This window comes from Heterodontus francisci, chromosome 11, assembly GCF_036365525.1.
Source record: "Heterodontus francisci isolate sHetFra1 chromosome 11, sHetFra1.hap1, whole genome shotgun sequence".
NCBI classification, from domain to species: domain Eukaryota; kingdom Metazoa; phylum Chordata; class Chondrichthyes; order Heterodontiformes; family Heterodontidae; genus Heterodontus; species Heterodontus francisci.
The window spans coordinates 29,280,841-29,779,317 of record NC_090381.1 but is presented as its reverse complement, the minus strand read 5'-3'; the positions used below and the strand labels follow the sequence as shown (position 1 = coordinate 29,779,317).

At 46.9% G+C, this 498,477-nt stretch overlaps 3 protein-coding genes and 2 pseudogenes across 12 annotated transcripts; 2 read left to right on the top strand and 3 right to left on the bottom strand.

The window, feature by feature from the left end:
- Nucleotides 1-15,656: 15,656 nt before the first annotated feature.
- On the bottom strand, nucleotides 15,657-15,765 carry LOC137375514 (U2 spliceosomal RNA; annotated as a pseudogene).
- A 48,067-nt stretch (nucleotides 15,766-63,832) lies between these two features.
- agxta (alanine--glyoxylate and serine--pyruvate aminotransferase a) lies at nucleotides 63,833-315,311 on the top strand. The gene is made up of 11 exons (XM_068041889.1): nucleotides 63,833-64,485; nucleotides 285,435-285,627; nucleotides 289,146-289,210; nucleotides 290,805-290,905; nucleotides 294,909-294,979; nucleotides 296,005-296,089; nucleotides 302,920-303,015; nucleotides 305,288-305,357; nucleotides 308,426-308,521; nucleotides 312,458-312,586; nucleotides 314,409-315,311. Exons 1-11 carry the CDS (start codon nucleotides 64,189-64,191, stop codon nucleotides 314,514-314,516), a joined length of 1,311 nt encoding a protein of 436 aa, XP_067897990.1. The 5' UTR covers nucleotides 63,833-64,188; the 3' UTR covers nucleotides 314,517-315,311.
- A 32,901-nt stretch (nucleotides 315,312-348,212) lies between these two features.
- LOC137375518 (U2 spliceosomal RNA) lies at nucleotides 348,213-348,321 on the top strand (annotated as a pseudogene).
- A 6,653-nt stretch (nucleotides 348,322-354,974) lies between these two features.
- Nucleotides 354,975-402,600, bottom strand: scly (selenocysteine lyase). 6 transcript variants are annotated; one of them, XM_068041883.1, is made up of 14 exons: nucleotides 402,449-402,599; nucleotides 396,022-396,069; nucleotides 394,267-394,379; nucleotides 390,659-390,768; nucleotides 389,916-390,016; nucleotides 389,148-389,334; nucleotides 381,263-381,390; nucleotides 376,786-376,947; nucleotides 375,231-375,337; nucleotides 368,994-369,030; nucleotides 365,902-365,985; nucleotides 357,537-357,639; nucleotides 357,326-357,401; nucleotides 354,975-355,409 (listed from the first exon to the last, which is right to left on the bottom strand). In XM_068041883.1, the coding sequence occupies exons 3-14, from the start codon at nucleotides 394,368-394,370 to the stop codon at nucleotides 355,244-355,246; spliced, it is 1,365 nt and encodes a 454-aa protein (XP_067897984.1). In that variant the 5' UTR covers nucleotides 394,371-394,379; nucleotides 396,022-396,069; nucleotides 402,449-402,599; the 3' UTR covers nucleotides 354,975-355,243. The 6 variants fall into 6 exon arrangements, with proteins under 6 accessions (XP_067897984.1, XP_067897983.1, XP_067897988.1 ...); XM_068041882.1 differs by lacking the exon at nucleotides 402,449-402,599 and adding an exon at nucleotides 401,821-402,399; XM_068041887.1 differs by lacking the exon at nucleotides 396,022-396,069 and having other exon boundaries at nucleotides 394,267-394,373; nucleotides 402,449-402,600.
- Nucleotides 402,601-435,704: 33,104 nt separating this feature from the next.
- Nucleotides 435,705-487,131, bottom strand: LOC137374829 (alpha-1,4-N-acetylglucosaminyltransferase-like). 5 transcript variants are annotated; one of them, XM_068041363.1, is made up of 5 exons: nucleotides 487,066-487,128; nucleotides 478,114-478,289; nucleotides 477,416-477,550; nucleotides 450,118-450,575; nucleotides 435,705-437,399 (listed from the first exon to the last, which is right to left on the bottom strand). In XM_068041363.1, the coding sequence occupies exons 4-5, from the start codon at nucleotides 450,541-450,543 to the stop codon at nucleotides 436,785-436,787; spliced, it is 1,041 nt and encodes a 346-aa protein (XP_067897464.1). In that variant the 5' UTR covers nucleotides 450,544-450,575; nucleotides 477,416-477,550; nucleotides 478,114-478,289; nucleotides 487,066-487,128; the 3' UTR covers nucleotides 435,705-436,784. The 5 variants fall into 5 exon arrangements, with proteins under 5 accessions (XP_067897464.1, XP_067897463.1, XP_067897465.1 ...); XM_068041362.1 differs by having other exon boundaries at nucleotides 478,151-478,289; XM_068041364.1 differs by having other exon boundaries at nucleotides 478,155-478,289.
- Between the last annotated feature and the right edge of the window lie 11,346 nt (nucleotides 487,132-498,477).

Sequence of the window (498,477 nt, the reverse complement as noted above, 5' to 3'; positions counted from 1 at the left end):
TGATGAAGACTCTGGGGGGGAATGATGAAGACTCGCTGGGGGAATGATGAAGGCACTGGGGGGGAATGTTGAAGACACGGCGGGGGAATGATGAAGACTCTGGGGGGGAATGATGAATACTCTGGGGGGGAATGATGAAGACTCGCTGGGGGAATGATGAAGACTCTGGGGGGGAATGATGAAGACTCGGTGGGGGAATGATGAAGACTCTGGAGGGGAATGATGAAGACTCGGTGGGGGAATGATGAAGACTCTGGGGGGGGAATGATGAAGACTCTGGGGGGGAATGATGAATACTCTGGGGGGGAATGATGAAGACTCGGTGGGGGAATGATGAAGACTCGGTGGGGGAATGATGAAGGCACTGGGGGGGAATGTTGAAGACACGGCGGGGGAATGATGAAGACTCTGGGGGGGAATGATGAAGACTCGGTGGGGGAATGATGAAGGCACTGGGGGGAATGTTGAAGACACGGCGGGGGAATGATGAAGCCTCTGGGGGGGAATGATGAAGACTCGGTGGGGGAATGATGAAGTCTCTGGAGGGGAATGATGAAGACTCACTGGGGGAATGATGAAGGCACGGCGGGGGAATGATGAAGACTCTGGGGGGGAATGATGAAGACTCTGGGGGGGGAATGATGAAGACTCTGGGGGGGAATGATGAAGACTCTGGGGGCGGAATGATGAAGACTCGGTGGGGGAATGTTGAAGACTCGCTGGGGGAATGATGAAGGCACTGGGGGGAATGTTGAAGGCTCTGGGGTGATGATAAAGGATTGTGGGGAAGGTTGAAGGATCAATGGGGATGTTGACAGCTCTGGACGGGGTTGATGAAGGTTCTGGGGCAATGATGAAGGCTTTGGGGGTGATGAATGTTCTGGGGGAGATAATGAAGGCTCGGGGTGTGTTGAAGGCTTGGGAGGGCATGATAAAGGCTCTGGGAGTGAGGATGATGAAGGCTTTGGGGGATGATGAAGGCACTGTGAAGAGATGAGGGCTGGGAGATGAAGGTGAAGGCACTGGGGGGATGATGAAGGCTATGGTTGGGGGGGGGGGGGGGTGCGGGGATGATGAACAATAATGAATAGGGTGGCCATTCATTTGGTTTTCAGGGGGTGATCTGTCTCCTGCCTGGTACACAATTTGCACCAGACATCTTATTGTCCAGTATTTTTATTTTGAAATGCCTCTCGGGAAGCATTTAAAATCCACATAATTGTCTTTCCTGTGTCTGCGAAAGCCTGACTCAGGGCCACTGTAGTGGCTCTGCTAAGATCCTATCAGGCCTGCAGCCTCATGACGTCCTCACGCTACGCCGCTTGTGTCGTGATTAATGTAGATGATGAGCCACACTGATGCACACTGCCCTCAAGTAGCTGTGATGAGAAGAGACACAACAGCAGCCTGGTAAAAACTCTTCATGTCTGTCTCTGCTTTGCTCCTATTCTCTACGTGGATATTGCTACCCATTAAATGAATTGATTTACTCGGCAGTCTCAACAATTGTACACACAGTTCCTGATTAAAAGCATTACTCAATTTGTTTTAAACCCTGCTTCAGCTCTTCCAAGCTTCATTATAAGGTGGAAATGTACAAGCTCCCCAAGTGTAGCTCGCTGAAAAACACTGGGTTCTTTATGTAAGGTATCCTCATTCGTTTGAGCAAAAAGTTCGAATGAGTAGTTATTAATTTATTTTAATTGTTAAAAGTTGCATATGTGCACGGGGGTTGGCGGGGAATCTGGTATTCATGAGGTCCATCAGTGGTCACCCTAACGATGAAGACATTGTGGAGTTGGGGTGAACGATGATGGCTCTGGTGGGTTTACATACGAACATACATACAAATTAAGAGCAAGAGTAGGCCACTCGGCCCCTCGAGCCTGCTCTGCCATTCAACAAGGTCATGACTGATCTGATTGTAACCTCAACTCCACATCCCCTCCTATCCCCGATAACCTTTCACCCCCTTGCTTATCAAGAATTTATCTACCTTAAAAATATTTATATTCAAAGACTCTGCATCCACCACCTTTTGAGGAATAAAGTTCCAAAGATTCATGGCCCTCTGAGAGAAACAAATTATCCTCATCTCTGTCTTAAATGGGTGACCCCTTATTTTTAAACAGTGACCCCTAGTTCCAGATTCTCCCACAAGGAGAAACATCCTTTCCACATCAGTAGTGTGTACCATCTGCAAGATGCACTGCAGCAATGCAACAAGGCTCCTTCGACAGCACCTTCCAAACCCGCGACCTCTCCCAACTAGAAGGACAAGGGCCGCAGGTGCATGGGAACACCACCACCTGCATGCTCCCTTCCAAGCCACACACCATCCTAACTTGGACCTATGCCATTCCTTCACTGTCGCTGGGTCAAAATCCTGGAACTCCATTCCGAACAGCACTGTTGGTGTACCTACCCCACATGGACTACAGCGGTTCAAGAAGGCAGCTCACCACACCTTTTCAAGGGCAATTAGGGATGGGCAATAAATGCTGGCCTATCCAGCAACGGCCACATCCCACGAACAAATAAAAAAAAAATCCACCCTGTCAAGACACCTCAGGATCTTATATGTTTCAATCAAGTCACCTCTTACTCTTCTAAACTCCAGCGGATACAAGCCTAGCCTGTTCTTTCTTCATAAGACAGCCCGCCCATTCGAGGTATTAGTCTGGTAAACCTTCTCTGAACTTCTTCCAGTGCATTTGCATCCTTCCTTAAATAAGAAGACCAATACTGTACACAGTACTCTAAATGTGGTCTCACCAATGCCCTGTACAACTGAAGCATAACCTCCCTAATTTTGTATTCAATTCCTCTTGCAATAAATGATAACATTCTATTATCTTTCCTAATTACATGCTGTACCTGCATTCTAATCTTTTGTGATTCATGCACTAGGACACCCAGATCCCTCTGCATCTCAGAGCTCTGCAATCTCTCACCATTTAGATAATAAGCTTTTTTATTCTTCCTGCCAAAATGGACAATTTCACATTTTCCATTTATACTCCATTTGCTAGATCTTTGCCCACTCTTTTAGCCTATTTTCTTGCAGGCCCCCACATGCCAAGCATGAGGCATATTAATTTCGCCACATGGACATTAAATTTCAAACTTCAAAGGACTTAAATTTTAAAGGACTTGCTTTTTTAAAAAATTGCCAGATTTTGGCTGGAAGGACATTTGCACATTAACAGACAGTGTTTGGAAGGACAAAGCAGTCATTCCCTGACACATTCAACCCACAGTGGACTTTTGATCACCAGACGTTGAAGGTGGGGGAGCCCGCATTCCAGGTTGACTGCTAAGATGGCCAAATGCAGAAACGGACATGGTCAAACCAGCTAGTCACATGACTAAGCTCCTGGGCAACCTGAGTTTTTTTGAATTTATACAAGCAGTTTGGGCAGAAAGCAGAATGCTACTGGACTGAGAAGATCTCTCCTGGCTGGCTCCTCACAGCCTCTCCTGTCTACCTGCTCCTATCTCTTTCTCATGGAACTCCAAATCCACTGAAGATACATGAACCCCAAGAGAGAAGAGTCTCCTACAGCGAACAAGGGTTAAGAAAAATACTGGGCCCCAACGAAAAGCAAGATCTACCTACAATAAAGGACACTATGACGAGCTCGAAGAAACGTAACAGAAAAAACCTCCTCAGATATTGCCTCAAACTTTTCCACTTTATTTCTTCTGTTTTCTTTCTGTCTCTATCTGCATGTGTGCATCACGTGTTCATGTTAGCGTGGGAGCATCGTGTATCTAGGCGTTAACCGAATTAGAGTTAATGAAATTTCACTTTTCTTCTTTAATCCTGAGAAAACCTGTAGTGCCGGTTTCGTTACCTTATAATTGGAAAGCGGTGAAAAGAGGATTCACCAAGAGGGAGCTAAAAACACAGTGTATTTAAAAATAAAATCCTGTTACGGTAAGACCAGGTGAAGGCTGAACGGAACCCTAGACCACCTGGTTGTAACACTATCTATATCCCTTTGTAGTCTCTTTATGTCCTCTTCACAACTTACTTTCCCACCTATCCTTGTGTATTCAGCAAATTTAGCAACCATACCTTCGGTCCTTTCATTCAAGTCATTTATATAAATTGTTAAAAGGTACGGCCCCAACACTGATCCCTGTGACATACCATTCATTACATCTTGCCAACCAGAAAATGACCATTTATGCTTACTCTCTGTTTCCTGTTAGCTAACCAATCTTCTATCCATGCCAATGTTAACTCCTACACCATGAGCTTTTATTTTATACAATAACCTTTGATGTGGCACCTTATCAAATGCCTTCTGGAAATCTAAGTACAGTACATCCACAGGTTCCACTTTATCTATAGCATGTGTTACTTCTTCAAAGAATTTCAATAAATTGGTTAAACATGATTTCAGTTTCACAAAACCAATTGACTCTGCCTGATTACCTTGAATTTTTCTAAGCACCCTTATCTAACGTCTTTAATAATAGCTTCTAACATTTTCCTATGACAGATATTAAGCTAACTGACCTGTAGCTTCCTGCTTTCTGTCATCCTCCCTTTTTGAATAATGCAGTTACATTTGCCAGTTTTCCATCTAATAGAACTTTCCCCAAATCTAGGGAATTTTGGGAAATTAAAACCAGTGCTTCAACCATCTCACTAGCCACTTCTTTTAAGACCCTAGGATGAAGTCCATCAGGACTTGGGGACCTGTGAGCCTGCAGCTCCAACAATTTGTTCAGTACCACTTCCCTAGTGATGTAGTTTTTCATTTTATTTTCATTTAGAGATACAGCACTGAAACAGGCCCTTCGGCCCACCGAGTCTGTGCCGACCAAGAACCACCCATTTGTACTAACCCTACAGTAATCCCATATTCCCTACCACCTACCTACACTAGGGGCAATTTACAATGGCCAATTTACCTATCACCTGCAAGTCTTTGGCGGTGGGAGGAAACCGGAGCACCCGGCGAAAACCCACGCGGTCACAGGGAGAACTTGCAAACTCCACACAGGCAGTGCCCAGAATTGAACCCGGGTCCCTGGAGCTGTGAGGCTGTAGTGCTAACCACTGCGCCACTTCCATTTCCTGATTTACAGATATTTCTGGGATGTTACTTGTATCCTCTGTGGTGAAAACCGATGCAAAATACATGTTCAATTCATCTGCCATCTGATTATTATCCATTATTGATTCCCCAGACTGTCATTCTATAGGACCAACGCTCACTGTTAACTCTTTTCTTTTTTAAATCTTTATAGAAACTCTTACTATCTGTTTTTATATTTCTAGCCAGCTTTCTCTCATACTCTAATTTTCCCCCCCTTATTAATCTTTTAGTTATTCTTTACTGTTTTTTATATTCTGTCCAATGTTCTGACTTGCCACCCATCTTTGCGCAATTATATGCTATTTCTTTAAATTTGATACTATCTTTAACTTTTTTAGTGAACCATGGATGGTGGGTCCTCCCCTTGGAATTTTTCTTTCTCGTTGGAATGTATCTATTCTGTGTATTCTGAAATAAACCCTTAAATGACTGCCACTGCATCTCTGTTGACCTAACCTTTAAACTGCTTTGCCAGTTCACTAGCTAGCTCAGCTTTCATGCCCTCATAATTGTCCTTATTTAAGTTTAAAATACTAGTCTTAGACCCACTCTTCTCTCCCTCAAACTGAATGTAAAATTCAATCATATCATGATCACTGCTACCTAGGGGTGCCTTCACTATGAGGTCATTAATGAATCCTATCTCGTTGCAGCTGGTTTCCAGCTGCTGAAAATGTTATTAATTAATTGATGCCTCCAGTGGGAAAAAAAGATGTTTTGAGTCAAGATTTGACTTTCTGGTGTCTGGTCAGAAATTCACAGCATTTCACCTGTCCTGGACAGTCTGCTGACAATTTCACTCCATTATTTAAGATCGCTAGGAGAGAGAAACTAGGAAATTATAGGCCTATAGTCTAGTGTCAGTTATGGGGAAGTTACTAGAATCTGCTATTAGGGACATAGTTACTGAGCACTTGGATAAATAGAAGCTGATAAGAGAAAGCCAACATGGTCTTGTAAAGGGTAAGTCACGTCAAACATAGCATAGTTGAGTTTTTTGAGCAGGTTATAAATGCGATAGATAAAGGAGTATCTATGGGTGTTATTTATATCGATTTGCAGAATACATTCAATAAAGTTCCATGCAAAAGACTGAGAATGAATGGAATTGGAAGCAACCTATTGGCTTGGATAGTAAATTAGTTAGGAGGTAAGAGACAGAGTATGGATAATGGGTATCTACTCAAATTGGCGGGATGTGACTAGTAGTTGTCCCCTGGTATTCTGGGGCTTCAACTTTTCACTATATTCACAAAAGACTTGGATGCAGGAGTGGCGATTTGTTTATCTAAGTTTGCTGATTACACGAATTTAGCTGGCACTGTAAATAGTGAAGATGGGAGCAGAAAGTTGCAAAGTGATGCTGATAGATTAAGTGAGTGGACAAAACTTTCACAGTCTTAGACCCACACAGTCTTAGATGGAGTTTAATGTTGGACACAGGTCATCCGCTTTGGTCCTAAAAGAAAGTCGATCAGAGTTGTGGATAAGCAGAGAGATTTAGGGGTCCATGTACAGAAATGACTAAACATAGTGGTCAGGTACAAAAAAAAATGAAAAGGCTAATGGAATGTTGGCCTTTATATATGACTTGGATGGGGTGCAGCACAGATACACCAGAATGATACTGAGCTGAAAAATAAATAAATTACAGGTTCCATAGACTAGCCTCATATTCTATTGAGGGTAGAAGTTTTAAAGGTGATCTAATTGAGATGTTTCAGATGAATAAAGGTTTTGATAGGGTAGATAGAAACTATTTCCTTTGGTGGAAGAGTCCAGAACACAGAGTCATAATTTTAATATTAGAGCTATGCCTTTCAGGGTTGATGTCAAGAAACACTTACAGTAGATGTTGTGGAAATTTGGACCCTCTCCCCCAAAGAGCTGTTGAGGCTAGGGGTTAATTGAAAACTGGGATTGATAGGTTTTTGTTGGACAAGGCTATTAAGGGTTACAGAAATAAGGTGGTGCGATGGATTTAAGATACACATCTACCATGATCTGATTGATTAGTGGAAAAGGCTTGGTGGGCTGAATGGCCTACTGCTATTCGTATATAACCCCACACGAGGATAAGAACCAGTTGGATTAATGAAATGATGGTTAGCGTGTAATTTTTCATCCCTTTGACCTCCATGGAAACGATCATTAATCTATTCAAAGAAGTAGGTTATCATCTCCTGTGGAGAAAGTCGTCCATCATTGGAAAGGTAGCATCTCCAACAGTTCAACACTTCATGGATTGAAATGCTAGCCTAGCTGATATACTGATGTCCAGGAGTAGAGCTTTAATTGACAACTGGCTCAGAAGCGAGTACTATCAACTGAGGCTAGCTGCCACTTTATATCAGCTGTCAGTAACATCCTAGAAATGCATCAAGTATCTGTTATTTAATGTCACAATGATTTTTTAACATAAAATTTAATGTTTTAAAAAAACTTTGCATACTGACAGAACATTCATTGGAGCAAGAATTAATCTAGACAGCAAACTATCTTTTCCCCAGAAATATACTTTATTCATAAAAATCTGTAAAAAAAAATACATTACAAAACAGTTCAAAACAGCACCAAGTTGACATTCCAAAAAGTGCAAAGGAAATCAGTTTTCTTCAATACAGGAGTGAGTTGCCTCACAACCCTTCCATTCCATTTTACATGCCATTTACATTTTACAGGTAAATCATATTCGGTATATACAGCCCGAGGTGTTTTTCATGGGTCCAGCCCTCAGTTCACTATGGCGGGAGGACCTTACACAGTGGTCTTCCCCCGTTGAGCCTTTGCGGTAATTGCCCCAAACTTTAGTGCATCCCTCAGCACGTAGTCCTGGACCTTGGACTGTGCCAGTCTGCAAAACTCGGTCATGGACAACTCTTTGCGCTGGAAGACCAGCAAATTTCGGGCAGACCAAAGAGCGTATTTCATCGAATTGATGGTCCTCCAGCAGCAGTCGATGTTTATCTTGGTGTGCGTCCCTGGGAACAGCCCGTAGAGCAGAGACTCCTGTGTTACAGAGCTGCTTGGGATGAACCTCGACAAAAACCACTGCATCTCTTTCCACACCTGCTTTGCAAAGGCACATTCCAGAAGGAGGTGAGCAACCGTCTCTTCCCCACCACAGCCACCTCGAGTGCAGCGTGCGGAGGGGGTGAGACTCCAGGCAGGCAGGAAGGATTTGACGCGGAGGGCCATTCTCACCACTAGTCAAGCCAAGTCTTGGTGCCTGTTTGAAAGTTCTGGTGATGAGCCATTCTGCTAAATGACTGGCAGTCTGCTTGAGTAACCATCCAACAGGATCCACCATCTCCTTATCCCGTAGGTCCTTGAGGACATTGTGTGCAGACCACTGCCTGATGAATTGGTGGTCAAAGGTATTTTTCCGCACAAACATTTCCACGACGGATAGGTGGTACGGCACGGTCCAACTGGCTGGAGCGTTCTGCGGCAATGTGACCAGACCCATTCTTCTCAACACCGGGGACAGTTAGAACCTCAGCACGTAGTGACACTTGGTGTTTGCATACTGGGGATCTACACACAGCTTGATGCAGCTGCACACGAAGGTGGTCATCAGGATGAGGGTGATGCTGGGTATGTTTTTTCTGCCCTTATCCAGAGGTTTGAACGTTGGATCCCTGTGGACACGGTCCATTTTGCATCTCCAGATAAAGCGGAAAATGGCTCCGGTGACCGCCATGGCACAGGAGTGGGGTATGGGCCAGACTTGAACCACATACAGCAACAATGTGAGTGCCTCACACCTGATGACCAGGTTCTTACCCACAATGGAGAGAGATTGCTGCTCCCACATGCTCAGTTTATGGTGTACCCTGGCTACTCGTCCTTCCAGGTTTTGGCGCACGCCCCGGCCTTTCCGAATCATATCCCCAGCATCTTCAGGTAGTCTGACCTGATGGTGAAGAGGACAAAGGATCGGTCAGCCCAGTTCCCAAAGAACATGGCCTCGCACTTGCCGCGGTTTGCTTTAGCTCCCAAGGCCAGTTCTAACTGGTTGCAGGTGCTCATCAGTCTGTGAACGGACAGCGGATCCGGGCAGAAGACAGCAACCGTGTCCATGTACAGGGAGGCATTGACCTGAGTGCCTCCACTGCCTGGGATTGTCACTCCTCTAATGCCCGCATCCTTCCTAATAGACTCAGCAAAAGGTTCAATACAGCAAACAAACAAGACCGGGGAGAGAGGACAGCCCTGTCTGACTCCAGATTGGATCGGGAAACTTTCCGATTCCCACCCATTGATTGAGACTGTGCTACTGATGTTTGTGTAGAGCAGTTTGATCCAATTGCAGATTCCCTCCCCAAACCCCATTTTGGAAAGCACGTCCATCATGTAGGTGTGTGATATCCTGTCAAAAGCCTTCTGGTCCAGGCTGATGAGGCAGGTGTTCACCCTCCTGTCCCGTACATAGGCGATTGTATCCCTGAGTAGCGCGAGACTATCGGAGATCTTCCTGCCGGGTACAGTACAGGTCTGATCGGGGTGGATCACCAATTCCAGAGCAGACTTCACTCGACTGGCTATGACTTTGGACAGAATCTTGTTGTCAATATTAAGCAGTGAGATGGGCTGCCGATTTCTGATTTCTGCCCTCTCCCCCATCTGCTTGTAAATGAGGGTGATGATGCCTTTCCTCATGGATTCTGACATGCTGCCAGCCAGGAGCATACTCTCGTATACTTCCAGCAGGTCCGGGCCGACCCAGTCCCACAGGGCCGAATACAACTCAACCGGTAAGCCATCGCTTCCGGGAGTCTTACTCGTCTCGAAGGCCTTTGTCAGCTCGTCCAGAGTTAGCGGCTTGTCCAGTCTCTCCATCGTGCTGTCATCTAAGACCTCTGTGATAGATGACAGGAAGGACTGGGAGGCTCTGCTGTCTGTGGGCTTTGCGTCATACAGCCCAACATAAAAGGATTTGCTGATCCTTAATATGTCGGACTGCGAAGACGTTACCGAGCCATCCTCTTCCTTCAGGCTGCTGATAACAGAGCTCTCTCTGTGTACCTTTTGGAAGAAGTAACGCGAGCACGTCTCATCCTGCTCAATGGAGCGGACTCTGGACCAGAAGATGATCTTGGAGGCCTCTGTGGCAAAGAGCGAGGCCTGCTGGCTCTCCACCTCTTGGAGGTCCTCCTTGAACTCGACCCCCATCAACTGCAGCCGGAGCAGATTTTGCAAACTTTTCTGGAGTCGGGACATTTCCCTCTGTCTCTCTCTCGCCCTCTGAACCCCATTGAGGATAAAGAACCTCTTGATCTCCTTGATCACTTCCCACCAGTGAACTGGAGACTCAGGCAACAAACTTTTTTTTAATTTCCAAAATATACTTTATTCATAAAAATCTGCAAAAATTACATTGCCAAACAGTTTCAAACAGCACCAAAAAATACAAACATTGCAAGGGAGATCAGTTTCCTTCTATACTATCATGAGTTTCTTCACAACCCTTCCATTTCACTATTGTCATGCCAATTACAATTTTACATTTACAGCAAATGAAAATATCAACGATACAGTTCGAGGGGTTTCCCATGGATCCAGCCCCTCAGTTCAGCTTGGTGGGGGGACCTTACACTGTGGTCTTTCCCCATTGAGCCTTTGCTGCGGCTGCCCCAAGCTTTAGTGCGTCCCTCAACACGTAGTCCTGGACCTTGGAATGTGCCAGTCTGCAACATTCGGTGGTGGACAACTCTTTGCGCTGGAAGACCAGCAAGTTTCGGGCAGACCAAAGGACGTCTTTCACCGAATTGATAGTCCTCCAGCAGCAGTTGATGTTTGTCTCGGTGTGCGTCCCTGGGAACAGCCCGTAGAGCAGAGACTCCTGTGTTACAGAGCTGCTTGGGATGAACCTCGACAAAAACCACTGCATCTCTTTCCACACCTGCTTTGCGAAGACACATTCCAGGAGGAGGTGGGCGACCGTCTCTTCCCCACCACAGCCACCGCGGGGGCATTGTGCAGAGGGGGCGAGACTTCGGGTGTGCATGAAGGATCTGACGGGGAGGGCCCTTCTCACCACCAGCCAAGCTACGTCTTGGTGCTTGTTTGAAAGTTCTGGTTATGAGGCATTCCGCCAAATGACTTTGACGGTCTGCTCGGGGAACCATCCGACAGGATCCACCGTCTCCTTTTCCCGTAGGGCCTTGAGGACATTCCGTGCAGACCACTGCCTGATGGACCGGTGGTCAAAGGTGTTTTCCCGCAGAAACTGCTCCACGAAGGATAGGTGGTACGGCACGGCCCAACTGCATGGAGCGTTCCGTGGCAATGTGCCCAGGCCCATCCTTCGCAACACCGGGGACAGATAGAACCTCAGCACGTAGTGACACTTGGAGTTTGCGTACTGGAGGTCTACACACAGCTTGATGCAGCCGCACACGAAGGTGGTCATCAGGATGAGGGCCACGTTGGGAACATTTTTCCCGCCCTTGTCCAGAGATTTGAACATCGTGTCCCTCTGGACCCGGTCCATTTTAGATCCCCAGATGAAGCGGAAAATGGCTCGGGTGACTGCCACGGCGCAGGAGTGGGGTATGGGCCAGACCTGCGCCACGTAGAGCAACAACGTGAACGCCTCGCACCTGATGACCAGGTTCTTACCCACAATGGAGAGAGATCGCTGCCCCCACATGCCCAACTTCTGTCGTACCTTGGATACTCGCTCCTCCCATGTTTTGGTGCCCGCCCCGGCCCTTCCGAACCATATCCCCAGCGCCTTCAGGTAATCTGACCTGACGGTGAAGGGGACAAAGGATCGGTCAGCCCAGTTCCCAAAGAACATGACCTCGCTCTTGCCGTGGTTAACTTTGCTCCCGAGGCCAGTTCGAACTGGTCGCAGATGCTCATCAGTCTGCGCACGGACAGCGGATCCGAGCAGAAGACGGCGACGTCATCCATGTACAGGGAGGTTTTAACCTGAGTGCCACCGCTGCCTGGGATTGTCACCCCTCTTATGCTCGCATCCTTCCTAATAGACTCAGCAAAGGGTTCAATACAGCAAACAAACAAGACTGGGGAGAGAGGACAGCCCTGTCTGACTCCAGATTTGATCGGGAAACTTTCCGATTCCCACCCGTTGATTGAGACTGCGCTACTGATGTTTGTGTAGAGCAGTTGGATCCAATTGCAGATTCCCTCCCCAAACCCCATTTTGGAAAGCACGTCCATCATGTAGGTGTGCGATATCCTGTCAAAAGCCTTCTCTTTGTCCAGGCTGATGAGGCAGGTGTCCACCCTCCTGTCCCGTACGTAGGCGATCGTATCCCTGAGTAGCGCGAGACTATCAGAGATCTTCCTGCCGGGTACAGTACAGGTCTGATCGGGGTGAATCACCAACTCCAGAGCAGATTTGACTCGACTGGCTATGACTTTGGACAGAATCTTGTAGTCAACATTAAGCAGTGAGATGGGCCACCAATTTCTGATTTCTGCCCTCTCCCCCTTCTGCTTGTAAATGAGGGTGATGATGCCTTTCCTCATGGATTCTGCCATGCTGCCGGCCAGGAGCATACTCTCGTATACTTCCAGCAGGTCCGGGCCGACCCAGTCCCACAGGGCCGAGTACAACTCGACCGGTAAGCCGTCGCTCCCAGGAGTTTTACTCGTCTCGAAGGACTTGACGGCCTTTGTCAGCTCGTCCAGAGTTAGCGGCTTGTCCAATCTCTCCCTCCTGCTGTCATCTAAGACCTCTGTGATAGATGACAGGAAGGACTGGGAGGCTCTGCTGCCTGTGGGCTTCGCGTCATACAGCCCAGCATAAAAGGATTTGCTGATCCTTAGTATGTCGGACTGCGAAGACGTTACCGAGCCATCTTCTTCCTTCAGGCTGCTGATACCAGAGCTCTCTCTGTGTACCTTTTGGAAGAAGTAACGCGAGCACGTCTCATCCTGCTCGATGCAACGGACTCTGGACAGGAAGATGATCTTGGAGGCCTCCTTGGCAAAGAGCGGAGCCTGCTGGCTCTTCACCTCTTGGAGGTCCTCTTTGACCTCAACCCCCATTGACTGCAACCGGAGTAGATTTTGCATAATTTTCTGGAGTCGGGACATTTCCCTCTGTCTCTCTCTCGCCCTCTGAACACCTTTGTGGATGAAGAACCTCTTGATGTTCTTCTTGATCGCTTCCCACCAGTGAACTGGAGACTCAAAGAGGGGTTTCACGGTCCTCCAACCTTTGTAATCCCTTTTGAGTTCCTCAGCGTTCTCTGGGGTAAGCAGTGTCGCATTGAGCTTCCACGTCCCTCTGCCAGCCCGCTGGTCGTCCTGTAAGTGACAGTTGGCCAGTAAGAGGCAGTGGTCGGAGAAGAACACCGGCTTGACGTCGGTGGATCCGACCGTGACAGCACGGGACACAAACAGGAAGTCAATCCTGGAACGGGAAGACCGGTCCGATCTTGACCATGTGTATCTGCGCTGCGCTCCGTCTGCAGGTTTGCTGAAGACGTCGTGCAGTTTGGCATCTTTGACTGTTTCTATTAGGAATCTGGACGTAGCATCCAGTTTGCTGTCGTCACTGCCAGGTCGTCCAGCCGCATCGATGATGCAGTTGAAGTCACCGCCAAGGATGACCGGCCTGGACGTTGCCAGCAGCAGTGGGAGCTGCTGGAAGACGGTCAGCTGCTCGCTGCGTTGTACCGGGGCGTACACGTTGATCGACCGGAGCGGAGCGTTGTTGTACATCACGTCTGCTACGAGGAGGCGGCCGCCCACCACCTCCTTAACTTCGGAGATGGTGAAGTTACCTCCCCGCAGCAGAATACCCAGGCCGGAGGAACGGCAGTCATTACCCCCCGACCAGATCGATGGCCCGTGGGACCACCATCGCGACCACTGCCTGTAGGTGCTGAGGTGTGGTATTCCACACTCCTGCAGAAACAGTAGGTCAGCTTTGACCTTGGCAAGGTAATCCAAGGTTGAAACACATCGCGTAGTCGATTTAATGCTACGCACATTAATGGAAGCAATTCTTACACCCATTTTTTACTAAAAATTAGTTGTTGTTTCCCATACCATTTGTCCTTGCTAGTCCCAGTCCTTTGGGATGTTCCTGCATACCCATCGTGTGCGCAAGCAGTTTCACGTTGGTTGGGCTCAGAAACCCCTCCTGATTTTTCATGCAGGGTTTGTTCCGCTCGGGTGACATCGTGGGGGGTCTTGTAGGCAGAGAGGATTGGGTTGTCCTCAGCTGCTTCCATCTGTTCCTCCTCGAAAACATCACAGCTTCCGGTCTCCCGGAGCTCAGGTGCGCCAGACGTGTCTTTGCTCCTGGTGTCCCGGAGCTGAGATGCGTTGGCCACGTCGTTACGTGTGGGGCATTGGGGTTGGGGCACGCCGGGCCCATCACAGCTTCCAGTGCCCGGGGGCTGGGATGCTTTATCATCCATCTCGGAGTTCTGCCGCCTCTTTTGAAGGGGCTGTCGTTCCAGCATTTCCCCGTCCAGTGAAGAGGAGTTGTTGCAGTCTGATTCAGAAGAGAGCCTCCTCTTGCCACTGGTTTGGGTGGTGGCTTTGGGATGTTTTTTCTTTGTGGTTTTCCTCTGGACCACTTGCCACTGACCTGTTTGTCCATCTGCTGCCTCCTCCTCCATTGATTCTGTCTGTGGAGGAGGGGTTTCCGGGCGCTGGGTAGGTGCTGGGTCGTTGGTTTCAGCTGCCTCCCCTTCCTTCTCAGGCTGAAGTTCCTCACTGCGGAGAAGGTTGCTGGTCTCCTTTCGAACAGCGGACGCCTTCGTCGAACCTTCTCCCGGCCTTTCCTTGGACCTTGCCGCCTGAGCATAGCTCAGGCAACGTTTGGGGCAGGTCTTGTAGAGATGGCCTGCCGCACCGCACAAGTTGCAACACTTAGTCTGCTTACAGTCCTTGGTCTGATGGCCTTCCTCCTTGCAGTTCTTGCAAACAACCGTGCTGCAGTTGGCTGCCATGTGACCAGATTTGCCACAGGTGCGGCAAACTCTGGGCTGCCCAGCGTAGACCAAGAAGCCTCGACTTCCCCCGATAGCGAAGCTGGAGGGAGGGTGGATGATGGCTCCACTGGAATCTACCTTCAAGGTCACCTTGACCTGCCGCTTGCTGGTCCAGATCCCAAAGGGGTCCTTGACATCAGTGCTGCTGCTGGCCACCTCGACGTACCTGGCGAGAAAGGTGAGTACATCCACCACCGGAACATGGGGGTTGTAGAGGTGAATCGTCACCGCCCGGTCCCGGTGTGACAGAAGCGTGAAGAGCGGCTCCGCTGTGAGGATCGACAGTGGCGCCCGGTCCCCTTTCTCCTTGAACGCCTTCAGGAACTTGATGCATCCCGCCACGTTCCGGAACGTCACGTCGAAGTATCCACTGCTGGGGAAATCCTGCAGGCAGAAGACGTCCGTCGCTTGAAATCCGCAGCAATCGAAGAGAATTTTCTTGATGAAGAAGGTGCGATCGACCGGTGCATCTCCTTCCTTGTCCTTCACGACCACCCGAACGGTGTTGCGCACTCCCTGGCCCGAAGCTCGAAAATTGGTTATTGCCATTTTACTCAAAGCTTCCCCAAGATCAAAAGGCAATGATCATGGTCTCTTCTCAATCAAATAAGCACTGATAAGAACTGATACTACACTTGATCTTCGCCAAAAGGCCGAGAAGCGATCTTCTCTGGGGGTCAACAAACTTTTTTTTTTTTTTTATTTCCAAAATATACTTTATTCATAAAAATCTGTAAAAATTACATTGCCAAACAGTTTCCAAACAGCACCAAAAAATACAAACATTGCAAGGGAGATCAGTTTCCTTCAATACTGTCATGAGTTTCTTCCCAACCCTTCCGTTTCTCAATTGTCATGTCAATTACAGTTTTACATTTACAGCAATTCAGAATATTAACGATACAGTTCGAGGGGTTTCCCATGGATCCAGCCCCTCAGTCTAGCTTGGTGGGGGAACCTTACACTGTGGTCTTTCCCCATTGAGCCTTTGCTGCGGCTGCCCCAAGCTTTAGTGCGTCCCTCAGCACGTAGTCCTGGACCTTGGAATGTGCCAGTCTGCAACATTCGGTGGTGGACAACTCTTTGCGCTGGAAGACCAGCAAGTTTTGGGCAGACCAAAGGGCGTCTTTCACCGAATTGATAGTCCTCCAGCAGCAGTTGATGTTTGTCTCGGTGTGCGTCCCTGGGAACAGCCCGTAGAGCACAGACTCCTGTGTTACAGAGCTGCTTGGGATGAACCTTGACAAAAACCACTGCATCTCTTTCCACACCTGCTTTGCAAAGGCACATTCCAGGAGGAGGTGGGCGACCGTCTCTTCCCCACCACAGCCAATGCGGGGGCACTGTGCGGAGGGGGCGAGACTTCGGGTGTGCATGAAGGATCTGACGGGGAGGGCCCTTCTCACCACCAGCCAAGCTACGTCTTGGTGCTTGTTTGAAAGTTCTGGTGATGAGGCATTCCGCCAAATGACTTTGACGGTCTGCTCGGGGAACCATCCGACAGGATCCACCGTTTCCTTTTCCCGTAGGGCCTTGAGGACATTCCGTGCAGACCACTGCCTGATGGACCGGTAGTCAAAGGTGTTTTTCCGCAGAAACTGCTCCACGAAGGATAGGTGGTACGGCACGTCCCAACTGCACGGAGCATTCCGCGGCAATGTGACCAGGCCCATCCTTCGCAACACCGGGGACAGAGAGAACCTCAGCACGTAGTGACACTTGGAGTTTGCGTACTGGGGATCTACACATAGCTTGATGCAGCCGCACACGAAGGTGGTCATCAGGATGAGGGCCACGTTGGGTACATTTTTCCCGCCCATGTCCAGAGATTTGAACATCGTGTCCCTCCGGACCCGGTCCATTTTAGATCCCCAGACGAAGCGGAAAATGGCTCGGGTGACTGCCACGGCGCAGGAGTGGGGTATGGGCCAGACCTGCGCCACGTAGAGCAACAACGTGAGCGCCTCGCACCTGATGACCAGGTTCTTACCCACAATGGAGAGAGATCGCTGCCCCCACATGCCCAACTTTTGTCGTACCTTGGCGACTCGCTCCTCCCATGTTTTGGTGCACGTCCCGGCACTTCCGAACCATTTCCCCAGCACCTTCAGGTAATCTGACCTGACGGTGAAGGGGACAAAGGATCGGTCAGCCCAGTTGCCAAAGAACATGGCCTCGCTCTTGCCGTGGTTAACTTTGGCTCCCGAGGCCAGTTCGAACTGGTCGCAGATGCTCATCAGTCTGCGCACGGACAGCGGATCCGAGCAGAAGACGGCGACGTCATCCATGTACAGGGAGGTTTTGACCTGAGTGCCTCCGCTGCCTGGGATTGTCACCCCTCTTATGCTCGCATCCTTCCTAATAGACTCAGCAAAGGGTTCAATACAGCAAACAAACAAGACCGGGGAGAGAGGACAGCCCTGTCTGACTCCAGATTTGATCGGGAAACTTTCAGATTCCCACCCGTTGATTGAGACTGCGCTACTGATGTTTGTGTAGAGCAGTTGGATCCAATTGCAGATTCCCTCCCCAAACCCCATTTTGGAAAGCACGTCCATCATGTAGGTGTGCGATATCCTGTCAAAAGCCTTCTCCTGGTCCAGGCTGATGAGGCAGGTGTCCACCCTCCTGTCCCGTACGTAGGCGATCGTATCCCTGAGTAGCGCGAGGCTATCAGAGATCTTTCTGCCGGGTACAGTACAGGTCTGATCGGGGTGAATCACCAGCTCCAGAGCAGACTTGACTCGACTGGCTATGACTTTGGACAGAATCTTGTAATCAACATTAAGCAGTGAGATGGGCCGCCAATTTCTGATTTCTGCCCTCTCCCCCTTCTGCTTGTAAATGAGGGTGATGATGCCTTTTCTCATGGTCTCTGACATGCTGCCGGCCAGGAGCATACTCTCGTATACTTCCAGCAGGTCCGGGCCGACCCAGTCCCACAGGGCCGAGTACAACTCGACCGGTAAGCCGTCGCTCCCGGGGGTTTTACTCGTCTCGAAAGACTCGACGGCCTGTGTCAGCTCGTCCAGAATTAGCGGCTTGTCCAGTCTCTCCCTCCTGCTGTCATCTAGGACCTCTGTGATAGATGACAGGAAGGACTGGGAGGCTCTGCTGTCTGTGGGCTTCGCGTCATACAGCCCAGCATAAAAGGATTTGCTGATCCTTAGTATGTCGGACTGCGAAGACGTTACCGAGCCATCTTCTTCCTTCATGCTGCTGATAACAGAGCTCTCTCTGTGTACCTTTTGGAAGAAGTAACGCGAGCACGTCTCATCCTGCTCGATGGAGCGGACTCTGGACCGGAAGATGATCTTGGAGGCCTCCTTGGCAAAGAGCGAGGCCTGCTGGCTCTTCACCTCTTGGAGGTCCTCCTTGACCTCGACCCCCATTGACTGCAACCGGAGTAGATTTTGCATAATTTTCTGGAGTCGGGACAGTTCCCTCTGTCTCTCTCTCGCCTTCTGAACACCTTTGTGGATGAAGAACCTCTTGATGTTCTCCTTTATCGCTTCCCACCAGTGAACTGGAGACTCAAAGAGGGGTTTCACGGTCCTCCAACCTTTGTAATCCCTTTTGAGTTCCTCAACGTTCTCTGGGGTCAGCAGTGTCGCATTGAGCTTCCACGTCCCTCTGCCAACCCGCTGGTCGTCCTGTAAGTGACAGTCGGCCAGTAAGAGGCAGTGGTCGGAGAAGAACACCGGCTTGACGTCGGTGGATCCGACCGTGACAGCACGGGACACAAACAGGAAGTCAATCCTGGAACGGGCAGACCCGTCCGATCTTGACCATGTGTATCTGCGCTGCGCTCCGTCTGCAGGTTTGCTGAAGACGTCGTGCAGTTTGGCATCCTTAACTGTTTCTACTAGGAATCTGGACGTAGCGTCCAGTTTGCTGTCGTCACTGCCGGATCGTCCAGCCGCATCGATGATGCAGTTGAAGTCACCGCCTAGGATGACCGGCCTGGACGTCGCCAGCAGCAGTGGGAGCTGCTGGAAGACGGTCAGCCGCTCGCTGCGTTGTACCGGGGCGTACACGTTGATCAACCAGAGCGGAGCGTTGTTGTACATCACGTCTGCTACGAGGAGGCGGCCGCCCACCACCTCCTTAACTTCGGAGATGGTGAAGTTACCTCCCCGCAGCAGAATACCCAGGCCGGAGGAACGGCAGTCATTACCCCCCGACCAGATCGATGGCCCGTGGGACCACCATCGCGACCACTGCCTGTAGGTGCTGAGGTGTGGTATTCCACACTCCTGCAGAAACAGTAGGTCAGCTTTGACCTTGGCAAGGTAATCCAAGGTTGAAACACATCGCGTAGTAGATTTAATGCTACGCTCATTAATGGAAGCAATTCTTACACCCATTTTTTACTAAAAATTAGTTGTTGCTTCCCATACCATTTGTCCTCGCTAGTCCCAGTCCTTCCCCTTCGGGATGTTCCTGCATACCCATCGTATGCGCAAGCAGTTTCACGTTGGTTGGGCTCAGAAACCCCTCCTGATTTTTCATGCAGGGTTTGTGCCGCTCGGGTGACATCGGGGGGGTCTTGTAGGCAGAGAGGATTGGGTTGTCCTCAGCTGCTTCCATCTGTTCCTCCTCGAAAACATCACAGCTCCCGGTCTCCCGGAGCTCAGGTGCGCCAGACGTGTCTTTGCTCCCGGTGTCGCAGAGCTGAGATGCGTTGGCCACTTCGTTACGTGTGGGGCATTGGGGTTGGGGCACGCTGGGCCCATCACAGCTTCCAGTGCCCGGGGGCTGGGATGCTTTATCATCCATCTCGGAGTTCTGCCGCCTCTTTTGAAGGGGCTGTCGTTCCAGCATTTCCCCGTCCAGTGAAGAGGAGTTGTTGCAGTCTGATTCAGAAGAGAGCCTCCTCTTGCCACTGGTTTGGGTGGTGGCTTTGGGATGTTTTTTCTTTGTGGTTTTCCTCTGGACCACTTGCCACTGACCTGTTTGTCCATCTGCTGCCTCCTCCTCCATTGATTCTGTCTGTGGAGGAGGTGTTTCCGGGCGCTGGGTAGGTGCTGGGTCGTTGGTTTCCGCCGCCTCCCCTTCCTTCTCAGGTTGAAGTTCCTCACTGCGGAGAAGGTTGCTGGTCTCCTTTTGAACAGCGGCCGCCTTCGTCGAACCTTCGCCCGGCCATTCCTTGGACCTTGCCGCCTGAGCATAGCTGAGACAACGTTTGGGGCAGGTCTTGTAGAGATGGCCTGCCGCACCGCACAAGTTGCAACACTTAGTCTGCTTACAGTCCTTGGTCTGATGGCCTTCCTCCTTGCAGTTCTTGCAAACAACCGTGCTGCAGTTGGCTGCCATGTGACCAGATTTGCCACAGGTGCGGCAAACTCTGGGCTGCCCAGCGTAGACCAAGAAGCCTCGACTTCCCCCGATAGCGAAGCTGGAGGGAGGGTGGATGATGGCTCCACTGGGATCTACCTTGAAGGTCACCTTGACCTGCCGCTTGCTGGTCCAGATCCCAAAGGGGTCCTTGACATCAGTGCTGCTGCCGGCCACCTCGACGTACCTGGCGAGAAAGGTGAGTACATCCACCACCGGAACATGGGGGTTGTAGAGGTGAATCGTCACCACCCGGTCCCGTTGTGACGGAAGCGTGAAGAGCGGCTCCGCTGTGAGGATCGACAGTGGCGCCCGGTCCCCTTTCTCCTTGAACGCCTTCAGGAACTTGATGCATCCCGCCACGTTCCGGAACGTCACGTCGAAGTATCCACTGCTGGGGAAATCCTGCAGGCAGAAGACGTCCGTCGCTTGAAATCCGCAGCAATCGAAGAGAATTTTCTTGATGAAGAAGGTGCGATCGACCGGTGCATCTCCTTCCTTGTCTATCACGGGGGGTCAACAAACTGTTTTTTTTTTTTTTTATTTTTTTTTTTTTATTTCCAAAATATACTTTATTCATAAAAATCTGTAAAAATTACATTGCCAAACAGTTTCCAAACAGCACGAAAAAATACAAACATTGCAAAAGAGATCAGTTTCTTTCAATAATGTCATGAGTTTCTTCCCAACCCTTCCGTTTCACAATTGTCATGTCAATTACAGTTTTACATTTACAGCAATTGAGAATATTAACGATGCAGTTCGAGGGGCTTCCCATGGTTCCAGCCCCTCAGTCCAGCTTGGTGGGGAACCTTACACTGTGGTCTTTCCCCATTGAGCCTTTGCTGCGGCTGCCCCAAGCTTTAGTGCGTCCCTCAGCACGTAGTCCTGGACCTTGGAATGTGCCAGTCTGCAACATTCGGTGGTGGACAACTCTTTGCGCTGGAAGACCAGCAAGTTTCGGGCAGACCAAAGGGCGTCTTTCACCGAATTGATAGCCCTCCAGCAGCAGTTGATGTTTGTCTCGGTGTGCGTCCCTGGGAACAGCCCGTAGAGCACAGACTCCTGTGTTACAGAGCTGCTTGGGATGAACCTTGACAAAAACCACTGCATCTCTTTCCACACCTGCTTTGCAAAGGCACATTCCAGGAGGAGGTGGGCGACCGTCTCTTCCCCACCACAGCCAACGCGGGGGCACTGTGCGGAGGGGGCGAGACTTCGGGTGTGCATGAAGGATCTGACGGGGAGGGCCCTTCTCACCACCAGCCAAGCTACGTCTTGGTGCTTGTTTGAAAGTTCTGGTGATGAGGCATTCCGCCAAATGACTTTGACGGTCTGCTCGGGGAACCATCCGACAGGATCCACCGTTTCCTTTTCCCGTAGGGCCTTGAGGACATTCCGTGCAGACCACTGCCTGATGGACCGGTGGTCAAAGGTGTTTTTCCGCAGAAACTGCTCCACGAAGGATAGGTGGTACGGCACGTCCCAACTGCACGGAGCGTTCCGCGGCAATGTGACCAGGCCCATCCTTCGCAACACCGGGGACAGATAGAACCTCAGCACGTAGTGACACTTGGAGTTTGCGTACTGGGGATCTACACATAGCTTGATGCAGCCGCACACGAAGGTGGTCATCAGGATGAGGGCCACGTTGGGTACATTTTTCCCGCCCATGTCCAGAGATTTGAACATCGTGTCCCTCCGGACCCGGTCCATTTTAGATCCCCAGACAAAGCGGAAAATGGCTCGGGTGACTGCCACGGCGCAGGAGTGGGGTATGGGCCAGACCTGCGCCACGTAGAGCAACAACGTGAGCGCCTCGCACCTGATGACCAGGTTCTTACCCACAATGGAGAGAGATCGCTGCCCCCACATGCCCAACTTTTGTCGTACCTTGGCTACTCGCTCCTCCCATGTTTTGGTGCACGCCCCGGCCCTTCCGAACCATATCCCCAGCACCTTCAGGTAATCTGACCTGACGGTGAAGGGGACAAAGGATCGGTCAGCCCAACAAACTGTACTAATTTGGAAGTGCGCATAGTTTAGCTGTTCAAGGAACTGAGCCATCACAAAAACAACCTAATCTGACAACAATCCACTTCAAGGTGAAGCTTGTTATTTTAACCAGAAATGTATTTGGGTTGCAAAACATACTGTTGGACAGGGGAAGACCTGTACCATATTGTCTAATGCATCATGCATCATGATTAGACACTCCCTATTCACCAGGAGCCTCATAATTATTTGTGAAAAGTGGAACCAGATAAAAACCCATGGCCAATTAAGGAAACAATATCCCTCTCTGATCCCCATTGGCATTCAAAACTATTCCAGGAGATCACATTTACGTGACTTATGAGATATTGGCACTTACCGCTTCTATCAGTTGGGGCAAGTTATTCAACCCCAGATGGGTGTGAGTATGGAAGTGGTTGGGCACAAAAATTAGTGCTACCGACCGTCGTGCTGGTTTGCCGATGCTGTTCTGACTGTCGGCAATTTTGCTCAGGACAATTGAAGGTGGGACTCGGCAACCCACCCAATTGGCAGGTCAGTTTGGAATTTTTGTGGGGACGCATGGGTTACAAAATAGATCAAGAATAGTCCAAGTGGAAGGAGTCGGCAACACAGCAGGGAGCCAGTCATGGCCGCACCATGCAATTAGTGGGCTCATAAAAGGGCGCACAGCTGAGAGGGCACTCATCCATTGGCACAGTGATGCTATTGGGTGAGCAGAGTTAACAGAGCAAGTGGTCTGTGCTTGGGCAGTGGAGAGGATCATCACTCTCCAGGGGTCACGGGCCTTTTGAGGAAGGGGGACAGTAATCATTGTGAGTACAGCTGACCACAAGCAAGACAACAGCTTGGATATGGAATTAAGGTACTCAGAGATAGGGACCAGTAGCGATGAGGATCAACATCCTTGGGAGCAGATGCAGAGGCCTAGACATGAGGAAGGAAGAGGAGAGGAATGAGGGGCAGGATAGCAACAAAGGCCATACCCTTAGCATCGAGTGTACCACAAAAGAAGAATCTGCTTGGACATGTCAGAGAATCTGTGCTGCAGGAGACTGCGCCTATCTAGACAAATGGTTACTGAAATTTGTGCCGTCATTCAGGAAATTCTCAGATATAGCAGTTATGCTCACCATAGCCTGCCAGTAGCCATTAAAGTCATGGTGGCCTTGAACTTCTTTGCCTCTTGGCTTCCAAGGATCAGCAGCAGACCTTGGTGACATCTTGCAAGCAGCAGCACAGCATTACTATTCGCAGGTCACTGCTGCCCTCTTTGCGAAAGCTGAGCCATACATACAATTTCAAACAGATGAGACCTTGCAGGCACAACGGACAGTGGGATTCACCTCCATCGCTGGATTCCCACAGGCACAAGGCATCATCGATTGCACCCATGTGACCATCAAGGCACCGAATGAGTGGCCAGTGAGATTCATCATAGTAAAGGCTTCCACTCCCTCAACGTTCAGGTGGTCTGCGACCACAAAAAGAGCTTGGTGTATGTGTGCTCTCGCTATCCTGCCATGATGCCTTCATCCTCCGGCAGTCCATGGTGCTGCAGCTCTTCATGCCACCATCCAAACTTCATGAATGCATTTTAGGGGACAAGGAATATTCCTTAGCAAGATGGCTACTCACCCCTTTATGTGACCCCGAGACAGAGGCACTACAACGAAAGCTATCTGCTCACAAGGACCACCATCAAGCAGTCCATCAGGTTTCTGAAGGTGCAGTTCTGGTGCCTGAACTAGTTGGTTGGCACACTGCAGTACACTCCTGCAAGTGTTTTGCACATTGTGGTGGTCTGCTGTGCTCTCCATTACATGGTCCTCCAGAGAGGTGTGGATCCTGAAGTGGGTGAGGTGCCACAGCTCATCGGAGGAGAAAGGGGATGAGGAGGAGGAAGAGGAGGAAGATACAGAGCAGAGAGGTGCCCATGCTGAGCAGGGAGGTGACCAGGACTGGCTCAGGATTGTGTCAAATCCAGGGCATGTTTCACCTGAGCACTACTCAACCAGCAGAACTGCACATTGCCTGTGGGAACATTTCCATTAAAGACACAACCTTGAATAGATCCACTCTTACTTCCATGGTTCACATCTGTCCAGCGGTCTCACTGTCCCCGTTCAAAGACCACGGCTTCACTTCACCACTTCATCCCAAAATTTTTAGTTTTGTCATTAAAGAATGGGAGCTCACACAACTGGGATCATGTCTCAACATTTACATTGTACAATATATTACAAAGTGCACATTTACAAGTGAAATAAACCCCAGTGAACCATTCAGTGCCCTGCCTGACATGGCAGCCTCCACTCTCGGCCACTTCAATGCAGTGCTCCCTTCGTGGCCTCGGATGAGGTAGAGGCAGCTGGCTTACTTGTGTCTACTTGTGGCTAAGGTGGATGTGTCAATCGTCTTCGTGGAGGTGCCAGTGGGAGCATCTCCAGAAGCTGCTGCACTGGCATCAATGCAGGGGCAGCCTCCGCCAAAGGGCCCTGCTGCATAGATGAGCCAAGAAGGCCGATAATGATGATGATGGTGCCCCATGAAGGGTGGCACCCTCATCCTCTTTGGTGACTGTTTCAGCCCTTGGTTAGTGCTCTGAACACTGGCGGGAACCACCTGCTGGTGCACAACTAGCATCCACTCAATGCATCTTTGTGCCACTGACTGGTCAGTGCTACAGAGTGCTGCATGCATTCTGTGCATGTCAATGCACTGTTCCTGCATCCATGCTGAGTGCTGCCACATATGGCTCTCAACAAGGTTGGCCACTATCTAAATGAAAGAGCACTTGCATTCAAAGCATTAAGCCATGTTGGTGCATGTGAGCTGAATGGATTCTTTCAGTCTCAGCACATGGCCCTGCACTGCCTCAGGGAACTCCAACAAGTGGGCACACATCTCACAATGCTGGTCAAAGTAGATCCTCCTTGCTTGTGACTCCTGAGGCCCTGCATCTGTGCCCATCTGAGCAGGGCTTTGTCTATCCTCCGAGGTAAAGGCCTGCTACCCGACCCAAACCCAACGGGACCCGATGACGTGTCGGGTTTGGGTCGGGTCGGGCCCCTCTTCCGGATCCAGCTTTCATGCTCGGGTTGGGCCGGGCCGAGTCCAGGTCGGGCCAGGTTGGGAGGGGCCGGACACACACGGTAAGTGCTCTGCTGGTATGTATTAAAAATAAAAAAACTTACCTGAGCTGGGAGTCCGGGACAATACTGAGACTGCGCAGTGAGCGAGTGACGTCACTACATGCGCTGCAGCTTCCTGGAGGTTCTGCGTCGGTAGGTAAGTAAAGGGATAATCAAGTCGGGCTCGGGTCGGGGCGGGGCGGGGCAAAATCAGAGGGAGTCGGGCCGGGTCGGGATTGGGTCGGGTTCTTTTTCCTGACCTGAGCAGGCCTTTACTCCGAGGGGCATTGCCCACAGCTGCCTCTGCCTCTCTCACCTCCGCCTGCTCAGTAGTGCCATGCTTTCCACCCAGTGCCACCCTTTCTAACTATGTGCGAGGACCCACTGATGTGAGTCTATCTGTGCTGGTGGAGAGTGTACTTGAATGATGTGACAATAATGGCTCTGCTGCTTCAGTTTCATGAGAGGCCCCGTTGATGCAGCTGCTCTTTCTCGCTCCTCCTCCATGACTGACCAGATGGGAGACATAAGAAGGAAATCATCAGAACTCACCTGTCACAGCCGAAACCTCTGCAGAGCTAGGCTTTCCAATGTAACTGAAGCTTTGGCATGCTGTCAGACAGGGAGGAGTGCACTCCATCCCCCTTCATCTATAGAATTTAATATCTTTTCACCCTCTCTTCCAGGTATTCCCATCTCTCCATTGCCCACTTGGTTATTCGGGGTCACCCTGGCGATTCCATTGCAGCATCCTCCAAGACTCTAAGGATGGCGAAATGGGGTACTCCCCCTCCTGTGCATGCCACTCTCCCATGAATTTAGTGCCCTCTTCTCCTACAAGGACAAAGGAGAGAGAGCTAAGGATTGGAGCAGTGTGAGGCAGGTCGGAATCACTGTGACATAGGTAGGGAGCAGTGTGAAGCAGACCTGGATCAGAGCAGTGTGAAGCAGACCGAGATCACTATTGCGCAAGTCGGGACCAGTGTGAAGCAGTTCGCTAGCAGCTGATTGTTGAGTAGCTGGTGAGTCTTTCCTTTTTTTTAAGTAGTAAGTTTAATAGTCTAATAAATAGAGGCATGGCAGGGCAGATCAGACCTGTGGAATGCACATCCTGCTCCTGGACAACCACATGTGCAGGAAGTGTCGTCAGCTGCAGCAACTCGAGTTCCAGGTTTTGGAGCTTGAGCAGCAACTGGCATCACTGCAGTGTATCCACGAATCTGAGAGTTTAGTGGATAGCACGTTTATAAATGTGGTTACCCCACAGTTTAAAAGTGTGCAGCAGAGAGAGAATGGGTGACCGCCAGGCAGTCAAGAAGGATCAGGCAGGTAGTGCAGGAGTCCCCTGAGTGCATTGCACTCACCAACGAGTATTCCGATCTGCATACTGATGAGAGTGATGGTTCCTCCAGGGTATGCAGCCAGAGTCTAGTCCATGGCACACGGCTGGCTCAGCTGTACAGGGGACAGGAGGAAGATTGGAAAAGCAATAGTGATAGGGGGTTCTATATTTAGGGGAACAGCCAGGCGTTTCTGCATCCGCAGATGTGAATCCAGGATGTATATTCCCTCCCTGGTGCCAGGGTCAGGATGTCATGGAGCAGCTGCAGAGCATTTTGAGGGGGGAGGGTAAGCAGCCAGCAGTCGTTGTCCATATTGGTACCAAAGACATAGGTAGAAAGAGGGATGAGGTCCTGCAGGCAAAGTTTAGGGAGATAGAAAAGAAACTAGCAAACAGGACCTCAAAGGCAGTAATTTCCAGATTACTTCCAGTACCACATGCAAATGAGCATAGAAATAGGAGGATAGAGCAGATGAATGCTGGGCTGGAGAGATGGTGCAGGAGGGAGTAGAGGGCTGCTCAGGTCGGGAAAAAAGAACCCGACCCGAACCCCACCGAACCACAGCGCACCCGAGCCCAACCTGGCCTGAGTCCCTCCGATTTTGCCCCGAGCCCGACACAACCCAAACCCACCCCGACTCGACCCGAACCTGACCCGACCATCCCTTTACTTACCTTCCGACCGGGAAGCTGCACGAAGCTGCAGCGCATGCGTGATGACGTCATAGTGACATCACTCGCTCACTGCGCAGACTCAGTTTCGTCCCGGATTCCCAGCTCAGGTAAGTTTTTTAATTTCAATACTTACCAGCAGAGCACTTACCGTGCGTGCCTGACCCGACCCGACCTGAGCCCTACCAGGACTCGGCCCAGCCCGGCCCGACCCGAGCCCGAAAGCCGTACCCTGAAGATGGGCCTGACCCGACCCGAACCCGACACACGTCGTCGGGTCCTGTCGGGTTCGGGTCGGGTAGCAGGCCTCTAGGAGGGAGGACTTCAGATTCTCAGGACGTTGGGATTTGTTCTGGGGGAGATGGGAGCTGTACAGGTTGGATGGATTGCACTTGAACAGAGCTGGGACCAATATCATTACTGGGCGATTTGCTAGTGCTACTGGGGAGGGTTTAAACTAATGTGTGTTGTGACCTCAATGAGCTCATTAACGCGAAAAATACAAGATATGAATCCACAGATCAATTTAAAGAATTACATGATGAGATTTCACATTTAAAGACCTTTATTATAACAACTAAATTAAAAGAAATCCTCATTAACTGAATAGTACTTTGTGAGTAGCTGGTACCCCAAATTACAAGGAAAGGTATTTTCTTTACTTATTAAAGTACTTGAAAACCTCACACCATATTTATATGTTACTGTCTTTTTTGATGAAATCCTTTGAGGTTACACGTCCCAAACTCCTCGCAGTTGCAATGGGTTGGATCTTCCAGACCTTTTCAAAAGTCAATGTCCTCTTCGTTCACTTCTCTGAGCTGGACGTCTGTGAATAAGCCCTGGTGATCCTGCTGGTCTTCTACTTCTTTGCAAGCTTCAACTTTCGAAACAGGTTCAAATCTTGGCAGCCGTTTGTTGTATCAGGCTACCGGGAGCAGGTGTTCACTCTCTCGGGGCCGCCACTGCTGGTTTTCTTCCTTTTTTCTACAGCCTCCTGTGAGGCTACAGCCATTGAGTTCCCTTCTTGCAGCCTGTCTGCTTCAGAAAGTCTGTTAAATTTATCTGGACTCAAAAGTCAATAGCTTACTGACGTGTTCCAATATGCAGAGTCCAGAAGTCTGGTTTCACAGAGCCACTTAGGCCTTCTATTGTTGCCAGGTGTCAACAGCTGTCTGGTACATTTGATCTTCTGAATTATTGACTCCTTTTTATTCCAACCCGACAGTATGGGAGGGCAAAACCTATTATTCTTCAGGTGTTAGCCCTGCAGTCTCTGTTGTTCAAAAGAAAGTCTCTGATCTGTGTCCTCTGTTGTCCTGGTAACCAAGACACCTGTTTTGTCCTTTCACAGAGTGGATTTAAGTTTACCTGACCTTCTTGGCTCCATCTTGAACTTTTAAAAATCACAATTATTAAAACATACTCATGTTGCAAGGTCCAGCGATCACAACACCTCCCCCCATTACCATAGTAACGATTTTTTTTACAACGTAATCACATATAACATTGTAAACGTTTTCATTATTAACATTTTACACAGGTAACAACAATATTTTATATTTGAGTTGTTTGCCTTCATTATACTCCTTATTTAAATTCTAGATGGTGCATCGGCAATTACATTGCTCTTTCCTGCAACATGTACAATCAATAGGGTAAATGGTTGTAACATTAGGCTCCACCAAAATAATCTAGCCTTCTTGGTTTAGAATTTTTCTAGAAATCTCAATGGATTATGATCAGTGTAAACTGCTATTTCCCCTTGGCCATTATTAACGTATATTTCAAAATGTTGAAGAGCCAATAGGAGAGCTAAAGCCTCCTTCTCAATAGTGGAGTATTTTTTCTGGTACTTATTGTGTTTTCTAGGAAATAACTGACTGGTCATTTGATTCCAGTATCACCATCCTAGAGTAATACTGCTCTTAGTCCTACATCACTGGCATCAATAGCCACTTTAAAGGGCTTGCCAAAATTTGCTGCCGCTAGAATGGGTTAATTTATTAAAATGGCCTTTAACTTTTCTGTGGATTCTGACCACTGGATCTTCACGCCCTTTTTAAATAAATTCATGAGTGGAGTTACAACTGTACTGAAGTTAAGAATGAACTTCTGATAGAGCCCACACATCCCTAGGATTTGTAATACTTCCCTTTTTGTCTTGGAGACTAGAAAGTCTATTATCGCCTGAACTTTAGCTTCCCTAGGCAGCACTCGACCTTGACCCACTACATTACTAAATAGGTGTCCCTAGCCTTAGCAAACTCACTCTTCATTAAGTTTACTACAAAATTGGCTCTCTCTAACCTGTGAAGTATAGCCTTTAAGTGTTGGACATGGTTTCTCAGGTGTCACTGTACACCAACAAATCATCAAGGTACACAGGCAATTGCTCAGTACAGCAATCACCTGGCTGGTCAACCTTTGAAATGTGTCCAGTGCATTTTTCACACCAACTGGCATGACCTTGCACTGAAATAGGCCAAAAAAACTCTAGCAAAAAAGCAATTGAACTGCCTCGTGAACAGCTGCGTAAACAGATAGACTTAAGTGCTGCAAACAAAATAAACACAGGGCACTGTTAAACACCTGCTCATCTCAATCCAAGCAGCTAATCTAAATAACAGAGAGTTTCTTAAAGGGGAAACAGTGCAGAGTCACAGAACAAGTCTTAACGCAAATTTTAAGCAAAAGAGCAGCAGGAAGATGGATACCAAATTTCCAGCATAAACTGGAAACCATGGATATCCTAACCGAGTTCCAACTTTTCAAACAAAGAAGGCAGTTATGCTTCATAGACCAATAATTGCAGAACCAGAAAAACAGGCTGTGGAAATACTGTGGAAATAGCAGTTCTAAATGAGGGATTATACAGAGTCAATACCTCTGGCTTATCTGAAGACCAGAAAGATTCCACAAACCACAGAACCATAGAAAAATTACGGCACAGAAGGAGGCCATTCAGCCCATCGTGTCCGTGCTGGCGGAAAAAAATAGCCGCCCAATCTAATCCCACCTTCCTGCCCCTGGTCCATAGCTTCACAGTTACAGCACTTCAGGTGCATGTCCAGGTACCTTTTAAATGAGTTGAGAGTTTCTGCCTCCACCACCATTCCTGGCAGTGAATTCCAGACACCCACCCACCCTCTGGGTGAAAAAATCTTTCCTCATGTCCCCTCTAATCCTTCTACCAATCACCTTAAATCTGCACCCCCGGTAATTGACGTCTCCACTAGGGGAAACAGGTCCTTCCTGTCTACTTGATCTCAGCCCTTCATAATTTTGTCCACCTCCATTAAGTCACCCCTCAGTATCCTCTGTTCTAAGGAAAACAACCCTAGCTTATCCAATCTTTCCTCACAGCTGCAACTTTTAAGCCCTAGCAACATTCTTGTAAATCTCCTCTGTACTGTCTCTGGAGCAATTCTGTCCTTCCTGTAATGTGGTGGCCAGAATAGTACGCAATACTCCAGCTGTGGCCACACCAGCGTCTTATGCAGTTTCAGCATTACATCCCTGCTTTTGTACTCTATACCTCAGCCAATAAAGGAAAGCATTCCATATGCCTTCTTCAACATTCTATCTACCTGTCCTGCCACCTCAGGGACCTGTGGACATGCACTCCAAGGTCTCTAACTTCTATCCTTCTCAGTATCCTCCTATTTATTGTGTAGTCTTTAGAGATACAGCACTGAAACAGGCCCTTCGGCCCACCGAGTCTGTGCCGACCATCAACCACCCATTTATACTAATCCTACACTAATTCCATATTCCTACCACATCCCCACCTGTCTCTATATTTCCCTACCACCTACCTATACTAGGGGCAATTTATGATGGCCAATTATCCTATCAACCTGCAAGTCTTTTGGCATGTGGGAGGAAACCGGAGCACCCGGAGGAAACCCACGCAGACACAGGGAGAACTTGCAAACTCCACACAGGCAGTACCCAGAATTGAACCCGGGTCTGTGAGGCTGCGGTGCTAACCACTGCGCCACTGTGCTGTCCCTCACTTTGTTTGCCCTTCTCAAATGCATTACCTCACATTTCTCCAGATTGAATTCCATTTGCCACTTTTCCGCCCACTCAACCAGACTATTGATATCTTTCTGGAGTCTACAGCTATCCTCTTCACTATCAACTACACGGCCAATTTTTGTGTCATCAGCAAATTTCCCAATCATGTCTCCCACATTTAAGTCCAAATCATTAATATATATCTCAAACAGCAAGGGACCCTGTGGAATGCCACTGGAAACCGCTTTCCAGTCGCAAAAACATCTGTCAACTACTACCCTTTGTTTCCTGTCACGGAGCCAATTTTGGATCCAACTTGCCACATTCCCCTGTATCCCATGCCATGCGGGACCTTATCAAATGCCTTACTAAAATCCATGTAGACCACATCCACTGCACTACCCTCATTGATCCTTCTTATTACTCCCTCAAAAAACTCAATCAAATTAGTAAGACATGACCTTTCCTTAACAAATCAATGCTGACTATCCCAGATTAATCCGTGCCTTTCTATGTGTCAGTTTATCCTGTCCCTCCGAATTGATTCTAATAATTTACCCACCACCGAGGTCAGACTGACTGGCCTATAATTATTTGGCCGATCCCTCGCACCCTTTTTAAACAATGGTATAATGTTCGCAGGCCTCCAATCCTCTGGCACCTCGACCGTATCCAGTAAGGATCTGAAGATGATCCTCAGCGCATCTGCTATTTCCTCCTTGGCTTCCTTTAAAAACCTAGGATGCAATCCATCTGGCCCTGCCGATTTATCCACTTTCAGGGATGTCAGATCCTCTAGTACTTCCTTTCTCATTATGTTTATTGTATCTAGTATTTCACACTCCTGCTCTTTAACTGTCATGTCTATATCAACCCTCTCCTGTATGCAGGCAGAGACAAAAAGCTCATTAAGAACCCTGCCCACATCTTCTATATCCACACATAAGTTCCCTTTGTACATCTCTGATAGGCCCTCCCCTTTTCTTAGTTATCCTCTTGCTCTTAATGTACTGATAAAACATCTTTGGGTTTTCCTTGATTTTACCTGCCAATAATTTTTCATGTCCTCTTTTTGCTTTTCTAATTTCCTTTTTTACTTCACTGCTGCACTTTCTGTACTGCTGCAGGCTCTCTAAAGTGTTAAGTTTTTTGTGATCATCATAAGCTTTCTTTTTCTGCTTTAACTTACCCTGTAAGCTTCTAGATAACCAGGGGGCTTTAGATTTGGCAGTACCACCCTTTATCTTAGTGCGGACATGCCTACACTGTGCCTGTAGTATCTCGCTTTTGAATGCCTCCCACTGGTTTGCCACTGATTTTCCTTCAAGTAACTGTATCCAGTCCAATTTCGCCAGGTCATCTCTCAGTTTCGTAAAAATTGCCTTCCCCCAATTTAGAACTTTTACACCTGTTTTATCCTTGTCCTTTTCCATGATTATGCTAAAACCAACTGTATTATGGTCACTATCTCCAAAATGGTCACCTTGCCCAGCTTCATAACCAAAAACTAAATCTAGGATTGCACCCCCTCTCCTTGGGTTTGTTACGTGCTGGCTAAAAAAAGTTCTCTTGAATGCAGTTCAAGAATTTTGTGCCCTCTGTGCCCTTCACACTGTTTGTATCCAAGTTGATATTAGGGTAGTTGAAATCCCCAAAGATATGGAAAGTGCTAGAAGATCAGCTCCCATTAAGAGTGAATTATAGAATTCACCGCCCGCAATTAATATCCTACAGGCAACAGCCACAGGAATCAATAGACCAATTCGTCAGTAGATGCAGTAGTAAGGGCAACGAATGCTACTTCTCAGAAACTGAGATATCAGAGCGACTAATGGAACTGGTGATTGTCTCAACACCCATTGAAGTGTTTCAGAAAGACCTCTTGGGAAAAAAGAAAGGTCACAGCATTGACGTGCTGCTTGAAGATGGCCAGCAATATGAAGCCATTGTAGCTGGCCAACAGCACCTGCAAGCCAACAGTATTGGCACCATAGCCAGTTCAAAAAGAGCAAACAAGCTATGTGGTATGTTTGGTTGGTCCCACTCACCGCAAGGTTGTCCTTCATTTTGTGACCTGTGCAAGTCCTGCGGTGCAAAAGGACACTGGGCCCACCTAGGCAAGAAATCTGGATCTAAAGACGCAGACAGAAGTCACAGTAGAAGACAAGCAAACAGAAAACGGGGAAACAGCAGCAAGGAAAGCACCAGAGAGCTGTAAGCCGATGCACAAAGTCCACCACGAAGCAGGCCTGAGACAAGACTCAGAGAGAAGATCTTTTTGAACTGGTTATGTTCAGAGCAATTCTCAGTCAGAAGAGAAGCAAGCATTCCACATTGTGAACATGACACATGTTGATGAAGTCAAACAACTGGAAGCTTTCGGCACCATTAACATCATGTTCCCAAAGAAAGCTGGCAAACATATACTCAGGGTTAAGATTGACACCGACGCGAGTGCAAATATCCTACTAGTCCAAATCCTGAAGGATGTGTACTGAAGTTGTTAGAAATCAATGATACAACCAACAACTGACAGGCTATCTGCATACAATGGATCACCCATCCCATGCAGTGGCACTCTAATAATGCAATGCAAGTCGGCATCGAAACCACAAATATTCTACCTGATAGACACGAGAAGACCAGCAGTGGCAGGACTACCAGCGTGTAAGGACCTCAACATCATAACCATCCACGAGGTCACTGATGTGACCATGACAGCCGGATAGAATAATGCGTTGAGTCACAGTGCCTCCAGGATCTCAGTAGTTCTGGATTGGAGAGTATCAGCCTCTTCGCAGAGACAACACACCAAGAGAATGATGATCCAAATCCAGATGGTGAAATTTCTCTGTCAACGGGCAGTATTTCCTCGCGTTCCAGCAACTCAGAAGAAGAGATTGATGCTGTAACTATTGAGAAGCAAAGGCTGGCAGTGGGGACCATTCCCAAGGGGAAATCTCCAAGGACCCAGAACCCCCTCGCAAACTCTGACCAGTATCAAATGGTCTGGAAACCCAGCAACAACACAAATATGCCGCTCCTTCACTTCTGCTCTCTAGAGAATTGCCAACACCACAATGAGCCAGAACAGACAGGTACCTCCATGAGGCCAAGTACTCCTTCCCAACAAGTCCTTGATCTTGAGCCCAAGACCTTTAGATGGGGCGGATGAGAAGAGGCAATGGACACACAATGTCCTGAAGAGGCAGAGGAGGAATGAGTTGAAGCATTGTCTGTTGGCTGTTCAAGATGAGGTGCCGGAACTTTCCAAGAATGACAAGACCTTAAAAGTGGTCATCTTGAGAAAAGCAACAGGCTGAATTAGCAAGCTGAAGGCAGAGCAACAGAAACTGAATGCAGAAAGAAAGAAACCTCAGAAAAAAATAGCAACAGCTGAGATGCAGATTCTCCGAGCAAGAGTTGTAAAACCACCGAAGCGATGTGTGGACTCTTAAGCTTCTGCATGTGTAAATTCCATAATCTCTATCCATTTCTAAATAATTTTTATGTTATCCAATGTTATTTATTTTTACTTTTAGCATATGAGACTTAGCTTTGGAAAGAAAAGGGATGTTGTGTGATTGCTTTTAAGAGTGATGTCCCTTTAAGAGTTTAGTATGCTAATGAGCCAAGTACCAGGATGCAATCACATGACTACAAGCAAACATCACTCTGCAACTGTAACATATAGAATAAGGTTCTGTAAATAGTTTGCTCTGTACTGTATATAATAGTTTAGCTGTAATAAACCTGTTTGAGATCTTTAACCAACTGGACTCCACGCATTTCGTTTATGTTGCATCAGACAACATAAAGAACGCATTACGTGTGGGGTTACAAAGGCAGGTATATCAAGGGGACCTGCCAATAACATTTCAGCAAGTCAATTTTTCCAATAAAGATTGAATTCCCCACTTTGTCAATACAATCCTCAAATTGTGGGATTGAATAAGAATCTGTTTTAGTTACTGCATTGACTTTCCATTGATGTAAATTTTTTTGGAACCATCCAGTTTTGGTACTAGCACCATTGGTGAACTCAAGCTACCTTGACTAGGTTCAATTATATTATTCTTTCACATTTATTGAACCTCCTCTCTGATCTGAGGCAATTTATAAGGATTGAGTCAATAAGGGTTCTGTTTAATTGGTGTAGCTGTCCCTGCATCAATCCCATGAATAGCCAGTGGAGTTCAACCTGGCTTATCTGTGCATATTCCTTTGAACTCTTTTATAGTTCAGCTAAGTCCCTTTTATACTGTTCAGAAAGATAGTTTAGAACTACATCTAGATTTTCTAACACTTCTGTGTTTGCCAGTTTCACCGCAGGAGGTTCAATCTGAGAGTTGTCAGTCTCTGCCCCTTCATCTAGTTCATTCAAACTAGCACAATCCTGAAATTCCTCTTCTGTCATTTGACGTACATTTACCAGCTGACAAGGTTCATGGTCATAGTATCTTTTCAACATATTCATGTGACACACCCTTTGACTTTTCTGTCTGTCTGGGGTGCTAACCAAATAGTTCACCTTACTCAGTTTCCTCTTAATGAAGAAGGTCCATTGAACATTGAATGGTTCCCCAGATAAAGGCAACAAAACAAATACCTTGTCTCCGGGCTATAAATTGCTTGCCTTAGCTGTTCTATTTGTTTTGGTTTTCATCACTTACTGAGAAATCTTGAGATGTTTTCTGGCCAACTCATAAGCTTTTATGAGTCTGTCTCGAAATTCTGATACAAATCCTGAATTTCCACCACTCCCCCCACCCCACCCCCCCCCCCCCACTCAAAGAGCAGGAATGTGGCAGGGGGAGTAAAATGCAGCGGGAGGCTCAGGGGGGCCCTTCCCGACCTGCCCCCACCTCCACCTCCACTTTACACAGGGTGGCAGCGGCGCAAAACGGCCTGCCCACCCTAGGCCAATCAAGCCCCTTAAGTGACCACTTAACGGCCACCGCCTGCCTCCACATGGATTTTACCCTTGGCAGGCAGGCATCCCAGGCCCAGGAAAAGCCACCTGACAAAAGCAGGCGGCTCTCTGACGGCCTGGGGGGGTGCCCTTCTGATCAGGCACCCTGTGCCTGATGGAGGGCCGCCTCCACTGCCCCAACCACCCTTAACACCCAACACGCTCCCCCCATCCCCCCAATCGACCACCCTTGCCTTGCCGGGGCCTGACCGATCACCCCCAGCGAGGTAACAAAAACTTTCCTTAGTTCCGGGGCTCCCCGACCTCTTCCTACGCAGGCTGGGCTGCAGTCCCAGAAGTGGCCGCTGCTCTCGGTGTCGCTGCTGGGACTAAGAGCTGTCGGTCCGCTGATTGGCCAGCAGCTCTATTAGGCAGGACTTCTTGCCTCAAGCAGGTGGAAGTCCCGCCTCAGAACAATTAAAGGCTGGGGACCTGCAAAATACTGGTCGGATCCCCAGGTCAGGCAGAAGCGAGTGCGCCACTGACTTTTCAGTCAGCGGATGGCTCCCGTCCGCCAAGGGTAAAATCCTGGCCAAAATCGAAGAGGCTAATTTTCCCTTCCTGTGCTGAAAATCTCTCCTTAATGAGTTTAAGATGACCCCTAACCTCATGCCCAAAGACCAAATCAAATGGACTGAAATCAGTGGACTCATTTGGTGTATCCTTGGTGGCAAAATAATAAAAATGATATCCCCTCATCCCAATCAAGATACTCAAAATAATAATCCTTTATCATACTTTTTAGGGTTTGATGATATCTTTCCAAAGCACTTTGTGACTGTGGGTGATAAGCAGACGATTTGAGCTATCTCACTCCCAAATTACTTATGACCTCTTGAAATATCCCAACATGAAATTTGACCTCTGGTCTGACGGCAATTCATCTTTGGTGAAAAACAGAATTAACCGCTCAATCATAACTTCTGCTGTGATCTTTTACAAAGGTATTGCCTCTGTAAACCTAGGGGACGAATCCATATTAATTAGGAGAAATTTGTGACCTGACTTAGTTGTGGGTAAGGGTCCTACACAATCCACAAGAATCCTACTGAACGGTTCGTCAAAAGCAGGTATCAGTATCAATGGGGCTGGCTTAATCAAAGGTTGTGGCTTCCCAATGACCTGACATGTATAGCAAGTTCTGCAAAATTCAACCACATCCTTATGGAAGCCTGGCCAATAAAAATGCTGTCTTATTCTGGCCTGAGTCTATTGAATACCCAGATGACTTGGGATCTTATGGGCAATTCTCAATATCTCACCCCAATACTCATCAGCAGGCCTCTGGGGAGGTTTCCACTTTCTCATTAGCATTTCATTCTTAATATAATAAAATTCGGCGACCTTTTTCAGCTTCTGACCATTTGAGACAAACTTCTTAAGTCAAGGTCTGTCTGTTGGGCCTCAATCAAAGACGATCTGCTAAACAATTCACCATTGCCAACCTTGGAGCCTTTTCCACCAACATCTCCATCCAAATACTTGAAAATAATTTCAGACAACCAAACACCTGAATTGTCCTGCACAACAACTGAACCTTTCTCATCTTGTTTAATCTTATGAGTTTGGGATCTTGTCACTGTACAATTCTGGGAATAATCCAGGAAATTCCTCCTGCAAAACCTCTGTTTCAGCAATCTCAACTTACTTTTCTGAAACTACTGGAGATCCCAATACCTTATCCCCAGCTAAGTCATTCTCTACCAACAAATCCACTCCTTTAATAGGCAAATCCAGGACAATTTCCACTGTTACTGGACTGGTGACTAAATCACAATGCAAATTAACCTTATGCAATGGAATGGATAAATGACCATCCTCAGTGCCCAGCATTATGATTTTTGCTTTCAAGGCATTATTTGGGGGAAGATCCTTTGCTACCATCAATAACTGAGTGTCCCCTGTATCTCTAAGCAGCGCAATCGGCTTGCCTGCCTCAATTGACAAATATGGGGACACCGTAACCCTGAGCACAAAACCTCAGGGACCTGACTTAATTTGTTAGCACACAAGGGTGAACACTTCTGTTCCGTTTCCAACATCGCCAAAGCCACTGGCTTGTCAACAGTGCCGCCTATTGGATCATGCCTTTCAGGACAGTCTTTCGGTAAACCCACTAGCGCTATGGACTTGCCCCTCAATTTCCAGCATTCTGATTTTATATGCCCTCTTTTATTACAAAAATAACACATTGGTCCTTTTGACTCAACCCTAGCCTCCTGCCTAGATTTTTTTACCACACTGAGTGTTGCCTGCATCCTTCCTGTCATTAAAACTTATCATGCAGGCCCCCACTTTAAACCTTAAAACCTAACTTATAAGTGATAAGGTTAGTATTACTAATGTGTGTTTTTTAAATTAGTGTAATTTATTAAGGACTTTAGATTGTAGTAGGTAGTGTTTGGAGTAGAACAAGGCCCCTAGTATAATTAGTATTTTTTAATTATAGGGAGTAACTAAGTAATCTGAAGGTAAGTCATGTCAGGAGAACTCAGCCCTGTGATATGCTCTGCCTGCGCTATGTGGGAACTCAGGGATGCTTCCAGTGTCCCTAACGACCATGTGTGCGGGAAGTGTATCCATCTGCAGCTACTGGCTACCCGCATTACGGAGCTGGAGCTGCGGGTGGATTCACTGTAGAGCATCCGCGATGCTGAGATCGTTGTGGATAGCATGTTTAGTGAGGTGATCACACCGCAGGCAAATGCTGCAAAGGCAGAAAGGGAATGGGTGACCACCAGGCAGAGAAGAGGAAGGCAGTTAGTGCAGGAGTCCCCTGTGGCCATCCCCTTCTCTAACAGATATACCGCATTGGATATTGTTGGGGGGGGGGAATGTCTCAGGGGAAAGCAGCAAGAGCCAAGTTCATGGGTGGCTCTGCTGCACAGGAGAGTAGGAAAAAGAGTGGCAGGGCTATAGTAATAAGGGATTCAATTGTAAGGGGAACAGACAGGTATTTCTGCGGCCGCAAACGCGGCTCCAGGATGGTATGCTGTCTCCCTGGTGCTCGGGTCAAGGATGTCATGGAGTGGCTGCAGGACATTCTGAAGGGGGAGGGTGAACAGTCAGAAGACATGGTACACATTTGTACCAACGGCATAGGTAGAAAGAGGGATGAGGTCCTGCAACAAGAACTTAGGGAGCTAGGTAGCAGATTAAAAAGCAGGACCTCAAAGGTTGTAATCTCTGGATTACTCCCGGTGCCACGTGCTAGTGAGTATAGGAATAGGAGGATAGAGCAGATGAATGCTTGGCTGAAGACATGGTGCCGGAGGGAGGACTTTAGTTTCCTGGATCACTGGGTCTGTTTCTGGTGAAGGTGGGACCTGTTCTAGTTGGACGGGTTGCACCTGAACCGGAATGGGACCAACATCCTTGCTGGGAGGTTTGTTCGTGCTGTTGGGGGTTGTGGGGGTTAAAGTAATTTGGCAGGGGGATGGGATACAGTAGGGGGTGATGCACAGTCAAATATAGAAGAGAAACTGAGTCAGTCTGGAAGGCAGAGCAAATATAGACCTGTTAAGGCACAAGCGAATGATGCAAGGCTGGATTGCATCTATTTTAACACAGGGAGTCTTACTAGTAAGGCAGATGAATTGAGGGTGTTGAATAACACATGGGAATATGATATTATCGCTATCACAGAGACATGGTTGAGGGAAGGGCAGGACTGGCAACTCAATATTCCAGGGTATAGAATCTTGAGGCGCAACAGGGGAGGGTGTAAAAGAGGTGGCATTGCACTCTTGATCAAGGAGTCAATTACTGCAGTAAGGAGGGATGATATCTTAGAAGGTTCCTCAAATGAGGCCATATGGGTAGAACTTAAAAACAAAAAGGGGGCAATCACTTTCAGGGATAGTGACCATAGCTCTGTAAGATTTAAGGTAGTTGTGGAAAAGGACAAAGAGGGACTGGAAATAAAAGTACCGAATTGGGGGGAAGGCTGATTTCAATATGATAAAACAGGATCTGGCCAAAGTGGACTGGGAGCAGCTACTTGTAGGAAAGTCTACATAAGACCAGTGGGAGTCATTCAAAAATGAAATAGTGAGAGTTCAGGACCAACATATTCCCGTAAAGGTGAAGGGTAGGACCAACAAGTTCAGGGAACCCTGGGTGTCAAGGGATATAGAGGAGTGGATCAGGGGGAAAAAAGGAGGCTTATGGCAAATTCAAAGCACTGCAAACAGTGTAGGCCCGAAAGGAGTAAAGAAAGTGTAGGGGGTACTTAAAAAAGTAATTAGGAGAGTGAAGAGGGGACATGAAAAAACTCTGGTGGGAAAGATAAAGGAAAATCGCAAGGCGTTTTGTAAGTATATTAAGGGCAAGAGGATAACCAGGGAAAGAGTAGGGCCCATTAGGGACCAAAGTGGCAATCTGTCTGTGGAGCTGGAAGTCATAGGTGAGGTTTTAAATGATGACTTTTCATCTGTGTTCACTATGCAGAAGGACGATGTAGGTGTAAAGATCAGGGAGGGGAATTGTGATATACTTGAACAAATTAGCATTGAAAGGGAGGAAGTATTAACTGTTTTCGTGGGCTTAAAAGTGGATAAATCCCCAGGCCAGGCTGTTATGTGAGGCAAGGGAGGAGATAGAAGGGGCTCTGACACAAATTTTCAAATCCACTCTGTCCACAGGAGAGGTACCAGAGGACTGGAGGACAGCAAATGTGGTACAATTATTCAAGAAGGGTATCAGAGATAAACAGGCCGGTAAGTCTAACATCAGTGGTAGGGTAAATATTGGAAAACATTCTGAGGGACAGGATTAATCTCCACCTGGAGAGGCAGGGATTAATCAGGGATAGTCAGCATAGCTTTGTCAGGGGGACATTGTGTCGAACAAACTTGATTGAATTTTTCAAGGAGGTGACTAGATGTGTCGATGAGGGTAAGGCAGTTGATGTAGTCTACATGGACTTCAGTAAGGCTTTTGATAAGGTCCCACATGGGAGATTGGTTAAGAAGGTAAGAGCCCATGGGATCCAGGGCAATTTGGCAAATTGGATCCAAACTTGGCTTAGTGGCAGGAGGCAGAGGGTGATGGTCGAGGGTTGTTTTTGCGAGTGGAAGCCTGTGACCAGTGGTGTACGGCAGGAATCGGTGCTTGGACTCTTGCTGTTTGTAGTGTACATTAATGATTTGGACGTGAATATAGGAGGTATGATCAATAAGTTCACAGATGACAGGAAAATTGGTGGTCTTGTAAATAGTGAGGAGGAAAGCCTTAGATGACAGGACGATATAGATGGGCTGGTAAGATGGGCGGAGCAGTGGCAAATGGAATTTAATCCTGAGAAGTGTGAGGTGATGCATTTTGGGGGGACTAACAAGGCAAGGGAATATGCAAGGGATGGTAGGACCCTAGGAAGTACAGAGGGACCTTGGTGTACTTGTCCATAGATCACTGAAGGCAGCAGATAAGGTGGTTAGGATTGCATATGGGATACTTGTCTTTATTAGGTGAGGCATAGAATATAACAGCAGGGATGTTATGATGGAGTTGTATAAAATGCTAGTTAGGCCACAGCTGGAGTACTGTGTACAGTTCTGGGCACCACACTATAGGAAGGATGTGATTGCACTGGAGAGGGTGCAGAGGAGATTCACCAGGATGTTGCCTGGGCTGGAGCATTTCAGCTATGGAGAGAGACTGGATAGGCTAAGGTTGTTTTTCTTAGAGCAGAGAAGGCTAAGGGGGGACCTGATTGAGGTATACAAAATTATGAGGGGCATTGATAGGATAGAGAGGAAGAAACCTTTTCCTTTAGCCGAGGGATCAATAACCAGGGGGCATAGATTTAAGGTAAGGAGCAGGAGGTTTCGAGGGGATTTGAGGAAAAATGTTTTCACCCAGAGGGTGGTTGGAATCTGGAACACACTTTGAAGAGATGGTAGAGGCAGGAACACTCACAACACTTAAGAAGTATTTAGATGTGCAGTTAAAATGCCATAGCATACAAGGCTATGGGCCAAGTGCAGAAAAATGGGATTCGAATAGATAGATGCTTGATGGCTGGCACAGACATGATGGGCTAAAGGGCCTGTTTCTGTGCTGTATAACTCTATGACTCTTTGACACCTGCCAAGAATGAGGCACACTTTATTTCGCCACATGAATATTAAAACTTAAAATTGCTGCTGGGAAGAAAAGAGGGCCTATCACAAAGAATTGCCAGGCCCCTCGCCGCAAAGACCTTTTTTGCATACTAGCAGACAGTGTTGGAACAAAGGAACCAGTCACTGCTTCCCCAGTACACAGAAGACCTGGTCAGACCAGTTTAGTCACATGACTAACTGGCAGTTGGAGTTTTTTGAATTCGCACTTGCCACAGAGTTTTAAAACTCAGAAAGCTGTTTGTTCCTGGACTGAAAAGATCTCTCTCCTGTCTGCTCCTATCTGTTTCTCATGGAACTGAAGACCCATTGAAGACACATGAACCCCAAGAGAGAAAAGCCTCCTACAGTGAACAAGGTTTAAGAAGAATACTGGGCCCCAACGAAAAGCTAGACTGCCTACAAAAGGACTACAGTGAGCTCGAAGCACAGTAACAAGAAACTCTTCTGATATTGCCTGAAACCTCTTTATTTTTCTTCTGCTCTTTTCTGTCTCTATTTGCATGTGTGTATCGCGTATGCATGCTAGCCTGGGACACAGTATGTATCCATAGGCATTAATCGAATTGGAGTTTAAGTTTTAATATATTTCACTTTTCTTCTTTAAACCTAAAGAAGCCTGTTTGTGCTTATTTCTTTACCTTATGATTGGAAAGTGGTGAACAAGGATTCACCAAGGGGGAGCTCAAAACACAGTGTGTTTAAAAATTAAACACTGTTGCAATAAAACCAGGTGAAGACAAAAAGGGACCCCGAGACACCTTTCTCACCTGATCGTAACAAACTGAATCTCTTCTCATTATCCACTCTCCTATCCTTCCAATTCCTCTGAAAGTTTCTGAACTGGAACCTATGAGCCCTGCTTTTGTGGATCAATTCTTAATCATCCACCATTTCTGTGGCATTCCTTATTTTCCCAACTTTATGGTCTTCCAGATGTGACCTTTTAACTAAAGGGATACTATTTTTCAAGGCTGCATTTGCTGACAACACAACCACTAGGTGGTGCAGTACTAGCACATGTGCAAATGCAGCCTCATCCACTGAAACATCACTGTCTGCGACGCCTCAAGCAGTTGCCAGTAATAAAGATGGCGCTGCTCTCTTTATCACAAAGACAAATTAAACCCAAATCCCCTCAATTGCCGCCTTCATCCCACCACCAACAGTAACCTGCTCCCTCCTGTCATCGTGCTTCTCTTCACTGCTCCCTCACACGCCCATCTGCTCATTACTTGCTCCCAGCCTTGCTGCTGCCTTCCCTCAACCAATCTCACCCGCCCTCACCGCTCCCCGCCTGCCCCCCCACCCACCTCACACCAGCCCCAGCTGCTCATTTTCTGCCTTGCCGCTTCGGCTGCTCCTGCACTCTTCATTGAACCAGGGTTGGTCTCCTGGCTTGATGGTAATGGTAGAGTGGGGGATATGCCAGGCCATCAGGTTACAGATTGTGGTTGAGTACAATTCAGCTTCTGCTGATGGGCCACAGCACCTCATGGATGCCCAGTTTTGCATTGCTAGATCTGTTCGAAATCTATGGGGGATATGCGTGGAAATTTCTTTACGCAGAGGGTGGTGGGTGCATGGAATGCTTTGCCAGCGGAGGTGGTAGACGCGGGCACAATAGCGTCTTTTAAGATGTATCTAGACAGATACATGAATGGGCAGGAAGTAAAGAGATACAGACCCTTAGAAAATAGGCGACAGGTTTAGATAGAGGATTTGGATCGGCATAGGCTTGGAGGGCCGAAGGGCCTGTTCCTGTGCTGTAATTTTCTTTGTTCTTTGTTCTATCCCATTTAGCACAGTGATAGTGCCACACAACACGATGGATGGTATCCGCAATGTGAAGGCGGGACTTTGTCTCTACAAGAACTGTGCAGTGGTCACTCCTACCAATACAGTCATGGACAGAAGCACCTGCGGCAGGCAGATTGGTGAGGACAAGGTCAAGTATGTTTTTCCCTCATGTTGGTTCTCCCACCACCTGCTGCAGACCCAGTCTAGCAGCTATGTCCTTTAATACTTGGCCAGCTCGGTCGGTAGTGGTGCTACCGAGCCACTCTTGGTGATGGACATTGAAGTCCCCCACCCAGAGTACATTTTGTGCCCTTTCCACCCTCAGTGCTTCCTCTAAGTGGTGTTCAACATGGAGGAGTACTGACTCATCAGCTGTGGGAGGGCGGTAGGTGGTAATCAGTAGGTTACCTTGCCCATATTTGACTTGATGCCATGAGACTTCATGGGGTCTGGAGTCGAAGTTGAGGACTCCCAGGGCAACTCCCTCCCTACTGGAGACCACTGTCCCGTCACCTCTGCTAGGTCTGTCCTTCTGGTGTGACAGGACATACCCAGGGATAGCGATTGCAGTGTCTAGGATATTGTCTGTAAGGTATGATTCCGTGAGTATGACTATGTTAGGCTGTTGCTTGACTAGTCTGTGGGACAGCTCTCCCAACTTTGGCACAAGCCCCCAGATGTTAGTAAGGAGGACTTTGCAGGGTCGACAGGGCTGGGTTTGCCAATGTCGTTTTGGGTGCCTTGGTCGATGCCGGGTGGTCCATCTGGTTTCATTCCTTTTTATTGACTTTGTAGCGGTTAGATACAACTGAGTGGCTTGCCAGGCCATTTCAGAGGGCATGTAAGAGTTAACCACATTGCTGTGGGTCTGGAGTCACATGTAGGCCAGACCAGGTAAGGACAGCAGATTTCCTTCCCTAAAGGACATTAGTGAACCAGATGGGTTTTTACAACAATTGACAATGGTTTCATGGCCATCATTAGACTAGCTTTTAATTCAAGGTTATCTCAAAAGTCTGAGTGTATCAAACCTGTGTCCTCAGTACCTTGCTCTACGGCAGCGAGGTCTGGACAACATATGTCAGCCAATTCATTCCATCTTCGCTGCCTCCGGAGAATCCTTGGCATCAGGTGGCAGGACTATATCTCCAACACAGAAGTCTTCGAGGCGGCCAACATCCCCAGCATATACACCCTACTGAGCCAGCTGCGCTTGAGGTGGCTTGGCCATGTGAGCCGCATGGAAGATGGCAGGTTCCCCAAGGACACATTATACAGCGAGCTCGTCACTGGTATCAGACCCACCGGCCGTCCATGTCTCCGCTTTAAAGATGTCTGCAAATGCGACATAAGGTCCTGTGACATTGATCACAAGTCGTGGGAGTCAGTTGCCAGTGATCGCCAGAGCTAGTGGGCAGCCATAAAGGCGGGGCTAAAGTGTGGCGTGTCGCAGAGACTTAGCAGTTGGCAGGAAAAAAGACAGAAGCGCAAGGGGAGAGCCAACTGTGGAACAGCCCCAACAACCAATTTTATCTGCAGCACCTGTGGAAGAGTCTGTCATTCTAGAATTGGCCTTTATAGCCACTCCAGGCGCTGCTTCACAAACCACTGACCACCTCCAGGTGCTTACCCATTGTCTCTCGAGACTAGGAGGCCAAAGAAGAAGAAGATCTCTCTCCAGTGCAAATTCCCTGTCTTCTCTTTCTTTTTGTTACTCTTTCTCTTTTTCTCTTTCACATTCTAGTTTTCTCATTTCAAGTTGTAACTGTCTTTTTTCCTTTTTCTTTCCCTTCTAATTCAAGCTTTCTCAGTTTAAGTTGTAATTGCCTGTCCCTTTCTCTTTCCTTTTCCCTTGAATTCTAGCTAACTCAATCTGAGAGCTGCCAGGATCACCCTTTTCCTCCGCAAAGCTAAAATACCGAGCCATCATTTCGATAATTTCTGTCTTTTTGGCTTTTTGATTTTAAACTAATCCCAACTTGCTCTGCTACAGCCATTAACACATCCACTGTTAACTGTGTTCAATCATTGAGTCAAATTGCAGAGGCACTGCCATAATCTTCCAATTTTCCTTCGATACAGATGTGGTACCAGAGGACTGGAGAATTGCAAATGTTACAAATTTGTTCAAAAAAGGGTGTAAGGACAAATCCAGCAATTACAGGCCAGTCAGTTTAACCTCGGTGGTTGGAAAGCTTTTAGATACAATAATTCTGGACAAAATTAATAGTCACTTAAACAAATGTGGATTAATTAAGGAAAGTCATGATGGATTTGTTAAGGGCAAATCATGTTTAACTAACTTGCTTGATTTTTTTGTTGAGGTAACAGAGAGGATTGATGAGGGTAATGCAGCTGATGTGGTGTACATGGACTTTCAAAAGGCATTTGATAAAGTGCCACATAACAGGCTTGTCAGCAAAGTAAGAGCCCATAGAATAAAGATGACAGTAGCAGCATGGGTACAAAATTGGCAGAGTGACAGGAAACATAGAGCAGTTGTGAACGGTTGTGTTTCAAACTGGAGGAAAGTATGTAGTGGGGCTCCCCAGGGGTCGGTGTTGGGACCCCTGCTTTTCTTGAGATGTATAATGACCTAAACTTGGATGTACAGGGCACAATTTCAAAATTGTGGATGACAAAAACTTGGAAGTATTGTGAACTGTGAGGAGGATAGTGATAAACTTCAAGAGACCATAGACAGGCTGGTGAATGGGCGGACAAGTGGCAGAAGAAAGTTAATGCAGAAAAGTGTGAGGTGATTCATTTTGGTAGGAAGGATGAGCAGAGTCAATATAAATTAAGGAGTACAATTCTAAAGGAGCAGAGGAACCTCGGGATATATGTGCACAAATCATTGAAGGTTGCAGGAAAGGCATTAAATGGGAAATTAGAGATGCATGCAATAAGGGTACAACTGTAATCATGGGTGAGTTTGATGTACATATAGATTGGTCAAACCAAATTAGCAATAATACTGTGGAGGAGGATTTCCTGGAGTGTGTACATGATGGTTTTTTAGACCAATACGTTGAAGAACCAACTAAGAGAACAGGCTATGCTGGACTGGATATTGAGCAATGAGAAAGGATTAATTAACAATCTTGTGCGGGGTCTCTTGGGGAGGAGCGACCATAGCATGATAGAATTCTTCATTAAGATGGAGACTGAAGTAGTTGAATCTGAAACTAGGGTCCTGAATCTAAATAAGGGAAACTACGAAGGTATGAGGCACGAGTTGACTATGGTAGATTGGGGAACTTTACTAAAAGGGTTGACGGTGGAAAGGCAATGGGTAATATTTAAAGAGCATGTGCACGAATTACAACAATTATTCATGGCGCAAAAATAAAACCGGAAAGGTGGCTCAACCGTGGCTTACAAAAGAAATTAGGGATGGTATTAGATCCAAAGAGGAGGCATATAAAATTGCCAGAAAAGCAGCAAGTCTGAGGATTGGGAGCAGTTTAGAAATCAGCAAAGGAAGACAAAGATTTTGATTAAGCAGGGTAAAATAGAGTATGAGAGTAAACTTGCAGGGAACATAAAAACTGACTGTAAAAGCTTCTATAAATATGTGAAGAGAAAAAGATTAGTGAAGACAAATGTAGGTCCCTTACAGTCAGAAACGGGGGACATTATAATGGGGAACAAAAACTGCCAGAACAATTAAACACACACTTTGGTTCTGTCTTCACAAAAGAGGACACAAATAACGCCCCAGAAATGTTAGGCACCAAGGGTCTAATGAGAGGAAGGAACTGAGGAAATCAGTATTAGTAAAACAATAGTGCTAGGGAAATTAATGGGATTAAAGGCTGACAGATTCCCAGGGCCTGATAATCTACATCCCAGAGTACTAAAGGAAGTGGCCCTGGAAATAGTGGATGTATTGGTGGTCATCTTCCAAAATTCTATAGACCCTAGAGCAGTTCCTACAGATTGGAGGGTGGCAAATGTAAACCCACTATTTAAAAAAGGAGGGAGAGAAAAAACAGGGAATTACAGACCAGTTAGCCTTGTATCAGTAGTGAGGAAAATGCTAGAGTCTATTATAAAGGATGTGATAGCAGAACACCTGGAAAGTAGAAACGGATTGGACAAAATCAGCATGGGTTTACGAAAGGGAAATCATGCTTAACAAATCTACTGGAGTTTTTTGAGGATGTAATTAGTTGAATAGATAAGGGAGAACCAGTGGCTGTGGTGTATTTGGATTTTCAGAAGGCTTTTGATAAGATCCCACATAAGAGGTTAGTGTGCAAAATTAAAGCACATGGGATTGTGGGTAATATACTGGCATGGATTGAGAATTGGCTGACAGACAGGAAACAGAGAGTAGGAATAAACGGGTCTTTTTCCAGGTGGCAGGCAGTGACTAGTGGGGTACTGCAGGGATCAGTTAATGACTTGATTGAGGGAACTAAATGTAACATTTCCAAGTTTGCAGATGACACAAAGCTGGGGAGGGGGGTGGTGGGTGGTGCGGAATGTGAGCTGTGAGGAGGATGCAAAGAGGCTCCAATGTGATTTGGACAAGTTGGGTGAATGGGAAAATGCATGGCAGATGCAGTATAACGTGGATAAATGTGAGGTTATCCACTTTGGTTGTAAAAACAGAAAGGCAGATTATTATCTGAATGGTGATAGATTGGAAAAGGGGGAGATGCAACGAGACCTTGTACACCAGTCACTGAAAGCAAGCATTCAGGTGCAGCAAGCAGTTAGGAAGGCGATTGGTATGTTGGCCTTCATTGCAAGAGGATTTGAGTACAGGAGCCAGGATGTCTTACTGCAGTTATACAGGGCCTTGGTGAGACCAAATCTGGAGTATTGTGTGCAGTTTTGGTCTCCTTATCTGAGGAGGGATGTTCTTGCCATGGAGCGAGTGCAAAGAAGATTTACTAGACTGATTCCTGGGATGGCAGGATTGACGTATGAGGAGAGATTGGGTCAACTAGGCCTATATTCACTCGAGTTTAGAAGAATGAGAGGGGATCTCATAGAACCTATAAAATTCGAACAGGACTAGACAGGTTAGATGCAGGGAGGATGTTCCAGATGGCTGGGGAGTCCAGAACCAGGGGTTTTAGTCTCAGGATACGGGGTATGCCATTTAGATCCGAGATGAGGAGAAATTTCTTCACTCAGAGGGTGGTGAACCTGTGGAATTCTCCACTGCAGAAGGCAGTGGAGGCCAAGTCACTAAATATATTCAAGAAGGAGATAGATACATTTCTTAATACCAAAGGGATCAAGGAATATGGGGAGAAAGCGGTAACAGGGTACTGAATTAGACGATCAGCCATGATCTTTTTTGAATGGTGGAGCAGGCCCAAAGGGCTGAATGGCCTACTCCTGCTCCTATGTTCTATGTCTCTCTTTTTTGTCTGCATAGCTGAGGTACTTGGGATCAATGAACATGATAATGGAGATGGCTCAAAAAAGGGCAGGACTGGATACTAAATATTCCTGGATCCCACGTGCTCAGGAAAGATAGGAAAGGAGGAAGGTTAGTATCAATTTTGTGGCCCTGCTCTGAATTTTTTTCCCGAGCCTAAATTAAATATCACCCACCATGTGAGGGGAGCAATACTGGACACATCATTCTAAATGAAGCTTAGCAATGATCTTGTACAGGGGCACAATTGTATGTCTTGTTTTATATTGAAGGGTCCTATGAATGCAGCCTAGAATCCTATTTGCTTCAGATATAGCTTCAGGGCTTCGGTCCTAAGCCTTTAGAGCATTATGAACTATGTCATCAGGATATTTTAGTTTCTCCAGAGACTTCAGTTCTATTCCCTGTAAGGTGTAGGTATGTTTTGATTTGATCCTGTTCACTTGTGTAATACTGCACTTGTTTAAGTTAAATGCCATTTGCTAGTCATGGACCCAACACATCAAGGTATGCTTGTTATAGTATACTGTCTTTCACAGGCCTAACACATACCTCTTTATATAATCAGCAAATTGACTTCAAAGGGGAATGATGGAGTTTTTGACGGGAGAGGACTGAGCTGTTCCCCTGAGCCATTGAGCTATTAAGATAGCTCTTGCATTTCTGGCTGCACGGCACTGTATTGACTCTCCTTCCTCTACTTCTCACTTTCGTCCATCTGTTCCTCACCAGCGTGTTTCGGTGGGGGAGCATTTGGGGAACAGTGATCATAATATTGTCAGGTTTAGAATAGTTACAGAAAAGGACAAGGAATTTTCGGCGCAGGCTTGGAGGGCCGAATGGCCTGTTCCTGTGCTGTACTGTTCTTTGTTCTTTGAATAATCAAGTGTAAAAATACTTAAGTGGAGGTGGGTTAGCTTTAGTGAGTTGATAAGGGATCTGGCCCAGGTTGATTGGAATTAAAAATTGGTCGACAAAACAGTAATAGAACAATGGGAGGATATAGTTTGTGTACAGAGTAGGCATGTTTCCATGAGGGGGAAAGTAATGTCATCCAAAGCTAAAGCTTCCTGGCTGACAAAAGATAAAGAGATTAAACTGAGACAGAAAAAGGAGGCATATGACAAACACAAGGTTCGTGATACAGTAGACAACGTACTGAGGAAATCTAAAAATGGGAATAAGAGGGGCAAAGAGAGAGTATGACAATAGATTAGTGGCTATAACCAAGAATACTAAGTTCTTAATCCTCCCCTTCTTTGAGCCAGGGCTCTGTTATTGCCACAATATCATAGCCTTGTGTGATGACTTGCACCAGCAGCTCACCAACCTTATTTACCATGCTACACATGCACTCCATACCCATCTTAGCCTGCCTTGTATTTGGTCACTGTTTGATCCCTCCTGTTTCTGAACTATTTTTTATTCTAGTACTATTTGTCTTTCTCAGTTCTCTCTGCATCAGGTTTCTCCTCTCTACTGTTTCATTATTATGCCCACCACCCTGCCACATTAATTTAAACCGTCTTCCACACCCTTGAACATTCCTGGCAGGTTAGAAAAGTGGTTGGATAGACTGCTGGGAGATAAATACGTCACCGCAGTTGCCTGGGAATTGGGCACAGATTTGCAGGATCTTATTTTTGGTGATCACATGCAAGCTGCTCACAATAGAGTGAAACCCTTTATGGTTGATAAAGCCTTCTGGCTGCTCCTAAGGTGTGCTGATGGCAAAATGAATGCCGTGAATAACACCCCGCATTTGAGGAAAGTCAGCCATTGCTGCGAATCCCAATGCTCTTTCCTTTTGACTGTTGTCATCAATGGGAAATTATATGTCTGCATTCGCCCTCGCAAATAAAGCAGTGGTCCCTTCCTTGGTGTCAGCTGTACTTAGTTGGCCTCTGAGTTAGGAGGTTTTGGGTTCAAGTTCCACTCCAGAGACATAAGCCTAAAAATCTAGGCTGACAGTCCAATGCTGAACTGAGGGAGTTTTGCACTGTCAGAAGTACTGTCTTTCAGGTGAGATGTTAAACTCCATTGCTCTTATGAGTGGATGTAAAAGATCCTATGGTGCTAGTTCAAAGAAGAGCAATGGAGTTATTCCTGTTCTCTGGGCCAATGTCTATCCCTTAATCAACATCACTAAGAAATAGATTATCTGCTCACTATCACATTTGTGGGAGCTTGCTGTGTGGAAATTTTCTGCTGTGATTCATACATTACAACAGGTCAAAAGTATTTCATTGGGTGTAAAGCGCTTGGAATGTCCTGAGATTGTGAAATACACTATAAAAATGTAAGTTTTTCTTTTAAGCACTGCCAACTATGAGATGCAGGCGATGTGTGCAGTCACACCCTGGAATGATCCTGAGCCAATAAAGGTCAGAGCAGTTGTCATCGTTACAGCTGTTGGCATGGCATTGCATGGCTCCCTGGCATGGCAGGTCTTTGTGCAAAGGTCAGAAGCAATCTGCCTCGAGGAGTGCAGCCTCCTCAAGCACTGCTTCTCAGACATTTCCAGAAAGCCCACCTTTAGCCTGTAGACCCTGTTGGGTGGATAAGGCCTTGAACATGAATTGTAGTGGAGACTGTGAGAATGCAGCAGGTGAGGGGTTCAGCTGCAGCTGGTTCTGCATGCTCAAGGTTCTGCTGCTGCTCTTGTTGTTGCTGTTCTTCCTCCTCCACTGAGTACAGCGCAGCAAGAGCATCACCCATCGTAAAGTTCCATTGCTGATTGAAGACAACTGACCAAAGTGAAGCATCACAAATAAACAATTTTCCAAAGTCACAGCTCACTAAGACTCAGCCAAGCTCAGTAACACACAAATGCCAGTGAATTGAGTGCCTGCAGCCTTTAAGCTTTTTAAATCCCACAAATGGCCAACTCTGAACCAATCCCACAATGGTTCACCTAGCGGGCCTGTACTCCCATTTTTCATGGTTAAAATCGAGTCCTCATTGTATAAAAGGACTTGATTTGCATGGGCTTCATGAGACTTCAACCTCCCCATAGCAGGCCAAACAAAAAGTCCGCAAAGTTAACATGGTGTTGGGCTGGAGTAGCATCAAGGCGCGAAGTACAGTCACCTGATTTTCATCCCTGGCGTGCCCCGGTGGGGTGGGGTTAAAATTCCCCCAATTAAGATTTTAATATAGGGAGATAGTTAGTTTGGAGTATGTACACAAATAAATGACCCGACATGTTTAAACCTTTCACTCTATGGGCTGGATTTTTAAGAGCCCGCCACCGATCTCAGCGGCGATCTCAAAAAATGGCGCGCGCCAAAGAACATAAGAACATAAGAAATAGGAGCAGGAGTAGGCCATTCAGCCCCTCAAGCCTGTCCTGCCATTCAATAAGATCATTGCTGATCTGTCCCAGTCCTCAACTTCTCTTTCGGGCCTGCTCTGCCTAACCCTTGACTCCCTGAGATTTCAAAAATCTAGCTACCTCCTCCTTACATAAATTTAGTGACCTAGCCTCACATGATCTCACACGCATTGGCTCATTTAAATAGCCGGATGGCCCACCCCACCCAATCACATGGAGGGGACGGGCTGTCCATCCCCAGCAATGGCGTCAGCTGCCTGTGCACAGGCACTGCCGCCATTTTTAAAGGACAGCCAGCCTTGCTGGTCAATTTGAATTTTTAAGGATACACTCCCCAAAGCTTATTAAATAAATTTCTAATGACCCTTTCCCAACCCCCAATAACAATTACATTAACTATTTGCCCTCTCCCCCACCACCCCAAAACACTTACCTTTTAAATCTGACCTTCACTCCCCAGACTGCACAAAGTTTGAAGTTCACCCCTTCCCACCATCCCCTACACCCATTATGTTTATTTGTCCCCGTTTCCACCCACCCCCCACTGCACTGAAAATTTAAACTCCTCCCCTCTCCCCACCAATGTTACGTCAGCTTTCCCCGGATGAGAAATTGAAGGTACGGGAGTGCCGGCTGCTGCACTGAAGCTCGTGCAGGCCTGGATGATTGAAGGTAAGTTCATTTAAATTTATGCATGTCATTAATTTGAATATTGAAATCCAGGTCCCGTGACCCAGTGTTGTGGGGGACGGGAGGGGGCACCACGGAGCCTTGCCACCAACGGGAGGATCGGGCCGGGCCCTCCCGGCGTCAGCTTCTGTGGCAGACTGCTGCTGGCCCCACCTTTTGGCCCCCCAACCCCCGCCATGGAGCCTGACGTTGAGGGCTTGGGAAAATCCGGCTCTATGTTTCAGTACAAAAAGCAATGTCGGATCCCAGTTACTAATCTCATGAACTCTTATCTTCCTTATTTACACAGATAACACTGGCAGCGCATAAACCAAATAAGCCAAATAAACAGCCTTCTGTGTAGCTTGAACAAGTGGGATTTGAAAAATGGATTAAAGGCACAGGAGTTAGTGTATTAACTGTGTTAAATGGGCATTTAAATGCTTAACTGAAATTGTGGGCAGGGGCGAATTGGCAGGCTGTGCTGCAACCTGATGCCACCTACCCTAGCCAAATCCCAGTGTAGCAGTGGTTTATTTATTACTTTTTTTCTTTTTTTCATTCATTCATGGGATGTGGGCATCGCCGGCCAGGCCAGCATTTATTGCCCATCCCTAATTGCCCTTGAGAAGATGGTGGTGAGCTGCCTTCTTGAACTGCTGCAGTCCATGTGGGGTAGGTACACCCACAGTGCTGTAAGGGAGTTCCAGGATTTTGACCCAGTGACAGTGAAGGAACGGCGATATAGTTCCAAGTCAGGATGGTGTGTGGCTTGAAGGGGAACTTGCAGGTGGTGGTGTTCCCATGCATTTGCTGCCCTTGTCCTTCTAGTTGGTAGAGGTCGTGGGCTTTGAAGGTGCTGTCTAAGGAGCCTTGGTGCATTGCTGCAGTGCATCTTGTAGATGGTACACACTGCTGCCACTGTGTGTCAGTGGTGGAGGGAGTGAATGTTTGTGGATGGGTGCCAAGCAAGCGGGCTGCTTTGTCCTGGACGGTGTCGAGCTTCTTGAGTGTTGTTGGAGCTGCACCCATTCAGGCAAGTGGAGAGTATTCTATCATACTCCTGACTTGTGCCTTGTAGATGGTGGACAGGCATTGGGGAGTCAGGAGGCGAGCTACTCACCGCAGGATTCCTAGCCTCTGACCTGCTCTTGTAGCCACGGTATTTATATGGCTACTCCAGTTCAGTTTCTGGTCAATGGTAGCCCCTAGGATGGTAATAGTGGGGGATTCAGCGATGGTAATGCCATTGAATGTCAAGGGGAGATGGTTAGATTCTCTCTTGTTGGAGATGGTCATTGCCTGGCACTTGTGTGGTGCGAATGTTACTTGCCACTTATTAGCCCAAGCCTGGATATTGTCCAGGTCTTGCTGCATTTCTACACGGACTGCTTCAGTATCTGAGGAGTCACGAATGATGCTGAACATTGTGCAATCATCAGCGAACATCCCGACTTCTGATCTTATGATTGAAGGAAGGTGATTGATGAAGCAGCTGCAGATGGTCGGGCCTAGGACACTACCCTGAGGAACTCCTGCAGTGATGTCCTGGAGCTCAGATGATTGACCGCCAAGAACCACAATCATCTTCCTTTGCGCTAGGTATGACTCCAATCAGCTGAGAGTTTTCCCCCTGATTCCCATTGACTTCAGTTTTACTCGGGCTCCTTGATGCCATACTCAGAGAAGTGGGACAAATTGGATAGCTGTTTCAAATAGCTGGCACAGCTATTTGTGCTGTATGATTCTATGAACAGATAACAGATAATTGTACAAAATTCACAGCATCAAGAGTTAGATGACCCTCTCTGTGCAGTGTGCTTCCATCAAACCACACCACAAGTGAGAAACAGAAAAACCATGAACCTTGGGAGGTTAATAGTAAATGCTGGAAATGTGGAGCAGGTTTGTCAGCATCTGAAAAGAGAAAAAGGCATGTTGAATCATTATCAGAGTCTTGTATGAGACGCTGTGGGTTCAGCTCCCTAAGAGCTTCTGCCATTCCCATATTGACGTATAACAGTCACTGTCAAACACTGCAGCTGGATTCACTGACTATTGTAGTGCCTGTCTGACGCTGTATAGGGGCTGTGAGAGAACGAAAGATCAGTGTTTGCCAGCTTACCCCGAGCCGACTCGTTCTAATCCAGTGAGTCCCCACGGGAAACACAAAAAGAGTCACCCATTGGAAGAGTAACGGTTAATTCAACTTGTCACAGCTTCACAGCAATAACAATGTGCATTTATATAGCGCCTTTAAGTGATAAAACGTGCCAAGGCACTTCACTGGAGCATCATTGAACAAAATGTGACACCGACCCGAATAAGGAGATATTAGGGCAGATAACCAGAAGCTTGGTCAATGAGGTAGGTTTTAAGAAGCATCATAAAGGAGGAGCGAGGGACAGAGAGGTTTAGGGAGGAAATTCTAGAGCATAGCGCCTGGGCAGCTGAAAGCAGAGCTGTCAATGGTGAAGCAATTAAAACTGAGGATGCACAAGAGGACAAAATTGGAGGAGCACAGACATCTCGGAGGGGTTTAAGGCTGGTGGAGGTTACATAAAAAGCATGGGGCAAGGCCATGAAGGGATTAGAAAAAAATATGAGCATTTTAAAATGGGGTATTGCTGGACTGCGAACCAATGTAGAATAGCAAGCACCAGGGTGATGGGTGAATGGCTCTTAGTGTGTTACAAGCAGCGGAATTTTTTGATGAGCTCAAGTATATGGAGGATGGGAGGCCGACCAGGAGAGCATTGGAACAGTAAAGTCTACTGATAACAAAGGCACGGATGAGGGATTCAGCAGCAGGTGAGCTGAGGCAGAGTCAGAAGTGGGTAATGTTGTTCAGGTGGAAGTCGGTGGTCTTGTTGCTGGAACAAATATATATGGTCAGACATATCAGGGTCAAGCACAATATCAGGTTGGTTGCTAGGGAATGGAATTTGTGGCTGGGACCAAAGACAATAGCTTCAAATTTGGCAATATTTAGTTGGAGGAAATTTCTGCTCATCCAGTACTGGACATCGGACAAGCAGTGTAACAAATCAGAGACAATGGTGGGGCTGAAAGAGGTGGTGGTAAGGTCAAGCTGGGATTCCACTAGGGTAGATGTGGAATCTGATGATATGTTTTCGGATGATATCGCCGAGGGGCAGCATGTAGATGAGAAATAGGAGGAACACCTCTGGTGTCTTCAGAGGTAATGGTGCTGGAGTGAGAAGAGAAACCATTGCAAATGATTCTCTGGCTACGACTGAATAGATAGGAATGGAATGATATTCCTTCGAACAACTTTTAACATTCACATTCTACCTAAGCCTTGTTGTGTGGGTATATAATGTGTGTAGTGCAATAAGCAGTCAATGATGGGTTGTTTTGAAAGTGTGTGGCAATTGACTTATAGATTAGATATCAAATACCTACTGCAGATAGCTCATGTGTTGTTGCAATCCTGTCCCTAACCTTGAGCTAAAGTGTGTTTACCGGTACAGTGTGTGATTACAGATAGTGCCATTTTTTTCATCAATGTAATTATTTGCCTTCTGCTTTCTAACTAACTTACAGGAGTTTTAGACACAGACATGGGCCACTGAAATAACCGGGAAACTTTTACAAAGACAAGTATTTATAGTCATCTTTTATGGACTGAACAGTCTGTCACAAAATGGAGCTGTATCGATGGAACTACACAGGGAACCTATACGGAGTCTGTAGTACGTTGTACAGGGAGCTGTGATGCTGTCATCATTACCCTCCTCAAAAAGCCCAATTGATGGGCTGGATTTTACCAGCCCCCGGACGTCAGAGGTCGTGGCGGGAAAGGCCTGCCATGGGCCTCGACGCCGAGAAGTCCCCGCCCCATTTTACTGGTGGTGGTGAGGCTTTATGGCAGCACCCCCCCACCCCCCTCCGCTTGGCGATGGAAACTGAATTTAAATAATGGAGATCCAAGGCGGAAAACTGGTGGGGAAGGGGGAGGAGGGAGGTTTTCAGGGCGGGTGGGGGCGGAAACGGCAAAAGCTTAAGTGATTGGTCGAGGGGATGGTGGAAAGGGGTTGAAGGTTAAAGTGGAGAAAGCTCATGGGGGAAAAGTTGGAATTGAAATTTTAATTTTATTTGGCTGGAAGGGGCTATTTAGATATTGATTACTCTTTGCGGGGGGAGAGAGGCTTTAAACTGATAATAAAGTTTTAATTATAATTTTTCCCACTTTTGCCTTTAAAAATGGAAATGAATCAGAAGGAATTGAAGCCCTTTAAAAATGGTGCTGGCGCCTGCGCGGTGTCGCCGGATACCTTTGCCGGGGATGGAGCTCCCACCTCCTCTACGTCAACGGGGCGGGCTGTCCGCCCCCTCATGTAAATGAGCTGCTGGCTGAAGTATCGCGGCAGCCCCATGGCGCATATCTCGCGCGTGCATCACGCCTCTTTTTCAAGCTCGCCGCCAAGATTGGTGGTGTGGAGGAAAGATCCAGCTCGATATCTCCAACCTCTGCAACTGCTGCCCCATCTCTAACCTCACTCCGGCTCTTGAATGTATTGTTGCCAGCCTGCTCTGCACTCACCTCTCCCAAATTAGGTTCTCCAATCCCTTCAACTTAATTTCACCATGTCCACAGCAATGAGAACACCTTGTTATACTCATGAACTGCGACAGTGGTTTATCATTCATTCTTTGACCTCTCTGCTGTAGTCTGTTCCACTACCTCTCCTCTATGGACCACTTTATGGCTCTACCTTCATTTAGTTCCTCTCCTACTTGCCCCAACACCTACAATGACTTTGTGACAAAAATGAAGCATTTTTGTCTGATATTTAGTTGGTTATTATTTGTTTTTAATTCTGTGACAATACATAAGGGGTTAAAAAAGCTTAATTCACAGAAGAATGTTCCAGTTTATCATGTTGCAATGCTCTGTTGATTTCTGTAAAAACAAGTGCCTGAGGGAGGGACAAGCCACTCATTTCACAAACATTCTGTGTGATTTGTCCAAATGTGTGTTTAATCAGCAGCTCCTTTTGAATTTAATGGACAATTATTTAAATTCACAAAATCCTGATCATCATTTCAAAAGTATCTATCAGCCTGCCTTTTTTAAATTAGTTAGTCAATCAGTAGGCCTTAGGAATGTATGTTTGAAAGCACCAAAGGTGGTTGAGTTGAGGGTATTGGTAGAGATGCAGAATGAGGTACCATCAGCATGCATGTGGAAACTGACCGCATGTCTACAGATAATTACATAGAGGCAGTATGTAGACAAGGAATAGGAAGAGATCACTGGTGTACTCTGAGGGCACTCCTGAGATAACTGTAAGGGAGCATGAAGGAGATAGTCCTGTACATTAATGCATTCCTGACCTGAGACCAAATGAGACCACCTATAAAATTCTAACAGGACTTGACAGGGTAGACGCAGGAAGGATGTTCCAGATGGTGGGGGATGGTGGGGGATGCCAGAACCAGGGGTCATAGTCAGGACTGAGATGAGGAGAAATTTCTTCACCCAGAGAGTGGTGAGCCTGTGGAATTCGCGACCACAGAAAGCAGTTGAGGCCAAAACATTGTATGTTTTCAAGAAGGAGTTAGATATAGCTCTTGGGTCTAAAGGGATCAAAGGGTATGGGGCGAAAGCGGGAACAGGCTACTGAGTTGGATGATCAGCCATGATCATAATGAATGGCGGAGCAGGCTCAAAGGGCCAAATGGCCTACTCCTGCTCTTATTTTCTGTGTTTCTGTGTTTCTATGGCATTGGTAGTAGATGGTAGAGTTCCCTGGTATCTGCCATTCAGAAATAGTCTTGAGTACTTCCTTTCTGGACGAGTGAAAGCAAATAGTTTGAGAAAAGCCTCACCTAGCTCACTTTTCCCAATACTTACTATTTGATGTCATCTCATATTATACAACACAATGCACACACTTTAAACGGTTGTGGCAGGCACATTAGCTACTGAGGGTGGAGTATCAATACACAGACCAAAGTAGACGAGTGGGTTCTGATCGGTAGTTGTACTACTTCTTTGGCTCCTTGTCTCGAAAGACAATGGGTAAGCGCCTGGAGGTGGTCAGTGGTTTGTGAAGCAGCGCCTGGAGTGTCTATAAAGGCCAATTGTAGAGTGACAGACTCTTCCACAGGTGCTGCAGATAAAATTGGTTGTCGGGGCTGTTAGACAGTTGGCTCTCCCCTTGCGCTTCTGTCTTTTTTCCTGCCAACTGCTAAGTTTCTTTGACTCGCCACACTTTAGCCCTGCCTTTATGGCTGCCCGCCAACTCTGGCGATCATTGGCAACTGACTCCCACGACTTGTGATCAATGTCACAGGACTTCTTGTCGCGTTTGCGGACATCTTTAAAGCGGAGACATGGACGGCCGGTGGGTCTGATACCAGTGACGAGCTCGCTGTACAATGTGTCCTTGGGGAACCTGCCATCTTCCACACGGCTCACATGGCCAAGCCACCTCAAGCGCCGCTGGCTCAGTAGGGTGTATATGCTGAGGATGTTGGCCGCCTCGAGGACTTCTGTGTTGGAGATACGGTCCTGCCACCTGATGCCAAGGATTCTCTGGAGGCATCGAAGATGGAATGAATTGAGACGTCACTCTTGGCGGACATATGTTGTCCAGGCCTCGCTGCCATAGAGTAAGGTACTGAGGACACAGGCTTGATAAACTTGGACTTCTGTGTTCCGTGTCAGTGCGCCATTTTCCCACACTCTCTTGGCCAGTCTGGACATAGCAGTGGAAGCCTTTCCCATGCGCTTGTTGATTTCTGCATCGAGAGACAGGTTACTGGTGGTAGTTGAGCCTAGGTAGGTGAACTCTTGAACCACTTCCAGAGCGTGGTCCCCAATATTGATGGATGGAGCATTTCTGACATCCTGTCCCATGATGTTCGTTTTCTTGAGGCTGATGGTTAGGCCAAATTCATTGCAGGCAGCCGCAATCCTGTCGATGAGTCTCTGCAGACACTCTTCAGTGTGAGATGTTAATGCAGCATCGTCAGCAAAGAGGAGTTCCCTGATGAGGACTTTCCGTACTTTGGTTATCGTTCTTAGACGGGCAAGGTTGAACAACCTGCCACCTGATCTTGTGTGGAGGAAAATTCCTTCTTCTGAAGACTTGAATGCATGTGAGAGCAGCAGGGAGAAGAAAATCCCAAACAGTGTAGGTGTGAGAACACAGCCCTGTTTCACGCCTCTCAGGATAGGAAAGGGGTCTGATGAGGCGCTTCTATGCTGAATTGTGTCTTTCATATTGTCATCATGGAATGAGGTGATGATACTTGGTAACTTTGGTGGACATCCGATCTTTGCTAGTAGTCTGAAGAGACCACATCTGCTGATGAGGTCAAAGGCTTTGCTGAGATCTATGAAAGCAACGTAGAGGGGCATCAGTTGTTCATGGCATTTCTCCTGTCGCTGGCGAAGGCAGAATAGCATGTCAATGGTGGATCTCTCTGCTCGAAAGCCACACTGTGCCTCAGGGTAGACACGCTCAGCCAACTTCTGGAGCCTGTTTAAAGCGACTCGAGCGACAGAGAGGGAAATATACAAGATGTCCTGAGATTTTGCTTAAGTCAAGCAAAACTGATGTTGGGAAGCATGTGTGTTCAATATTCTGGATTATTATGTAAAGACAAGTTGTACTGATTGTACTCACTAATTCAATCATAACTGTAGCTTTATATATACACTTACAATCTGGGAATCAAAGCAGATAAATGTTTTGTTCTGGCCATGTCTCACTAAAGTATAACTCTACCTACTGGAAGATTAGAGAAGCACATTTGGGAAATATAGATTAACCAATTCATGTGCAAGGAGATACATTGTTGCATTCTTTGGACTATAGGACCCATTTATGGGAGTGGCTGAACCAGAGAAGATATCTACGACATACCAGAACTTGTGATACCATGTTAACTTTTTAGAGGCAAGTGTATGCACACTTTGTGGCTGCTATGAATACTGCATAGAATTTTTCAATCACTTTCCTGACTGAGGCAGGCAACATTTTCTGCCAGAATTGGGATTGGGTGAGGAAGCAGTGCTGCTTTAGTTGCCTTTTACAGTAGGTTGTGATTAGCACGGAAATCTTCTTCTTCAAACAGTTCTCCTCCCTCCCCCCCCCTTCCCTGCCCCCCCCCCCCCCCCCATCCCTACCAATTCTTGGTAGCTCTATCAGCCTTTTCCACTCCTAATTCCAGCTGCTGTCTCTCCTCCTTTTCCCCCAATTCTGACTCTACTGCTCCTGTAATCTGGGTCACCTGAAGCCCCGTCCTCCTACATCATCCTGCTCAATCACATTGGCGGCAAGCTGTGAGCTGTTATTGGCGCTGGTAATGGACTGCACAGCCACCGGTGGCTAGTGGTTGCTTGCTGCTGCTGGTGGCTGGCCAGTTGTTTGGTGAGCTGACTTCGGGCTGGTAAATTGGCTGGCCTTTCTGGTCATATAGTTTAGCGACTCACTAGATAAGATCCCTGAGTCATCAGGAAAACATCTTTATTGTTTAACTATGTCGTATGCTTTTACAAATCTTGAAATAGTACACACATCATAAAGTCTTTGGATCTAAGAATCTTTGGGGATTCTCCTGGTTCACTGCTATAACTACTGATGGGAGACAGGTGGAACCCACCCCACCCCACCCCCTCCCCACCAGAAAACAACAGAGACCCAGTAGCTATGGCTGGAGACTGGGCTAACTCCCATGGAATTTCAGGGCCTTTACACATAAATCTGAAAATCTGCCAAAAAAAATTAAATAAAGTGTCAAAAAGCAGCTTGTTCTGAAGGGGAGGCACCCTTGGTAAAGTAACCTTCTGCCTGATGTACAGTATACCCAGTTCTAAAATTGACACTAAATCACAGACAAGCGGTAAAGCATTCCAAGTTCTAATAACCCACCATGTGGAAAACACTATTCCCCCATGCATTCTTCTAATGATATTTCATAGTCTATCCCTGTTGTTACCAATTTGCCAACCACCGGAAACAATATTTCACCCATTTACCCTCTGAAAAACTTCATAATTTTGAAAACCTCTATTGGAATCACCTTTAACCTTCTCAGTTTCAGTGGAAAAAAGCTTCATTTTTTGAGTCTTCCTTTATGATCATGATCTCTCATTCCTGGTATCATTCTAATCAATTTTGGTTGTACCCTTTCCATGGCTTTAATATCCTTCCTGTAATAAGAGGTCCAAAAACATGTTCAGTGCTCCAACTTTGACCTGATCAATGTTTTACTGAAATGCAAGTTGTTAATTATATTCAATATTCTTTTATAAACAGTGCTCCTATGTATAAAACCCAGGACCCTATTTTGCCTTTTTATAGCCTTTTATACCTGGCTGGCTTGATTTGGTTTGATGAGTGATGAGCACACAGGCAAGTGATGTGGTGACATTGTGACACAAGTGATATGCTCTTATCACATATTTAAATAGCATGAGGAGAAACTTTGTCCCCTTTGTTTCAAAGGGATGAGATGCCTCCAGTCAGGCCTCCAAAGTGAGCTTTCATAAGAAAGTGGAGAAACCAAGGATTGACACGACTCATTGTTCTAACTTCAGCATTAACTTGCTGTGGCACTGTCCAGCTGATAATATTCGCACTGAACCTGGCCCCAGTCTATTGACCTTACTCCCCTCCTGGGCTCAGTAGCCAGTCAGTGCAGTTTCCAGCTCACCGCCTCCTTCTGCCAGTTGGTGACCGACATGACAAGCAAACACTTGACCACTTGACTTGCAGAGAAACATGCAAGTTATCTTCAAATTTATTCTATAAAAATACAAATGGCTGTGACAGATTAACCCATTCCTAACTTTGCAACAATAATCTTCAGAGTAGAATCACAGATAGTGCCTCTCTAAGAAGCCTGTCTAATTTATTGGTTAACAATGCGTAACTGGCTTTGTTTGAATAATTAACCATTAATAAGAATGTTTTTTTCCAATTCTGGTTATTTATTGACAAGGATCCAAACTAATTTGTTTCTTGGAGATTTGACCAGCTCCATTTCCTCCTTAGATTTCTGTTCATGGGAACAGAGCTTGTGGGACTTGGGGGACAGAGCTGATGTGAAAGTTTTTTAAACTTTCTGTGTGTATTGGAATTGGAGGGGTCAAGGTGTGCTGGTCAGTGCTCGGGGGGCTGTAGACCTTTCTTTTCCTTTGCAAACAAAAAAAAGCTTCTACAAAATCATCGAAGGCCCAATTGTATAGGTGATTGCTGAGTGTGCTGCTGTGGAAAGCTTTTAACAATGTCAGGGGTCATGCTTCGAAGGGCTCTCCTGGCCCGTCTGACAAGCTGTGGTCTCCTGGCGCAAGTTGAACAAGGCTCTGCTCCTCTGGCGCAGTTGGGCTCCCAGTGCAGGTCCTTTAGCCGCAGCATGTCAGTTCACATTGAGCTCACCGTCCCTCCACCCCAGGCCCTCCTGCAACCTCTCGTTGTCCCCAAAAAACTGCTGCTGGGACCGGGCCCCTCGAATATCTCTGCCCGGGTGCAAGAAGCAGGGGGCAAGCAGGTGATTGGACACATGCACACCGAAATGTTCCAGGTAAGCTCCTTTATTTCTATTTTTCTGTATTTCTTCACCTTTCTTTTAAGATGCATTTTGCCCTGGAAAGCAATGAAAAATTTAGGATGTTTCTGAGAATGTGATGAAATGCTATAGAAATTTATATCTTTGTAAATAGCAGGATAAGTGGGGAGTTACTTGCAGGAAATGGGAGTTTTCAACAGGTTGGGTCATTTAAAAAATATATATAAGTACATTGAAAGAAAACAGCTAAAGTTTGTGTTGCCACCAGTAAGGGCCGTAGAGATTTTTGATGGAATCATTTTGAGATTAGGCATTGAGAGATGTTGATGTTTTCTATCAAGTCCTCAAAAAAGTAGAAATTTGTCTTGAGGGTAGTGCAAAACACACAGTATCAGTTGGACCACCTGTTGCATACCCCACCCAGTATTCTGTTTCATTGCCATAAATAGAATTGGATATCAGACAAGATGTACAACAGGCTGCCCATCCGATACCTTCCCCTTTGGTGCTGCCGTCCAAGACACATTTTTAGCCTGATAACTATTTCAGTCCCTTTCCACTTAGTTCTCCCTCACCATCTCTTCACTTCATTTTTTCCCTGCCTCTTAAAGAGTAGTGGTGTGTATGGGGGGCTGGTGGTGGTGGTAAATTTGACATAACCCTGCCTGTCGAGAAACTGATGGGATTGGGTGCTACCCTCGTTTTACAGCCTGCTTGAATTTACTTTCCACTGGAGTCAGTGGAGATGAATGTTAGGTGGGGTATAAAACTGGCATTCTATCCAATCCTGTGGGTTTCCTGCCCAGCAAATTAGGTTAAAATTACCCTCAGCCTCGATGGCCCCCTCTGTTTCTGTTGAAGGGAGAAATCTTTGCTGCAGGAGTTCAGCTGAAGGGTCCCACCCAAAACAATAGCCTGTCTTTTCTCTTTGAAATGTCACTGATCCTTTGTGTATTTACATTGTTTTCCATTTGGATTTCCAATTTCAAGCAAACACAACCTTTTCTAACATTTATGATTTGTCACTGTGATGCTCATAGCATTTTTTCAAGCTTACATCCGAAATTCAAAGGGTCGTGTGATAGGTTTAGACGAAGAAGATCCTTCAGCGCCTTTTGAACTGATCCTTCCAGAACACCCATTATATAGTCTGCCTCCCTGTTTTAAGTCTCTGGCTATTTCTTAAATAACTTCAAGGTCATGGCCACATTGTACCAGCTGCCTGGTATCCATTCCGGTTGGTGATCACTCCCTGTGTAAAGTGATACTTCCTGACATCTATCCTAAACTTGCCCTTCACAACCTTGAATAAGCTTTGACTTTTCATACTGCAGTTTTGTTAATATTGAAACTGCTCTCTTGTTGCAAATCCCATCCTTTAAGAGTCAAATCAACAGACACACACCAGAGTAACCTACCTTTCAGTAGCAGGTTGTTTTTATCTATAGTAGTGAGGACTGTTTGAACGTTTAAGGGTAAATATACTGATTGCTTGCTCCTTGCATGGAATATTGCCCAACACATTGAGAAATTTCAAGCCCACAGCCATGATTTTCATTTCATAGGCTGTGAGGAAGAGAAGGTCATCCTTGCACAGTACACTATCCTTTTCAGTGCATTCAATTTAGGAGAAGAAAGAACTCTTACTCTGCAGCATGGCAAAAAAGAGGTCAAATCTTGACTGGCACTGTTCAACAACAAAATTGCCAAACAATGCAAAATTAATTTAGGGTTCCCACTCTTCCATTAGCTTTTGCAATCACCTTTGTCACCTGTTTGCCATATTGTAGCTTTACTGATACGCAAGCCATGAGTATGATCATCCAGTTTGAGACGAAGATTCAACATTACAAGAACATTGACATAATAGTTTGCACTGAGGTTACAGAGTGCCTGTAGGTTGATGCAGCAGTTTGTACTGAGTTGGCACATGGGACTGTAGGTTGTTGCAGTAGTTTGTACTGAGGTGGCACAGGGCCTGTAGGTTGATGCAGTAGTTTGTACTGAGGTGGCACAGGGCCAGTAGGTTGATGCAGTGGTTTGTGCAGAGGTGGCAGAGGGCCAGTAGGTTAATGCAGTAGTTTGTACTGAGTTGGCACATGGGCCTGTAGGTTGTTGTAGTAGTTTGTACTGAGGTGGCACATGGGAATGTAGGTTGATGCAGTAGTTTGTACTGAGGTGGCAGTTGGCCAGGATGTTGATGCAGTAGTTTGCACTGTGGTGGCAGAGGGCCTGTAGGTTGATGCAGTAGTTTGTACTGAGGTGGCAGTTGGCCAGGATGTTGATGCAGTAGTTTGCACTGTGGTGGCAGAGGGCCTGTAGGTTGATGCAGTAGTTTGTACTGAGGTGGCAGAGGGCCAGTAGGTTGATGGATTAGTTTGTACTGCGGTGGCACATGGGACTGTAGGTTGATGGAGTAGTTTGTACTGAGGTGGCAGAGGGCCAGTAGGTTGATGCAGTAGTTTGTACTGAGGTGGCACATGGGACTGTAGGTTGATGCAGTAGTTTGTACTGAGGTGGCACATGGGACTGCAGGTTGATGCAGTTGTTTGTACTGAGGTGGCACATGGAACTGTAGGTTGATGCTGTAGCTTGTACTGAGGTGGCACATGGGACTGTAGGTTGATGCAGTAGTTTGTACTGAGGTGGCACATGGGAATGTAGGTTGATGCAGTAGTTTGTATTGAGGTGGCACATGGGACTGCAGGTTGATGCAGTTGTTTGTACTGAGGTGGCACATGGAACTGTAGGTTGATGCTGTAGCTTGTACTGAGGTGGCACATGGGACTGTAGGTTGATGCAGTAGTTTGTACTGAGGTGGCACATGGGACTGCAGGTTGATGCAGTTGTTTGTACTGAGGTGGCACATGGAACTGTAGGTTGATGCTGTAGCTTGTACTGAGGTGGCACATGGGACTGTAGGTTGATGCAGTAGTTTGTACTGAGGTGGCACATGGGAATGTAGGTTGATGCAGTAGTTTGTATTGAGGTGGCAGAGGGCCTGTAGGTTGATGCAGTAGTTTGTACTGTGGTGGCCCTTGGGACTGTAGGTTGATGCAGTAGTTTGTACTGAGGTGGCAGTTGGCCAGTATGTTGATGCAGTAGTTTGCACTGTGGTGGCAGAGGGCCTGTAGGTTGATGCAGTAGTTTGTACTGAGGTGGCAGAGGGCCAGTAGGTTGATGGATTAGTTTGTACTGCGGTGGCACATGGGACTGTAGGTTGATGGAGTAGTTTGTACTGAGGTGGCAGAGGGCCTGGAGGTTGATGCAGTAGTTTGTACTGAGGTGGCACAGGGCCAGAAGGTTGATGCAGTGGTTTGTGCAGAGGTGGCAGAGGGCCAGTAGGTTAATGCAGTAGTTTGTACTGAGTTGGCACATGGGCCTGTAGGTTGTTGTAGTAGTTTGTACTGAGGTGGCACATGGGAATGTAGGTTGATGCAGTAGTTTGTACTGAGGTGGCACATGGGAATGTAGGTTGATGCAGTAGTTTGTATTGAGGTGGCACATGGGACTGCAGGTTGATGCAGTTGTTTGTACTGAGGTGGCACATGGAACTGTAGGTTGATGCTGTAGCTTGTACTGAGGTGGCACATGGGACTGTAGGTTGATGCAGTAGTTTGTACTGAGGTGGCACATGGGACTGCAGGTTGATGCAGTTGTTTGTACTGAGGTGGCACATGGAACTGTAGGTTGATGCTGTAGCTTGTACTGAGGTGGCACATGGGACTGTAGGTTGATGCAGTAGTTTGTACTGAGGTGGCACATGGGAATGTAGGTTGATGCAGTAGTTTGTATTGAGGTGGCAGAGGGCCTGTAGGTTGATGCAGTAGTTTGTACTGTGGTGGCCCTTGGGACTGTAGGTTGATGCAGTAGTTTGTACTGAGGTGGCAGTTGGCCAGTATGTTGATGCAGTAGTTTGCACTGTGGTGGCAGAGGGCCTGTAGGTTGATGCAGTAGTTTGTACTGAGGTGGCAGAGGGCCAGTAGGTTGATGGATTAGTTTGTACTGCGGTGGCACATGGGACTGTAGGTTGATGGAGTAGTTTGTACTGAGGTGGCAGAGGGCCTGGAGGTTGATGCAGTAGTTTGTACTGAGGTGGCACAGGGCCAGAAGGTTGATGCAGTGGTTTGTGCAGAGGTGGCAGAGGGCCAGTAGGTTAATGCAGTAGTTTGTACTGAGTTGGCACATGGGCCTGTAGGTTGTTGTAGTAGTTTGTACTGAGGTGGCACATGGGAATGTAGGTTGATGCAGTAGTTTGTATTGAGGTGGCAGAGGGCCTGTAGGTTGATGCAGTAGTTTGTACTGAGGTGGCACATGGGACTGTAGGTTGATGCAGTAGTTTGTACTGAGGTGGCAGTTGGCCAGTATGTTGATGCAGTAGTTTGCACTGTGGTGGCAGAGGGCCTGTCGGTTGATGCAGTAGTTTGTACTGAGGTGGCAGAGGGCCAGTAGGTTGATGGATTAGTTTGTACTGCGGTGGCACATGGGACTGTAGGTTGATGGAGTAGTTTGTACTGAGGTGGCAGAGGGCCAGTAGGTTGATGCAGTAGTTTGTACTGAGGTGGCACATGGGACTGTAGGTTGATGCAGTAGTTTGTACTGAGGTGGCACATGGGACTGCAGGTTGATGCAGTTGTTTGTACTGAGGTGGCACATGGAACTGTAGGTTGATGCTGTAGCTTGTACTGAGGTGGCACATGGGACTGTAGGTTGATGCAGTAGTTTGTACTGAGGTGGCACATGGGCCAGTAGGTTGATGCAGTAGTTTGTACTGAGGTGGCAGAGGGCCTCTAGGTTGATGCATTAGTTTGCACTGAGGTGGCAGAGGGCCTGTAGGTTGATGCAGTAGTTTGTACTGTGGTGGCACTTGGGACTGTAGGTTAATGCAGTAGTTTGTACTGAGGTGGCAGAGGGACTGCAGGTTGATGCAGTAGATTGTACTGAGGTGGCAGAGGGCCAGTAGTTTGATGCAGTAGTTTGTACTGAGGTGGCAGAGGGCCTGTAGATTGATGCAGTAGTTTGTACTGAGGTGGCAGAGGGCCTGTAGATTGATGCAGTAGTTTGTACTGAGGTGGCAGGGGGCCAGTAGGTTGATGCAGTAGTTTGTACTGAGGTGGCAGAGGGCCAGTGGGTTGATGCAGTAGTTTCTACTGAGGTGGCAGAGGGCCTGTAGGTTGATGCAGTAGTTGGTACTGAGGTGGCACACGGGACTGTCGGTTGAGGAAGTAATTTGTATTGAGGTGGCAGAGGGCCAGTAGGTTGATGCAGTAGTTTGTATTGAGTGGCAGAGGGCCAGTAGGTTGATGCAGTAGTTTGTACTGAGGTGGCAGAAGGCCAGTAGGTTGATGCAGAGGTTTGAACTGAGGTGGCACATGGGACTGTAGGTTGATGCAGTAGATTGTACTGAGGTGGCACATGGGCCTGCAGGTTGATGCAGTAGTTTGTACTGAGGTGGCACATGGGACTGTAGGTTGATGCAGTAGTTTGTACTGTGGTGGCACATGGGACTGTAGGTTGATGCAGTAGTTTGCACTGAGGTGGCAGAGGGCCAGTAGGTTGATGCAGTAGTTTGTACTGAGGTGGCACATGGGAATGTAGGTTGATGCAGTAGTTTGTATTGAGGTGGCACATGGGACTGTAGGTTGATGCAGTAGTTTGTATTGAGGTGGCACATGGGACTGTAGGTTGATGCAGTAGTTTGTACTGAGGTGGCAGAGGGCCAGTAGGTTGATGCAGTACTTTGTACTGAGGTGGCAGAGGCCCAGTAGGTTGATGCAGTAGTTTGTACTGTGGTGGCACATGGGACTGTAGGTTGATGCAGTAGTTTGTACTGAGGTGGCAGAGGGCCTGTAGGTTGATGCAGTACTTTGTACTGAGGTGGCAGAGGCCCAGTAGGTTGATGCAGTAGTTTGTACTGTGGTGGCACATGGGACTGTAGGTTGATGCAGTAGTTTGTACTGAGGTGGCAGAGGGCCTGTAGGTTGATGCAGTAGTTTGTACTGAGGTGGCAGAGGCCCAGTAGGTTGATGCAGTAGTTTGTACTGTGGTGGCACATGGGACTGTAGGTTGATGCAGTAGTTTGTACTGAGGTGGCAGAGGGCCTGTAGGTTGATGCAGTAGTTTGTACTGAGGTGGCAGAGGGCCTGTAGGTTGATGCAGTAGTTTGTACTGAGGTGGCAGATGGGACTGTAGGTTGATGCAGTAGTTTGTACTGAGGTGGCACATGGGACAGCAGGTTGATGCAGTTGTTTGTACTGAGGTGGCACATGGGCCTGTAGGTTGATGCAGTAGTTTGTACTGAGGTGGCAGATGGGACTGTAGGTTGATGCAGTAGTTTGTACTGAGGTGGCACATGGGACAGCAGGTTGATGCAGTTGTTTGTACTGAGGTGGCAGAGGGCCAGTAGGTTGATGCAGTAGTTTGTACTGTGGTGGCACATGGGACTGTAGGTTGATGCAGTAGTTTGTACTGAGGTGGCACATGGGACTGTAGGTTGATGCAGTAGTTTGTACTGAGGTGGCAGAGGGCCTGTAGGTTGATGCAGTAGTTTGTACTGTGGTGGCACATGGGACTGTAGGTTGATGCAGTAGTTTGTACTGAGGTGGCAGAGGGCCTGTAGGTTGATGCAGTAGTTTGTACTGTGGTGGCACATGGGACTGTAGGTTGATGCAGTAGTTTGTACTGAGGTGGCAGAGGGCCTGTAGGTTGATGCAGTAGTTTGTACTGTGGTGGCACATGGGACAGCAGGTTGATGCTGTAGTTTGTACTGAGGTGGCAGAGGGCCTGTAGGTTGATGCAGTAGTTTGTACTGTGGTGGCACATGGGACTGTAGGTTGATGCAGTAGTTTGTACTGTGGTGGCACATGGGACTGTAGGTTGATGCAGTAGTTTGTACTGAGGTGGCAGAGGGCCTGTAGGTTGATGCAGTTGTTTGTACTGAGGTGGCACATGGGACAGCAGGTTGATGCTGTAGTTTGTACTGAGGTGGCAGAGGGCCTGTAGGTTGATGCAGTAGTTTGTACTGTGGTGGCACATGGGACTGTAGGTTGATGCAGTAGTTTGTACTGAAGTGGCAGAGGGCCTGTAGGTTGATGCAGTTGTTTGTACTGAGGTGGCACATGGGACAGCAGGTTGATGCTGTAGTTTGTACTGAGGTGGCAGAGGGCCTGTAGGTTGATGCAGTAGGTTGTACTGTGGTGGCACATGGGACAGCAGGTTGATGCAGTAGTTTGTACTGTGGTGGCACATGGGACAGCAGGTTGATGCTGTAGTTTGTACTGAGGTGGCAGAGGGCCTGTAGGTTGATGCAGTTGTTTGTACTGAGGTGGCACATGGGACAGCAGGTTGATGCTGTAGTTTGAACTGAGGTGGCAGAGGGCCTGTAGGTTGATGCAGTAGTTTGTACTGTGGTGGCACATGGGACAGCAGGTTGATGCAGTAGTTTGTACTGTGGTGGCACATGGGACAGCAGGTTGATGCTGTAGTTTGTACTGAGGTGGCAGAGGGCCAGTAGGTTGATGCAGTTGTTTGTACTGAGGTGGCACATGGGACAGCAGGTTGATGCTGTAGTTTGTACTGAGGTGGCAGAGGGCCAGTAGGTTGATGCAGTTGTTTGTACTGAGGTGGCACATGGGACAGTAGGTTGATGCAGTAGTTTGTACTGTGGTGGCACATGGGACAGCAGGTTGATGCAGTTGTTTGTACTGAGGTGGCAGAGGGCCTGTAGGTTGATGCAGTAGTTTGTACTGTGGTGGCACATGGGACAGCAGGTTGATGCAGTAGTTTGTACTGTGGTGGCACATGGGACAGCAGGTTGATGCAGTAGTTTGTACTGAGGTGGCAGAGGGCCTGTAGGTTGATGCAGTAGTTTGTACTGAGGTGGCAGAGGGCCTGTAGGTTGATGCAGTAGTTTGTACTGAGGTGGCAGAGGGCCTGTAGGTTGATGCAGTAGTTTGTACTGTGGTGGCACATGGGACAGCAGGTTGATGCAGTAGTTTGTACTGTGGTGGCACATGGGACTGTAGGTTGATGCAGTTGTTTGTACTGTGGTGGCACATGGGACTGTAGGTTGATGCAGTAGTTTGTACTGTGGTGGCACATGGGACTGTAGGTTGATGCAGTTGTTTGTACTGTGGTGGCACATGGGACTGTAGGTTGATGCAGTAGTTTGTACTGTGGTGGCACATGGGACAGCAGGTTGATGCAGTAGTTTGTACTGTGGTGGCACATGGGACTGTAGGTTGATGCAGTTGTTTGTACTGTGGTGGCACATGGGACTGTAGGTTGATGCAGTAGTTTGTACTGTGGTGGCACATGGGACTGTAGGTTGATGCAGTTGTTTGTACTGTGGTGGCACATGGGACTGTAGGTTGATGCAGTAGTTTGTACTGTGGTGGCACATGGGACTGTAGGTTGATGCAGTAGTTTGTACTGTGGTGGCACATGGGACTGTAGGTTGATGCAGTTGTTTGTACTGTGGTGGCACATGGGACTGTAGGTTGATGCAGTAGTTTGTACTGTGGTGGCACATGGGACTGTAGGTTGATGCAGTTGTTTGTACTGTGGTGGCACATGGGACTGTAGGTTGATGCAGTAGTTTGTACTGTGGTGGCACATGGGACTGTAGGTTGATGCAGTAGTTTGTACTGTGGTGGCACATGGGACAGCAGGTTGATGCAGTAGTTTGTACTGTGGTGGCACATGGGACTGTAGGTTGATGCAGTTGTTTGTACTGTGGTGGCACATGGGACTGTAGGTTGATGCAGTAGTTTGTACTGTGGTGGCACATGGGACTGTAGGTTGATGCAGTTGTTTGTACTGTGGTGGCACATGGGACTGTAGGTTGATGCAGTAGTTTGTACTGTGGTGGCACATGGGACTGTAGGTTGATGCAGTAGTTTGTACTGTGGTGGCACATGGGACTGTAGGTTGATGCAGTTGTTTGTACAGTGGTGGCACATGGGACTGTAGGTTGATGCAGTAGTTTGTACTGTGGTGGCACATGGGACTGTAGGTTGATGCAGTTGTTTGTACTGTGGTGGCACATGGGACTGTAGGTTGATGCAGTAGTTTGTACTGTGGTGGCACATGGGACTGTAGGTTGATGCAGTTGTTTGTACTGTGGTGGCACATGGGACTGTAGGTTGATGCAGTAGTTTGTACTGTGGTGGCACATGGGACTGTAGGTTGATGCAGTTGTTTGTACTGTGGTGGCACATGGGACTGTAGGTTGATGCAGTAGTTTGTACTGTGGTGGCACATGGGACAGCAGGTTGATGCAGTAGTTTGTACTGTGGTGGCACATGGGACAGCAGGTTGATGCAGTAGTTTGTACTGTGGTGGCACATGGGACTGTAGGTTGATGCAGTTGTTTGTACTGTGGTGGCACATGGGACAGCAGGTTGATGCAGTTGTTTGTACTGTGGTGGCACATGGGACTGTAGGTTGATGCAGTTGTTTGTACTGAGGTGGCACATGGGACAGCAGGTTGATGCAGTTGTTTGTACTGAGGTGGCACATGGGACTGTAGGTTGATGCAGTAGTTTGTACTGAGGTGGCAGAGGGCCAGTAGGTTGATGCAGTAGTTTGTACTGTGGTGCCACCTGGGAATGTAGGTTGATGCAGTAGTTTGTGCTGAGGTGGCTCATGGGAATGGAGGTTGATGCAGTAGTTTGTACTGAGGTGGCAGAGGCCCAGTAGGTTGATGCAGTAGTTTGTACTGAGGTGGCACATGGGAATGTAGGTTGATGCAGTAGTTTGTACTGAGGTGGCAGAGGCCCAGTAGGTTGATGCAGTAGTTTGTACTGAGGTGGCACATGGGACTGTAGGTTGATGCAGTAGTTTGTGCTGAGGTGGCAGAGGCCCAGTAGGTTGATGCAGTAGTTTGTACTGAGGTGGCACATGGGACTGTAGGTTGATGCAGTAGTTTGTGCTGAGGTGGCTCATGGGAATGGAGGTTGATGCAGTAGTTTGTACTGAGGTGGCAGAGGCCCAGTAGGTTGATGCAGTAGTTTGTACTGAGGTGGCACATGGGAATGTAGGTTGATGCAGTAGTTTGTATTGAGGTGGCACATGGGACTGTAGGTTGATGCAGTAGTTTGTGCTGAGGTGGCAGAGGCCCAGTAGGTTGATGCAGTAGTTTGTACTGTGGTGCCACCTGGGAATGTAGGTTGATGCAGTAGTTTGTACTGAGGTGGCAGAGGGCCAGTAGGTTGATGCAGAAGTTTGTATTGAGGTGGCACATGGGACTGTAGGTTGATGCAGTAGTTTGTACTGAGGTGGCACATGGGCCTGCAGGTTGATGCAGTAGTTTGTACTGAGGTGGCACATGGGCCTGCAGGTTGATGCAGTAGTTTGTACTGAGGTGGCAGAGGGCCAGCAGCTTGATGCAGAAGTTTGTACTGAGGTGACAGAAGGCCAGTAGGTTGATGCAGAGGTTTGTATTGAGGTGGCACATGGGCCTGTAGCTTGATGCAGTAGTTTGTACTGAGGTGGCGCATGGGCCTGTAGGTTGATGCAGTAGTTTGTACTGAGGTGGCGCATGGGCCTGCAGGTTGATGCAATAGTTTGTACTGAGGTGGCACATGGGACTGTAGGTTGATGCAGTAGTTTGTACTGTGGTGGCACATGGGACTGCAGGTTGATGCAGTAGTTTGTACTGAGGTGGCACATGGGACTGTAGGTTGATGCAGTAGTTTGTACTGAGGTGGCACATGGGACTGTAGGTTGATGCAGTAGTTTGTACTGAGGTGGCACATGGGACTGTAGGTTGATGCAGTAGTTTGTACTGAGGTGGCACATGGGACTGTAGGTTGATGCAGTAGTTTGTACTGAGGTGGCACATGGGACTGTAGGTTGATGCAGTAGTTTGTACTGAGGTGGCACATGGGACTGTAGGTTGATGCAGTAGTTTGTACTGAGGTGGCACATGGGACTGTAGGTTGATGCAGTAGTTTGTACTGAGGTGGCACATGGGACTGCAGGTTGATGCAGTAGTTTGTACTGAGGTGGCAGAGGGGCAGTAGGTTGATACAGTAGATTGTACTGAAGTGGCACATGGGACTGCAGGTTGATGCAGTAGTTTGTACTGAGGTGGCACATGGGACTGTAGGTTGATGCAGTAGTTTGTACTGAGGTGGCACATGGGACTGTAGGTTGATGCAGTAGTTTGTACTGAGGTGGCACATGGGACTGCAGGTTGATGCAGTAGTTTGTAATGAGGTGGCACATGGGACTGTAGGTTGATGCAGTAGTTTGTACTGAGGTGGCACATGGGACTGTAGGTTGATGCAGTAGTTTGTACTGAGGTGGCACATGGGACTGTAGGTTGATGCAGTAGTTTGTACTGAGGTGGCAGTGGGCCAGTAGGTTGATGCAGTAGTTTGTACTGAGTTGGCACATGGGACTGTAGGTTGATGCTGTAGTTTGTGCTGAGGTGGCACGGGACTGCAGGTTGATGCAGTAGTTTGTACTGTGGTGGCACATGGGACTGCAGGTTGATGCAGTAGTTGGTACTGAGGTGGCACACGGGACTGTTTGTTGAGGCAGTAATTTTGTATTGAGGTGGCAGAGGGCCAGTAGGTTGATGCAGTAGTTTGTATTGAGTGGCAGAGGGCCAGTAGGTTGATGCAGAAGTTTGTATTGAGCTGGCACATGGGACTGTAGGTTGATGCAGTAGTTTGTACTGAGGTGGCACATGGGCCTGCAGGTTGATGCAGGAGTTTGTACTGAGGTGGCACATGGGACTGTAGGTTGATGCAGTAGTTTGTACTGAGGTGGCAGAAGGCCAGTAGGTTGATGCAGTAGTTTGTATTGAGGTGGCACATGGGACTGTAGTTTGATGCAGTAGTTTGTACTGAGGTGGCAGAGGGCCAGTAGGTTGATGCAGTCGTTTGTACTGAGGTGGCACATGGGCCTGTAGCTTGATGCAGTAGTTTGTACTGAGGTGGCACATGGGCCTGTAGGTTGATGCAGTAGTTTGTACTGAGGTGGCACATGGGCCTGCAGGTTGATGCAGTAGTTTGTACTGAGGTGGCACATGGGACTGCAGGTTGATGCAGTAGTTTGTACTGAGGTGGCACATGGGACTGTAGGTTGATGCAGTAGTTTGTACTGAGGTGGAAGAGGGCCAGTAGGTTGATGCAGTAGTTTGTACTGAGGTGGCACATGGGACTGTAGGTTGAGGCAGTATTTTGTACTGAGGTGGCACATGGGACTGGAGGTTGAGGCAGTAGTTTGTACTGAGGTGGCAGTGGGCCAGTAGGTTGATGCAGTAGTTTGTACTGAGTTGGCACATGGGACTGTAGGTTGATGCTGTAGTTTGTACTGAGGTGGCACATGGGACTGGAGGTTGATGCAGTAGTTTGTACTGAGGTGGCAGAGGGCCAGTAGGTTGACACAGTAGTTTGCACTGTGGTGGCACATGGGACTGTAGATTGATGCAGTAGTTTGTACTGAGGTGGCACATGGGACTGTAGGTTGATGCAGTAGTTTGTACTGAGGTGGCACATGGGACTGTAGGTTGATGCAGTAGTTTGTCCTGAGGTGTCAGAGGGCCTGTCGGTTGATGCAGTAGTTTGTACTGTGGTGGCACATGGGACTGGAGGTTGATGCAGTAGTTTGTACAGTGGTGGCACATGGGACTGGAGGTTGATGCAGTAGTTTCTACTGTGGTGGCACAGGGCCTGTAGGTTGATGCAGTCGTTTGTACTGAGGTGGCAGAGGCCCAGTAGGTTGATGCAGTAGTTTGTACTGTGTTGGCACATGGGAATGTAGGTTGATGCAGTAGTTTGTACTGAGGTGGCACATGGGACTGCAGGTTGATGCAGTAGTTGGTACTGAGGTGGCACACGGGACTGTCGGTTGAGGCAGTAATTTGTATTGAGGTGGCAGAGGGCCAGTAGGTTGATGCAGTAGTTTGTATTGAGTGGCAGAGGGCCAGTAGGTTGATGCAGTAGTTTGTACTGAGGTGGCAGAAGGCCAGTAGGTTGATGCAGAAGTTTGTATTGAGGTGGCACATGGGACTGTAGGTTGATGCAGTTGTTTGTACAGAGGTGGCAGAGGGCCAGCAGCTTGATGCAGTAGTTTGTACTGAGGTGGCAGAAGGCCAGTAGGTTGATGCAGAAGTTTGTATTGAGGTGGCACATGGGACTGTAGGTTGATGCAGTAGTTTGTACTGTGGTGGCAGAGGGCCAGTAGGTTGATGCAGTCGTTTGTACTGAGGTGGCACATGGGCCTGTAGCTTGATGCAGTAGTTTGTACTGAGGTGGCACATGGGCCTGTAGGTTGATGCAGCAGTTTGTACTGAGATGGCACATGGGCCTGCAGGTTGATGCAGTAGTTTGTACTGAGGTGGCACATGGGCCTGTAGGTTGATGCAGCAGTTTGTACTGAGGTGGCACATGGGCCTGCAGGTTGATGCAGTAGTTTGTACTGAGGTGGCACATGGAACTGCAGGTTGATGCAGTAGTTTGTACTGAGGTGGCACATGGGAATGTAGGTTGATGCAGTAGTTTGTTCTGAGGTGGCACATGGGACTGCAGGTTGATGCAGTAGTTTGTACTGAGGTGGCAGAGGGCCTGTCGGTTGATGCAGTACTTTGTACTGAGGTGGAAGAGGGCCAGTAGGTTGATGCAGTAGTTTGTACTGAGGTGGCACATGGGACTGCAGGTTGATGCAGTCGTTTGTACTGAGGTGGCAGAAGGCCTGTAGGTTGATGCAGTAGTTTGTACTGAGGTGGCACATGGGACTGCAGGTTGATGCAGTAGTTTGTAGTGACGTGGCACATGGGACTGCAGGTTGATGCAGTAGTTTGTACTGAGGTGGCAGAGGGGCAGTAGGTTGATGCAGTAGTTTGTACTGAGGTGGCACATGGGACTGTAGGTTGATGCAGTAGTTTGTACTGAGGTGGAAGAGGGCCAGTAGGTTGATGCAGTAGTTTGTACTGAGGTGGCACATGGGACTGTAGGTTGAGGCAGTATTTTGTACTGAGGTGGCACATGGGACTGTAGGTTGATGCATTAGTTTGTACTGTGGTGGCACATGGGACTGTAGGTTGAGGCAGTAGTTTGTACTGAGGTGGCACATGGGACTGGAGGTTGATGCAGTAGTTTGTACTGAGGTGGCAGAGGGCCAGTAGGTTGATGCAGTAGTTTGTACTGAGTTGGCACATGGGACTGCAGGTTGATGCAGTAGTTTGTACTGAGGTGGCACATGGGACTGGAGGTTGATGCAGTAGTTTGTACTGAGGTTGCAGAGGGCCAGTATGTTGATGCAGTAGTTTGTACTGAGTTGGCACATGGGACTGCAGGTTGATGCAGTAGTTTGTACTGAGGTGGCACATGGGACTGTAGGTTGATGCAGTAGTTTGTACTGAGGTGGCACATGGGACTGGAGGTTGATGCAGTAGTTTGTACTGAGGTGGCAGATGGCCAGTAGGTTGATGCAGTAGTTTGTACTGAGTTGGCACATGGGACTGTAGGTTGATGCTGTAGTTTGTACTGAGGTGGCACATGGGACTGGAGGTTGATGCAGTAGTTTGTACTGAGGTGGCAGAGGGCCAGTAGGTTGATACAGTAGTTTGCACTGTGGTGGCACATGGGACTGTAGGTTGCTGCAGTAGTTTGTACTGAGGTGGCACATGGGACTGTAGGTTGATGCAGTAGTTTGTACTGAGGTGGCACATGGGACTGTAGGTTGATGCAGTAGTTTGTCCTGAGGTGTCAGAGGGCCTGTCGGTTGATGCAGTAGTTTGTACTGTGGTGGCACATGGGACTGTAGGTTGATGCAGTAGTTTGTACAGTGGTGGCACATGGGACTGGAGGTTGATGCAGTAGTTTCTACTGTGGTGGCACAGGGCCTGTAGGTTGATGCAGTCGTTTGTACTGAGGTGGCAGAGGCCCAGTAGGTTGATGCAGTAGTTTGTACTGTGGTGGCACATGGGACTGTAGGTTGATGCAGTAGTTTCTCTTGTGGTGGCACAGGGCCTGTAGGTTGATGCAGTCGTTTGTACTGAGGTGGCAGAGGCCCAGTAGGTTGATGCAGTAGTTTGTACTGTGTTGGCACATGGGAATGTAGGTTGATGCAGTAGTTTGTACTGAGGTGGCACATGGGACTGCAGGTTGATGCAGTAGTTGGTACTGAGGTGGCACACGGGACTGTCGGTTGAGGCAGTAATTTGTATTGAGGTGGCAGAGGGCCAGTAGGTTGATGCAGTAGTTTGTATTGAGTGGCAGAGGGCCAGTAGGTTGATGCAGTAGTTTGTACTGAGGTGGCAGAAGGCCAGTAGGTTGATGCAGAACTTTGTATTGAGGTGGCACATGGGACTGTAGGTTGATGCAGTAGTTTGTACTGAGGTGGCACATGGGCCTGCAGGTTGATGCAGTAGTTTGTACTGAGGTGGCACATGGGACTGTAGGTTGATGCAGTAGTTTGTACTGAGGTGGCAGAGGGCCAGCAGCTTGATGCAGTAGTTTGTACTGAGGTGGCAGAAGGCCAGTAGGTTGATGCAGAAGTTTGTATTGAGGTGGCACATGGGACTGTAGGTTGAGGCAGTAGTTTGTACTGAGGTGGCAGATGGGACTGCATGTTGATGCAGTTGTTTGTACTGAGGTGGCAGTGGGCCAGTAGGTTGATGCAGTAGTTTGTACTGAGTTGGCACATGGGACTGTAGGTTGATGCTGTAGTTTGTACTGAGGTGGCACATGGGACTGGAGGTTGATGCAGTAGTTTGTACTGAGGTGGCAGAGGGCCAGTAGGTTGACACAGTAGTTTGCACTGTGGTGGCACATGGGACTGCAGGTTGATGCAGTCGTTTGTACTGAGGTGGCACATGGGACTGTAGGTTGATGCAGTAGTTTGTACTGAGGTGGCACATGGGACTGTAGGTTGATGCAGTAGTTTGTCCTGAGGTGTCAGAGGGGCAGTAGGTTGATGCAGTAGTTTGTACTGAGGTGGCACATGGGACTGTAGGTTGATGCAGTAGTTTGTACTGAGGTGGAAGAGGGCCAGTAGGTTGATGCAGTAGTTTGTACTGAGGTGGCACATGGGACTGTAGGTTGAGGCAGTATTTTGTACTGAGGTGGCACATGGGACTGTAGGTTGATGCATTAGTTTGTACTGTGGTGGCACATGGGACTGTAGGTTGAGGCAGTAGTTTGTACTGAGGTGGCACATGGGACTGGAGGTTGATGCAGTAGTTTGTACTGAGGTGGCAGAGGGCCAGTAGGTTGATGCAGTAGTTTGTACTGAGTTGGCACATGGGACTGCAGGTTGATGCAGTAGTTTGTACTGAGGTGGCACATGGGACTGGAGGTTGATGCAGTAGTTTGTACTGAGGTGGCAGAGGGCCAGTAGGTTGATGCAGTAGTTTGTACTGAGTTGGCACATGGGACTGCAGGTTGATGCAGTAGTTTGTACTGAGGTGGCACATGGGACTGTAGGTTGATGCAGTAGTTTGTACTGAGGTGGCACATGGGACTGGAGGTTGATGCAGTAGTTTGTACTGAGGTGGCAGAGGGCCAGTAGGTTGATGCAGTAGTTTGTACTGAGTTGGCACATGGGACTGTAGGTTGATGCTGTAGTTTGTACTGAGGTGGCACATGGGACTGGAGGTTGATGCAGTAGTTTGTACTGAGGTGGCAGAGGGCCAGTAGGTTGATACAGTAGTTTGCACTGTGGTGGCACATGGGACTGTAGGTTGCTGCAGTAGTTTGTACTGAGGTGGCACATGGGACTGTAGGTTGATGCAGTAGTTTGTACTGAGGTGGCACATGGGACTGTAGGTTGATGCAGTAGTTTGTCCTGAGGTGTCAGAGGGCCTGTCGGTTGATGCAGTAGTTTGTACTGTGGTGGCACATGGGACTGTAGGTTGATGCAGTAGTTTGTACAGTGGTGGCACATGGGACTGGAGGTTGATGCAGTAGTTTCTACTGTGGTGGCACAGGGCCTGTAGGTTGATGCAGTCGTTTGTACTGAGGTGGCAGAGGCCCAGTAGGTTGATGCAGTAGTTTGTACTGTGGTGGCACATGGGACTGTAGGTTGATGCAGTAGTTTCTACTGTGGTGGCACAGGGCCTGTAGGTTGATGCAGTCGTTTGTACTGAGGTGGCAGAGGCCCAGTAGGTTGATGCAGTAGTTTGTACTGTGTTGGCACATGGGAATGTAGGTTGATGCAGTAGTTTGTACTGAGGTGGCACATGGGACTGCAGGTTGATGCAGTAGTTGGTACTGAGGTGGCACACGGGACTGTCGGTTGAGGCAGTAATTTGTATTGAGGTGGCAGAGGGCCAGTAGGTTGATGCAGTACTTTGTATTGAGTGGCAGAGGGCCAGTAGGTTGATGCAGTAGTTTGTACTGAGGTGGCAGAAGGCCAGTAGGTTGATGCAGAACTTTGTATTGAGGTGGCACATGGGACTGTAGGTTGATGCAGTAGTTTGTACTGAGGTGGCACATGGGCCTGTAGGTTGATGCTGTAGTTTGTACTGAGGTGGCACATGGGACTGGAGGTTGATGCAGTAGTTTGTACTGAGGTGGCAGAGGGCCAGTAGGTTGACACAGTAGTTTGCACTGTGGTGGCACATGGGACTGCAGGTTGATGCAGTCGTTTGTACTGAGGTGGCACATGGGACTGTAGGTTGATGCAGTAGTTTGTACTGAGGTGGCACATGGGACTGTAGGTTGATGCAGTAGTTTGTCCTGAGGTGTCAGAGGGGCAGTAGGTTGATGCAGTAGTTTGTACTGAGGTGGCACATGGGACTGTAGGTTGATGCAGTAGTTTGGACTGAGGTGGAAGAGGGCCAGTAGGTTGATGCAGTAGTTTGTACTGAGGTGGCACATGGGACTGTAGGTTGAGGCAGTATTTTGTACTGAGGTGGCACATGGGACTGTAGGTTGATGCATTAGTTTGTACTGTGGTGGCACATGGGACTGTAGGTTGAGGCAGTAGTTTGTACTGAGGTGGCACATGGGACTGGAGGTTGATGCAGTAGTTTGTACTGAGTTGGCAGAGGGCCAGTAGGTTGATGCAGTAGTTTGTACTGAGTTGGCACATGGGACTGCAGGTTGATGCAGTAGTTTGTACTGAGGTGGCACATGGGACTGGAGGTTGATGCAGTAGTTTGTACTGAGGTGGCAGAGGGCCAGTAGGTTGATGCAGTAGTTTGTACTGAGTTGGCACATGGGACTGCAGGTTGATGCAGTAGTTTGTACTGAGGTGGCACATGGGACTGTAGGTTGATGCAGTAGTTTGTACTGAGGTGGCACATGGGACTGGAGGTTGATGCAGTAGTTTGTACTGAGGTGGCAGAGGGCCAGTAGGTTGATGCAGTAGTTTGTACTGAGTTGGCACATGGGACTGTAGGTTGATGCTGTAGTTTGTACTGAGGTGGCACATGGGACTGGAGGTTGATGCAGTAGTTTGTACTGAGGTGGCAGAGGGCCAGTAGGTTGATACAGTAGTTTGCACTGTGGTGGCACATGGGACTGTAGGTTGCTGCAGTAGTTTGTACTGAGGTGGCACATGGGACTGTAGGTTGATGCAGTAGTTTGTACTGAGGTGGCACATGGGACTGTAGGTTGATGCAGTAGTTTGTCCTGAGGTGTCAGAGGGCCTGTCGGTTGATGCAGTAGTTTGTACTGTGGTGGCACATGGGACTGTAGGTTGATGCAGTAGTTTGTACAGTGGTGGCACATGGGACTGGAGGTTGATGCAGTAGTTTCTACTGTGGTGGCACAGGGCCTGTAGGTTGATGCAGTCGTTTGTACTGAGGTGGCAGAGGCCCAGTAGGTTGATGCAGTAGTTTGTACTGTGGTGGCACATGGGACTGTAGGTTGATGCAGTAGTTTCTACTGTGGTGGCACAGGGCCTGTAGGTTGATGCAGTCGTTTGTACTGAGGTGGCAGAGGCCCAGTAGGTTGATGCAGTAGTTTGTACTGTGTTGGCACATGGGAATGTAGGTTGATGCAGTAGTTTGTACTGAGGTGGCACATGGGACTGCAGGTTGATGCAGTAGTTGGTACTGAGGTGGCACACGGGACTGTCGGTTGAGGCAGTAATTTGTATTGAGGTGGCAGAGGGCCAGTAGGTTGATGCAGTAGTTTGTATTGAGTGGCAGAGGGCCAGTAGGTTGATGCAGTAGTTTGTACTGAGGTGGCAGAAGGCCAGTAGGTTGATGCAGAACTTTGTATTGAGGTGGCACATGGGACTGTAGGTTGATGCAGTAGTTTGTACTGAGGTGGCACATGGGCCTGCAGGTTGATGCAGTAGTTTGTACTGAGGTGGCACATGGGACTGTAGGTTGATGCAGTAGTTTGTACTGAGGTGGCAGAGGGCCAGCAGCTTGATGCAGTAGTTTGTACTGAGGTGGCAGAAGGCCAGTAGGTTGATGCAGAAGTTTGTATTGAGGTGGCACATGGGACTGTAGGTTGAGGCAGTAGTTTGTACTGAGGTGGCAGATGGGACTGCATGTTGATGCAGTTGTTTGTACTGAGGTGGCAGTGGGCCAGTAGGTTGATGCAGTAGTTTGTACTGAGTTGGCACATGGGACTGTAGGTTGATGCTGTAGTTTGTACTGAGGTGGCACATGGGACTGGAGGTTGATGCAGTAGTTTGTACTGAGGTGGCAGAGGGCCAGTAGGTTGACACAGTAGTTTGCACTGTGGTGGCACATGGGACTGCAGGTTGATGCAGTCGTTTGTACTGAGGTGGCACATGGGACTGTAGGTTGATGCAGTAGTTTGTACTGAGGTGGCACATGGGACTGTAGGTTGATGCAGTAGTTTGTCCTGAGGTGTCAGAGGGCCAGTAGGTTGATGCAGAAGTTTGTATTGAGGTGGCACATGGGACTGTAGGTTGATGCAGTAGTTTGTACTGTGGTGGCACATGGGACTGTAGGTTGATGCAGTAGTTTGTACTGTGGTGGCAGAGGGCCAGTAGGTTGATGCAGTCGTTTGTACTGAGGTGGCACATGGGCCTGTAGCTTGATGCAGTAGTTTGTACTGAGGTGGCACATGGGCCTGTAGGTTGATGCAGCAGTTTGTACTGAGGTGGCACACGGGCCTGCAGGTTGATGCAGTAGTTTGTACTGAGGTGGCACATGGGACTGCAGGTTGATGCAGTAGTTTGTTCTGAGGTGGCACATGGGACTGTAGGTTGATGCAGTAGTTTGTACTGAGGTGGCAGAGGGCCTGTCGGTTGATGCAGTACTTTGTACTGAGGTGGAAGAGGGCCAGTAGGTTGATGCAGTAGTTTGTACTGAGGTGGAAGAGGGCCAGTAGGTTGATGCAGTAGTTTGTACTGAGGTGGCACATGGGACTGCAGGTTGATGCAGTCGTTTGTACTGAGGTGGCAGAAGGCCTGTAGGTTGATGCAGTAGTTTGTACTGAGATGGCATAGGGCCTGTAGGTTGATGCAGTAGTTTGTACTGAGGTGGCAGAGGGCATGTAGGTTGATGCAGTAGTTTGTACTGAGGTGGCACATGGGAATGTAGGTTGATGCAGTAGTTTGTACTGTGGTGGCACCTGGGAATGGAGGTTGATGCAGTAGTTTGTACTGAGGCGGCAGAGGGCCAGTAGGTTGATGCAGTACTTTGTACTGAGGTGGCAGAGGCCCAGTAGGTTGATGCAGTAGTTTGTACTGTGGTGGCACATGGGAATGTAGGTTGATGCAGTAGTTTGTACTGAGGTGGCACATGGGACTGTAGGTTGATGCAGTAGTTTGTACTGAGGTGGCAGAGGCCTAGTAGGTTGATGCAGTAGTTTGTACTGTGGTGGCACATGGGACTGCAGGTTGATGCAGTTGTTTGTACTGAGGTGGCACATGGGACTGTAGGTTGATGCAGTAGTTTGTACTGAGGTGGCAGAGGGCCTGTAGGTTGATGCAGTAGTTTGTACTGAGGTGGCACATGGGAATGTAGGTTGATGCAGTAGTTTGTACTGAGGTGGCAGAGGGCCAGTAGGTTGATGGAGTAGTTTTTACTGTGGTGGCACATGGGACTGCAGGTTGATGCAGTTGTTTGTACTGAGGTGGCAGAGGGCCTGTAGGTTGATGCAGTAGTTTGTACTGAGGTGGCAGATGGGACTGCAGGTTGATGCAGTTGTTTGTACTGAGGTGGCAGAGGGCCAGTAGGTTGATGCACTCGTTTGTACTGAGGTGGCACATGGGAATGTAGGTTGATGCAGTAGTTTGTACTGTGCTGGCACATGGGACTGTAGGTTGATGCAGTAGTTTGTACTGAGGTGGCAGAGGGCCTGTAGGTTGATGCAGTAGTTTGTACTGAGGTGGCAGAGGCCCAGTAGGTTGATGCAGTAGTTTGTACTGTGGTGGCAGGGGGCCAGTAGGTTGATGCAGTAGTTTGTACTGAGGTGGCAGAGGCCCAGTAGGTTGATGCAGTAGTTTGTATTGATTTGGCACATGGGACTGTTGGTTGATGCAGTAGTTGGTACTGAGGTGGCACACGGGACTGTCGGTTGAGGCAGTAATTTGTATTGAGGTGGCAGAGGGCCAGTAGGTTGATGCAGTAGTTTGTACTGAGGTGGCAGAAGGCCAGTAGGTTGATGCAGAAGTTTGTATTGAGGTGGCACATGGGACTGTAGGTTGATGCAGTAGTTTGTACTGAGGTGGCACATGGGCCTGCAGGTTGATGTAGTAGTTTGTGCTGAGGTGGCACATGGGACTGTAGGATGATGCAGTAGTTTGTACTGAGGTGGCAGAGGGCCAGCAGCTTGATGCAGTCGTTTGTACTGAGGTGACAGAAGGCCAGTAGGTTGATGCAGAGGTTTGTATTGAGGTGGCACATGGGACTGTAGGTTGATGCAGTAGTTTCTACTGTGGTGGCACATGGGACTGTAGGTTGATGCAGTAGTTTGTACTGTGGTGGCACAGGGCCAGTAGGTTGATGCAGTCGTTTGTACTGAGGTGGCACATGGGCCTGTAGCTTGATGCAGTGATTTGTACTGAGGTGGCACATGGGCCTGTAGGTTGATGCAGTAGTTTGTACTGAGGTGGCACGTGGGCCTGCAGGTTGATGCAGTAGTTTGTACTGAGGTGGCACATGGGACTGCAGGTTGATGCAGTAGTTTGTACTGAGGTGGCACATGGGACTGCAGGTTGATGCAGTAGTTTGTACTGAGGTGGCAGAGGGGCAGTAGGTTGATGCAGTAGTTTGTACTGAGGTGGCACATGGTAATGTAGGTTGAGGCAGTATTTTGTACTGAGGTGGCACATGGGACTGCAGGTTGATGCAGTTGTTTGTACTGAGGTGGCAGGGGGCCAGTAGGTTGATGCAGTAGTTTGTACTGTGTTGGCACATGGGAATGTAGGTTGATGCAGTAGTTTGTACTGAGGTGGCACATGGGACTGCAGTTTGATGCAGTAGTTTGTACTGAGGTGGCACATGGGACTGCAGGTTGATGCAGTAGTTGGTACTGAGGTGGCACACGGGACTGTTTGTTGAGGCAGTAATTTTGTATTGAGGTGGCAGAGGGCCAGGAGGTTGATGCAGAAGTTTGTATTGAGGTGGCACATGGGACTGTAGGTTGATGCAGTAGTTTGTACTGAGGTGGCACATGGGACTGTAGGTTGATGCAGTAGTTTGTACTGAGGTGGCAGAAGGCCAGTAGGTTGATGCAGTAGTTTGTATTGAGGTGGCACATGGGACTGTAGGTTGATGCAGTAGTTTGTACTGTGTTGGAAGAGGGCCAGTAGGTTGATGCAGTCGTTTGTACTGAGGTGGCACATGGGCCTGTAGCTTGATGCAGTAGTTTGTACTGAGGTGGCACATGGGCCTGTAGGTTGATGCAGTAGTTTGTACTGAGGTGGCACATGGGCCTGCAGGTTGATGCAGTAGTTTGTACTGAGGTGGCACATGGGACTGTTGGTTGAGGCAGTATTTTGTACTGTGGTGGCACATGGGACTGTAGGTTGAGGCAGTAGTTTGTACTGAGGTGGCAGATGGGACTGCAGGTTGATGCAGTTGTTTGTACTGAGGTGGCAGTGGGCCAGTAGGTTGATGCAGTAGTTTGTACTGAGGTGGCACATGGGACTGCAGGTTGATGCAGTAGTTTGTACTGAGGTGGAAGAGGGCCAGTAGGTTGATGCAGTAGTTTGTACTGAGGTGGCACATGGGACTGTTGGTTGAGGCAGTATTTTGTACAGTGGTGGCACATGGGACTGTAGGTTGAGGCAGTAGTTTGTACTGAGTAGGCACATGGGACTGTAGGTTGATGCTGTAGTTTGTACTGAGGTGGCACATGGGACTGGAGGTTGATGCAGTAGTTTGTACTGAGGTGGCAGTGGGCCAGTAGGTTGATGCAGTAGTTTGTACTGAGTTGGCACATGGGACTGTAGGTTGATGCTGTAGTTTGTACTGAGGTGGCACATGGGACTGTAGGTTGCTGCAGTAGTTTGTACTGTGGTGGCACATGGGACTGTAGATTGATGCAGTTGTTTGTACTGAGGTGGCACATGGGACTGTAGGTTGCTGCAGTAGTTTGTACTGTGGTGGCACATGGGACTGTAGGTTGATGCAGTAGTTTGTACTGAGGTGGCACATGGGACTGTAGGTTGATGCAGTAGTTTGTCCTGAGGTGGCAGAGGCCCAGTAGGTTGATGCAGTAGTTTGTACTGTGGTGGCACATGGGACTGGAGGTTGATGCAGTAGTTTCTACTGTGGTGGCACAGGGCCTGTAGGTTGATGCAGTCGTTTGTACTGAGGTGGCAGAGGCCCAGTAGGTTGATGCAGTAGTTTGTACTGTGTTGGCACATGGGAATGTAGGTTGATGCAGTAGTTTGTACTGAGGTGGCACATGGGACTGCAGGTTGATGCAGTAGTTGGTACTGAGGTGGCACACGGGACTGTCGGTTGAGGCAGTAATTTGTATTGAGGTGGCAGAGGGCCAGTAGGTTGATGCAGTAGTTTGCCTTGAGTGGCTGAGGGCCAGTAGGTTGATGCAGTAGTTTGTACTGAGGTGGCAGAAGGACAGTAGGTTGATGCAGAACTTTGTATTGAGGTGGCACATGGGACTGTAGGTTGATGCAGTAGTTTGTACTGAGGTGGCAGAGGGCCAGCAGCTTGATGCAGTAGTTTGTACTGAGGTGGCACATGGGACTGTAGGTTGATGCAGTAGTTTGTACTGAGGTGGCACATGGGACTGTAGGTTGATGCTGTAGTTTGTACTGAGGTGGCAGAGGGCCAGAAGTTTGATGCAGTAGTTTGTACTGAGGCGGCAGAAGGCCAGTAGGTTGATGCAGAAGTTTGTATTGAGGTGGCACATGGGACTGTAGGTTGATGCAGTAGTTTGTACTGAGGTGGCACATGGGACTGTAGGTTGATGCAGTAGTTTGTACTGAGGTGGCAGAGGGCCAGCAGCTTGATGCAGTAGTTTGTACTGAGGTGGCAGAAGGCCAGTAGGTTGATGCAGAAGTTTGTATTGAGGTGGCACATGGGACTGTAGGTTGATGCAGTAGTTTGTACTGTGGTGGCAGAGGGCCAGTCGGTTGATGCAGTCGTTTGTACTGAGGTGGCACATGGGCCTGTAGCTTGATGCAGTAGTTTGTACTGAGTTGGCACATGGGACTGTAGGTTGATGCAGTAGTTTGTACTGAGGTGGCACATGGGCCTGCAGGTTGATGCAGTTGTTTGTACTGAGGTGGCAGAAGGCCAGTAGGTTGATGCAGAAGTTTGTATTGAGGTGGCACATGGGACTGTAGGTTGATGCAGTAGTTTGTACTGAGGTGGCACATGGGCCTGCAGGTTGATGCAGTAGTTTGTACTGAGGTGGCACATGGGACTGTAGGTTGATGCAGTAGTTTGTACTGAGGTGGCACATGGGCCTGCAGGTTGATGCAGTAGTTTGTACTGAGGTGGCACATGGGACTGTAGGTTGATGCAGTAGTTTGTACTGAGGTGGCAGAGGGCCAGCAGCTTGATGCAGTAGTTTGTACTGAGGTGGCAGAAGGCCAGTAGGTTGATGCAGAAGTTTGTATTGAGGTGGCACATGGGACTGTAGGTTGAGGCAGTAGTTTGTACTGAGGTGGCAGATGGGACTGCATGTTGATGCAGTTGTTTGTACTGAGGTGGCAGTGGGCCAGTAGGTTGATGCAGTAGTTTGTACTGAGTTGGCACATGGGACTGTAGGTTGATGCTGTAGTTTGTACTGAGGTGGCACATGGGACTGGAGGTTGATGCAGTAGTTTGTACTGAGGTGGCAGAGGGCCAGTAGGTTGACACAGTAGTTTGCACTGTGGTGGCACATGGGACTGCAGGTTGATGCAGTCGTTTGTACTGAGGTGGCACATGGGACTGTAGGTTGATGCAGTAGTTTGTACTGAGGTGGCACATGGGACTGTAGGTTGATGCAGTAGTTTGTCCTGAGGTGTCAGAGGGCCAGTAGGTTGATGCAGAAGTTTGTATTGAGGTGGCACATGGGACTGTAGGTTGATGCAGTAGTTTGTACTGTGGTGGCACATGGGACTGTAGGTTGATGCAGTAGTTTGTACTGTGGTGGCAGAGGGCCAGTAGGTTGATGCAGTCGTTTGTACTGAGGTGGCACATGGGCCTGTAGCTTGATGCAGTAGTTTGTACTGAGGTGGCACATGGGCCTGTAGGTTGATGCAGCAGTTTGTACTGAGGTGGCACACGGGCCTGCAGGTTGATGCAGTAGTTTGTACTGAGGTGGCACATGGGACTGCAGGTTGATGCAGTAGTTTGTTCTGAGGTGGCACATGGGACTGTAGGTTGATGCAGTAGTTTGTACTGAGGTGGCAGAGGGCCTGTCGGTTGATGCAGTACTTTGTACTGAGGTGGAAGAGGGCCAGTAGGTTGATGCAGTAGTTTGTACTGAGGTGGAAGAGGGCCAGTAGGTTGATGCAGTAGTTTGTACTGAGGTGGCACATGGGACTGCAGGTTGATGCAGTCGTTTGTACTGAGGTGGCAGAAGGCCTGTAGGTTGATGCAGTAGTTTGTACTGAGATGGCATAGGGCCTGTAGGTTGATGCAGTAGTTTGTACTGAGGTGGCAGAGGGCATGTAGGTTGATGCAGTAGTTTGTACTGAGGTGGCACATGGGAATGTAGGTTGATGCAGTAGTTTGTACTGTGGTGGCACTTGGGAATGGAGGTTGATGCAGTAGTTTGTACTGAGGTGGCAGAGGGCCAGTAGGTTGATGCAGTACTTTGTACTGAGGTGGCAGAGGCCCAGTAGGTTGATGCAGTAGTTTGTACTGTGGTGGCACATGGGAATGTAGGTTGATGCAGTAGTTTGTACTGAGGTGGCACATGGGACTGTAGGTTGATGCAGTAGTTTGTACTGAGGTGGCAGAGGCCTAGTAGGTTGATGCAGTAGTTTGTACTGTGGTGGCACATGGGACTGCAGGTTGATGCAGTTGTTTGTACTGAGGTGGCACATGGGACTGTAGGTTGATGCAGTAGTTTGTACTGAGGTGGCAGAGGGCCTGTAGGTTGATGCAGTAGTTTGTACTGAGGTGGCACATGGGAATGTAGGTTGATGCAGTAGTTTGTACTGAGGTGGCAGAGGGCCAGTAGGTTGATGGAGTAGTTTTTACTGTGGTGGCACATGGGACTGCAGGTTGATGCAGTTGTTTGTACTGAGGTGGCAGAGGGCCTGTAGGTTGATGCAGTAGTTTGTACTGAGGTGGCAGATGGGACTGCAGGTTGATGCAGTTGTTTGTACTGAGGTGGCAGAGGGCCAGTAGGTTGATGCACTCGTTTGTACTGAGGTGGCACATGGGAATGTAGGTTGATGCAGTAGTTTGTACTGTGCTGGCACATGGGACTGTAGGTTGATGCAGTAGTTTGTACTGAGGTGGCAGAGGGCCTGTAGGTTGATGCAGTAGTTTGTACTGAGGTGGCAGAGGCCCAGTAGGTTGATGCAGTAGTTTGTACTGTGGTGGCAGGGGGCCAGTAGGTTGATGCAGTTGTTTGTACTGAGGTGGCAGAGGCCCAGTAGGTTGATGCAGTAGTTTGTATTGATTTGGCACATGGGACTGTTGGTTGATGCAGTAGTTGGTACTGAGGTGGCACACGGGACTGTCGGTTGAGGCAGTAATTTGTATTGAGGTGGCAGAGGGCCAGTAGGTTGATGCAGTAGTTTGTATTGAGTGGCAGAGGGCCAGTAGGTTGATGCAGTAGTTTGTACTGAGGTGGCAGAAGGCCAGTAGGTTGATGCAGAAGTTTGTATTGAGGTGGCACATGGGACTGTAGGTTGATGCAGTAGTTTGTACTGAGGTGGCACATGGGCCTGCAGGTTGATGCAGTAGTTTGTACTGAGGTGGCACATGGGACTGTTGGTTGATGCAGTAGTTTGTACTGAGGTGGCACATGGGCCTGCAGGTTGATGCAGTAGTTTGTACTGAGGTGGCACATGGGACTGTCGGTTGATGCAGTAGTTTGTACTGAGGTGGCACGTGGGCCTGCAGGTTGATGCAGTAGTTTGTACTGAGGTGGCACATGGGCCTGTAGCTTGATGCAGTGATTTGTACTGAGGTGGCACATGGGCCTTTAGGTTGATGCAGTAGTTTGTACTGAGGTGGCACGTGGGCCTGCAGGTTGATGCAGTAGTTTGTACTGAGGTGGCACATGGGACTGCAGGTTGATGCAGTAGTTTGTACTGAGGTGGCACATGGGACTGCAGGTTGATGCAGTAGTTTGTACTGAGGTGGCAGAGGGGCAGTAGGTTGATGCAGTAGTTTGTACTGAGGTGGCACATGGTAATGTAGGTTGAGGCAGTATTTTGTACTGAGGTGGCACATGGGACTGCAGGTTGATGCAGTTGTTTGTACTGAGGTGGCAGTGGGCCAGTAGGTTGATGCAGTAGTTTGTACTGTGTTGGCACATGGGAATGTAGGTTGATGCAGTAGTTTGTACTGAGGTGGCACATGGGACTGCAGTTTGATGCAGTAGTTTGTACTGAGGTGGCACATGGGACTGCAGGTTGATGCAGTAGTTGGTACTGAGGTGGCACACGGGACTGTTTGTTGAGGCAGTAATTTTGTATTGAGGTGGCAGAGGGCCAGGAGGTTGATGCAGAAGTTTGTATTGAGGTGGCACATGGGACTGTAGGTTGATGCAGTAGTTTGTACTGAGGTGGCACATGGGACTGTAGGTTGATGCAGTAGTTTGTACTGAGGTGGCAGAAGGCCAGTAGGTTGATGCAGTAGTTTGTATTGAGGTGGCACATGGGACTGTAGGTTGATGCAGTAGTTTGTACTGTGTTGGAAGAGGGCCAGTAGGTTGATGCAGTCGTTTGTACTGAGGTGGCACATGGGCCTGTAGCTTGATGCAGTAGTTTGTACTGAGGTGGCACATGGGCCTGTAGGTTGATGCAGTAGTTTGTACTGAGGTGGCACATGGGCCTGCAGGTTGATGCAGTAGTTTGTACTGAGGTGGCACATGGGACTGTTGGTTGAGGCAGTATTTTGTACTGTGGTGGCACATGGGACTGTAGGTTGAGGCAGTAGTTTGTACTGAGGTGGCAGATGGGACTGCAGGTTGATGCAGTTGTTTGTACTGAGGTGGCAGTGGGCCAGTAGGTTGATGCAGTAGTTTGTACTGAGGTGGCACATGGGACTGCAGGTTGATGCAGTAGTTTGTACTGAGGTGGAAGAGGGCCAGTAGGTTGATGCAGTAGTTTGTACTGAGGTGGCACATGGGACTGTTGGTTGAGGCAGTATTTTGTACAGTGGTGGCACATGGGACTGTAGGTTGAGGCAGTAGTTTGTACTGAGTAGGCACATGGGACTGTAGGTTGATGCTGTAGTTTGTACTGAGGTGGCACATGGGACTGGAGGTTGATGCAGTAGTTTGTACTGAGGTGGCAGTGGGCCAGTAGGTTGATGCAGTAGTTTGTACTGAGTTGGCACATGGGACTGTAGGTTGATGCTGTAATTTGTACTGAGGTGGCACATGGGACTGTAGGTTGCTGCAGTAGTTTGTACTGTGGTGGCACATGGGACTGTAGATTGATGCAGTAGTTTGTACTGAGGTGGCACATGGGACTGTAGGTTGCTGCAGTAGTTTGTACTGTGGTGGCACATGGGACTGTAGGTTGATGCAGTAGTTTGTACTGAGGTGGCACATGGGACTGTAGGTTGATGCAGTAGTTTGTCCTGAGGTGGCAGAGGCCCAGTAGGTTGATGCAGTAGTTTGTACTGTGGTGGCACATGGGACTGGAGGTTGATGCAGTAGTTTCTACTGTGGTGGCACAGGGCCTGTAGGTTGATGCAGTCGTTTGTACTGAGGTGGCAGAGGCCCAGTAGGTTGATGCAGTAGTTTGTACTGTGTTGGCACATGGGAATGTAGGTTGATGCAGTAGTTTGTACTGAGGTGGCACATGGGACTGCAGGTTGATGCAGTAGTTGGTACTGAGGTGGCACACGGGACTGTCGGTTGAGGCAGTAATTTGTATTGAGGTGGCAGAGGGCCAGTAGGTTGATGCAGTAGTTTGTCTTGAGTGGCAGAGGGCCAGTAGGTTGATGCAGTAGTTTGTACTGAGGTGGCAGAAGGACAGTAGGTTGATGCAGAACTTTGTATTGAGGTGGCACATGGGACTGTAGGTTGATGCAGTAGTTTGTACTGAGGTGGCAGAGGGCCAGCAGCTTGATGCAGTAGTTTGTACTGAGGTGGCACATGGGACTGTAGGTTGATGCAGTAGTTTGTACTGAGGTGGCACATGGGACTGTAGGTTGATGCTGTAGTTTGTACTGAGGTGGCAGAGGGCCAGAAGTTTGATGCAGTAGTTTGTACTGAGGCGGCAGAAGGCCAGTAGGTTGATGCAGAAGTTTGTATTGAGGTGGCACATGGGACTGTAGGTTGATGCAGTAGTTTGTACTGAGGTGGCACATGGGACTGTAGGTTGATGCAGTAGTTTGTACTGAGGTGGCAGAGGGCCAGCAGCTTGATGCAGTAGTTTGTACTGAGGTGGCAGAAGGCCAGTAGGTTGATGCAGAAGTTTGTATTGAGGTGGCACATGGGACTGTAGGTTGATGCAGTAGTTTGTACTGTGGTGGCAGAGGGCCAGTCGGTTGATGCAGTCCTTTGTACTGAGGTGGCACATGGGCCTGTAGCTTGATGCAGTAGTTTGTACTGAGGTGGCACATGGGACTGTAGGTTGATGCAGTAGTTTGTACTGAGGTGGCACATGGGCCTGCAGGTTGATGCAGTTGTTTGTACTGAGGTGGCAGAAGGCCAGTAGGTTGATGCAGAAGTTTGTATTGAGGTGGCACATGGGACTGTAGGTTGATGCAGTAGTTTGTACTGAGGTGGCACATGGGCCTGCAGGTTGATGCAGTAGTTTGTACTGAGGTGGCACATGGGACTGCAGGTTGATGCAGTAGTTTGTACTGAGGTGGCACATGGGAATGTAGGTTGATACAGTAGTTTGTACTGAGGTGGCACATGGGACTGTAGGTTGATGCAGTAGTTTGTACTGAGGTGGAAGAGGGCCAGTAGGTTGATGCAGTAGTTTGTACTGAGGTGGAAGAGCGCCAGTAGGTTGATGCACTAGGTTGTACTGAGGTGGCACATGGGACTGTAGGTTGATGCAGTCGTTTGTACTGAGGTGGCAGAAGGCCTGTAGGTTGATGCAGTAGTTTGTACTGAGGTGGCAGAGGGCATGTCGGTTGATGCAGTAGTTTGTACTGAGGTGGCACATGGGAATGTAGGTTGATGCAGTAGTTTGTACTGTGGTGGCACATGGGACTGTAGGTTGATGCTGTAGTTTGTACTGAGGTGGCAGAGGGCCTGTAGGTTGTTGCAGTACTTTGTACTGAGGTGGCAGAGGGCCTGTAGGTTGATGCAGTAGTTTGTACTGAGGTGGCAGAGGCCCAGTAGGTTGATGAAGTAGTTTGTACTGTGGTGGCACCTGGGAATGTAGGTTGATGCAGTAGTTTGTAATGAGGTGGCACATGGGACTGCAGGTTGATGCAGTAGTTGGTACTGAGGTGGCACACGGGACTGTCGGTTGAGGCAGTAATTTGTATTGAGGTGGCAGAGGGCCAGTAGGTTGATGCAGTAGTTTGTCTTGAGTGGCAGAGGGCCAGTAGGTTGATGCAGTAGTTTGGACTGAGGTGGCACATGGGAATGTAGGTTGATGCAGCAGTTTGTACTGAGGTGGCAGAAGGCCAGTTGGTTGATGCAGAAGTTTGTATTGAGGTGGCACATGGGACTGTCGGTTGATGCAGTAGTGTGTACTGAGGTGGCACATGGGCCTGCAGGTTGATGCAGTAGTTTGTACTGAGGTGGCACATGGGACTGTAGGTTGATGCAGTAGTTTGTACTGAGGTGGCAGAGGCCCAGTAGGTTGATGCAGTAGTTTGTACTGTGGTGGCACATGGGACTGCAGGTTGATGCAGTTGTTTGTACTGAGGTGGCAGAGGGCCTGTAGGTTGATGCAGTAGTTTGTACTGAGGTGGCAGAGGGCCAGTAGGATGATGCAGTAGTTTGGACTGAGGTGGCACATGGGAATGTAGGTTGATGCAGTAGTTTGTACTGAGGTGGCAGAGGGCCAGTAGGTTGATGGAGTAGTTTTTACTGTGGTGTCACATGGGACTGTAGGTTGATAGAGTAGTTTGTACTGAGGTGGCACATGGGCCTGCAGGTTGATGCAGTAGTTTGTACTGAGGTGGCACATGGGACTGCAGGTTGATGCAGTAGTTTGTACTGAGGTGGCACATGGGACTGCAGGTTGATGCAGTAGTTTGTACTGAGGTGGCACATGGGAATGTAGGTTGATGCAGTAGTTTGTACTGAGGTGGCACATGGGACTGTAGGTTGATGCAGTAGTTTGTACTGAGGTGGAAGAGGGCCAGTAGGTTGATGCAGTAGTTTGTACAGAGGTGGAAGAGCGCCAGTAGGTTGATGCAGTAGTTTGTACTGAGGTGGCACATGGGACTGTAGGTTGATGCAGTCGTTTGTACTGAGGTGGCAGAAGGCCTGTAGGTTGATGCAGTAGTTTGTACTGAGATGGCAGAGGGCCTGTAGGTTGATGCAGTAGTTTGTACTGAGGTGGCAGAGGCCCAGTAGGTTGATGAAGTAGTTTGTACTGTGTTGGCACATGGGAATGTAGGTTGATGCAGTAGTTTGTACTGAGGTGGCAGAGGCCCAGTAGGTTGATGCAGTAGTTTGTACTGTGGTGGCACATGGGCCTGCAGGTTGATGCAGTAGTTTGTACTGAGGTGGCACATGGGCCTGCAGGTTGATGCAGTAGTTTGTACTGAGGTGGCAGAGGGCCAGTAGGTTGATGGAGTAGTTTTTACTGTGGTGGCACATGGGACTGTAAGTTGATAGAGTAGTTTGTACTGAGGTGGCACATGGGACTGTTGGTTGATGCACTCGTTTGTACTGAGGTGGCAGAGGGCCAGTAGTTTGATGCACTCGTTTGTACTGAGGTGGCAGAGGGCCAGTAGTTTGATGCAGTAGTTTGTACTGTGGTGGCACATGGGACTCTAGGTTGATGCAGTAGTTTCTACTGAGGTGGCACAGGGCCTGTTGGTTGATGCAGTAGTTTGTACTGAGGTGGCAGAGGCCCAGTAGGTTGATGCAGTAGTTTGTACTGAGGTGGCCCATGGGACTGCAGGTTGATGCAGTAGTTTCTACTGAGGTGGCACAGGGCCTGTTGGTTGATGCAGTAGTTTGTACTGAGGTGGCAGAGGCCCAGGAGGTTGATGCAGTAGTTTGTACTGAGGTGGCCCATGGGACTGGAGGTTGATGCAGTAGTTTGTACTGTGGTGGCACATGGGACTGTAGGTTGATGCAGTAGTTTGTACTGAGGTGGCAGAGGGGCAGTAGGTTGATGCAGTAGTTTGTACTGAGGTGGCACATGGTAATGTAGGTTGAGGCAGTATTTTGTACTGAGGTGGCACATGGGACTGCAGGTTGATGCAGTTGTTTGTACTGAGGTGGCAGTGGGCCAGTAGGTTGATGCAGTAGTTTGTACTGTGTTGGCACATGGGAATGTAGGTTGATGCAGTAGTTTGTACTGAGGTGGCACATGGGACTGCAGTTTGATGCAGTAGTTTGTACTGAGGTGGCACATGGGACTGCAGGTTGATGCAGTAGTTGGTACTGAGGTGGCACACGGGACTGTTTGTTGAGGCAGTAATTTTGTATTGAGGTGGCAGAGGGCCAGGAGGTTGATGCAGAAGTTTGTATTGAGGTGGCACATGGGACTGTAGGTTGATGCAGTAGTTTGTACTGAGGTGGCACATGGGACTGTAGGTTGATGCAGTAGTTTGTACTGAGGTGGCAGAAGGCCAGTAGGTTGATGCAGTAGTTTGTATTGAGGTGGCACATGGGACTGTAGGTTGATGCAGTAGTTTGTACTGTGTTGGAAGAGGGCCAGTAGGTTGATGCAGTCGTTTGTACTGAGGTGGCACATGGGCCTGTAGCTTGATGCAGTAGTTTGTACTGAGGTGGCACATGGGCCTGTAGGTTGATGCAGTAGTTTGTACTGAGGTGGCACATGGGCCTGCAGGTTGATGCAGTAGTTTGTACTGAGGTGGCACATGGGACTGTTGGTTGAGGCAGTATTTTGTACTGTGGTGGCACATGGGACTGTAGGTTGAGGCAGTAGTTTGTACTGAGGTGGCAGATGGGACTGCAGGTTGATGCAGTTGTTTGTACTGAGGTGGCAGTGGGCCAGTAGGTTGATGCAGTAGTTTGTACTGAGGTGGCACATGGGACTGCAGGTTGATGCAGTAGTTTGTACTGAGGTGGAAGAGGGCCAGTAGGTTGATGCAGTAGTTTGTACTGAGGTGGCACATGGGACTGTTGGTTGAGGCAGTATTTTGTACAGTGGTGGCACATGGGACTGTAGGTTGAGGCAGTAGTTTGTACTGAGTAGGCACATGGGACTGTAGGTTGATGCTGTAGTTTGTACTGAGGTGGCACATGGGACTGGAGGTTGATGCAGTAGTTTGTACTGAGGTGGCAGTGGGCCAGTAGGTTGATGCAGTAGTTTGTACTGAGTTGGCACATGGGACTGTAGGTTGATGCTGTAGTTTGTACTGAGGTGGCACATGGGACTGTAGGTTGCTGCAGTAGTTTGTACTGTGGTGGCACATGGGACTGTAGATTGATGCAGTAGTTTGTACTGAGGTGGCACATGGGACTGTAGGTTGCTGCAGTAGTTTGTACTGTGGTGGCACATGGGACTGTAGGTTGATGCAGTAGTTTGTACTGAGGTGGCACATGGGACTGTAGGTTGATGCAGTAGTTTGTCCTGAGGTGGCAGAGGCCCAGTAGGTTGATGCAGTAGTTTGTACTGTGGTGGCACATGGGACTGGAGGTTGATGCAGTAGTTTCTACTGTGGTGGCACAGGGCCTGTAGGTTGATGCAGTCGTTTGTACTGAGGTGGCAGAGGCCCAGTAGGTTGATGCAGTAGTTTGTACTGTGTTGGCACATGGGAATGTAGGTTGATGCAGTAGTTTGTACTGAGGTGGCACATGGGACTGCAGGTTGATGCAGTAGTTGGTACTGAGGTGGCACACGGGACTGTCGGTTGAGGCAGTAATTTGTATTGAGGTGGCAGAGGGCCAGTAGGTTGATGCAGTAGTTTGTCTTGAGTGGCAGATGGCCAGTAGGTTGATGCAGTAGTTTGTACTGAGGTGGCAGAAGGACAGTAGGTTGATGCAGAACTTTGTATTGAGGTGGCACATGGGACTGTAGGTTGATGCAGTAGTTTGTACTGAGGTGGCAGAGGGCCAGCAGCTTGATGCAGTAGTTTGTACTGAGGTGGCACATGGGACTGTAGGTTGATGCAGTAGTTTGTACTGAGGTGGCACATGGGACTGTAGGTTGATGCTGTAGTTTGTACTGAGGTGGCAGAGGGCCAGAAGTTTGATGCAGTAGTTTGTACTGAGGCGGCAGAAGGCCAGTAGGTTGATGCAGAAGTTTGTATTGAGGTGGCACATGGGACTGTAGGTTGATGCAGTAGTTTGTACTGAGGTGGCACATGGGACTGTAGGTTGATGCAGTAGTTTGTACTGAGGTGGCAGAGGGCCAGCAGCTTGATGCAGTAGTTTGTACTGAGGTGGCAGAAGGCCAGTAGGTTGATGCAGAAGTTTGTATTGAGGTGGCACATGGGACTGTAGGTTGATGCAGTAGTTTGTACTGTGGTGGCAGAGGGCCAGTCGGTTGATGCAGTCCTTTGTACTGAGGTGGCACATGGGCCTGTAGCTTGATGCAGTAGTTTGTACTGAGGTGGCACATGGGACTGTAGGTTGATGCAGTAGTTTGTACTGAGGTGGCACATGGGCCTGCAGGTTGATGCAGTTGTTTGTACTGAGGTGGCAGAAGGCCAGTAGGTTGATGCAGAAGTTTGTATTGAGGTGGCACATGGGACTGTAGGTTGATGCAGTAGTTTGTACTGAGGTGGCACATGGGCCTGCAGGTTGATGCAGTAGTTTGTACTGAGGTGGCACATGGGACTGCAGGTTGATGCAGTAGTTTGTACTGAGGTGGCACATGGGAATGTAGGTTGATACAGTAGTTTGTACTGAGGTGGCACATGGGACTGTAGGTTGATGCAGTAGTTTGTACTGAGGTGGAAGAGGGCCAGTAGGTTGATGCAGTAGTTTGTACTGAGGTGGAAGAGCGCCAGTAGGTTGATGCACTAGGTTGTACTGAGGTGGCACATGGGACTGTAGGTTGATGCAGTCGTTTGTACTGAGGTGGCAGAAGGCCTGTAGGTTGATGCAGTAGTTTGTACTGAGGTGGCAGAGGGCATGTCGGTTGATGCAGTAGTTTGTACTGAGGTGGCACATGGGAATGTAGGTTGATGCAGTAGTTTGTACTGTGGTGGCACATGGGACTGTAGGTTGATGCTGTAGTTTGTACTGAGGTGGCAGAGGGCCTGTAGGTTGTTGCAGTACTTTGTACTGAGGTGGCAGAGGGCCTGTAGGTTGATGCAGTAGTTTGTACTGAGGTGGCAGAGGCCCAGTAGGTTGATGAAGTAGTTTGTACTGTGGTGGCACCTGGGAATGTAGGTTGATGCAGTAGTTTGTAATGAGGTGGCACATGGGACTGCAGGTTGATGCAGTAGTTGGTACTGAGGTGGCACACGGGACTGTCGGTTGAGGCAGTAATTTGTATTGAGGTGGCAGAGGGCCAGTAGGTTGATGCAGTAGTTTGTCTTGAGTGGCAGAGGGCCAGTAGGTTGATGCAGTAGTTTGGACTGAGGTGGCACATGGGAATGTAGGTTGATGCAGCAGTTTGTACTGAGGTGGCAGAAGGCCAGTTGGTTGATGCAGAAGTTTGTATTGAGGTGGCACATGGGACTGTCGGTTGATGCAGTAGTGTGTACTGAGGTGGCACATGGGCCTGCAGGTTGATGCAGTAGTTTGTACTGAGGTGGCACATGGGACTGTAGGTTGATGCAGTAGTTTGTACTGAGGTGGCAGAGGCCCAGTAGGTTGATGCAGTAGTTTGTACTGTGGTGGCACATGGGACTGCAGGTTGATGCAGTTGTTTGTACTGAGGTGGCAGAGGGCCTGTAGGTTGATGCAGTAGTTTGTACTGAGGTGGCAGAGGGCCAGTAGGATGATGCAGTAGTTTGGACTGAGGTGGCACATGGGAATGTAGGTTGATGCAGTAGTTTGTACTGAGGTGGCAGAGGGCCAGTAGGTTGATGGAGTAGTTTTTACTGTGGTGTCACATGGGACTGTAGGTTGATAGAGTAGTTTGTACTGAGGTGGCACATGGGCCTGCAGGTTGATGCAGTAGTTTGTACTGAGGTGGCACATGGGACTGCAGGTTGATGCAGTAGTTTGTACTGAGGTGGCACATGGGACTGCAGGTTGATGCAGTAGTTTGTACTGAGGTGGCACATGGGAATGTAGGTTGATGCAGTAGTTTGTACTGAGGTGGCACATGGGACTGTAGGTTGATGCAGTAGTTTGTACTGAGGTGGAAGAGGGCCAGTAGGTTGATGCAGTAGTTTGTACAGAGGTGGAAGAGCGCCAGTAGGTTGATGCAGTAGTTTGTACTGAGGTGGCACATGGGACTGTAGGTTGATGCAGTCGTTTGTACTGAGGTGGCAGAAGGCCTGTAGGTTGATGCAGTAGTTTGTACTGAGATGGCAGAGGGCCTGTAGGTTGATGCAGTAGTTTGTACTGAGGTGGCAGAGGCCCAGTAGGTTGATGAAGTAGTTTGTACTGTGTTGGCACATGGGAATGTAGGTTGATGCAGTAGTTTGTACTGAGGTGGCAGAGGCCCAGTAGGTTGATGCAGTAGTTTGTACTGTGGTGGCACATGGGCCTGCAGGTTGATGCAGTAGTTTGTACTGAGGTGGCACATGGGCCTGCAGGTTGATGCAGTAGTTTGTACTGAGGTGGCAGAGGGCCAGTAGGTTGATGGAGTAGTTTTTACTGTGGTGGCACATGGGACTGTAAGTTGATAGAGTAGTTTGTACTGAGGTGGCACATGGGACTGTTGGTTGATGCACTCGTTTGTACTGAGGTGGCAGAGGGCCAGTAGTTTGATGCACTCGTTTGTACTGAGGTGGCAGAGGGCCAGTAGTTTGATGCAGTAGTTTGTACTGTGGTGGCACATGGGACTCTAGGTTGATGCAGTAGTTTCTACTGAGGTGGCACAGGGCCTGTTGGTTGATGCAGTAGTTTGTACTGAGGTGGCAGAGGCCCAGTAGGTTGATGCAGTAGTTTGTACTGAGGTGGCCCATGGGACTGCAGGTTGATGCAGTAGTTTCTACTGAGGTGGCACAGGGCCTGTTGGTTGATGCAGTAGTTTGTACTGAGGTGGCAGAGGCCCAGGAGGTTGATGCAGTAGTTTGTACTGAGGTGGCCCATGGGACTGGAGGTTGATGCAGTAGTTTGTACTGTGGTGGCACATGGGACTGTAGGTTGATGCAGTAGTTTGTACTGTGGTGGCACAGTGCCTCTACTTTGATACGGTAGTTTGTAATGAGGTGGCACATGGGACTCTAGGTTGATGCAGTAGTTTGTACTGAGGTGGCACATGGGACTCTAGGTTGATGCAGTAGTTTGTACTGTGGTGGCAGAGGGCCAGTAGGTTGATGCAGTAGTTTGTACTGAGGTGGCACATGGAACTGTAGGTTGATGCAGTAGTTTGTACTGAGGTGGCACATGGGACTGTAGGATGATGCAGTAGTTTGTACTGAGGTGGCACATGGGAATGTAGGTTGATGCAGTAGTTTGTACTGTGGTGGCACATGGGACTGTAGGTTGATGCTGTAGTTTGTACTGAGGTGGCAGAGGGCCTGTAGGTTGTTGCAGTACTTTGTACTGAGGTGGCAGAGGGCCTGTAGGTTGATGCAGTAGTTTGTACTGAGGTGGCAGAGGCCCAGTAGGTTGATGAAGTAGTTTGTACTGTGGTGGCACCTGGGAATGTAGGTTGATGCAGTAGTTTGTAATGAGGTGGCACATGGGACTGCAGGTTGATGCAGTAGTTGGTACTGAGGTGGCACACGGGACTGTCGGTTGAGGCAGTAATTTGTATTGAGGTGGCAGAGGGCCAGTAGGTTGATGCAGTAGTTTGTCTTGAGTGGCAGAGGGCCAGTAGGTTGATGCAGTAGTTTGGACTGAGGTGGCACATGGGAATGTAGGTTGATGCAGCAGTTTGTACTGAGGTGGCAGAAGGCAAGTTGGTTGATGCAGAAGTTTGTATTGAGGTGGCACATGGGACTGTCGGTTGATGCAGTAGTGTGTACTGAGGTGGCACATGGGCCTGCAGGTTGATGCAGTAGTTTGTACTGAGGTGGCACATGGGACTGTAGGTTGATGCAGTAGTTTGTACTGAGGTGGCAGAGGCCCAGTAGGTTGATGCAGTAGTTTGTACTGTGGTGGCACATGGGACTGCAGGTTGATGCAGTTGTTTGTACTGAGGTGGCAAAGGGCCTGTAGGTTGATGCAGTAGTTTGTACTGAGGTGGCAGAGGGCCAGTAGGTTGATGCAGTAGTTTGGACTGAGGTGGCACATGGGAATGTAGGTTGATGCAGTAGTTTGTACTGAGGTGGCAGAGGGCCAGTAGGTTGATGGAGTAGTTTTTACTGTGGTGTCACATGGGACTGTAGGTTGATAGAGTAGTTTGTACTGAGGTGGCACATGGGCCTGCAGGTTGATGCAGTAGTTTGTACTGAGGTGGCACATGGGACTGCAGGTTGATGCAGTAGTTTGTACTGAGGTGGCACATGGGACTGCAGGTTGATGCAGTAGTTTGTACTGAGGTGGCACATGGGAATGTAGGTTGATGCAGTAGTTTGTACTGAGGTGGAAGAGGGCCAGTAGGTTGATGCAGTAGTTTGTACAGAGGTGGAAGAGCGCCAGTAGGTTGATGCAGTAGTTTGTACTGAGGTGGCACATGGGACTGTAGGTTGATGCAGTCGTTTGTACTGAGGTGGCAGAAGGCCTGTAGGTTGATGCAGTAGTTTGTACTGAGATGGCAGAGGGCCTGTAGGTTGATGCAGTAGTTTGTACTGAGGTGGCAGAGGCCCAGTAGGTTGATGAAGTAGTTTGTACTGTGGTGGCACATGGGAATGTAGGTTGATGCAGTAGTTTGTACTGAGGTGGAAGAGGGCCAGTAGGTTGATGCAGTAGTTTGTACAGAGGTGGAAGAGCGCCAGTAGGTTGATGCAGTAGTTTGTACTGAGGTGGCACATGGGACTGTAGGTTGATGCAGTCGTTTGTACTGAGGTGGCAGAAGGCCTGTAGGTTGATGCAGTAGTTTGTACTGAGATGGCAGAGGGCCTGTAGGTTGATGCAGTAGTTTGTACTGAGGTGGCAGAGGCCCAGTAGGTTGATGAAGTAGTTTGTACTGTGGTGGCACATGGGAATGTAGGTTGATGCAGTAGTTTGTACTGAGGTGGCAGAGGCCCAGTAGGTTGATGCAGTAGTTTGTACTGTGGTGGCACATGGGCCTGCAGGTTGATGCAGTAGTTTGTACTGAGGTGGCACATGGGCCTGCAGGTTGATGCAGTAGTTTGTACTGAGGTGGCAGAGGGCCAGTAGGTTGATGGAGTAGTTTTTACTGTGGTGGCACATGGGACTGTAAGTTGATAGAGTAGTTTGTACTGAGGTGGCACATGGGACTGTAGGTTGATGCTCTCGTTTGTACTGAGGTGGCAGAGGGCCAGTAGTTTGATGCACTCGTTTGTACTGAGGTGGCAGAGGGCCAGTAGTTTGATGCAGTAGTTTGTACTGTGGTGGCACATGGGACTCTAGGTTGATGCAGTAGTTTCTACTGAGGTGGCACAGGGCCTGTTGGTTGATGCAGTAGTTTGTACTGAGGTGGCAGAGGCCCAGTAGGTTGATGCAGTAGTTTGTACTGTGGTGGCCCATGGGACTGCAGGTTGATGCAGTAGTTTCTACTGAGGTGGCACAGGGCCTGTTGGTTGATGCAGTAGTTTGTACTGAGGTGGCAGAGGCCCAGTAGGTTGATGCAGTAGTTTGTACTGAGGTGGCCCATGGGACTGGAGGTTGATGCAGTAGTTTGTACTGTGGTGGCACATGGGACTGTAGGTTGATGCAGTAGTTTGTACTGTGGTGGCACAGTGCCTCTACTTTGATACGGTAGTTTGTAATGAGGTGGCACATGGGACTCTAGGTTGATGCAGTAGTTTGTACTGAGGTGGCACATGGGACTCTAGGTTGATGCAGTAGTTTGTACTGTGGTGGCAGAGGGCCAGTAGGTTGATGCAGTAGTTTGTACTGAGGTGGCACATGGAACTGTAGGTTGATGCAGTAGTTTGTACTGAGGTGGCACATGGAACTGTAGGTTGATGCAGTAGTTTGTACTGAGGTGGCACATGGGACTGTAGGATGATGCAGTAGTTTGTACTGAGGTGGCACATGGGAATGTAGGTTGATGCAGTAGTTTGTACTGTGGTGGCACATGGGACTGTAGGTTGATGCTGTAGTTTGTACTGAGGTGGCAGAGGGCCTGTAGGTTGTTGCAGTACTTTGTACTGAGGTGGCAGAGGGCCTGTAGGTTGATGCAGTAGTTTGTACTGAGGTGGCAGAGGCCCAGTAGGTTGATGAAGTAGTTTGTACTGTGGTGGCACCTGGGAATGTAGGTTGATGCAGTAGTTTGTAATGAGGTGGCACATGGGACTGCAGGTTGATGCAGTAGTTGGTACTGAGGTGGCACACGGGACTGTCGGTTGAGGCAGTAATTTGTATTGAGGTGGCAGAGGGCCAGTAGGTTGATGCAGTAGTTTGTCTTGAGTGGCAGAGGGCCAGTAGGTTGATGCAGTAGTTTGGACTGAGGTGGCACATGGGAATGTAGGTTGATGCAGCAGTTTGTACTGAGGTGGCAGAAGGCAAGTTGGTTGATGCAGAAGTTTGTATTGAGGTGGCACATGGGACTGTCGGTTGATGCAGTAGTGTGTACTGAGGTGGCACATGGGCCTGCAGGTTGATGCAGTAGTTTGTACTGAGGTGGCACATGGGACTGTAGGTTGATGCAGTAGTTTGTACTGAGGTGGCAGAGGCCCAGTAGGTTGATGCAGTAGTTTGTACTGTGGTGGCACATGGGACTGCAGGTTGATGCAGTTGTTTGTACTGAGGTGGCAAAGGGCCTGTAGGTTGATGCAGTAGTTTGTACTGAGGTGGCAGAGGGCCAGTAGGTTGATGCAGTAGTTTGGACTGAGGTGGCACATGGGAATGTAGGTTGATGCAGTAGTTTGTACTGAGGTGGCAGAGGGCCAGTAGGTTGATGGAGTAGTTTTTACTGTGGTGTCACATGGGACTGTAGGTTGATAGAGTAGTTTGTACTGAGGTGGCACATGGGCCTGCAGGTTGATGCAGTAGTTTGTACTGAGGTGGCACATGGGACTGCAGGTTGATGCAGTAGTTTGTACTGAGGTGGCACATGGGACTGCAGGTTGATGCAGTAGTTTGTACTGAGGTGGCACATGGGAATGTAGGTTGATGCAGTAGTTTGTACTGAGGTGGAAGAGGGCCAGTAGGTTGATGCAGTAGTTTGTACAGAGGTGGAAGAGCGCCAGTAGGTTGATGCAGTAGTTTGTACTGAGGTGGCACATGGGACTGTAGGTTGATGCAGTCGTTTGTACTGAGGTGGCAGAAGGCCTGTAGGTTGATGCAGTAGTTTGTACTGAGATGGCAGAGGGCCTGTAGGTTGATGCAGTAGTTTGTACTGAGGTGGCAGAGGCCCAGTAGGTTGATGAAGTAGTTTGTACTGTGGTGGCACATGGGAATGTAGGTTGATGCAGTAGTTTGTACTGAGGTGGAAGAGGGCCAGTAGGTTGATGCAGTAGTTTGTACAGAGGTGGAAGAGCGCCAGTAGGTTGATGCAGTAGTTTGTACTGAGGTGGCACATGGGACTGTAGGTTGATGCAGTCGTTTGTACTGAGGTGGCAGAAGGCCTGTAGGTTGATGCAGTAGTTTGTACTGAGATGGCAGAGGGCCTGTAGGTTGATGCAGTAGTTTGTACTGAGGTGGCAGAGGCCCAGTAGGTTGATGAAGTAGTTTGTACTGTGGTGGCACATGGGAATGTAGGTTGATGCAGTAGTTTGTACTGAGGTGGCAGAGGCCCAGTAGGTTGATGCAGTAGTTTGTACTGTGGTGGCACATGGGCCTGCAGGTTGATGCAGTAGTTTGTACTGAGGTGGCACATGGGCCTGCAGGTTGATGCAGTAGTTTGTACTGAGGTGGCAGAGGGCCAGTAGGTTGATGGAGTAGTTTTTACTGTGGTGGCACATGGGACTGTAAGTTGATAGAGTAGTTTGTACTGAGGTGGCACATGGGACTGTAGGTTGATGCTCTCGTTTGTACTGAGGTGGCAGAGGGCCAGTAGTTTGATGCACTCGTTTGTACTGAGGTGGCAGAGGGCCAGTAGTTTGATGCAGTAGTTTGTACTGTGGTGGCACATGGGACTCTAGGTTGATGCAGTAGTTTCTACTGAGGTGGCACAGGGCCTGTTGGTTGATGCAGTAGTTTGTACTGAGGTGGCAGAGGCCCAGTAGGTTGATGCAGTAGTTTGTACTGTGGTGGCCCATGGGACTGCAGGTTGATGCAGTAGTTTCTACTGAGGTGGCACAGGGCCTGTTGGTTGATGCAGTAGTTTGTACTGAGGTGGCAGAGGCCCAGTAGGTTGATGCAGTAGTTTGTACTGAGGTGGCCCATGGGACTGGAGGTTGATGCAGTAGTTTGTACTGTGGTGGCACATGGGACTGTAGGTTGATGCAGTAGTTTGTACTGTGGTGGCACAGTGCCTCTACTTTGATACGGTAGTTTGTAATGAGGTGGCACATGGGACTCTAGGTTGATGCAGTAGTTTGTACTGAGGTGGCACATGGGACTCTAGGTTGATGCAGTAGTTTGTACTGTGGTGGCAGAGGGCCAGTAGGTTGATGCAGTAGTTTGTACTGAGGTGGCACATGGGACTGTAGGTTGATGCAGTAGTTTGTACTGAGGTGGCACATGGGACTGTAGGATGATGCAGTAGTTTGTACTGTGGTGGCAGAGGGCCAGTAGGTTGATGCAGTAGTTTGTACTGAGGTGGCACATGGGACTGTAGGTTGATGCAGTAGTTTGTACTGAGGTGGCACATGGGACTGTAGGATGATGCAGTAGTTTGTACTGTGGTGGCAGAGGGCCAGTAGGTTGATGCAGTAGTTTGTACTGAGGTGGCACATGGGACTGTAGGTTGATGCAGTAGTTTGTACTGAGGTGGCACATGGGACTGTAGGATGATGCAGTAGTTTGTACTGTGGTGGCAGAGGGCCAGTAGGTTGATGCAGTAGTTTGTACTGAGGTGGCACATGGGACTGTAGGTTGATGCAGTAGTTTGTACTGAGGTGGCACATGGGACTGTAGGATGATGCAGTAGTTTGTACTCTGGTGGCAGAGGGCCAGTAGGTTGATGCAGTAGTTTGTACTGTGGTGGCAGAGGGCCTGTAGGTTGATGCAGTCGTTTGTACTGAGGTGGCACATGGGACTGTAGGTTGATGCAGTAGTTTGCACTGAGGTGGCAGAGAGCCAGTAGGTTGATGCAGTAGTTTGTACTGTGGTGGCAGAGGGCCTGTAGGTTGATGCAGTAGATTGTACTGAGGTGGCAGAGGGCCTGTAGGTTGATGCAGTAGTTTGTACTGAGGTGGCAGAGGGCCAGTAGGTTGATGCAGTAGTTTGTACTGAGGTGGCACATGGGACTGTAGGTTGATGCAGTAGTTTGTACTGAGGTAGCAGAGGGCCAGTAGGTTGATGCAGTTGTTTGTACTGAGGTGGCAGAGGGCCAGTCGGTTGATGCAGTAGTTTGTACTGAGGTGGCGCATGGGCCAGTAGGTTGATGCAGTAGTTTGTACTGAGGTAGCAGAGGGCCAGTAGGTTGATGCAGTTGTTTGTACTGAGGTGGCACATGGGACTGTAGGTTGATGCAGTAGTTTGTACTGAGGTGGCAGAGGGCCTGTAGGTTGATGCAGTAGTTTGTACTGAGGTGGCAGAGGGCCAGTAGGTTGATGCAGTAGTTTTTACTGTGGTGGCAGAGGGCCTGTAGGTTGATGCAGTAGATTGTACTGAGGTGGCACATGGCACTGTAGGTTGATGCAGTAGTTTGTACTGAGGTGGCAGAGGGCCAGTAGGTTGGTGCAGTAGTTTGTACTGAGGTGGCACGTGGGACTGTAGGTTGATGCAGTAGTTTGTACTGAGGTGGCAGAGGCCCAGCAGGTTGATGCAGTAGTTTGTACTGAGGTGGCAGAGGGCCAGTAGGTTGATGCAGTAGTTTCTACTGAGGTGGCAGAGGGCCAGTATGTGGATGCAGTCGTTTGTACTGAGGTAGCAGAGGGCCAGTAGGTTGATGCAGTTGTTTGTACTGAGGTGGCACATGGGACTATAGGTTGATGCAGAAGTTTGTACTGAGGTGGCAGAGGGCCAGCAGGTTGATGCAGTAGTTTGTACTGAGTCGGCAGAGGGCCAGTAGGTTAATGCAGTAGTTTGTACTGAGGTGGCAGAGTGCCAGTCGGTTGATGCAGTCATCAGTACTGAGGTGGCACATGGGACTGTAGGTTGATGCAGTAGTTTGTACTGAGGTGGCACAGTGCCTGTACATTGATACAGTAGTTTGTATTGAGGTGGCAGAGGGCCAGTAGGTTAATGCAGTAGTTTGTACTGAGGTGGCAGAGTGCCAGTCGGTTGATGCAGTCATCAGTACTGAGGTGGCACATGGGCCTGTTGGTTGATGCAGTAGATTGTACTGAGGTGGCAGTGGGCCAGTAGGTTTATGCAGTAGTTTCTACTGAGGTAGCAGAGGGCCAGTAGGTTGATGCAGTAGTTCGTACTGAGGTGGCACATGGGACTGTAGGTTGAAGCAGTAGTTTGTACTGAGGTGGCAGAGGGCCAGCAGGTTGATGCAGTAGTTTGTACTGAGGTGGCAGAGGGTCAGTAGGTTGATGCAGTCGTTTGTACTGAGGTGTCAGAGGGCCAGTAGGTTGATGCAGTAGTTTGTACTGAGGTGGCAGAGGTCAAGTAGGTTGATGCAGTAGTTTGTACTGTGGTGGCACATGGGACTGTAGGTTGATGCATTAGTTTGTACTGAGGTGGCAGAGGGCAAGTAGGTTGATGCAGTATTTTGTACTGTGGTGGCACATGGGACTGTAGGTGAATGCAGTAGTTTGTACTGAGGTGGCAGAGGGCCAGTAGGTTGATGCAGTAGTTTGTACTGAGGTGGCACATGGGACTGTAGGTTGATGCAGTAGTTTGTACTGAGGCGCCAGAGTGCCAGTCGGTTGATGCAGTAGTTTGTACTGAGGTGGCACATGGGACTGTAGGTTGATGCAGTGGTTTGTACTGAGGTGGCACAGTGCCTCTACTTTGATACGGTAGTTTGTAATGAGGTGGCACATGGGACTCTAGGTTGATGCAGTAGTTTGTACTGACGTGGCACATGGGACTCTAGGTTGATGCAGTAGTTTGTACTGTGGTGGCAGAGGGCCAGTAGGTTGATGCAGTAGTTTGTACTGAGGTGGCACATGGGACTGTAGGTTGATGCAGTAGTTTGTACTGAGGTGGCACATGGGACTGTAGGTTGATGCAGTAGTTTGCACTGAGGTGGCAGAGGGCCAATAGGTTGATACAGTAGTTTGTACTGTGGTGGCAGAGGGCCTGTAGGTTGATGCAGTAGATTGTACTGAGGTGGCAGAGGGCCTGTAGGTTGATGCAGTAGTTTGTACTGAGGTGGCAGAGGGCCAGTAGGTTGATGCAGTAGTTTGTACTGAGGTGGCACATGGGACTGTAGGTTGATGCAGTAGTTTGTACTGAGGTGGCAGAGGGCCAGTAGGTTGATGCAGTAGTTTGTACTGAGGTAGCAGAGGGCCAGTAGGTTGATGCAGTTGTTTGTACTGAGGTGGCACATGGGACTGTAGGTTGATGCAGTAGTTTGTACTGAGGTGGCAGAGGGCCAGTAGGTTGATGCAGTAGTTTTTACTGTGGTGGCAGAGGGCCAGTAGGTTGGTGCAGTAGTTTGTACTGAGGTGGCACGTGGGACTGTAGGTTGATGCAGTCGTTTGTACTGAGGTGGCAGAGGGCCAGTAGGTTGATGCAGTAGTTTGTACTGAGGTGGCAGAGGGCCAGTATGTTGATGCAGTCGTTTGTACTGATGTAGCAGAGGGCCAGTAGGTTGATGCAGTTGTTTGTACTGAGGTGGCACATGGGACTATAGGTTGATGCAGAAGTTTGTACTGAGGTGGCAGAGGGCCAGCAGGTGGATGCAGTAGTTTGTACTGAGGTGGCAGAGGGCCAGTAGGTTGATGCAGAAGTTTGTACTGAGGTGGCAGAGGGCCAATTGGTTGATGCAGTAGTTTGTACTGAGGTGGCAGAGGGCCAGTTGGTTGATGCAGTTGTTTGTACTGAGGTGGCACATGGGACTGTAGGTTGATGCAGTAGTTTGTACTGAGGTGGCAGAGGGCCAGTAGGTTGATGCAGAAGTTTGTACTGAGGTGGCAGAGGGCCAGTTGGTTGATGCAGTAGTTTGTACTGAGGTGGCAGAGGGCCAGTAGGTTGATGCAGTTGTTTGTACTGAGGTGGCACATGGGACTGTAGGTTGATGCAGTAGTTTGTACTGAGGTGGCAGAGGGCCAGTAGGTTGATGCACTTCTTTGTACTGAGGTGGCACATGGGACTGTAGGTTGATGCAGTAGTTTGTACTGAGGTGGCAGAGGGCCAGTAGGTTGATGCAGTAGTTTGGACTGAGGTGGCACATGGGACTGTCGGTTGATGCAGTAGTTTGTACTGAGGTGGCAGAGGGCCAGTAGGTTGATACAGTAGTTTGTACTGTGGTGGCAGAGGGCCTGTAGGTTGATGCAGTAGATTGTACTGAGGTGGCAGAGGGCCTGTCGGTTGATGCAGTAGTTTGTACTGAGGTGGCAGAGGGCCAGTAGGTTGATGCAGTAGTTTGTACTGAGGTGGCACATGGGACTGTAGGTTGATGCAGTAGTTTGTACTGAGGTGGCAGAGGGCCAGCAGGTTGATGCAGTAGTTTGTACTGAGGTAGCAGAGGGCCAGTAGGTTGATGCAGTTGTTTGTACTGAGGTGGCACATGGGACTGTAGGTTGATGCAGTAGTTTGTACTGAGGTGGCAGAGGGCCAGTAGGTTGATGCAGTAGTTTTTACTGTGGTGGCAGAGGGCCAGTAGTTTGGTGCAGTAGTTTGTACTGAGGTGGCACGTGGGACTGTAGGTTGATGCAGTCGTTTGTACTGAGGTGTCAGAGGGCCAGTAGGTTGATGCAGTAGTTTGTACTGAGGTGGCAGAGGGCCAGTATGTTGATGCAGTCGTTTGTACTGAGGTAGCAGAGGGCCAGTAGGTTGATGCAGTTGTTTGTACTGAGGTGGCACATGGGACTATAGGTTGATGCAGAAGTTTGTACTGAGGTGGCAGAGGGCCAGCAGGTGGATGCAGTAGTTTGTACTGAGGTGGCAGAGGGCCAGTAGGTTGATGCAGAAGTTTGTACTGAGGTGGCAGAGGGCCAATTGGTTGATGCAGTAGTTTGGACTGAGGTGGCAGAGGGCTAGTAGGTTGATGCAGTTGTTTGTACTGAGGTGGCACATGGGACTGTAGGTTGATGCAGTAGTTTGTACTGAGGTGGCAGAGGGCCAGTAGGTTGATGCAGAAGTTTGTACTGAGGTGGCAGAGGGCTTGTTGGTTGATGCAGTAGTTTGTACTGAGGTGGCAGAGGGCCAGTCGGTTGATGCAGTTGTTTGTACTGAGGTGGCACATGGGACTGTAGGTTGATGCAGTAGTTTGTACTGAGGTGGCAGAGGGCCAGTAGGTTGATGCAGTTCTTTGTACTGAGGTGGCACATGGGACTGTAGGTTGATGCAGTAGTTTGTACTGAGGTGGCAGAGGGCCAGTAGGTTGATGCAGTAGTTTGTACTGGGGTGGCAGAGGGCCTGTAGGTTGATGCAGTAGTTTGGACTGAGGTGGCACATGGGACTGTCGTTTGATGCAGTAGTTTGTACTGTGGTGGCAGAGGGCCTGTAGGTTGATGCAGTAGTTTTTACTGAGGTGGCACATGGGACTGTAGGTTGATGCAGTAGTTTGTACTGAGGTGGCAGAGGGCCAGTAGTTTGATGCAGTAATTTGGACGGTGGTGGCAGAGTGCCAGTCGGTTGATGCAGTCATTTGTACTGAGGTGGCACAGTGCCTCTACTTTGACACAGTAGTTTGTACTGAGGTGGCAGTGGGCCAGTAGATTGATACAGTAGTTTGTAATGAGGTGGCACATGGGACTGTAGGTTGATGCAGTAGTTTGTACTGAGGTGGCAGAGGGCCAGTAGTTTGATGCAGTAATTTGTACGGTGGTGGCAGAGTGCCAGTCGGTTGATGCAGTCATTTGTACTGAGGTGGCACAGTGCCTCTACTTTGACACAGTAGTTTGTACTGAGGTGGCAGTGGGCCAGTAGATTGACACAGTAGTTTGTAATGAGGTGGCACTGGGACTCTAGGTTGATGCAGTAGTTTGTACTGAGGTGGCAGAGGGCCAGTAGGTTGATGCAGTAGTTTGTACTGAGGTATCAGAGGGCCAGTAGGTAGATGCAGTAGTTTGTACTGAGGTGGCACATGGAACTGTCGGTTGATGCAGTAGTTTGTACTGAGGTGGCACATGGGACTGTAGGTTGATGCAGTAGTTTGTACTGTGGTGGCAGAGGGCCAGTAGGTTGATGCAGTAGTTTGTACTGAGGTGGCAGAGGGCCAGGAGGTTGATGCAGTAGTTTGTAGTGTGGTGGCACATTGGACTGTAGATTGATGCAGTAGTTTGTACTGAGGTGGCAGAGGGCCTGTAGGTTGATGCAGTAGTTTGTACTGTGGTGGCAGAGGGACTGTAGGTTGATGCAGTAGTTTGTACTGAGGTGGCACATGGGACTGTAGGTTGATTCAGTAGTTTGCACTGAGGTGGCAGAGGACCAGTAGGTTGATGCAGTAGTTTGTACTGTGGTGGCAGAGGGCCTGTAGGTTGATGCAGTAGATTGTACTGAGGTGGCAGAGGGCCTGTAGGTTGATGCAGTAGTTTGTACTGAGGTGGCAGAGTGCCAGTCGGTTGATGCAGTAGTTTGTACTGATGTGGCACATGGGACTGTTGGTTGATGCAGTAGTTTGTACTGTGGCAGAGGGCCAGCAGGTTGATGCAGTAGTTTGGACTGAGGTGGCAGAGGGCCAGTAGGTTGATGCAGTTGTTTGTACTGAGGTGGCAGAGGGCCAGTAGGTTGATGCAGTAGTTTGTACTGAGGTAGCAGAGGGCCAGTAGGTTGATGCAGTAGTTTGTACTGAGGTGGCAGAGGGCCAGTAGGTTGATGCAGTAGTTTTTACTTTGGTGGAAGAGGGCCTGTCGGTTGATGCAGTAGATTGTACTGAGGTGGCACATGGCACTGGAGGTTGATGCAGTAGTTTGTACTGAGGTGGCAGAGGGCCAGTAGGTTGATGCAGTAGTTTGTACTGAGGTGGCAGAGGGCCTGTAGGTTGATGCAGTAGTTTTTACTGAGGTGGCACATGGGACTGTCGGTTGATGCAGTAGTTTGTACTGTGGTGGCAGAGGGCCTGTAGGTTGATGCAGTAGTTTTTACTGAGGTGGCACATGGGACTGTAGGTTGATGCAGTAGTTTGTACTGAGGTGGCAGAGGGCCAGGAGTTTGATGCAGTAGTTTGTACTGTGGTGGCAGAGGGCCTGTAGGTTGATGCAGTAGTTTGTCCTGAGGTGGCACATGGGACTGTAGGTTGATGCAGTAGTTTGTACTGAGGTGGCAGAGGGCCAGTAGGTTGATGCAGTCGTTTGTACTGAGGTAGCAGATGGCCAGTAGGTTGATGCAGTTGTTTGTACTGAGGTGGCAGAGGGCCAGTAGGTTGATGCAGAAGTTTGTACTGAGGTGGCAGAGGGCCAGTTGGTTGATGCAGTAGTTTGTACTGAGGTGGCAGAGGGCCAGCAGATTGATGCAGTTGTTTGTACTGAGGTGGCAGAGGGCCAGCAGTTTGATGCAGTAGTTTGTACTGAGGTGGCAGAGGGCCAGTAGGTTGATGCAGAAGTTTGTACTGAGGTGGCAGAGGGCCAGTTGGTTGATGCAGTAGTTTATACAGAGGTGGCAGAGGGCCAGTAGGTTGATGCAGTTGTTTGTACTGAGGTGGCAGAGGGCCAGTAGGTTGATGCAGTCGTTTGTACTGAGGTAGCAGAGGGCCAGTAGGTTGATGCAGTTGTTTGTACTGAGGTGGCACATGGGACTGTAGGTTGATGCAGAAGTTTGTACTGAGGTGGCAGAGGGCCAGCAGGTTGATGCAGTAGTTTTTACTGAGGTGGCAGAGGGCCAATAGGTTGATGCAGAAGTTTGTACTGAGCAGAGGGCCAGTTGGTTGATGCAGTAGTTTGTACTGAGCTGGCAGAGGGCCAGTAGGTTGATGCAGAAGTTTGTACTGAGGTGGCAGAAGGCCAGTTGGTTGATGCAGTAGTTTGTACTGAGGTGGCAGAGGGCCAGTAGGTTGATGCAGAAGTTTGTACTGAGGTGGCAGAGGGCCAGTTGGTTGATGCAGTAGTTTGTCCGGAGGTGGCAGAGGGCCAGCAGGTTGATGCAGTAGTTTGTACTCAGGTGGCAGAGGGCCAGTTGGTTGATGCAGTAGTTTTTACTGTGATGGCAGAGGGCCTGTAGGTTGATGCAAAAGTTTGTACTGAGGTGGCAGAGGGCCAGTTGGTTGATGCAGTAGTTTTTACTGTGATGGCAGAGGGCCTGTAGGTTGATGCAAAAGTTTGTACTGAGGTGGCAGAGGGCCAGTTGGTTGATGCAGTAGTTTGTACTGTGGTGGCAGAGGGCCTGTAGGTTGATGCAGTAGTTTGTACTGTGGTGACACATGGGACTGTAGGTTGATGCAGTAGTTTGTACTGAAGTGGCAGAGGGCCAGTAGGTTGATGCAGTAGTTTGTACTGAGGTAGCGGAGTGCCAGTAGGTTGATGCAGTTGTTTGTACTGAGGTGGCACATGGGACTGTAGGTTGATGCAGTAGTTTGTACTGAGGTGGCAGAGGGCCTGTAGGTTGATGCAGTAGTTTGTACTGAGGTGGCAGAGGGCCAGTAGGTTGATGCAGTAGTTTTTACTGTGGTGGCAGAGGGCCTGTAGGTTGATGCAGTAGATTGTACTGAGGTGGCACATGGCACTGTAGGTTGATGCAGTAGTTTGTACTGAGGTGGCAGAGGGCCAGTAGGTTGGTGCAGTAATTTGTACTGAGGTGGCACGTGGGACTGTAGGTTGATGCAGTCGTTTGTACTGAGGTGGCAGAGGGCCAGCAGGTTGATGCAGTAGTTTGTACTGAGGTGGCAGAGGGCCAGTAGGTTGATGCAGTAGTTTGTACTGAGGTGGCAGAGGGCCTGTTGGTTGATGCAGTAGTTTGTACTGAGGTGGCAGAGGGCCAGTTGGTTGATGCAGTAGTTTGTACTGAGGTGGCACATGGGACTGTAGGTTGATGCAGTAGTTTGTACTGAGGTGGCAGAGGGCCAGTTGGTTGATGCAGTAGTTTGTACTGAGGTGGCACATGGGACTGTAGGTTGATGCAGTAGTTTGTACTGAGGTGGCAGAGGGCCAGTAGGTTGATGCAGTAGTTTGTACTGGGGTGGCAGAGGGCCTGTAGGTTGATGCAGTAGTTTGGACTGAGGTGGCACATGGGACTGTCGGTTGATGCAGTAGTTTGTACTGTGGTGGCAGAGGGCCTGTAGGTTTAGTTTAGTTTAGTTTAGTTTAGAGATACAGCACTGAAACAGGCCCTTCGGCCCACCGAGTCTGTGCCGACCAATGCAGTAGTTTGTACTGAGGTGGCACATGGGACTGTAGGTTGATGCAGTAGTTTGTACTGAGGTGGCAGAGGGCCAGTAGTTTGATGCAGTAGTTTGTCCTGTCGTGGCAGAGTGCCAGTCGGTTGATGCAGTCATTTGTACTGAGGTGGCACAGTGCCTCTACTTTGACACAGTAGTTTGTACTGAGGTGGCAGTGGGCCAGTAGATTGATACAGTAGTTTGTAATGAGGTGGCACTGGGACAGTAGGTTGATGCAGTAGTTTGTACTGAGATGGCACATGGGACTCTAGGTTGATGCAGTAGTTTGTACTGAGGTGGCAGAGGGCCAGTAGGTTGATGCAGTAGTTTGTACTGAGGTGGCAGAGGGCCAGTAGGTTGATGCAGTAGTTTGTACTGAGGTGGCACATGGAACTGTAGGTTGATGCAGTAGTTTGTACTGAGGTGGCACATGGGACTGTCGGTTGATGCAGTAGTTTGTACTGAGGTGGCAGAGGGCCAGTTGGTTGATGCAGTAGTTTGTACTGAGGTGGCACATGGGACTGTAGGTTGATGCAGTAGTTTGTACTGAGGTGGCAGAGGGCCAGTAGGTTGATGCAGTAGTTTGTACTGGGGTGGCAGAGGGCCTGTAGGTTGATGCAGTAGTTTGGACTGAGGTGGCACATGGGACTGTCGTTTGATGCAGTAGTTTGTACTGTGGTGGCAGAGGGCCTGTAGGTTGATGCAGTAGTTTGTACTGAGGTGGCACATGGGACTGTAGGTTGATGCAGTAGTTTGTACTGAGGTGGCAGAGGGCCAGTAGTTTGATGCAGTAGTTTGTCCTGTCGTGGCAGAGTGCCAGTCGGTTGATGCAGTCATTTGTACTGAGGTGGCACAGTGCCTCTACTTTGACACAGTAGTTTGTACTGAGGTGGCAGTGGGCCAGTAGATTGATACAGTAGTTTGTAATGAGGTGGCAGAGGGACAGTAGGTTGATGCAGTAGTTTGTACTGAGGTGGCAGAGGGCCAGTAGGTTGATGCAGTAGTTTGTACTGAGGTGGCACATGGAACTGTAGGTTGATGCAGTAGTTTGTACTGAGATGGCATATGGGACTCTAGGTTGATGCAGTAGTTTGTACTGAGGTGGCAGAGGGCCAGTAGGTTGATGCAGTAGTTTGTACTGAGGTGGCAGAGGGCCAGTAGGTTGATGCAGTAGTTTGTACTGAGGTGGCACATGGAACTGTAGGTTGATGCAGTAGTTTGTACTGAGGTGGCCACATGGGACTGTAGGTTGATGCAGTAGTTTGTACTATGGTGGCAGAGGGCCAGTAGGTTGATGCAGTAGTTTGTACTGAGGTGGCACATGGGACTGTAGGTTGATGCAGTAGTTTGCACTGAGGTGGCAGAGGGCCAGTAGGTTGATGCAGTAGTTTGTACAGTGGTGGCTGAGGGCCTGTAGGTTGATGCAGTAGATTGTCCAGAGGTGGCAGAGGGCCTGTAGGTTGATGCAGTAGTTTGTACTGAGGTGGCAGAGTGCCAGTCGGTTGATGCAGTAGTTTGTACTGAGGTGGCACATGGGACTGTTGGTTGATGCAGTAGTTTGTACTGTGGCAGAGGGCCAGTAGGTTGATGCAGTAGTTTGTACTGAGGTGGCAGAGGGCCAGTAGGTTGATGCAGTTGTTTGTACTGAGGTGGCAGAGGGCCAGTAGGTTGATGCAGTTGTTTGTACTGAGGTGGCAGAGGGCCAGTAGATTGATACAGTAGTTTGTACTGAGGTGGCACATGGGACTGTAGGTTGATGCAGTAGTTTGTACTGAGGTGGCAGAGGGCCTGTAGGTTGATGCAGTAGTTTGTACTGAGGTGGCAGAGGGCCAGTAGATTGATACAGTAGTTTGTAATGAGGTGGCACTGGGACAGTAGGTTGATGCAGTAGTTTGTACTGAGATGGCACATGGGACTCTAGGTTGATGCAGTAGTTTGTACTGAGGTGGCAGAGGGCCAGTAGGTTGATGCAGTAGTTTGTACTGAGGTGGCACATGGAACTGTAGGTTGATGCAGTAGTTTGTACTGAGGTGGCACATGGGACTGTAGGTTGATGCAGTAGTTTGTACTGTGGTGGCAGAGGGCCAGTAGGTTGATGCAGTAGTTTGTACTGAGGTGGCAGAGGGCCAGTAGGTTGATGCAGTAGTTTGTCCTGAGGTGGCACATGGGACTGTAGGTTGATGCAGTAGTTTGTACTGTGGTGGCAGAGGGCCTGTATGTTGATGCAGTAATTTGTACTGTGGTGGCAGAGGGCCTGTCGGTTGATGCAGTAGTTTGTACTGAGGTGGCACATGGGACTGTAGGTTGATGCAGTAGTTTGCACTGAGGTGGCAGAGGGCCAGTAGGTTGATGCAGTAGTTTGTACTGTGGTGGCAGAGGGCCTGTAGGTTGATGCAGTAGATTGTACAGAGGTGGCAGTGTGCCAGTCGGTTGATGCAGTAGTTTGTACTGAGGTGGCACATGGGACTGTTGGTTGATGCAGTAGTTTGTACTGTGGCAGAGGGCCAGTAGGTTGATGCAGTAGTTTGTACTGAGGTAGCAGATGGCCAGTAGGTTGATGCAGTTGTTTGTACTGAGGTGGCAGAGGGCCAGTAGGTTGATGCAGTAGTTTGTACTGAGGTGGCACAGTGCCTGTACATTGATACAGTAGTTTGTACTGAGGTGGCACAGGGTTAGTAGGTTGATGCAGTAGTTTGTAATGAGGTGGCACAGGGACAGTAGGTTGATGCAGTAGTTTGTACTGAGGTGGCACATGGGACTCTACGTTGATACAGTAGTTTGTACTGTGGTGGAAGAGGGCCAGTAGGTTGATGCAGTAGTTTGTACTGAGGTAGCACATGGGACTGGAGGTGGATGCTTTAGTTTGTACTGAGGTGGCAGAGGGCCAGTAGGTTGATGCAGTAGTTTGTACTGAGGTGGCAGAGGGCCAGTAGGTTGATGCAGTAGTTTGTACTGAGGTGGCAGAGGGCCAGTAGGTTGATGCAGTAGTTTTTACTGTGGTGGCAGAGGGCCTGTAGGTTGATGCAGTAGATTGTACTGAGGTTGCACATGGCACTGTAGGTTGATGCAGTAGTTTGTACAGAGGTGGCAGAGGGCCAGTAGGTTGATGCAGTTGTTTGTACTGAGGTGGCACATGGGACTGTAGGTTGATGCAGTAGTTTGTACTGAGGTGGCAGAGGACCAGTAGGTTGATGCAGTAGTTTGTACTGAGGTAGCAGAGGGCCAGTAGGTTGATGCAGTTGTTTGTACTGAGGTGGCAGAGGGCCTGTCGGTTGATGCAGTAGTTTGTACTGAGGTAGCAGAGGGCCAGTAGGTTGATGCAGTAGTTTGTACTGAGGTGGCAGAGGGCCAGTAGGTTGATGCAGTAGTTTGTACTGAGGTGGCAGAGGGCCTGTAGGTTGATGCAGTAGTTTGTACTGAGGTGGCAGAGGGCCAGTAGGTTGATGCAGTAGTTTGTACCGAGGTGGCAGAGGGCCAGTAGGTTGATGCAGTAGTTTGTACTGAGGTGGCAGAGGGCCTGTAGGTTGATGCAGTAGTTTGTACTGAGGTGGCAGAGGGCCAGTAGGTTGATGCAGTAGTTTGTACTGATGTGGCACATGGGACTGTTGGTTGATGCAGTAGTTTGTACTGTGGCAGAGGGCCAGCAGGTTGATGCAGTAGTTTGTACTGAGGTGGCAGAGGGCCAGTAGGTTGATGCAGTTGTTTGTACTGAGGTGGCAGAGGGCCAGTAGGTTGATGCAGTAGTTTGTACTGAGGTAGCAGAGGGCCAGTAGGTTAATGCAGTAGTTTGTACTGAGGTGGCAGAGGGCCAGTAGGTTGATGCAGTAGTTTTTACTTTGGTGGAAGAGGGCCTGTCGGTTGATGCAGTAGATTGTACTGAGGTGGCACATGGCACTGGAGGTTGATGCAGTAGTTTGTACTGAGGTGGCAGAGGGCCAGTAGGTTGATGCAGTAGTTTGTACTGAGGTGGCAGAGGGCCTGTAGGTTGATGCAGTAGTTTTTACTGAGGTGGCACATGGGACTGTCGGTTGATGCAGTAGTTTGTACTGTGGTGGCAGAGGGCCTGTAGGTTGATGCAGTAGTTTTTACTGAGGTGGCACATGGGACTGTAGGTTGATGCAGTAGTTTGTACTGAGGTGGCAGAGGGCCAGGAGGTTGATGCAGTAGTTTGTACTGTGGTGGCAGAGGGCCTATAGGTTGATGCAGTAGTTTGTCCTGAGGTGGCACATGGGACTGTAGGTTGATGCAGTAGTTTGTACTGAGGTGGCAGAGGGCCAGTAGGTTGATGCAGTCGTTTGTACTGAGGTAGCAGAGGGCCAGTAGGTTGATGCAGTTGTTTGTACTGAGGTGGCAGAGGGCCAGTAGGTTGATGCAGAAGTTTGTACTGAGGTGGCAGAGGGCCAGTTGGTTGATGCAGTAGTTTGTACTGAGGTGGCAGAGGGCCAGTAGATTGATGCAGTTGTTTGTACTGAGGTGGCAGAGGGCCAGCAGGTTGATGCAGTAGTTTGTACTGAGGTGGCAGAGGGCCAGTAGATTGATGCAGAAGTTTGTACTGAGGTGGCAGAGGGCCAGTTGGTTGATGCAGTAGTTTGTACTGAGGTGGCAGAGGGCCAGTAGGTTGATGCAGTTGTTTGTACTGAGGTGGCAGAGGGCCAGTAGGTTGATGCAGTCGTTTGTACTGAGGTAGCAGAGGGCCAGTAGGTTGATGCAGTTGTTTGTACTGAGGTGGCACATGGGACTGTAGGTTGATGCAGAAGTTTGTACTGAGGTGGCAGAGGGCCAGCAGGTTGATGCAGTAGTTTGTACTGAGGTGGCAGAGGGCCAGTAGGTTGATGCAGAAGTTTGTACTGAGGTGGCAGAGGGCCAGTTGGTTGATGCAGTAGTTTGTACTGAGCTGGCAGAGGGCCAGTAGGTTGATGCAGAAGTTTGTACTGAGGTGGCAGAGGGCCAGTTGGTTGATGCAGTAGTTTGTACTGAGGTGGCACATGGGACTGTAGGTTGATGCAGAAGTTTGTACTGAGGTGGCAGAGGGCCAGTTGGTTGATGCAGTAGTTTGTCCGGAGGTGGCAGAGGGCCAGCAGGTTGATGCAGTAGTTTGTACTCAGGTGGCAGAGGGCCAGTTGGTTGATGCAGTAGTTTTTACTGTGATGGCAGAGGGCCTGTAGGTTGATGCAAAAGTTTGTACTGAGGTGGCAGAGGGCCAGTTGGTTGATGCAGTAGTTTTTACTGTGATGGCAGAGGGCCTGTAGGTTGATGCAAAGGTTTGTACTGAGGTGGCAGAGGGCCAGTTGGTTGATGCAGTAGTTTGTACTGTGGTGGCAGAGGGCCTGTAGGTTGATGCAGTAGTTTGTACTGTGGTGACACATGGGACTGTAGGTTGATGCAGTAGTTTGTACTGAAGTGGCAGAGGGCCAGTAGGTTGATGCAGTAGTTTGTACTGAGGTAGCAGATGGCCAGTAGGTTGATGCAGTTGTTTGTACTGAGGTGGCACATGGGACTGTAGGTTGATGCAGTAGTTTGTACTGAGGTGGCAGAGGGCCTGTAGGTTGATGCAGTAGTTTGTACTGAGGTGGCAGAGGGCCAGTAGGTTGATGCAGTAGTTTTTACTGTGGTGGCAGAGGGCCTGTAGGTTGATGCAGTAGATTGTACTGAGGTGGCAGAGGGCCAGTAGGTTGGTGCAGTAATTTGTACTGAGGTGGCACGTGGGACTGTAGGTTGATGCAGTCGTTTGTACTGAGGTGGCAGAGGGCCAGCAGGTTGATGCAGTAGTTTGTACTGAGGTGGCAGAGGGCCTGTTGGTTGATGCAGTAGTTTGTACTGAGGTGGCAGAGGGCCAGTTGGTTGATGCAGTAGTTTGTACTGAGGTGGCACATGGGACTGTCGGTTGATGCAGTAGTTTGTACTGAGGTGGCAGAGGGCCAGTTGGTTGATGCAGTAGTTTGTACTGAGGTGGCACATGGGACTGTAGGTTGATGCAGTAGTTTGTACTGAGGTGGCAGAGGGCCAGTAGGTTGATGCAGTAGTTTGTACTGGGGTGGCAGAGGGCCTGTAGGTTGATGCAGTAGTTTGGACTGAGGTGGCACATGGGACTGTCGGTTGATGCAGTAGTTTGTACTGTGGTGGCAGAGGGCCTGTAGGTTGATGCAGTAGTTTGTACTGAGATGGCACATGGGACTCTAGGTTGATGCAGTAGTTTGTACTGAGGTGGCAGAGGGCCAGTAGGTTGATGCAGTAGTTTGTACTGAGGTGGCAGAGGGCCAGTAGGTTGATGCAGTAGTTTGTACTGAGGTGGCACATGGAACTGTAGGTTGATGCAGTAGTTTGTACTGAGGTGGCCACATGGGACTGTAGGTTGATGCAGTAGTTTGTACTGTGGTGGCAGAGGGCCAGTAGGTTGATGCAGTAGTTTGTACTGAGGTGGCACATGGGACTGTAGGTTGATGCAGTAGTTTGTACTGAGGTGGCAGAGGGCCTGTAGGTTGATGCAGTAGTTTGTACTGAGGTGGCAGAGGGCCTGTAGGTTGATGCAGTAGTTTGTACTGAGGTGGCACATGGGACTGTAGGTTGATGCAGTAGTTTGCACTGAGGTGGCAGAGGGCCAGTAGGTTGATGCAGTAGTTTGTACTGTGGCAGAGGGCCAGTAGGTTGATGCAGTAGTTTGTACTGAGATAGCAGAGGGCCAGTAGGTTGATGCAGTTGTTTGTATTGAGGTGGCAGAGGGCCAGTAGGTTGATGCAGTTGTTTGTACTGAGGTGGCAGAGGGCCAGTAGATGGATACAGTAGTTTGCACTGAGGTGGCAGAGGGCCAGTAGGTTGATGCAGTAGTTTGTACTGAGGTGGCAGAGGGCCAGTAGATTGATACAGTAGTTTGTACTGAGGTGGCACATGGGACTGTAGGTTGATGCAGTAGTTTGTACTGAGGTGGCAGAGGGCCTGTAGGTTGATGCAGTAGTTTGTACTGAGGTGGCAGAGGGCCAGTAGATTGATACAGTAGTTTGTAATGAGGTGGCACATGGAACTGTAGGTTGATGCAGTAGTTTGTACTGAGGTGGCACATGGGACTGTAGGTTGATGCAGTAGTTTGTACTGTGGTGGCACATGGAACTGTAGGTTGATGCAGTAGTTTGTACTGAGGTGGCACATGGGACTGTAGGTTGATGCAGTAGTTTGTACTGTGGTGGCAGAGGGCCAGTAGGTTGATGCAGTAGTTTGTACTGAGGTAGCACATGGGACTGGAGGTGGATGCTTTAGTTTGTACTGAGGTGGCAGAGGGCCAGTAGGTTGATGCAGTAGTTTGTACTGAGGTGGCAGAGGGCCAGTAGGTTGATGCAGTAGTTTGTACTGAGGTGGCAGAGGGCCAGTAGGTTGATGCAGTAGTTTGTCCTGAGGTGGCACATGGGACTGTAGGTTGATGCAGTAGTTTGTACTGTGGTGGCAGAGGGCCTGTAGGTTGATGCAGTAGTTTGTACTGTGGTGGCAGAGGGCCTGTCGGTTGATGCAGTAGTTTGTACTGAGGTGGCACGTGGGACTGTAGGTTGATGCAGTAGTTTGCACTGAGGTGGCAGAGGGCCAGTAGGTTGATGCAGTAGTTTGTACTGTGGTGGCAGAGGGCCTGTAGGTTGATGCAGTAGATTGTACAGAGGTGGCAGAGTGCCAGTCGGTTGATGCAGTGGTTTGTACTGAGGTGGCACATGGGACTGTTGGTTGATGCAGTAGTTTGTACTGTGGCAGAGGGCCAGTAGGTTGATGCAGTAGTTTGTACTGAGGTAGCAGATGGCCAGTAGGTTGATGCAGTTGTTTGTACTGAGGTGGCAGAGGGCCAGTAGGTTGATGCAGTAGTTTGTACTGAGGTGGCACAGTGCCTGTACATTGATACAGTAGTTTGTATTGAGGTGGCACAGGGTTAGTAGGTTGATGCAGTAGTTTGTAATGAGGTGGCACAGGGACAGTAGGTTGATGCAGTAGTTTGTACTGAGGTGGCACATGGGACTCTACGTTGATACAGTAGTTTGTACTGTGGTGGCAGAGGGCCAGTAGGTTGATGCAGTAGTTTGTACTGAGGTAGCACATGGGACTGGAGGTGGATGCTTTAGTTTGTACTGAGGTGGCAGAGGGCCAGTAGGTTGATGCAGTAGTTTGTACTGAGGTGGCAGAGGGCCAGTAGGTTGATGCAGTAGTTTGTACTGAGGTGGCAGAGGGCCAGTAGGTTGATGCAGTAGTTTTTACTGTGGTGGCAGAGGGCCTGTAGGTTGATGCATTAGATTGTACTGAGGTTGCACATGGGACTGTAGGTTGATGCAGTAGTTTGTACAGAGGTGGCAGAGGGCCAGTAGGTTGATGCAGTAGTTTGTACTGAGGTGGCAGAGGGCCAGTAGGTTGATGCAGTAGTTTGTACTGAGGTAGCAGAGGGCCAGTAGGTTGATGCAGTTGTTTGTACTGAGGTGGCAGAGGGCCTGTCGGTTGATGCAGTAGTTTGTACTGAGGTAGCAGAGGGCCAGTAGGTTGATGCAGTAGTTTGTACTGAGGTGGCAGAGGGCCAGTAGGTTGATGCAGTAGTTTGTACTGAGGTGGCAGAGGGCCTGTAGGTTGATGCAGTAGTTTGTACTGAGGTGGCAGAGGGCCAGTAGGTTGATGCAGTAGTTTGTACTGAGGTGGCAGAGGGCCAGTAGGTTAATGCAGTAGTTTGTACTGAGGTGGCAGAGGGCCTGTAGGTTGATGCAGTAGTTTGTACTGAGGTGGCAGAGGGCCAGTAGGTTGATGCAGTAGTTTGTACTGAGGTGGCAGAGGGCCTGTAGGTTGATGCAGTAGTTTGTACTGAGGTGGCACATGGGACTGTCGGTTGTTGCAATAGTTTGTACTGTGGTGGCAGAGGGCCTGTAGGTTGATGCAGTAGTTTGTACTGAGGTGGCACATGGGACTGTTGGTTGATGCAGTAGTTTGTACTGAGGTGGCAGAGGGCCAGTAGGTTGATGCAGTAGTTTGTACTGTGGTGGCAGAGGGCCTGTAGGTTGATGCAGTAGTTTGTACTGAGGTGGCACATGGGATTGCAGGTTGATGCAGTAGTATGTACTGAGGTGGCAGAGGGCCAGTAGGTTGATGCAGTAGTTTGTACTGTGGTGGCAGGGTGCCAGTCGGTTGATGCAGTCATTTGTACTGAGGTGGCACATGGGACTGTAGGTTGATGCAGTAGTTTGTACTGAGGTGGCACAGTGCCTGTACATTGATACAGTAGTTTGTTTTGAGGTGGCACAGGGTCAGTAGGTTGATGCAGTAGTTTGTAATGAGGTGGCACAGGGACAGTAGGTTGATGCAGTAGTTTGTACTGAGGTGGCACATGGGACTCTAGGTTGATACAGTAGTTTGTACTGTGGTGGCAGAGGGCCAGTAGGTTGATGCAGTAGTTTGTACTGAGGTGGCACATTGGACTGTAGTTTGATGCAGTAGTTTGTACTGAGGTGGCACATGGGACTGTCGGTTGATGCAGTAGTTTGTACTGTGGTGGCAGAGGGCCAGTAGATTGATGCAGTAGTTTGTACTGAGGCGGCAGAGGGCCAGTAGGTTGATGCAGTAGTTTGTACTGAGGTGGCAGAGGGCCTGTAGGTTGATGCAGTAGTTTGTACTGAGGTGGCACATGGCACTGTAGGTTGATGCAGTAGTTTGTACTGAGGTGGCAGAGGGCCAGTAGGTTGATGCAGTAGTTTGTACTGAGGTGTCACATGGGAATGTAGGTTGATGCAGTAGTTTGTACTGAGGTGACACATGGGACTGTAGGTTGATGCAGTAGTTTGTACTGAGGTAGCACATGGGACTGTCGGTGGATGCAGTAGTTTGTACTGAGGTGGCACATGGGACTGTCGGTGGATGCAGTAGTTTGTACTGAGGTGGCACATGGGACTGTAGGTTGAGGCGGTAGTTTGTACTGAGGTGGCACAGTGCCTCTACTTTGATACAGTAGTTTGTACTGAGGTGGCAGTGGGCCAGTAGATTGATACAGTAGTTGGTAATGAGGAGGCAGTTGGCCAGTAGGTTGATGCAGTAGTTTGTACTGAGGTGGCAGAGGGCCAGTAGGTTGATGCAGTAGTTTGTACTGAGGTGGCAGAGGGCCAGTAGGTTGATGCAGTTGTTTGTACTGAGGTGGCACATGGGACTGTAGGTTGATGCAGTAGTTTGCACAGAGGTGGCAGAGGGCCAGTAGGTTGATGCAGTTGTTTATACTGAGGTGGCACATGGGACTGTAGGTTGATGCAGTAGTTTGTACTGAGGTGGCAGAGGGCCAGTAGGTTGATGCAGTAGTTTGTACTGAGGTGGCAGAGGGCCAGTTGGTTGATGCAGTAGTTTGTACTGAGGTGGCACATGGCACTGTAGTTTGATGCAGTAGTTTGTACTGAGGTGGCAGAGGGCCAGTAGGTTGATGCAGTAGTTTGTACTGAGGTGGCAGAGGGCCTGTAGGTTGATGCAGTTGTTTGTACTGAGGTGGCAGAGGGCCTGCAGGTTGATGCAGTAGTTTGTACTGAGGTGGCACATGGGACTGTAGGTTGATGCAGTAGTTTGTACTGAGGTGGCAGAGGGCCAGTAGGTTGATGCAGTAGTTTGTACTGTGGTGGCAGAGGGCCTGTAGGTTGATGCAGTAGATTGTCCTGAGGTGGCAGAGGGCCTGTAGGTTGATGCAGTAGTTTGTACTGAGGTGGCAGAGGGCCAGTAGGTTGATGCAGTAGTTTGTACTGAGGTGGCACTTGGGACTGTTGGTTGATGCAGTAGTTTGTACTGAGGTGGCAGAGGGCCAGTCGGTTGATGCAGTAGTTTGTACTGAGGTGGCAGAGGGCCAGTAGGTTGATGCAGTAGTTTGTACTGAGGTGGCAGAGGGCCAGTAGGTTGATGCAGTAGTTTGTACTGAGGTGGCACATGGGACTGTAGGTTGATGCAGTCGTTTGTACTGAGGTGGCACATGGGACTGTAGGTTGATGCAGTAGTTTGTACTGAGGTGGCACAGGGCCAGTAGGTTGATGCAGTAGTTTGTACTGTGGTGGCAGAGGGCCAGTAGATTGATGCACTAGTTTGTACTGAGGTGGCAGAGGGCCGGTAGGTTGATGCAGTAGTTTGTACTGGGGTGGCACATGGGACTGTAGGTTGATGCAGTAGTTTGTACTGTGGTGGCACATGGGACTGTAGGTTGATGCAGTAGTTTGTACTGAGGTGGCACAGGGCCAGTAGGTTGATGCAGTAGTTTGTACTGTGGTGGCAGAGGGCCAGTAGATTGATGCACTAGTTTGTACTGAGGTGGCAGAGGGCCAGTAGGTTGATGCAGTAGTTTGTACTGAGGTGGCACATGGGACTATAGGTTGACGCAGTAGTTTGTACTGAGGTGGCACAGGGCCAGTCGGTTGATGCAGTAGTTTGTACTGAGGTGGCACATGGGACCGTAGGTTGATGCAGTAGTTTGTACTGAGGTGGCACAGTGCCAGTAGGTTGATGCAGTAGTTTGTACTGAGGTGGCACAGTGCCTCTACTTTGATACAGTAGTTTGTACTGAAGTGGCAGTTGGCAAGTAGGTTGATGCAGTAGTTTGTAATGTGGTGGCAGAGGGTCAGTAGATTGATGCAGTAGTTTGTAATGAGGTGGCAGTTGGCCAGTAGGTTGATACAGTAGTTTGTAATGAGGTGGCAGTTGGCCAGTAGGTTGATGCAGTAGTGTGTTCTGTGGTGGCAGATGGCCAGTAGGTTGATGCAGTAGTTTGTAATGTGGTGGCAGAGGGTCAGTAGATTGATGCAGTAGTTTGTACTGAGGTAGCAGATGGGACTGGAGGTTGATGCAGTAGTTTGTACTGAGGTAGCACATGGGACTGTAGGTGGATGCAGTAGTTTGTACTGAGGTGGCACATGGGACTGTAGGTGGATGCAGTAGTTTGTACTGTGGTAGCACATGGGACTGGAGGTGGATGCAGTAATTTGTACTGAGGTTGCACATAGGACTGTAGGTTGATGCAGTAGTTTGTACTGAGGTGGCACATGGGACTGTTGGTTGATGCAGTAGTTTGTACTGAGGTGGCAGAGGGCCAGTAGGTTGATGCAGTAGTTTGTACTGTGGTGGCAGAGGGCCTGTAGGTTGATGCAGTAGTTTGTACTGAGGTGGCACATGGGATTGCAGGTTGATGCAGTAGTATGTACTGAGGTGGCAGAGGGCCAGTAGGTTGATGCAGTAGTTTGTACTGTGGTGGCAGGGTGCCAGTCGGTTGATGCAGTCATTTGTACTGAGGTGGCACATGGGACTGTAGGTTGATGCAGTAGTTTGTACTGAGGTGGCACAGTGCCTGTACATTGATACAGTAGTTTGTTTTGAGGTGGCACAGGGTCAGTAGGTTGATGCAGTAGTTTGTAATGAGGTGGCACAGGGACAGTAGGTTGATGCAGTAGTTTGTACTGAGGTGGCACATGGGACTCTAGGTTGATACAGTAGTTTGTACTGTGGTGGCAGAGGGCCAGTAGGTTGATGCAGTAGTTTGTACTGAGGTGGCACATTGGACTGTAGTTTGATGCAGTAGTTTGTACTGAGGTGGCACATGGGACTGTCGGTTGATGCAGTAGTTTGTACTGTGGTGGCAGAGGGCCAGTAGATTGATGCAGTAGTTTGTACTGAGGCGGCAGAGGGCCAGTAGGTTGATGCAGTAGTTTGTACTGAGGTGGCAGAGGGCCTGTAGGTTGATGCAGTAGTTTGTACTGAGGTGGCACATGGCACTGTAGGTTGATGCAGTAGTTTGTACTGAGGTGGCAGAGGGCCAGTAGGTTGATGCAGTAGTTTGTACTGAGGTGTCACATGGGAATGTAGGTTGATGCAGTAGTTTGTACTGAGGTGGCACATGGGACTGTAGGTTGATGCAGTAGTTTGTACTGAGGTAGCACATGGGACTGTCGGTGGATGCAGTAGTTTGTACTGAGGTGGCACATGGGACTGTAGGTTGATGCAGTAGTTTGTACTGAGGTGGCACATGGGACTGTAGGTTGATGCAGTAGTTTGTACTGAGGTAGCACATGGGACTGTCGGTGGATGCAGTAGTTTGTACTGAGGTGGCACATGGGACTGTAGGTTGAGGCGGTAGTTTGTACTGAGGTGGCACAGTGCCTCTACTTTGATACAGTAGTTTGTACTGAGGTGGCAGTGGGCCAGTAGATTGATACAGTAGTTGGTAATGAGGAGGCAGTTGGCCAGTAGGTTGATGCAGTAGTTTGTACTGAGGTGGCAGAGGGCCAGTAGGTTGATGCAGTAGTTTGTACTGAGGTGGCAGAGGGCCAGTAGGTTGATGCAGTTGTTTGTACTGAGGTGGCACATGGGACTGTAGGTTGATGCAGTAGTTTGCACAGAGGTGGCAGAGGGCCAGTAGGTTGATGCAGTTGTTTATACTGAGGTGGCACATGGGACTGTAGGTTGATGCAGTAGTTTGTACTGAGGTGGCAGAGGGCCAGTAGGTTGATGCAGTAGTTTGTACTGAGGTGGCAGAGGGCCAGTTGGTTGATGCAGTAGTTTGTACTGAGGTGGCACATGGCACTGTAGTTTGATGCAGTAGTTTGTACTGAGGTGGCAGAGGGCCAGTAGGTTGATGCAGTAGTTTGTACTGAGGTGGCAGAGGGCCTGTAGGTTGATGCAGTTGTTTGTACTGAGGTGGCAGAGGGCCTGCAGGTTGATGCAGTAGTTTGTACTGAGGTGGCACATGGGACTGTAGGTTGATGCAGTAGTTTGTACTGAGGTGGCAGAGGGCCAGTAGGTTGATGCAGTAGTTTGTACTGTGGTGGCAGAGGGCCTGTAGGTTGATGCAGTAGATTGTCCTGAGGTGGCAGAGGGCCTGTAGGTTGATGCAGTAGTTTGTACTGAGGTGGCAGAGGGCCAGTAGGTTGATGCAGTAGTTTGTACTGAGGTGGCACTTGGGACTGTTGGTTGATGCAGTAGTTTGTACTGAGGTGGCAGAGGGCCAGTCGGTTGATGCAGTAGTTTGTACTGAGGTGGCAGAGGGCCAGTAGGTTGATGCAGTAGTTTGTACTGAGGTGGCAGAGGGCCAGTAGGTTGATGCAGTAGTTTGTACTGAGGTGGCACATGGGACTGTAGGTTGATGCAGTCGTTTGTACTGAGGTGGCACATGGGACTGTAGGTTGATGCAGTAGTTTGTACTGAGGTGGCACAGGGCCAGTAGGTTGATGCAGTAGTTTGTACTGTGGTGGCAGAGGGCCAGTAGATTGATGCACTAGTTTGTACTGAGGTGGCAGAGGGCCGGTAGGTTGATGCAGTAGTTTGTACTGGGGTGGCACATGGGACTGTAGGTTGATGCAGTAGTTTGTACTGTGGTGGCACATGGGACTGTAGGTTGATGCAGTAGTTTGTACTGAGGTGGCACAGGGCCAGTAGGTTGATGCAGTAGTTTGTACTGTGGTGGCAGAGGGCCAGTAGATTGATGCACTAGTTTGTACTGAGGTGGCAGAGGGCCAGTAGGTTGATGCAGTAGTTTGTACTGAGGTGGCACATGGGACTATAGGTTGACGCAGTAGTTTGTACTGAGGTGGCACAGGGCCAGTCGGTTGATGCAGTAGTTTGTACTGAGGTGGCACATGGGACCGTAGGTTGATGCAGTAGTTTGTACTGAGGTGGCACAGTGCCAGTAGGTTGATGCAGTAGTTTGTACTGAGGTGGCACAGTGCCTCTACTTTGATACAGTAGTTTGTACTGAAGTGGCAGTTGGCAAGTAGGTTGATGCAGTAGTTTGTAATGTGGTGGCAGAGGGTCAGTAGATTGATGCAGTAGTTTGTAATGAGGTGGCAGTTGGCCAGTAGGTTGATACAGTAGTTTGTAATGAGGTGGCAGTTGGCCAGTAGGTTGATGCAGTAGTGTGTTCTGTGGTGGCAGATGGCCAGTAGGTTGATGCAGTAGTTTGTAATGTGGTGGCAGAGGGTCAGTAGATTGATGCAGTAGTTTGTACTGAGGTAGCAGATGGGACTGGAGGTTGATGCAGTAGTTTGTACTGAGGTAGCACATGGGACTGTAGGTGGATGCAGTAGTTTGTACTGAGGTGGCACATGGGACTGTAGGTGGATGCAGTAGTTTGTACTGTGGTAGCACATGGGACTGGAGGTGGATGCAGTAATTTGTACTGAGGTTGCACATAGGACTGTAGGTTGATGCAGTAGTTTGTACTGAGGTGGCAGAGGGCCAGTAGGTTGATGCAGTAGTTTGTACTGAGGTGGCAGAGGGCCAGTAGGTTGATGCAGTAGTTTGTACTGAGGTGGCACTTGGGACTGTTGGTTGATGCAGTAGTTTGTACTGAGGTGGCAGAGGGCCAGTCGGTTGATGCAGTAGTTTGTACTGAGGTGGCAGAGGGCCAGTAGGTTGATGCAGTAGTTTGTACTGAGGTGGCAGAGGGCCAGTAGGTTGATGCAGTAGTTTGTACTGAGGTGGCACATGGGACTGTAGGTTGATGCAGTCGTTTGTACTGAGGTGGCACATGGGACTGTAGGTTGATGCAGTAGTTTGTACTGAGGTGGCACAGGGCCAGTAGGTTGATGCAGTAGTTTGTACTGTGGTGGCAGAGGGCCAGTAGATTGATGCACTAGTTTGTACTGAGGTGGCAGAGGGCCGGTAGGTTGATGCAGTAGTTTGTACTGGGGTGGCACATGGGACTGTAGGTTGATGCAGTAGTTTGTACTGTGGTGGCACATGGGACTGTAGGTTGATGCAGTAGTTTGTACTGAGGTGGCACAGGGCCAGTAGGTTGATGCAGTAGTTTGTACTGTGGTGGCAGAGGGCCAGTAGATTGATGCACTAGTTTGTACTGAGGTGGCAGAGGGCCAGTAGGTTGATGCAGTAGTTTGTACTGACGTGGCACATGGGACTATAGGTTGACGCAGTACTTTGTACTGAGGTGGCACAGGGCCAGTCGGTTGATGCAGTAGTTTGTACTGAGGTGGCACATGGGACCGTAGGTTGATGCAGTAGTTTGTACTGAGGTGGCACAGTGCCAGTAGGTTGATGCAGTAGTTTGTACTGAGGTGGCAGAGGGTCAGTAGATTGATGCAGTAGTTTGTAATGAGGTGGCAGTTGGCCAGTGGGTTGATACAGTAGTTTGTAATGAGGTGGCAGTTGGCCAGTAGGTTGATGCAGTAGTGTGTTCTGTGGTGGCAGATGGCCAGTAGGTTGATGCAGTAGTTTGTAATGTGGTGGCAGAGGGTCAGTAGATTGATGCAGTAGTTTGTACTGAGGTAGCACATGGGACTGGAGGTTGATGCAGTAGTTTGTACTGAGGTAGCAGATGGGACTGGAGGTTGATGCAGTAGGTTGTACTGAGGTAGCACATGGGACTGTAGGTGGATGCAGTAGTTTGTACTGTGGTAGCACATGGGACTGGAGGTGGATGCAGTAGTTTGTACTGAGGTAGCACATGGGACTGTAGGTGGATGCAGTAGTTTGTACTGTGGTAGCACATGGGACTGGAGGTGGATGCAGTAGTTTGTACTGAGGTTGCACATAGGACTGTAGGTTGATGCAGTAGTTTGTACTGAGGTTGCACATAGGACTGTAGGTTGATGCAGTAGTTTGTACTGAGGTGGCAGAGGGCCAGTAGGTTGATGCAGTAGTTTGTACTGAGGTGGCAGAGGGCCAGTAGGTTGATGCAGTAGTTTGTACTGAGGTGGCAGAGGGCCAGTAGGTTGATGCAGTAGTTTGTACTGAGGTGGCAGAGGGTCTGTAGGTTGATGCAGTTGTTTGTACTGAGGTGGCAGAGGGCCTGCAGGTTGCTGCAGTAGTTTGTACTGAGGTGGCACATGGGACTGTAGGTTGATGCAGTAGTTTGTACTGAGGTGGCAGAGGGCCTGTAGGTTGATGCAGTAGATTGTACTGAGGTGGCAGAGGGCCTGTAGGTTGATGCAGTAGTTTGTACTGTGGTGGCAGAGGGCCTGTAGGTTGATGCAGTAGATTGTACTGAGGTGGCAGAGGGCCTGTAGGTTGATGCAGTATTTTGTACTGAGGTGGCAGAGGGCCAGTAGGTTGATGCAGTAGTTTGTACTGAGGTGGCACAGTGCCAGTAGGTTGATGCAGTAGTTTGTACTGAGGTGGCACAGGGCCAGTCGGTTGATACAGTAGTTTGTACTGAGGTGGCACAGTGCCAGTAGGTTGATGCAGTAGTTTGTACTGAGGTGGCACAGGGCCAGTCGGTTGATACAGTAGTTTGTACTGAGGTGGCACATGGGACTATAGGTTGATGCAGTAGTTTGTACTGAGGTGGCACAGGGCCAGTCGGTTGATACAGTAGTTTGTACTGAGGTGGCACATGGGACTATAGGTTGATGCAGTAGTTTGTACTGAGGTGGCACAGGGCCAGTCGGTTGATACAGTAGTTTGTACTGAGGTGGCACAGTGCCAGTAGGTTGATGCAGTAGTTTGTACTGAGGTGGCACAGTGCCTCTACTTTGATACAGTAGTTTGTACTGAAGTGGCAGTTGGCCAGTAGGTTGATGCAGTAGTTTGTACTGAGGTTGCACATGGGACTGTAGGTTGATGCAGTAGTTTGTACTGAGGTGGCAGAGGGCCAGTTGGTTGATGCAGTAGTTTGTACTGAGGTTGCACATGGGACTGTAGGTTGATGCAGTAGTTTGTACTGAGGTGGCAGAGGGCCAGTTGGTTGATGCAGTAGTTTGTACTGAGGGGGCAGAGGGCCAGGAGGTGGATGCAGTAGTTTGTACTGAGGTAGCACATGGGACTGTAGGTTGATGCAGTAGTTTGTACTGATGTGGCAAAGGGCCAGTAGGTTGATGCAGTAGTTTGTACTGAGGTTGCACATGGGACTGTAGGTTGATGCAGTAGTTTGTACTGAGGTGGCAAAGGGCCAGTAGGTTGATGCAGTCGTTTGCACTGAGGTGGCAGAGGGCCAGTCGGTTGATGCAGTAGTTTGTACTGAGGTGGCACATGGGACTGTAGGTTGATGCAGTAGTTTGTACTGAGGTGGCACATGGGAATGTAGGTTGATGCAGTAGTGTGTACTGAAGTAGCACATGGGACTGTAGGTTGATGCAGTAGTTTGTACTGAGGTGGCACATGGGAACGTAGGTTGATGCAGCAGTTTGTACTGAGGTAGCACATGGGACTGTCGGTGGATGCAGTAGTTTGTACTGAGGTAGCACATGGGACTGTCGGTGGATGCAGTAGTTTGTACTGAGGTAGCACATGGGACTGTAGGTTGATGCAGTAGTTTGTACTGAGGTGGCACATGGGAATGTAGGTTGATGCAGTAGTTTGTACTGAGGTAGCACATGGGACTGTCGGTGGATGCAGTAGTTTGTACTGAGGTGGCACATGGGACTGCAGGTTGATGCAGTAGTTTGTACTGAGATAGCATATGGGACTGTTGGTTGATGCAGTAGTTTGTACTGAGGTGGCAGAGGGCCAGTAGGTTGATGCAGTAGTTTGTACTGAGGTGGCAGAGGGCCAGTAGGTTGATGCAGTAGTTTGTACTGAGGTGGCAGAGGGCCAGTAGGTTGATGCAGTAGTTTGTACTGAGGTGGCACATGGGACTGTAGGTTGATGCAGTAGTTTGTACTGAGGTGGCAGAGGGCCAGTAGGTTGATGCAGTAGTTTGTACTGAGGAGCCACAGGGCCAGTAGGCTAATGCAGTAGTTTGTACTTATGTGGCAGATGGGACTGTAGGTTGATGCAGTAGTTTGTACTAAGGTGACAGAGGGCCAGTAGGTTGATGCAGTAGTTTGTACTGAGGTGGCACATGGGACTGTTGGTTGATGCAGTAGTTTGTACTGTGGCAGAGGGCCAGTAGGTTGATGCAGTAGTTTGTACTGAGGTAGCAGATGGCCAGTAGGTTGATGCAGTTGTTTGTACTGAGGTGGCAGAGGGCCAGTAGGTTGATGCAGTAGTTTGTACTGAGGTGGCACAGTGCCTGTACATTGATACAGTAGTTTGTACTGAGGTGGCACAGGGTTAGTAGGTTGATGCAGTAGTTTGTAATGAGGTGGCACAGGGACAGTAGGTTGATGCAGTAGTTTGTACTGAGGTGGCACATGGGACTCTACGTTGATACAGTAGTTTGTACTGTGGTGGAAGAGGGCCAGTAGGTTGATGCAGTAGTTTGTACTGAGGTAGCACATGGGACTGGAGGTGGATGCTTTAGTTTGTACTGAGGTGGCAGAGGGCCAGTAGGTTGATGCAGTAGTTTGTACTGAGGTGGCAGAGGGCCAGTAGGTTGATGCAGTAGTTTGTACTGAGGTGGCAGAGGGCCAGTAGGTTGATGCAGTAGTTTTTACTGTGGTGGCAGAGGGCCTGTAGGTTGATGCAGTAGATTGTACTGAGGTTGCACATGGCACTGTAGGTTGATGCAGTAGTTTGTACAGAGGTGGCAGAGGGCCAGTAGGTTGATGCAGTTGTTTGTACTGAGGTGGCACATGGGACTGTAGGTTGATGCAGTAGTTTGTACTGAGGTGGCAGAGGACCAGTAGGTTGATGCAGTAGTTTGTACTGAGGTAGCAGAGGGCCAGTAGGTTGATGCAGTTGTTTGTACTGAGGTGGCAGAGGGCCTGTCGGTTGATGCAGTAGTTTGTACTGAGGTAGCAGAGGGCCAGTAGGTTGATGCAGTAGTTTGTACTGAGGTGGCAGAGGGCCAGTAGGTTGATGCAGTAGTTTGTACTGAGGTGGCAGAGGGCCTGTAGGTTGATGCAGTAGTTTGTACTGAGGTGGCAGAGGGCCAGTAGGTTGATGCAGTAGTTTGTACCGAGGTGGCAGAGGGCCAGTAGGTTGATGCAGTAGTTTGTACTGAGGTGGCAGAGGGCCTGTAGGTTGATGCAGTAGTTTGTACTGAGGTGGCAGAGGGCCAGTAGGTTGATGCAGTAGTTTGTACTGATGTGGCACATGGGACTGTTGGTTGATGCAGTAGTTTGTACTGTGGCAGAGGGCCAGCAGGTTGATGCAGTAGTTTGTACTGAGGTGGCAGAGGGCCAGTAGGTTGATGCAGTTGTTTGTACTGAGGTGGCAGAGGGCCAGTAGGTTGATGCAGTAGTTTGTACTGAGGTAGCAGAGGGCCAGTAGGTTAATGCAGTAGTTTGTACTGAGGTGGCAGAGGGCCAGTAGGTTGATGCAGTAGTTTTTACTTTGGTGGAAGAGGGCCTGTCGGTTGATGCAGTAGATTGTACTGAGGTGGCACATGGCACTGGAGGTTGATGCAGTAGTTTGTACTGAGGTGGCAGAGGGCCAGTAGGTTGATGCAGTAGTTTGTACTGAGGTGGCAGAGGGCCTGTAGGTTGATGCAGTAGTTTTTACTGAGGTGGCACATGGGACTGTCGGTTGATGCAGTAGTTTGTACTGTGGTGGCAGAGGGCCTGTAGGTTGATGCAGTAGTTTTTACTGAGGTGGCACATGGGACTGTAGGTTGATGCAGTAGTTTGTACTGAGGTGGCAGAGGGCCAGGAGGTTGATGCAGTAGTTTGTACTGTGGTGGCAGAGGGCCTATAGGTTGATGCAGTAGTTTGTCCTGAGGTGGCACATGGGACTGTAGGTTGATGCAGTAGTTTGTACTGAGGTGGCAGAGGGCCAGTAGGTTGATGCAGTCGTTTGTACTGAGGTAGCAGAGGGCCAGTAGGTTGATGCAGTTGTTTGTACTGAGGTGGCAGAGGGCCAGTAGGTTGATGCAGAAGTTTGTACTGAGGTGGCAGAGGGCCAGTTGGTTGATGCAGTAGTTTGTACTGAGGTGGCAGAGGGCCAGTAGATTGATGCAGTTGTTTGTACTGAGGTGGCAGAGGGCCAGCAGGTTGATGCAGTAGTTTGTACTGAGGTGGCAGAGGGCCAGTAGATTGATGCAGAAGTTTGTACTGAGGTGGCAGAGGGCCAGTTGGTTGATGCAGTAGTTTGTACTGAGGTGGCAGAGGGCCAGTAGGTTGATGCAGTTGTTTGTACTGAGGTGGCAGAGGGCCAGTAGGTTGATGCAGTCGTTTGTACTGAGGTAGCAGAGGGCCAGTAGGTTGATGCAGTTGTTTGTACTGAGGTGGCACATGGGACTGTAGGTTGATGCAGAAGTTTGTACTGAGGTGGCAGAGGGCCAGCAGGTTGATGCAGTAGTTTGTACTGAGGTGGCAGAGGGCCAGTAGGTTGATGCAGAAGTTTGTACTGAGGTGGCAGAGGGCCAGTTGGTTGATGCAGTAGTTTGTACTGAGCTGGCAGAGGGCCAGTAGGTTGATGCAGAAGTTTGTACTGAGGTGGCAGAGGGCCAGTTGGTTGATGCAGTAGTTTGTACTGAGGTGGCACATGGGACTGTAGGTTGATGCAGAAGTTTGTACTGAGGTGGCAGAGGGCCAGTTGGTTGATGCAGTAGTTTGTCCGGAGGTGGCAGAGGGCCAGCAGGTTGATGCAGTAGTTTGTACTCAGGTGGCAGAGGGCCAGTTGGTTGATGCAGTAGTTTTTACTGTGATGGCAGAGGGCCTGTAGGTTGATGCAAAAGTTTGTACTGAGGTGGCAGAGGGCCAGTTGGTTGATGCAGTAGTTTTTACTGTGATGGCAGAGGGCCTGTAGGTTGATGCAAAGGTTTGTACTGAGGTGGCAGAGGGCCAGTTGGTTGATGCAGTAGTTTGTACTGTGGTGGCAGAGGGCCTGTAGGTTGATGCAGTAGTTTGTACTGTGGTGACACATGGGACTGTAGGTTGATGCAGTAGTTTGTACTGAAGTGGCAGAGGGCCAGTAGGTTGATGCAGTAGTTTGTACTGAGGTAGCAGAGGGCCAGTAGGTTGATGCAGTTGTTTGTACTGAGGTGGCACATGGGACTGTAGGTTGATGCAGTAGTTTGTACTGAGGTGGCAGAGGGCCTGTAGGTTGATGCAGTAGTTTGTACTGAGGTGGCAGAGGGCCAGTAGGTTGATGCAGTAGTTTTTACTGTGGTGGCAGAGGGCCTGTAGGTTGATGCAGTAGATTGTTCTGAGGTGGCAGAGGGCCAGTAGGTTGGTGCAGTAATTTGTACTGAGGTGGCACGTGGGACTGTAGGTTGATGCAGTCGTTTGTACTGAGGTGGCAGAGGGCCAGCAGGTTGATGCAGTAGTTTGTACTGAGGTGGCAGAGGGCCTGTTGGTTGATGCAGTAGTTTGTACTGAGGTGGCAGAGGGCCAGTTGGTTGATGCAGTAGTTTGTACTGAGGTGGCACATGGGACTGTCGGTTGATGCAGTAGTTTGTACTGAGGTGGCAGAGGGCCAGTTGGTTGATGCAGTAGTTTGTACTGAGGTGGCACATGGGACTGTAGGTTGATGCAGTAGTTTGTACTGAGGTGGCAGAGGGCCAGTAGGTTGATGCAGTAGTTTGTACTGGGGTGGCAGAGGGCCTGTAGGTTGATGCAGTAGTTTGGACTGAGGTGGCACATGGGACTGTCGGTTGATGCAGTAGTTTGTACTGTGGTGGCAGAGGGCCTGTAGGTTGATGCAGTAGTTTGTACTGAGATGGCACATGGGACTCTAGGTTGATGCAGTAGTTTGTACTGAGGTGGCAGAGGGCCAGTAGGTTGATGCAGTAGTTTGTACTGAGGTGGCAGAGGGCCAGTAGGTTGATGCAGTAGTTTGTACTGAGGTGGCACATGGAACTGTAGGTTGATGCAGTAGTTTGTACTGAGGTGGCCACATGGGACTGTAGGTTGATGCAGTAGTTTGTACTGTGGTGGCAGAGGGCCAGTAGGTTGATGCAGTAGTTTGTACTGAGGTGGCACATGGGACTGTAGGTTGATGCAGTAGTTTGTACTGAGGTGGCAGAGGGCCTGTAGGTTGATGCAGTAGTTTGTACTGAGGTGGCAGAGGGCCTGTAGGTTGATGCAGTAGTTTGTACTGAGGTGGCACATGGGACTGTAGGTTGATGCAGTAGTTTGCACTGAGGTGGCAGAGGGCCAGTAGGTTGATGCAGTAGTTTGTACTGTGGCAGAGGGCCAGTAGGTTGATGCAGTAGTTTGTACTGAGATAGCAGAGGGCCAGTAGGTTGATGCAGTTGTTTGTATTGAGGTGGCAGAGGGCCAGTAGGTTGATGCAGTTGTTTGTACTGAGGTGGCAGAGGGCCAGTAGATGGATACAGTAGTTTGCACTGAGGTGGCAGAGGGCCAGTAGGTTGATGCAGTAGTTTGTACTGAGGTGGCAGAGGGCCAGTAGATTGATACAGTAGTTTGTACTGAGGTGGCACATGGGACTGTAGGTTGATGCAGTAGTTTGTACTGAGGTGGCAGAGGGCCTGTAGGTTGATGCAGTAGTTTGTACTGAGGTGGCAGAGGGCCAGTAGATTGATACAGTAGTTTGTAATGAGGTGGCACATGGAACTGTAGGTTGATGCAGTAGTTTGTACTGAGGTGGCACATGGGACTGTAGGTTGATGCAGTAGTTTGTACTGTGGTGGCACATGGAACTGTAGGTTGATGCAGTAGTTTGTACTGAGGTGGCACATGGGACTGTAGGTTGATGCAGTAGTTTGTACTGTGGTGGCAGAGGGCCAGTAGGTTGATGCAGTAGTTTGTACTGAGGTGGCAGAGGGCCAGTAGGTTGATGCAGTAGTTTGTCCTGAGGTGGCACATGGGACTGTAGGTTGATGCAGTAGTTTGTACTGTGGTGGCAGAGGGCCTGTAGGTTGATGCAGTAGTTTGTACTGTGGTGGCAGAGGGCCTGTCGGTTGATGCAGTAGTTTGTACTGAGGTGGCACGTGGGACTGTAGGTTGATGCAGTAGTTTGCACTGAGGTGGCAGAGGGCCAGTAGGTTGATGCAGTAGTTTGTACTGTGGTGGCAGAGGGCCTGTAGGTTGATGCAGTAGATTGTACAGAGGTGGCAGAGTGCCAGTCGGTTGATGCAGTGGTTTGTACTGAGGTGGCACATGGGACTGTTGGTTGATGCAGTAGTTTGTACTGTGGCAGAGGGCCAGTAGGTTGATGCAGTAGTTTGTACTGAGGTAGCAGATGGCCAGTAGGTTGATGCAGTTGTTTGTACTGAGGTGGCAGAGGGCCAGTAGGTTGATGCAGTAGTTTGTACTGAGGTGGCACAGTGCCTGTACATTGATACAGTAGTTTGTATTGAGGTGGCACAGGGTTAGTAGGTTGATGCAGTAGTTTGTAATGAGGTGGCACAGGGACAGTAGGTTGATGCAGTAGTTTGTACTGAGGTGGCACATGGGACTCTACGTTGATACAGTAGTTTGTACTGTGGTGGCAGAGGGCCAGTAGGTTGATGCAGTAGTTTGTACTGAGGTAGCACATGGGACTGGAGGTGGATGCTTTAGTTTGTACTGAGGTGGCAGAGGGCCAGTAGGTTGATGCAGTAGTTTGTACTGAGGTGGCAGAGGGCCAGTAGGTTGATGCAGTAGTTTGTACTGAGGTGGCACATGGAACTGTAGGTTGATGCAGTAGTTTTTACTGTGGTGGCAGAGGGCCTGTAGGTTGATGCATTAGATTGTACTGAGGTTGCACATGGGACTGTAGGTTGATGCAGTAGTTTGTACAGAGGTGGCAGAGGGCCAGTAGGTTGATGCAGTAGTTTGTACTGAGGTGGCAGAGGGCCAGTAGGTTGATGCAGTAGTTTGTACTGAGGTAGCAGAGGGCCAGTAGGTTGATGCAGTTGTTTGTACTGAGGTGGCAGAGGGCCTGTCGGTTGATGCAGTAGTTTGTACTGAGGTAGCAGAGGGCCAGTAGGTTGATGCAGTAGTTTGTACTGAGGTGGCAGAGGGCCAGTAGGTTGATGCAGTAGTTTGTACTGAGGTGGCAGAGGGCCTGTAGGTTGATGCAGTAGTTTGTACTGAGGTGGCAGAGGGCCAGTAGGTTGATGCAGTAGTTTGTACTGAGGTGGCAGAGGGCCAGTAGGTTAATGCAGTAGTTTGTACTGAGGTGGCAGAGGGCCTGTAGGTTGATGCAGTAGTTTGTACTGAGGTGGCAGAGGGCCAGTAGGTTGATGCAGTAGTTTGTACTGAGGTGGCAGAGGGCCTGTAGGTTGATGCAGTAGTTTGTACTGAGGTGGCACATGGGACTGTCGGTTGTTGCAATAGTTTGTACTGTGGTGGCAGAGGGCCTGTAGGTTGATGCAGTAGTTTGTACTGAGGTGGCACATGGGACTGTTGGTTGATGCAGTAGTTTGTACTGAGGTGGCAGAGGGCCAGTAGGTTGATGCAGTAGTTTGTACTGTGGTGGCAGAGGGCCTGTAGGTTGATGCAGTAGTTTGTACTGAGGTGGCACATGGGATTGCAGGTTGATGCAGTAGTATGTACTGAGGTGGCAGAGGGCCAGTAGGTTGATGCAGTAGTTTGTACTGTGGTGGCAGGGTGCCAGTCGGTTGATGCAGTCATTTGTACTGAGGTGGCACATGGGACTGTAGGTTGATGCAGTAGTTTGTACTGAGGTGGCACAGTGCCTGTACATTGATACAGTAGTTTGTTTTGAGGTGGCACAGGGTCAGTAGGTTGATGCAGTAGTTTGTAATGAGGTGGCACAGGGACAGTAGGTTGATGCAGTAGTTTGTACTGAGGTGGCACATGGGACTCTAGGTTGATACAGTAGTTTGTACTGTGGTGGCAGAGGGCCAGTAGGTTGATGCAGTAGTTTGTACTGAGGTGGCACATTGGACTGTAGTTTGATGCAGTAGTTTGTACTGAGGTGGCACATGGGACTGTCGGTTGATGCAGTAGTTTGTACTGTGGTGGCAGAGGGCCAGTAGATTGATGCAGTAGTTTGTACTGAGGCGGCAGAGGGCCAGTAGGTTGATGCAGTAGTTTGTACTGAGGTGGCAGAGGGCCTGTAGGTTGATGCAGTAGTTTGTACTGAGGTGGCACATGGCACTGTAGGTTGATGCAGTAGTTTGTACTGAGGTGGCAGAGGGCCAGTAGGTTGATGCAGTAGTTTGTACTGAGGTGTCACATGGGAATGTAGGTTGATGCAGTAGTTTGTACTGAGGTGGCACATGGGACTGTAGGTTGATGCAGTAGTTTGTACTGAGGTAGCACATGGGACTGTCGGTGGATGCAGTAGTTTGTACTGAGGTGGCACATGGGACTGTAGGTTGATGCAGTAGTTTGTACTGAGGTGGCACATGGGACTGTAGGTTGATGCAGTAGTTTGTACTGAGGTTGCACATGGGACTGTCGGTGGATGCAGTAGTTTGTACTGAGGTGGCACATGGGACTGTAGGTTGAGGCGGTAGTTTGTACTGAGGTGGCACAGTGCCTCTACTTTGATACAGTAGTTTGTACTGAGGTGGCAGTGGGCCAGTAGATTGATACAGTAGTTGGTAATGAGGAGGCAGTTGGCCAGTAGGTTGATGCAGTAGTTTGTACTGAGGTGGCAGAGGGCCAGTAGGTTGATGCAGTAGTTTGTACTGAGGTGGCAGAGGGCCAGTAGGTTGATGCAGTTGTTTGTACTGAGGTGGCACATGGGACTGTAGGTTGATGCAGTAGTTTGCACAGAGGTGGCAGAGGGCCAGTAGGTTGATGCAGTTGTTTATACTGAGGTGGCACATGGGACTGTAGGTTGATGCAGTAGTTTGTACTGAGGTGGCAGAGGGCCAGTAGGTTGATGCAGTAGTTTGTACTGAGGTGGCAGAGGGCCAGTTGGTTGATGCAGTAGTTTGTACTGAGGTGGCACATGGCACTGTAGTTTGATGCAGTAGTTTGTACTGAGGTGGCAGAGGGCCAGTAGGTTGATGCAGTAGTTTGTACTGAGGTGGCAGAGGGCCTGTAGGTTGATGCAGTTGTTTGTACTGAGGTGGCAGAGGGCCTGCAGGTTGATGCAGTAGTTTGTACTGAGGTGGCACATGGGACTGTAGGTTGATGCAGTAGTTTGTACTGAGGTGGCAGAGGGCCAGTAGGTTGATGCAGTAGTTTGTACTGTGGTGGCAGAGGGCCTGTAGGTTGATGCAGTAGATTGTCCTGAGGTGGCAGAGGGCCTGTAGGTTGATGCAGTAGTTTGTACTGAGGTGGCAGAGGGCCAGTAGGTTGATGCAGTAGTTTGTACTGAGGTGGCACTTGGGACTGTTGGTTGATGCAGTAGTTTGTACTGAGGTGGCAGAGGGCCAGTCGGTTGATGCAGTAGTTTGTACTGAGGTGGCAGAGGGCCAGTAGGTTGATGCAGTAGTTTGTACTGAGGTGGCAGAGGGCCAGTAGGTTGATGCAGTAGTTTGTACTGAGGTGGCACATGGGACTGTAGGTTGATGCAGTCGTTTGTACTGAGGTGGCACATGGGACTGTAGGTTGATGCAGTAGTTTGTACTGAGGTGGCACAGGGCCAGTAGGTTGATGCAGTAGTTTGTACTGTGGTGGCAGAGGGCCAGTAGATTGATGCACTAGTTTGTACTGAGGTGGCAGAGGGCCAGTTGGTTGATGCAGTAGTTTGTACTGAGGTGGCACATGGCACTGTAGTTTGATGCAGTAGTTTGTACTGAGGTGGCAGAGGGCCAGTAGGTTGATGCAGTAGTTTGTACTGAGGTGGCAGAGGGCCTGTAGGTTGATGCAGTTGTTTGTACTGAGGTGGCAGAGGGCCTGCAGGTTGATGCAGTAGTTTGTACTGAGGTGGCACATGGGACTGTAGGTTGATGCAGTAGTTTGTACTGAGGTGGCAGAGGGCCAGTAGGTTGATGCAGTAGTTTGTACTGTGGTGGCAGAGGGCCTGTAGGTTGATGCAGTAGATTGTCCTGAGGTGGCAGAGGGCCTGTAGGTTGATGCAGTAGTTTGTACTGAGGTGGCAGAGGGCCAGTAGGTTGATGCAGTAGTTTGTACTGAGGTGGCACTTGGGACTGTTGGTTGATGCAGTAGTTTGTACTGAGGTGGCAGAGGGCCAGTCGGTTGATGCAGTAGTTTGTACTGAGGTGGCAGAGGGCCAGTAGGTTGATGCAGTAGTTTGTACTGAGGTGGCAGAGGGCCAGTAGGTTGATGCAGTAGTTTGTACTGAGGTGGCACATGGGACTGTAGGTTGATGCAGTCGTTTGTACTGAGGTGGCACATGGGACTGTAGGTTGATGCAGTAGTTTGTACTGAGGTGGCACAGGGCCAGTAGGTTGATGCAGTAGTTTGTACTGTGGTGGCAGAGGGCCAGTAGATTGATGCACTAGTTTGTACTGAGGTGGCAGAGGGCCGGTAGGTTGATGCAGTAGTTTGTACTGGGGTGGCACATGGGACTGTAGGTTGATGCAGTAGTTTGTACTGTGGTGGCACATGGGACTGTAGGTTGATGCAGTAGTTTGTACTGAGGTGGCACAGGGCCAGTAGGTTGATGCAGTAGTTTGTACTGTGGTGGCAGAGGGCCAGTAGATTGATGCACTAGTTTGTACTGAGGTGGCAGAGGGCCAGTAGGTTGATGCAGTAGTTTGTACTGAGGTGGCACATGGGACTATAGGTTGACGCAGTAGTTTGTACTGAGGTGGCACAGGGCCAGTCGGTTGATGCAGTAGTTTGTACTGAGGTGGCACATGGGACCGTAGGTTGATGCAGTAGTTTGTACTGAGGTGGCACAGTGCCAGTAGGTTGATGCAGTAGTTTGTACTGAGGTGGCACAGTGCCTCTACTTTGATACAGTAGTTTGTACTGAAGTGGCAGTTGGCAAGTAGGTTGATGCAGTAGTTTGTAATGTGGTGGCAGAGGGTCAGTAGATTGATGCAGTAGTTTGTAATGAGGTGGCAGTTGGCCAGTAGGTTGATACAGTAGTTTGTAATGAGGTGGCAGTTGGCCAGTAGGTTGATGCAGTAGTGTGTTCTGTGGTGGCAGATGGCCAGTAGGTTGATGCAGTAGTTTGTAATGTGGTGGCAGAGGGTCAGTAGATTGATGCAGTAGTTTGTACTGAGGTAGCAGATGGGACTGGAGGTTGATGCAGTAGTTTGTACTGAGGTAGCACATGGGACTGTAGGTGGATGCAGTAGTTTGTACTGAGGTGGCACATGGGACTGTAGGTGGATGCAGTAGTTTGTACTGTGGTAGCACATGGGACTGGAGGTGGATGCAGTAATTTGTACTGAGTTTGCACATAGGACTGTAGGTTGATGCAGTAGTTTGTACTGAGGTTGCACATAGGACTGTAGGTTGATGCAGTAGTTTGTACTGAGGTGGCAGAGGGCCAGTAGGTTGATGCAGTAGTTTGTACTGAGGTGGCAGAGGGCCAGTAGGTTGATGCAGTAGTTTGTACTGAGGTGGCACTTGGGACTGTTGGTTGATGCAGTAGTTTGTACTGAGGTGGCAGAGGGCCAGTCGGTTGATGCAGTAGTTTGTACTGAGGTGGCAGAGGGCCAGTAGGTTGATGCAGTAGTTTGTACTGAGGTGGCAGAGGGCCAGTAGGTTGATGCAGTAGTTTGTACTGAGGTGGCACATGGGACTGTAGGTTGATGCAGTCGTTTGTACTGAGGTGGCACATGGGACTGTAGGTTGATGCAGTAGTTTGTACTGAGGTGGCACAGGGCCAGTAGGTTGATGCAGTAGTTTGTACTGTGGTGGCAGAGGGCCAGTAGATTGATGCACTAGTTTGTACTGAGGTGGCAGAGGGCCAGTAGGTTGATGCAGTAGTTTGTACTGGGGTGGCACATGGGACTGTAGGTTGATGCAGTAGTTTGTACTGTGGTGGCACATGGGACTGTAGGTTGATGCAGTAGTTTGTACTGAGGTGGCACAGGGCCAGTAGGTTGATGCAGTAGTTTGTACTGTGGTGGCAGAGGGCCAGTAGATTGATGCACTAGTTTGTACTGAGGTGGCAGAGGGCCAGTAGGTTGATGCAGTAGTTTGTACTGACGTGGCACATGGGACTATAGGTTGACGCAGTACTTTGTACTGAGGTGGCACAGGGCCAGTCGGTTGATGCAGTAGTTTGTACTGAGGTGGCACATGGGACCGTAGGTTGATGCAGTAGTTTGTACTGAGGTGGCACAGTGCCAGTAGGTTGATGCACTAGTTTGTACTGAGGTGGCAGAGGGTCAGTAGATTGATGCAGTAGTTTGTAATGAGGTGGCAGTTGGCCAGTGGGTTGATACAGTAGTTTGTAATGAGGTGGCAGTTGGCCAGTAGGTTGATGCAGTAGTGTGTTCTGTGGTGGCAGATGGCCAGTAGGTTGATGCAGTAGTTTGTAATGTGGTGGCAGAGGGTCAGTAGATTGATGCAGTAGTTTGTACTGAGGTAGCACATGGGACTGGAGGTTGATGCAGTAGTTTGTACTGAGGTAGCAGATGGGACTGGAGGTTGATGCAGTAGGTTGTACTGAGGTAGCACATGGGACTGTAGGTGGATGCAGTAGTTTGTACTGTGGTAGCACATGGGACTGGAGGTGGATGCAGTAGTTTGTACTGAGGTAGCACATGGGACTGTAGGTGGATGCAGTAGTTTGTACTGTGGTAGCACATGGGACTGGAGGTGGATGCAGTAGTTTGTACTGAGGTTGCACATAGGACTGTAGGTTGATGCAGTAGTTTGTACTGAGGTTGCACATAGGACTGTAGGTTGATGCAGTAGTTTGTACTGAGGTGGCAGAGGGCCAGTAGGTTGATGCAGTAGTTTGTACTGAGGTGGCAGAGGGCCAGTAGGTTGATGCAGTAGTTTGTACTGAGGTGGCAGAGGGCCAGTAGGTTGATGCAGTAGTTTGTACTGAGGTGGCAGAGGGTCTGTAGGTTGATGCAGTTGTTTGTACTGAGGTGGCAGAGGGCCTGCAGGTTGCTGCAGTAGTTTGTACTGAGGTGGCACATGGGACTGTAGGTTGATGCAGTAGTTTGTACTGAGGTGGCAGAGGGCCTGTAGGTTGATGCAGTAGATTGTACTGAGGTGGCAGAGGGCCTGTAGGTTGATGCAGTAGTTTGTACTGTGGTGGCAGAGGGCCTGTAGGTTGATGCAGTAGATTGTACTGAGGTGGCAGAGGGCCTGTAGGTTGATGCAGTAGTTTGTACTGAGGTGGCAGAGGGCCAGTAGGTTGATGCAGTAGTTTGTACTGAGGTGGCACAGTGCCAGTAGGTTGATGCAGTAGTTTGTACTGAGGTGGCACAGGGCCAGTCGGTTGATACAGTAGTTTGTACTGAGGTGGCACAGTGCCAGTAGGTTGATGCAGTAGTTTGTACTGAGGTGGCACAGGGCCAGTCGGTTGATACAGTAGTTTGTACTGAGGTGGCACATGGGACTATAGGTTGATGCAGTAGTTTGTACTGAGGTGGCACAGGGCCAGTCGGTTGATACAGTAGTTTGTACTGAGGTGGCACATGGGACTATAGGTTGATGCAGTAGTTTGTACTGAGGTGGCACAGGGCCAGTCGGTTGATACAGTAGTTTGTACTGAGGTGGCACAGTGCCAGTAGGTTGATGCAGTAGTTTGTACTGAGGTGGCACAGTGCCTCTACTTTGATACAGTAGTTTGTACTGAAGTGGCAGTTGGCCAGTAGGTTGATGCAGTAGTTTGTACTGAGGTTGCACATGGGACTGTAGGTTGATGCAGTAGTTTGTACTGAGGTGGCAGAGGGCCAGTTGGTTGATGCAGTAGTTTGTACTGAGGTTGCACATGGGACTGTAGGTTGATGCAGTAGTTTGTACTGAGGTGGCAGAGGGCCAGTTGGTTGATGCAGTAGTTTGTACTGAGGGGGCAGAGGGCCAGGAGGTGGATGCAGTAGTTTGTACTGAGGTAGCACATGGGACTGTAGGTTGATGCAGTAGTTTGTACTGATGTGGCAAAGGGCCAGTAGGTTGATGCAGTAGTTTGTACTGAGGTTGCACATGGGACTGTAGGTTGATGCAGTAGTTTGTACTGAGGTGGCAAAGGGCCAGTAGGTTGATGCAGTCGTTTGCACTGAGGTGGCAGAGGGCCAGTCGGTTGATGCAGTAGTTTGTACTGAGGTGGCACATGGGACTGTAGGTTGATGCAGTAGTTTGTACTGAGGTGGCACATGGGAATGTAGGTTGATGCAGTAGTGTGTACTGAAGTAGCACATGGGACTGTAGGTTGATGCAGTAGTTTGTACTGAGGTGGCACATGGGAACGTAGGTTGATGCAGCAGTTTGTACTGAGGTAGCACATGGGACTGTCGGTGGATGCAGTAGTTTGTACTGAGGTAGCACATGGGACTGTCGGTGGATGCAGTAGTTTGTACTGAGGTAGCACATGGGACTGTAGGTTGATGCAGTAGTTTGTAAGGAGGTGGCACATGGGAATGTAGGTTGATGCAGTAGTTTGTACTGAGGTAGCACATGGGACTGTCGGTGGATGCAGTAGTTTGTACTGAGGTGGCACATGGGACTGCAGGTTGATGCAGTAGTTTGTACTGAGATAGCATATGGGACTGTTGGTTGATGCAGTAGTTTGTACTGAGGTGGCAGAGGGCCAGTAGGTTGATGCAGTAGTTTGTACTGAGGTGGCAGAGGGCCAGTAGGTTGATGCAGTAGTTTGTACTGAGGTGGCAGAGGGCCAGTAGGTTGATGCAGTAGTTTGTACTGAGGTGGCACATGGGACTGTAGGTTGATGCAGTAGTTTGTACTGAGGTGGCAGAGGGCCAGTAGGTTGATGCAGTAGTTTGTACTGAGGAGCCACAGGGCCAGTAGGCTAATGCAGTAGTTTGTACTTATGTGGCAGATGGGACTGTAGGTTGATGCAGTAGTTTGTACTAAGGTGACAGAGGGCCAGTAGGTTGATGCAGTAGTTTGTACTGAGGTGGCACATGGGACTGTAGGTTGATGCAGTGGTTTGTACTGAGGTGGCACATGGCACTGTAGGTTGATGCAGTAGATTGTACTGTGGTGGCAGAGGTCCAGTAGGTTGATGCAGTCGTTTGTACTGAGGTGGCAGAGGGCTAGTAGGTTGATGCAGTTGTTTGTACTGAGGTGGCACATGGGACTGTAGGTTGATGCTGTAGTTTGTACTGAGGTGGCACAGGGCCAGTAGGTTGATGCAGTAGTTTGTACTGAGGTGGCACAGTGCCTGTACATTGATACAGTAGTTTGTAATGAGGTGGCACGGGGCCTGTAGATTGATGCAGTAGTTTGTACTGAGGTGGCAGAGGGCCAGTAGTTTGATGCAGTAGTTTGTAATGAGGTGGCGCAGGGACAGTCGGTTGATGCATTAGTTTGTACTGAGGTGGCACATGGGACTGTAGGTTGATGCAGTAGTTTGTACATAGGTGGCACATGGGACTGTAGGTTGATGCAGTAGTTTGTACTGTAGTGGCAGAGGGCCAGTAGGTTGATGCAGTAGTTTGTACTGAGGTGGCAGAGGGACAGCAGCTTGATGCAGTAGTTTGTACTGAGGTGGCACATGGGACTGTAGGTTGATGCAGAAGTTTGTACTGAGGTAGCACAGGGCCAGTAGGTTGATGCAGTAGTTTGTACTGAGGTGGCAGAGGGCCAGCAGGTTGATGCAGTAGTTTGTACTGAGGTGGCAGAGGGCCAGTTGGTTGATGCAGTAGTTTGTACTGAGGTGGCAGAGGGCCAGTTGGTTGATGCAGTTGTTTGTACTGAGGTGGCACATGGGACTGTAGGTTGATGCAGTAGTTTGTACTGAGGTGGCAGAGGGCCAGCAGGTTGATGCAGTAGTTTGTACTGAGGTGGCAGAGGGCCAGTAGGTTGATGCAGTAATTTGTACTGACGTGGCAGAGGGCCAGTAGGTTGATGCAGTAGTTTGTACTGAGGTCGCAGAGGGCCAGTAGGTTGATGCAGTTGTTTGTACTGAGGTTCCACATGGGACTGTAGGTGGATGCAGTAGTTTGTACTGAGGTGGCACAGGGCCTGTTGGTTGATGCAGTAGTTTTTACTGTGGTGGCAGTGGGCCTGTTGGTTGATGCAGTCGTTTGTACTGAGGTGGCAGAGGGCCAGTAGGTTGATGCAGTAGTTTGTACTGAGGTGGCAGAGGGCCAGTAGGTTGATGCAGTAGTTTGTACTGAGGTGGCACATGGGACTGTAGGTTGATGCAGTAGTTTGGCTGAGGTGGCAGAGGGCCAGTAGGTTGATGCAGTAGTTTGTACTGTGGTGGCAGAGGGCCAGTAGGTTGATGCAGTAGTTTGTACTGAGGTGGCACATGGGACTGTAGGTTGATGCAGTGGTTTGTACTGAGGTGGCACATGGCACTGTAGGTTGATGCAGTAGATTGTACTGTGGTGGCAGAGGGCCAGTAGGTTGATGCAGTCGTTTGTACTGAGGTGGCAGAGGGCCAGTAGGTTGATGCAGTAGTTTGTACTGAGGTGGCACATGGGACTGTAGGTTGATGCTGTAGTTTGTACTGAGGTGGCACAGTGCCTGTAAATTGATACAGTAGTTTGTACTGAGGTGGCAGAGGGCCAGTAGGTTGATGCAGTAGTTTGTACTGAGGTGGCACAGGGCCAGTAGGTTGATGCAGTAGTTTGTACTGAGGTGGCACAGGGCCAGTAGGTTGATGCAGTAGTTTGTAATGAGGTGGCACGGGGCCTGCAGATTGATGCAGTAGTTTGTACTGAGGTGGCAGAGGGCCAGTAGGTTGATGCAGTAGTTTGTACTGAGGTGGCACAGGGCCAGTAGGTTGATGCAGTAGTTTGTACTGTGGTGGCAGAGGGCCTGTTGGTTGATGCAGTAGTTTGTACTGAGGTGGCAGAGGGCCAGTAGGTTGATGCAGTAGTTTGTACTGAGGTGGCAGAGGGCCAGTAGGTTGATGCAGTAGTTTGTACTGAGGTGGCAGAGGGCCAGTAGGTTGATGCAGTAGTTTGTACTGTGGTGGCACATGGGACTGTAGGTTGATGCAGTAGTTTGTACTGAGGTGGCAGAGGGCCAGTAGGTTGATGCAGTAGTTTGTACTGATGTGGCACATGGGACTGTAGGTTGATGCAGTAGTTTGTACTGTGGTGGCAGAGGGCCAGTAGGTTGATGCAGTAGTTTGTACTGATGTGGCACATGGGACTGTAGGTTGATGCAGTAGTTTGTACTGAGGTGGCACATGGGACCGTAGGTTGATGCAGTGGTTTGTACTGTGGTGACAGAGGGCCTGTAGGTTGATGCAGTTGTTTGTACTGAGGTGGCAGAGGGCCAGTAGGTTGATGCAGTAGTTTGTACTGAGGTGGCACATGGGACAGTAGGTTGATGCTGTAGTTTGTACTGAGGTGGCAGAGGGCCAGTAGGTTGATGCAGTGGTTTGTACTGAGGTGGCACAGTGCCTGTACATTGATACAGTAGTTTGTAATGAGTTGGCACGGGGCCTGTAGATTGATGCAGTAGTTTGTACTGAGTTGGCACATGGGACGGTAGGTTTATGCAGTAGTTTGTACTGAGCTGGCTCATGGGACTGTAGGTTGATGCAGTAGTTTGTACTGAGGTGGCAGAGGGCCAGTAGGTTGATGCAGTAGTATGTACTGAGGTGGCAGAGGGCCTGTAGATTGATGCAGTAGTTTGTAATGAGGTGGCACAGGGACAGTAGGTTGATGCATTAGTTTGTACTGAGGTGGCACATGGGACTGTAGGTTGATGCAGTAGTTTGTACTGTGGTAGCAGAGGGCCAGTAGGTTGATGCAGTAGTTTGTACTGAGGTGGCAGAGGGCCAGTAGGTTGATGCAGTAGTTTGTACTGAGGTAGCAGAGGGCCAGTAGGTTGATGCAGTAGTTTGTACTGAGGTAGCAGAGGGCCAGTAGGTTGATGCAGTAGTTTGTACTGTGGTGGCAGTTGGCCAGTAGGTTGATGCAGTAGTTTGTACTGAGGTGGCAGAGGGCCAGTAGGTTGATGCAGTAGTTTGTACTGAGGTGGCAGATGGCCAGTAGGTTGATGCAGTAGTTTGTACTGAGGTAGCAGAGGGCCAGTAGGTTGATGCAGTTGTTTGTACTGAGGTTCCACATGGGACTTCAGGTTGATGCAGTGGTTTGTACTGAGGTGGCAGAGGGCCAGTTGGTTGATGCAGTAGTTTTTACTGTGGTGGCAGAGGGCCAGCAGGTTGATGCAGTAGTTTGTACTGAGGTGGCAGAGGGCCAGTTGGTTGATGCAGTAGTTTGTTCTGAGGTGGCACATGGGACTGTAGGTTGCTGCAGTAGTTTGTACTGAGGTAGCACAGGGCCAGTAGGTTGATGCAGTAGTTTGTACTGAGGTGGCAGAGGGCCAGCAGGTTGATGCAGTAGTTTGTACTGAGGTGGCAGAGGGCCAGTTGGTTGATGCAGTAGTTTGTACTGAGGTGGCAGAGGGCCAGTTGGTTGATGCAGTTGTTTGTACTGAGGTGGCACATGGGACTGTAGGTTGATGCAGTAGTTTGTACTGAGGTGGCAGAGGGCCAACTGGTTGATGCAGTAGTTTGTACTGAGGTGGCAGAGGGCCAGTAGGTTGATGCAGTAGTTTGTACTGAGGTGGCAGAGGGCCAGTTGGTTGATGCAGTAGTTTGTACTGAGGTGGCGGAGGGCCAGTAGGTTGATGCAGTTGTTTGTACTGAGGTGGCACAGGGCCAGTTGGTTGATGCAGTAGTTTGTACTGAGGTGGCGGAGGGCCAGTAGGTTGATGCAGTTGTTTGTACTGTGGTGGCAGAGAGCCTGTAGGTTGATGCAGTAGTTTGTACTTAGGTGGCACATGGCACTGTAGGTTGATGCAGTAGTTTGTACTGAGGTGGCAGAGGGCCAGTAGGTTGATGCAGTAGTTTGTACTGAGGTGGCAGAGGGCCTGTAGGTTGATGCAGTAGTTTGTACTGAGGTGGCACATGGGACTGTAGGTTGATGCAGCAGTTTGTACTGAGGTGGCAGAGGGCCTGCAGGTTGATGCTGTAGTTTGTACTGAGGTGGCACAGGGCCAGTAGGTTGATGCAGTAGTTTGTACTGAGGTGGCACATGGGACTGTAGGTTGATGCAGTAGTTTGTACTGAGGTGGCAGAGGGCCAGTGGGTTGATGCAGTAGTTTGTACTGAGGAAGCAGAGGGCCAGTAGGTTGATGCAGTAGATTGTACTGAGGTGGGACATGGGACTCTAGGTTGATGCAGTAGTTTGTACTGAGGTGGCGCAGTGCCTGTACATTGATACAGTAGTTTGTACTGAGGTGGCACGGGGCCTGTAGATTGATGCAGTCATTTGTACTGTGGTGGCAGAGTGCCAGTCGGTTGATGCAGTCATTTGTACTGAGGTGGCACATGGGCCTGCAGGTTGATGCAGTAGTTTGTACTGAGGTGGCACTGTGCCTGTACATTGATACAGTAGTTTGTACTGAGATGGTAGTGGGCCAGTAGATTGATGCAGTAGTTTGTAATGAGGTGGCACAGGGACAGTAGGTTGATGCATTAGTTTGTACTGAGGTGGCACATTGGACTCTAGGTTGATACAGTAGTTTGTACTGTGGTGGCAGAGGGCCGGTAGGTTGATGCAGTAGTTTGTACTGAGGTGGCACATGGGACTGTAGGTTGATGCAGTAGTTTGTACTGAGGTGGCACATGGGACTGTAGGTTGATGCAGTAGTTTGTACTGTGGTGGCAGAGGGCCAGTAGGTTGATGCAGTAGTTTGTACTGAGGTGGCAGAGGGCCAGTAGGTTGATGCAGTGGTTTGTACTGAGGTGGCAGAGGGCCTGTAGGTTGATGCAGTACTTTGTACTGAGGTGGCAGAGGCCCAGTAGGTTGATGCAGTAGTTTGTACTGTGGTGGCACATGGGACTGTAGGTTGATGCAGTAGTTTGTACTGAGGTGGCAGAGGGCCTGTAGGTTGATGCAGTAGTTTGTACTGAGGTGGCAGAGGCCCAGTAGGTTGATGCAGTAGTTTGTACTGTGGTGGCACATGGGACTGTAGGTTGATGCAGTAGTTTGTACTGAGGTGGCAGAGGGCCTGTAGGTTGATGCAGTAGTTTGTACTGAGGTGGCAGAGGGCCTGTAGGTTGATGCAGTAGTTTGTACTGAGGTGGCAGATGGGAATGTAGGTTGATGCAGTAGTTTGTACTGAGGTGGCACATGGGACAGTAGGTTGATGCAGTAGTTTGTACTGAGGTGGCAGAGGGCCAGTAGGTTGATGCAGTAGTTTGTACTGAGGTGGCAGATGGGACTGCAGGTTGATGGAGTAGTTTTTACTGAGGTGGCAGAGGGCCTGTAGGTTGATGCAGTAGTTTGTACTGAGGTGGCACATGGGACTGTAGGTTGATGCAGTAGTTTGTACTGAGGTGGCAGAGGGCCAGTAGGTTGATGCAGTAGTTTGTACTGTGGTGGCACATGGGACTGTAGGTTGATGCAGTAGTTTGTACTGAGGTGGCAGAGGGCCTGTAGGTTGATGCAGTAGTTTGTACTGAGGTGGCAGATGGGACTGCAGGTTGATGGAGTAGTTTTTACTGAGGTGGCAGAGGGCCTGTAGGTTGATGCAGTAGTTTGTACTGAGGTGGCAGAGGGCCTGCAGGTTGATGCAGTAGTTTGTACTGAGGTGGCAGAGGGCCTGTAGGTTGATGCAGTAGTTTGTACTGAGGTGGCAGAGGGCCTGTAGGTTGATGCAGTAGTTTGTACTGAGGTGGCAGAGGGCCTGTAGGTTGATGCAGTAGTTTGTACTGAGGTGGCAGAGGGCCTGTAGGTTGATGCAGTAGTTTGTACTGAGGTGGCAGTGGGCCTGTTGGTTGATGCAGTAGTTTGTACTGTGGTGGCAGAGGGCCTGTAGGTTGATGCAGTAGTTTGTACTGAGGTGGCAGAGGGCCTGTAGGTTGATGCAGTAGTTTGTACTGAGGTGGCAGAGGGCCTGTAGGTTGATGCAGTAGTTTGTACTGTGGTGGCACATGGGACTGGAGGTTGATGCAGTAGTTTGTACAGTGGTGGCACATGGGACTGGAGGTTGATGCAGTAGTTTCTACTGTGGTGGCACAGGGCCTGTAGGTTGATGCAGTCGTTTGTACTGAGGTGGCAGAGGCCCAGTTGGTTGATGCAGTAGTTTGTACTGTGTTGGCACATGGGAATGTAGGTTGATGCAGTAGTTTGTACTGAGATGGCACATGGGACTGCAGGTTGATGCAGTAGTTGGTACTGAGGTGGCACACGGGACTGTCGGTTGAGGCAGTAATTTGTATTGAGGTGGCAGAGGGCCAGTAGGTTGATGCAGTAGTTTGTATTGAGTGGCAGAGGGCCAGTAGGTTGATGCAGTAGTTTGTACTGAGGTGGCAGAAGGCCAGTAGGTTGATGCAGAAGTTTGTATTGAGGTGGCACATGGGACTGTAGGTTGATGCAGTAGTTTGTACAGAGGTGGCAGAGGGCCAGCAGCTTGATGCAGTTGTTTGTACTGAGGTGGCAGAAGGCCAGTAGGTTGATGCAGAAGTTTGTATTGAGGTGGCACATGGGACTGTAGGTTGATGCAGTAGTTTGTACTGTGGTGGCAGAGGGCCAGTAGGTTGATGCAGTCGTTTGTACTGAGGTGGCACATGGGCCTGTAGCTTGATGCATTAGTTTGTACTGAGGTGGCACATGGGCTTGTAGGTTGATGCAGCAGTTTGTACTGAGGTGGCACATGGGCCTGCAGGTTGATGCAGTAGTTTGTACTGAGGTGGCACATGGGCCTGTAGGTTGATGCAGCAGTTTGTACTGAGGTGGCACATGGGCCTGCAGGTTGATGCAGTAGTTTGTACTGAGGTGGCACATGGGACTGCAGGTTGATGCAGTAGTTTGTTCTGAGGTGGCACATGGGACTGCAGGTTGATGCAGTAGTTTGTACTGAGGTGGCAGAGGGCCTGTCGGTTGATGCAGTACTTTGTACTGAGGTGGAAGAGGGCCAGTAGGTTGATGCAGTAGTTTGTACTGAGGTGGAAGAGGGCCAGTAGGTTGATGCAGTAGTTTGTACTGAGGTGGCACATGGGACTGCAGGTTGATGCAGTCGTTTGTACTGAGGTGGCAGAAGGCCTGTAGGTTGATGCAGTAGTTTGTACTGAGGTGGCACATGGGACTGCAGGTTGATGCAGTAGTTTGTACTGACGTGGCACATGGGACTGCAGGTTGATGCAGTAGTTTGTACTGAGGTGGCAGAGGGGCAGTAGGTTGATGCAGTAGTTTGTACTGAGGTGGCACATGGGACTGTAGGTTGATGCAGTAGTTTGTACTGAGGTGGAAGAGGGCCAGTAGGTTGATGCAGTAGTTTGTACTGAGGTGGCACATGGGACTGTAGGTTGAGGCAGTATTTTGTACTGAGGTGGCACATGGGACTGTAGGTTGATGCATTAGTTTGTACTGTGGTGGCACATGGGACTGTAGGTTGAGGCAGTAGTTTGTACTGAGGTGGCACATGGGACTGGAGGTTGATGCAGTGGTTTATACTGAGGTGGCAGAGGGCCAGTAGGTTGATGCAGTAGTTTGTACTGAGTTGGCACATGGGACTGCAGGTTGATGCAGTAGTTTGTACTGAGGTGGCACATGGGACTGGAGGTTGATGCAGTAGTTTGTACTGAGGTGGCAGAGGGCCAGTAGGTTGATGCAGTAGTTTGTACTGAGTTGGCACATGGGACTGCAGGTTGATGCAGTAGTTTGTACTGAGGTGGCACATGGGACTGTAGGTTGATGCAGTAGTTTGTACTGAGGTGGCACATGGGACTGGAGGTTGATGCAGTAGTTTGTACTGAGGTGGCAGAGGGCCAGTAGGTTGATGCAGTAGTTTGTACTGAGTTGGCACATGGGACTGTAGGTTGATGCTGTAGTTTGTACTGAGGTGGCACTTGGGACTGGAGGTTGATGCAGTAGTTTGTACTGAGGTGTCAGAGGGCCTGTCGGTTGATGCAGTAATTTGTACTGTGGTGGCACATGGGACTGTAGGTTGATGCTGTAGTTTGTACAGTGGTGGCACATGGGACTGGAGGTTGATGCAGTAGTTTCTACTGTGGTGGCACAGGGCCTGTAGGTTGATGCAGTCGTTTGTACTGAGGTGGCAGAGGCCCAGTAGGTTGATGCAGTAGTTTGTACTGTGGTGGCACATGGGACTGTAGGTTGATGCAGTAGTTTCTACTGTGGTGGCACAGGGCCTGTAGGTTGATGCAGTCGTTTGTACTGAGGTGGCAGAAGCCCAGTAGGTTGATGCAGTAGTTTGTACTGTGTTGGCACATGGGAATGTAGGTTGATGCAGTAGTTTGTACTGAGGTGGCACATGGGACTGCAGGTTGATGCAGTAGTTGGTACTGAGGTGGCACACGGGACTGTCTGTTGAGGCAGTAATTTGCATTCAGGTGGCAGAGGGCCAGTAGGTTGATGCAGTAGTTTGTATTGAGTGGCAGAGGGCCAGTAGGTTGATGCAGTAGTTTGTACTGAGGTGGCAGAAGGCCAGTAGGTTGATGCAGAACTTTGTATTGAGGTGGCACATGGGACTGTAGGTTGATGCAGTAGTTTGTACTGAGGTGGCACATGGGCCTGCAGGTTGATGCAGTAGTTTGTACTGAGGTGGCACATGGGACTGTAGGTTGATGCAGTAGTTTGTACTGAGGTGGCAGAGGGCCAGCAGCTTGATGCAGTAGTTTGTACTGAGGTGGCAGAAGGCCAGTAGGTTGATGCAGAAGTTTGTATTGAGGTGGCACATGGGACTGTAGGTTGAGGCAGTCGTTTGTACTGAGGTGGCAGTGGGCCAGTAGGTTGATGCAGTAGTTTGTACTGAGTTGGCACATGGGACTGTAGGTTGATGCTGTAGTTTGTACTGAGGTGGCACATGGGACTGGAGGTTGATGCAGTAGTTTGTACTGAGGTGGCAGAGGGCCAGTAGGTTGACACAGTAGTTTGCACTGTGGTGGCACATGGGACTGCAGGTTGATGCAGTCGTTTGTACAGAGGTGGCACATGGGACTGTAGGTTGATGCAGTAGTTTGTACTGAGGTGGCACATGGGACTGTAGGTTGATGCAGTAGTTTGTCCTGAGGTGTCAGAGGGCCAGTTGGTTGATGCAGAAGTTTGTATTGAGGTGGCACATGGGACTGTAGGTTGATGCAGTAGTTTGTACTGTGGTGGCACATGGGACTGTAGGTTGATGCAGTAGTTTGTACTGTGGTGGCAGAGGGCCAGTAGGTTGATGCAGTCGTTTGTACTGAGGTGGCACATGGGCCTGTAGCTTGATGCAGTAGTTTGTACTGAGGTGGCACATGGGCCTGTAGGTTGATGCAGTAGTTTGTACTGAGGTGGCACATGGGACTGTAGGTTGATGCAGTAGTTTGTACTGAGGTGGCAGAGGGCCAGCAGCTTGATGCAGTAGTTTGTACTGAGGTGGCAGAAGGCCAGTAGGTTGATGCAGAAGTTTGTACTGAGGTGGCACATGGGACTGGAGGTTGATGCAGTAGTTTGTACTGAGGTGGCAGAGGGCCAGTAGGTTGATGCAGTAGTTTGTACTGAGTTGGCACATGGGACTGTAGGTTGATGCTGTAGTTTGTACTGAGGTGGCACATGGGACTGGAGGTTGATGCAGTAGTTTGTACTGAGGTGTCAGAGGGCCTGTCGGTTGATGCAGTAATTTGTACTGTGGTGGCACATGGGACTGTAGGTTGATGCTGTAGTTTGTACAGTGGTGGCACATGGGACTGGAGGTTGATGCAGTAGTTTCTACTGTGGTGGCACAGGGCCTGTAGGTTGATGCAGTCGTTTGTACTGAGGTGGCAGAGGCCCAGTAGGTTGATGCAGTAGTTTGTACTGTGGTGGCACATGGGACTGTAGGTTGATGCAGTAGTTTGTACTGAGGTGGCAGAAGCCCAGTAGGTTGATGCAGTAGTTTGTACTGTGTTGGCACATGGGAATGTAGGTTGATGCAGTAGTTTGTACTGAGGTGGCACATGGGACTGCAGGTTGATGCAGTAGTTGGTACTGAGGTGGCACACGGGACTGTCGGTTGAGGCAGTAATTTGTATTGAGGTGGCAGAGGGCCAGTAGGTTGATGCAGTAGTTTGTATTGAGTGGCAGAGGGCCAGTAGGTTGATGCAGTAGTTTGTACTGAGGTGGCAGAAGGCCAGTAGGTTGATGCAGAACTTTGTATTGAGGTGGCACATGGGACTGTAGGTTGATGCAGTAGTTTGTACTGAGGTGGCACATGGGCCTGCAGGTTGATGCAGTAGTTTGTACTGAGGTGGCACATGGGACTGTAGGTTGATGCAGTAGTTTGTACTGAGGTGGCAGAGGGCCAGCAGCTTGATGCAGTAGTTTGTACTGAGGTGGCAGAAGGCCAGTAGGTTGATGCAGAAGTTTGTATTGAGGTGGCACATGGGACTGTAGGTTGAGGCAGTCGTTTGTACTGAGGTGGCAGTGGGCCAGTAGGTTGATGCAGTAGTTTGTACTGAGTTGGCACATGGGACTGGAGGTTGATGCAGTAGTTTGTACTGAGGTGGCAGAGGGCCAGTAGGTTGACACAGTAGTTTGCACTGTGGTGGCACATGGGACTGCAGGTTGATGCAGTCGTTTGTACTGAGGTGGCACATGGGACTGTAGGTTGATGCAGTAGTTTGTACTGAGGTGGCACATGGGACTGTAGGTTGATGCAGTAGTTTGTCCTGAGGTGTCAGAGGGCCAGTAGGTTGATGCAGAAGTTTGTATTGAGGTGGCACATGGGACTGTAGGTTGATGCAGTAGTTTGTACTGTGGTGGCACATGGGACTGTAGGTTGATGCAGTAGTTTGTACTGTGGTGGCAGAGGGCCAGTAGGTTGATGCAGTCGTTTGTACTGAGGTGGCACATGGGCCTGTAGCTTGATGCAGTAGTTTGTACTGAGGTGGCACATGGGCCTGCAGGTTGATGCAGTAGTTTGTACTGAGGTGGCACATGGGACTGCAGGTTGATGCAGTAGTTTGTTCTGAGGTGGCACATGGGCCTGTAGGTTGATGCAGCAGTTTGTACTGAGGTGGCACATGGGCCTGCAGGTTGATGCAGTAGTTTGTACTGAGGTGGCACATGGGACTGCAGGTTGATGCAGTAGTTTGTTCTGAGGTGGCACATGGGACTGTAGGTTGATGCAGTAGTTTGTACTGAGGTGGCAGAGGGCCTGTCGGTTGATGCAGTACTTTGTACTGAGGTGGAAGAGGGCCAGTAGGTTGATGCAGTAGTTTGTACTGAGGTGGAAGAGGGCCAGTCAGTTGATGCAGTAGTTTGTACTGAGGTGGCACATGGGACTGCAGGTTGATGCAGTCGTTTGTACTGAGGTGGCAGAAGGCCTGTAGGTTGATGCAGTAGTTTGTACTGAGATGGCATAGGGCCTGTAGGTTGATGCAGTAGTTTGTACTGAGGTGGCAGAGGGCATGTAGGTTGATGCAGTAGTTTGTACTGAGGTGGCACATGGGAATGTAGGTTGATGCAGTAGTTTGTACTGTGGTGGCACTTGGGAATGGAGGTTGATGCAGTAGTTTGTACTGAGGTGGTAGAGGGCCAGTAGGTTGATGCAGTACTTTGTACTGAGGTGGCAGAGGCCCAGTAGGTTGATGCAGTAGTTTGTACAGTGGTGGCACATGGGCCTGCAGGTTGATGCAGTAGTTTGTACTGAGGTGGCACATGGGCCTTCAGGTTGATGCAGTAGTTTGTACTGAGGTGGCACATGGGCCTGCAGGTTGATGCAGTAGTTTGTACTGAGGTGGCACATGGGCCTTCAGGTTGATGCAGTAGTTTGTACTGAGGTGGCAGAGGGCCAGTAGGTTGATGCAGTAGTTTGTACTGAGGTGGCACATGGGAATGTAGGTTGATGCAGTAGTTTGTACTGTGCTGGCACATGGGACTGTAGGTTGATGCAGTAGTTTGTACTGAGGTGGCAGAGGGCCTGTAGGTTGATGCAGTAGTTTGTACTGAGGTGGCAGAGGCCCAGTAGGTTGATGCAGTAGTTTGTACTGTGGTGGCAGGGGGCCTGTAGGTTGATGCAGTAGTTTGTACTGAGGTGGCAGAAGGCCAGTAGGTTGATGCAGAAGTTTGTATTGAGGTGGCACATGGGACTGTAGGTTGATGCAGTAGTTTGTACTGAGGTGGCACATGGGCCTGCAGGTTGATGCAGTAGTTTGTACTGAGGTGGCACATGGGACTGTCGGTTGATGCAGTAGTTTGTACTGAGGTGGCAGAGGGCCAGCAGCTTGATGCAGTCGTTTGTACTGAGGTGACAGAAGGCCAGTAGGTTGATGCAGAGGTTTGTATTGAGGTGGCACATGGGACTGTAGGTTGATGCAGTAGTTTCTACTGTGGTGGCACATGGGACTGTAGGTTGATGCAGTAGTTTGTACTGTGGTGGCACAGGGCCAGTAGGTTGATGCAGTAGTTTGTACTGAGGTGGCACACGGGACTGTTTGTTGAGGCAGTAATTTTGTATTGAGGTGGCAGAGGGCCAGTAGGTTGATGCAGTAGTTTGTATTGAGTGGCAGAGGGCCAGGAGGTTGATGCAGAAGTTTGTATTGAGGTGGCACATGGGACTGTAGGTTGATGCAGTAGTTTGTACTGAGGTGGCACATGGGCCTGCAGGTTGATGCAGTAGTTTGTACTGAGGTGGCACATGGGACTGTAGGTTGATGCAGTAGTTTGTACTGAGGTGGCAGAAGGCCAGTAGGTTGATGCAGTAGTTTGTATTGAGGTGGCACATGGGACTGTAGGTTGATGCAGTAGTTTGTACTGTGTTGGCAGAGGGCCAGTAGGTTGATGCAGTCGTTTGTACTGAGGTGGCACATGGGCCTGTAGCTTGATGCAGCAGTTTGTACTGAGGTGGCACATGGGCCTGTAGGTTGATGCAGTAGTTTGTACTGAGGTGGCACATGGGCCTGCAGGTTGATGCAGTAGTTTGTACTGAGGTGGCACATGGGACTGCAGGTTGATGCAGTAGTTTGTACTGAGGTGGAAGAGGGCCAGTAGGTTGATGCAGTAGTTTGTACTGAGGTGGCACATGGGACTGTTGGTTGAGGCAGTATTTTGTACTGTGGTGGCACATGGGACTGTAGGTTGAGGCAGTAGTTTGTACTGAGGTGGCAGATGGGACTGCAGGTTGATGCAGTTGTTTGTACTGAGGTGGCAGTGGGCCAGTAGGTTGATGCAGTAGTTTGTACTGAGGTGGCACATGGGACTGCAGGTTGATGCAGTAGTTTGTACTGAGGTGGAAGAGGGCCAGGAGGTTGATGCAGTAGTTTGTACTGAGGTGGCACATGGGACTGTTGGTTGAGGCAGTATTTTGTACTGTGGTGGCACATGGGACTGTAGGTTGAGGCAGTAGTTTGTACTGAGTTGGCACATGGGACTGTAGGTTGATGCTGTAGTTTGTACCGAGGTGGCACATGGGACTGGAGGTTGATGCAGTAGTTTGTACTGAGGTGGCAGTGGGCCAGTAGGTTGATGCAGTAGTTTGTACTGAGTTGGCACATGGGACTGCAGGTTGATGCTGTAGTTTGTACTGAGGTGGCACATGGGACTGGAGGTTGATGCAGTAGTTTGTACTGAGGTGGCAGAGGGCCAGTAGGTTGATACAGTAGTTTGCACTGTGGTGGCACATGGGACTGTAGGTTGCTGCAGTAGTTTGTACTGTGGTGGCACATGGGACTGTAGATTGATGCAGTAGTTTGTACTGAGTTGGCACATGGGACTGTAGGTTGATGCAGTAGTTTGTACTGAGGTGGCACATGGGACTGTAGGTTGATGCAGTAGTTTGTCCTGAGGTGTCAGAGGGCCTGTCGGTTGATGCAGTAGTTTTTACTGTGGTGGCACATGGGACTGGAGGTTGATGCAGTAGTTTCTACTGTGGTGGCACAGGGCCTGTAGGTTGATGCAGTCGTTTGTACTGAGGTGGCAGAGGCCCAGTAGGTTGATGCAGTAGTTTGTACTGTGTTGGCACATGGGAATGTAGGTTGATGCAGTAGTTTGTACTGAGGTGGCACATGGGACTGCAGGTTGATGCAGTAGTTGGTACTCAGGTGGCACACGGGACTGTCGGTTGAGGCAGTAATTTGTATTGAGGTGGCAGAGGGCCAGTAGGTTGATGCAGTAGTTTGTATTGAGTGGCAGAGGGCCAGTAGGTTGATGCAGTAGTTTGTACTGAGGTGGCAGAAGGCCAGTAGGTTGATGCAGAACTTTGTATTGAGGTGGCACATGGGACTGTAGGTTGATGCAGTAGTTTGTACTGAGGTGGCAGAGGGCCAGCAGCTTGATGCAGTAGTTTGTACTGAGGTGGCACATGGGACTGTAGGTTGATGCAGTAGTTTGTACTGAGGTGGCACATGGGACTGTAGGTTGATGCAGTAGTTTGTACTGAGGTGGCAGAGGGCCAGCAGCTTGATGCAGTAGTTTGTACTGAGGTGGCAGAAGGCCAGTAGGTTGATGCAGAAGTTTGTATTGAGGTGGCACATGGGACTGTAGGTTGATGCAGTAGTTTGTACTGTGGTGGCAGAGGGCCAGTAGGTTGATGCAGTAGTTTGTACTGAGGTGGCACATGGGACTGTAGGTTGATGCAGTAGTTTGTACTGAGGTGGCAGAGGGCCAGCAGCTTGATGCAGTAGTTTGTACTGAGGTGGCAGAAGGCCAGTAGGTTGATGCAGAAGTTTGTATTGAGGTGGCACATGGGACTGTAGGTTGATGCAGTAGTTTGTACTGTGGTGGCAGAGGGCCAGTCGGTTGATGCAGTCGTTTGTACTGAGGTGGCACATGGGCCTGTAGCTTGATGCAGTAGTTTGTACTGAGGTGGCACATGGGACTGTAGGTTGATGCAGTAGTTTGTACTGAGGTGGCACATGGGCCTGCAGGTTGATGCAGTTGTTTGTACTGAGGTGGCACATGGGACTGCAGGTTGATGCAGTAGTTTGTACTGAGGTGGCACATGGGAATGTAGGTTGACACAGTAGTTTGTACTGAGGTGGCACATGGGACTGTAGGTTGATGCAGTAGTTTGTACTGAGGTGGAAGAGGGCCAGTAGGTTGATGCAGTAGTTTGTACTGAGGTGGAAGAGCGCCAGTAGGTTGATGCAGTAGTTTGTACTGAGGTGGCACATGGGACTGTAGGTTGATGCAGTCGTTTGTACTGAGGTGGCAGAAGGCCTGTAGGTTGATGCAGTAGTTTGTACTGAGATGGCAGAGGGCCTGTAGGTTGATGCAGTAGTTTGTACTGAGGTGGCAGAGGGCATGTAGGTTGATGCAGTAGTTTGTACTGAGGTGGCACATGGGAATGTAGGTTGATGCAGTAGTTTGTACTGTGGTGGCACATGGGACTGTAGGTTGATGCTGTAGTTTGTACTGAGGTGGCAGAGGGCCTGTAGGTTGTTGCAGTACTTTGTACTGAGGTGGCAGAGGGCCTGTAGGTTGATGCAGTTGTTTGTACTGAGGTGGCAGAGGCCCAGTAGGTTGATGAAGTAGTTTGTACTGTGGTGGCACCTGGGAATGTAGGTTGATGCAGTAGTTTGTAATGAGGTGGCACATGGGACTGCAGGTTGATGCAGTAGTTGGTACTGAGGTGGCACACGGGACTGTCGGTTGAGGCAGTAATTTGTATTGAGGTGGCAGAGGGCCAGTAGGTTGATGCAGTAGTTTGTCTTGAGTGGCAGAGGGCCAGTAGGTTGATGCAGCAGTTTGTACTGATGTGGCAGAAGGCCAGTAGGTTGATGCAGAAGTTTGTATTGAGGTGGCACATGGGACTGTCGGTTGATGCAGTAGTGTGTACTGAGGTGGCACATGGGCCTGCAGGTTGATGCAGTAGTTTGTACTGAGGTGGCACATGGGACTGTAGGTTGATGCAGTAGTTTGTACTGAGGTGGCAGAGGCCCAGTAGGTTGATGCAGTAGTTTGTACTGTGGTGGCACATGGGACTGCAGGTTGATGCAGTTGTTTGTACTGAGGTGGCAGAGGGCCTGTAGGTTGATGCAGTAGTTTGTACTGAGGTGGCAGAGGGCCAGTAGGTTGATGCAGTAGTTTGGACTGAGGTGGCACATGGGAATGTAGGTTGATGCAGTAGTTTGTACTGAGGTGGCACATGGGAATGTAGGTTGATGCAGTAGTTTGTACTGAGGTGGCACATGGGACTGTAGGTTGATGCAGTAGTTTGTACTGAGGTGGAAGAGGGCCAGTAGGTTGATGCAGTAGTTTGTACAGAGGTGGAAGAGCGCCAGTAGGTTGATGCAGTAGTTTGTACTGAGGTGGCACATGGGACTGTAGGTTGATGCAGTCGTTTGTACTGAGGTGGCAGAAGGCCTGTAGGTTGATGCAGTAGTTTGTACTGAGATGGCAGAGGGCCTGTAGGTTGATGCAGTAGTTTGTACTGAGGTGGCAGAGGCCCAGTAGGTTGATGCAGTAGTTTGTACTGTGGTGGCACATGGGCCTGTCGGTTGATGCAGTAGTTTGTACTGAGATGGCAGAGGGCCTGTAGGTTGATGCAGTAGTTTGTACTGAGGTGGCAGAGGCCCAGTAGGTTGATGAAGTAGTTTGTACTGTGGTGGCACATGGGAATGTAGGTTGATGCAGTAGTTTGTACTGAGGTGGCAGAGGCCCAGTAGGTTGATGCAGTAGTTTGTACTGTGGTGGCACATGGGCCTGCAGGTTGATGCAGTAGTTTGTACTGAGGTGGCACATGGGACTGCAGGTTGATGCAGTAGTTTGTACTGAGGTGGCACATGGGACTGCAGGTTGATGCAGTAGTTTGTACTGAGGTGGCACATGGGACTGCAGGTTGATGCAGTAGTTTGTACTGAGGTGGCACATGGGACTGCAGGTTGATGCAGTAGTTTGTACTGAGGTGGCACATGGGACTGCAGGTTGATGCAGTAGTTTGTACTGAGGTGGCACATGGGAATGTAGGTTGATGCAGTAGTTTGTACTGAGGTGGCACATGGGACTGTAGGTTGATGCAGTAGTTTGTACTGAGGTGGAAGAGGGCCAGTAGGTTGATGCAGTAGTTTGTACAGAGGTGGAAGAGCGCCAGTAGGTTGATGCAGTAGTTTGTACTGAGGTGGCACATGGGACTGTAGGTTGATGCAGTCGTTTGTACTGAGGTGGCAGAAGGCCTGTAGGTTGATGCAGTAGTTTGTACTGAGATGGCAGAGGGCCTGTAGGTTGATGCAGTAGTTTGTACTGAGGTGGCAGAGGCCCAGTAGGTTGATGCAGTAGTTTGTACTGTGGTGGCACATGGGCCTGTCGGTTGATGCAGTAGTTTGTACTGAGATGGCAGAGGGCCTGTAGGTTGATGCAGTGGTTTGTACTGAGGTGGCAGAGGCCCAGTAGGTTGATGAAGTAGTTTGTACTGTGGTGGCACATGGGAATGTAGGTTGATGCAGTAGTTTGTACTGAGGTGGCAGAGGCCCAGTAGGTTGATGCAGTAGTTTGTACTGTGGTGGCACATGGGCCTGCAGGTTGATGCAGTAGTTTGTACTGAGGTGGCACATGGGCCTGCAGGTTGATGCAGTAGTTTGTACTGAAGTGGCAGAGGGCCAGTAGGTTGATGGAGTAGTTTTTACTGTGGTGGCACATGGGACTGTAAGTTGATGCAGTAGTTTGTACTGAGGTGGCAGAGGGCCAGTAGGTTGATGCAGTAGTTTGTACTGAGGTGGCACATGGGACTGCAGGTTGATGCAGTTGTTTGTACTGAGGTCGCACATGGGACTGTAGGTTGATGCACTCGTTTGTACTGAGGTGGCAGAGGGCCAGTAGTTTGATGCACTCGTTTGTACTGAGGTGGCAGAGGGCCAGTAGTTTGATGCAGTAGTTTGTACTGTGGTGGCACATGGGACTCTAGGTTGATGCAGTAGTTTCTACTGAGGTGGCACAGGGCCTGTTGGTTGATGCAGTAGTTTGTACTGAGGTGGCAGAGGCCCAGTAGGTTGATGCAGTAGTTTGTACTGAGGTGGCCCATGGGACTGCAGGTTGATGCAGTAGTTTCTACTGAGGTGGCACAGGGCCTGTTGGTTGATGCAGTAGTTTGTACTGAGGTGGCAGAGGCCCAGTAGGTTGATGCAGTAGTTTGTACTGAGGTGGCCCATGGGACTGGAGGTTGATGCAGTAGTTTGTACTGTGGTGGCACATGGGACTGTAGGTTGATGCAGTAGTTTGTACTGTGGTGGCACAGTGCCTCTACTTTGATACGGTAGTTTGTAATGAGGTGGCACATGGGACTCTAGGTTGATGCAGTAGTTTGTACTGTGGTGGCAGAGGGCCAGTAGGTTGATGCAGTAGTTTGTACTGAGGTGGCACATGGGACTGGAGGTTGATGCAGTAGTTTCTACTGTGGTGGCACAGGGCCTGTAGGTTGATGCAGTCGTTTGTACTGAGGTGGCAGAGGCCCAGTAGGTTGATGCAGTAGTTTGTACTGTGTTGGCACATGGGAATGTAGGTTGATGCAGTAGTTTGTACTGAGGTGGCACATGGGACTGCAGGTTGATGCAGTAGTTGGTACTCAGGTGGCACACGGGACTGTCGGTTGAGGCAGTAATTTGTATTGAGGTGGCAGAGGGCCAGTAGGTTGATGCAGTAGTTTGTATTGAGTGGCAGAGGGCCAGTAGGTTGATGCAGTAGTTTGTACTGAGGTGGCAGAAGGCCAGTAGGTTGATGCAGAACTTTGTATTGAGGTGGCACATGGGACTGTAGGTTGATGCAGTAGTTTGTACTGAGGTGGCAGAGGGCCAGCAGCTTGATGCAGTAGTTTGTACTGAGGTGGCACATGGGACTGTAGGTTGATGCAGTAGTTTGTACTGAGGTGGCACATGGGACTGTAGGTTGATGCAGTAGTTTGTACTGAGGTGGCAGAGGGCCAGCAGCTTGATGCAGTAGTTTGTACTGAGGTGGCAGAAGGCCAGTAGGTTGATGCAGAAGTTTGTATTGAGGTGGCACATGGGACTGTAGGTTGATGCAGTAGTTTGTACTGTGGTGGCAGAGGGCCAGTAGGTTGATGCAGTAGTTTGTACTGAGGTGGCACATGGGACTGTAGGTTGATGCAGTAGTTTGTACTGAGGTGGCAGAGGGCCAGCAGCTTGATGCAGTAGTTTGTACTGAGGTGGCAGAAGGCCAGTAGGTTGATGCAGAAGTTTGTATTGAGGTGGCACATGGGACTGTAGGTTGATGCAGTAGTTTGTACTGTGGTGGCAGAGGGCCAGTCGGTTGATGCAGTCGTTTGTACTGAGGTGGCACATGGGCCTGTAGCTTGATGCAGTAGTTTGTACTGAGGTGGCACATGGGACTGTAGGTTGATGCAGTAGTTTGTACTGAGGTGGCACATGGGCCTGCAGGTTGATGCAGTTGTTTGTACTGAGGTGGCACATGGGACTGCAGGTTGATGCAGTAGTTTGTACTGAGGTGGCACATGGGAATGTAGGTTGACACAGTAGTTTGTACTGAGGTGGCACATGGGACTGTAGGTTGATGCAGTAGTTTGTACTGAGGTGGAAGAGGGCCAGTAGGTTGATGCAGTAGTTTGTACTGAGGTGGAAGAGCGCCAGTAGGTTGATGCAGTAGTTTGTACTGAGGTGGCACATGGGACTGTAGGTTGATGCAGTCGTTTGTACTGAGGTGGCAGAAGGCCTGTAGGTTGATGCAGTAGTTTGTACTGAGATGGCAGAGGGCCTGTAGGTTGATGCAGTAGTTTGTACTGAGGTGGCAGAGGGCATGTAGGTTGATGCAGTAGTTTGTACTGAGGTGGCACATGGGAATGTAGGTTGATGCAGTAGTTTGTACTGTGGTGGCACATGGGACTGTAGGTTGATGCTGTAGTTTGTACTGAGGTGGCAGAGGGCCTGTAGGTTGTTGCAGTACTTTGTACTGAGGTGGCAGAGGGCCTGTAGGTTGATGCAGTTGTTTGTACTGAGGTGGCAGAGGCCCAGTAGGTTGATGAAGTAGTTTGTACTGTGGTGGCACCTGGGAATGTAGGTTGATGCAGTAGTTTGTAATGAGGTGGCACATGGGACTGCAGGTTGATGCAGTAGTTGGTACTGAGGTGGCACACGGGACTGTCGGTTGAGGCAGTAATTTGTATTGAGGTGGCAGAGGGCCAGTAGGTTGATGCAGTAGTTTGTCTTGAGTGGCAGAGGGCCAGTAGGTTGATGCAGCAGTTTGTACTGATGTGGCAGAAGGCCAGTAGGTTGATGCAGAAGTTTGTATTGAGGTGGCACATGGGACTGTCGGTTGATGCAGTAGTGTGTACTGAGGTGGCACATGGGCCTGCAGGTTGATGCAGTAGTTTGTACTGAGGTGGCACATGGGACTGTAGGTTGATGCAGTAGTTTGTACTGAGGTGGCAGAGGCCCAGTAGGTTGATGCAGTAGTTTGTACTGTGGTGGCACATGGGACTGCAGGTTGATGCAGTTGTTTGTACTGAGGTGGCAGAGGGCCTGTAGGTTGATGCAGTAGTTTGTACTGAGGTGGCAGAGGGCCAGTAGGTTGATGCAGTAGTTTGGACTGAGGTGGCACATGGGAATGTAGGTTGATGCAGTAGTTTGTACTGAGGTGGCACATGGGAATGTAGGTTGATGCAGTAGTTTGTACTGAGGTGGCACATGGGACTGTAGGTTGATGCAGTAGTTTGTACTGAGGTGGAAGAGGGCCAGTAGGTTGATGCAGTAGTTTGTACAGAGGTGGAAGAGCGCCAGTAGGTTGATGCAGTAGTTTGTACTGAGGTGGCACATGGGACTGTAGGTTGATGCAGTCGTTTGTACTGAGGTGGCAGAAGGCCTGTAGGTTGATGCAGTAGTTTGTACTGAGATGGCAGAGGGCCTGTAGGTTGATGCAGTAGTTTGTACTGAGGTGGCAGAGGCCCAGTAGGTTGATGCAGTAGTTTGTACTGTGGTGGCACATGGGCCTGTCGGTTGATGCAGTAGTTTGTACTGAGATGGCAGAGGGCCTGTAGGTTGATGCAGTAGTTTGTACTGAGGTGGCAGAGGCCCAGTAGGTTGATGAAGTAGTTTGTACTGTGGTGGCACATGGGAATGTAGGTTGATGCAGTAGTTTGTACTGAGGTGGCAGAGGCCCAGTAGGTTGATGCAGTAGTTTGTACTGTGGTGGCACATGGGCCTGCAGGTTGATGCAGTAGTTTGTACTGAGGTGGCACATGGGACTGCAGGTTGATGCAGTAGTTTGTACTGAGGTGGCACATGGGACTGCAGGTTGATGCAGTAGTTTGTACTGAGGTGGCACATGGGACTGCAGGTTGATGCAGTAGTTTGTACTGAGGTGGCACATGGGACTGCAGGTTGATGCAGTAGTTTGTACTGAGGTGGCACATGGGACTGCAGGTTGATGCAGTAGTTTGTACTGAGGTGGCACATGGGAATGTAGGTTGATGCAGTAGTTTGTACTGAGGTGGCACATGGGACTGTAGGTTGATGCAGTAGTTTGTACTGAGGTGGAAGAGGGCCAGTAGGTTGATGCAGTAGTTTGTACAGAGGTGGAAGAGCGCCAGTAGGTTGATGCAGTAGTTTGTACTGAGGTGGCACATGGGACTGTAGGTTGATGCAGTCGTTTGTACTGAGGTGGCAGAAGGCCTGTAGGTTGATGCAGTAGTTTGTACTGAGATGGCAGAGGGCCTGTAGGTTGATGCAGTAGTTTGTACTGAGGTGGCAGAGGCCCAGTAGGTTGATGCAGTAGTTTGTACTGTGGTGGCACATGGGCCTGTCGGTTGATGCAGTAGTTTGTACTGAGATGGCAGAGGGCCTGTAGGTTGATGCAGTGGTTTGTACTGAGGTGGCAGAGGCCCAGTAGGTTGATGAAGTAGTTTGTACTGTGGTGGCACATGGGAATGTAGGTTGATGCAGTAGTTTGTACTGAGGTGGCAGAGGCCCAGTAGGTTGATGCAGTAGTTTGTACTGTGGTGGCACATGGGCCTGCAGGTTGATGCAGTAGTTTGTACTGAGGTGGCACATGGGCCTGCAGGTTGATGCAGTAGTTTGTACTGAAGTGGCAGAGGGCCAGTAGGTTGATGGAGTAGTTTTTACTGTGGTGGCACATGGGACTGTAAGTTGATGCAGTAGTTTGTACTGAGGTGGCAGAGGGCCAGTAGGTTGATGCAGTAGTTTGTACTGAGGTGGCACATGGGACTGCAGGTTGATGCAGTTGTTTGTACTGAGGTCGCACATGGGACTGTAGGTTGATGCACTCGTTTGTACTGAGGTGGCAGAGGGCCAGTAGTTTGATGCACTCGTTTGTACTGAGGTGGCAGAGGGCCAGTAGTTTGATGCAGTAGTTTGTACTGTGGTGGCACATGGGACTCTAGGTTGATGCAGTAGTTTCTACTGAGGTGGCACAGGGCCTGTTGGTTGATGCAGTAGTTTGTACTGAGGTGGCAGAGGCCCAGTAGGTTGATGCAGTAGTTTGTACTGAGGTGGCCCATGGGACTGCAGGTTGATGCAGTAGTTTCTACTGAGGTGGCACAGGGCCTGTTGGTTGATGCAGTAGTTTGTACTGAGGTGGCAGAGGCCCAGTAGGTTGATGCAGTAGTTTGTACTGAGGTGGCCCATGGGACTGGAGGTTGATGCAGTAGTTTGTACTGTGGTGGCACATGGGACTGTAGGTTGATGCAGTAGTTTGTACTGTGGTGGCACAGTGCCTCTACTTTGATACGGTAGTTTGTAATGAGGTGGCACATGGGACTCTAGGTTGATGCAGTAGTTTGTACTGTGGTGGCAGAGGGCCAGTAGGTTGATGCAGTAGTTTGTACTGAGGTGGCACATGGGACTGTAGGTTGATGCAGTAGTTTGTACTGAGGTGGCACATGGGACTGTAGGATGATGCAGTAGTTTGTACTGTGGTGGCAGAGGGCCAGTAGGTTGATGCAGTAGTTTGTACTGAGGTGGCACATGGGACTGTAGGTTGATGCAGTAGTTTGTACTGAGGTGGCACATGGGACTGTAGGATGATGCAGTAGTTTGTACTGTGGTGGCAGAGGGCCAGTAGGTTGATGCAGTAGTTTGTACTGAGGTGGCACATGGGACTGTAGGTTGATGCAGTAGTTTGTACTGAGGTGGCACATGGGACTGTAGGATGATGCAGTAGTTTGTACTGTGATGGCAGAGGGCCAGTAGGTTGATGCAGTAGTTTGTACTGAGGTGGAAGAGCGCCAGTAGGTTGATGCAGTAGTTTGTACTGAGGTGGCACATGGGACTGTAGGTTGATGCAGTCGTTTGTACTGAGGTGGCAGAAGGCCTGTAGGTTGATGCAGTAGTTTGTACTGAGATGGCAGAGGGCCTGTAGGTTGATGCAGTAGTTTGTACTGAGGTGGCAGAGGGCATGTAGGTTGATGCAGTAGTTTGTACTGAGGTGGCACATGGGAATGTAGGTTGATGCAGTAGTTTGTACTGTGGTGGCACATGGGACTGTAGGTTGATGCTGTAGTTTGTACTGAGGTGGCAGAGGGCCTGTAGGTTGTTGCAGTACTTTGTACTGAGGTGGCAGAGGGCCTGTAGGTTGATGCAGTTGTTTGTACTGAGGTGGCAGAGGCCCAGTAGGTTGATGAAGTAGTTTGTACTGTGGTGGCACCTGGGAATGTAGGTTGATGCAGTAGTTTGTAATGAGGTGGCACATGGGACTGCAGGTTGATGCAGTAGTTGGTACTGAGGTGGCACACGGGACTGTCGGTTGAGGCAGTAATTTGTATTGAGGTGGCAGAGGGCCAGTAGGTTGATGCAGTAGTTTGTCTTGAGTGGCAGAGGGCCAGTAGGTTGATGCAGCAGTTTGTACTGATGTGGCAGAAGGCCAGTAGGTTGATGCAGAAGTTTGTATTGAGGTGGCACATGGGACTGTCGGTTGATGCAGTAGTGTGTACTGAGGTGGCACATGGGCCTGCAGGTTGATGCAGTAGTTTGTACTGAGGTGGCACATGGGACTGTAGGTTGATGCAGTAGTTTGTACTGAGGTGGCAGAGGCCCAGTAGGTTGATGCAGTAGTTTGTACTGTGGTGGCACATGGGACTGCAGGTTGATGCAGTTGTTTGTACTGAGGTGGCAGAGGGCCTGTAGGTTGATGCAGTAGTTTGTACTGAGGTGGCAGAGGGCCAGTAGGTTGATGCAGTAGTTTGGACTGAGGTGGCACATGGGAATGTAGGTTGATGCAGTAGTTTGTACTGAGGTGGCACATGGGAATGTAGGTTGATGCAGTAGTTTGTACTGAGGTGGCACATGGGACTGTAGGTTGATGCAGTAGTTTGTACTGAGGTGGAAGAGGGCCAGTAGGTTGATGCAGTAGTTTGTACAGAGGTGGAAGAGCGCCAGTAGGTTGATGCAGTAGTTTGTACTGAGGTGGCACATGGGACTGTAGGTTGATGCAGTCGTTTGTACTGAGGTGGCAGAAGGCCTGTAGGTTGATGCAGTAGTTTGTACTGAGATGGCAGAGGGCCTGTAGGTTGATGCAGTAGTTTGTACTGAGGTGGCAGAGGCCCAGTAGGTTGATGCAGTAGTTTGTACTGTGGTGGCACATGGGCCTGTCGGTTGATGCAGTAGTTTGTACTGAGATGGCAGAGGGCCTGTAGGTTGATGCAGTGGTTTGTACTGAGGTGGCAGAGGCCCAGTAGGTTGATGAAGTAGTTTGTACTGTGGTGGCACATGGGAATGTAGGTTGATGCAGTAGTTTGTACTGAGGTGGCAGAGGCCCAGTAGGTTGATGCAGTAGTTTGTACTGTGGTGGCACTTGGGCCTGCAGGTTGATGCAGTAGTTTGTACTGAGGTGGCACATGGGCCTGCAGGTTGATGCAGTAGTTTGTACTGAGGTGGCAGAGGGCCAGTAGGTTGATGGAGTAGTTTTTACTGTGGTGGCACATGGGACTGTAAGTTGATGCAGTAGTTTGTACTGAGGTGGCAGAGGGCCAGTAGGTTGATGCAGTAGTTTGTACTGAGGTGGCACATGGGACTGCAGGTTGATGCAGTTGTTTGTACTGAGGTGGCACATGGGACTGTAGGTTGATGCACTCGTTTGTACTGAGGTGGCAGAGGGCCAGTAGTTTGATGCACTCGTTTGTACTGAGGTGGCAGAGGGCCAGTAGTTTGATGCAGTAGTTTGTACTGTGGTGGCACATGGGACTCTAGGTTGATGCAGTAGTTTCTACTGAGGTGGCACAGGGCCTGTTGGTTGATGCAGTAGTTTGTACTGAGGTGGCAGAGGCCCAGTAGGTTGATGCAGTAGTTTGTACTGAGGTGGCCCATGGGACTGCAGGTTGATGCAGTAGTTTCTACTGAGGTGGCACAGGGCCTGTTGGTTGATGCAGTAGTTTGTACTGAGGTGGCAGAGGCCCAGTAGGTTGATGCAGTAGTTTGTACTGAGGTGGCCCATGGGACTGGAGGTTGATGCAGTAGTTTGTACTGTGGTGGCACATGGGACTGTAGGTTGATGCAGTAGTTTGTACTGTGGTGGCACAGTGCCTCTACTTTGATACGGTAGTTTGTAATGAGGTGGCACATGGGACTCTAGGTTGATGCAGTAGTTTGTACTGTGGTGGCAGAGGGCCAGTAGGTTGATGCAGTAGTTTGTACTGAGGTGGCACATGGGACTGTAGGTTGATGCAGTAGTTTGTACTGAGGTGGCACATGGGACTGTAGGATGATGCAGTAGTTTGTACTGTGGTGGCAGAGGGCCAGTAGGTTGATGCAGTAGTTTGTACTGAGGTGGCACATGGGACTGTAGGTTGATGCAGTAGTTTGTACTGAGGTGGCACATGGGACTGTAGGATGATGCAGTAGTTTGTACTGTGGTGGCAGAGGGCCAGTAGGTTGATGCAGTAGTTTGTACTGAGGTGGCACATGGGACTGTAGGTTGATGCAGTAGTTTGTACTGAGGTGGCACATGGGACTGTAGGATGATGCAGTAGTTTGTACTGTGATGGCAGAGGGCCAGTAGGTTGATGCAGTAGTTTGTACTGAGGTGGAAGAGCGCCAGTAGGTTGATGCAGTAGTTTGTACTGAGGTGGCACATGGGACTGTAGGTTGATGCAGTCGTTTGTACTGAGGTGGCAGAAGGCCTGTAGGTTGATGCAGTAGTTTGTACTGAGATGGCAGAGGGCCTGTAGGTTGATGCAGTAGTTTGTACTGAGGTGGCAGAGGGCATGTAGGTTGATGCAGTAGTTTGTACTGAGGTGGCACATGGGAATGTAGGTTGATGCAGTAGTTTGTACTGTGGTGGCACATGGGACTGTAGGTTGATGCTGTAGTTTGTACTGAGGTGGCAGAGGGCCTGTAGGTTGTTGCAGTACTTTGTACTGAGGTGGCAGAGGGCCTGTAGGTTGATGCAGTTGTTTGTACTGAGGTGGCAGAGGCCCAGTAGGTTGATGAAGTAGTTTGTACTGTGGTGGCACCTGGGAATGTAGGTTGATGCAGTAGTTTGTAATGAGGTGGCACATGGGACTGCAGGTTGATGCAGTAGTTGGTACTGAGGTGGCACACGGGACTGTCGGTTGAGGCAGTAATTTGTATTGAGGTGGCAGAGGGCCAGTAGGTTGATGCAGTAGTTTGTCTTGAGTGGCAGAGGGCCAGTAGGTTGATGCAGCAGTTTGTACTGATGTGGCAGAAGGCCAGTAGGTTGATGCAGAAGTTTGTATTGAGGTGGCACATGGGACTGTCGGTTGATGCAGTAGTGTGTACTGAGGTGGCACATGGGCCTGCAGGTTGATGCAGTAGTTTGTACTGAGGTGGCGCATGGGACTGTAGGTTGATGCAGTAGTTTGTACTGAGGTGGCAGAGGCCCAGTAGGTTGATGCAGTAGTTTGTACTGTGGTGGCACATGGGACTGCAGGTTGATGCAGTTGTTTGTACTGAGGTGGCAGAGGGCCTGTAGGTTGATGCAGTAGTTTGTACTGAGGTGGCAGAGGGCCAGTAGGTTGATGCAGTAGTTTGGACTGAGGTGGCACATGGGAATGTAGGTTGATGCAGTAGTTTGTACTGAGGTGGCACATGGGAATGTAGGTTGATGCAGTAGTTTGTACTGAGGTGGCACATGGGACTGTAGGTTGATGCAGTAGTTTGTACTGAGGTGGAAGAGGGCCAGTAGGTTGATGCAGTAGTTTGTACAGAGGTGGAAGAGCGCCAGTAGGTTGATGCAGTAGTTTGTACTGAGGTGGCACATGGGACTGTAGGTTGATGCAGTCGTTTGTACTGAGGTGGCAGAAGGCCTGTAGGTTGATGCAGTAGTTTGTACTGAGATGGCAGAGGGCCTGTAGGTTGATGCAGTAGTTTGTACTGAGGTGGCAGAGGCCCAGTAGGTTGATGCAGTAGTTTGTACTGTGGTGGCACATGGGCCTGTCGGTTGATGCAGTAGTTTGTACTGAGATGGCAGAGGGCCTGTAGGTTGATGCAGTAGTTTGTACTGAGGTGGCAGAGGCCCAGTAGGTTGATGAAGTAGTTTGTACTGTGGTGGCACATGGGAATGTAGGTTGATGCAGTAGTTTGTACTGAGGTGGCAGAGGCCCAGTAGGTTGATGCAGTAGTTTGTACTGTGGTGGCACATGGGCCTGCAGGTTGATGCAGTAGTTTGTACTGAGGTGGCACATGGGACTGCAGGTTGATGCAGTAGTTTGTACTGAGGTGGCACATGGGACTGCAGGTTGATGCAGTAGTTTGTACTGAGGTGGCACATGGGAATGTAGGTTGATGCAGTAGTTTGTACTGAGGTGGCACATGGGACTGTAGGTTGATGCAGTAGTTTGTACTGAGGTGGAAGAGGGCCAGTAGGTTGATGCAGTAGTTTGTACAGAGGTGGAAGAGCGCCAGTAGGTTGATGCAGTAGTTTGTACTGAGGTGGCACATGGGACTGTAGGTTGATGCAGTCGTTTGTACTGAGGTGGCAGAAGGCCTGTAGGTTGATTCAGTAGTTTGTACTGAGATGGCAGAGGGCCTGTAGGTTGATGCAGTAGTTTGTACTGAGGTGGCAGAGGCCCAGTAGGTTGATGCAGTAGTTTGTACTGTGGTGGCACATGGGCCTGTCGGTTGATGCAGTAGTTTGTACTGAGATGGCAGAGGGCCTGTAGGTTGATGCAGTAGTTTGTACTGAGGTGGCAGAGGCCCAGTAGGTTGATGAAGTTGTTTGTACTGTGGTGGCACATGGGAATGTAGGTTGATGCAGTAGTTTGTACTGAGGTGGCAGAGGCCCAGTAGGTTGATGCAGTAGTTTGTACTGTGGTGGCACATGGGCCTGCAGGTTGATGCAGTAGTTTGTACTGAGGTGGCACATGGGCCTGCAGGTTGATGCAGTAGTTTGTACTGAGGTGGCAGAGGGCCAGTAGGTTGATGGAGTAGTTTTTACTGTGGTGGCACATGGGACTGTAAGTTGATGCAGTAGTTTGTACTGAGGTGGCAGAGGGCCAGTAGTTTGATGCACTCGTTTGTACTGAGGTGGCAGAGGGCCAGTAGTTTGATGCAGTAGTTTGTACTGTGGTGGCACATGGGACTCTAGGTTGATGCAGTAGTTTCTACTGAGGTGGCACAGGGCCTGTTGGTTGATGCAGTAGTTTGTACTGAGGTGGCAGAGGCCCAGTAGGTTGATGCAGTAGTTTGTACTGAGGTGGCCCATGGGACTGCAGGTTGATGCAGTAGTTTCTACTGAGGTGGCACAGGGCCTGTTGGTTGATGCAGTAGTTTGTACTGAGGTGGCAGAGGCCCAGTAGGTTGATGCAGTAGTTTGTACTGAGGTGGCCCATGGGACTGGAGGTTGATGCAGTAGTTTGTACTGTGGTGGCACATGGGACTGTAGGTTGATGCAGTAGTTTGTACTGTGGTGGCACAGTGCCTCTACTTTGATACGGTAGTTTGTAATGAGGTGGCACATGGGACTCTAGGTTGATGCAGTAGTTTGTACTGTGGTGGCAGAGGGCCAGTAGGTTGATGCAGTAGTTTGTACTGAGGTGGCACATGGGACTGTAGGTTGATGCAGTAGTTTGTACTGAGGTGGCACATGGGACTGTAGGATGATGCAGTAGTTTGTACTGTGGTGGCAGAGGGCCAGTAGGTTGATGCAGTAGTTTGTACTGAGGTGGCACATGGGACTGTAGGTTGATGCAGTAGTTTGTACTGAGGTGGCACATGGGACTGTAGGATGATGCAGTAGTTTGTACTGTGGTGGCAGAGGGCCAGTAGGTTGATGCAGTAGTTTGTACTGAGGTGGCACATGGGACTGTAGGTTGATGCAGTAGTTTGTACTGAGGTGGCACATGGGACTGTAGGATGATGCAGTAGTTTGTACTGTGATGGCAGAGGGCCAGTAGGTTGATGCAGTAGTTTGCACTGAGGTGGCACATGGGACTGTAGGTTGATGCAGTAGTTTGTACTGAGGTGGCACATGGGACTGTAGGATGATGCAGTAGTTTCTACTGAGGTGGCAGAGGGCCAGCAGGTTGATGCAGTAGTTTGTACTGAGTCGGCAGAGGGCCAGTAGGTTAATGCAGTAGTTTGTACTGAGGTGGCAGAGTGCCAGTCGGTTGATGCAGTCATCAGTACTGAGGTGGCACATGGGACTGTAGGTTGATGCAGTAGTTTGTACTGAGGTGGCACAGTGCCTGTACATTGATACAGTAGTTTGTATTGAGGTGGCAGAGGGCCAGTAGGTTAATGCAGTAGTTTGTACTGAGGTGGCAGAGTGCCAGTCGGTTGATGCAGTCATCAGTACTGAGGTGGCACATGGGCCTGTTGGTTGATGCAGTAGATTGTACTGAGGTGGCAGTGGGCCAGTAGGTTTATGCAGTAGTTTCTACTGAGGTAGCAGAGGGCCAGTAGGTTGATGCAGTAGTTCGTACTGAGGTGGCACATGGGACTGTAGGTTGAAGCAGTAGTTTGTACTGAGGTTGCAGAGGGCCAGCAGGTTGATGCAGTAGTTTGTACTGAGGTGGCAGAGGGTCAGTAGGTTGATGCAGTCGTTTGTACTGAGGTGTCAGAGGGCCAGTAGGTTGATGCAGTAGTTTGTACTGAGGTGGCAGAGGTCAAGTAGCTTGATGCAGTAGTTTGTACTGTGGTGGCACATGGGACTGTAGGTTGATGCAGTAGTTTGTACTGAGGTGGCAGAGGGCAAGTAGGTTGATGCAGTAGTTTGTACTGTGGTGGCACATGGGACTGTAGGTTGATGCAGTAGTTTGTACTGAGGTGGCAGAGGGCCAGTAGGTTGATGCAGTAGTTTGTACTGAGGTGGCACATGGGACTGTAGGTTGATGCAGTAGTTTGTACTGAGGCGCCAGAGTGCCAGTCGGTTGATGCAGTAGTTTGTACTGATGTGGCACATGGGACTGTAGGTTGATGCAGTCGTTTGTACTGAGGTGGCACAATGCCTCTACTTTGATACGGTAGTTTGTAATGAGGTGGCACATGGGACTCTAGGTTGATGCAGTAGTTTGTACTGAGGTGGCACATGGGACTCTAGGTTGATGCAGTAGTTTGTACTGTGGTGGCAGAGGGCCAGTAGGTTGATGCAGTAGTTTGTACTGAGGTGGCACATGGGACTTTAGGTTGATGCAGTAGTTTGTACTGAGGTGGCACATGGGACTGTAGGTTGATGCAGTAGTTTGCACTGAGGTGGCAGAGGGCCAGTAGGTTGATGCAGTAGTTTGTACTGAGGTGGCACATGGGACTGTAGGTTGATGCAGTAGTTTGTACTGAGGTGGCAGAGGGCCAGTAGGTTGATGCAGTAGTTTGTACTGAGGTAGCAGAGGGCCAGTAGGTTGATGCAGTTGTTTGTACTGAGGTGGCACATGGGACTGTAGGTTGATGCAGTAGTTTGTACTGAGGTGGCAGAGGGCCAGTAGGTTGATGCAGTAGTTTTTACTGTGGTGGCAGAGGGCCAGTAGGTTGGTGCAGTAGTTTGTACTGAGGTGGCACGTCGGACTGTAGGTTGATGCAGTCGTTTGTACTGAGGTGGCAGAGGGCCAGTAGGTTGATGCAGTAGTTTGTACTGAGGTGGCAGAGGGCCAGTATGTTGATGCAGTCGTTTGTACTGATGTAGCAGAGGGCCAGTAGGTTGATGCAGTTGTTTGTACTGAGGTGGCACATGGGACGATAGGTTGATGCAGAAGTTTGTACTGAGGTGGCAGAGGGCCAGCAGGTGGATGCAGTAGTTTGTACTGAGGTGGCAGAGGGCCAGTAGGTTGATGCAGAAGTTTGTACTGAGGTGGCAGAGGGCCAATTGGTTGATGCAGTAGTTTGTACTGAGGTGGCAGAGGGCCAGTTGGTTGATGCAGTTGTTTGTACTGAGGTGGCACATGGGACTGTAGGTTGATGCAGTAGTTTGTACTGAGGTGGCAGAGGGCCAGTAGGTTGATGCAGAAGTTTGTACTGAGGTGGCAGAGGGCCAGTTGGTTGATGCAGTAGTTTGTACTGAGGTGGCAGAGGGCCAGTAGGTTGATGCAGTTGTTTGTACTGAGGTGGCACATGGGACTGTAGGTTGATGCAGTAGTTTGTACTGAGGTGGCAGAGGGCCAGTAGGTTGATGCACTTCTTTGTACTGAGGTGGCACATGGGACTGTAGGTTGATGCAGTAGTTTGTACTGAGGTGGCAGAGGGCGAGTAGGTTGATGCAGTAGTTTGTACGGTGGTGGCAGAGGGCCTGTAGGTTGATGCAGTAGTTTGGACTGAGGTGGCACATGGGACTGTCGGTTGATGCAGTAGTTTGTACTGAGGTGGCAGAGGGCCAGTAGGTTGATACAGTAGTTTGTGCTGTGGTGGCAGAGGGCCTGTAGGTTGATGCAGTAGATTGTACTGAGGTGGCAGAGGGCCTGTAGGTTGATGCAGTAGTTTGTACTGAGGTGGCAGAGGGCCAGTAGGTTGATGCAGTAGTTTGTACTGAGGTGGCACATGGGACTGTAGGTTGATGCAGTAGTTTGTACTGAGGTGGCAGAGGGTCAGCAGGTTGATGCAGTAGTTTGTACTGAGGTAGCAGAGGGCCAGTAGGTTGATGCAGTTGTTTGTACTGAGGTGGCACATGGCACTGTAGGTTGATGCAGTAGTTTGTACTGAGGTGGCAGAGGGCCAGTAGGTTGATGCAGTAGTTTTTACTGTGGTGGCAGAGGGCCAGTAGTTTGGTGCAGTAGTTTGTACTGAGGTGGCACGTGGGACTGTAGGTTGATGCAGTCGTTTGTACTGAGGTGGCAGAGGGCCAGTAGGTTGATGCAGTAGTTTGTACTGAGGTGGCAGAGGGCCAGTATGTTGATGCAGTCGTTTGTACTGAGGTAGCAGAGGGCCAGTAGGTTGATGCAGTTGTTTGTACTGAGGTGGCACATGGGACTATAGGTTGATGCAGAAGTTTGTACTGAGGTGGCAGAGGGCCAGCAGGTGGATGCAGTAGTTTGTACTGAGGTGGCAGAGGGCCAGTAGGTTGATGCAGAAGTTTGTACTGAGGTGGCAGAGGGCCAATTGGTTGATGCAGTAGTTTGGACTGAGGTGGCAGAGGGCCAGTAGGTTGATGCAGTTGTTTGTACTGAGGTGGCACATGGGACTGTAGGTTGATGCAGTAGTTTGTACTGAGGTGGCAGAGGGCCAGTAGGTTGATGCAGAAGTTTGTACTGAGGTGGCAGAGGGCTTGTTGGTTGATGCAGTAGTTTGTACTGAGGTGGCAGAGGGCCAGTCGGTTGATGCAGTTGTTTGTACTGAGGTGGCACATGGGACTGTAGGTTGATGCAGTAGTTTGTACTGAGGTGGCAGAGGGCCAGTAGGTTGATGCAGTTCTTTGTACTGAGGTGGCACATGGGACTGTAGGTTGATGCAGTAGTTTGGACTGAGGTGGCACATGGGACTGTCGGTTGATGCAGTAGTTTGTACTGTGGTGGCAGAGGGCCTGTAGGTTGATGCAGTAGTTTTTACTGAGGTGGCACATGGGACTGTAGGTTGATGCAGTAGTTTGTACTGAGGTGGCAGAGGGCCAGTAGTTTGATGCAGTAATTTGTACGGTGGTGGCAGAGTGCCAGTCGGTTGATGCAGTCATTTGTACTGAGGTGGCACAGTGCCTCTACTTTGACACAGTAGTTTGTACTGAGGTGGCAGAGGGCCAGTAGTTTGATGCAGTAATTTGTACGGTGGTGGCAGAGTGCCAGTCGGTTGATGCAGTCATTTGTACTGAGGTGGCACAGTGCCTCTACTTTGACACAGCAGTTTGTAATGAGGTGGCACTGGGACAGTAGGTTGATGCAGTAGTTTGTACTGAGATGGCACATCGGACTCTAGGTTGATGCAGTAGTTTGTACTGAGGTGGCAGAGGGCCAGTAGGTTGATGCAGTAGTTTGTACTGAGGTATCAGAGGGCCAGTAGGTAGATGCAGTAGTTTGTACTGAGGTGGCACATGGAACTGTCGGTTGATGCAGTAGTTTGTACTGAGGTGGCACATGGGACTGTAGGTTGATGCAGTAGTTTGTACTGTGGTGGCAGAGGGCCAGTAGGTTGATGCAGTAGTTTGTACTGAGGTGGCAGAGGGCCAGTAGGTTGATGCAGTAGTTTGTAGTGAGGTGGCACATTGGACTGTAGATTGATGCAGTAGTTTGTACTGAGGTGGCAGAGGGCCTGTAGGTTGATGCAGTAGTTTGTACTGTGGTGGCAGAGGGACTGTAGGTTGATGCAGTAGTTTGTACTGAGGTGGCACATGGGACTGTAGGTTGATGCAGTAGTTTGCACTGAGGTGGCAGAGGGCCAGTAGGTTGATGCAGTAGTTTGTACTGTGGTGGCAGAGGGCCTGTAGGTTGATGCAGTAGATTGTACTGAGGTGGCAGAGGGCCTGTAGGTTGATGCAGTAGTTTGTACTGAGGTGGCAGAGTGCCAGTCGGTTGATGCAGTAGTTTGTACTGATGTGGCACATGGGACTGTTGGTTGATGCAGTAGTTTGTACTGTGGCAGAGGGCCAGCAGGTTGATGCAGTAGTTTGTGCTGAGGTGGCAGAGGGCCAGTAGGTTGATGCAGTTGTTTGTACTGAGGTGGCAGAGGGCCAGTAGGTTGATGCAGTAGTTTGTACTGAGGTAGCAGAGGGCCAGTAGGTTGATGCAGTAGTTTGTACTGAGGTGGCAGAGGGCCAGTAGGTTGATGCAGTAGTTTTTACTTTGGTGGAAGAGGGCCTGTCGGTTGATGCAGTAGATTGTACTGAGGTGGCACATGGCACTGGAGGTTGATGCAGTAGTTTGTACTGAGGTGGCAGAGGGCCAGTAGGTTGATGCAGTAGTTTGTACTGAGGTGGCAGAGGGCCTGTAGGTTGATGCAGTAGTTTTTACTGAGGTGGCACATGGGACTGTCGGTTGATGCAGTAGTTTGTACTGTGGTGGCAGAGGGCCTGTAGGTTGATGCAGTAGTTTTTACTGAGGTGGCACATGGGACTGTAGGTTGATGCAGTAGTTTGTACTGAGGTGGCAGAGGGCCAGGAGTTTGATGCAGTAGTTTGTACTGTGGTGGCAGAGGGCCTGTAGGTTGATGCAGTAGTTTGTCCTGAGGTGGCACATGGGACTGTAGGTTGGTGCCGTAGTTTGTACTGAGGTGGCAGAGGGCCAGTAGGTTGATGCAGTCGTTTGTACTGAGGTAGCAGAGGGCCAGTAGGTTGATGCAGTTGTTTGTACTGAGGTGGCAGAGGGCCAGTAGGTTGATGCAGAAGTTTGTACTGAGGTGGCAGAGGGCCAGTTGGTTGATGCAGTAGTTTGTACTGAGGTGGCAGAGGGCCAGTAGATTGATGCAGTTGTTTGTACTGAGGTGGCAGAGGGCCAGCAGGTTGATGCAGTAGTTTGTACTGAGGTGGCAGAGGGCCAGTAGGTTGATGCAGAAGTTTGTACTGAGGTGGCAGAGGGCCAGTTGGTTGATGCAGTAGTTTGTACTGAGGTGGCAGAGGGCCAGTAGGTTGATGCAGTTGTTTGTACTGAGGTGGCAGAGGGCCAGTAGGTTGATGCAGTCGTTTGCACTGAGGTAGCAGAGGGCCAGTAGGTTGATGCAGTTGTTTGTACTGAGGTGGCACATGGGACTGTAGGTTGATGCAGAAGTTTGTACTGAGGTGGCAGAGGGCCAGCAGGTTGATGCAGTAGTTTGTACTGAGGTGGCAGAGGGCCAGTAGGTTGATGCAGAAGTTTGTACTGAGGTGGCAGAGGGCCAGTTGGTTGATGCAGTAGTTTGTACTGAGCTGGCAGAGGGCCAGTAGGTTGATGCAGAAGTTTGTACTGAGGTGGCAGAGGGCCAGTTGGTTGATGCAGTAGTTTGTACTGAGGTGGCAGAGGGCCAGTAGGTTGATGCAGAAGTTTGTACTGAGGTGGCAGAGGGCCAGTTGGTTGATGCAGTAGTTTGTCCTGAGGTGGCAGAGGGCCAGCAGGTTGATGCAGTAGTTTGTACTCAGGTGGCAGAGGGCCAGTTGGTTGATGCAGTAGTTTTTACTGTGATGGCAGAGGGCCTGTAGGTTGATGCAAAAGTTTGTACTGAGGTGGCAGAGGGCCAGTTGGTTGATGCAGTAGTTGTTACTGTGATGGCAGAGGGCCTGTAGGTTGATGCAAAAGTTTGTACTGAGGTGGCAGAGGGCCAGTTGGTTGATGCAGTAGTTTGTACTGTGGTGGCAGAGGGCCTGTAGGTTGATGCAGTAGTTTGTACTGTGGTGACACATGGGACTGTAGGTTGATGCAGTAGTTTGTACTGAAGTGGCAGAGGGCCAGTAGGTTGATGCAGTAGTTTGTACTGAGGTAGCAGAGGGCCAGTAGGTTGATGCAGTAGTTTGTACTGAGGTGGCACATGGGACTGTAGGTTGATGCAGTAGTTTGTACTGAGGTGGCAGAGGGCCTGTAGGTTGATGCAGTAGTTTGTACTGAGGTGGCAGAGGGCCAGTAGGTTGATGCAGTAGTTTTTACTGTGGTGGCAGAGGGCCTGTAGGTTGATGCAGTAGATTGTACTGAGGTGGCACATGGCACTGTAGGTTGATGCAGTAGTTTGTACTGAGGTGGCAGAGGGCCAGCAGGTTGATGCAGTAGTTTGTACTGAGGTGGCAGAGGGCCAGTAGGTTGATGCAGTAGTTTGTACTGAGGTGGCAGAGGGCCTGTTGGTTGATGCACTTCTTTGTACTGAGGTGGCACATGGGACTGTAGGTTGATGCAGTAGTTTGTACTGAGGTGGCAGAGGGCCAGTAGGTTGATGCACTTCTTTGTACTGAGGTGGCACATGGGACTGTAGGTTGATGCAGTAGTTTGTACTGAGGTGGCAGAGGGCGAGTAGGTTGATGCAGTAGTTTGTACTGGGGTGGCAGAGGGCCTGTAGGTTGATGCAGTAGTTTGGACTGAGGTGGCACATGGGACTGTCGGTTGATGCAGTAGTTTGTACTGAGGTGGCAGAGGGCCAGTAGGTTGATACAGTAGTTTGTGCTGTGGTGGCAGAGGGCCTGTAGGTTGATGCAGTAGATTGTACTGAGGTGGCACATGGCACTGTAGGTTGATGCAGTAGTTTGTACTGAGGTGGCAGAGGGCCAGTAGTTTGATGCAGTAGTTTGTACTTTCGTGGCAGAGTGCCAGTCGGTTGATGCAGTAGTTTGTACTGAGGTGGCACAGTGCCTCTACTTTGACACAGTAGTTTGTACTGAGGTGGCAGTGGGCCAGTAGATTGATACAGTAGTTTGTAATGAGGTGGCACTGGGACAGTAGGTTGATGCAGTAGTTTGTACTGAGATGGCACATGGGACTCTAGGTTGATGCAGTAGTTTGTACTGAGGTGGCAGAGGGCCAGTAGGTTGATGCAGTAGTTTGTACTGAGGTGGCAGAGGGCCAGTAGGTTGATGCAGTAGTTTGTACTGAGGTGGCACATGGAACTGTAGGTTGATGCAGTAGTTTGTACTGAGGTGGCCACATGGGACTGTAGGTTGATGCAGTAGTTTGTACTGTGGTGGCAGAGGGCCAGTAGGTTGATGCAGTAGTTTGTACTGAGGTGGCACATGGGACTGTAGGTTGATGCAGTAGTTTGTACTGAGGTGGCAGAGGGCCTGTAGGTTGATGCAGTAGTTTGTACTGAGGTGGCAGAGGGCCTGTAGGTTGATGCAGTAGTTTGTACTGAGGTGGCACATGGGACTGTAGGTTGATGCAGTAGTTTGCACTGAGGTGGCAGAGGGCCAGTAGGTTGATGCAGTAGTTTGTACAGTGGTGGCTGAGGGCCTGTAGGTTGATGCAGTAGATTGTCCAGAGGTGGCAGAGGGCCTGTAGGTTGATGCAGTAGTTTGTACTGAGGTGGCAGAGTGCCAGTCGGTTGATGCAGTAGTTTGTACTGAGGTGGCACATGGGACTGTTGGTTGATGCAGTAGTTTGTACTGTGGCAGAGGGCCAGTAGGTTGATGCAGTAGTTTGTACTGAGATAGCAGAGGGCCAGTAGGTTGATGCAGTTGTTTGTACTGAGGTGGCAGAGGGCCAGTAGGTTGATGCAGTTGTTTGTACTGAGGTGGCAGAGGGCCAGTAGATTGATACAGTAGTTTGTACTGAGGTGGCAGAGGGCCAGTAGGTTGATGCAGTAGTTTGTACTGAGGTGGCAGAGGGCCAGTAGATTGATACAGTAGTTTGTACTGAGGTGGCACATGGGACTGTAGGTTGATGCAGTAGTTTGTACTGAGGTGGCAGAGGGCCTGTAGGTTGATGCAGTAGTTTGTACTGAGGTGGCAGAGGGCCAGTAGATTGATACAGTAGTTTGTAATGAGGTGGCACTGGGACAGTAGGTTGATGCAGTAGTTTGTACTGAGATGGCACATGGGACTCTAGGTTGATGCAGTAGTTTGTACTGAGGTGGCAGAGGGCCAGTAGGTTGATGCAGTAGTTTGTACTGAGGTGGCACATGGAACTGTAGGTTGATGCAGTAGTTTGTACTGAGGTGGCACATGGGACTGTAGGTTGATGCAGTAGTTTGTACTGTGGTGGCAGAGGGCCAGTAGGTTGATGCAGTAGTTTGTACTGAGGTGGCAGAGGGCCAGTAGGTTGATGCAGTAGTTTGTCCTGAGGTGGCACATGGGACTGTAGGTTGATGCAGTAGTTTGTACTGTGGTGGCAGAGGGCCTGTAGGTTGATGCAGTAGTTTGTACTGTGGTGGCAGAGGGCCTGTCGGTTGATGCAGTAGTTTGTACTGAGGTGGCACATGGGACTGTAGGTTGATGCAGTAGTTTGCACTGAGGTGGCAGAGGGCCAGTAGGTTGATGCAGTAGTTTGTACTGTGGTGGCAGAGGGCCTGTAGGTTGATGCAGTAGATTGTACAGAGGTGGCAGAGTGCCAGTAGGTTGATGCAGTAGTTTGTACTGAGGTGGCACATGGGACTGTTGGTTGATGCAGTACTTTGTACTGTGGCAGAGGGCCAGTAGGTTGATGCAGTAGTTTGTACTGAGGTAGCAGATGGCCAGTAGGTTGATGCAGTAGTTTGTACTGAGGTGGCACAGTGCCTGTACATTGATACAGTAGTTTGTATTGAGGAGGCACAGGGTTAGTAGGTTGATGCAGTAGTTTGTAATGAGGTGGCACAGGGACAGTAGGTTGATGCAGTAGTTTGTACTGAGGTGGCACATGGGACTCTACGTTGATACAGTAGTTTGTACTGTGGTGGCAGAGGGCCAGTAGGTTGATGCAGTAGTTTGTACTGAGGTGGCAGAGGGCCAGTAGGTTGATGCAGTAGTTTGTACTGAGGTGGCAGAGGGCCAGTAGGTTGATGCAGTAGTTTGTACTGAGGTGGCAGAGGGCCAGTAGGTTGATGCAGTAGTTTGTACTGAGGTGGCAGAGGGCCAGTAGATTGATGCAGTAGTTTGTACTGTGGTGGCAGAGGGCCTGTCGGTTGATGCAGTAGTTTGTACTGAGGTGGCACATGGGACTGTAGGTTGATGCAGTAGTTTGCACTGAGGTGGCAGAGGGCCAGTAGGTTGATGCAGTAGTTTGTACTGTGGTGGCAGAGGGCCTGTAGGTTGATGCAGTAGATTGTACAGAGGTGGCAGAGTGCCAGTCGGTTGATGCAGTAGTTTGTACTGAGGTGACAGAAGGCCAGTAGGTTGATGCAGTAGTTTGTACTGAGGTGGCAGAGGGCCAGTAGGTTGATGCAGTAGTTTGTACTGAGGTGGCAGAGGGCCAGTAGGTTGATGCAGTAGTTTGTACTGAGGTGGCAGAGGGCCAGTAGGTTGATGCAGTAGTTTGTACTGAGGTGGCAGAGGGCCAGTAGATTGATGCAGTAGTTTGTACTGAGGTGGCAGAGGGCCAGTAGGTTGATGCAGTAGTTTGTACTGAGGTGGCAGAGGGCCTGTAGGTTGATGCAGTAGTTTGTACTGAGGTGGCACATGGCACTGTAGGTTGATGCAGTAGTTTGTACTGAGGTGGCAGAGGGCCAGTAGGTTGATGCAGTAGTTTGTACTGAGGTGGCACATGGGAATGTAGGTTGATGCAGTAGTTTGTACTGAGGTGGCACATGGGACTGTAGGTTGATGCAGTAGTTTGTACTGAGGTAGCACATGGGACTGTCGGTGGATGCAGTAGTTTGTACTGAGGTGGCACATGGGACTGTAGGTTGATGCAGTAGTTTGTACTGAGGTAGCACATGGGACTGTCGGTGGATGCAGTAGTTTGTACTGAGGTGGCACATGGGACTGTAGGTTGAGGCGGTAGTTTGTACTGAGGTGGCACAGTGCCTCTACTTTGATACCCTAGTTTGTACTGAGGTGGCAGTGGGCCAGTAGATTGATACAGTAGTTGGTAATGAGGTGGCAGTTGGCCAGTAGGTTGATGCAGTAGTTTGTACTGAGGTGGCAGAGGGCCAGTAGGTTGATGCAGTAGTTTGTACTGAGGTGGCAGAGGGCCAGTAGGTTGATGCAGTTGTTTGTACTGAGGTGGCACATGGGACTGTAGGTTGATGCAGTAGTTTGCACAGAGGTGGCAGAGGGCCAGTAGGTTGATGCAGTTGTTTGTACTGAGGTGGCACATGGGACTGTAGGATGATGCAGTAGTTTGTACTGAGGTGGCAGAGGGCCAGTAGGTTGATGCAGTAGTTTGTACTGAGGTGGCAGAGGGCCAGTAGGTTGATGCAGTAGTTTGTACTGAGGTGGCACATGGCACTGTAGTTTGATGCAGTAGTTTGTACTGAGGTGGCAGAGGGCCAGTAGGTTGATGCAGTAGTTTGTACTGAGGTGGCAGAGGGCCTGTAGGTTGATGCAGTTGTTTGTACTGACGTGGCAGAGGGCCTGCAGGTTGATGCAGTAGTTTGTACTGAGGTGGCACATGGGACTGTAGGTTGATGCAGTAGTTTGTACTGAGGTGGCAGAGGGCCAGTAGGTTGATGCAGTAGTTTGTACTGTGGTGGCAGAGGGCCTGTAGTTTGATGCAGTAGATTGTACTGAGGTGGCAGAGGGCCTGTAGGTTGATGCAGTAGTTTGTACTGAGGTGGCAGAGGGCCAGTAGGTTGATGCAGTAGTTTGTACTGAGGTGGCACTTGGGACTGTTGGTTGATGCAGTAGTTTGTACTGAGGTGGCAGAGGGCCAGTCGGTTGATGCAGTAGTTTGTACTGAGGTGGCAGAGGGCCAGTAGGTTGATGCACTAGTTTGTACTGAGGTGGCAGAGGGCCGGTAGGTTGATGCAGTAGTTTGTACTGGGGTGGCACATGGGACTGTAGGTTGATGCAGTAGTTTGTACTGTGGTGGCACATGGGACTGTAGGTTGATGCAGTAGTTTGTACTGAGGTGGCACAGGGCCAGTAGGTTGATGCAGTAGTTTGTACTGTGGTGGCAGAGGGCCAGTAGATTGATGCACTAGTTTGTACTGAGGTGGCAGAGGGCCAGTAGGTTGATGCAGTAGTTTGTACTGAGGTGGCACATGGGACTATAGGTTGACGCAGTAGTTTGTACTGAGGTGGCACATGGGACCGTAGGTTGATGCAGTAGTTTGTACTGAGGTGGCACAGTGCCAGTAGGTTGATGCAGTAGTTTGTACTGAGGTGGCACAGTGCCTCTACTTTGATACAGTAGTTTGTACTGAAGTGGCAGTTGGCAAGTAGGTTGATGCAGTAGTTTGTAATGTGGTGGCAGAGTGTCAGTAGATTGATGCAGTAGTTTGTAATGAGGTGGCAGTTGGCCAGTAGGTTGATACAGTAGTTTGTAATGAGGTGGCAGTTGGCCAGTAGGTTGATGCAGTAGTGTGTTCTGTGGTGGCAGATGGCCAGTAGGTTGACGCAGTAGTTTGTAATGAGGTGGCAGTTGGCCAGTAGGTTGATACAGTAGTTTGTAATGAGGTGGCAGTTGGCCAGTAGGTTGATGCAGTAGTGTGTTCTGTGGTGGCAGATGGCCAGTAGGTTGACGCAGTAGTTTGTAATGAGGTGGCAGTTGGCCAGTAGGTTGATGCAGTAGTGTGTTCTGTGGTGGCAGATGGCCAGTAGGTTGATGCAGTAGTTTGTAATGTGGTGGCAGAGGGTCAGTAGATTGATGCAGTAGTTTGTACTGAGGTAGCACATGGGACTGGAGGTTGATGCAGTAGTTTGTACTGAGGTAGCAGATGGGACTGGAGGTTGATGCAGTAGTTTGTACTGAGGTAGCACATGGGACTGGAGGTTGATGCAGTAGTTTGTACTGAGGTAGCACATGGGACTGTAGGTGGATGCAGTAGTTTGTACTGTGGTAGCACATGGGACTGGAGGTGGATGCAGTAGTTTGTACTGAGGTTGCACATAGGACTGTAGGTTGATGCAGTAGTTTGTACTGAGGTAGCACATGGGACTGGAGGTGGATGCAGTAGTTTGTACTGAGGTTGCACATAGGACTGTAGGTTGATGCAGTAGTTTGTACTGAGGTGGCAGAGGGCCAGTTGGTTGATGCAGTAGTTTGTACTGAGGTGGCAGAGGGCCAGTAGGTTGATGCAGTAGTTTGTACTGAGGTGGCAGAGGGCCTGTAGGTTGATGCAGTTGTTTGTACTGAGGTGGCAGAGGGCCTGCAGGTTGCTGCAGTAGTTTGTACTGAGGTGGCACATGGGACTGTAGGTTGATGCAGTAGTTTGTACTGAGGTGGCACAGGGACAGTAGGTTGATGCAGTAGTTTGTACTGAGGTGGCACATGGGACTCTAGGTTGATACAGTAGTTTGTACTGTGGTGGCAGAGGGCCAGTAGGTTGATGCAGTAGTTTGTACTGAGGTGGCACATTGGACTGTAGTTTGATGCAGTAGTTTGTACTGAGGTGGCACATGGGACTGTCGGTTGATGCAGTAGTTTGTACTGTGGTGGCAGAGGGCCAGTAGATTGATGCAGTAGTTTGTACTGAGGTGGCAGAGGGCCAGTAGGTTGATGCAGTTGTTTGTACTGACGTGGCAGAGGGCCTGCAGGTTGATGCAGTAGTTTGTACTGAGGTGGCACATGGGACTGTAGGTTGATGCAGTAGTTTGTACTGAGGTGGCAGAGGGCCAGTAGGTTGATGCAGTAGTTTGTACTGTGGTGGCAGAGGGCCTGTAGTTTGATGCAGTAGATTGTACTGAGGTGGCAGAGGGCCTGTAGGTTGATGCAGTAGTTTGTACTGAGGTGGCAGAGGGCCAGTAGGTTGATGCAGTAGTTTGTACTGAGGTGGCACTTGGGACTGTTGGTTGATGCAGTAGTTTGTACTGAGGTGGCAGAGGGCCAGTCGGTTGATGCAGTAGTTTGTACTGAGGTGGCAGAGGGCCAGTAGGTTGATGCACTAGTTTGTACTGAGGTGGCAGAGGGCCGGTAGGTTGATGCAGTAGTTTGTACTGGGGTGGCACATGGGACTGTAGGTTGATGCAGTAGTTTGTACTGTGGTGGCACATGGGACTGTAGGTTGATGCAGTAGTTTGTACTGAGGTGGCACAGGGCCAGTAGGTTGATGCAGTAGTTTGTACTGTGGTGGCAGAGGGCCAGTAGATTGATGCACTAGTTTGTACTGAGGTGGCAGAGGGCCAGTAGGTTGATGCAGTAGTTTGTACTGAGGTGGCACATGGGACTATAGGTTGACGCAGTAGTTTGTACTGAGGTGGCACATGGGACCGTAGGTTGATGCAGTAGTTTGTACTGAGGTGGCACAGTGCCAGTAGGTTGATGCAGTAGTTTGTACTGAGGTGGCACAGTGCCTCTACTTTGATACAGTAGTTTGTACTGAAGTGGCAGTTGGCAAGTAGGTTGATGCAGTAGTTTGTAATGTGGTGGCAGAGTGTCAGTAGATTGATGCAGTAGTTTGTAATGAGGTGGCAGTTGGCCAGTAGGTTGATACAGTAGTTTGTAATGAGGTGGCAGTTGGCCAGTAGGTTGATGCAGTAGTGTGTTCTGTGGTGGCAGATGGCCAGTAGGTTGACGCAGTAGTTTGTAATGAGGTGGCAGTTGGCCAGTAGGTTGATACAGTAGTTTGTAATGAGGTGGCAGTTGGCCAGTAGGTTGATGCAGTAGTGTGTTCTGTGGTGGCAGATGGCCAGTAGGTTGACGCAGTAGTTTGTAATGAGGTGGCAGTTGGCCAGTAGGTTGATGCAGTAGTGTGTTCTGTGGTGGCAGATGGCCAGTAGGTTGATGCAGTAGTTTGTAATGTGGTGGCAGAGGGTCAGTAGATTGATGCAGTAGTTTGTACTGAGGTAGCACATGGGACTGGAGGTTGATGCAGTAGTTTGTACTGAGGTAGCAGATGGGACTGGAGGTTGATGCAGTAGTTTGTACTGAGGTAGCACATGGGACTGGAGGTTGATGCAGTAGTTTGTACTGAGGTAGCACATGGGACTGTAGGTGGATGCAGTAGTTTGTACTGTGGTAGCACATGGGACTGGAGGTGGATGCAGTAGTTTGTACTGAGGTTGCACATAGGACTGTAGGTTGATGCAGTAGTTTGTACTGAGGTAGCACATGGGACTGGAGGTGGATGCAGTAGTTTGTACTGAGGTTGCACATAGGACTGTAGGTTGATGCAGTAGTTTGTACTGAGGTGGCAGAGGGCCAGTTGGTTGATGCAGTAGTTTGTACTGAGGTGGCAGAGGGCCAGTAGGTTGATGCAGTAGTTTGTACTGAGGTGGCAGAGGGCCTGTAGGTTGATGCAGTTGTTTGTACTGAGGTGGCAGAGGGCCTGCAGGTTGCTGCAGTAGTTTGTACTGAGGTGGCACATGGGACTGTAGGTTGATGCAGTAGTTTGTACTGAGGTGGCACAGGGACAGTAGGTTGATGCAGTAGTTTGTACTGAGGTGGCACATGGGACTCTAGGTTGATACAGTAGTTTGTACTGTGGTGGCAGAGGGCCAGTAGGTTGATGCAGTAGTTTGTACTGAGGTGGCACATTGGACTGTAGTTTGATGCAGTAGTTTGTACTGAGGTGGCACATGGGACTGTCGGTTGATGCAGTAGTTTGTACTGTGGTGGCAGAGGGCCAGTAGATTGATGCAGTAGTTTGTACTGAGGTGGCAGAGGGCCAGTAGGTTGATGCAGTAGTTTGTACTGAGGTGGCAGAGGGCCTGTAGGTTGATGCAGTAGTTTGTACTGAGGTGGCACATGGCACTGTAGGTTGATGCAGTAGTTTGTACTGAGGTGGCAGAGGGCCAGTAGGTTGATGCAGTAGTTTGTACTGAGGTGGCACATGGGAATGTAGGTTGATGCAGTAGTTTGTACTGAGGTGGCACATGGGACTGTAGGTTGATGCAGTAGTTTGTACTGAGGTAGCACATGGGACTGTCGGTGGATGCAGTAGTTTGTACTGAGGTGGCACATGGGACTGTAGGTTGATGCAGTAGTTTGTACTGAGGTGGCACATGGGACTGTAGGTTGATGCAGTAGTTTGTACTGAGGTAGCACATGGGACTGTCGGTGGATGCAGTAGTTTGTACTGAGGTGGCACATGGGACTGTAGGTTGAGGCGGTAGTTTGTACTGAGGTGGCACAGTGCCTCTACTTTGATACAGTAGTTTGTACTGAGGTGGCAGTGGGCCAGTCGATTGATACAGTAGTTGGTAATGAGGTGGCAGTTGGCCAGTAGGTTGATGCAGTAGTTTGTACTGAGGTGGCAGAGGGCCAGTAGGTTGATGCAGTAGTTTGTACTGAGGTGGCAGAGGGCCAGTAGGTTGATGCAGTTGTTTGTACTGAGGTGGCACATGGGACTGTAGGTTGATGCAGTAGTTTGCACAGAGGTGGCAGAGGGCCAGTAGGTTGATGCAGTTGTTTGTACTGAGGTGGCACATGGGACTGTAGGTTGATGCAGTAGTTTGTACTGAGGTGGCAGAGGGCCAGTAGGTTGATGCAGTAGTTTGTACTGAGGTGGCAGAGGGCCAGTAGGTTGATGCAGTAGTTTGTACTGTGGTGGCAGAGGGCCAGTAGATTGATGCAGTAGTTTGTACTGAGGTGGCAGAGGGCCAGTAGGTTGATGCAGTAGTTTGTACTGAGGTGGCAGAGGGCCTGTAGGTTGATGCAGTAGTTTGTACTGAGGTGGCACATGGCACTGTAGGTTGATGCAGTAGTTTGTACTGAGGTGGCAGAGGGCCAGTAGGTTGATGCAGTAGTTTGTACTGAGGTGGCACATGGGAATGTAGGTTGATGCAGTAGTTTGTACTGAGGTGGCACATGGGACTGTAGGTTGATGCAGTAGTTTGTACTGAGGTAGCACATGGGACTGTCGGTGGATGCAGTAGTTTGTACTGAGGTGGCACATGGGACTGTAGGTTGATGAAGTAGTTTGTACTGAGGTGGCACATGGGACTGTAGGTTGATGCAGTAGTTTGTACTGAGGTAGCACATGGGACTGTCGGTGGATGCAGTAGTTTGTACTGAGGTGGCACATGGGACTGTAGGTTGAGGCGGTAGTTTGTACTGAGGTGGCACAGTGCCTCTACTTTGATACAGTAGTTTGTACTGAGGTGGCAGTGGGCCAGTCGATTGATACAGTAGTTGGTAATGAGGTGGCAGTTGGCCAGTAGGTTCATGCAGTAGTTTGTACTGAGGTGGCAGAGGGCCAGTAGGTTGATGCAGTAGTTTGTACTGAGGTGGCACATGGGACTGTAGGTTGATGCAGTAGTTTGTACTGAGGTGGCAGAGGGCCAGTAGGTTGATGCAGTAGTTTGTACTGAGGTGGCAGAGGGCCAGTAGGTTGATGCAGTTGTTTGTACTGAGGTGGCACATGGGACTGTAGGATGATGCAGTAGTTTGTACTGAGGTGGCTGAGGGCCAGTAGGTTGATGCAGTAGTTTGTACTGAGGTGGCAGAGGGCCAGTAGGTTGATGCAGTAGTTTGTACTGAGGTGGCACATGGCACTGTAGTTTGATGCAGTAGTTTGTACTGAGGTGGCAGAGGGCCAGTAGGTTGATGCAGTAGTTTGTACTGAGGTGGCAGAGGGCCTGTAGGTTGATGCAGTTGTTTGTACTGAGGTGGCAGAGGGCCTGCAGGTTGATGCAGTAGTTTGTACTGAGGTGGCACATGGGACTGTAGGTTGATGCAGTAGTTTGTACTGAGGTGGCAGAGGGCCAGTAGGTTGATGCAGTAGTTTGTACTGTGGTGGCAGAGGGCCTGTAGTTTGATGCAGTAGATTGTACTGAGGTGGCAGAGGGCCTGTAGGTTGATGCAGTAGTTTGTACTGAGGTGGCAGAGGGCCAGTAGGTTGATGCAGTAGTTTGTACTGAGGTGGCACTTGGGACTGTTGGTTGATGCAGTAGTTTGTACTGAGGTGGCAGAGGGCCAGTCGGTTGATGCAGTAGTTTGTACTGAGGTGGCAGAGGGCCAGTCGGTTGATGCAGTAGTTTGTACTGAGGTGGCAGAGGGCCAGTAGGTTGATGCAGTAGTTTGTACTGAGGTGGCACATGGGACTGTAGGTTGATGCAGTCGTTTGTACTGAGGTGGCACATGGGACTGTAGGTTGATGCAGTAGTTTGTACTGAGGTGGCACAGGGCCAGTAGGTTGATGCAGTAGTTTGTACTGTGGTGGCAGAGGGCCAGTAGATTGATGCACTAGTTTGTACTGAGGTGGCAGAGGGCCGGTAGGTTGATGCAGTAGTTTGTACTGGGGTGGCACATGGGACTGTAGGTTGATGCAGTAGTTTGTACTGTGGTGGCACATGGGACTGTAGGTTGATGCAGTAGTTTGTACTGAGGTGGCACAGGGCCAGTAGGTTGATGCAGTAGTTTGTACTGTGGTGGCAGAGGGCCAGTAGATTGATGCACTAGTTTGTACTGAGGTGGCAGAGGGCCAGTAGGTTGATGCAGTAGTTTGTACTGAGGTGGCACATGGGACTATAGGTTGACGCAGTAGTTTGTACTGAGGTGGCACATGGGACCGTAGGTTGATGCAGTAGTTTGTACTGAGGTGGCACAGTGCCAGTAGGTTGATGCAGTAGTTTGTACTGAGGTGGCACAGTGCCTCTACTTTGATACAGTAGTTTGTACTGAAGTGGCAGTTGGCAAGTAGGTTGATGCAGTAGTTTGTAATGTGGTGGCAGAGGGTCAGTAGATTGATGCAGTAGTTTGTAATGAGGTGGCAGTTGGCCAGTAGGTTGATACAGTAGTTTGTAATGAGGTGGCAGTTGGCCAGTAGGTTGATGCAGTAGTGTGTTCTGTGGTGGCAGATGGCCAGTAGGTTGACGCAGTAGTTTGTAATGTGGTGGCAGAGGGTCAGTAGATTGATGCAGTAGTTTGTACTGAGGTAGCACATGGGACTGGAGGTTGATGCAGTAGTTTGTACTGAGGTAGCAGATGGGACTGGAGGTTGATGCAGTAGTTTGTACTGAGGTAGCACATGGGACTGGAGGTTGATGCAGTAGTTTGTACTGAGGTAGCACATGGGACTGTAGGTGGATGCAGTAGTTTGTACTGTGGTAGCACATGGGACTGGAGGTGGATGCAGTAGTTTGTACTGAGGTTGCACATAGGACTGTAGGTTGATGCAGTAGTTTGTACTGAGGTAGCACATGGGACTGGAGGTGGATGCAGTAGTTTGTACTGAGGTTGCACATAGGACTGTAGGTTGATGCAGTAGTTTGTACTGAGGTTGCACATAGGACTGTAGGTTGATGCAGTAGTTTGTACTGAGGTGGCAGAGGGCCAGTTGGTTGATGCAGTAGTTTGTACTGAGGTGGCAGAGGGCCAGTAGGTTGATGCAGTAGTTTGTACTGAGGTGGCAGAGGGCCTGTAGGTTGATGCAGTTGTTTGTACTGAGGTGGCAGAGGGCCTGCAGGTTGCTGCAGTAGTTTGTACTGAAGTGGCACATGGGACTGTAGGTTGATGCAGTAGTTTGTACTGAGGTGGCACAGGGACAGTAGGTTGATGCAGTAGTTTGTACTGAGGTGGCACATGGGACTCTAGGTTGATACAGTAGTTTGTACTGTGGTGGCAGAGGGCCAGTAGGTTGATGCAGTAGTTTGTACTGAGGTGGCACATTGGACTGTAGTTTGATGCAGTAGTTTGTACTGAGGTGGCACATGGGACTGTAGGATGATGCAGTAGTTTGTACTGAGGTGGCAGAGGGCCAGTAGGTTGATGCAGTAGTTTGTACTGAGGTGGCAGAGGGCCAGTAGGTTGATGCAGTAGTTTGTACTGAGGTGGCACATGGCACTGTAGTTTGATGCAGTAGTTTGTACTGAGGTGGCAGAGGGCCAGTAGGTTGATGCAGTAGTTTGTACTGAGGTGGCAGAGGGCCTGTAGGTTGATGCAGTTGTTTGTTCTGAGGTGGCAGAGGGCCTGCAGGTTGATGCAGTAGTTTGTACTGAGGTGGCACATGGGACTGTAGGTTGATGCAGTAGTTTGTACTGAGGTGGCAGAGGGCCAGTAGGTTGATGCAGTAGTTTGTACTGTGGTGGCAGAGGGCCTGTAGTTTGATGCAGTAGATTGTACTGAGGTGGCAGAGGGCCTGTAGGTTGATGCAGTAGTTTGTACTGAGGTGGCAGAGGGCCAGTAGGTTGATGCAGTAGTTTGTACTGAGGTGGCACTTGGGACTGTTGGTTGATGCAGTAGTTTGTACTGAGGTGGCAGAGGGCCAGTCGGTTGATGCAGTAGTTTGTACTGAGGTGGCAGAGGGCCAGTCGGTTGATGCAGTAGTTTGTACTGAGGTGGCAGAGGGCCAGTAGGTTGATGCAGTAGTTTGTACTGAGGTGGCACATGGGACTGTAGGTTGATGCAGTCGTTTGTACTGAGGTGGCACATGGGACTGTAGGTTGATGCAGTAGTTTGTACTGAGGTGGCTGAGGGCCAGTAGGTTGATGCAGTAGTTTGTACTGTGGTGGCAGAGGGCCAGTAGATTGATGCACTAGTTTGTACTGAGGTGGCAGAGGGCCGGTAGGTTGATGCAGTAGTTTGTACTGGGGTGGCACATGGGACTGTAGGTTGATGCAGTAGTTTGTACTGTGGTGGCACATGGGACTGTAGGTTGATGCAGTAGTTTGTACTGAGGTGGCACAGGGCCAGTAGGTTGATGCAGTAGTTTGTACTGTGGTGGCAGAGGGCCAGCAGATTGATGCACTAGTTTGTACTGAGGTGGCAGAGGGCCAGTAGGTTGATGCAGTAGTTTGTACTGAGGTGGCACATGGGACTATAGGTTGACGCAGTAGTTTGTACTGAGGTGGCACATGGGACCGTAGGTTGATGCAGTAGTTTGTACTGAGGTGGCACAGTGCCAGTAGGTTGATGCAGTAGTTTGTACTGAGGTGGCACAGTGCCTCTACTTTGATACAGTAGTTTGTACTGAAGTGGCAGTTGGCAAGTAGGTTGATGCAGTAGTTTGTAATGTGGTGGCAGAGGGTCAGTAGATTGATGCAGTAGTTTGTAATGAGGTGGCAGTTGGCCAGTAGGTTGATACAGTTGTTTGTAATGAGGTGGCAGTTGGCCAGTAGGTTGATGCAGTAGTGTGTTCTGTGGTGGCAGATGGCCAGTAGGTTGACGCAGTAGTTTGTAATGTGGTGGCAGAGGGTCAGTAGATTGATGCAGTAGTTTGTACTGAGGTAGCACATGGGACTGGAGGTTGATGCAGTAGTTTGTACTGAGGTAGCAGATGGGACTGGAGGTTGATGCAGTAGTTTGTACTGAGGTAGCACATGGGACTGGAGGTTGATGCAGTAGTTTGTACTGAGGTAGCACATGGGACTGTAGGTGGATGCAGTAGTTTGTACTGTGGTAGCACATGGGACTGGAGGTGGATGCAGTAGTTTGTACTGAGGTTGCACATAGGACTGTAGGTTGATGCAGTAGTTTGTACTGAGGTAGCACATGGGACTGGAGGTGGATGCAGTAGTTTGTACTGAGGTTGCACATAGGACTGTAGGTTGATGCAGTAGTTTGTACTGAGGTTGCACATAGGACTGTAGGTTGATGCAGTAGTTTGTACTGAGGTGGCAGAGGGCCAGTTGGTTGATGCAGTAGTTTGTACTGAGGTGGCAGAGGGCCAGTAGGTTGATGCAGTAGTTTGTACTGAGGTGGCAGAGGGCCTGTAGGTTGATGCAGTTGTTTGTACTGAGGTGGCAGAGGGCCTGCAGGTTGCTGCAGTAGTTTGTACTGAGGTGGCACATGGGACTGTAGGTTGATGCAGTAGTTTGTACTGAGGTGGCACAGGGACAGTAGGTTGATGCAGTAGTTTGTACTGAGGTGGCACATGGGACTCTAGGTTGATACAGTAGTTTGTACTGTGGTGGCAGAGGGCCAGTAGGTTGATGCAGTAGTTTGTACTGAGGTGGCACATTGGACTGTAGTTTGATGCAGTAGTTTGTACTGAGGTGGCACATGGGACTGTCGGTTGATGCAGTAGTTTGTACTGTGGTGGCAGAGGGCCAGTAGATTGATGCAGTAGTTTGTACTGAGGTGGCAGAGGGCCAGTAGGTTGATGCAGTAGTTTGTACTGAGGTGGCAGAGGGCCTGTAGGTTGATGCAGTAGTTTGTACTGAGGTGGCACATGGCACTGTAGGTTGATGCAGTAGTTTGTACTGAGGTGGCAGAGGGCCAGTAGGTTGATGCAGTAGTTTGTACTGAGGTGGCACATGGGAATGTAGGTTGATGCAGTAGTTTGTACTGAGGTGGCACATGGGACTGTAGGTTGATGCAGTAGTTTGTACTGAGGTAGCACATGGGACTGTCGGTGGATGCAGTAGTTTGTACTGAGGTGGCACATGGGACTGTAGGTTGATGCAGTAGTTTGTACTGAGGTGGCACATGGGACTGTAGGTTGATGCAGTAGTTTGTACTGAGGTAGCACATGGGACTGTCGGTGGATGCAGTAGTTTGTACTGAGGTGGCACATGGGACTGTAGGTTGAGGCGGTAGTTTGTACTGAGGTGGCACAGTGCCTCTACTTTGATACAGTAGTTTGTACTGAGGTGGCAGTGGGCCAGTCGATTGATACAGTAGTTGGTAATGAGGTGGCAGTTGGCCAGTAGGTTGATGCAGTAGTTTGTACTGAGGTGGCAGAGGGCCAGTAGGTTGATGCAGTAGTTTGTACTGAGGTGGCAGAGGGCCAGTAGGTTGATGCAGTTGTTTGTACTGAGGTGGCACATGGGACTGTAGGTTGATGCAGTAGTTTGCACAGAGGTGGCAGAGGGCCAGTAGGTTGATGCAGTTGTTTGTACTGAGGTGGCACATGGGACTGTAGGTTGATGCAGTAGTTTGTACTGAGGTGGCAGAGGGCCAGTAGGTTGATGCAGTAGTTTGTACTGAGGTGGCAGAGGGCCAGTAGGTTGATGCAGTAGTTTGTACTGTGGTGGCAGAGGGCCAGTAGATTGATGCAGTAGTTTGTACTGAGGTGGCAGAGGGCCAGTAGGTTGATGCAGTAGTTTGTACTGAGGTGGCAGAGGGCCTGTAGGTTGATGCAGTAGTTTGTACTGAGGTGGCACATGGCACTGTAGGTTGATGCAGTAGTTTGTACTGAGGTGGCAGAGGGCCAGTAGGTTGATGCAGTAGTTTGTACTGAGGTGGCACATGGGAATGTAGGTTGATGCAGTAGTTTGTACTGAGGTGGCACATGGGACTGTAGGTTGATGCAGTAGTTTGTACTGAGGTAGCACATGGGACTGTCGGTGGATGCAGTAGTTTGTACTGAGGTGGCACATGGGACTGTAGGTTGATGCAGTAGTTTGTACTGAGGTGGCACATGGGACTGTAGGTTGATGCAGTAGTTTGTACTGAGGTAGCACATGGGACTGTCGGTGGATGCAGTAGTTTGTACTGAGGTGGCACATGGGACTGTAGGTTGAGGCGGTAGTTTGTACTGAGGTGGCACAGTGCCTCTACTTTGATACAGTAGTTTGTACTGAGGTGGCAGTGGGCCAGTCGATTGATACAGTAGTTTGTACTGAGGTGGCAGAGGGCCAGTAGGTTGATGCAGTAGTTTGTACTGAGGTGGCAGAGGGCCAGTAGGTTGATGCAGTTGTTTGTACTGAGGTGGCACATGGGACTGTAGGTTGATGCAGTAGTTTGCACAGAGGTGGCAGAGGGCCAGTAGGTTGATGCAGTAGTTTGTACTGAGGTGGCAGAGGGCCAGTAGGTTGATGCAGTAGTTTGTACTGAGGTGGCACATGGGACTGTAGGTTGATGCAGTAGTTTGTACTGAGGTGGCAGAGGGCCAGTAGGTTGATGCAGTAGTTTGTACTGAGGTGGCAGAGGGCCAGTAGGTTGATGCAGTTGTTTGTACTGAGGTGGCACATGGGACTGTAGGTTGATGCAGTAGTTTGCACAGAGGTGGCAGAGGGCCAGTAGGTTGATGCAGTTGTTTGTACTGAGGTGGCACATGGGACTGTAGGTTGATGCAGTAGTTTGTACTGAGGTGGCAGAGGGCCAGTAGGTTGATGCAGTAGTTTGTACTGAGGTGGCAGAGGGCCAGTAGGTTGATGCAGTAGTTTGTACTGAGGTGGCACATGGCACTGTAGTTTGATGCAGTAGTTTGTACTGAGGTGGCAGAGGGCCAGTAGGTTGATGCAGTAGTTTGTACTGAGGTGGCAGAGGGCCTGTAGGTTGATGCAGTTGTTTGTACTGAGGTGGCAGAGGGCCTGCAGGTTGATGCAGTAGTTTGTACTGAGGTGGCACATGGGACTGTAGGTTGATGCAGTAGTTTGTACTGAGGTGGCAGAGGGCCAGTAGGTTGATGCAGTAGTTTGTACTGTGGTGGCAGAGGGCCTGTAGGTTGATGCAGAAGATTGTACTGAGGTGGCAGAGGGCCTGTAGGTTGATGCAGTAGTTTGTACTGAGGTGGCAGAGGGCCAGTAGGTTGATGCAGTAGTTTGTACTGAGGTGGCACTTGGGACTGTTGGTTGATGCAGTAGTTTGTACTGAGGTGGCAGAGGGCCAGTCGGTTGATGCAGTAGTTTGTACTGAGGTGGCAGAGGGCCAGTAGGTTGATGCAGTAGTTTGTACTGAGGTGGCAGAGGGCCAGTAGGTTGATGCAGTAGTTTGTACTGAGGTGGCACATGGGACTGTAGGTTGATGCAGTCGTTTGTACTGAGGTGGCACATGGGACTGTAGGTTGATGCAGTAGTTTGTACTGAGGTGGCACAGGGCCAGTAGATTGATGCAGTAGTTTGTACTGTGGTGGCAGAGGGCCAGTAGATTGATGCACTCGTTTGTACTGAGGTGGCAGAGGGCCGGTAGGTTGATGCAGTAGTTTGTACTGGGGTGGCACATGGGACTGTAGGTTGATGCAGTAGTTTGTACTGTGGTGGCACATGGGACTGTAGGTTGATGCAGTAGTTTGTACTGAGGTGGCACAGGGCCAGTAGGTTGATGCAGTAGTTTGTACTGTGGTGGCAGAGGGCCAGTAGATTGATGCACTAGTTTGTACTGAGGTGGCAGAGGGCCAGTAGGTTGATGCAGTAGTTTGTACTGAGGTGGCACATGGGACTATAGGTTGACGCAGTAGTTTGTACTGAGGTGGCACAGGGCCAGTCGGTTGATGCAGTAGTTTGTACTGAGGTGGCACATGGGACCGTAGGTTGATGCAGTAGTTTGTACTGAGGTGGCACAGTGCCAGTAGGTTGATGCAGTAGTTTGTACTGAGGTGGCACAGTGCCTCTACTTTGATACAGTAGTTTGTACTGAAGTGGCAGTTGGCAAGTAGGTTGATGCAGTAGTTTGTAATGTGGTGGCAGAGGGTCAGTAGATTGATGCAGTAGTTTGTAATGAGGTGGCTGTTGGCCAGTAGGTTGATACAGTAGTTTGTAATGAGGTGGCAGTTGGCCAGTAGGTTGATGCAGTAGTGTGTTCTGTGGTGGCAGATGGCCAGTAGGTTGATGCAGTAGTTTGTAATGTGGTGGCACATGGGACTGGAGGTTGATGCAGTAGTTTGTACTGAGGTAGCACATGGGACTGGAGGTTGATGCAGTAGTTTGTACTGAGGTAGCAGATGGGACTGGAGGTTGATGCAGTAGTTTGTACTGAGGTAGCACATGGGACTGGAGGTTGATGCAGTAGTTTGTACTGAGGTAGCACATGGGACTGTAGGTGGATGCAGTAGTTTGTACTGTGGTAGCACATGGGACTGGAGGTGGATGCAGTAGTTTGTACTGAGGTTGCACATAGGACTGTAGGTTGATGCAGTAGTTTGTACTGAGGTTGCACATAGGACTGTAGGTTGATGCAGTAGTTTGTACTGAGGTGGCAGAGGGCCAGTAGGTTGATGCAGTAGTTTGTACTGAGGTGGCAGAGGGCCAGTAGGTTGATGCAGTAGTTTGTACTGAGGTGGCAGAGGGCCAGTAGGTTGATGCAGTAGTTTGGACTGAGGTGGCAGAGGGCCTGTAGGTTGATGCAGTTGTTTGTACTGAGGTGGCAGAGGGCCTGCAGGTTGCTGCAGTAGTTTGTACTGAGGTGGCACATGGGACTGTAGGTTGATGCAGTAGTTTGTACTGAGGTGGCAGAGGGCCTGTAGGTTGATGCAGTAGATTGTACTGAGGTGGCAGAGGGCCTGTAGGTTGATGCAGTAGTTTGTACTGTGGTGGCAGAGGGCCTGTAGGTTGATGCAGTAGATTGTACTGAGGTGGCAGAGGGCCTGTAGGTTGATGCAGTAGTTTGTACTGAGGTGGCAGTGGGCCAGTAGGTTGATGCAGTAGTTTGTACTGAGGTGGCACAGTGCCTCTACTTTGATACAGTAGTTTGTACTGAAGTGGCAGTTGGCCAGTAGGTTGATGCAGTAGTTTGTACTGAGGTGGCACATGGGACTATAGGTTGATGCAGTAGTTTGTACTGAGGTGGCACAGGGCCAGTCGGTTGATGCAGTAGTTTGTACTGAGGTGGCACAGTGTCAGTAGGTTGATGCAGTAGTTTGTACTGAGGTGGCACAGTGCCTCTAGTTTGATACAGTAGTTTGTACTGAAGTGGCAGTTGGCCAGTAGGTTGATGCAGTAGTTTGTACTGAGGTTGCACATGGGACTGTAGGTTGATGCAGTAGTTTGTAATGAGGTTGCACATGGGAATGTAGGTTGATGCAGTAGTTTGTACTGAGGTGGCAGAGGGCCAGTTGGTTGATGCAGTAGTTTGTACTGAGGGGGCAGAGGGCCAGGAGGTGGATGCAGTAGTTTGTACTGAGGTAGCACATGGGACTGTAGGTTGATGCAGTAGTTTGTACTGAGGTGGCAAAGGGCCAGTAGGTTGATGCAGTAGTTTGTACTGAGGTTGCACATGGGACTGTAGGTTGATGCAGTAGTTTGTACTGAGGTGGCAAAGGGCCAGTAGGTTGATGCAGTCGTTTGCACTGAGGTGGCAGAGGGCCAGTCGGTTGATGCAGTAGTTTGTGCTGAGGTGGCACATGGGACTGTAGGTTGATGCAGTAGTTTGTACTGAGGTGGCACATGGGAATGTAGGTTGATGCAGTAGTGTGTACTGAAGTAGCACATGGGACTGTCGGTGGATGCAGTAGTTTGTACTGAGGTGGCACATGGGACTGTAGGTTGATGCAGTAGTTTGTACCGAGGTGGCACATGGGACTGTAGGTTGATGCAGTAGTTTGTACTGAGGTAGCACATGGGACTGTCGGTGGATGCAGTAGTTTGTACTGAGGTGGCACATGGGACTGTAGGTTGATGCAGTAGTTTGTACTGAGGTAGCACATGGGACTGTAGGTTGATGCAGTAGTTTGCACTGAGGTGGCACACGGGAATGTAGGTTGATGCAGTAGTTTGTACTGAGGTAGCACATGGGACTCTCGGTGGATGCAGTAGTTTGTACTGAGGTAGCACATGGGACTGTAGGTTGATGCAGTAGTTTGTACTGAGGTGGCACATGGGAATGTAGGTTGATGCAGTCGTGTGTACTGAAGTAGCACATGGGACTGTCGGTGGATGCAGTAGTTTGTACTGAGGTGGCACATGGGACTGTAGGTTGATGCAGTAGTTTGTACTGAGGTGGCACATGGGAATGTAGGTTGATGCAGTAGTGTGTACTGAAGTAGCACATGGGACTGTCGGTGGATGCAGTAGTTTGTACTGAGGTGGCACATGGGACTGTAGGTTGATGCAGTAGTTTGTACCGAGGTGGCACATGGGACTGTAGGTTGATGCAGTAGTTTGTACTGAGGTAGCACATGGGACTGTCGGTGGATGCAGTAGTTTGTACTGAGGTGGCACATGGGACTGTAGGTTGATGCAGTAGTTTGTACTGAGGTAGCACATGGGACTGTAGGTTGATGCAGTAGTTTGTACTGAGGTGGCACACGGGAATGTAGGTTGATGCAGTAGTTTGTACTGAGGTAGCACATGGGACTGTCGGTGGATGCAGTAGTTTGTACTGAGGTGGCACATGGGAATGTAGGTTGATGCAGTAGTTTGTACTGAGGTAGCACATGGGAATGTAGGTTGATGCAGTAGTTTGTACTGAGGTGGCACATGGGAATGTAGGTTGATGCAGTAGTTTGTACTGAGGTAGCACATGGGACTGTCGGTGGATGCAGTAGTTTGTACTGAGGTGGCACATGGGACTGGAGGTTGATGCAGTAGTTTGTACTGAGGTAGCACATGGGACTGTAGGTTGATGCAGTAGTTTGTACTGAGGTGGCACATGGGAATGTAGGTTGATGCAGTAGTTTGTACTGAGGTAGCACATGGGACTGTCGGTGGATGCAGTAGTTTGTACTGAGGTGGCACATGGGACTGTCGGTGGATGCAGTAGTTTGTACTGAGGTAGCACATGGGACTGCAGGTTGATGCAGTAGTTTGTACTGAGGTAGCATATGGGACTGTTGGTTGATGCAGTAGTTTGTACTGAGGTGGCAGAGGGCCAGTAGGTTGATGCAGTAGTTTGTACTGAGGTGGCAGAGGGCCAGTAGGTTGATGCAGTAGTTTGTACTGAGGTGGCAGAGGGCCAGTAGGTTGATGCAGTAGTTTGTACTGAGGTGGCACATGGGACTGTAGGTTGATGCAGTAGTTTGTACTGAGGTGGCAGAGGGCCAGTAGGTTGATGCAGTAGTTTGTACTGAGGTGGCACAGGGCCAGTAGGCTAATGCAGTAGTTTGTACTTATGTGGCAGATGGGACTGTAGGTTGATGCAGTAGTTTGTACTAAGGTGACAGAGGGCCAGTAGGTTGATGCAGTAGTTTGTACTGTGGTGGCAGAGGGCCAGTAGATTGATGCACTAGTTTGTACTGAGGTGGCAGAGGGCCGGTAGGTTGATGCAGTAGTTTGTACTGGGGTGGCACATGGGACTGTAGGTTGATGCAGTAGTTTGTACTGTGGTGGCACATGGGACTGTAGGTTGATGCAGTAGTTTGTACTGAGGTGGCACAGGGCCAGTAGGTTGATGCAGTAGTTTGTACTGTGGTGGCAGAGGGCCAGTAGATTGATGCACTAGTTTGTACTGAGGTGGCAGAGGGCCAGTAGGTTGATGCAGTAGTTTGTACTGAGGTGGCACATGGGACTATAGGTTGACGCAGTAGTTTGTACTGAGGTGGCACAGGGCCAGTCGGTTGATGCAGTAGTTTGTACTGAGGTGGCACATGGGACCGTAGGTTGATGCAGTAGTTTGTACTGAGGTGGCACAGTGCCAGTAGGTTGATGCAGTAGTTTGTACTGAGGTGGCACAGTGCCTCTACTTTGATACAGTAGTTTGTACTGAAGTGGCAGTTGGCAAGTAGGTTGATGCAGTAGTTTGTAATGTGGTGGCAGAGGGTCAGTAGATTGATGCAGTAGTTTGTAATGAGGTGGCAGTTGGCCAGTAGGTTGATACAGTAGTTTGTAATGAGGTGGCAGTTGGCCAGTAGGTTGATGCAGTAGTGTGTTCTGTGGTGGCAGATGGCCAGTAGGTTGACGCAGTAGTTTGTAATGTGGTGGCAGAGGGTCAGTAGATTGATGCAGTAGTTTGTACTGAGGTAGCACATGGGACTGGAGGTTGATGCAGTAGTTTGTACTGAGGTAGCAGATGGGACTGGAGGTTGATGCAGTAGTTTGTACTGAGGTAGCACATGGGACTGGAGGTTGATGCAGTAGTTTGTACTGAGGTAGCACATGGGACTGTAGGTGGATGCAGTAGTTTGTACTGAGGTTGCACATAGGACTGTAGGTTGATGCAGTAGTTTGTACTGAGGTTGCACATAGGACTGTAGGTTGATGCAGTAGTTTGTACTGAGGTGGCAGAGGGCCAGTAGGTTGATGCAGTAGTTTGTACTGAGGTGGCACATGGGACTGTAGGTTGATGCAGTAGTTTGTACTGAGGTGGCACATGGGAATGTAGGTTGATGCAGTAGTGTGTACTGAAGTAGCACATGGGACTGTCGGTGGATGCAGTAGTTTGTACTGAGGTGGCACATGGGACTGTAGGTTGATGCAGTAGTTTGTACCGAGGTGGCACATGGGACTGTAGGTTGATGCAGTAGTTTGTACTGAGGTAGCACATGGGACTGTCGGTGGATGCAGTAGTTTGTACTGAGGTGGCACATGGGACTGTAGGTTGATGCAGTAGTTTGTACTGAGGTAGCACATGGGACTGTTGGTTGATGCAGTAGTTTGTACTGAGGTGGCACACGGGAATGTAGGTTGATGCAGTAGTTTGTACTGAGGTAGCACATGGGACTGTCGGTGGATGCAGTAGTTTGTACTGAGGTAGCACATGGGACTGTAGGTTGATGCAGTAGTTTGTACTGAGGTGGCACATGGGAATGTAGGTTGATGCAGTAGTGTGTACTGAAGTAGCACATGGGACTGTCGGTGGATGCAGTAGTTTGTACTGAGGTGGCACATGGGACTGTAGGTTGATGCAGTAGTTTGTACTGAGGTGGCACATGGGAATGTAGGTTGATGCAGTAGTGTGTACTGAAGTAGCACATGGGACTGTCGGTGGATGCAGTAGTTTGTACTGAGGTGGCACATGGGACTGTAGGTTGATGCAGTAGTTTGTACCGAGGTGACACATGGGACTGTAGGTTGATGCAGTAGTTTGTACTGAGGTAGCACATGGGACTGTCGGTGGATGCAGTAGTTTGTACTGAGGTGGCACTTGGGACTGTAGGTTGATGCAGTAGTTTGTACTGAGGTAGCACATGGGACTGTAGGTTGATGCAGTAGTTTGTACTGAGGTGGCACACGGGAATGTAGGTTGATGCAGTAGTTTGTACTGAGGTAGCACATGGGACTGTCGGTGGATGCAGTAGTTTGTACTGAGGTGGCACATGGGAATGTAGGTTGATGCAGTAGTTTGTACTGAGGTAGCACATGGGAATGTAGGTTGATGCAGTAGTTTGTACTGAGGTGGCACATGGGAATGTAGGTTGATGCAGTAGTTTGTACTGAGGTAGCACATGGGACTGTCGGTGGATGCAGTAGTTTGTACTGAGGTGGCACATGGGACTGGAGGTTGATGCAGTAGTTTGTACTGAGGTAGCACATGGGACTGTAGGTTGATGCAGTAGTTTGTACTGAGGTGGCACATGGGAATGTAGGTTGATGCAGTAGTTTGTACTGAGGTAGCACATGGGACTGTCGGTGGATGCAGTAGTTTGTACTGAGGTGGCACATGGGACTGTCTGTGGATGCAGTAGTTTGTACTGAGGTAGCACATGGGACTGCAGGTTGATGCAGTAGTTTGTACTGAGGTAGCATATGGGACTGTTGGTTGATGCAGTAGTTTGTACTGAGGTGGCAGAGGGCCAGTAGGTTGATGCAGTAGTTTGTACTGAGGTGGCAGAGGGCCAGTAGGTTGATGCAGTAGTTTGTACTGAGGTGGCAGAGGGCCAGTAGGTTGATGCAGTAGTTTGTACTGAGGTGGCACATGGGACTGTAGGTTGATGCAGTAGTTTGTACTGAGGTGGCAGAGGGCCAGTAGGTTGATGCAGTAGTTTGTACTGAGGTGGCACAGGGCCAGTAGGCTAATGCAGTAGTTTGTACTTATGTGGCAGATGGGACTGTAGGTTGATGCAGTAGTTTGTACTAAGGTGACAGAGGGCCAGTAGGTTGATGCAGTAGTTTGTACTGTGGTGGCACAGGGCCAGTAGATTGATGCACTAGTTTGTACTGAGGTGGCAGAGGGCCGGTAGGTTGATGCAGTAGTTTGTACTGGGGTGGCACATGGGACTGTAGGTTGATGCAGTAGTTTGTACTGTGGTGGCACATGGGACTGTAGGTTGATGCAGTAGTTTGTACTGAGGTGGCACAGGGCCAGTAGGTTGATGCAATAGTTTGTACTGTGGTGGCAGAGGGCCAGAAGATTGATGCACTAGTTTGTACTGAGGTGGCAGAGGGCCAGTAGGTTGATGCAGTAGTTTGTACTGAGGTGGCACATGGGACTATAGGTTGACGCAGTAGTTTGTACTGAGGTGGCACAGGGCCAGTCGGTGGATGCAGTAGTTTGTACTGAGGTGGCACATGGGACTGGAGGTTGATGCAGTAGTTTGTACTGAGGTAGCACATGGGACTGTAGGTTGATGCAGTAGTTTGTACTGAGGTGGCACATGGGAATGTAGGTTGATGCAGTAGTTTGTACTGAGGTAGCACATGGGACTGTCGGTGGATGCAGTAGTTTGTACTGAGGTGGCACATGGGACTGTCGGTGGATGCAGTAGTTTGTACTGAGGTAGCACATGGGACTGCAGGTTGATGCAGTAGTTTGTACTGAGGTAGCATATGGGACTGTTGGTTGATGCAGTAGTTTGTACTGAGGTGGCAGAGGGCCAGTAGGTTGATGCAGTAGTTTGTACTGAGGTGGCAGAGGGCCAGTAGGTTGATGCAGTAGTTTGTACTGAGGTGGCAGAGGGCCAGTAGGTTGATGCAGTAGTTTGTACTGAGGTGGCACATGGGACTGTAGGTTGATGCAGTAGTTTGTACTGAGGTGGCAGAGGGCCAGTAGGTTGATGCAGTAGTTTGTACTGAGGTGGCACAGGGCCAGTAGGCTAATGCAGTAGTTTGTACTTATGTGGCAGATGGGACTGTAGGTTGATGCAGTAGTTTGTACTAAGGTGACAGAGGGCCAGTAGGTTGATGCAGTAGTTTGTACTGTGGTGGCAGAGGGCCAGTAGATTGATGCACTAGTTTGTACTGAGGTGGCAGAGGGCCGGTAGGTTGATGCAGTAGTTTGTACTGGGGTGGCACATGGGACTGTAGGTTGATGCAGTAGTTTGTACTGTGGTGGCACATGGGACTGTAGGTTGATGCAGTAGTTTGTACTGAGGTGGCACAGTGCCTCTAGTTTGATACAGTAGTTTGTACTGAAGTGGCAGTTGGCCAGTAGGTTGATGCAGTAGTTTGTACTGAGGTTGCACATGGGACTGTAGGTTGATGCAGTAGTTTGTAATGAGGTTGCACATGGGAATGTAGGTTGATGCAGTAGTTTGTACTGAGGTGGCAGAGGGCCAGTTGGTTGATGCAGTAGTTTGTACTGAGGGGGCAGAGGGCCAGGAGGTGGATGCAGTAGTTTGTACTGAGGTAGCACATGGGACTGTAGGTTGATGCAGTAGTTTGTACTGAGGTGGCAAAGGGCCAGTAGGTTGATGCAGTAGTTTGTACTGAGGTTGCACATGGGACTGTAGGTTGATGCAGTAGTTTGTACTGAGGTGGCAAAGGGCCAGTAGGTTGATGCAGTCGTTTGCACTGAGGTGGCAGAGGGCCAGTCGGTTGATGCAGTAGTTTGTGCTGAGGTGGCACATGGGACTGTAGGTTGATGCAGTAGTTTGTACTGAGGTGGCACATGGGAATGTAGGTTGATGCAGTAGTGTGTACTGAAGTAGCACATGGGACTGTCGGTGGATGCAGTAGTTTGTACTGAGGTGGCACATGGGACTGTAGGTTGATGCAGTAGTTTGTACCGAGGTGGCACATGGGACTGTAGGTTGATGCAGTAGTTTGTACTGAGGTAGCACATGGGACTGTCGGTGGATGCAGTAGTTTGTACTGAGGTGGCACATGGGACTGTAGGTTGATGCAGTAGTTTGTACTGAGGTAGCACATGGGACTGTAGGTTGATGCAGTAGTTTGCACTGAGGTGGCACACGGGAATGTAGGTTGATGCAGTAGTTTGTACTGAGGTAGCACATGGGACTCTCGGTGGATGCAGTAGTTTGTACTGAGGTAGCACATGGGACTGTAGGTTGATGCAGTAGTTTGTACTGAGGTGGCACATGGGAATGTAGGTTGATGCAGTCGTGTGTACTGAAGTAGCACATGGGACTGTCGGTGGATGCAGTAGTTTGTACTGAGGTGGCACATGGGACTGTAGGTTGATGCAGTAGTTTGTACTGAGGTGGCACATGGGAATGTAGGTTGATGCAGTAGTGTGTACTGAAGTAGCACATGGGACTGTCGGTGGATGCAGTAGTTTGTACTGAGGTGGCACATGGGACTGTAGGTTGATGCAGTAGTTTGTACCGAGGTGGCACATGGGACTGTAGGTTGATGCAGTAGTTTGTACTGAGGTAGCACATGGGACTGTCGGTGGATGCAGTAGTTTGTACTGAGGTGGCACATGGGACTGTAGGTTGATGCAGTAGTTTGTACTGAGGTAGCACATGGGACTGTAGGTTGATGCAGTAGTTTGTACTGAGGTGGCACACGGGAATGTAGGTTGATGCAGTAGTTTGTACTGAGGTAGCACATGGGACTGTCGGTGGATGCAGTAGTTTGTACTGAGGTGGCACATGGGAATGTAGGTTGATGCAGTAGTTTGTACTGAGGTAGCACATGGGAATGTAGGTTGATGCAGTAGTTTGTACTGAGGTGGCACATGGGAATGTAGGTTGATGCAGTAGTTTGTACTGAGGTAGCACATGGGACTGTCGGTGGATGCAGTAGTTTGTACTGAGGTGGCACATGGGACTGGAGGTTGATGCAGTAGTTTGTACTGAGGTAGCACATGGGACTGTAGGTTGATGCAGTAGTTTGTACTGAGGTGGCACATGGGAATGTAGGTTGATGCAGTAGTTTGTACTGAGGTAGCACATGGGACTGTCGGTGGATGCAGTAGTTTGTACTGAGGTGGCACATGGGACTGTCGGTGGATGCAGTAGTTTGTACTGAGGTAGCACATGGGACTGCAGGTTGATGCAGTAGTTTGTACTGAGGTAGCATATGGGACTGTTGGTTGATGCAGTAGTTTGTACTGAGGTGGCAGAGGGCCAGTAGGTTGATGCAGTAGTTTGTACTGAGGTGGCAGAGGGCCAGTAGGTTGATGCAGTAGTTTGTACTGAGGTGGCAGAGGGCCAGTAGGTTGATGCAGTAGTTTGTACTGAGGTGGCACATGGGACTGTAGGTTGATGCAGTAGTTTGTACTGAGGTGGCAGAGGGCCAGTAGGTTGATGCAGTAGTTTGTACTGAGGTGGCACAGGGCCAGTAGGCTAATGCAGTAGTTTGTACTTATGTGGCAGATGGGACTGTAGGTTGATGCAGTAGTTTGTACTAAGGTGACAGAGGGCCAGTAGGTTGATGCAGTAGTTTGTACTGTGGTGGCAGAGGGCCAGTAGATTGATGCACTAGTTTGTACTGAGGTGGCAGAGGGCCGGTAGGTTGATGCAGTAGTTTGTACTGGGGTGGCACATGGGACTGTAGGTTGATGCAGTAGTTTGTACTGTGGTGGCACATGGGACTGTAGGTTGATGCAGTAGTTTGTACTGAGGTGGCACAGGGCCAGTAGGTTGATGCAGTAGTTTGTACTGTGGTGGCAGAGGGCCAGTAGATTGATGCACTAGTTTGTACTGAGGTGGCAGAGGGCCAGTAGGTTGATGCAGTAGTTTGTACTGAGGTGGCACATGGGACTATAGGTTGACGCAGTAGTTTGTACTGAGGTGGCACAGGGCCAGTCGGTTGATGCAGTAGTTTGTACTGAGGTGGCACATGGGACCGTAGGTTGATGCAGTAGTTTGTACTGAGGTGGCACAGTGCCAGTAGGTTGATGCAGTAGTTTGTACTGAGGTGGCACAGTGCCTCTACTTTGATACAGTAGTTTGTACTGAAGTGGCAGTTGGCAAGTAGGTTGATGCAGTAGTTTGTAATGTGGTGGCAGAGGGTCAGTAGATTGATGCAGTAGTTTGTAATGAGGTGGCAGTTGGCCAGTAGGTTGATACAGTAGTTTGTAATGAGGTGGCAGTTGGCCAGTAGGTTGATGCAGTAGTGTGTTCTGTGGTGGCAGATGGCCAGTAGGTTGACGCAGTAGTTTGTAATGTGGTGGCAGAGGGTCAGTAGATTGATGCAGTAGTTTGTACTGAGGTAGCACATGGGACTGGAGGTTGATGCAGTAGTTTGTACTGAGGTAGCAGATGGGACTGGAGGTTGATGCAGTAGTTTGTACTGAGGTAGCACATGGGACTGGAGGTTGATGCAGTAGTTTGTACTGAGGTAGCACATGGGACTGTAGGTGGATGCAGTAGTTTGTACTGAGGTTGCACATAGGACTGTAGGTTGATGCAGTAGTTTGTACTGAGGTTGCACATAGGACTGTAGGTTGATGCAGTAGTTTGTACTGAGGTGGCAGAGGGCCAGTAGGTTGATGCAGTAGTTTGTACTGAGGTGGCACATGGGACTGTAGGTTGATGTAGTAGTTTGTACTGAGGTGGCACATGGGAATGTAGGTTGATGCAGTAGTGTGTACTGAAGTAGCACATGGGACTGTCGGTGGATGCAGTAGTTTGTACTGAGGTGGCACATGGGACTGTAGGTTGATGCAGTAGTTTGTACCGAGGTGGCACATGGGACTGTAGGTTGATGCAGTAGTTTGTACTGAGGTAGCACATGGGACTGTCGGTGGATGCAGTAGTTTGTACTGAGGTGGCACATGGGACTGTAGGTTGATGCAGTAGTTTGTACTGAGGTAGCACATGGGACTGTAGGTTGATGCAGTAGTTTGTACTGAGGTGGCACACGGGAATGTAGGTTGATGCAGTAGTTTGTACTGAGGTAGCACATGGGACTGTCGGTGGATGCAGTAGTTTGTACTGAGGTAGCACATGGGACTGTAGGTTGATGCAGTAGTTTGTACTGAGGTGGCACATGGGAATGTAGGTTGATGCAGTAGTGTGTACTGAAGTAGCACATGGGACTGTCGGTGGATGCAGTAGTTTGTACTGAGGTGGCACATGGGACTGTAGGTTGATGCAGTAGTTTGTACTGAGGTGGCACATGGGAATGTAGGTTGATGCAGTAGTGTGTACTGAAGTAGCACATGGGACTGTCGGTGGATGCAGTAGTTTGTACTGAGGTGGCACATGGGACTGTAGGTTGATGCAGTAGTTTGTACCGAGGTGACACATGGGACTGTAGGTTGATGCAGTAGTTTGTACTGAGGTAGCACATGGGACTGTCGGTGGATGCAGTAGTTTGTACTGAGGTGGCACTTGGGACTGTAGGTTGATGCAGTAGTTTGTACTGAGGTAGCACATGGGACTGTAGGTTGATGCAGTAGTTTGTACTGAGGTGGCACACGGGAATGTAGGTTGATGCAGTAGTTTGTACTGAGGTAGCACATGGGACTGTCGGTGGATGCAGTAGTTTGTACTGAGGTGGCACATGGGAATGTAGGTTGATGCAGTAGTTTGTACTGAGGTAGCACATGGGAATGTAGGTTGATGCAGTAGTTTGTACTGAGGTGGCACATGGGAATGTAGGTTGATGCAGTAGTTTGTACTGAGGTAGCACATGGGACTGTCGGTGGATGCAGTAGTTTGTACTGAGGTGGCACATGGGACTGGAGGTTGATGCAGTAGTTTGTACTGAGGTAGCACATGGGACTGTAGGTTGATGCAGTAGTTTGTACTGAGGTGGCACATGGGAATGTAGGTTGATGCAGTAGTTTGTACTGAGGTAGCACATGGGACTGTCGGTGGATGCAGTAGTTTGTACTGAGGTGGCACATGGGACTGTCGGTGGATGCAGTAGTTTGTACTGAGGTAGCACATGGGACTGCAGGTTGATGCAGTAGTTTGTACTGAGGTAGCATATGGGACTGTTGGTTGATGCAGTAGTTTGTACTGAGGTGGCAGAGGGCCAGTAGGTTGATGCAGTAGTTTGTACTGAGGTGGCAGAGGGCCAGTAGGTTGATGCAGTAGTTTGTACTGAGGTGGCAGAGGGCCAGTAGGTTGATGCAGTAGTTTGTACTGAGGTGGCACATGGGACTGTAGGTTGATGCAGTAGTTTGTACTGAGGTGGCAGAGGGCCAGTAGGTTGATGCAGTAGTTTGTACTGAGGTGGCACAGGGCCAGTAGGCTAATGCAGTAGTTTGTACTTATGTGGCAGATGGGACTGTAGGTTGATGCAGTAGTTTGTACTAAGGTGACAGAGGGCCAGTAGGTTGATGCAGTAGTTTGTACTGTGGTGGCACAGGGCCAGTAGATTGATGCACTAGTTTGTACTGAGGTGGCAGAGGGCCGGTAGGTTGATGCAGTAGTTTGTACTGGGGTGGCACATGGGACTGTAGGTTGATGCAGTAGTTTGTACTGTGGTGGCACATGGGACTGTAGGTTGATGCAGTAGTTTGTACTGAGGTGGCACAGGGCCAGTAGGTTGATGCAATAGTTTGTACTGTGGTGGCAGAGGGCCAGAAGATTGATGCACTAGTTTGTACTGAGGTGGCAGAGGGCCAGTAGGTTGATGCAGTAGTTTGTACTGAGGTGGCACATGGGACTATAGGTTGACGCAGTAGTTTGTACTGAGGTGGCACAGGGCCAGTCGGTGGATGCAGTAGTTTGTACTGAGGTGGCACATGGGACTGGAGGTTGATGCAGTAGTTTGTACTGAGGTAGCACATGGGACTGTAGGTTGATGCAGTAGTTTGTACTGAGGTGGCACATGGGAATGTAGGTTGATGCAGTAGTTTGTACTGAGGTAGCACATGGGACTGTCGGTGGATGCAGTAGTTTGTACTGAGGTGGCACATGGGACTGTCGGTGGATGCAGTAGTTTGTACTGAGGTAGCACATGGGACTGCAGGTTGATGCAGTAGTTTGTACTGAGGTAGCATATGGGACTGTTGGTTGATGCAGTAGTTTGTACTGAGGTGGCAGAGGGCCAGTAGGTTGATGCAGTAGTTTGTACTGAGGTGGCAGAGGGCCAGTAGGTTGATGCAGTAGTTTGTACTGAGGTGGCAGAGGGCCAGTAGGTTGATGCAGTAGTTTGTACTGAGGTGGCACATGGGACTGTAGGTTGATGCAGTAGTTTGTACTGAGGTGGCAGAGGGCCAGTAGGTTGATGCAGTAGTTTGTACTGAGGTGGCACAGGGCCAGTAGGCTAATGCAGTAGTTTGTACTTATGTGGCAGATGGGACTGTAGGTTGATGCAGTAGTTTGTACTAAGGTGACAGAGGGCCAGTAGGTTGATGCAGTAGTTTGTACTGTGGTGGCAGAGGGCCAGTAGATTGATGCACTAGTTTGTACTGAGGTGGCAGAGGGCCGGTAGGTTGATGCAGTAGTTTGTACTGGGGTGGCACATGGGACTGTAGGTTGATGCAGTAGTTTGTACTGTGGTGGCACATGGGACTGTAGGTTGATGCAGTAGTTTGTACTGAGGTGGCACAGGGCCAGTAGGTTGATGCAGTAGTTTGTACTGTGGTGGCAGAGGGCCAGTAGATTGATGCACTAGTTTGTACTGAGGTGGCAGAGGGCCAGTAGGTTGATGCAGTAGTTTGTACTGAGGTGGCACATGGGACTATAGGTTGACGCAGTAGTTTGTACTGAGGTGGCACAGGGCCAGTCGGTTGATGCAGTAGTTTGTACTGAGGTGGCACATGGGACCGTAGGTTGATGCAGTAGTTTGTACTGTGGTGGCAGATGGCCAGTAGGTTGACGCAGTAGTTTGTAATGTGGTGGCAGAGGGTCAGTAGATTGATGCAGTAGTTTGTACTGAGGTAGCACATGGGACTGGAGGTTGATGCAGTAGTTTGTACTGAGGTAGCAGATGGGACTGGAGGTTGATGCAGTAGTTTGTACTGAGGTAGCACATGGGACTGGAGGTTGATGCAGTAGTTTGTACTGAGGTAGCACATGGGACTGTAGGTGGATGCAGTAGTTTGTACTGAGGTTGCACATAGGACTGTAGGTTGATGCAGTAGTTTGTACTGAGGTGGCAGAGGGCCAGTAGGTTGATGCAGTAGTTTGTACTGAGGTGGCACATGGGACTGTAGGTTGATGCAGTAGTTTGTACTGAGGTGGCACATGGGAATGTAGGTTGATGCAGTAGTGTGTACTGAAGTAGCACATGGGACTGTCGGTGGATGCAGTAGTTTGTACTGAGGTGGCACATGGGACTGTAGGTTGATGCAGTAGTTTGTACCGAGGTGGCACATGGGACTGTAGGTTGATGCAGTAGTTTGTACTGAGGTAGCACATGGGACTGTCGGTGGATGCAGTAGTTTGTACTGAGGTGGCACATGGGACTGTAGGTTGATGCAGTAGTTTGTACTGAGGTAGCACATGGGACTGTAGGTTGATGCAGTAGTTTGTACTGAGGTGGCACACGGGAATGTAGGTTGATGCAGTAGTTTGTACTGAGGTAGCACATGGGACTGTCGGTGGATGCAGTAGTTTGTACTGAGGTAGCACATGGGACTGTAGGTTGATGCAGTAGTTTGTACTGAGGTGGCACATGGGAATGTAGGTTGATGCAGTAGTGTGTACTGAAGTAGCACATGGGACTGTCGGTGGATGCAGTAGTTTGTACTGAGGTGGCACATGGGACTGTAGGTTGATGCAGTAGTTTGTACTGAGGTGGCACATGGGAATGTAGGTTGATGCAGTAGTGTGTACTGAAGTAGCACATGGGACTGTCGGTGGATGCAGTAGTTTGTACTGAGGTGGCACATGGGACTGTAGGTTGATGCAGTAGTTTGTACCGAGGTGACACATGGGACTGTAGGTTGATGCAGTAGTTTGTACTGAGGTAGCACATGGGACTGTCGGTGGATGCAGTAGTTTGTACTGAGGTGGCACTTGGGACTGTAGGTTGATGCAGTAGTTTGTACTGAGGTAGCACATGGGACTGTAGGTTGATGCAGTAGTTTGTACTGAGGTGGCACACGGGAATGTAGGTTGATGCAGTAGTTTGTACTGAGGTAGCACATGGGACTGTCGGTGGATGCAGTAGTTTGTACTGAGGTGGCACATGGGAATGTAGGTTGATGCAGTAGTTTGTACTGAGGTAGCACATGGGAATGTAGGTTGATGCAGTAGTTTGTACTGAGGTGGCACATGGGAATATAGGTTGATGCAGTAGTTTGTACTGAGGTAGCACATGGGACTGTCGGTGGATGCAGTAGTTTGTACTGAGGTGGCACATGGGACTGGAGGTTGATGCAGTAGTTTGTACTGAGGTAGCACATGGGACTGTAGGTTGATGCAGTAGTTTGTACTGAGGTGGCACATGGGAATGTAGGTTGATGCAGTAGTTTGTACTGAGGTAGCACATGGGACTGTCGGTGGATGCAGTAGTTTGTACTGAGGTGGCACATGGGACTGTCGGTGGATGCAGTAGTTTGTACTGAGGTAGCACATGGGACTGCAGGTTGATGCAGTAGTTTGTACTGAGGTAGCATATGGGACTGTTGGTTGATGCAGTAGTTTGTACTGAGGTGGCAGAGGGCCAGTAGGTTGATGCAGTAGTTTGTACTGAGGTGGCAGAGGGCCAGTAGGTTGATGCAGTAGTTTGTACTGAGGTGGCAGAGGGCCAGTAGGTTGATGCAGTAGTTTGTACTGAGGTGGCACATGGGACTGTAGGTTGATGCAGTAGTTTGTACTGAGGTGGCACATGGGACTGTAGGTTGATGCAGTAGTTTGTACTGAGGTGGCAGAGGGCCAGTAGGTTGATGCAGTAGTTTGTACTGAGGTGGCACAGGGCCAGTAGGCTAATGCAGTAGTTTGTACTTATGTGGCAGATGGGACTGTAGGTTGATGCAGTAGTTTGTACTAAGGTGACAGAGGGCCAGTAGGTTGATGCAGTAGTTTGTACTGTGGTGGCACAGGGCCAGTAGATTGATGCACTAGTTTGTACTGAGGTGGCAGAGGGCCGGTAGGTTGATGCAGTAGTTTGTACTGGGGTGGCACATGGGACTGTAGGTTGATGCAGTAGTTTGTACTGTGGTGGCACATGGGACTGTAGGTTGATGCAGTAGTTTGTACTGAGGTGGCACAGGGCCAGTAGGTTGATGCAATAGTTTGTACTGTGGTGGCAGAGGGCCAGAAGATTGATGCACTAGTTTGTACTGAGGTGGCAGAGGGCCAGTAGGTTGATGCAGTAGTTTGTACTGAGGTGGCACATGGGACTATAGGTTGACGCAGTAGTTTGTACTGAGGTGGCACAGGGCCAGTCGGTGGATGCAGTAGTTTGTACTGAGGTGGCACATGGGACTGGAGGTTGATGCAGTAGTTTGTACTGAGGTAGCACATGGGACTGTAGGTTGATGCAGTAGTTTGTACTGAGGTGGCACATGGGAATGTAGGTTGATGCAGTAGTTTGTACTGAGGTAGCACATGGGACTGTCGGTGGATGCAGTAGTTTGTACTGAGGTGGCACATGGGACTGTCGGTGGATGCAGTAGTTTGTACTGAGGTAGCACATGGGACTGCAGGTTGATGCAGTAGTTTGTACTGAGGTAGCATATGGGACTGTTGGTTGATGCAGTAGTTTGTACTGAGGTGGCAGAGGGCCAGTAGGTTGATGCAGTAGTTTGTACTGAGGTGGCAGAGGGCCAGTAGGTTGATGCAGTAGTTTGTACTGAGGTGGCAGAGGGCCAGTAGGTTGATGCAGTAGTTTGTACTGAGGTGGCACATGGGACTGTAGGTTGATGCAGTAGTTTGTACTGAGGTGGCAGAGGGCCAGTAGGTTGATGCAGTAGTTTGTACTGAGGTGGCACAGGGCCAGTAGGCTAATGCAGTAGTTTGTACTTATGTGGCAGATGGGACTGTAGGTTGATGCAGTAGTTTGTACTAAGGTGACAGAGGGCCAGTAGGTTGATGCAGTAGTTTGTACTGTGGTGGCAGAGGGCCAGTAGATTGATGCACTAGTTTGTACTGAGGTGGCAGAGGGCCGGTAGGTTGATGCAGTAGTTTGTACTGGGGTGGCACATGGGACTGTAGGTTGATGCAGTAGTTTGTACTGTGGTGGCACATGGGACTGTAGGTTGATGCAGTAGTTTGTACTGAGGTGGCACAGGGCCAGTAGGTTGATGCAGTAGTTTGTACTGTGGTGGCAGAGGGCCAGTAGATTGATGCACTAGTTTGTACTGAGGTGGCAGAGGGCCAGTAGGTTGATGCAGTAGTTTGTACTGAGGTGGCACATGGGACTATAGGTTGACGCAGTAGTTTGTACTGAGGTGGCACAGGGCCAGTCGGTTGATGCAGTAGTTTGTACTGAGGTGGCACATGGGACCGTAGGTTGATGCAGTAGTTTGTACTGAGGTGGCACAGTGCCAGTAGGTTGATGCAGTAGTTTGTACTGAGGTGGCACAGTGCCTCTACTTTGATACAGTAGTTTGTACTGAAGTGGCAGTTGGCAAGTAGGTTGATGCAGTAGTTTGTAATGTGGTGGCAGAGGGTCAGTAGATTGATGCAGTAGTTTGTAATGAGGTGGCAGTTGGCCAGTAGGTTGATACAGTAGTTTGTAATGAGGTGGCAGTTGGCCAGTAGGTTGATGCAGTAGTGTGTTCTGTGGTGGCAGATGGCCAGTAGGTTGACGCAGTAGTTTGTAATGTGGTGGCAGAGGGTCAGTAGATTGATGCAGTAGTTTGTACTGAGGTAGCACATGGGACTGGAGGTTGATGCAGTAGTTTGTACTGAGGTAGCAGATGGGACTGGAGGTTGATGCAGTAGTTTGTACTGAGGTAGCACATGGGACTGGAGGTTGATGCAGTAGTTTGTACTGAGGTAGCACATGGGACTGTAGGTGGATGCAGTAGTTTGTACTGAGGTTGCACATAGGACTGTAGGTTGATGCAGTAGTTTGTACTGAGGTTGCACATAGGACTGTAGGTTGATGCAGTAGTTTGTACTGAGGTGGCAGAGGGCCAGTAGGTTGATGCAGTAGTTTGTACTGAGGTGGCACATGGGACTGTAGGTTGATGCAGTAGTTTGTACTGAGGTGGCACATGGGAATGTAGGTTGATGCAGTAGTGTGTACTGAAGTAGCACATGGGACTGTCGGTGGATGCAGTAGTTTGTACTGAGGTGGCACATGGGACTGTAGGTTGATGCAGTAGTTTGTACCGAGGTGGCACATGGGACTGTAGGTTGATGCAGTAGTTTGTACTGAGGTAGCACATGGGACTGTCGGTGGATGCAGTAGTTTGTACTGAGGTGGCACATGGGACTGTAGGTTGATGCAGTAGTTTGTACTGAGGTAGCACATGGGACTGTAGGTTGATGCAGTAGTTTGTACTGAGGTGGCACACGGGAATGTAGGTTGATGCAGTAGTTTGTACTGAGGTAGCACATGGGACTGTCGGTGGATGCAGTAGTTTGTACTGAGGTAGCACATGGGACTGTAGGTTGATGCAGTAGTTTGTACTGAGGTGGCACATGGGAATGTAGGTTGATGCAGTAGTGTGTACTGAAGTAGCACATGGGACTGTCGGTGGATGCAGTAGTTTGTACTGAGGTGGCACATGGGACTGTAGGTTGATGCAGTAGTTTGTACTGAGGTGGCACATGGGAATGTAGGTTGATGCAGTAGTGTGTACTGAAGTAGCACATGGGACTGTCGGTGGATGCAGTAGTTTGTACTGAGGTGGCACATGGGACTGTAGGTTGATGCAGTAGTTTGTACCGAGGTGACACATGGGACTGTAGGTTGATGCAGTAGTTTGTACTGAGGTAGCACATGGGACTGTCGGTGGATGCAGTAGTTTGTACTGAGGTGGCACTTGGGACTGTAGGTTGATGCAGTAGTTTGTACTGAGGTAGCACATGGGACTGTAGGTTAATGCAGTAGTTTGTACTGAGGTGGCACACGGGAATGTAGGTTGATGCAGTAGTTTGTACTGAGGTAGCACATGGGACTGTCGGTGGATGCAGTAGTTTGTACTGAGGTGGCACATGGGAATGTAGGTTGATGCAGTAGTTTGTACTGAGGTAGCACATGGGAATGTAGGTTGATGCAGTAGTTTGTACTGAGGTGGCACATGGGAATGTAGGTTGATGCAGTAGTTTGTACTGAGGTAGCACATGGGACTGTCGGTGGATGCAGTAGTTTGTACTGAGGTGGCACATGGGACTGGAGGTTGATGCAGTAGTTTGTACTGAGGTAGCACATGGGACTGTAGGTTGATGCAGTAGTTTGTACTGAGGTGGCACATGGGAATGTAGGTTGATGCAGTAGTTTGTACTGAGGTAGCACATGGGACTGTCGGTGGATGCAGTAGTTTGTACTGAGGTGGCACATGGGACTGTCGGTGGATGCAGTAGTTTGTACTGAGGTAGCACATGGGACTGCAGGTTGATGCAGTAGTTTGTACTGAGGTAGCATATGGGACTGTTGGTTGATGCAGTAGTTTGTACTGAGGTGGCAGAGGGCCAGTAGGTTGATGCAGTAGTTTGTACTGAGGTGGCAGAGGGCCAGTAGGTTGATGCAGTAGTTTGTACTGAGGTGGCAGAGGGCCAGTAGGTTGATGCAGTAGTTTGTACTGAGGTGGCACATGGGACTGTAGGTTGATGCAGTAGTTTGTACTGAGGTGGCAGAGGGCCAGTAGGTTGATGAAGTAGTTTGTACTGAGGTGGCACAGGGCCAGTAGGCTAATGCAGTAGTTTGTACTTATGTGGCAGATGGGACTGTAGGTTGATGCAGTAGTTTGTACTAAGGTGACAGAGGGCCAGTAGGTTGATGCAGTAGTTTGTACTGTGGTGGCACAGGGCCAGTAGATTGATGCACTAGTTTGTACTGAGGTGGCAGAGGGCCGGTAGGTTGATGCAGTAGTTTGTACTGGGGTGGCACATGGGACTGTAGGTTGATGCAGTAGTTTGTACTGTGGTGGCACATGGGACTGTAGGTTGATGCAGTAGTTTGTACTGAGGTGGCACAGGGCCAGTAGGTTGATGCAATAGTTTGTACTGTGGTGGCAGAGGGCCAGAAGATTGATGCACTAGTTTGTACTGAGGTGGCAGAGGGCCAGTAGGTTGATGCAGTAGTTTGTACTGAGGTGGCACATGGGACTATAGGTTGACGCAGTAGTTTGTACTGAGGTGGCACAGGGCCAGTCGGTTGATGCAGTAGTTTGTACTGAGGTGGCACATGGGACCGTAGGTTGATGCAGTAGTTTGTACTGAGGTGGCACAGTGCCAGTAGGTTGATGCAGTAGTTTGTACTGAGGTGGCACAGTGCCTCTACTTTGATACAGTAGTTTGCACTGAAGTGGCAGTTGGCAAGTAGGTTGATGCAGTAGTTTGTAATGTGGTGGCAGAGGGTCAGTAGATTGATGCAGTAGTTTGTAATGAGGTGGCAGTTGGCCAGTAGGTTGATACAGTAGTTTGTAATGAGGTGGCAGTTGGCCAGTAGGTTGATGCAGTAGTGTGTTCTGTGGTGGCAGATGGCCAGTAGGTTGACGCAGTAGTTTGTAATGTGGTGGCAGAGGGTCAGTAGATTGATGCAGTAGTTTGTACTGAGGTAGCACATGGGACTGGAGGTTGATGCAGTAGTTTGTACTGAGGTAGCAGATGGGACTGGAGGTTGATGCAGTAGTTTGTACTGAGGTAGCACATGGGACAGGAGGTTGATGCAGTAGTTTGTACTGAGGTAGCACATGGGACTGTAGGTGGATGCAGTAGTTTGTACTGTGGTAGCACATGGGACTGGAGGTGGATGCAGTAGTTTGTACTGAGGTTGCACATAGGACTGTAGGTTGATGCAGTAGTTTGTACTGAGGTTGCACATAGGACTGTAGGTTGATGCAGTAGTTTGTACTGAGGTGGCAGAGGGCCTGCAGGTTGCTGCAGTAGTTTGTACTGAGGTGGCACATGGGACTGTAGGTTGATGCAGTAGTTTGTACTGAGGTGGCACAGGGACAGTAGGTTGATGCAGTAGTTTGTACTGAGGTGGCACATGGGACTCTAGGTTGATACAGTAGTTTGTACTGTGGTGGCAGAGGGCCAGTAGGTTGATGCAGTAGTTTGTACTGAGGTGGCACATTGGACTGTAGTTTGATGCAGTAGTTTGTACTGAGGTGGCACATGGGACTGTCGGTTGATGCAGTAGTTTGTACTGTGGTGGCAGAGGGCCAGTAGATTGATGCAGTAGTTTGTACTGAGGTGGCAGAGGGCCAGTAGGTTGATGCAGTAGTTTGTACTGAGGTGGCAGAGGGCCTGTAGGTTGATGCAGTAGTTTGTACTGAGGTGGCACATGGCACTGTAGGTTGATGCAATAGTTTGTACTGAGGTGGCAGAGGGCCAGTAGGTTGATGCAGTAGTTTGTACTGAGGTGGCACATGGGAATGTAGGTTGATGCAGTAGTTTGCACTGAGGTGGCACATGGGACTGTAGGTTGATGCAGTAGTTTGTACTGAGGTAGCACATGGGACTGTCGGTGGATGCAGTAGTTTGTACTGAGGTGGCACATGGAACTGTAGGTTGATGCAGTAGTTTGTACTGAGGTGGCACATGGGACTGTAGGTTGATGCAGTAGTTTGTACTGAGGTAGCACATGGGACTGTCGGTGGATGCAGTAGTTTGTACTGAGGTGGCACATGGGACTGTAGGTTGAGGCGGTAGTTTGTACTGAGGTGGCACAGTGCCTCTACTTTGATACAGTAGTTTGTACTGAGGTGGCAGTGGGCCAGTCGATTGATACAGTAGTTGGTAATGAGGTGGCAGTTGGCCAGTAGGTTGATGCAGTAGTTTGTACTGAGGTGGCAGAGGGCCAGTAGGTTGATGCAGTAGTTTGTACTGAGGTGGCAGAGGGCCAGTAGGTTGATGCAGTTGTTTGTACTGAGGTGGCACATGGGACTGTAGGTTGATGCAGTAGTTTGTACTGAGGTGGCAGAGGGCCAGTAGGTTGATGCAGTAGTTTGTACTGAGGTGGCAGAGGGCCAGTAGGTTGATGCAGTAGTTTGTACTGAGGTGGCACATGGCACTGTAGTTTGATGCAGTAGTTTGTACTGAGTTGGCAGAGGGCCAGTAGGTTGATGCAGTAGTTTGTACTGAGGTGGCAGAGGGCCTGTAGGTTGATGCAGTTGTTTGTACTGAGGTGGCAGAGGGCCTGCAGGTTGATGCAGTAGTTTGTACTGAGGTGGCACATGGGACTGTAGGTTGATGCAGTAGTTTGTACTGAGGTGGCAGAGGGCCAGCAGGTTGATGCAGTAGTTTGTACTGTGGTGGCAGAGGGCCTGTAGGTTGATGCAGTAGATTGTACTGAGGTGGCAGAGGGCCTGTAGGTTGATGCAGTAGTTTGTACTGAGGTGGCAGAGGGCCAGTAGGTTGATGCAGTAGTTTGTACTGAGGTGGCACTTGGGACTGTTGGTTGATGCAGTAGTTTGTACTGAGGTGGCAGAGGGCCAGTCGGTTGATGCAGTAGTTTGTACTGAGGTGGCAGAGGGCCAGTAGGTTGATGCAGTAGTTTGTACTGAGGTGGCAGAGCGCCAGTAGGTTGATGCAGTAGTTTGTACTGAGGTGGCACATGGGACTGTAGGTTGATGCAGTCGTTTGTACTGAGGTGGCACATGGGACTGTAGGTTGATGCAGTAGTTTGTACTGAGGTGGCACAGGGCCAGTAGGTTGATGCAGTAGTTTGTACTGTGGTGGCAGAGGGCCAGTAGATTGATGCACTAGTTTGTACTGAGGTGGCAGAGGGCCGGTAGGTTGATGCAGTAGTTTGTACTGGGGTGGCACATGGGACTGTAGGTTGATGCAGTAGTTTGTACTGTGGTGGCACATGGGACTGTAGGTTGATGCAGTAGTTTGTACTGAGGTGGCACAGGGCCAGTAGGTTGATGCAGTAGTTTGTACTGTGGTGGCAGAGGGCCAGTAGATTGATGCACTAGTTTGTACTGAGGTGGCAGAGGGCCAGTAGGTTGATGCAGTAGTTTGTACTGAGGTGGCACATGGGACTATAGGTTGACGCAGTAGTTTGTACTGAGGTGGCACAGGGCCAGTCGGTTGATGCAGTAGTTTGTACTGAGGTGGCACATGGGACCGTAGGTTGATGCAGTAGTTTGTACTGAGGTGGCACAGTGCCTCTACTTTGATACAGTAGTTTGTACTGAAGTGGCAGTTGGCAAGTAGGTTGATGCAGTAGTTTGTAATGTGGTGGCAGAGGGTCAGTAGATTGATGCAGTAGTTTGTAATGAGGTGGCTGTTGGCCAGTAGGTTGATGCAGTAGTGTGTTCTGTGGTGGCAGATGGCCAGTAGGTTGATGCAGTAGTTTGTAATGTGGTGGCAGAGGGTCAGTAGATTGATGCAGTAGTTTGTACTGAGGTAGCACATGGGACTGTAGGTTGATGCAGTAGTTTGTACTGAGGTGGCAGAGGGCCAGTAGGTTGATGCAGTAGTTTGTACTGAGGTGGCAGAGGGCCAGTAGGTTGATGCAGTAGTTTGTACTGAGGTGGCAGAGGGCCTGTAGGTTGATGCAGTTGTTTGTACTGAGGTGGCAGAGGGCCTGCAGGTTGCTGCAGTAGTTTGTACTGAGGTGGCACATGGGACTGTAGGTTGATGCAGTAGTTTGTACTGAGGTGGCACAGGGACAGTAGGTTGATGCAGTAGTTTGTACTGAGGTGGCACATGGGACTCTAGGTTGATACAGTAGTTTGTACTGTGGTGGCAGAGGGCCAGTAGGTTGATGCAGTAGTTTGTACTGAGGTGGCACATTGGACTGTAGTTTGATGCAGTAGTTTGTACTGAGGTGGCACATGGGACTGTCGGTTGATGCAGTAGTTTGTACTGTGGTGGCAGAGGGCCAGTAGATTGATGCAGTAGTTTGTACTGAGGTGGCAGAGGGCCAGTAGGTTGATGCAGTAGTTTGTACTGAGGTGGCAGAGGGCCTGTAGGTTGATGCAGTAGTTTGTACTGAGGTGGCACATGGCACTGTAGGTTGATGCAATAGTTTGTACTGAGGTGGCAGAGGGCCAGTAGGTTGATGCAGTAGTTTGTACTGAGGTGGCACATGGGAATGTAGGTTGATGCAGTAGTTTGCACTGAGGTGGCACATGGGACTGTAGGTTGATGCAGTAGTTTGTACTGAGGTAGCACATGGGACTGTCGGTGGATGCAGTAGTTTGTACTGAGGTGGCACATGGAACTGTAGGTTGATGCAGTAGTTTGTACTGAGGTGGCACATGGGACTGTAGGTTGATGCAGTAGTTTGTACTGAGGTAGCACATGGGACTGTCGGTGGATGCAGTAGTTTGTACTGAGGTGGCACATGGGACTGTAGGTTGAGGCGGTAGTTTGTACTGAGGTGGCACAGTGCCTCTACTTTGATACAGTAGTTTGTACTGAGGTGGCAGTGGGCCAGTCGATTGATACAGTAGTTGGTAATGAGGTGGCAGTTGGCCAGTAGGTTGATGCAGTAGTTTGTACTGAGGTGGCAGAGGGCCAGTAGGTTGATGCAGTAGTTTGTACTGAGGTGGCAGAGGGCCAGTAGGTTGATGCAGTTGTTTGTACTGAGGTGGCACATGGGACTGTAGGTTGATGCAGTAGTTTGTACTGAGGTGGCAGAGGGCCAGTAGGTTGATGCAGTAGTTTGTACTGAGGTGGCACATGGCACTGTAGTTTGATGCAGTAGTTTGTACTGAGTTGGCAGAGGGCCAGTAGGTTGATGCAGTAGTTTGTACTGAGGTGGCAGAGGGCCTGTAGGTTGATGCAGTTGTTTGTACTGAGGTGGCAGAGGGCCTGCAGGTTGATGCAGTAGTTTGTACTGAGGTGGCACATGGGACTGTAGGTTGATGCAGTAGTTTGTACTGAGGTGGCAGAGGGCCAGCAGGTTGATGCAGTAGTTTGTACTGTGGTGGCAGAGGGCCTGTAGGTTGATGCAGTAGATTGTACTGAGGTGGCAGAGGGCCTGTAGGTTGATGCAGTAGTTTGTACTGAGGTGGCAGAGGGCCAGTAGGTTGATGCAGTAGTTTGTACTGAGGTGGCACTTGGGACTGTTGGTTGATGCAGTAGTTTGTACTGAGGTGGCAGAGGGCCAGTCAGTTGATGCAGTAGTTTGTACTGAGGTGGCAGAGGGCCAGTAGGTTGATGCAGTAGTTTGTACTGAGGTGGCAGAGGGCCAGTAGGTTGATGCAGTAGTTTGTACTGAGGTGGCACATGGGACTGTAGGTTGATGCAGTCGTTTGTACTGAGGTGGCACATGGGACTGTAGGTTGATGCAGTAGTTTGTACTGAGGTGGCACAGGGCCAGTAGGTTGATGCAGTAGTTTGTACTGTGGTGGCAGAGGGCCAGTAGATTGATGCACTAGTTTGTACTGAGGTGGCAGAGGGCCGGTAGGTTGATGCAGTAGTTTGTACTGGGGTGGCACATGGGACTGTAGGTTGATGCAGTAGTTTGTACTGTGGTGGCACATGGGACTGTAGGTTGATGCAGTAGTTTGTACTGAGGTGGCAGAGGGCCAGTCAGTTGATGCAGTAGTTTGTACTGAGGTGGCAGAGGGCCAGTAGGTTGATGCAGTAGTTTGTACTGAGGTGGCAGAGGGCCAGTAGGTTGATGCAGTAGTTTGTACTGAGGTGGCACATGGGACTGTAGGTTGATGCAGTCGTTTGTACTGAGGTGGCACATGGGACTGTAGGTTGATGCAGTAGTTTGTACTGAGGTGGCACAGGGCCAGTAGGTTGATGCAGTAGTTTGTACTGTGGTGGCAGAGGGCCAGTAGATTGATGCACTAGTTTGTACTGAGGTGGCAGAGGGCCGGTAGGTTGATGCAGTAGTTTGTACTGGGGTGGCACATGGGACTGTAGGTTGATGCAGTAGTTTGTACTGTGGTGGCACATGGGACTGTAGGTTGATGCAGTAGTTTGTACTGAGGTGGCACAGGGCCAGTAGGTTGATGCAGTAGTTTGTACTGTGGTGGCAGAGGGCCAGTAGATTGATGCACTAGTTTGTACTGAGGTGGCAGAGGGCCAGTAGGTTGATGCAGTAGTTTGTACTGAGGTGGCACATGGGACTATAGGTTGACGCAGTAGTTTGTACTGAGGTGGCACAGGGCCAGTCGGTTGATGCAGCAGTTTGTACTGAGGTGGCACATGGGACCGTAGGTTGATGCAGTAGTTTGTACTGAGGTGGCACAGTGCCTCTACTTTGATACAGTAGTTTGTACTGAAGTGGCAGTTGGCAAGTAGGTTGATGCAGTAGTTTGTAATGTGGTGGCAGAGGGTCAGTAGATTGATGCAGTAGTTTGTAATGAGGTGGCTGTTGGCCAGTAGGTTGATACAGTAGTTTGTAATGAGGTGGCAGTTGGCCAGTAGGTTGATGCAGTAGTGTGTTCTGTGGTGGCAGATGGCCAGTAGGTTGATGCAGTAGTTTGTAATGTGGTGGCAGAGGGTCAGTAGATTGATGCAGTAGTTTGTACTGAGGTAGCACATGGGACTGGAGGTTGATGCAGTAGTTTGTACTGAGGTAGCAGATGGGACTGGAGGTTGATGCAGTAGTTTGTACTGAGGTAGCACATGGGAGTGGAGGTTGATGCAGTAGTTTGTACTGAGGTAGCACATGGGACTGTAGGTGGATGCAGTAGTTTGTACTGAGGTTGAACATAGGACTGTAGGTGGATGCAGTAGTTTGTACTGTGGTAGCACATGGGACTGGAGGTGGATGCAGTAGTTTGTACTGAGGTTGCACATAGGACTGTAGGTTGATGCAGTTGTTTGTACTGAGGTTGCACATAGGACTGTAGGTGGATGCAGTAGTTTGTACTGTGGTAGCACATGGGACTGCAGGTTGATGCAGTAGTTTGTACTGAGGTGGCAGAGGGCCAGTAGGTTGATGCAGTAGTTTGTACTGAGGTGGCAGAGGGCCAGTAGGTTGATGCAGTAGTTTGGACTGAGGTGGCAGAGGGCCTGTAGGTTGATGCAGTTGTTTGTACTGAGGTGGCAGAGGGCCTGCAGGTTGCTGCAGTAGTTTGTACTGAGGTGGCACATGGGACTGTAGGTTGATGCAGTAGTTTGTACTGAGGTGGCAGAGGGCCTGTAGGTTGATGCAGTAGATTGTACTGAGGTGGCAGAGGGCCTGTAGGTTGATGCAGTAGTTTGTACTGTGGTGGCAGAGGGCCTGTAGGTTGATGCAGTAGATTGTACTGAGGTGGCAGAGGGCCTGTAGGTTGATGCAGTAGTTTGTACTGAGGTGGCAGAGGGCCAGTAGGTTGATGCAGTAGTTTGTACTGAGGTGGCACAGTGCCTCTACTTTGATACAGTAGTTTGTACTGAAGTGGCAGTTGGCCAGTAGGTTGATGCAGTAGTTTGTACTGAGGTGGCACAGGGCCAGTCGGTTGATGCAGTAGTTTGTACTGAGGTGGCACATGGGACGTAGGTTGATGTAGTAGTTTGTACTGAGGTGGCACAGTGCCAGTAGGTTGATGCAGTAGTTTGTACTGAGGTGGCACAGTGCCTCTAGTTTGATACAGTAGTTTGTACTGAAGTGGCAGTTGGCCAGTAGGTTGATGCAGTAGTTTGTACTGAGGTTGCACATGGGACTGTAGGTTGATGCAGTAGTTTGTACTGAGGTGGCAGAGGGCCAGTTGGTTGATGCAGTAGTTTGTACTGAGGGGGCAGAGGGCCAGGAGGTTGATGCAGTAGTTTGTACTGAGGTTGCACATGGGACTGTAGGTTGATGCAGTAGTTTGTACTGAGGTGGCAAAGGGCCAGTAGGTTGATGCAGTAGTTTGTACTGAGGTTGCACATGGGACTGTAGGTTGATGCAGTAGTTTGTACTGAGGTGGCAAAGGGCCAGTAGGTTGATGCAGTCGTTTGCACTGAGGTGGCAGAGGGCCAGTCGGTTGATGCAGTAGTTTGTACTGAGGTGGCACATGGGACTGTAGGTTGATGCAGTAGTTTGTACTGAGGTGGGACATGGGAATGTAGGTTGATGCAGTAGTGTGTACTGAAGTAGCACATGGGACTGTCGGTGGATGCAGTAGTTTGTACTGAGGTGGCACATGGGACTGTAGGTTGATGCAGTAGTTTGTACTGAGGTAGCACATGGGACTGTCGGTGGATGCAGTAGTTTGTACTGAGGTGGCACATGGGACTGTAGGTTGATGCAGTAGTTTGTACTGAGGTAGCACATGGGACTGTAGGTTGATGCAGTAGTTTGTACTGAGGTGGCACACGGGAATGTAGGTTGATGCAGTAGTTTGTACTGAGGTAGCACATGGGACTGTCGGTGGATGCAGTAGTTTGTACTGAGGTAGCACATGCGACTGTCGGTGGATGCAGTAGTTTGTACTGAGGTAGCACATGGGACTGTAGGTTGATGCAGTAGTTTGTACTGAGGTGGCACATGGGAATGTAGGTTGATGCAGTAGTTTGTACTGAGGCAGCACATGGGACTGTCGGTGGATGCAGTAGTTTGTACTGAGGTGGCACATGGGACTGCAGGTTGATGCAGTAGTTTGTACTGAGGTAGCATATGGGACTGTTGGTTGATGCAGTAGTTTGTACTGAGGTGGCAGAGGGCCAGTAGGTTGATGCAGTAGTTTTTACTGAGGTGGCAGAGGGCCAGTAGGTTGATGCAGTAGTTTGTACTGAGGTGGCAGAGGGCCAGTAGGTTGATGCAGTAGTTTGTACTGAGGTGGCACATGGGACTGTAGGTTGATGCAGTAGTTTGTACTGAGGTGGCAGAGGGCCAGTAGGTTGATGCAGTAGTTTGTACTGAGGTGGCACAGGGCCAGTAGGCTAATGCAGTAGTTTGTACTTATGTGGCAGATGGGACTGTAGGTTGATGCAGTAGTTTGTACTAAGGTGACAGAGGGCCAGTAGGTTGATGCAGTAGTTTGTACTGAGGTGGCACATGGGACTGTAGGTTGATGCAGTGGTTTGTACTGAGGTGGCACATGGCACTGTAGGTTGATGCAGTAGATTGTACTGTGGTGGCAGAGGGCCAGTAGGTTGATGCAGTCGTTTGTACTGAGGTGGCAGAGGGCTAGTAGGTTGATGCAGTAGTTTGTACTGAGCTGGCACATGGGACTGTAGGTTGATGCTGTAGTTTGTACTGAGGTGGCACAGGGCCAGTAGGTTGATGCAGTAGTTTGTACTGAGGTGGCACAGTGCCTGTACATTGATACAGTAGTTTGTAATGAGGTGGCACGGGGCCTGTAGATTGATGCAGTAGTTTGTACTGAGGTGGCAGAGGGCCAGTAGGTTGATGCAGTAGTTTGTAATGAGGTGGCGCAGGGACAGTCGGTTGATGCATTAGTTTGTACTGAGGTGGCACATGGGACTGTAGGTTGATGCAGTAGTTTGTACATAGGTGGCACATGGGACTGTAGGTTGATGCAGTAGTTTGTACTGTGGTTGCAGAGGCCCAGCAGGTTGATGCAGTAGTTTGTACTGTAGTGGCAGAGGGCCAGTAGGTTGATGCAGTAGTTGGTACTGAGGTGGCAGAGGGCCTTAGGTCGATGCAGTAGTTTGTACTGAGGTGGCAGAGGGCCAGTAGTTTGAAGCAGCAGTTTGTACTGAGGTGGCACAGGGCCAGTAGGTTGATGCAGTAGTTTGTACTGAGGTGGCAGAGGGCCAGCAGGTTGATGCAGTAGTTTGTACTGAGGTGGCACATGGGACTGTAGGTTGATGCAGTAGTTTGTACTGAGGTAGCACAGGGCCAGTAGGTTGATGCAGTAGTTTGTACTGAGGTGGCAGAGGGCCAGCAGGTTGATGCAGTAGTTTGTACTGAGGTGGCAGAGGGCCAGTTGGTTGATGCAGTAGTTTGTACTGAGGTGGCAGAGGGCCAGTTGGTTGATGCAGTTGTTTGTACTGAGGTGGCACATGGGACTGTAGGTTGATGCAGTAGTTTGTACTGAGGTGGCAGAGGGCCAGCAGGTTGATGCAGTAGTTTGTACTGAGGTGGCAGAGGGCCAGTAGGTTGATGCAGTAGTTTGTACTGAGGTGGCAGAGGGCCAGTTGGTTGATGCAGTAGTTTGTACTGACGTGGCAGAGGGCCAGTAGGTTGATGCAGTAGTTTGTACTGAGGTCGCAGAGGGCCAGTAGGTTGATGCAGTTGTTTGTACTGAGGTTCCACATGGGACTGTAGGTTGATGCAGTAGTTTGTACTGAGGTGGCACAGGGCCTGTTGGTTGATGCAGTAGTTTTTACTGTGGTGGCAGTGGGCCTGTTGGTTGATGCAGTCGTTTGTACTGAGGTGGCAGAGGGCCAGTAGGTTGATGCAGTAGTTTGTACTGAGGTGGCAGAGGGCCAGTAGGTTGATGCAGTAGTTTGTACTGAGGTGGCACATGGGACTGTAGGTTGATGCAGTCGTTTGGCTGAGGTGGCAGAGGGCCAGTAGGTTGATGCAGTAGTTTGTACTGTGGTGGCAGAGGGCCAGTAGGTTGATGCAGTAGTTTGTACTGAGGTGGCTCATGGGACTGTAGGTTGATGCAGTGGTTTGTACTGAGGTGGCACATGGCACTGTAGGTTGATGCAGTAGATTGTACTGTGGTGGCAGAGGGCCAGTAGGTTGATGCAGTCGTTTGTACTGAGGTGGCAGAGGGCCAGTAGGTTGATGCAGTAGTTTGTACTGAGGTGGCACATGGGACTGTAGGTTGATGCTGGAGTTTGTACTGAGGTGGCACAGGGCCAGTAGGTTGATGCAGTGGTTTGTACTGAGGTGGCACAGTGCCTGTACATTGATACAGTAGTTTGTAATGAGGTGGCACGGGGCCTGTAGATTGATGCAGTAGTTTGTACTGAGGTGGCACAGTGCCTGTAAATTGATACAGTAGTTTGTAATGAGGTGGCACGGGGCCTGCAGACTGATGCAGTAGTTTGTACTGAGGTGGCAGAGGGCCAGTAGGTTGATGCAGTAGTTTGTACTGAGGTGGCACAGGGCCAGTATGCTAATGCAGTAGTTTGTACTGATGTGGCACATGGGACTGTAGGTTGATGCAGTAGTTTGTACTGAGGTGGCACAGGGCCAGTAGGTTGATGCAGTAGTTTGTACTGTGGTGGCAGAGGGCCTGTTGGTTGATGCAGTAGTTTGTACTGAGGTGGCAGAGGGCCAGTAGGTTGATGCAGTAGTTTGTACTGAGGTGGCAGAGGGCCAGTAGGTTGATGCAGTAGTTTGTACTGAGGTGGCACATGGGACTGTAGGTTGATGCAGTAGTTTGTACTGAGGTGGCAGAGGGCCAGTAGGTTGATGCAGTAGTTTGTACTGATGTGGCACATGGGACTGTAGGTTGATGCAGTCGTTTGTACTGAGGTGGCAGAGGGCCAGTAGGTTGATGCAGTAGTTTGTACTGAGGTGGCACATGGGACTGTAGGTTGATGCAGTCGTTTGTACTGAGGTGGCAGAGGGCCAGTAGGTTGATGCAGTAGTTTGTACTGAGGTGGCAGAGGGCCAGTAGGTTGATGCAGTAGTTTGTACTGAGGTGGCACATGGGACTGTAGGTTGATGCAGTAGTTTGGCTGAGGTGGCAGAGGGCCAGTAGGTTGATGCAGTAGTTTGTACTGAGGTGGCACATGGGACTGTAGGTTGATGCAGTGGTTTGTACTGAGGTGGCACATGGCACTGTAGGTTGATGCAGTAGATTGTACTGTGGTGGCAGAGGGCCAGTAGGTTGATGCAGTCGTTTGTACTGAGGTGGCAGAGGGCCAGTAGGTTGATGCAGTAGTTTGTACTGATTTGGCACATGGGACTGTAGGTTGATGCTGGAGTTTGTACTGAGGTGGCACAGGGCCAGTAGGTTGATGCAGTAGTTTGTACTGAGGTGGCACAGTGCCTGTACATTGATACAGTAGTTTGTAATGAGGTGGCACGGGGCCTGTAGATTGATGCAGTAGTTTGTACTGAGGTGGCACAGTGCCTGTAAATTGATACAGTAGTTTGTAATGAGGTGGCACATGGGACTGTAGGTTGATGCAGTAGTTTGTACTGAGGTGGCACAGGGCCAGTAGGTTGATGCAGTAGTTTGTACTGAGGTGGCAGAGGGCCAGTAGGTTGATGCAGTAGTTTGTACTGAGGTGGCACAGGGCCAGTATGCTAATGCAGTAGTTTGTACTGATGTGGCACATGGGACTGTAGGTTGATGCAGTAGTTTGTACTGAGGTGGCACAGGGCCAGTAGGTTGATGCAGTAGTTTGTACTGTGGTGGCTGAGGGCCAGTAGGTTGATGCAGTAGTTTGTACTGAGGTGGCAGAGGGCCAGTAGGTTGATGCAGTAGTTTGTACTGAGGTGGCAGAGGGCCAGTAGGTTGATGCAGTAGTTTGTACTGAGGTGGCACATGGGACTGTAGGTTGATGCAGTAGTTTGTACTGAGGTGGCAGAGGGCCAGTAGGTTGATGCAGTAGTTTGTACTGATGTGGCACATGGGACTGTAGGTTGATGCAGTAGTTTGTACTGAGGTGGCACAGGGCCAGTAGGTTGATGCAGTAGTTTGTACTGAGGTGGCAGAGGGCCAGTAGGTTGATGCAGTAGTTTGTACTGAGGTGGCAGAGGGCCAGTAGGTTGATGCAGTAGTTTGTACTGAGGTGGCAGAGGGCCAGTAGGTTGATGCAGTAGTTTGTACTGAGGTGGCAGAGGGCCAGTAGGTTGATGCAGTAGTTTGTACTGAGGTGGCAGAGGGCCAGTAGGTTGATGCAGTAGTTTGTACTGAGGTGGCAGAGGGCCAGTAGGTTGATGCAGTAGTTTGTACTGAGGTGGCAGAGGGCCAGTAGGTTGATGCAGTAGTTTGTACTGAGGTGGCACATGGGACTGTAGGTTGATGCAGTAGTTTGTACTGAGGTGGCAGAGGGCCAGTAGGTTGATGCAGTAGTTTGTACTGAGGTGGCAGAGGGCCAGTAGGTTGATGCAGTAGTTTGTACTGAGGTGGCAGAGGGCCAGTAGGTTGATGCAGTAGTTTGTACTGAGGTGGCACATGGGACTGTAGGTTGATGCAGTAGTTTGTACTGAGGTGGCACATGGGACTGTAGGTTGATGCAGTAGTTTGTACTGAGGTGGCAGAGGGCCAGTAGGTTGATGCAGTAGTTTGTACTGAGGTGGCACAGGGCCAGTATGCTAATGCAGTAGTTTGTACTGATGTGGCACATGGGACTGTAGGTTGATGCAGTAGTTTGTACTGAGGTGGCACAGGGCCAGTAGGTTGATGCAGTAGTTTGTACTGAGGTGGCAGAGGGCCTGTTGGTTGATGCAGTAGTTTGTACTGAGGTGGCAGAGGGCCAGTAGGTTGATGCAGTAGTTTGTACTGAGGTGGCAGAGGGCCAGTAGGTTGATGCAGTAGTTTGTACTGAGGTGGCACATGGGACTGTAGGTTGATGCAGTAGTTTGTACTGAGGTGGCAGAGGGCCAGTAGGTTGATGCAGTAGTTTGTACTGATGTGGCACATGGGACTGTAGGTTGATGCACTCGTTTGTACTGAGGTGGCAGAGGGCCAGTAGGTTGATGCAGTAGTTTGTACTGAGGTGGCACATGGGACTGTAGGTTGATGCAGTCGTTTGTACTGAGGTGGCAGAGGGCCAGTAGGTTGATGCAGTAGTTTGTACTGAGGTGGCAGAGGGCCAGTAGGTTGATGCAGTAGTTTGTACTGAGGTGGCACATGGGACTGTAGGTTGATGCAGTAGTTTGGCTGAGGTGGCAGAGGGCCAGTAGGTTGATGCAGTAGTTTGTACTGAGGTGGCACATGGGACTGTAGGTTGATGCAGTGGTTTGTACTGAGGTGGCACATGGCACTGTAGGTTGATGCAGTAGATTGTACTGTGGTGGCAGAGGGCCAGTAGGTTGATGCAGTCGTTTGTACTGAGGTGGCAGAGGGCCAGTAGGTTGATGCAGTAGTTTGTACTGATTTGGCACATGGGACTGTAGGTTGATGCTGGAGTTTGTACTGAGGTGGCACAGGGCCAGTAGGTTGATGCAGTAGTTTGTACTGAGGTGGCACAGTGCCTGTACATTGATACAGTAGTTTGTAATGAGGTGGCACGGGGCCTGTAGATTGATGCAGTAGTTTGTACTGAGGTGGCACAGTGCCTGTAAATTGATACAGTAGTTTGTAATGAGGTGGCACATGGGACTGTAGGTTGATGCAGTAGTTTGTACTGAGGTGGCACAGGGCCAGTAGGTTGATGCAGTAGTTTGTACTGAGGTGGCAGAGGGCCAGTAGGTTGATGCAGTAGTTTGTACTGAGGTGGCACAGGGCCAGTATGCTAATGCAGTAGTTTGTACTGATGTGGCACATGGGACTGTAGGTTGATGCAGTAGTTTGTACTGAGGTGGCACAGGGCCAGTAGGTTGATGCAGTAGTTTGTACTGTGGTGGCTGAGGGCCAGTAGGTTGATGCAGTAGTTTGTACTGAGGTGGCAGAGGGCCAGTAGGTAGATGCAGTAGTTTGTACTGAGGTGGCAGAGGGCCAGTAGGTTGATGCAGTAGTTTGTACTGAGGTGGCACATGGGACTGTAGGTTGATGCAGTAGTTTGTACTGAGGTGGCAGAGGGCCAGTAGGTTGATGCAGTAGTTTGTACTGATGTGGCACATGGGACTGTAGGTTGATGCAGTAGTTTGTACTGAGGTGGCACAGGGCCAGTAGGTTGATGCAGTAGTTTGTACTGAGGTGGCAGAGGGCCAGTAGGTTGATGCAGTAGTTTGTACTGAGGTGGCAGAGGGCCAGTAGGTTGATGCAGTAGTTTGTACTGAGGTGGCAGAGGGCCAGTAGGTTGATGCAGTAGTTTGTACTGAGGTGGCAGAGGGCCAGTAGGTTGATGCAGTAGTTTGTACTGAGGTGGCAGAGGGCCAGTAGGTTGATGCAGTAGTTTGTACTGAGGTGGCAGAGGGCCAGTAGGTTGATGCAGTAGTTTGTACTGAGGTGGCAGAGGGCCAGTAGGTTGATGCAGTAGTTTGTACTGAGGTGGCACATGGGACTATAGGTTGATGCAGTAGTTTGTACTGAGGTGGCAGAGGGCCAGTAGGTTGATGCAGTAGTTTGTACTGAGGTGGCAGAGGGCCAGTAGGTTGATGCAGTAGTTTGTACTGAGGTGGCACAGGGCCAGTAGGTTGATGCAGTAGTTTGTACTGAGGTGGCACATGGGACTGTAGGTTGATGCAGTAGTTTGTACTGAGGTGGCACATGGGACTGTAGGTTGATGCAGTAGTTTGTACTGAGGTGGCAGAGGGCCTGTTGGTTGATGCAGTAGTTTGTACTGAGGTGGCAGAGGGCCAGTAGGTTGATGCAGTAGTTTGTACTGAGGTGGCAGAGGGCCAGTAGGTTGATGCAGTAGTTTGTACTGAGGTGGCAGAGGGCCAGTAGGTTGATGCAGTAGTTTGTACTGAGGTGGCACATGGGACTGTAGGTTGATGCAGTAGTTTGTACTGAGGTGGCAGAGGGCCAGTAGGTTGATGCAGTAGTTTGTACTGATGTGGCACATGGGACTGTAGGTTGATGCAGTAGTTTGTACTGAGGTGGCACAGGGCCAGTAGGTTGATGCAGTAGTTTGTACTGTGGTGGCAGAGGGCCAGTAGGTTGATGCAGTAGTTTGTACTGAGGTGGCACATGGGACCGTAGGTTGATGCAGTGGTTTGTACTGTGGTGGCAGAGGGCCTGTAGGTTGATGCAGTCGTTTGTACTGAGGTGGCAGAGGGCCAGTAGGTTGATGCAGTAGTTTGTACTGAGGTGGCACATGGGACAGTAGGTTGATGCTGTAGTTTGTACTGAGGTGGCACAGGGCCAGTAGGTTGATGCAGTGGTTTGTACTGAGGTGGCACAGTGCCTGTACATTGATACAGTAGTTTGTAATGAGGTGGCACGGGGCCTGTAGATTGATGCAGTAGTTTGTACTGAGGTGGCACAGTGCCTGTACATTGATACAGTAGTTTGTAATGAGGTGGCACGGGGCCTGTAGATTGATGCAGTAGTTTGTACTGAGTTGGCACATGGGACGGTAGGTTTATGCAGTAGTTTGTACTGAGCTGGCTCATGGGACTGTAGGTTGATGCAGTAGTTTGTACTGAGGTGGCAGAGGGCCTGTAGATTGATGCAGTAGTTTGGAATGAGGTGGCACAGGGACAGTAGGTTGATGCATTAGTTTGTACTGAGGTGGCACATGGGACTGTAGGTTGATGCAGTAGTTTGTACTGTGGTAGCAGAGGGCCAGTAGGTTGATGCAGTAGTTTGTACTGAGGTGGCAGAGGGCCAGTAGGTTGCTGCAGTAGTTTGTACTGAGGTAGCAGAGGGCCAGTAGGTTGATGCAGTAGTTTGTGCTGAGGTAGCAGAGGGCCAGTAGGTTGATGCAGTAGTTTGTACTGTGGTGGCAGTTGGCCAGTAGGTTGATGCAGTAGTTTGTACTGAGGTGGCAGAGGGCCAGTTGGTTGATGCAGTAGTTTGTACTGAGGTGGCAGAGGGCCAGTAGGTTGATGCAGTAGTTTGTACTGAGGTAGCAGAGGGCCAGTAGGTTGATGCAGTTGTTTGTACTGAGGTTCCACATGGGCCAGTAGGTTGATGCAGTAGTTTGTACTGAGGTAGCAGAGGGCCAGTAGGTTGATGCAGTTGTTTGTACTGAGGTTCCACATGGGACTGTAGGTTGATGCAGTGGTTTGTACTGAGGTGGCAGAGGGCCAGTTGGTTGATGCAGTAGTTTTTACTGTGGTGGCAGTGGGCCTGTAGGTTGATGCAGTAGTTTGTTCTGAGGTGGCACATGGGACTGTAGGTTGATGCAGTAGTTTGTACTGAGGTAGCACAGGGCCAGTAGGTTGATGCAGTAGTTTGTACTGAGGTGGCAGAGGGCCAGCAGGTTGATGCAGTAGTTTGTACTGAGGTGGCAGAGGGCCAGTTGGTTGATGCAGTAGTTTGTACTGAGGTGGCAGAGGGCCAGTTGGTTGATGCAGTTGTTTGTACTGAGGTGGCACATGGGACTGTAGGTTGATGCAGTAGTTTGTACTGAGGTGGCAGAGGGCCAGTAGGTTGATGCAGTAGTTTGTACTGAGGTGGCAGAGGGCCAGTAGGTTGATGCAGTAGTTTGTACTGAGGTGGCAGAGGGCCAGTTGGTTGATGCAGTAGTTTGTACTGAGGTGGCGGAGGGCCAGTAGGTTGATGCAGTTGTTTGTACTGAGGTGGCACAGGGCCAGTTGGTTGATGCAGTAGTTTGTACTGAGGTGGCGGATGGCCAGTAGGTTGATGCAGTTGTTTGTACTGTGGTGGCAGAGAGCCTGTAGGTTGATGCAGTAGTTTGTACTGAGGTGGCACATGGCACTGTAGGTTGATGCAGTAGTTTGTACTGAGGTGGCAGAGGGCCAGTAGGTTGATGCAGTAGTTTGTACTGAGGTGGCAGAGGGCCTGTAGGTTGATGCAGTAGTTTGTAATGAGGTGGCACATGGGACTGTAGGTTGATGCAGCAGTTTGTACTGAGGTGGCAGAGGGCCTGCAGGTTGATGCTGTAGTTTGTACTGAGGTGGCACAGGGCCAGTAGGTTGATGCAGTAGTTTGTACTGAGGTGGCACATGGGACTGTAGGTTGATGCAGTAGTTTGTACTGAGGTGGCAGAGGGCCAGTGGGTTGATGCAGTAGTTTGTACTGAGGTAGCAGAGGGCCAGTAGGTTGATGCAGTAGATTGTACTGAGGTGGGACATGGGACTCTAAGTTGATGCAGTAGTTTGTACTGAGGTGGCGCAGTGCCTGTACATTGATACAGTAGTTTGTACTGAGGTGGCACGGGGCCTGTAGATTGATGCAGTCATTTGTACTGTGGTGGCACATGGGCCTGCAGGTTGATGCAGTAGTTTGTACTGAGGTGGCACAGTGCCTGTACATTGATACAGTAGTTTGTACTGAGATGGTAGTGGGCCAGTAGATTGATGCAGTAGTTTGTAATGAGGTGGCACAGGGACAGTAGGTTGATGCATTAGTTTGTACTGAGGTGGCACATTGGACTCTAGGTTGATACAGTAGTTTGTACTGTGGTGGCAGAGGGCCGGTAGGTTGATGCAGTAGTTTGTACTGAGGTGGCACATGGGACTGTAGGTTGATGCAGTAGTTTGTACTGAGGTGGCACATGGGACTGTAGGTTGATGCAGTAGTTTGTACTGTGGTGGCAGAGGGCCAGTAGGTTGATGCAGTAGTTTGTACTGAGGTGGCAGAGGGCCTGTAGGTTGATGCAGTAGTTTGTACTGAGGTGGCAGAGGGCCAGTAGGTTGATGCAGTAGTTTGTACTGAGGTGGCAGAGGGCCTGTAGGTTGATGCAGTAGTTTGTAATGAGGTGGCACATGGGACTGTAGGTTGATGCAGCAGTTTGTACTGAGGTGGCAGAGGGCCTGCAGGTTGATGCTGTAGTTTGTACTGAGGTGGCACAGGGCCAGTAGGTTGATGCAGTAGTTTGTACTGAGGTGGCACATGGGACTGTAGGTTGATGCAGTAGTTTGTACTGAGGTGGCAGAGGGCCAGTGGGTTGATGCAGTAGTTTGTACTGAGGTAGCAGAGGGCCAGTAGGTTGATGCAGTAGATTGTACTGAGGTGGGACATGGGACTCTAGGTTGATGCAGTAGTTTGTACTGAGGTGGCGCAGTGCCTGTACATTCATACAGTAGTTTGTACTGAGGTGGCACGGGGCCTGTAGATTGATGCAGTCATTTGTACTGTGGTGGCACATGGGCCTGCAGGTTGATGCAGTAGTTTGTACTGAGGTGGCACAGTGCCTGTACATTGATACAGTAGTTTGTACTGAGATGGTAGTGGGCCAGTAGATTGATGCAGTAGTTTGTAATGAGGTGGCACAGGGACAGTAGGTTGATGCATTAGTTTGTACTGAGGTGGCACATTGGACTCTAGGTTGATACAGTAGTTTGTACTGTGGTGGCAGAGGGCCGGTAGGTTGATGCAGTAGTTTGTACTGAGGTGGCACATGGGACTGTAGGTTGATGCAGTAGTTTGTACTGAGGTGGCACATGGGACTGTAGGTTGATGCAGTAGTTTGTACTGTGGTGGCAGAGGGCCAGTAGGTTGATGCAGTAGTTTGTACTGAGGTGGCAGAGGGCCAGTAGGTTGATGCAGTGGTTTGTACTGAGGTGGCAGAGGGCCTGTAGGTTGATGCAGTAGTTTGTACTGAGGTGGCAGAGGGCCAGTAGGTTGATGCAGTAGTTTGTACTGAGGTAGCAGAGGGCCGGTAGGTTGATGCAGTAGTTTGTACTGAGGTGGCTCATGGGACTGTAGTTTGATGCAGCAGTTTGTACTGAGGTGGCACAGGGCCAGTAGGTTGATGCAGTAGTTTGTACTGAGGTGGCAGAGGGCCAGCAGGTTGATGCAGTAGTTTGTACTGAGGTGGCACATGGGACTGTAGTTTGATGCAGCAGTTTGTACTGAGGTGGCACAGGGCCAGTCGGTTGATGCAGTAGTTTGTACTGAGGTGGCAGAGGGCCAGCAGGTTGATGCAGTAGTTTGTACTGAGGTGGCACATGGGACTGTAGGTTGATGCAGTTGTTTGTACTGAGGTGGCAGAGGGCCAGTAGGTTGATGCAGTAGTTTGTAATGAGGTGGCACAGGGCCAGTAGGTTGATGCAGTAGTTTGTACTGAGGTGGCAGAGGGCCAGTAGGTTGATGCAGTAGTTTGTACTGTGGTGGCAGAGGGCCTGTAGGTTGATGCAGTAGTTTGTACTGAGGTAGCAGAGGGCCAGTAGGTTGATGCAGTAGTTTGTACTGAGGTGGCAGAGGGCCTGTAGGTTGATGCAGTAGTTTGTACTGTGGTGGCAGAGGGCCTGTAGGTTGATGCAGTAGTTTGTACTGAGGTGGCACAGTGCCTGTACATTGATACAGTAGTTTGTACTGAGGTGGCACGGGGCCTGCAGATTGATGCAGTCGTTTGTACTGTGATGGCGGAGTGCCAGTCGGTTGTTGCAGTCATTTGTACTGAGGTGGCACATGGGCCTGTAGGTTGATGCAGTAGTTTGTACTGAGGTGCCACAGTGCCTCTACTATGATACAGTAGTTTGTACTGAGGTGGCACAGGGCCAGTAGGTTGATGCAGTAGTTTGTACTGAGGTGGCACAGTGCCTGTACATTGATACAGTAGTTTGTAATGAGGTGGCACGGGGCCTGTAGATTGATGCAGTAGTTTGTACTGAGTTGGCAGAGTGCCAGTCGGTTGATGCAGTCATTTGTACTGAGGTGGCACAGTGCCTGTACATTGATACAGTAGTTTGTACTGAGGGGGTAGCGGGCCAGTAGATTGATGCAGTAGTTTGTACTGAGGTGGCACAGGGACAGTAGGTTGATGCAGTAGTTTGTACTGAGGTGGCACATGGGACTCTAGGTTGATACAGTAGTTTGTACTGTGGTGGCAGAGGGCCAGTAGGTTGATGCAGTAGTTTGTACTGAGGTGGCACATGGGACTGTAGGTTGATGCAGTAGTTTGTACTGAGGTGGCACAGGGCCAGTCGGTTGATGCAGTAGTTTGTACTGAGGTGGCAGAGGGCCAGTAGTTTGATGCAGTAGTTTGTACTGAGGTGGCACATGGGACTGTAGGTTGATGCGGTAGTTTGTACTGATGTGGCAGAGGGCCAGCAGGTTGATGCAGTAGTTTGTACTGAGGTGGCACATGGGACTGTCGTTTGATGCAGCAGTTTGTACTGAGGTGGCACAGGGCCAGTCGGTTGATGCAGTAGTTTGTACTGAGGTGGCAGAGGGCCAGCAGGTTGATGCAGTAGTTTGTACTGAGGTGGCACATGGGACTGTAGGTTGATGCAGTTGTTTGTACTGAGGTGGCAGAGGGCCAGTAGGTTGATGCAGTAGTTTGTACTGTGGTGGCAGAGGGCCTGCAGGTTGATGCAGTAGTTTGTACTGAGGTGGCAGAGGGCCAGTAGGTTGATGCAGTAGTTTCTACTGAGGTGTCAGAGGGCCTGTAGGTTGATGCAGTAGTTTGTACTGATGTGGCAGAGGGCCTGTAGGTTGATGCAGTAGTTTGTACTGAGCTGGCACATGGGACTGTAGGTTGATGCAGTAGTTTGTACTGAGGTGGCAGAGGGCCTGTAGGTTGATGCAGTAGTTTGTACTGAGGTGGCAGAGGGCCAGTAGGTTGATGCAGTAGTTTGTACTGAGGTGGCAGAGGGCCAGTAGGTTGATGCAGTAGTTTGTACTGAGGTGGCAGAGGGCCAGCAGGTTGATGCAGTAGTTTGTACTGAGGTGGCACATGGGACTGTAGGTTGATGCAGTTGTTTGTACTGAGGTGGCAGAGGGCCAGTAGGTTGATGCAGTAGTTTGTACTGTGGTGGCAGAGGGCCAGTCGGTTGATGCAGTAGTTTGTACTGAGGTGGCACATGGGACTGTAGGTTGATGCAGTAGTTTGTACTGAGGTGGCAGAGGGCCAGTAGGTTGATGCAGTAGTTTGTACTGAGGTGGCAGAGGGCCTGTAGGTTGATGCAGTAGTTTGTACTGAGGTGGCACATGGGACTGTAGTTTGATGCAGTACTTTGTACTGAGGTGGCAGAGGACCAGTAGGTTGATGCAGTGGATTGTACTGAGGTGGCAGAGGGCCAGTGGGCTGATGCAGTAGTTTGTACTGAGGTAGCAGAGGGCCAGTAGGTTGATGCATTAGTTTGTACTGAGGTGGCACATGGGACTCTAGGTTGATGCAGTAGTTTGTACTGAGGTGGCGCAGTGCCTGTACATTGATACAGTAGTTTGTACTGAGGTGGCACGGGGCCTGTAGATTGATGCAGTCGTTTGTACTGTGGTGGCAGAGTGCCAGTCGGTTGATGCAGTCATTTGAACTGAGGTGGCACATGGGACTGTAGTTTGATGCAGCAGTTTGTACTGAGGTAGCACAGGGCCAGTCGGTTGATGCAGTAGTTTGTACTGAGGTGGCAGAGGGTCAGCAGGTTGATGTAGTAGTTTGTACTGAGGTGGCACATGGGACTGTAGGTTGATGCAGTTGTTTGTTCTGAGGTGGCAGAGGGCCAGTAGGTTGATGCAGTAGTTTGTACTGAGGTGGCAGAGGGCCAGTAGGTTGATGCAGTAGTTTGTACTGAGGTGGCAGAGGGCCTGTCGGTTGATGCAGTAGTTTTTACTGTGGTGCCAGAGGGCCTGTCGGTTGATGCAGTAGTTTGTAATGAGCTGGCACAGGGCCAGTAGGTTGATGCAGTAGTTTGTACTGAGGTGGCAGAGGGCCAGTAGGTTGATGCAGTAGTTTGTACTGTGGTGGCAGAGGGCCTGTAGGTTGATGCAGTAGTTTGTACTGAGGTGGCAGAGGGCCAGTAGGTTGATGCAGTAGTTTGTACTGAGGTGGCAGAGGGCCTGTAGGTTGATGCAGTAGTTTGTACTGTGGTGGCAGAGGGCCTGTAGGTTGATGCAGTAGTTTGTACTGAGGTGGCAGAGGGCCAGTTGGTTGATGCAGTAGTTTTTACTGTGGTGGCAGAGGGCCTGTAGGTTGATGCAGTAGTTTGTACTGAGGTGGCAGAAGGCACTGTAGGTTGATGCAGTAGTTTGTACTGAGGTGGCACAGGGCGAGTTGGTTGATGCAGTAGTTTGTACTGTGGTGGCAGAGGGCCTGTAGGTTGATGCAGTATTTTGTACTGAGGTGGCACATGGGACTGTAGGTTGATGCAGTAGTTTGTACTGAGGTAGCACAGGGCCAGTAGGTTGATGCAGTAGTTTGTACTGAGGTGGCAGAGGGCCAGTTGGTTGATGCAGTTGTTTGTACTGAGGTGGCACATGGGACTGTAGGTTGATGCAGTAGTTTGTACTGAGGTGGCAGAGGGCCAGCAGGTTGATGCAGTAGTTTGTACTGAGGTGGCAGAAGGCCAGTAGGTTGATGCAGTAGTTTGTACTGAGGTGGCAGAGGGCCAGTTGGTTGATGCAGTAGTTTGTACTGAGGTGGCGGAGGGCCAGTAGGTTGATGCAGTAGTTTGTACTGAGGTAGCAGAGGGCCAGTAGGTTGATGCAGTTGTTTGTACTGAGGTGGCACAGGGCCAGTTGGTTGATGCAGTAGTTTTTACTGTGGTGGCAGAGGGCCTGTAGGTTGATGCAGTAGTTTGTACTGAGGTGGCACATGGCACTGTAGGTTGATGCAGTAGTTTGTACTGAGGTGGCAGAGGGCCAGTAGGTTGATGCAGTAGTTTGTACTGAGGTGGCAGAGGGCCTGTAGGTTGATGGAGTAGTTCGTACTGAGGTGGCACATGGGACTGTAGTTTGATGCAGTACTTTGTACTGAGGTGGCAGAGGACCAGTAGGTTGATGCAGTGGATTGTACTGAGCTGGCAGAGGGCTTGCAGGTTGATGCTGTAGTTTGTACTGAGGTTGCCCAGGGCCAGTAGGTTGATGCAGTAGTTTGTACTGAGGTGGCACATAGGACTGCAGGTTTATGCAGTAGTTTGTACTGAGGTGGCAGAGGGCCAGTGGGTTGATGCAGTAGTTTGTACTGAGGTAGCAGAGGGCCAGTAGATTGATGCATTAGTTTGTACTGAGGTGGCACATGGGACTCTAGGTTGATGCAGTAGTTTGTACTGAGGTGGCGCAGTGCCTGTACATTGATACAGTAGTTTGTACTGAGGTGGCACGGGGCCTGTAGATTGATGCAGTCGTTTGTACTGTGGTGGCAGAGTGCTAGTCGGTTGATGCAGTCATTTGTACTGAGGTGCCACAGTGCCTCTACTTTGATACAGTAGTTTGTACTGAGGTGGCAGAGGGCCAGTAGGTTGATGCAGTAGTTTGTACTGAGGTGGCACAGTGCCTGTACATTGATACAGTAGTTTGTAATGAGGTGGCACGGGGCCTGTAGATTGATGCAGTAGTTTGCACTGAGTTGGCAGAGTGCCAGTCGGTTGATGCAGTCATTTGTACTGAGGTGGCACATGGGACTGTAGGTTTATGCAGTAGTTTGTACTGAGCTGGCACAGTGCCTGTACATTGATACAGTAGTTTGTACTGAGGTGGTAGTGGGCCAGTAGATTGATGCAGTAGTTTGTATTGAGGTCGCACAGGGACAGTAGATTGATGCATTAGTTTGTACTGAGGTGGCACATGGGACTCTAGGTTGATACAGTAGTTTGTACTGTGGTGGCAGATGGCCAGTAGGTTGATGCAGTAGTTTGTACTGAGGTGGCACATGGGACTGTAGGTTGATGCAGTAGTTTGTACTGAGGTGGCACATGGGACTGTAGGTTGATGCACTAGTTTGTACTTTGGTGGCAGAGGGCCAGTAGGTTGATGCAGTAGTTTGTACTGAGGTGGCAGAGGGCCAGTAGGTTGATGCAGTGGTTTGTACTGAGGTGGCAGAGGGCCTGTAGGTTGATGCAGTAGTTTGTACTGAGGTGGCAGAGGGCCAGTAGGTTGATGCAGTAGTTTGTACTGAGGTGGCAGAGGGCCAGTAGGTTGATGCAGTAGTTTGTACTGAGGTGGCAGAGGGCCAGTAGGTTGATGCAGTAGTTTGTACTGAGGTGGCAGAGGGCCAGTAGGTTGATGCAGTAGTTTGTACTGAGGTGGCAGAGGGCCAGTAGGTTGATGCAGTAGTTTGTACTGAGGTGGCACATGGGACTATAGGTTGATGCAGTAGTTTGTACTGAGGTGGCAGAGGGCCAGTAGGTTGATGCAGTAGTTTGTACTGAGGTGGCACAGGGCCAGTAGGTTGATGCAGTAGTTTGTACTGAGGTGGCACATGGGACTGTAGGTTGATGCAGTAGTTTGTACTGAGGTGGCACATGGGACTGTAGGTTGATGCAGTAGTTTGTACTGAGGTGGCAGAGGGCCTGTTGGTTGATGCAGTAGTTTGTACTGAGGTGGCAGAGGGCCAGTAGGTTGATGCAGTAGTTTGTACTGAGGTGGCAGAGGGCCAGTAGGTTGATGCAGTAGTTTGTACTGAGGTGGCAGAGGGCCAGTAGGTTGATGCAGTAGTTTGTACTGAGGTGGCACATGGGACTGTAGGTTGATGCAGTAGTTTGTACTGAGGTGGCAGAGGGCCAGTAGGTTGATGCAGTAGTTTGTACTGATGTGGCACATGGGACTGTAGGTTGATGCAGTAGTTTGTACTGAGGTGGCACAGGGCCAGTAGGTTGATGCAGTAGTTTGTACTGTGGTGGCAGAGGGCCAGTAGGTTGATGCAGTAGTTTGTACTGAGGTGGCACATGGGACCGTAGGTTGATGCAGTGGTTTGTACTGTGGTGGCAGAGGGCCTGTAGGTTGATGCAGTCGTTTGTACTGAGGTGGCAGAGGGCCAGTAGGTTGATGCAGTAGTTTGTACTGAGGTGGCACATGGGACAGTAGGTTGATGCTGTAGTTTGTACTGAGGTGGCACAGGGCCAGTAGGTTGATGCAGTGGTTTGTACTGAGGTGGCACAGTGCCTGTACATTGATACAGTAGTTTGTAATGAGGTGGCACGGGGCCTGTAGATTGATGCAGTAGTTTGTACTGAGGTGGCACAGTGCCTGTACATTGATACAGTAGTTTGTAATGAGGTGGCACGGGGCCTGTAGATTGATGCAGTAGTTTGTACTGAGTTGGCACATGGGACGGTAGGTTTATGCAGTAGTTTGTACTGAGCTGGCTCATGGGACTGTAGGTTGATGCAGTAGTTTGTACTGAGGTGGCAGAGGGCCTGTAGATTGATGCAGTAGTTTGGAATGAGGTGGCACAGGGACAGTAGGTTGATGCATTAGTTTGTACTGAGGTGGCACATGGGACTGTAGGTTGATGCAGTAGTTTGTACTGTGGTAGCAGAGGGCCAGTAGGTTGATGCAGTAGTTTGTACTGAGGTGGCAGAGGGCCAGTAGGTTGCTGCAGTAGTTTGTACTGAGGTAGCAGAGGGCCAGTAGGTTGATGCAGTAGTTTGTGCTGAGGTAGCAGAGGGCCAGTAGGTTGATGCAGTAGTTTGTACTGTGGTGGCAGTTGGCCAGTAGGTTGATGCAGTAGTTTGTACTGAGGTGGCAGAGGGCCAGTTGGTTGATGCAGTAGTTTGTACTGAGGTGGCAGAGGGCCAGTAGGTTGATGCAGTAGTTTGTACTGAGGTAGCAGAGGGCCAGTAGGTTGATGCAGTTGTTTGTACTGAGGTTCCACATGGGCCAGTAGGTTGATGCAGTAGTTTGTACTGAGGTAGCAGAGGGCCAGTAGGTTGATGCAGTTGTTTGTACTGAGGTTCCACATGGGACTGTAGGTTGATGCAGTGGTTTGTACTGAGGTGGCAGAGGGCCAGTTGGTTGATGCAGTAGTTTTTACTGTGGTGGCAGTGGGCCTGTAGGTTGATGCAGTAGTTTGTTCTGAGGTGGCACATGGGACTGTAGGTTGATGCAGTAGTTTGTACTGAGGTAGCACAGGGCCAGTAGGTTGATGCAGTAGTTTGTACTGAGGTGGCAGAGGGCCAGCAGGTTGATGCAGTAGTTTGTACTGAGGTGGCAGAGGGCCAGTTGGTTGATGCAGTAGTTTGTACTGAGGTGGCAGAGGGCCAGTTGGTTGATGCAGTTGTTTGTACTGAGGTGGCACATGGGACTGTAGGTTGATGCAGTAGTTTGTACTGAGGTGGCAGAGGGCCAGTAGGTTGATGCAGTAGTTTGTACTGAGGTGGCAGAGGGCCAGTAGGTTGATGCAGTAGTTTGTACTGAGGTGGCAGAGGGCCAGTTGGTTGATGCAGTAGTTTGTACTGAGGTGGCGGAGGGCCAGTAGGTTGATGCAGTTGTTTGTACTGAGGTGGCACAGGGCCAGTTGGTTGATGCAGTAGTTTGTACTGAGGTGGCGGATGGCCAGTAGGTTGATGCAGTTGTTTGTACTGTGGTGGCAGAGAGCCTGTAGGTTGATGCAGTAGTTTGTACTGAGGTGGCACATGGCACTGTAGGTTGATGCAGTAGTTTGTACTGAGGTGGCAGAGGGCCAGTAGGTTGATGCAGTAGTTTGTACTGAGGTGGCAGAGGGCCTGTAGGTTGATGCAGTAGTTTGTAATGAGGTGGCACATGGGACTGTAGGTTGATGCAGCAGTTTGTACTGAGGTGGCAGAGGGCCTGCAGGTTGATGCTGTAGTTTGTACTGAGGTGGCACAGGGCCAGTAGGTTGATGCAGTAGTTTGTACTGAGGTGGCACATGGGACTGTAGGTTGATGCAGTAGTTTGTACTGAGGTGGCAGAGGGCCAGTGGGTTGATGCAGTAGTTTGTACTGAGGTAGCAGAGGGCCAGTAGGTTGATGCAGTAGATTGTACTGAGGTGGGACATGGGACTCTAAGTTGATGCAGTAGTTTGTACTGAGGTGGCGCAGTGCCTGTACATTGATACAGTAGTTTGTACTGAGGTGGCACGGGGCCTGTAGATTGATGCAGTCATTTGTACTGTGGTGGCACATGGGCCTGCAGGTTGATGCAGTAGTTTGTACTGAGGTGGCACAGTGCCTGTACATTGATACAGTAGTTTGTACTGAGATGGTAGTGGGCCAGTAGATTGATGCAGTAGTTTGTAATGAGGTGGCACAGGGACAGTAGGTTGATGCATTAGTTTGTACTGAGGTGGCACATTGGACTCTAGGTTGATACAGTAGTTTGTACTGTGGTGGCAGAGGGCCGGTAGGTTGATGCAGTAGTTTGTACTGAGGTGGCACATGGGACTGTAGGTTGATGCAGTAGTTTGTACTGAGGTGGCACATGGGACTGTAGGTTGATGCAGTAGTTTGTACTGTGGTGGCAGAGGGCCAGTAGGTTGATGCAGTAGTTTGTACTGAGGTGGCAGAGGGCCTGTAGGTTGATGCAGTAGTTTGTACTGAGGTGGCAGAGGGCCAGTAGGTTGATGCAGTAGTTTGTACTGAGGTGGCAGAGGGCCTGTAGGTTGATGCAGTAGTTTGTAATGAGGTGGCACATGGGACTGTAGGTTGATGCAGCAGTTTGTACTGAGGTGGCAGAGGGCCTGCAGGTTGATGCTGTAGTTTGTACTGAGGTGGCACAGGGCCAGTAGGTTGATGCAGTAGTTTGTACTGAGGTGGCACATGGGACTGTAGGTTGATGCAGTAGTTTGTACTGAGGTGGCAGAGGGCCAGTGGGTTGATGCAGTAGTTTGTACTGAGGTAGCAGAGGGCCAGTAGGTTGATGCAGTAGATTGTACTGAGGTGGGACATGGGACTCTAGGTTGATGCAGTAGTTTGTACTGAGGTGGCGCAGTGCCTGTACATTCATACAGTAGTTTGTACTGAGGTGGCACGGGGCCTGTAGATTGATGCAGTCATTTGTACTGTGGTGGCACATGGGCCTGCAGGTTGATGCAGTAGTTTGTACTGAGGTGGCACAGTGCCTGTACATTGATACAGTAGTTTGTACTGAGATGGTAGTGGGCCAGTAGATTGATGCAGTAGTTTGTAATGAGGTGGCACAGGGACAGTAGGTTGATGCATTAGTTTGTACTGAGGTGGCACATTGGACTCTAGGTTGATACAGTAGTTTGTACTGTGGTGGCAGAGGGCCGGTAGGTTGATGCAGTAGTTTGTACTGAGGTGGCACATGGGACTGTAGGTTGATGCAGTAGTTTGTACTGAGGTGGCACATGGGACTGTAGGTTGATGCAGTAGTTTGTACTGTGGTGGCAGAGGGCCAGTAGGTTGATGCAGTAGTTTGTACTGAGGTGGCAGAGGGCCAGTAGGTTGATGCAGTGGTTTGTACTGAGGTGGCAGAGGGCCTGTAGGTTGATGCAGTAGTTTGTACTGAGGTGGCAGAGGGCCAGTAGGTTGATGCAGTAGTTTGTACTGAGGTAGCAGAGGGCCGGTAGGTTGATGCAGTAGTTTGTACTGAGGTGGCTCATGGGACTGTAGTTTGATGCAGCAGTTTGTACTGAGGTGGCACAGGGCCAGTAGGTTGATGCAGTAGTTTGTACTGAGGTGGCAGAGGGCCAGCAGGTTGATGCAGTAGTTTGTACTGAGGTGGCACATGGGACTGTAGTTTGATGCAGCAGTTTGTACTGAGGTGGCACAGGGCCAGTCGGTTGATGCAGTAGTTTGTACTGAGGTGGCAGAGGGCCAGCAGGTTGATGCAGTAGTTTGTACTGAGGTGGCACATGGGACTGTAGGTTGATGCAGTTGTTTGTACTGAGGTGGCAGAGGGCCAGTAGGTTGATGCAGTAGTTTGTAATGAGGTGGCACAGGGCCAGTAGGTTGATGCAGTAGTTTGTACTGAGGTGGCAGAGGGCCAGTAGGTTGATGCAGTAGTTTGTACTGTGGTGGCAGAGGGCCTGTAGGTTGATGCAGTAGTTTGTACTGAGGTAGCAGAGGGCCAGTAGGTTGATGCAGTAGTTTGTACTGAGGTGGCAGAGGGCCTGTAGGTTGATGCAGTAGTTTGTACTGTGGTGGCAGAGGGCCTGTAGGTTGATGCAGTAGTTTGTACTGAGGTGGCACAGTGCCTGTACATTGATACAGTAGTTTGTACTGAGGTGGCACGGGGCCTGCAGATTGATGCAGTCGTTTGTACTGTGATGGCGGAGTGCCAGTCGGTTGTTGCAGTCATTTGTACTGAGGTGGCACATGGGCCTGTAGGTTGATGCAGTAGTTTGTACTGAGGTGCCACAGTGCCTCTACTATGATACAGTAGTTTGTACTGAGGTGGCACAGGGCCAGTAGGTTGATGCAGTAGTTTGTACTGAGGTGGCACAGTGCCTGTACATTGATACAGTAGTTTGTAATGAGGTGGCACGGGGCCTGTAGATTGATGCAGTAGTTTGTACTGAGTTGGCAGAGTGCCAGTCGGTTGATGCAGTCATTTGTACTGAGGTGGCACAGTGCCTGTACATTGATACAGTAGTTTGTACTGAGGGGGTAGCGGGCCAGTAGATTGATGCAGTAGTTTGTACTGAGGTGGCACAGGGACAGTAGGTTGATGCAGTAGTTTGTACTGAGGTGGCACATGGGACTCTAGGTTGATACAGTAGTTTGTACTGTGGTGGCAGAGGGCCAGTAGGTTGATGCAGTAGTTTGTACTGAGGTGGCACATGGGACTGTAGGTTGATGCAGTAGTTTGTACTGAGGTGGCACAGGGCCAGTCGGTTGATGCAGTAGTTTGTACTGAGGTGGCAGAGGGCCAGTAGTTTGATGCAGTAGTTTGTACTGAGGTGGCACATGGGACTGTAGGTTGATGCGGTAGTTTGTACTGATGTGGCAGAGGGCCAGCAGGTTGATGCAGTAGTTTGTACTGAGGTGGCACATGGGACTGTCGTTTGATGCAGCAGTTTGTACTGAGGTGGCACAGGGCCAGTCGGTTGATGCAGTAGTTTGTACTGAGGTGGCAGAGGGCCAGCAGGTTGATGCAGTAGTTTGTACTGAGGTGGCACATGGGACTGTAGGTTGATGCAGTTGTTTGTACTGAGGTGGCAGAGGGCCAGTAGGTTGATGCAGTAGTTTGTACTGTGGTGGCAGAGGGCCTGCAGGTTGATGCAGTAGTTTGTACTGAGGTGGCAGAGGGCCAGTAGGTTGATGCAGTAGTTTCTACTGAGGTGTCAGAGGGCCTGTAGGTTGATGCAGTAGTTTGTACTGATGTGGCAGAGGGCCTGTAGGTTGATGCAGTAGTTTGTACTGAGCTGGCACATGGGACTGTAGGTTGATGCAGTAGTTTGTACTGAGGTGGCAGAGGGCCTGTAGGTTGATGCAGTAGTTTGTACTGAGGTGGCAGAGGGCCAGTAGGTTGATGCAGTAGTTTGTACTGAGGTGGCAGAGGGCCAGTAGGTTGATGCAGTAGTTTGTACTGAGGTGGCAGAGGGCCAGCAGGTTGATGCAGTAGTTTGTACTGAGGTGGCACATGGGACTGTAGGTTGATGCAGTTGTTTGTACTGAGGTGGCAGAGGGCCAGTAGGTTGATGCAGTAGTTTGTACTGTGGTGGCAGAGGGCCAGTCGGTTGATGCAGTAGTTTGTACTGAGGTGGCACATGGGACTGTAGGTTGATGCAGTAGTTTGTACTGAGGTGGCAGAGGGCCAGTAGGTTGATGCAGTAGTTTGTACTGAGGTGGCAGAGGGCCTGTAGGTTGATGCAGTAGTTTGTACTGAGGTGGCACATGGGACTGTAGTTTGATGCAGTACTTTGTACTGAGGTGGCAGAGGACCAGTAGGTTGATGCAGTGGATTGTACTGAGGTGGCAGAGGGCCAGTGGGCTGATGCAGTAGTTTGTACTGAGGTAGCAGAGGGCCAGTAGGTTGATGCATTAGTTTGTACTGAGGTGGCACATGGGACTCTAGGTTGATGCAGTAGTTTGTACTGAGGTGGCGCAGTGCCTGTACATTGATACAGTAGTTTGTACTGAGGTGGCACGGGGCCTGTAGATTGATGCAGTCGTTTGTACTGTGGTGGCAGAGTGCCAGTCGGTTGATGCAGTCATTTGAACTGAGGTGGCACATGGGACTGTAGTTTGATGCAGCAGTTTGTACTGAGGTAGCACAGGGCCAGTCGGTTGATGCAGTAGTTTGTACTGAGGTGGCAGAGGGTCAGCAGGTTGATGTAGTAGTTTGTACTGAGGTGGCACATGGGACTGTAGGTTGATGCAGTTGTTTGTTCTGAGGTGGCAGAGGGCCAGTAGGTTGATGCAGTAGTTTGTACTGAGGTGGCAGAGGGCCAGTAGGTTGATGCAGTAGTTTGTACTGAGGTGGCAGAGGGCCTGTCGGTTGATGCAGTAGTTTTTACTGTGGTGCCAGAGGGCCTGTCGGTTGATGCAGTAGTTTGTAATGAGCTGGCACAGGGCCAGTAGGTTGATGCAGTAGTTTGTACTGAGGTGGCAGAGGGCCAGTAGGTTGATGCAGTAGTTTGTACTGTGGTGGCAGAGGGCCTGTAGGTTGATGCAGTAGTTTGTACTGAGGTGGCAGAGGGCCAGTAGGTTGATGCAGTAGTTTGTACTGAGGTGGCAGAGGGCCTGTAGGTTGATGCAGTAGTTTGTACTGTGGTGGCAGAGGGCCTGTAGGTTGATGCAGTAGTTTGTACTGAGGTGGCAGAGGGCCAGTTGGTTGATGCAGTAGTTTTTACTGTGGTGGCAGAGGGCCTGTAGGTTGATGCAGTAGTTTGTACTGAGGTGGCAGAAGGCACTGTAGGTTGATGCAGTAGTTTGTACTGAGGTGGCACAGGGCGAGTTGGTTGATGCAGTAGTTTGTACTGTGGTGGCAGAGGGCCTGTAGGTTGATGCAGTATTTTGTACTGAGGTGGCACATGGGACTGTAGGTTGATGCAGTAGTTTGTACTGAGGTAGCACAGGGCCAGTAGGTTGATGCAGTAGTTTGTACTGAGGTGGCAGAGGGCCAGTTGGTTGATGCAGTTGTTTGTACTGAGGTGGCACATGGGACTGTAGGTTGATGCAGTAGTTTGTACTGAGGTGGCAGAGGGCCAGCAGGTTGATGCAGTAGTTTGTACTGAGGTGGCAGAAGGCCAGTAGGTTGATGCAGTAGTTTGTACTGAGGTGGCAGAGGGCCAGTTGGTTGATGCAGTAGTTTGTACTGAGGTGGCGGAGGGCCAGTAGGTTGATGCAGTAGTTTGTACTGAGGTAGCAGAGGGCCAGTAGGTTGATGCAGTTGTTTGTACTGAGGTGGCACAGGGCCAGTTGGTTGATGCAGTAGTTTTTACTGTGGTGGCAGAGGGCCTGTAGGTTGATGCAGTAGTTTGTACTGAGGTGGCACATGGCACTGTAGGTTGATGCAGTAGTTTGTACTGAGGTGGCAGAGGGCCAGTAGGTTGATGCAGTAGTTTGTACTGAGGTGGCAGAGGGCCTGTAGGTTGATGGAGTAGTTCGTACTGAGGTGGCACATGGGACTGTAGTTTGATGCAGTACTTTGTACTGAGGTGGCAGAGGACCAGTAGGTTGATGCAGTGGATTGTACTGAGCTGGCAGAGGGCTTGCAGGTTGATGCTGTAGTTTGTACTGAGGTTGCCCAGGGCCAGTAGGTTGATGCAGTAGTTTGTACTGAGGTGGCACATAGGACTGCAGGTTTATGCAGTAGTTTGTACTGAGGTGGCAGAGGGCCAGTGGGTTGATGCAGTAGTTTGTACTGAGGTAGCAGAGGGCCAGTAGATTGATGCATTAGTTTGTACTGAGGTGGCACATGGGACTCTAGGTTGATGCAGTAGTTTGTACTGAGGTGGCGCAGTGCCTGTACATTGATACAGTAGTTTGTACTGAGGTGGCACGGGGCCTGTAGATTGATGCAGTCGTTTGTACTGTGGTGGCAGAGTGCTAGTCGGTTGATGCAGTCATTTGTACTGAGGTGCCACAGTGCCTCTACTTTGATACAGTAGTTTGTACTGAGGTGGCAGAGGGCCAGTAGGTTGATGCAGTAGTTTGTACTGAGGTGGCACAGTGCCTGTACATTGATACAGTAGTTTGTAATGAGGTGGCACGGGGCCTGTAGATTGATGCAGTAGTTTGCACTGAGTTGGCAGAGTGCCAGTCGGTTGATGCAGTCATTTGTACTGAGGTGGCACATGGGACTGTAGGTTTATGCAGTAGTTTGTACTGAGCTGGCACAGTGCCTGTACATTGATACAGTAGTTTGTACTGAGGTGGTAGTGGGCCAGTAGATTGATGCAGTAGTTTGTATTGAGGTCGCACAGGGACAGTAGATTGATGCATTAGTTTGTACTGAGGTGGCACATGGGACTCTAGGTTGATACAGTAGTTTGTACTGTGGTGGCAGATGGCCAGTAGGTTGATGCAGTAGTTTGTACTGAGGTGGCACATGGGACTGTAGGTTGATGCAGTAGTTTGTACTGAGGTGGCACATGGGACTGTAGGTTGATGCACTAGTTTGTACTTTGGTGGCAGAGGGCCAGTAGGTTGATGCAGTAGTTTGTACTGAGGTGGCAGAGGGCCAGTAGGTTGATGCAGTGGTTTGTACTGAGGTGGCAGAGGGCCTGTAGGTTGATGCAGTAGTTTGTACTGAGGTGGCAGAGGGCCAGTAGGTTGATGCAGTAGTTTGTACTGAGGTAGCAGAGGGCCGGTAGGTTGATGCAGTAGTTTGTACTGAGGTGGCACATGGGAGTCTAGGTAGATACAGTAGTTTGTACTGTGGTGGCAGAGGGCCAGTAGGTTGATGCAGTAGTTTGTACTGAGGTGGCACATGGGACTGTAGGTTGATGCAGTAGTTTGTACTGAGGTGGCAGAGGGCCAGTAGGTTGATGCAGTAGTTTGTACTGAGGTAGCAGAGGGCCAGCAGGTTGATGCAGTAGTTTGTATTGAGGTGGCTCATGGGACTGTAGTTTGATGCAGCAGATTGTACTGAGGTGGCACAGGGCCAGTCGGTTAATGCAATAGTTTGTACTGAGGTGGCAGAGGGCCAGCAGGTTGATGCAGTAGTTTGTACTGAGGTGGCACATGGGACTGTAGTTTGATGCAGCAGTTTGTACAGGTGGCAGAGGGCCAGTCGGTTGATGCAGTAGTTTGTACTGAGGTGGCAGAGGGCCAGCAGGTTGATGCAGTAGTTTGTACTGAGGTGGCAGAGGGCCTGTAGGTTGATGCAGTAGTTTGTACTCAGTGGCACAGGGCCAGTAGGTTGATGCAGTAGTTTTTACTGTGGTGGCAGAGGGCCTGTAGGTTGATGCAGTAGTTTGTACTGTGGTGGCAGAGGGCCTGTAGGTTGATGCAGTAGTTTGTACTGTGGTGGCAGATGGCCTGTAGGTTGATGCAGTAGTTTGTACTGAGGTGGCAGAGGGACTGTAGGTTGATGCAGTAGTTTGTACTGAGGTGGCAGAGGGCCTGTAGGTTGATGCAGTAGTTTGTACTCAGTGGCACAGGGCCAGTAGGTTGATGCAGTAGTTTTTACTGTGGTGGCAGAGGGCCTGTAGGTTGATGCAGTAGTTTGTACTGTGGTGGCAGAGGGCCTGTAGGTTGATGCAGTAGTTTGTACTGTGGTGGCAGATGGCCTGTAGGTTGATGCAGTAGTTTGTACTGAGGTGGCAGAGGGACTGTAGGTTGATGCAGTAGTTTGTACTGAGGTGGCACAGGGCCTGTAGGTTGATGCAGTAGTATGTACTGTGGTGGCAGAGGGCCTGTAGGTTGATGCAGTAGTTTGTACTGAGGTGGCACATGGCACTGTAGGTTGATGCAGTAGTTTGTACTGAGGTGGCAGAGGGCCAGTAGGTTGATGCAGTAGTTTGTACTGAGGTGGCAGAGGGCCTGTAGGTTGATGCAGTAGTTTGTACTGAGGTGGCACATGGGACCGTCGGTTGATGCAGTAGTTTGTACTGAGGTGGCAGAGGACTAGTAGGTTGATGCAGTAGTTTGTACTGAGGTGGCAGAGGGCCTGTAGGTTGATGCAGTAGTTTGTACTGAGGTGGCACATGGGACTGTAGGTTGATGCGGTAGTTTGTACTGTGGTGGCAGAGGGCCTGTAGGTTGATGCAGTGGATTGTACTGAGGTGGCAGAGGGCCTGCTGGTTGATGCTGTAGTTTGTACTGAGGTGGCGCAGGGCCAGTAGGTTGATGCAGTAGTTTGTACTGAGGTGGCACAGTGCCTGTACATTGATACAGTAGTTTGTAATGAGGTGGCAAGGGGCCTGTAGGTTGATGCAGTAGTTTGTACTGAGGTGGCAGAGGGCCTGTAGGTTGATGCAGTAGTTTGTACTGAGGTGGCAGAGGGCCTGTAGGTTGATGCAGTAGTTTGTACTGAGGTGGCAGAGGGCCAGTAGGTTGATGCAGTAGTTTGTACTGAGGTGGCACAGTGCCTGTACATTGATATAGTAGTTTGTACTGAGGTGGCACGGGGCCTGTAGATTGATGCATTCGTTTGTACTGTGGTGGCAGAGTGCCAGTCGGTTGATGCAGTCATTTGTACTGATGTGGCACATGGGCCTGTAGGTTGATGCAGTAGTTTGTACTGTGGTGGCACAGTGCCTGTGCATTGATACAGTAGTTTGTAATGAGGTGGCACGGGGCCTGTAGATTGATGCAGTAGTTTGTACTGAGCTGGCACAGTGCCTCTACTTTGATACAGTAGTTTGTACTGAGGTGGCACATGGGACTGTAGGTTGATGCTGTAGTTTGTACTGAGGTGGCACAGGGCCAGTAGGTTGATGCAGTAGTTTGTACTGTGGTGGCACAGTGCCTGTGCATTGATACAGTAGTTTGTAATGAGGTGGCACATGGGACTGTAGTTTGATGCAGCAGTTTGTACTGAGGTGGTAGTTGGCCAGTAGATAGATACAGTAGTTTGTAATGAGGTGGCAGTTGGCCAGTAGGTTGATGCAGTAGTTTGTACTGAGGTGGCACAGTGCCTGTACATTGATACAGCAGTTTGTACTGAGGTGGTAGTGGGCCAGTAGATAGATACAGTAGTTTGTAATGAGGTGGCAGTTGGCCAGTAGGTTGATGCAGTAGTTTGTACTGAGGTGGCAGAGGGCCAGTAGGTTGATGCAGTAGTTTGTACTGAGGTGGCTCATGGGACTGTAGTTTGATGCAGCAGTTTGTACTGAGGTGGCAGAGGGCCAGCAGGTTGATGCAGTAGTTTGTACTGAGGTGGCAGATGGCCAGCAGGTTGATGCAGCCATTTGTACTGAGGTGGCACATGGGACTGTAGGTTTATGCAGTAGTTTGTACTGAGGTGGCACATGGGACTCTAGGTTGATACAGTAGTTTGTACTGTGGTGGCAGAGGGCCAGTAGGTTGATGCAGTAGTTTGTACTGAGGTGGCAGAGGGCCAGTAGGTTGATGCAGTAGTTTGTACTGAGGTAGCAAAGGGCCAGTAGGTTGATGCAGTAGTTTGTACTGAGGTGGCTCATGGGACTGTAGTTTGATGCAGCAGTTTGTACTGAGGTGGCACAGGGCCAGTCGGTTGATGCAGTAGTTTGTACTGAGGTGGCAGAGGGCCAGTAGGTTGATGCAGTAGTTTGTACTGAGGTGGCAGAGGGCCAGCAGGTTGATGCAGTAGTTTGTACTGAGGTGGCACATGGGACTGTAGGTTGATGCAGTTGTTTGTAGAGGTGGCAGAGGGCCTGTCGGTTGATGCAGTAGTTTGTACTGATGTGGCAGAAGGCCAGTAGGTTGATGCAGTAGTTTGTACTGAGGTGGCAGAGGGCCAGTAGGTTGATGCAGTAGTTTGTACTGAGGTGGCACATGGGACTGCAGTTTGATGCAGCAGTTTGTACTGAGGTGGCACAGGGCCAGTCGGTTGATGCAGTAGTTTGTACTGAGGTGGCAGAGGGCCAGCAGGTTGATGCAGTAGTTTGTACTGTGGTGGCACATGGGACTGTAGGTTGATGCAGTTGTTTGTAGAGGTGGCAGAGGGCCTGTAGGTTGATGCAGTAGTTTGTACTGATGTGGCAGAAGGCCAGTAGGTTGATGCAGTAGTTTGTACTGAGGTGGCAGAGGGCCAGTAGGTTGATGCAGTAGTTTGTACTGAGGTGGCAGAGGGCCTGTAGGTTGATGCAGTAGTTTGTACTGAGGTGGCAGAGGGCCAGTAGGTTGATGCAGTAGTTTGTACTGTGGTGGCAGAGGGCCTGTAGGTTGATGCAGTAGTTTGTACTGAGGTGGCAGAGGGCCAGTAGGTTGATGCAGTAGTTTGTACTGAGGTGGCAGAGGGCCTGTAGGTTGATGCAGTAGTTTGTACTGAGGTGGCAGAGGGCCTGTCGGTTGATGCAGTAGTTTGTACTGAGCTGGCACATGGGACTGTAGGTTGATGCAGTAGTTTGTACTGAGGTGTCAGAGGGCCAGTAGGTTGATGCAGTAGTTTGTACTGTGGTGGCAGAGGGCCTGTAGGTTGATGCAGTAGTTTGTACTGAGGTGGCAGAGGGCCAGCAGATTGATGCAGTAGTTTGTACTGAGGTGGCACATGGGACTGTTGGTTGATGCAATAGTTTGTACTGAGGTGGCAGAGGGCCAGTAGGTTGATGCAGTAGTTTGTACTGAGGTGGCAGAGGGCCAGTAGGTTGATGCAGTAGTTTGTACTGAGGTGGGAGAGGGCCAGTAGGTTGATGCAGTAGTTTGTACTGTGGTGGCAGAGGGCCTGTAGGTTGATGCAGTAGTTTGTACTGAGGTGGCAGAGGGCCAGTAGATTGATGCAGTAGTTTGTACTGAGGTGGCACATGGGACTGTTGGTTGATGCAGTAGTTTGTACTGAGGTGTCAGAGGGCCAGTAGGTTGATGCAGTAGTTTGTACTGTGGTGGCCGAGGGCCTGTAGGTTGATGCAGTAGTTTGTACTGAGGTGGCAGAGGGCCAGTAGATTGATGCAGTAGTTTGTACTGAGGTGGCACATGGGACTGTTGGTTGATGCAGTAGTTTGTACTGAGGTGGCTCATGGGACTGTAGTTTGATGCAGCAGTTTGTACTGAGGTGGCAGAGGGCCAGCAGGTTGATGCAGTAGTTTGTACTGAGGTGGCAGATGGCCAGCAGGTTGATGCAGTAGTTTGTACTGAGGTGGCACATGGGACTGTCGGTTGATGCAGTAGTTTGTACTGAGGTGGCAGAGGGCCAGCAGGTTGATGCAGTAGTTTGTACTGAGGTAGCAGAGGGCCTGGAGGTTGATGCAGTAGTTTGTACTGAGGTGGCACATGGGACTGTAGGTTGATGCAGTAGTTTGTACTGAGGTGGCAGAGGACCAGTAGGGTGATGCAGTAGTTTGTACTGAGGTGGCACAGGGCCAGTAGGTTGATGCAGTAGTTTGTACTGAGGTGGCACAGTGCCTGTACATTGATACAGTAGTTTGTAATGAGGTGGCACGGGGCCTGCAGATTGATGCAATAGTTTGTACTGAGTTGGCAGAGTGCCAGTCGGTTGATGCAGCCATTTGTACTGAGGTGGCACATGGGACTGTAGGTTTATGCAGTAGTTTGTACTGAGGTGGCACATGGGACTCTAGGTTGATACAGTAGTTTGTACTGTGGTGGCAGAGGGCCAGTAGGTTGATGCAGTAGTTTGTACTGAGGTGGCAGAGGGCCAGTAGGTTGATGCAGTAGTTTGTACTGAGGTAGCAAAGGGCCAGCAGGTTGATGCAGTAGTTTGTACTGAGGTGGCTCATGGGACTGTAGTTTGATGCAGCAGTTTGTACTGAGGTGGCACAGGGCCAGTCGGTTGATGCAGTAGTTTGTACTGAGGTGGCAGAGGGCCAGTAGGTTGATGCAGTAGTTTGTACTGAGGTGGCAGAGGGCCAGCAGGTTGATGCAGTAGTTTGTACTGAGGTGGCACATGGGACTGTAGGTTGATGCAGTTGTTTGTAGAGGTGGCAGAGGGCCTGTAGGTTGATGCAGTAGTTTGTACTGATGTGGCAGAAGGCCAGTAGGTTGATGCAGTAGTTTGTACTGAGGTGGCAGAAGGCCAGTAGGTTGATGCAGTAGTTTGTACTGAGGTGGCAGAGGGCCAGTAGGTTGATGCAGTAGTTTGTACTGAGGTGGCACATGGGACTGCAGTTTGATGCTGCAGTTTGTACTGAGGTGGCACAGGGCCAGTCGGTTGATGCAGTAGTTTGTACTGAGGTGGCAGAGGGCCAGCAGGTTGATGCAGTAGTTTGTACTGAGGTGGCACATGGGACTGTAGGTTGATGCAGTTGTTTGTAGAGGTGGCAGAGGGCCTGTAGGTTGATGCAGTAGTTTGTACTGATGTGGCAGAAGGCCAGTAGGTTGATGCAGTAGTTTGTACTGAGGTGGCAGAGGGCCAGTAGGTTGATGCAGTAGTTTGTACTGAGGTGGCAGAGGGCCTGTAGGTTGATGCAGTAGTTTGTACTGAGGTGGCAGAGGGCCAGTAGGTTGATGCAGTAGTTTGTACTGAGGTGGCAGAGGGCCTGTAGGTTGATGCAGTAGTTTGTACTGAGGTGGCAGAGGGCCAGTAGGTTGATGCAGTAGTTTGTACTGAGGTGGCAGAGGGCCTGTAGGTTGATGCAGTAGTTTGTACTGAGGTGGCAGAGGGCCAGTAGGTTGATGCAGTAGTTTGTACTGAGCTGGCACATGGGACTGTAGGTTGATGCAGTAGTTTGTACTGAGGTGTCAGAGGGCCAGTAGGTTGATGCAGTAGTTTGTACTGTGGTGGCAGAGGGCCTGTAGGTTGATGCAGTAGTTTGTACTGAGGTGGCAGAGGGCCAGCAGATTGATGCAGTAGTTTGTACTGAGGTGGCACATGGGACTGTTGGTTGATGCAATAGTTTGTACTGAGGTGGCAGAGGGCCAGTAGGTTGATGCAGTAGTTTGTACTGAGGTGGCAGAGGGCCAGTAGGTTGATGCAGTAGTTTGTACTGAGGTGGGAGAGGGCCAGTAGGTTGATGCAGTAGTTTGTACTGTGGTGGCAGAGGGCCTGTAGGTTGATGCAGTAGTTTGTACTGAGGTGGCAGAGGGCCAGTAGATTGATGCAGTAGTTTGTACTGAGGTGGCACATGGGACTGTTGGTTGATGCAGTAGTTTGTACTGAGGTGGCAGAGGGCCAGTAGGTTGATGCAGTAGTTTGTACTGTGGTGGCAGAGGACCAGTAGGTTGATGCAGTAGTTTGTACTGAGGTGGGAGAGGGCCAGTAGGTTGATGCAGTCGTTTGTACTGAGGTGGCACATGGGACCGTAGGTTGATGCAGTAGTTTGTACTGAGGTGCCACACGGGACTGTAGGTTGATGCAGTAGTTTGTACTGAGGTGGCAGAGGGCCTGTAGGTTGATGCAGTAGTTTGTACTGAGGTGGCACATGGGACCGTAGGTTGATGCAGTAGTTTGTACTGAGGTGGCAGAGGGCCTGTAGGTTGATGCTGTAGTTTGTACTGAGGCGGCACATGGGACCGTAGGTTGATGCAGTAGTTTGTACTGAGGTGGCAGAGGGCCTGTAGGTTGATGCAGTAGTTTGTACTGAGGTTGCAGAGGGCCTGTAGGTTGATGCAGTGGATTGTACTGAGGTGGCAGAGGGCCTGTAGGTTGATGCAGTAGTTTGTACTGAGGTGGCAGAGGGCCAGTAGGTTGATGCAGTAGTTTGTACTGTGGTGGCAGAGGGCCTGTAGGTTGATGCAGTGGATTGTACTGAGGTGGCAGAGGGCCTGTAGGTTGATGCAGTAGTTTGTACTGAGGTGGCACATGGGACTGTCGGTTGATGCAGTAGTTTGTACTGAGGTGGCAGAGGGCCAGTAGGTTGATGCAGTAGTTTGTACTGTGGTGGCAGAGGGCCTGCACATTGATACAGTAGTTTGTAATGAGGTGGCAAGGGGCCTGTACATTGATACAGTAGTTTGTACTGATTTGGCAGAGTGCCAGTCGGTTGATGCAGTCATTTGTACTGAGGTGGCACATGGGACTGTAGGTTGATGCAGTAGTTTGTACTGAGGTGGCACAGGGCCAGTAGGTTGATGCAGTAGTTTGTACTGAGGTGGCAGAGTGCCAGTCGGTTGATGCAGTCATTTGTACTGAGGTGGCACATGGGACTGTATGTTGATGCAGTAGTTTGTATTGAGGTGGCACAGTGCCTGTACATTGACACAGTAGTTTGTACTGAGGTGGCAGTGGGCCAGTAGATTGATGCAGTAGTTTGTAATGAGGTGGCAGAGGGACAGTAGGTTGATGCATTAGTTTGTACTGAGTTTGTAGAGTGCCTGTAGGTTTTTGTAGTAGTTTGTACTGAAGTGACACAGGGGCCTATAGGTTGATGCATTAGTTTGTACTGAGGTGGCACAGTGCTTGTACGTTGTTGCAGTAGCTCGTATTGTCGTGCAGACGCTGACCTGCCAAGAATGAGGCACATTCATTTTGTTATATTGACATTAATTTTAAACTGTAGCTGGAGTGAAGAAATGACTTGTTTGAAGATCTCCAGACACTGGGCTGGAAGGACATTTGCAAACTAAAGACACTGCTTGTGGAGACTAAGGACTATTTCCTGCTCCAATTAACCCAAATGGATTTTGGTCACCCGCAATTGAAGGTGTAAGGAAGCGCATTCCAGGGCCTGCTAAAATGATACAATCCACAAATTCAGGACTGATTAAACTAGCTGGTCACATGAGTAACTGGCTGGTCCAGGTTTTTTGAACTAGCCACAGGACAGTTTGAATTCAGAAGACAGGTTTTGCAACTGATGTGAGAACAAGAAAATTTCTCGTCTGGCTGTCTCTCTCTCTCACTTTCTCCCCAAGCCACCGGACCCACGGAAGACACGTAAACCTCAAGAGAGAAAAGATATCCAATATCAAAACGAGTTGAAACGTGAACTGGGCCCCAACGAACAGCGGGATTTACCGGCAACCAAAGACTCCACATTGAACTAAAGAACAATAAATACCTAACAGATATTGCCTCAAACTGTTCCCCTTTGTTCTTTCTGCTTTTTCTGTCTATTTGTGTGTGTGTTTATCGTGTATGTATGCTAGTGTGGTCGCATATTCGTAGTCGTTAACCGGACTAGAGTTTAAGATTAATAAACTTTTACCTTTCTGTTTAAATCCAAGGGAACCTGTCTGATTTCTTTGCCTTACAATTGCAGCAGTGAACAAGGATTCACTGAGGGGAAGCTAAAAACACGGTGTTTCTAAAATTAAACCCTGTTACGGTTAAACCAGGCAAAGGCTGAGAGGGAACATCTAGATCCCTTCACACCTGGTCGTAACAGTACTGAGGTGGCAGAGTGCCTGTAGGTTGATGCAGTAGTTTGTACTGAGCTGGCACAAGGGCCAGTAGGTTGATGCAGTAGTTTGTACTGAGGTGGCACATGGGACTGTAGGTTGATGCAGTAGTTTGTACTGAGGTGGCAGAGGGCCAGTAGGTTGATGCAGTAGTTTGTACTGAGGTGGCACAGGGCCAGTAGGTTGATGCAGTAGTTTGTACTGAGGTGGCACATGGGACTGTAGGTTGATGCAGTAGTTTGTACTGAGGTGGCACAGGGGCCTGTAGGTTGATGCAGTAGTTTGTACTGAGCTGGCACTGGGGCCTGTAGGTTGATACAGTAGTTTGTACTGAAGTGGCACAGGGGCCTGTAGGTTGATGCAGTAGTTTGTACTGAGCTGGCACAGGGGCCTGTAGGTTGATGCAGTAGTTTGTACTGAGGTGGTAGAGGGCCAGTAGGTTGATGCAGTAGTTTCTACTGAGGTGGCACAGGGGCCTGTAGGTTGATGCAGTCGTTTGTACTGAGCTGGCACAGGGGCCTGTAGGTTGATGCAGTAGTTTGTACTGAGCCGGCACAGGGGCCTGTAGGTTGATGCAGTAGTTTGTCCTGTGGTGGCACATGGGACTGTAGGTTGATGCAGTAGTTTGTACTGAGCTGGCACAGGGGCCTGTTGGTTGATGCAGTCGTTTGTACTGAGGTGGCACATGGGACTGTAGTTTGATGCAGTAGTTTGTACTGAGGTGGCACATGGGACTGTAGGTTGATGCAGTAGTTTGTACTGAGGTGGCAGAGTGCCTGTAGGATGATGCAGTAGTTTGTACTGAGCTGGCACAGGGGCCTGTAGGATGATGCAGTAGTTTGTACTGAGCTGGCACAGGGGCCTGTAGGTTGATGCAGTAGTTTGTACTGAGCTGGCACAGGGGCCTGTAGGATGATGCAGTAGTTTGTACTGAGCTGGCACAGGGGCCTGTAGGTTGATGCAGTAGTTTGTACTGAGCTGGCACAGGGGCCTGTAGGTTGATGCAGTAGTTTGTACTGAGCTGGCACAGGGGCCTGTAGGTTGATGCAGTCGTTTGTACTGAGGTGACACATGGGACTATAGGTTGTTGTAGTCGTTTGTACTAAGGTGGCACAGGGCCTTTCGGCTCCCTGCTGCTTCGCACAATCTGATTGCACATCAGTTTAAACTGCTTCTTTATCTGAACATGAGTTCAGTGAAAGAAACAACAAAGCAGATGGCTAGCCCATTGATAAGAATCCTTTGAAATTGGAATGTCTTTGTGGGTGTTTGTTGCCATCTGCTATTGTGACATCTGCTGGAAAATTCTTAGAGTGTAGAGTAACAATTTAAGTAATTTCCCTTGACTGCAGAAACAGTTTTAATTTGGCAAGTTTTTTAATGGGTCTGTAGTGTCTGTGTGGTGTACTGCAAAGTGCTCCAAATTTTGGTTGCTATCAAACCTCATAGGGTTTAATTTAGTCTTATGATGAGAGTAAACCAACAAATTGCATGTACACTCCCCATGATTTTCAGTTGACAAAATGTAAAGGGTTAATACCAAATGATTTCTCAATACGCACTGCCAGCAGGCGAAGTTCCATCACAGGAGCGAGATCCCATACAACCAGCATTTACATCTGCTGTACCTGTGCACTATCTACTGCTTTTATATTGATGTTTGTGATCCTCAGAGTGATGTCTGCACTCTGGCTCACTGTATCCCAGCGGTAGACTCACCAAACAGAAGTGTCATCTGAAGAAACAGTTGCCACTGGGCACCGCAGAACAACCTTAGTGCACCTCAACGGGTTTGGATTTAACTCTATCCTGCTGAGTAGTACAGAGCAGGGATTGGGGGAAAAACTGCACTGCAGTCCAACAGAGAAATAGGATAATTAACAAAATTAGCAATGCATAAAGATGTAACAAAGTCAGATGAGCTGCAAGAAAAGAGAAAAATGTTGCAGATACACAGCAGGTCGATCAGCATCCATGAAGAGAATGATTGCAGGTTAATATTCCAACAAAGGAGGGGGCATTTTCTGATATAGGTGCACTTGCCACCCAAGTGGTTAGAACAGTGTTTTCTACTGACGCAAATGGAACTGTGCTGTTTATACCCAGTTTTCAAAGAACAGTTCATTAGCATCATGTAGTGTTCGTTCTTCATCGTCGAAGATGACCATGACATCAACTAGAATTCACTGAGTTAAGTTGCAGGTGTAATGCATTCTCAGATGACTGATCAGTCCAATTTGAGCACGAAAAGATCTGTTGCATGTATTGTTGAGGTGAAAGAGCTGCTTGCAGTTTTGGACTTGCAAAGCTTGTGTTGCCTGTTGCCCAGTCTGACTCTGTTCTGTTCATAGGAGGTGACGCCTTTGCTGATAAGGCTGTGCCATATCGAGTGAACCTGTGCGAGGTTCTCCCATATTTTCGGGATGATGTTGAAACTCTTCAGAGTGACCTTCAGGGTGTCCTTGAAGTGTTTGTTCTGGCCACCATGTGAATGTTTCCCTTCCATCAGCTCACCGTAGAAGAGCTTTTTTGGCAAGCGCATTCTGGCAACATGTCCTGCCCATCTTATCTGAGCTCTCCTCAGCAAAGTGTGGATGCTGGGCAATTCGGTCAGGGAGAGAATCTCAATATTAAGAAATTAAGAGCAAAATGCTGCGGATGCTGAAACTCTGAGATGAGAACAGAAAGTGCCAGAAATACTCAGCAGGTCTGGCAGCACCTGTGGAGAGAGAAACTGAGTTAATGTTTCAGGTTTGCGACGCTTCATCAAAACTGGCAAAAATGAGAAATAACAGTCTTTCAGCAAGTGAGAGGGTGGAGGAGAGAAGTAGACTAAGAAGGAAGGACTGTGATAGGGTGGAGGGAGGAGAGGTTAAATGACAGATGTCATGGAACAGAATGCAAATGGAATGCTAAATAGCTGTAGCAAAAGACAAAGCATGAGTCCAGAGAAAGTGCTAATGGCAGAATAATGAACAGCTCTGTACAAAAGCAAAAACATGAAAAATAAGTTTAAGAGTAACACGTGGTTAAAAAATAAATAAATAAAATTCAAAAATATATATAAAATAAATAATTAAGTAGATAAAAAAAAATAAGTAAAAAATAATGGGGCTCATGGTCTGAAATTGTTGAACTCCATATTGAGTCCAGAAGGCTGTAAAGTGCCTAATTGGAAAATAAGGTGCTGTTCCTCGAGCTTGCACTGATGTTCACTGGAACACTGCAGCAGGCTGAGCACAGAAATGTGGGTATGGGAACAAGGTGCAGAATTAAAATGGCAAGCAACCGGAAGCTTGGGATCATGCTTGCGGACCGAGCGGAGGCATTCTGCAAAGCGTTCAGACAATCTGCGTCTGGTCTCCCCAGTGTGGAGGAGACCGCACTGTGAGCAGTGAATACAGTATACTAAATTGAAAGAAGTACAAGTAAATCCTCACTTTCCACCCCACCAGTCTCCACATCCAAAGGATCATCCTCCGCCATTTCTGCCACCGCCAGCATGATGCCACCACCAAACACATCTTCCCTTCCCCTCCCCTGTCAGCCTTCCAAAGGGATCATTCCCTCCGTGACACCCTGGTCCACTCCTCCATCACCCCCGACACCTCTTCCCTTTCCCACAGCACCTTCCCATGCAATCACAAGAGGTGTAATACCTGCCCCTTTACCTCCTCTCTCCTCACCATCCAAGGGCCCAAGCACGTCTTCCAGGTAAAGTAGCAATTTGCTTGTACTTGGAGTCCAAATGCAGATTGGGTGACCGCTTTGCAGAACACCTCCACTCGGTCTGCAAGCATGATCCTGAGCTTTTGGTTGTTTGCTATTTTAATTCTACGCCTTGTTCCCATGCCTAAATTTCTGTCCTTGGCTTGCTGCAGTGTTCCAGTGAACATCAACGCAAGCTCGTGGAACAGCACCTCATTTTCCGATTAGGCACACTACAGTCTTGTGGACTGAATATGGAGTTCAATAATTTCAGACCATAAGCCCCATTATTTTTTGTTTATTTATTATTTTTATTTTTAATCTATTTATTTATTATATATATATTCTTTAAACATTTTATTTATTTTTTAACCATGTGCTTGTCTTAAATTTATTTTTCATGTTTTTGCTTTCATACAGGCCTATTCATTATTCTGCCATTAGTACTCTCTCTGGACTCATGCTTTGTCTTTTGCTACAACTATTTAGCACTCAAGTTGCATTCTGTTCCAAGACATCTGTCATTTAACCTCTCCTTCCTCCGCCCTATCACAGTCCTTCCTTCTGGTGCTACATCCCTCCTCCCCTCTCACTTTCTGAAAGACTGTTACATTTCTAACTTTTGCCAGTTCTGATGAAGAGTCGCAAACCTGAAACGTTAACTCTGTTCCTCTCTCCACAGATGCTGCCAGACGTGCTGAGTATTTTCAGCACTTTCTGTTCTCATTTCAATATTAAGAAAGCTTGTCTTAACATCTGACCTTGAGTAGTCTCCATAAGCATGTCATGTGAAAGTGGTGCAGCTTATTTACGTGCCTGGAGTAAATTGTATATGTCTCACAAGTGTAAGATCTGACGTTTGCTATAATTTAATTGTAAGACTTAGGTCAAGTACAATTGCATATTAAGTTGGGAGAGCAGATCTAAAAAGGACTTACAGCTCATACAAGCTACAAAACCACACTGGTATGAGAGTTTTCACAGACTTTATTAAGTTTTCCACAACAAGCACAAAATCACGATACTGAGCAAAAGGCAGTGGTCAGGGGTTGCGTTCATGATGGACCACCAGTCCTCAACCTCTGGGTAACTGGGTGCCTTGTCTCTTGATTGAAGTCTACCTTCTGTTTTCTCTTCTTGATGATGATGCGTGCATAGTATCTTACAAATCCTTATTTTATACACTTTTCCTAACTTGGCTCTGAGCCATATTAGGTAAAACCCCATTTCTGTCCATCTGATTAGCCAGTCATTACCTAACTGCTCTTCCATGATAGTACCTTGAGCCTGGTTTAGGTCATTGCCATTGTCATTGATGGGGATCCCGATTCATGCTTCCTTGCTGTTTATTCATCAGCAATGACCACCTAATGAGATTGATATGTGCTTGTGCTGTTTCACAGCTATTTGGCTAGACATGTTTACTGTCTTTACTGGTTAAAAAGCTAACAGTCTCCCTGGGGTAATCCACAAACTAATGACTTTTGTCACTCTAGAATTGGCCTTTATAGCCACTCCAGGCGCTGATCCACACACCACTGACCACCTCCAGGCGCTTACCCATTGTCTCTCGAGATAAAGAGGCCAAAGAAGAATGACTTTTAAATAAAGGGTCTTCACATAGCCTGAATTAACCCTTTCCATCGCTGCTCGACATGACATGACTTGTACAGAATTTTAGCTAACATCATGCTTTGTGGTTATGTTACATACAGAATACAATTTTAACTGTTATACTTAAGGATATGACAACTAAGTTCCAACAGTCCTATAATAAAATAAACTTAATCCTACACAAGTATACAAGTGAGTGAGAAGGAAATCGCTTTGTATACCTAATTCTAATACCTAATAGACTAATTCCTCTTCACTCCCAGACAACTTTTCATAGCTTGCCAAAGGCAACATTGACCTTTACTATTCTGGTGTTGACTTTGTTGTCAATGTAATCTGCTCTGGACAGGGTGCTGCCGAGGTAGGTAAATTTATTGTCTTTGACCATTGACTGTAATTGTTGGCTTTACATTCTGCTTTTTTGGGACAGGTTGGTATATGGCTTCAGTCTTTTTGGTGCTGATGGTGAGACCGAAGTTATCGTATTCACATGAGTAGAGGTCCATGCTATATTGCATTTCTTGTTCTGAATGGCATTTAGGGCACATATCATCAGCAAAAAGAAAGTCACGAGCCACAGCTTCATGTACTTTGGTTTTGGCTTGGAGTCTGCTCAAATTGAAGACGACGCCATCTGTGTGATATCTAATGTGAATACTACTTTCGCTAACAAAGACTGCTTCAGAAAGCATGGCAGAGAACATCATGCTAAACAGAGTAGGAGCCAACACTCAGCCCTGCTTCACTCCATTTGTGATTGGGAAGGCGTCAGATGACTCTCCAGGACATGAGATAGCTATGCCATCATGGAATACCATACTATAATGATGAATTTTTCTGGACTGCCAAGTTTTGCCATGATCTTCCATAGGCCCTCATGACTAACTGCGTTGAAGGCTTTAGTCAAATCAACAAATGTTGATACAAGTTGCAGTTCTGCTCTTGGCATTTCTCCTGTAGCTGATGTGCAGCAAACACCATGTCAACTGTACCACAACCTTTTCTGAAGCTGCATTGACTCTCTAGATGAAGTGTCAAGTGGTTTAGCAAGACTCTTGCAAATAGTTTCCCAGCAATGCGCAGTAGGAAAATTCGTTGTTGGTGGAATGATTTCCTTTCCTTTTGTAAAGGTGGACAATCAATGCATATTTGAATTCCTGAGGAATGGCTTCCTGGTTCCACATTATCTGGAATAGTTTGCTGAGCTTGTTAGTGAATATAGTGCCTCCTATCTTGTTTAGTTTACCTGGTATTGCATTTGACCCTGGTGCTTTGTTGCTCGACATGAAACTGATTGCTTTCATGATCTTGGCTTGGTTGGGGGTCTCAGCAAGTGACATGTTGACTTCAATTAAGGCAAGTGGGCAATTGCCTCATCATTGGTTGTTGAAGGCCAAATTCAGAACATTGTTAAAATGTGCTGCCCATCTCTCCAGGCTTTTGGTCTTTCCATCAGCAACGAGGAGAGACTTTCCGGAAGCCTGCAGACCGTGGATTGTCTTTGCAGCATCATTGAAGCATTTAATAATGTTTCTGCCTGCGTATGATTGTATTTTTCTGCCTTTTTGCATAGCCAGTGATTTTGCATCTCTCTAAGCTTTGATTGATGATTTTACAGATGTTGTTGAAGGCGGCTTTCTTTGGAGTAGATGAACGGTCATTTTGGTAGGCTCTAAGGATGTGGTGTTTCTCATTGGAACATAGGAGCAGGAGTCGGCCATTCAGCCCGTCGCACCTGCTCCGCCATTCAATACGATCGTGGCTGATCATCCACTTCAATGCCTTTTTCCTACACTATCCTCATATCCCCTTAAGTCATTTGCATTTGAAAATCTGACAATCTCTGCTTTAAACATACTCAATGACTGAGCTTCCACAGCCCTCTGGGGTAGAGAATTCCAAAGATTCATAACCCCCTGAGTAAAGAAATTTCTCCTCATTTCGGTCCTAAGCGGCTTCCCCCTTATTTTGAAGTTGTGCCCCCTGGTTCTAGACTCCCCAGCCAGGGGAAACATCTTATCTGCATCTACCCTGTCCATCCCTTTAAGTATTTTGTAGGTTTCAATGAGATCACTTCTCATTCTTCGAAACTCTAGAGAATACATAGGAACATAGGAAGATAGGAACAGGAGTAGGCCATTCAGCCCCTCGAGCCTGTCCTGCCATTCAATGAGATCATGGCTGATCCGCGGCCTAACTCTATATACCTGCCTTTGGCCCATGTCCTTTAATATCTTTGCTTAACAAAAATCTATCTATCTCAGATTTAAAATACAGACACAGTTTCCCCAATCTCTTTTCATAGGATAGTCCCGCCATCCCGGGAACAAGTCTGGTGAACATTTGCTGCACTCCCTCTATGATAATAATATCTTTCCTAAGGTAAGGGGACCAAAACTGCACACAGTACTCCAGGTGCGGTTTAACCAACCTTCTAAACAATTGAAGCAAGACTTTGTTACTCCTGTACTCAAATTCTGTTGCAATAAAGGCTAACATACCATAAGCCTTCTTAATTGCTTGCTGTACCTGCATATTAGCTTTCAGTGACTTATTGACAAGGACACCCAGGTCCCTTTGTACATCTACACTTGTTAATCTCTTATCATTTTAGAAATACTCTGCACATCTATTCCTCCTACCAAAGTGGATAACCTCACATTTTTCCACATTATATTCCATCTGACACATTCTTGCCCACTCACTAAGTCATTCCAAATCCCCTTGAAGTGCTTTGCATCTGCCTGACAACATAATTCCCACCTAGGTTTGTGTCATCCATGAACGTGGAAATACTACACTGATATATATTGTGAACAGCTGGGGCCCAAGCACTGATCCTTATGGTACACCACTAGTCACAGCCTGCCAATGCCGCGAGAATGACCCGTTTATTCCTACTCTCTGTTTTATACCTGTTAACCAATCCTTAATCCATGCCAGTATATTACCTCCTATCCCATGTGTTTTAATTTTGCTAACCAACCTCCTCATAAGGTCATAAGATCATAAGAACTAGGGGCAGGAGTAGGTAATTCAGCCCCTCGAACCAGCTCCGCCATTCAATACTATCATGGCTGATCTCATCTCGGCCTCAACTCCACTTTCCTGCCCATTCTCCATAACTCTTCAATGCTTTACTAATTAAAAATCTGTCTATCTCCTCCTTAAATTTACTCAATGTCCCGGCATCCACCGCACTCTGGGGTAGTGAATTCCACAGACTCACGACTCTTTGAGAGAAGTAATTTCTCCTCATCTCTGTTTTAAATCTGCTACCCCTTATCCTAAAACTATGACCTCTCATTCTAGATTGCCCCACCAGAGGAAACATCCTCTCTACGACTACTTGGTCAATCCCCTTAATCATCTTATATACCTCAATTAGATTTCCTCTCTTTCTTCTAAACTCTAGTGAGTAAAGGCCTAAACTGCTCAATCTCTCTTCATAAGACAAACCCCTCATCTCTGGAATCAATCTAGTGAACCTCCAATGCAACTACATCCCTCCGCAAGTAAGGGGACCAAAACTGTACGCAACGCTGTAGGTGCGGGCTCACTAATGCCTTGTGCAGTTGCAGCAACACTTCCCTACTTTTATATTCTATTCCTTTAGCAATAAATACCAAAATTCTATTTGCCTTCCTTATTACCTGCTGTACTTGCATACTAGGTTTCTGCGATTTATTCACGAGGACACCCAGATCCCTCTGCACCGAAGCATTCTGAAGTTTCTCTCCATTTAGATAATAATTTGCCTTTCTATTCTTCCGACCAAAGTGGATAACCTCACACTTATCCACGGTAAACTCCATCTGCCAAATTTTGGCCCATTCACCTAACCTATCCATGTCCATTTGTAAATTTCTTATTTCTTTATGGCAACTTACTATCCCACCTATTTTAGTGTCATCTGCAAATTTGGCTATAGTACCTTCTATCCCTGCATCCAAGTCATTAATATAGATTGTAAATGGTTGGGGCCCAAGGACCGAACCCTGTGGCACCCCACTAGCTACATCTTGCCACCCCACTAGCTACATCTTGCCACCCAGGAAAAGACCCATTTATCCTGACTCTCTGTTTCCTGTTGGTTAGCCAATCCACTATCCAAGCTAATAAATTGCCCCTAACACCATGTGATCTTACCTTGTGTATTAACCTTTTGTGCGGCACCTTATCAAATGCCTTCTGGAAGTCCAGATATACTACATCTACCGGATCCCCATTATCCAGTCTGCTTGTTACAGCTTCGAAGAACTCTAGCAAATTAGTCAAACATGATTTACCCTTCATAAAACCGTGCTGACTCTGATGGATTACGTTTTGACTTTCTAAATATCCTGTTATTACTTCCTTAATAATGGATTCTAACAATTTCCCAACAACAGATGTTAAACCAACTGGTCTGTAGTTTCCTACTTTCTGCCTCCCTCCCTTTTTGAATAAGGGTGTTATATTAGCTTTTTTCCAATCCACTGAACCTTTCCCGCATCCAGGGAATTTTGGAATATTATAACCAATGGATCCACTATCTCCGCTGCCACTTTCTTTAAGACCCTAGGATGTAGGCCATCAGGCCCTGGGGACTTGTCTGCCTTCAATCCCAGTAGTTTGCTCTGTACTTTTTCCCTAGTGATGATGATTTTTCCAAGCTCCTCTCTCTCTCTATAACCTCTACATTTCCTGTTACAATTGAGATGGTACTAGTGTCATCCACCGTGAAAACTGAGGCAAAATAATGATTTAGTGTCTTTGCCATTTCTGTGTTCCCCTCTATTAACTCCCCAGTCTGATCCTCCAAAGGACCAACATTCACTTTAACTGCTCTCACCTTTTATATACTTATAGAAGCTTTTGCTATCCGTTTTTACATTTTGTACTAATTTTCTTTCATAATTTACCTTTGCTCTTTTAATTACTTTTTTAGTAACCTTTTGTTGATCTTTAAAAGTTTCCCAATCTTCCAGCCTGCCACTGGTCTTTGCAATATGGTATACCTTAGTTTTTTGTCTTTATGTTATCCTTAACTTCCTTGCTTAGCCATGGATGTTTTCTCCCCCTCTTAGAATCTTTCTTCCTCTCTGGAATATATTTTAGTTGGGGAGGAATTGAGTATCTCCTTAAACATCTGCCACTGCTCATCAACTGTCCTACCTTTTAGTCTTCCTGCCCAGTCCACCAGGGCCAAATCTGTCCTCATGCCTATGTAATTACCTTTGTTTAACTCCAGAACGCTAGTGTGGGACTCCTGTTTCTTGCCCTCAAACTGAATTTGAAATTCTAGCATGCTATGATCACTTTTCCCTAGAGGATCCTTAACTATGAGATCATTAATTAACCCCACCTCATTACACAATAGTAAATCTAGAATAGCCTGCTCCCTGGTTGGTTCCTGCTGTGGGGGACTTTATCAAAGGCCTTTTGAAAATCCAAGTATACTACATCCACCGACTCCCCTTTATCAATTCTGTTAGTAACATCCTCAAAGAACTCCAAAAGGTTCTTCAAACATGATTTCCCATTCATAAATCCATGTTGACTATGCGCAATCAGATCATTATTATCCAAATGTTCATTATCATATCCTTTAGAATAGATTCTAGTATTTTCCCAATGAATTCATGTAAGGCCAACAAGTCTGTAATTCCCTGTTTTCTCTCTCCCTCCCTTCTTAAATAGTGAGGTGTGTCATGCGAGGCCTCCACCTGCCAAGAATGAGGCACATTAATTTTGGAGTGAGGGAATGACTAGTTGAACAGATCAGCCGTGGCTGGAAAAGACATTTGCATATTAACTGATGGTGTTTGGAAGGACAAACCAGCCACTCCCTGACATTCAACCCACAATGGACTTTTGACCACCAGACATTGAAGGTGGGGAGCTCGCACTCCAGGTTGACTGCTAAGGTGGCCGAATACACGAATGGACATGGTCAAACCAGCTAGTCACATGACTAAACTGCTGGGCAGCCTGAGTTTTTTTTGAATTTGTACAAACAGTTTTGGGGAGAAAGCAGAATGCTCCTGGACTGAAGAAGACCTCCTGTCGGTCTGTCTGCTCCATTCTCTTTCTCACAAGCCTCTGAATCCACTGAAGACACATGAACCCCAAGATAGAAAAGTCTCCTACAGCGAACAAGGTTTAAGAAGAATACTGGGCCCCAATGAAAAGCAAGATCTACCTATAATCAAGGACTCTACAGTGAGCTCAAAGAACCGCAACAACTCTTCAGATATTGCCTCAAACTTTTCCACTTTATTTTTCTTCTGCTCTTCCTGTCCCTATCTGCATGTATGAATTGTGTATGCATGCTAGCATGGGCGCGCGTGCATCCGTAGGTGTTAACCAAATTCGAGTTTACGTTTTAAGTTTAATGAATTTCAACTTTTCTTCTTTAAACCTAAGAAAGCCTATTTGTGCTGGTTTCTTTGCCTTATAATTGGAAAGCAGTGAACAAGGATTCACCAAGGGGGAGCTAAAAACACAGTCTGTTTAAAATTAAACCCTGTTACAGTAAGACCAGGTGAAGGCTAAAAGGGAACCCTAGACCTCTTTCTCATCTGGTCGTAACAGGTGACATTTGCGACCTTCCAATCTGTAGGAACCATTCCAGAATCTATAGCATTTTGGAAGATGATCACCAATGCATCCACTACCTCCAGAGCTACCTCTTTCAACACTCTGGAATGTAGAATATCAGGTCCTGGGGACTTATCAACCTTCAGCCCCATTAATTTCTCCAATACAACCTTCTTACTAATACTAATTTCCTTCAATTCCTCATTCACCCTAATCCCATGCATCTCTAATTCTGGGAGATTTCATGTATCTTCCTCAGTGAAGACAGACATAAAGTAATCATTTAGCTTCTCTGCCATTTCTCTACTCCCCAATATAAATTCTCCTGGCTCTGCCTCTAATGGACCCACATTTGTCTTAGCTAAACATTTCCTTTTTACGTACCTATAGAAGCTTTTACAGTCCGTTTTTATATTTTTGCTAGCTTACATTCATATTCTATACTTCCTTTATCAGTTACTTGGTCCTCCTTTGCTGTATTCTAAAAACCTCCCAATCCTCAGGTTTACTACTATTTCTGGCCACTTTATAGGCCTTTTTAAAAAATCTTATCAATCTTTAACTTCCTTTGTCCATGGTTGACTGCCTTTACTTTTGGGGTTTAAGTGCCTTGAGGGAATGTATAGTTGCTGTAAACTATGTAAATACCTTTAAAGACTATCCATTGCCTATGTACTCTCATACCTTTTAATGTATTTTCCCAATCCACCTCAGCCAATTTGCCCCTCATACCTTCATAATTTCCTGTGTTCAAATTTAACACACTGGCTTCAGATTGAGCTATCTCACTTTCAAACATAATGTAAAATTCTAGAGTTTGAATCTCCTCATCATTTTCATTAAATCAGTCCGGGTGCTTCCGGGTGGTAGGTCCCAGATGTTCTAGGGCGGTGGAGTACACGAGGTCTCTGAAGGCTATCCAGTCATCCTCCACACTGGGAGAGGCAAATTTATGACCATCCAGCTGGTAGTCCAAATCTTTTGAGAAGTTTGCCTCACAGTATCCATTTTGAGTCTTGAGATGTTGAGTCTGTTAGTGACTTTTTTCCCCTGGGGGTGTCCCTTGGGCAGAATATGGATGTTGAGCTTTGAGACAATGGGCTGGATTTTATGCTCCGTTAGTAGGCAGGTTTTTTGGCACAGGGCAGGAAAATCGGTGTGGAGTTGTCCGCCACGGAACCTGATGCTGGAATGCCAGTTTCCGATTTTCCTCGATGTGCTGTGGCGGCACCTCTGCCGCTATGTGACAGGATCGTCATTTAAATCTGTTACATTCTGTTTTGCATGAATTTGTATCTAATTTGCTGCGATTATTCTAGGCGTTTGCAATCTTCTGCAAGACGTGCAAAACTCATGTGCCTTCACTTGCCCATCTTTGCAAAGCTGGCACCACCGAGGCAAGAGTCCTTGGTGCCTGCAAAGGTTAGGTAACTTGTCTGTTGTTATCTTGTGGAATTTTTTTTAACATCGCTCTTCAGATACGAGGGGAGGGTGGAACTCTGCAAGTGGATACTGTTTGTGGCGGGGGGGGGGGTGGGGGGGGGTTGGGGCGGGTGCAACTTTGCAAGTGGATACTGTTGGGGGTCGAAGGGTGGAATTCTGCAAGTGGATACTGTTTGTGGCGGGGGGGTGGGGGGGGTTTGGGGCGGGTGCAACTTTGCAAGTGGATACTGTTGGGGGTCGAAGGGTGGAATTCTGCAAGTGGATACTGTTTGTGGCGGGGGGGGTGGGGGGGGGGTTGGGGCGGGTGCAACTTTGCAAGTGGATACTGTTGGGGGTCGAAGGGTGGAATTCTGCAAGTGGATACTGTTGAGTGGGGGGGGGGGGTGGGGGGAGAACTCGGCAACTGTATCGGTTTTTTTCTCCCGGGGTTCCGTGCAGGTAACTTAAATGGTATTGGTATGGTCACAATAGCTCACACTTATTGAAAAGTTGTGAGAGCAACATCAATCCATACCATAGAGCTCATGCCAGAATCCTGCAGAACCAAAATTAACACAAATCTTTTCCTAGATAGGAGTACTTGACCTTTTGTAGGACGCCGAAGTTACAAGAGGATAGAGATGGAAGTGATTCACACTTTTTTCCTGGATCCCGATGCTGTGTTGAGGCATCTCCGCTGGAGGCAGGCCTAAAGGCAGCTGCAGCTTAAGAGGAAGCTCCTAGATGTAAGGAGCAGCAGCAGCCAAGGCAAAAAAGAGCCCAGATACGCTAGTGAGGCTATGGGATCGGGTGACATACTTGCATATGTCTGACTGCAACTGCCAGAGATGACTGCAGAATGATGATTTGCGACCAATGGGTTTTGGTGGTCACCCTATGCCTATGGCCCCAAAAATTACCGTGGCCCCAATCTTTTATACCTCTGGATCATTCTAAGGATCCACCAGCGACATGTGTGGGGTCTCTCAATCCGCAGTGCACCACTGCATCAAGGAAGCATTGTTCAGGGGGGCCGGTGACTATGTACACTACAGGACAGATCCTGAGAGTCAGGCCGAGAGGGCCATTGGATATGGGGCTATTGCAGGATTCCCACAGGTCTAAGGTGTGATCGACTGCACACACATAGCCATTAAGGTTCCCATGTACCAACCAGCTGCCTTCATAAACAGAAAGGGGTTTCATTCCATCAATGTCCAAAAAGCGTCCAACGACAGAAAGTGCTTCCTACAAGTGTGTGCCTGTTTCCTGGGCAGCTACCATGACTCATACATACTGCGGCTGTACCAGGTGCCACTGCTTTTCACTCCTCCCGCTCACCTTCAAGGGTGGATTCTTGGGGATAAGTTCTATCCCTTGATGACATGGCTTCTGATGCCAATAAGGAACCCCAGCAATAATGCAGAAGAGCGTTACAACGCCTGCCACGGCTGCATCCGAGTGGCCATCGAGCAGGCCATGGTATGCCGAAGATGTGATTCTGCTGCCTCGATAGATCTTGTGGAGCACTTCAGTATGCACCAGACAGGGTTGCATGCATCCTTGTAGTCTGCTGTGTTCTACATAACATCGCACTACAGAGAGGGGGCCTTGCAAGATGAAGAAGTATGAGACATCCTTTCACAAAGAGGACACAGAGGGCACGCAAATCCAAGCACACATGAAAAATCAGAGAGCAGAGATGGAGGTCAGACATAGTGAGCAGCGAGCAAGGGAGGCAAGTTAGACACTAATAATTCCACGTTTCCACAATCCATGAATTTCAATAAATCTGTTTGCTAACAAAACTCATCATCATGCATGTAGTCTCAAGTCCCCTGCCTCCGTAACATCTGTCACTCCAGCACGGCGGTTGGCAACGTGTCCGTGCACAGTGACCGTGGTAAAAAATGTTGAGGTCTGTGACTGGTAATTTCAGGGATGAGAAATTTCCCATTGGCTTCTTTTTTCTGAGCAGACAGACTTAAAAAAAAATTCCCGGTCAGTTTCACAGATGCTAGAAGCGGGAACAGCAGTTTCTGAACTTTGGACAGCTTCGGGGTTTTCGGGCGGGTTCCGATTTTTTAAAGAAGTCTGCTGGGAAACCCCGAATCTGTCCAAAGTTCAGAAACTGCTGTTCCTGCTCCCAGCAATGGTCAGAGAGTGGGAGAGAGGGGGGAGAAAGAGAGAGGGGGGGGAGAGAGAGGGGAGGAGAGAGGGAGGGGGAAAGAGGGGAGAGAGACAGAGGTAGAGAGAGTGAGGGGGAGGGAGAGGGGAGAGAGATGGACAGAGGGAAGAGAGAGGGGAGAGAGATGGATACAGAGGGGATAGGGATTGACAGAGAGAGAGAGAGAGAGATCGAGATCACTTCTGACAGATGGACATTTATCTGGATTCTCCGCATCGCTATATCAAGTGCGCGGGTAGGCATTGACTACTTGTGCAAGCAAAAACCAGCTTGTGACCCCGAATTGAATGCTGATCGGATAGCCTCTGAGATGAAAGTAGCTAGGCTAAGGTGCAGGAGAGTCATGGGACGGTGCTTGCTCTAAGTGCTCTTCGTCCTCAGAGATTGTCGTCGTTTCCTCATTGTCTCTAATCATTTGTGAGCGGTGCCCTGCAAGATACAATGTAAAAAGCAGACATTTAGGTGTTTATGGTACACATGTCCCAATGATGACAACATTACATTTCTCAATAAAATATAATTTCGATTCATTCTGTATTTGTTATTTATCACTCTCTTCAGCTAGGACCCCGAGCACAACGTTGGATATGGCACGTCCTCCTTGGCTCCCGGCTAACTCGAGCATCTCCTCTTTGGCCTGAGACAAGGCCGCAGGTCAGGCACCCAACCAACAGCCCTGGGCCCTTCCCTGCTGTTGTGGGTTCTCTTCTGAAAGATCAAGGATGCAGTTATTGTTAAGTTCCAAATGTATCTACATATCAATACGAACATGGGCCTCTCTTCTGCACTTGGGGGATGTCTCTGCTCTCATACCTGTTATGGGATTTAATTGGGCTAAGATAGAAACAAGGGAGACTGGTCTTAGTTTTTCAATCAGTCATCTGCCATCATTAAGCTCTGACCTTCCTATCATTGAAATGGCTGTGTCAACCGTGCGGCTTTATGCTTGTGAGCAAGCAGATCACAACAAACTATCTGAAACCACATAACCTACCTTGGCTGAGCTGGAAGGCCATTGACCCTCTTCCTGCACTGCACCCAGTTATGATGGGTGACCCCCACGGCTACTGACCTCCTCTGTGATCTCTGTCCAGGCTTGCTTGGTCAGGCGGGAGGACATCATCTTGCCATCGCTGGGCATGAGGACCTGCCGCCTTTCCCTTGCAGCCTGGAGGAGAATCATCAGAGAGGCATCATTGAACCAAGGGGTCACCCTTGCTCTTACATCTGACATGGTCAGAATGATGCCCAGCGGGCTGCTTGCTGAGTGATAAAATGATTGCACATCACAGAAGTGTTGCTTCAATAAGTTGCTGTTCAATGCATGGAGAATAAATGCAGAACTGGCAGCCTTTTGGAGACGGTGCCAGCACCTGATCCAACATCAGGTGATGCCGTTAATGGTATCCCCAATGCCACCCCCACCACATGATTGGGAGGGGTGGCCACCATCATTATATTAAATGGCTGCCTGCTACGAAATCGCTGCGGTGCGGCTTCAAACGTCACAGGCAGGACTGCCGCCATTTTACACACCTACCACCGGGATAATAAAATCCAGTCCAATGAGTTTGTGATCAGTCTAAAAATCTGCTCCACACATGGCTTTGATCACTCTGACATCCTGTCTGTCCTTCCTTCTGACAATAACGTAGTCAATTAGATGCCAATGCTTAGAGCGAGGCTGCATCCAGGATGTCTTGTTTCAGTCTGGCAGATGGATTACAGTGTTTGTAATGAGGAGGTGATGCTCTGCACACATCTTCAGCAAAAGAAGACCATTGCTGTTGCTGTTCTTTATTCCCTGCCAGGTCTGATAGTCTCTGCCAACTCTGGCATTGAAATGACTGAGGATGATGAATTTGTCTCATCTTGGCACTGCAGCAATCAAAGATTCTAGCTCTTCATAAAATTTATTGTTCACCTCTTCAGGATTTGTCATTATGAGTGTATAGCACTGAAAATGGTGGCATGATTTTTCCCTGTGTGGGCAAGTCACAATGTCATGTGTCAGCTATTTGTGCCTTTTGGAAGGCTAGCAGGTTTGGGGACTAGGTTGGACTTGAGAGCGAACCCTATTCTTGCTTCATAATGCTGTACTGGAACAGCTTGGCTAGGGGCGTGGCTAGTTCTGGAGCACAGGTCTTCAGTACTACTTCTGGGATGTTGTCAGGGCCCAGAGCCTTTGCTGTATGCAGTGCCTTCAGCCATTTATTGATGTCATGTGGAGTGAGTCAAAGTGGCTAAAGACTGGCATCTGTGATGCTGGGGACCTCAGGTGGAGGCCGAGATGGATCATCCGCTCGCACTTCCGGATAACGATGGTTGCAAATGTTTCAGCCTTGTCTTTTGCACTGACATACTGGGCTCCCCCATCATTGAGGATCGGGATGTTTGTGAAGCCTCCTTCTCTGGTTGGTTGTTTAATTGTCCACCACTGTTCATGACTGGATGTGGCAGGATTGCAGAGCTTTGATCTGATCTGATGACTGTGGGATGGCTTAGCTCTGTCTATTGAATGATCGCATGCTGCTTCCACTGTTTAGCATGCATGTAGTCCTGTGTTGTAGCTTCACCAGGTTGGCTTGTCATTTTTAGGTATGCCAGGTGCTTCTCCTGGCATGCTCTCCTGCACTCCTCATTGTTTCTGTGTTGTATACGATATGTAATTCTATGTAATAAAAGGATAGGGATAGAAATACACTTATGTTACAATGGAAACAAGCCATTTGGCCCAAACTAATTGTTTTGGTGTTTACCCTCCTTACGAGCAAATAATGCGAATCACAGTATCAGCCCTGTTCTCAAATCCTTTTATTTGCTTTTCCTTTGTTACCTATGCAATCTAATCTTTAATGTTAATAGTTTCTTTCTCAATTACTAACTTTGGAAGTGAATTCTACAGCTGGAACTCTGTGTACATAGGAACAGGGGTAGGCCATTCAGCCCATCCAGCCTGTTCTGCCATTCAGTGAGACCTAACTCCATACACCTGCCCCTTGGTACCTTTGGCTAACTAAAATCTATCAATCTCAGTTTTAAAATGAACAATTGATCTAATATTAATTGCCATTTGCGGAAGAGAGTTCCAAACTTCGACCATGCTTTGTGTGTAGAAGTGTTTCTTAATTTCACTCTTGAAAGGTCTGGCTCTAATTTTTAGACTATGCCCCCTAGTCCTAGACTCCCAACAAGCGGAAATAGTTTCTCCCAATCGATCCTTTCTCTTTCTCTTAATATCTTGAAAACTTTGATCAAATCATCCCTTAATCTTTTAAATTCCAGGGAATACAACCCTAGTTTGTATAATCTCTCCTTGTAGCTTAACCTTTGGAGTCCAGGTATCATTCTCATAAATGTACGCTGCGCTCTCTCCAAAACCAATATATCCTTCCTAAGGTATGGTTCCCAGAACTGCTACAGGACTCCAGATGTGGTCTAACCAGGGCTTTGTATAGCTGAAGCTAAAGATGTTCCTCCTGATCTAAAATCTATTACTTGTATCCATGGCTGCTCATTCTAGGAATATCAGAACATCCCTATTCTCTTTCCAAGAATATTTTTGAGAATTTTCTACTTTTTTAGATTTTCATCTTTCTAGTTTACTTTTTACCTTAAGTACAACTTTTATTTTTAAAAAGTCAGCCAAGTGTAGCTTCCAAACAACTTTTGAAGCGCTAGAGCTCCTGTTGAGTGTGTCACCATTTCCTTCTCTTGGTACAGATTATGGACGAGGTAAAGGCTGGGATACAGTATGCCTTTCAAACCACAAACAACTTGACTCTGGCAATCAGTGGCTCTGGGCATGCAGCTATGGAAGCAGCCTTACTTAATGTCGTGGAGCCAGGAGATGTGGTGCTAATCGGAATTCACGGCGTGTGGGGTGAAAGGGCAGCGGACATCACAGAGAGAATTGGTACAAATTCTATGTCTTCCTTCCATGATAAATTATGTATATTGTGAGCATCAGACTTTAATTTTATCCCCGATTTAAAAAAAATAGTACTCTTATCTTTGTATCAGTGCAACTGAACATTTTCTCAACAGACTATTCACAAGGGATGGATTTTATATATCGAGAATATTAATATAATTATAAATTTATTCTTTCCTATTCAGGGCTTCTCGTGTCAAGCATTATCCCCAAATGTAAGGGCTGATTTCAGGTCTCCACCAGTGTCTAAAGCTAGCCACAAGGGTGAGCAGACAGGTTGTCCACACGAAAGGCTGCTAGTTAAAATCAAAGCTGTGGCAATTCAGAGTAAACCTAGGGAATGAGTAAGAAATTGGCTGAAGGATTAAAAAGTCACAGAGACTGTTTCGAGGAGCTATGTCAAAATGAGGTGGAAATACCGAGTATCAGCAGCATGACTGTTTCTAATTTGCACCACTCAATACAAGTAGGTCAAACTTGTAAATGGGTACTAACGTGAGTGCGCAGTGGAATTAGAGGAGATGGCTCAGCAGTTACAGAATGAGTTGCACAAAGTATTTAAGCAGGCAGATGAAGTATTGCACATGGGAAGGAAAAATGGGCAACACATGTATTCCATGCGTAATTGAAATAATCAAGGATGAAGTTGAAAGAGACCTGGGAGCCTGAGTAAATTTCTAATTACCAACATGCCTAACAGACAGAACCAAACATATAGCATGGTGCTCAGCGGTGAGATTCAACACCCAGAAGAAAAAATTTGAAGCAACTACCATCTTACAACCAGAAGAAGGAAAAATTTGAAGCAGCTGGCTGAAAAAGCCTGACCTCAAGAAAAGTGAAAAAACTGCAGACCTTGAGAAGAGTCTGAGAGAAGCTCCACAGAACTGCAAATAAATTCCATCGATTGGGTGACTGCCAATGGTCGAGGAATCCCGGTTACAAAAAAGTAATTTTCTGAAGGCTTCAGGCTAGAAAAATACGGGGAAAAACCAATCCATCACTGGGCTGAACGCAAAGGCAAAGAGCGGGAAACCCCCGATAAGCGCGTGAACTGCTGAAAAGTGCAGGAAACCCCCGAACACAGTGGGGACACTCCATTAACGCAGCCAAGCCTGAGAAAGGAAAGTAAATAAACTGCACATTAAGTCAGCCAAGCCTGAAGAAGAAAAACAAACTGCAGTTCTCAAAGACAGGGGAAAACCCTAAAACAGTCTATTAAAACAGCAGCAAACTCTCAAACAGCTATGTCAACTCCATTAAGGCAAGTTGAATAAACAAACAATGTGAAGTGTGCAAGCAAAGGGGAAAACCCTAAAACAGCCTATTGAAAACACCTGGGGACATTCGAAAGCACCTGCTACACTCTATTGAGGCAAGCTAGCCTGAAAAAAGAGTTTCTTCAAGGGAACAGTCTAAAAATGTCTAAGGTAAAACAACATGGATGCTGGAGAGTTTCAAAAGTCAAGAGGGACCCAATCAGATTCAAAACTGGGTACTATGGAGAAAAATGTTCCTCAGATATAGAATAACTTCTAAATTGGACAGCTGGTCTGAGGCAGAACAAGTTAACACTTTATTATATTCAATTGGTGCTAAAGCTGATGATATAATAGCAAGACAAGAGATTGATGAAACATCTGCCAAATTCGATGTTGATTCTTATTTCAACTTGTGGAGTAAGAAGATTTTAGAAAGAGCAAGATTGAACGGAAGGGTCCAGAAACTGAAACAGTCAATGCTTTTATCAATGACGTTTACAGGCTTGCACAGGGATGTGAGTATGGAGACCTGAAAGATGAATTAATAAGAGATCATATTGTTGTGGGTGTTGCTGATGAAACTGTATCAGATCTTTTACAATCTGAAGAAAACCTCATCCTGGACAAAGCTACTCAGCTGGTGAGGCAAGCTGAGGTCAGAAGGAACAACAGAGCAATCCTGTGAGGTGAAGAAAGACTTTGGCTCAGGACACCTTCTGCAACTGTTCAGTTCCTTCACCAGAGGGCTGAAATAGAGGCACCAGGAAAAAGGTACACTGTGGGGGGAAAGCGAAAAACGCCATTAAACCCTGCCAGCGATGTGGCTCCAAAAATCACCATAGGCGCAAACAGTGTCCTGCCAATAGAGCAGAGTGCTTTTAATGCAAAAAAATAGGGCATTTTAGTAAAATGTGCGAAATAAAATCTCGATTACCTCAAACTCAAAAGGACAAGCATTTAAGAATAGAGTGGTGAATGAAGTTAAACAACCTCCTGCAGCAGAGCAATCAAAGCATTTTCTTGGCAAGATCAATGATCCGAATCTGGCATTTTGGTCCGCAGACACATATGTCAACAGAACATATCACTAATTTCAAGCTCGACACTGGAGCAAGTGTAACAGTCTTGTCTGCAACCAACGGAAACTCAGTTACATGGCCCAAGAGGGGTTGAACTTAAAGTAAAGGGGAATTTACAAGGAACACTTCAGTACAAGGGAAAGCATATATTAGAAACACTGTATGTCCTAAAAGAATCAGGAGTTCTCATTCTTAACTAGAAGAGCTTGTATTGACCTTCATCTTGTAGAGAAAGTAGAAGAAGTTAAGCAACATGTATCCAGGAGTCACTTTCAAGAGGAATTCCCAAAATTGTTCACAGGTCTAGGGAGATTGAAGACTGAATATAGTGTAACTTTGGGAAAAGATGCTAAACCACTTTTTATAGTGCTGGGTTGAGCCACAGTGAGGGCCCAAGAACTGGCCTGGGAGGTAGCAGACACACATGGTTTGGAATCAGAAGACTAAGGATGGGAGGGGAATGACTGGGCTGGAATTGGGGCATGGACTGGAAGGAAGAGGGGCCTGGGGCTGCTGCTGGAGCTGGCAAGGGTTGTAGGAAGCAAGGAGGTGGTTGTAGCTTCAATTCTGGGGCTACGGTGAGGAAGAATTACTTGAAATTTGGAATTATTAATATTACACTTACTGAAATGGAAAAGTGGTAATGATAAGAGCAAAAGCATCTAATCTCTCACTCACTTGTTCCTCCTGCTCTTTCTGTTGGGTGCGTGTACCCAGAAGTAAGCTGGCTGAGTCCAGGTGTTCCTTGTGCCTGATCAGTAATCATTGCTAAGTCACTCTTAGGCTCTTACACCATCCCTCAAAAGTACTCCTTAGCTTGGAAGGTGTTGAATTTTGTTTGATAATACTCCTATGAAACGTTTTGGAACACTTTGCTACATAAGGTACTAGTTGTTGTGGTGCAGATCTCTCTCAATAGAGGCCTGTAGGCCGTGTTATGGGCTGAACAAGCCCACAGTCTGGTACTGTAACATTCCCAAAGCAGACATCAGCAGTCTGAGTGTAATTGAAATCAAATAACAATTAAATAAGACTTTCAGCCTTCAAAATTCAGAAGTTTCTGTTAACGTGACAGTAGTCAGAGCATTATGTTGAAATAGATTGCTTTGGAAGAAGTTTCTACCCTACAATGATGTTATCCTTTCACTTTGTTTTTAAGGTGGAGATGTCAGGAGATTTGTAAAACCTCCAGGGGAAAATTTCACCTTGCAAGAAATTGAACAGGTTTGTGCCTGTGTGTGTGCACAAGTGTATTCGTGCTTGTGTGTGTATTTGTGTGTGCGCGTGTCTGGGTTTCTGCCTCTTCTCCCTCCTGTGCAAGTATAATTGCAAATTTAGCAACAGTGACATGGACACAATGGTTCAGACAGACTTTTTAATTCTAGTCCCCTAAACCATAGAGACTGTTGTTTGTAAGGTTTATAACCCTTGATTGGAATAAGCTGAAAACTCCATCAGTTTACTGATTGACTGAAACGCCAGTGCCGTTGGTTTGGATAGACAAGTTACAACACCACCCATTGACCAATGTGTTGGTGCACCCAGACCAAAGGAGGCTCTTCAACATACATTGTGACCTTAAGTTAGAATCTCTGGCTCATCAAAGCACTGGGTTAGTTTAGTTTGGAGATACAGCACTGAAACAGGCACTTCAGCCCACCGAGTCTGTGCCGACCATCAACCACCCATTTATACTAATCCTATACAAATTCCATATTCCTACCACATCCCCACCTGTCCCTATATTCCCCTACCACCTACCTATACTAGGGGCAATTTATAATGGCCAATTAACCTATCAACCAGCAAGTCTTTGGCATGTGGGAGGAAACCAGAGCACCCGGAGGAAACCCACGCAGACACAGGGAGAACTTGCAAACTCCACACAGGCAGTACCCAGAATTGAACCCGGGTCGCTGGAGCTGTGAGGCTGCGGTGCTAACCACTGCGCCACTGTGCCGCCCATTCTGATATGGTTAGCCAGCAATCAGCCCCTTCCCCAGGGATTCAATAATGGGCATATATGAGGGTTGTAACTGAGGACTGGCTGCTTAGATGATGGACAAGCACAGCAACTGAGTCTACCTGAACTCACCTGTATCACAGTGAGTCCTTACCGCTCAATGCAAACACAAAGAAAAGGAAACTTGGATGATCGTTCATGCTTATTCACAGCAGGGCTGAGGTAACCCATCCCACCAGCCCTAAACACCGAACCACAAATGGAGAAATGTTAGCACTCGATCACGTGTGGGTTAATAGAAATCATAGAAACACTGAGACATGCCAGGGTCCTCATGAACCATTCTCAGACTTTTCTCTTCAAGATCCTCTTGCAGGATGATAACAAGATTTGTGGCTCATAGTTCAGCTCTAGTATTGAGGAAGAAACTGAGTCCCTTCTCTCTTTACCTCCAAGGCTTCACTAACCATGTTGTAAGCCTGGTTTGGCAGCTGCTCACTTGGTTAGGGAATGACATGAGACCCATTAATGGGGAAGTGATTATAATAAATTCTTATAGCAGAGTGAGAAAAGTCTTTGTGATGTTAGCAAGATTGGCAATCAATGGGTAGAAGTGAAGCTGAGAAGGAAAGGACCCTATTTGCAAAAACTCTCTGTTTCTGATTCAAGGTGACCCAGTGTTTCACATGGGTGTGCTTTACATAAAGCATGTTAACTTCACCAGGTGGACAGGAGGCACAGACAACAGCAATGGAGATGCGTGGTTCTGAAAGTTGGCTTATTGGTTGTTTTACTGATGGGCATTGCTTTCGGCTGTGAACAGGTTCCATGTAAAAGATGTGCTTTGCTTCGCAGGCTCTAGTACAGCACAAGCCCATTCTGTTTTTCATCACCCATGGGGAATCCTCCTCGGGCGTGGTTCAGGAGATGGATGGGATGGGACCTCTCTGTCACAAGTGAGTATATGCCAATCATTCAATGCAGACTCAACAATGCCACAGGAGATCTTTAATCTTTAACTTTAGTTCCTCCCAGTTTTCCTTCTGTTGATTAAAAAAGCTACAAGAATGCTGATATTTACTGGAAAGAAATTCCATCCGCTGTCCTCTGGTCCCCACAGTGGCTGCTCCATTTGTCCCCTTTCCAAAACTTCCTCCCAAAGTCAGTGTGAGTCCTCATCTCCATTCCTCTTCTACACTGATACTCCTACAGCTTTTGCATCACCTTTCTCAACTCCTCGAACTCCTACCTCAGTCATCTTGATAAAGATCCTCCCTCCATTGCTCTATTATCTTCTACATTATGACAGGGCAATTGTTATCCCTATTATGTCAGTTCAATCCTTCACCGAGGGTTCCAATCAGATCCCTGGTCCTATTATCCACAATATGTGTGCCTCCAAACCCAACCCTGTTCCTTGCCATCTCTTCAGATTCTGCTACTTCCATTCCACCTTCCATTCTCATTGAAAATTTGCTTCTGTTCATCAGATTTCTTTTACTTTCCAGTGACCACCCCCCCCCCCCCCCCTTCCCCATTATCCATCGCTACTTCCTAAAGTTATCAAATCTGTTGTTGGCTCTCCACCTTGAATGTTCTGGACTAACCTATAGTTGCCAGGAAGGTTTTTAACATGCCAGTGACATGCATATCTCTAGAGCAATTTTGGCATTGCTTTGGGATTTGTTGCCAGTATATTGTCCAAGGCTATCTAATTTATTCTCAAATCTATACTTTACTTGATGGCTCACCTTCCACTCGTTGTTCAGGGGTTCCAAAGAAATTGCTGTCTTTCTTCCAATCTGTTGATCAAGGGTCTGCTCTAGTCACCATCTACACATTTGCTAATGATCCCGCTCTATCTTCATCAATTTATATGATCTTCACTCCTATTGCAGTGTTATGGTTTCGTCACAACACTTTCATGTCCACATCATTCAATGGAGAAATGAAGATCCTTTTTTCTTCAGTTCTTCAAAGACACAGTTAGTTTTCATTTTTCATGAGTTCCATCAACAGCTTCTATCTCTCGTCTTCGATGGCTCCACTCTTTGTCTATCAGTTGGCATTTTCCATCTCACTATCTCCTCTGATCTAAAATTGAATACCAATAATTGCTCCAATGCAAAAGCTGCCTCTGAGAAACTTGCAAAAGCTGCCTCTGAGAAACTTGCTTTGAGATTGAGCAGTGTCAATTGGAAGGGTGGATATTACAGTTTATGGCGATACGTAGACCAAGAGGGCAAATATGTAAAATCTATGCTCTGGCTTCTGGGTCTACAACACAAAAATGACAGTAGTTCATCACAGATTGATAAGGAATTGTCAATCTAACCATCAAGGAACCGTAAGGAGATGTAGAAATTTGGACTGTCACATTGGTGCAGTGGGGTTCAGGTGTATAGTTGTAGCAGTGGCAACGGAGCTTTACTCTGTACTTAGCCTGTGTCATGCCTGACCTGGGAATTCTTGTCAGCAAAGTGAGAGTTTTTTTCTTTCATCCAATCCATGCAGTGCGTGACCTGTTCATTCACCACCACTGACACCTCTCTTTTTTGATGGGCACAAAAATATAACCAAAATCATTTTAAAAAGGAGAAAAAGCAAGACTCTGCAATAATGAAACATTACCATCTATTACACTAATCTGATGTAATAGTCTCACCAATATTGGAGGCAGTGCATACCAAAATTGAAGGTTGGCTGTTGAAATATAGGGTAGATTTTCCACGTGTTTGTCCATTAAAATGGATGCTATTTTCCAATATGTGCTTCTGGTGAATGAGGAATATCAACATGGGCTCAGAAAATCTACCTTACAGTGGAAATTCAAGAGGATTGGAGGTCTGTGAATGTTATACTATTGTTTAAAAAGGGTGCAAGGGATAGACCAAATAGTTATAGGCCTGTCTGACCTCAGTGGTGGGTAAATTATTAGAATCAATTCTGAGGGACAGGATAAACTGCCACTTAGAAAGGCATGGACTGATCAGAGATAGTCAGCATGGATTTGTTAAAGGAAGGTCATTTCTTACTAGCTTAATTGAATTCTTTGAGGAAGTAACAAGGAGGATTGATGAGGGTAGTGCAGTGGATTGTGGTCTACGTCGATTTAGTAAGGCATTTAGTAAGGTCCCGCATGGCAGACTGGTCAGTAAAATGAAAGCCCATGGGATACAGGGGAATGTGGCAGGTTGGATCCAAAATTGGCTCAGTGACAGGAAGCAAAGTATACTAGTCGACGGATGCTTTTGTGAATGGAAAGCTATTTCCAGTGGCGTTCCACAGGGCTCAGTGTTGGGTCCCTTGCTGTTTGTGGTATATATTAATTATTTGAACTTAAATGTGGGAGACATGATTGGGAAATTTGCTGATGACACAAAAATTGGTTGTGTAGTTGATAGTGAAGAGGATGGCTATAGACTCCAGAATAATGTCAATGGTTTGGTTGTGTGGGCGGAAAAGTGGCAAATGGAATTCAATCCGGAGACGTGTGAGGCAATGCACTTAGGGAGGGCAAATAAAGCGAGGGAATACACAATAAACGGGAGGATATTGAGAGGGGTAGAAGTAGTGAGAGACCTTGTAGTGCATGTCCACAGGTCCCTAAAGGTGGCAGGACAGGTAGATAAAGTGGTGAAGAAGGCATATGGAATGCTTTTCTTTATTGGCCGAGGTATAGAATACAAAAGCAAGGATGTAATGTTGGAACTATATAAAACGCAAGTTCGGCCAGAGTTGGAGTATTGCTTGCAGTTCTCGTTACCACATTACAGGAAGGACATAGTTGCCCTGGAGAGAGTGCAGAGGAAATTTACAAGTATGTTGCCAGGGCTTGAAAGTTGCAGCATGTGAGGAAAGATTGGGTAGGCTAGGGTTATTTTCCTTAGAAAAGAGGAGGCTGAAGGATGACTTAATTGAGGTGTACAAAATTATGAAGGGCCTAGATAGAGTAGACAGGAAGGACCTGTTTCCCCTCGCAGAGAGGTCAATTACCAGGGGACACAGATTTAAGGTGATTGGTGGAAGGATTAGAGGGGACATGAAGAGGAACGTTTTCATCCAGAGAGTGGTGGGTGTCTGGAATTCACTGCCAGGAATGGTGATGGAGGCAGAAACCCTCAATTCTTTTAAAAGGTACTTGGACATGCACCTGAAATGCTGTATCCTGCAAGGCTATGGACCAAGTGCTGGAAGGTGGAATTAGATTGGGCGGCTAGTTTTTTCAGCCTGCATGGACACGATGGGCTGAATGGCCTCTTTCTGTGCTGTAATTTTTCTCTGGTTCTATGGTTCTAATTAAGCTTTATCACTAATTGATTGCTCATGTAGAGCCCTGGCCCAATTTTATATCCATCTTGGAGGTTTGATGTTAACACATTTATTCTGACCCCTGATCCTAGACCCATATAAGGGTCAACCACATAGTGTGGGACTGAAATTACATGTAGATCAGACTGAGTTTGGATCTTGGTGAACCAGCTGGATTTAGACAACAATCCAGTTGCTTCCATGTCCAATACCAGCCCATAAATTACTGGGATTGCTGAATTTGCTATGGTAGGATTTAGAGTTCCGCCTCTGGGCTCTTAGTACAGTACCATAATCACTAGGCTACCATACTCAATTTGTACGGGAAGTAAAACTGTTGATGCTCCAGTGAATGATTCACCATGCCCAATATTGAAATCAGGATTGGTGAATAGAAGAATGCCAGAAAAAAAAACATTCAACCCACTCTATTTTTAGGTATTTTTCAGAGCTCCATCACTTCACTAATGCCCCATCCCCTTTCCTTGCTCCATCAGGTATCTGTTCCTTTTCGAATGTTACAACTGAATAATATTCACAGCTCCACTGAATGTTGGAGAAGGTCCTTTAATGTATTGAGTAACTGATCCTGTGGTGCTTAAGCAGCTCCCTTCTACCCATCTCTAATGTTGTTCCACTTCTTTCTAGGTATAGCTGTTTGCTGCTGGTTGACTCTGTTGCCTCTTTGGGAGGGGTTCCTCTCTGCATGGATAAGCAAGGTGCGTATTACACCGAACATCCTTAACAATTCAATCCTTCTGCCTCCCTTGATCCTTTAATTCCTGCTTTGAGACCATGGGGTAGAAATTGGACCTTGTTGCATATAATTGATTTCAGAGCGAATTGATTACCTTTCTAAAAATGGCCATTTTCTCTCATAAAAGCATTTCAAAATGTTTACAGCCTTTTTGCTTTGCTCTTTCCCGAGCCTCAGTCTCCACCATTGGAGTGATATGATGCTGCTCCGATTTTCCTGGTGGCTGTTGGGATGGGCACCTCTGTTGCCTCCATACATGTATCCCCAGTGTTATTTAATGACCCTGTCCCTACAATTCGGAACAGGGTCTATGATGATGGGTGCAGGGAGACCACACTTTTCCTAGTGGAGCAGAATTTAACCCTTTTCACCCTGTTTTAACCTGGATATCACATCATTTTCCTTCTCTGCATTCTTTCCACTGCCTCCAAAATGTTTCTTAAACTTGATGACTACAAGTGCTGCCAATACCACCAGTAGTTGGAACAATGCAGAATGCTGCTCCAATGATTAAACAAAAGCAGCTCAGAGCCTACAGGGAAAATTCCATAATCTCACAATCCCAGTGAGGAGCTGTGCTCAAAGGAAGCGTCTTGTGGAAACAAGGCTACAAGATTGTAGACTTGATTTTCTAACCTGCAATATGGAGGGCTTTTTGTTTAACAACTTTCAAATGATTCCACAGTGACCCATTTTAAACATAGAATATCTTTTCATTGACTAGATCCACTTGTACACCCACCATTTTATCTGCATTTGCAAATACTAGTATAATGCACAATACAGGCAATAACTGGGTTGGCAAGCTTACTTAGGTGCATGATGTCCGAATTTTGACATTTCCCACATCTCGCTCCCCCACCCCCCCAAAACCCGCAAATAAATTATTTGTAACAGCCAAGCCCAATTCCAAGGGTGACAATACTTTGTTGAGTGTCTAGTCTAGTCCGCTGTGCTAGATTAATGCAACCATTTTTCTCCATTCAGGTATTGACATCCTTTATTCAGGATCCCAGAAAGTCCTCAACTGCCCTCCTGGAACAGCACCGATCTCCTTCAATGACAAAGCCTGGTATGTAACAGATTTTCCTTCCTCGCATCTACTCTGCTACTTTAGTGATCCGAAGCAAATGCAAGAAGCTGTGTCCTGCTACCCACCAATTATCCTGGACTACCGTGGTACATGCATGTGTAAACAACTGCAAACTACAGATTTGTCACCCCTTCCTGACTCTTGCTAGACCACAAGCTGCTGCCAAGAAATAATTATTTCTGCTACCTTTAACGTTCTTCTCTCTTTCCTTGTTTATTCCCTCCTGAAAGCAAACATTCATCCCAGGTGCAGTTCCACAGCTTCTTGCTTCGCTCCCTTACATCTTCATGTGTGAACCCACAATAGCAATATTTAGAAAACACCTTTCACTTAACCAAATGTCGCATGGCACTTCATAGGGGAGGAAACGACACAGAACATTAAAAGAGGATAACATGGTCAAAAAGGTAATGTTTTGAGGAGGCGTTTAAAAGCAAACAGAGAGAAGTAGCCAACTGGAGCAGCTTAGGGGCAAAGTTCCAGAAAGTAGGGCAAAGCTGCTGATGGCTGATCGTGGAGCAGATGGAGATGCAAAAGAAAACTAAAGTCCAATGACCAAAAGGTTCAAATGGAAACATGGCTACAGGGTGACCAAGACTGGGAACTGAATATTCAAGTATATTCGACATTTAGGAAGGACAGGCAAAAAGGAAAAGGAGGTGGTGTTACACTGATAATAAGGGATGGGATCAGTACATTAGTAAGGGAAGATCTCAGATCAGAAGAACAAAATGTGGAATCTGTTTGGGTGGAGCTAAGAAACAGCAAAGGGCAGCAAACATTGCTAAGAGTTGTTTATAGGCCACCAAACAGTAGTGGTAGTGTGGGGCATGGTATTAATCAGGAGATTAGAGAAGCATGTAGCATGGGTAATAGAGTAATCATGGGTGACTTCAATCTGCATATTGACTGGGTAAACCTAATGAGCATTAATGCTGTGGAGATGAGTTTCTGGAGTGTGTTAGGGATGGTTTTCTAGAGCAGTATGTTGAGGAACCGACTAGAAAACAGGTTATTTTAGTTATAGTATTATGTAATGAGAAAGGGCTAATTAATAATCTTGTTGTAAAAGAACCTTTAGGGATGAGTGACCATAATATGATAGAATTTTACATTATGTTTGTAAGTGAGGTAGTTCAATCTGTAGCCAGGGTGTTAAATTTGAACAAAGAAAATTATGAAGGTATGAGGGGCAAATTGGCTGAGGTGGACTGAGAAAATACATTAAAAGGTATGACAGTACAAGGCAATGGATAGTCTTTAAAGAATTATTTCATAGTTTACAGCAACTATACATTCCTTCAAGGCACAAAAACCCCAAAAGAAAAGGCAGTCAACCATGGCTAACCAAGGCAGTTAAAGATTGTATAAGATTAAAAGAAAAGGCCTATAAAGTTGCCAGAAATAGTGGTAAACCTGAGGATTGGGAGGAGTTTAGAATACAGCAAAGGAGGACCAAGAAACTGATAAAGCAAGGGAGAATAGAATATGAATGTAAACTAGCAAAACATAAAATTGGACTCTAAAAGCTTCTATAGATATGTAAAAAGGAAATGTTTGGCAAAGACAAATGTGGGTCCATTACAGGCAGAGTCAGGAGAATTAATAATGGAGAATAGAGAAATGGCAGAGAAGCTAAATGATTACTTTGTGTCTGTCTTCACTGAGGAAGATACATGAAATCTCCCAGAATTAGAGATCTAAGGGACTAGGGAGAATGAGGAATTGCAGGAAATTAGTATTAGTAAGAAGGTTGCTGTTGCAGCCATAGTCCTAGAGGACCACAGACATCTCTCTCCATGAGAGAGAGATAGTAGATGATGTATAGCTTGAGGGTCACCTCTCTTCAAGCTTGGGGTAAGATGAGGAGGCAGGCCTCCATAAATTACCACAGCTGGTATGGGGATTGAACCCAAGCTGTTGGCGTCTTTCTATAACACACTCTAGCCATCTAACCAACGGAGCTAACCGACACCCCCAGTAAGAAGGCTGTATCGGAAAAATTATTTACTTATTTAGAGATACAGCACTGAAACAGGCCCTTCGGCCCACCAAGTCTGTGCCGACCAAGAACCACCCATTTATACTAACCCTACAGTAATCCCATATTCCCTACCACCTACCTACACTAGGGGAAATTTACAATGGCCAATTTACCAAATCCTGCAAGTCTTTGGTGGTGGGAGGAAACTGGAGCACCCGGCGAAAACCCACGCGGTCACAGGGAGAACTTGCAAACTCCACAAAGGCAGTACCCAGAATTGAACCCAGGTCCCTGGAGCTGTGAGGCTGCAGTGCTAACCACTGCGCCACTGTGCCGCTCCAATTAATAGGGCTGAAGATTGATGCGTCCGTGGGACCTGATATTCTATATCCCAGAGTGTTGAAAGAGGTAGCTATGGCGATAGTGTATGCATTGGTAATCATCTTCCAAAATTCTATAGATTCTGGAAAAGTTCCTGCAAATTGGAAGGTAGCAAATGTCACCCCATTATTTAAGAAGGAAGGGAGAGAGAAAACAGGGAACTAGAGACCTGTTAGCCTTACATCAGTCATAGGGAAAATGCTAGAATCGATTCTAACGGATATGGTAAATGGATACTTGGATAATAATGATCTGGTTGGGCATAGTCAACATGGATTTATGAATGGGAAATCATGTTTGACAAACCTGTTGGATATTTTTGAGGATGTTACTAACAGAATTGATAAAGGGGAGTCGGTGGATGTAGTATACTTGGATTTTCAAAAGGCCTTTGATAAAGTCCCCCACATGAAGTTGGTTAGCAAAATTAAAGCACATGGGATAGGAGGTAATATACTGGCATGGATTAAGGATTGGTTAACAGGTATAAAACAGAGAGTAGGAATAAACGGGTCATTCTCGCGTTGGCAGGCTGTGATTAGTGGGGTACCGCAAGGATCGGTACTTGGGCCCCAGCTGTTCACAATATATATCAATGATTTGGATGTGGGGACCAAATGCAATATTTCCAAATTCATGGATGCCACAAAACTTGGTGGGAATGTAGGTTGTGAGGAGGATGCAAAGTGGCTTCAAGGGGATTTGGACAGACTTAGTGAGTGGGCATGAACATAGCAGATGGAATATAATGTGGAAAAATGTGAGGTTATCCACTTTGGTAGGAGGAATAGATGTGCAGAATATTTCTTAAATGGTAAAAGATCAGAAAGTGTAGATGTACAAAGGGACCTGGGTGTCCTTGTTAATAAGTCACTGAAAGCTAACATGTAGGTGCAGCAAGCAATTAAGAAGGCTAATGGTTATGCTAGCCTTTATCACAAGAGGATTTGAGTACAGGAGTAGTGAAGTCTTGCTTCAATTGTATAGAACCTTGGTTAGACCGCACCTGGAATACTGTGTGCAGTTTTGGTCCCCTTACCTTAGGAAGGATATTGTTGCCATAGACGGAGTGCAATGAAGGTTCAGCAGACTTGTTCCCGGGATGGTGGGACTGTCCAATGAAGAGAGATTGGGGAAACTGGGCCTGTATTCTCTAGAGTTTCGAAGAATGAGAGGTGATCTCATTGAAACCTACAGAATACTTAAAGGGATAGACGGGGTAGATGCACCTAAGATGTTTCCCCTGGTTGGGGAGTCTAGAACCAGGGGATACAATTTAAAAATAAGGGGGAAGCCACTTTGGACCAAGATGAGGAGAAATTTCTTTACTCAGTGAGTTGTGAATTTTTGGAATTCTCTACCCCAGAGGGCTGTGGAAGGTCAGTCATTGAGTATGTTTAAAGCAGAGATTGACAGCTTTCTAAATACCAATGACATAGGTGATATGGGGCTAGCATGGGAAAAAGGTATTGAAGTGGATGATCAGCCATGATCATATTGAATGGCGGAGCAAACTCGATGGGCTGAATGGCCTACTCCTGCTCCTATGTTCCTATGTTTCTAAACTGGAATGCAGGGCTGGGGGATGCTGCAGGTTAGGCCTTGAAGGGATTTATAAATGAAGATTAAGATGTTGAATTGAGGAATTTGGGAGCCAAAGGAAGACAACAAAGAGAGATGTGATTGATGAGCAGCACTTTGTGCAAATGGCAACATTTTGGATTAGTCGGACTTGAAGGAGGGAATTGGGGGAATAAAGCGTTCTGGTAATGCGAGTGTAAATTTCTGTCTCAGCAGTGGTGGGGAGGTAAGGGTGGAGATGGACAAAGTTGCAGAGGTAGAGGTAAATGGTCTTGATGATGGACAACATGTGGTCTCTTAAAGCTTCGCTTGGGATTGAATCAGACACAAAAGTTGCTACAACCTGAACAAGCGGCCAGCAAAGGAAATGGAATCCAATGCAGGGATATGGAGCTTTTGTCGAGAGCTAAATAGGATGGCTTTGGTCTTCCTGATGATCAGTTGGAGGGGGTTCTGGCTCATCCATTATTTGATATCAGATAAGCAGTACAGAAGTTGTGGAGTTGAGGATGATGGAGGAGAAGTAGAGCTGGGTGTCATCAGCATGCTTTTTCAAACTGACCGTCTGCATATAGATGATGTCACTAAAGGGCAACCTATAAATGAGGATGAGGAGAAGGCCAAAGCTGAAACCTCATGGCACCCTAGAAGACAGGAGAAGAAACATTGCTTGAGATGTACTGACTATTTTGGGATAGGTCGGAGTGGAACTATGCCAGGACAGTTGAGGAGAAGCAGTAGAGGAGGATAGGATAGTTAACTCTGTTGAATACCTTGTAGAGATTGAGGGTGATGTGGAGAGTGAACTAAGTCATAAAGGATGTCATTGGTGAGTTTGACCAGGCTTGTCTCAATATGTTGGCCAAGACAGAAGCCAGGCTGGAAGAACTCCATCAGGGAATTGTAGAAGCCTTGAGTTGGGTGGCAACATCATATTAAAGACCTTGAAGACAAGAGGAAGGATAGAAATGGGGCAGTGCTGGCATGCTATTCAATCATGAAGGACATCAAAAGCACACCCAACTTTGTCCTCACTCAATGCACAGACATACGCACAGATGCAAACATGCACGAATACAAATAGATCTATACATACACACACATGCATATGAACATGCCACCACACAAACATACCACCGCACCAACATATAGGCATATACTGACACTTACCAGGAATGATCACTGGATTGTATGATGAGGAACAGAAATCCAGGCTGTTTTTCTCCCCCACTCCTTAGCCCAGGAGTTGAGGCCAGTCATGGAAATCAGCAAACTCAGCGCAGACCAGGAATAGAATCTAGGATATTCCTGGTATGAATCTCAGTAACTCACTGACCCAAGTAATGAGCTATGGTAAAGGGTTGTTTGAAATTGTCTACGCAGCGACAAATTCAAGCAGGAGAAAATTTTCCAGTTGGTCCATCGAGCATTCCCAGTATTCCCTTGGTATATTGTGGTGTTGGAGGTTCCCTCCATTGGATGAGATGTTAAATTGAGGCCCCATCTGCCCTCTCAGGTGGATGTAAAATACCAAGGCATCATTATGAAGAAGAACAGGGGAGTCCTGCCCATTGTTGGGCCAAAATCTATCCTTCAATCAACATCAATAAAACAGATCATCTAGTCATTATTCCATTGCTGCTTGTGGGACCTTGCTGTGTGCAAATTGGTGCTGTGTTTCCTTCATAACGACAGTGACTTCATTTCAAAACTACTTAAAGTACTGTAAAACATATTGGGACATCCTAAGGTGAAAGGAACTAAAGAAAATGCAAGTTTTAGTTTTAGAGATACAGCACTGAAACAGGCCCTTCGGCCCACCGAGTCTGTGCCAACCATCAACCACCCATTTATACTAATCCTACACTAACCCCATATACCTACCACATCCCCACCTATCCCTATATTTCCCTACCACCTACCTATACTAGGGGCAATTTATAATGGCCAATTTACCTATCAACCTGCAAGTCTTTTTGGCTTGTGGGAGGAAACCGGAGCACCCAGAGAAAACCCACGCAGACACAGGGAGAACTTGCAAACTCCACACAGGCAGTACCCAGAATTGAACCATGGTCCCTGGAGCTGTGAGGCTGCGGTGCTAACCACTGCGCCACTGTGCCGTCCAGGTACCTCAACAAGTTCTTTCTCTTTTTAAATGGCAGAAAAGTTTACTTTGTCCAAACAAACCTAAACCTAATTAGAATGAAATCCAGAAAGTGCTACATAAATGAGAAATGATCCAATTTTCATCACTTTGGGTTTGCATTTCATTCCTCCTAATTATTCTATATTTTTTTAAATTCAGACTGTTCACATCTTAAAGGTTAAGCAGATGGTTTAAAGCAGCAGGAATCAGAGGGATCAGTGACAACTCAGTGCCATAGCTGATTACCCAGCGGTATCCTTGTCCATCACTGTGTGCAGGCCCTTCCAAGTGTTTTGAGTCCCTGTTTGACTGTGTTTCAATAAAACAGTTGGGTTCATATCATCATTTAATAATCTCCCACAACAATTCAGTGTTCCCAATAAATAACATGAATCCAACTGTTTACTGAATCCCTAGTCAGAGTTTGCATAAGATGGCAAGGAGTGCATGGGAACATTCCAGATTGCTTCCACACAATGTTAATGCTTTTTCTTCCTTCTTTGATCAATCAACCTCCACTCCCCACCCGATCTGTATAAGACACATATCAAGGGCTCAGCACCTCTGGGTCTTTAATATGTACAGCAGACTGCACGTGATTCCAATCACCAGGTCAACAAAGCTCATAGAACATAAAACTACAGCTTTTTACAAATATTTTACATCAGTTTCTAAAAGTCCATTTTCAAATGTGGAGTATGTGTTTTTTTACAGCGAGAAAATATTTAATCGGAAGAAGAAGCCTACTTCGCTGTACCTCGACATGAGTTGGCTCTCAAACTTCTGGGGCTGTGATGGGAACCCAAGAAAGTAAGATAGAGTCTGATTCTTTCATTGTAGAAAATATTCAAGAGAGTCAGGGAGTGTCTGGGTAGGAGAGGAAAGGAGTGATTAGCTGGGAGAGGAAAGGAGAGGGCGGGTAGGAGGGGGAAGGAGCGGGTGGGAGGTGGAAGAAGTTGGTGAGTGAGAGGGGAAAGGAGTTGGTGGGTGGGAGAGGGAAGGAGCAGTTGGATGGAAGGGTGAAGGAGTGTTGGGTGGGATGGGGAAGGAGTGTTTGGGTGGGATTGGGAAGGAGCAGTTGAGTGGGAGGGGGAAAGAGTGGGTGGGAGGGGGTAGGAGCAGATGGGAGAGGGAAGGAGCGGTTGGGTGGGAGAGGGAAGCAGCGGTTGGGTGGAAGGGGCAAGAAGTGTTGGATGGGATGGGGAAGGAGTGTTTGGGTGGGATCGGGAAGGAGCAGTTGGGTGGGAGGATAACGGAGCAGTTGGGTGGAAGGGCAAAGAGTGTTGGTTGGGATGGGGACGGAGTGTTTGGGTGGGATCGGGAAGGGGCAGTTGGGTGGGAGGGGGAAGCAGCAGTTTGGTGGGAGGGCGAAGGAACCGTTGGGTAGGAGAGGGAAGGATTACCTGAGTGTCACTCACTCAGGGGCCTCAGTAATGCACTGGTTTTTGTTTCTTGAACATGTACTTTGTAATGCCAAATGTAATCCTAACTTAGTAAATATTAATACTATGAATTTCAAATTAATTTTTAAACTGATTTTACAAAGGCACCTTAAAGTATCATGTCTGATCTAAACATATCCTCAGTCCAGAGAGTGTGTGACTGAGGCATTCCAGCTCCATTTACCTTTCTAGAGCTTCCGTTATTGTGAAAGTTTGGGTCTTTACATCTTTCTTCAGACAGAAGTGCAACTGATGGACAAAGATCACCAAAACCAATTGGGAAAATGCTTTCAATGAATTTTTCTGGAAAGAGCAGATTTCATGGGTGGGATTTCAATTCCTGGGTAGGAAACCCGAATTCATGATGACTTCCGGGTTCCAACCCCGTGCCGACATGGAAATGTGCTGGCGCTGCAATTCTGTTATGCAATGTGCTTACTTGGCCAGGAGTTGCGTTTGCCGTCCAATTACTGGCAGCAGCTGCGGGAAAGAGCCGGGGCCAAGTCAGAAGGGGACTTGATTTAAAGGGCGAGCGGCAACCTTTGAGGCTGCTGATTGTCCACAAAATGGAAGCATAACTTGAGCAGAGCGCAGTGGGCAGGGAGGACACCCATGCTACAAGTAGGCAGTAGGTCCACATACTTCCCCAAAGGGAGAAGACACACTTACATCTTGGGTGCAGATCTAGTCAGTTCTAACAGTAACAAAAGCTTCCAGTTATACAGCATCTTTAATGTAGTGAAACCTCCTAAACAGAGGCGTGAGGAAAAATAAATACTAAGCAAAGGAGAGATAAGGAAGGATGCACATAAAAAGGGCCTGCACTTTAAATGTTAGCTTATCCTTTCTTTTTCCAGATGCTAATAGATTGGCCAGTGTGTTACCAGAATGTTCTGTTTTTATTTCAGTCTGTATTGAATCATATCTTTTAGTTTAGAGATACAGCACTGAAACAGGCCCTTCGGCCCACTGAGTCTGTGCCGACCATCAACCACCCACTTATACTAATCCTACCCTAATTCCATATTCCTACCACATCCCCACCTGTCCCTATATTTCCCTACCACCTACCTATACTAGGGGCAATTTATAATGGTCAATTAACCTATCACCCTGCAAGTCTTTGGCATGTGGGAGGAAACCAGAGCACCCGGAGGAAACCCAGTGTACCTTGGCAATTTGCTGTTGCTAACAACTCTGCATCGTTTCTACTGCCAACACTGAGTGCCATCTCACAGTCTTCTCTCCTCAATGCTGCATTTTGCCTCTGTCCCGCTGTTACAGATCACTCTCTGCTATGACATGGTTTCCTCCTCCATGTTCTGATTCTGACCGCGTGTCGAACCTGTCCCATGATCTGTTCCCTGAACAAGCTGACAACAAGCACATTAATGGCCTTGAGTGACCATTTAAGACGTTTCGGCGGGTTGCCTCTTCTGCCTCCCATCAGCGCATTCCGAAATCTTAGCATGATGGTCTTTCGTTGGGAAACTGGCATGTCGACACGGGGGGCAGGTTTAATTCACCACCCGCCCCCAAACCCGTCCTCTTCAACAATCCAAAATCCCGCCCTATGGGCCCAAATGGACATTGAGAATCATGAACTCCACTGAATTTCAATAATGTTGCTCTTTTTACAGATACCATCATACAAGCCCCATCACCTGCCTTTTTGCATTGAGAGAGGCACTTGCAATTCTTGCAGAAGAAGTGAGTATTGTTTAGTTTCGCAATGTCATTTTAATGGAATGGATAGCTTTTCCATACTTTTCAGCCAGTGCAAGAAAGAAGCAGTCCCAAATCAGCATGAACATACATACGAACATACGAATTAGAAGCAAAAGTTGGCCATTCGGCCCCTTGGGCCTGCTCCACCATTTAATAAGATCATGGCTGATCTGTTTGTGTTTCGAATTCCACACTCCCATCTACCCCCGATAACCTTTGATTCCCTTTCCCAACAAGAATCTATCTACCTCCGCCTTAAAAATATTCAAGGACCCCGCCTCCACCAGCTTCTGAGGCAGAGTTCCAAAGTCGCACAACCCTCTGACAGAAAACATTTCTCCTAAAAGGGCGACCCCTAATTTTAAAACAGTACCCCCTAGTTCTGGACTCACCCACAAGAGGAAACATTCTCTCCACATCCACCTTGTCAAGACCATTCAAGATCTTATATACTTCAATCAAGTCTCCCCTCACTCTTCTAAACTTCAGTGAAAACAAGCCCAGTCTGTTCAATTTTTCCTGATAAGACAACCTGCTTGTTCCAGGTATCAATCTAGTAAACCTCCTCTGAACCCACTCCAACACAATTACATCCTTCCTTAAATAAGGAGACCAAAACTGCACACAGTATTCAAGATGTGGTTTCACCAATGCCCTGTATAACTGAAGCATAACATCCTTACTTTTATTTTCAATTCCTCTTGTAATAAAGGATAGCATTCCATTAGCCTTCTTTATTACTATCTGTACCTGCATACTCAAGCACTAGAACACCTAGATCCCTCTGCACCTCGGAATTCTGCAGTCGTTCTCCATTTAAGTAATACTCTGCTTTTTTATTCTTCCTGCCAAAGTGAACAAGTTCACATTTTCCCACATTATACTCCATCTGCCAGATTTTTGCCCATTCACTCAACCTATCTATATCAGTCTGCAGCCTCCTTATGTTCTCTTCACAACATACTTTCCCACCTACCTTTGTGTCATCTGCAAACTTAGCTACCATGCCATCGCTCCCCTCATTTAAGTAATTGATATAAATTGTAAAAAGTTGAGGCCCCAGCATAGACCCCTGCGGGACTCCACTTGTTACATTCTGTCAATCAGAAAAGGACCCATTTATGCATACTCTCTGTTTTCTGCCAGCCAGCCAATCTTCTTTCCATGCCAATATGTTACTCCCTACACCATGAGCTCCTACTTTGCGCAATAACCTTTTATGTGGCACCTTGTCAAAAGCCTTCTGGAAATCCAAGTACAGTACCTCAACGGGCTCCCCTTTATCCACAGCGCATGTTACTCCTTCAAAGAACGACTTAGATTCCAAGGATAATAACCCATCAAGCAATTAGTAGGTTACTTACCAAACCTCTCCCCCAGGGCAGTATCTAACTGGCTACATCCCTCTCCTAGGAAAGTATCAAACAGACTTTCCCCTCCCTTTGGACAGTATGTAACAGACTACACTCCTCCCTCAGGACTGTATCTAACAAACAGCACCCCTGTCCCGAGGACAGTATCACGCTGACTGCAATATCACCCACCACCACCATCTCCACCCCGCTCCCTCAGGGCAGTATCTAACAGACTGCACCCCTCTCTCAGGACAATATCTAACTGACTGCACCCCTCCTTCAGCACAGGATCTAACTTCCATAATTATGCTCTTCCGTTTTCTCCCCATTTGTCTTAAAGGCATTGACTTCTTCTGGTTTACAGGGCAGGGGCTGTGGAAACGCTCTGCATCATCCAGCTGGTCATTCTTCATACCTGACCCTAAATGTCACACTGTTGAACTCCAGGGGCATCCCAGCCAAGACTGATACTGTTCTCATTCAATATTCATGCCTATAGACTTGCCAGTGGTTCTATCACAGCAGCAGCAACGGGAACCCTGTTTGATTTTTCCCTGCCCAGTCTAAAGGCGCTGAGGTTGATGATAGTTAGACCCTACAAGTTGAGATCAGCACCAAACTGAGGGGTTTATTGGTTTGTGTGATTTGCTTCCTGCACCATAACATAACAAAGATGCAGTGCACTGGGAGACAGCCTCTGTTGCCAAGACAAAGGTGAGAACATCTTTCCCACACGGCACAATGGGAACAGGGAGTGGTCAGGCTTTAAAATGGAACATTTCGCTATTTCCCAGGGAACTCATTCACCGTCCCATTCCCACTCAAGTCCCGCTGGCCACCATTTTAGGGCTGAGGTTTCTGCTGGAACGTGCTAGGAAATCTTATAAATTTAAACAAATCACAGTGCGAGATTGTATTTTAGCTCAAGCCTCAGCAGGACAGTCAACGCGGCTTTTTCTCCAGGTCAGAAGCTATCAGGCGGACAAAGAGGCCCTCCAAAGTGAGTAAATATCTTTCCTTTGTAGGGTCCAGGATGAGCAGGAGTCCAACAAGGAAAGTCAGGGACTCCCCTGCCCTGGTTTGCCTCGCCATTCTCTCCTGAGAAAGCCTCCTGAAATCCTTCCAGGAACTTGTTTTCCCACTGCCGATTTTTTGTTTGGTGCCAGCCAGCGGCTTCTGGGCATTTATACCCCCACACCTGCCTGCTGATCAGGTGCCACTTTCCACCCGTTTCAAGTGGATTGCAAACCTGCAGCATGCAGTTGAGCTCTCGGAGCTAAAATACTCAGGCCTGAAATCTGGGCCGACAAGTCCATTTTGTACTCGCCCCAATCCTGCCCACCTGAAACTCGCTGGGAGTTAAAACCAGCCCCATAGTTTCTACACATACTGTAAAATTGTTGAATGACTGTCAGATCAGTGATTTGAGTTTCCTGAAAAATAGAGCAGGTGTAAAGAATCAGTGGCCATGATCTTAGATTACTTTAACACCAGAACAACCACATCTGTTTCATGTTCACCTGCTTCCTAACTGCTGCCTGTTAAACTGCCTCCTGCCAGGTACATGGAGTCTTGCCCCTTTACCCTGAGTGTTGCCTGTAGATGGTTGTGTCTTTTAAAAAGTGGTGGGTGTGGAGAATTATTCTTGTTTTGCAGCTTGACATTTTGTATTGTGTTAACGCCATCTGTCTGCAGGGCCTAGAAAAAAACTGGAAGCTTCACCAGGAGAATGCTGAGTACTTACACAAAGGGATACAGGATTTGGGTTTAAAACTCTATGTAAAGGACAAGGTAAGGAATAGCATTGAAGTGTGAAAGCATATTTTTTAAAATCTGCAACATTAATGTTCTTCTGAGGGAATGAAACTCAACTCTGTCAAATTAATTTTTCGGATCCAAAGCAGTCAGTCAGCAGTAATTATCATCTACAATGCCATTAAAAACTCAGTTCTTCCTGACTAAAGAGGCCCTAACTTTTTAACCGTTTTTAAGAACAAGAATAGTGGGTAATTAAACTCAGTTCACACCATGATAGTATCTCTGTGCAGGTGCCAGACCACAGTAAAACCTTATGTATTATTCATTGTTGGAATTGTGCTGTGTGTTCAAGCACTAGTGCCCTCACTAGCATAAGGTAGGATCACACACTATAAAGGAAGCATGCGTGGTAACATTCTTGGGTGCATGCCGTGAGTTGAGGGGGTTGGTAAAGGAGTAAATGCTGTCAAGAGATAATGCAGATGAGGTAATGCAGTTGTCCGGTGGTTGGTTTGGAGAGGAAGGGTGTGCCCGGGTGGGAGGGGGAAGGAGCGGTTGGGTGAGAAAGAGAAGGAATGTCTGAGTTTCACTGGAAAAGCAGCATTCTTTGAAGTACTTAAATGCTGGCAAGTCCTTTGAATTGGGTGCAGCTGAATGGAATTCACATTAACAATCAAAATTCTCCCTCATACGCCGTGTAGTTCACATGGAATTAGACCAAGCACTGTCACAGTGGTCAAGTCCCGTGATCATTATCCAAGTGGCTTGGTTACTTGAAGCTTAACTATCATTGTATTAGTCTGAAGGTCTATTTCATGTTTTCCCTAAGTCCTCTTTTGTTGAATGAAGTATAGTTCCTTGAGCCTTCATAAATGACTTAGTCTTGCCCAACATTGTCAGAACACCAATAGCAGTGTGTGTAGTAATGATGCTGATAATATTTATGGACTCCCTGTAAACATTATTCCTCACTGCTATTTGGGAGAACTGGAGAACAGGATGCTATTTGGACCTACAAATGCCAGATTGCAGCATGAAGAAAAGAAAGTTGTGTACTTTGTTGTGAGGTTGATGATGTATTAAGCCTTCCCTGTCTGTCTGTTCATGGCCTTGAGGTATGAGAGGCAGTAACTCATGGTCACTGTGAAGGTTTAAGCTTCTTTGATTTTGGAATAGACCAAGGCTGCCAATTCCCTTATTGTTCAGTTGGCAATCATTCAGTTTCCAATTGGACAATCTGCTTATAGGAGTGGGCACATGGTAATTTTCACTGCTGATTTTAAAAGTACCATCGTGAACAAGTGAACCAGTTTTACGTCTTCACCAGCAGACTTTTTAAATGCTTGGCCACCATCTGTTTTTGGACTGGGAAAAAGATGGTCAGCATTTTTCCTGTAGCATGCTTATAATCACACAGGTTTTAAAACTGCAGTCATCATTGAATTTCTGCATTTGTTCACTTTCTAACAAGGCATTTCTGTTGCTATATGCTCATAAAGATGTTACCCTTTGTGTAAATTACACTGTCTTTAAGAAGTTTGGAAAGAGAATCCTGGGGGAGGCGGAGGTGGGGGGGGGAATGTCCCCAGAACAGTGACATTTACAGTGTGTCCTCGGGAGTGGGTCAGCATTTGCAGTGGGTGCCCAGAAGCATGTCAGTATTTGCATGGGGTCTCCATGAGTATGTTTTTCTTGCTGCACCCCAGCATCCTGTGTCAGCTGTATCCCGGACCATCATCCATTGAACTAGGGTTGGTGGAGCATGCAGTCAGCAGTAGGACACTTCTGCTAGGCCAATCAATACGCAACAAAATCTCAGCATGTGATCCCATCAATCGTACGATTCATATTTAAGAAGTTATCTTCATTCCAATAAAGTTATATATCTAAAATAGCTGCATTATAAAAATGAAATGTAATTATAATTGTCTGGGTCCACGTTACTAATCCTTGTCCCTGATTAAGGTATTACCTTGAACCTATGTTATGAATAGGGTGAAGATTACATATAATTTTTCTATTGTATAAACATTTAACTCACTTGAGGGCAGAAAAGTGGGACGTGGAACTCAATCCAGTGAGTGCATTTGGGGAAGACAAACAAGGCAAGGGAGTACACAATAAATGGTTGGATACTGAGAAGTGTAGAGGAGCAGAGGGACCTTGAAGTGTATATCCACAGATCTCTGAAGGTAGTCGGTCAAGTAGATAAGATGGTTCAGAGTTATATGGGATACTTTCCTTTATTAATTGAGCCATATAACATGAGAGCAGGGAGATTATGCTCGAACTGCAGAAAACACTAGTTAGGCGACAGCTGGAGTACTGCAGACAGCTCTTATCACCACATTACAGGAAGGATGTGATCACAGTAGAGAGGGTACAGAGGAGATTTACGAGGATGTCACAGGAATAGAGAACTTCAACTATGAAGTAAGATTGGATAGGTTGGGGTTGTTTTTTTTTGAATAGAGGAGGCTGAGGGGAGGTTTAATTCAGATGTATAAAATTAAGAGGGGCCTGGATAGATTGGATAGGAAGGACCTATTCCCCTTAGCTGAGAGGTCAGTAATCAGGGTGCATAGATTTAAAGTAATTAGCAGAAGGATTAGAGGGAAGTTGAGAAATAGTTTTTTCACCCAGAGAGTAATGGAAGTCTGGAACTCACTGCCAGAAAGGGTGGTAGAGGCAGAAACCCTCATTGCATTTAAAAATTACTCGGATATGCACTTGAAGTGCCGTAACCTACAAGGCTATGGACCAAGAGCTGGAAAGTTGGATTCGGCTGGATAGCTCTTTTTCACCTGGCACAGACACGATGGGTTCAATAGCCTCCTTCTGTGCCCTTAATTTTTTGCTTCATATGAACTTTCATGTGAACTTTATCTCTCCACTATTTTATTTTAAATCATTTAACACCTCTAGTAAAATATCATAGGAGTAGGTCATTCAGCTCCTTGAGTCTGTTCTACCATTCAATTAAATCATGGCTGCTCCATTTGCCCGCCTTTCATCCATGTCCCTAATCCATATCCCTTGATACCCTTATCTAATAAAAATCCATCGGTTGTAATCTTGAAATTTTCAATTAACCCAGCATCCACACCCTTTTGAGGAAGAGATATCCAAATTTCCACTATCCTCTGTGTGAAAAAGTGCTTCCTGATTTCAATCCTTAATGGCTTAGCTCTAATTTTAAGATTGTGCCCCCTACAAGACTCTATACAAGTGAAGCATCAATTCCTCACGTTTGCATTCCAGTCACATTGAGATAAATGTCAACATTACGTGGAATTTTACAGCACAGAAACAGGCCATTTGGATCAACAGGTCTATGCCAGTGTTTATGCCTCCTCCCTCCCTATTTCATCTAACCTGATCAACATATCCTTCTGTTCCTTTCTCCCTCATCCACATATCTGGCTTCCCCTTAAATACATCTATGCCTTTTGCCTCAACCACTACATTTGGTGATTTAACCTTTTTGATTACTTTTTGTACCTGTGCACTGACCTTCAGTAATTTTTGAACCTAGAGACCCAAATACCTTTGTTCCTCCACAGTTCCTAGTCTTTCACCATTAAGATTCTGATTTGTGTTTCTTCAAACCAAAGTGGATGGCCTCCCACTTCATCTGCCCACTCACTTTATCTGTCTATGTCCCTATTTAACTCCTTAATTGCATCTACACAAGTTACTATGGCAACTAATGTCACGTCATTTGTAAGCTTGAATGTACAACTATATGTACATACAATATGTGGCAAAAGACTGAGATCGTTATGACACTATTTATGGGAATGGGGATGAAGAACAAAACTTATGAACTAAATCTCATCTTGTGCTATATAGCATGGATGAACTGACAGCCCTGCCTGTCTGGTCCTGAAGAAAAACATTGCATTAAAGTAAATGGAGAGTGACAACCAAGGAGGAAAAACATTAAAATATTTTGCTTTCACTCTTCAGGCCATAAGACTCCCCACAGTTACAACAATTGCAGTACCAGAAGGCTATGAGTGGAAAGACATCACTGACTTCATCATGAAGAACTATCAGATTGAGATCACTGGGGGGCTAGGGCCTACAATTGGCAAGGTAGGTGAAGTCAGATGGAGTTGGGGGTGGACCCACAGGGGAAGGTCACCTGTTGCATTGAATGATGATGTGTGCCAATGTAGTGTTAAAAGTTGTTTGAAGCCAAGGAAACAACTGCTCCTTTCAGAGCAAATTCACTTGGTGAAAAAACGTAAAATTGTCTAACTCAACATTAATGTTAGTGTTATCACTTTATCTGTACCTATACATTTTGCAGGAACAATTTCACAACAGGGAACTGGTTGTCTACACATGCAGCTGAAGGACCTTAGCTGTCGTAAATTACGTATTAATATACATGGAAGGGCATTAGATCTTCATTAGCTAGATGCATGGAGCAAAGCCAAGGCTCTGGGGAGAGAGATGGTTTGTGATGTTCTGTCTTAAAGGGTTACAGTCCTCATGAAAGATTGGTGAACCTTTTATATTTGTTTACAAACACTCACCTGCATTACTTGCATTCATTCTGCCCAAACAAAAAGAATTGTCTAATGTCAGCATATTGCTTAAACCATACTCTTCACCTGGGATCCCTCATGTGGCAAGGTTCTAATCTTGGCTGGTTAGCTGTGGGGAAATGACTGTGCATACCTGACATGGAGTTCAATTCAGCAGTCCTGCAGGCAGTCAGTTACAAGCAACATTCGCAGATGACTACCAGAAACTCTCTGCAGGAGGACCAACAGAGAAAAAAATGCTTCAAAAATATTAAGTTTGCACAGGATGTGGTTATTTGGTTCTATTTTTTAGGCCAAGTAGTTGTAGGAATGGGTATTACAGTTAACCCTTGTGTGATTACCTATAGGGCAAATTTCTTGCTCCTGTGCTTTCTAGTAGGGTGCCACAGTGACACAGATGTTAACATTCAACTGTTAGTCAATCTCCTTCCTTCTATGGTTCACAATGACATGTTTTAAGTAAGCTGAAAACTTGATGATGAAATATATGGAACAGACATTATTGCCAGCCAATACCGGTGATCAGCCTAACGAGACACGGAGAGCGGCTTTCGATTTCTAGTTCTATCTTTCGAACCCTCCAAAGAGCTATTGAAAATGATGCTCCTTTATTCACCATATTTTGCCAACATTAAATGTACCGATGCTACAGATAAGACCTCATCATGTACTGATTTGTGAATCCCTTGGAAACAGTCTATTCGTGTAAACGGGGTAGTTGCTTGCTCCAAAGCTACCTCCCTCAAATAAGACTTCTTAACTTTTTCTCAAATTCTTTGAAGCATAGGCTTTATTAACTGTTATCTTGCTATAGTTAATGCATTCCTCGACCTATGTTTAGTACACTAGCCACTAAAGTTATGCTTTAATCACCCATGGTTGACGTCATTACTGTTACTTAATTTCTTGCACCAGCACTTATATATAACATTGAGACACTAAAAGCAGAATACAATTCATGCTTTCTCCTGTTTATATTGGGAAGTCTGTTGTTCCAAGGTACAAGGAAGTTAAATTATTAACCTTTAACTTCACAAGATGTCCAACATACAACTCTTCCGCAGGTCAGGTAGCATCTGTGAAGAGAGAAACTGAGTTAACGTTTCAGGTCGATGACCGATGAAAGGCTTTTCAGCATTTTCTATTTTTATTTCAGATTTACAGCATCTGCAGTATTTTGCTTTTATACAATTATTCAGGATGTCCAACAGCAGGTTGAAGATATGACTGTAGCACTCTTTCATAAACGCTGTGTGTCCTCCAAGTGCAACCCCCACATCTCTGCTTGGAGCATGGGATTGATGGATTTACACTAATATTTCTAAGACATCCACGACTAACCAGATCTATTTCCTGGTCTGTAGGTTTTGCGGATTGGATTAATGGGCATCAACAGTACAAAAGCCAATGCAGATCTTGTGCTCCGAGCTCTGAAGGATGCCCTTGAGCACTGCAAGAAAAGCAAGCACTGAGCGAAGGCTGGAGGACTGAAGATCTAACAACCAGATGAATGAACAGAAAACCAATCCTTGAATTACAAGCATTGCATTATTTTAGTCCTTGCTATAATAAAACAGAACCCACTTCCAACTGTACCAAACCCTAGCAATTACCATACAGGACCCAAAAGGCCAGTCATTTGGTTTACTCCACAGTATCTATCACCACATAGAATCCCAAACGATTCTCTCGGCATATAGAATCCCAAATAATTCTATCAGCCATTAGCAAAGAATTAAATTAAATGCAATCTTTTCCAAATTTGTGACATAATTTTTTGGGGACGGAAGGCTAGTATGTTCCTCAAACTAAGATAAGCCATTAATCTTGATTAACTTACACACAGAAGAACTTAATCACCTTTTATATTTACTTCAGATTTAGCACAGTCCCCTGATAGGTTTGAGTGTCAGAAGAAGAGGGGGTGTGAATGGATCTGGGTTGGGGGTCATGGATAATTACCACTATTACACAGTATTATTATTGTGTAATAAATTACAAAAGGGAATTGCCTCCAAAATCCTACCCCACCAGACAGGCCTATGAAGTCACTGCAGTTATGTGACTGAAAAAGGAGGGGAACCTGATGGTAGGGACTCTGCTTTTTGGATACTCTGATACATCGAAGTACTGTGAAGATGGTAGTCAGTGTATCAAATACAACTGTTATGCATTGTATCGATCCGATATATTCAGTTACAAGAACAGAGTGAAGTTGAACAGACCATAGTTAGGTATTTACTGAATAAACACTAATTTCAGTGCTATTCTTACTTGAATTCAATTTTTTAAATTGGTATTTAAAACCTCACAAACACACCAGTGTTGACACAGCATCAGTTACACATTCAAATATGTTATATAATCAGAACCATAAAGTGCTCCCTTGTTTCCTCATTAATCCTCCAATGTTAGAGATATCTAAACTAGGCTGATACACCAGGGCAGCAGTGAGGGAGTGCTGCAGTGTGAAATGTCACACATAGAGTCATTACAGCATTGAAGAAAGCCATTCAGCCCATCAAGCCAATGCTAGCTCTCTGTGGAGGAATACAGTCAGTCCTATCCCACTGCTCTTTCCCCTTAGCCCTGCAGGTTTGTTTCCCTCAAGTGCCCATTCAATTTCCTTTTGAAATTATTAATCATCTCCGCTTCCTCCACCCTCGTAGGCAGCAAGTTCCAGGTCATTACCACTCGCTGTTTAAAAAAGTTCTTCCTCACATCCGTCCTGCATCTCTTGCCCAAAACCTTAAATCTGTGTCCCTTAGTCCTTGTACCAGCACTGCTTTTGTACTCAATGTCTCTATTTATGAAGCCTAAGATCCCATATGCTTTGCTAACTACTCTCTCAATATGTCCGGCCACATTCAAAGATCTGTGGACATTAACCCCGAGGTCCCTCCATCCCTGCACACGCTTTAGAACTGTGCCATTAAATCTATATTGCCTCACCCTATCCCTTCTGCCAAAATGGATCACCTTGCACTTCTCTGTATTAAATTCTATCTTCCACTGGTCTGCCCATTCTACCTGCCTATCTATGTCCTGTTGCAGTCGATTTGTATCATCCTCACTGTTTACCACCCCTCCAAATTTGATAGTATCAGAAAATTTTGAAATTTTAGTCTGTAATCCAATATCCAAGTCATTTATACAATTCAAAATAAAGCAGTGGTCCTCGCACTGACCCTTGGGGAGCACCACTGTCTACCACTGCCTTCATCAACCTTCTCTGTTACTTCGTCAAAAAATTCAATTAGGTTAGTCAAGCATGATCTGTCTTTTACAAATCTGTGCTGGCACTCCTTGATCAACTCAAATCTCTCCAAGTGTCTGTTGATTTTTTTCCCTGATTATTGTTTCTAAAACCTTACCCACCACTGATGTTAGACTGACCAGCCTGTAGTTACTTACTAGGAATGTCCTTATACCCTTTCTTGAATAAGGGTATCACATTTGCCACTCTCTAACCCTCTGGCACCACACCCATATCTAGGGAAGATTGGAGGATTTTGGCAAGCCTTTCTGCTATCTCACTCCCACTTCCTTGAGTAACCTGGGATTCAAGCCATCCGGACCAAGTCCGGACCATCCGGATCCACTCTGAGCATAGCCTGCCTATCAATTTTCACCGCATCCATTACCTTTACCATCTCCACTTCTGCCAATATTTTAGCAGCATCCTCTTCCTTAGTAAACACAGATACAGAGTACTCATTAAGTGTTCACACCTTGTCCTGCGCCTCTCAGCATATATCGTCTTCTTTGTCCCTAATAGGCCGCCCTGCCTCTTACTACTCACTGAACATTTACATGCCAGTAGAAGATTTTTGGGTTCCCTTTTATGTTAACTGTTCTGTTCTCATATTCTCTCTTTGCCAGTCTTATTTTCCTCTTCACTTCCCCTTTCAACCTATTGTTTGGCCTGGTTCTCGCTTAAAGAATTCATCTGACATACATCATATACTCTTTTTTTGTTTCATCATAATCTCTATCTCCCTCATCATCCAAGGCACCCTAAATTCGGTTCCCCTACCTTTTCCCCTTGTTGGAATGTACCTAGTCTCCTCCTTAAAGATCATCCATTGTTCCATTACCATTTTTCCTGTCAATCTTTGGTTCCATTTTACCTTGCCTAGATCCTTTCCCATCCCATTGAAGTTAGCCCTCTTCCAATTTAGAAGTTCCACTTTAGATCGTTCCTTGCTCTTTTCTATTACTAATCTAAACCTTACAATACAATGTTCACTCTTACCCACGTGTTCCCCCATAGAAACTTGTTCAGCTCATTTCCCAGCACCAGATTCAGCAAGTTGGACTGAGAATATTTTGTCAAGGACCTTCTCCTGAACACATTTCAGAAATTCCTCCTGCTCTATGCCCATTACTCTAACATTGGGCTGGATTTTATAATCTCGACGGTGAGATGAAAAAATGGCGACTTGCTCAGGCGAGCCGCACACTAGACAGCCGCCGCAATCTTCCATGTGGCGGCTCATTTGCATCCCCGGGGCGGGCGGCCCTCGCCGATCACATGGAGAGGGCGGGCTGTCTGTCCCCGGCAATGTGCGCAGGAGCTGATGCCATTATCTAAAGGACTATCAGCCCTGTAGGCTAATTTAAATATTTAAAGGTAACTTGAATTAAAATAAATAAATACATCACTTTTGCCCCTCTCCCACTCCCCCAATAACAATTACATTAATTATTTGCCCTTCCCGCGCCCCCCAAAACACCTTTACCATCTGACCTTCCCCACACAAACTGCACAAACTACAACCCTTCCCTCCATCCCCTACACTTATGACGTTAATTTGACCCCGTTCCCGTTCCCCACCCCCCACTGCACTGATAAACCTACCTTCCCCAACTCCCCACCAGTGTTGGGGCTCGTTTTTCCCGGGATGGGGATCTGAAGGTGTGGGAGTGCCTGTCGCCGGGCTAAAGATTGCAGCAGGACATCAGGAGACAACATGAGCTTAATTAAATCAAATCATTTTAATGTATTTAAATATTCAAATTGGGGTCCCGTCGCTGAGCGTTGGGGAGGCTGCCACGAGGCCTCGCTGCTGCCGGGAATATGGGGCCGAGCCCTCCCGCTGTCGGGGTGCGTGGCTGCCCTCTCCCGGAGGCATTCTCCGGATCCTCCCCAGCACAAAACCCAACATCGGGGGTTGGTGAAATCGAGCCCATATTCTCAATCAATATTTAGGTAATTAAAGTCCCCCAATACTACCACTCCATAGTTCTTGCACATCTCTGTAATTTCCCTGCAGATTTGCTCCTCAAACTCTCTCACCATTTGGAGGCCTATATAATACACCCAGTAGCGTGATCACCCCCTTTTTATTTATCAACTCTAACCAAATGAATTCAGTCCTTGGCCCCCTCAAGGACATCCTCTCTTTCCAACACCACAATGTCTTCCCTGAACAGTACTGCCACCTCACCTCCCTTTTTCCCTTCCCTATGTTTTCTGAACACTTTGTATCCCTGAATATTAAATGCCCAGTCCTCAGCATTTTTAAGCCACATTTCTGTAATTGCCAGATCTTAGTCCCACATGGCTATTTGTGCTTGTAGCTCACCAACCTTATTCACCACACTTTGTTCATTTACACACATGCATTCTAAACCTGTCCTTGTATTCCTCATAGTCCTTCTTAGTCTGGTCCTATCTAACATGGTATTATTTCATTCTCTCATACTATCCAGCACTCACTTCTTTACGCGCTTTCTGCCTCTTCTACTTCTACATGCTGGTGCCCATCCCCTTGCCAATTTAGTTTAAACCCTCCCCAACCACACTAGTGAACCTCCCCATGAAGACATTGGTCCCAGTCCTGTTGAGGTGCAACTTGTCCCTTTTAAATAGGTGCCTCCTGCCCCAGAACTGGTCCCAAAGCCCCAAGAATCTGAAGCCCTCCTTCCTGCACCATGCCTCAAGCCACACATTGATCCTCACTATCTTTGTATTTCTGCTCTTGCTAGCGCATGGCACTGGGAGTATTCCAGAGATTACTACCTTCGAGGTCCTACTTTTTAATTTCTTCTCTAGCTCCTGAATTGTAGGACCTCAATGCCTGCCCCATTGTTAGTATCGACATGTACCAGATCTTCTGGCTCAGTCCCTTGCCCCTGCAGACTATTCTGCGCCCAGACCCTGTTCTTTGTCCTGGCACCATGCAGGACTCACGATGATGGTTACATAAATGCCCCTAACTATCGAACCTCCTTTAACAACTGCCTTTTTACTGTTCTCTGCTCTGCAGTCCTTTGCCCATTAGTGCCATGGTCTGGAATACATTCCTTCAAGGTGTTGTCACTCCCAGCAGTCTCCAATGCTGAGTACCACGCTGAGAGTGGCACACTCCACGAAGACTCCTGCATTTTCAGTCTCTTCCTACTATTCAGGATGGCCACCCATCTATTATCCTGAACTCTCACTGCATGCGGTGTGACCACCTCCTGGAATATACCGTCCAAGATACTCTCATCCTCTCTCATGTTCCACAGTGACTCCAGCTGCCCCTCAAGTTCAGAAATCGTAAGTTTGAGCTTAAGCATCTGGAGACACTTTGTACACATGTGATCCCCCAAGACACATGATGTGTCCCGAAGTTCCCACATGGCTCACAAATTGCAACCAACAGGTCTCAGCTACCCATCCATGGTCTCAAAAAAATCTCGATTCCCTCTTTTATAAACTAGTTCACAGAATCACGGAATTATTACAGCGCAGAAGGAAGCCATTCAGCCCATCATGTCTGCACCTCCTTTCCAAATGAGCAATTCACCTAGTGCCATTCCCCTGCCTTCTCCCCTTAACCCTGCATATTCTCCCTTTTTAGATAACAGCCAAATTCCCTTATGAATGCTTCAATTGAACCATCCTGCACCACACTCTCAAGCAGTGCATTCCAGACCTTAACCACTCACTGTGTGAAAAAGTTTTTCCTCATGTCACTTTTTCTTCTTTGCCAATTACTCTAAATCTGTGCCCTCTCGTTCTTGATGCTTTCACGAGTGGGAACAGTGTCTCCCTATCTACTCTGTCCAGACCCCTCATGATTTTGAATAGTTCTATCAAATCACATCTCAGTCTTCTCTTCTTCAAGGAAAAGAGTCCCAACTTCTTCAATCTATCTTCATAACTGAAGTTCCTCATCCCTGGAACCATTCTCGTGAATCTTCACTCTCTCCAATGCCTTCATATCTTTCCTAAAGTCCAGCGCTCAGAACTGGATGCAATACTCCAGCTGACGCTAAACTAGTGTCTTATACAAGTTCAACATAGACTCTTTGCTCTTGTACCCTATGCTCCTATTAATAATGCCTAGGATATTGTATGCTTTATTAACCCCTCGCTTAACCTGTCCGGCCACCTTCAATGACCTTTGCACATATACACCCAGGCCCCTATGCTTCTGCACCCCCTTTGTACCTTACTCTTATATTGTCTCTCCATGTTTTTCTGACTAAAATGAATCACTTCACATTTCTTCGCATTGAACTTTATCTGCCACTTGCCTGCCCTTTCCACCAACTTGTCTATGTCCTTTTGAAGTTCTATACTATCCTCCTCACAGTTCACAATTGTTCCAAGTTTCTTATATCTGTAAATTTTGAAATTGTGCCCTGTACACCAAGGTCTAGATCATTAATATATATCAGGAAGAGCAACGGTCCCAACACTGATCCCTGGGGAACTCCAGAACAAATCTTCCTCCAGCCCGAAAAACATCCATTAATCACTATTCTCTGTTTCCTGTCACTCAGACAATTTTGTATCCGAGTTGCTACCGTCCCTTTCATTCCATGAGCTATGACTTTGCTCACAAGTCTGTTGAGTGGAAATGTATCAAATGCCTTCTGGAAGTTCATGCACACCACGTCAACTGCACTGCCCTTATCGACCCTTGCTGTCACCTCTTCAAAAAAACTCCAGCAAGTTAGTTAAGTATGATTTTCCCTCAACAAATCTGTGTTGGTTTTCCTTAATTCACCTGCATTTATCCTTGTGACTATTAATTTTGTCTCGAATTATTGTTTCTAGAAATTTCCCCACCACCGACTGCCCTGTAGTTGTTGGGCTTATCTTTACATCCTTTTTTGAACAAGGGTGCAACATTTGCAATTCTCCAGTCCTCTGGCACCACCTCTGAGTCTAAAGAAGACTGAAAAATTATGGCCAGTGCCTCTGTGATTTCCACTCTCATCTCCCTCAGTATCCTTCATTGCATCTCATCTGGTCCTGGTACTTTATTCACTTTAAGTACAGACAGCCTATCTAATACTTCCACTTTATCAATTTTAAATCCTTCTACTGTATTAATTACCTCCTCTTTCACCGTGGCCTGGGTTGCATCTTTTTCCTTAGATGCAAAATATTCATTTAGCACTTCAGATATTCCCCCTGCCTCCATTTGTAAATCCCCTTTTTGGTCTCTAATCAGCCCTACTCCACCTTTTACCAACCTTTTACTATTTATATGCCGAGAGAGGACTTTGGGATTTCCCTTCATATTAGCTGCGTTTCTTTCATACTCTCTCGTCGCTTCTCTTATTTGCTTTTTCACTTCCCCTATGGATCTTCTATATTCAGCCTGATTCTCCAGTGTATTATCCACCTGACATCTGTCTTCAGCACACATTTTCTTCTTCATCTTAATGTCTGTCTTTTGTCATCCAGGGAGTTCTGAATTTGTTTGCCCTGCCTTTCCCCTTCGAGGGAATATGCTTTGACTGTGCCCGAACTATCTCTCCTTTGAAGGTAGCCCAATGTTCAGGTCCCGTTTTTCCTGTCAACTTTTGATTCCAATTTATTCGGCCCAGATCCATTCTTACCCCACTGAAGTTCGCTTTCCCCCTGTTAATTATTCTTACTCAAGATTGCTCTTTGTCCTTTTCCATAGCCAACCTAAACATTATGATATAATGAGCACTGTCCCCTAAATGTTCTCCTACTGATATTTGATCCACTTGGCTCACCTTATTCCCAATAACCAGGTCAAGCAGTTTCTCCCCTCTCGTTGGACTGGAAACATAGTGCTGTAGAAAATTTTCCTGAACACATTCTAGGAACTCTTGCCCCTCTGTGCCTTTTACACTACTACTATCCTAGTCTATATTTGGATAATGTTACGACCAGGTGAGAAGAGGTCTAGGGGTTCCCTCTCAGCCTTTGCCTGGTTTAACCATAACAGAATTTAATTTTTAAAACACCGTGTTCTTAGCTCCCCCTTAGTGAATCCTTGTTCACTGCTCCATTTGTAAGATCACTCCTGACGGATGGATATCTATCTGGAATACTCCACTTTGCTACATCAAGTGTGCAGGCAGACATTGACGACTTATGCAAACAAAAGCAATGCCAGGTATCTCACTAAGTCAGTGTTCCACATAATGATGATAAGGTAAGTTAATAAATTAGTTTTCTCATTTAAAGCTTGTTCACAAAAATGCATATTTTTTGTTGTTTTGATTATTAGTAAAATAAATTTCTAATACCTTTATCTTTCTGAAATTTGCTCACTGGCCCCTCCATGTTGGACAAAAATTGTAACGTGGCCCCTCACGTGAAAAGGTTGAACACCCCTGCAGCTTCTGACTTTCAGGCCCAGAAGACAGGCTTTTAAAAAAAGGAATAGCTGCGAGTAGGAACTGCTCTCCAACCTTTGGGGCAGCTTCATGGTTTTCTGGCAGGCTTTTAAAAACAATTGGAACTGACAGTTTTGGTGTTAAAATTTACTTCATCCTTCATAATTATATGATGTACTAACTGGATTAAATCCTGAAATGTTGAAATACTGAGGTCCCTTTGGTGATCTTATACAAATGCAATGGTCCATTGTCTTGATGATAATCAAAGGTAAACAAAGGGAAACCTAATATTTCTACACATTTGACGTGGCCCGGAAGTATTTGCATTCATTACAGATCATTAACAGTGCTATAATTACATGATCCCTTGTCAAAAATAAATTCATACTTTTTGTTTTTGGCTGCTAGTTTTCAGACTGTCTGGTCTTTGGTCACTCTCACCCCTGTTTAAATATTTTGCTCCAAGCCTTTAAGCTTGTCTTTTAAAATAACCGAAACACGAGGTTATTTTAAAACTGGGTTATCCAACTTTGGCCCACTGGCTAGAATCCGGCCCGCCAATCCCCTGACTGACAGCAGCCTGCCTGTGGCTCAGCTTCGTTTGACGACTCTCCTATTAAAGACAGGTGGAGGGGATAGGCGGGACCTGCGTCTGATGGATGGCGGCCGCCTCTCTGTGACTGCTCAGTGTCTGTGACTGACAGCGAGCTGCCCGGGTGGGATGAGCACTGATTGGCAGTTGGTGGTGCTAGCGTGCTGGGATCGGCTGCCCCTGCTGTTTTTGCTCAGTTCAGGGAGTGAGTGGGACTGGCTGCTGTAGGGGAGAGGGAGAAAGAGGCTGAGGGGAGAGCAGGAAGTGGGCCAGCACACAGCCAGAGGCGTGCGTTGGAGTGGTACAGCACTGAGAGAGCATGTTGAGAGTCAGGCAGCCCTTTAAACAAGTATGGCCTGGAGATCAGAGGGAGGGAGATGAGAGAGTGATTGACACAGACAGGGGAGACAGAGAGGGGAGAGAGAGAGCGGTGGGGACACAGAGGGAAGAGAGAGCGAGGTCGAGCGGAGAGAGATGGACACAGAGAGGGGAGAGGGATGGGCACAAAGAGGGGAGAGAGAGAGAGGGGAGAGAGAACGACACAGAGGGGGGAGAGAGATATAGAGGGGAGAGAGAGGGACACAGGGGTAAGAGAGAGGGGAGAGAGATGAACACAGACAGGAGAGAGAAAGGGAGAGGGAGGGGGAGAGAGGACACAGAGGGGGAGAAAGAGAGAGGATGTAGTGTTGTAGTGTGTTGAAATTGCATTGTCCATTCTGTACACTTGGAGCTGCTGTAGAACACACATGCTAACAAGGGGAAAGTGAAACTAAAACAGAATAAAGAAAACACCATTATCTTCAGCAGCCTGCAGTCATTGTCTCTCTGTCTTTGTCTCATATCCTATACTAAACTCGGCTAAACCTCACTCAAGTCCTGAGAACATCACAACGGGGAGAGATGTGGACACAGAATGGGGAGAGAAATGAACGCAGAGAGGGGAGAGAGATGGACACAAAGAAGGGAGTGGAATGGACACCAAGAGGGGGAGAAAGAGAGGAGAGAGAAACAGAGCAAGATCACTCCTGACAATTGATGTCCATCTGAATTCTCTGCATTGCTACATCAAGTGTAAGGGCAGACATTGACTACTTGTGCAAGCAAAATTAATGACATCATGGTTGCCAACTGTCTGCCTTTTGCACCGGCAATTTGCTTTTCTGGCTCCTGTTCATGCAGGGGCCTGGAAAACAGCTGATTGCAGATGTCTTCCTATAATCCACCAGGCCTGCTGGACTGTGGGATGGCTTCAACAATCAGTTGTTCTCCATCCCATTGTGTTAAGCAGCCCAGAAAAGGGAGGTACCAACTTCCTGGATGCTGTTGGCTACAGGATGTATCTACAAAATAAAGCCCCCAAACCCATAAAGCCACCCATCAAATAACCATACTGATTGTGTGCATCACAAGGTAGGTCAATCTTACAATCTTGTACTTCAGAACTTGCCTTTCTAAGAATGGCATTATAGTCCTGGACTTCTGGTGGCCTGTGATACCCTGAATATGAGTATGAATAGACAGTGGATTGACTATCTTTGGCGCCAAGAGCAACAAGTCAATAATTCTGCCAAGACATCAGGCCTGTCCTTCAATTTAGGCTACAAGTCAAGAATGTAGTTACTTGGCTAGGTAACCATATCTACACTAGGGTAACAAGTGGGAAAGGTAAGTGGAAAAGTGGCTGATAATTCTCAAAACAACACAGCACCAGGAATCTTCTCCCCAAAAGACAAGTCTAGTGATCACTGTTAACTGTAACCATAATCAAACAAATCCACACTAGATCTGGTAATGCGTAATGAGACAGGATTAATTAATGACCTCATAATAAAGGCGCCCCTGGGTAGCAGTGATCACAAAATGAATGTATTTTGCATTCAGTTTGAGTGTGAAAAGAGTGGATTGAAGACTAGTGTTTTAAACTTAAATAAGGGTAATTGTGAGGGTTTGAAGACAGAGCAAGCTAAAGTAAACTGGGGAATTAGGTTAAGGGATAGGTCAGAAGAGATGCAGTGGCAAACATTTAAGGAGATATTTCATAACACTCAGCAAAGATAAATTCCATTGAGAAAGAAAGACACTAGGGAAAGGATGCACCAACCATTGCTAACTAAGGAAGTTAAAGATAGCATCAAAGCAGCAGCGGCAAAGGTGAGAGGAGCTGGGATATAAAAGGAGCGGAGAGCAAGGCCCGAGACCAGAAGCGGTGGCGGCGGAGGTGAGAGGAGCCAGGATATAACCTATTTTGCTGCTGCCTTCCGTAATCCATGGACATGTACACCAAGATCCCTCTGACCCCCTGTACTTCCCAGGGTCCTACCATCCATTGTATATTCTCTTGCCTTGTTAGTCCTCCCAAAGTGCATCACCTCACACTTCTCAGGATTAAATTCCATTTGCCACTGCTCTGCCCATCTTACCAGCCCAACTATATTGTCCTTTAATCTACGACTGGCCTCCTCACTATTTACGACACCACCAATTTTCATGTCATCTGCGAACTTACTGATCATACCTCCTATATTCATGTCTAATTCATTAATGTACACTACAAACAGCAAGGGTCCCAGCACCGATCCCTGCGATACACCACTGATCACAGGTTTCCAGTCGCAAAAACAACCCTCAACCATTACCCTCTGCCTCCTGCCACTAATCTGCCAAATTGCCCTGAATCCCATGGGCTCTTACCTTCTTAACCAATCTCCCATGTGGGACCTTATCAAAGGTTGGCAAGCTGTAACCAGTGCAGTGCCACAGGGCTTGGTGCTGGGTCCTCATCTATTTACAATCTATATCAATGACTGGATGAAGGGACAGAATGTAAGAATGTTGCTAAATTTGCTGATGACACAAAGATAGGTATGAGAGTAAGTTGTGAAGAAGATGTAAGGAGTCTGCAAAGCTTAGTGAATGGGCAAAGATTTGTCAAATGGAGTATAATATGGGAAAGTGTGAACTTGTCCATTTTGGCCAGAGGTTAGAGATGGGGCAATAGTTTGCAAGGATGGTGGGGCTAAGGGTTGGTTTTTTGTTTGCCACTTATCAGCCCAAGTTTGAATGCTGTCCCCATGTCTTGCTGCATGCTGGCATGGACTGCTCATTATTTGAGGAGTTTTAAATAGAACTGAGCATTGTGCAATCATTAACGAGCATCCCCATTTCTGACCTTATGATGGAGGGAAGGCCATTGATGTAGCAGCTGAAGATGTTTGGGCCTAGGACACTACGAGGAACTCCGGCAGTGATGCCCTGGGACTGAGATGATTGGGCTCAACCATCTTCCTTCGTGCTAGTTATAACTCCAAACCCAGTGGAGTTTTCCCCTGATTCCCATTGACTCCAGTTTTACCAGGGTGCCTTAATGCCACACTTGATCAAATGCTACCTTGATATTAAGGGCAGTCACTCTCACCTGACTTCTGGAATTCAGCTCTTTTGTCCATGTTTTGACCAAGGCTGCAATGACGTCTAGAGCAGAGTGAATCTGGCAGAACCCAAACTGTGCATCGGTGAGCAGCTTATTGCCGAACAGGTGGCACTTGATAGCACTGTCGACGAGCCCTTCCATTGCTATACTGAAGATTGAGAGTAGATTAATGGGGTGGAAATTGGCTTCGCCCTGCCTTTTGTGGACAAGGCATACCTGTGCAATTTTCCAACTTTGTCAGGTAAATGCCAGTATTGTAGCTGTCTTGGTACAGCTTGGCTTTAGGCATTGCTAGTTCTGGAGGACAAGCCTTCACCACTTCTTCTTCTTCTTCTTTGGCCTCCTTGTCTCGAGAGACAATGGGTAAGCGCCTGGAGGTGGTCAGTGGTTTGTGGAGCAGCGCCTGGAGTGGCTATAAAGGCCAATATCAGAGTGACAGACTCTTCCACAGGTGCTGCATAAGAAATTGTTTGTCGGAGCTGTTACACAGTTGGCTCTCCCCTTGCGCTTCTGTCTTTTTTCCTGCCAACTGCTCACCACTACAGCCAGGATATTGCTGGGGCCCATGTTTTTGCTGTATCCAGTGTGCTTAACTGTTTCTCAATGTCATGTGAAGTGAATCAAATTGGCTGAATACTGGCATCTGTGATTGTGCGAATCACAGAAGGAGGCCAAGATGGATCATGCACTCAGCACTTCTGGCTGAAAATGGTTGCAAACACTTGTGTCTTTTTTACTCGCTGGGATCCACAATCATTGAGGATGGGAATATTCATGGAGCCTCCTCTTCTGGTTGGTTGTTTAATTGACCACCACCATTCACAACTGGATGTGGCAGAACTGCAGAGTTTTGATCTGGAAAGGCAGAGGGGTTAGCTAGGAAATTCCAGAGCATGGGGCCTAGATAATTGAATGCCCAGCTGATCCTGTGTCTGCAGATGATGTTGCCAAGTGACAGTGTTAGGGCCAGGTGGTAAAGGGTGTGGGTGCTCACCTCTCAACTGACCGCAATTGAGTTTTGTTTAAAATGAATTAGTCCCTGAATGTTTTACTTGCCAAATAAACAGACAGTGACAGGTTTTCTTGAAAGTATTAAATAGAAGATTTAAGGAGGCGGTGGTCACTTTCAGTTCCCTGGTTCACCAAGTTAAAGTACAGAATTCACAGTAGGTCTCCTTCTTTGTTTTTTGCTGGACTTCTTTTCACAGCCCTTGGCTAGATTGTGATCTCTCCCCTTCTCTCTCCAGAGAGCTACCTTTTAAGGTAAAAATCTCTCACATTACCCTCTGTTAAGAGATACATGGCCCCCTCCACTGTTGTGATGACCCAATGGACCAGGATGTGGCTACTTCACACCTTCTTTGTTTCAGAAGATCCCGTTCAATTCAGGAATGTCTCTTGATGGGTGTAATTGATACCGCTTAGCTTGAATGTATCCTTTTATCCTTAACAGACAGTGATACAGTTTGAATATACAGGGCCAGGTCATCTGACCTTCAGTAGCCATTTTGTACGACCAAGGCAGGAAGCGTGCACTGTCTTTTCTAGTTCCAGTCCTTCTGCCTCATCCTCACTATCCCTTTCAGCCTTCACTGTCTCTACTACCTGACACACCTGTGCTTGCTTATCGTCCTCCTGGCGATGATATTGTTTCATCATATTGATATGACACAGCCGATTCTTTTTCCAGCGATCTGGGGTATCAATCAAATAATGTACTTTACCAATTCTTTTGACCATTTTATATGAACTACTGAACCATGCTTTCAGCAGTGCACCCTGTACAGGCAGTAATACTAACCCCTCATCCCCTGGTTGAAATGTTCGGGTCTTGGAAGGCTTGTCTGCCCATTTTTTCATGGTTAGTTGTGAAGTTTTCAGATGTTCCTGAGCCACTTTTCAGGCTCTTGTGAGCCGCTCCCTGAACACAGATTCATAATCAAACACAAAAGTTTCGTCCCTCTGTTCTAAAAATTTTCTTTAATTACTTTTAGAGGACCTCTTATCACATGTCCATAAACTAATTCAAAAGAACGAAAACCGGTAGACTCATTAGGTGAATCCCTAGTGGCAAACAAAAGAAACTCTAACCCTGTATCCCAATCATGGGGATATTCATGACAGTATGCCCTCATCATTGTTTTAAAGGTCTGATGGTACTGTTCTAAAGCTCCTTGTGTCTGTGGGTAGTAAGCTGAAGACTTTAACTGTGTTATACCCAAATTATTCATAACTTGGTGGAAAATTTTGGACATAAAATTGGAACCTTGATCCGACTGAATCTCCATTGGTAATCCATATCTGATGAAAAACTGGGATAACTTCTCTACCACTACCTTAGCAGAAATTGTTCTGAAGGGAATGGCTTCTGGGAACCGAGTAGCCATATCCATATAAGTGAGTATATATTGGTGTCCCGCTTTTATTTTCGGTAAAGATCCTACACAATCTACCAACACCCTACTAAATGGTTCCCCAAAAACTGGTATGGGAATTAGAAATGCTGGTTTTATGGCAGGTTGCAGTTTTCCCACAATCTAACACATATGGTACATTTTACAAAACTGCACCAGGTCCCTGGAAAGACATGGCCAGTAAAAATTTCGACCTATATGTGATAGCGTCTTCCAGATCCCCACATGTCCCGCAATAGGAATTTCATGGGCTATTCTTAATATTTCCCAGCGATACTTGGGTGGTACCACTATCTGATGAACAACCATTCATTCTTTGTTCGCAGGTCTATGAGGAAGTCTTCACTTCTTCATCAGAATCCCATATTTAATATAGCAGCCTTCCGAAACTCCCTTTGCTTCAGCTTCAGTTAGAGTCAATTGTGCCACTTTTTAAACTCTGGATTGGCTTGCTGAGGCTGGATCAGAGATTTACTGAACATTTCCTTCGGATTATCGAAATCCCCAAAGAAAGTTTCAGACATTCAGCTATTGGTCTGTGGTGCCAATTTTATCTCTGACAATGGAACTTGTTTAGCCCTTGCTCGGGTCACTACACATGAAGGAAACATTCCAGAACCTTTTCCTGCAACTGCTCTGTCTCTTTAACTTCACTTGGCTTTTCCGTGACTACTGGAGAAGCTACCTTCGCTCCAGCCAAATAATTCCCAAGGAGTAGGTCAACTCCGTCTATAGGCAAATTATGGACATTCCAGAAATTAGTTCACACTCCAGGTGCACCCGATGCTGCACCCGATGCAAAGGTACAGGTATATACTTTATGCTGATTCATTCACTAAAACCTTGGCATTCATTGTGCTCTCTGGTGGAAAAGTTATGTCTTCCCCCAGCAAAAGAGTTTGGGTGACTCCTGTATCCCTAAGCATAGCTATAGGTTTACCTGCTTCTCTTGAGGGATAAGGAGTTACTTTTTTTTGACAAGAATTCCCTATAACTCTCAGGTATCTTGTTCACGTGCCCCGCAGTCACAGCAGTTTTTGTACTTGGCCTTTATACTGCAGTCAGAGCTGCAGCCTGATCTGTCGTACTCCGAGTCAGGCCCCTTTCTCTCCATTGGCCTTGTATACCCCAAATACGCCCCATGGGTTTACCCTGCAACTTACAGCATTTTGTATGAAGGTGTTCCACCTTGTGACAATGGTAACACTTAGGCTTTCACACCTCACTTCCACGCTCAGCAGCTTCCTTTCTGGCCAGAGGAGGAGATCCTGGGGTGTTCCCAGCTGTCCCTTCTTGTCCTTGGTTACTTGCCTTCCTTTCACCCTCCCACCTCCTATCCTTCTCGGGTTTGTCGGGGTGATAGACAAAGGGTTTGGGCTTGTAAACCAGCTCATAATCATCAGCAATTTCTGCTGACTGTCTGGCTGTTGAAATCTTCTGGTTCTCTACATGGGTTCTTACTAATAGAGGGAGTGAATTTTTAAATTCTTCCAGGAGAATTATTGCCCTAAGGTTCTCATACGTGGCCTGTACCTTTAGTGCCCACATCCAACGATCAAAATTAATTTGCTTTACCCTCTCAAATTCTATATATGTCTGCCTCAGCTGTCTCCAGAGGTTCCGAAATTTCTGTCTGTACGACCAACTCATAAGCAGCGAGAATAGCCTTTTTTTGCCATTTCACAATCTGCAGAGGCCTCCGCAGAAAGCATGGCATAAACTTCATGAGCTCTGCCAATCAACCTGCTTTGTATAAGCAGTGAAATACAGCAAAATATTGCAGATGCTGGAAATCTGAAATGAAAACAAAAAGTGCTGGAAATACTCAGCAGGTCAGGCAGCATTTGTGGAGAGAGAAACAGAGTTAACGTTTCAGGTCTGTGACATTTGATGAAAGATCACAGACCTGAAACATTAACTCTGTTTCTCTCTCCACAGATACAGCCTGACCTGCTGAGTATTTCCAGCACTTCCTGGTTTTATTGTATAAGCTTTCCTTCAACCACTTCATCTGTCTGGCTATCTTTTCAAAAGAAATGAAAAATGTCTCTATGTCCCTTTCCTCAAACTTCAGAAGGCTTACACAAATTTAAACAGTTCTCCACTGGGTCCTGGGCCGGAGTCAGATCTTTCCTCACCAGAATTTGAGTTCTCTTCCTTTGCTTTCTCTTTCTCTTCTGTGCTGCTCTGCTTGCTCCCTTTGAAATTGTAGGTCAAGTTTTTTTAGTTTCAATTGCAACTGAATTAGCTAACTCAACTGCACTACCATCTGGTTAGCCTTCTTCTTCTTCCAGTTTCAAATGGTGTGCTATTACTGCAGTTATGTCTGCTTTCTGAGCCCCAGGTTCTAACTCTAACACCGACAGGTCTGCCAAATCCTTCAGCCTAACTTTGGTTAAGTTTCTCAAATCACTCAGGGATACATCCTCCTTCCCCATAAAAGTCATAACAACTGACAAAGACATTCCGGTAGTGTAAACTTTACTCAAATACACAAGATACCTTTTTTTGACTTCTTTTCAATTAGTATCACCCCACTTACAAATGCACGTTGTCGGCTTTGGGTATCCCAGACGAGCCCCCAATTAGATGTTACGACCGAGGCGGGAGGAGTGCACTGTCATTTCTAGTTCCACTTTTCCACAGGTCACAACATCTATTTAAATGTTTACTCGGTTGCAGAAACAGCCAATCATATACTCAATTTTTCCCGAAGCAGTCTGTTCTGGAGATGTCGAGAATTATTCTAGTAGGCTTTCTAAGAGAAATGTGGGATCAAGGTTTTTCCGCCATTCACACTTGAATCACAGGATTTTTTCCAGCTTGTCAGGAGCTACATGGCACCAGGGATATTTTCTCCCACAAGGGACCTTGGCAGGATTTCTTCAGAAAGGTAGAGAAGGAGGTGAGCTGGATGGTTTCTTTTCTCCTTGGCAGGAAAACAGTAACTGTCTTCAAACAGTTCATACCACAACTAACTAAAAACAATGTCCAAACCCTGAACAGTGAGTCGACCTCCTGACCTCCTAAACGTTGACATGTTGCTTCGCTGCAGCCAATTTATCCCAAGTCACCAAGGGCTCCGCTGCCTACCGAGCCCAACCTACAGGTGGCCTCCAGCACAGGTGGTCCTCAAACAACATCTTGTCCTGTCAGTGAACTTAGTTAAAAAAAACACATTGATGGAATCTTTTCAGTTTTAACACAAGTCCTTAAAAAATAAAATATCAAGGAAAATGGAAGCATTTTCATAACAGTACATTGTCCACTTTTTAAAGGAAAAATCAAATATTTATAACTCTTCAGTTTGGTCTTGTACTTTCATCACTGCACTTCTTGTGAATGTGACAAGTGAGTGTGAGGAAGAGGGGGCCAACAATTGATCTTCGGGGACTCCAGAGGCAACAGTGCAGGGGCGGTAGATGAAGCCAATGCTGGAGATGTCCTAGTTATGATTCAATGGATTAGAATGGAAACAAGCAAGGTCAGCTATTTAAAAAATACTAACAGTTGTCTTTTTTAAACAAAAATATTAAGAAGTGAGCCACACACTGGCTTCTGTGAAACTAGCATTGGTCAAAAATAAAAATATAAGACCATCTCTTGCAATAGTGGAGGGTGTAAAGTTGAGTACAGTTGGCCGCAAACCTGACTCCTTTACACCTATTGCAGAAGTAACAGGGTTGTTGTCATGGGTGACTTCAACTTCCCTACTATTGATTGGAACCTCCTTAATGCAAATAGTTTGGATGGAGCAGTTTTTGTCAGGTGTGTCCAGGAAGGTTTCCTGACTCAATATGTAGATAGGCCGACTAGAGGTGAGACTATGTTGGACTTGGTCCTTGGCAACGAACCAGGCCAGGTGGCAGATCTCTCGGTGGGAGAGCATTTCGGTGATAGTGATCACAACTCCCTGATCTTTACTATAGTCATGGAGAGGGACAGGAGCAGACGGGATGGGAAAATATTTAATTGGGGGAGGGGGAATTACAATGCTATTAGGCAGGAACTGGGGAGCATAAATTGGGAACAGATGTTCTCAGGGAAATGCACGACAGAAATGTGGAGGTTGTTTAGGGAGCACTTGCTGCGACTGCAAGGTTGCTGCGAGGTTAGTCCCGATGAGGCAGGGAAGGGATGGTAGGGTGAAGGAACCTTGGATGACAAGAGATGTGGAACAGCTAGTCAAGAGGAAGAAGGAAGCTTACTTAAGGTTGAGGAAGCAAGGATCAGACAGGGCTCTAGAGGGTTACAAGGTAGCCAGGAAGGAACTGAAGAATGGACTTAGGAGAGTTAGAAGGGGACATGAAAAAGTCTTGGCGGGTAGGATTAAGGAAAATCCCAAGGCGTTCTACACTTATGTGAGGAACAAGAGGATGGCCAGAGTGAGGGTAGGGCCGATCAGGGATAGTGGAGGGAACTTGTGCCTGGAGTCGGAGGAGGTAGGGGAGGTCCTAAATGAATACTTTGCTTCAGTATTCACTAGTGAGAGGAACCTGGTCGTTTGTGAGGACAGCGTGGAACAGGCTGATATACTTGAACAGGTTGAGGTTAAGAGGGAGGATGTGCTGGAAATTTTGAATGCTATGAGGACAGATAAGTCCCCGGGGCCAGACGGGATATACCCAAGGATATTACGGGAAGCGAGGGAAGAGATTGCCGCGCCTTTGGCAATGATCTTTGCGTCCTCACTGTCCACTGGAGTAGTACCAGATGATTGGAGGGTGGCAAATGTTGTTCCCTTGTTCAAGAAAGGGAGTAGGGATAACCCTGGGAATTATAGACCAGTCAGTCTTACGTCGGTGGTGGGCAAATTATTGGAGAGGATTCTGAGAGTCTGGATTTATGATTATTTGGAAAAGCATAGTTTGATTAGAGATAGTCAGCATGGCTTTGTGAGGGGCAGGTCATGCCTCACAAGCCTTATTGAATTCTTTGAAGATGTGGCACAACACGTTGATGAAGGAAGAGCAGTGGATGTGGTGTATATGGATTTTAGCAAGGCATTTGATAAGGTTCCCCATGGTAGGCTCATTCAGAAAGTAAAGAGGCATGGGATACAGGGAAAGTTGTCTGTCTGGATACAAAATTGGCTGGCCCATAGAAGTCAGAGGGTGGTAGTAGATGGAAAGTATTCAGCATGGAGCTCGGTGACCAGTGGTGTTCCACAAGGATCTGTTCTGGGACCTCTGCTCTTTGTGATTTTTATAAATGACTTGGATGAGGAAGTGGAAGGCTGGGTTAGCAAGTTTGCCGATGACACGAAGGTTGCTGGAGTTGTGGATAGTGTGGAAGGCTGTTGTAGGTTGCAACGGGACATTGACAGGATGCAGAGCTGGGCTGAGAAGTGGCAGATGGAGTTCAACCTGGAAAAGTGTGAAGTGATTCATTTTGGAAGGTCGAATTTGAATGCGGAATACAGGCTTGAAGACAGGATTCTATACTTGTTTGCTGTTTAATAAACCTGTTTGAGATCTTCAATCAACTGAACTCCACACATCTCCTTTATGTTGCATGAGACAACTAAAAGAGAGAAAGTTAAAAACAAACACTGTCCCAAACAGTGTAACGAAGAAAAAACAAACTCCACCTCAAGCTGTAGAAGTCAGAGCTGAATGACAGGCTGCAGATCAATCACTGTGATCGGGTGAGTCAGTGTGCCATCTGTCCAGGAACCCAAGTTTTAAATAAAAGCTTTTGGGTGTTTGCAAAGTTGATTTTCTTTAAAGGCTCAGTGAAAAATCAAACAGGGAAAACCCAATCCCTATCTCAGGCTGATCGATTGTTTTCAAAGGCTCCCCCAGGCTGATCAGGTCGGCGCTAGTGCAAATATCCTACCAGTCCGAATCCTCAAAGATATGTATCGGAGTCGTTGGAAATCAATGATCCAACCGACAACTGCCAAGTTATTTGCATATAATGGGTCACCCATCCCGTGCAGCGGAACATTAACAATGCAGCTATAGCAAGTCGGCATGGAAACTACAAACATTCTACCTAGTAGACACAAGCGGACCAGCAGTGGCAGGACTACCAGCATGTAAAGACCTCAACATGATAACTATTCACGAGAGCATTGCCAAGGGGAAATCTCCAAGGACCAGAACCCGCTCACAGACTCTGACCAACATTAAACTGTGCAGTCTGGAAATCCAGGAACAGCCCAACCATCCCATGTCTTCACTTCCGCTCTCTAGAGAACTGCCAGCACCACAATGAGCCAGAACTGACCGGTATTTCCATGAAACCAAGTACTCTTCTCCCAACAAGTCCTCGACCTTGAGCTCCAGAGCTTCAGATGTGGAGGATGAGGAGAGGTGAAGGACACACAATGTCCTGAAGAGGCAGAGGAAGAATGAGTTGGAGTATTGTCTGTTGGCTCTTTGAGGTGAGGTGCCGGAACTTTCCAAGAATGACAAGGCCTCAAAGGTGGTCATTTTGAGAAAAGCAACAGAGTATGTTAGCAGGCTGAAGGCAGAGCAACAGAAAGTGAATACTGAGAGGGAGAAACCTCAGAAAGAACAGCAACAGATGAGACACAAATTCCCCAAGCAAGAGTTGTCAAACCACCGACACGATGTATGGATTGTTGAGCCTCTATATTTGTAAATTTCACAATCTCTATCTATGAGTAAATAATTTTGATGTTATATAATTTTGTATAATCTTTACTTTTAGCATACGAGACTTATCTTTGGAAAGAAGGAGGATGCTGTGTGATTGCCTTTTCGAGTAATGTACCTTTAAGATCTTAGTATGCTAATAAGCCAAGGACCAGGACACAGTCATGCGGCTCAGAGCCAGAGTCACTCTGTAACTGTAACACTAAAAGGCAGGACCTGTAAATAGATAGCTCTACACTGTATATACTTGTTAGCTGTTAATAAACCTGTTCGAGATCTTCAATCAACTGAACTCCACGCATCTCATTTATGTTGCATCAGACAACATAATAAGTTTTTCATTGCAGTGGCAGAAAGAGATACTTACACTTACACAGCACCCTTTATGACTCAAGTATGTCTCAAAGCTCTTTGCAGCTAATGAATTACTTTTTGAAGTATAATCACAGTTGTTGGAAATGCAGCATCCAATTTGCATAAGGTCCCACAAATAGCACTGTGACAATGACCAGATAATCTGTTTTATTGATGAATAAATATTGACCAGGACATTGTCTTCTTCAAATAGTGGCATGTAATCTTTTATACCTACCTCACTGGGTAGATGGGGCCTTGGTTTAATATCTCATCTGAAAGACAGCACCTCTGACAGTGTAACATGCTCAGTACTGCACTGGAGTATCAACCTAGATTATATGCTCATGTATCTAGAGTGGGACGTAAATCCACAACCATCCAACTCAGAGGTGAATGTGCTACAACTGAGCCATAATAATACCTAACAGAGCAATGCCATCTGCTGCAGCCTGACATGCAGACCAGGTCAAGTACTAGGATGGCTTCCCTTTTGCTCTGAAAATCATAATTGCATTTGGCTTCAAGACCATAGAATTCTTCCAGGCCATCACTGGGAGGTGGTGACCAGAAAGGTTGACATCAGCTACATGAGGCAGTCTGTAGCTCACTCCTACATCAAGAAAGTGTTTGCTGCCATGCTTTGCTGAAGGAAAAGAACTTCATAACTTTCCGAAGGGAACTCGAGGAGGTGCAGATCTTTTATATCTCCTCACTGTGTATGTTTGAACGGGAGTCTCCGGGAATTAAAGAATCTCCAGAACACTGCTATGAAATACCCAGGTGAAATATCACAGGGGTATTTTGTTTCCATTTTCTTAGGGTTGTAAAAGAGGTGGCTAATGAGGTATTAGATGCGTTGGTGTTAATTTTTCAAAATTCGCTGGATTCTGGAAAGGTTCCATCAGACTGGAAAGTCATAGTCATAGTCATAGACATAGTCATAGAGAGATACAGCACTGAAATAGGCCCTTCGGCCCACCGAGTCTGTGCCGACCAACAGCCACCCATTTATACTAATCCTACATTAATCCCATATTCCCTACCACATCCCCACCTTCCTTCAATTCTCCTACCATCTACCTACATGAGGGGCAATTTACCATGGCCAATTTACCTATCAACCTGCAAGTCTTTGGCTGTGGGAGGAAACCGGAGTACCCGGCGGAAACCCACGCAGTCACAGGGTGAGCTTGCAAACTCCGCATAGGCAGAGTAGCAAATATAACCCCTCTATTCAAGTGGGGGGGGGGGGGGGGGGGTGGGGTGTGGGGGGTGGGGGGTGGAGGGCAGGGAGAGATAGAAAGCAGATAACAAGAGACCAGTTAGCTTGACATCTGTCATGGGGAAGGTGTTAGAATCAATCATTAAGGAGGCTATAGCTGGGCACTTAGAAAAACTCAAGGTAATCAGGAATAGTCAGCATGGTTTTGTGAAAGGGAAATCATGTTAAACCAATTTATTGGAGTTCTTTGAAGGAATAACATGCGCTGTGGATAAAGGGGAGCCTGTTGATGTACTGTACTTGGATTTCCAGAAGGCATTTGACAAGGTTATTGCACAAAGTAGGAGCTCATAGTGTAGTGGGCAACATATTAGCATGGATAGAAGATTGGCTGGCTGGCAGAAAACAGAGAGTATGCATAAATGGGTCCTTTTCTGATTGGCAGGATGTGCCAAGTGGAGTCCCGCAGGGGTTTGTGCTGGGGCCTCAACTTTTTACAATTTATATCAATGACTTAGATGAGGAGAGCAATGGCATGGTAACTACATTGAAAGATGACACAAAGATAGGTAGGAAAGTATGTTGTGAAGAAGACATAAGGAGGTTGCAGACATTTATAGATAGGTTGAGTGAGTGGGTAAAAATCTGGCAGATGGAGTATAATGTGAGAAAATGTGAAGTTGTTCACTTTGGCAGGAAGAATAAAAAAGCAGAGTATTACTTAAATAGAGAACAACTGCAGAATTCCAGGGTGCAGAGGGATCTAGGTGTTCTAGTGCATGAGCCACAAAGAGTTAGTATGCAGGTACAGCAAGTAATAAAGAATGCTAATGGAATGCTATCCTTTATTACGAGAGAATTGAAAATAAAAGTAAGGATGTGATGCTTCAGTTATACAGGGCATTGGTGAGACCGCATCTCGAATACTGTGTGCAGTTTTGGTCTCCTTATTTAAGGAAGGATGTAAATGCATTGGAGGCAGTCAGAGGAGGTTTACTAGATTACTAGATTGAGACCTGGAATGAGCGGGTTGTCTTATAAGGAAAGGTTGGACAGACTGGGCTTGTTTGCACTGGAGTTTAGAAGAGTGAAGGGAGACTTGATTGAAGTATATAAAGATCCTGAACGGTCTTGACAAGGTGGATGTGGAAAAGATGTTTCCTCTTGTGGGTGAGTCTAGAACTCAGGGGCACTGTTTTAAAATTAGTGGACACCTTTTTAGGAGAAATGTTTTCTGTCAGTGGGTTATGCGACTTTGGAACACTCTGCCTCAGAATGTGGTGGAGGCGGAGTCATTAAATATTTGTAAGGCGGAGGTAGATAGATTCTTGTTAGGCAAGGGAATCAAGAGGTATCGGGGGGTAGGTGGGAGTGTGGAATTTGAGACACAAACTGATCAGCCATGATCTTATTGAATGGCAGAGCAGGCTCGAAGGGCCAAATGGCCTACTTCTGCTCCTAATTCATATGTTCGTCTGTTAGGACATTTATGCTTCTTCAAAATATTGGAAATGATGGGTGGAGGGTGGTGGTGGCAGGTGGAGGGAACTGTTTGACTATTGACAATTATTATAATAGATAATGAACAATGTTCCCGCTAAACCTGCAAGTTCCCCCACAGGCCGAGCACCAGTCTGCCCCTTTAAGTTATTGGGCATGCTAGCTGCTCAAAAAAAAGGATCTGCGCACTTAAATGAATAGAATACACACAACAAATATAAAAGAGGGAATGTTGGTAACGAAGAGTCTGTTCACTTCCCAATAGGTTGGAAAGATGGTGCGTCCTTAGGATGGACGTGTCGGGGAAATCGATGGCAGAATCATTGGGAAGGGACAGTTGGGAGGCAGGAAGTCACACGATCAAACCTGCAGCAATATGCCCAACCAGAATTGACAACCTTACAAGTCAGCTTTCCTGCAGTCCTGAGCACTTTTTTATTAAGAGTACCCCAAACTTTTCTTGTGGCAAATTCAACAGGGTTTGCAGGTGTGAAGGCCAAAAAGCTTTCACATGCTCCCAAGTATCTCAGATTTTCGCAAATCAACAAAGTGCATGTGCAAACACTGAAGATTTGCATATGTGCACGGAGGCTGGGGGAATATTTGGCTCCCATGTTGGCATTCACCCAACTACTCTTTGGATTTAGATCTTGAGCTCTGATGGTGCAGGAAATCAACAGCCAGCTGTGACTTCTAAGAACTTCTTTTTATTGAAAATATCTGTAATCTTTACAGTCAATTGTATTTGGTCTTGGTTTAGGACTTAAAATTTTTTTTTTCATGGGATGTGTCATTGGCAAGGCCAGCATTTGTTGCCCATCCTGAATTGCCTTGAGATGGTGGCATAGTGGTTATGTCACTGGACTAGTAATCCAGAAGCCCAGTAATGGCATCATGAAACTATCACAATTGTCGTAAAAGAAAATCTCCTTTAGGGAAACAAATCTGCTGTCCCTACCTGGTCTGGCCTATATGTGATTCCAGACCCACAGCGATGTGGTTGACTCTTACCTGTCCTCTGAAGTGGCCTAGCAAGCCACTCAGTTATACCAAACCGCTCCAGGCTGGCACGCTACACACTCCAAAAAGCTGGAAAATGCACCAAAAAAGGTCACGACATTCAAAATGGCGGACGATGCCTCCAGATCCCCATAGGAAATAAACCGTGTGTCTTCATTGCTCAGATTCCTCTTTACAAATTTCTAGATCCATGTGTACCGCATTGCATACTTCAGTTCTTCTCTGCAACACGAGCGATAGATAAATTGGGTATTTCTGCACAAATCCTGCTGCACTTTGTCAATTACTTGTTTTCACATCATAGATAAAAGTGAAAGTGGGAAAACAGGCACTAAATGGGTGCTGTGCTAATAAGACATGCCTGATTGAAAATCCTAGGGAGCGGGTAAGGAATTGGTTTGTCTGGCTTCACTTCTAGCGTGCTGTGCAGACTATGTTGATTCCCTGTGGTAGGCAGTGCCGCCCGCACTGAAAACAATGGAGGTAGCAGCCCATGATGTTATCCGCGCCCAGGGAATTGACGCGAGTCTGCATAGCACCACTACACAAACAAATGTCTCCCCCTGTATTTAGCACATAATTTTGGTCCCAATTGCTGATCACCAATATTTGAACCGACTTGGAGGTGCTAAACCAGAAACCTCCAGCTTTGGACATTTTTTGTGGAGCAGTAGTACATGTGACCGTGACTCACCCACTTCCACCGAAGATGTGGAGTGCCCTGGCCGATGCACAATGGCACAATTCAGAAACAGTTCAAGTGAGAGTGTACACATCTTCTCAGACATGGCACTGGAGGTTCTGATAAGCAGTTTCAGAGGAGAGATGTTTTATACCTGGCAAGAAGACCCCCTCACTCTCCTGCCCTTTTCTACTGCAGCAGCTCATGCTGCTCTGTCTGGCCTTAATGTCTTCCTTCCATTCCTCCTGCAGATCAAGGGAGATGTCTAGCAAGATGCCAATGACCAGGCACTTCTTTTCCTGGTGACTTCTATGAGGTGTTCACTAAGGTGGGATAGTGCAGCACATTTTTTTTAGGTGAAGTCCTCAGAGAATTTCCAGTATAAATGTTGGCAAAGTGTGCGGTATTGACAAAATGCCCCAGAAAGTCTACTGGTGCTCCTCTTCAAACTTCCAGGAGCAAGTGAACAGTGAAAGGTGATATACCTTTAAGTAGCGCTCAAAACCCTCTACAATGGGTTTATTCCCAATCAGCTGGCCACTGTTAGGAGACATTGTTAGTTCAAACACTATCCATTGATGTGCCACGGAGCCTCCTTAATGAACGTTAGTAGGCAATTTAAGTGACAGTCAGCCCCTCAATGACCTTCAGGTGGCCATTCCTAGCACAAGGGTCAACTGCTTTAGCAAAATAGTGTCTTGCGATCAGGCATTTCAGCTTGACTCCGTTTTTGCCACCTCGGAGGCTCTCTAGTTCCTAAGTTATCCAGGGAAAATTGCTTCCAATACCCTTAGAAAGGGGCTACATTGTGAAATTTGATCCCTGAAAACACTGAAAATCATGCAATAGAACATAATTTAACTTACGCTGTTACTGTGCAGCAGCAGCCTTGGTCATATGTTGGATCCAGTTGAAAATTTCAAATGGTTGTAACTGGTCTAAACTGATGTGAACTGGAGTCAACCGGGATGGTTGTGGCCTCAACTGATTTCAACCGGGATAACTGGCAAGTATAGCTGGAATTCTAGTTGCCCAGTTGTAGGCAGCATTTCCCAGCCAACTTGTAAAAGTGCAACAACATTCAACATGTCACTGAGCTTGTGTCCCAGGTGAATTGAGACATCCCCTAAGTAACGTTTGCCATTTTAAAATGAGTTTATGTAATGCAAGCCTTTAAACCTGTGTTTTAAAATAACCAAGCTGCTAGCTTATTTTTAAACACAAGGTTAAACGCTTGAAGCAGGAGTGTACAACCTTTTTGCGTGGACCACATTACAATTTTTATCTTACCTAGGGGGCTGCTGAGACAATTTTGGAAAGATAAAAGCATTAAAAATGTATCTTACTATTAATCAAAACAACAACAAATGTGCATTTCTGTCAAGAAGCTTTAAATGAGAAGACTCATTTATTGACTTACTTTCTCTTCACTATGTTGGACACTGCATAAGTGAGATACCTGGCATTTCAGTCAATGTTTACCTGCACACTTCTAGTAGCGATGTGGAGTATTCCCAATAGATGTCTATCTGTCAGGAATAATTTTGATTGTGCTCTCTCCCTCCTCTCTCTGTGACTGCATCTCTCTCTCTCCCCCTCCCTGTGTCCCCGCTTGTTGGCCCCTCTCTGTGTCTCCTCCTCTTTCTTCCCACCTCCCTCTTTCTGCCCACCTCTCTCTCTCTCTTCCCGCTTTCTCTCTCTGTCCCCCCTCTCTCTCCCTGTTCCCCTCTCTTTCCCTATCCCCCTCTCCTGCTCTCTGTTCCCTTTCTCTCTGTCCCCCATTCTCTTTCTGTCCCCCGCTCTAACAGTTGCAGAGAGCAGGAACTTTTCCCAGAGCTGCTTTGTGGTTGGTCAGTTTAAAAAAAAATTGCAGCTGTCAGTTTCACAGTTGACAGGCGTTTAGAGCAGAGACAGCATTTCTGAACCTTGGACAAGTTCATGGTTTTCGGCAGGCTTTTTAAAAAACAATATGAACCCGGCAGAAAACCGCGAACTTGTCCAAGGTTTTGAAGCGCTGTCCCTGCTCTAAGCACCTGTCAGCTGTGAAACCAATGGCTGTGAAGTTTTTAACTCGGACTGGTCTGGAAGAAGAAGCCAATGGGAAATTTCTCATCCCTGAAATTACCAGGTATAGTCCTCAATATCTTTACCATGGATGTACGAACATGTTGTCGACCCCCTGTTCATACAACTGCTTGCATTTTCAAGACGATAAAACTTGTAGATGACTGTGGGTTCTATAATTGCCCCCCTTGTATTGTGTGTCCTGCGCTCAAAAACATGAGACTATAAGTTATCACATGATGCTCAAATTGTATATTGAAGTGATCTTCAGACTTGCCTAATGGCTGTCTTGATGGCTTGACTGCTGAGCTATTAACAGGACAAAAGGAACTGGGTGCTTTTATTGTTTTGGCTAATACCTGAAAGTCACACCTCGTCAGGAGATGGAGCCAGCATGTCTGCTGTACAAAGAACAAAGAACAAAGAACAGTACAGCACAGGAGCAGGCCATTCGGCCCTCCAAGCCTGCGCCGATCTTCATGCCTGCCTAAACTAACACCTTCTGCACTTCCGGGGTCCGTATCCCTCTATTACCATCCTATTCATGTATTTGTCAAGATGCCTCTTAAACGTCTCTACGGTACCTGCTTCCACCACCTCCCCCGGCAACAAGTTCCAGGCACTCACCACCCTCTGTGTAAAGAACTTGCCTCGCACATCCCCTCTAAACTTTGCCCCTCTCACCTTAAATCTATGTCCCCTAGTAACTGACTCTTCCACCCTGGGAAAAAGTTTCTGACTATCCACTCTGTCCATGCCGCTTATAACTTTGTCAACCTCTATCATGTCGCCCCTCCACCTCCGTCGTTCCAGTGAAAACAATCCGAGTTTATCCAACCTCTCCTCATAGCTAATGCCCTCCAGACCTGGCACCATCCTGGTAAACCTCTTCTGTACCCTCTCCAAAGCCTCCACATCCTTCTGGTAGTGTGGCGACCAGAATTGCATGCAATATTCTATGTGTGGCCTAACTAAAGTTCTGTACAGCTGCAGCATGACTTGCCTATTTTTATACTCAATGCCCCGACCGATGAAGGCAAGCATGCCGTATGCCTTCTTGACTACCTTATCCACCTGCGTTGCCACTTTCAGTGACCTGTGGACCTGTACGCCCAGATCTCTCTGCCTGTCAATACTCTTCCAAAATGCATTACCTCACATTTGTCCGGATTAAACTCCATCTGCCATTTCTCCGCCCAAGTCTCCAACCGATCTATATCCTGCTGTACCCTCTGACAATCCTCATCACTGTCCGCAACTCCACCAACCTTTGTGTCGTCCGCAAACTTACTAATCAGACCAGCTACATTTTCCTCCAAATCATTTATATATACTACAAACAGCAAAGGTCCCAGCACTGATTCCTGCGGAACTCCACTAGTCACATTCCTCCATTCAGAAAAGCACCCTTCCGCTGCTACCCTCTGTCTTCTATGACCGAGCCAGTTCTGTATCCATCTTGCCAGCTCCCCTCTGATCCCATGTGACTTCACCTTTTGTATCAGTCTGCCATGCGGGACCTTGTCAAAGGCTTTACTGAAGTCCAGATAGACAACATCCACTGCCCTTCCTTCGTCAATCATCTTCGTCACTTCCTCAAAAAACTCAATCAAATTAGTGAGAACACGACCTCCCCTTCACAAAACCATGCTGCCTCTTACTAATAAGTCCATTTGTTTCCAAATGGAAGTAAATCCTGTCCCGAAGAATCCTCTAATAATTTCCCTACCACTGACGTAAGGCTCACCGGCCTATAATTTCCTGGATTATCCTTGCTACCCTTCTTAAACAAAGGAACAACATTGGCTATTCTCCAGTCCTCTGGGACCTCACCTGTAGCCAATGAGGATGCAAAGATTTCTGTCAAGGCCCCAGCAATTTCTTCCCTTGCCTCCCTCAGTATTCTGTGGTAGATCCCATCAGGCCCTGGGGACTTATCTACCTTAATTCTTTGCAAGACACCCAACACCTCCTCCTTTTTGATAATGAGATGACTGAGACTATCTACGCTCCCTTCCCTAGGCTCATCATCCACCAAGTCCTTCTCCTTGGTGAATACTGATGCAAAGTATTCATTTAGCACCTCGCCCATTTCCTCTGGCTCCACAAATTGATTCCCTTCCCTGTCCTTGAGTGGGCCAACCCTTTCCCTGGTTACCCTCTTGCTCTTTATTTACCTATAACAAGCCTTGGGATTTTCCTTAATCCTGTTTGCCAATGACTTCTCATCACCCCTTTTAGCCTTCCTGACTCCTTGCTTAAGTTCCTTTCTACTGTCTTTATATTCCTCAAGGGAATCGTCTGTTCCTAGCCTTCCAGCCCTTATGAATGCTTCCTTTTTCTTTTTGACGAGGCTCACAATATCCTGCGTTATCCAGGGTTCCCGAAACGACTTGCATTGTTCTGACTAATCTCCTTAACATATGCTAATCGCAATGAGATCTCAGGTAATTCACATCCCTTCTGCTGGAAGCATATGCACTTTAAACTATGTTCACAAATGAAAAGATGCACATTGGAAAGGAATGCTGGCTTCTTGATCGAAACGTAAATCTCACCCTACTCGTATTCCGATTGGCCAGCTGCTTTTACAGACCTGAAATTTTAATTTAATTTCTCACTCCACAGATCTGGCCTGCCTGCATGCTACTGTACCTCCAGCATTTTCTGTTTTTATTTCAGTATCTGCAGCATTTTGCTTTTATATTAGCTGGTGCAGGCATTTTGATCCATTAATCCTTTCACTGCAGGATCTGGCAGGTTTTGGGGCATTTGAAAGGCTTTTTGAGAGAGATTTTAAAAGCGGGAGCTAGATTTAATCTACTGATTTTTGTGCTAATGGGGGGGAGGGGGGTTTGGGCGGAGACAGAGAGAGATTTTAAAATTTGATCTTGATAGACTTTTTTGCAATGGGGGTGAGAGATTTGAAAATTTGAACTTCATGGTGTCTCTAACTGGGGATAGTGAAGGGGGAGGGGAGGGGAGGGGGCTATTTCTCCTAACTGATTTTTTAAAAGCAGCTAATTTAAATTAACAATTTTAGTCTATTAATCAGTATAGATCCACTTCTCCCAACAGAGATCCAATTTCAGATAGAACGTGGCTTGAAATTCTGGATCCCTAATGTTGAGACTGCAGTGCAAACAGACAGCACGTGTCCTCGTCTCAATGGGCACAAAGAGGGCAATGGAAGATGTTACTATGGGAAGGGTATGTTCTCCAGCAGCAAACTATTCAGTGATTTTCGTCATGGTAGTTAAAATTCTATTCTCATCGACCTGCATGGACAATTAAGTGCCTGATTATAAAGAGTGCATGGAAATTATAAATCCGGTCATATCACCAATCCCAATTGCTGTGAAAATCTTACTATCTTATTTCTTCCAGAAGAAGTCTGCTCGAACTCAGAATGCCCGAGTCAAGAAGCTGAAGTGCATCATGGAAAATTCAGTTTGCGTAAAAGCACCTTTAAAAGAGATGCATCATCGATGGTGATTGGAATGTTAAACTTGCCTTTTACCAGTCTGAGACTCTGAAACCTAGTGTCATCTGTATTCCTGTCGAATCTGTACAATAATGTAGTCTGTAGTATTTTCAAAACTTACACGCAGGATACTGACATGTTCCTAATTTTCCTTACAGGTACAATTGAGGGGTTGGGGGCGGGGTTAGCAGAAATCGAAATCCCAGCGCCAGTGGATCTCTCTTATTGGAAAGTGGACCAATTCATTACAAGTCCCTGGCTATTGTGCTGAGGGTCCACTGTGTTAACAGACAGCTCCATCTGTGGGAGTGTGTGCCCACGGTTCATAAAGGCCAGTGGTACATCGCTCCAGGCGAAACCCCTCCTCTCGCCGAGGAAGCTCAGTGCTGTCAAAGGTAACAACTTACAATTTTTAAATTGCAAATTTATGCAGTAGAAGTTCCGTGTTGCTGATCTTTTTTTAAAAATGTCATAGATTTCCCTTTTCTACTAAAATTCAAGTTTAAAGGACTCAATGAGTCATTGCTTAATTTTTTCACTTTTCTCTTTGCAGTATGTTTCCACCATCACATGAAGGGGCTTAGTGAAGAGGCTGTCTCAAAAGAGCTTGCGAGAATCAACAGTAACTGAGAAGATCCAGGATCAAAATAAGCCGCCAAAAGGTCAGTAAGTTGGCTGTGGTGGGGAAGAGACGGTCGCCCACCTCCTCCTGGAATGTGCCTTTGCAAAGCAGGTGTGGAAAGAGATGCAGTGGTTTTTGTCAAGGTTCATCCCAAGCAGCTCTGTAACACAGGAGTCTGTGCTCTACGGGCTGTTCCCAGGGACGCACACCGAGACAAACATCAACTGCTGCTGGAGGACTATCAATTCGGTGAAAGACGCCCTTTGGTCTGCCCGAAACTTGCTGGTCTTCCAGCGCAAAGAGTTGTCCACCACCGAATGTTGCAGACTGGCACATTCCAAGGTCCAGGACTACGTGCTGAGGGACGCACTAAAGCTTGGGGCAGCCGCAGCAAAGGCTCAATGGGGAAAGACCACAGTGTAAGGTTCCCCCACCAAGCTAGACTGAGGGGCTGGATCAATGGGAAACCCCTCGAACTGTATCGTTAATATTCTCAATTGCTGTAAATGTAAAACTGTAATTGACATGACAATTGTGAAACGGAAGGGTTGGGAAGAAACACATGACAGTATTGAAGGAAACTGATCTCCCTTGCAATGTTTGTATTTTTTGGTGCTGTTTGGAAACTGTTTGGCAATGTAATTTTTACAGATTTTTATGAATAAAGTATATTTTGGAAATAAAAAAAAAAGGTCAGTAAGTTTCAATCTGTGGAGATGGATATTTCTGTGTTATTTGTGATTTCACAATGAAATTTTTTAAGCTTTATTCAAACTACTATACTCGAGTGTCTGGACAAAGGGTGAATTCAAATTCTGCTAGATTTGATAGATCATGCCCATACTACACTGAATGAAACACCATTATACTGTGTACTGATTGCTGTATACTGCATGAACATAATGGATATCAGCATTCACATAGTGGGTTATATCAACAGTTCAAACTTCCGAATGGAATATTCAACTGGGCTGCTAGGACCACTCCAACTGGAAAATACCACTAATTCAATTGGTAAAAACCAGCCGGTGAACAAAATTTCATTTCCTAGTTGCTAATTGGTGAGAACTGGTACCAGTTCAACTGGAAACGCCTTCAGAATTTGTTCATGGTTGGTATTGAATTGTTGGCTGTTTGAACTGTGAGTTTTACTGGAGTTTTGTCAGTGTCCTTAAAGCTGTTTGCTAGCTTTTGTGAGTTTTATAGGTTGGCATGTTTGAGTCATTGACAAACAATACAAGTGAACTTGAATGGTGGGCTACACCCGAATGCACCAAGAATTTCATCAACACTGGCAAGAGAATAGTATTGATAAATATAATAATCCTAGATGGAAAATCATGGGAAAGATTGTATTTTTAAGTCTCATTTGGAAAGTTGATTTAACGGAGTCACTTTGGCTTAAGTAGGAGAGGTCACTATAAATAATCTGTATGGTAGCAACACAAACCAAAAGGTGCATGATTACACACATACAATATGGATACCTAGGAGTGGGTCGCAGGCTGGAATCTAATTGAAATCAGATGCTATAGAATGGATACCTGGTAAGCTTCTTGGTTTTCGGCCTTTTGGCTAAGATCAAGTGTAGTATCTGTTCTTATCAGTGCTTATTTGATTGAGAAGAGACCATGATCATTGCCTTTTGATCCTGGGGAAGCTTTGAGTAAAATGGCAATAACCAATTTTCGAGCTTCGGGCCAGGGAGTGCGCAACACCGTTCGGGTGGTCGTGAAGGACAAGGAAGGAGATGCACCGGTCGATCGTACCTTCTTCATCAAGAAAATTCTCTTCGATTGCTGCGGATTTCAAGCGACGGACGTCTTCTGCCTGCAGGATTTCCCCAGCAGTGGATACTTCGACGTGACGTTCCGGAACGTGGCGGGATGCATCAAGTTCCTGAAGGCGTTCAAGGAGAAAGGGGACCGGGCGCCACTGTCGATCCTCACAGCGGAGCCGCTCTTCACGCTTCCGTCACAACGGGACCGGGTGGTGACGATTCACATCGACAACCCCCATGTTCCAGTGGTGGATGTACTCACCTTTCTTGCCAGGTACGTCGAGGTGGCCGGCAGCAGCACTGATGTCAAGGACCCCTTTGGGATTTGGACCAGCAAGCGGCAGGTCAAGGTGACCTTGAAGGTAGATCCCAGTGGAGCCATCATCCACCCTCCCTCCAGCTTCGCTATCGGGGGAAGTCGAGGCTTCTTGGTCTACGCTGGGCAGCCCAGAGTTTGCCGCACCTGTGGCAAATCTGGTCACATGGCAGCCAACTGCAGCACGGTTGTTTGCAAGAACTGCAAGGAGGAAGGCCATCAGACCAAGGACTGTAAGCAGACTAAGTGTTGCAACTTGTGCGGTGCGGCAGGCCATCTCGACAAAACCTGCCCCAAACGCTGCCTCAGTTATGCTCAGGTGGCAAGGTCCAAGGAAAGGCTGGGAGAAGGTTTGACGAAGGCGTCCAGTGTTCGAAAGGAGATCAGCAACCTTCTCCGCACTGAGGAACTTCAACCTGAGAAGGAAGGGGAGGCAGCTGAAACCAGCGACCCAGCACCTGGAAACCCCTCCTCCACAGACAGAATCAATGGAGGAGGAGGCAGTAGATGGACAAACAGGTCAGTGGCAAGTGGTCCAGAGGAAAACCACAAGGAAAAAACATCCCAAAGCAGAACAGGCCAACACCCAAACCAGTGGCAAGAGGAGGCTCTCTTCTGAATCAGACTGCAACAACTCCTCTTCACTGGACGGGGGAATGCTGGAACGACAGCCCCTTCAAAAGAGGCGGCAGAACTCCGAGATGGATGATAAAGCATCCCAGCCCCCGGGGACTGGAAGCTGTGATGGGCCCGGCGTGCCCCAACCCCAATGCGCCACACGTAATGACGTGGCCAACGCATCTCAGCTCCAGGACACCGGGAGCAAAGACACGTCTGGCACACCTCAGCTCCGGGAAGCCGGGAGCAGTGATGTTTTCGAGGAGGAACAGATGGAAGCAGCTGAGGACAACCCAATCCTCTCTGCCTACAAGACCCCCCCCCCCGATGTCACCCGAGCGGAACAAACACTGCATGAAAAAGCAGGAGGGGTTTCTGAGCCCAACCAACGTGAAACTGCTTGCGCACACGATGGGTATGCAGGAACATCCCGAAGGACTGGGACTAGCACGGACAAATGGTATGGGAAGCAACAAATAACTTTTTAAAAATGGGTGTAAGAATTGCTTCCATTAATGTGCGGAGCATTAAATCTACTACGCGTTGTGTTTCAACCTTGGATTACCTTGCCAAGGTCAAAGCTGACTTACTGTTTCTGCAGGAGTGTGGAATACCACACCTCAGCACCTACAGGCAGTGGTCGCAATGGTGGTCCCACGGGCCATCGATCTGGTCGGGGGGTAATGATTGCCGTTCCTCCGGCCTGGGTATTCTGCTGCGGGGAGGTAACTTCACCATCTCCGAAGTTAAGGAGGTGGTGGGCGGTCGCCTCCTCGTAGCAGACGTGATGTACAACAACGCTCCGCTCCGGTTGATCAACGTGTACGCCCCGGTACAACGCAGCGAGCGGCTGACCGTCTTCCAGCAGCTCCCACTGCTGCTGGTGACGTCCAGGCCGGTCATCCTCGGCGGTGACTTCAACTGCATCATCGGTGCGGCTGGACGATCCGGCAGTGACGACAGCAAACTGGACGCTACGTCCAGATTCCTAATAGAAACAGTTAAAGATGCCAAACTGCACGACGTCTTCAGCAAACCTGCAGACGGAGCGCAGCGCAGATACACATGGTCAAGATCGGACGGGTCTGCCCGTTCCAGGATTGACTTCCTGTTTGTGTCCCGTGCTGTCACGGTCGGATCCACCGACGTCAAGCCGGTGTTCTTCTCCGACCACTGCCTCTTACTGGCCGACTGTCACTTACAGGACGACCAGCGGGTTGGCAGAGGGACGTGGAAGCTCAATGCGACACTGCTTACCCCAGAGAACGTTGAGAAACTCAAAAGGGATTACAAAGGTTGGAGGACCTTGAAACCCCTCTTTGAGTCTCCAGTTCACTGGTGGGAAGTGATCAAGGAGAACATCAAGAGGTTCTTCATCCACAAAGGTGTTCAGAGGGCGAGAGAGACAAAGGGAAATGTCCCGACTCCATAAAATTATGCAAAATCTACTCCGGTTGCAGTCAATGGGGGTCGAGGTCAAAGAGGACCTCCAAGAGGTGAAGAGCCAGCAGGCCTCGCTCTTTGCCAAGGAGGCCTCCAAGATCATCTTCCGGTCCAGAGTCCGCTCCATCGAGCAGGATGAGATGTGCTCGCGTTACTTCTTCCAAAAGGTACACAGAGAGAGCTCTGTTATCAGCAGCCTGAAGGAAGAAGATGGCTTGGTAATGTCTTCGCAGTCTGACATACTAAGGATCAGCAAATCCTTTTATGCTGGGCTGTATGACGCGAAGCCCACAGACAGCAGAGCTTCCCAGTCCTTCCTGTCATCTATCACAGAGGTCTTAGATGACAGCAGGAGGGAGAGATTGGAGAAGTCGCTAACTCTGGACGAGCTGACAAAGGCCGTCGAGTCCTTCGAGACGAGTAAAACTCCCGGGAGCGACGGCTTACCGGTCGAGTTGTACTCGGCCCTGTGGGACTGGGTCGGCCCGGACCTGCTGGAAGTATACGAGAGTATGCTCCTGGCCGGCAGCATATCAGAATCCATGAGGAAAGGCATCATCACCCTCATCTTCAAGCAGAAGGGGGAGAGGGCAGAAATCAGAAATTGGCGGCCCATCTCACTGCTTAATGTTGACTACAAGATTCTGTCCAAAGTCATAGCCAGTCGAGTCAAATCAGCTCTGGAGTTGGTGATTCACCCCGATCAGACCTGTACTGTACCCGGCAGGAAGATCTCTGATCGTCCCGCACTACTCAGGGATACGATCGCCTATGTGCGGGACAGGAGGGTGGACACCTGCCACATCAGCCTGGACCAGGAGAAGGCTTTTGACAGGATATCGCACACCTACATGATGGACATGCTTTCCAAAATGGGGTTTGGGGAGGGAATCTGCAATTGGATCCAACTGCTCTACACAAACATCAGTAGCGCAGTCTCAATCAACGGGTGGGAATCGGAAAGTTTCCCAAACAAATCTGGAGTCAGACAGGGCTGTCCTCTCTCCCCGGTCTTGTTTGTTTGCTGTATTGAAGCCTTTGCTGAGTCTATTAGGAAGGATGCGAGCATAAGAGTGGTGACAATCCCAGGCAGCGGAGGCACTCAGGTTAAAACCTCCCTGTACATGGACGACGTCGCCGTCTTCTGCTCGGATCCGCTGTCCGTGCGCAGACTGATGAGCATCTGCGACCAGTTCGAACTGGCCTCCGGAGCCAAAGTTAACCATGGCAAGAGCGAGGCCATGTTCTTTGGGAACTGGGCTGACCGATCCTTTGTCCCCCTCACCGTCAGGTCAGATTACCTGAAGGCGCTGGGGATATGGTTTGGAAGGGCCGGGGCGTGCACCAAAACCTGGGAGGAGCAAGTAGCCAAGGTACGACAAAAGTTGGGCATGTGGGGGCAGCGATCTCTCTCCATTGTGGGTAAGAACCTGGTCATCAGGTGCGAGGCACTCACGTTGTTGCTCTACGTGGCGCAGGTCTGGCCCATACCCCACTCCTGCGCTGTGGCAGTCACCCGAGCCATTTTCCGCTTCATCTGGGGATCGAAAATGGACCGGGTCCGGAGGGACACGATGTTCAAATCTCTGGACAAGGGCGGGAAAAATGTACCCAACGTGGTCCTCATCCTGATGACCACCTTCGTGTGCGGCTGCATCAAGCTGTGTGTAGATCTCCAGTACGCAAACTCCAAGTGTCACTACGTGCTGAGGTTCTATCTGTCCCCGGTGTTGCGAAGGATGGGCCTGGGCACATTGCCGCGGAACGCTCCATGCAGTTGGGCCATGCCGTACCACCTATCCTTCGTGGAACAGTTTCTGCGGGAAAACACCTTTGACCATCAGGCAGTGGTCTGCACAGAATGTCCTCAAGGCCCTACGGGAAAAGGAGACGGTGGATCCTGTCGGATGGTTCCCCGAGCAGACCGTCAAAGTCATTTGGCGGAATGCCTCATCACCAGAGCTTTCAAACAAGCACCAAGACGTAGCTTGGCTGGTGGTGAGAAGGGCCCTCCCCGTCAGATCCTTCATGCACACCCGAAGTCTTGCCCCCTCCGCACAGTGCCCCCGCGTTGGCTGTGGTGGGGAAGAGACGGTCACCCACCTCCTCCTGGAATGTGTCTTCGCAAAGCAGGTGTGGAAAGAGATGCAGTGGTTTTTGTCGAGGTTCATCCTAAGCAGCTCTGTAACACAGGAGTCTGTCCTCTACGGGCTGTTCCCAGGGACGCACACCGAGACAAACATCAACTGCTGCTGGAGGACTATCAATTCGGTGAAAGACGCCCATTGGTCTGCCCGAAACTTGCTGGTCTTCCAGCGCAGAGAGTTGTCCACCACCGAATGTTGCAGACTGGCACATTCCAAGGTCCAGGACTACGTGCTGAGGGACGCACTAAAGCTTGGGGCAGCCGCAGCAAAGGCTCAATGGGGAAAGACCACAGTGTAAGGACCCCCACCAAGCTGAACTGAGGGGCTGGATCCATGGGAAACCCCTCAAACTGTATCGTTGATATTTTCATTTGCTGTAAATGTAAAACTGTAATTGGCATGACAATAGTGAAAGGGAAGGGTTGTGAAGAAACTCATGATCGTATAGAAGGAAACTGATCTCCCTTGCAATGTTTGCATTTTTTGGTGCTGTTTGAAACTGTTGGGCAATGTAATTTTTGCAGATTTTTATGAATAAAGTACATTTTGGAAATAAAAAAAAAATGGATACCTGGTAAGCCACTTGAATTAAAGCTTCTATCTACTTCTCAGAATAAATGGACTAAGAATGTGATTAAAAAGAACTGGAGAGTGATGTGGGGTGGAGGGGGGCTGTGGAGAAGGAGGGGAAATGCCTCTTCACCGAGGCTGTTGTCACATTCAATTTAAACATAGTTTCAAAAACAGTTGTCTTTACCCAGTAATATATATTAAGATTGTCAGTAGGGCTCGCAGTACGGCACATTTGCACGTACTAGAAGCTACATATATTAATACACAGGGCCCTGTTCTCTGCAGACAGAAAGACCATGCACATTGTGCCTGTTTCAGCTAAACAAGTGACAGCCATTTGCTGGTTCATTCCTCAGGGCAATGCTTCGACCAGAGTCAAGCTGCCTGGTTTATATTTCAAAGCTTAGCAGTTTTCTGTTAGTCGTCATAAACTGGTGCATTCTCCATGGCAACGCCTCTACCAGAGTTCACTTGTCAACCAATCAGCACTCTCTTCTCATACAGTATAAAGCTGTTGTTTTCCCTTACATTAGTATTCTTGTGGATTGTCCTGATGAGTGCAAGACGAAAAGCTTCGACATGTCTCCATTTTCAGCAATACTCAAGTTCTGTACTACCAAATGACTATTAATATACATTTTATTATTTTAGCCCACCTCCTTAACTTTTTTTTGGCTCAACTGGATCAGTGCACATCCTGCAAATTATTCTCTGAAACCAGCTCGTACAAGGGCCATGGTGAATTGTCTTTGCTCTTGTTCTCTTTTGTCACCTCCACTGAAGTATCCAGCCACTAATCTAAAGTTTCTTCCTGGCAGACCTACAGAGATCAGGAAGCACATCTAGTGGGGAAACTGCATCATACTGCTTCCTGGCACCTGGTGTGCTGCACCTATCTGTTGGACAACCTGAAAACTCCTGGGCCAAGAGATTCTGCTTTGGGCTTAATCAGTGATATGGGTGCAAACTGTGCTCATTTTTTGCGCAAGTTTCTGCTCAAAGTTATTTGCATATCACCAAACGTAAAACCACAAGCCAGTGGAATCAGGTAGTGTTTTAGAACATAATTTTTCAAAATTTTTTTACATTAAATATACCATGAATTTTATTTGAATAGTAATCTGCTGATTTATTAATACAGCTGAAAATGAGCTTATCACAAAAAATAAGCATTTATAACCAGAGTATCTAGTCCAGCACCTGTGAGTAGCCAGATTTTAAAAACGTCATTTTCATTTAAAGAACACAGAACCATTTACTAGTTATACTGGTGTACCGCAGTCCCTTAGCAAATTAGAAAAAGCTTTGAAATCGTGCCTATTCGTGTTCTGGCACCTAAAAAAGAAAGTTTTATTCCAAGTGCCTCCTCGAAGACCTGCAAATTGAAGCACTGAGCGCAAAGCTTGCAATAGTCATTAGCTCGATCTGGAGGCATGACTAGTTTTGCGGATGGGGCCAGCTTCTAATGTGATGTTTATTTAAACTAGTGCAAAAGATCGCGGAAACTTGATTTATGCTGGACGTAATTAGTGCTTGTAATTCCTCGATCTTTTGCGTTGGTTTGACTAATTTCGGTAAAATTGCTTTGAGAAAACTAGTTCAACCTAGCAGAAACTCCAGGCCCTTATCTTTCGTGAGAAAGGCCTTATTGAGCCGTTTGTGTGTCTCTGGATTTCTGCTGGCAGTAATGAGTTCCTGGCTGTGTGCTACTACCCAGTCTGAGCAGCACACACTTCAATTTCATTAACTGCTTGCTTCAGGTCTTCTATAATGGCGTCGACATCCTTTTTCGATGTTGTACGTCCCACACTCAAGCGAAGTGCATTCTCTGCCACCTCATATGGAATGCCACTGTTCAGTAAAATATGCGAGGGCCTGAAAAAGCAAAGCTGACAATTATCGGAGGATGTAAAAGGGTGAGAAAGTAAACTGCATTTAGCCCACCAAATCCACTGCATTCACAGACCATGGATTCAAACAGCTCTCAGAAAAGCAGCGAATATCATGTTGGTGAAACTCCTTCGAAGAAAGCTAGAATAATATCTGGTTAAGAATTTGGATTAGAGATTGCAGGGATAAATACAGACAAGATTGAGTTAAATACTCCTATCATCCACACTGCTCCCTGTGTGCTTACAGAAAGCTCACTCACCGAATTCCAGAAGGAAAGTTTTATACGAATAACTCCTCACATGCAAAGAACACTTCTGTAGTTGAACACAAGATGCAGATATGAAGGCAAGTAGTTACGGTACTGGACTAACAACCCAGAGGTTGTAAGTTCATAGCCCACCATGGCAAGCTGTAAAATTGAATTCAGTAAATCTGGCAATTTAAGAGGAAACAAAGGTTGCTGGATAAGAAAGCTAACTGGTTCACTAATGCTCTACAACGGGAACTTGCCACCTCTACCCAGTCTGGCCCACTCTTGTCCAAATTTAAGCCAAAATTGCAACATTCACCTATATTCATAGCTCCATTATTCAGCCTAGGCTGTTTGCTTTCTGTAAGTACACAGGGAGCAGTGTGGATGATAGGAGTATTTAACTCAATCTTGTCTGTATTTATCCCTGCAATCTCTAATCCAAATTCTTAACCGGATATTATTCTAGCTTTCTTTGAAGGAGTTTCACCAACGTGATACTTGCTGCTTTTCTGAGAGCTGTCTTCATGGCTCTGGGGTGAAAATCATTCTGCTAAATCCAGACTTTCTTGAAGCTCCTTAACTCAATGCTTGTATGACTGGGTTTCCTGCAAGTAGAAAAATAAAAGGAACCACTCCCAACCCCAATCATCCCATCTAAAATGTTACAAAATGGCACTAATTTACCCACTTCTCTGGTATGTGCCTTAACCCACATCCTACTGTCCTGTGGGGAAGTCCAGGTTCTCATACTGCATTTCATTCACACTCGGGTTTGGCCATCACAGCACTGCATTCTGGGAATAACTATGTCACTCTCATTGTATGATTCACAGATATTGCACTGAGGGATGTGGGAGATACACACCGCAAAATATGGGAGAGAATAAAGATTATTGAATGGACATTTGTTTTTCATTTCTAATAATTTATCAACAGCAGTGACCTCCTTTCAGACACTCAAATTATTCTTTGTACTCTCAGCTGAAACCAGCGCACATTAATAGTTTGACACAGGACCATTTTGATTTCCGCCTCAGTGGACTGCTCAAGCTGTAACGATTAGAATATATATTGATTGCAATATTGTAGTATTTACCGCGAAATGCCATAAACAGGTGCGTGCCTACCCCTTCAGTCTCCCATATGACGGATCAGAGAGGGGACTAAGGGGGAGTGGCAGCATCTGTTGCCAGTGTGGAAGGGGCAGTTGGCAGCAATGCTCAGTTGCATGGCTGCATCCTGACATTGTTAGAGTTCATTATACTAATAATTAAAATGCCAATGGATCATAGTACTGGAAATACAAACTGGTCTTTAATTATACAGCAACATTGACATAGTTATTAAATTATTTTCCAGCGAGTAGATAAAATCCAGAATAGGAAACAATGGATTATTGAATTGCAAAGCACTGACCTTTCCAGGCTGTTTACCTTTATTGCACTATTTTTTTTAAAACTGGCACCCATTCCCATTCAGAAAATACACAAAATCCCACCATGGTACCGCTCCTGCTTATAGGATCAATCTCTCCCAGAGAATTGCAAGTAAGGACAGCCCAGGATAGTGGGTGATGATGTATTGATTTCTAACACTATTCTGCCACCTATTCCAGAATCACGGGAGTCATCTAGGGACCTCTTACCTATTGCCTTTATCTGAATGGCAGGCAGCTCCCACACTAGCCAGCAGCCTTCGACAGTGCAGCAGCACCTTCTGACCTGGCACACAATGAAACAATTATTGTGGCACCGCACATTATTGATGGTGATTCAAACATTCCCCAACCCTGGGTGTTTATTAATTAACACCACATGCCTGATTCATTGAGATTAAGATGATATTTTTGCCAGTACCTTGCAGGTTAGGCCCTAGAATGGACATGTTACAAGTGTTTGGCAACCTGTCTGAGCCCTTAAAGTGGCTGTTGAAATGGATTTTGTCCTTCCCAAAGACAGTCTGCAATAAGAATAGAAAAAGATCAAATAATTCTTTTGGACATACAAATTTTACTCATCAATTATGGAATACACAGGCAACTACATAAATAATAGATTCAATTACAATTCTGACTTTTATACAGTCTTAAAGAACTAATCACTTCCTAGTTAACCTCCTCTGTGAAACCACTTCACACATACCCTCAAATGTACACTGTATAGTGGACTAAACCATCCTGCTGTAACCTCTATCCTACTGTGATATGCAGAGCCTGGCAACTCAAAGGAATGAAGCAATGGCTAGGGCACAGTGCGACCACTCGTGCCTGTGCACCCCGAATTTTCCACTGCTATTTCATTGCCTATCTCTGCCCTTCTATCCAGGTGTTATAATGCTGCAATACTGGGTATCTGCCATGAGAGAGCATAGGAACATAAGAAATTGGAGCAGGAGTAGACCATACAGTCCCTTGAGCCTGCTCCAATTCAATACGATCATGGCTAATGTCCTGCCTCAACTCCACTTTCTCACCTGATCTCCATATCCCTCGATTCCTTCAGAGACCAAAAACCTATCTACACCAGCTGTGAATATATTCAATGATGGAGCATCCACAACCCTCTGGGATAGAGAATTCCAAAGATTCAACCCTCAGTGAAGAAATTCCTCTTCATCTCAGTCATAAATGAACGATTGACCCCTTATCATGATGCTGTGCCCCTGCATCCTAAATTCCCCAGTCAGGGAAACAACCTCAGTGTCTACCCTGTCAAGCCCTTTCAGAACCTTGTAATACACAATGAGATCACCTTTCATTCTTCTGAACTCCAGAGAGTGTAGGCTGCTTTTACTCAGCCTCTCGTCAAAGAACAACCCATTCAACCAAGGAACCAACCTTTGCTGTACTGCCTCCAAGGCAAGTATATCCTGCCATTTCCTCATTACCCACAATTGTCTCTGCCTCTGGGACCAATGCTTACATTAGCTACTCTCCACCTTATATACTTATAAAAGCTTTTACAATCTGTTTTTATATCCCTGGGTAGTTTACTCTCTCATTCTATTTTTTCCCTATTAGCTTTTCAGTCACTTTTTGCTCATTTCTAAAACTCTCCCAATCTTCAGGCTGATTACTATTCTTCACAACATTATAAGCCTCCTCTTAATATACTATCCTTAACTTCCCGAGTAAGCCACAGATGGACCTTTCTTGCTGAGTTTTTGTTTTTTTAAATGGAATGCATCTTTGAACATTTTTAATCATTTCTTTAACTGCTTCCTACTGTTGATTTACCTCCATACCTTTTCAGTCCATTTACCCAATCAACTTTAGCCAGCTCCCCCCTCAACAGGTCAATCATATAGTGCAGAAATTGTGCAGCTGCCGCTTTTCATTGGCATTTACTGTGGGACCGGTTCTACATTCCTCCCAAAAAGTTATTAAAAAAAATCAGATCCCAGGCATTAGGAGTTTGATAAATCCTGTGATATTTGAAATAATTATTAAAACAGGAATTTTTTTCTCCTTCCTTCCATTTTTCCAACTTTACTGAAATGTTTGCTTTATTCTGCAGTTTAAATATGGATAATGATCAAGGAATAAGTACAGTAAACCCTTGAAATACATAATCAGTCAGCCAGCATCTATAAATAAGTAAAATGGAAAGGTTAACATTTTCAGTGTTTACCAGAACCAAGAACAGAAAGGCTAGACAAATATTTTCTGATGTTTGGAAAAAATATGGTCAGGGAGCAGGAACAGACACACCAATTACAGAGAGGGAGTTAATGGGTTGAATGATTCAATAGAAAACAGTTAAATGAAAGAAAACAAGACAGACAGGAAAGGGAAGTGGAGGGTAAACAAAGATACACCTGCTTCAGAACAGAATGTAATCAATGAATGAATTGTAACCTAGAGACAAAAGATCATCCACAGATGGAAGCAACATCAACTTGTATTTCTAAGCACTTTTAACATAGTAGAACAAGGAAATTCACGTTAACAAAATTTGACACCAAGCCATACGAAAAGATATTAGGACAGGTGATCAGAAGCTTGGTCAAAGAGGTAGGTTTAAGGAGAACTTAAAGGAGGAGAGAGAAGTGGAGAGGTTTAGGGAAGGAATTCCAAAGCTCATGGACCAGGCAGCTGAAGGCACAGCTGCCAGTGGTGAGCCGAAGGAAGGCAGGGATGCACAAGAGGCCAGAATTAGAAGAATGTTGAGCTGTTGGAGGATTTAGGGCCAGAGGTTACAGTGATAGGCAGGGGTGAGGCCACAGAGGGATTTGAACACAATGGGCCAGATTTTACCAAGCCCACAATGTCGGGCTCTGTGGCGGAGGTGGGGGGCCAGAAGATGGGTCCGGCAGCAGCCCGCCACGGAGGCCGACAGCGGGAGGGCCAGGCCTGATTTTCCCGGTGGCAGGGAGGCTCCATGGCGGCCCCCCCCCGCCGCTGGACGATGGGACCTGCGGGAACAGGCGAGAGGAGCCGGGAGATAAAAGGAGCCGAAGCCAGAGACCAGAAGCAGCAGCGAGAGCGCTCTGTTCTGTGGACCTGCTTGACCAGCAAAAATTGAAGTGTGACGTCACAGGAGAGCTGGTAAGTGATTGGTGGGTATTTCTTTCTTCCATTTGAGCAGTGGGAGCGGTGAGAGCACGAGCCAGGGGGCAGCTGGGAAGGTAAGTTTCACTATAAAGTAATTACCTCGTGATTCGGCGGACATGGGGACTGCTGGGTAAGTGAACTTATATATTCGGGCAGTGGCTAAACCCGAAACACTACACGTGTAGTGTCTCCCACCCATCCTCCTCCTCTAACCAAAAAAAAAAGGACTCTTGTGTGGAGGGTTTGGTAAGGTAAGGTTTTCCTTTATTTTTTATTTATTTATTTATTTTTAAATCTCTTTTGTCAATTTAGAGCAGAGGGAATGGAAGCTAGGGCAGTTTCATGCTCCTCTTGCAGGATGTGGGAGGTAAGGGTCACCACTTGTGTCCCTGCTGGCTTCACCTGTGAGAAGTGCACCCAACTCCAGCTCCTCGCAGACCACATTAGGGAACTGGAGCTGGATGAACTTTGGATCATTCAGGAGGCTGAGGGGGTGATAGAGAGCAGTTATAGGGAAGTAGTGACACCTAAGTTACAGGATAAAGGTAGCTGGGTGACCGTCAGGGGAGGGAAAGGGAATAGGCACACAGTGCAGGGATCCCCTGTGGCCGTTCCCCTCAATAATAAGTATGTTTTGGATACGGTTGGGGGGGGGGGGGCGGGGGTGGAAACGACCTACCAGGGGAAAGTCACAGCAGCCAGGTCTCTGGCACTGAGCCTGGCTCTGTGGCTCAGAAGGGAAGGGGGGAGAATAGGAGAGCGATAGTGATAGGAGATTCAATGGTTAGAGGAACAGACAGGAGATTCTGTGGTCGCGAACGAGACTCCCGGATGGTATGTTGCCTCCCGGGTGCCAGGGTCAGGGATGTCTCTGATCGAGTCTACAGGATTCTTAAGGGGGAGCAGCCAGAAGTCGTGGTACACATCGGTACCAATGACATAGCTAGGAAAAGGGATGAGGACCTGAAAAGTGAATATAGGGAGTTAGGTTGGAAGCTGAAAGGCAGGATGGGCAGAGTAGTAATCTCAGGATTGATACCGGTGCCACGTGCTAGTGAGGCTAGAAACAGAGAGCGAGTGCAGCTGAACACGTGGCTACAGAGCTAGTGTAGGAGGGAGGGCTTCAGATATGTGGATCATTGGGATACCTTCTGGGGAAGGTGGGACCTGTACAAGAAGGACGGGTTGCATCTGAACTGGAGGGGCACCAATATCCTGGACGGGAGGTTTGCTAGAGCTCTTCGGGAGGGTTTAAACTAGTTTGGCGGGGGGATGGGAACCGGAGCTACAGATCAGTGGATGGGGTAGCTGTTGAACAGGCAGATACAGACTGCAGAGAGTCTATGAGGAAGGTTAGACAGTTGACAGGGCAAAGTTGCAGCCAGTATGATGGATTGAAGTGTGTCTATTTTAACGCAAGAAGTGTCAGGAATAAGGGTGATGAACTTAAAGCATGGATCAATACTTGGAGCTACGATGTTGTGGCCATTACGGAGACGTGGATATCACAGGGGCAGGAATGGATGTTGGATGTTCCGGGGTTTAGATGTTTCAAAAGGAATAGGGAGGGAGGTAAAAGAGGTGGGGGAGTGGCATTGCTAATCAGGGATAGTATCACAGCTGCAGAAAGGGAGGTCGTCGAGGAGGGTTTGTCTACTGAGTCATTATGGGTGGAAGTCAGAAACAGGAAAGGAGCAGTCACTTTGTTGGGAGTTTTCCATAGACCCCCAATAGCAACAGAGACACGGAGGAACAGATTGGGAGGCCGATTTTGGAAAGGTGCAGAAGTAACAGGGTTGTTGTCATGGGTGATTTCAACTTCCCCAATATTGATTGGAACCTCCTTAGTGCAAATAGTTTGGATGGAGCAAATTTTGTCAGGTGTGTCCAGGAAGGTTTCCTGACTCAATATGTAGATAGGCCGACTAGAGGGGAGGCTATGTTGGATTTGGTGCTTGGCAACGAACCAGGCCAGGTGGCAGATCTCTTGGTGGGAGAGCATTTCGTTGATAGTGATCACAACTCCCTGACCTTTACTATAGTCATGGAGAGGGATAGGAGCAGACGGGATGGAAAAATATTTAATTGGGGGAGGGGGAATTACAATGCTATTAGGCAGGAACTGGGGAGCTTAAATTGGGAACAGATGTTCTCAGGGAAATGCACGACAGAAATGTGGAGGCTGTTTAGGGAACACTTGCTGCGACTGCTGGATAGGTTTGTCCCGATGAGGCAAGGAAGGGATGGTAGGGTGAAGGAACCTTGGATGACAAGAGATGTGGAACAGCTAGTCAAGAGGAAGAAGGAAGCTTACTTAAGGTTGAGGAAGCAAGGATCAGACAGGGCTCTAGAGGGTTACAAGGTAGCCAGGAAGGAACTGAAGAATGGACTTAGGAGAGCTAGAAGGGGACATGAAAAAGTCTTGGCGGGTAGGATTAAGGAAAATCCCAAGGCGTTCTACACTTATGTGAGGAACAAGAGGATGGCCAGAGTGAGGGTAGGGCTGATCAGGGATAGTGGAGGGAACTTGTGCCTGGAGTCTGAGGAGGTAGGGGAGGTCCTTAATGAATACTTTGCTTCAGTTTTCACTAGTGAGAGGGACCTTGTTGTTTGTGAGGACAGCGTGAAACAGGCTGATATGCTCGAAAAGGTTGATGTTAAGAAGGAGGATGTGCTGGAAATTTTGAAAGACAAGAGGATAGATAAGTCCCCGGGGCCAGACGGGATATACCCAAGGTTATTACGGGAAGCGAGGGAAGAGATTGCCGCGCCTTTGGCAATGATCTTTGCGTCCTCACTGTCCACTGGAGTAGTACCAGATGATTGGAGGGTGGCAAATGTTATTCCCTTGTTCAAGAAAGGGAATAGGGATAACCCTGGGAATTACAGACCAGTCAGTCTTACGTCGGTGGTGGGCAAATTATTGGAGAGGATTCTGAGAGTCTGGATTTATGATTATTTGGAAAAGCATAGTTTGATTAGAGATAGTCAGCATGGCTTTGTGAGGGGCAGGTCATGCCTCACAAGCCTTATTGAATTCTTTGAGGATGTGACAAAACACATTGATGAAGGAAGAGCAGTGGATGTGGTGTATATGGGTTTTAGCAAGGCGTTTAATAAGGTTCCCCATGGTAGGCTCATTCAGAAAGTAAGGAGGCATGGGATACAGGGAAATTTGGCTGTCTGGATACAGAATTGGCTGGCCCATAGAAGACAGAGGGTGGTAGTAGATGGAAAGTATTCAGCCTGGAGCTCGGTGACCAGTGGTGTTCCGCAGGGATCTGTTCTGGGACCTCTGCTCTTTGTGATTTTTATAAATGACTTGGATGAGAAAGTGGAAGGCTGGGTTAGTAAGTTTGCCGATGACATAAAGGTTGCTGGAGTCATGGATAGTGTGGAGGGCTGTTGTAGGTTGCAATAGGACATTGACAGGATGCAGAGCTGGGCTGAGAAGTGGCAGATGGAGTTCAACCTAGAAAAGTGTGAAGTGATTCCTTTTGGAAGGTCGAATTTGAATGCAGAGTATAGGCTTAAAGACAGGATTCTTGGCAGTGTGGAGGAACAGAGGGATCTTGGGGTCCACGTCCATAGATCCCTCAAAGTTGCCACCCAAGTTGATAGGGTTGTTGGCTTTCATTAACAGGGGGATTGAGTTTAAGAGCCGCAAGGTTATGCTGCAGCTCTATAAAGCCCTGGTTGGACCACACTTGGAATATTGTGTTCAGTTCTGGTCGCCTCATTATAGGAAGGATGTGGAAGCTTTAGAGAGGGTGCAGAGGAGATTTACCAGGATGCTGCCTGGACTGGAGGGCATGTCTTATGAAGAAAGGTTGAGGGAGCTAGGGCTTTTCTTATTGGAGCGAAGAAAGATGGGAGGTGACTTGATAGAGGAGTACAAGATGATGAGAGGCATAGATAGAGTGGATAGCCAGAGACTTTTTCCCAGCGCGGAAAGGGCCATCACCAGGGGGCATAATTTTAAGGTGATTGGAGGAAGGTTTCGGGGAGATGTCAGAGGTAGGTTCTTTACACAGAGTGGTGGGTGCGTGGAATGCACTGCCAGCGGTGGTAGTAGAAGCAGATACATTAGGGACATTTAAGCGACTCTTGGATAGGTACATGAATGATAGTAGAATGAAGGGTGTAGTTTGATCTTAGAGTAAGTTAAAGGGTCGGCACAACATCATGGGCCGAAGGGCCTGTACTGTGCTGTACTGTTCTATGTTCTATTAGCATAAACTTACCTTTAATATTCCGGGTCCGCTATGATCCTCAGTGCGGCGGCCGGCACTCCCCCGCCTTCAATTCTCCATCTGGGGAAAGCTGGCGTGACACTGGTGGGGAGGGGGGGAGGAGTTAAGATTTTCAGTGCGGGGGTGGGGTCAAATAAACATAATGGGTGGAGGGGATGGTGAGAAAGGGTGAACTATAAACTTTGTTCAGTCTGGGGGATGCGGTGGGGAGGTGGTCAGATTTAAAAGGTTAGTGTTTTGGGCGCAGTGGGCGGGGGACAGGTAGGCCGCCCCGGCTATTTAAATGAGCCGCTGCGTGGGAGATTGGGGCGGCTCTTTGGCATGCGGCCCACCATTTTTTGAGCTTGCTGCCGAACTCAGCGGCGGGCTCTTAAAATCCAGCTCAATGAAGAGAATTCGAGACTTTGCTGGACCAGCAAGCGCAGTGGGATGGTGAGAGTTAGGATACAGGCAGCAGAATTTAAGATTAAATTATATATTTAACAAAAGAGTCAGTTTTAATTATGATATGACAAGAAATTGTTCCATAGGCAAAAGAACACCATATTAATTTATTACCTCTGTTCTGGAATATGGCATTGGACAACCTAACACATTAAGGTAACTCTGCGTACTGAGGGTTACTTTGCCAGTTTTCTCCCCTCCTCTTCCAGCGCTTGCTGGGCTACTGTTCCAGAGATGCTAGAAGTGCTCTGAATCTCACCCAAGTGGATATTTTCTATCTGCAAGTCCAGACAGCGACTGTTGTCAGGCTACTTGACTAGGGGACCCCAGTCACATCCTATCTTTATCCTTAACTGATGTTCACCCAAGTGCACTTTCCCAGTAGCAGTTATTGGATAACAATCAGGAATGGGAACCCCTGGGTGATTTTCTTTCCCCCTCCCTAACCCAGTTGCAGCACCTCAACAGTAATCAGCTCACTCAGCCGAGAACAGGATTCAACGCAGGACCTTCTGGTCTATATAGTTTAGTCCTGCACTGAGTGGTGCTTTACAAATAAAACCCTCAGGGCACCTGTATTATACTTTTACAATTTCACTGCAGTCATTACATTCAGGGTAGTCACATTATCATAATATAACTCACATCTTCAATAACTACATTTCATAGGAATATGGAAACTGCTAGATGAAAAAAGATTGAGGTCTATCTAGTTCACCTTTCATTGTCCTGGTAGCTGCATGATGTATTGATAATGGACTTGTTGACCAATAGTAATCAATCTCTTACCAATTAGTCCACAACAGACCCAGATATGGTGAGAAAACCCCCAATGGTGGAGAATATTGGGAACCATAGGTAAAAAGATCACTTGGCCTTCCCAACACACTATTCATACCACATCATATCTCAAATTATTCCTACACTGTATGCTAAAATATGACTTCATTATTACTAGACTTTCACACATACCAACAGTTTCTCCTCCAGGTAATCCCTCACTTCTTGCATGTGGCTGGCATATACCTCCAGCTTCCTCACCACCAGTTCAGCAGCCTGAGGGAAGAGGTCAGCAAAATGAAGTTACAGTCTATCAGTCATAATTGTCATTTTACTTTGTAACTAGCTTTGTAACCAGTTCCTGTTTGTTTATTTAGCAGGGTAAAGATTAATTACCATGTAATCAGTTTCTACTTACTCAGCAGATAAGGGTTATCACTGAGTATGAGAGAGAGGGTTACACACTATGCAATGTACAGAGTTCCTGCTTATTCAGCACGGTAAGGGATACTCACTGTGTAATGTACAGAATTCAGTTTATTTAACCTAATAATGTAGTTCTTTGATGAAGTAATGGAGAGGGTGGTGTAGCTGGTGTGTACATGGACTTTGAAAAGGCATTTGACCCAAAATAAAATACATTATAGACTTGGTAGCAAAATTGAAGCCCATAGGATTAAAGGGACAGTGGCTATGTGTATACAAAATTGGCCAAAGGATAAAAAGCATAAATAGTGGTGCACGGCTGTTTTTCAGACTTGAGGGAAGTATACAGTGCTACCCCCAGGGGTCAGTGTTGGGACTACTACTCTTTTGGATATATATTAAGGCTGCGTTTGCTGACAATGCAACCACTAAGTGGCGCTGCACTGGCACATGTGCAAATGCAGCCTGTGCCACTTATACATCACAGTCTGCGACGTAAAGGCAGATGCCAGGACTAAAGATGGCGCTGCTCAAATAATCACACAAAGGCAACCTAAACACATGGCAGTACACAATGGCTGGAGGGAGAAGGCGAGCAGGCTGGGGACGGAGAGAGCGAGCGGGCGAGGAGAGCGCACCCGCCACCACCAAGGTCTTCAGCCGAACTCGCCCCATTTCCCCCCGCTCTCTCCCAGTGTTACGCAATGACGTCATCTGCACATGTGCCAACCAGTGTTGGCAATGCGATACGCAGCGTATGTGCAGACAGCAGGAGCCCGTTTGCGCATGTGTGCATCTTGCCGCAGTCTGATGACATCAGCAGCTGGTTGCGTTGTCGAGAATCACTTTGATATATTAATGATCTGGACTTGGGCATACAGGCCAGAACTTCAAAGTTTGCAGATGACATGAAACTCGGAAATGTAGTAAACAGTGTGGAGGATAGTAACACAACTCAGGTGGACATAGGCAGACTAGTGAAATGGGCAGACATATGGCGAATAAAATTTAATGCAGAGAAGTGTGAAGTGATACATTCTAGTAGGAAGAATGAGGAGACAATAAAAAACAAACAATACAATTTTAAAGGGGCTGGATAAACACAAGTCTTTCGGCTGGATTCAATGTTCCTGCCGCCGCGCAAAAAAAATGGCAGCCCGCCATGGTCTGGTGCGCGGCAACTCATGATAATACTGGGCCACCCTCCCCAGTCATGTGGTGGGGGAGGGCTCTGCGACGCTGGCGACGGCGTCAGCTGCCTCTGCACAGGTGCCATTTTTAAAGGGCAGCCAGACCTGCTGCTAAATGTAAATATTTAAACCCATTCCCCTTCAGTACACTGCAAAATAAATTTGCCCGTTCCACCACCCCCAATAACACTTGCATATAATAGTTGCCCTCTCTTTCCCCTCCCCACCAAAAACACTTAAATGTAAGATTTGACCTTCCCCCATCCCCCACCAACTGTTCAAAGTGCAGAGGTTACTCCACCACATGCTGATTGGACCCCGTACCTACCCCCCCCCAACTACACTAAAAATCCTAAGTTCCCCGCTTGCCCACCTCGGTGGCACCAGCTTTCCCTGGGCGGGAAAGTGAAGGCACGTCAGTGTTGGCCACCGCACGGAAGATCCTGGGCAACTGGTAAGATCGGTGTCAATTTTATTAAAATGTATCCATTGGCTAATTTAAAATATATCGCCACTGCTGGGAAGATCGGGCCCGGCACTCCCGGCATCGGACTCCGAAGCAATCTTCCAGCCACCCCGCCACAGATCCCAATGTCAGGACCTCAACAAAATTCAGCCCTTTGAAGGTGGCATGACAAGTTAAGGCGGCTATTGAAAAGACATATGGGATCCTTGGCTTCATAAATAGAGGCAAAGGAGTACAAAATTAGGGAGGTTATGCTAAACATTCATACAATGATTGGATCCCAGCTAGAGGAATATGTCCAATTCTGGGCAGATTTTAGGAAGGATGTCAAGGCCTTGGACGGTACCAGGGATGATAAACTTCAGTTATGTGGAAAGACTAGAGAAATTGGGATTGTCCTCCTTCGAAGAGAAGAGGTTACAGGTAAATTTGACAGGTTTTCAAAATCTTGGAAAGGTTTTGAGAGTAAGTAAGAAGAAACTATTTCCAGTGGCAGAGGGACCAGTAACCAGAGGCCACAATTTTAAGCTGATTGGCAAAAGAACCAGACACGACATGAGGAAAAGAAAATTACACAATGAGTTATGATCTGGAATGCACTGCTTGAAAGGATGGTGGAAGCAGATTCAGTAGTAACTTTCAAAAGAGAATTGGATAAAGATTTGAAAAGGAAATAATTGCAGAGCTATGGGGAAAGAAAAGGGATGTGGTAATAATCGGGATAGCTCTTTCAAAGAATTGGCAGAAAAAGGATGGTCTGAATAGCCTCCTTCTGTGCTGTATAATTCTATGATTCAATGAGAAAAGGTGGTTCAGTCCATCCAGCTCACTATCACACAGATCATGGGTCAGATGTTGATCTGACTGTTTTTCCATCCTAAACTTGTATTTTTTTTCCTCTGTTGATTCAGAGGTTGATCTGATTCCCTTTAATTGAGTTTCTAGTTCCCAGTCCATGGGGCATCAGTTCATTCAGACAGGCAAATGCAAGTTTGATTTAACTCACAGCTCCTTTAGTTATGATTACATTCTCTGCTTCTGTTCTGGTTTTGCACAAAATATCCCTACAGCCTAACAATTCCTTCCATGCATTCACACCTTGGAATTATTTATTTATTTTTACTGGTAAGTCTTGCTGAGCTATGACAATGGATGCCTGTTCTATGCCATATGGTCCGGTCAAGATTTAAAATGTTATTTACCTTCCCGAGTCCTGCGATCATTGGTGTATTTTCTGTACTGGAAAGAGATGGCAATACAAATTGTGAGGTTAAATAACAGATTTACATTTTATATATTCACTAAAACCTGTGCAATCAGCTTTAAATCAGCGCTGATACCCTTAAGGCTAACTTGGATGAAAAGATGAGGACACCTATTCAGGACCATACAGCCCCTCTCAAGACAGTGGGGCAATTTTAACCTTCAATCGTTGGGCGAAAAATGGGCAATAACAAATTGGCAGTCCAATTTAGACCTTGCCCAACTTTCTTTTCAACTGACTTAAAGGGAGAAGAAAACTGGGCGAGGTGTAAAAGGGACAGCTGATTCATTAATGCCTGTTTATTGTCTGGCAATAAAAGTTTAAATTACCCTCCGTAACAAAGATTAGAAGGAGTCTGTCACAGTTTAAGACCGAAATACATACCGAAAATCAAATAGGAACACAAGTTGGCCATTCAGCCCCTCTAGCCTGTTCCCCTTTCAAGTAAATCATAGCTGATCTGTACCTCAACTCCATTTACCTGCCTTGGTTCCACATTCCTAAACATCCTTGCCTAACAAAAATCTATCAATTTCAGTTTTGAAATTTTCAATTGACCCCCAGCCTCAACAACTTTTTGAAGGAGTGTGTTCCAGATTTCCACCACCCTTTGTGTGAAGAAGTGCTTCTTGACATCATCCCTGAATGGCCTTGCTCTAATTTTAAGGTTATGCCTACTTGTCCTGGTCTCCACCTCGAGATGAAATAGTTTCTATTTACCCTATTAAAACCTTTAACCATAAACACATCACCCGGTTTAACCCTGAATCTCTTTTAGCCCGAGTATCATTCTGGTGAATTTGTGTGGCACTACTTCCAAGGCCAATATATCCTTCATGAGGTACAATGCACAGAATTGAATGCAGTACATCACAGAATTAGAACCAAATCAGTCAGTGTGGTCATGCCATCCTTATTGCTACGGTCACAGTCATTACAGAACTGGATTCTCAGAGTAACTGGAGGTCTGACATCATCAAATGTGACAACATGCTGGTGAACGATGTATGGAGTATAATGTGAGAATCCCTGGGCCTGGAACTGACTGTGCCAGCTCTAGGAAAGGGGATGGGTACACTGCACTATGAAAACCAAATGATGCTGCTTCAAGGTACTTGAGGTTCCTCCCAGTTTGCAACAGGTGGAAAAAAGGGAATGTGAAATCGTCTCTGCTGGAGCAGCAAAAGAAAAAGGAAAACATTTCAAATGCTTTACATTAAAGAGGAAAAGAAAACTGGGTGCGAAGCAACAGGGCAAAAGGAAAAATTGGAGAGGGTTAAGGTAATAACATTTCTTAAATCACTGGGCATAAAATGGGTGATACGGAGTCAAGAACGGAGCATTTGAGAATTCTTCTTACACATAAGGTTGCTGTAGAAATGCAAGTTGTTGATGGTTTCTTGGAATAGTCAGTCATAAACTGAAAGCATGGCAAGGAATCAAGCTGCACGCTACCTGGAGGGAGGAAGCATTCTGGTATTTTTAAATACACTGCACTTTTTAAATATCTTGGGGGAGAAAAAAACTCACTTCTTTCACCAAACTTTCGGTCAGCCCTCCCAATATCTCCTCCTTTGTTTTGGTGTATACATTTTTTTGTTCGATTATGCCTCCGTGAACTGCCTTGGAACACTCTGTTAAACAAGCTATATAAATGGAACTTGTTGATCAGTCTGGTCTCTGTGCTGTAGGTAAAATGGAAGCCAGGTTGGAAGGTCTCAAATAAAGATGGGGCCCATGTCCTAGCAGAAAGGGTAAATAGGGAGGTGGCAAAGGCTTGAACCTAGCTAGGCGAGGGGAGAAATCTACAAGAAACACAAACAGCCTAACTGTAAACAAAACAGGGAAGGAGAGCATAGGAAACAAAGTAAGGGTTGACACTGATGGCAAGGGAATAAATAGAGTTATAGAACAGGGGCTTGATTTTCAGTCCAGGGTCGGGAACCCGGACGCCTGGATAATTTCCGGGTCCCGACCCTGCACCGCATCTGTGACACTCACATGACGCAATCTTCAAATGTAGATGCCCTAATAAGGCCGGCAGCAAGCTTGGCACTCAATTAGTGCCAGATGGTGGGAGCTGTCTGCTGAGCACGACTGTCAAAGGCAGAAGAAAGGAGACAGGGCATTGGAAGGCCAGCAGTCTCTCTGTACAAAGAAGTGGCTAAATGGCCAACTAAAAGGTACTGCACCCTATCTCACACAAAAAACCTTTGTGTTAAAGAAGTTTTCCTCATTAAAAAAAAAACTTAATTGCTCCCTGCATTGAACCCAACAGTTGTGCACCAGACTGTTTGGGTTTGGCGATCTGAAAAATTGCATTCTGCCCTCTCTGGCCCATTAACAAGCTCCTCAGGCTTAATAGGCTTCTAATTGGAGGCAAGTGGGGTCCCGGCTACACCCCACCCTTCCCCTGCGTCCCAGAGACATCGAGACACAGGCAAGGTATTTTCAAAGCATGCCTGCTCCCATTCTCGCAATTGAAAACGCCAGCCCAGAGTCTAAAAAGATGGTTAAACAGAAAGTGAGAGGAAACCCTATTAATGAGCTAAAATGTCTGTACAGAAATGTACACAGTGTCCGTAATAAATCGAGGAGCTGGAGGCAATCATGCATTGGGAGCAACCAGACATTGTAGAGATTACGGAGACACGGTTACAGAAAAATCAGGACTGGGAATTAAACATTGCAGGATATAAGATATCTAGAAAAGATAGGGAGGGAAAAAGGGGAGATGGAGTAGCTGTTCTTAATAGGGATAACATAGTGGCAGTAGAAAAAAACGGGGACACAGCTTTAAGCAAGACAAAAATAGAATACTTGTGGATAGAGATAAAAGATAATAAAGGATCAATCACACTAACAGGTGGTCTGTAGACTACCCCTTATAGTGGAAGGAGGAAATGTGCAGGCAAATTGGGGAACTGAGTTTAAAAAAGAAACATAGAATAATCATGGTTGATTTCAACTACCCCACTTCTTGACAGAAGAGGTAGTAAAGAGGATAAGGGAATGAAGTCCCTACAATGTTACAAGTCTCATTTCTAACCCAATATGTAAAAAGTCCAAGAAGGGAAGATTCGCTATAGGATCAAGTAATAGGAAATGAACCACACAAATAAAAGAAGTAAAATTAGGGGTCCATCTAGGCAATAGTGACCATAATAATACACTAAGATGATAATAGAGGAAGATTTAAGTGGGATGAAAACCGGGTTAATAGATTGGAGAAAAATTAATTTTGAAGGGCTGAGAACAGAACTTGGAAAAATAAAATGGGCAACAATATTGGCAAACAACAATGTCGAACAACAATGGGAAACATTTAAAATGGTGTTCAACAGAGTGCAGGAAAAATATATTTGCTAAAAGAACAAACTAAATACTAGTGAGACTCTATGGATGAATAAAGACATAAGGGAACAACTGAGGGTTAGGAAGGAGGCATACATTAATTACATAGACAGCAGAGGAGTACATGACGAGAGAATAGGATTAGGAGAGAAGTCAGAAAAATTAGAAAGGCAAAGAAGAACTATGAATTTAAATTATCAAGGAACATAAAGCAAAATAGTAAAATATTTTACAGGCACATTGATAAAGGAAGGCTGGGATGGAAATAGGACCATTAAGAGATAGTCAGGATAATACCACAGCGAACGATTGAGAGATGGCAGAATTATTAAATAATTATTTTGCTTCAGTATTTACCAGGGAGATAGAACAGGTAGACATGACATTGAATAAGATGAGTAATGAGATAAGTGCATTTAAAATATAAAAGGGATGTATTGAATAAACTTATCAAACTCAAAGAGGATAAAGCCCCTGGCCCAGATGGATTGCATCCACACATTTTAAAATAATCTAGGGACGTGATAGCAGAGGTATTACTTCTTTTTTCATAATTATTATAAAAAGACATTGAGCTAGAGGACTGGTGGACAGCTAACATAATTCCGATATTTAAGAAGGGGAACAGAACATGTCCAGGGAATTACAGACCAGTTATCTTAACATTGGTGGTAAGCAAAATAATGGAATTCCTACTAAAGGAGAGAATAGATATGAAAAATATATTAATATAATAGCCAGCATGGATTTCAAAAAGGAAAATCATGCTTGACCAACTTTATTGAATTTTCTGAGAAGGTAACAGAGAGAGTAGACAATAGTAATGCGGTAAATGTAATTTATCTAGATTTTCAAAAGGCCTTCGAAAAAATGCCCAATACTGACTAACGAATAAGGTCAGAGAATGCAGAGTCAGGGGACAAGCGGCAGAATGGATTACTAGCTGCCTTCAAGACAGAAAGCAGAGAATGGGAGTAAAGTGCAGTTATTCAGAGTGGCAGAAGGTGGGAAGTGCTGTTTCACAAGGATCAGTGATGGGACCACTGCTGTTCACAATTTACATTAAGAATTTGGACTTTGGAATCAAAAATACGATTACAATTTCTAAATTTGCGACAACACCAGATTTTGTGGGGGGTGGGGCGCGGGTATAGTCAATACTTAGGAGGTCTGCAACAAATTACAGAAGGACATTAATAAACTTACAGAATGGACAAGTAGTACATTTTGGTAGAAAATATAGGGAGGAAACTTATTACTTGGAAGGTGCGAGTCTAGGCGGGGTACAAAAACAAAGGAATCTTGGAGTACAAATAAACCAATCACTAAAAGTGCCACAGGTAAGCAAGGCCATAAAAAAAGCAAACTAAGCATCAAGCGTTACTTCTAAAAGGGACAGAATTGAAAAGTACGGAAGTTACGCTAAACATGTATTGAGCAATGGTCACACTTAAGAGTTCTGCATGCAGTTCTGGTCACCATATTATGAAAAGAATATAGAGGCACAAGAGAGAGTGCAGAGAAGATTTACAAGGATGATACCAGAAATGCATGGGTATAAATATCAGGAAAATTGAACAGGCTGGCACCCTTTTCTCTTGAAAAGAGAAGACTGAGGGTTAACCTAATAGAGCTCTTTGAAATTCTGAAAGGTTTTGATACAGTGGAAAGAGAGAGGTTGTTTCCACTTGTGGGGAAGAGCGTAACGAGAGACTATCAATATGACAGTCATCAAGAAATCCAATATAGAATTCAGAAGAAACTTATTTACCTAAAAAGTGGTGAAAATATGGAACTCGCTACTGCAGGGAGTAGTTGAATGAATAGTATAGATGCATTTAAGGGGAAGTTAGACAAGCATGAGAGAGAAGAGAATAGAGGGTTACGATGATTGATTTCGAAGAAGAAAGATAGGAGGAAGCTCATATGAAGCATAAATGCAGTCATGGACTGGTTCAGCCAAATGGATATAAGACATAGAAACATGCCAATGAAAAAGAGTAGTGGGGGTCAGTTGGGAGGCAAAGGCATATTTTGGACTTTAGACAGAAAGGGAAGATTAGACACAGGGTGGTGATTGGAAAAATAAATGAGAAGGGGATGAGGACAGTCCTCTGGAAGGAGGTCAATGTGGAAATGATGCCAGAGGCTGATGATGTCAGCAAGTACGGGCTACAGAGGTGAAGATGGATTGTCAGGGGTTGGGTGGGAGAAGATCCAGGAGCACTTGGTCAGCTTCTGGAGACGGGATGTATGCACTCAGGACTGAGGGGAAAACTGGGGTGACAAGGATGGGTGAAGGGTTGGTTGGCTGGATGGAGAGCTAGGAGTTGAGGTGGTGGGTCAGTTGAGTGACAATCACAGGAAGTAGAGGCAACTATGTGAAAGACCTTAACTTGGTAGACCAAAAAAGTCAAACAATTCCTTGCATTTAGAGTCCGGGTTTTTGTGGGGGGGTGGGGGGGGGTGGCTTGGAGAAGAAAGGATGAGGGTGTTGGGAAAAAGGAGGGTAGCATTGGTGGTTTGGTGATTAACAAGAGAAGTTCGAATTTCATGGCGAGCCAGGAGTCCAAAACAGTTTAGATTAAGCTGAGGGAAATTATGATGCAGCTTTAGCTTGTGCAGGCAGATCTGGCAGTCGATAGCCAGGTCAGGAGAATGCGATCACTCTCAGTCTTTGCTTTCACTCTATAACCCCCAACAAGCTCGAAATTGAAGCTATAAATCCAATACCATCAGAAATGCATTGTTAAATTCAGCTGTAAATCCGCTCCAATCATTGTTCAAGAATAATTCCTCTGCATTTTTCCAGAGAACTTACCCTGGCCTAAATTTCCTTTCTTGGCCGCCACCAAAGAACATTGGATATAAGGGTGAACTCATACCTGGCCCTTTTCCATACAGGGCTCCAATCCGTGGGCCGTAGAACTGTATTGGTAACAGAAATACAAATCTTTATTCCCAGTCAAAACAAACATTTTGAAATCTGTTAAGACGAGCTCTTCATTTTCATGGTAATTACATTTTGTTTCCTTTAAAAATTTCAATAAATTTGAGAACACTAAATTGCACCACTGTATTTTAAACATAGGGTCCCACTATCATAACCTCTTTTACACAGTGCCAGCATCTAACCATCAACGTGCAGTTGGATATCAAAGGTCTACCACTCGTAACAACATAACGGCAATATTATTGAGAAATAATCTGATTACAGAGAAATTCTGTGACTGTAAAAAGCAAATTAATTATGGAGATAGTTGCTCATGGGGCATGTACTGAGTAGACCCAATTTAGGGCCGTTAAGACTAATGATCAAAGAGAAATTTATCAGGGTATTAATGGAGAGAGACGAGGAGCTGTTCATAAAGGCCTGCTACCCAACCCGAACCTGACGGGACCCGACATGTGTCGGGCTTGGGTAGGGTTGCACTGCTGGGAAAAGCATTTGGGCTCAGGTCTGGTCAGGCCAGATCGGGCACGCTCTATCGCCACCTCAGGTAAGTGACTTTAAAGGTGGTTTTGTGACAAGTTATTTTAAGCTTGTGCAGGTAAGGAACAAAGTGAAAAACGGAAGGTAAGTTACCCAATGGTCAGGCCGGGCGCGGGAAAAATATGGAAGGCCTCTGGCCGGGTCAGGTCTCATTTGCAGACCCGAGCAGACCTTTAGCTGTTCATGAGCAAAGGGAATTGGGAATCCATGTATACAAAACATTAAAGGCTAGTGGACAGGTACGTAAAGTAACCAAAAAACGGTAATGGTATGTTGGCCTTCTTCTGAAAGGGGTTAGGATACAAACTGGGGAAGTGATGCTTTATCTGAAAAAAGCCTTGTTCAGACCCAATCTGCAGTACTGTGTTCAGTATTGAGCATCAAACCTCTGGAAAGATATACCGGCCTTGGAGGCAGTACAGGACAAGTTACATAAACTTGGTTAGTATTCTCTTAATGTTGATGGGTGATCTAATGGAGGTGCTTAAAATTATAGAGATTTTATAGGTTAGATATAGAGAAACTATTTCATCTGGTGGGCGAATCCAGAACAAGGAGGCATAATCTGTAAATTAGTGCTCGGCCATTTAGGATTGAAATTAGGAATCAGTTTTTCATACAAAGCATAGTGGAAATCTGGAATTCTCTCTCCCAAAAGGCTGGTGGTCACTTGGAGCTTTCAAGACCAAGATCAATAAGAATTTTGTTAGGTAAGAATGTCAAGAGGTATGGAGTAAAGGCAGGTAAATAGAGTTAAGGTACGGATCAACCATAATGTTATTGAGTGGTGGAATAAGCTCAAGGGGCTGAATGGGCTAGTCTCGGTCCTATGTTCCAGCTGATGAGTCTAATTGGCCAGCCTAGGCTCCGAGAGGAATTTTACCTTGTGTCCTACAATCGTGAGATAATCCACACCGAGATCCTGCACGTCGACTCGCAGCTTGCCGACTGCCTGCGCTGCATCTGTGTGCAGCAGAATCCTGGGTGTTTCTTTGCTTCTTTGCTGATTTAGAGCCTTCACTCGCTGACAAATCTCTGCAACTGGCTGTAATCAAGCAATTTCCATTGAAACTGGTTATTGTGTTGTTTGTCAGGATGCAAATACAAAATATAGATAATGTGGAACATAAAATGGAGCCACATACTTAAATCATTTCTTGGTAAATACAAATGCTACTGAAATACTGAAAAGGGAATTAGGTCAACTCCCAAATAAAAACAGAAAGTGCTAGAAATACTCAGCAGGTCTGGCAGCATCTGTGGAGAGAGAAGCAGAGTTAACGTTTCAGGTCTCTGACCTTTCAACAGAACTGGAAAAAGTTAGAAAAGAATTAGGTTTTAAGCAAGTGAATGGGGGTGGGGGGGGGATGGTGGGGAAAAGAACAAAATGGGAGGTGTGTGATAGGGCTGGAGAGATTAAATAACAAAACTGTCCTAGGACAAAGGCAAAGAGTGTGTCAATGCTTGTGGTGAAAGACAAAGCATTAATCCAGAGAGAGTGTTAATAGTGGAATAATGAGCAGCTCAGTCGACATGAAAAACTGGCACATGGTTAAAAAATAAAAAATATTAAAATATAAAAAAAAAATACCAGTCACGCTCTGAAGTTATTGAACTCAATGACCGCAAGGCTGTAGAGTGCCTAATCGAAAGATCAAGTGCTGCTCCTCAAGCTTGCGTTGATGTTCACTGGAACAGGCCAAAGACATGTTGGCATGAGACCGGGTTGGGGTGGTGATCCTTTGGAATGTGGAAGCTGGTGGGGTGGAAAGCGAGGACAAGGGGAACCCTGTCACGGTTCTGGGAGGGAGGGGAAGGGGTGAGGGTAGAAGTATCGGAAATGGGTCAGCACTGTGATCATGCTGACAAGGGTGGTGCTGTTGTCCTTGTTCTGATGAAAGGTCACTGACTTGAAAGGTTAACTCTGCTTCTCTCTCCACAGATGCTGCCAGACCTGCCGGGTATTTCCAGCACTTTTTGCTTTTATTTCAGATTTCCAACATCGGCAGTATTTTGCTTTTATTTTGGTCCTGTTGTTGTCTGGTCTACCGACCTCAACCTTGCAGATGCAGAACTCTCAGACACTTCTTCCTACCTCCCCCGGACCATGACCCCATCACTGAAAATCAAGCCACTATCTCCGGGACTGTCACTGGCCTCATCTTCTCCGGAGATCTTCCTTCTACAGCTTCCAACCTCATAGTCCCACAACCCCGAACAGGCCGCTTCTACCTCCTTCCCAAAATCCACAAAGAAGGCTGTCCTGGTAGACCCATCGTTCCTGCCCAACTGAACGTATTTTTTCCTATCTTGACTATCTTTACTCCCCTGATTCAGTCTCTTCCCACCTACATCTGTGACTTTTCAGACGCCCTACATCATTTTGACAATTTGTTTCCTGGCCTTAAGCCCCTCCTCTTCACTATGGATGTCCAATCTCTCTACACCTCCATCCCCCACCAGGATGGTCTGAGGGATCTCCACTTGTTCCTTGAACAGAAGCCCAACCAGTCCCCATCCACCACCACCCTCCTCTGCCTGGCTGAACTTGTTCTCAGATTGAACAACTTCTCCTTCAACTCCACTCACTTCCTTCAAATAAAAGGTGTTACTATGGGTACCCACATGGGTCCTAGTTATGCCTGTCTTTTTGTGGGATATGTCGAATATTCCTTGTTCCAGTCCTACTCAGGCCCCCTCCCACACCTCTTTTTCATTAATGACTGTATTGGTGCCAATTCCAGCTCTTGCTCCAAACTGGAAAGCTTCAACTTTGCTTCCAATTTCCACTCATCTAACCTTTACATGGTCTATTTCCGACACTTCTCTTCCCTAACTTCTCTGTCTATCTCTGAGGATAGGCTATCTTCTAATATTCATTATAAGCCCACTGACTCCCATGGCTACCTTAACTACACTTCCTCACACACTGTTTCCTGTAAGGACTCCATCCCATTCTCCCAGTTTCTCCGTCTCCGACGCATCTGTTCTGATGATGCCACCTTCCACGACAGTATTTCTGACATATTTTCCTTTTTCTGAGGATTCCCCCCTACTGTGGTTGACAGGGCCCTCAACCGTGTCCAACCCATTTCCTGCATTTCTGCCCTCACCCCTTCCCCTCCCTCCCAGTACCGCGGCAGGGTTCCCCTTGTTCTTACTTTCCACCCCACCAGCCTCCACCATTTCTGCCACTGCCACTTCCCAGTGTGATGCCACCACCAAACACATCTTCCCTTCCCTCCCCCCCCCCCCCCCACCCCCGTCAGCATTCCGAAGGGATCATACCCTCCACGACACCCTGGTCCACTCCTCCATCACCCTGACACCTTGTCTCCTTCCCACGCAATTGCAGGAGGTGTAATATCTTCCTTTTCACCTCATCTCTCCTCACCGTCCAAGGGCCCAAACACTCCTTCCACGTGAAGCAGCGATTTACTTGTATACTAAATTGAAGTACTGCATTCGCTGCTCACAATGTGGTTACCTCTATATTGGGGAGACCAAACGCAGATTGGGAGACTGCTTTGCGGAACACCTCCGCTCAGTCCGAAAGCACGACCCCCGAGCTTCCGGTCGCTTGCCATTTCAACACCCCCACCACCCCCCACCCTGCTCTCATGCCAACATTTCTGTCTTTGGCCTACTCCAGTGTTCTAGTGAACATCAACGCAAGCTCGAGGAGCACCACCTGATCTTTTGACTAGGCACTCCACAGCCTTGTGGACTGATTATTGAGTTCAATAACTTCATAGCACGACTGGCCTTTTAAAAAATATTTTTATATTTATTTTATTTTAATTTTTTAACCATGTGCCTGTTTTTCATGTAGACAGAGCTGCTCATTATGCTGCTACTAACACTCTCCCTGAACTGATGCTTTGTCTTTCACAAGCATTGACACACTGTTTGCCTTTGTCCCAGGACAGCTTTGTTATTTAATCTCTCATGCACTCTGTCTTATCACACACCTCCCTTGTGTTCTCTTCCCCACCACCTCCACCTCCTTCACTTGCTTAAAACCTAATTCTTTTCTCTTTTGCCAGTTCTGATGAAAGATCAGAGACCTGAAACATTAACTCTGCTTCTCTCTGCACAGATGCTGCCTGACCTGTTGAGTATTTCCAGCACTTTCTGTTTTTATTTCAGATTTCCAGCATCTGCAGTATTTTGCTTTTAGATCAATTCCCAGTTCATCTAGGAGTAGTGAGGGGGAATGTCTAAAATATGGCCTAAATGCTACGTGCAGCCAGCAAAACAGGGCAATCTGGCCAATGAAGCCATGTTAAATCAAATCAATTTGCATTTACATTTCTTATTTGTTGGTTTATCTAGTTTGAGTTTTATGGAAAGGGCTGTTCCTAGTGCTGTTGGTTCATTGGTGGATGAATCCTGAATCTTAATGTTTATACCTTTAACATCTTGTATATTTCGAGCCAAAGAAAAATGGATTTAAACTTTACATGTAGCCCATGAGGCTCCAAGGTGGTAGGACACTAAGCAGGCCACCAAAAGTTAGGACACTCCACTCCAAGAACACAGCAATGGAGTAAGAAAAATAAAAAAATACTGTACCCCAGGTCAAAAATGTAATAGTTTAGTTTAGTTTAGAGATACAGCACTGAAACAGGCCCTTCGGCCCACCGAGTCTGTGCCGACCATCAACCACCCATTTATACTAATCCTACACTAATTCCATATTCCTACCACATCCCCACCTGTCCCTATATTTCCCTACCACCTACCTATACTAGGGGCAATTTATAATGGCCAATTTACCTATCAACCTGCAAGTCTTTGACATGTGGGAGGAAACCAGAGCACCCGGAGGAAACCCACGCAGACACAGGGAGAACTTGCAAACTCCACAGGCAGTACCCAGAATTGAACCCGGGTCGCTGGAGCTGTGAGGCTGCGGTGCTAACCACTGCGCCACCCAATGTAGTGGTTATGTCACTGTACTAGTAATCCCGAGAATGTGAGCTCAAAACCCACCACGGCAGTCTGAGACTTTGAATTTAGTTTTAAAAAAAAATCTGCAAATAAAGAAAAAAGCAGGTATCAGTAAAAGTGACCATGAAGCTGTCAGATTGTTGTAAAACCCATCTAATTCATTAATGTCCTAGAGGGAAGGGAATCTGCCATCCTTACCCGGTCTGGTCTACATGTGACTTCAGTTCCACAACAACGTGGTTGACTCTTAACTGCTCTTTGAAGTGGCCGAGCAAACCAAGTTGCATCTAAACTCTACCCGCAGTTCAAGAATAAGGCCCACCACCACATCGGGGTAACTATAGACAATAAATGCTGGCCTTGTCAGTGACACCCACTTCCCGAGAATGAACTAAAAACATAATTACCATCAGAAGACCTGTCTCATTGTTTGCGAGCATAATAGAAACAATGCAGGTGGTCGGCCTGACAGCAGCTATTACATCATCCACTTCGATGCAGCCGGTTACCTTGGAAACGGACAAAAATGTAGCTTCTGAAATGGAGAAAAACAATGGTAGTTTCACTTAAAGGCTCCTACGACCTTCAAAGTTTTGCAATTTTTATAAACTTCAAACCTCTTCATTTGTAACTAACTGGGAGATTTTTCACTACCTTTTAACAGCTGCCTTTTTTCTGCTATGGGGTGTATTTTCCTGTGCAGGCCAAGGAACTCCCAAGTAATAGCTCAACGCCTAATTCAGTGCATATAGCTCACAAAACACCCCTGCACACTGAGCTCCACATGCTACCGAGACTCACAATAGGATATTCTCAGCCAGTGAGAAGTCAAAGACCAGCCAGGATCGGAACTGTTACATATCTATCGATGCAATAGAAAGTTTCATGTTTAGGAAACCCATCACATCCCTTGGTTGGCTCAAATGACATTAATAAAACAAATTACAACTCAACCAACTTAAAACAGAAATTAAAAAGCTGGCCATGATCTTGATGGCCTGTCCTTGTCTTCACGGTGGAACCGGAGATGTATAAGCAGCTAAAAATCTGGAAACAAATTACAACAGAAAATGGCCTCCAATGATATCAGAATGCATCCCTGTGGCCTTGAGCGGAAAAGCTTTTTAAACACAGCTCCATCCTAACTGCAGAAAAATACACTAATCATTATATTGTATAAAACTCTTGTCCTTGTAAAGCAGCGCATCATCCAATTTACCATGAGCAACTTCACAGGAGATCAATCCACTATTATGGTTAAAAATTCAACTAGGGCAGTAATTTATAAGTTAACTGGGATTCAGGCCATAGAGATTATAATTGACACTTGGGCTGAAATTTAAGTATGGAATATTAATTTACAGGCCTGAATTCCAGTGAAGGTGGTTTAGCCTGCTCTACCTGCTGACGGACGATGTGTTGAGGGATTCCTGCCTTGGAAAATAGAGAAAAGACAGCCATAGAAATTTTCAGCGGAGAAGCTGGCCTTTTGGCTCAGCGATTCTGTGCCAGCCTTTTGCTACAAGAATCCAATAATAATCCTAGTGTCCTGCTCTGTACCTACAGCAATAAACTGTCCTCTTCAAATGTTTTCCCTTAGAAAGTGCAGTGGTATCTGCCTCAATGACCCCATGGTGCTTCATAAGAGAAACCCTCTACTTCTTCAAGGTAAAACTGTGACTTACAACCTTTTCTCTAATTCTTAACCTCTGTTGGATGAGTTTCTTCTATTCCTTCCATGCCTAATGGTACACAGGACTGCCCATTTATATCACTGCTTTACATCCAGCAGATCATGCTCTGGGTTGTGTCTGTAATATTAGCTTGACTAAGGGACAATGGCTAGGAGGTGTCGGGGGGCAGGGGGAATGGGGAAATAGGGATGTCATCATTCCCGTTGATGAGAGTATCCTGCTGGATATCAACACAGCATTTAGAGTTAGAGTCCCTGTTTGCTGGGGCTGCCCGAAGTATGGCTTGAACCCATAATCTGACTCAGATGGGAATGCTACCATTGATCCAAGACTCACTCCCCTTTGATAAGTGACACAAGATAAACTGGGCTGGATTTTGTGCAGGTGGCGGGGCTTCTGGCTCCAGGGCAAAAAGGCGGGGGGAACCGGCCTTGGCATTTTTGTGCCCCTCCGTCATGATCCTTCGTTGTTCCAGAGGCGAAGTTTCTGGCGCCGGGTTTTCCTTTAAAGACGGGGATCCCACCTCTAAGAGCTGCCGGCCAATCATGGGACTGGCAGTTCAGCAGTATTGGCAGCGCCACTGGGAGCGGTGGCCACCGCCGGTACACAAGAACCAGGAGAAGAAGTAGACCACATGGCTATCGAGCCTGCTCCGCCATTCAGTACTATACTGCTCAGGCCTTGGATCCAGGCCCAGCGCTGGATCCCCGGACCTCAGGTAAGTGAGGTGGGGTTTCAGGGGAAGATCTGGAAGGCCTCAGTCAGGTGGTGGGGGGGGGGGTGTGGTGGAGGAAGCGTGAAGTCCGGGAGGGAGGGTGGGGGGGGGTCCAGGAGTGGAGGTTTTGCCGGTGGGGGTCCTTCATGGGCCACAGATTGCCAGCGAAGGAGGGACACTGCTCACACCACCCCCACCCCCCTCAAGCCCGCAGGGAGGGCGCCTCATTTTACAAGGCACCCTCCTGCGTGGCGGAGGCACTCCCCAACAGCTGATTAGATCCCAGCGGCATCTGGAAGAGGCCCTTAAGTGGCCCTTTCAGGATCTCCATTGGCCTCTGGGCAGGAAGGCCATTGTCAGCCTATCCTATCCCTAGCAAAATCGTTTGGCGAAGGGCCCTCTGCCCCCGCCACGATTCTATGGGCCTTCTCGCTCCCGACCTTGTCTCAGCGGGGGCCCATAAAACCCAGTCCATTGTTTCTGATGTACTGGTGGAGCAGATTGCTTGACACCAAGGGGAAAAGAAACATTTTCAGAAGGGGAATTCAGTCCCAGGGTGACAGACAGCACCTCCAATGGTCAGCAGGTGTAGAATGGAGATGGCCCACCATCTGTGTTCTTGAGCTTAGGAACAAATAGTGAGATTGATAATCCGCTCTTGTCCTCTAAAAACAATTAAAATTGTCATGCTAGGCCCCCATCTGCCAAGAACGAGGCACATTAATTTTGTCATTAACATTGATCTTAAATTATTATTGGAGTTAAAAAAGGATTTGTTAAACAGATCAGCCGTGGCTGGAAAAGACATCTGCATATTAACAGACAGTGTTTGGAAGGAGAGAGCAACCATTCCCTGACATTCAACACACAATGGACTTTTGATCACCAGACGTTGAAGGTGGGGGAGCTCGCATCCCAGGTTGACTGCTAAGATGGCTGAATACATAAATGGACATGGTCAAACCAGCTAGTCACATGACTAATCTGCTGGGCAACCTGAGTTTTTTGAATTGGTACAAACAGTTTGGGTAGAACGTCAGGTTGCTCCTGGACTGAGAAGATCTCTCTCCTGTCTGCTCCCACCTCTTTCTCACAAGCCTCTGAATTCACTGAAGACACATGAATCCCAAGAGAGAAAAGTCTCCGACAGCAAACGAGGTTTAAGAAGAATACTGGGCCCCAACAAAAAGCAAGATCTACCTACAATCAAGGGCTCTACAGTGAGCTCGAAGAACCGTAACAACTCCTCTTCAGATATTGCCTCAAACTTTTCCACTTGATCTTTCTTCTGCTCTTTTCTGTCTCTATTTCCACGTGTGTATCGCGTATGCATGCTCGCGTGGGCACGTCGTGTATCCGTAGGCGTTAACCAAATTAGAGTTTAGGTTTAAGTTTTAATGAATTTCAACTTTTCTACTTTAAACCTGAGAAAGCCTGTTTGTGCTGGTTTCTTTGCCTTATTAATTGGAAAGCGGTGAACAAGGATTCACCGAGGGAGAGCTAAAAAAAAACATGGTGTGTTTAAAATTAAACCCTGTTACAGTAAGACAGGGTGAAGACTGAAAGGGACCCCTAGACCTCTTTCTCAACTGGTCGTAACAGAAATTTGGGTGCTACCATCCTGGATTTTACGCACAGACAAATGAGAGAAATTGGAAGTGGGAAGCCAAATTGTTCCCAATCAAAAAAGAGCAAGATTTCAATACAGGTTTTCTTGTGGTTGTGTGTGATTGAATACTAACATGTCTGCAACTGAAGCTAGTAGCTTCCCAGCCAGGGTGAAGTAACTTGGGATAAGTTAAAAGCACTGTCTATGGAGGAGTTGAGGAAAATGGCTGAGCAGTGTGGGATCACTGTACGTGGCAAGGCTAGGAAGTCTGAACTCCTAAGGCTAGCAGCCAACCATTTTTCCCATGAATCTGAAGCAGAAACAGGATTAGAAGCAGACTCCGACAGTGTATTATTAGCAAAGATACAATTGGAACAGAGGAAATTTGAATTTGAGGAGCCGGAGAGAGAAAGAATATTGCGGAAGGAATGCGAAGAGAGTTGAAGCGGCTTGAGTTAACTAGGGGGCGACAGAGTAACCCCAGTGAAAGCATGGCCAATATGGAGGAGCATAATTCAGGACTGGGTACAAAATTGTTAAAACTAGCTCATCTAATTGCAAAGTTCAATGAGAAGGATGTGGAAGCATTTTTTGTGTCCACTGAGAAACTGGCAAGGCAGCTAAAATGGCCAGCTGAGATCTGGCCTCTTATACTATAAAGCCAGCTAACTGGAAAAGTCCATGAAGTTTATTCCCTGTTGCCAAATGAGAGTTCTGAAAATTATGAACTGACCAAACATGCTATCCTTGGGGCATATGAATTAGTACCCAAAGCCTATTGCCAAAAGTTTAGAACCCTCGAGAAGCAAGCTAATCAAACTTATCTGGAGTTTGAAAGAAGTAGCTGGCTTTTGACCAGTGGCTCAGGGCTCTTAACGTACAGCTCAGCTATGAGAATCTCAGAGAAGTAATTTTGTTAGAGGAATTTAAACACACTCTCCCATTCTCCATAAAGACCCAAAGAGGAGCAGCAGGTCCAGAGAGCCCGGCAAGTGGCCATTCTAGCCGATGAGTTTGCTTTAATTTATAAGTCAGTTTCCCGGGGAGAACCTTTCCTAGTCAACCCTACAAACCCACAAGGGACAAAGGATGGAAGGTGAGAGGAGCCCAAGCAGTCCTGGGAGAGAAAGGAAAGCAGGAAACAGAAGGGGTCCTCCTCCAACCAAAAAGGAAGGTGCTAAGTAAGAGCAAGAGTGAGACCCAGAGATCTGTGTGCTTCCATTGTAATAAAGCAGGGCATTTAAAAGTTGACTGCTGGAAACTAAAGGGAAAACCTGTAGGGTTAATCAGGGCACACCCGCTCAGTGAAGACAGGACCCTGGTGGAAAGCACAGCAGAACAAGCTGTGGCTTTAACTGCAGCAAGAGTGAGACCCAGGAAGTCTATCGCTGCAAATGCAAGCAAAGTTAGTAGGATTCCTGAAGGTTATCAGGTTTTGTGTCTGAAGGGAAAGTAACCCCATATCCCGCGAGTGGGGCAAGCAAGCCCATCGTGATTCTCAGGGACACAGGGGCCACTAGATCCCTTTTACTGGGAAAAGGCCAGACCTTTCCCCCAGAGAGTGCAGTGAACACCAGAATGGCGGTGAATGGTATTGGAGAGCACTGTATGCCAAGGAGTGCACCTGGAGTGTGCCTAGTTTCGGGACTGGTGACCGCAGGGATTGTCCCTAGTTTGCCTGTGGGGTTGACCTGCTCCTAGGTAATGATCTGGCAGGGGTGAAGGTGGTAGACCAACGCGCCTCCCCACCCCCCGTGCCCCAGTCATAAGAGAAAGACCGCAGGAGGTCAGAGAGACAGGGCAGTGGCAGGAGACGGTTCCCTGCAGTTTCCCTGAATGTGTAATGAATCAGGTCATGATCAAATCAGCTCCCCCAGAGCAGCCTGCATTAGCAGTGCAGACAGATGACCAGGTCTGTCTGTCTGAGACTTTCTTTGGAAAATTAGGAGACTGAGGGAATGAACTAAATGGATTTTCCCTAGCTGAGGCTCAGCGAGCCGACCCAGTATGGCGAGAGCTAGCACAGGCTGTCCAGTCTGAAAGTGAAGCAGAGGGAGTCCCTGATTGCTACTATTTAAAGAATGAGGTACTGCTGAGGAAATGGAGTTCTCCTCACAGACCTGAGAGCAAGGAGTGGACAGTAGTTCACCAGTTAGTGGTGCCGCAGAGGTCCCAGAGAGAAATATTAAGAAGGGCCCACGAGACTACAGTAGCTGTACATGCCGGTGTACAAAAGACCAAAACCCACATAAGACAGCAGTTTGACAGGCCAAAACTCTACAAGGATGTGGAGGAGTACTTCAGGAGTTGCCACATGTGCCAAGTTGAGGGGAAACCCCAACCTACAGTGAAACCTGCACTCCTAAATCCTGTACTGGTGTTAGGACGACCCTCCAGCAGAGGGCTGGTGAACTGTAAGGGACCCCCGCCAAGAAAAAAAAGGGACAGGCAGGCACAAGGCTGGCAAAAGGTTAGACAAAGAACAGAAAAAAGTGACCAAGAGGACAGGTTAAAGGAAGTCCGGCAGGAATCCCAGATGAAAACCTCTACTGTCCAGTCAGCCAACCCCAAAAAATGTGAAAAGTTCGACCTCACATCATCCTCCGTAAATGCAGACACTAGAAGCACCTCCCCAGAGTTGCTAACAGCATTTACAGTAACCTGCAGAGACACAGAAAGACCTGTAGTGGGCAGAGAAACCTCAAGGGTTACCCCTCACCTAATCAAAGTGCCACAGGGGAGTGCAGTAGAGTCTGCACAAATACCTGCAGGCAAGAGTGTCCTCTGGGACAAAGGGGAGATTAGCAAAGATTCCTCCCCCACAGTCAGAAAAAAGGAAACCACCCATTCCCTGAAGTCAAAAACTTTTGCATGGCTCAGCAAAGCACTGAAAGGGAGTACAGGATTGAGCCGCTCACTACTGACACTTTAAAAAAAAATTAGCTCAGCAGGATCAAAAGACCCGAAGCAGCCATGCAAATGAGAAATCGGAAGAGAAACTTCCCCCCCACCCCCACCAAAAAAGAACCACATGTTTATTGGGATGCCAAAAGGGGGCAATTAAAGCAGCACTGGCACCAAAAGAAGGCAGGCTGTAAAAAGTTTTAGGATTGAGTGAGAGAAATGCATGGTTATTTCTGTATCTTACATTTTTCTCTCGACCTGTTGGGTGTGGAGGTGTCATGCTAGGTCCCCACCTGCCAAGAACGAAGCACATTAATTTTGTCATGAACTTTGATCTTAAACTGTTCCTGGAGTTCAGAAAGGATTTGTTAAACAGATCAGCCGTGGCTGGAAAAGATATTTGCATATTAACAGACAGTGTTTGCAAGGATAAAGTAGCCATTCCCTGACATTCAACCCACAATGGACTTTAGATCACTAGACGAAGGTGGGGGAGCTCGCATTCCAGGTTGACTGCTAAGATGGTCGACTACACAAACGGACATGGCCAAACCAGCCAGTCACATGACTAACCTGCTGGGCATCCTGAGTTTTTTGAATTTGTACAAAGTTTGGACAGAAAGTCAGGTTGCTCCTGGACTGAGAAGATCTCTCTCCTGTCTGCTCCCATCTCTTTCTCACAAGCCTCTGAATCCACTGAAGATACATGAACCCCAAGAGAGAAAAGTCTCCTACAGCGAACAAGGTTTAAGAAGAATACTGGGCCCCAACAAAAAGGAAGATCTATCTACAATCAAGGACTCTATAGTGAGCTCGCAGAACTGTAACAACAACTCTTCAGATATTGCCTCAAACTTTTCTACTTGATTTTTCTTCTGCTCTTTTCTGTCTGTATTTGCATATGTGTATTGTGTACACATGCTAGAGTGGACGCATCGTGTATCCGTAGGTGCTAACGGAATTAGAGTTTAAGTTGAAGTTTAATAAATTTCAACTTTTTTTCTTTAAACCTGAGAAAGCCTGTTTGTGCTGGTTCCTTTGCCTTATAACAAGGATTCACCAAGGGGAGCCAAAAAAAAAGTGTTTAAAATTAAACCCTGTTACAGTAAGACCAGGTGAAGGCTGAAAGGGAACCCTAGACCTCTTTCTCACCTGGTCGTGACAAAACAAACTTCAACTGCTCATCTCAGATCGCAATCTGGTGTAAAATCATAGCCAAGATGCCAACTATTGTTAAAGTAAATGTTTTGCATAGTAACACACTGGTAAAAACGTGATTATATATTTAAATTTTAGGTATTGAATAATTGAGAGAGATGCAGAACTGTTTTTCATTTCAAGAGGTAAGTCCATCATCAACAAAGTCTCACTTGCTTTCTCCTCCTTGATCAAATTGTCTACCACCAGCTGCACTGAATCATGCTCGATGTTTGATGTAATGATGTGAGGTAATGGCCCAGCAATCCAACCAAGCTTCACACTCCCACTGTCCTGTGCCAGATGGTGCTGATGGTCCCAATAGTACTTGATTGCAGTGTGAAAGACTAGGTTGTTAGCCTGGAAAACATGGAACCTTTGAGTTTAAGTCATTCTGCACAGCTACTGTGTGCAAGATGGCAATGTCAAACTCTCGGAAATTTTGGATTCAGTGTCACTATCAAGTACACTATATCAGGAACAGTATGGGTGAGATACATAATAAATCTTCCTTTACAGTGTTCCATTAAACATTTGTGGTTGAAAGTCTCCACATACACACACTCGCTCTCTTCCACCAGCCTACCCCCACATCACCACCCCCCAAGCTGGAACAGCCCCGAGTGAAATGAGTGTCAACCCAGCTCCTAAAGGGCACGGGCCCACGGCACAGAAGAGTTTGTAATTTGGCACAAATTGCCAGTCACTCAGGGAAACCATCAACTCATCTGTCATAGTTGGATCTGATGCAGGTTAAAGATTAGAGATATTGGCCCTTGCTTTGCACACCAGCCATGGATTTTGGCTTGGGGCTGGAGGTGGGATGGTGGAGAGTTGGGTCAAATTTGAGGGGGATGGTTGCCTTACATGCAAGCATATAGCACAGACAATAATCAAAACCAGAACTAGAATTACATTTCTTTAGGCAGGACCCTACTTACCTCAGTTCCACCAGAGGTAAAAATGATATCTTCTGGTCGACCTCCAACCATCCGAGCCACATTCTCTCTTGACCAATCTATCAACTCTTTGGCTTTCCTACCTAATCACAATTAACACACAAGGGAAATGGAAGGCATCACATGTCTTTATTCTCTCTAGAAGCAGCACATACCCAAACCCCCGAATTTATACAGTGCATGTTGTTATTTAGCAACTTCAAATATTCCATTCTGTTCAAGCCTTTTCCATTTTTAATACTGGCAGGGATTTGATGAAAGGGAGGAACAGGCATTTGATGCAGGGAATGAGAAAAGCAATAGTCTTCTCTACAGTTGAAGCATTTCTGGTGCACCGGTTTCCTACTTAGTACACATAATCCTGGCTCAGTGTAGACCAGCACTTGAGAAGAGCAAATCATTCCTATGGTAGCAGCTACTGCCTCTTTCAACACAAATATCAGGTTATGAGATAATGCTTTGATGGCTGGTATACTCTGTGCTTTATGGGTGCATCTCTACTGCTGCCAACAGTTTGAGGCCAGCAACAATTCCAGCCAGACAGTAAATGTTGCTTCTATTCAGGAATTCTGTTCAGCAAGAGGTGTGCACAGGTACTCATGCATGCAGAGATCCCTTCCTGCAGTTAAAAGTTGAGGGGTAGAATTTCCAGTGGTGGTGGTCAGGGGTGGAGCGGGAAAGCGAGCTGTTAGAAGCCACACACCTGTGTCCTACTCACTACATACCTGGAGTATACGAACTGCTGGGGTTTCCCCAGGCCTCCTGCATGGCTTCACTAACAGTCTGGATTACTTCGTTGTCCATAGGTGTAGTTGCATTGTAATCCATGTAAATGCTGTTTCAAATGCAAGGTATTATTTTAACTCCATTTTGTTTGTTCTCCCTTCTTACAAAGCACAGGCATTAACCTTCACTGGGTAGCTAAAATTAATGACTGCATTACTTCCAAGACATGTCACGATGCAAGGAAAATTATAGGTTAAGGAGACCTGGTTGGAGCACTGGTTTTGGCAGCCACCGTTTACAAACAAGAACAAAAAACAAAGAACAGTACAGCACAGGATCAGGCCATTCGGCCCTCCAAGCCTGCGCTGATCTTGATGCCTGCCTAAACGAACACCTTCTGCACTTCTGGGGCCCATATCCCTCTATTCCCTTCCTATTCATGTATTTGTCAAGATGTTGCTTAAACGTCGCTATCGTATCTGCTTCCACCACCTCCCCTGGCAGCAAGTTCCAGGCACTCACCACCCTCTGTGTAAAGAACTTGCCTCGCACATCCCCTCTAAACTTTGCCCCTCTCACCTTAAACCTATGTCCCCTAGTAACTGACTCTTCCACCCTGGGAAAAAGCTTCTGACTATCCACTCTGTCCACGCCACTCATAACTTTGTAAACCTCTATCATGTCGCCCCTCCACCTCCGTCGTTCCAGTGAAAATAATCCGAGTTTATCCAACCTCTCCTCATAGCTAATGCCCTCCAGACCAGGCAACATCCTGGTAAACCTCCTCTGTACCCTCTCCAAAGTCCCCACGTCCTTCTGGTAGTGTGGCGACCAGAATTGCATGCAGTATTCTAAGTGTGGCCTAACTAAGGTTCTGTACAGCTGCAACATGACTTGCCAATTTTTATACTCTATGCCCTGACCGATGAAGGCAAGCATGCCGTATGCCTTCTTGACTACCTTATCCACCTGCGTTGCCACTTTCAGTGACCTGTGAACCTGTATGCCCAGATCTCTCTGCCTGTCAATACTCCTAAGGGTTCTGCCATTTACCGTATACCTCCCACCTGCATTAGACCTTCCAAAATGCATTACCTCACATTTGTCCAGATTAAACTCCATCTGCCATTTCTCCGCCCAAGTCTCCAACTGATCTATATCCTGCTGTATCCTCTGACAATCCTCATCATTATCCGCAACTCCACCAACCTTTGTGTCGTCCGCAAACTTACTAATCAGACCAGCTACATTTTCCTCCAAATCATTTATATATACTACAAACAGCAAAGGTCCCAGCACTGATCCCTGCGGAACTCCACTAGTCACATCCCTCCTTTCAGAAAAACACCCATCCACTGATACCTTCTGTCTTCTATGACCGAGCCAGTTCTGTATCCATCTTGCCAGCTCACCTCTGATCCCATGTGACTTCACCTTTTGTACCAGTCTGCCATGCGGGACCTTGTCAAAGGCTTTACTAAAGTCCATATAGATAACATCCACTGCCCTTCCTTCATCAATCATCTTCGTCACTTCCTCAAAAAACTCAATCAAATTAGTAAGACACGACCTCCCCTTCACAAAACCATGCTGTCTCTCGCTAATAAGTTCATTTGTTTCCAAATGGAAGTAAATCCTGTCCCGAATAATCCTCTCTAATAGTTTCCCTACCACTGACGTAAGGCTCACCGGCCTATAATTTCCTGGACTATCCTTGCCACCCTTCTTAAACAAAGGAACAACATTGGCTATTCTCCAGTCCTCTGGGATCTCACCTGTAGCTAATGAGGATGCAAAGATTTCTGTCAAGGCCCCAGCAATTTCCTCCCTTGCCTCCCTCAGTATTCTGGGGTAGATCCCATCAGGCCCTGGGGACTTATCTACCTTAATGCTTTGCAAGACACCCAACACCTCCTCCTTTTTGATAATGAGATGACTGAGACTATCTGCACTCCCTTCCCTAAACTCATCATCCACCAAGTCCGTCTCTTTGGTGAATAATGATGCAAAGTACTCATTTAGCACCTCGCCCATTTCCTCTGGCTCCACACATAGATTCCCATCTCTGTCCTTGAGTGGGCCAACCCTTTCCCTGGTTACCCTCTTGCTCTTTATATACGTATAAAAAGCCTTGGGATTTTCCTTAATCCTGTTTGCCAATGACTTTTCATGACCCCTTTTAGCCCTCCTAACTCCTTGCTTAAGTTCCTTCCTACTGTCTTTATATTCCTCAAGGCCTTCCAGCCCTTACAAATGCTTCCTTTTTCTTTTTGACTAGGCTCACAATATCCCGCGTTATCCAAGCTTCCCGAAACTTGCCAAACTCGTCTTTCTTCCTCACAGGAACATGCCAGTCCTGGATTCTAATCAGCTGACGTTTGAAAGACTCCCACATGTCAGATGTTGATTTACCGTCAAACAGCCTATACCTCTATAACCTGATCCAAACCTATTCCATAGTAGGGAGATGAAGATCTCCGCTTTCTCAGAATAAGGGCATGTGGATTAATTTAACGTAAATTAAATGAATTAGAATAAAAATACACTGGTAGAAGAGCAAGAACCAGAGGACACCAATTTAAGGTGATTGGCAAAAGAACCAGAGGTGACATGAGGAAATTTAGTCCTGACTACATAGATATAGATTTCCTCCAATATCTCTAAATAGCCCATGTGAAGAGTGTATGCAGCCTCAATCCAATTCCTAATAGGAATGTATCCAGAGCCATATCCACTGCCCCCACTAATCATAAAGTGGCAATTTCATTCTGGACAGATCTCAAGTGTGAGAGACAGAAATTGAATGCGCCAGTGCAGAGGGAGCACTAAAGTAGAAAAATAAGAGCAAGTTTAAATGAAGGACCGCGGCAGAAACTTTCACAGATGCTGTCGATCCTGCATTGTACTTTGTACAACTTTAGCTCTCATAAAATTTAGTTTTACTGTCAAACTTGAATACAACAAGAACAAAGCATTTTCATCTAGTTTTACCTTGGTATTGGCTGTTTTAGTTCAAACACAGCACATAAAGTTAAAATTAGCTGCACTTAAAATTCATATCCCAGTAATGGCTCATTGCAATGCTCTGAGGACTATTGGTCCCTTTCATCTCTCAACAGATAGCTTAAGTAAGGAGCTAAAGCAAGCAATTCAAATAGAGGCAACTGTGCGATTTATTCAGTTCTGTGTATGAATGGCATAACCTTTTGCACTTAGCTGATGTATTCAAACCCACAAAATCTTTGCTAACTACTTTAATTAGCTTGGACTGTTCAAATTGGAGAAGGCCAGTAAGGAACTTTTAGAGAGACTAATAAGATGGGTTAGCTATTCAGAAACAGCGACTCATATAGCATCTTTAGTGTTATAAAACATCCCAAGGCACTTCACAAGAGTGTTACCAAACAAAATATGACACCGAACTACATAAGCAAATATTAGGACAAATAACCAAAAGCTTGGTCAAAGAGTTAGGTTTGAAAGAGCGTCTTAAAGGAGGAACATTTATTGTTTATACGTTATATAACTGTTATAATAGAGATGTAAACACCCATCATGATAGCATAAAGACAAAATTATCTCCACAGTTTCCAAAGTTCATACTCACCATTCAGAGGAGGAGTCCTTTCTTCCCACTATTGTCGTCCCCAGCTGATTATTTTGAGTAACTGCTGGCCCAGTAGCTGAGAGAATACAGAGATTCCCATCCATTGCCTAGTACTTTACAGATAATACAATTACTTCGCAAAAAAATCTTTAAAGTACAAATAAAATCTAAAACTCTTATGCTTGAGTGAATCACATGTAATAGAGTGACAGAGGAACAAAATGTAAGCCATAAGATTAAGAGCTTTGCATCAGAGATAGAGATACAACTTTAAGTTATACAAAAGGCAATATTGCTTCAAGAAATCATTGATCTTAATTGCCTTTGATCAGTGACCACTCCCAGCTGTAAAAATAAAAGGCAGGGAAATGAGACAGAGTGAGAGACGACGTGGGGTCCTGGGCCTGCTTCAGCTTGTTACACAGTGTCGTGAGGGGGATTTTGACACTTTGAGAAAAGCCAAGATCTAACATCATCCGATGGAGGAAATGCTGAGCACATTCATATAGGCTACATTGGCACAACAGAAGCAGACTAACAAAATTTCGCAACTCCACCCAGAAACAAATCGGAGCGTGGATGCAGCTGATTCCCAGATGCTGAAGGAGAAAACTCTGGCCCATACTGGAGGAAGCCCCATGGTGAGAGCACAATGGTTTCAAACCTGGGTTATGAGGTGGGGAAACCTCTAAGATCACAGTTGCACAACCTGATACATCTGGCTCAGTGATGGCTGCAGCTGGTTGTCATGGGCTAGTTCATCTGAGCTCTACCCCCAAACCTCAGGAGATGGACTGGGCAAGGAAACCCAGGAGTTGGTGGCAGAGGCACTGGCTCGTGATCAAGGAGACATCCCCTCCAGGACCCTATGGTTCCCTTCTAGCCTAAAGAAATGTGGAGATCCTGGAAACAGTGTATAGGAAAGAGGGGTGCTGAATGCAGCAAGAAACTATGAAGGATCATAACTTTCCTTGCGATGTGTTTGGGCATATTACAAGACAATGCCCTAACATTGGGGAACTTAAGGTCTGTGGTCTGGGAAACCCAAACCCAGGCTCTGGGAGGATAATTTGATTGCTCACGATTTGCACTAGGCCAATGTGGAGATCCCTGCATTTAAAAAAAAATAAAAGCCCATAAAGCTAAACAGTAAAGAAATTACTGTGGTGACTGCAACCAGCCCTGGCATGACCTCGGTAGCCGCCAATTTGTGTTCCTCCAAACACATCTTTACAGACAAGCATACAGCTGGGTTGGCACATAGGAATGTGGATGCCCTCTCTTGAGTGTCATGCCTTAGAACAGAAATTGCTTGAATCCCTGGTTCTTTGCTGATGTGGCAATGTGTAACGGAGTGAGAGGAAGACAATATGTAAGCTACAGGATATTGAGAACTCTGTATCCAAGATATCGATGTAACTTTGTGAAGTTACATTAAAAAAGTAGCTTTAAGAAATGATTAACCTTAATTGCCTTTGAAGCAAGAAAGACTCCCACTCTAAGAATAAAAGGCAGGAAAATGGTACCATCAGAGAGAGGAAAGAACTAAGTGTTAGGCTGGAAGGTAATAACCATCACTGTCTTATTCATCACATACAAGTAAGGACACAATAAGCATGAATGAATCTCATGTTTTAAAATCTAGTTTAAGTATGCTGGGTTTGTATCAGCTTGTTACACATGAAACAAGTGCTATGCATTCTGTATTCAAGATTGTCAAAGGCCTAACCCAGGAACAAGTTACCCAATACTCACTAGTTGGAGCATCCCAGTCAACCAATGCTGCCCTGCCTGAGTGGAATGCTGCAAACATTGTGCATAATCACAAGAGTTAAAAGTTGATACAATCTGCAGTGAATCAGAAGTTATTGCAAACAGAGGCATAGAATACAAAAGCTAGAAAGTTATGATGAACCTTGATAAAACACTCGTTTGGCCAGGAGTATTGTGTTCAATTCTGTAGGAAGGATGTGAAGACATTTGAGATGGTGGAGAAAAGATTTGTGAGAATAGTTCCAAAGATGAGGGACTTCAGTTACATGGATAAAATGGAGAAGCTGGGGCTGTTCTTAGAGAAGAGAAAGTTGAGAAGAGATTTGATAAAGGTGTTTAAAATCACGAGGGTTCTGGACAGAGTCAATAGGGAGAAACAGTTCCCATTGGCGAAAGGGTCGACAACAAGAGGACACTGAGTTAAGGTGAATGACAAAAGAACCAAAGGTGACATGAGGAAAAACTTTTTTACATAGCGAGTGTTTAGGATCTGGAATGCACTACCTGAGGGGGTGCTGGAGATCCAATTGTGGCTTCCAGAAGGGAATTGGATATTTATCTGCACAGAAAAAAACTGAAGAGCAATGGGGAAAAGGCGGGGGAGTGGGACAAGCTGCGGTGCTCTTGCACAATGAGACACAAAAAATGGTTATAATGACAATATTTCCCTCTTTAAAAAGAAAGTCAAGCTTGTGTAACACCACAAACCTATCTACCTTTCTTCTTTTAGTTCTCTTAACATTGTTGCCTGCTTATCAGCCAAATCATTCAGCAGGATAAATGATAGTTTGCACATCATTTGACAGAACTTAAAAGCAAAATACTGCGGGTGCTGGAAATCTGAAATAAAAACAAGAAATGCTGGAACCACTCAGCAGGTCTGACCCCTTCATCGGGGTCACTGACCCGAAACGTTAACTCTGCTTCTCTTTCCACAGATGCTGCCAGACCTGCTGAGTGGTTCCAGCATTTCTTGTTTTTACTTGACAGAACTTGTCACTTTCAGAAAATCAGCTGTTGCTTGGGACAATGTCATCTTTTCCACCGGGCAATACTACATGAGCCACTGGGTAACCGCATCTCTACCACTTGTCAATGCCACCTGTTCTGCACCGCAATTCTACTAGTACTATTCGACCTGTCCTACTAGGTGATTCTATCCGATAAGGTGGGTAATTCCACTTGTCCTGCTCAGCGATGACACTAAATATAGTTAAATAAAATGATTTTACAAACACAAATGTTTAATATGACTTCACTTCCTACAGCCAGCAATTAACTTCCTTTCAGTACAAATCCCACAGAACTACTCAAAAAGGATTAGTGAAGACAAATGTAGGTACCTTACAGTCAGAAACGGGGGAAATTATAATGGGGAAACAAAGAAATGGCAGAACAATTAAACACAAAGGAGGACATAAATAACCTCACAGAAATGTTAGGGAACCAAGGGTCTAATGACAGGGAGGAACTGAAGGAAATCAGTATTAGTAAAAAAAATAGTGCGAGGGAAATTAATGGGGTTGAAGGCCGACAGATCCCCAGGGCCTGATAATCTACATCCCAGAGTACTAAAGGAAGTGGCCCTGAAATAGTGGATGCATTGGTGGTCATCTTCCAAAATTCTATAGCTTCTGGAGCAGTTCCTACATGATTTGAGGGGGGCAAATGTAACCCCACTATTTAAAAAAGGAGGGAGAAAAAAACAGGGAATTACAGACCAGTTAGCCTTGCATCAGTAGTGGGGAAAATGCTAGAGTCTACTATAAAGGATGTGATAGCAGAACACCTGGAAAGCATAAACGGGATTGGACAAAGTCAGCATGGGTTTACGAAAGGGAAATCTTTTTGAGGATGTAACTAGCAGAATAGATAAGGGAGAACCAGTGGATGTGGTGTATTTGGATTTTCAGAAGGCTTTTGATAAGTTCCCACATAAGATGTTAATGTGCAAAATTAAAGCATATGGGATTGGGGGTAATATACTGGCATGGATTGAGAATTGGCTGACAGACAGGAAACAGAGAGTAGGAATAAAGGGGTCTTTTTCTGGGTGGCAGGCAGTGACTAGTGGGGTACTGCAGGGATCAGTGCTTGGGCCCCAGCTATTCACAACATATATTTAGTGACTTGGGTGAGGGAACTAAATGTAACATTTCCAAGTTTGCAAACGACACAAAGCTGAGGGGGTGGGGGGGGGGGGTGAGTGTGAGCTGTGAGGAGGATGCAAAGAGGCTTCAATGTGATTTGGACAAGTTGGGTGAGTGAGCAAATACATGGCAGATGCAGTATAACGTGGATAAATGTGAGGTCATCCACTTTGGTTGTAAAAACAGAAAGGCAGATTATCTGAATGGTGATAGATTGGGAAAAGGGGAGGTGCAACAAAACCTGGGTGTCCTTGTATACCAGTCGCTGAAAGCAAGCATTCAGGTGCAGCAAGCAGTTAGGAAGGTGAATGGTATAAAGAACAAAGAACAAAGAAAATTACAGCACAGGAACAGGCCCTTCGGCCCTCCAAGCCTGCGCCGATCCAGATAATTAGAAATAATTAGAACATTACAGCGCAGTACAGGCCCTTCGGCCCTCGATGTTGCGCCGACCTGTGAAACCATCTGACCTACACTATTCCATTTTCATCCATACGTCTATCCAATGACCACTTAAATGCCCTTAAAGTTGGTGAGTCTACTACTGCTGCAGGCAGGGCGTTCCACGCCCCTACTACTCTGAGTAAAGAAACTACCTCTAACATCTCTCCTATATCTATCAGCCCTCAACTTAAAGCTATGTCCCCTCGTGTTTGCCATCACCATCCGAGGAAAAAGACTCTCACTATCCACCCTAACTAACCCACTGATTATCTTGTATGTCTCTATTAAGTCACCTCTCCTCCTTCTTCTCTCCAACGAAAACAACCTTAAGTCCCTCAGCCTTTCCTCGTAAGACCTTCCCTCCATACCAGGCAACATCCTAGTAAATCTCCTCTGCACCCTTTCCAAAGCTTCCACATCCTTCCTATAATGCGGTGACCAGAACTGCACGCAATACTCCAGGTGCGGTCTCACCAGAGTTTTGTACAGCTGCAGCATGACCTCGTGGCTCCGAAACTCGATCCCCCTACTAATAAAAGCTAACACATCATATGCCTTCTTAACAGCCCTATTAACCTGGGTAGCAGGTTAGTTAAAAGTCTCCCTTGTGTCTCAGGATTCTTAAATCTGATTGGTTAAAAGATCCTCTATCTAAACATGTCGCCTATTTTCTCAGGGTCTGTATCTCTTTTCTTCCTGCCCATTCATGTATCTGTCTAGATACATCTTAAAAGACGCCATCGTGCCCGCATCTACCACCTCCGCTGGCAACGCGTTCCAGGCACCCACCACCCTCTGCGTAAAGAACTTTCCACGCATATCCCCCCTAAACTTTTCCCCTTTCACTTTGAACTCGTGTCCTCTTGTAATTGAATCTCCCACTCTGGGAAAAAGCCTCTTGCTATCCACCCTGTCTATACCTCTCATAATTTTGTACACCTCAATCAGGTCCCCCCTCAACCTCCGTCTTTCTAAAGAAAATAATCCTAATCTACTCAACCTCTCTTCATAGCTAGCGCCCTCCATACCAGGCAACATCCTGGTGAACCTCCTCTGCACCCTCTCCAAAGCATCCACATCCTTTTGGTAATGTGGCGACCAGAACTGCACGCAGTATTCCAAATGTGGCCGAACCAAAGTCCTATACAACTGTAACATGACCTGCCAACTCTTGTACTTAATACCCCGTCCGATGAAGGAAAGCATGCCGTATGTTGGCCTTCATTGCAAGAGGATTTGAGTACAAGAGCAAGGATGTCTTACTGCAGTTATACAGGGCCTTGGTGAGACCACATCTGGAGTATTGTGTGCAGTTTTGGTCTCCTTATCTGAGGAAGGATGTTCTTGCCATGGAGGGTGTGCAAAGAAGATTTACTAGGCTGATTCTTGGGATGGCAGGATTGATGTATGAGGAGAGATTGGATCAACTAGGCCTATATTCACTAGAGTTTAGAAGAATGAGAGGGGATCTCATAGAAACCTATAAGATTTTAACAGGACTAGACAGACCAGATGCAGGGAGGATGTTCCCAATGGCTGGGGAGTCCAGAACCAGGGGTCACAGTCTCAGGATATGGGATATGCAATTTAGAACCGAGATGAGGAGAAATTTCTTCACTCAGAGGGTATGGGGAGAAAGCAGGAACAGGGTACAGAATTAGACGATCAGCCATGATCTTTTTTGAATGGTGGAGCAGGCCCGAAGGGCCGAATGGCCTACCCCTGCTCCTATTTTCTATGTTTCTATGTGTAACCCCAACTACACACTTCTTGCATTATTAATATTTTACCAGTTTGAATGTTTTGTACAGATCTAACTTTTGACCAATTTGCTATACGCCACTCCATATTCTCCTCCATTAACAAGACATTCAAAGTCATCTTGGAACATTAGCACTGGTGGAGATGAACCTCAAAGGGTAAACACAAACAATGGGACCCTGGCAGCTTGGAATTTAGACATGATCCAACGAAGTTGTAAAAGAGAGAATGCAATGGACAAACATGTGACAGTCTCTCCATCTGTGAAAACTTGCAGTTTCTTTTTGCCCTAGCAGATATGCACCTGTTTTGACCAGTGCAGGACCCAAGTGGGGGTCTGACTCTCTTTCTCTCTCTCCAAGCAATGCTGTAAGTTTGAACCCTGCCTGCAGGCTGTAAAACATCCAAGTCTATCAGTGCTGCAGACAGAGAACCCAGAGAGAAAACCATCGGCATCACTGTCTCCAAGAACCGGGTGGCCACCTCTACAAGCCAGAAACTTCAGGACGAGTTCAGCCAGAAGACAACTGAATTATCAGATTCCAGAGACTGTATATTCTTTTATTTGTTCTGGACTCTAATCCAACCAATCTATTCTTCTTCACTTGTGTGTGTGAGATCCTTGCGTTTGTGTGTGAGAGAGCACGAGAGAGAAAGTTGGTGCATAGTTTATTATTTTACTTAGATTGGGTTTTGATTTTAAGTACAATAAACTAACCTCTTTCTTGTTTAAACTCAAGAAAAGATGTCCAATGGTTCTTTAATGATCATAGAACATAAAGGGTTATACACTCAGTGAATTGGTAAGCACATCCACTGTTTAAAAGAAATAAACCCTGTTGCAGTCAAACAAGGAGGGGGACAAGAAGGGAGCCTTTCGACCCCTCCTCACCTGAGCATAACAGTATGCACAAATGCTCGCCAAGAACAGAATTGAACTTCCCTGGGATGCCCTGCAAGGTTGAGTAGACTGTCGATATTCACTGTCTAATTCCACATGGCTGAGGTACTGATTGTACTTTAGTTAGTCAGTACAGAAGCAGAGAAAATTTAAAAGAAAGTATTCCCTGTGTCAACTCATTACACCACATTTAAAGATGCTATACATTGCAAAGTATCAGCCGTCATAAAACACACAATTCACTGGCTGACTACCGTGCTTGGAAATATAAACAGCACCACTTTTCCCGTTCTGGCAAAGGTCCATTTTTGAGGGGTTGGTTTTAACAGCTGCCAGGTTTGAAAGTTCAAGTTCTGCCCAGAATCTTGACAGAGAAAAGCAGCAGTAGGAAATGTAAAAAAGGGTAGAAACTGCCAGGGGACCACCACAACATTGTGCTTGTGAAACATCTGCAACAGTAACCAGAGCATCAATGTCAAAAACAATAGCACCTGACACGTGATGAAACCACCTCCAGAAACGTACCTGGCACAAGAAAGAAGAACTCCACGTATTATTGGTTGTGGATGTTGTACTATCTTGTCAGTGTGCTAGTAGTATAGAATGAGGAAAGTAGACTTTGGATCAAAGTAACAGGGAGCGATTTACTAGGGTAATCTGCATGACCACTAGAGCAATAAGAGGTACAGACTCATGACATCACATCCTGTGATGATACATAATCTTCCGGGCGACAGTACATGATATTACAGACATAACTGGTGAACTTATTTCCTTCACTATTGCAGAAAAGCACAAAATGCACTTCTAGTAAAATGGCCGCGTCATTGACAATTTTGTTTTTAGTTATTTCGGACACATAAACATGGGTCAACTGATTCAAGTAATTTGGCGGATTGATGGGAGGGAGTCATGAGAATGTGATAATGAGCTGGTGCCTTGAACAAGAAGGTGGAAGGGTGAGAGTGTGGGGAAATACAATTTGTGTAAGTTTGCACGAACCCTCCCTGAGTTGAGCAATTCTGCTCTTGTCATGTCACTCCCTTGGACTGGCTGCCATGGGAACACACAGTATCCGGCAGGCCCGCCAAGACAGGCGGAAATACAGCACGTACCCGCCCACCTGCTGCCGCTCCTTGCTTATTTTACTCACGGGTTGTCCAATGAGGATTATTTACTCCCTCACTTGCTGGCGATCTGTGACTGTTGAATCCTGTTCTTATTAACCATCTGCAATCGGAGTTCGCTCAGCGCAGCCGCCGCTTTTGCCCCTCCCAGCCGCTAGATGGCGGGCTGCACGTCGATTCACTCGCTTTCTATTGGCACCGCCCGCCACAGCGCCACGGGCGGCGGAGTGAGAGGATTACAAGGAGCACACCGACAGCCGGGGTAAAAAGGGCAGGTGGTCACACCACAGGTTAGGAGCATGGAGGCAGATAGGGAACGGGTGACCACCAGGCGGTCTATGTGAACCAGGCAGGTAGTGCAGGATAAATTAAAAGCAAAATACTGCGGATGCTGGAAATCTGAAATAAAAACAAGAAATGCCGGAAATACTCAGCAGGTCTGGCAGCATCTGTGGAGAGAGAAGCAGAGTTAACGTTTCGGGTCAGTGACCCTTCTTCGGAGCTGCAGTGTAGGAGTCCCCTGAGACGATCCCGCTCACTAATCAGTTTTCCATTTTGGATATTGTTGAGGGCAATGGTTCCTTAGAGGAATGCAGAGGAATGCAGAATTCCTTAGAGTGACTCCAGGATGCTGTGTTGCCTCCCTGGTGCCAGGGTCAAGGATGTCACGAAGCAACTATAGGACATTCTCCTAGGGGAGGGTGCACAGCGAGAGGCCGTGGTCCACTTTGGTCCCAGTGCCATAGGTAGGAAGGGGGAATGAGGTCCTGAAAGTAGATTTTAGGGAGCTAGGAAGGAGATGAAAAAGCAGGACCTCAAAAGCAGTAATCTCAGGATTACTCCCATGTGTGAGTGAGCATAGGAATAGGAGAATTGAGCGATTGAACACGTAGGAAGGAGGGCATCAAATTTCTGAGGCATTGGGACCGGTTCTGGGGTAGGTGGGACCTGTACCAGAAGGATGAGTTGCTTCTTAGCAGGACTGGGATTAATATCCTCACAGGGAGATTTGCTAGTGCTGTTGGGAGGGTTTAAACTAGATTGGCAGGGGGATGGGAACCGGAGAGGGAGCTCAGATTGGAGGGAGGCAAAATTGGTAATTTGTCACGGGTGTGGGAATCAGGAGGAACTATCAGAGAGGAATACCAAGGTTCACAGAATACTGAGAGAGATAGTGCTAGAGTCGGGAATAGTAAGTTATTAGGTGGGGTCAGGGCAAGAAAGAAATTAGGGTTATTGTGCATGTATGTGAATGCACGGAATGTGGTTAATAAGTTTGCTGAGGTACAGGTGCAGATTGCCATGTGGAAATATGATGATGTGGCTATAACAGAGACGGTACAATGAAGGACAGGACTGGGTGTTAAATATTCCTGGATACAAGGTGTTCAGGAAAGATAGGAAAGGGAAAAAAGGGGGAGGGGTGGCAGCATTGATTAAGGAGAACATTGCATTGCTGGAGAAAAAGGATGTCCCAGAGGGGTCGAGGACAGAATCAATTTGGCTAGAGCTAAGGAACACAAATGGTGCAGTTACATTGCTCGGTGTTGTCTATAGGCCACCAACTAGTGGGAAGGACATGGAGGAAAAAATTTGCAAGGAAATTACGGAGAGGTGCAAAAATTATAGGGCAGTTATAATGGGGGACTTTAATTATCCAAATATAGACTGGGATAGTAGTAGTGGGGCCAGAATTCCTAGGGTGTATTCAGGAATTGTTTCTAAGCTGTATGTTTCTAGTCCAATGAAAAAGTAGGCACTGCTAGACCAGGGCCAAGTGGATCAGGTATCAGTAGGAGAGCATTTGGGGACAGTGATCATTGTATCATAAGGTTTAGGCTGACAATGGAAAAGGACAAAGAACAATCCAGGATAAGAATAATTAATTGGGGGAAAGTCAACTTCAATGGGGTAAGAAAGGAGCTGGGGCATACAAATTGGAGTCAAAGGTTGGCAGGAAAAACAACAGCTGAACAATGGGCTACCTTCAAGGAAGAGCAAGTTCGGGCACGGTCAAGGTATATTCCCTCAAAGGGGAAAGTTAGGGCAAACAAATCCAGAGCTCCCTGGACGACAAAGGAGGTAGAGATGAAGATAAAGAAGAAAAAATGCGCTTATGACAGATGCCAGGTACAAAATGCTATTGAGAATCAGGCTGAATATAGAAGGTCCAGAGGGGAAGTGAATAAGCAAATAAGAGAAGCAAAATGAGAGCATCAAAAGAGACTGGCAGCTAGCATTAAATGGAATCCCAAAGTTTTCTATGGACTTATAAATAGTAAAACGGTGGTAAAAGGACGTGTGGGGCTGATTAGGGACCATAAAGGGGATTTACACATGGAGGCAGGGGGCATAGCTGAGGTATTAAATGAATACTTTACATCTGTCTTTACCAAGGAAGAAGATGGAACCCAGGCAATGGTCAAAGTGGAGGTTTAAAATTGATAAAGAGGACATATTAGATTGTACTTAAAGTGGATAAAGCACCAGGACTGGATGAGATGCATCCAAGGATACTGAGGGAAGTGAGAGTGGAAATCGCAGAGGCACTGGCCATAATTTTCCAGTCTTCCTTAGACTCAGAGGTGGTGCCAGAGGACTGGAGAATTGCAAACATTACACTCTTGTTCAAAAAGGGTGTAAAGATAAGCCCAGCAACTATAGGCCAGTCAGTTTAACTTCAGTGGTGGGGAAACTTCTAGAAAGAATAATTCGGGACAAAGTCAGTCTTTACATGGACAAATGTGGGTTAATTAAGCAAAGCCAACATGGATTTCTTAAGGGAAAATCATGTTTAAATAACTAACTTGTTGGAGTTTTTCGAGGAGGTAACATAGAGGGTTGATGAGGGCAATGCTATTGATGTGGTGTACATGGATTTTCAAAAGGCATTTGATACAGTGCCACACAACAGACTTGTGAGTAAGTTTATAGCTCATGGAATAAAAGGGATCGTAGCAACATGGATAGGGAATTGGCTGAGTGACAGGAAACAAAGAGTAGTGGGTAATGGATGTTTTTTGGGCTGGAGGAAGGTTTGTAGTGGGGTTCCCCATGGGTCAGTGTTGGGACCCTTGCCTTTCCTGATATATATTAATGACCTAGACCTTGGTGTACAGGGCACAATTGCAGTTTGCAGACAATACAAAACTTGGAAGCATTGTGAACTGTGAGGAGGACAGTGTCGAACTTCAAAAGGACATAGGCAAGTTGGTGGAATGGGCAGACAGGTAGCAGATGAAGTTCAATGCAGAGAAATATGAAACAATTCATTTTGGAAGGAAGAACATGGAGAAATAATATAAAATAAAAGGTACAATTCTAAAGGGGGTGCAGGAGCAGAGGGACCTGGGTGTATATGTGCATAAGTCATTGAAGGTGGCAGGACAGGTTGAGAGAGCAGTTCACAAAGCATACTGTATCCTGGGCTTTATTAGTAGGTGCATAGATTACAAGAGCAAGTTGAACTTGTATAAGACACTAGTTCAGCCTCAACTGGAGTATTGCATCCCGTTCTGGGCACCACATTTTAGGAAAGACGTGAGAGCATTGGAGACAGTACAGAAAAGATTCATGTGACTGGCACTTGTGATGAGAAACTTTGGTTATGAAGATACATTGGAGAAATTAGGACTGTTTTCCTTGGAGAAGAGAAGTCTGAGAGGTGATTTGATAGAGGTATTCAAAATCATGAGGGGTCTGGACAAAGTAGATAGAAACTGTTCCCACCCGTGAAAGGATTGAGAATGAGAGAGCACAGATTTAAAGTATTTGGTAAGAGAAGCAAAGTGACATGATGAAAAGTTTTTTCATGCAGCAAGTGGTTAAGGTCTGGAATGCACTGCCTGAGAAAGTGGTGGAGGCAGATTCAGTTAAAGCATTCAAAAGGGAATTAGACAGTTATATTAAAAGGAAGAATGTGCAGGGTTATTGGGGAGAAGGCGGAGGAATGGAATTGAGGGAATTGCTCTTTCGGAGAGTTGGTGCGGACATGGTGGGCCAAATAGCCTCCTTCTGCACTGTAACAATTCTGTGATTCGTCAAGCATAATCTGCCTTTTACAAATCTATGCTGGCTCTCCTTAATTAACTCAAGCCCCTCCACGTGCCTGTTAATTTTTTTGCCTGATTATTGTTTCTTCAACCTTACCAACCACTGTAGTTACTAGGAATGTCCTTACCCACTTTCTTGAATAAAGATATCATGTTTACCACTTTACAATCCTCTGACACCTCCCTGTATCCAGGGAAGATTGAAAGATTATAGAAAGCCCTTCTGCTCTCTTCAATCGCATTTCCTTTAGCCAACTAGGATGGCAGCCATCTGGACCAGGTGACTTATCCACTCTAAGTGTAGCCAGCCTTTCCAGTACATCCTGCCTATCAATTTTAACCCCAACCGTTACCTCTACCATCTCCACTTCTACCAATATCTTTTCAGCATCCTCTCCCTCAGTAAACACAGATACAAAATACTCATTAAGTATTCTAGCCTTGCCCTGCACCACTAAGCATATATCACCCTCTTTATCCCTAATAGAGACCACTCTGCCTCTTACTATTTGCATGTCAGTAGAAGATTTTTAGCTTCCCTTTTACATTGATTGCCTTCCTATTATTATGTTCTCTCTTTGCCAGCCTTATTTTCCTCTTCACCTCCCCTCTCAACTTATTGTATTTGGCCTGATTCTTGCTTGAAGAATTTGTCTGACATGCATCATCCACCCTCTTTTTTTGTTTCATCACATTCTCTAGCTCTCTCGTCATCCAAGGAGCCCTGGCTTTAGTTACCTTACCTTTCACCCTTGTTGGAATGTACCTAGCTTTTACCTGAAACATCTCCTCTTTAAAAATCACCCATTGTTCTGTTACAGTTTTTCCTGTCAAACCTGGGTTTCATTATACACTGTTCCGAAGAAGGGTCACTGACCCGAAACGTTAACTCTGCTTCTCTTTCCACAGATGCTGCCAGACCTGCTGAGTGAATCCAGCATTTCTTGTTTTTGTTTCAGATTTCCAGCATCCGCAGTATTTTGCTTTTATTTTGCTTTTATTTCATTATACACTGGCTAGATCCCTTCTCATCCCATTGACGTTACTAACATATGAATTAGGAGCAGGAATAGGCCACTCAGCCCCTCGAATAGCACAAGGGCAACAGGAGGAGAAAGATCATAAGGATGAAGAAGAAGATGTCAAAGCATTGGTAGCAATGGACCAGGGGTACAGCAAGCCATTGGAGCACAGCCTGCTCCGCCATTCAACAAGATTACAGCTGATCGGATTGTAACTTCAACCCCAGCCTACCTCCGATAACCTTACACCCCCTTGCTTGTCAAGATCTATCTGCTTTTGCCTTAAAAATATTTAAAGACTCTGTTTCCACTGCCTTTTGAGGAATAGAGTTCCAAAGACTCACGACCCTCCGAAAGAAAACATTTCTCCTCATATTTGTCTTAAATGGGTGACTCCTTATTTTTAAACAGTGTTCTAGATTCTCCCACAAGGGTAACATCCTTTCCACATCCACCCTATCAAGACCCCTCAGGATCTTATATGTTTCAATCAAGTCGCCTCTTACTCTTCTAAACTCCAGCAATACAAGCCTAGCCTGTCCAACCTTTCCTCAGAAGAGAACCTGTCCATTCAAGGTATTAGTCTAGTAAACCTTCTCTGAACTGCTACAATGCATTTACATCCTTCCTTAAATAAGACCAATACTGTACACAGCACGTGGTCTCACCAATGCCCTGCATAATTGAAGCATAACCTTCCTACTTTCGTATTCAACTCCTCTCACAATAAACAATAACATCCTATTAGCTTTCCTAATTACTTGCTGAACCTGCATGTTAACCTTTTGCGATTCATGCACTAGGACAGATCCCTCTGCATCTCAGAGCTCTGCAATCTCTCACCATTTAGATAATATGCTTTTTTTATTTTTCCTGCCAAAATGAACAATTTCACATTTTCCCACATCATATTCCATTTGCCAAAATGGACAATTGCACATTTTCCCACATTATACTCCATTTGCCAGATCTTTGCCCACTCACTTAACCTATCTATATCCCTTTGTAGCCTCCTTATGTCCTCTTCACAACTTAATTTCCTACCTATCTTTGTGTCATCAGCAAATTTAGCAACCATACCTTTAGACCCTTCATCCAAGGCATTTATATAAATTGTAAAAAGTTGAGGCCCAGCACAGATCCCTGTAGTACACCACTCGTTACATCTTGCCAACCAGAAAATGACTCATTTATGCCTACTCTCTGTTTCCTGTTAGCTAGTCAATCTTTGATCCCTGCCAATATGTTACCCCTACACCATGTGCTTTTATTTTCTGCAATAACCTTTGATGTGGCACCTTATCAAATGCGTCTTGCTGTGAATGCTGGTGCCTGGTCATGCCCAATGCCAGGGCTTAACCTTCTCTCTCATTGCATTGGCACCTCTTGTGACATCCAGGGCTGTGAGCTTGGTATAAAGAGGTCCACTCACCATGACAGATCTCAGCAGGCCATTGAATTGTTTTCGGCGCTGGAACCATGTGTGCGACCACTCCACGACTGCTGACCTTGTCTTTGACCTCAAGCCACACCTTTTTAGTGAGGTTTTCTGGCCTTTTCCTCTCGTCAAATAGGAAAAGCACCTCTTGTCATGCCCTTGCCACTTAGAAGAGTACCTCCAGGGAGGCATCAGTGAACCTGGGTGCACTAACTGCAGCCATTGTTTGCATTTAACCCTTGCTTCCTCATTCTTCCAGGTGCCTCTTTTGCTGATGACTTTAACCCAAGCATAGCTGTCCCTTTAAACAAAGTAACAGCAGGCCAGCAGCCAACACCGAGCCAATTTTCTATCTACCCTGCCATTTTTACCTTAATACCATGGGCTACCATCTTCTTAATTTATCTCTTGTGCGGCACTTCGTCAAATGCCTCTTCAAAGTCCATATATACAAGATCTACTGCACTACCTTGATCAACCTTCTTTGTTACCTCAACAAAGAATTCATTCAAGTTAGTCAGACATCGTTTACCTTTAACAAACCCATGCTGACATTCCTTGATTGACTGATGTCTTTCCAAATGAAAGTTTGTTTTTTCCTGACGATGGTTTCCAATAGCTTTCCTACCATTGATGTTAGGCTAACTGACCTGAGGTTTCCTGGTTTATCCCTCGCCCCTTTCTTGACTATTAGTATAACATTAGCAATCCTCTATTTCTCCAGCACTATTCCTGTTTGCAATGAGGATTGAAAGATAGTAAACAAAGCTTCTGCTATTTCTACCTCTGCTTCTTTCAGCAACCTAGGCTGCACGCCATCTGGACCCACTTACCCACTTTCAGTTCTGATAATCTTTTGAATACATCTTTGCAGTCTATTATTATCCTGTGCTTAATATCCCTCTGTTCCAATGTTCAAGATGGCTCCTGGGCTGGAAGCTCCCTTGCTGTTCAACTCTATCCATGGCCATCTGCTCCCATCCCTAACGTTTTCTCCCCCAATCTGCCCTCTTAAACTGTTTAAATTCCCCTGGCTCTTTAAATCAGTTCATTTTAGCCCTATCTAAAAGTTAACAGTTAGTTTAGTGTATGTTACCTGGGCCCACTGCCCTCCCCCAGCCACACCTGCTCTTTGTTTTCTCAATGAAATTGATCCGGATGAAACTGACGAGCACAGCTGCCGATACTTCAATCTCCGATCCTGCTGTCTTCACAGTCCAGAGTGTCTGCAGCCACGGCATGCGGTAAGTCCATTGAGGTGAAGAAGGAGCAGCGGGACCCGAGAGAAGTCCTGAGAAAAGGTGCCCTGAACACCCAAAAAATCCACGGACGGCCCCCCCCGGCCGCAACTTCAAAGCGCCCGCGGGAGATGGCTCGGAGAGCATCTGCAGCGCACTGTCAGCAATGCTGCATGCCTTTATTTAAACCACTGCAAAAAAACCCTTAGCAAATGTAATCACCTCTAAGTCTGCCAAATGATGCTTCACCTCCCGAAGGACGTGGATGAGCTTTCCGGACGTCGATGGTGGGCACTGAGGAAATGGCTTATTACCTGCACCAGCTTCCCCCCCCACTTCCACCCCCCCCCACCCCCGTCCCCTTCCCTGCTCCGCCCTCTCAGCTCACCCCCTCACAACCCCGTCCCAGCCCGCCCCCCCCTCGCACCATCTTCACCCCGCACCCCCTTCCCCTGCACCCCCCCCCCCCACCCCCTCCTTCTACCCCTCCCCCTTGCATCCCCTCCTCCCACCGGCACCATCCTACACCTGTGTAGGGGCCCCAACAACCCCACTGTCTTGTGGGCGTCTCGGGAGAGACCAAGGCTAAGGGAGTAAACCCTAACAGAAAATCCGGAGCGGAACCCCGTAGGCGGTCATGTGTCACCTTTGGCATGTTTCCGGCAGTTCCTGCAGCCATACTGGTGCCAAACGTCGTGTCCTGCACTCCTTTGGACCCCACCAGAAAGGCCGAGAGGGGGGTTTTGACGACTGGGCAACTCTCAACCTCCATAAATTTGCCCAGGCATGCGCCGTGGAGAGGTCACTCCATAGTTGCCTCACAGCGACTAAAACAACACGGAATATCCCTCTCCTCTTTTATTGTAACATTCACATCACCCACTTCCTTTGTGAAGAGAGATGCAAGGCAATTATTTACTAGTTTTGCGATGCCCTCTGCCTCTACATGAAGATTTTCCTTTCAGTCCTTTATAGGCCCAATCTTTTTCCTAGCAAACTGCTAACACTTTAAATGTTTATAAAATGTTTATGTAATGTTTTAGGGTTCAATGTAATATTGCCTGCTAATCTTTTCTCGTAACCTCTCTTTTCTTTGCGTGTTAACATTTTCAATTCCCTCATATACTTTCCATAATCTTCCTCGTTATTAACTGAATCTTGCTGCTAACGTTTGTCATAGGCCTCCTTTTTCTGCTTTATTTTAACTTTCATTTCCTTTGTTATCCAGGATGCATTAGATTTGGATGCTCCACCTTTTCCCTTCAAAGGAATATGGCTAGTTTGTACCTGAACTGTCTCTTCCCTGATTGCCTTCCATTGCTCTATTACTGCTTTACCCTGCAATCCCCTTTCCAATCGACCTGTGCTAGGTCTGTTCTGGAATCACTGAAATGAGCTCTTCCCTGGTTGAGTAGTTTTAGCTTCAATATTTTTACATCTTTCCAAATTAATTTAACCTGAATTTTGTAGTGGTCTTTTGTTAGCTAGATTATCTTGTTAGAAATTAGGAATATGCATAGAATATATATAGATGATATTTAGCTTGGAATAAGGTTGAGGTTGATGCTATAAGTTCCATTTCAGTAGAACCAAGTGGAATGAGTATTTTGATATATGACGATAGCCCCAGGTGCAGCGGAACCAATAATCTAGGAGATGGGCATGGCCAGCTAGTGCATCTGCAATAGCGGAAAAATAAGTAAAATAGTTTGATAAGGGAGTAGAATGGTCAGACTGGATGGCTGGCATATGAGCAGCTCAAAGCATAAACAACTGATAACAGACAGAAATGACCAATGGGGATGTCGACTGCATAAGTTTGAAGGCTAGTGTGGAAACTGTGAAGCTGACCAAGGAAACAGCACAGCATGAGAAAAGGGAAACAATCCTTAGCATGCTATTGGGCATGATAAGGGTGGACTTGTCTCCCTGTTTTGAACAACGAGCTCGCATTCTGTTGGGTACCCTGTATTAAACGGGAACCTCTATAGGACAATGACATGGTATTGGTTGAGATGATAAGGCATAATCAGGTTGGAGAGAGAGCATTTCAGTGCTCTCCTATAGTGAGGGGCATGGAAATATTTGCCTCAGGGCTTCCACAATGCCCCCCACTCTCTTTCACAATCCGATAGCCCAAGCACTTAAACCCTTCTGGAGGCCTGAATATTTGTTACAATATGCTGAAGACCTGTTACTGGCTACACCCAACAAGCAGACCCTTAATGAACTATTGAGTCTCCTTTTGGCCTCAGGTCTAAAAGTTATTCTGGAAAAGGCACAGCTCTTGTCACATGAAGCGATCTTCTCAGGAGTCATGAAAAGACATGAGGGACACAGTCCTGATCAGCACAAGATCGAAATTATTTAATGCTTACCAGTACCCATATCTAGTATAGCACTTTGTTACTTTTTGGGGTCAGTGGGGGATCAACGCTCGTTTATTCTCAGGTTTGCAGAACTGGCCAAGCTCCTGTATGAGCTACTAAAGGGTGAAGAAGATTCGGTGGCCCACAACTGGGCTTCCAAATGCACAAGGACCCTTCTGAAAATTGCTGTTATGCAAGCCACATGTTTGCTCAATCCTGACATGGACAAACAATTTTACCTGGAGGTGGGAGTTAGCAATCAGAGTTTTGCTAGTATCCTATGTCAGGAAGTCACAACAAACCAATGCCAATTGCAAAAGCCTCTTGTCTTCTGACTGATGGAGAGAAAAACTACACAGTGTGTGAGCAATGCCTGCTGACCACTTTCTGGACAGTGAAGCAGTAATCACCATTTAAACTGTAACAGCACCCGAATGCCTGTGGTCCTATGGCTGCCCCAATTATAAAGAACAAATAAGTGAAAAGTGTTCAAGGTTGAACCAGTAGGATTCATGGAAACAATATGAATATCATACACACTACCTGATAAAACAAGGGCTGACCTGGAAGACCCCTAATCTAGACCGCTGTACTAAGGGCAAAAGGTCCTGGATGTGTAGGTATGATAGTCTGGAGCCAGGAATACCAGCATGTGGGTTCACCTACTTGCCCCATTCTAGTGCAGACTGTTAAATGGATCCAAGCCAAATGGTGAAGAATGAATCTAGACACAGATCCTTTTCTTGATAGTTGGTTTATTCATAGAATGCAGCATTACATATCTCTGCTTCCTGCAATCCCACACCTTGGGCTGAAAAAATGGCAGCCGGCATGTGTGGTCCATGCGCACAATGCCGCAGCGATCTACCATATGGCGGCCCAACTTAATAAGCTGGTGGGGCTGCTGCCCCCCCCTCCCCCCCCCCCCCCCCCCCCCACAATCATGTGGAGGGGGCAGGATCTGTAATGCTGGCAACGGCATCAGTTTGTTCATTGTTCGGTGGAGAGTTTCATCTGTCGGCTGCTGCTCTCTGCTTGTTCCAGGTCCCGTTTACCGGGTGGTGGTGGCACCCCTCCACCACTTTTGTTCGGCGGAGAGTTTCAACTGTTGACTTTTTTTAATTAAAATAAAACCACCCAGTTTGTATATTTTACACACTGCCTGTGCACAGGCAGTGGCGCCATTTTTAAAGGGGAGCCAGCACCTGCCACTGCATTTACATTTATAAAGCGCTACCCCCCAGCAATGCACTGCAAAATAAACTATTGCTCCTTCTCCCCCCCCCCCCCCCACCCCGCAACCCCCCCCTCCCCCCACATAACACTTACATGTAATAGTTGTCCTCTCTAACCCCACAAAGCACTTACCTGGAAGAATTGACCTTACCGCCCCACCAGACTGATCAAAGTGCAGAGGTCACCCCTTCTACACTAGTAATGCACATTTGACCCCAGCACTCCCAGCAACAGACTCCATGGAGGGTGGTCTTATCACCATGGTTTGAATGAAGAACTTGAAATACTGTTGGGTACCTTGTCTTAAAGGGAAAGTTCTATAGGGCAATGAGGCCTTGTCAATACTGAACTCTAGGTCTATTTCTGAAAAAGAGTATAAAGGATAAGGTTTGGAAGGGTTGCAGTTGCAGTAGGCAGTGAGAAGGAGGACTCTCAAGAGTGGATCCACACTGACATTGATCTAACTCTTGGGTAGTTCAGAAGTCTTCGAGAAGAAGCAAGTCACCAAGAAGAGGAACTGAGGAAAAGAAATCCTGTCTAATTTGGTCCGGTACTCGTTACTTGTAACATTCATACGTTTTTGCTGTATAACTGTGTGTTTTACTCCAATTAAACTCAACATATTCACCATATCGGTTGCGGTTGATCCTGCTTAATTAAAATCTCAACAATGTCCAACTGTAACACATTCCACTTGCCCTACTTAAGTTCCCAGAATGAGATCCAAAGCTACTTCTGTCCTTGTTGGACTGAAGACATATTGATCGAGAAAGTTCTCTTGTGTACATATCAGAAATTCTTCTCCTTCCTTACACAAACAGCATATTTTCCCCAGTCTGCATTAGGATAATTAAAGTCTCCTAATTTTATGACTCTACTTTTGTTACATGCATTTGAAATTTGCTGACAAATTTTCTCCTCTATCTCCTTGGAGCTCTGCAAATCTGTAACAGTTCCTCTTCTGTTCCTTAACTTATGGCAAATAGATTTAGTCCTACAACCAGCTAGTAAATTGTTTCTATTTAGAACTGTAACATCCTGCTTAATCAATACTCCAATGCCCCCTCCTCCTTATGCTTCTCTATCATTCCTGCATTCTTGGTAACTGTTACGATCTCGGTGAGACTGCTAACACTGAAACAAGTGATATGAACTTCTAAACCAATTTAATGAAGCACACAACAAGATTTCATGTTTTAAGACTTTTACTACAACAACTAAACTAAAAAATCAACATTAACTACACAGTACTTTGTAAGTAGCTAATGCACTAAATTACAGAAAATGATATTTCCCTTTAACTTATCAAAATACTTGAAAACCCCACACCACATTTATACATTACACAGTCCTCAATGAAGCAATATCTTTTCAATTAAAAGTCCCATACTCCTCCCAGTTGCAATGGGTTGGATCTCCCAGTCCTACTCAAAGTCAATGTCATTTTTGCTCACTTCTTCTGAGCATTTTTAACCTGGATTTTCGTGAATAAGGTGATCTCTGGTGACCCCGCAGATTTTTTTTCATTCCGCAAACCTCAGCTTTCGAGTTGAGTTCAAGTCTCAGCAGTGTCACGCACTTTGGAAATGTGACGATACAACATCCACGGACTAACTCTGAAGAGTTACGAAAAAACTAACTTTGCTTGAAACAATGAACCTTTTTTTTAAAAAGTGGACAATGGACCAAACTGGCCACCAAAGAAAAGGGGATTAGTCTTTTGGGTTGCCAAACAATCTGACAAAGACAAAGGACAAATCTACAAAACCGAAAGGTGTTAATGAAACCCATCTTACACCTATCCTAATAACATTCCAGAATTGAATGTCGTCTTCTAAAACAAGGGAGGTGTGCAGTAGCTATATCCTGGGAAATTGTTTGATCACCGTGGGAAGAAACCAGAATGTCTCCACAGGAAGTGAGAGGTGACACAGTTTTACCTTAAAACAAAGACAGCCAGAGAGAAAGAGAGAGAGAGAGACTGACCCAGCAGGTAAAGTGTCCTTCCAGTGACCCTTTAAAAAAAGTATCTCCTCAGGTATATGTTGGAGTTGTACAGAACTTTGGTAAGGCCACAGCTGGAGTACTGTGTGCAATTCTGGTTGCCACATTATGGGAAGGATGTGATTGCATTGGAGGGGGTGCAGAGGTGATTCACCAGGATGTTGCCTGGGATGTAACATTTAAGCTCTGAAGAGAGGTTGGGTAGGCTTGGGTTGTTTTTGCTGGAGCAGAGAAGACTGAGGGGTGACCTGATCGAGGTGTACAAGATTATGCGGGGCATGGACAGGGTGGATAGGGAGCAGCTTGTTGAAGGGTCAGTTACGAGGGGTCACAAGTTTAAGGTGAGGGGCGGGAGGTTTAAGGGGGATTTGAGTAAGAACGTTTTTACCCAGAGGGTGGTGACTGTCTGGAATGCCCTGCCTGGGAGGGTGGTAGAGGCGGGTTGCCTCACATCCTTTAAACAGTACCAGGATGAGCACTTGGCACTTCATAACATTCAAGGCTATGGGCCAAGTGCTGGCAAATGGGATTAGATAGATAGGTCAGGTGTCTTTAATGCATCGGTGCAGACCCGATGGGCTGAAGGGCCTCTTGTGCACTGTATTATTCTGTGATTCTATTTCCACAGTCTTTTAAATATACGTCCTTAAAAAATATTAATAACGGAAGCACCTTCATAACACTGTTTTTTTGAAAGAATAAACAGCAAAGGGTTAAACTGTAATACATATACACTTATTGTGGTCAGGTGGGGAGTTGAACAGTGGGAGCCACCCACAATACACTGCATGGTCGTAACAGCAGCCTCTCACTGTGTCAGTGTTCTGAGAGCAGAAGTTTTCTCTCTCTCTCTTCTGAGGGTGCCACTGATGGCCTTTGTTTTCCAGTCTTCCTTACAGCTTACAGACCTAGGAAAGCATTTGGAATTTATGCAGAATCAGAATTTATTTTTTTTACAATATTCAGAGTTCATAAGTCTGGCCACATCAGAACCACCTGGGCCTTCCTTTGTGTCCAGGTGAACATAAGAACATAAAGACCACAAGAACTAGGAGCAGAAGTAGACAATTCAGCCCCTCGAGCCTGCCCTGCTATTCAATATGATCATGGCTGATCTCATCTCAGCCTCAACTCCATTTTCCTGCCCTTTCTCCATGACCCTTCAACACATTAGTAATTAAAAATCTGTCTATCTCCTCCTTAAATTTACTCCATGTCGCGACATGCACCTCACTCTTGGGTAGTGAATTTCACAGACTCACGATCCTTTGAGAGAAATACTTTCTCCTCATCTCTGTTTTAAATATGCTACCCCTTATCCTAAAACTATGACCTCTCATTCTAGATTGCCCCACAAGAGGAAACATCCTCTCTACGTCTACTTTGTCAATCCTCTTAATCACCTTATACACCTCAATTAGATCTCCTCTCATTCTTCTAAACACCAGAGAGTAAAGGCCTAAACTGCTCAATCTCTCTTCAGTGCCTCTATTTTTTAAAAGGACTCATATTGTCATGGTCCTGTAGCTTTTTTTCTGGGAATCTGTGGTTTGCCTTTAAGGCTTGCAAAGGATCAGTATTGCTTTAAGAACCAGTAAGCCTCAGGAGTTATAGGAAGGTGCATTTTCATTGCCTTAGAAACAGCCATTTGGAGACTGTGATTCAAAGGGTGCATTCTTATTTCCATAGATACAGCCACTGGGAGTGAGTATTAAGCGATACATTTGTTACAATTCAATTTTGAACTGGCTTTTTAGTTGAAGACAGTTTATTCTAACAGAACATAGATACAGAGGACACACGAATACAGACAGCTGTAGTGACAGCACCTAAAAAGAGCTCTCAACCATTTAAACTGAAGGAATAGGATTTTAGTTTGTTTAATTATTATCTCTCAAAATTCTAAAAAAGGCAAGCCAAAACAGAGATCTCTGGTAACTTAAATTGAAGAAAGGGAAATTAGACTGTGACAATCTTTTATCTCTCAAAAGCTCTAAAGTCAGATTGATTCTATTGAAAGTGTTTCCAAGTCGTTAATTGTTAAAATTTGCTGGAGAAGGAAAGCATCACCTGAAGTTAGACTACGGACTGTTCTACTGTGGAAGAACCTTTTTTTCCCACATCGGACAACTGTGAGGACTTTAAGCAACATTCTGTGAGGACTTCAAGCAACATTGGACTGTAAATTTGCAAGGACTCTAATTTTTTTCTATTTTAAATGTTGTTCATATCTTCATAGTGTTTAAGAATTTAGTTCTTCTAATGAAAGAGTTAATTTGTTGATTTAAAGACACCTGGTTTGGTTAGCCTCATTTGGGGGTTAATAGATGGTACAATTTTCCCAGGTCTTTCTTTAATTTGGAAAGTTTTAAATGATATGTTAGGTGATCTTTGGAGTGACGGGATTGAATTAACAGTGCGTTTCTCCCACCACAATCCAAATCATATATTTTGATTAGGGGCTTTGACTGGAGCGGTTGATTGTAACATATTTATTGGGGGCTCAACCTGGGATATGAATAACATATTAACTGGGGGCTCACTCAAGATTTGAATCACATATTAATTGGGTTTCTCGGGATTTGAATTATATCTTAATTGGGGGCTCGCTCACAGTTGAATCATATTTAATTCAGTGGCTCATGTCTGGGATCAGAATCATACTAATCTGGAGGGCTCACATTTGGAATCATAGTAATTACCTGTCTCTGGGATAACATATTTAAATTGGGGTTTTGCGTTTGGAATCAGATTAATTGCTCACGAGTCTGGGATCTTATCAATTGGAAACTTGATTGTTGGGATCTAAATCTGACACCAATTACAAATAAATTAAAAGAACCAGGTCTCTTGTATAATAAGGTACAGTCTATACCATTGTTATGGCATTAGTGGTTGTAGCAGAGTTTTTGGGAAAGCAGAATGTTTCCCTGAGTGACTTGATAACTTTAAGAACAAATTAAAAGAATTGGCAGTGAAATTGGGGTTGGAATTGAAATCAGGTGCCAAAAAAGCAGAGATAATTGAAATAATAGCTGAACATCTGGAATTAGTAGAAGATGATGATGATGATACAGATGAAGTGCAATACGAGGAACAAGAAAGGGAATACAAGAGACATGAAGGTAGGTCTGAGTGTGATGCAGTGGTATTGGCTAGGATTCAGTTAGAAATACGAAAACTTGAACTTCAGAGAGAGAGTGAAAGAGAAGAGAGGAATTTAAGTTAAAAGAAATGGAACTAAGACAAAGGGGTAGTCTTAAATCCAGGGAAAATTTGGGTCAGGAAGAATCTGAATCTAAATCAGGACCCAGCGAGAAGTTGTTTAAATTTATACAGGCTCTTCCTAAGTTCAAGGAAAGGGACGTAGAGGCATTTTTCATATCTTTTGAAAAAATAGCCAAACAGATGAAATGGCCGAAAGAAAGCTGGACATTGCTCATGCAGGGCAGGCTGGTAGGCAGAGCTCATGAAGTTTATGCCATGCTTTCTGAAGAGGCTTCTGCAGATTATGAGATGGTAAAAAAGGCTATTCTCTCTGTGTATGAGTTAGTCCCTGAAGCTTACCGTCAGAGGTTTAGGAACATACGGAGATTGACTGGTCAGACATATTTAGAATTTGACAGGGTGAAGCAAATGAATTTTGACCATTGGATACGGGCATTAAAGATAGAAACCACGTATAAGAATGTTAGAGAATTGATTCTCTTAGAAGAGTTTAAAAACTCCACTCCTTCAGTAGTGAGAACTCATAGATAACCTGAAAGTTTTGAAAGCTAGGCAAGCAGCAGAGATTGCTGATGATTTTGAGCTTGTGAATAAGCTAACCTATTTTGTCCGTCACCCCCATAAACCCGAGAAGGATAGAAAGTGGGAGAGTGAAAGGAAGGCATATAGCCGGGGACAAGAAGGATCAGCTGGGAATGCCCCAGGATCACCTCCTCAGGCCAGAAAGGAAGATGCTGAGGGTAGAAGTGAGGTTCGCAAGCCAAAGTGTTATCATTGCAACAAAACGGGTCATCTTCGTTCAGAGTGCTGGAAATTGCGAGGTGAACCCATAGGACTTGGGGTACACAAAGTTAGTGCAGAGGAAAAGACTCTGACTGAAAGTATAGCAGACCAAGCTATAGATTTAACAACAGCTGTGAATGTGAAACCAGATACTAAAACTAAAAGGAGTGCAGTGGTTAAGAATAAAATACCTGAGAGTTATAATGATTTTTTGTCAAAGGGGAGAATAACTCCCAATCCTGTTGGTGAGGCAGGAAAACCTATCATTATACTCAGGGATACAGGAGCAACCCAAACACTCTTGCTGGGGAAAGATGCGAGGTTTCCACCAGAGAGTGTCTTGAACGCTAAAGTTTTAGTTAATGGAATTGGCGGGGTGTGTATACCCGTACCTTCGTATAAAGTATGCCTAGAGAGTGACATAATAACTGCGGTAGTAACTGTAGGTGTTGTTCACAGTTTACCAGTAAAGGGAATTGATCTATTCCTAGGAAATGATTTGGCAGGATCAAAAATATCAGTTTCTCCTATGGTTACAGAGGAACCATGTGAAATTAAGGAAACGGAGCATAGAGTCATAGAGTTATACAGTACAGAAACAGGCCTTTCGGCCCATCATGTCTGTGCCGGCCATCAAGCACCTAACTATTCTAATTCCATTTTCCAGCACTTGGCCCGTAGCCTTGTATGCTATGGCGTTTCAAGTGCTCATCTAAATACTTCTTAAATGTTGTGTGTGTTTCTGCCTCTACCACCTCTTCAGGCAGTGTGTTCCAGATTCCAGCCACCCTCTTGGTGAAAATTTTTTTCCTCAAATCCCCTCTAAACCTCCTGCTGCTTACCTTAAATCTATGCCCCCTTCTTATTGACCCCTCTGCTAAGGGAAAAAGATTCTTCCTATGTAACCTATCAATGCCCCTCCTAATTTTGCATACCTCAATCATTTTATAGGACATGCCACACCTGTCAAATGGTGGGGAAACCACAAGCTACCATAAAATCAGGGGATGAGGTATTAGTGTTGTTACCGTCACAGGGAGAACCAGCGAAAGCACGGTTCAGTGGCCCATATAGAGTGATCAAAAGAGTGGGTGAGGTAGATTACTTGATTGATCCGATCACTGGAAGAAGAACCGGTTGTGTCACATTAATATGCTCAAACCATATTACCGCAGGGAGGAGGATAAGCCAGTATGTCAGGTAATCGGGACTGTCGAGAAAGAAAAGGATAGTGAGGATGAGGCAGAAGTAGGCCTGGGAAATTCTCAGGTTGAACCTCCAACTATCCAATTAGCGAATGCAGAATGGCTAGGAAAATTAAGCAATAGACTTTTACACTTAGACGGAAAACAGTGTGAAGTCCTAACCAGGGTTTTCACAATGTTTCAAAACGTTTGTAGGGATAAGCCAGGATGTACAACCTTAACCACACATGATGTGGGTATAGGGGGCGCCAATCCTTTAAAACAACATCCTTGTTGCTTAGGTCCAGACAGACAGGCCCAAGTGGAAGCAGAGGTACAATGCATGCTGAAGGACAGCTTAGTTGAACCTAGTCAGGACAGCTGGAATTCGCAGATGGTCTTGATGACTAAACCTGGTGGGACGGCTCAAACTTGCATAGACGCTAGAAAAGTCACTGTGGTAAAGAAGGCAGACTCCTACCCAAATTCTCATTTAAAGGACTGTATGGACAGAGTGGGCAACACAATATGTCTTAAAGAGACAGATGTGTTGGAAGGATACTGTCAAATTCCTTTGACACCCCAGGGTAAGAAAAAACTCAACTTCTGTTACATCGGACAAGGTTTTCCGGTGTCAAGTGATACCACATAGGTTAAGGAGTACTCAAGAAACTTCTCAGACCACACCTCCCACCTCGATCAAACAATGGTTGTAAGTGGGGGTAGGTTTCAGGAGTCACAGTAAACCTGTTGAATTCTCTTGGAAGTCAACTTCTTGGTTGCAGGCCTGAGGTGTTTGTAGGTTTCCCTCTTGATTGAAAGTTCAGTTGAAGACAGTGGATCACATTTTTAAAATTCGTTCGGGGGATGTGGGCATCGTTGGCTAGGCCAGCATTTATTGCCCATCCCTAGTTGCCCTTCTAATTCACTGCTGCATAAGTAAAGATGTAGAATTCAACAACTGGGTGCTTCCCTTCTGGCTTGCTGGATTTCTTCCAGCCCCTTAGCTGGAAACAAGTTTCTTGGTGACGCTTCTTTCTGGGTACCTCTCTCTTTTTTTTCAGGGAGCTACCTTTAACGTCAAAAATGATTTCACACTTTTGTCTCTGTTGGGAAATGTGGATCTCCCTTGCTGTGGTGACGAACGATCACCTAGGATGTGGCTACTTCACACCTTCTTTGTTTCAGGAGATCCCATTCAACTCAGGAATGCTTCAGGATGGCTGTAATTGACCACTCCCAGCTCAAAAGTCATTCCTTTGTCCCAGTCGGACAGTTTGAATATACAAAGGCCAGGTTGTTTACTTTCAGCAGCCATCTTTAGCAGCATTGTCCATTTTAAAAAAAGTCAATTTTTATAATTCATTTTTCGTCTGTTCTTCTTTATCGTCACACTTCTTGCATGCGTGAAACACTGTAGACGTTGATGTACATACATTTTAATACCTCCTTTAACACTTTTGCTATTGTATAGGTGCCCCTTACCACAGAACCTGTCCCAATGCCCCAAGATTATGAAACTCTCCCTTCAGCACCACTTCTGCAGCCATGCATTAAGTTCCCCAATCTTCCTGTTACTATACTTAATGGCACTGGAACACTAGCAGAGTAATGCTACTGGACTAGTGATCCAAAGGCCTGTCTAATGTCCTGGGGACATGGCTTCAAATTCTATCAGGGCAGCTGGAGGAATTTAAATTCAATTAATTAATAAATCTGGAATTAAAAAGCAAGTCTCAGTACTGATGATCATGAAACTACCAGATTGTCATAAAAACCTATCTGGCTCACTAATGGCCTTCAGCAAAGGAAATCTGCCGACCTTACCTGATCCAGCCTCCTACACATGATTCCAGACCCACAGCAATGTGGTTGGCTCTTAACTGCCCACTGAATTGGCTTCGCAAACCACTCAGTTGTATAAAAGCACTACGGAAAAGTTCAAAAAGAATAAAACCGGATGGACCACCCAACATTGACTGAGGCACTGGAAATGACAAAGGCACACCTTGCCCATTTGATCCTGCAAAGACATCCTCACTAACATCTGGAGACTTGTGTCATAATTAGGAGAGCTGTCCAACATTCTAGTCAAGCAACAGCCTGACATAATCATACTCAGTGAACTGAAGCCAATCTCCCAGAGTCCTCTATTACCATCCTATCATCAGGACAGACCCACCATAGGTGGCGGGACAGTGGAATACAGTTGGGAGGGAGTGGTCCTTGGAGTCCACAACATTGACTCTGGACCACATGAAGTCTCATGGCATCAGGCCAAACATGGGCAAGGAAACCTCCTGCTGATTACCACATACTGCCCTCCACCAGCTGATGAATCAGTGTGTCTCCATGTTGAACACCACTTGGTTTGAGAGTAGGAAGGGTTCAGAATGTACTCTGGGTGGAGACTTAAATGTTCATCACCAAGTGTGGCTTGGTATCATCATATCAGACTGAGCTGGCTGAGTCCTGAAGGACATATCTGCTAGACTGAGCTTGCAGTAGGTAGTGAGAGAACTAACAGGGAAAAAACTTGACCTTGTTCAGACCAATCTACCTGTCGCAGATGCAGCTGACCATGATAGCATTGGTAGGTGTGACCACTGCACAATCCTTGTGGACACAAAGGTCTGTCTTCCCACTGAGGACACCCTCCATTGTGTTGTGTGGCACTACCACCATGCTAAATGGGATAGATTCAGAAGAGATCTAGCAACTCATAACTTGGTATCCATGAGGCTCTGTGGGCTATCAGTAGCAGCAGAATTGTACTCAACTGCAATGTGTGACCTCATGGCCCAGCATACTCCTCACTCTACCCTTACCATCAAGATGAAGGACCCACCTTGGTTCAATGAGTAGTGTTGGAGAGCATGCCAGCAGCAGCACCAGGCATACCTAAAAACACAGGACTACAAACATGCTGAACAACAGAAAATGCATGCTATAGGCAGGGCTAAGCGATCCCACAACCAATGGATCAAATCAGTCCTACAGTCCTGTCACATCCAGTCATAAATGTTGGTGGACAATTAAACAACTAACTGGAGGAGGAGGCGCCACAAACATCCCCATCCTCAATGATGGGGAGGAGCCCTGCATGTCTATGTAAAAGTCGAGGGTTAAGTATTTGCAACCAGCTTCAGCGAGTAGCGCCACGTGATTGATCCAATTCAGCCTTCTCCCGAGGTCCCCAGCATCACGGACGTCAGTCTTCAGCTAATATGATATCAGGTGATATCAAGAAATGGCTGAAGGCACTGGATATACCAATATCTTTAGGCCCTGACCATATCCTGGCTGTAGTACTGAAGACCTGTGCTTCAGAACTAGCCACGCCCCTAACCAAGCTGCTCCAGCCCAGCTACAACACTTATATCTACCCAACAATGTGGAAAGTTGCCCAGGTTATGTCCTGTCCATGAAAAGCATAACGAATTCAATCTGGCAAATTAGCACCTCATCAGTCTACTTTCAATCATCAGCAAAGTGAAGGAAGGGGTCATCGATAGGATTACCTGTTCAGCAATAGCCTGTTCACTGATGCTCAGTTTAGCTTCCACCAGGGTCACTCAGCTCCAGACCTTATTACAGTCTTGGCACAAATATGGATAAAAGAGCTGAATTCCAGAGGTGAGGTGAGAATGACTGCCCTTGACAACAAGGCAGTATTTAATTGAGTGTGGCATCAAGGAGCCCCAGCAAAATTGAAGTCAATGGGAATCGGGGAAAATTCTTCACTGATTGAAGTCATAGCTAGCACAAAGGAAGTTAGTTGTGGTTGTTGGAGTCCAATCATCTTCAGTTCCAGGACAGCGCAAGAGATCTTCAGGGTAGTGTCCTAGGACCGAAGATCTTCATCTCCATCATAAGGTCAGAAGTAGGGATGTTTGCTGACGATTGTACAGTGTTCCGTACTACTCGCAGCACCTCAGATTCTGAAGCAGTACGTGTACGCATGCAGCAAGACCTGGACAGCATTCAGACTTGGGTTGATAATTGGGAAGTAATATTTGCATCGCACAAGTGCTAGGAAATGACCAAGTCCAATAAGAGAGGCTGGTAAGATAGGCGGAGCAGTGGCAAATGGAATTTAATCCTGAGAAGTGTGAGGTGATGCATTTTGGGAGGACTGACAAGGCAAGGGAGTATACAAAGGATGGTAGGACCCTAGAAAGTACAGAGGGTCAGAGGGATCTTGGTGTACTTATCCATAGATCACTGAAGGCAGCAGCACAGGTAGATAAGGTGGTTAGGAAGGCATATGGGATACTGGCCTTTATTAGCCAAGGCAAAGAATATAAGAACAGGGAGGTTATGATGGAGCTGTATAAAACACTAGTTAGGCCACAGCTGGAGTACTGTGTACAGTTCTGGTCACTGCACTACAGGAAGGATGTGATTGCATTGGAGAGGGTGCAGAGGAGATTCACCAGGATGTTGCCTGGGCTGGAGCATTTCAGCTCTGAAGAGAGACTGGATAGCCTATGGTTGTTTTCCTTACAGCAGAGAAGGCTGAGGACCTGATTGAGGTATACAAAATTATGATGGGCATTGATAGGATGGATAGGAAGAAACTTTTTCCCTTAGCGGAGGGATCAATAACCAGGGGGTATAGATTTAAGGTAAGGGGCAGGAGGTTTAGAGAGGATTTGAGGAAAAAATTTTCACCCAGAGGGTGGTTGGAATCTGGAACACACTGCCTGAAGGGGTGGTAGAGGCAGGAACCCTCACAACATTTAAGAAGTATTTAGATGAGCACTTGAAACGCCATAACATACAAGGCTATGGGCCAAGTGCTGGAAAATGGGATTAGGATAGATAGGTGCTTGATGGCTGGCACAGACACGATGGGCCAAAGGGCCTGTTTCTGTGCTGTATAACTCTATGACTTTATGACTCTTAATGTTCAATGACATTACCATGTGATTGCTTTAAGTTCCTCCCTCCCTCTTGCCTCCTGATTTTCTACTATTATTGGGATGCTTTTCGTCTCTTCTGCTGTGAAGACGGATAAAAAATACTCGTACAAAGCCTCTGCCATCTCCTTGATTCCCATTATTAATTCTCCAGTCTCACCCTCTAAGGGACCAACACTCACTTTAGTTACTCTTTTCCTTTTTATATATATTTGTAGAAGCTTCTTTTGTCTGTTTTAAAATTTTTCCTAGTTTTCTCTCATACTCCAATTTCTCCTTTTCTATTTTTTTTAGTTATTCTTTGGTGGTTTCTAAATTTTTTCAATCTTCTGGCCTACCACTAATCTTGTCTTTGTTCTTAGGAGGCAGTTTGCTAGTAGTGTTAGGGAGGGCGATGGGAACTAGGATGTAACATTAGAAAGGAAAACCAAGTTGTACAAAAGATAGAACTAGAGCAGGGGTTGCCAACATGTCAATTGTGAGCTATTGATAGCTCGCTGTTGGTCTTTGAGTAGTTCGCCAGGCTGGCCCACTGAGCTGTCAATCTTAACTCAGATCCTCATTTGAGGACTTTTCCTCAGTGTTAGGTTGATTGGTAGTGTGAGCTGTCCACCAGAATACTGTTGTTGTTGCTCAAAGAGAAAGCTGCAGTAACAACAAACTGAGAAGTAAGCAACAGGATGGAAGATTTCCTCTCTACCCAAAACATCAATTCTAGTGTTTCAGGTAAATGTTGCATCTCTTTTCGATGTTAGGAAAAGGGCACAACATGATATTCGTCAGCCTTGTAAGCTTTCGCCTGGCTGAATGAAGGAGGAAGATTCCGCAACCTAAGCGACCCTGGGAAATGCTTTGAATGTGGACACGCCTCCCTTGTGCATTTTATGACTTGCTTTTGGGTTTTCGTGCATTTGCTTACTTGCAACAGATGCTATGCAGCATTTAAATTCACTGAGTGTGTGTGTGTGTGTGTGTGTGTGATGTCCAGTGATAGTGTAGGCGATATTCGGTGAGTAACTGAGGTGCAAGGACGAAGAGTTAGGGTTCAGTGAGTAGATTATGGAGGAGAAAAAGGTATCCAGTCAATGAATGGATGTAATCCAGTAAATCACTAGTAAGTGTGTGGGTAGTAGCTGATCATTAAATGACATTGCATCTCAAAAGTATTCTTTGTTTGTATAGAGCTTTGGGACATAACTTTCTTTCTCAACTATCCTCTCTAACTGCCTTCCTCCATTATTGCTCACCTCACTTGCAACCCTCTATTGAGTTCCCCAAAACATCCCCCAAGAATTGGTGGTGAGAAGACAGAGGCCTCTTACCTCCAACTAGAGTGCCCCATCCTACCTTCCCCAACCCTCTGTTTCTTTTGTCCTCAAAGGCTTTATTTGCTTTCAAAATAAGGCTTGTGTTGTTTTTCAAAGCGAAAGCACATTTGGGTGCAAGTATTGCAGGAAAAGAAAATGCAGCACTTTCCATCTGTGCTCCAAATGCTGGCAGGAAATGAAGCTGCTGCTGGGCTTCTGGACACCGACAAGTACAGTAATCTCTTGACCAGGCTTGGCCAAGAATTCAGCAACAGATTTTGTAGCTTTAAGCAGCTGGAGCCGTGTGTCATGTTTACTTCAAACCCCTTTATGAAAGTGGATTTAAGTGACATTTCTGAACATGTGAGCTTGCTGTTTAACTTGGATGGCACCTATTTGGAAATGGAGATTATTAATCTTCAAAATGATATTCAACTGAAATCAAGGTTCATTGCAACCAACTTCTGGAGTCTTGTGGATATGGAGAGGGACAGCAATATCCACATGGCAGCAATGAAAGTGGCTTCCTTGTTTGGTGCCACATATCTTTGTGAGTCCACCTTTTCCAATGTGAACCTTATTGAATCGAAATTTTGAACCTGACTGACCGACGAACATCTGACCGACTCCATCAGGATTGCCCTCTTCACTTACAAGGCAAATTTCACAGGACTGGTGGACAGCGTGCAGTGTCAAGTATAATATTATAATGGCTACATATTTAGTTTGCAAATGCAATTTTTTCAGTATGTTTAAGTGGCTTATTATTTAGAGATACAGCACTGAAACAGGCCTTTCTGCCCACCGAGTCTGTGCCAACCATCAACCACCCATTTATACTAATCCCATATCCCTACCAGTCCCTATATTCCCCTACCTACACTAGGGGCAATTTATAATGGCCAATTTACCTATCAACCTGCAAGCTTTTGGCTGTGGGAGGAAACCGGAGCACCCGGCGAAAACCCACACAGACACAGGGAGAACTTGCAAACTCCACACAGGCAGTACCCAGAATTGAACCCGGGTTGCTGGAGCTGTGAGGATGCGGTGCTAACCACTCCGCCGCTTGTGATATTTTTCTCAGAAGTAGCTCTCACTAAAGAAAAGGTTGGCGACCCCTGAACTAAAGTAAGAAATATTAAGGTGTTAGGTGGGGTCAGAGTAAGAGATAATGCAAAAAAGTAAAAGTTAGGTTGACAGTGCATGTATGTGAATACACTGAGCATGGTAAATAAGGTTGGTGAGCAGGCACAGAGAGCCACGTTGGAATATGATGTCATGTTAATAATGGAGACCTGGCTAAGGAAAGGGCAGGACTGAGCATGCGTGTGTATGGAGATGGGAGAGGGATGGCATTACCTGGGGCACAACTCTGCAGGCATGAAGGGAGGTGGGAGGGGGATGGTATTACCTGGGGCACAACTCTGCAGACAGGAAGGGAGGTGGGAGGGGATTGTATTACCTGGGGCACAACTCTGCAGGCATGAAGGGAGGTGGGAGAGGGATGGCACTACCTGGGGCACAACTCTGCAGACAGGAAGGGAGGTGGGAGGGGGATGGTATTACCTGGGCACAACTCAGCAGGCATGAAGGGAGGTGGGAGGGGGATGGTATTACCCGGGGCACAACTCTGCAGGCATGAAGGGAGGGGGATGGTATTATCTGGGGCACAACTCTGCAGGCATGAAGGGAGGCACTGCGTACTGTGCCCTTGAATGTTTGTGTGAGTGAAAGAACAATGCCACTCAAGGAACTCTTTGTGTGGGGAGGGTGCCATAAATGGTAGCACCTGATGTACCAGTCAACATTATTCTTTACCCTGTTAGGTACCTTCGAAAAAGTGAAGGAACCGAATTTAATTGCAACTCGAAGATGGGGATGGTACACCCTGTATTCATTGATCCACTTGTCGTGAAAAGCCTTATGCAGCGCAGGCAGAACCAAGAGACAGGTGCAGCCCACGTAGAAGTCCCAGTCGTGAGCAGCAGCAGCCCCCAAGGTGAATCTGCCACTACAGATCGCCACGCAATTACATGTCCCGCATGCCATACTTGCAGATGTCTGAGCTCCAGTGTCAGAGGCGACTGCAGATGTCGAGAGAGGTGGTAATACATCTCTGTGCCCTGCTCAATGATGACCTGCAGCCCAAGGGCTTCGCTGAACATCCTCTGCCTGTGGCCCTCAAAGTGACAGTGGCTCTTAACTTCTATGACTCTGCATCATTTCAGGGGCCCTGCGGTGACCTATGTAGGGTTACATACAATCAGCAGTGCACTGCTGCATCAGGGAGGTCACCGATGCCCTGTACCGGAGAGCCGGTGTGACTATGTCTGCTTCAGGACGGACCCTGAGAGCCAGGCCCAGAGGCTTCCACTCCCTCAACATGCAGCTAGTATGTGATCACTGGAAGGGATTTATACAAATCTTTGCCCACTTTCCAGGCAGCTGCTATGACACCTTCATACTGCGTCACTTCCAGGTGCTATTGCTGTTCACTGAGCTGGCTCACATCGAGGGGTGGCCTTGTAGACAAGGTCTACCCCTTGCAGACATGGCTCCTGATGCCTGTGAGAAACCCCACCAGTGATGCAGAGGACAGATACAACGCCTGCCATGGCACTACAGGAGCTGTCCTTCAGCAGGCCATCGGCATGCCTGCATAGCTTGGCTGGTGCCCTGAATAAGCACCGGAAAGGGTAGCTCATAAAGTTGCTGTTTGTTGTGCTCTGCACAACTACGCACTAAATAGGGGGAAGGCCTTGCAGGATGAGGAGAGACGTGAACAGGACTCCTCCTTGGACGATGAGGACGCAGAGGACTTGCAGCAGGAAAGGCGCATGGGAGGACAGAGAGCATCCAGGCGGCGCATGCAGGGAGAACAGCGAGCAAGGGATGCACAGCAACGCCTTATTGATCAATGGTTCTCCTCGCCATAAAGACCACCATGTGCTCTGCAAACCACACAGCATCATCGTTCACCTATAATGCAGCAATCCATATCTGCAACATCTTTGTCTCCACCATTACTGAGCCATTGTCCATGTTACTGCATCTGTGGAGATGCACATGAGTAATACTGGCATGACAATGATGTTCTCCATACATTGGCAGTTCTGAAAGGCCAATGATGTAATGGGAAGAGACACCATTGGTACATGCTGGCACACATCATTCACACAGTAAAAATGACACATGTTAGTGAAGAACATTTAGTGATTTAACTTTTTACAGTGTAGTGTCACCTGTGCAGACCCATTTGTGTCACGGTGTTTTTTTGAAACGTTTGCGGGTGCCCCTTCGCGGTGCCACTTCTGCGCTAGCGGCCTGACTGGAGGAAGGCTGCTGATCAGATTGCCCTTTGGCTGCGGATGACTTCGGTGGTTGTCCTCTGTGTGCATGAGGCCTGGAGGGCTCCGGCTAGCTGGGGGAATCCTGTGTCAGCGCAGAAATCTCCTCAGATGTCCTGGCTGCTGGAGCTTAACTCACTGGCTGAGGGGTGGAGGGGCCGGTGTCCACATTGGCATCACCTGGAGGGTGGACGCCAGATATGGTGCGTAAGCTTGCCTCCTCCATCTCAAGGCTCGTTTGAACCTCTCTGCTCTCCCGGGAAGGACCAGGGGCAGAGACAGTCTCCATGCCCCTGTTCCCTCTCTTGCCTAGCCACTGCTGATTGGATGTCATGGCCGTGGTGAGGGATTGCAGGTCAGCATGAATTAATAGAATCTGGCTCTCCAAGAAGGCTGCCATCCTCTCCATGGATGAAGCCATGCATTTAAATGCCTGGGACACGGCAGCTGTCATGGCTTGGATGGACTCCCCCATCATCTGCTCAAGGCTGCTCATGGTCTGTGGCATCTCCACCAGATGTTGCCATGACTATCCTGTGCTGTTGACAACAGAGGGTCATCAGTAGCCTGGGGTTCAGCAGGGGCCTGGCCACCCACAGCCCTCCGACTGTTAGGGGCCTCGGCTGTCTCAGCCTCAGTCAGCTGCTCGGATGTGTGTGAAATTCTTGCACCAGCTTGTGACCCAGACTCTAAGGCCGACTGGATTCCCACCGAGGTGACTGTATCTGCGCTGGTGGAAAGTGCGGGAGTGTCATGGGACGCAGCATCCTCTGAGGATGTTTCTTCCTCAGAGGAGCGTTGACCTGCAACACACAATGTGAAGAGCACACTGTCAGTCTTTATGGTGAGCATGTAATGATTATGGCTGCATTGTCTCAAACAATGACATTTTCACAGTGATTGTTGTGTATATCAAATGGCTGTCTGTTCACCCAGGACCCCGAGCTCAATATCACCGACAGAACGGTCCACATGGATATGGGCAAGTTCGAGGACCTCTCCCTCAGCCTGTGTCAGTGATCTTACATCTGGCACTCCTCCACCAGTCCTGTTTGCCTCCTGAGCATTGTGGGTGCTCTTTGCCTGGAGGAGCAGGGAGGCAGATAGTAAGCATTGCAACGCAACAACATGATATATGTCACAACAGGGGTGCTGGGCCCAAAGGTGTAAAGGCTCAGTCTGCACTACTGTCATGTAGGTGCCATGCTCTAGCAGGCAAGGGAGTGTTCTTATGTACATGCATCCATTAATGCAATGGCATTCCTCCCTGCCTGATCTCCCTGTCTTTGGCATGGCAGTGGCACACATGTGCCACTCTGTGTGGGGACACCCAGGTTCAATGGAGCCCTGAAACAAAGTGCCACTTCCTTTTGTGGAGCGCAAGAGATCGTTCATCCTTTTGCGGCACTGGATCCAGTCATACCGGATAGCCCCGCTGCTACTCACCTCCTCTGCCACCTCCACCCAGGCTTGCTTGGTCAGGCGGGAGGGCCTCTTCTTACCATCAGGGAAAAGGAGCTCCCGCCTTGCCCGCACAGCCAGGAGGAGACTGAGCTGAACTCACCCTGGAGTATGCCTCTGCCATCTTCCGAATGTTCAACGGACCTTAGTCTCAAAGGGTAACTCAACAGTCTTCCCTTTGCAGCTGCAGCAGCAAGGTTTTATTTCTCATTTGTACGTACTGCAGGGCTGGCTGCCATTTAAATACAGCGCCAGCACCGGCCTTCCTGTCACCTGACGCTGATCACGGCGGCATCAAGCTCGTCCCCTCCATGTCATTTGTTGGGGGAGGGGGCGGGGGGGGGGGGGGTTGGAGTAGCGTGACCCAAGCATGTTAATGGGCTGCCACACTGAATATTGTGGTGGCTCCGCGACGAGCAGTCCGCACGGACGGACCGCCATTTTCGAAGCTTGCTGCCGATCTTGGCGCAACCTTATAAAATCCAGCCCGTTGAGTTTATGCCCAATACCATAAGTGCCAAGTTATTGAGATTTTGAGAAGTTGGTTTGTAAATTATGGATTGCCAGAAGTGTTGGTGCCAGATAATCGTCCACAGTTTACATCAGAAGAGTTTGAAATATTATTGAGCAAGCATGGAGTCAAACACACTCTAATACCACCATATCACCCAACATTGAATAATGCTGCTGAAAGAATTGTACAAATTGTGAAGAGATCTTTGCAGAACTATTTGCTAGGCAACAAGCTAGGCTGTAATTTCCATGTTTCTCTTCAACACAGGCTAGACACTTTTCTGTTCTCTTACAGAATAACCCTACAGTCTATAACAGGTTGCTCACCTTACAAGTTGATGTTTAAACATGCTCCTAGAACAAGGTTTAGTTTGCTTAGCATGACGTCACTAACAAAGTTAGAGAAAAGCAAGACAGAGTGAAGATGTTTCATGATACTCAAGGCATGAAACTTAGAGAGTTTAATGCAGGTCAGAAGGTCATGGTGAAAAACCACCGAAGTGATAAGGAGAAGTATGTGTGTGGAGTTTTTGGTAAAAGACCAGGTGCGTTCACATATGTAGTGAAGGTTGGAGACAGACTCCATCAGTGTCATGTAGATCATTTGCTTGAAAGAGGAAATCTGACAAAGGAGAGTATGAGAAACCTCTTATTGTCCAAATTCCTATGGTCCTGAGTGAAAGTCAGAAAGAAAGTGCAAGTTACAAAGAAACTGAAAGCTGGTATCACAGAATCCACCCTAGTATAGCAAAGTGAATAAGGGTATTTGATTAAGACTAGTCAATAAATTTCACAGTCCCAACCATTAAGTGGAGTTGGTAGTCAAAGTCAAAGTTCAGGGTCAACACAGTCTGAGATGTTGAGGGAGCAGAGTCAAGCTCATGGAAATGGAAGAAGATACCCAGACAGAAAGATAAAGAAGCCTGATAGATTAATTGAAAATATGTAGGAAGGAAGAAGAATTAAGTCGTTCTTTTCATTACTTCTTGTCAAATGATATTTTTGTTAAAGACATATAGTGTTAAGGAAACAAAATGGAAATTACTCTGGAAAATGGTTATGTATGTTTTAGTTGTTATTTCAGTAACAATGACATGCAACCCAACCTGTTAAATTTCAGGTATTGTTATTGTGTTCTGGGAAATTATGTACATGTAACATTTCATGTTTGAATGGATAAGTTGTTTTTTTAAGTGGGGAGGGAGTGTGTTTTGTGTAATTGTTGAGCATTTTGTTATACTGCCCTCTGTGTTGCCCTCTCTGTAGGGGAAGTAAAAAAACGTTTGATGGACAATGGCTGCTTGCACTGAGATCTTATTTATTTATTTAGAGATACAGCAATGAAACAGGCCCTTCGGCCCACCGAGTCTGTGCCGACCAAGAACCACCCATTTATGCTAACCCTACAGTAATCCCATATTCCCTACCACCTACCAACACTAGGGGCAATTTACAATGGCCAATTTACCTATCATCTGCAAGTCTTTGGCAGTGGGAGGAAACCGGAGCACTCGGCGAAAACCCACGCGGTCACAGGGAGAACTTTCAAACTCCGCACAGGCAGTACCCAGAATTGGACCCAGGTCCCTGGAGCTGTGAGGCTGCGGTGCTAACCACTGCGCCACTGTGCCGCCCGTAATGATGTACTTAAATTGACAGCAATAGTATGTTTCTAAGGAGAAGCTAGATAAATACCTGAGGGAGAAAGGAACAGAAGGATATGCTAATAAGGTTAGATTGATGAAGTAAGGTGGGAGGACGTTAGCATGGAACATAAACATTGGCAGAGACCAGCTGGATTGAATGGCCTTTTTCTGTGCTGCAAATTCTATGTAATTCTCAGCAAAGAACTTTAGCTAGATTATTCAAACTCTACCCTATCTCAACGTTGTAATTTTTTGTTTGAAAAAAAAGACGATTAGTTATCAGTCAAGCCAGAGAATAACAAATGACAAAACACACATATGAGACTCAAAACATGCTACACAAACTCCTGACATGCACAGGCCTGTCAGTTATTGCGAACAAGTCACTGGGTTACTTCACCACACGCAAGCATAGTTACTTTATTTAAATATTTCCGAATCAAAACAAAAAGGAATTTAAACAGAAAGTAGCAGCTTGATACTACTGCGGCAGAGGTTTTGCCATCAATGTCACACTAGTGACAGGCACAGGAAGTGCAGAGTGGAGAATGAGAAACCACCTAACCCTAACGTAGGAACCCCCTTCACCACAAAGACTGCAACGGATCATAGAGACGACTCACCACCACCTTCTTAAAGCAACTAGAGATGGGCAATAACTATAGCGCAGACCCAAAAACACATACAGGTAATTGGCCTTGAAGTTACACAGACTATGAAACCAACTATAGCATCAGACTGAGCCTGCTGATTGCTGCCAGTGCTAACTTGCTGGATCACACAGTCTCGGTGGTGGGGGTGGGGGAATGGGCACCTAGTACATTATGTGAAATTTCAACAAAGGGCAGAATGATTGCAATGAAAAGGACAACATTCAAGGAGATCAATAAATATTCAACAAATGGCAGATAAATTAAAAAATTATTGAATAGACCTGTAGAAAATATTGTCTATAAAATCCCACATTAAGAGCACAATTTTGTAGCAAATATATATCAGGATTTACTTTCGTCCTGGTTATTATCAGGTGCACTGATCATCTTTGTTCAAATTGGCCAACATAAAGGAATTCAATTCACGTTAACTACTACACCATTCCTCATGATTAAAGTGCAGCATTTGTGTGACACCATTCAACTCTTGACTAATGAGATATTAAGAAATGATGATGATTGCCAAAGGTATCAAGAAAGACTTTTTTATTTGTTACTTCTGAAAAGTTCAAGAAGGAATGTGTTAAATGTCAAACTTTTTGACTTCATTGAGTGGAAAATCAAGTAGTGTGTATTAATGGGTGGCTGATCCAGTTTACAGCCTGGCGATATGTTAAAATCTACCCCAATACTCCATAAAGTAATGATCACAAACCTCTTGTTCCTTCAAAAGTCTTGAAAATGCTATTAATCAATGGTTGAGCCCATTACAAAATTTATTCAAAGTAACACCCATTTCCCAGTGTACCATACCATCATTGATATTATTTTCTTTAGACTTCACATATTTTCTGAATATTTCTCTGAGCTTGGTAGTTTCTTCTATCAGTGGCTCCTTCATCAGAGATCCTAATTTCCCCAGAATGACTAAAAGTGTCATTAATCACATCCATCAAAAATTTCATCAACGCTTTGGTCTGGTTTCACAGCTATGCCCAAGAAGCTTCAAAATGGCACTGTTAAAATTTTGAAGGGTGCATCTTTCTGAAGCTGAGAATTGCATTAGTTTGATTTGTGTTTCAGCTTTAGTTAGATATTACACATTATAGGATAGAAGGTCCTGCCATCTGTATGATTTTGATGGTAATACTGTGATTCAAATGATATCTCTGGCTTTTAACACCAGTCCATCATCGACAAGCAGAGCAGAATACACGTGATATATTCTCATAGCAGGCATACAGAATAAGAGTGCTCTGGTATGATCCCTAGGTTATGAGTTATCTAAATATTGAGCAAAGAAGGTGCACTCCAAATATTATAGGATGTGAAGTCCACTTATGGGAATGACTATTGACACGGACTCTGAAAAAATCCAAAAATCTATGAGTAGAGACAGTTAAAAGTTTGGCAGGACATAGCTGACGAGTGATTATTCTGTGTCACGCCAGAGGAATTTGATGCGAATGTGGAAGAAGATAGCAGATCTATGGAAAGCATTGGCCTTCTTATGCCAATATAAAGTGAAGCTGAGTGTATCCTGATTTTAAGAGCAGAAAACCATGTACTATAGTGAAAGGCTTATAGATTCTTCTTCTTCTTTGGCCTCCTTGTCTTGACAGACAATGGGCAAGCACCTAGAGGTGGTCAGTGGTTTGTGAAGCAGTGCCTGGAGTGGCTATAAAGGCTAATTCTAGAGTGACAGACTCTTCCACAGGCGCGGCAGATAAAATTGGTTGTTGGGGCTGTTACAAAGTTTTCATTGTGCTTACTGAGCTTGAATTCAAATAAGATTGTTTATTTCGTATCATGTAGCATTTACAACAGAACTCAGTTCAGCTCTCAACTGGTCAGAGTTCTGTTGAGCCTAATGAAGGTGTTAATGGAAGAATTTACAGGTTCTGTTCCAAATTACACCCAATTTTGGACAATCTGTCCTCACTAGTTCCCAAAATCTCAGGTCCTAAGTGACACTGAACTATTTCTAGATATAATTAAATTTCTGTATGTAGTTGGACAATACAGCTGAAAAAAATACTCCAGCAATGATCTGCTTCCAGCAATTATTTTTCTTTTCATGCTGGAATTCATATAGTTCCAGACATGTGCTCCATATGTACCTGAGAAGAAGCTCTCTATATTCTCCTTTTTCCAGGGAACATAGTAGCTTTCCCAGCTTGAATATAAGATTGGATAGAATCGCCTTGTTACCCATAAGGAGATCCCATCGCATCCTTTTCCAGTGAAGTCAGCTGGGTTATTAGACTTGCACCATCGCTTCAGAACACGGGTAATCAGTTGAGGACCTTGATAACCCCAGACATGTCCAATATAATTGGCCACAAAATCTTCCATGCAGTCCAGCAGAAAATTGTGGTGGATGTCATGAAATCCCAACGCTGCATTATTGAAAATGCCTTCTCCCTGTAAACAGGTAAAATTCACGAATGGCAAAGGCTTCATTGATATAATATCAGTATCCAGGTAGATGCCACCATATTTCCATAGCAGAGCTAACCTGCAGCCATCAGCAAGTACATGGGTCCAATATCTTTCCAAATCGGGATTTACCTGTGGTATAAAAGACAGAGTAAAATGTAATCTATAATGCTCATTTTCAGCAGATTTAAACTTATTTCTTCTCCAGTCTTTGTGGCTCCTCCATAAGCTAAAGACAATTCTCAGTCAAGCACCCCAATTTGCAGGAGCTCCTGGTATCATCCAAAGCTACTCTTTAAATAAAGCCACAAGAGAGTGTTTGAATTGGTTTGCTTCCCCAATGGTCACTCTCTGCAAAACTATGGGCATGAACCTGTACCCTTCCACTACATGGCACAATATATAGTATAAAAATTGTTTGTGAGGAAGTCTAGAAAGAAAGAACTTGGCCATTGAGATGATGCTGGAAATGGAGAAATAGGAGGACATGTGCCAGCTGAAGTGATTCTGCTTCCCTTTTATTGTCCCTTTATTAATTATCAATAGACCATATCATAATACCATGCACCATACCTTTAACTGAAATTCGCTCCTTGAGAAATAATCCTAATCTCTCTTCCTCTTTTTTTCCTCCAGATATGGTGCACAGCAAAGAACTGGGTCAGACAAAGTAAATGGAGTCAGCAAAACTCTATTAAGTAAGTCTGCTGCTTGCTGGAACTTTTTTTTATTCATTCATGGGATGTGGGCTAGGCCGGCATTTATTGCCCATCCCTAATTGCCCTTGAGAAGGTGGTGGTGAACTGCCTTCTTGAACCGCTGCAGTCCATGTGGGGTAGATACACCCACAGTGCTGTTAGGAAGGGAGTTCCAGGATTTTGACCCAGTGACAGTGAAGGAATGGTGATATAGTTCCAAGTCAGGATGGTGTGTAACTTGGAGGGGAACTTGCAGGTGGTGGTGTTCCCATGCATTTGCTGCCCTTGTCCTTCTAGTTGGTAGAGGTTGCGGGTTTGGAAGGTGCTGTCGAAGGAACCTTGGTGCATTGCTGCAGTGCTTCTTGTAGATGATACACACTGCTGCCGCTGTGCGTCGGTAGTGGAGGGAGTGAATGTTTGTAGCTGGGGTGCCAATCAGGTGGGCTGCTTAGTCCTGGATGGTGTCGAGCTTCTTGAGTGTTGTTGGAGCTGCACCCATCCAGGCAAGTGGAAAGTATTCCATCACACTCCTGACTTGTGCCTTGTAGATGGTGGACAGGCTTTGGGGAGTCAGGTGGTGAGTTACTCGCTGCAGGATTCTTAGCCTCTGACCTGCGCTTGTAGCCATGGTATTTATATGGCTACTCCAGTTCAGTTTCTGGTCAATGGTAGCCCCTAGGATGTTCATAGTGGGGGATTCAGCGATGGTAATGCCATTGACTGTCAAGGGGAGATGGTTAGATTCTCTCTTGTTGTAGATGGTCATTGCCTGGCACTTGTGTGGCGCGAATGTTACCTGCCACTTATCAGCCCAAGCCTGGATATTGTCCAGGTCTTGCTGCATTTCCACATGGACTGCTTCAGTATCTGAGGAGCCACGAATGGTGCTGAACATTGTGCAATCATCCACGAACATCCCAACTTCTGACCTTATGATTGAAGGAAGGTCATTGGTGAAGCAGCTGAAGATGGTTGGGCCTAGGACACTACCCTGAGGAACTTTGCAGTGATGTCCTGAAGCTGAGATGATTGACCTCCAACAACCACAACCATCTTCCTTTGTGCTAGGTATGACTCCAGCCAGTGGAGGGTTTTCCCCCTGGTTCCCATTGACCTCAGTTTTGCTAGGGCTCCTTGATGCCATACTCGGTCAAATGCTGCCTTGATGTCAAGGGCAGTCACTCTCACCTCACCTCTTGAGTTCAGCTGTTTTGTCCATGTTTGAACCAAGGCTGTAATGAGGTCAGGAGCTGAGTGGCCCTGGCAGAACCCAAACTGAGCGTCACTGAGCAGATTATTGCTAAGCAAGTGCCGCTTAATAGCACTGTTGATGACACCTTCCATCATTTTACTGATGATTGAGAGTAGGCTGATGGGGCTATAATTTGCCGGTTTGGACTTGTCCTGCTTTTTGTGTATAAGACATACCTTGGCAATTTTCCACATTGCAGGGTAGCTGCCAGTGTTGTAGCTGTACTGGAACAGTTTGGCTAGGGGCACGGCAAATTCTGGAGCATAAGTCTTCAGTACTATTGCCGGAATGTTGTCAGGGCCCAAAGCCTTTGCAGTATCCAGTGCCTTCAGTCGTTTCTTGATATCACACAGAGTGAATCGAATTGGCTGAAGTCTGGCATTTGTGATGCTGGGGTCTTCAGGAGGAGGCCGAGATGGATCATCAATTCGGCACTTCTGACTGAAGGTTGTTGCAAATGCTTCAGCCTTATCTTTTGCACTGATGTGCTGGGCTCCCCCATCATTGAGGATGGGGATATTTGTGGAGCCACCTCCTCCAGTTAGTTGTTTAATTATCCACCACCATTCACGGCTGGATGTGGCAGGACTGCAGAGCTTAGATCTGATCCGTTGGTTATGGGATCGCTTAGCTCTGTCTATCACATGCTGCTTACGCAGTTTGGCACGTCGATAGTCCTGTGTTGTAGCTTCACCAGGCTGACACCTCATTTTGAGGTATGCCCCCCTGGTGCTGCTCCTGGCATGCCCTCCTGCACTCTTCATTGAACCAGGGTTGGTCTCCTGGCTTGACGGTAATGGTAGAGTGGGGGATATGCCAAGCTACAGATTGAGGTTGAGTACAATTCTGCTGCTGCTGATGGCCCACAGCGCCTCGTGGATGCCCAGTTCTGCATTGCTAGATCTGTTTGAAATCTATCCCATTTAGCATGGTCGTAGTGCCACACAACATGAAGGAGGGTATCCTCAATGTGAAGGTGGGACTTCGTCTCCACAAGGACTGTGCGGTGGTCACTCCTACCAATACTGTCATGGACAGATGCATCTGTGGCAGGCAGATTAGTGAGGACGAGGTCAAGTATGTTTTCCCCTCTTGTGGGTTTCCTCACCACCTGCCGCATACCCAGTCTAGCAGATATGTCCTTTAGGACTCGTCCAGCTCAGTCAGTAGTTGTGCTGCCGAGCCACTCTTGCTGATGGACATTGAAGTCCCCCACCCAGAGTACATTCTGTGCCCTTGCCGCTGTCAGTGCTTCCTCCAAGTGCTTCCACTCAGACACTATTAAAGTACGCTTTTATTGCTTACCAGCAATGATCAGGAGACATCACATCACCCCTTAGATTCACTAGAATGGTTCCAGGGATGAGGAACTTCAGTTATGAAGATAGATTGGAGAAATTAGGACTGTTTTCCTTGGAGAAGAGAAGGCTGAGAGGTAATTTGAGAGAGTTATTCAAAATCATGTGGGGTCTGGACAGAATAGAAGGAAGAAACTGTTCCCACTCGTAAAAGGACCGAGAACGAGAGGGCACAGATTCAAAGTATTTGGTAAGAGACGCAAAAATGCCATGAGGAAAACTTTTTTATGGTCTGGAATGCGCTGCCTGAGAACGTGGTGGAGGCAGGTTCAATTGAAGCATTCAAAAGGGAATTCAACAGTTATGTGAAAAGGAAGAACGTACAGGGTTACGGGGAGAAGGCTGGGGGAATGGAACTGAGTGAATTGCTCTTTTGGAGAGCTGGTGCAGACACGATGGGCCGAATGGCCTCCTTCTGCACTGTAACAATTCTGTGATTCTGTGATTCCCTTATGGCTGCCTCAGCATCTAGCAATGCCAGCAAATTGCAGTATGCACCCTCACTCAATCTTATGCTCCTGAGCCCAGAGACATCCATGTTTAGACAGTGAGGAATGAAGAATGTATAAGGTGAAACCCTCATTTACAGAGACGGGTGATATTACCTCATGTTGGCAGATGTTGCATTTCTGGTGGTCCTTTATGCTAAAGAGTTACATTGGAAGGCTCATCAGAAGCATTCTAATCACAACATGTCATGCTTTATATTGTACTGCATGAAAGAAGCCATGCCATGGTGATCGAGTGTCAGTGTTTTCTATTTGTCTGTACCTGTCAAGATGTCAGCAACTAATTAGGAACTTTAATTAGGAAGACAAATGGAATGTTGGCTTAAATTGTATAAAAGTAGGGAAGTCTTGCGCCATTTTTACGGAGCATTGGTGAGACCACTGGAGAGTGCTGTAAACAGTTTTGGTCTCCTTATTTAAGGAGGGATATACTTGCATTTGAAGCAGTTCAGAAAAGGTTCACCAGGTTGATTCTTGGGATGAAGGCGTTATCTTATGAGGAAAGGTTGAGCAGGTTAGGCCTATACTCACTGAAGATTAGAAGAATGAGAGGTGATGTTATTGAAACATATAAGTTTATGAGGGGCCTTGACAGAATAGATGCTGAGAGGATGTTTCCCCTTGTGAGGGAATCCAGCACTAGGGGCCACAGTTTAAAAATAAGGGGTCTCCCATTTAAGATAGAAATGAGGAGGAATTTCTTCTCTCAGAGGGTTGTTCACCTTTGGAATTCTCTTCCCCATAGAGCAGTGGAGGTGGAGTTGAATATATTCAAGGCTGAGTTGGACAGATTTTTGATCTACAAGGGGGTAAAGGGTTATGAAGGGCAGGCAGGAAAGTGGAGTTGAAACCACAATCAGAACTACCATGATCTTATTGAATGGTGGAGCAGGCTCGAGGGGCCGAATGGCCAACTCCAGCTCCCATATCTTAAGTTCTTATGCTCTTACCTATATCTGTGGGGCCTGGTAAACCTACCTGGAAATGATATGAGGACCAGTATTCTTAGGGTGTAGCTGAGCAGAAAGGCAAATGCCATTTTATATCATCTGCTGTAAGGACACCTGTAGATATGTTGTGGAGCACTTGCAAATCTGCAGGCATATTAACAGGCAACTGTTGTCTGAAACTTGGCTGCGCCTCCATGCAGTCATGTGCAATGTGATGCTGTGGAGTGGCATTGGTGCAACCTTCCTCACAGTGCCAGCTTGACTTCAGCAGGCATCAAAAGGCAGTTAGGGACTGGGCTACTTTAACCCTTCTCTGCAAACTCATGCCTACACCTAAATTTCCCCTTCCCTTCACTTTGGTCTGTCACTTCATACTACTTGCCCTTTCAGCCTTGGTTACTAATGGGTTCAGATATCCTTTCAGTCTTTCCAAAAGCTTATTCACAAGGAGAGAAAGAATGGAACAGAAATGGCAGTGGTACGAACAGAAAAAATCTAAGACAGTGAGAGATAAGCACAGAAACCATTAAACTAATGAGATTTTTTTTAGGTTTGTTTGTGAGTTGGAGATTAATTATTATACCTCTATATGTAATTAAAATCAGAATTTTCTGTCACCTGTATACCCTTCCTATGGACTTTTCCATGTTAGTTGTTCTCATGCTTGTTACTTTTGTTATTACCTGTGACAGCAGTGGGAGGTGTGGTAATACGACTTCACTCATTTAGACCACTAACCACTTCATCACATTTTCCAAGTCACACAACCTCTGTTACTCTGAGCAAAGACTAATTTGTATTGTCCAGTTTGTGTAAATGTTTGTGTGTGAAGCACATGCAGCGTGTGGTCTGCCCACTGGTACTTGGAAATTGCATTAGGGTCTAATTGATACATAGGACTAGGATTTGCATTTACATTGAGGCTCCCACCTGTTTTCAGTGGAAGGTTTGGTTGTTTATCTAAATGCCCCAATCAAAATAATGGTGGGCGTAATGACAGCAGGTATATAAGTTCTGCTCTCTGATATTGTGTGTGCTTCCACCATGTTTGCACTTGTAAATAGGTCAAGATGGGAGTGAAAATGTGGTAAGAAAAGTACTTCCTGATTTCTCTCCTAAATGGACTGCTGTAATTTTAAGTTTATGTTCTCATCTTTATAGATCATCCTTTTTGATTTTCTGTAGATGGTCCATCCCCCACCCCTTTTCCTTTGCTTTTGTTCTTTCTCATCAGCTGTTTTCCTGTTACATCTTCCAGCTTCCACAAACATTATACCTGAAAAACTGACATTCTTCTTTTCTCCATAACAGCTGCCTGACCTGTGGAGAGTTCTCAGCAAGCTCTGTTTTACTTTTAAATTTAGATTCATCCCATTTGTGAAACTGAGACTTCAACCAACTAGAAGACTTGACGTTTCCCATATTGACACATTTTTGTTTTCTACTTAGCAGCCCATATTACATCAAATCAGAGCAAATCAGAGGAATTTTCGGCTTTAAAACTGGTAACAGAAAAATTAACTGGTACAGAAAATCTCCCTACACATGAACACATCATTTCCCATATCCTACCAACGCTACGGTAAAAAGAAATGACTCCTGACTGCAGCTGGAGACACTTCAAATGACACAGAATTTTACTGAAGACTAGAGCACTTGAATTTTCATGTGTTGGCATATTTTTGTTTCCCACTTACATAAAATCAGAGTATCTCATGGGTAGAGGTGGTGGGAAAGGGCTCACGTGGAAAAGGTAGTATAAATAAATTTTGATAGCAAACAAAAGGGAGGAGAATAGAGTGGCAGTCAGAAACTCTCCTTTATGTATGGATGGATTAGAGTGTGTGGCCCAAATAAGTGTCCTTGGTACAAATGCCAGAGTATAAAGAACAAATGGAAAGAATTGCAGGCACAATTTCAACTTGGAGTGTATGACATGATAGCTATTACAGAGACATGGCTGCAAGATGATCAGGACTGGGAGCTAAATATATCAGGTTATTAGACTACGGGAAAAATAGGGAAAATGGTAGAGGGGGATGAGCAGCCTTAGTGATTAAGGATGAAATCACTTCAATGATAAGTGAGGATATAACAAGAGGAAAGCAAGCAGTGGAGAGCTTATGGGGAGAATTAAGAAATAGAAAAATGACTTAAAACTAGGTAGTAGTTGCAAAGTGGTAGAATGTATAAATGCAGAGAATTGGCAAGAATGTGGCAAAAATAGAGTGGTTCTAATGAGGAATTTTAATTTTCATGTAGATTGGGATAAGCAGACTAGCACATGACAGAAAGGAGGTCAATTTCTTGAGTGTGTTTAGGATCGTTTTCTGCAACAATATGTCCTAGAGCCATTAAGGGGGCAGGCTATATTAGATTTAGTAATGAATAATGAGCCAGGTTTAGTTATCAGCCTAACATTTATCTAATAGTAATCGTAATATGATTGAGCTCAACGTAGGGTAGGATTTTGGCACAGATATGAAACTGATGCGGGTGGGTGAGTAGTTTCCCGACGCTGGCCGGTGTGCTGGTTTGCCGACACCATCCTGCCCTCTAGCCATGTTCAAGAAGGCTGGGTCAGGGCAGAATGGCTACTCACCTGCAAGCGGTGGGTAGGCAATTGAGGTGATTAAGGCCCCGACTGGGATTTTCCAGTTGGCAGGCAGGCACCACACAGCAGCCGAAACATGTGATGACATAAAACGTGTGGGGAGGAGCAAGTTTCATCCCAATAGGGAGCCCTCTGCACCCATCCTGACTGTCAGGTTACAGCTGCAGCTGCTGGCCATGGAAGGGTTGTCCCTCCACGATCATGGCCAGGCAGCTGTGGCCTCTTTTAAATTACATTTTATCACCTGTTCTTGAGAAGGCGCCTCCATTGTGAGGCACCCTCTCTCTCTCCCTCTCTCTCTCTCTGCAGGCATTGGCAGCTCCCACCTTGGATGGTGTGTCTGCTGTATGTCATCCCTGGGGGGGCTACCTATTGGCCCTCCAGCCTCGTGAGACCGCCATCATCCTTAATTGGATAGCGAGCGGGCTCTCTGGCCACTGATTGGCTAATCCAGCAAAAATCGATGCCGGGTTACTTCTCCTGACACGGTGTGGGTTTGGGACCCGCATTTGACATGGGCATCGGGTTTCCAATACAAAATGGAAAATTCTGCCTGTAGTGTTTGAAAGGGAGAAAGGCGAAATAGTTACTAAGATTCTATATTTAAATAAGGATGACTTCAATGGGATGAAACAGAGACTCTACATGGTAAACTGGGAAAATCTATTAATGGGGAAAAAATAGAGCAGTGGGATGTGCTGAAAAATGAATTTAATGTGATACAGAATCAGTTTGTCTAAGGGTCAAGAGTTCCACTTGCCAAGCAAGACATCTATGGGCAACCAAAGAGTTAAGAGATATCATAAAACTGAAAGAAAAAGCATACAACATTGCAAAAATAGCACAGATCTTGGCAAATGGGAGAGATACAAAGAATAGGAAAGGGTGACAAAAGAGATAGTAAGAGCTACGAAAAGGGAATATGAAAAGGACCAAAGCGATTGCTGGAAATCTGAAATAAAACAGAAAATGCCGGAAATATATAGCATGCCTGGCAACACCTGTGGAGAGAGAAACAGAGTTAACGTTTCAGGTCAATAACCTTTCATCAGAACTGGGAAAATTTAGAACTGTATTGGTTTTAAGCAGGTGAAATGGGGAATGTTGGAAAAAGAACAAAAGGGAAGGTCTGTGACAAGGAGGAAGCCAGGAGACATTAAATGACAAAAAGAGTTGCTGATGCAGAGCTAAAGGGGTAGTAATGGGACAAGTAAAGAAACAAAAGATGTGTCTAGTGGAGGTGTGAATGGCAAAATTATGAAAAGCTGCCATCTGAAAGCAAAAACAAGACAAAAACAAAAGTAAGACCGAAACACACAAAAGAAAGGGAAAAAAATGGGGGTGGGGAGGGGGGGTGGTGATGGGGTGGGTGGGATGGGGGGGGGGGTGCAGAAATTATGGCCTGAAATTGTTGAACTCAATGTTGAATCCAGAAGGCTCTAAAGTGGCAAATTGAAAGATGAGGGGCTGTGCCTCGAGCTTGCATTGAGCTTCATTGGAACATTGTATTAGGCCGAGAGGTCAGCGTGAGAGCAAGGTGAAGAATTAAAATGACAGGCAATTGGAAGCTTGGGGTCATGTCAGTCCACACGAATACAGGCTAGTTAGCCTAAAATCTGCTGTCGGGAAATTATGAGAGTCTATAATTTAGGACAGAGCGACTGAACACCTTCAAAATTTACAGCAAAGACAGCCAGTATGGATTTGTAAAGGATAGGTTATGCCTGATAAGCCTGATTGAATTTTTCAAAAAGGTGACTGAAGTATGGACAGGTGAATGGCTATGCATATTATTTATATGGACTTCAAGAAGGCATTTGATCTGTCATAAGAGACTGATAGCTAAAGTTGAAACACATGGATTTGAAGGCAAATTATTAACCAGGTTAGGAAATTGGTTGAGTGCCAAGATACAGAGTAGGAATAATGTGCAGATATTCTAATCGGCAGGATGTGACCAGTAGTGTACCGCAATGATTTGTGTAGGGACCTCAATTATCTGCCATATTTATTATCAACTTAGATGATGGGATCGAGACCCACATATTAAAATTTGCTGATGCCACAAAGATAGGTGATATTTTAAGCAGTGTAGATGGAAGAATAAAATTACAAAGAGATATTAATTGATTAAGCGAATCAGCAAAACTGGGACAAATGGATTTCAACGTGGACAAAGGTGAGGTCATCCACTATGGATCTAAGGACAAAGCAGACTAATTTCTAAATTACAGAAGTTAGAAACAGTAGAGGTCAAAAGGGAATAGTGGTCCAGGTACATAGATCCTTAAACAGACAGCAAAGGTTACATAAACAAGTATTGTATTCCTTGGAATTTAGAAAGTTAAGTGGTGATTTGATTGACGTTTTCAAGATAATCAGGGGAACAGATAGGGCAGATAGAGAGAAACTGTTTCTAAAGCTAGGGGAGACTAGGGGTATCGTCTAAAAATTAGAGCCAGACCTTTTAAGAGTGAAATTAGGAAACACATCTACACACAAAGACTGGTAGAAGTTTGGAACTTTTACTTTTTTTTTCTTTTAGAGATACAGCACTGAAACAGGCCCTTCGGCCCACCGAGTCTGTGCCGACCATCAACCACCCATTTATACTAATCCTACGCTAATTCCATATTCCGACCACATCCCCACATTTCCCTACCACCTACCTCTACTAGGGGCAATTTATAATGGCCAATTTACCTAACAACCTGCAAGTCTTTGGGATGTGGGAGGAAACCAGAGCACCCGGAGGAAACCCAAGCAGACACAGGGAGAACTTGCAAACTCCACACAGGCAGCAACCCAGAATTGAACCCGGGTCACTGGAGTTGTGAGGCTGCGGTGCTAACCACTGCGCCACTGTGCCGCCAACTCTCTTCCACAAACAGCATTTGGTGCTAGAATTATTGGAAATTTAAAATCTGAGCTGGTTAGATTTTTGTTAACCAAAGATATTTAGCGATGTGGAGCAAAGTTGGGGTATATGGAACATAGGAGCATAGGAACATAGGGAATAGGAGCAGGAGCAGGCCATTCAGCCCCTCAAGCCTGCTCCGCCATTCAACTAGAACATGGTTGATGTTCGATCTCAACGGAATATTTCCTGCACTATCTCCATATCCCTTGAAATCTTTAACATCTAGAAATCTAGCAATCTCTGTCTTCATCATACTCAATGACTGAGCCTGCACAGATCTCTGGGGTAGAGAATTCCAAAGAGTCACCACCCTGTGAGTGCAAAGTTCCTCCTCATCTCAGTCCTAAATGTCCTACATCTTATTGTGAGACTATGACCCCTGGTTCTAGACTCCACCCCCAACCCCCCCCCCCCCCCCCCCCCAGGGTAAACAACCCTTCCTGCACCAACCTATGGAGCCCTGTAAAAAAAATTTATGCTTCAATGAATCACCTCAGTCAGAATACTGGCCCAGTCTCCTCAATTTCTGCTCACAGGAAAATCCCGCCATCCCAGGAATCTGTGTGGTGCACCTTCGTTGCACTCCCTCTTTGGCAAGTATATCCTTCCTTAGGTAAGGAGACCAAAACTGTACACGATACTCCAAGTGCAGTCTCACCAAGACTGTACAATTGCAGCAAGACCTCTGCTCCTGTACTCAAATCATCTTCCAATAAAGGCCAACATACCGTTTGCCTTCCTAATTGCTTGCTGCACCTGCATATTAGCTTTCAGTGACTTATGAACAAGGACACCCATGTCCATTTGGACATCAACACTTCCCAACCTCTCACCATTTAAGAAATGCTCGGCATTTCTGTTTTTCCTTGACATTTTTCCACATTATTTATTTATTTAGAGATACAGCACTGAAACAGGCCCTTTGGCCCACCGAGTCTGTGCCGACCAAGAACCACCCATTTATACTAACCCTACAGTAATCCCATATTCCCTACCACCTGCCTACACTAGGGGCAATTTACAATGGCCAATTTACCTATCACCTGCAAGTTTTTGGCTGTGGGAGGAAACTGGAGCACCCGGCAAAAACCCACGCGGTCACAGGGAGAACTTGCAAACTCCACACAGGCAGTACCCAGAATCGAACCCGGGTCCCTGGAGCTGTGAGGCTGCAGTGCTAACCACTGCGCCACTGTGCCGCCCCTGCGCCACGATATATTATATTCCATCTGCCATCTGCCATCTTCATGCCCATTCACTTAGCCTGTCTAAATCCCCTTGAAGCCTATTTTCACCCTCCTCAAACTCACATTCCCACCTAGTTTTGTGTCATCAGCAAACTTGGAAATATTACATTTGGTCTCCTCATCCAAATCATTGATAGATAGTGAATAGCTGGGGCCCAAGCACTGATCCTTGCGGACCCCACTCGTCACAGCCTGCCAACCTGAGAATGACCTGTTTATTCCTACTCTCTGTTTTCTGTTAGTTAACCAGTTCTCAACGCCAGTATGGTACCCCTCGTCCCATCTGTTCTAATTTTGCTTATTTACCTCCAGTGTGGGACCTTATTGAAAGTCTTATGAAAATCCAAATACACCACATCCACTGGTTCTCCCTTATTTATTCTGATAGTTACATCTTCAAAAATTCCAATCAGTTTGTCAAACATGATTTCTCTTTCATAAATCCATGATGACTGTGCCCAATCCTACCATTATTTTCTAAGTGTCCAGTTATAACATCCTTTATAATATATTCTAGCACTTTCCCTACTACTGATGTCAGGCTAACAGGTTTTTAGTTCCCCATTTTCTCTCTTGCTCCTTGCTTAAATAGTGGGTATACATTTGGATGTAGATCATCAGGTCCAGGGGATTTATTAACTTTCAGTCCCATTAATTTCTCCAGTACTACTTTTTACTGATACTAATTTCTTTCCTCATTCTCGCTAGTCCCTTGGTTCTTTAGTATTTCTGGGAGGTTTTTATATCTTCCTCTGTGAAGACAGACACAAAGTATTTGTTTAGTTTGTCTGCCACTTCCTTATTCCCCATTATAAATTCCCCTGTCTCTGCCTGTAATGGTCCACATTTGCCTTTGCTAATCTTTTTCTTTTTACATACCTATAGAAGCTTTTACAGTCCATTTTCATGTTTCTCACTACTTTACATTCATATTATGTTTTCTCTTTCTTTATCAGTTTCTTGGTCCTTCTTTGCTGTATTCTAAAATGCTACCAATCCTCAGGATTACTAATTTTTTTGGCAACTTTATAAGCCTCTTCCTTTGATCTAACACAATCTTTAACTTTGCTTTGGTTGTATCACCTTTTTTTATGACTCAAGGAATAAGGTCGTAATAGATCAGTCATGATATCACTGAATGATGAACAGACTTGAGGGGCTAAATAACAAACTCTTGTTCCTGTGTTCATTATAAACCATATTTATATGATATAGTATCTGACATTTTTATGAAGAAAGTTACAACTAATTTATTCATTAGAACTATTTTACTCATTAAAATTATTTCTGTTCATTGGTTACCTTTTGATACCACTCATTCAGAGGAGTGCCTTCAAACAGCTCAGTGGGTTTCAAGGATAGAAGGACAATGTTACTTATCGAGGAAAGCAAAGGGATACCAGCATAGTGGGGATGTGGATACTGTGTTAAGTTGCCACTGAATCCTTTCATAAAGTAATAGATAGGTTTATCTGGGTTTAAACGAGCAGCAGCCTCCACTGAGCACACCGCCAATGGTGTCGGCTCCACTTTGTCAGTTGTTTCCACAAATATAATCCCAGGTTTTATGACTGGGTTTGAAAGATTTGTGTCATATTTATCTTTCATTTGGAATACTCTGAAGATGTTTTTAGTAGACTGATAGGCGTCCATGTTGCAGAATCTGTACAGCACACCACAAATTGTAAACGTGAGAATAAACAGACCCGCTTTATACTCAGGAACCATGGTGTGGAGTTGGGATGTTTCTTCAAAGGCTCCTGTGAAATATACAGATGAAGAATTTTATTAGTAATGAATCGCTTTACTATTGATGCTTATACTGAAATGAATCAGTGCTTATTTATTTTCATAAAATACATACAACTATTATATCATTGACAGTCACAAAAATGCTGGCAAATCATTTTCTTCTAGCAGATAAGGTGGGTGAGGCAGAGAAACCAGGAAATTATAGACCTGTTCGGCTAACATCTGTTTTGCAGATCCTTGAGCGACACCACTAGTCATTTCCTTCCAATTTGTGTACATATCCCTTATCTCTACTCTTTGTCTTCTGCTGCATAACCAATCTCCAAACCAGATGAATAATTTGCCTTCAGTTCCGTCAGCTTTAATTCGGCTAACAGTCTCTGATGTGGAATCCTATCAACTGCTTTCTGGAAGTCCATATAATGTCCATCGACTGCTTTTTTGATACTACTTCAGTTTCTTCCTCAAAAAAATTCAATTAGGTTTGTTAGTTATGACCTACCCTTTACAAATCCATGTTGGCTGTCTGGAATCAGCTCAAATTTCTTGAAGTACTCAATCACTCTGTCTTTATAGATTCCAATCAGGCTCGAGGGGCTGAATGGCCTACTCAAAGAACAAAGAACAAAGAACAGTACAGCACAGGAACAGGCCATTCGGCCCTCCAAGCCAGCGCCGATCTTGATGCCTGCCTAAACTAAAACCTTCTGCACTTCCGGGAACCGTATCCCTCTATTCCCATCCTATTCATGTATTTGTCAAGATGCCTCTTAAACGTCGCTATCGTACCTGCTTCCACCACCTCCCCCAGCAGCAAGTTCCAGGCACTCACCACCCTCTCTGTAAAGAACTTGCCTCGCACATCCCCTCTAAACTTTGCCCCTCTCACCTTAAACCTATGTCCCCTAGTAACTGACTCCATCACCTTGGGAAAAAACTTCTGACTATCCACTCTGTCCATGCCGCTCATAACTTTGTAAACCTCTATCATGTCGCCCCTCCACCTCCGTCGTTCCAGTGAAAACAATCCGAGTTTATCCAACCTCTCCTCATAGCTAATGCCCTCCAGACCAGGCAACATCCTGGTAAACCTCTTCTGTACCCTCTCCAAAGCCTCCACGTCCTTCTGGTAGTGTGACGATCAGAATTGCATGCAATATTTTAAGTGTGGCCTAACTAAAGTTCTGTACAGCTGCAGCATGACGTGCCAATTTTTATACTCTATGCCCCTAGACCAATGAAGGCAAGCATGCCGTATGCCTTCTTGACTACCTTATCCCCCTGCATTGCCACTTTCAGTGACCTGTGGACCTGTACGCCCAGATCTCTCTGCCTGTCAATACTCCTCAGGGTTCTGCCATTTACTGTCTACTTCCCACCTGCATTGGACCTTCCAAAATGCATTACCTCACATTTGTCCAGATTAAACTCCATCTGCCATTTCTCCGCCCAAGTCTCCAACCAATGTATATCTTGCAGTGTCCTCTGACAATCCTCATCACTGTCCGCAACTCCTCCAACCTTTGTGTTGTCCGCAAACTTACTCATCAGACCAGCTACATTTTCCTCCAAATCATTTATATATACTACAAACAGCAAAGGTCCCAGCACTGATCCCTGCGGAACACCACTAGTCACAGCCCTCCGTTCAGAAAAGCACCCTTCCACTGCTACCCTCTGTCTTCTAGGACAGACCCAGTTCTGTATCCATCTTGCCAGCTCACCTCTGATCCCGTGTGACTTCACCTTTTGTACCAGTCTGCCATGAGGGACCTTGTCAAAGGCTTTACTGAAGTCCATATAGACAACATCCACTGCCCTTCCTTCATCAATCATCTTCGTCACTTCCTCAAAAAACTCAATCAAATTAGTGAGACACAACCTCCCCTTCACAAAACCATGCTGCCTCTCACTAATAAATTTGTTTGCTTCCAAATGGGAGTAGATCCTGTCCCGAAGAATTCTCTCTAATCATTTCCCTACCACTGATGTAAGGCTCACCGGCCTATAATTTCCTGGATTATCCTTGCTACCCTTCTTAAACAAAGGAACAACATTGGCTATTCTCCAGCCCTCTGGGACCTCACCTGTAGCCAATGAGGATGCAAAGATTTCTGTCAAGGCCCCAGCAATCTCTTCCCTTGCCTCCCTCAGAATTTTGGGGTAGATCCCATCAGGCCCTGGGGACTTATCTACCTTAATGCTTTGCAAGACACCCAACACCTCCTCCTTTTTGATAATGAGATGACTGAGACTATCGGCACTCCCTTCCCTAGGCTCATCATCCACCAAGTCCTTCTCTTTGGCGAATACTGATGCAAAGTACTCATTTAGTACCTCGCCCATTTCCTCTGGCTCCACACATAGATTCCATTCTCTGTCCTTGAGTGGGCCAACCCTTTCCCTGGTTACCCTCTTGCTCTTTATATACATATAAAAAGCCTTGGGATTTTCCTTAATCCTGTTTGCCAAAGACTTTTCATGACCCCTTTTAGCCCTCCTGACTCCTTGCTTAAGTTCCTTCCTAAAGTCTTTATATTCCTCAAGGGATTCGTCTGTTCCTAGCCTTCCAGCCCTTATGAATGCTTCCTTTTTCTTTTTGACTAGGCTCACAATATCCCGTGTTATCCAAGGTTCCTGAAACTTGCCAAACTTATCATTCTTCCTCACAGGAACATGCCGGTCCTGGATTCTAATCAACTGACGTTTGAAAGATTCCCACATGTCAGATGTTGATTTACCCTCAAACAGCCGCCCCCAATCTAAATTCTTCAGTTCCTGCCTAATATTCTTATAATTAGCCTTCCCCCAACTTAGCACCTTCACCCGAGGACTACTCTTATCCTTATCCACAAGTACCTCAAAACTTATGGAATTATGGTCACTGTTCCCGAAATGCTCACCTACTGAAACTTCGACCACCTGGCCAGGCTCATTGCCCAGTACCTGGTCCAATATGGCCCCATCCCTAGTTGGACTATCTACATATTGTTTCAAGAAGCCCTCTCGGATGCTCCTTACAAATTCTGCCCAATCCAAGCCCCTAGCACTAAGTGAGTCCCAGTCAATATAGGGGAAGTTAAAATCACCCACCACCACAACCCTGTTACCTTTACATCTTTCCAAAATCTGTCTACATATCTGCTCCTCTACCTCCCGCTGGCTGTTGGGAGGCCTGTAGAAAACCCCCAACATCATGACTGCACCCTTCCTATTCCTGAGCTCCACTCATATTGCCTCGCTACACGATCCCTCCGAGGTGTCCTCCCGCAGTACAGCTGTGATATTCTCCTTAACCAGTAATGCAACTCCCCCACCCCTTTTACATCCCCCTCTATCCCGCCTGAAGCTTCTAAATCCTGGAACATTTAGCTGCCAATCCTGTCCTTCCCTCAACCAAGTCTCTGTCATCGCAACAACTCCTGCTCCTATTTCCTATGTAATATCCCCACTGTTGGACTAGCAGGTCTATAATTTCCTGGTTTCTATCTCACACCTTTCTTAAATCATAGAGTTACATTTGCAATGTTCAAATCTAAAGGAGCAATTCCTGAATTGAGAGAGCTTTGGAAGATTGTGGCTAAAACATCTGCAATTTCCTCACTTATGTCCTTTAAAACCATAGGTTTAAAATCCTGGAGAATTGTCAGTCTTTAGTGACATTATTTTTTCTCATACTGTTTTCTTGTTTCTGTTAACTTTAATGTGTTCCAGTCCTTGATTCATTATTATTTCCCTGGAATATAAGGTGTATTATCCCTTTCCCCTACTGTGAAGACTGATGCAAAGCAATCTTTCAACTTTTTTTAAAGGGTTCTTATTCCCCTTGACTATCATTTTCTTCCAATATAATTGTAAAAACTTATTTAATCTTGATAATTGTCACAAGTTTCTTTTTGTCAATGCTTTTTACAGCTCTGACTATATTTTTGCCTCCTTTGCTGTTCTTTATATCTTTCTTAGTCCTCGAGATTTACCAATTCTTTGCATTTTTATATGCTCTTTCTTTTAGTTTTATGTTCTCTTTCACCTTTTTTGTTGACCATTGCTGTTTTATTTAGTAAGTGGAGCTCTTTCACCTTAAGGGTTTATATTAGTTCCGTATTAAGCTATTTGTTTTCTGAACACCTCCCATTTGATTCAAGTATTTTTCTGAAGTTGAAAAGCTGAGAACAGTTGAGGTCCAAAAACCTTCAGAAATCCAAGTAAGAGTTCACCAAGATGTAGTGATCATATACAAAAAAAATTCAAAAATTTAATGGAATATAAAGGGGAGGAAGTTGCTACGACCGGCAGAGGAAGGGGTCTCAGGCTCCCCTCTGGTCCCTTTCCTGGTTTGGCTGTAAGAAGGTTTAACTTTTAATACATGGTGTTTCTAGCTTCACCTCAGTAAGTCTTACTCACTGCTCTCTAATTGTGATTGTAAATGAACCAATCAGACAGGCTTTCTTAGGTTTAAACAAGAAAGATGTAAGTTTATTAGCCTTAACACTCTAACTCCATTAAATTTACTAAAAATATGCAACACAACCATGTTAGCATGCATAAGAGATAAACACACACAAATAGATACAGAGGAGGAGAAAGAATTAAAGGGGGAGGGTTTGGAGTAGTAGATGGAAATCAGTTACTGTTTTTGTTTGGATGTAAAGTCCTTGATTGAAGTTAAGTCTTGCAGTTCTCATTGGGGCCCAGTGCACACTTTCAAACTTGTTTCTCTGGTACCAGAAGGTTGAAGAGGTCCTCTTTCTTGATAATTAAGCTGCTACCGTGGGTCCCAGGAATCTTGCTGGAGAGAGAAACAGGGAGAGCCGGTGCTTTCTTCTTGAAGTTCAACTGCAGTCTTTCAGTGGGGCACAATTCAAACAGCTCCCAGGTTGGCCAGCAGGTTAGTCATGTGACCAGCTCTTTGTTTGAAACAGAATCGTCTGAGAGGTTTGTTGATTTCAAAAGTTCTCTTGTCACACTTATTGGTGGGGGGCACGGTGGAGTGCTGGCTCTTACACAGGCAATGGCTCTCAATGCCCTTTGATCATCACTACTGACAAAGCTCATCTCACTAATTGAATCAGGGAGCACTCCCATTGTCTCTCTATGCAAATGTCTCTCAGAATGCAAATGTGCAGGGGACCGTCACCTGCCCTGTCTCCCTGACCTTCTTCAGTTTCTCTATCACTACTGGGGAAGCTACCACCTTCGCCCCCACCAGATCATTACCTAGGAGCAGGTCAACCCCATCTACAGGCAAACTAGAGGCAATCCCTACGGTCACCGGTCCTGAAACTCCAAGTGCACCTGGTAAAAAGGTACAGGCGTACATTGCCCTCCAATACTATTCAGAACTATTCTGGTATTTACTGCACTCTCTGGGGGAAAGGTCAGGCCTTTTCCCAGCAAAAGGGATCTTGTGGCCCCTGTATCCCTGAGAATGACTATGGGCCTGCTTGCCCCACTTGAGAGGTATGGAGTTACTCTCCCTTCAGACACAAAATCCTGGTAATTCCCGGGATCCTATTCGATTTTCCTGCACATGCAGCAGTAGGTTTTCTGGGTCTTACTACTGCTGCAGTTAAAGCCACAGCCCCTTTCCTGGTTTGGCCATAACCGGGTTTAAATTTTAAAACATTATGTTTTTAGCTGCTTCCGTGGAACCCTGGGACTTTGCTGGAAAGAGAGACAGGGAGAGAGTGGTGCTTTCTTCTTAAAGTTCAATTCAAGTCTGCACTAAATCTTTCTTTGGGGCACAATTCAAACAGCTCCCAGGATGGCCAGCAGGTTAGTCATGTGACCAGCTCTTTGTTTGTTGATTTCAAAAGTTCTCCAGTCACACTCAGTGGGGGTGGGGTGTAGTGCTGGCTCTTACACAGACAATGGTTCTCAATGTCTTTTGATCATCACTATCGAAAGAAACCTTCTCACTTCTTTCTCTATGCAAATGTCTCTCAGAATGCAAATGTGCAGCCATGTTTTCAGCCGTTCAGCTCTGTGTCTTTTTAAAAAAGTTATGTTCAATGTTCAGTAAAAGTTCGAATCGTGTTCCATATGACGAAACTAAGATGTTTCCATTTGGCTGGAGTGGTTTCCGTCGAAAAGTTTTGCTGCAGCTATAGAAATCTTTGGTTAAGCTACATCTGGAGTTCTATGTACAGCTCTGGGCACTGCATATATTAACCTTGGAAGGAGTGCAGATGCAAATTCACCAAAATGTTTCCAGGCTGCAACAGTTAAGTTATGAGTGTTCCATGTGGTGCATAAAATGACTACCGTCAAAAGCCTTTATTTACATATCATGACATCAGAGGTCATGTGATACAGCAAGGCAAAGTGTACAAAGGTATTTGTCCAAACATTTCCCTTTGCATAAAAATTTGCATTTATGTTGTAACTAAAAAAAATTGTCGGGACCAGTACATTTACACATTGGCAAAACAGAATACTTAATAAATTGGATGAAACCTGTTGTGTTTCCTTCTATCCTTCAAACACAAACTCACCAATTACTCAGATAGGACTCAGGCAAACTAAATTATAAGTTCTTTATTCAAAGATTACAATCTTATATACACATTAATGGAGAGCTCTAAATAGCACTTCTTGCTTGGTCAACTAACACAGTCCAACAACTGTGTCATGTAACAAACAACATCATATTCTTAGAGACATACTATAACACCCCCCCTTTTTTCTAAAGTTGAGGTTATACATTTATAACGAAACAAATAATAACCTTCCGGGAGCGAAGTGGACCTGTGGGGAGAACGCAGAGAGCGGAGTATATAAATCGAGCCCGAGGATCGAGGCCCAGTCTCTTAACTTTCGGGAGCGGAGAGCAGTCGAACCTCTTCCAGCGCGCCGAAGTTTTGAAAAAGAAAAGAAAAAAGCTAACAGTGATGTTACAGGAGAGCTGCAAGATGATTGGTTGGTGAGTTACTGCTGTGAGGGAACAGCTCTAAATAGCTGGGTAAGTATCTCAAGTAAGAAAAGTTTAAAAGTTTAAAGTTTATTTCAAATATAGTAAGTAGAGTTTTTTTTTAGGGAGTTCTGTAGTAACGAGGACCAGGGAAGAAGGGCCCTAGAGTAACTGATATAATTGTACTTTGAGATCTTCCAGAAGGTTTAATTTAATTTAAAGGTTTAAGTCATGGCAGGAGAGCTCAAAGCTGTGGTGTGCTCCTCATGCTCCATGTCGGAAGCCGGGAACAATTCCAGTGCCCAGGACCAGCATGTGTGCAGGAAGTGTCTCCAGCTGCAGCTCCTGGAAGCCTGGGTTTCGGAGCTGGAACGGCAGCTGGGGACACTGTGGAGCATCCACGAGGTGGAGAGTATCGTGGATAGCACGTATAGAGAGGTGGTCACACCGCAGGCTCAGACCCCACAGGCAGGAGGGGAATGGGCGACCACCAGGCAGAGCAAGAGGTCTAGGCAGGCAGTGCAGGAATCTCCTGTGGCTATTCCCTTGCAAAACAGATATACTGCTTTGGATACTGTTGGGAGGAATGGCCTATCAGGGGAAAGCAGCAACAGCCCAATTCATTGCACGGGTTGGCTCTGCTGCACAGGGGAGGAGTAAAAAATGTGGGAATGCAATAGTTATAGGGGATTCAATTGTAAGGGGAATAGATAAGTGTTTCTGTGGCCACAAAAGAGACTCCAGGATGGTATGTTGCCTCCCTGATGCTAGGGTCAAGGATGTCTCAGAGCAGTTACAGGACATTCTGAAGGGGGAGGGTGAACAGCCAGTGGTCGTGGTACACATTGGTACAAACAACATAGGTAAAAAAAAGGATGAGGTCCTAAAAGCAGAATATAGGGATCTAGGAAGTAAGTTGAAAAGTAGGACCTCAAAGGTAGTGATCCCAGGATTACTACCAGTGCCACGTGCTAGTCAAAGTAGAAATAGCAGGATATATTAGATGAATATGTGGCTGAAGAGATGGTGTGAGGGGGAAGGTTTTAGATTCCTGGAGCATTGGGACCGGTTCTGGGGGAGGTGGGACCAATACAAATTGGATAGGTTACACCTGGGCAGGACCGGAACTGATGTCCTCGGGGGAGTATTTGCTAGAGTGGTTGGGGAGGGTTTAAACTAAAATGGCAGGGGGATGGGAACTTTTGCAAGGAGTCAGAGGAGGGGGGATCAAAGACACGAACAAAAGACATTAAGGGGAATAAGAAAACTGATAGGCAGAGAAATCAAGGGCCAGAATCAAACAGGGCCACAGTGAAAAATAGTGGGAAGGGGATAAGTAATGTTAAAAAGACAAGCCTTAAGGCTTGGTGCCTTAATGCATGGAGCATTCACAATAAAGTGGATGAATTAATCGCCTAAATAGATGTAAACGGGTATGATATAGTCGGGATTGCGGAAACATGGCTGCAAGGTGACCAGGGATGGGAAATTAACATCCAGGGATATTCAGTATTTAGGAAGGACAGACAAAAAGCAAAAGGCGGTGGAGTTGCATTGCTGGTTAAAGAGGAAATTAACGCAATAGTGAGGAAAGATATTAGCTCTGACAATGTGGAATTTGTATGGGTAGAGCTGAGAAACACTAAAGGGCAAAAAACGTTAGTGGGGGTTGTATATAGACCCCCAAACTGTGGTGGTGATGTTGGGAATGGCAATAAACAGGAAATTAGAGATGCATGTGATAAAGGAATATCTGTAATTATGGGTGAATTTAATCTGCATATAGATTGGGAAAATCAAGTTAGTCACAATACCATAGAGGAGGAATTCTTGGAGTGTATATGGGATGGTTTTCTGGACCAATACATCTAGGAACCAACTAGACAACAGGCCATCCTAAACTGGGTATTGTGTAATGAGAGAGGAATAATTGACAATCAAGTGGTGTGAGACCCCTTGGGGATGAGCAACCATAATCTGATAGAATTCTTCATCAAGGTGGAGAGTGACAGAGTTGATTCTGAGACAAGGGTCCTGAATCTTAGTAAAGGAAACTACGAAGGTATGAGGCGCGAGTTGGCAATGACGGATTGGGAAACGTTACTTAAAGGGATGATGGTGGATAGGCAATGGCAAACATTTAAAGAGCGTATGGATGAACTGCAACAATTGTTTATCCCTGTCTCGCACAAAAGTAAAATGGGAAAGGTAGCCAAACCATGGCTTACAAGGGAAATTAGAGTAGCATTAGATCCAAGGAAGAGGCAAATAAATTTGTCAGGAAAAACAACAGACCTGAGGATTGGGAGCAGTTTAGAATTCAGCAAAGGAGGACCAAGGGATTGATTAAGAAGGGGAAAATAGAGTACGAGAGCAAGCTTGCAGGGAACATAAAAACTGACTGTAAAAGTTTCTATAGGTATGCGAAGAGAAAGAGATTGGTGAAGACAAATGTAGGTCCCTTACAGTCAGAAACAGGGGAATTTATTATGGGGAATAAAGAAATGGCTGACCAACTAAATGCATACTTTGGTTCTGTCTTCACAAAGGAGGACACAAATATTATACCAGAAATGTTGGGGAATACAGGGCTGAGTGAGAGAGAGGAACTGAAAGAAATCAGTATTAGTGGAGAAATGGTGTTGGGGAAATTGATAGGATTGAAGGCCGATAAATCCCCAGGGCCTGATGGTATGCATCCCAGAGTACTTAAGGAAGTGGCCCTAGAAATAGTGGATGCATTGGTGGTCATTTTCCAAGATTCTATGGACTCTGGAACAGTTCCTACAGATTGGAGGGTAGCTAATGTAACCCCACTATTTAAAAAGGGAGGTGGAGAGAAAGCAGGGAATTATAGACCAGTCAGCCTGACGTCAGTAGTGGGGAAAATTCCAGAGTCCATTGTCAAAGATTTTATAGCAGAACACTTGGAGAACAGTGGTAGAATTGAACAGAGTCAGCATGGATTTACGAAAGGGAAATCATGCTTGACAAATCTACGAGAATTCTTTGAGGATGTAACTAGTTGAGTTGATGAGGGGGAGCCAGTGGATGTGGTTTATTTGGACTTTCAGAAGGCTTTCGACAAAGTCCCACATAAGAGATTAACATGTAAGATTAAAGCGCATGTGATTGGGGGTAGTGTATTGCGATGGATAGAAAATTGGTTGGCGCTCAGGAAACAAAGGGTAGGGATAAATGGGTCTTTTTCCAAATGGCAGGCATGACTAGTGGGGTACTGCAGAGATCGGTGCTAGGACCCCAGCTATTCACAATATACATTAATGATTTAGATGAGGGAACTAAATGTAATATCTCCAAATTTGCAGATGACTCAAAACTGGGTGGGAGGGTGAGTTATGAGAAGGATGCAGAGAGGCTTCAGGGTGATTTGGACAAGTTGAGTGAGTGGGCTAATGCATGGCAGATGCAGTATAATGTAGATAAATGTAAGGTTATCCACTTTGGTAGCAAAAACAGGAGGGCAGATTATTATCTGAATGGTTATAAACTGAGAAAGGGAATATGCAACGAGACCTGGGTGTTCTCGTACACCAGTCGCTGAAGGTAAGCATGCAGATGCAACAGGCGGTAAAAAAGGCAAATGGTATGTTGGCCTTCATAGCGAGAGGATTCGAGTACAGGAGCAGGGATGTCTTGCTGCACTTATACAGGGCCTTGGTGAGGCCACACCTGGAATATTGTGTGCAGTTTTGGTCTCCTTATCTGAGGAAGGATGTTCTTGCTATCGAGGGAGTGCAGCGAAGGTTTACCAGACTGATTCCTGGGATGGCGGGACTGACAAATAAGGAGAGATTGAGTCGTTTAGGATTATATTCACTGGAGTTCAGAAGAGTGAGGGAGGGTCTCAGAGAAACCTATAAATTTCTAACAGGACTTGACAGGGTAGATGCAGGAAGGATGTTCCCAATGGTGGGGGAGTCCAGAACCAGGGGTCATAGTCTAAGGATATGGGGTAAACCTTTCAGACTGAGATGAGGAGAAATTTCTTCACCAAGAGAGTGATGAGCCTGTGGAATTCGCTACCACAGAAAGCAGCTGAGGCCAAACCATTGCATTCTGCTCGGCCATTTGATTAAGGATAATGTGGTGATGAGGTAATGTAATCAATGCCCCACTTCACACATGTTTCTGAATGATTTGCCCGTGTACTGAGGATCATTGTCTCAGACAATTTCTTGTGGCATCCCAAACAAACTGAAAATGGCACTCAGTGTTCTGGCAATGGCTACGTTCGACGTATTGTGTAGCTGTCGAATTATCGGAAACTTGGAAAATAGTCCATCACTAGTAGAAAATCATAATTATGAACACTAAATAGGTCTGTAGCAATTCTGGTCCATGGGTGTGATGGAATCTTGTGAAGTATCAATGGCTCCTTGTGCTGGCTTGGCTGATGTGCCTGACATGTCTCACACATTCTCATAGTCTTCTCGGATCACTGCTGATCCCTGGCCAGTATACAGTTTCTCTTGCCAGACGTCTAGTGCACTCAATGCCTATGTGAGCCTTCTGCAGTTGTGTAAAAATGTCTGCTTGGAGTGACTCAGGTATTAGAAACTGTCTACCCTTGAATATAACACCTCTGAACATTTCTAATTCATCTCGGTAGGCTCAAAATGGTTGGAAGGTTTCCTGGACTTCTTGTAGTGCATCAGGCCAACCTTCAATTATGGTTTTCCAAAGTGCCTGGAATTGGAATTGTTGACATTTGTGTTGCCCAAAATTAATCAAATCGACTTGTAACACATTCGACTTCTGTATCTAGTGTTGGAGGGTCCATTGATGGAATTACATCCTCTCATAGGTGTAAAAACTACTGATGGTATTGAACCGGTCTGGGTATTTAGATTTCAAGTCGAGGACTGACTCAATCGGGTTGTTCTTGATATCTGGTATCCCCACTGGTACCTTGTTGATCCCATGAATAGTAATGAGCTTCAGATCTCTGCATGCTGTAGGCCTGCTATAGCTGGACTTTGTGTATCAACAAGACAAAAGATCTGTGACGACCAGGCCGATTGATTGTAGCTCCAATGCAATGAACCCCGGTGATCCATTCTATCCAGTTAACTTAGCTGTAGTTGGTTGCACCAATGCATTCCAATGTTGGATGTATGTATCCTTCACGATTCTTAGGGGAAGATATTGGCGCTCACCCCAGTGTCAGTTTTGGCTGTCAATGCATGCTTTCCAATCTTCCTAGGACTCACAATATTAATGGTTGAAAATGCTTCCAGTGGTGTGATTGCATCTATGGACCTGGTGATATTTACAATGTGGAATGCTTGCTCGCTCTCCTTTGTAAGAATTTAGCCATCATTGTTGTCCATGCTCTCTGCTGTGTTCGTGACTTCACATATGTGATCATCTCTATGCCTGGTATGCCTGTGTTGCTGACAGTGTGCTGTATATTTCTTTACTTGGTTGTGGCTTGCGGGGACTTCTTGCCACAGCTTCTGTACTGGGTTTCTTACATTGATGTGCACAATGCCCTTTAATACCATATGACTTACAGTGATCCTGTTATACTGGACAGATGCTTGGTGAATGAAGAAGTCCACATCTTCCACATGGCTTGTTCAGGTTCGGCATCTTGGCTACAATAGCTGGACCCACACCTAGTGCTTGCAAATTCGGTTGGCCTGCAAGGAGACTTCTTATTTAAGGAACCACAACTTTGCTCTTTGTTTGAAAAGTTTGAATTTGGAAAGAATATCCGCTGCTTTCCAATTCATACATGGGAATTTTACTGACAACTTGCTCATGTTCCTGGGATTTTCTGTGATTTCCTACCGAGGAAGAAGCTTTCCTACTTTCCTTCGCAGGAAGGTTTCAATGTGCTGCAGATCTGCCTGCAGTACTTAACTTGCCGTGCACTATTTGTGAATTCTATGGCACTGTGAGTCTGTGGCACTGCTGATCCCCTTTATGTGCTTTATAGGCCCCGCACACGAACCAGTGTTTTGGTGCGAATGGCACCACAATGCTCTAAATAGCTGTAATGGCCACAATGGCTCTTTTTCTAGCCTTTTAAGCTTGCCTTAGGAATCATACAGCAATGGCTCACACAATGGGTTTTTTCAGCCTTTGTTATGGCCTGATCCAAATTGACTGATCGCATCCATTTACTACCGATCTGGTGGCCCTTTGTACAGTTACTCACTGTTCCCAATGGAGTCCTGCCTGCTGATAGTGCTTCACCATTTGGAGCTCTGTTGACAGCTTCTGCTTCCCTCATAGAGTGCTGGTGTAGCCCCAAGTTGAATCTGATGCTCTCCCAATGTGTTTTAAAAGCTCAAAGTCTTTGAACGTCATATGTTGCCACCATATTATGTTTCCTTCTATTCTTCAAACACAAACTCACCAATCACTCAGGTAGGACTGCTAAACTAACCTGTGAGTTCTTTATTCAAACTTTACAATAGTATATACACATTGATGGAGAGCTTTTCCCAGTATGTTTTGCTTGGTCAACTAACACATTCCAACAACTGTGTCATGTGACAGATGGCATCATATCCTGTCTGATGATGTATACAGATTATGGACATACCCACATAAAGACACACTACAACAAAACCCACAAAGGTGTACCACAATTTCTACCTTTACTTAGTTGTAAGTTCATTCAGAGCCTGAGGGTGCTCCCACCATACTCCAAACTGCCTAGCCATCCAGTCCATGCAAAACTCTGGAATGTCCAACTCTGAGACAAATCAACAGTGGGTCTATCTGAACACAAAGGTAAAGCAGTCTTATTAACCTTTTTAAGCTACATTTGATTTTCTTTCCTTCAGGGCTTGGCTTTCCACCTCTGAATCCTCCAAGTCTATACCATCCTCTTCCAGCTCTTCCAAAGCGTCGACAAACTCGCAGTCTTTCACTCTTTGGTCTAGCAAAGTCAAGTATAATTTTTCATCCATCATTTTCTCTATCTTCCATTGCTTCCGTAGCTGATTTGGCATCTTCTTCTGATAGGAAGTCCGCAAACCTTTTGATCTTCCAGACTCTTTGTCTGTTGCAGTTCTAGCGCTCTCAGCTCCTTCAAAGGCTTCTTTTAAAGTTTCTTCAGTTGCATCATCAGAAAGGCCATGGGAAAACAATGTCTTGCTGGGACTATCACCACTACTGTGCCCCTGGTTTCTGAAATCCAACCTCACAGTTCTCTCTTCAATTTCTGTAATGTTGTGGTTCTCAAGAGCTTCTTTAGCATCCTCAATAGATTCAAATTTCGCAAATGCAAACCCTTTTGCTCTGCCAATGATGCTTTTTCAAACATACTCTGCAGGGTTTCTTCTGTTGCAGAATATGCAAAGTTATTTATAATGACTGCATCAGAACCTGGTTGCATTTGTTTACCCTTTACATTTAACATACTGTGAGGAAAACATGCTATATTGAATGAGGATTTTTAATTCATAAGTTGGAAACCTACATTAAACTTTTGAAAAGGAAAGCTGGAATCCTAAGAAAGGACAGTGAGTTAAAGGAGGACCTGGAGGGTTCCCAAATCGAACCCCCTACTGTCTGGTTAGCCAACACCAAAATGTTAGGAAAATTAGACACTGTACTCTCCTACTTAAATGCAGAGCAAAGAGAAGCCCTAATAAGGCTGCTCACAGCATTTAAAGAAATCTGCAGGGACACACCAGGCTGCACAACCCAAACCTTACATGATGTGGATGTAGGGGAGACCCCTCGCATAAAACAGAACCCCTACTGCCTAGGTCCCAGGAAACTGACCCAGGTTTGGTGGGAAATTCGGTATATGCTGGGAAACAAGCTGATTGAACCCAGACAGAGCAGCTGGAGTTCCCCAAGTTGTGCTTGTGACCAAGCCCAATGGCTCCACAAGTCTCTGCATTGATTACAGGAAGGTTAATGCAGTGTCCAGAGCTGATTCCTACCCAATTCCCTGCCTGGAAGACTGTATTTTTAGAGTGGGGAATACCACCTACATATACAAGATAGCCTTGCTAAAAAGGTTGAGGTTCCTTTAACACACTGAGCCAAAGAGATCTCAGCTTTCCTCACCCCAGATGGCCCATTCCAGTGGCAAGTGATGCCCTTTGGATTAAGGAATGTCTCAGCCACCTTCCAAAGGCTGATGAACCAGGTAGTGGCTGGCCTACCCAACTGTTTAGTGTACCTTGATGATTTGTTGGTGTACAGACCTGGGGGAACTCCCTAGACCAGTTCAAAGCCCTTTTCCGAAGGTTACAGTCAGCTGGCTTAGTGGTAAACCTTACAAAAAGAGAGTTTGCTAAAGCTCAAGTAACCTATCTAGGGCATGTTGTAGGTCAGGGGCAAGTGCTGCCCAGAGCAGCAAAAGTACAGACGCAGGTAGATCTTTCTGTCCCCACTAGCAAATGGGAAATAATGCAATTTTTTGGGGATGTATGGGTTTTACTGCAAGTTTGTCCCAAACCTCAGCTGTCAAACTATAGCTGCCCCAGTGACAGACTTACTGCAGAAAAGAGCAAAGGTAGTGTGGTCCAGAGAGGTGCCAAATCGTTTTTGAGAGGCTAAAAGCCATTCTAACCAATGAGCCAGTGCTTGGAACTCCGAATTTTAATAAACCCTTTATAGTGGCAGTTGATGCTAGTGACTTAGGGGTGGGTACAGCCCTGCTCCAAGATAATGAGTCAGGCATTGAGAGACCAGTTGGGCACTTCTCCAAAAAATTAAACCAACACCAAAAGAGGTATTCTACTGTGGAAAAGGAAATGTTGCTGGCTCTCCAGCATTTTGAGGACTATGCCCAAAAAGGATATAGAGAGACTATAGTCTACACCAACCATAACCCCTGAACATTTGTGGAGAAATTCAAAAATCAAAATGCAAGGCTATTTCGATGGAGCCTGCATTTACAAGACAACCACTTAAAAATTACCCACATTGTAGGAAAAAAACAATGTGATTGCTGATGTGTTGTCCAGAGACTAACTCAATGCAGAATCCTCCCAGAAAAAAATTAAACCAGAGCCTAGCTATGGCAGTGTGAGTTTGAGAAGTGAGTGTTTGAGAATGAGTGTGTGTGTATAGTTTCTGTTTTTTTAAGCCTATGACCTTCTGTCATCACATTTCATTCTGCATGGTGGGGAGGTGTCAGGAAAACATGCTATGCTGAATGAGGATTTTTAATCCATTCATTTGAAACCTACATTAAACTTTTAAAAGGGAAAGCTGAAATCCTACATGTAACTTTTAAAAAGTTGTCAGCTAAAGTGGCCACTACAATTTGCATTGAAATACCTCACATTCCAAGGCATCAAAGTTGAGACACATGTCTAAAAAGCTTCCATCCAGGACAATGGCTTGAACAGTTGATTAAATTATCTGGTACCACCCTCATTAGCAAGGTATTCAAAGCCATCTTGGAACATTCACTAGTGGAGATGTACCTCCAGGGGATAAACATTGAAACAGTATGACCTAAGAGAGATTTGGGATTCTTAGACTTTGGATCTCATTAAAGTAAAAAAAAAGAATACTGAGAGAATCATGTGGCATTCTCCCCAGGCTGTGTGAACTTGGAGTTTTTGTTACACACAGCAGACAAGCTTTGAGAGCTAACCAGTGCAAGACCCCAGTGGGGCTGTCTCTCTCTCTCTCTCCTTCTCTCTGGGTAACATTGCAAGTTTCGAAAACTGTCTGTGACTGTGGAACATCCAAGTCTACCGTTGCTACAGAGACCCTAGGCCACCTATATCACTGTCTCCAAGAAACCCCTGAACCAGTTGGTCCAGCTACGAGTGCACTTCTACCAGCCAGAGACTTCAGAACCACAAATTCAGCTGGAAGCCAACTGAATTAACAGACCCCACAGACTGCATATTATTTTAATTTGTTCTGGACTCTAATCCAACCAAACTATTCTTCATTTCCTTGTAACCTATTTGTGTGTGTGTGCTTCTCGTGTGTGTGTGTGTGTGTGTTTGAAAGTTGGAGCGTAGTTCATTACTTACACTTAGATCGGGATTTGATTTTAAGTACAATAAACTAACCTTTTGTCTAAACTCAGAAAAGCTATCTGATAGGTTCTTTTATGATCATTGCACGTAAAGGGTTAAACACTCACTGAATTGGTAAACACATCCACTGTTTAAAAAGGAATAAATCCTGTTGTGGTCTAACAAGGAGAGGGACAAGAGGGGAGCCTTTCAACCCATCCTCACCTGAGCGTAACAATACTCTTATTGCCAGTGAAATCAATGGCCATGCCCTCAACTACAGTGCCTTGTTTCTGTTCCAATGCTGTATCTACAGGTGTTTTATTTTCAAACTCAATATAAGCAATGCTCTGAGTCCCTGAATCATCATGAGAAGCAAGGATTCTAATGCCAATAACATCTTTAGGTAAAAAAGTTCTTCCTCAAATTCCCCTTAAACCTCCTGCCCCCCACCTTAAACTTGTGTCCCCTCGTAACTGACCCTTCAACTAAGGGGAACAGCTGCTCCCTATCCACCCTGTTCATGCCCCTCATAATCTTGAACACCGCGATCATGTCACCCCTCAGTCTTCTCTGCTCCAGCGAAAACAACCCAAGCCTATCCAACCTCTCTTCATAGCTTAAATGTTCCATCCCAGGCAACATCCCGGTGAATTGCCTCTGCACCCCCTCCAGTGCAATCACATCCTTCCTATAATGTGGTGACCAGAATTGCACACACTACTCCAGCTGTGGCCTTACCAAAGTACTATACAACTCCAACATGACCTCCCTGCTTTTGTAATCTATGCCTCGATTGACAAAGGCAAGTGTCCCATATGCCTTTTTCACCACCCTATTAACATGCCCTCCTGCCTTCAGAGATCTATGGACAAACACGCCAAGGTCCCTTTGTTCCTTGGAACTTCTCAGTGTCAGGCCATTCATTGAATACTTCTGTGTCACGTTACTCCTTCCAAAGTGTATCACTTCACACTTTTCAGGGTTAAATTCCATCTGCCACTTTTCTGCCCATTTGACCATCCCGTCTATATCTTCCTGTAACCCAAGACACTCAACCTCACTGTTAACCACTCAGCCAATCTTTGCGTCATCTGAGAACTTACTGATCCTACCCTCCACATAGTCATCTATGTCGTTTATTTAAATGACAAACAATAGGGGAGCCAGCACAGATCCTTGTGGTATGCCACTGGACACTGGCTTCCAGTCACTAAAACAGCCATCTGTCATCACTCTCTGTCTCCTACAGCTAAACCAATTTTGAATCCACCTTATCAACTTATCCTGTATTCCATGTGCATTTGCTTTCTTGATAAGTCTCCCATGTGGGACCTTGTCAAAGGCTTTGCTGAAATCCATGTAAACTACATCAACCGCACTACCCTCATCTACACACCTGGTCATATGCTCAAAAAATTCAATCAAATTTGTTAGGCATGACCTCCCTCTGACAAAACCATGCTGACTATTCCTAATCAAATTTTGCCTAAGTGGAGATAGATTCTCTCCTTCAGAATTTTCTCCAATAGTTTCCCTACCACTGACGTGAGACTCACTGGTCGCTTTCAATTATAAGGCAAAGAAACCAGAACAAACAGGCTTTCTTATGTTTAAAGAAGAAAAGTTGAACTTTATTAAACTTAAACTCTAATTTGGTTAACGCCTATGGATACACGACGCACCCACGCTAGCATGCATATGCAATACACCCATCCAAATAGAGACTGAAAAGAGCAGAAGAAAAATAAAGTGGAAATGTTTGAGGCAATACCTGAAGAGTTTTTGTTATGGTTCTTCGAGCACACTGTAGAGCCCTTGATTATAGGTAGATCTTTCTTTTCGGTAGGGCCCAGTATTCTTCTTAAACCTTGTTCGCTGTAGGAGACTTTTCTCTCTTGGGGTTCATGTGTCTCCAGTGGATTCAGAGGCTTGTGAGAAAGAGATGGGTGCAGACAGACAGACAGGAGGTCTTCTTCCGTCCAAGGGCATTCTGCTTTCTGCCCAAACATTTTGTACAAATTCAAAAAACTCAGGCTGCCCAGCAGGTTAGTCATGTGACTAGCTGGTTTGACCATGTCGGTTTGTGTATCCAGCCATCCTAGCAGACAACCTGGAATGCAAGCTCCCACACCTTCAATTTCTGGTGATCAAAAGTCCATTGTGGGTTGAATGTCAGGGAATGGCTGCTTTGTTCTTCCAAACACTATCTGTTAGTATGCAAATATTTTTTTCCCAGCCAAGGTCTGGCAGTCCTTGTAACAGGCCTTCTCTTCTTCCCAGCAACAATTTGAAATTTGATGTCCATGTGGCGAAATGAATATGCCTCATTCTTGGCAGGTGGGGGCCCAGCATGACATTGTGTAATTTCACTCAAGCCATCAAAGCTCATTATGTTTTTACAATCATCTAGTTCATGGTTTATATTAACATTTTTAGAGGTCACTTGTAATTTTGGGGAATTAAATTGGTAGATGTAAGGTAATTGAAATTCTGTCATAGGAAAAATATTAGAAGCTATTATTAAAGATGTTATAGCAGGGCACTTGGAAAAATTCAAGGTAATCAGGTAGAGTCAACATGGCTTTGTGAAAGGGAAATCATGTTTAACCAATTTATTGGAGTTTTTTGAAGAATTATCATGTGCTGTGGATAAAGGGGAACTGGTGGATGTATTGTACTTAGATTTCCAGAAGGCATTTGATAAGGTGCCACATTAAAGGTTATTGCAGAAAATAAAAGCTCATCATGTTGGGGGTAACATTTTGGCCTGGTTAGAATATTGGCTAGCTAACAGGAAACAGAAAGCAGGCATAAATGGGTCATTTTCTGGTTGTCAAGATGTAACCAGTGGTGTGCCACAGGGATCAGTGCTGGGGCCTCAACGCTTTAAAATTTATACAAATGACATGGCTGAAGGGACTGAAGGAATGGTTGCTAAATTTGCTGATGACACAAAGATAGGTAGGAAAGTAAGTTGTGAAGAGGACCTAAAGGGGCTACAAAGGGATAGAGATAGGTTAAGTGAGTGGGCAAAAATATGGCAAATGGAGTATAATGTGGGAAAATGTGAAATTGTCCATTTTGGCAGGAAGAATAAAAAAGATTCATATTATCAAATGAGAGATTGCAGAGCTGTAAGACGCAAAGGGATCTGGGTGCCCTAGTGCATTAATCCCAAAAGGTTAGTAAGCAGGTGCAGCATGTAATTCGGAAAGCTAATAGAATGTTATCGTTTATTGCGAGGAGAATTGAAGACAAAAGTAGGAAGGTTATGCTTCAGTAATACAGGGCAATGGTGAGACCACATCTGGAGTGCTATGTACAGTATTGGTCTCCTTATTTAAGGAAGGATGTAAATCTGTTGGAAACAGTTCAGAGAAGATTTACTAGACTGTTACCTGGAATGGGCGGGTTGTCTTATGAGGGAAGGTTGGACAGGCTGGGCTTGTATCCGCTGGAGTTTAGAAGAGTTAAGAGGTGACTTGATTGAAACATATAAGATTCTGAGGGGTCTTGACAGGGTGGATGTGGAAAGGATGTTTCCTCTTGTGGGAGAATCTAGAACTAGAGGGTTACTCTTTAGAAATAAGGGGTCGCCCATTTAAGACAGAGATGAGGAGAAATTTTTTCTTTCAGAGGGTCGTGAGTCTTTGGAACTCTCTTTCTCAAAACGCGGTGGAAGCAGAGTTTTTGAATATTTTTAAGGCAAAGGTAGGTAGATTCTTGATAAGCAAGGGGGTGAAAGGTTATTGGGAGTAGGCGGGGATGTGGATTTGAGGTTATAATCAAATCAGCCATGATTTTGTTGAATGATGGAGCAGGTTCGAGGGGCCAAGTGGCCTACTCCTGCTCCTAATCCATATGTTCGTATGAATTCAAAAGGTTGCAGGGCCACCCAATATATTTACAGTTCAAAGATCTTTCCATGTGTTCTTAGAGTCAGAGTTACAGGGACGAGAACCATAAAACAGCAGGTGGACTCGTTTCGTTGAGGAACTAAAGCCAGTAAGTCAGAAGAGAATTGCTTGTCTTTTTTAGCAATGTGAATGATTCATATTGTTATCCAGAATCAAAGAGATGTTTTGGAGTTGGAGGTAATTAGCTTAAATTTCTATCTGGGACATCCAAAGTGTATTACATTGCTATGGAGATAGATGTTGCAGGGAGATAGATGCCTTTGATCAGGTGTTTTATCTCTGCTCTCTAACAAAAAGTCAGTTGGTGTTTGGAAGCAACTTGTACCAGGCAGAGAGAGAATTTGCTGGAAGTTGGGAAGGAGCAGAAAGGCCATTGGGAACCAAGGGTTATGCTGATTTGAGTGAGGCCCATGCTCAGGCTGGGGCAATCCAGATTTGTGAGGTGTTGAAGGAGAGCTGGAGGGTTGACATAACTGAATGCTAGAGGGAGAATCCCCAAGATATCTCAGCTTGGTAGATGGGAAACTAAGGAAAATCAAGGTGAATTCCTAAGAGCTGTGGTATGCTTTGGATTGGTCCCAGGAGAAGTGAACAAACCTCCAGGATCCTGTAAGGTATAGGGGAGCCCTTCGGTGGAAGTAAAAGTCAAACAGGGAGTATTCTGTTGAGATTTTAATTTTAAAGTATCAGTGGTTACAAAATATAGTGTAAAGTTCTGGTGAAAAGTCACTGACCTGAAACGTTAACTTTGCTTCTCTCTCCACAGATGCTGCCAGACTTGCTGAGTATTTCCAGTATTTCTTGTTTTTATTTCAGATTTCCAGCATCTTCAGTATTTTGCTTTTATTATAGTGTAAAGTTAATAGTGCTTGCTTTGCTTAACTTGTACAGTAAAGCTATTTTGTTTAAAATGTGAAATCTTGTGGTAATTCTTTCAGTAATAACTGAGAGTTCAAATTTCTTTTTAAAAAGTGACTGGTCTTGTCATGCTCACACAAGGAAAAATTATGATGAGAGCATCCTTCAGTTGCCCAAACTCATAAGACCTCAGCTAGAAGTCTCAGTACAGTCACATCCTGATCAATATACTCCTTCTATTCCTGAGCTGTAATATTAAACCCATAGCTATTAGTAGAGCCTTCAAAGTGGATCTTCAAGGCCTCCAAAAGCTCCCAAGTCTTGCTTTTCTCCTCCTCAGTTAGATCAAGAGTACAATACAGCTTGTAATACTTCTTCCCCATCAATGATAACAGAGTTGCTACTCTTATCTGTTCAGGTTTCTTGTTCAACTCTCTGGCAATTTCATAATTCTACCATTGAGACGGGAAGAATTGCCAATTCCCTCTCAAATCTTCCTTCATGTCCCTCGAAGCTGTTACTGGAAAATTTGAAGCCATAATGACACCCAGTTATTGATGTCCTGTGCAAAGTTGCTTTGTTTTAAACTCTGATGTTTTGCACATCTGCTGTCTGACTTATAGTTATCAAAATCTTCTCAAATCCTGGGTACTCATTTCTCACACCATGTTTCATGTGGTGCATAAGATAGCTACTGCCCAAAATCTTTATTTACATATCATGACATCAGCGGCCATGTGTACAGCAAGGCAAAGTACAAAAGATATTTATCCAAACAGTGAGGAGTGATTATATAAATGAGGTCTGTATTTCCTGGAATATAGGCCAGGTCATTCAGATGTCACACACACTGGCATTGCGATGATACAACAACCATGGACTAACTCTGGAGAGTTAAGAAAAATGGACTTTGTCTTTAAAAAATGACTTTTATTTTTTAAAGTGAACAATGGTCCAAAATGGCCACTGAAGGAAAAGGGATTGACCTTTTGTATTGTCAGGAAACCCCCCTCACCTGCCAAAACTGAGGCAGACATTATTTCGCCACATGAACAAAAACTTAAAATTGCAATCCCCTGACTGGAAGGACATTTGCATAGTAACAGACAATGTTGAAACAACGGGGACCCAGCAATTGCTTCTCCAATACATAGAAGAGGTCAGACCAGTTTTAGTCACATGACTATGGCTGTTACAGAGAATTTGAACTTCCAACAAAGGATTTTGAAGAGACTGTTCCATGTCAGGAGCTAGTGACATGACTAGCCTGCTGGGCAACCTGGGAGTTTTTTTTGCATTTGAACACTCAACAAAAGGATTTGAACCGAGACAAAGCCGTGTGCTCATGGAGTAAAGATCTCTCCTGGGACAGAGAACATCTCCTCTCCTGTCTGCCTGCCTTCATCTTTTCCCATGGAGCTGAAACTTGTGAAAACACGTGAAACTAAAAGAAAGAAAGATTTCCTATATGAACAAGGTTTTAAGGAGACTACTGGGCCCCAATGAAACACAAGAACATATCTTCAATCAAGGACTACAGCGAGCTCAAGAAACAGTAACACCATATTGCCTCAAACTGTTCTACTTATCTTTTCTTCTGTTCTTATCTATTCCTTTCTGCATGTTTATATTGCATGTGCATGCTAGCGTGGGCATGTCATCTATCCGTAGGTGTGAACCGTATTAGAGTTTGAGTTTAAGGTTTAATAAAATTCATCTTTCTTCTTTAAACCAAAGAAAGCCTGTTTGTGCTCATTTCTTTGCCTTATAATTAGAAAGTTGTGAACAAAGATTCACGAATGGGGAGCTCAAAATACAGTGTGTTTAAAATTAAACCCTGTTACAATAAGACCAGGTGAAGATGGCAAAAGACCCCGAGACGCATTACTCAGCTGGCCATAAGAGTATATTCAAACTATCTGACAAAGACAAAGGACAAATCTTCAAAGCTAAGAGGTATCAATTGAACCCATCCTACACCTCTCCTAAAACATTCCATAATTGAATGTCTTCTTCTGAAACAAAGAAATGTGATGTAGCCACATCCTGGGCCATTGTGTGGTTACCATGGGAAGAGACGAGAATGACTCCTAACAGGAGGTGAGAAATAAGAGCTTTACCTTAAAAAAGTCAACCAGAGAGAGAGAGAGAGCGAAATAAGCAATATCATAACAGCTTGGGTTCTGGACAAGCCAGAAAGCCCTGCTGCAGAATCCGACATCAACATTAGACAATAATGAAAGCTAGAAGTAACCAACCTTCTTCAACGGAACCTTCAATCAAGAGAGAAATCTACAATCATCTCAGGCCTGCATCCATAAAGAACTTTATTTCCAGGAGAATTCAACAGGTTTATTGTAACCTTCCCCCGACACTAGAAGTTACCTTCCTTTTTCCCTTCTCTTTCTGTCTATTGTGTGTGTTTGTCTGTGTGCGAGCGAATGCGTGAGTTGATGCAGTTGTGCCAATTTCGGGATAAGGCATTTTGATCAATATACAATTGAATTTCTGTTTTTAAAACCTATAAGAAAACCTGTCAGTGTGCTTATTTGAAAAATAAAACAACAAGGGGTTAAACTCTAATACAAATACACTTTCTGCGGTCAGGTGGGAAGTTAAATAATGAGAACCACCCACATCGCATGACATGGTCGTAACAAATTGAGGGCTTGAACCACAACCTGACCCACTAGACGAATGAGAGATTTGGAAAATGGTAGGAAAAATGACCTCTAAAATTATGAGGAAATAAACAAACACGTTTTCTTGTATTCTGTTTTTTCTCTACGGTGTGTTATGAATGTGCATTTATTTTTTGTTAATTTTTTTGAGGACTCATATTTAAATTGTGGAAATGGATTCATTTTGGAAGGCTAAAGATTTCATAAATGCTGGGCATTGCTTTATTTGGGAAAACTGAAAAGACTCCATGGATGTGTTTTTACAAGGGTGACTGAGAGGTCTTGTTTGAAAACAATCTTTTACCTGAAGTCACATGCCTTAAGGTCAATAAACAACAGAAACCTTGGTGACCTGGGAAGATGTTTACGAAGAAGTGACATGCCAAGATTTATGAGGGTGAGGAGGTTCTGACTGGCTGTTTGTGGTTTCGCTTCAGCGATTTTGTTTTGGTTCAGTTGGGGTATGGACTGTGTTGGAGGCATTTGAAGATTAACCTGCCAAGAGAAAAATACCTACCTCATCTCTTCCTCTTTGGAAAAACCCTCTGATCCCAGTGAGTGAGAGCTAAAACCCTGATGCCATATTTCTCCTGGAATGCCTACCAGAATAATTCTCTACATCTCCGGAATGAACTGCTTTAGAAAAGATCCCAGTGACCTGTCTACATGACTGTATGCCATTTTGGGACTCAACATATCATCTATTTTTGTCTTCAAGAATTAGCAAGTATTTGGCCAAAGTTTTTTTTTGGGGTGGGGGGGGGGGGGGGTCTTTTTTTATAAAAGGCCTCTGCAGAGAGAATTTCTTTATTTTTCCAGTGTGTGTGTGTTAGTTTGTGTGTGTGGCATTTAAAAAGGGAACTTTCATATTTTAATCCTTGTGTTAATGCTTTGCTTTTTTTTATTCATTTGGGGGATGTGGGCTTTGCTGATTAAGCCAGCATTTATTGCCCATCCCTTATTGCCCTTGGGAAGGTGCTGGTGAGCTGCCTCCTTGAACCACTGCAGTCCTTGGGATGTAGATACACCAACAGTGCTGTTAGGAAGGGAATTCCAGGATCATGACCCAGCAAAAGTGAAGAAACGGCGCTATAGTTCCAAGTCAGGATGGTGTGTGGCTTGGAAGGGAACTTGCAGGTGGTCCCATCTATATGCTGCCTTCTAGGTGGTAGAGGTTGTAGGTTTAGAAGGTGCTGTTGAAGGAGCCTTGGTGAGTTGCTGTAATACATCTTGTAGATGGTACACACTGCTGCCACTGTGCATCGGTGGTGAAGGGAGTGAACGTTGAGGGTTGTGCATGGGGTGTTAATCAAGCGGGCAGCTTTGTCCTGGATGGTGTTGAGCTTCTTGGGTGTTGTTGGAGCTGCACCCATCCAGGCAAGTGGAGAGTATTCCATCACACTCCTGACTTGTGCCTTGTAGATGGTGGACAGGCATTGGGGAAAGAGTAGATGAGTTACCTGCTGCAGAATTCCCAGTCTCTGACCTGCTCTTGCAGCCACAGCATTTATGTGGCTAGTCCTGTTCAGTTTCTGGTCAATGGTGACCCCAAGGATGTTGATAGTGGGGGACTCAGTGATGGTAATGCCATTGAATGTCAAGAGGAGATGGTTAGATTCTCTCTTGTTTGAGATGGTCATTGCCTGGCACTTGTGTGGTGTGAATGCTACTTGCAATGTTACTTCATTACTGGATAAGTCTTGTTTTATAATAAACTGATAATTTTGTTGTTTATTAACAAAACCGGGTTGGTGTATCAGGTCGTAACAGGTGCTAGAAACAAAAGAGGTGGCCACATTTAATGCTAAGGAATTTGTAGAGCAGGGGGAGATGTGCCATGATAAGTTAAACAAATTGGGATTGAAGATTTAAAAAGCTTAGCTATAGAGGTGTGAATCACTTTCAGACAAAAAGTTTAAAAAAAACTGAACTATTGAAAAGTCTAACCAACCATTTTAAACTTATCCCTGAACTAGAAGAGGACAGCATGTAACTAGAGCCTGAAAAAAAAATCATTCCAGCTAGAATCCAGTTGCAGATGAAAAGGGAAGAAATACAGTTTCAGAAGTAAAAATAGGAAAAAGAGTTTCAGTTACAAAAGGAAAAAGAGGAAAAAGAATTTCAGTTGAAATGAGAGGAAATACAATTGCAGAGGGTTGAGACTGCAAACCCAAAATGAAAATGCTACCAGCCACTCAAACCTTATTCCCCAATACAGAGCAAAGCTTTGATGTGCTGAGATACTTCAAATTTAGTTGGGAGGAAGTTGTGTCATATTTTATCTCATTTGAGAAATTAGATACCTGACTAAAATGGCCAAAAGAACTTTGGACTGTCCGATTACAAGGCGAGTTCGTGGGCAGATCTTGTGAGGCTTTTTCCCGAAGAGTGTTCCTCTGATTCTGAACAAAGTAAAACTGCAATTCGAAATGCTTTTAAGCTGATACCAGAAGCATATAGACAGAGATTCCAACACACCCGGAAAAGACTCATCATACTTACACTGAATTTGGAAGAATGAAACGTATGGCCTTTGATTGCTGGATACAATTTCTCAAACTCGAACCCTCATGAAAATTTGAGACAAGTGATGTTGCTGGAAGAATTTGAAAATAGCATCCCAAATAGTATAAGAACCTAGATCGAAGAATAAAGTGTCACAAGAGTAAAGGAAGCAGCTAAATTGGACGATGATTATGAATTAATACACAAATCCCTGATTCCAAATAAATTTGGGTCTTGTAACTGGTACAAGCTAGGGAGAGATAGCAGGGATGCAGGAAAAACAGAAATGGGCTTGAGAGAAAAGGAGAGCAGGGAAGGTAAACCTGACCAGTCTCCAACTTTTAAAAGAAGGAACGCAAGGGATAAACCAATAGGAATCTGCCCGACATGTTTCCCAGTGTGGCAAATCTGGGCAATTGTTGGTATGCCAAAAAAACAGCAGGAAGCGCTGCAGTCAAGCCCATGTCTGTGGTTTTGAATGTGGTAAGCTTGTGTTCTAGTATAACTCAAGAGCAGTGCACATATCAGAACTTTTTGCACAACAGAAAAATGACTCCTTTTGTGTTCCAGGCACCAGACAAGGAGACAACCATCTTCAGGGATACGGGTTATTTTCAAATCCTACTGGCAGCCAAACTGACAGAAATGCCACCGGAAAGCAGAACAAATATCACAGTATTAGTAAAAGGGCTTACTGTCAAATGCTTGAAGGTTCCCTTTGTTAAAATTTACCTACAGAGCAAGTTGGTCACCAGGGTAGTGACAGGCAGAATCATACTGCAGGGGGTAGACCTATTGCTGGGCAATGATTTGGCAGGAAGCACAGTATTGTACCCACAGGGTCCAGAACAGTCCACGGAGACTGGAGAAACTGAGGAGAGAAAACAAAACTCATTTCAGCTGCAGAGGGCTAGGGAAGTCTCAAAAATCCCACAGGGGGCAATAGAGCCAGAAGAATTTAAAAAGACCGAGATAGATCCAAAAAGATTTTAAAAAGTTAAGATAAAAGACACAAAGGTTGTAAGAAAAAGTCTTCCTCACACAAAGGATGATAGAAGTATGGAACTCTCTCCCACAAAAAACTGGAGATGTTAACTGAAGTAATAACTTTAAGTCTGTGATTAATCTCATTAAATGGCTAAACAGGTTCAAGAAGCTGAATAATCTACTTCTGTTTCTTTGCATGTGAAAATGATTAAACTTCATAAACAAAAGAAACTGAAATGACTGCTATGAACATTTAGTGGTATTTATGTATTATTATTTCTCTTGGAAATCAAGTTCTCACTGGATGCAGGCCTGAGATGTTTGTAGATTTCTCTCCTGATTGAAGATTCAGTGGCACTTCAACTAGGTAAGGCATCTCCCTCGCTCTGGGTTTTCCTGTTTTGGAACTTTCCTCGTCCCTATTTAAATCTTTAAAAAAGGTTTCGGCTAATAATATCTCAGTTGTTTTTCTTTCAACCTTTGTAAATTATCTTAGCTTTTAAAAACTTTTTGGAGAAATCTGATGGTAAATAACCAATTCATTATTAAAACTAATCTATTCATTGGTGTAACTATCTGTACTCAAGCCTAAGGCATGAATCTCCTCTCCCTGGCTGCTTCACCAGAGATAGTGATCAGTACGGAGGTAATTGAGATAGAAGTTCTCAGATCCTGACCCTATCTGTTGTGAAAGCTACAGCCAGAGCTCCCCACTCAGTAAACTTTAACTCCTTGTGCTGTTCATATTAATGGAAAAAAAATTATACAACATGAGAGCTCTGAAGCAACTGATGACAGCACTAATAAATGTGAGAAAGTGACTGTGAGCAATGAAACTGCTATGGAGAGTCTATGAACAGGAGAAATTATGTAGGTGAATTTCAACCTAAAAAAGGGTGGGTTTGAGTCGAGTAGGGGGTTGAAGTCTGAGAAATCTCTTTCTTGACTTGAACCCAAATCCAGATGCCTACCTGAGGACCCTCCGCGATTGAGCACTTCCCCAAATTACCTTCACCCCGAGGCTTCCGAACCACCACGAGACCCCTGAAATCTGATCCTTCCCTCTGCACTGAGGCCCCCGATCCACCCCCTGAGGCCTTCAAATCCCTCTGCACAGGCCTGTAATCCCCCTACCATGGGGATTCCAACCTCTCCTTCCTCAGGCTTTCGACTTCACGCCTTGGGATCTGCAGCCCCCTCCCTGATTGACCCAACTCCTCTCCCCACCCAAATCGAACCCCCTCCCTCCACCCTCGGTCGAACCTCCTTCAATAAACCCTCAATCAACCCCACCCAATCAACTAACCCCCATATCGAAACACCTTTGATCAATCACCCGCCTCCCCTCTCCCCAAGTGACCTCCACTCTGAACAACCTCTCTGATTGAATCCCTCCTCTTCCCCTACAATTAAAGCTCTTCCTGCCTCCCCCCAGTCGAAACCCTTTCTTCCCCCAGTCGATCCCTGCTGTTTAAATCCCCTCCAATCCACAACCCTGCCTTCACTCTGCGGTTGATACCCTGCTCGCCCCATTCCCAAGCAACCCCCGTGCCCCTACCCTGGACTTAGCTGCCAATGTGGCTTTCACTGACTGGCTCCCCTTCCGACTGGAGTTCCAGCCAGCTAATCAGGTAGGGAATCGATTGGTGTTATCACTGACTCGCTTTGAAGTGGAAACTCCACAGCGTGTGGGGGGAATCCTGAATTGCAGGTTACCCATGACTTTCAGATCAACCTGCTCCTTGTGATCAAGAGACGTAAACATTTCCCCCATGGCCTGTACCTGTAGCAGGACAGTATGAGTTACTGAGTGTGTTACTGCTGCCTCATCAGTGGCAAATATTCAACTCAGTAGGTTACTCAACTACTGAGATCCACTGACTTACACTGTGAGGAGAGGTCACCGTGGGGTCATTTTCAACTTCACCACCCGGCTGTAACCTGACACAGCAGATCACACGTCTGTTGGCGAACCAACTGAATTTTCATCCCTTCAGGTGGGATGCCAGAAAATGACTCAACTGAGTAAGCTAACTCCCAGGATCGCTACAGGCATTGCGTGCACTGCTCTGCAGTTTTTGACAGGCAATTGCTACTAACCTAAGAGATGCATTCCTGTAATATGCGTATTTCAGAGGAGTGTACACAGGCTCCACGCCTTTACAGCTCTCTGTATACTTGGGCATTAAATACAAACATAGGCAATGCTTTGTAAATGCTTTATCATGATCACACACCTAGATTTCAATTGAAAATTAAGGCAAAGTTCAAATAGAAAACTTCAGCAAAATGGAGTGCCGTTGGAACCAGGCATGAACAAACAAACCTTAATTGGCTGGAACTATTTGAAACCAGATAAAAATTCACAGCAAAGATTTCAAATTCAATTCACTGAGCCTTTGCTCAGTGCTTCGATCTCTCACATTTAAGTTAGAAGGTTGTGGCTTCAAGCCCCACCTCAGAAACTATGAGCACATAATATAGGCTGTCACTTCACTGCAAAACTGAGGGACTGCTGCACTGTTGGAGGTGTCGTCTTTTGGATGAGATAATAAATTGAAGCCCCGTCCAGCCTCCCAGGTGGATGTAAGAGATACTGTGACACTATTCAAAGAACAGAGGAGCTCCCTGATGTGCCCTGCCCACAATATTCCACAACCAACATAATGAACACACATTACCTGATCATTATTTGATTGCTTTGTGCAAATTGGCACAATTCCCTCCATTAAAGCAGTGATTTAGAGTTGTATCAAACTACGGCAAAAAAGTCTAATAAGAATAAAAATGGAAAGACCACAACGCATCAATCTAGGCACTGGACATGACAAAGACACACTCAGCCCAGTAAACCCTGCACAGTCATGCTCAGTAACATCTGGGGATTTGTGCCAAAATTAGGAGAACTGTCCCATGGATCAGTAAATAACTTTCACCCAATGTCCTTGGGTGATCATTGGGGATGTAATGAGGGGGCATGATCGGGTTTGCTGTCCATCCTGGGGTGGATGTTCAGGGACCTTGGCGGGGGATAATGTTAGAGATCGCATGGTTGGGGTGGGTGATTTCAGGCCTGGGAGAGGAGGGATCGGAGGCCTGGGAAGGGTTAGAGTCCGAAGGGAGAGTGATTGAAGGCCCGAAGGGGGAAGGAGGTCAGACCATGTGGTGGGGGGTGGGGGTGGGGGTGGAGATGGTGATCCCTGGGTGAGGGGGAGGAGGGTCCTTGGGAGACTACCCAATCGCGGAGGTTCCTCAGCAGACACCTGGAGCCAGGAGGTAGGTATAAAGGCACTTACATTCTGGGTCCTCCAAGTCCTTACCTTGGTGAAACTATCAGGCTTCTAGATGCTCGGGGAATCTGGCCAACAGCAGTTAAATTCCAAAAATAGGATGGTAATGAGCTTGGCTGCCTCATTATCAGATATAAAGTTCCAATCCACCTCCTTGGAGCGGGTTGATCCCTTGCCCATGTTCCGCCTCAGTTAAAACCAGAAATGGGAGGATTGGAGGTGGATTTAGAATCATAGAATCATAGAGAGTTTATGGCACAGAAAGAGGCCATTGGCCCAATGCGTCTGTGCCAGCTGAAAGACGTTCCCCCCATTCTAATCCCACCTTCCAGAATTTGGTCCGTAGCCCTGTAGATTACAGCACTTGAGGTACATATCCAGACACCTTTTGAATAATTTTAGGGTCTCTGCCTCAACTACCCTTTCAGGCAGTGAGTTCCAGACCCCCACCACCCTCTGGGTGAAAAAACCTTTCCTCATCTCCCCTTTAATCTTTCTACCAATCACTTTAAGTCTATGCCCCCTCGTCCCTGACCTCTCGTCCAAGGTGAATAGACCCTTCACCTCCACCCTATCCAGGCCCGTCAAAAGTTTGTGCATTTCAATCAGATCTCCCCTCAACCTTCTCTGTTCCAAGGAGAACAACTCCAGCCTATCCAATCTTTCCTCATAGCTGCATTTTTCCAGTCCCAGCAACATCCTCGTAAATCTCCTCTGTACCCTCTCTAGTGCAATTACATTCTTTCTGTAATGAGGTGACCAGAACTGCACACAGTACTCAAGTTGTGACCTAACCAATGATTTATACAGTTTCAGCATAACCTCCCTGCTCTTATATTCTATACCTCGGCTATTAAAGGAAAGTATTCCATGTGCCTTCTTAACCACCTTATTGACCTGTCCTGCTACCTTCAGGAATCTGTGGACAGTTACTCCAAGGCCCCTCACTTCCTCTACACCTCTCAGTATTTTCCCATTAATCGTGTATTCCGTTGCCTTGTTTGACCTCCCCAAATGCATCACCCCACACTTCTCCGGGTTGAATTCCATTTGCCACTTTTCTGCCAATCTGACCAGACCATCAATATCTTCCTGCAGCCTACAGCTATCCTCCTCGCTAACCACCACATGGCTAATCTTTGTGTCATCTGAAAACATCTTGATCATATCCCCCACATTTATGTCCAAATTGTTAATACACACCACAGAAAAACAGGGGACCCAGTACTGAGCACTGCAGAACGCCACGAGAAATAGCCCTCCAGTTGCAAAAACACCCGTCATCAATTATCCTTTGTTTCCTGCCACTGAGCCAATTTTGTATCCACCTTGCTGCATTTCCCTGGATCCCATGGGATTTTACTTTTTTAACCAGGCTGCAATGTGGGATCTTGTCAAAAGCCTTGGTAAAATCCATGTAAACCACACAATTTGCACTACCTTCATCTATCTTCCTTGATACTTCAAAAAATTCAATTAAGTTGGTCAGACAAGATATTCCCTTCACAAATCCATGCTGACTATCCTTGATTAACCTGTGCCTTTCTAAGTGACAGTTTATCTTGTCTCTCAGAATAGATTCCAGTAATTTTCCCACTACTGAGGTTAGACTGACTGGCCTGTAATTATTCAGTCTATCCCTCGATCCCTTTTTAAACAGAGGGACAACGTTAGCAGCATTCCAATCCTCCAGCACCATACCTGCATCCAGTGAAGACTGGAAAATGTTTTTGATCATGAAACAGATTTTGCAGACTTTAATACCATCAACTCCTGACCCCCCCTCCACCCCCACCCCTGCTCCACCTGACACAAAATCACTCATTTTTTTAGGTTAAAATTCCCTCCATTGACTCCAGGCCCCATGAAGTCACATGGCATGTGGTCAAAGATGGGCAAGGAAAACTGCTGTTTACCACCTACCACACTCCCTCGCTTGTGAATCAATGCTCCTCCATGTTGAACACCACTTGGGTGAAGCACCAAGTGTAGCAATGGCACAGAATGCACTTTGGGTGGGGAACCTCAAAGTCCATAAACAAAAATAGTTCCGTAGCACCACTACTGACTGCGAAAGACATATCTGCCAGATTGGGCCTACAGCAGGTGATGCGAAAACCAACACGAGGGAAATCCCGACTTGACTTCATCCTCACCAATGTACCTGTCGCAGATGCATCTGCCAATGATAAAATTGGTAAGAGTGACCACTGCATAGTCTTGTGCAGATGAAGTCCTGTCTTCACACTGAAGCCATCTTCCAGCTTGTTTTGTGGTACTACCATCATGCTAAATGGGATAGATTCAGAACAGATCCAGCTGCTCAAAACTGGGCATCCATGAGGCACTGTGGGCCATCACCAGCAGCAGGATTATATTCAATCACAATCTATAACCTCATAACGCAGCATATCCCTCATTCCACCATTACAATCAAGTCAGGATATTAAATGTGGTTCAATGAGAAGTGTAGGAGAACATGCAAGAATCAGTATCATGTATACCTGAAAATGAGATGCCAACTGGGTGAAGCTACAACACAGAACTACATGCATGCTAACAGTGAAAGCAGCTTGCTACTGATAGAACTAAGTAATCCCACAACCAATAGATCAGATCAAAGTGCTGCAGTCCTGCCACTACCTGTCATGAATGGTGGTGAGCAATTAAACAGCGAACGGGAGGAAGAGGTTTCATCAACATACCCATCTTCAAAGATGGTGGAGACCAGCACATCAGTGGAAAAGGTAAGGCTGAAGTATTTGCAACAATCTTCAGCCAGAAACATCAAGTACATGATCCATCTTGGCCTTCTCCTCAAGTCCCCAGTATCACAAATGCCAGTGTTCAGACAATACAATTCATTCCCTATGATATCAAGAAAAGGCTGAGCGCACTGGATACAGCAAAGGCTGTGGCTCCTGACATCATCCCAGCTGTAGTACTGAAGCCCTGTGCTCCTGAAGTAGCTGCATCACCAGCCAAGCTGTTCCAGTGCAGCTACAACACTGGCATCTACCCGGCAATATGGAAAATTGCCCAGGTATGTCCTGTCCACAAAAAGCAGGACAAATCCAACCTGGCCAATTACCGCCCATCAGCAATGAGATTTAAGGTGTAATCGACAGTGCTTACAAATGGCACATACTCAACAATAATCTGCTCACTGCTGCTCAGTTTGGATTCCACCAGGACCAATTAGCTCTAGAACTCATTACAGCCTTGGTCTGAATATGGACAAAAGAGCTGAATGCCAGAGATGAGGTGAGAGTGACTGCCCTTGATATGAAGGCAGTCTCTGACTGACAGTGATATCAAAGAGCCTCAGTAAAATTGAAGTCAATGGGAATCAGGGGAAAAACTTTTCACTGTTTGGAGCTATGTCGAGCACAGTGTTCAGTTGTAGTGTACGAGACTTATCTTTGGAAAGAAAGGGGATGTTGTATGATTGCTTTAAAAGTGATGTCCCTTTAAGAATTCAGTATGTTAATGAGCTAAGTAGCAGGATGCAGTCATATGACTAGAAGCCATAGTCACTCTGCACTCGAACAGCCTGGACAAAGTTTTTGTATATAGTTTGCTCTGCACTGTATGTACTAGTTTAGCTGTTAATAAACCTAGGGATCTTCAAGGAACTGGAATCCATATACCTCATTGTGCTGTTTAAGATAACACAATGAAACTTATGACTTGAGCATAAACTTAACTGGACCAGTCATATAAAAAGTTTGACTACAAGAACAAGCCAGAGGCTGGGAATTCCATGGTGGTTAATTCACTTCCTGACTCCCCAAAGCCTTCCACAATCTACAAGGCACAAGTCAGGAGTGTGATGGAATACTCTCCATTTACCTGGATGAGTGCAGGTCCAGCAACAAAAACAACAACTGGTATTTATAAAGCACCTTCAACATAATATAACATCTCAAGACACTTCATTGGAGTGTTATAAAGAAAAATTTGATGCCGAGTCTCATAATAGGATAAAAGGGTAGATAGCAGAATTACAGAATGTACAGTTAGCTTGGAGGTTTGTGGGGCTGGAGGAGATTACCAAGATAGAGAGGGGTCAGGCTATATAGGGATTTGTAAACAAGGATGCGAATTTTAATATTGAGCCTAGCCAGGAGTTCATTGGAATAGTTAAGTCTAGAGGTAACAAAGGGATGAATGGGGGTTTCAGCAGCAGATAAGCTGAGGCGGGGTAGAGCTGGATGATTTTACAGAAGTGGAAATAGGTGGCCTTAGTAATGGTAAGGATATGTGGTTGCAACACTTAACACTCAAGAAGATCAACATCGTCTTGAACAAACCAGCTAGCTTGATTGGCAACCAATCCACCACCTTAAACATTCACTCACCCCACTAATGGTGCACAGTGGCTGCATTGTGAACCATCTACAAGACGCACTGCAGAAACTCACCAAGGCTTCCTTGACTGCACTTTCTAAACCTGCAACCTCCACCACCCTGAAGAACAAGAGCAGCATGTCCACGGGAACACCACTGGCTGCAAGGTCCCCTCCGAGTGACACACCACCCTGACTTGACAATCATTCATTGTTCCTTCATCATCACTAAGTCAAAATCCTCGAACTCCCCACCTAACAGCACTGGGGATGTACCTACCTACAGCACACAGACTGCAGCAGATCATAAGGCAGAAGATCTTAAAACATGCCTGCGACACCCACATCCTATGAATGAATAAAAAGGCTTCAAAAGCACTTATTTGGCTCTGAAGTGCTTTGGACCATCTTGAGATCATGAAAGTTGCTATTTAGATACATTTTTTTCTGTTTTTTCTTTCTTCTCGCCTTTGTGGGTTCAACTATCAGTGGGAAACAACAGAAGCTGACACTGCTGGTTTAAAAATCACCTGCAGTATCTCAACCAGCGCTCCCAGTAAGGGCCATTCCTTCCTGCTCTGTCTGCCTCAGCTGCTCACTGGTTGAACCTTCAGAGCAGCCTCAATGATAAACTAGTTGTTTAGTTTTAAGCAAAATCACATTGAACAGGCCCTATTATTCTTCATGAAATCACATAAATTCAAGACTTTATTTTACTGGCTTCAGTATATAATATTGTTGTTATTTTATAACAAGCACTGACCTCAATCACCCAAGTGATTACTTCACTATTTATATTTGAGAAACACTGAAAGAACAAGTTTGCGGAACAGGACAAAGGCCACAGAACAGTTTTGACCTACGCTGAATATGTCTACTTTGTATTATTCTAAATACTGCTGTCTGGATAAGAGTGTAAAAGGAAACAATGGGATATGACAGAGCAAAGACCATTTCCAAAATGACAAGAAGAACTTAACAATGTTCAAAAGGAAGGATTTTAAAAGTCGTCAACACCCACCTTTTGAAATGCGTCTGTGATCCAGAGAGTCTGTGCTGTGTGTAAGGATGGCTGGTAAGGACTTGTTTGTTTCACAATCGGGAAGGACTGTTTCTGCTAGCACGGCTGTGTCTTTCAATAGTAGGTGTGTCTATGCCTTAAAATGATATGACAGAGCTCGGTAGAAGAATATTGTTTTCCACTTCTGAGACCAGAGAGTAACATTTCAGGCAAATAGCTAAAACTTTCAAATATATTAATATAAAAAAGCAGAATGTAAAAGCATAATGGGGCAGACATTTGGCATACAATCCTACATGAGATATTTACATTACAGCAATCATTCACACACTGCTGTAGCTATTTCCTACTGGTGAGAAAACTGCAAAATAGCTGCTGAATACAGCATGGGTTTCATTTCAGTAACTGACATGGGGAATTGACCTCAGCCACCATCACCACAATTATGACAGTGACCAGCCTCAGTAAGCATGTTGTGTCCATTACAGTTTGACCGCTATTGAAGACCACAGGCTGAATTTAATGGGCCCCTTGGGGACAGACTAGGAGACTGGGGTGGGGTGGGGGGTGCCATAGAATTGCGACGGGAGGCAGGAGGCGGAAGGCCCGTCGCCTTCCTGTCACAGCAGAATTTAGTTGGGGGCGAGATAGGCCGAAGATGGCCTTCCCGTCCAGAGGCCAATAGAGGCCCTAAGAGGCCTATTATCAGCTACATAAGGGCCTCTTCCTACTTGTGGGGAGGTCACCAGTGAAATGAGACAGACAAGCCTGCGGCCCTAACCACAGTGAGGGACCCCTCAAAAAATACCACCATAGATGTGGCAGAAGTAGAAAAAATTCCTGGAGGTTATCAGTTTTTTGTTTGAAATGGAAAGGTGCTTCTGTACTCTTCTGATGAGACAGGCAAGTCCCCTGTCTTGCTCAGAGATACAGGGGCCACTCAATCTTTAATGCTGGTTAAAGGCATGACCTTTGCACCAGGGAGCTCACTAAAAGTGAAGGTTCTGGTCAAAGGCATTGAAGGAAGGTTCATGTCCATACCCCTGTATCGGGTCCACTTGCAGTGTGACCTAGTCTCTGGACCAGTTACAGTAGGGATTGTTCCTAGTCTGCCTGTAGCTGGAATAGATTTGCTACTTGGCAATGATTTGGCTGGAGGTCGGGTGGTAGCAGCCCCAGTAGTTTTAGACCAGCCAAATGAGGCCAAGGAGACAGAACAAATACAGGAGGAAGTTCCTTGAATATTCCCTGACTGAGTGGCAGCTAGAACCATGGCTAAGCAAGCTCCAACAGGCGAGCTGAGCCAGTAATTCAGCCAGATGACCCCAAGGTCTGGCTGGCTGGGACATTTTATGGAGATTTAGGGGAAGAGAAGGAAGTATATAGTAAATCATCTTTAATTGAAGCCCACCAGGCAGACCCTGAGCTAAAAAAATTAGAGCAGACAGCCTTTCCGAGGCAGAGGCAGAGAAAATGCCTGAATATTATTACTTTAAAAATGGAGTGATGATAAGAAAATGGAGACCTCCAAAATGACCCGAAGAGGCGGAGTGGACAGTGGTCCACCAAATTGTAGCCCCCCCCCCTCAAATATCGGCGGGAGATTTTGAGGATTGCCCATGAAATTGCCCATGGTGGCCACGTGGGTATCAGAAAGACCCAGGCCCAGATAAGCCAACATTTTTAATGGCCTCAGATCTACCGGGATGTGGATAAACTTTGCAAGACCTGCCATACCTGCCAAGTTGTTGTGAAACCACAGCCCACAATCAAACCTGCTCCACTGATCCCTATCCCTGCTTTCAAGGAACGCTTCTCAAGAGTTCTGGTCAATTGCATGGGATCACTAGCTAAAGTACGACAGGTTACCAATACCTCCTAACCATCATGGATATGGTCACCCAATTCCCAGAGGCCATACCCTTAAGGAAAATTACTGCCAAAGCCGTAGTCGAGGGGCTGACCCACTTTTTCACATGATACGTCCTGCCCAAAGAAATTCAGTCCAATCAAGGAATTAATTTCATGCCCCGAACATTCCAGGAGGTCCTACACAGCCTTGGTATTGACCAGCTTAAATCTTCAGCATACCACCCACAGTCTCAAGGGGCTCTGGAAAGATACCAATCAAACCCTGAAAACCATGATCAGGGCATATTGCTGTGATTACCCCCATTGCTGGGATTAAAGGAAAAGCTTTCTTGCTGTTTGCTACCAGAGATTCACCAAATGAATCCACAGGCTTCAGCACATTTGAATTGGTTTTTGTACATGAGGTGAGAGGCACCCCCCCAAAACTGATCAAAGAAAAATTCTTAGATCAGAGGGAGGAAACCTCATTACTAAATTACATGTCCACTTTTCATGAAAGACCTTTGAAAGCCTGTGCTGTAGCCAAAGAACACCTAAAAGTATCCCAACAAAAGATGAAAAGGCAAGCATACAAAAAGGCTGCAGCCTGAGAATTTAAACCAGAGGACCAGGTTCTGGTACAGCTCCCATTGCAAAACAAACCTCTAAAACCCAGATTTAGTGGCCAATACAGTATAGGAGAAAAGGTGAATGATGTGAATTACTTGATTAATACCCCAGACCGGTGAATAAAGCAAAGACTGTGCTACATCAATATGTCAAAACAATGCCACAGCCAAGAACCATACAGACCTGCTAGTGTGTGTCAGACAGTAACAGCAGTCGAGGAAGACAGTCCTAGTGAAGACGAACTAGGCAAACCCAGAAAATTCTCAAATTGAATGCCTGACCGTAAAATTACAAAATACAGAAACATTCAGGAGACTAGACACCACCTTTGACTATCAAGTGGTTGATTTATCAAGAATGGCAAAACAAGTTAGGCCTTTATTCATTGGAGTTTAGAAGAATGAGGGGTGATAGTGAATGAAATAGTGAAGGTCTGGAATTCTATACCCCAGAGTGTGGTGGAGGCTAGATCACTGAAAGTATTTGAAGAGGAGATAGATAGATTTTTGAAATACTGGGGAGTTGAGGGCTCATGAGGAGATGGCACGAAAGAGGAGTTGAGGTCTGGGGCAGATCAGCCATGATCTTATTGAATGGCAGGGCAGGCTTGAGGGGCTGAATGGTCTATTCCTGCTTCCATTTCTTATGTTCTTATCTCTCTGACCAGTAGAGACAGGACCTAGCAACATTGCTAAGGGAGTTCGAGGACATTTCAGGTGCAAACTGGCTCATAAATGCTTAACAGAACACAATGTAGATGTAGGAGAGACCCCATCTATAAAACATAGGCTGTATGGTTCAGGCATTCAGCCACAGACTAGCAATGGGGACAGGAAAAAGTTAATTCGGAATGTCTAGGCTGCTTGCATATTTTTATTGTATTGCTAATCTCTGATAGTAATTGTGTTACCAAAGAACAAATTAAGCTCTAAATTGTCTGTATGCCTTAGGCATCATTAATTGTAGTTCAGTGTGTAGTATGTTGATTCTGCTATGAACGGTCTATTGATGTAATTGGGAACGGTGCCGGTCAATTACTTTTAGCAAATATGGTAGGAGAAATCCTGGGTATGAAAGCTAGAGATGGCTAAAAAGGGCTGTCCAAAAGGTCCAGCACACAGTTGCCAGTTTTACAGAAGAAAGGAGAATGAAGAGCGAACAGACCAGACCAGCCCTGCTGCAAGAGTTTCAGTGTTAAACATGTCTATTTTGTATTATTCTAAAACCTGTTCTCTGAGTATCATTCCCATCACTTCCCCCATATCACCCCTTCTTCCTATGCCATCCCCATCCCCATTCCATTCCTCCCATGCTATCCCATCCCAATCCCCATTCCATTCCTCCCATGCTATCCCATCCCCATCCCCATTCCATTCCTCCCATGCTATCCCATCCCCATCCCCCATTCCATTCCTCCCATGCTATCCCATCCCCATCCCCATTCCATTCCTCCCATGCTATCCCATCCCCATCCCCATTCCATTCCTCCCATGTTATCCCATCCCCATCCCCATCCCATTCCTCCCATGCTATCCCATTCCCATCCCCCATTCCATTCCTCCCATGCTATCCCATCCCCATCCCCCATTCCATTCCTCCCATGCTATCCCATCCCCATCCCCCATTCCATTCCTCCCATGCTATCCCATCCCCATCCCCATTCCATTCCTCCCATGCTATCCCATCCCAATCCCCATTCCATTCCTCCCATGCTATCCCATCCCCATCCCCATTCCATTCCTCCCATGCTATCCCATCCCCATCCTCCATTCCATTCCTCCCATGCTATCCCATCCCCATCCCCATTCCATTCCTCCCATGCTATCCCATCCCAATCCCCATTCCATTCCTCCCAGGCTATCCCATCCCCATCCCCCATTCCATTCCTCCCATGCTATCCCATCCCCATCCTCCATTCCATTCCTCCCATGCTATCCCATCCCCATCCCCATTCCATTCCTCCCATGCTATCCCATCCCCATCCCCCATTCCATTCCTCCCATGCTATCCCATCCCCATCCTCCATTCCATTCCTCCCATGCTATCCCATCCCCATCCTCCATTCCATTCCTCCCATGCTATCCCATCCCCATCCTCCATTCCATTCCTCCCATGCTATCCCATCCCCATCCCCATTCCATTCCTCCCATGCTATCCCATCCCCATCCTCCATTCCATTCCTCCCATGCTATCCCATCCCCATCCCCATTCCATTCCTCCCAAACATTTCGCCACCCCCCCATGCTGTCCCCCCCATGCTGCCTGCCCCCCAATATCGAAACCACTTCCATGAAACACTCCCATATCTCAAGAAAGTTTAATTGAATGTAATAAGGGAATTGGGTTTTCAAAAAATTCCAGTGGCTTTGAAAACTGAACGCCACCCATGTGGACAACACTCTCATATCTCAAATTTTGATTTGATGCAATGAACGGAATTTAGGTTAAAAGCTGTGTTTCGGTCCTTTGCAGGCCCCACGTGTCTCCACATACACCATTGCAGAGACGGATAAAACATTGGGTCACAGTAGTATCTTTATTGCAACAGCACTTCTTTAAATACAGGATTTCTAGTTATTCTTTCAACAAAGACTTTCACAGAATCCAAAGTTCTGTCCCTGGAAAAAACTACATAAAGCTGTGCATGTATAAAAACATTGGGTTTAAAATGGCGGCAAAAGGTAAACGCACCCCACATGGGCATGCTCGCGTATCTCAAAGATTAATTGAATGCAATAAATGGGTTTAAAGAAAATTGCAGTTAGCGACAACTTCACTGAAACAATATTTTTCACCTCCATCAGTTTAACACCTTACTCTGAAGTAATTCTACAACTTTTTCACTCAGCTGGCCAATTAGTGCTTTCCTTATAAGATTCTTAGCTGCATGAGAGAGCATGTAATAAGAATAGGCCATCAATCCCCTGTAGTTTGCACTGTTGCTGACTGCCATGAAGACTCCACCTGCCAAGAATGAGGCATATTCATTTTGTCATATGAAACGTTAATTTTAAACTGTTGCTGGACTGAAAAGATGACTTGTTGAAAGAGATCACAGCAGTGGCTGGAAACATTTGCATTCTAAGAGACAGTTGCTTGGAGAAGACAATGGAACTGCTCCCTGATCCAATTAATCCAAATGGATTTTGATCACCAGCCACTGAATGTGTAAAAAAACAGCATTCCTCCACACCCCCCCCCCCCGCCCCCCCACCCCCACATTTAGGGTGTCTGCTAAGATAGAGAATCCATAAAAATGCAGGAGAATTTGTTAAAAGAAAGCTGTTCACATGACTAACCTGCTGGCCCAGGTTTAGTTTTGAATTGTGTTCACAGAACAGTTTGAGTCAGACTGCAATTTGAAGACAACAGAGAAGGAAGGTCTCTCTCTCTCTCTCTCCCTCTCACACAAAGACAGGGACCCATGGAAGGAAACTAAGCCTCAAGATAGAAAACCATCGAAACAAGTTTGAAAAAGTGCACTGGGCCCCAACGAGACGGCAAGATTGAACTGCAATCAAAGACTTTACATTAAACTCAAAAGACAGTAAATCAACTCCAGCGATTGCTTCAAACCTTTCCCCTTGATTCTTTTTCTTTTCTGTATCTATCTGCATGTGTGTTTATCATGTATGCATGCTAACATGGTTGCGTCGCATATTGTTAGTAGTTTTAACCAAATTAGAGTTTTAAGGTTCACAAACTTACACCTTTCTTGTTTAAATCTAAGAAAACCTGTCTGGTTGATTTCTTTACATTGGAGAGCAGTGAACAAGGATTCACTGAGGGGAAGCCAAAAACACGATGTTTTAAAAATTAAACTCTGTTATGGTAAGACCAGGTGAAGGCTGAGAGGGAATCCCTAGACCCCTTTCTCACCTGGTCATAACACTGACTCTCCCTAAAGACAAAAAGATTTGTATCTATTCTTCACTCTCTTGTATCTTTTGAATGTCCCAAAGCAATTATTTGGTGCAATTCTGTGAGATCAAGTGGCATTTTCAAGACATCATGGGTAATCTGGGAATAACCCAGCTAAAGTCCTCAGCCTATCACCCACAGTCACAAGGGGCTTTGGAGCTGTACCACCAGACCCTAAAGATAATGATCAAGGCATACTGCTATGAGTACCCCCATGACTGGGACAAAGGGCTGGGATTTCTCATGTTCGCTACCAGGGACTCATTTAATGAATCCACTGGCTTTAGTCCCTTTGAATTAGTTTATGGACACAAGGTGAGAGGTCCCCTTAAACTAATCAAGGAGAGGTCTTTAGAGCACAGGGACTAACCTTCCATGTTAGACTACATCTCCATGTTCCACTACATCTCCATGTTCCGTGAGTGGCTCTGTAACCCATTTGTGTGTGTATGTTTGTGTGTGTGTGAGAGAAAGTCGGAGCATATTTTATTATTTTACTTAGATCAGTTTAAGTACAATAAAGCTAACCTCTTTCTTGGTTAAACTCAAGAAAACCTGTCCAATTGGTTCTTTTTATGATCATGGTGTGTAAACAGTTAACCACTCACTGAATTGGCAAGTAGATCCAGGTCAAAAATAAATAAACCTTTGACCCTTTCCCACCTGAACATAACAGTTGGGAACATGGTATCCTGCAGAGGTTGTGAGGATATGTGACCAGCTCAGATTGTATGAGCTCCAGACATCCAATGGTGCGATTCTCAGATCGAACTGAAGTCAACTCAGAGAGATGTACGACAACAGTATAAGTGACAACCCTTTGAACCACGTTCAAAGACAAATCTGTCGATGAGTGTACAGAGACTATGAGCTCAGAGGAAGAACATGCTAACCAGAGTTCTGAGTCGCCAGAATCTCATAGGAGTCTTCAAGAAGAGTTCAGCTCTGGGAATAGGTTTACGATAACCAGGCGGGAACAAATAAACAAACCTTCTCTACGTTTTAGGGCGTGCTAAATTTGCTTACATGTAAATAATGTTTTGTTTTAATCATGTATAGTTAGTCCGAACTGCAATATTATTGTATATTGTACATATGTTTTTATCTTTGGTAAAAAATGGGATGTTGTTGGACCATCTTAAGAGCTGCAAGTAAAGGTCACTGAAGAAAGTGATGTCGTGTCACAAATGACCAGGGAATTGTGGGTGCAGCCCGATATATATGTTTCAGTTAAGTATACTAAAATCTACATTTAGATATTACTTGCAGTCTTGTGAATATTACAACAGTTCACACACAAAAGGGGCAAGTAATATTACAGAGTGATGTAGGAAGAATGGGTTTTGATTCATGGGGCACTGACACCAGTACCAGGAAAAGAGGGAGCTGTTCCATTGGGTTGGGCTCCACTTAAACCAGGCTAGGATCAGTGTCCTGGAGAATTGTATATCTAGGATTATGGATAGGGCTTTAAACTAAAAAAGTGGAGGGAGGGGTCAGATGAAGGGCGATTTAGAAATCTAAAACGAAAAGTCAAGGCAATAGAGTAGTGCAGCGATTTGTGTAAAGACAAGCAGAGTGGGACGAGAAGGGACAGAGAGTTTAACGTAATAGTGCATCAGCAAATAAGGTCCAAGCAAAGAATAGTTGTAAAGAAACGTTAAAGGCTCTTTATCTGAATGCACAAAGTATTGGCAATAAGGTAGATAACAAACGGGACAAATAGAGATAAATGGTTTCGATCTCATCATCATCACAAAGACATGGTTACCAGGTGATCACAGTTTGGAAATAAATATTCCAGGGTACACAATATTTTGAAAAGACAGGCAGAACTGAAAAGGGGGAGGAGTAGCCCTGATTGTAAAGGATGAGGTAAAGACGTGAGTGAGAAAGGATCTTAGTTCAGAAGATAAGGAAGTAGAATCAATAAAGTTAGAGATTAGGAATAAAAAGGTTAGAAAATGCTGGTGGAGTAGTTTATAGGTCCCCTAACAGTAGTTACACCACTGCACAGAACATTAAGCAAGAAATAATTGGAGCTTGTAACAAAGGCAATGTAATAATTGTGGGGGACTTTCATCTTCATCTCGACTGGACAAATCAAATTGGCAAAGGCACAGACTCGGTGGGCTGAAGGGTCTGTTTCAGTGCTGTATCCCTAAATAAATAAAAAAATAAAAAATCTGGACGATGAGTTGGTAGAATGCCCAGCACATCAGTGCGAAAGATAAGGCTGAAGCATTTGCAACAATCTTCAGCCAGAAGTGCCGAGTTGATGATCCATCTCGGCCTCCTCCTGAAGTCCCTAGCATCACAGATGCCAGACTTCAGCCAATTCGATTCACTCCACGTCATATCAAGGAACGACTGAAGGCACTGGATACTGCAAAAGCTATGGGCCCCGACAATATTCCGGCAATAGTACTGAAGACCTGTGCTCCAGAACTTGCCGCGGCCCTAGCCAAGCTGTTCCAGCTACAACACTGGCATCTACCCTGCAATGTGGAAAATTGCCCAGGTATGTCCTGTACACAAAAAGCAGGACAAATCCAACCCGGCCAACTACCGCCCCATTAGCCTACTCTTTATCATCAGTAAAGTGATGGAAGGTGTCATCAACAGTGCCATCAAGCGGCACTTGCTTAGCAACAACCTGCTCAGTGACGCTCAGTTTGGGTTCTGCCAGGGCCACTCAGCTCCTGACCTCATTACAGCCTTGGTTCAAACATGGACAAAACAGCTGAACTCAGGCGGTGAGATGAGAGTGACTGCCCTTGACATCAAGGCAGCATTTGACCGAGTATGGCATCAAGGAGGCCTAGCAAAACTGAGGTCAATGGGAATCAGGGGGAAAACCCTCCGCTGGCTGGAGTCATACCTAGCACAAAGGAAGATGGTTGTGGTTGTTGGAGGTCAATCATCTGAGCTCCAAGACATCACTGCAGGAGTTCCTCAGGATAGTGTCCTAGGCCCAACCATCTTCAGCTGCTTCATCAATGACCTTCCTTCAATCATAAGGTCAGAAGTTCGCTGATGATTGCACAATGTTCAGCACCATTCGTGACTCCTCAGATACTGAAGCAGTCCGTGTAGAAATGCAGCAAGACCAGGACAATATCCAGGCTTGGGCTGAAAAGTGGCAAGTAACATTTGCGCCACACAAGTGCCAGGCAATGACCATCTCCAACAAGAGAGAATCTAACCATCTCCCACTGACATTCAACGGCATTACCATCGCTGAATTCCCCACTATCAACATCCTAGGGGCTACCATTGACCAGGAACTGAACTGGAGTAGCCATATAAATACCGTGGCTACAAGAGCAGGTCAGAGGCTAGGAATCCTGAGGCGAGTAACTCACCTCCTGACTCCCCAAAGCCTGTCCACCATCTACAAGGCACAAGTCAGGAGTGTGATGGAATACTCTCCACTTGCCTGGATGGGTGCAGCTCCAACAACACTCAAGAAGCTCGACACCATCCAGGACAAAGCAGCCCACTTGATTGGCACCCCATCTACAAACATTCACTCCCTCCACCATCAACGCACAGTGGCAGCAGTGTGTACCATCTACAAGATGCACTGCAGCAATGCACCAAGGCTCCTCAGACAGCACCTTCCAAACCCGCGACCTCTACCAACTAGAAGGACAAGGGCAGCAAATACATGGAAACACCACCACTTGAAAGTTACCCTCCAAGTCACACACCATCCTGACTTGGAACTATATCGCCGTTCCTTCACTGTCGCTGGGTCAAAATCCTGGAACTCCCTTCCTAACCGCACTGTGGGTATACCTACCCCACATGGACTGCAGCGGTTCAAGAAGGCAGCTCACCACCACCTTCTCAAGGGAAATTAGGGATGGGCAATAAATGCTGGCCTGGCCAGCGACGCCCACATCGCATGAATGAATTTTTTAAAAAATGCTTTCCTTTCAGTTTCCTGGAATAATATGTGGTGAAACCAACTCGGGATAAAGTTATCATAGATCTAGTATTGTGCAATGTGCAGGTTTCATTAGTAATCTCATAGGGGCGAATTTTACTGGCCCCCCCATGAAGCCAGGTGTCATGGCAGGGGGTTCTGGAAAAAGCCTCCGGGAAAGGCCCGCAACAGATCTCGACACTGGGAAGGCCCCACCCCATATTGCCGGTGGGTGCAAGGCCTTGTGGCGGCCCCCCCGCCACTCAGCAATGGGAGCATGATTTAAATATTTAAATTAATGAATTAATGACCTACCTGCTCCCATTGGTTGTCCCGCTGCCGTATTCCGGCTGTTTGCTGGGATTCCCACGCCTTTGGATCTCTGACCAACTGGTCTTGGGGGTGGCGGGAAGGAGTATGGTTCAAAGTTTGTAAATTCTGTTGTGCGGGGGTGGGGGGGTGGGGGGCGGGGGGGTGGTGGCTGTGGGGAGAGGTCGGGAACGCAGTGTAAGTTTTTTTGGGGGGGGCGCGAGGACAGGTAATAATTTGTTTTGTCATTGGGGGCAAGGGAGAGGGATTGAAACTTTTGTTAAGTTTTTCATTTTTAATTTACACTGCCTGCAACTTTAAACATTTAAATGAATTGTAAGGGCTAGAAGCCCTTTACACCGTTGCTAGGAGCTCCCGCCCCCTCCCACGTCATCGGCGGTGGTGGGGGGGCGGGGGGGCAGCGGGGTGTGCAGTCCGCCCTGGCCATGGAAGTGAGCCACCGCCCTAAACATCGCCGCAGCTCCCTGGAATAAATTTTGCTCGTGTGCCCCACCAACTTGGAAGCTTGCCGCAGAGATCGGTGGTGAACGGGTAAAATGAAACCCATAGGCTCTGGGAAAAAGTCATCATAATACAAGTGAAATCCATAATAAGTTTGAAATTGACTTACTCAATGGGCCCAAGCAAAAATTTTCAAGTTAATTAAAGCCAATTACATAGATATGAGGGGAGAGCTGGCTCAGGTTCATTGGGTAAGGCTGCATTTGCTGACAACGCTATCGCTAGGGGCGCTGTTGTGGCACATGCGC

Coding starts and splice junctions, on each gene's coding strand:
- agxta (XM_068041889.1), top strand. CDS start 64,189: ATGTCAGGGGTCATGCTTCGAAGGGCTCTCCTGGCCCGTCTGACAAGC. Junction 64,486..285,434: donor TGCACACCGAAATGTTCCAG/GTAAGCTCCTTT, acceptor CTCTTGGTACAG/ATTATGGACGAGGTAAAGGC. Junction 312,587..314,408: donor TAGGGCCTACAATTGGCAAG/GTAGGTGAAGTC, acceptor CCTGGTCTGTAG/GTTTTGCGGATTGGATTAAT.
- scly (XM_068041887.1), bottom strand. CDS start 394,370: ATGGATGGGAATCTCTGTATTCTCTCAGCTACTGGGCCAGCAGTTACT. Junction 357,402..357,536: donor TCTAGGGCCTAACCTGCAAG/GTACTGGCAAAA, acceptor ATTGTGTGCCAG/GTCAGAAGGTGCTGCTGCAC. Junction 355,410..357,325: donor CATTCAGATAAAGGCAATAG/GTAAGAGGTCCC, acceptor TTGCTTTTTCAG/GCCCTCGCATATTTTACTGA.
- LOC137374829 (XM_068041367.1), bottom strand. CDS start 450,543: ATGGTTCCTGAGTATAAAGCGGGTCTGTTTATTCTCACGTTTACAATT. Junction 437,400..450,117: donor TGAATGAGTGGTATCAAAAG/GTAACCAATGAA, acceptor TTTATACCACAG/GTAAATCCCGATTTGGAAAG.